At 39.3% G+C, this 521,892-nt stretch overlaps 1 protein-coding gene across 4 annotated transcripts; it reads right to left on the bottom strand.

Annotated features, from left to right (window-relative positions):
• Nucleotides 1-60,868: 60,868 nt before the first annotated feature.
• On the bottom strand, nt 60,869-305,125 carry foxp4 (forkhead box P4). Of its 4 annotated transcripts, none has more exons than XM_039749164.1 (17): nt 304,520-305,125; nt 245,251-245,428; nt 203,431-203,520; nt 165,565-165,687; nt 151,299-151,388; nt 134,943-135,093; nt 122,823-123,027; nt 122,065-122,169; nt 105,491-105,578; nt 98,572-98,655; nt 91,511-91,715; nt 79,706-79,782; nt 78,168-78,269; nt 72,823-72,944; nt 72,619-72,685; nt 69,063-69,235; nt 60,869-68,831 (listed from the first exon to the last, which is right to left on the bottom strand). In XM_039749164.1, exons 2-17 carry the CDS (start codon nt 245,416-245,418, stop codon nt 68,684-68,686), a joined length of 1,998 nt encoding a protein of 665 aa, XP_039605098.1. In that variant the 5' UTR covers nt 245,419-245,428; nt 304,520-305,125; the 3' UTR covers nt 60,869-68,683. The 4 variants fall into 4 exon arrangements, with proteins under 4 accessions (XP_039605098.1, XP_039605101.1, XP_039605100.1 ...); XM_039749167.1 differs by having other exon boundaries at nt 134,943-135,090; XM_039749166.1 differs by lacking the exon at nt 304,520-305,125 and adding an exon at nt 304,373-304,394.
• Between the last annotated feature and the right edge of the window lie 216,767 nt (nt 305,126-521,892).

Below are 521,892 nucleotides of genomic sequence, written 5' to 3'. Positions count from 1 at the left end.
ACATTGCACGTAAGGGCACTAGACCCAGGTACACTATGGTTAAGACCATGGGTTGTGGGATGGTCAGCTGACTCAAATAATGACAGCTGCCGAGTAAACCGTTACCTAAACATACAATTTTCATCCTCTTTGGTGTGTAGTGTGGAGCGCAGCAGGACCCAAACACACTATGTCTGTGAATTACAGGTGGAGCTAAACGTTTAACTCCGCCCAGTCTTTGATACGCCCCTTTCTGCACGCTGCAACTAGGACCTTCTCCGGAAAGATACTTGGAGCCGAGAGGGTGAGCTCCTGAGGCGAGTCTGATGGGGCAGCACTGCCCAGAGAACCTGGCACAAAAACAGACAGTGCACACTTCGGACGCGGAGCGTGGCCCTCTCAAGTCCGGCTCGGGGGCGCCACAAAATGTTTTTATTGAATTGTCTTGTACTTTGAGTCGGTATCTGTGTATTCTATTTTTGCTGCGGTCCATATTTGAATTTGCCATTGAGGATTAATAAAGCATATCATATCCAATCCAGTCTAATCTAAAAAGTGGTCCCTGAAAGACTAACCACCGATGCCCCGCTTTGTAAGAGTTAAGAAAGTTCGCTGCCTCATCTGATTGCTGAAGTGCGACTCTCAAGTTTAAAACTTCATTACTCCGTTAGAAAAAGAGCAGACATCTAAAGGCCCGCGCGCGGCAGCTGCCGCTAACCCTGATTAAAATCATTAAAAGCTGCACCTGCCAGCGTGCATGGCGGAGCGAAATATTTAGACACACATCACCTTATCTGGCGCACCAAATTTAATCAAATCCCGGTGGTGCGCATCGAGTCGGCTGCTTGTGCTTCCCTCTGTTTTGAAAGGGGCTGACGTGCTTTGTCTAAACAGGCTGATCGATCTCAGGTAGGATGAGGAGTGCAGGGCGCAGGGATTGGGATTATTACAGCGATCAGTGTGCCTCATGCCTCCGAGCGGAGCCGGAGCGGAAGGGGGGCAGCGGTGGGGGGGGTCGCCGGCCCATTACAGGATCTCGCACTTACTTATTTATGATGGATTACAAACAAGAAGTGAAGCGAGGGCCGCACTTTACAGCAAGTGCCAGCATCAATCACGCAAAATTAAGTGACGAGCGCGCAGTACTGGCGGGCAGGCGGCTTACGGGGTCTTTAACACTTCAGGAAAAAAGAAAAAGCAGAACGACCCTCTCTGTGTAGCCTGCGTTTGAGCACAGCAGCCCACCCACTGCGCACAAAACTAAAAATCAGTATAGAAGCATGACATTAGTCTCACATTATTATTAATAGCTATCTTTCAAGTATCTTTCTATATATAAGATACATTTTGTTTAGTAAAGCTCTTTGGGTTGCCTTCAATGTATGGCATACAGTCATATGGAAAAGTACGTACACCATGGCAATTGTGGTCTTTTTCAGCATATCTGAACAGTCCAACAGCAGATCTTCATTTAGGCAGTGTCTACAGACAAAGGTGCTCTACCTGAATGAAGGGCACTTAAAACTGACATGCTGTGTATATTCTCACAATCAAAATTAACCCGTCAAAAAAGTCCAACCTTAAAATTATTCCCACTTCTGATCCATACAATCAGAATCAGGTGTCCAGATAAGGTGCCAATGATTAGGACCACCTTAGGTGGTATGCAGGTGGACGTGTCTTATTTACACTGTAGATACTAAGGGGCTCTCAAAGATCTTCTCTTTGCTATTGACATGTGTTGTGTCATCATGCCAAGATAAGAGGGGGCTCTGTAAGGTCCTTGGGAAGAAGGTTGTAGATGATTTTGTGTCTGGGGTTTAAAAAGATTCAAATATTATTTAAAATCAATCAGTGCACTGTATGGAAAATCATCTGCAAGTGGCATTGATTTCAAACAACTGGTAATTTGTCCAAGACTCCAGCCCCAAAATGTCATTGCATGATCTGCAGGTAACTCTTGCAACGCTTAGACAGTGAGAACGTTGTTTGTCCCCAGGGGGACATTTGTCATTTTTTGATACACCATGGTCTGAACACAAACATGAATGCCTAAAAAGAAAGAAAACGTCTGCCTTGACCAGTGCCCAATGTGTCGATCTCGATCAACCCGTAGATCAGAAAGGGAGTGCAGGTAGATCGCGTTGCATCCCAAAAAATTTCTTTTAAAATGTTAGTCTATCATATATCCTCCCTGTGGCATTTGCCACTTGATTGACATACTGAGATCTCTTGGCCAGTCTGAGATCTCTTCTCTTCTAACACACTGGTCATCCCACACGCACGATCAAATGTGCAAGCTACTGCAAAACTCTGGCTGTGATCTAGTTAGCCTTCCAATTTATATCAACTAAAGAAGGGATTTTAAAAAAAATTGTAGTTTATGGGCTGGATTTGGAATTTGAACAGGATTTTTTTTCTCTCACAATGTCACAATCAAAGTGCGTTTGTCTGATCTGTCGATCTATCATTGCTATTCCAAAGAAGGAAAATGTGGAAAGGCACTTTCGAACTGTTCATAAGAACTATGAAACTGACTGTCTTCCGAAAAGCGATCTGAGAAAGAGAAAGGAGAGGGAACTAAAATCGCAGTTAATCAGACAGCCGTCATTTTTCACTCGGCTGAATTCAAAAGCAAAGGCAGACACACCAAAGCATCGTTCCGGGTGAGTCAATCGATCATTACGCATAAGAAGTCCTTCCATGATGGAGAGATGATAAAAGATGCCTTCATTGAGGCAGATGGCTTGGAAGAAATTCCTGCTGAGATTTCGAGACCCCTGGCCAAAGAAAAAGGAGTTTCTCCTTGTCATTAAACATGCAGAATACAAGCAACTTAATAACGATCAATGGCCGCTAGACTTGGCATTTTTTGTCCGATTTGACCAACATGTTGAATGAGCTTAATTTACAGCTGCAAGGAAAAGAGAAAACCATGGTCAATATGATCAGCTCTGTTAATGCTTTCAAACGAAAAATGCAACATCTGTCCTCAAAGCTGTAGCTCCTTGATTTGGGGAACATCCAAAACCTCACGTCAGAGCTGGAGACGCAATGGAAGGCGTGTGCGCAACTTGACAGCATACGCTACACAGAGCAGATTGAAAATTGTCTGTCAGACTTTATCTAATGGAAAAAAAGTAACGAATCACATGCTGCCCAATGTAGCGGAGTAAGAGTAGCATTTCCTCTTCACAAATGTACTCAAGTAAAAGTAATAAGTATGGTGCAGTAAAGCTACTCTTAGAAGTACAATTTTTTAAAAAAGTTACTCAAGTAAATGTAACTCGTTACTACCCACCTCTGATACTCAGTATATATATATATATATATATATATATATATATATATATATATATATATATATATATATATATATATATATATATATATATATATATATATATATATATATATATATATATATATATATATATATAGTGAAACAAGGCGGCCCGGACACACACAGGCGGACACCATTTTAATCATCACCCCACGTTTATTTACAATATACAGCGGTACCTCAGTATACGTCCTTAATTCGTTCCAGACCCTTTGACTTACACCAAACAAATTTTTCCCATAAGAAATAATGGGAAAATGATTAATCCGTTCCCATGAAAAAAAAAATCCTATTGCTATTGTCATATTATACATTGATGGGGTTGTATAAAATAATTTAAACACTGCTTAATACTAAAATACATAAATACAAAAGCAATTAGATGAACTAAATGAAAATTTTACCTCACTTTACTTTTTAATAACATCTTTGTTTTTCACAATCGTAGATACCGTCGTTCTCAGCAAACGGTATGCAACAGCCATGTCCCGGATACGCATGCCACCTTCATACTTTTCAACAAAAAAAAAAAAAAACATGAAAAAAACACAAAATCACGTTGTGACGATGCAGGTTTGCTGTATGCTCCCATCTGCTGCCGGGGAGCCCTTGAACCCTACACCGTCGGTAATGTGCCTCACTGCTAACCTCATCGGTAAAGCAAGGGGATGGTGAAAAAGTGCAAAGTGCGTTTATTCAAACAATTAACAAAACAAGGTGTTCAAATTAAAGTGCAGTCTCCAAAGTTCCAATAAATAATCCATTAAATCAGAAGTGAAACGTGGAGGTTAAAAACAATAGCAAAAAGTCTTCTTAAAAACAACGAAGTTAAAATACAGCAGGAACCATTCTTTAAAAATAAAAAAATAAAAAAAAACAAGAAGCAGCCCGGTGCCTTTTTACCTGGCAACGCTTCTTTCTTTTAACTCCCCTTGAAGCCAACTCGCGCTTCTGTTTATCAAGATAAGCAGCCCCAGGAACAATCACGAATACGGATGGTCTCTCACCTGTGCGCTTTGGTGTGAAACGTCCTCATCGCGAATCGCCCCGAGAACCTTCAGCCACATAACCACCACGCCCCCTCACCAAGCTGCGAGCGCGGTGATTATTTATTTTAAAGCTGGACTTTGACAGGAGCTGTGGACCCGCTATATCACACACGTGAAAGTTCAAAGAGAGTTATAGCGCGGGTTGTTCACGAATGCTAGCAACTGGCGCACTAACGCTCGTGTGTAGTCGTGGCTTTGTCTCGAGAGAGGTAAACAAGGTTAGCACGTGAGTCGTACTTTCCAAACAAAGGTCGTATACCAAGCAAAATTTTTCGTGTCCAAACAGGACGTATACCAAGTTGGACTTATTCCAAAGCAGACGTATACCAAGGTACCACTGTATATACAAGTCAAATGCACCGCCACCAAACCCCCAGTTCCCCAAAGTCAATAACCAGTCTCTTCGCACACAAAACACTCTGGCCTCTCTTCGCCTCCTCTGCCACGACCTTGTCCTCCTCCTCACCCGACTCCAGCCTTGATTGCAGGGCAGCGGCTCCTTAAATAGGCAGCTGATTGCCGACTGCACCCAGTCACCTGTGACAATATATATATATATATATATATATATATATATATATATATATATATATATATATATATATATATATATATATATATATATATATATTGTGGACTATGGCCGGCCAATACCCCCAGGTTGCCAGGTGGAGCCCTGTGGTGTTATGGGTCCACAGCTCGTGGAGAAAAGGCCATTGATTTTAAATAAAAATCACCGCACCCGAGGCGGCTTAGTGAGGGGGCGTTGTTAGCGAGCAGCGGGCAGTCGTCGATGTGGGCGTTTCTCACCGTGTGCACAGGTGAGGAACTGCCCACATTCGTGATTGCTCCCGTGGCTAATGCTGCAGCTGTGATGGCCCCTCACGTTTTTAAAAGAAGCGCAAGTCGGTAGGGGAGAGAATCGATCGGGGAGAAAGAAACGTTCAGAGAAAAGGAGGAAACGATCGGAGAGAAAAAGGAAAGGAGAGGACGGAGGTTATCGGGAGCAGTAGAGGAAGCAGGTCGGTGAGAGAGAGAGCCACGAAGAGCGGCGGACGGGCGGCGAATGAGCGCTCGTGGGCAGCTGCGTAGAAGCTGGGTGTTGGGCCGACACCCACGTGTTTGTGTTGAGGTTGCTCCCGCTGAGTGAGCAGGTAGCGGGAGTTCCTAGAGGAAAGCGACGAGCCACAGAAGGCCGTGGAAAAGGCAGCGGAAGTCGGGAGGCTTGGTGGTGGAGTCCCCAATATGAGCGACCTGGCTATTGGGGTAATCAAGTCTCGGGGACTGGGATGAGTGCCATACCGGAGCCAGGGATCGGGAGGTCTCCAGTCTCATGTGTGTGTTGTAGGAGGGCAGCTGCAGAGAGCGTCTTGCCTGCTGCTTGGCCCAAACGGGATTAGCAGGTGAGACGCTAACAGAAGAGCACCAGATTTGTTTGATGGTTTTTAAGACTGCTTCCTAAAAGAAGATTTTAACCTCTCGTTTTTAAGGATGTGTTTTTTTTCTATTTATTGATTTTTAACCTCCACGCGTTCTTTTTATGGATTATTTATTTAATGAATTTGGAAGAACTGCACTATTTATGAACACTTGTTTTGTTGGTTTTTAATAAAAGCACTGTTACACTTTCTGCCTTCCCCTTGCTCAGTAATTTGCCTCCATTGACTAGCTCACTCGGTTACATTATCGACGGTGTTGGGTTCGAGTGCTTCCAATAGCAAAGGGAGTGTGGAGCCAGAACCCACATCGTCACAAGCCCTCCCTGCAGCATGGAGGTGCCCCGAATGCCAGCAGGGAATTATGGACAATGGGGTTTTTATCCACAGCCCTGCTGGATACCACGGGGGCCGCGAGAAGGCACTGCAGGGAGGAGCAACGAGGGTTTTGCCTACAACCCGGAAGTGCCTCCTAGTCACATGGACAGAGGAAATGACGTGTTTCCAGGTTAAAGAAAAGAAGACTTTTGATCTGACTAAGAAGTCACATGGACAGGGGTTCAGAAGCACTTCCGGGTCACGGACTATAAAAGAACTATGGGAGATCCCAGATGTGGAGCGGAGCTGGGTGGAAGGGTGGCAACGCGTCTGGGAGTGGAAGATTGTTTATTGATTAAGAATTGTATTGTGCTTATGAGTATTGTGGAGAGGAGGGTGCTTTGTGCACTGTGTAGTTTAAATAAAGTCAATTATTGGACTTTTACCTGCTGTCTGGCGTCAAGTCTGAGGATTCAAGGGGACGACAGTGCCCCCTTTCTGTCGCAATATATATATAGCATTTTTAATGTAGGTAGATCATTTCGACCTGGTCATTTTAAAAGTGGCTCGCAAGCCGAAAAAGTGTGGGCACCTCTGGCCTTGACAGTCCCAGTGAGACATGTTCCGAGTGTTCCATAGCTGAGCCTGCCTTTCTTATTAGCTTCTTGATTAGGTGGGCCTCTCTTGAAGTGATGTTACTAGCCCAGAGCACCACAGCATAGAAGATCTCACTGGCCATCACTGAATTATAGAAGATATGAAGGCTGTTACCATCCACATTAAAAGGACACCATCACCTAAGGAAAAAGAGTCTGTTCTGTCCTCTTCTCTATACTTACTGTGTGTTATGACACCAGTCCAAACTGTCATTAATGTGGAGCCCCAAGTACTTGTAGCAGTGCATCACCTTCACATCTACTCCCTGAACAGTGACCGGACATAGAGACTCTTCATGCAGTGACAGTCCATAACCAGTTCCTTGGTTTTGCTGATGTTAAGTTACAGGTGATTCTCAATGACTCCTCTGCTCTGTCTCATCCCCTTATCAATACACCCCATATATGTGAACTCATCTGAGAATTTCTGCAAGTGGCATGACCTGGTGGTAGTTATAGTCTTTGACGCATACCAAGTGAACAGGCTTGGTCCTTGTGGTGCTCCTGTGTTGCTCACATCAGTGCAAGAGATGCAGTCCTCGAGTCTCACAAGCAGTGGTCTGCCATACAAATAGTCGATTATCTGGGACACCATCGACTCACCCGCCAGCATTTCTCAGAGTTTACCCCTTAACAGGGATGTCTGCGTTGTATTGAAGACACTTGGAGGAATCACAAAACACAATCCTCACAGTGCTGCCTGCTATGCCCAGATTAGAAAAAGCCTTGTGGAGCAGAGAGATCATTACATTTTCCACTTACATTTTTGTCCGATAGGCAAACTGCAGTGGGTCCAGGTGGTCTGCCACTAGAGAACTCATATCATCCAGGACCATCTCTCAAAGGTCTTCATGATGTGAGACGTAAGGACCACTGGTCTGTAGTTATATAAGTTGGTTAGCACAGGCCTTAAGAAGTCAACGACTGACTCCTTCTGGTCCTGCAGCCTTTCCCTTGTGCAGCTTCCTCAGTTGTCTCCCTGCTTGATCTTCATTTATGGATGGTCCACACTGATGATCAGAGATGGACTTGTCACTGGCCATTCCTGTAGGAGTTATTGACGTAGCTGGGATGGTGTGAGGTGACTGGTCATTGGAAGAAGGTGGCAGAGGGAAGGAAAATCAATTAAAAATAAGTTCAGGGCGTTAGCTTTGTCCACATCCCCTTCTAACACCAGAGCCCTGCCTGGATTGCTCGAGTCCAGTAATGATGCACAGTCCATTCCAGACATGTTTCATGTTATTCTGAGTGATTTCCCACACTCCAGTTTTTCTTTAGCACTTGCTGTGCGCCTTTCAGAGTCACCGGATTTGAAGCTCTCTTCTTCTCAGTCAGGAGCTGTTTAGCTCCTTAGTAATCGAGGGAAGGCTTGTTGTGTGGAATGCTATGCACTGTCATTTAGCTAACGTCATCGGTGATGCAGTGACTGAGGCCCTCAGTGTCATCCCCATGTGACTCGCACATCATTTGGAAACAGTCACTCAGAGCCATTTCAGCCTTAATGCTCCTCTTCCTCACTGTTCTGTTCATAACCGGTTGCTGTCAAATACCAGGCATGTAGCCGGGAATAAAATGAGTCAGGGTGTAATCAGATTTGCCCGAAGGTGCCAGTAGTTTACACTTAAAGACATCTTTAACATTTGAATACAGCAGGTCCAGCTTGATATTTCCTCGAGTGGAACGAGACACAAACTGATAGAAATTTGTCATCATTTCTTCCATAGTCACATGGTTGAAGTCACCACATCTTACAACTGCAAGGTCAAGAGTGAGTCAACATTAAAGTGTTGGTGACATAATGGATCATTTCCGTTGCTAAGTCCCCATTTGTTGAGGGAGAAATTTAAACATTAATAAAGATGGTGAAATGTATCTCAATGGGCAAATACTGTGGACAAAGTCAGACAGCCAGAATTTCAATGTTTGAATGTAGTTTTTACTGTAATATGCTTCCTTTTACACCATTCCTCATTCACATATATTACTAGCCCCATAATACGCTTCCTTTTACACCATTCCTCATTCACATATATGACTAGCCCCCATTCCTGTCTTTTTTCCACACCACACTGAGTCTCTGTATGCTTGAATAAGATGAAATCTCTCCAGCATTAAAACAGCGTCAAGTATATCAAGGTTAAGCCAGCACTCCATACGCCAGAAAGCACAAAATGCCACTGTACTTGTGTGCTCCATGACGCGCTACAAGCGCAGATAGTTCATCCATCTTATTTGAGAGAGAGTGAACGTTGAACATTACAATGGATGACAGATCTTCTTCGTGGAGTCACTGATCAGGGCTTTTGAGAGACTGAGAGAGGAGTCTGAGTGTCTGGGAGTGCAAGTATCCTGGATAAAAACCAAGATCCAGGCCTTCAATGACCTCTTAGGCACGGCCATCAGTAGTGTCTGCGGAGAGAGTGTCAACCTTGTCAAGAGGTTTACTTACCTCAGCAGTGACATTCATGTCTCTGGTGACTCTTCTTATGAAGTCAGTAGATGGATTGGGAGAGCATGGGGGGTCATGAGGATGCTGAAAAGGGGTGTGTGGTGCAAAAGGACAAAGGTCCAAGTCTTTAGAGTCCTGGTGCTTCCTGTCTTGCTATATGGTTGCAAGACATGAACACTATCCAGATGAAGACTGGACTCCTTTGGTACTGTGTCTCTCCAGAAAATCCTTGGGTACCATTGGCTTGACTTTGTGTCGTATGAGCGGTCACTTACAGAGTCCCGAATGAGGCACATTACCCGCATTGTGAGGGAGTGTTAGTTACGGCACGGTTACAGGCATATGGCGTGATCTGGCTGGCAGGATCCTTATTGTTGAGCACCTGAGTGGCTGGACCAGGCCACTTTCAGTAGCAGATAGCCGGTCATTTCCAGAGGGTGGGACTGCCTAGGGGTCTGCCAACCGGGATCCTGAGCTTTTTTGTCATGTGGTGTGTGCAGCAACATGTGGTGACTGCAGACCACTTCTAAAACATGTTCACTTTGTTTTCAGTCTTATGTTGGCACATCACCCTCTACGTCTGTGGACAAACAAATCCTGTTGTAAAGTGAAGCTGAGCTGCTTAGGTGCTTGCGATCGCAACACAAGTAGTTGATTATGGGAGTATTTAATACATCCGATTGTTTATTTTCACAATGTCTCTTGTGTTTCCAGGTGTTGTAGACATAAGGATGCCTTCAGGTCCTCTTCACCACTCCTTCCAAGGTTGCAGCCTGTTAAAAAGGGCGGTCGAGACAGGCCAGCGCCTAGGATTGTGTTAAGTACAAATGCATTTATCTGATTTCTTGTGGCTGCTATAAATGGCAAGCCAGAAGCCAGATCAGATCTAATCGTAAATGAGACTAGTAACTAGTACACGTTCAGAACCAAAACAGAAAAGAATGAGAAATATGAAGCTTCAGCACTGATGTTGATGTCAAGTTGGAGGCTGCACAAGTGTGGGAAGGTGCCAGAAAGAAGCCTTTCCTGTCCCAAACCAACATTAGATCAAGGCTATGGTGTGCCATTGAACATCTAGGCAGACCAGATGAATTAAAGGGAGAGTTGTTTGGCCACAGTAACAATAGACATAATTGACACAAATTGAAGACAGCATTTCATGAGAAGAATCTCATATTAAGCATGATGGTGGAAATGTTCTTGTTTGGGGTTGCTTTGGTGCCTCAGGGCCTGGACAGCTTGCAGTCATTGAATCAACTATGAATTCTGCATCCTATCAAAGTGTACTTGAGGAGAACGTAAGGACAACTGTCCTAAAGTTGCAGCTGAACCACAAATGGATCTTTCAGCACAATAACAAAGCATATAAGTAAATCCATCAAGAAATGGCTCAAAAAGAAGAAATGGAATCCTTTGGACTGGCCTGGTCAAAGACCTGACCTGAATGTTGTGGGGGATCTGAAACAGGCAGGACATGCAAGAAACCCTCAGACATCTAGAAACTGATGGAGCTTGTCAAAACTTTCACTGAGTCGATGTCAGAGACTGGTGGGCATTTATGTGAAATGCATATGAGATGCCATTTTTGCTAAAGGGGGCAACACAAGCTTTTAAGGGCAAGAAGACACTTAATTTTGTCCCAGTAGATCTTTACATCTATTGATAATTTTGTTAAATAAATGACTAAAAGGGCACATTTTCCTTGTGTCTTTGTTCAGGTTCTTCACCTTTACTGGTAGGCTCTGTTTGCCTGTGACATGTACTTACAGTTTCACTAGCAAATGTTGTCATTTACTATCAAGCTGCTCTTATTCCTCTACCATCACACACAGTCCAGTAAGGCACACATTAACTACACTGTGCAAACCGAAAAGACATCTTGATCAGTGAAATGAGTGCATTTCTTCTTCTTCTTCTTCTTCTTCTTATCGCCCTTTAGACTTTCACATAAATTGACTTTTCTGCACATCGCCATCATAACACCTTCAACAAATAAATGCAAGTTCACATTCTTGGGCTTCCTCACCTGCCTTCTGGAGTCGCCGCGAGTTGCTCTTTCTGTGCCTGCTGTGGCCTGCTCAGGGTTTTGACATTTCGAATGGCTCGCTCAGTCACAGCTACAAGGCAGTGCGGCCCGGCAGTTGGGGCGGTGGACTGGGAAAGAGCAGGTCACGGGTCCAGCTCACTGCACAGGTGAGCAGGCTTTAGAAACGGAGGGGCCACACACTGTGCTGGGATTGTGTTCACTATGGTAAAGGAACTCTGCACAATTACTTTATTGGACAAAACTGATCGCAGGCCATTACAGCTCTAAAGCTCTAATACAACTGGTTATGTTTCCTTTGTTTTTTCCATCTGAAGCACAGGCTGGTGGAGTGACTTGCTCAGGGGTCACACAGTGCCAGTAGCGGGGGGTTTGAACCCACAACCTGAGAGTCTGAAGCCTTGACCACTATGCCACACTTGTTAATTACTGTATATGAAACCAGTAATGGCACACTGCACGATAACATGCGGTGAATACGCTTGACTTGAGCGTTCCTAGTTTTCATCCTCTTTCTCTGTATGTTTAGCATTCGTTTGCTCAGAGGTTGATGTGCTTGCTCCTTCCTGAGCTGCTCTTCTTTTCTTCACCCTAGTGGCCCACTTCTTCTCTTCTTTTGTAGCCATCTTTTAACATTAAAACTGATTAAGTCAGTGTTTGTGTTGCAATTACTTAGTATGCTTTTCTTAATTTTTCACTTCAGTTGGCACTTAAGTCTTTAATCTGCCTCAAGAATGATTTAAGATATGAAGAGGTAGGGGAAGTGACGGCAAAGGTGGTAGGGATGAGAACGGCGCTCATACACATGTGCTGCATGGCCGCCATGCTGGCCGCTGACGAGAGTTGATTCTACAATAAAATAAAATAAAAATAAAAAGAGGAGTAAAAATCATCACCCCGAAAGCGGACAGTAGAGGTCTCGTAGTATACCGGTACCATATTTCAGGTCAATAGGTCTAACGGTTTGCAATTGTGCTGGGCAGGTTGACAGACGAGATTAGACAGCAGTCCCCAAGGACTATGATGTTTGCAGATGACATTGTGATCTGCAGCGATAGTAGGGAGCAGGTTGAGGAGACCCTGGAGAGGTGGAGATATACTCTAGAGAGGAGAGGAATGAAGGTCAGTAGGAACAAGAGAGAATACATGTGTGTGAATGAGATGGAGGTCAGTGGAATGGTGTGGATGCAGAGAGTAGAGTTGGCGAAGGTGGATGAGTTTAAATACTTGGAATCAACAGTACAGAATAATGGGGATTGTGGAAGAGGTGAAAAAGAGAGTGCAGGCAGGGTGGAATGGGTGGAGAAGAGTGTCAGGAGTAATTTGTGACAGACGGGTATCAGCAAGAGTTGGGTTGGAGACGGTAGCACTGACCAGAAAGCAGGAGACAGAGCTGGAGGTGGCAGAGTTAAAGATGCTAAGATTTGCATTGGGTGTGACGAGGATGGATAGGATTAGAAATGAGTACATTATTGGGTCACCTCAAGTCGGATGGTTGGGAGACAAAGTCAGAGAGATAAGATTGCGTTGCTTTTCTGTCTCCCCTGGCCATTGAACCTTACTCTTATTCGATGTTAATGTTGATTTATTTTTTATAATTATGTCTTTCATTTTTCTATTCTTTAATATGTAAAGCACTTTGAGCTACTGTTTGTATGAAAATGTGCTATATAAATAAATGTTGTTGTTGTTGTTGACATATGCAGAGGAGAGATGCCGAATATATTGGGAGAAGGATGTTAAAGATAGAGCTGCCAGGGAAGAGGAAAAGAGGAAGGCCTAAGAGAAGGTTTATGGATGTGCTGAGAGAGGACATGCAGGTGATGGGTGTAACAGAACAAGATGCAGAGGACAGAAAGATATGGAAGAAGATAATCCGCTGTGGCATCCCCTAATGGGTGTAGCCGAAAGAAGAAGAAGGTCAAACGATTTGTGAACTACAGGTGATTTAAAATCCTGGACAGACAAATGGACAGCCACGGTAGCGTATTATATAATAAGATGGCATACCTGTTGTGCTCCTCTTGTTTTTTTCTGTGTTGAAGACCCTTTCACCTGTTCCCAGGGTGGGATTCACTATTCTATCCATCCACTTTCTCAAGTTCGGGGCTGCAGGGAGTCTGAAACAACCTGTGTTGAAATTTGGCACACTTCATCCTTTTTAGTGATTTTTTTTAAACAAAATATATACACAAAATAAAAACCTAAAGGCAAGCCAGTTAAGCAGATAATAGTGTAACCCAACAGCCCCCTGTGACGATGTGGGTTCTGGCTCCACACTCCCTTTGATGTTTGGGAACCCTTGAACCCAACACCGTCGATAATGTTACCGAGTGAGCTAGTCAGTGGAGGCAAATAAACACTTGAGCAAGGGGTGGTGCAAAAAAAAGTGCAACAGTGCTTTTATTAAAATCAACAAAACAAAAACAGTGTTCCATAAATAGTGCAGATCTTCAAAATTCATTAAATAAATAATCCATAAAAAGAACACGTGAAGGTTAAAAATCAATAAAAAAAAACAATCCTTTAAAACGTGAGGTTAAATCTTCTTATGGAAGCAGTCTTTAAAACAATAACAAATCCGGTGCCTATTTTCTGTATGCGTCTCACCTGCTTATCCCGTATGGGCTTAGCAGCAGGCAAGACGCTCTCTGCAGCTGCCCTCCTACATCACACGCTCGAGACTGGAGACCTCCGATCCCTGGCTCGGTATGGCACTCATCCCAGTCCCGGAGAACTTGGTTTCCCACAACGGCCAGGTCGCTCACGTTGGGGATTCCCACCACCAAGTCTCCCGACTTCCGCTGCCTTTCAATGGCCTCTCTGCGGCCAGTCGCCTTCCCTGGTCACTCCCGCTACCTGATCGCTCAGCGGGAGCGACATCAACACAAACACGTGGGTGTCGGCCTAACACCCAGCTTCCACGCAGCTGTCCACGAGCGCTCATTCGCTCGCCCGTCCGTTCGCTCTTCGCGGCTCTCTCTCACCGACCTGCTTCCTCTACTGCTCCCGATAACCTCCGTCCTCTCCTTTCCTTTCACTCTCCGATCGTTTCTTACCTTTTCATCTCCGATCGTTTTTCCCCTTTAAAACCGACTCGCACTTCTTTTTAAAAAATGACGAGGGCCACAGCAGCTGCAGCATTAGCCACGGGACAATCATGAATGTGGGCAGTTCCTCACCTGTGCACTAGGTGAGAAACGCCCACACCCTACGGATCGTCCCGCGGCCCACTATGGCCCAACGTCCCCACACTAAGCCGCGAGCACATCGATTATTTATTAAAAATGGCCTTTTCTCAACGAGCTGTGGACCCATAACACCACACCCCCCCTCACAACCCACTCTCACCAGTAAGAGCTTAGAGACAAAAACAAAACCCAAACAGTACGACACCAACCAAGAACACTTATTCTTCAAAGAAATTTGTCCAGATGGAATTTTCGTTGGGATATTTCAAACAGATCACGCTGTGCAAAGTTTTAACGTCTCCCACTGAAAAGGTGGCGAATCTGTAAACCCGTCTATCTTAAAACAGAGAAACAAATACACGGGTTTACTGTGTCAGTTTTTTCTTGGCACCAACTTGTACATTTTGTAGATGTTCCTCTTTTACGCTTCCACCAGGCACCAGGACCCCAACATAACGCCAATGTAAGGGCGCACACACATAAACAACTCACGATTGATGGAGTCTGCTAGCAAATGTAATTGCATTCTAATATCGCTGTCCTTTATGAATAGGACTTGTTGTTACAAAACTGCTTGACAAACAATAATGTAATAAATGGCTCTCCTGCAATCCTCTGACTTTTGTATCGGTTAACTGAGACGCTGAGCACACCTGGACGTGACGTTGCTCTTTCTGCGCCTGCTGTGGCCTGCTCAGGGTTTTGACATTTCGAACGGCTCGCTCAGTCACAGCTACAAGGCAGTGCGGCCCAGTGGCTGGGGCGGTGGACTGGGGAAGAGCAGGTCACGGGTTCAGCTCACTGCACAGGTGAGCAGGCTTTAGAAACGGAGAGGCAACAAACCGTGCTGGGATGGTGTTCACTATGGTAAAGGAACTCTATTGGACAAAACTGATCGCAGGCCATTACAGCTCTAATAACAACTGGTTATGTTTCCTTTGTTTTTTCCATCTGAAGCACAGGCTGGTGGAGTGACTTGCTCAGGGGTCACACAGTGCCAGTAGGGGGGGTTTGAACCCACAACCTGAGAGTTTAAACTGTTTAACAAACAAACAATCAGTTAACTGAGTCGCTGAGTGCCCCTGGACATGACGCCATGCGTGCCTCGTCTGACTCATTTGGAGGTGCTTTTGCACCCATCATTGACATCCGCGCAGATGTATGTATTTTGTGCTTTGTATTTGTTTTGTTTGAGCACAGTGGTAAAGAATTTTATAGAGAATCAGGATTAGGATACAGTAAATCAGCCCAAGCTTAGGTGGGTGAAGAACATCTTTGCTATCAAGAATGAACTTATTTTTATTATTTATTTTTTCAAACTGCCCTATCTGACATCCTGAGACTTCGCGGGATCCCCTCAATGTCGCTGGATATCATGGCTGGCCTGTACACTGGTACCGTGAGTGCTGTGCAGAGTGTGTTTTTCCCAGTTGATTCTGGGGTTCGTCAGAAGTGTGTTCATGGTCCTACCCTGGTCAATGCTTGCATGGAGTGGTTGTTGGGCAATGTCATGGGGTCCAACGGTTGTGGGGCATCTGTTGGTGAAGAAAGATTCAAGGATCTTGAGTTTGCTGACGATGCTGTGATCTTCACAAAGTCAACGAAGGCCCTCGAGAGACTAAGCAAGGAATCTGAATGTCTGAACTTGCAAGTGTTCTGGATAAAAACCAAGATCCAGACCTTTAATGACCTCTTGGGCACAGCCATCAGCAGTGTGCCCATCTGTTTAGAGAGTGTCGACCTTGCTGAGAGGTTTACTTACCTCAGCAATGACTTTCATGTCTCTGGTGACTCTTCCTATGAAGTCAGTAGACGAATTGGGAGAGCACAGGGAGTCATGAGGTCACTGAAAAGGGGTGTATGGCGCTTCTGATATCTAGGCAACGGGACGAAGGTCCAAGTCTTTAGAGTCCTGGTGCTCCCTGTTTTGCTATATGGTTGTGAGACTTGGACGCTATCCAGTGACCTGAGATGAAGATTGGACTCCTTTGGTACTGTGTCTCTCCGGAAAATCCTTAGGTACCGTTGGTTTGAGTTTGTGTTGCTCATGGAGTCCCAAATGAGGCACATTACCTGCATTGTGATGGAGTGTCAGTTACAGCACTACGGCCATGTGGCATGACCTCCGAGGGTGATCCAGCTCGTAAGATCCTCATTGCTGAGGACCTGAGTGGCTGGACCAGGCCAAGGGGTCGTCCAGCTGCGGCAGATAGAGGGTCATGGGTGGGACTGGACTGCGTATCTGCCTTTTCTGCCAACCGGGATCCCAAGCTGTGTTGTCGTGTGGTGGGTGCAGTAGCGCTCTGTACCAGTACATACTCCCCAACCTGAACTAGCCTGACCTGTCCTTTTCATCTTGTTGTGATATGTTATAATTTTTTACTTCTTGAGGGTCTGATATTTTGAACATTCTCTCGATTGCATTACAACATGTCCCTTGTTTGTCGGTGTACAGCACATGATGTGGGTGTGATGAACTATAGAAGACGACATGCGTACAACAAAACACCTGAGCTTGGACTCAGACAAAGGAACCCAAATAACAAAGAAAATAAGAATCCGTTAGGGAAAGAATTAGCCATTTTGACTGAAGGATTTAATTCTAGTTTTGCTCTCATAACCAGTGACAATTTCTGTGCACTGGCTCTGCTAAAGGTCCACAGCTAATCTTCAGTCGACTCCTCAAGGAAAAGCTTCAGGAATCTCAGCGGCTTGCTACACCATTTGTTCCCTGGGCTGTCCTGTCACTTGTGGCCTCGTCTGAGGGCTGCTGTCTTCGTTTCCTCCTGCAGTTCAGTGCGGGGGCCGCTTGCTGAATCATTTGTGAGTCATTTGTCGTTTCCTGCATTTTCCATGAGACCAAACAGGTCAATTGCTCCACTTAAATATTTTTTTACTTTTTATTTTTACATGCCTATCATGACAACAATAAACACTTGGCTGAGTTCAGATCAGGTGGTAGAGAGGGCCATGGGACATAAATAATTTATTGTCATTGTCATCTGCTGTGCATGTTGGGAGATCTTCGACGTGGAAAGCACATCTCCTGCAGGGCTGGCAAACAATGCCATGATGAGAGTTGGGGGTGAGAAACACAAAGAAGAGAATCACATGACTTCTGAAGGAATGGCTGACCACAGCACTTTGTCCATCTACTGTGCTCTCTGCAACACTCTACTAAGCTGGACCTTGAACGGCTCTGATGAGGTCTCGAAGAACCATGACACTTACTCACATTTTAATGCAGCGGTGCTCACATATTTGGAAAGGCACCTCAGATCAATGCACGGACGTCATGATGCAGGAGTCTGCCGAGCTGTTTTGTGTCCATTCCTCTGATCTCCACACTAATGTCACCTTAGACTCTGTTCCCTGTGAATCATCAGTTAGTAGGTGGGTTAATGAGTGAGCTGCTGGGCACAAGAAAGGTCATGTCACATCTACGAGAGCCAGATCTACAGTTGTCTGTTGGAGATTTTCTTTAGTTAAGAACAAGACCTGGTGGCTCTGATTCCAGCGACCCATGTTCACGGCTCAACTCTACTGCCTCAGGGGGATAACATGAGAATGAGTGCGACTGAGTGACTTAGTGATCCCTTGCTGGTATCGTCGACTTGCCAAGCCATCTGTGTTATTATGCCAAACACAAGGCCAGGTATGAAACATGGGATGGAGGTGACCAGGATCAGAAACATTGAGAAATCTTGCTACAAATGGGTCATTAGCAGAAGGGTCATCCAATATTTCATTAAACCCATTGACTGTCCATTGACTGAAACAATCTCTTTTCATCTCATCTAATCTTCTCAACCACTTTTCTTGGTGAAAGTCAAGGCAGCAGGCCACACAGGTCAGCCCAGATTGCCTTGTCCCCTGCTACAGATTCTAGTTCTTCCTCATGAATTCCCAGGCACTTCCAAGCCACCCGAGATATATAAAGCCTCAAGAACGTCCTGGGTCTGCAGCAGGGTCTCCACCCAGTGAGATGTACCAAGAGCACCCCTAGTAAATGCCACTGGTGGTCCTCTTTACAACATGCCCAAACCACCTCATCTGGCTCCTCTTGATCTGGAGACGCAGCGACTCTACTCTGAGGCTCTCCTGAATCGCAGACCTTCTTGTCTTATGTAAAAATGTCAGCCCAGCCATGCCGTGAAGAAACCTCATTTCTGCTGCCTGTACTCTTGATCTCATTCCTTCAGTTATTACCCACATCTCGGGTCCAAAGGTGAGGACAGGGATGCACATCAACGAGTAATGTGAGAGTTTTGTCTTTAGACTCGGTTCTGGACACAAATGAGAAGTCTTTAAACCAATAGGATGACCCAAATGCTCTGTCTCAGTAGAAGACAGTGAAAATATTTTAATTAACAGGGTCAGGAAATGAAAATGAGGAGGTCAAAACTATATGTAAGGTCGGGAACCTGAGAGACAAACCAATCTTTTGGCAAGCCAGAAACGTTAATATAAGCCAGAATTTACGTAGAAAATCCCACACCAAACGTTAAAACATTGCAGACTTGGATTAAGCAAGATGAGCTTTTATCTGGCCACGCTGAGTAACATGACATGTGACACATTCCTGGGGAATCCTCAGTAAATGACCTAGAATGTCACAAAATGGTGGCATCCAGAAGAATCCAAAATGGCATCGCGGGAAGACAATAACAACTTATAGGAATTAAGTTAGAGAAAAAAAAATACCAAACTCAAATTCTTTGAGTTCAGAAATCCCCATTTAATCCAAAATACCCCCCAGAGAAGGCACAAAAAATGAATAAAATCCAATAATCATGGCATTAAACACTAACTGAGGTCACTCACAGGATATTTCTCAATGTTTCTGCACACTCGGTCGACCATGAAATGCACAGTGCTGTCCTTTCATCCATTACAACGATGATGTCAGCGCCACATGGCTCAGGGTGACACTGCATGGCAGCATTGTGGCAATCGCTTCTCCAAATGGCGGCATGTATGTAAAACAAGATGGCTTCTAGAAAACATCTGCAATCAATCTAAAACAGAACCCTAGCTGGAAAATGATGACCAAAATGGATTCTCACAGTGGTGGTGTTGAAGTGGGAGCCGAGTCTGAAGATAAAGCTCTCAGTTTACAGGTCGACCTTCATCCCTGTCCTCCTTGTCTAATGGCCACGAGCAGTGGGTAATGACCAAAAGGAGGGGGATTACAAGGACATGCGGCATAAATGTGGATGGGCTGACACTTCATGACAGGGGGTGAAGCTCAGTGATTCAGGAGAGCCCCAGGGTACAGTGGCTGCTTCTTCAGAGCGAGGGGAGCCAGTTGAGGTGGTTTGGGGATGGCATAGAGGTGACCCCAGGTGGTATCACCTACAGCTGCTCCAGGCAAATCCCACTGATTGAAGACCGCATGGAAGACCCACATTATACATCTCAGCTGGTCTTCGGAACACCTAAGAATTCCACAGTGAGAACTGGAAGCTGTGGCTGATGTGGTTGGCGTTTGTGCAATAGGATATAAAGATTTGCATTAAAAAAGGTTCAGGAAAAAGTGCAAAAAATGTTAATAATGAAGACAAATCTTAACATTCTATTCACTTTGAACGTCATTTAGATCTCAATTTCAATCCATGGCATCCAGAATAACTGGTATGCCGAGTATTCTCATATGGGTCCCTGAGCATGCTGGGATGTGACTTGTTGCATGATCCCAGAATTCCCAGCTATGCACAAGCAGCTGCTTTCACGGATTTTGAACCGCTGGCTATGAGGTTGGTGCTAGGGCACTAAGTTGGTAGCACTGGCTCACCAAGCCATCTGTGTTATGCCAAATACAAGGCCAGGAACGAAACATGGGATGGAGGTGACCAGGATCAGAAACATTGAGAAATCCTGCTAAAATGGAGTCGTTAAAAGCCCAGAGTGATTAAAATGAAAGTTAAAACCTTACACTGTTTCTGATAGTCTACTTTGGGGTCCACTAAAAGAGGACATGTCAGAGAGCGGGGTCCATAAGATTTGGAAACTACCCATTACCAAAGTCCCATTGTGAGGAGTGGCTACATTTTTTCCCAAATCTTTAATGATTCCATCTACTTGGTCTTTTCGGAGGCAATTATCCTTTCAGGCTTTTGCAGACATTTTGCCAGAAGCCAGGCAGATGTTTACCAGCAGGAGCTGGCCCACCTCCAACATTCCCAAGCCCCCACCATAGGGCTGAAATGGTTCACTTTTTACAGAGCAGGTGTTTGCATTCAAGATGCACTAGGTGGCCCCCTGAAGTGTTCAAAGGCTCTCATCTTAGAGGCCTCAAGGAGATGGTGGGGCTCCTGATGTTCGGCGTGACGTAGCCGATCGGGCACCAGACATCAAACCATAAGCTGTCTCAATTGGCTCCACCTCTGACCACTGCCTAGACACCAGCTGTAAAACTCTCCATGCCAGCAATGTAACCTTTATGTTCACACCAGGGTTGTTGGTCTGACTCAAGTTCAGTTTCTGTTTAATGAGTTTTTTCTGTTGTTGCTTATAAACAATTTTGTCTTTTATGTCATTAGTTCTATTTTGGATTTTGCTTTGCCTTTGTATTTTTGTAACTTAATGATTTTCTTAGTTATTTTATTTCGATGCAGTGCTGTTTGTGCTTTGCCCTTCCTCATGTATGTAGAGCCTAAGAAGGCAGGGCCTCCATTTTACCCAGGAGTGCTTAAGGCAGGTCAGTTTATACTTCACGCTCAGAACGCTGACGCGCTCGTACCACACGTTGATGCGTCCTCTGAGCACGTTGTCAGAAATTAATGTGACGGATGCACGAGTTGAAACGCCAGCAAAAATACGGGTGGCGTGATAGCAGCACTATTGTTTATTATCAGAATGTGGCAGAAAACCACAAAGCTGCTCCAACGGGATCAATCTTGCGCTTCGATGTTTGATGAATGGCTCGATGTGTTGAAGCAAATCATCAAACTTAACTGCTGACATGAGAATGTATCTGTGGAGCTTTTCTTCATCCATTTCTTGCATAGGCAATACAAGCGTCGTAATGACGCAATACATTTAAAAGTCGCACATACCAACTTCTGTGTCGTTATTGCCGTCCTTTTTTTTTGCACATTCGAAACAGCATCAGAATGCAAAGAAGTATTAACACAGTGAAACCAGATGTCATATTCTCACTGTGATAATTTCTCGTACCCACCTGGCAGAGTCCTCCAGATTTACTGAAAGCATGTGCCCAATTATAGTTGGTACACGGTCTGTGTAGCAGCAGCGTCCTGAAGATCACGCGTCACGTAGTGTTACGTATATCCCCAGCCTCAGCCGAACATTTAGGAGGTTCCAAGAGCGTCAGCGTACACCGGTAGTGACTGAGGCTTGTTTCTGTGTTGCCTTTTGTTCATTGGATTCTCTGGTCTTTAATCCCGTGCTTTCACTAGAAGGTTTAGCATCTGGTTGGTGTTTTGTTTTTTTGTTTGCCCCTTTTTGCTTGGGTTTATATTTTGAATTCTTTTTTTAAAGAAATCCTTAAACATAAGAACAAGACCCTTATGTTGATGCTCCTCTTCTCCATTCTGAACCTTTTATTATTTCAGAGTCTTAGCCCCATTTTGGGCCTGTGTAGGCCAGAGAGACTGCCTTTTTGAGTTTGGGGTCAGGCTGCCTGGGGTGAAGCCAATCCAGTGGGCTCAGACCTGAAATAGGAGCTTTTTATTTGAGTTGTTGGAGACCTGTTGCCCTTTTTGTGCTTCACACAGAGGGATTTCATAGCAGTAATGGGCTCTGCTCTTGGAGACAGGTGTCCATCTGCCAGGTTTACCCTTGTAATAAAGACAAGCTGAGGTTCATCTGGAGTAGTCCACTGGAGGCTTTTTTCCAGCTAAACAGTGAACCCATACTGGGCTGAAGGAGGACCACTCAGCGCACCAGATTAGCATGAAGATGGAGTTTGGTATTGGAAAGCCAGGGCTGAGAGATGTAAGGAATCTCAAAGGCACCAATAACAATGAGATGAGCTCTACACAAAGATAACTGACCAGTGTGATCTGACCTCTGTGTGTGGGACTGATGCTTTGTAAAACTTCTTTATAGTCAAGTGAAAAAGTAAGGACAACCTACAGAAATGTGTGACTTTTTATATAGGTTTGAACAGCCAAACAGTAGATCTTCGTGAAGATAAAGAGGATATACTGGAGTAAAAACACAAGGAAAATGTGCCTTCTCAATCATTTAGTAAATAACAATATCAATAGATCTAATGATCTGCTGTGGAAAAAGTAAATCCAGTCTTGGCTTCAGAAGCTAGTGTTGCACCCTTTAGCAGAAATAGCATCTTGTAGTTGTTTTGCAGAACTGCCCACCAGTCTCTGACATCGACTCTGTCAAATGTCTGTCCACTCCTCCATGCAAAATTCCTTTAGTTGCTAGATGTTTGTGGGGATTCAAATCAGGGCTGTTACTGGACTAGTCCATAAGCCTCCATTTCCAGTTTTTAAGCCATTCCATGGAAGAATTGCTACAGTGCTTCAGATCATAATTTTTGAAAAGTCCATTTCCAGTTCAACTTCAACTTTAGGACATGTGGCCTCACATTCTACTCAAGCACACCTTGATACGATGCAGAATTCAGAGTTGACTCGATGACTGCAACCTGTCCAGGCCCTGAGGCACCAAAGAAACCCCAAAACCAGAACATTTCCACCACCATGCTTCACCGTTGATATGGGGTGCTTCTTCTGAAATGCTGTCTTCAATTTGTGACAAACACGTCTACTGTTACTGTGGCCAAACAACTCTCCCTTTAGTTCATCTGTCCAGAGCACATTGTTTCAGAAGGCCTGGCCTTTGTCTAGATGTTCAATGACAAACTGTAGTCTTGTTCTAATTTCCTTTTAGGACAGCAAATGCAGGTCAAATGTGTGCAGTCTCTGACTGATTGTAAATGCATGCACTTTGACACCAACCTTGGTAAGAGTTACCTGAGTTATCTCGGGTTGAATTTGCTGGGCTGGCCAGTCCTGGACAAATTAGCAGTCATTTGTAATCTATGCCACTTGTAGATAACTTTCGTAACAGTGGACTGACTGATTTAAAATAATTTGCTATTTTTTTTAGGTCCCTTGCCAGACTCCTAGACTTCCACAAGCGTCTTTCTGAGAGCCTTACAGAGCTCTTCAAATTTTCATATGACAGCACCAGACACATGAAACACAAAGAGGATGCCAGAGCCTCAATACCTGCGGTTTAAGTAAGACACGTCAGGCTGCATACTCTCTGTGGTGGTCCTAATCACTGGCACCTCATCTGGACCACCTGATTCTGATTGTATGGATCTGAAGTGTGAATAAATGAAGGTGGACTTATTTTTTGGATGTGCCAAATCTTAATTTTTGTTCATTTTGATTATAAAAATGAATACTCCATATCAGTTAGGGTTAGGGTCAGTTATTCAGGTAGATCAGGTAGATACTGATTACATGAAGATTTACTGTTGGCCTCTTGAAATAAATAAAGTTCTGTCTGTCTATCTATCTATCAATCATATAGTGCCTTTCATCTATCTATCTATCTATTAATCATATTACTGCCTTTCAGCCATCTATGTATCTATGTATCTATCATATAGTGCCTTTTATCTATCTATTAATCATATTACTGCCTTTCATCTATCTATGTATCTATGTATCTATCTATCTATCATATAGTGCCTTTCATCTATCTATCATATAGTACCTTTCGTCTATCTATCTATCACATAGTGCCTTTCATCTATCTATCCATCTATCATATAGTGCCTTTCATCTATCTGTTGTCACACACGTGCAACTAGGAAGATGTTGTATGGACCAAGCAAAGGTAATTCCACGCCAGGCCAGGGGGTGGCGGGGTGCACTAAACCTTCTCATGTTATCTCTACAGACCAGCTGCGGGAAAACCTGTCTGATTTAAAACAGATGATGTCACTTCCAGTCCTGGCGCCTAGAAGAATATCAGTTATGGCTGACTAATCAAAAAACATCACTTTCGGTCCCATTACATCACTTCCTGTCCTATCCCTTAAAGCCGCCATCTTGTCAACCCTTCTTCAGTTCTGTTTTGGACGCGCTTTGGAGAACATCTCTATATTGTACAAAGACTCTATTGCAGCCAGGAATAATATACAGGTGTCTGTCCCAAACCTTTTTTAACTGTGTCAAGTGAATTATTTTACGGTGGCGTAGTCGGCAGGATGGTGACTTCCTGGACAGAAAGGAAGTCTGAACGAAATAAAGACTCGACACACTACACCAAATTCAAGAAAAGTCAGATAGGTAAGTACCGCTCCCGAATTGCCGAGTAGGGGTCGGTCGGGGCGTGTCAGGGAAAACTTGAGTATGCTTCGACCCATCATCCTGTTAAAGGTCCAGGGAAAAGCAGAAATGGGAACCACAGGATAGAGCCTGGTGCGTCTGAGGATACATTGAGAATTTATTATGGACTCCTGAGCATGGGAACTGCCCCTACATATCCCACAAAAGGCAAGCCTTTTGATAAAGGTGGGAGAAACCCGGGCTGGCAGGTGGAAAACTTAATGGCCTGGACCTATAAACCTGCTACAAAAGTGAAAAAACAGGCCATGGTTTTGTGGGCTAAGTTGGTCAGGTGGTTACAACCACACAAGAAATCAAGCCATCAAATAGCAGAGCAGGTGGCCTGCGCTTTGCTGCTTCATGCCCTACCTGAAAAAATCACCTAGCCAGCCTGGAGCTTTACTGATATTGTCGTGCTAGCCGAGACAATCGAACTCCTCAAGGCAGAAACCGGCTTGGGAGTATCAGAATGGGACTCATATGAACCCGGCTGTACTTGCGTCCCTAACATAGAGTCTCGGAGCTACAATGCGAGGCATGCTTGAGTGGAACCTGGGACGCGTCGGCCGGCTCCGTGAAGCAACGACAGGGTCTGCAGAGTGATATGGGGGGAGGCGCGGTGTTCGCTCGCTAACCCTCTGGCCTTTACACATACGGGAGAAGTGTTAGTCAATGGAGTTAAAGCTGCAACTTTGTTTGATTCCAGCAGTAACATTTCCATTGTTGCTCGCCATCTGGTACTACCGCGATAATGGTTAAAAATTAAAACCTGCATTACTTGCATTCAAGGGGATGTCCAGAATTATAAATCCGCCAAATGTTTTATATGCCAGGACGGCGTATTAAAAAAGTTGACATTGGCGGTAATAGATAATCCTCTTTTCCCCGTGATATTAGGCAGAGATTGGGTAGACATTAAAAGCAGTAACACAGACGCTTCTTCCCCAAAATCGCTAGGTCTAGTCACGGACGCGGAATCAGCGCCCTCAACTTCTTCCACGCCGTGTATACAGCCGGGAGGGGAACAGAGTTCGGCCTCTGATGATGACGAGGTGACACTCAGGTCTCAGTCAAATATGTCATCATCAAGCGCGGAATTGACTCAGGATGAAACCCCGCCCCTTGAGGTTGAATCCGATCCCCTCACACGCCTGTAGTTTCAGTTTAAGCAGACCCCGGCTTCATTTAAAAGAGAGCGGTGGAACGATGACTCCCTTAAGTTTGCAAAGAATGCAGTCGTTCTGATAAATGGCCAACGCACATTATATCCAATGCCACAAGGTCCTCACTTTGTGTTAAATAACGATCTGTTATATCGGGTAGCTAACCATGAATGGGAAATGAGGTCATTGTTGTTAGTACCACGGACTTACCGGCGACAAGTCTGTGAACAAGCACATACCCATAGCCTGGGAGCCCACTTGGGACCCAAAAAAACACTTGAGTGGATTAAGCTCAGATTCTTTTGGCCCGGAATTAATGAGGAGGTCCGCCGCTTTTGCACATCCTGTCCGGAGTGTCAATTGAGGTAGATTCCTAGGAGGGACCATGCCCCTCTAGTTCCACTACCCTTAATAGATGTTTCTTTTGAGCGTATTGGGGTCGACATAGTAGGACCCCTAGAATCCTCAGCCAGAGGTCATAAATATATTATGGTCCTGGTAGATTATACTACCCGGTTTCCAGAGGCTGTTCCACTGCGCTCAGCTACTTCAAAAGCTATCGCATGGGAGTATTTGCGCGTGTTGGCATCCCTAAAGAAATCCTGACGGATCAAGGGACGCCTTTTACCCTTTTACCTCACAGACGTTCAAGGAGACTGACAAGCTATTTCAAATAAAGCATTTAAAGACTTCTGTATATCATCCTCAAACTGACTGTCTTGTAGAGATGTTCCATCAAACTCTCAAACAAATGTTACGTAAGGTAGTCAATGAGGACGGAAGGAACTGGGATCAGCTCCTCCCCCTCGTCCTTTTTGCATATCGGGAAGTTCCCCAAGCCTCCACGGGGTTCTCGCCTTTTGAATTATTATATGGACGACAACCCCGGGGCATATTAGACATTTTAAAAGAAGGCTGGGAGGAAGAGGCCCTTCCGTCAACAAATATATTGCAATATGTCGCACAATTACACAACAGATTTGAAAAAATAGGACGTATGTTGAAAACACATGTGAAAAAGGCGCAAACAGCCCAGGTCTGATGCTATAACCGTGGTACTTCACTTCGGGAGTTCCGCCCGGGATATCGGGTCATGGTTTTAGTTTCCACCTCACATTCTAAATTACTGGCTCATTGGCAAGGGCTCTATGAAATTAAGGAGAGGAATGGATTGGTCGATTATTTGGTGAAACAACCAAATCGTCGTCCCAACAAGCGGATTTATCATGTCAATCTGCTGAAACCGTGGAAGGACAGGGATCTCGAGCCCTCCTCCAGACAGCCCCACTCTCTCTTTGCTCATAAATTTAACCTTAATTTTGGAGATAATCTGACTCGCCAACAACGACAGGAGCTCACAGTAGTTATCCTGTCTGTCCCTGAGGTGGTAAGTGAAAATCCAGGGCAGACCTCATTGATTGCGCATGACATTGTGACAAAACTCGGGGTTATAGTCCGAGAATACCCGTACCGAATTCCCGAGGCAAAAAAGGCTGAAGTGGAACTGGAGATCAGACGCATGCTGGACCTTGGTGTGATTGAGGAAAGTTATAGTCCCTGGTCCAGTCCTATTGTCATGGTCAGTAAGCCGGATGGAAGTTGGAGGTTCTGCAATGACTTCCGTCGGCTTAACCAAGTCTCCCAATTCGATGCCTATCCGATGCCTCACATGGATGACTTTCTCGAGCGGCTAGGTAACACTAAATTCTTGACTACTTTGGATATGATAAAGGAGTATTGACAGGTTCCCTTAACAGACTCTGCTAAGGAAAAGACCGTGTTTAGCACCCCTAGCGGGCACTGGCAGTATCGTGTTCTCCCATTTGGATTACATGGGGCACCTGCTACATTCCAAAGTCTGGTGGACAAAGTGCTTCATTCTCATAATTCATATAGTGCTGCTTACTTGGATGACATTGTCATCTATTCCAACACTAAGGAAGAACACTTACATCAGGTTCGAGCTCTATTGCAGTCACTAGCAAAAGCTGGTCTTTGTATTAATCTGAAGAAATGCTACTTTGGATTGGTTGAAGCCAAATATTTAGGCTATCTAGTGGGCTGGTGTATGGTGAGGCCACAGTGTTCTAAATTAAATACCATTATGAATTGTCCCCGTCCGATAAACAAGAGGCAGATTCAGGCCTTTCTCAGCATAGCGGGTTACTATCGTTGGTTTGTACCCCGTTTTTCTGAGAGAGCAACGCCCTTGACAAACCTCACAAAGAAGGGGAAACCTAATCACGTGGTATGGGATGAGACATCAGAGGCTGCATTCAGTGACCTGAAAATGGCCCTTATGTCAGCTCCTATATTGAAAGTGCATGACTTTTCTATGCCTTTCATCCTCCAGACAGACTCGGACACAGGTCTAGGAGCCGTGCTGAGCCAAAGCGTCGATGGACTGGAACACCCCATTATGTAACTGAGCCGGAAACTGCTGGATCGTGAAACCAGGTATGTGGCAGTGGAGCGTGAAGCTTTGGCGATTAAATGGGCGATTACTCAGCTGAGATATTACCTCATGGGGCGTGAATTCACTCTTGTGACAGACCATGTTACAGTGGATGGCCTTGCATAGGGAGTCCAATCCACGCGTCACAAGGTGGTTTTTAGATCTGCAGCCTTATAAGTTTTCGGTCGTTTATCACCGGGGTGTACTGCAAGCCAATGCCCTTTCTCGATGCCACGACTTCTCGGACAGGTACGCCCGACCCAATGGGTCTGGGCTGAGGGGGGGCCATGTCACACATGTGCGACTAGGAAGATTTTGTATGGACCAAGCAAAGGTAATTCTACTCCAGGCCAAGGGGTGGCGGGGTGCACTAAACCTTCTCATGTTATTTCTTCAGACCAGCCATGGGAAAACCTGTCTGATTTAAAACAGACGATGTCACTTTCGGTTCCGGCACCTAGAAGAATATCACTTCCTGTTCCGGCGCCTAGGAGAATATCACTTCCAGTTATGGATGACTAATTAAGAAACATCAGTTCCGGTCCCCTTAATTACTTCCTGTCCTATCCCTTAAAGCCGCCATCATGTCAGCCCTTCTTCAGTTCTGTTTTGGACTCGATATAGAGAACATCTCTATATTATACAAAGACTCTTTTGCAGCCAGGAATAATATACAGGTGGCTGCCCAAAACCTTTAGGTCTGTTGAGTGAATTCTTTTATGCTGTCTATCATATAGTGCCTTTCATCTATCTATCTATCTATCTATCTATCTATCTATCTATCTATCTATCTATCTATCTATCTATCATATAGTGCCTTTCATCTATCTATCTATTAATCATATAGTACCTTTCATCTATCTATCTATCTATCTATCTATCTATCTATCTATCTATCTATCTATCAATCAATCATATAGTGCCTTTCATCTATCTATCTATCTATCTATCTATCTATCTATCTATCTATCTATCTATCTATCTATCTATCTATTAATCATATAGTGCCTTTCACCTATCTATCTATCTATCTATCTATCTATCTATCTATCTATCTATCTATCTATCTATTAATCATATAGTGCCTTTCACCTATCTATCTATCTATCTATCTATCTATCTATCTATCTATCTATCTATCTATCTATCTATCTATCTATTAATCATATACTGCCTTTCACCTATCTATCTATCTATCTATCTATCTGTCTATCTATCTATCTATCTATTAATCATATACTGCCTTTCACCTATCTATCTATCTATTAATCATATAGTGCCTTTCACCTATCTATATATCTATTAATCATATAGTGCCTTTCATCTATCTCTCTATCTATTTTGGGTATTTAATTTCTATCTATAATTGTTGAAGTTGTCAACAATTTCCATGACTTGTCAAATAAATCTCCATTCACACCCTCATTGACATATTGATTTTTTGGGTGTAAAACAAGGTACATTGCTTATTCAATCCTTCCACGTTTAAATGTGTTCTTTTCTTCAGCTATGTGTTACATGTTGTCAAAGATGAGGCAAAAGAGTCACAAAAAGATTTGGGGCAGCCACCCATATAATTATTCCCAGCTGCAGAAGATTTAAATTGAGAGTATATTTGTGTACAGATTCGAGTCCAAAACAGAATTTGATGAGACAAAGGAGGCGGTTTTAAAGCAGAGGAGCAGGAAGTGATGTCATCAGGGCCGACACTGGAAGTGACGTCATTGGACCTGGAACTGGAAGTGGTGTTGTTGGACCTGTAAAAGGTAGTGATGTCATTTGGCCAGGAACAGGAAGTGACATCATTGAGCCTGGAACAGGAAGTGACATCATCGGGACTAGGCGGAATTTCCTGTAATCGGTCTACAGTGGAAAGAGAGAAAGGATCCATACACTCCGCCACCCCCTGGCCTGCCGTGGAATTACCTTCATTCAAGCCCTTTAGTCGCCTCCCATGCGCTCCTGTGTGACAAGGTTTAATCCATGCCACGTCTGTCAAATCAATTCTATTTAAGCTTCTACATCACATTTCTGTGGAGCAGGGCAGCATGATTTTTTAAAATGTGATGCCCACCATATTTTCCCACACTAAAAGCCCCACTGTGCACTGTACTGTGCTTTCTCCACAGGAAGTCCCCCAACACACAGAAAGTCACCTCTGACATCCACTCCTCGAGACGCCTTATCCTAGCTGAGGAGACGTGCAACGGAGACTTCCATTTACTGCCATGCAGTGCTTTTTATTTTTTTGGATTATTTTAATTAGAGTGTACGGAATTTTTAGTTGACATACATATACATAATCATTTACAAATTATTACAGTATATATTTAAACTAGCAAAATACCCGCGCTTCGCAGCGGCGAAGTACTGCATTAAAATTTTTATTAAGAAGAAAATTAAACCTTTTTAAACTGAGGGAAAATATACCAATAATTATTTGTTAAGGATCTCTTTGTATACCACATTGTGAGTTCGGCCCTCTGGTTGTAACATGACCAAACTGTGCGCTGAGCTTACTCTTGAGCATGCAACGTACAGTTGGCCATGTGAACAGTAATCTTGTCTCAAATCTCACAGCTTGGATTGCTGCTGTCATAATCGGTTTGAGTTTCATGGTTTGTTTCAATTACGACAGTATTTTTAGGACTTGTGTTGAAGAGACATTCGGCATCTGTCAAGCGTTGTAAGCATACAACCAGTTTCATCGATAACTTCACATCCAGCTTTTGAGAGTTTAAACATTCATAAACATCAAAGTGTCCACTACTGAAATCGTCACCAGTGAATCTAAGATGTTTAAGAGGCATTGGCGGTTGTCGAAAGGTGTAAAATATTTGGCCATTTCGGTACACTTGAAAGCGACAACCGAACAATTCAGCGGCAGCCATCAACTCACATGCAGAACCATAGGTGAAGGGCTTAAGCATTTCACTCTTCTAGTGCTCCTGTGTAGTATAATTATCTCCTGTACCGTCATCAGTCCACTCCTTGAACCTGTCCCAGTCATTCAATATATAAGACACAATGTTCCTCCGGATATCAAGAGTGAGCCTGATATGGCCGTGCAATATGTAACAAAGAGAATGGAAAGTTGGAGAATTAGTGACGTTGGAAAGTTCAATATGGTGGCTGACAGTGGCGTCATACCACCGAAATAAGTATGTACATTGGTTTTGGTTAGTGCAGGAAAGCCGCTTACCAAATTTCGTGAAGATGGGGTCAGCCTTCTACCTACACGGGAAGTTGGAAAATTGGCGACGTTGGAAAGTTCAATATGGCAGCCGACGGTGGCGTCATACCATCGAAATAAGTAAGTACATCAGTTTTGGTTAGCGCAAGGAAGCCGCCTACCAAATTTTGTGAAGATGGGGCCATAAATAAGAAAGTTCAACATGGTGGACGTTGTCGACCGTTATGACTGTTACGTGTAGAATTTTGAAATGAAACCTGCTTAACTTTTGTAAGTAAGCTGTAAGGAATAAGCCTGCCTTCTACCTACACGGGAAGTTGGAGAATTAGTGATGAGTCAGTGAGTCAGTTAGTCAGTCAGTGAGGGCTTTGCCTTTTATTAGTATAGATGAAGCTTTAACAATGAATTACTAAAACATAAGGAATAGGACTGAAGGTAACTCAAGGGTTAACTAAACATGGTTTAAAGCTCAGGCACATGAGATCTGCCTCACCTTAGAGAAACAGCAGCTTGAATTTCCAAGGTTAGATTGTGGTAAATGAGTAACAAACACCCCTGTAGAAAGTGAAGATAAATAGGAAAGCCCACAGAGCCCTCCTATGAAACGGTGCCAAAATTAACAGAAAAGTCCGTAGATCACCCCTGTTAGGATGAGGCAACATTCAGGTAAATGAGACAGTCAAAAGGACCTAGAAATTACTGGTGCCACTCATTGATTGGATGAGATAATAAAGCTTTATATATTAAGAGTCAGATGACATGAGGGTGGTAGAAAAGCATAAAAGCAAGTGAATTGTATTATTGATCACTCACTCCATGGACAGAGACATTTGTGTATCATCTGAGTAAATAAAGACACGTTCCGCATTCTCAGCTGGGCTCCGTCACTGATTTCTTCAAAGACACGGAAGTTTTTTGCACTAAAAAGCCCAGGGATATTTTGTTAAGTTGGGAACAGTGCCATTGTAGAACTGAGAGGACATTAAACCCGATACCCCTGCCATGTACAGTCCAGTAAGTGGGTGGACTTTTTTTCTTTTTTATAAATAAACCCTGTGTATCAAGTTGTTTCACATTTCTGACTGTGTTTATAGTTAATGGTTTCTTCACTTTTAAGGAGCTATACAGAGAGGCTCACATTAAACTAATCGCAAAAAGGCCCACAAATATGAGTGGCACTATGCAGGGCATGCTAACAAACAAGGCATTACTGTAGAAAAAAAACGAATGAATTGTGTGGACACCAGGGGGCACACAGCCTCCCAAACCCGGGAATCAACAGACAATAACTACAATGTCTCTCTTCTGCCACTTATCCACATCCAGTCCTCCTCCAACAAGCTTTGTCCTTTACTTCCCAACTCTGGCTCTCGGACGAGTGGCAGCTGACTCCTTTTATGAGACACACAGAAGTGTTCCAGGTACTTGGTGATGGGTGGCGAGTGTGGAGGAAGTAAGGCAACCAAGGGCTCAGCAATCGTCGAGGTGCACCCTGGTGGTGGCTACAGGACCCAGCAGGGCTGAGCTTCCATGCTCCAAACCCATGGTCCCGCTGCAAGCCAGGTGGGTTTCCCTGTGTCATCCTGAGGTAGATATTGCCCCATGCAAGCTCCTTCCCCAGGTCCTTCAGTTACGGAGGCATCCTGGCTGGGTAAGAATCCTGGCTGTCCATTACACTTGATGACACTCATTATCAATGGCGCTATATTTGATAGATACTACAGGAAGCTGCACTTGAAAGTGCTGTGAAAATTCTGTACAGAAGGGGCCCAATCAGGAGAGAAGACAACGGCTCTTGGTGCCATGAGGTGACCATGGGCCTTCTCCTGCTTAGTAAATCACCGTGTACACCCACACATAACTCCACTTTCTGAATCCTTACACTGGCTTCTGGTTAAGTTTACAGCAGACTGCAAAATCCTCTTTTTATCATATAAAACCTTGAATGGCTAAGGTCCAGCTTACTTGTTTGAATTTATCATGACATACAAACCTGAGTGCACATTAAGATCTGAAGATGCCGGTCTGCCAATGATTAATAAAATAAGAGTGGGAGGTCGAGCTTTTAGTCACAGGGCCCCGAAACTGTGGAATGGTCTGCCTGCTACTATAAGAGATGCCCCTTCGGTCTCAGCTTTCAAATCCCAGCTAAAGACTCACTACTTCAGTTTAGCATACCCTGACTAGAGCTGCTGATTAACTGTACAGACTGCGTCTCTGTTGTTAGTCATTAGCACTAAAACATAAGTAATATGATAGTTGCAATTTGTTACTGACCCTCACCTATTCTGTTTCTCTTCTCGGTACCCAAATGTGGCACTTGGTGCCACTGCCTAAGGTAATGCCATCTCTGATGGAGGATCGCAGGAATCATCGGGTAGTGGGCTCGTGTCATCGGATTGGCTGGCCCAGCGCTGACTCAGCTGTGGAATGGCCAATAGGATGAGGCAGTTAGATGGCTGAGGTCTCCAGGAGTCTGAACAAATCCAAATCCTATTATGTGATATCATCCACTGTTGAATTCTGCTCTGTACTTGTAATATTATACTGTATTGAGGATTACTTGTGTTCTGTTCTGTGTATTGTATTGAGCCCATTTTTTTGACACCCACTGCATGTCCAGCCTACCTGGAAAGGGGTCTCTTTGAGGCTTTGAGTGCCTTTCCAAGGGTTTCTTCCATTTTTTTCTGAGTTTTTCCTTGTCTTATTAGAGAGTCAAGGCTGGGGGTCTGTCAAGATGCAGGGCCTGTTAAAGCACATTGCGGAACTCCTTGTGTGATTTTGGGCTATACAAAAATAAATTGTAAATAAATTATAAATCGTGTCCGGCCTCTCACCGTCTTCTCATAAAAGGAAAGCCAGTGAGGGAAAGAGAAAGCTGCTGTCATGGCTAGAAACATTTAAACTGGTATATTAGAGAAGCAGCCCAGCACTGATGAGAGCTGATGCCAGGGCACATAATGCCACCCAAATGAGAAAAGCCCACCTTAAAAGGCACTGCAAATCCTGCATGTCTGTGTGTCTCGGGTTCAGCATGCATTCATGTTTTAGCTCTTCACTAAATGGCGAGGAGAGGGTCACAGACGGGCGGTGGGGGTCTTATCAGCTTTGACGACAAGTAAGCAGGGGTGTGCTTTCCAAATGTTTGTGTTACTTTACAGTGCCACCTGGAGGCCCAACAGCACACCACATCCAGACGTGCCGCCCTCCTTCTGACTACACACATCTAATTCTTACAAGTTTTGTTAAAATGAACACAATTTGGAAGCATTCAGGACATTCTGTCAAGTTTTCGCTGGCAGGACATGCATACTCTATTGTGTTTTGTGACAAGTTTCTAAATGCATTCAGAAAGTTTTTGTTTTTTCGTAAACTGTTTACTTTACTAAAATACCAATTGAGAAAAAAAAATCCAAAGCAGTTCAATGCATGACAAACAAGGAAGCTCAGCAAATCTACGAGACTGGTGACTGGGCCCTGAACCCGAGCTCACACAAGCACACCCTGAACAAATGGTGAGAGGAGCTGCTTGTCTTCCCAACTCTTTTTACTTTCGTTTTATGCTCCTGGGTGGCTCATTGGGTCCGTGGTCTTGGGTGAAAGTCAGGGGGTCCGGTCACCGTCTTTCCTGAGTTTGCATGGGTTTGTGGTACATTTAGCAAGTGCACATTGGCACTCCATGTGTTCTGCCAAATAAATGGCAAAAGGTTCAAGGACCAAGGAAAGAAATGCTAGCCTGAAATGTGTAATGGTCAAAGGCCATCTTATGGCTGCCAATGCTTTGTATAGCACTGGGGTGGTTTGGCAACGGCAGCATTAAGGGGCCCACCCCTTTAGGCTCAAAATATAAAACACAACGAACATACAAGAAAAGACTCATAAATATGTGAATAACACAGTATATCAAAATAATATTAGTTGAATCAGAATAAAATATACGGGAAAACAACATACTCAACAACAGAATACATCAAAGACCAAAAACAAGTGATAAAACCCCAGCCACCCCATTACACCCGCAGAGTGATGGATGGATGGACTTATACAACCTGGTCAGGTTTTTAAATAAAGCAGATCTTCAGTTTACAGATCAGTTACACCAAATGATCAGCCAGCGACGTTCAGGTTAAGTGAATTGGCATTGCTAAACTGGCCATAGTGTGCGTGTGTGTGTCTGTGTGTGTGTGTGCGCCACTCCAGAGTTTGTTCCTGCCAAGGGTCCTATGCTTGTTGGATAGGCTCCAGCTTTCCCACAATGCTGCTCAGGACAAATGGGCTAGGAAATGAATATATCAGCCAGTGAGAGCTGCGCCACTAATTACACTAAGGCTTGGTGAGGATGGCCATGTGACTGTCAAACTGGTCATACTGTATGTTCAGCAGAACGCGCATCAGGATCTGATCTTGAAATATTCGCGGAGTGAGTGCAATGCAGCCGGTGAGGGGTTACAATGCAGTTTCATGGACACCACAAGTCTTCACAGAAAGGCCTAAGGGGTATCCAGAAAGGCAGCATTGAGCCGACAGCAAATGAGAAGACATGATGAAGACAGAAATGGCCAGTGGTGGACATGGCCACTGTATCCAGTCTGTGATGTAACGTTAGTGTCAGTGTCTTAGTGTTTTGAGGTGCTGTCCACCCTGCTCTTCTCACAAAGAAGGCCCCAGCCAGTTTGTTACACCATGCCAGGCTATTTGAGGACATTTTGGGGAATTTGATTAGCAGTGTGATGCCAATGCAAGTGAAATATTCTCAGTGAAGCTCGAGATTGTTTGGCTGACTCACTGAAGGGGCCGTCATAGGTCAGCATGGTGGGTCGAGCAGCAACAGAGGCCTCAAAAAGAGCAACAGGAGCGTCTGAATGACACCGTCTGTGCTTCTACCTGCTCTGCTAATTACACAGTCATACAAATTCTTGTCATTGTCACCGCTGTAATTGTCAACTTAAAGCTTTTGTTTAATCGCAGCAGGATTTTTGCTTAATTTCATCAGCACCTTGTTGACAAGTACTTAAGGAACTGCACCAAAGCTGCAACTCTTGTTTGTGGTGACATAGCGGTACACAATTTTGTAGCTGGAGGGATCAGGGTTCAATATTTGGCCCGGTGGTGTGGTGTTTACATATTATCTGTGTGTCTTTGTGAGCTGATTGTTCACTCGAAATCAGGGGTCCCCAATTCCGGTCCTGGAGGGCCGCAGTGGCTGCAGGTTTTCATTTTAACCCTTCTCTTAATTGGTGATCCGTTTTTGTTGTTAATTTTCCATTCATTTTGACTGTTTTTTTTTTAAGATTTGTTCCCTGGAATTTCTTCATCGTTCCTCCGAATTGCTTCATTTCTTTCCTTAAATGACACCCAAACACAAATGAAATGTGAAGTGACTGAAGACCAACTAAGTGAGGGCCTCAAACTCCAACCAGTTTCACTCCAAGCCTTTTGCTTCATTAGGCGTCAAGTCTTGTTGTTAATTAAACCCGTTCTTTAATTCCATGGCTTGTTGCTGCTCTCGTTGTGCAATCGCAGACATTTCTGAAATTGTTGATTTTCTCTTTTCTAAGAGCCCTGGTAAAATGTTTATGGGACCTGAGCAGATCAGCATTCCTGAGACCTTCATCTTTCTTTATTTTCAGATTGTGTATGATGGTCACAGTTTGCTGGTCCTGTTTTAGCTTATTTTGTATCTCATTATTGTTTGGCTGCGAATTAAGGAAAAAGAAACAATCAAGGGGTCTGAGTCTTCAAGAGCAAGTCAATTACAATTAATTCAAAAGAGGTTAATTAGCAGCAAAAATAAGACACTAATTATGAAAAGGCTTAGAATGAAAACCTGCAGCCACTGCAGCCCTCCAGGACCAGAGCTGGGGACCCCTGCTCTAAACAGAGTTCATGTAAGGTTGTGAACGTGAGAGTGCCCTGCAGTCACAATGGGTTAATTGCAGAGCGGCAGAACCCTTTGAAGTTCATTCAAACTCTTCAATAGTTTTTAATGTGCATGGCCGGCAGCACCGTGTCATGGGTAGAGGTTGATTTGGCTGTCACATGGCTCACCGAGATGACCTGCAGTCCATGCTATGGTGAGGGCAGCCACGGTGGGGACTCCCAGTCCACTAGCGTGTCCCAAAGCTCTGGTGCCACCTGTCTGACCCAGTTCTATTATTGAAGGCTTGGAAATGTCCAACAGTTATCTGAACTCATGGTGTATTCCCTTAGTGAGTCCACACCAAGCACCACCACCATACAGGAGATCAGACCATAATAAGCCACAGCCATACGGCTTTGGGAGGTGAAGGTGACGAAATCCACACAGACACTGACCAGGACAAGATTTGAAAATCAGGTCCACTGGTCTGTGAGGCATCAACATTCGATACTTAAAACAAAGAGCTGTCCCCACCAATGGCGTCACTACGGCTGGTGTCATCCAGTGCGGTAACCAAGAATGGAATAAGGCCCCCCACAGACCACTGGGTGACTTGATGAGCAGAGCTCCCTAACAGTATGTTGATCGTTCTTTTAACAATGCCATGCGCAGACACCTGGGCATTTAATGCAGTGCTGTAATTCTTACCAATAATGGCATGCAGACCCTCGACTGTTTCATCAAACTTTCATCATCCCCCATGGAGATCTCAACCTGTAACACTGCACAAAGCTTTTATAGGCAGTTATTTTGGTGTCACCCCCTTCTGGTGGTGTCATGCGGTACGGTCTGCAAACCCATCACCCACTTAGTGATGCCACTGGTCCCTGCATTCCCACAACACCTTGACTGCCCCTTATATCACACCACAAGGTGGTTGTCCCCCCACACGTCACTTGAAATGTACAGGACAAAGTGGATAATGAGAGACACATAAAAACAGTGATAGAGAGAACATTGGCAGATAGCTAAAGGATATCCCCAGCAGCAGAAACAAACATTGGGCAGTTTAGGCATGCCAGTGCTACATTATGTGGGCACAAGTCCCTCGCAGTGGTCCACCGGAAGTCTCAATGATCCCTGTATGGAGTTATCGAGAAGAACATCCCGAGAGCAGAATGGGGCACTCCATCCTACTTGATCCATGCCAGGCAGTGTGGCAGCAGTCCATCCGCTTGACCTGTCAGATACTTGGTAGGAGATCTGGAGTGGAGAAGGAGACCAGCCAGCCTTAAGAAAGAGAGAGAACAGAAAGGCACAAGCTTAGAGGGGCCCCAGCAGGGCAAACAGGAAATTAGTTTGTGTTGTGAGGGGCCGTCTGCTCCGGCCCATCACATTTTTGTTTTTGTTTGAGGTCTGCTTGGCACCTGGAAGTTCCCAGATATGATGTGAATGCATCCTGCCCGACAGAGCGAAGCACAAACCAAAGGACTGAAAATGAAAGCGCACGGCTCTGCTTTGGGGCTTCTTGACTCCTCCTGCTGGACAAACTGAGTAAAAGCAACAAGTTTAAGTAGAGCAGATGAAAGAGAAGGACACCTCGGGTCGCTGTAATCCAGCAATGCTGAACAGGCACACACCACTTTGCTAGCCTTGTGTGAAATGACGAGGGTCAGAGCCCAGACTGGGCCAAGGTCTGCTTGCCCTCTTGTGAAATTATCTATGGGGTGAGTTAGAACATCACATTGGCACCCTGATCTCCTCTAAATGGTCACATATGTTTGAACTGAGGAGCCTGAGAGGCCACATCTACAAAGTAAGGCTACCCAAGGGGCTGTAGAATCACCCCCAGCTCAGGCCATTCTGTCTGCATCTGGGATCTTCTCCCTGGTTAAGGCATCTGGTAACTCATAACTGGGCTGGGGTGTCATCTAAAGGACTGGCATTCTCACCCTCTGCTCTGCCAGGATTGGCTACAACTCTTCATAAGCAGTTGATGAACAGAGCAGGAGGAAGGGGCAAATTGAAAAACGAGACCATGCTAGAGCAGATGTCTCAGTAGAAGTGGCTTCATCTGGCTTGTGCCTGTGGTGACCCGCACACCAGAGCTGCAGGCGCTAATGTAGGTTTAATTGGTAACATTGTCAGAGGCTCCACGGGTTTACAGTGAAGTTTAAATAAGTTGAAGCAAAAGTGTCTGCTCTCCTTGGCCATCCTAGAGGCACACATAAGCCAAATGGGTGAGAACACCTGAGCAGACTGACAGGAACACAAAGAGAACTTCAGGTGTTGAGGTGGCGGTTCTCACAGACCCAGTGGACAGGCTGATGCAGAATGTTCCTGAAACACAAGCACATTCGGAATTACCTGGGTCCTGACATGAGGACAGAGATGTTCAATCCTTGCTCTCTGCTGTCACACCTGATCTTATGACGCAAGTCCCCAACTGTCCTTCCTCTCATATTCAATGTTCAGGCAACAGTAATGAGGTACACATCTCTAAAATATTTGACGTCTGCCTATAAAATGAAGTTGAATGAATGGCACACTTCCCACGTGAGGATCATCACATCAACCACTCCGGCTGACTGCTTCCAGCAGTGTCATTACACGGGGCTAGTGGCCATGGAAAGTTCATCCACAGGGATATTAACAAAGAGTGGAGTACACCAGTGGCACTGATCCTCCTCTTCTGGGTAGCATTCACCCTGTGGTAGGGACACAGAGTCTCCATCACTTCTTAAATTTACAGCTCCATCAGTCCAATGCTTGAGCCTGCAGTATGGAGTCACAGGGCATTGGCAGGAGTCATTAAAATGTCAGCTCACTGCACTGATGCCCACACTGACTGACATAAGGCCAGAGTAGTGCCTGCAGTCCAGCCAGCAGCATGACGAATGATCGGCCTGTACAATATGCACCTACGGTGACAAGTGATGAGCCACACTGCTGAAGTTGAGTTCAACAAAACTGCACAGATGTTTGGGACTTTCACCACACTTGGCATCAATGGAGAAGAAAAAGCTGAAGTAATTCTGGGAGGATTATAATGGTGCAGTGGTCTTTTAAGTGTCCCTCAAGGCTAGGGAAGCATCTGCTAACTATGTGGCCAAAAATGTCTCCTGAGTTGTGAGGCAGCAGTGCTAACCTCTGTCCCCCCTGAGCTCAGACTAAATGACAACCACAAAGCCTGCGATTTAAGGGATCAGTGTTATATATTTTGGCTGCTCCTGTCACTACCTGATACTGTGCTACATAGCGACAAGCATAACATGCTTAATTCAACAGTGAGGACAAAAGTACAACGGATCTATGCAGAACAGCAAGATTTTCCATAACATTCTAATTATGGTCAGCTAACGTAGCGTCAAATGAAGAGGGTACTCTGGGTGCAAATGTGTCTGGAGTACCAATCGGGTAGTGATGTCACATATATGCCACAAATTACTTGTGAACACACAAAGGCAACGCTATAAAGTGTGAGCATTCTTCACATGCATGACACAAATCAGACAAATAGCGCAGATCAGGTAGCACCACCCCCATCCAGCATGGCTGCTACAGCTCTGTGATGTCATGCTGGCCTGGCAAAGCATCATGGAGCACTAGGGGAAAAAAAGCCGGCCACATGGCAAATTTTCAGGGAAAAAAATTTGGTGAACAGGGTCACTGGTCAACCCAGAAAATTCGTTGTGAAAAATCACTTGGCGGACATCACCAATCAGCACAAAAGGTGACTAACACTGGATCACAGCAAACGATATCAAAAAAAGATCTTGCATTACTTGTGCTGCATAATCCACATGTCAGGTCATCCAGTTGTATGCTTAAAACATCCCAAAAACATGTATTTGTTACTAAACCACCATTGGAAAATGCTCTTGTGAACCAAAACAGAGCGTGTAGTCAAACGCATCTGAGCAGCTGAATGGAAGACCCGCCTCCTGCCTCACTCATTGGTCAGGAGTCTAGCCCTAGTATCAGCTCATTTGTTGGTTAACATCACACTTCACGTGATATCAAGGAAAAGCATGTAATGAGAGACGAGCCCAACTAAAGGGTGACTAAAGTCTGCCACGGACTTGAACACATCTGAGCTATGCAGTGGGACTCGCGCCATCAGGAACAGCGATTCACCTGCGCCGCTTCACAGCATCTTGCTAAATAGTCCTGACCTGTTCCAGTTGTGGACATGAGTATAAATGTAACAACAGGAGGCAGCTCTACAATTCAAATGCTCATTCGCTGCTGACAGCGCTTCATTTTCATTCATGAGAAGTGATTTATCCATACCGGATATAAACGATATAAACAAATCGTTATCCATCTGTCACCCAAAAACTCATAATCCACTGGCCCTTGGACCTTGATTTTGGTCTAAATCAGGAGGCACAAAAACTGGAAGTGGGGGCTACGCCAGCAACAAAATCGTCCTTAGGTCCTTTCCACAATAAATGGTGGCACAGAAACCCACCATAGGTAACATGAAGAGGCCAGCTGTGCAGACACACGCCATAGCTAACACGAAAACAAACGAGTGAGGTGACATCTCCTGAGAGTGAAGCACATTGTACAGGCCAATCAGACGTGCTGTACATTAACTGTACACTATGCAGGAGTGACAAACAGAGATAGCCGCCTGCATGAACAGACGTCTGCTCAGACCTTAACAATTGGCTGCTAGTTTTCAATGTAACTGAATGTCAACCACGCCATCATGCCACGGAAACAACAAGATCTGTGGCCTCAGTTCAACATACAACTGAAAGCAGGAGCTGTCATTTCACCGATGACAAACAAGAAATGATGAGGCAGCAGGACACCACCGTGCATATCAAAGCAAGAGGTCAGACAGAATATGCAGCAATCAAGCGGCTTGCGAACACTGCGGCCCACCGCCTTCGCCATAGAAGGCATGGCATGAAGCTGAAGAGCTCCCGGATAGTAAGCAGGAAAAAGAAGCACATGAAGCGCCCTTGACTGAGGACCAGAGGGCTGAGTGTTTCCTGGTTTAACAATATTTTAATAAAAATACTGTACATACGTTTGGGGCGTGTTGAGCGTGCGACTGGATCACTTGACATGTGAATTATTTGACACAACTAATGAGAAAGTTTTGATATTGTTGCTGCTGCCCAGTGTTGGTCACCCTAGACTGATATTGGAGCAGAAATATTTTGTATGAAAACATTAAAAATTTTCTCAAGCATCAGTAAAAACCATATGGGATAAGTAAAATGATAAAAAAAAAATCAAACTTTTGGGTTTAGTATCCCTTTCTTTACAAAATATTGTTATTATCAGTGCCTACAAACCCACTGCCTCCCCGGTCACACAGAAGTGGGGTCACAGAATATCGATTCCATTTTCACTCTCGTGTTTCTCAGATGGTGGCGTCATTTCCTAACCTGCTTAATCCAGACCAGGGGTGTGGGGGTGCTGGAGCCTATCCCAGATAGCATAGGGCACAAGGCTGGGACAAAGCCCGGACAGGACGCCAATCCATCGCCACACACACCAAACACATGGCACCTAAACACCTCACCTGCGTGTCTTTGGACTGCGGAGCACTCAGAGGAAACCCACAGAGACACAAGGAGAACATGCAAACTCCACACAGGGAAGACCCGGGCAGACAGACCCTGGCCTCCTTACTGCGAGACAACAGCGCTACCACTGCGCCACCCTGCTGCCCCCTTATCATGCAGCATCTGTTAAAATAAAACACTCAAAGAGAAGAGCTGAGAAATATCAATCCATAAAATATGCAAAAAAAAGTATAGCAAGCCGAAGTAACGCTTAGAGATCTTCAAATGCAGTTATGCTTTTAAGGTATCTGACACTCATTTCCAAATGTCTCAAAATATCTTCTTTTAAATTTTAAGATGTCTGCTTTATGCGGAATACATTCAAATAATTTAAATATACAACACAGAAATACTAATAATAAATTAACATAATGATATTAACAAAAATGACAAATAATCTTTCAAAAACAACATAAATAACAATAAAACGGAAAAACAAGGAAAAAAATCTTGGCTGGAACAAAGCCGATGTGAGTTCGATCATGTGACGCACGCCAGCTTAGGGAAGGTCTCGCAGCTTTGAAAATACGGGGAAGGTTTTATGTGTGACACCACTGACCTCTCGTTTGATTCCTTTAGAATGGAGCAGATGCCCCCAGAGGACTAACGGCGTCACTTCCACTTCCAGCTCCACCCGCACTAACTCAGTGTCTGCCTCTGTAAACATTTCAACCAGACAGGAAGTCATCGTCTAGTCCGCAACCGACTCTCACCGAGGACACGACCCTTCTCAGAGAGACCACTGCAGCAGCGCTTTGTCAAATTCGATAACTGCAATTACCGCACCTCATCCTGGACATTAAATGGGGTTTTTCTCTGGATCCTCAAATTTTTTCTTTTGCCCCCCTCTTCTGGTGACAATGGACTAAAGATGAGAAGGAAATAGCAAACGAACTGAACAAATATTTCACCCAAGTAATTTGTAAAGGAAGAAACAAACGGACTGTGGTGGGCTGGCGCCCTGCCCGGGGTTCGTTTCCTTACCTAATGCCATGTGTTGGGTGGGATTGGCTCCAGCAGAACACTGTGACCCTGCAGTTAGGATATAGTGAGTTGGATAATGGATGGATGGATCGAGAAACAAACGGAATGGCCCTTGCAGACCCAGAGTTCCTAGATTTTAAAATAGACGAGTCAGAGGTGATTCAAGCCCTCTATACATATGGACCAGTTGGATAGAAAGAAATGAAAGTCGTCACATTCATAAACCCAGGAGAAGGACCGGAGGGCTGGAAGGTTGCAAATGAGACCCCAAACGTCAAGAAGGGAGAGAAAGTGGATCCTGGTAATTACAGGTCAATACGTCTAACTTCTGAACCATGCAAAATTATGGAAACTATAATATAAAAAAATTAGATAAGTACCTACATGGAAATAATATACTGGTGTCACACAGCTAAAAGGCCTGAATAATAGTAGTACCGCGCAAGACCAGGGAGCTTCGGGCTCCTATGATGACGTCACTTCTGGCACTGGCACTATCGATGATGTCATGTCTGGTCCCAATGGCATCACTTTTGACGCCTGTGATGACGTCACTTCAGGTTCTGACGACAGCACTTCCAGTTCTCTTTCCCAACAATGTCACTTCCTGTCTCAGCCTTTAAAGCCGCCATCTTCCCATCCTAAAATCAGTTCTGTTTTGGACTCTGTTCGGTGAACAACTCAACAATTTACCCATGTGCAGCCAGGGCACAATATACGGGTGGCTGCCCCAAACCTTTTATTGATGTCTCTGGCTTGCTTGTATGACACTGGGTAACACAATGGGTTTATGAGAGGAAGATCCTGCCAAACAAACCTTTTAGCCTTTATTGAACCGGCAACTGCAATAGTGGACTAAAGCAAAGCACATGAGATAATAAAGTTTGACTTTCAAAATGCCTTTGACTCAATTCTGGAACTAGAAGCCAAAATTGAGTCCCAGGCGGGTTACCTGGCAGGAGACAAAGAGTGCAGATAAGGGGAGAATGGGGTCATCAGTGGAGCCCCTCAGGGGTCCGTCCTGGCTCCATTACTTATTCTGATTTATATTAATGACTAAAATTCCAGTACAGTTAGTACAATTGTAAAATTGACCGATTACACCAGTGGTTCTCAAACTGTGGTGAATGCCCCCCTTTGGGGGCGCTGAAGCTGTACAATTGGGGTGTCGAATAAATGAATAAGACATCAAAATTCATTTTTTACATTTTTATTTCAAATTTTAATGTGCAAGCATATAATCACAATGAATGTATTATAACTAAAATTAAAATTAAACATTTCTAAGGCATAGATCTAATGACTAACATGTGCCTGCTTTAAAGTACACAGCCTGCCCCGGTTTGGTTTGATATTCGAGATATCGAGACACTCTGAGCTCAATTTCTATTTGAAGTTTGTTTCTATGACGAGCTGCGCCGCTGCTGCTGCTTTTATAGTCGCGTATTTTCAAACCAGAAAGTTCGAGACGTATCGGTATCTGTCGCGAACATTCGGGTGAGAGAAGATCAGGTGATAATGTGGCGCGACTGCACCACATTGGCAGCGTAGCCAATATTGCCAAACTGAGTTAAATAATTGACTGCGTATTGGGTTATTTTCATGATACAACTAACAGCGGTATAATATTCGTCAGACGAAAATCCAAGATTTTTAACAATTAAAACATATTTAATCGTTTCTTTACATAAAAAAATATTAAATTAGAATAAATAATTTATTCTTTGTTTTGGGATGAGAATTACTACCAAAAACCACACAAGGCATTTTAACAGTTATTAAAGGACTTTAAAAAATATATCAAATAGCAAATATTTCATCGAAGTTAGCCGAACACATGCAAATCTTATGGAAGTAAAAATGATAGGATACCGCAACACCGTATGAGTATCATGCCTTTGTTAGTTGTATCATGGGTTATTCTCATCTATCTTATATTATGCAGGGGGCGCAGAATTATTCCAGGTAGAAAAGTGGGGGGATCGAAATACGAAAGTTTGAGAACGGCTGGATTACACTAAAATTGTAGAAATGGCAGACACTGAGGAGGCAACAGATAAAGCTTAGAAAGACATGGCCAAGCTTCAGAACTGGGTGGAAAACACAGTTAAAGATAGAAAAGTGCAAAGGGCTACATGTGGGCAAAAAGAACATCAATTATAAATACAATATAGCAGACACCAGGAGCAACCTCTGAAAAGGTTTTTGAGGTTTGTGTTGACACATTTGCATCATTTAAGCAAAAGCAATTAAAAAAGGAAATAAATGTTAGGTTATGTCATAAAAACTGTTGATTTAAGTTAAGGGGCATTATGCTCAGACTATATAATGCACTAGAGAGCCCACATCTGGAGTCCTGTGTGCAGTTCTGGTCACCACGCTACAAGAACGACACAGCAGAACTTGAAGCTGTGCAGAGACTTGAGGACATGACCTACTGTGACAGACTCAGAGAATTAAACCTGTTTAGTCTCGAGCAGAGAAAACTGCATGGAGACCTAATGCAGGCATTGATAAAGTAGATCCAGCAACATTCTTTCAACTAAAGAGTGCATCACGTACTCAAGGACACCAATGGAAATTAAGGGGGAGGGCATTTAGGACTGAAGCCAGGAAGCACTTCCTTACTCAAAGAATTGTGGGAATCTGAAACGAGCTACTGAGTCATGGAGTTGAAGCAGAAACATTTATGAAATTATATGACATCGTCTATAGCTCTATGTTGGCCAGTGTGATTTTCTACGCTGGGGTGTGCTGGGTTGGTAACATCACTTCAGCAGAAGCCCACCAAATCAAGAGGCTAATGAAAAGGGCAAGCTCAGTTACAGGATGCAGTGTGTATTTAGTAGTGAAGGAGACCATTAAAACAAATGTGAGTGCCATTATGAACAAAGCTGCACATCCTCTCTCTCACACACTGACACTGAGGACTTTCAGCCAGAAAATCATTCAGCAGAAGTGTGTTAGGAAAGACAATGGGGTTAGGGTTAGGCTTAGGGTTAGAAACAATAGATCTGTTTATGGATTTGATGTGCTTCTGTGAGGTGGTCTGTCGTGTGGGGGGTGCTCCCAACCTCTCCCTCTCTGTGAAAAACTACGTTTCCCCCAGGATCAAATAAAGTTTTATAATAAAGTACTATAAAGTATCTGGATGAGATACCGGAAGAGCTTTGCTGCTATCCTGATGGCCTGAAAGCTGTCCTCTTGTTTATCTTATGTTCTTCTGAACAACTGGATGGTCTCCTCTCACTCGTCACATTTCGGATGTTCTTACGACTGAACGTTCCCGTCTTGTTTGTCTTCTGACCCCTGCTGACCCCAGTTACTAAGAGCTGCTCTTAAATCCAGAAGACATTCAAGTGAGAATGAGAGGCGACTGTACTGGCCTAACCCAAAGCTGCAGTTTCAGGAAGGCTTCGGAACTTTGCGGCCTGCTCTTGGAGTAAGCTAAATGAGTGAATCAGTTGCGTTTTATTATTTTGATGCTTTCAATTCCCGTCTCTCATGTGTTAAAATGGTTTTGGGAGTATAAGCCACCATGCTGAAAAACACCCCAGACTGATGGTACTTTCCGGCCCAAAGTTTGACTGAAACATCCGTACTCTGTTAATAAGTTGAAGCCTGAAGCCAAGTCGGCTGAATTGAACTTCATTCACTTGTACTGTTTATCTGTTGTTTCTTAGTCACAATTTAAATTAAACAAATTCAAGGTTTTATGTGAGATCCACTAAACGGTTAGGCCTCACATTTTCTTATGTGTCGGCCTGTTCTATTCACTTTCCCTCCTCCGTGCTCTCCACACACTGGATACTCCTGTGCTGAAATTGGCTTCATGAGGACAGATGCTGGCTTGCGTCCAAACTCCGTTCAGACTGGGGAGAGACAGCGACTCATGTATCTGTATCGATTAAAGAACCAGAGAGGAATATTACTGATGGCAGAGGCAGGCCCTTAATTAAGGGGTTTATTTATTGTTCAACTGTTTTAATGAAAGTTCCTTTGCTGACCTGTCGGAATGAGGAGCCCCGCAGCTGTGCGTCTACTGGACTGCAGCTGCCGTTTCTCCACATGTGCCGCTTTTCACAGGCACGTCTGGCTGTGTTTTCTTTTCATGCGCGTGGCAGCCTCACAAGACACGGCCTGGGTGTAATAACTAAAAACGCATTTCGCCACATGTTTAGGCCGACTTTGATTGTCTGGACGGCAGCTAGATGCTTGTGGTCTATCGTGAGATTTGATCGCCTCTACCTTCACTAAACGTGAATGCCACTTCTGACATTCCCCAGAAACTCTCATTTAAAAACTGATTACCGTTCCAGAACACATCTGACAAGGAACTTAAACATGCCACAGAGAATTGTCTTCCCAGAGTCTTGAAAGGCTGTCTTCTTAATTGATTCCAGATTGATACAAACAATACCTTCACTCGCTTCGGAAGACTGGCAAGGGAGGTGGGGGCTCTGCAGGCGCCGCGCACAGAAGTGCCGCCAGGAGTCCCAGCTGAATCCGTCCTCGTCAAATAAAACTGCCACTTCCTCCACCGAGCTGCGCCGCTGCTACCTGTTAGGGCTTTACTGGCTCTGAGATTTGAAACAAAGGCCTTGGGCTTAACTCCTTCACGCAGGCTTTACAGAAAATTCCGAGAGGAGACACTGGGAGTGGAGCTGTAAGCCTAGATAGAAGAAACAAAAAAGCTGCCAACTTCTCCAGCATCTCTGACAATAAGCACAGGTGAGGGAAATCGAGTTTGCACAAGGAAGTCAAGGCCATCCTCCCCAGCCATCATGCATGTGGTGACTCTCAAATGCCCTCTGATGACCTCAGGTAGTTCTCATCTCATACCTGAGCTTGCTGGTGGAGACCCCAGTCCTTCACAAGCCTTTACGCCAGTTATGAAAAAGCATGAATGGATTTGGGACAGTAGAGATTCAATGTTCGGTCTCTGTTAGTGTTCTCCTCATGTCTATGTGAGTTCTCCTAAAACCGTAAAGACAATGGGGACTCTACCCACCAGCTGGCTCACACTCACACCCCGATGCTGTTTTCTGCAATGGCCTTAGCGAGTTCGGAAAACGAAAGCATTTTTGATCCACAGCATGTCTGCATCATCTTCCCAATCTACCAAATGATGATTTTAGCACACCACCACCTTTAGGAGCCCCAGGAGGGTCTCCCCCGTGATTCGCATTGGCCTTGGCTGATTGTGGGGGTCCAATGCACATGCTATCATCACCTGAAGGCCAACAGATGTTTAACCCCAGTGCCACGTTTTATTAGATGGCTCTAGTTTCCTCCAGCTTAGCCTTGATTTTCTGGCACGTCCGACACAAATCATAATTTTTCCCTTATGTGTAAAAAGCAAAAAGACACATGCAATGCGATCCTTAAATCTGCCCGGAAATTTGTGTTAATGTGCAATTACGGTATGACACAGTTGCCCAGAACGTGGCTTGTTTTAGGGTGCTCGGTCATCTCAATGTGAGGTTACCTAATTAGTGTCATCAATTTGTGCTTAATGCTAACAGCCCTTGATGATACACATTATTGCAGTTACAGGGGCCAGGGGTTACACCACTCCCTAAGATAGACGACTGCGAAATGGGGATGAGCTGGAGAGGAAATATAAACCAAAGCCAAAGTCGAAACCGGAGATCTGTGCTATCATTTGCTGCTATGAAAATAATAATCAAAAAAATCACAGGAAAGAGGCAAAGCAAAGAATGCAGGGAATCTAAAGCACAAGAACGAATCACACAGTGACGTAAGAGAGTTCTTTGAGGATATCCGCTGTGACAAAGGCACTATATGAGTGCTCAGCCCGACACAGGCAGACATGGGAGGCACAATTATAAAACAAAGAAATGTTTTATTTTTTTCGTCTGTGGGCAACGCCTTCCACATTCCTACAGGCACAACAAAGTCCCAATAAGCACCAAACACAATCACCACAATACTTTTTCTTCTTTATCTCCTCCACTCCTCCCCGGCAAGCTTTGTCTCCCTCCTCCTGACTCTGGCTCCCGGCTCCTTTAACAGCCCATCCGGAAGTGCTCCAGGTGTCTGGCGACCCATCTCCGGCTGCACCTCCAGGTGTGGTGGAAGAACTGACCACTTGGGCCCAGGAACCACTGGTGCGCTCCCTGCAGGCTTGAGCTCCAAAAGGCTGCCATCTAGCGTTCCGGGGGAGGTACTGTCCTGACCAGGCTTGCTCCCCTGGTCCATACAATGAAGAGGTGTCCCAGCTGGACAAGAACCCCGGCCATCTGTGACACTGCAAACTTGTATAAAGATGTGTCTGATGCCAACTGATTGCATTAATTATGGTATTTTTTTTGGATGCACTTTGTAGAAACTGACACCGTGTCATAATGACAATACAAAACGGCACAGCCCATTAAAAAAATAATAATAATTGTAAAATCTGAAACATGCACATGGAATCACAACACCAGGCATGTCTAATATGAACACAGGCTGCTTCTGTGCTGACTTAGATCGGATTTTTTGACTCAATGTGGGCTGTGTTGACATAGGAATCTGATCTTTTCAAATCCGATTTGAGTCACTTCATGTGTAGTCCTAGATCGTATGCAAGTCATGGCCACGCGACATGAATGAGAACGATCAGACTGGAATTTGCCTATACGCATGGGCTGTAGCAATGGAGGAGAGCTACAGCTGTGATAACAGTCGTGGTCCCACCATTGCTGGCTCCTTTATCGTACCCACACATGTCTTGATTAGCTGCGAAAACAGAAAAAAGGCAGCCGTCTGGCTTTGTTCCGACTTCTCGACCAGATCACGTACAGCTGAGAAACTGTTTGCTGTCCTCCAACAACAACAACAACAACATTTATTTATATAGCACATTTTCATACAAACAGTAGCTCAAAGTGCTTTACATATTAAAGAATAGAAAAATGAAAGACACAATTATAAAACAAAATAAATCAACATTAATTAACATCGAATAAGAGTAAGGTTCCAGAGCAAAGTGTGGTGCCTGCTCTAGCCACTAGCATGCCCGTTTGGTCAGTTACAGTAATACGAGTCATCTCTCAACTCGGACTCTTTTTTGATGTCGGTGACATACAAACCCATCAATGTGGACCTGTGTGCCATTTTGGAGGGCAGACGTGTTCACATTACTGTTAGATACAAGTCACTGGCACTTATGAAGGTGAACCGTCAGGTGAAACTGAGCAATGAGGGTTGTAATGCGGTCAAAGTCAACTCAAGTTGGGGAACATGCACTGGTACAGTGTGTTGCTGCACCCACTACATGTTGAAACAACTTGGGATCCCGGTTTGCAACCCCTCAGGCAGATGCATGGTCCAATCCCACCCTCTGGAAATGACCCTCTATTGCCACAGCCAGGTGTTACGTGGGCGACCCCTTGGCCTGGTCCAGCCACTCGGGTCCCCGACAATGAGGATCTTATGAGCCGGATCACCCTCGAGGAAACGTGCCATATGGCTGTAGTGCCGTAACTAGCGCTCCATCACAATGCAGGTAATGTGCCTCATTTGGGACTCCATGAGCAACCGATCATTCGACACAAAGTCAAACTAGCGGTACTCAAGGATTCTCCGGAGAGACAGAGTACCAAAGGGTGTAGCGGTGAAGGCTAAAAAACGTCTGCAATCTGAGAAGCAAAATCAAAAGGACGAGAGCAACACACTATGTTTAAATAGTGCAGTGTGTTGTGCTGTCTTTGTAAATGGTGACCTGTCTACTGTACAAATACATTCATTTGAACCCCAGGTGTCTTCCAAGTCAAAGATATTTCTTCATAATCATGGTATGTATTAATTTGTCACAAGACATTGTACTCTAAAGTGAAGCATATTTTATAAATTAAAAAAAAAAAAACTCCCTAAATACATCCACTTTGAAGTAGCAACATTTTTGATGTAACATTTCTAAGGTATTCTTGTGAGAGCAAAAGTAAACTGGAAACAATACAATACAATAAATGTGGTGCTGTTTCCTTGAGGTAAGGCGACGTTTCTTGCTCACTTCTCTGCTCACAGTGGCACTGTGGGTGGATGGAGTTATGACACCCCAGCCATCACCATCAAAATTTTGCTTATTATCCTACTTTTGCGTCTTCAGTTCTGTTTCTTCAGTGGTTATGTTGTGCCATGGCTTGTAATAACAGACTGATGCACACAAACAACATATGATTATTTTTTTTCCTAAATGGTACTTAATTTTGGTCAATGACACCCTGTATTATTATTTTACAAAGCAGAGTCACGAAAAGATTACATGAAAGTTTCATTGTACTTCATACAAATAACAGAACATCTGCAGTATCACACGGCATTGTGTTTTCAATAAAACCTGCAGGTTTTTGAAAGGCACGTCACACCTCCCATGGAATGTTTGCGTACACACACAATAAAAAAGAGTGAGCAACAGAGCAGATTGAAACGCCACAAACCAATTATCAGAATTTTTTAATGTTGCTGTTGTTGAAGAGGTGGTGATCAAAGAACTGGGGATGGCATTTTTGAGCGAATAAACTCACCGACAACAATTAATCTGCAAAAACTGAAGTGCACAGCCGTACTACTTCTAAAATGGCTGACTCGAGAGCTGCCCCTCCCTACACAGATATCAGAGGATGGTGTGGGGCGGGCTGTTGTGGGTTTCCATGACCTCTGTGATTCACGAACTTCGCTGGACAACCAATTGGATTGCATGTCTTAGGCACCTGGTTTATTGCACTTCAGCCGGATAACTCCTCCCACAACACTAATCATAACCACAGGGCATAACGCGTAATATCACTGAAGTATAATGCAAAGTGGAGACCTCCTCAATGGAGTGGGGCTCTGAGGGTCTGCAGCTTGCCTCTGCTGGGGTTAGTGCTGCTTCAGGAATTGTCAAATTGTTGACAGTCACATGTTGTGATAATTTTCCATATCAATGAGCAGAGAGATGTCCTCATATCAACACCAGTCAGGAGTACAAAAAAGAAAAAAATAACAAAACAACAGCATAAAGAATTGTGTTTAGAAATCCAAATGTGTCCAACTTCTAGTACGCTAGCGAAGGTTACGTCAATTGTCACTACGCTAAAACTAGCAGTTTACTGGGGTAACGATGGAGTAGTGTAATGTGTAATAGCTTTGATGTTAGTTGTCTAACAGATATTATCCGATGTTACTGTACCTAGCTGACACATGGCTGCTTCTTATTTATTAGTGCCTTATAGACCTTGGGAACGCTACACATTGTTAAAGGCTGCTAACGTTAGTCGACATATGAAGTGCTCAGAGTTTAAATTTCATCAACACTCTCAGGTTCTCTGGCTTACTAGTAAGTTAGTTACTGGCTGAATTGTGGAAAAGCAACATACGTACATGTCAATTGTAATGTGCAAAAAGAGCAATCAGCTTAGAGGAGCTTCAAGTGGTTGTTAATTTTATTGGCAGCTGTCATCACTGACCTAGATATTGCCCTACTGAAATCTGCTGTCATGGGAAGGACAAAAGGAAGTTTAAATAAATTCTAAATTCTATGTGATTTAAATATCTTATACGTGTGTGAGTGTATATATATATATATATATATATATAAAGCTTCAGTTTGACCCTCTATTTACTTTTCTTTAAGTAAGTTTATTAAGCATGTTCTATAATAGTGGTAGTTTTTATTTTATTATTAGTAGTAGCATTTTATGTATTATTATTATTAGTACAGGGTGAGGCAGAAAGGACGGACGTCTTTGAAATGGCTAGAACTCACCACTAGGTGGAGTGACAGATGTGCAGTAGGTGGCGTTAGGTTTGCGAAGTCTTAGCATTTATTAATTTTCTTTTTAGTTGAAGCCATGGAGCCATTGACGATAGAACACCGCGGTTTTTGCGTATGACTGTTTTATCAAGAACAGCCAATCTATTACCGCAGTTCAGCGTGAGTTCCGTTGTCATTTCAATATCCACAGAAATAAAGCTGTTCCTGCTCGTAACACTATCCTACGTTGGGTTAAAGCACTTCGTACACGAAGAACACTAATGAACAAAACACCGCCGGGGGCTACACAAACGGCACGTACCCCAGAAAATGTGGAAAGCGTACGACTAGCCCTGCTGTGCAGTCCAAGTCGATCTGCTCGGAAGCATTCTTCTGAACTTGGCCTCGGTAATCGTTCGGTAAGGCGTATTTTGCATTTAGACCTGCATTTCCATCCCTACAAATTGTCAAATGCTATTTCAATAAGAACTCAAATCTTTCAATAAATTTCTTTGTAAGAAAAAAATAACAATTTTGTAAAAAACGTCCGTCCTTTCTGCCTTACCCTGTAGTAGTGGTAGTTGTTTATATTGTCATCATTTTTTATTATTAGTAGTAATGGTAGTGTTCGTAGTAGTTTTAAAACTGTTTTGTTGCCGTTTCACTTGTCACAAGTTGTTAATATGAAGTAACAAAGAGAAACAGCACATTGATACCCTGGACCATTATTATTATTATCATTAATAATAATAATATTTATACCTTCATTTGTCAATAGGTATATCATTGCCATTAAACACTACTGAAGTCAGAATCTATTGGTTGCCCCCTGGATTGCAGCAACCCTTTCAGTTACCAGCTTTTCCAAACTTCAGCTCATCATGACATACTCAGGGTGTTTCACGGCATAACAACACATGAGCAGCTTGACTGTTATCGACATCCACTCAGACTTTGCGCAGAAGCAGTCGTGTGAGGACGTCATAGATGACGTTGTGATATGCGACAAAGAGACTGAAGTAACCCTTAAACATTCGCTTTCACTTTTTGATTGTTTTAAATAAAAAGCATTAAATTTGATGTTAAAAGTTATAGTTAAGTTTGTGATGTGTGCTTCTTTATTTATTAGTTATATATTTATTGTTCAAATGAAAGCTATAAAAATGACTAATGTAGTGGATTCAGGGAGAGGTGAGATGTGGGGGTACAAGAAGGTTCTATTTAGAACCCCAGTTTGGCCAGGGGCAGCACTGGCTGAATCTCACAATAATGTTTTGCTTTCTTTGTAATATGTGTTTAATATCAAAAAGCGGATCAGTACTTGATAAAATACGTGGCTTGAAATGTGGACCTATTCAGTACATTTTAAGGCTTTTCTTTCACAGTGGGGTCCTGGTATTCATAAGCTCTACTATAAAATACAAAACCAGGTTAGTTATTGTTTTAAATTTATAAAATATGCTTCACTTTAGAACACAGTTTCATGTGGCAAAGTAATATATACCATGATTGTGAAGACATAACATTTGACTTAAAAAACACAGAACTTACAGGTGTTATTATGAGTACTCAATTAGACATCTCATGAAGAAGAACTTGGTATCAGGACAGTGCGCCTGAACACTTTCTAGTCAGGAATTTTCTGTACAAGGACTAAGAAATGCAAAATCCAGTAAAACTAACACACAAAAATGTCTTGTCACTGATTAAAGTTCAGCTTACAAAACTAAGTGCCATCCTGAGAAAAGCTGCCATGAGAGTTGAGCAGTTGTCCATACCCAGGGTTTGCTCCTGCCTTACGCCCAGTGCTACCAAGATTAGCACTTGTCCCCATGTAAGCTTGAGCTGGCTACAAACATTTATATTTATTACAATTTATAATAATATGTATGATTGCAAGGTCACTGCTTGTTATGCTGTCGTGTGTTTAAGTGAATGGTCAATTCGGTGCTGGGCAATAAAAAACAAAAAGCGCAGTCCGTCTTTTCTGCAATTTTAGGTTATTCAAATCTACAAATCTATCTATCTGCAAATTATATATACTGTATATATATATATACAGGAGGATTTCTTTTTCCCATTGAGATCTGATGTGTTTTCAAAGTGTTCCTTTAATTTTTTGAGCAGTATATATATATATATATATATATATATATATATATATATATATATATATATAAACTGCTCAAAAAATTAAAGGAACACTTTGAAAACACATCAGATCTCAATGGGAAAAAGAAATCCTCCTGATATCTATACTGATATAGACTGGGTAATGTGTTAGGAACGAAAGGATGCCACATCGTTAGATGGAAATGAAAATGATCAACCTACAGAGCCCTGAATTCAAAGACGCCCCAAAAATCAGAGTGAAAAAATTATGTGGCAGGCTAGTCCATTTTGCCAAAATTTAATTGCAGCAACTCAAAATTGTACGCAGCACTTTGTATGGCCCCTGTGTTCTTGTATACATGCCTGACAACATCGGTGCATGCTTCTAATGAGATGACAGATGGTGTTGTGGGGATCTCCTCCCAGATCTGGACCAGGGCATCACTGAGCTCCTGGACAGTCTGAGGTGCAACCTGGTGGCATTGGATGGACCAAAACATAATGTCCCAGAGGTGTTCTATTGGATTTAGGTCAGGAAAGTGTGGTGGCCAGTCAATGGTATCAATTCCTTCATCCTCCAGGAACTGCCTGCATACTCTCACCACATGATGCCAGGAATTGTCGTGCACCAGGAGCCACTGTACCAGCATAGGGTCTGACAATGGGTCCAAGGATTTCATCCTGATACCTAATGGCAGCCAAGGTGCCTTTGTCAAGCCTGTAGCGGTCTGTGTGACCCTCCGTGGATATGCCTCCCCAGACAATCATTAACCCACCACCAAACTGCTCATGCTGAATGATGTTACAGGCAGCATAATGTTCTCCATGGCTTCTCCAGACCCTTTCACTTCTGTCACGTGCTCAGGGTGAACCTGCTCTCATCTGTAAAAAGCACAGGGCACCAGTGGTGCATCTGCTAATTCTGGTATTCTATGGCGAATGCCAATCGAGCTGCATGCTGCTGGGCAGTGAGCTCAGGGCCCATTAGAGGACATGGGGCCCATGGGTCACCCTCATGAAGTCTTTCTGGTTGTTTGGTCAGAGACATTCACACCAGTGGCCTACTGGAGGTCATTTTGTAGGGCTCTGGCAGTGCTCATCCTGTTCCTCCTTGCCCAAAGGAGCAGATACTGGTCCTGCTGATGGGTTATGGACCTTCTATGGCTCTCTCCAGCTCTCCTAGAGTAAATGCTTGTCTCCTAGAATCTCCTCCATGCCCTTGAGACTGTGCAGGGAGACACGGCAAACCTTCTGGCAATGACATGTATTGATGTGCCATCCTGGAGAAGTTGGACTACCTGTGCAACCTCTGTAGGGTCCAGGTATCACCTCGTGCTACCAATAGTGACACTGACTGTAGCCAAATGCAAAACTAGAGAAGAAACAGTCAGAAAAGATGAGGAGGGAAAAATGTCAGTGGTCTCCACCTGTTAAACCATTCCTGTTTTGGGGGTCATCTCATTGTTGCCCCTCTAGTGCATCTGTTGTTAATTTCATTAACACCACAGCAGCTGAAACTGATTAACAACCCCCTCTGCTACTTAACTGACCAGATTAATATCCCATAAGTTTCATTGACTTGAAGCTATACTCTGATTAAAAAGTGTTCCTTTAATTCTTTTGAGCAGTATATATATATATATGTGAAAGAATGCAACAATCTGTCCAAAGATGAAATATTAAATATTAAATAGCATAGTTCAAAAACAAGAAAATATTATGGGGAGGAAAATTATATAAATATAAAAAAGGAAAAAAAAAACAAAGTAGCAAACAAGCAAATGAGGGTACATCCAAAACACATGAACACATTAGACATACAGAAAAAAATGTCAGCTAAATGTACATAATTTCAAAAGGCCGCCTTTCAGACTCCACTCCTTCCCTGGCTGTTGGACTTGTTGCACATTTTGTTGTTTTGAGTTTTCTTGACGGTTTTCTGATTTTTTTGTCTCTATAATTTTTTCTTGACATTAATCTTTCTTTGTTAACTCAGTTCATCACATTTGTTTTGCTATATTATTGATTGCCTAGCATTTACTGTCATTTCCTATTGATTTTTGCTTAAGATTTCATTATAATTTTTATAACATCATCAGTTCTTGAAAATCTCTGTTTGAAAACATTTTTGGATGAAAAAATGTATGAGATTTTTTCAGCTTTTCAACATTGCACAGATTTTGTTTCTATTTTCTCTCATTTGCTATTTTGATTTTTCATTTTTCCTTCAAAGTGCCTTCTCTTTGGAGACAATATTAAATAAATAACTAAATGCACAAATAAAAGTACTGAGAAATATGACAAATAACATGAAATGTGAGTACAACTAATTAAATGTGTCACAAAATATATTTTTTTTGTTGCTTACTTCTTTAATTATTTCTTCATTTATTTGTTTCAGTGACATAGCGCACAACATGAAATAAGCCATGAAATGAAAACTGTCACTTCCACTCATCACTGTGGAGAGGACGGGCTCTAGCAAATACTGTTTTCTAACTGGTGAATTGTCCACAGAATGGACGTACTCACTTTGCTTGATTTGAGAACTCTGTGGCTCAAGCGCATGCTTGAAGATGTGACAGCATGCAGCTGAAACGAGTGCAAGAAGAAGTTGCCCAGAATTATCATCCCAAATGGCTTTTTTAACTCCATGAGGAATCCGCACGTGAACCGTCTGCTGTAAAAGTGGAATTTGATGGCTTGCACCCTCTCTACTAATGATTTACCAATTAAACACCAGTACTCGCTAGAACCTGTCCTGTCAATTTTGATGAGTTGAAAGTGACAGTTTTCATTTGAGAGCTTATTTAATGTTGTGTGTGGTGTCACTGAAATAAATGAACGAACAAATAATTAAATAATTACTGTCAGTTGTGCGCACTTTGGTAGGCAGCTTAATGGCTCTGGTGATGAATAACCACGTTAATAATGCTTTGTAGGTGTTGTTAAGACCAAAAGAAGTCTTTGTATATGAGCAATAGATGCCTTTTTGCAGTATGTAAACTAAAGCGTTACCCAAATTGACATTTCAGTTTTTAAAAAAAAAAAATATATATATATATATATATACACACACACATATCTTTATATATAATACGCTACTGTGGCTGTCTGTCTGCCTGTCCAAGACTTTAAATTACCTGTGGCTCACAAACCGTTTGACCTATTGACCTGAAATTTGGTACTCTTATACTAAGTGACATCTACTGTCAGCTTTTGGGGTGATTGATGATTGACCTCCAAGGTTATTCATCATTTTATTTTTAATGGTAAAATCAACTCTCGGTAGCGGACGGCCGTGTGGCACATGCATAGGGGAGCTGTTCTCATTCCCTACCACCTTCGCTGTCACTTCCCCTACCTCTTCACATTTTAAATCATTCTTGAGGCAGATTGAAGACTTATGTGCCAGCTTAAGTGAAAAATTAAAGAAAACATAATAAGTAATTGCAACACAAACACTGACTTCATCAGTTTTAACACAAAAAGATGGCTACTAAGAAGAGAAGAAGCGGGGTGGTGAAAAGAAGAGCTGCTCAGGAAGAAGCAAGTACATCAACCTCTGAGCAAACGAATGCTAAACGTACAGAGAAAGAGGATGAAAACTAGGAATGCTCAAGTCAAGTGTATTCACTGCACGTTATTGTACAGTGCGCCAAAACTGGTGTGTATATATATATATATTATATACGTTGTGACAATCATTTATGAGAAAAAAGGGTTGAGGGCTCAATACCAAGCACTGTATACTCATTGTGGAGGATGGCCGGCTGTTTATCCCGGCCAATACCCCCAAGCCGCCAGGTGGAGCCCTCCTTGCAGCATGGAGGTCCCCAGAAGACCAGCAGGGCATCATGGACAATGGAGTTTTTATGCACCGCCCTGCTGGATGCCATGGGGGCCACGAGAGGGAGCTGCAGGGAGGACCGAAGAGTTCTTCATGCCTTATGACCCGGAAGTTCGTCATAGGAAGAGCGACTGGTTTCCGGGGTGAGAAAAGGACTATTTACCCTGACCTGGAAGGAATAAGGACTTGTGGACTGTTGGGCAGGAACACCTCTGGGTCAAAGAGTATAAAAGGATCATGGGAACTCCCAGACAATGAGCTGAGTTGGGAGGCAGGGTGGCTAAGCGTCTGGGAGATTGGAGAATTTGGTTATTGGTGTATTGTTTGTTTATTGGGAATTGTGGAGAGGAGCGTGCTTTGTGCACTTTATTATTATAATAAATCATATTATTGGACTTTTATCTGGTGTCTGATGTGGTGTCTGAGGGTGCAAGGGTGCGAGCAAAACCCTAATCGGTCACATCATGTAGTAGAAAGTATTCTTTCCCCATAACATTTTGCCATTTTTGAATTGTGTTGTTTTATATACATCATTGGAATTGCTCTATTTATTTCTGAATACTGTATGTGCTGTGCTCTATGTATGGATTTTTTGACATGTGTTATTTCTAAACAACTGGTGGTCTTTATCATAGTATTAATCTGGTGAAGCCTGGTCCTCAAATCTGCTTAATGCCAGAAGACCAACCAGCACTGGCAGACATTATGAAGCACCTTCCATTTACTATTACACACATATTTTGGAAAGTTGAGATTCCCTCATCATTGTTGGGCAGCAGTGCAGATATCAAAGCCAGTCTGGAGTTTGGCAAGCTGGCACCACAGACTTTATGGTGGGGGTCTATTTGCATGTAGTACGATTTCACAATTACATAACTCTCTAGACAAAGCTGGCCAAATAATGACAACAGGATAACCGAGCCAGGCCTTTCTTGGACTATGGTTCAGAATGGAATGCCAACCCTGCAAGATTAGTGCCTGCCTCTGAAAGCCCCTGCATCACCTTTGCCATTCAGAGCACTGGCCCTGGGCGCCTTTTGCTTCCCGTCTTGAAAAGTCTAACTATCTGTGACCTCTGAATGTAATCTGTCCTATGAAATGAGGGGACAACATGCTTGTAGAGACAGTGTAATAAGTATTTTATTGCATTTTATAATGCCATTGTCAATAATTAGTACAGAATACATGCAACTAGAACTACTGTACAGTTTTTTGTTTATTGTCTGCATGAACAGACACAAGGAGATTCAGGTTACAAATACACAGATATATGTGTTTTCTTTCTTTCATTCCTTTTTTTAATACAGCATGAAGAAAAATGGCAGTGACTTGGATCAGAGAGGCGTCTCTCCAATGAGGCGAGCCAGCAGCAACATTCTGAGTTCAGTCGCACTCTGCCACTGCTTTGCTTACCTCTCATGACACACAAGCGGTTCTCAAATGTGTACAGAAAAGTCACAAAACAAAAAAAAAAGTCTTTTTTTTTTTCCTTTTTAAACACATTCGAAGAATACAATGAGACAGGAAGTGGTAGTTCTTTGCAACACCTTAAAAAGGATCACCACTGGCAAGAAAATCCATATACATGTGGCAGAGCAAGAGAGGAGCAGTGGGCCCATCCTCTATGGTGCTGGTTGGATTATTAAGTGGAAGCGTCTCTCCAGTATGGAGTCCGTCTGATAGACAAACAAAAAGACAAAAAGAAAAAGTGCTGCTGTAATGTGGGGGCATCTGTGGTCCTCTGATGGCTGTGCCTCCCTTTAAAGCCGTCCCAATATATCCCTGGCTACATGATGCGCAGGATGAGGCGTACATCATATTTCCATATGGAGCCCAGAACAAAACATTCACTTTCCAGTGGACCCTTAGGCAACAACAGTAAAGCTAACACTTCTGGGAAGTCTTTTTTTTTTTTTTGGAATACCAGTGTGCCGCAGTGGTGTCATCCAAATGCAACGTGGAATAAAGTGGTTCTCCAAGCCAGAGGCAGGTGTCCAAAACTACCACTGCCTGCAGAAAGAGTCTTCAAGAGAATGGCAGGGAAAAAAACAAAACAAATGGGATTGGCACCATAACGGACCCACAAAACACCTTAAAACTGCTCCTTCGGAAAAGTGAGAGGGCTACATAGTTTTTTTTCTTTGTTTTCTTCAAATTGTCAAGGTTTGGTCCTGTCTGAGTAAAGTCCTTTTGAGGTATCAAGAAAACTCGTTCATTTTTTTCTTTTACCTTAAAAATGCATAAATGCAGTACAGAGACAAAAAAGTATCAAAATAGACCTAGCTAAGATAAATATACAAACAGGTGTGTTACCTAAACCACTTATCTAACGCTTTTTTCTTTCTTTTCAAGATAATACATTTAATAATAATAAAAAAAAATCGTCCCAGACGCTTTATGAAAAACTATTTAACCATTTTACCTGTTGAACTTAATTTGATAAATACATACACTTTTTCTTTCAGCAAAGCAATGAAGTTTGGGGTGGGGCGGGAGGGGGGCTCAAAGCTTTACAAATGCCAGCCAAAGGCAAAAGTATATATATATATATTTATATATATAAAAAGACAACAAAATAAAAACATAAATGCTCTTGAGAGCTGAGTTAAAGCAATAATGTACATCAGAACAGGAGGGCTGCAAAGTCATTTGTCTACTGTAATCAAGTCACATCACTGTTCCCCCAAACAGGATCATCAGCTCACCTCCAATTTAGAAAACAACTCGGTTAACAGATGTACCTTTTAGAGCACGGGTGAAAGGTCGGTGTCAGAGATGGATCCCTGTTGACACATGCTACTGTCATTTCTTTGTCTTTAGCGGACCTTGGTCTGCACTGGTTTGACTCTTTGGATGAATGCATTTTCCTTTGATTTCAGCCTCCACTGTCCCCTTTTATCATACTGGATTTAGCAATGAACATTACACATGCGCACGCACACACACTCACACACACACAGAAAAGTTTCACACTTTCAACACTGGATCCTTACCATTTAAAACCTGGACTTTTTACCAAATGTCAAATAAAACAGAATTAAACCAGTCAGAAGCATGTCTTAAATCGTTGCCTTGTAATAAATTCAAAAGGTGCATGGTGCTAGTTACTGTCTTAGCATAAAGGAGCTTGGATTACTGGTAGCAGGGAAATGTTGAATGAAAAGTTGCTCAGGATGACAAAGAAATTCAGCAATACCTGAAGGCAACCACTGCCTGGCTTCTTCATATGAACAGTTTAGTGAAGAAGTCAACACACTTGTGTGTAGGAACAAACCTCTGGAGTTTGATATGCATCACTGCCTTACTCTAACAATAACATCCCATAATTTCAGCACTTGTTGCTTTAGAAAGAAATAAAATATGTGTAGTCAAGGGCAAGCATATTTACAGGAAACTGCTCACAACTTTAAGCATATGAACTGGGCACTTTCATTCAGGTTTTTTTTTCTTTCACTTTCAAAAGAAACCTCAGTCATCTAGGGGGTGCAGAACAGGCCCTGTCACCACACTCTGATCTTGAAGAAATAAAGCTTATTTTTCGTTCAGTTGACTCAGATTGTGTTTCAGCAATTTAGATGATACTGTGACAATGTGATGAATGGGCATGGGCAAGAGAAAAAAAATAGAAAGTGACAGACATGATGCTTCTTAGACAGAAGTCTAGAAATAAAAGTAAAAGTAGACTGTTCCACCCAAAAGGCAAAACATTAGTAATAGTGTCATTAGATCAGATACTGTCAAAAGGTGCACACACCAATCTTTTTCACTGTCTGTTTTGCACTACATATACACAGTTGTAAACACACACACACACACACACATACATACTGATCAGTGAAATGTTCACAGGAAATATGCTGTGCTCAACTGGTGAACATGTTCACCAAATGTTTTTAATGGAAACTGGCCAGCTTTGATTAATGTGATGCTTTGCAAGGCCAACATAACATCACAGACCTGTATCAGGCAATGTTGGATGGGGTGGCCCCCCAGGTATGTAATGCTGATTCTAGTAGTGGGCTAAAACTGTGTGTAAAACATAAAAAAAAAATTTGATCACAAAATGGGCATGAAGAAGGAAACTGGAAAAGCGTCAATGTATTTGTGTCTCTGTCTGTGTGAAATATGAAAGCCTGCCCCTTTAGTAGTATTACCAAGAGTGATGTGCAACCAACACAAACCGCAAGCAATAATTAATCCACATGCTTTAGTGTTGTGTTTAGTAGCGAAAAAACCAAAAAACAAAACTAGTATTCAGTTTGAGAAATGTAATATTATATAGGTGCCCAATGCCACAATTGCCAGCAGTTCTGTCTTACAACTCTAATAGGCTAAGTTCCAAATCACTTTCTTTAGATTTTCAACATAGTTAACATATTTCTGAATGGCTTCTCTATCAATGCACAGGTTTCTCCCACATCCCAAATACCGTAAAAGAAAGACTGACTCTAAGGAAAGGCTTCTGCCTCCTATGACACTAAAAATAGAATAAGCAGGTTTAGAGTTTATGTATGTGTGTGTATATATATATATATATATATATATATATATATATATATATACACACACATATGACACAATGAATGTAACTGCCCACACATACAGCATGAATAATATGTACATACTTCAGTACATATGTATTATAAGCACACATGGGAAATAGTGTGATGTCAATACAAGTTCTTGAACTATGCCAGCAAACAACAGCCATGTTCTTTCTTCTAAACAAATCTTAAAGTATTCACGGCATTTTACGGGCTGAAGGCATTACGTGGCAAATCAATCCTCGATCAGCGATGGTGCTGGAAGCAGTACGTATGTGGCTTCCCACCAGGCCATGAAGATATAGATGAGTTTGGATATATGCTGGATCAGTGATGTTAAGTAACTATGCACTTCTAAGTTTTGCATTGCTGTTGCAATCAGTTTACTAACACACACTGAAAGCTATATACATAAATTATCAAATGCACACATAAACACTCTTTAACTTTACTTTAACTAACTGTACAGGGAATAAAATTGAATATTTAATTGTGTATAAAAAAAGACTTGTGAAAAATTAATGATGATGTTTACAACAATATTCTGAAATTATGGGATACAAAGTAGGGAAATAAAAGAATCCCCAAGATATCTGTTTAATAATAGTTCTCATTCCATTATGGCAGGCACTGGGTGATGCAGTCAAAAAGTTTATCCATTTCCACCACATGACATTTTATGCTACTAAGGTACATTAAGAACCTCTTTTTTGACTTGGGTTTGTGAGGAAGGAATTTTACACATCAAAATGAGATATACAGGTATATATATATGTATTTTCCGTATTTAGTGTTTCATTTCAGGCAATTTTTAAAAAAAAAAAATACAAAGTTTAAACATAATACCACAAAAAAGACAGTAAAAACAAACAAAAAAGAGCCATCCTCAAAAAGGCATCCGAACGTGTTGACAGACAAAGCATACTACATAGGTTCAAAGTAAAAACGTTACATTCATGAGACGACATGTTATAATAAGGGACTCAAACATTTCCCTTTCATGAAATACTGCTTCTTTTGGAAGCAGGAGGCTTGCCTTGTGAAGATGGCTCTGCCAGGACTGGTCCCACTACTGAAAGGGTTTCTCCAGTGAGCACAACATTTGACCTCAGCAGTTTCTTGAGAGCCAGCCTTCATTAAAATACAGTAATTAGCAAACAAAATGATGCTTGGATGTAAAAGCTGTTTCCACGTGTTTTGTATGGTAATGGACCACTTAAGGATGATGCAGTCTGTACAGCAATAGCTCAAAATGTCTAATAACAATTATGGAATAATAGTTTTTGGGAAGAGGTAGTACTTTTTCTGTCATTGTTATCAGTTATTTAATACTTCTAGATTTTTGTGTATCAGATGTAGTGTGAGGCTTATGCTTTAATCTAACACTTTAATACATGCTGCATAAACTTGGGAAATAAAATTAATTTGGTATTCAAAACTTAAGGGGAAAAATATATATAAAAAAGTGAAATCAGCGTCACAACAATTGTTTACTCTCTGACATTCTCTTCTGAAGAGGTAGTGTCATTATATTATTACTAACATTGGTTTTTGGATTACTGCAATGGCTTCTATGAACATGCACTCCGTGCGTTTCAGCCACGTGCGTGTAAACTGTAGACACTTTTCCACAAACAAGTCTAATTAAGAAGGTTTTTTGTCTGAAGCAATGCGGCTACTGTCACAGCCTTCCAATTATTATGACACTGTATGTGCATTGTTCTTTCTATCCCCCTTTAGTTTAATTGAAGTTCCAATTAAAACCTACCCGCTACCTTAAGACAGTACACACAGTTCTCTAGGCACAAAGAGATGGCACTCGGTGGACTGGTGTATTTATCAGGTTAAGCACTCCTAAACACTCCAGGCTGATCATTCAAAGAAGTCTCCAGAGTCCCACTTCTGGACACCTTGAAAACAGAGGCCTCTGCCAGTATCAAGGTGTGCCAATGCTAGATTTAGGAGAATCATTCTCCTTCGTTTCTGCTCCACAGCAACTGTTTAAATGGGTAGTCAGACACGACACCCCCAATTTTGCTAGTGTCACCAGTTAATGCGTTGCCTAGCTTCTACAAAGAAAGAAAGAAAGAAAGAAAGAAAGAAAGAAAGAATCTCTTAAGTGCTTTACTGGTCCAAATGGAAAAGAGGGTTGGAAGAGCCTTCTTATCTCTTACATGAACCCTAAAGTCTGTGTTTACAACATTGTTGTAGCCTGAGCAACAAGGATACAGCATTAAGTGCTTTTCTTTTTCTTTTCGAGGAACTGTGAGAGGTCTCTTAATACTGTTTGGATTTTCTTCTTCTGCCTGCTTTTTGGCCTAACCACATCTTTATGCTTCTTAGACAACCGGTAGTGTTTAAGAAACCAAATCATGTCACTTTGGTTTGCAATGCTCTGTACAGTAAGCAAACAAGATACATAAAAAATTATAATAAATACAATTTAAAACCCCCACAAACAGCTGAGGTGTAAAATATTTTTGGAAAACTGAGGGGAAGAATAAAAAAAAGTCAATGAACTAAAAATGGGTTTTTGGTTTCATACATATTTCTTTGGTAACCTGTAAATCAAAGAAAACAAGGAAAAAAAAACTAATAATAAAACAAGACAAATACAGAGTCGGAAAACAGTATTACATTTTGGTACGGTTTCTATAGAAGTGGTATGCTTTTGTGCTCATGGACAAAAGTTTCAAATTTCACTAGCTGTTCCAAAAAGACAATCTCAGTTCACACGGTGAACTCCATGCATGCACGCATACGTACACATACACACACACACATATATATATATTTAAATACGCATAGCGTGTGGTGGAGTCCCCCTAAAGTTTAAACCGGGTACATAGTCAGGGTCTGGACCTTCAGTGGAATGAGGTATCGTGTCATTGTAAGAGGTTTTTTTTTTCTTTTCATTTTTATCCTAAACACCACCCCCACCCCACCCCCCAGTTTTTCTATTTTTTCTTCCATTTAACACAATGCTTTTGCATAAGCACTGACATCAATAAGACAGACAACACACAGAAGGAGCACTGCGAGCAAATGGGACTCAGGGCTCTGGTACAAAACCTGCCGCCTTATTGAAGGAATGGGCCGGTGAGATGGAGAACACCTCTGCGTTCCTCTGCACACCTCTTTGCTGGCTAGCTTATATCTCATGGTGGTTTAAGTGCTGCTTGAAGAAATTTACATTTGGAAATGTGGAGAGAAAAAATTAAAACAAGAAAACAAGATGGATAAGCAGTCGCCATGGGTCTCATAGGTTTAGGTCTCTGAAAGCGGGTGTTGTACATCTTGATGGGAACACAGCAGCAGTGGGGGTTGTACTGAAGAGGTAACTCCGTGCATGTTCTGGTTTTGCTTCTTTACCGGCATGTTAACTTTAGCTTGTGCTTGTAGGTGAAAAAGCAGGCAGCTGACTGGCTACCAAAGAACATCATCCATTAGCTCAGACACAACCACCCTTAAAATATATAGAGATTTGTATGAGGAGACTGGGAATCGACCTTATAATTCAAGATGTACCCACAGCTCTCACCCAGATCCACATGTCTGGCAAAAGAGAGGGAATAAATGTTGTCCTCAGCTCTGGAGCATTATGCATTCATCCCTCCACCTACTGGGATTCCATGGGTGCTTCCAAACAGAACAAATGATGCTGTGAGACCACAGGTATTTCAATAGCACAATGAAGCTGGCTTAAAAATCTGCTCCTCAGACTGGGACTTCAATAGTTCTCCATGCAGTAGAGTTCTCCCTCCCTCTGTCACTCTCTTTCATTTGATGGCCATCTTGGTCCACTCCCCACCTCTCCATTCTTTAATCATTTTGTATCCCCTTCCCCCTTTGGTCCATTATTATTGAAACAGTTTATCTCCCTTGCAGGATGGAGGAGAGATGGGGGTCCTTCTGAAGGAATATTTTTCCTCTCAGCCCTACTACATGGGCTGCACATGAGGTTTGGTGAAATAAAAACATTCAAAAACATTGTAAAAAAAAAAAAAAAAATCAACAAAGAAACAGAAAAAAACTGAAGAGGCAGCATACTGCACACACATGGAGGTGTCACCTCCAAGGGAAAACCTTAATATTTCCAGGGCATGCAGGTGCCAGATAAAATCTGAAAGAGGAATCTAGCACCCTAGGCGCTTCAGGAAGCATTGCAATCAAGTTTTGGTCACTGAACTTCCGACGATATGTAACTGAAGGAAAATACAAGCCCAATGAGGGCCGCTCTGAAGAGTGCCAATGCTTTGTGCAAGTCTGAAGCTCATGAACAGATTGATGGAAGGACTGACTGACCCTGTTGCTGTTTCATTTTTCTTTACAAGACGACAAGGATGCACCAGGCTGGGTGGGAAGGGGAGTGGAGTTGGAAAGGCTGGACACCTTACTCCAGCTCTTCCCCCGGGAGTTCCTCTTCCATGACCCGATCATCACCAGGCATCACCAGAGTTTGGCTCACTGCAGGCATCAGCGACACTGATCTTTTGTCCTCCTCCATCTCTGCTGGCTCCTCTTTAACATGAACTTGGTGCCTAAAAAAAGAATGCCAAGTTGAGTTTGAAACTGTCTAGTAGTGCCAGTGGGTACTAGCAAGGATTCGTAATGAGCTCCCTATGTACGTAGACGTGAATTTAAGATCCAGCTGGGTTGTTCTGGGTGTTGCAAATGACACATTTCTCTGTGGTGTATTCCAACTATGCTGATTAAGAACTTTTAATATAAACCATTATTCAAACTGCTGATTAACCTCCAAAGGGACATACCCATACTGTTGAGGCGAAAGGCCAGGACTGCTGCTTCCATTACTGTGAATCTGCTCCACTGTGCTGCTCACATCATCATGTCCAATGTGTAGCATATTCATGCTGCCTCCTGTCGATGCATTTACCAGTGTGGGGCTGTTCAAAAGTGGCAAGCTGCTCTCTGCCAAGGCCGCCTAGGGGATACAGAGGAAAAATTATATTAAATGGAATGATGTGACATTTAAGTGCCACACAGTCAAGTGTAAGAACAGCAAAACCTAAATATAAATGTGGCCTCTTTAATCAAATAGGCTGCAACAGCTGTTTTTTCTTGTATGGCCACAAGGGGTCTCCATTGTGACAAAGAAAACAACTTCTATGCCACAGCTTGATGCTCCACAATTACTTTCAAAGCATAAAACACCCTGCAGCAGCACGTGGATGGGAAGGACTCCTTTCAATAATGCATGCCTTTAAACCTCTGTGAAGTAGCCATCTATTTTTTCATTCTCTAGTTACAGAAAAAACATTGCGTTAACCTTTAAATTGTATTTGAATGTCTTTATTAGAGACTAACTTAGGGCTTAAATTAAACTACATAGATGTCTTGGACTCCATCTCTAGATACTTTGGCATGCCAGTATCTGATTCTTTTTTTAAAGCTGCTGAATATTAACAAAGATTATAAACTGATAAGATGCCAGGTCACAGGACTGTAACCAAGATTTTCTGTTTATGGTGGACCTCTTGTTTGGTCAAGTTGGTAAAGGGATAGAGATACAGATGGATGAGCAAAACATTCACTCCTCAAGTGTGGACTGTCATCAGAAAGTTCCTGAGCATTTCAATATAAGAAAGTTACAGATAAGTGAGCAGAATGAAAATAAAATGAAGGACAGATAGAGAGAGAGAGGTATGAATGGTACTCAGTAAAATGTTACGATGGTATTTTACATAGATACCCCTCTGAGAATACTCAATGGCTTATTTTTTCTAGGTCTCTGTGTTAATAGATTTTTCCTGATACTAGAAGGAAGCAGAAGAAGACACTTCTCTTGATATTTGTAAGTGATATGCTGAGATAGAAGAGGACCTCTCTAAATTCGTTTGTCAATGAAAGTATTCCTATGTACTTTATAGGATCCTGACTTTTGGTGATATTATGATTTTAACTTCTAATTGTATTTTCTTCTTAAGTCTAAGGTCAGCTTAAAGAGGTGGATGCTTGTGGAGGGAGTGGTGTTCAGGATTCCAGCTGCCTTCTCACGGATCATCAGAGACCTTGTCAATGTGGGAACTATAGTTCAATCCAGCATTCCTGTACTTAGCACACTTTCTTAAGGGGCAGCACATCATTTCCCACAATGCCTGAGCTGGGATTATGCCTTATTAATGAGCTGCTGTCGGTTTTATTTTTAATTTATGACCACATTTAATAGACAGCGCAGGAAAAAAGGAGAAAACAGTTTACAATTGATGACTTTTCCAGATGCCCTTTATAAAAATGAAAACATTTTTCAGGTGAATGCTGGCTAACAGGTTGTCTGGAGACCATTTATGAACACATATACCAGCACCTTGAAAGTTCATAGAAAACTAAAGTCGCCTGTCAATGGAAAGCGTACCTAGAAGCTGACCCAGTTTATCAGAATCATTCCCATGACTGGAATGAACAGCTTCATGTATTAAGGATGGAAATTATTTTAAAAAGCCCAAAGGGGACACTGAGCTGGGCTTACTCCTGGGGATGAAAGTCCATTTTATAATTTTTTGTCTTAGTATCTATAAGGCCCCTAACGTACCACACCAGATCCTCCTAAGTGCAATGGCCTCTGAAAGGGAGCTCAAAAGTTGTGAAAGGTGTCTGGTTACTAGGTAAACGATTTTCTGAGGAATTGTGGAATAGAGGTTAGGATACCAAAGTGTAGAGCAAAAGACTGGTAGTTCAACCCCTACTACTGACTCAATCAGCGTAACCAAAGTACAACCATTCACTTGCCATTTCTCTAGCCTATACTATGGACAAATAGTTGGTAAACTGAAAAATATAGAAAAGCTTTGAGACCCACTGCTAAACTGTACACAAACTGTGGTGGAAACATGATGATTTGCACCTTCACTGAATGCACCACAAAGGAGTTTGGTTTTGTAGATGGCCCATACAACTGACCAATAATTCTGGCACAGGAGTTCTGTTTGCTGACACTTAAGCTACACCCACATTAATATGTTTTTGTTCAAAAATTTAGACATTTGTCTCCTTTTTCACGGTTTGTCCATGCTACCCCTGCATTTTTAACCCTAGAAAAATTGAGACTTTTGAAAAGGCCTCCCCAACCATATACTTCTGAAAATGGAGGTTTGAAGTTGCAATGTGGACAGTCGCAAACTAACACTTTGGCAAATGCAGGTTCTAAACACACTCTTATTTATTTGTGCTTATTTTGTAACCTTTCCCTGATTTAATCTAGTTCATTACATCATTTCAGGATTGGTCACCCTTCACAGAAAAAAAATATATTCCAACATAGCGGAAATATAAGTTACTTTCCATGGCATTTGTTGTACGTCTTACTTGTATGCATCTAAATTGAATTTTTGTACAGTTTGTAAATTGGATACATGCACTAAAGGCAAATAATTTACCTGTAGCTACAGTTTTGTGATAAATCCCGTGGCCAGCAGCGTTACCATCCCTTCAAGGATTTTTTTTGACCGCTTTGTGTATGCCCAGTGTAGTATGCATTTTTGTCATTTTAGTGTGGATGGAGATACTTTTGTAAATGATGTGAAAACGCTAGTGTGGACAGATTTTTTTTGTTTGAAATTAACTTTTTTAAAAGAAAATACAGTATTGTGGATGTAGTTCACATATTAGTCCGCACACAGAAGCTTTCTGAACTGCTTTAGCCATCGAGTAAAATGTTCCATACAAAATTCTAAAGATTGATAAAGATGATCCTTTTGATTTTATAAAAACAAGATGTGAATGATGTATTTTTAAAACTGAAATCCGAAGGCACACCATCACACAAAGGATCACAAAAGCATGAACAAGGTGTATAGCTGTATTATTCAAATGTGCAAACTTTGTACCATTGAGAAAAATAGGGGAGAGACTTCATGGGCCAAATGGTCACTTTTGATTACTACCTTTTTTTATGAACCACTCTGCTATGTATAAATAAGCTTGAAAATTTACACATAGTATAACATTCAGATGTGTTTTGGGAAAGTTGGGCCATTTTAAATTATTTTAGTTATTTCATCACAGAGTCGCTTGCTGCTTTTTGTTTATAAATGCCTTAGTAGACGTCATTAAATACATGCTCTATAACAGTATTTTACAATTTCATATAGTTGAAAAAAAAATCATTTTTGATCTGCACAGTTTGGTATTGGCCAAAAAGCGCTTTTTCACATTTATTTCCTATAAATTATGGTGCAGGGTTCTGCTGTGTTGTACCTAACATAAACCAATAATGTGAAGCCATGTGAAACTGAAAGATGTCTGGAGACCAAACAAGCAACCAAACAACTGGCAGGGGGTACTGACTTGCATCTGCTCCACACTCACCTGGTAGCTGGCATTGAGGGATCCGTAGCCAAGACCTGAAATCATGTTCTTCACGAGAGTTGGGCTCCTGCAATCCAGGGAAACAAAGACTTGCTTGTCAGCATTGTTTATCCTTCTTAATCTATGCATGTGTGTTGAAAATGAATTAACCTAAAACAACCCAATCTGTTTTCCATTTTAAAGGGAGGGTAAAGCTTTGCCTACCCGGTCATCTTTGGTGGTCTCCGCTTCTGATATTCAACTTCGTCCACTGTCCATACCGCCCCCTTAACATTCTCCACTCGGACAAAGCACTTGTGCAGGCTCAAGTTGTGGCGAACAGCATTCTAAGGGGAAACAAGAGGTACTGCATTAAATGGAAGGTAGGTATATGAACTTGTCATCCACTGGGGAAGTCTACCTGCCAAACTCCCCACAATTCAAAGAATGTAAATTTGAAATAATCTTAAATCTATATATGGTGAGGCCACTCATGGATGGTCCACCTCTTACTTTTCTGTATTTTGTGAACTTAGGGTTGGCATCTCATTCAAAGCCTAACACCTTGTGCTATTCTGGGGGACAGTGAAAATGATTAGCTTGCACTGGTTAAAAAAAAAACCCAAGGAACCTGTCATCATGAACTCCCAGTGACCTATTGCATCTTTTCCTCTGATCCTTGCTAAATGGTCCCTGTCCTTTAAGTCATTATTCAAATGCAGTGTTTCTCAAACATGCAGACTTGACATGCAAACTTTAATCAATGAAATTAAAGGTCTGTAGCCACCTGGTCTGGAGTTTTTGATATTATACAAAAAGGACAAATTAGCAGGTCCATCAACAACTGTCACAAAAGTTTTATTTACCATGACATTTCATCAATGCTTATCTTTAGGAAAGTGTGTTTCAAGAAATTGACTGTTAATAAAAGGATTAAGGGTTGTAATCTTGGTACCCATTTTAACTCTACTAATTCAATTGGGGTAGCATGGTAATCAGTAAATCCCAGTCACAGTCTGTGTGCACCTGGTTTTCCCTTTTGGATATAATCTGGTGTTACTTCCACATCTCAAAAGATCTGAAAGATTTGCACATTATGGTAAATGATGATATTTAATTGTTGATGCCAGCCACTACTGGGTACTACTTTGCTGTCAGTTTTCCAGGCATTGGCTTTGGTTGCCCGTGACCCTGAACTGGAATAAAACAGTATGAAAATGAAAGGACTAGGTAATGGCCTGTATCACATGTGCATTAGGATCTTGCTATGTGTAACTAGATGTTTACTTGACTAAGGATTGTTTCCCTTTCTCATGTATACATGTCATATCATGTGCATATGTATATATTATGTACACCATGATTCATCTTAACCATACACATAAACATTAAGAATCGCTAATAACTCTGATAAACTTCATTACATTGTCTTTGGATAATATGGTGTACCTTCCACATCTCAAAGATCTTGAAGACGTGATTGTTATGTTAAACGGTGATATGTAATTTGTAGATGTAAGCCAAGTATGAAAGGTTGAGTGTACTTCACATTTTTTAAATAAACTAGTCAGCACAGGCAAACATGCAAGTTGTAGTGTCTTCTTCTAAAAAGGTACTGATTCAGGTTACTTTACCTAATCACAAACATTTAGTTACAAAAATTATCACTTTGACTTTTACTAGCTGCCCCACCCTCCTTCATATTGCTTTAAATTCTGAATGATGTGCACAATCATTTGAAAAAAAAATTGTTTGCTTCCAGCCTTTTTTCCTGTCGCATTCTGTAATGGAAGCGCTAAGATCTGTAACACTGCGTTAACGCCCCGTGTGCCGAGACACAAATGCTGCGGCTTAGAGTACCTGGTGTTTAACAGCTGGATTTCTGATATTAAAAATGTGGAGGAAAAAAAAGAGAGAGATAAAGATGGTCCTACTTGAAATTTCACTAATCAGCCACTATCTAGAACAACACCCCCGAGGGAGGCCCATTTCTTTTCATCTGCTATTTGTAGTTTGTTCATGCCCAATTTCATTACCAATTTTAATTCGTGTATAATTAAATCCTGTATATTTTTTCTGACAAGCTTTTTTAATCCATAAGGGAGGGATGCCGAGGCTGGAATCACTCCTAACCATAATTACAAGTGCCATAATCACACTAGGCCTTCCGTCTTTGAATAAATTTCCTCGCGCTGAAGCGATGATGCTTAGTTTTGCAAATTAGTATGACCCCAATTTCAGACGGCCACCTCGCGAATTTTATTTGCATTCCCGTTCGTGATGAAGGACTAATTCTCCCAGTTAAAACATTAGCAGCAATTTAAAGGGGTCAGACACTGCAGACACAAACAAAACGCCTCGACCGTCAAAGGGAGAGAAAGAAAAAAGAAATACTTTTTTGGGTGGGGGTTTGTTTTATTTTAGCTCTTTTTAACACACTCATACACATTAAATGTGAAATGCCCACAAAGAGAAGACCTAAGGGGGCAAACCATGCCAGCAGTTTGTGGACAGTTTAAGATTTCTAAAGCCAAATACCTTCCAGTAGGTGGCTATAGATTCAAACATGGATACAATATCTGGGTAAATCAATGGGACTAATGTATTCCTTGAATAGTGCCCATTACTATGAGCTTTATCACAAAGAATTGTATGACCATAGACAGGTGAAACATTTATGCACAAAAGCTATAACTAACTATAATAAAGCCTCTGGATATCATCAAAGCTAAAGAAAAGTAAAAAGGTATACACTAGATGGATGCAGAGCCGCATGGTGGCAAAATTCAACCAAATTGAGTGCATCTAGTAACAGAACAGTGGAATAAAACTTACACAGACAAAAAAGGGGCTGACTCGAAATGTTCAACCCGTTAAACATGTTGTATATTATTCTTTCTTCATATGTATGGCAAAAGGCATATCAACAGCCTATTCCTTCAGATGTTTTGAATGGCTAAAACAGTAGAATGGTAGCTCCACAAGCTCTAGTTCTTCTAGATGTACAACAAAATCACTAATTGTTATAATTCATAAATGGACATCAAGAATGCAATGCTCCTTCAGCCAAGTCCTGGTTACCAGCCTGCCGCTCTTGCTACTGACTGTTAAACTTCGGTGGTATCACTGTGCGCCTCCCTTTCATTTCCTGATTTGCCATCCTCAGGAGGATCAAGATTCACAAATTAGCTGTTTTTTTCCTCCTTTTTTGCCAGAAATGGGTCAGAGCAGGCAAGGCATGCTCCAGCGGTGAGAATTTTTAATAAGCGCCAATGACAGACTGTTTAACTATTCCACGGATAACAGGAGTCATCCTCAGCACCTCTGTCGCTACTAGTGTCACAGCCAGGCATGTCTGTGTCAGAAAAATAGTCTGCTTAAATGAGGTTTATTAAAAAGAAAAAGGAAAAAACTAATAATATACTATTCTGTGAGAAATTCAACAAAAGCATCAGAGGCTTCTACAGTCTTTATGCAGGCACTATACCCACCATACAGGCGACCGACTTCACTCCTCCTTGACTGACATAAACAATTGTCCTGCCCAGCTTTCTTTTAAAATCCATTTAAAGACAGGCTAATACAGTAGTCTTAAGACCCCTTGTCTGTCTCCCTCAACCTTTTTACTTTACTTAGACCCCATCACTTGAGCTGCTGTCCAAAGGGAACTATGCATGCACACATCAAGTATGAATAGGTATGAAAGTACAAATTTCAGTTATCGCTGAGTGTAATGCTCAGATACCACAGACATACCATTTAAAGTTGACAACAAAACATCAAAAAAACAACAAAAATCTGCCTTGCAACTAAAAACATCCTCCAATGGTTTGCTTTTAAAATTGATTATTACAAGATGTTTAGGGCTGCTGCCTCCGAACCCCAGAATTCTAAATTCAAATGTTTAAAGTCTCCCGATCCCTGCTCTTTTCCCATTCACAGACTTATGCCTCAAACTAGTTTAATAAAAAACTGAAGTGCCTAGGCAGGTAGTTGAAGTAAGTCAATTCAGCATGACATCCAGGAATTGTTTATGCAGCCAGAAAACAAAAAGACACTCCATTTCCCTGGATGACTGTGTTAATGTTACAGTACAAAAATGTAATAAGACGAAACCATGAAACTACATAAATTAGGAAGCTGACTTCTAGTAAAAATAGCATCTTTATCACAGTGTTTGAACATCATTAACATGCCAGCTTCCTAAAAGCAACTTGCTAGTGACTACTTGTTGTCATACAGTTTCCTACAAGAGGGTCAGTTATTATGATCGAGGGAGGCTTTGAGGAGCAGTTATTGAGTTGATAATGTACTGTACTTTTGTCACTTCTTGCCATTTGAGAAAATAAGTGGACTTCATGTAAAATAAAACATAGGGTCAGTGGCTCAGATAGGAGCCTCCAATCATTTTCAGTCTGCTTTGAAAAAATCAAAGAACTTCATACAGGGCCTCTTTGAGGGCTCACTGGCTGAGCTTAAAACATCTGGTGCCCTACATGTTCTTCTGAGAAAATTAGGGGACATGATTTTGGGTGACATTAAAAGTCAACGAGTGAGCAGACAAATCTTGTGTTACTTAGTCTCCTTTGGGAATGTAAAGGAATCTTTTATGTGTTATAGATATTAAGAACTGCATTACAATGATTAAATTACAATATAAATGCAATGAAAATTCAGGAAGACATAGAGTAGTACATTTTATGCTAACCAGATCACTTAACTCCTTCCCTACCTATGCAGGCAGCTGGGAAAAGAATTTAAAACAAAAACAAATAACTCAAAAGAAAATGAAGTACTGAGACTGTTAGTGTTCAGCATGTCTAATTAACTTAAATGCATTGATAAATACAAGCTAGATTCTAAATAACTTATGAACCATTCCTCTGACTGGATTTAAAATTAGAAAAACACAGAAAAATATGGTGGACAAGGATTTTCAGACTGACCAAAATAAGCACGTACACAAACACTATAGTAAGTTATTAAAATAGATTATTCATGAAGCAGTGATAGTCCCTCTTAAGATTCTCTGACCAGAATCGCAAAAAGAAATTATTGCGAGGTTAGTAATTTCTCTTATATAAGTGAAGATTTAGTTCCAATGGAGTCTGGGCATGTGGCATTTTGAAAACATGTGATTTAGGATTTTATTCACTCTTCTGAAGCAAAATTGTAAATTGAAGCTAAGCTGAGTGTTACTGGGTGAGGTAGAAATCCATATTCTTTAAGCAGGTAAGGTATCTTAACTCTACAAGCTACTGTAGAACAGCGTCTTCTGGTGTAACAAAATTTCCTCTGAGACATGAGGTGGTGACTAAGCATATTTAAAAGCAAACTTATGTTCTGTACAAATCTTCTCACTTAATTAAACTTTGGAAAAAATGGATTTACATAGAAGATAACATAACCTTAGTTGCTTAAGTATGTGAAAATGTTTATTTGAACAGATTTTCAGGCCCCTTTAGTTAATAAAGCAGTCTAGTCTTGCCCACAGAGTAGCTTTAAGAAATTTTCTGGTAAAAGAGTGATATTAGTATAAAGATAAAACTCAGTAAAATGAAGTACCATACCTTCCATGTTGCTGTGTTTCTCCTGAAATAAGCAAACATCCTTGTAAACCAATTATAAATCTCATTCAGTGTTAACTGCCGATCAGGCGCTTCCAGTATAGCCTAAAAAAGAAGAAAAATAAAATATGTGAGAATCTATTATCTTACCTCATTATTTTTTCAGTGGATCCTACTCTTGTTTAGTGCATCTTTCAGTTTTATTAAGTAAAGGAAAGCAAACCGAGCAAATCAAAATTTAAGACCTATTATGATCTCAAGAATCTACTTACTCAATTTCTGTTGTGGACAAAGCCATAAGGTTACACATGGAAACATGTGTAAACATGAAAAACCTTAGCGACAACATTATGTTAAGTGATACAGATATTAAAGTGAGCGAAAGAATCAAAAGAGACTATGATGAGTCGCTTATAAGTTATCAAATAAGTGCTGATGTTTGTTTTTTGCTTAGCTATATCAGCTATTTGAAAAATGTCAGAAAATTGGATGAACTCTGAAATAAAAGAGCTATCATCCCTCAAAAATAAATAAATTGTTATGCTCAGATTCTGTCAATCACAGCTGTAGATTATTCATTTCCAAGTGAGGAAACAGAAAAACTTTTCACTAGCCAAATGAGTTGAACTTTCATTTGCTTCTGCTGCTAGTGACAAATGCCCATATTCACCAGCATAAGTCAACAGTGAAACATGAGATGCCATGTGTTGCTCATCCAATACAACAAAATAAAAAGATTGTATCCAAATTTACAATGATCCTGAGTATGTGTTGCACAGTGAGGAAAAGGCTGCAAATTACAGAAAATTCCATGGGCATCAGTGACAGCAAATACTTTTTTCAACTTCCAGGATTGCTAATTCTACCCTTTCTCACTTGACTTGGTCCCAATCTAGTATGGTTACATTGTAAATATAATTAGTCAGGGAATTAACTAGACATTTTTTAAAAGTAAGAGCAGTTAATTTAGCAATGTCCTAGGTTCTGTGTCCTAATGTGAGCAATTTATGACCCTGCAGGAAGATGAGGTAAGACCAAAACCCATTCATTCTTCTATCAACCTGTGAATCTATGCAAGAGTGAAAGTAAACCAATTTAGCATAATAAATATGAAACTTGTAGAAAATAATGTTAGTTTTTTATTTCTTCTTCTCTTTTGTCTTATATTTACTGGGCCTCAAGCAAAAGAAAAATTCCTGTGAAGGTTCTTTCCACACTGCCTAGAAATATTCATAAAATCCTAAATCTTTCATTAGGAAATTTAAAATGTGGATGAGGTTAAATATTCATGATGTCCTCTACATTATGCATTATTTGTCATTATGGACTGGTTTAAAGAAATGGGACCTTTGGGATCACCCTGGACAGCCACACTTTTCATAATCAGCTCAAAATATACCACTCAGAACCCTCACTGCTTTAAAATTGAAGTCTTCCTTAAACTTTATGTGATTATAATATAGACAGCCATGCTGAGAAAAAGGTTTTTGCTGTAAATTATGACACAGATTATGAAAACAATCAATTTTTTTTTTACTTACATGTCTTATGAGTGAAGCGTAAGTGAAAGGAGGTCTGACGTCAGCATTTTTGTAGAATTCATGATTCTGTGCAAGTTCTGTAACACACAAACAGCAAAAAGTATATCAGTTATTTAAGGAGACTACTACTGTATTCAAAGATTATATTTATAAGGTGGAAGCATAATGATAAACACGGCAAAAGTAAGACTTCTTTACAACTAAAATGTCATCCATCCATCTTCCAACCAGCTGAATCCGAACACAGGGTCAGGGGTCTGCTGGAGCCAATCCCAGCCAACACAGGGCACAAGGCAGGAACCAATCCTGGGCAGGGTGCCAACCCACCGCAGCTAAAATGTCATATATACAGTTAATTAATTTTATACAGTATATACTGTACATATACATATAAATATATATACATATATATAATGCAACAAAGACAAATAAAGATGCATCTGTATAATAATTGAATGTACAATATATGGCCTTTAATGAAAGAACTAATGTTTTTCTTTACATTTTTCCCATTATACAGAGGGTACAAAAGCCAAAACCAAACTTTTCTTGAAGTAACATCACAGAAGGACATGAAGTGTAAGTTTCTGCTTATTATAATATTACTATACTGTTCAGATGGTGTATTTATTCAACATAGAAACTCCCACGTAGTAAACAAGACCAAACATTTGCAAATACATTCAAACACAAAAAAAATATGAAAGCAGTCAAACCCAAACGTAGGTAATTACTGTATGATAATTAGATAATTAGAACAATCTAGACGAGAACAGGCCATTCAGCCCAACAAAGCTCGCCAGTCCTATTCACTTGCTTCCTCCAAGAAAACATCAAGTCGAGTTTTGAAAGTCCCTAACGTCTTACTGTCTACCACACTACTTGGTAACTTATTCCAAGTGTCTATCGTTCTTTGTGTAAAGAAAAACTTCCTAATGTTTGTGCGAAATTTACCCTTAACAAGTTTCCAACTGTGTCCCCGTGTTCTTGATGAGCTCATTTTAAAATACAAGTCTCGATCCACTGTACTAATTCCCTTCATAATTTTAAACACTTCAATCATGTCACCTCTTAATCTTCTTTTGCTTAAACTGTAAAGGCCCAGCTCTTTTAATCTTTCCTCATAATTCAACCCCTGTAGACCTGGAATCAGCCTAGTCGCTCTTCTCTGGACCTTTTCTAGTGCTGCTATGTCCTTTTTGTAGCCTGGAGACCAAAACTGCACACAGTACTCAAGATGAGGCCTCACCAGTGCATTATAAAGGTTGAGCATAACCTCCTTGGACTTGTACTCCACAGATCGTGCTATATAACCTAACATTCTGTTAGCCTTCTTAATGGCTTCTGAACACTGTTTGGAAGTTGATAGCTTGGAGTCCACTATGACTCCTAAATCCTTCTCATAAGGTGTACTCTCGATTTTTCGACCGCCCATTGTGTATTCAAACCTAATATTTTTACTTCCTATGTGTAATACTTTACATTTACTGACATTAAATTTCATCTGCCACAAATCTGCCCAAGCCTGTATGCTATCCAAGTCCTTCTGTAATGATATAACGGATTCCAAATTATCTGCTAATCCACCTATCTTGGTATCATCTGCAAACTTAACCAGCTTGTTACTTATATTCCTATCTAAATCATTTATATATATTAAAAATAGCAGCGGCCCTAGCACTGACCCCTGTGGAACACCACTCTTAACATCAGCCAGTTCTGATGAGGTTCCTCGCACCATCACCCTCTGCTTCCTGTGTCTGAGCCAATTCTGCACCCATCTAAAAACATCACCCTGAATTCCCACTTCTTTTAACTTGATGCCCAACCTCTCATGTGGCACCTTATCAAATGCTTTCTGAAAGTCCAGATAAATAATATCATAAGCTCCACTTTGATCGTATCCTTTTGTTGCCTCCTCATAGAATTCCAACATGTTAGTAAAACACGACCTCCCCTTCTGAACCCATGCTGACTGTTCAGAATAACTCCTGTCCTTGTCATGTGTTGCTCAATCTTATCCTTAATAATTCCTTCCATTAATTTTCCTGTGATGCTTGTTAAGCTTACTGGCCTATAGTTGCTTGGATCTGCCCTGTCACCCTTTTTATATAATGGGATGATATTTGCCATTTTCCAGTCCTTTGGAATCTCTCCAGTGCACAGTGACTTCCTAAAAATATGTGTCAAGGGTTTATATATGTACTCACTAGCCTCCTTAAGAACACGAGGATAAATATTATCTGGGCCTGGTGATTTGTTTGATTTCATCTTATTTAATCTGAGCAGCACTTCTCCCTCTACAATTTCCAAATCCCTCAGTACCTCCTTAGTAGTTGTGTTTACCTCTGGCAGGTTATCCACTTGCTCACTTGTAAACACCTCAGAAAAATGTAAGTTTAGGGCATCTGCTATTTCATTGTCTGTATCTTTTAATTCCCTTTACTATTCCTGATGAACTTGACCTCCTCCTTAACTGTTCTTTTACTACTAAAATACTGAAAGAATCTCTTGGGGTCTTCTTTCGCCTTATCTGCTATATTCCTCTCCAACTGTCTTTTAGCCTCTCTGATATCCTTCTTAATGGTTGCCCTCATGTTCTCATACGCGCAACGGTTCTCTTTGCAGTCATTAGTCTTATATGCCTTATACAGCAGTTTTTTCCTTTGCAACTTCTTTTTTAAATCTTTATTAATCCATCGTGGAGATTTTTTAGTTTCCTATTACTTCCAAATTTAGGTATGTATCTGTCCTGCATTACATGTAAAACATTTTTAAACCTGTTCCACTGCTCCTCGACTGTCTCCACATTTAAAAGCTTATCCCAGTCTATCCTACTTAGACTTTGTCGCATCTGCTCAAAATTAGCCCTACTAAAGTTCAACTTAACAATTTTAGTCTTTGCATCTGTACTCTTACAAAATACTGAGAATTGTATTACATTATGGTCACTTGACCCTAGTGGTTCAATCACCTCTACACCCTCAATTCTATCCTGATTATTACAGAATACTAAATCCAGACAGGCTTCACCCCTTGTTGGTGCTTTAACATGCTGTGTTAAAAACAGTCGCGATTACTTCTAAAACTCCTGCTCTTGTGCTCCTCCATCTGTAAGGTTATCCCAGTTAATATTTGGATAATTAAAGTCCCCATGACTATAATATCCCCCTGTAAACTTGCCTTTTTGATATTACTAAAAAGATGTGTGTTGAAATTACTGTCTGAATTGGGTGGTCTATAACACACTCCTAAAATGAGACCTTTTTCCCTAATATTTTCCAGGCGAAGCCACATGTCCTCACTAAGATGGGGCTCATCATCCAACTGAAGATGACTTACATTTAATTCCTGTTTGGCATAAACAGCAACCCCACCTCCTTTTCTGTTCTGTCTATCCTTCCTAAAAAATGTGTATCCCTCTATGTTACACTCATCCCCATCTTTGTTATTTAGCCAGGTTTCCGTTATTGCTATAATATCATAATTGTGCTCAGCTACATACAACTCCAACTCACTTACCTTATTTTTGATACTTCTAGCATTAAGGCAAGCTATTTTTAATGTGTTAATCCTTCTATCTTTACGTGTTTGCTTAAAATTTACATTACTATGCATTTTTATTTCTACACCATTGTTTGTTCTTCCATGTATAGATCTAAATCTGGCCTGTCCTAAACTCCCTGCCCCCCCATTCCCTAGTTTAAACAATCCTCGACTAGCCTACACATACGCCTCCCCAATACATTGGTGCTATTCAAATAGTGTTTGAATTTTTATTTTCCTTTAGTGTTCATATGATGGCTTGTATGTTGTTTTTGCTAATAAATGCTTTTGCTTTGTAAATATGCATATAGTGTTGCAAAGTTGATGTTATGTTTTCTTTCTAAAGCAGTGTGTTGGCGTATTGATGTATGATAATGCACTCTCATGCTAAACTGTGCATATTTTTGCTTTATTTAATTTTTTTTATAGAAGTAAAGCTGTTGATTTTTATTGTGTAGCTCCAGAAAACAGGAAGTGGAGAGGAAGTTAGAAGAATGGAAAAGGGCTTTCGAAGAATGTTGAAGATAATTAGAAAGAAGACAGAAAATACAAGGTTTCATGATGATCAGGATTTAGAACATAGCCTGCAAGGAGAGCTGTTAAAAGGAGTGGGTAAATTTAAATATCTAGAATCAGTAGTAGGCCTAAAGGGAAAAATTAGTTGCAAAGTGCAGTGGGGATGTAACAACTGGAAGACGGTATCAAGAGTATTGTGTGATCGAAGAATTAAGACGAAGATTAAAAGTCAGGTTTTTAAGACAGTGGGAAGACCATAAAGGATGTATGGAGCTGAGACATGGGCAGTTACGGGATTGCAGGAGGAGAAGTTAGATTTGTCAATGAGAAAGTTGAGATGATATGTGGTAGGGGTGTGCGATATTGGGAAAAATGATATCTGATATTTTCTAGGACTTAGATGATATTTTGCATCCTTTAAAATGTCTTTGTAAAAGTCTTATTGCTCTAGTTTGGTCTTATTAATAGGATATTAATTGTAGCTTACTAATCTTAAGGAAAACAGGTCTTATTTATTTCCTTAAAACTGAACTAAAACAACACAAACACATTAAAATCACCAGTCAAAGTATTAAAGAGATCAAACAGTACAAGTAGGAATAAACCATTTCAAAGTGGCCTACAGAACATACACAAAAATAACACTAAGACCAACAAAACTATTACAATGAGAGCATTTTGAGCAGCAAAGAACAAAAATGTAACACACTGTACTATACTGTAAAAATTCAATGTTCTTTCAAATACTGCACAGGAAAAAAAATATAGCATTTGTTAACAACAACAACATTTATTTATATAGCACATTTTCATACAAAAAGTACCTCAAAGTGCTTTACATAATGAAGAAAAGAAAAATAAAAGACAAAATAAGAAATTAAAATAAGACAACATTAGTTAACATAGAAAAGGAGTAAGGTCCGATGGCCAGGGTGGACAGAAAAAACAGAAAAAAAACTCCAGACGGCTGGAGAAAAAAAATAAAATCTGCAGGGATTCCAGGCCACGGGACCACCCAGTCCCCTCTGGGCATTCTACCTAACATAAATGAAATAGTCCTCTTTGCAGTTAGGGTTCTCACGGAGTCACTTGATGTTGATGGTCATATAGACTTCTGGCTTTTAATCCATCCATCATTGTTGGAACATCACGGTGCTTTGAGTAGATGGTGGTGGCGCAAGTTCTGCCATATATTGCTCAAAGATATATATATATATATAAATATATATATATATAAATATATATATATATATATAAATATATATATATATATATATATATATATATATATATATATATATATATATATATATATACACTCACCTAAAGGATTATTAGGAACACCATACTAATACGGTGTTTGACCCCCTTTCGCCTTCAGAACTGCCTTAATTCTACGTGGCATTAATTCAACAAGGTGCTGAAAGCATTCTTTAGAAATGTTGGCCCATATTGATAGGACAGCATCTTGCAGTTGATGGAGATTTGTGGGATGCACATCCAGGGCACGAAGCTCCTGTTCCACCACATCCCGAAGATGCTCTATTGGGTTGAGATCTGGTGACAGTGGGGGCCATTTTAGTACAGTGAACTCATTGTCATGTTCAAGAAACCAATTTGAAATGATTCGAGCTTTGTGACATGGTGCATTATCCTGCTGGAAGTAGCCATCAGAGGATGGGTACATGGTGGTCATGAAGGGATGGACATGGTCAGAAACAATGCTCAGGTAGCCCGTGGCATTTAAACGATGCCCAATTGGCACTAAGGGGCCTAAAGTGTGCCAAGAAAACATCCCCCACACCATTACACCACCACCACCAGCCTGCACAGTGGTAACAAGGCACGATGGATCCATGTTCTCATTCTGTTTACGCCAAATTCTGACTCTACCATTTGAATGTCTCAACAGAAATCGAGATTCATCAGACCAGGCAACATTTTTCCAGTCTTCAACTGTCCAGTTTTGGTGAGCTTGTGCAAATTGTAGCCTCTTTTTCCTATTTGTAGTGGAGATGAGTGCTACCCGGTGGGGTCTTCTGCTGTTGTAGCCCATCCGCCTCAAGGTTGTGCGTGTTGTGGCTTCACAAATGCTTTTCTGCATACCTCGGTTGTAATGAGTGATTATTTCAGTCAAAGTTGCTCTTCTATCAGCTTGAATCAGTTGGCCCCTTCTCCTCTGACCTCTAGCATCAACAAGGCATTTTTGCCCACAGGACTGCCACATACTGGATGTTATTCCCTTTTCACACCATTCTTTGTAAACCCTAGAAATGGTTGTGCGTGAAAATCCCAGTAACTGAGCAGATTGTGAAATACTTAGACCGGCCCGTCTGGCACCAACATCCATGCCACGCTCAAAATTACTTAAATCACCTTTCTTTCCCATTCTGACATTCAGTTTGGAGTTCAGGAGATTGTCTTGACCAGAACCACACCCCTAATGCATTGAAGCAACTGCCATGTGATTGGTTGATTAGATAATTGCATTAATGAGAAATTGAACAGTTGTTCCTAATAATCCTTTAGGTGAGTGTATATATATATAAATAAATAACATTTTTAAATAAATTACTAACTTCAAGTCCCATCCAATACTGCACAAAGATATCAGAAAAACAGCTGTGAAATTCTACTGAGGAAACTTCAAGTTGTGTGACAGAAACACCAGTCTCTCCACAGTATCTGGCAGCACGGTTGTATGTTGCAACAATTCCTCCGTTGCTAAAAGCCCTCTCAGAAGGGGTGCGTGAGGCAGGGTTGCACAGGTACTTTTTTTGGAGTTTCCCCAATTTGGTGAAATGTACTTTTTTGTTTTTTCCAACACTCAAATGGATTTACATCACTGTCCACCTCTGGTATTATCAAGCAGCTGTTGACATTTTTTCAATGGCAGTGTGCACAGACTCGCCCTCTCTGAATTCCTGTGCTGTTTTTAAAAATAGCTGTTAAGACTTTTTTTTTGCTCCCTCCCTTGCGTCATTACCTGCTCCAACTTCTGCAGCCATAGGGGCGGATGGTGTGTGGCAAGGAGGTGGGTATCTATAAGAGTGTTTAAAATAATGAAAGAACAAAATGTTTTGGAATCGAGGATATCCAACCAAGACAGCTTGGGAAATAAAACACATTCAATAGGCAGATTCTTCATACGGAAATAAAAATAATCTGTTCAAATGAATTGCGTAATCTGTTTGAATGGATTAATAATTCATCAAAATGAATTTTTTTTTGGCCTGACACCTATGGAGCACTGTACTAGATCAATTTCACTTAAATTGCATCTTTTAGCGGAACCCAAACTTTTTTGCAGAATGATTCAGCTAAAGTTTTCTGAGTGTGTTTTTGTTCTTGTACCTTAGGTGATTTAGATCTGTTGCGGACACCTGACTTCTAAAGCTTTTCATAGTCTTTATATTCTGTGCAGTTGTGAGTTTGCAGATGGTGAATCAAGTTAGTTGATGGGCTGTCTTTAAGAGCAAGTGATTTCCAACAGTTTGCAGATTACTTTCTTTTAAGCAACATCAGTCTTTCAAAGGCATACCACCTGCATGGGGATGATCCACGTCTTGCAATTAAATCTAACAACGCAGATGGCGAGGCTGTTTAATCTGCAACCACTCTTTGCACACTCATTTTTAGGCAGCTTCACTAGCTTAACTTGCTGACTGTGCAAAACAATGTGCTTGCTTTATGCACGTATAATAGTCTATCTGGTTAGGTTACATGACAGACAATGTGGGCAACAGAGTGATGGGAATGAAAGTACAGGGGAAGAGAAAGTGAAGGAGGCCAATGTGGAGATGGATGGATAAAGTAAAAGAAGATCTGAAGGAAAAGAGCTTGACTGGCGAGGAGGTACAGGACTGAGCAATATGGAGAAGCACATAAAACCCACATAGAGGCGGGAAACGAAGTGGATGAAGAAAGAAGAATATGTTACTGATTTAAGCATAAAAAGGTAAAACGTCCCAAAAGTTATCCCCCTTCAGGAATGTTATGGATAAGGCAGTGACGGGAAAAAAGACTATGTATAAATACAATTATGTACTGAAACACTTTTAATTAAAATAGTAACATTTATGAAAATGTATACCCAAACTAATAAACATACATATATACAAATAAAAAAATATTAGCTCAACTTCAAAACACATTCAGTTTTCTTATAAAGAGATGACATACTGTATAATCCTCATACTTTCAAACAGCAATATACACAAGTTGAGATTTTTGCACGTTTCTATTTGTGGAAAAATATGTGTAACTTTATCCAAGCGTAAACCTATAACTTTATGCACCGTGCATATCATTTGTGAAGCAGGGCCATTCAGATTCTGTAATCTTCCTCTTTAATCTACTTGATTGAGCAAGCTTTTACTGATAAAAATGATTTACTGTCTTTCTCAAGACACATCATATAGGCTGGTAAACAAACTCACCTTTTACAGATGCAGGCCATGTTTTGTAATTAAAGCGATCATTCTAATACTGTTGTTTTGTCTGAGGCTTCCACGTACAGGACCTCTAGTGCACTAGCGTTGGTTGAACTATGAAGAGTACCAATAATATACTAAAATTAAGGTTCATTCATTCTTAGAGTTTCAATCTAAACAAAGAACAAAGAATATGTTTCTTCCATCTAAGTGTCCATGTCGGATTCTATGCAAGTACTCTGCTTTTCTTCCAACAATGTGAAAATTATTTGTTAGTTTATTTCACAAGTCTAAAATAACTCAGAATGAGAAAGTTATTACACATGTACAAGAACTTTCATCAAAAGAGTGTTGTACTCTCCAGGTTTAGCTCTAGCCTTGCACCTGATGCATAAACTAAAACTAAACTTACTTGCATGTACTAATCAACATGCAAGACATATAAGATGTCATATCTTTTGGTTCCTTCCTTGCTCTTAAAGCTGCAGTAATAGGCTCTTTTTTCCTGCAACCCTGTAATGGAAATAGTAGATTTATAAAATATATGAAGGAAGTGATATTTATAAGTGAATTAGCCTGCTCCTTCAGTTTGGCTCAGTTCCTGCTGACCCCTAGCCTGCAAGAATCTTCTTAATAAGATAGATTCTGTTCTGAAAAACCTCAAAACAATTTTAAAACTTGCTTTTCTGTTTAAAACTCCTGAAAACATTTTCTTTGCTTGCTTATTTGGTAACCATCTTTTCTAATCTCTCTTTAGTGTGAACGTCAACCTCACTGCAGCACCACATCACAAAGCAGTAATTGTCTAAGCAGTGAAGTTTTTTTGTACTGCTCTCGCTAATTCTCCTTGCATATCGTTGAACACAGCACTCTACCTGAATGTCTAAAAACTATGCTGAATATATCAGAATGTGAAACTTATAGCTGAGCTCTTCTTCTGTTGCATATACTCAGTTACCATTGAAGTAAATCCAACCTCTCTCCTGTGCTGCCCCTTACGTTTCAGTGCTTAGTTTATTTAAATTAAATACTGTTGTTATTTTCGTTCACTTCATATTTATACCTGTAGCCTCAACCATCTGCTCATTTTCTACTATTTTTAATTTATTTAAATTATCACGTATCTGAGTGCTCATGAAATGTGAAAAACAGCTGGCAGAAATCTCCATTTCCTTGAGGCAGGCAGTCATCTCCAAGTGCTTCAAAACCACCATCAACATGCTGAAGAAGTATTCTGTCTCTTGCCTCAATGAATATCACCCTGTATGATTCACACCTGCCATCATGAAATTCTTCTAGGCTAGTTTTGGGCCATGTGAAAGCTGGACATCCCACATCACATGACCCTCTCCAGTCCGCCTATTGCCCAAACCATTCAACTCAAGATGCCATATCATCTACTCCTCATCTGGCCCTTTCCCTTCTGGACAAAAGAGATACATTAGGATGTCTGTTACTATCTTCACTTCAGCACCATCATCCCTCCGAAGTTCACAGGGAAGTTGTGTCTACTAGGCTACAACACTTCCCTATGCAACTTTATTCTGGACTTCCTGACTTTGAGACCCCAGACAGTCAATGTCAGAAATACCATCTCCATTATCATCACAATGAGCAATGGTGTTCCCCAGGGATATATACTCAGCCCACTCTATTGACTCAGATTGTATAGCTACATACAGCTCAAACACCATGTTTAAGTTTGCTGATGACACAATGGTGGTGGATCTCATCAGCAATGGCAATGAGTCAGCTTACAGAATGAAGATTAGTGAACTGGTGCAAGTGCAACAATCTGGCCCTTAATGTGGTAAACATGAAAAACATAATTGTTGACTTCAGGAAGGCCCATGCTGTACACACCCTCCTGCACATCGAGGGCTCTGTTGTGGAAATTGTCAAGCACACTAAATTCCTCTGTGTGACAGCTAACATTACTTGGTCAATAAACCCCACCTCCACAGCCTAGAAGACACAGCAGCGTTTTTACTTTCTTTACCTCTAAAGAAGGCAAGCCTACATTCTGCCACTTTTACCACATTCTACAGGGGAACAATTGAGAGCGTTCTGACCAGTTGCATTACTTTCTGGTTTGGGAACTACAATATGTCTTTATGTAAAGTCCTACAATAGATAGAGTTCCTATCCCTCCCATGGTCTCTTTGTTCCACTTCCACCTGGAAGAAGGTACTGTAGCACCCAAACCCGTTCTGCCAGGTTGTATAAAATATTTCTATCCCTTGGTTGTCTGGTCTCAGTGCTGCCCCCTGCTCACAGATCTGTTAATCTGTTAATTAATAGGTGCTTTTATTATTATTTCCAATTATTACTATCTATTTACTTACTTATTATTTACAATTTATTTATCCATTTATAGTATAGTTCTTTATCTGTCTTGTACTTGTCCTAAGTTTGTGCACATTTTGCACTCAATCCTGGGAAACATTATTTTGTGCTACTGTATGCTACAATACGCTCCATGGTATGACAATAAAGCCACCTGACTTGTTCCTTTGAATTTACACTTTAATGCCTGGAAAAGCACTTTGCGATATTGCATTTTATCAAGAGTGGTTTAGCTAGGCTTACCGATTATTACAGTATTACATACATACACATATACTGCACATTTGCTGTACTTGATCCTGTGTGTATATTTACTCACAACATAAAAACATTAATTTTCATATTTGTTAATTGAAATATAACAAAATGTACATTAAAACATTGACATATAAAAGGTAGTTTAAAAATTACATCCATAAATACATAATAAGCCCACATTTAACCCTAATAAATTTACATATGCAAATATGTTCAAACTTATACCACAAGCACATATAAACATAAACTACATTTCAAAAATGTAAAAAAAAAAATGTCACTGTACCCTAAGATGGGCTGGTACACAGTCCAGAGTTGCTTCAGGCCTTGCACCTGAAGTTTCTGGAATAAGCTACAGATCCAGGTGACCATTAACTTTATTAAGTGAATTCAATTTTGGATGGATGGTAATATTTACTCAGAAATACATACAGTGTATATATTTTTGAGATAACACATAAAAATATTAAATTCCTACTTGTACAAATAAGTAACTCATGGCATACACACTCATCTTAATTTCATTGCACAAACTGGAAGAGTTCAACATGGACTCATCTGAGCACGTGTAGCTTTTTATTCCATTGGTCACTAAGCCTCAGATTTACTGATTTGCAAATGAGCTCTTACAGTGAGCCTGAAAATATGGAATCTTAGATATATTCACCCAACAGAAGCTTCTCTAGTAATAAAGCTATGCTCTTACCTGATGCGATTGGGGTGCAAAACTTGTCAGAGTTCCTCCTACGAATGGGGCCCCCAACGCTATGAAGACTGGAGGAACTGATAACAGAGGGTCCCTGGCGTAGTGGGGTAATTGGGGCTGTGGCAGAGGTGGGAGGGTGAGGTAAACCTTCTGGAAACGTGTCCCCCTCTCTTTTCAAAAGAGAGGCACTAGATGCCAAATTCAGCTGAAAGAAGACAAGGAACACATTTTTAGCATTTTTCATTTATTATGGAAAATAATGTGATATTATGATTTCACAAAAAAAAAATCACAGTTGAATGGTAGTTAGTTTTGATGTCTTATGGCTTCCAGGATTTGCCTACATCAGGTAGTTTTATATACCAATTACACATAATACATAAATCATAATACAGATTATTACACCAACGGGGGCAAAGCTTATCCTAGCAACACACAGGGACAAGGCAGGGACCCACTGTGGATGGAATACTGTTCACTGCAGGTAACACTCACATATACAGTACATCCATACAAATAAAGTCAGTTTGGAATGGTTACTTAACATATAGTGTACGTCATTGAGATAAGACAAGAGAAATGGATAAAGTCTGAGAAAAACTTTATACAGATACAGGACGAAATATGAAGCTCCACAAAACTATGCCATGGCAAAGGATTCAAACTCAAGAGGCCATCAACTGTACAAAGAAAATCCAGTTATGAAAAAGTCCTGACATCAGGGAACAGTGTCTTAGCAGGTTATGTCAGGACAACCTAAACTTTATTGTTAGAATGGAAGCAAAAATTAATTAACTTTTAACACATAACATTTAAACATATATATAAAATCATGTAAATATTAAACGGAAAGAGAGTACTGTTATGCAATTCCCACTGAGCACGGCTATCAATCAGAGAAGATAACTGGAAACCAGTTGATGATGATGTGAGGCTTCAATGGGTGCCTACACTTCAAGTTGCTTGTTTGTTATAATTAAATCTATCACGCATCAGCATGAAGGGAAAGGAGTGCAAATTAGAACGGGGATTGCTAACACGATAAATTAACTTGACTACTACTCCACTGTCTGCAATCTGTTCTTAGAAAAGAGGGAAGATGGAAAAAAAACACACACACCAGCACCCGGCCCATCTTGAGTAATTAGAGGGTGAAATTGTTTAACAGGTACTTAATTAATGTTGGAACTGTGCCAGTTTCGGCGCAACACAGACCATCCTAATTGAGGGCAATCTTTATTTTGTCGAAGCCTCCAGGGGTCTCTGTCAGTACTCCAAGTCCTCTTCACAGAAGCCAGAGGCAGTTTCTGATTTCCCATTAGGAACTAATGGCATCTTGGCCACGGGAGTCATCTCCAAAACAGGAGCAGGCCCATATTAACGGTGCAACAAAATGCAATTTATATCCCTCCCAAATTAAGATACTCCACTTACTAATTGACAATTAATTTTGGTGTCTTCATATTTTAGTAAAAGATTACTCATCAATCTCATCATGAAATATTCATTAGATCTCTTTTTTTGGCATTTTATAATTAGAATGAGAGACAGCAGTGAATGTCAGGCAGAGAAGCACTAAGGCCTACATCCTCAGCATTCTTTCACCTCCCTGAATTTTTGATACTGCAATAGTTTTCTTTAGTGTTGTAGTCATTAAAGACTGGTTTATGAATTTCTGATAAATACATCACACTGTGAAAATAAATAATAATAATAATAATAATAATGGGACGGCATGCTAGCTCACTGAGAAAAGACAGCTCCAGGAGCCTGGGTTAAGATCTTAGCCCCATAACTGTCTTTCTAAAAATATGCCTGTTAATTTCACAGGTAACTTTAAACTGGGGTGTTATCTGACTGTGTGTGGGTTTGAATGAACTAGTGTCTTCTCTGCCTTGCCTTGTTCCAAGGGCTGCATCAACAGGCAAGACAAATACTAATAATAATAGTGGCTGCAAAGTATAATTTTGACCAAAGATAAAAGATTTTACCCAACTAATACTTAAAAAAAACATAAAATTTGCAAAAAGTGACAAACCATTTGGTTTTAGCAATTACTATAATGGGCTGTTTTACTTGTTCAGGATTGCCTTGAATTTAGGGTAAATTTCACTTGATAAACCTCTGGCGTTATCAGAATTACTAGATACTATACAGTCACTTCAAGGCGGGAAGCAGCAGGCCCTGATGGCTACCCTGCAGAATTTTATAAGAAATTCTCAGCTCAGCTAGCTCCCCTCCTATTAGCAACATTTACAGAGGCCAGAGACAACCAAACTCTTCCTCAAACTTTTTGCCAAGCACTAATCACCGTTTTCCAAAACAAAATAAGGACTTATTACAATGTGCATCATACAGACCAATTTCACTTCTGAATAATGACGTTAAAATACTCTCTAAAATCATAGCTAGAAAGATGGAGAAAGTGCTCCCCTTGGTAATATCACAAGATCAAACTGGATTTATCGGGGCCGACACTTATCTTCAAATCTTCGACGCCTGTTTAATGTAATATACTCACCAACTAAATCAAACACCCCAGAAATATTATTATCATTGGATGCAGAAAAAGCATTTGACATGATTGAATGGAAATACCTTTTTACTACATTGGATAAATTTGGGTTTGGCCCGAACATTTGTGCATGGATCAAATTACTGTATACCAAAACAGAAGCTTCAGTTTGTATCAACAACATTTGTTCAGACTACTTTAATCTAGAACGTGGTACTAGACAAGGATGCCCCTTGTCACTGCTACTGTTTGCAATCGCCATTGAACCACTGGCAATACATTGTCGAAATACTGATCAGATAAAGGGGATTATCAGAGAAGAACTGGAACAGAAAATGTCATTATATGCAGATGATATGGTACTGTATATATCAGACCCACAAAATTCTGTGCCTGCAGTCTTAACAGCACTCACAGAATTTCAAAAGATCTCTGGTCTCAGAATTAATCTGAATAAAAGTGTACTTTTTCCAGTGAATTCTCAAGCATATAATATTAGATTAGACACTTTACCTTTTATCATTGCAGAACAGTTTGAAAAACTAGGGGTAAACATCACAAGTAAACATAAAGCTCTTTATCCACAAAATTTTGCCGTCTGCAAGGAAAAAATTAAGCAAGACTTGCATAGATGGTCAACCCTTCATCTCACTCTAGCTGGAAGAATCAACACTGTCAAGATGAATATTCTTCCTAAGCTCCTTTTTTATTTCAAAACATTCCAATATACATCAATAAATCATTTTTTAAGTAATTAGATTCAACAATAACCTAATTTATTTGGAACTCAAAACATCCATGCATCCAAAGAGCGACCCTACAAAGACAAAAGGCAGAAGGTGGCATGGCTCTACCTAACTTCCAGTTTTATTACTTGGCAGCAAACATACAAGCTATAAAAACCTGGACACAAATAGAACATACACAGGCTTGGTCCGCAATAGAATTAAAATCCTGCAGTACTTCTTTATATTCCCTGCTCTGTGCCCCAATAAACGCAAGGTATCGGCAATATACTGATAACCCAATTGTGCTTCACTAACTAAGAATATGGAACCAATGTAGAAAGCATTTAAAGACGGAGAGGCTTCATCTGGACCAAGATTTTTAATTACCTTTCAGACAGCCTTGGTCTCACAATCCCTCCTAACCCACTAACAGCTGTGTTTTTCGGGTTCTCCCACATGGGTTTAAAGTGGAGAAAGACAAACAAACTGTGATTGCATTCACTACACTTTTGGCACGCAGACTTATTCTGATAAACTGGAAGAACCCAAACTCTCCTCTTTTAAGTCAGTGGGAAACCGATGTGTTATACTATTTGAAATTGGAAAAAAATCAAATACTCAGTTAGAGGATCTATACAGACTTTTGGCAAAATATGGCAGGATCTAATCAGTAATATTTTAAAATAGGCGCTTAAAGCACAGAGGAAGCAACTATTTCCATATTTCTTTGTCTTCTGCATTCATCTCTATTGGCTTATCAAACTTATTATTTTAGGTATGTTTACAAGCCTTACATTTTACACCGTTTGCCTTGCTCTCTCTCTCACGAGTGGGGGTCGATTTGTTCTGAACTCAATTTTACTTTTTGTAAAAATTGATTGATTTGTATAGAATGAGTGCAATAAAATTAATTAAAAAAAATATTTCAATCTGGGAAAGGTATGGTAAACCTGTTATGAATACTAGCCTGGTCACTACCTCAGCAGAACCTCCATATTCTTCTAGTATTTGCTAATGTTTTTGACCTGGTACATCCCAAAGATGTAAATGGTGGGTTGACTGGTGACTCTAAACTGTCCATATGAGAGTAAGTATAGGTCTATTTCAGCCCTTACACGACATTGGATGGATGTGCATTAGATTCTCACAGCGCTGATTCTGATTAATCAAGTTCACAAAACTCATGCACTGATAAGATGTTTTGACTAAATTTGACCCACTGCCACATAAACCAGGAACCAAGATGATTCTTATATGGGACCTTAATGAAAAATGTTAATGGTACTATAGTAACAATAACAGATTACACACCAGTGCCACCTTAAAGACAAGATGCTTGATTCTATTTAAACACTGTAACTATCCATGGAATACCATATATTTTATGAAACCATTTTTTCTCTGAAGTATTGTGAAGAGCTACAACATACAGGAGCCTGGGAAAATATCAATTACTGGGTCAATCAATTTAGAATTAGGATTCTCAGGTGGTCATTAGCCACAGAAAATAAAGGTTTAGAAAATGGGTGAACTAAATTCTAAATTAATAAATATAGTGTGAAGTGAATTTTGTAACAGACTAAATTCAAATAACTGGGGCAAACAACCCAATAAATTATGATTAAAGTCAAAATAATTATTTATTTTATTTAAAATAATTTGCATATAAACAGTAGACTTTAAAAATCATGCTATCAGAAATAAACAGACAACTTCTAATTTCTATAAACTTATCTGGGTTTATTTGACAAGAAAAGAATACAGAAGCCAAGTATTTGACTCTAGCTCTGGTAACAGAGACCCCAGTGGGATGTCAACTTTTATAGCATCTCACATAAATGTCATCTGCTTACTTTCCCAAACCATGATATTGATTGCAAACAGTAGCTTTTATGGTTCTTTATTATCTATACTTAAACCCCAGACAATACATACCACCTCAACTTACAATAACTCTGAAAATGTTATATAGGTGTGGTGGGCTTGTGCCCTGCCTGGGGTTAGTTTCCTGCCATGCGCCCTGTGTTGGCTGGGATTGGCTTCAGCAGACCCCCGTGACCCTGTGTTAGGATATAATGGGTTGGATAATGGATGGATGGATGTTATATAGAGATATGATGGAAGACTGCAAGTGTAGTGTAACATGCTACTTTCAATATGTGTGACTTTCTGTAGTTTTCATATGTGACCAACAACTGTTTGTTAAAGAGACTTTTAATGAGGTATGAGAAGGGTTGAAATCTCCTTCTGGAAGTATGAATTATTTTACAGTAATATTATAACCACTTCTATGACAGAACCAGAATTGTATGACTGTCCTAATGGTCAACTTCAAAACCATGTCAGATAACCAGAAAGGAAGAATGAACTTGGCCAAAACTGAAAAACATAACTTATCAAACAACAACAAATACATGGTTTATTGAAATTACTTACAACTGTAGTTTCTCAAATGCACAACCTTGGCTAAGTTGATCATAACCTGGTTTTATGGGTCCCATTGATGTTGTTCTTTCATTCTTACTGCCTGCCTGGTTTGTGTGGTTAGTTTCCTATTTACCTACTTTTTTATCCCTTTAACCATATATCAGGCTGGTTTTCATTTTTTGGTCCTAGGTTGTGTTTGGGATATTCATGAGATTGGGTGGTATAGGGGGAGGTCTGGGGGTAGGATGCTGTTGAGTTACACTGTTCCCTTCTTAATTGGCTGTCATCATGATTCTTATGTACACATTTGGTTTTAATAAAAAAAAATAATCACAACAAAAAATACACAACCTTTAACCCTTTTGTGTATGCACAATGGGGGAGGAAGCTAACTTGAGAAGACATTACATAACGAATGTAAAACAGTTTTTGTTGGCATCCTTTAAGGTGTACAATGTCACCAAATTAACCGTTGTACTACAGTTGGCTACATTATTGGATTGCTCATGTTAGTAAGGCATAGACTGTAGACTGTAGAAAAGATAACCCAAAAGGAATTAAAAACAATAACAGAACAGTCTCCTTGACCAGTGGCCATCAGTATAAACTGCTCCATATGAAAGGTATTTATGTGGAATTATGTATGTTTTCTAAATAGAGGAGTTGTTCAAATCTTCATCATGGCAGAAATTCACCTTAAGTAATTTAAATGGTACATTTTATGGAAATAAATCTTGTACATTGGCAACTGTATTCAGCCTTTCATTTGCAATATCTTCATCATGGACTCTCTGGATCATTAAAACCAATTAACACAGAGATGTAATGTGAAATAAGTAGGTCTTGATAGTGCATGGGTTAAATTAAACTTGAAGTAAAAAACTAAACTAAAGCTTAAGTGTTTAGAAACGTCTATGATGTTTTTTTTACTGAAAGTTATGATGAAATCGAATATCTAATTTCTTCATTTATATTTTGAATTTTTTACACAGTTGGAACTTTAAAGTGGATTAATTCAGTGAATATTTAATTTTCTTAATTTGAGTCTCTATTTCTTGTATTGAGTAGCAAATAAAGAAAAAATCTTAAAAGTAAACTCCCAATTCCCAATCATTTTTATATAGCGTCATTTAAGTTGTGTCAGATTTGATAAAGGCAGACTTGCGCAGTAAAGCAATAAACATATAATAAAACACACACATAATAATTAGCAATACTAATATAGATGTCGTGTAAATTTATACTGTGCATGGCTTCTAACCCTCTGTAGATACTTTGCCTCTCCACTAAGCTCCATCTTCACTAGTTCTTTGTAAGTGTATGAATGAGAAGAGTCTCCCTTGCCCATCTCCTGTGCACTACCTTCCATCCTATCCACATTCACTACTTACAGGCTGGTTGAAAGGCTTTGGCTCTGATGGTCTCATGTGCAGATGTGTCATCATCGCCTGGAGACGCTCGCTTTCTTTGGCCAACTGTGGAGAGAGAAAATTCAGGGTTTTTCAGATGTCAGTTCAGTTCACACTAAATAACTAACTTTGTGATTTAAATGTATTTCTCTGTGTAACTATTATATTGTTCTGCAAAAAAAAGTTACATATTAGTATGGATAACTGGAGTAGAAAAAAATATACAAAAAATAACAGGTGCTAATATAAATGTGGTTTTCATAAGGTATGTTATACAAAAAGAAAAGAAATACAAAATCAGGCAGGTCAATAAATGAGAAAAAAGTAACATTTCAAGCCAGATACTAAACTGATATGAAAACAATTAATGACTTTTGATGTATATGTTTGTTTCATAAACAAGATATGGCTTTCTGACTGTATGAAAAACATCTTTGGTCTATGCGTCTTTAAAAAAAAAGAAAAAAACTTTCACAAGCATTACTGCCACCTAGAGGAATAAGGTAAATACTGCAGCAGATATCTCCAAGATTAATTTACAAGAGCACTTTTTCTAATGATAAAAGTGTCTTATTAAAAACATCATATACAACTGTATTATATGAACAGCAAGTTCAAGAACAATTTTTATTTACATTAGTATTATTCTTGTACATGACTGTGGATGTAAAAGAGGCCAAACCCCTTCTTGTTTCACCTAGAATCATGGTTTCTGCTTCCATATGTTTTTTATGGGACTAGTAAACTTCCTCAAGACTGTGTAACCCTGAGACACATCTTTACTTAGCATTTTTCAGGGAAGTTAGTAGGACACATGAGGAGAACACAAAAAGATGATAACACAAGTCTTGTGTGTTTTAAAAAAACATCAGCACAAGGCCAGAATGTTCCAGTGCAAGTCAAGTCAAGTCAAGTTGGGGAGCATGCACTGGTACAGTGCATTGCCGCACCCACTATACGACGAAACAACTCGGGATCCTGGTTTGCAACCCCACAGGCTGACACGCGGTCCAGTTCCACCCTCCGGAAATGACCCTCTATTTGCCGTAGCCAGGTGTTACGTGGGCGACCCCTTGGCCTGGTCCTGCCACTCGGGTCCCCAACAATGAGGATCTTACAAGCTGGATCACCCTCAGGGAAACGCACCACGTGGCTGTAGTGCCATAACTGACGCTCCCACACAATGCAGGTCATGTGCCTCATTCGGGACTCTGTAAGCAACCGCTCATTTGACACAAAGTCAAACCAACGGTACCAAGGATTTTCCAGAGAGACAGTATTCATCTCAGGTCACTGGATAGCATCCATGTCTTGCAACCATATAGCAAGACAGGAGGCACCAGGACTCTAAAGACTTGGACCTTTGTCCTTTTGCATAGATATCGGGAGCGCCACACACCCCTTTCCAGAGACCTGAAGACCCCCCATGCTCTCCCAATCCATCTACTAACTTCATAGGAAGAGTCACAAAAGACATGATTGTCACTGCCAAGGTAAACAAACCTCTTGACAAGGTTGACACTCTCTCCGCAAACAGACACACTGCTGATGGCTGTGCCTAAGAGGTCATTAAAGGCCGCTGTCGGAGGAGCTGCGTAAAAACTTCCAGTGCAAGCGTGGTCATTTATTGTCAGTGACATCACATATTTCTCTTCATGGCACTCGCTGAAGCAGAAATGACACCAAGAGACATCATTTTCAGGTTTCCAGCCACATTTCTCTCTTGTATAATTTGAAAGGAGTCAGCGTAACACGATTTTCTAGTTCAAGCTTGGCCACTTACATTCACTGCCATTGCAAAGCATATTGTTTCCTGTTGTTCCTCAGAGTTGGCTTGAGGCATGGAGTTCCCAGTCCAAACTCCATCTCTAACATCTAGATAATCTCTGCTCCTTATGCTGTGCTTAACCAGAGGAGCCTATAGAGACTACCAAAAAATCACCTTGCTTCCTTTTCTGTGAGTCTCATTTTAGCAGCTTGTAGATTTTCCTCCGTAAAACATGTCATTTCTGATAAGGCCCTCTGGTAACATGTTTATTATAATGTAAAATCAGAAGGTCGGTCAGAGAATAAATAAGTAAATATAAACACTTTATTATCCAGACATGGACGCCCTAAGGCAGTAGTCAAAGCAAACACAATAAAGGCCAAAGCATTTAGCCTGTGTGCTTCGAGAAAAGGGTCACAATTCAGGTGAATCGAAGCATGCCTACAGCCGCTCTAATGGAGTGACATGGGAGAGTTTGAAATGCTCAGTGCCATGATGCCTCTTGACACACGCTGTCTCCTCTGTCATGTTGCGTTTCTGTTGTTGTTTTGAATATTTTATTATGCATTGTTTACTAAAAATAGCTAACTAATGGGATATCGGCTGGGACAAGTTGAAGAATTTGGTAATCTAGTGGTCATCTGAGAAATAGTCAAATGGACTTGTAATGTTTTGGAGCTCATGACAAAGCTCAGTCGGCTCCAGAAAAGCTTTGGGGTACCAACTGTGGTCATCTGCATTACAAGGTAACTTAGAACATTTTCAAAACCATGTATCCCAAGCAGCACCACCTAAAATCAGACAAGATGGCATCATTAAAAAAACCATTGGCAGCTCCAGAGAAGGCATCTGGGAAATGAGAAAATGAGACAGGTGAGCAAGGGACATGCAATCAGGCCAGAGTGGGAGAAAGAGGGGTTAATATGGCTCTGGTTTGAGAGGGATCCTGCGCACACACAGAGCTTGTCACAGGTCTCATTAGAGCTGACAGGGCTTGCACTGCCATACCCGCACTTTCTATGCCGGCACAGCGGGGGCTCAGCACTGAAAACTTTATAATTGGTGGCTGCGATGGCAGATTTTATTTCATTTTTTTTATTACAAGCTCCAGTAATTTCTATAAGCTTCCAACTTTACTGTGAAAAATTGTTCGGGAACAATCAAGCAGCCGCTCACTCTGATGATAGCTCTCCATGCCACCCGACCTCAGCTGCCTATGTCTTTGCAGGTCTGTTACACAGAAACAATGAACATCGCCCTATCTCAATACACTATTGACACATCCCTCCATCCATTTTTATAACCCACTGCAGGGAGCCACATCACCACATTGCCATGTAACACTAACCCCATTTAATTTTCAAAATACTACTTTTGGACCCTTAGCTGTCAAGCACAGTTTCTCCTGAAAACTACATACATTCTTCTTGAAAACCAGCCTTTAGAGTTATTCCTGATGGCAGCATGAATCTTCCATCTTGACAAAAGTCAAACCTTCTTCCATCAATGCAGAACTCTGCCACTCTGTCTTATCATGTTATTGGGTTCATCTCATGTACATCTTCATTGCCCTTTAACAGCCAATTTACCTTTCAGTGGTCTTGCATAAAGTATCGACCAATGGAAACAAGGTCAAATATGGCTGAAAAAGTGCAAAACTAAATTACCCTTCATCTAGCTCACCTGATGAAACTTGCAGGTTATTTAGTATTGAAGGCACATCTTATAAACCACAGGAAAAGTTTAGGTCAGGTTCAAAAATTCCTACATAACCTATATCCAAAGCTTGGCAAATTGGGCCTGAAAGTTTCTAGAGTGCTATATTCAACTACTCTGAAAAACTGACACCATATTTCATTCATGTGACATTCTATGTGTGATGTAATCATTTCTAGAATTCTTTGATAAATAGCATTCCACTTAACTAGCTTCTATCTTGGTCCAGTGCTCTTTTGAAGACATCTAATATAAGGCAACTGCTGTCATCCACCTCACCCAAGTGCTTTCATAATTTTAAACTTATCCATTACGTCTCCTCCTAGCCTCCATGTGCTTTGGCTTTAGTTCCTTAACTTGTTCTTTATAGCGTGTCCCCTTACAGACCTGGAATCAGCTTTATACGTCTCCTTAAAAAGTAGAGACCACAGACCTATCATCTGACAATCAGGCGACTTTCACTATATCTCAAAGCCCTGGGATGCAGCTCTTGAGAAATGCTTATTCATCTTTTTGGTACTGTCTACCTGTGTCTCCCCTCAGTGCTCTTTCAAAATTAACATTAATCCTACACCTAAACATGTTGACACTTTTACTTTTTAAATTTGCTTTAAGAATGTTAGATTACACTGTGCTAAGTGCTTCAACTGCACAACACCAGGGACCAAAGGCCCAGTTATGGCACAGTCTCTGTGTGGAGTTTCCAAATAGTGGGGATGTCAGATTAACTGACAAGTAAAAATTGTCCCAGTGTCTCCAAAATGGACTGACCTTCCACCTTGCACCTCATCCCACAAAATCCAAGCCTTATTGTAACTCCTCATAAAGTAATAACAGAATAAGAAGGTTCAGAACCTGGAAATATATCAATACATTTTTTACCACTACAGTATAATCCCTCTTAACCGGGACTGGACCCATGGCCGGTTGCTGTTTTGGCCGGTTAATGACGCATACCTATTTTCATGTAGAAAGATATTTCTAAGGTATGTACTGTACCTCTTCGACGTTCCTGAAGAAACCATATCCACAAGGCTTCATCCACGATTTCGCACACAGGTTTTTTTTCTTGTATAACGATTGGACAGTGTGTTGTAGTGGGTCCACAGCTCAAGTTAAAAAGGCCATGTTTTAAATAAATAATCTCTGCACTCGCGGCTTAGCAAGGGGGCGTGGTATGTGTGGCCGATCGTTTCCTGGGGAATTCATGATGCTGAAGAAAGCAGTCGCTCTAGCTGAGCGATCACGGAGCTGGAGTGACCAGTATTGAAGGTTGACTGGCTGTCGAAGAGGCTTTGGGCTGGTTTAGCCCCAGTGTGAGCGCCCTGGCCGCTGGGGAAAGAACTCAAGTCTCGGTGAGGATGGAGTCCGACGTAGCCAGAGATTGAAGGGCTACCGGAACAGTGTGGAAGGCAGCTTCACCTGCAGGTAGGGCGACTTCCCCTGTTGCGAAGTCCGATGGGAGAAGCAGGGGAGACACCAGGTAGAAAGAAAAAGGCACCGTGCTTTGGATTTTAAGAGGCCGCTTCCAGCCATTGGTTTAACCTCGTTTGCGTTGTTTTTAATGGACTTGTTTTTTTACTAATGGATTTTAACCTACACTAATTCACTCGTTTTAATGGATTATTTATTTAAAGAAGTCTTTTGATACACCGCACTTTATTTAATTTGAACACTGTTTTGTTGTTTGCTGGTTTTAAAATACCTCTCACCTTCCAGGAAAGAAGGAAGTGCATAAATATAATACTGTATAAAGAAGAACTCAGGATTAAAAAAAATAATAATAATTTTATTTTAACAGGACAGTTAATCCTCCAGCCGGTTAATGCAAGGCCAGTTAAGAGGGATTGTACTGTATTTGCTTTTCCCACTAACAATGTTGTGCTTGTGTCATTTTAAAGACGTATTGAAATCCACTCCTATTACATAAACTATAATGATAGTTTATGGATCCTGCTATGAAAGAGTCTAAGATTACTGAATACTGAGGGCAGTGGTAGCTGGGGAGACAAGTTAAAGTCATAGGGATGGCATGGAGAGACATTGAGTATCCAGGTTCTGTTTGAGGTTAAATCACAAAACAAGTGCCTTTCATGTACTGGCAATTCAAGACACAAGACTACAACTACAAACCAGACGTACACGTTTCTTCATGACATTGGTTAAATTGCACCCAAAATGGTCACTTATATTATTCAAATCCTACACTAAGGCATGACATGTTGTTCTTAGCTCTTCTATAAATCCCTTGCTTTCAGGGTTCAGGTGCAAATTATGCTACAGCATATGCATGTGGGGCTTTGATGGAATGACCTAAATAAAATAAATAAATAAATAAATAATGGTGTTATGGTAGAGAAGCCAATAAGAATCCTTCCGAGGAACATTTGAGGACCACCTTCATAGCTCTGCTTAACTGCAAACTATTGCCAACCTTAACAAAAAAGTGTGGCATTTGCAAGAGAGAAGTGAGAGAATACAAACAAACTGATAGGCACCCTTGGCAAGCAGTTGGCAGCATGGCGCACACTCAGCTAAGGACATGGCAGAGGCTTCCAGGATTGAGGTCATTAAAAACAAAAGTGCTGGGATGAGACCAGGAGAGCCTTAGGCTGCAGCACATGATGTTGGCTGTAAGTCAATTCATTAGTTTCTCATAAAGAGTTACGTCAAAGCACATCACAGTACAAGACAAGCATACAGCTTGAAAAACTGACAACTCAGTGTTTCCCCAACATGTTCTGTCCAGAAATAAAATGCTAACTCAACCTTCTTAGGGGATTAATGCCAACAACAACTCAGAATGAAATGCTGCTGGGCAAAAAGGACACAGTAGAACTTTAAGCCCGTGGGAGGAGTCATCACTTTTTTTCTTACAATGTAAGTTAATTCTGGAAGGTAACATGGTATTCCTTTGACTAGCACTGATTCCAGAATCCCATTAATTCGTTTACCTCTCACATCCCAAAATCAGGTGATTCTCAACTCTAAATTGGCCCAGTGTGAGTGAGTAAACTGTGATTAACTGGTGCCCTATCCAGACATCATTTCCACCTTGCGGCTAATACTACCAAGCATTAGATGCAAGACAGGAGAGGCAACTACTTCCCTTAAACTAGAAAAGTGGGCTAGTAAATTGATGGATGGAAGATATTTCTGAAGCCCCTAACGAGTCCCTTGCTCGCAACTGTTAAAAAATAAGACATCCTCGTAATGTGCCCTGTAATGAACTGGTCCTTTATCCAGGTTTGATTTCTGACTGCATCAAATTCTGCTGTGACAGGCTCTGGAATCCAATGATCTGGCTAAGTGGGAAGCAAGTTCATAAAGTAGAGGAATGGATGACAATAGGAGAGTTAGGGTAGGGCATACATGCAAATGTCACTGCTCCAAAGAGGCCTCCTGTATGATACCAACCTGAATCTCTAGCTGCTGAACAACTTGCATCTGCACTCTACATTGAGCTGTGCTCCTGTCATCAAGCGCATGTTCACTGTTGAGATGCCTACAAGAGAAAGGAACAGGGAACAAATTTAAAATGGTAGCATCTATAGTCCTTAAAGATGACATTAGATAGAAGCATGGCTACTCTTAATTGCCATTATTAATGGTATTTTGTTGTGAGCAACTTTTACGAAACATTATTCAACCCACTGTACTGCACATCTGCTACACACCACCTAATTGGACCCTCAAAAAATGCCTTCTTCAATGAAAAGATTAAAATATATTTCCCAAAACGTAGTACAACATTTTTGACAATGATACAACTTTAACCATGTATGTGTGTGTGTGTATATATATATATATATATATATATATATATACTGTATATATGCTATATATATTTATATACTAAGTATATATATATATTACTACATATTTAAATTTTGAAAACTCCCAAAGTGAAAAATAAAAAAGGCCGCCTAACGTGTGAAAAATGACGACAGCTCTGTTTTGTTCTGTCTGAAAGAATAATTTTTATAAGGCTTGTAAAGTTTATTTTCTCCACAAGTAACATTTGGCCATGAAAGAATTGTTTAAAAGTGGCTTATAAACAGCCTTGTAAAACAAGTTATATACCAAAGTCACCAAATAATTATGTCAGTTTTTGCCATGTGAACACACAGGCAAATTTCTAAATTTTTCTTCTTTTTCCTTTTTCTCTTTTCCAAAGAGCGACTGGGGAAGTAATACACCAATGAGTTACAGAGCCAAGGAAATTAGGAAGCCGGATCATTCCTCTGAATCGATTGGCTGTGTAACCTTTATCAACTCACTAATTCTAATAATGACCAAACTACTGTGAACCAATCTACAAACATAATATATAAAATATATACCAGGGATAAGACCCATGAAAATTTTCCAGCCCCAAACAGACTTCCCTACAGCTGCCCAGTGAATAGCACCACTATAGGCCAATACAAAAATGCCATATAATATCAACATTTCTAAGTTTATCCAAACTATAATTTTGTTGATCTATAAATGTTTCCATCCCATAAATGTATGATATTCATGTTAAATTATCACATAAAGTTTAAGCATGCATACAACTCAAGAATTAATACCACATAAAACTAAACCTGAAACATCTGAGGTAAAGAATTAGCACAATAATCAGAAATCGATATCCTCAGTCTATGTGTGAACAAAGCTGTGAAATTACTGGGTCAAACATGCAGCCTTAGGTACAAAGTGCCATTACAAATGACTGCAACACATTTGTGAAAGACTTAGTTCAGTAAAAAGCTTGAAAGTTTTCATAAATAAATGAGCTTAAAAAAATTGCCAAAAAAAATGAAAGAAACTGACATATTTAAAAACTATATCTTCATCCAAAGGGAGCAAGAAATTATTTTCTTGATTACAATCAAATTTAAAAGTCCTGAAACCATATCAAATGGTGACATAAAAGGCTCAAGTTCTCCACTATATGGACATCAAGTTTGATGGAAGTTTTATACAATTCCTAGTATCTCCTTTTCCTCCTAAATTCTGGTTAAAATCACTGCTACATTGTGTGACTGTCATTGCAAAATTATACCTATAGCAGTATAAAACTTGTAGTTGTGTTCACAACAGAAAAGTGTATTTTTTTTTTTACCTTTTTGCTCTGGGGCTTATAATATTGTTATCTATACCTGCAACTTTTTCTTCAGTTTGGCTTTTCTCTAACAAAACTAGTATAACTCCACATGTTTACTGGAGTAGATTAATCAAATTTGCTTCCTTGTAATTTATAGCTGAAGATACTTTGTGTTTTACATTGCTACTTTAATTTGATTCATACCTTCAGTATGTTTGCTCTGTAAAGTGCCTGGTAATGGTAGGCTTCAAAAAGAGTGTGATATAAAAATAAAGACTGACTAAAGCAAACTGAAAAATAAAGTAAGAATTTTAAGCAATTTGACGAAGTTTAAATAACTAAACTCCCTGCTCAGTTTGCTTTGCCTAAAGAGACTGAAACTAAAAGCACATTATTTGAATAAATGAATGTAATGCCAGTGGAAAGAAAAATGGGATACTCTGAAGGCCTGTTACCCATATACAACTTTGGTCATCTCCTCCTACTATGATCTTTGGAGTATGCCACTTGAGTATCTGTCTACAGACAGAACTGGCTGAGACTAGAGGGGCCAAACAGTCTCCACTTTTCTATATCATTAAGTTTAGAAAAAGCTACTAGGCAAATGATGGGATCTACGGTGGCACTGACATCCAATGTCATTTCCGACTGTTAAAAGCTATCGTTTTCATCTATCAGCGTCACTGCTCTTGCCCGCCAATTGCTCGAATGTTTGGCTGTCACTATGTGGTTTTCCTGGGAAAAAGCAAAACTCTCTCCCAGCCAAAACCCATCTGTGGTCTGACTGACTTCACAAGCATGATCTCATACCCTAAAGGTCTCATATGCTGGAAACTAGAATGGTGCGTTGGCAGGAGGCACTTTGAACTTGAGCTTACACTTTATCACTTCTTTAATAAAAAGTACTAACTCACTTTTTATAATTGTCTTTACAAAAAGGTGTAAGAAATTAGAAACAAAAGCATTCAACCTTGACAGAAAAACATAGAAACAATGAAGTTTTGCTTTATTTTTGTTAAGTAAACAGCCTCTCTGGGAAATTATTAAAGACCCACTTATCTTATTTTAACAACTGACATTCCAGCAAGTTTACTGAACACGTCTCGTTGCAACAAGCTTATTATCATATTTTCTGAAAAATAAAGTTGTGTGTTTACCACGCAATTCCATCTTAAAGTCCTTGCACACAATACCTAAGGAAATGTATTTGATTGAGTAAAAATTACATTTGTATAGATAAAAATATAATTTTTTATTTCTAAAATTATTAATTCCATAGAGTAAAATATACAGTATATCTCAGCTACTGTGTTAGGAATGGTTTAGGCCTATTGTAGAACTTAGTCATAAATTCCTGTTTTCATATTCATCTACTACACCAATGGTGAGGTGCTTGCTGACCGTGTGATATACAGTCTGACTTGAGACTGACTTTATCATGCAGATATGAAAGACTGAAAATGCAGTCACATGTACCAATATTTTGCAAAAGTCTCTTGTTATGCTGCACCTTTACAATGACTGCCACCCCCACCACAGCACTTCAGTTCTGTCCATGAATTAACTGGCAGTCACTGGAAAACATTCTGACTATTTGCTAGTGTATAAAACAGGCTCATAACTTTCACTCTGCTGTAGTGCTATTTACATTCTTTGTTCAATTGTGTTTATTTAATATTTATATTCTTGTATCTCTTGATGTTCGCTAAATTCTTTAACTATTCAATGACTAATACTTTTCCTTGTGTTTAACTGATTGGGAGTTTGGTCTTGATACTTCTACTTTTTATTATGGTTTGTGATGTCCCCGCATTTTTGAATCCCTGCATGGATTAAACCTTGGGCATTTGTAGCTCCTGACCAAGCAGAAATTGGTAGTGAATGGGAGACACAGACAAAATCTGAGGTGTAAAAAGAACAACTGTCCTTCAATGTATTTTAAGTGGCAGTAAAACAATTATCAAAAATCAGTGCCATGCACAGGCAGCAATGACACATAAAAAGGAAAAGCAAAAGTGAAAGAATAACTACTGTATATACAATATTTAGAACTGCATCTTGCAGGAGCTATGCAGTGAAAAGAAAGGAAAAAAGAAAACATTTCTTTCACCTTTGTACAAAATATTGTAGAATATCTAGGAAGTTATTCCACAAACAGAAAACAAAAAAGAATAGTTTGGAGGTACAGTATATTCCAAAGCACAGCTTCATCTTTGGTACTCAAATGCTCTTCGGGTGAATGGCCAAAAAATGACCCCTGACGTCTGCTTGGGTGTTTTATGCAGCCTCAGGTTTTTCTCGACCAATCCCCATGGACACTCTTTCATCCATTTCAATCACACATTGCTATGTTGAATATACGCCACGTCTCATTCCTGCAGTAAATTGTAGTAACTGTTCCTTCACACTCGCACATGCATGCATACCAGAGTTTATAAAAGGTTCCTTTCTCCACTGCCTAGTGGTTCTCTATGCATGCATACCGGAGTTCATAAAAGGTTTGTCTCTCCACTGCCTAGTGGTTCTCTAAACTGTAATGTAGGCCCTTTCTGAAGATGTCAGCAACCGTTTACACTTCCCTGTTCCATAGAGGTGGACTACCTCCAAGATAATGCCTAAAGGCATGCATATATTCCAGGCATACCTCTGCTTAAGCACGTCCTTATGTCTTTGACTTCTGGCCCTCTCCCTCATTGATATGAATCCATCCCCTTATAACATCGTCACCTATCAGCACCTCATATTCATGAACAGCCATGTTCTCAAAGTAGAGGGTAACCATTTCTGTCTAACCGATATTAGCCATTAGGTTTTATACGTAATCTAGAAAATTGACAGTAGATTGTATTTTTGTTCTGAGCTCTTCACTTGTGATGATAAATTCTGTAAACCTATTCTATTATGCCTGTGCTCAAACAGTACCCCAGACTGATGTTACCCAATTATGTTCACCTCTTTTGTAAATCACTTTGGCTTAAAGCATCTGGTAAAAAAATACATGTAAATATAACTACAATTGTGGAAAAGGATGTACAAATCTGCTTTAGAGAAAGGACTGCAAGTAAATCAGCATTTTGTTTACCTAGAACCACACACATACTACTTGATACATTTAATGAACTAAGATTGGGGAAAGAAAACTTAAAATGCACTTCTTGATCATTAGAACAGCAATATGCTTTAACACAAATACATCTAGCATTTGCTGCTAGCATCTGATAAGATGTCTGTGTTTGCCTGCTCTACTCAAAAATGAATGTCACCAATAAAGTATATAATCTGTTATTTATAAAAAAATCTTAATTCTGATAAATAAGACCAAACTGAACATACTGTGGGGAGTTAGCATTTTCTCTTCACGTCTTTTTGGATGTTTTAGGTATCCATATTCATATCTCCAGCTAAAACGTATGTGTAATTTTGGCTGACTAATGACTCTAAAGTGTGGGAGTGTGTGTGTGTGTGTGAATGCAACCTGCTATGGCCTTTTGTTAGGTTTCTCTAGTTTCTGGAATAGGGACAGGGTATGGTTCAACAAAACAGGTTCAAGCATGATGGCAGGCATCACATTACCAAGGAACTAAAAGAAATGTCAAATGTTACCCAGCTTTATTCAATAATGATTTCTAATGTTTGTAATGTTGCCAAATACATAAAACAAGATAAACAGAAAAGTATTGTTCATGGGCCAAGAGTCTTGATGAACCCACTGAAATTACTCTGACACCTGGAATTTATGTGCTTTGTTTAACAAAGAACTAATTTTATTGATCACTATTTTATACTTTAACTGATAAATTCAGTTAAAACATTAAATTTACAGATGTATGCATTATAACTTCTTAACTCATTCCTCATAAATATTTATGGAATAAAAAACTATCCATCCATTATCCAACCCGCTATATCCTAACTACAGGGTCACGGGGGTCTGCTGGAGCCAATCCCAGCCAACACAGGGCGCAACGCAGTAAACAAATGCCGGGCAGGGTGCCAGCCCACCGCAGGGCACACACATTCACACATGAAGCACACACCAAACAGACAATTTAGGATCACCAATGAACCTAACTTGCATGTCTTTGGACTGTGGGAAAAAACCGGAGTACCCAGAGGAAACCCAAGCAGACACAGGGAGAACATGCAAACTCCACGCAGGGATTACCCGGGAAGCAAACCCAGGTCTCCTAACTGCGAGGTAGCAGCACTACCACAGAACCATCGTGCCACCCATAACTAACTAATATATAAAAAATTTGTAATAAAGATGTTCATTACATCCAGAATGTTAACATTTATAATCCTTAATTACTCTATAAAGTTGTGGCCTTAACTGGAACATTTTCTTCATATGTCCAGTCTTTTATTTACTTAACCTCATCAATGTAAGTTAGGTTCACAAGGTCTGCCAGCTTCCAGAATTTGGTGTAAGGCAGGAATAAAACTTGGACAAAACACCAATCAATTACTGAGTACACTCACCATCAGCTACTACTGGCCAATTTAAAGTTTCTACTCAACCTGACCTGATTGTCTTTGAGACATGAAAGGAAAACAATTGAAGCCAAAGAAAAACTCAACCAGACACAGAAAATGTGAATATTCTTCACATACTTTAAGTAGGCTGAGTGTCACAGATGTGTTTCACAAACAACCTGTTAAAATACAGTATAAATCAAATTTCTGGTTCACTAAATCCATGTTTTCTGATGCATTTTAATCTTTAAACATGATTTAAGACTTGTGAAAGTTTTTGCCTCTTTTACATTGGCTTTGTAAAAGTAAATATTTGAAGGAAAAATGTTTTTTTTAATTTTCTCTGTGCTATGTTTTTTTAGGCTGTCTCAGGCTTGTTCCCTTGTTGTCCTTCTCAGCACAATCTTATAGGATGAATGGAAACTGTTCAGGATTCTAGATTAGATTAGATTAGATTAGATAACTTGATTAATCCTATGAGGAAACTCAGATGCATACAGCAGCAGAAACATAAAAAAACAAGAATACAGATTCACAGGATAAATAATATAGCTAATTGATCACTCAATCAATAATTAAATAAATAAATAAATAAATAAAAATAAACTTATTGAGTACATCGGGTTGAAGCATTGAATTGACTGATAGCACTGGGCAGAAAAGACCCCCTTCTTAGCATACTGTGGTGAAATGAGCCTATGGCTAAAAGTGCTCCAAGAAAGCACCTCCTGGAGGGGAGGGAAGGGGATTTTTCATGATGTCATCCAATTTTGCCATCACCCTCTTTTCCACAACAGCTTCCAGTGTATTCTGGCTCTAATCTGTGATGGAGCAGGCCTTCCTGGTAAGTTCATTCAGGCATTGTGTGCTGGTTGATAGCACATTAAAAGTAAAAATGTATCACTGGAAAAGCTTTTTTTTTTATTATTCTTCTTTGGGAGACCACAAAAGTGAGCAGCACAAAAAAATAATATACCTCCTTTGTAGTCTTGCTGAAATCTGTATTATCATGGAAAGAAATAAGCAAATAAATAGTAATCTCTATGAATATGAGGGAATTTTTGCAGTGCTTCTTGATTCTAAGCCACGTTTTGCTAAGTTGATTATTTTGTTTTCTAAATTATTTGTTAATATTAGCTGGCGGAGAATGTAGAACTATGGTGTTCAGGTGCCACCTGTGTATAGATATTATTTACATTTTTATGACTTGATCAGAGTTTGTGAGTGGGCCCCTCAAAGTATGAGTAATTACTGAGCTTATTTTGTTTTCTGAAAACGTCATCTCTCAAACCATTTCCCCTCCATTTCTTCCCTTCCATTCTGGATGTCTAACCTCCCTGATCCAGTGGCTGAATCTGTAACATGCAGAATATAGCAAAGAATCTACCACAGATGTGAATATTTGTGAGCTTTTTGGATAACTTGCATCCTGACTTGTTATAAAATAAATAGAAAGTCAGCTGCGTAAGCAAAGCTGCAACCCAATCCCTCCCAATAAATAAACAAGGAGAAACTGGAGATCCTGCATCTTTAAAAATTGGAGCTTATTCACTATCAAAAACTTTAAACAATAACAATGATCTCATCCAACTCTGACAGAACAGATAGCTTTTCTGCACAAGCACAATGATAAAAAGTGATCTCATCCAATCTTTTTTGTCAACAGAGCTGCAAACCACAAGCTTTATAGCTTATAATAAACAGTAGCAACATTTTTTCCACACTATCCAACAATGAGGCACTGTTTATTTCACCCTGTTGGGGATTAACTGCATTTAAAATAGTCAAAACCACAGTGGATGAACAAAGCGTCTGAGTATTCGAACATATGTACTCTAGCATGCCAGTGAAAATTGAGCATTAGAAAGGAAAAAAAGGAGCGACAGGGAAGAGAGAAGCCAAACTCTGCAAAGGAGAACAGCAATCATTTAAAAGAAGGCCCTTCAAGTGGGCCAGTACATTGCATTACAAAGGGCATACCATAAGCAATGTAATTTGGTCAGTTATTATATACTGTAGTGCCCTCTCAACTGATTGGCTCAGAGGGCAACCAGACTATAAAATAAAAAAAATAAATTTAACATTAAAACAGAAAAGAAAAAACTACACAGCAGGTAAAGGTGAAGTGTCCTTGAGAAGGTACTATTTGATAGGACTTAACATATCTGAATAATATTAAATGGGCTACCAATGTAGGTAAATTGCCATTGCAGAGATTTTCACTATTGATTATACACAGACACACACACACGCACACACACACACACACATATATATATATATATATATATATATATATATATAGTGGTGCTGTAAGAATTATGTTTTTGGACTTCTCTAGCGCCTTCAACACCATCCAACCTCTGCTCCTTAGGGATAAGCTGACTGAGATGGGAGTAGATTCACACCTTGTGGCATGGATTGTGGACTATCTTACAGACAGACCTCAATATGTGCGTCTTGGGAACTGCAGGTCTGACATTGTGTGCAGCAATACAGGGCGCCGAGGGACTGTACTTTCTCCGGTCCTGTTCAATCTATATACATCAGACTTCCAATATGACTCGGAGTCCTGCCATGTGCAAAAGTTTGCCGATGACACTGCTATTGTGGGCTGCATCAGGAGTGGGCAGGAGGAGGAGTACAGAAAGTTAATCAAAGACTTTGTTAAATGGTGCGACTCAAACCACTTACACCTTAACACCAGCAAGACCAAGGAGCTGGTGGTGGATTTTAGGAGGCCCAGGCCCCTCATGGACCCTGTGATCATCAGAGGTGACTGTGTGCAGAGGGTGCAGACCTATAAATATCTGGGAGTGCAGCTGGATGACAAATTGGACTGAACTGCCAATACTGATGCTCTATGTAAGAAAGGTCAGAGCCGACTATACTTTCTGAGAAGGTTGGCATCCTTCAACATCTGCAGTAAGATGCTGCAGATGTTCTACCAGACGGTTGTGGCGAGTGCCCTCTTCTACGCGGTGGTGTGCTGGGGTGGCAGCATAAAGATGAAAGACGCCTCACGCCTGGACAAACTTGTTAAGAAGGCAGGCTCCATTGTAGGATTAAAGTTGGACAGTTTAACATCTGTGGCAGAGCGACGGGCACTAAGCAAACTCCTGTCAATCATGAAGAATCCACTGCATCCACTTAACAGTGTCATCTCCAGGCAGAGGAGTAGCTTCAGTGACAGACTTTTGTCACTGTCCTGCTCCACTGACAGACTGAGGAGATCGTTCCTCCCCCACACTATGCGACTCTTCAATTCCACCCGGGGGAGTAAATGCGAACATTAATTTTATTTTAATTTTTTTCATTTTTATTACTATTTAATTTAATATTGTTTCTTTTATCAGTATACTGCTGCTGGATTATGTGAATTTCCCCTTGGGATTAATAAAGTATCTATCTATCTATCTATCTATTTTTGTAGCTAGAGATCCACAAAGGGAGAAAATGAGTTGCGTATCTTAAAATAATTTTTTTATTTCTAAGCTTGACAACCTACTAGGTGTCCTCAGTAGAGGAAAATTACTACACATACAGGAATCAAACGCAATATATAGCAATTGAAGAGTTGGGGGTTATGGGGGTGGTTGTAAGGCGAGTTAAGATTATTAAGGTGGGGTTTGGAAGGTGTTGGTTATAAACAATGCCTATATAGGAGATGCCCCAGATCTCAGAAAACAGTCAACACAAACTTGCTCCCTCACCACACTTACCACACCCTCTCTTATCATTGTGGTATGTCAGAAAGTACAGCATGTGTCCTGTCCAGATCTGGGACTATCCTTTTCAATGTCAAAGTATACACAGTATATGTGGGAAAAACATCTAAAACACTTGAAACACGAAGGAAAGACCCACAGTCTCTGATTTACACACATGTAAGTCTACTGGACACAGGTTTAACTGGGGCACTTTAAAAGTAAAATTCAGGGCCAATACCAAGAGTCTCAGAGAGCTGGCTGAATCTTGGCTCTCTAATTAAAGCGACATTAACAGACACTTAGACCTGACCCCAGCATATGCAGTCTTAAAAAGAAGAACATCCAAACAATAAAAAGACTTCATGATCAATACCTTCCGAAGCCCACCTTATTGATCCCAACCCCCACTCCACCTCTCATTTGCCAATGTTGGATGGGACAGCCCAAACACTGCCCCCAGAAGGACAATGATCCTAGCAGAAAAATTGAGAATACATTTAAACACAAAACAAGCACATAGAAGGAAACCTGAAATGTGTCAGTGATTCATCTCTTAAAGGTAATGTCTATTTGTAAGGAATTGTATGTGACCTGTGTGTAATACCTGAATCTACACCTTTAACAGTATTATATTACTCAGTGTGCTGTGCAGTTGATGCAAACAGAAAGGAGTGAAAAATCCACATGCTTTAGTGTTATGTTTATTTGTTAGCAGCAACAGTGAACAAGGAAAAGTGTCAGAAAAAAAAAATTGTACTTTCAGTTCGAGAGAGATGAGTACCTGCTATTGAATTTGTAGAGGGCAAGCCTTAGTGAATTCATATTTCCTTTCTGCCAGCGTATACAAGAGTTTTTACTGTTTTGATATTTCATTCTATTAATTTAATCTCAGGGAGGCGCGGTGGTTAGCACTGCTGTCTTACAACTCAGGTCACATTTTTGGCCTCAGTAATGGCCCAGCACAGTTATCAGGCATTTCTCTAGCCAATAGGGACACAAAAGGGATAACTGCACTATTATGATCCACTCAAATCTAGTTCTGGTTCTTCTTCCCCGTCATCCTTCAATGCATTTTGCCGAGTTTGGAAAGCTCCTGAACATTTCTGTGATTTTGCAAAACTCGAGGCAAAGCAGATTTGGCAGGGTTTGGTTGTCACTAATCTTGATTAGGCAGATTAAATGAATAGTGCAGTCCTTTGTATTTTAGTGTGTTCCATATTAGAAAAATGCAAATATTCAGAGGACAAAAAAAAATTAGGAGTAAGTCAATTCAGAGATAATAAACATTGAGGGTCTGAGGATCCCTGAGAAAATAAATCTAAAACTATTTTAATTAATAATATTTAAAAAAAAAATCCTTCTATTCCTAATCCTATTAGAAGGTCAATGGCAGCAATATGATCTACTGGTCTAAAACATTTCTACTTATTATTCTGATTAACTTTAAATGCCTTTAAAGGCTCGGTAAACATTTAATATATCCAGAAGACTGAACAAGATTTCTTCATCAGAAGTTCTTTACATGGTTTACAGGAAGACTTTACTGAATTCAAGAGTTTGCTGAGACCAAAACAATTATGAATGAATCTAAAGTGAAAATGTGCAAAATTACAATGTGGCTCCTCCCCATGCACATCTTTTAAGATGTGAGTAGTGATATTAATAGTTTTTAAAAGACATTTTAGGACATAACATTCCAGAATGTCAATAAAAGTTTTTCTTCCTGATGCTGCTTTATTCATTACTTGATACATAACACTACTCTGGACATAAGCAGCCCACAAGCAATTGTTAATGTAACTTACAATAGACTACAATCAATATTACATCTACAAATAGATAGCAATATAATATAACAATAATTACACTGTAATAATCATCCATGCATCAGGTTTCATTACAAATCATATTGGCAGCAGTGTCATTGTTCAAAAGGCCAGGACAATTTTTTGCCGTTTTGAAGAGTAATCTTTTCAGACAGAATTTGGTAAAGTTAAACATACCCCTTCAAATCTTACACTGAATAAGGTCAAGATTGAAAATAAGTTGTGTCACAGAAATGTTTGATTCAACTTTGACAAAGTAACATTATGATTACCTTCTAGGTTATGTATTGTTATGGTACTATTACTTTCCAGCTAACCATTTGTTTTCTGAATGGTACTGCTTTCAATCCTGGCAGCATCAGGCACATGGATGGAACCAGCTCAGATCCTGACACCAGTACACAACCACTCTATAGCTTGGTTGACTTTCACAGAAAGTTAAAAAATTTTATATCTTGACTTGTAATTTTGTTGCACACTTAACATTGTTCTCTGGTCTCAATTCATGTGGTTGCTGACAAGCAATGTTACTATCAGTCTCTTTCCCACATTAAACCTGGCACTTTACTATCCAGATATGCCAGGTATTAAGTGGAATTTGTTTGCTGAAATTTATCAGAAGGATCATTTAATTAACTAGATTCACAATTTTTTCACACAGGGCATTCACACAGTATATGCTAGGCTTGAATTAAGGAGAAGGAATTTGAATAAAAGGTCAAGATCTAACAGACTTCTTTTGAAAACAACACTGGCCAGTAAGCATCGGAAGTCAATGTGATTTGTTTGCCCTATGATTTATACTTTCCAGCCAGAAATATTTCTGAACTATGCACTCCAAGCACAAGGTGCTATTGCATTCCTAGTATTTATCAAACAGATGACCTTGCAGAACAAACAAACACATTTTCACAGTAGTTTATGAAAGATCTTATACAAGCTGCCAGAGACTGACCATTAGCGACCTTGTATTTACATCAGAATGACTTACTAAAGGCTTTTATGGAATACTGCATCTCTGACACAGCCATTTTAGCTCTTTTCTTTTTAAACACAGGCCAAGGAGTGGTCTCATATTTGGTTGAAATTGCCAGTTTTTTTTAGATAATAACTTTTGTTTACAGATAAACTTCATCTACCAATTTAACTGGCTACTACAAATGGTAAATGTAACAAAGCACAATTATAATATATATTGTGTTACAATTTAATAACTAGATGGTTAGAAATGGCCTGTGGTGGCACTGCTCACTGAGTAAGCCTGGAGGAAGTTGTATTCATCAGATCCTTTTAAAATGACTTCAGGTTGGAATAAGGTAACTTCCTTTATCATAGTAGAATAACAAGCAGCAATATTTTTTTGAGTTTTATGATCACACCTCCATTTTGATACTGTTACTAGTCAAGCCTAGAAAGTATAAGCTAACAATGAGCTATAAAATGTTCTGAACTAAGTACACTGTTAGAGGTTGACACAATAATCTGAAAAAAGAAGGCAGATCTTATGCCATGAATAACAAGATTTAACCCCAATTAGGTTGTGGCTGCCCTTCAGTCTCTGGCTGAAGATGTTAAATCTGAAAAAGACATCAAAGTAACTGTGCGTTTATATAATTTTGTGGAAAAGAAGCCAGCAAAGAAGACCATCCATATCTGTACAAGTGGTTTGGTTATCATGATGCCCCTATTGTAAAGAAAAGAAAAGATCAGGTGCGAAAAGCAAAGGTATTGTATGTGCAAAAATAGGGCAACACAGTGTTTTATAAAGCAACAACACTGCTACTGAGTCCAGCGTTTGAATAATGTAGTGTGTTCTCTCCTTTAAATTGTTCGTTATCTTTTCACATTAGACAGCTGTTTAAATGATATGCAAAAAATTCATATTGATGTGTTCACAAGTCCCATCTCTTTCTTGTTTGATGAGCCACATTTCTGATGGCATCTAACACTATGGATATAAATTTTTACACATAACACAGGTAACCTGCCATTTTTCATAGCACCTACATAAAATGTTTGCTTCGATTTTCTTCAGACTCATGTTCCAAAACAACAAATCCATACTGTTTACTTGGTGAAGCAGAATGTCACCTACATTTCTGCTGTGGATGTTTTGGTATGCCTCCAAAGTATCACAAAAAAAAAATCAGTTCCTCATTGTCACTCCAACCATACCAACAGTGAGAACAAAGTAATTAAAATTACCCCTGAACATCAACTATGGCCTTTTGCATAAGTCATCCTCATAGTTTGTCTTGTAAGTAAGTACAACTGTGCTCCCATACTGGCTCTACCTTTACCATTCTGCGTTAAAGCTTTAAACTTAAATACTGAAACAAAATCACAGAATTAATTTCTGGAAAGTTCAGAGGTCACTCATAAGGTGGACGGACATATGTGTGTAAAAAAATACATATGAAGAGATCGGTTAAGAGGTCCCAAACTGACTTGTCTGATTAAACACAGCCTGTATATTATTGTTGGTTTTCCACATGTCAGAACACAAATAAGTGCAATTTGGAAGGTCTCTGCATGCACTGCCACCAGACAGCTAGTATTTTAAGTAAAGAGCTGGCTATGCCTTTACTGCCTGTTAGAAAAGGTCCATGTAGGTCCACTCACTACTCCTCTTTTCATAGCAGGACACTGAGCCTAATTGGTGATGCCCAAAGTTTACTGGAACAACTGATTTTCAACTTAATGATTTACTGCCTGCAGAGTGTTAAAGAATTTATTACAGCAAACCTGTGTCAAACTCACCCCTAGACATACTTTAGCTAACATACAGTATCATTGTTAGTTCAATGTCACATTTTAACACAAGATTTAACAATATGGATGCTAGGACTCAGTTTGGAAAAAGGTGCTAAAAAGCACACACATATTTATGCCTTCGTTCTCTCACTGAAACAAAACCCACAATAATTAACAGAAGCCAGGGGCACTGCAGTGTAGATATTAACATCCTTGAGCTCTTATATAAACCCAGCTTGAAATACATGAAGTAAATAAAAATGAGTCCCATAGAACAGACAAACTTGTGCAAAAAAAAAAAGGAAAAAAAGAAAAAACAAAACGGAAACCAGGAGGACTAGCCTTCCCCTCCCCAGGTGAACAGTGAGTGACTGCAAGCTTTTGAAAAAGAGAACAAAAAACCCATTGAGTAACGGGGCAGGGAATGGGGGAAGGGAAGGGAGCAGCCAAGTCACTGGGGTGAGGGGCTTTGAAATTATTGGCCTTTCCTCAGATGTCTCAGGAGCCCAAGCTATGAGTCAACAGCATGTGACAACCCACTCCGTCAAACAGCTATTCTGAAGTCTAATTATTTTAACACAAAAAGACAATACCATGTTTACATCTTTTGTGTTCTCAGATCTTTTTCTACCCCTTTAACACTGCAAAAGCTAGCTCAAACCCCCACCCCCATGGTCCTTCATCTCCCTAAAGACGCTAACTGGCAAACACACAAAAAAAGGAAAGAAAAAGAATCTGCTTCTTTTTGATGTCTTTGCTAGCATCCCAGAAACAAAGAAGATCTAATTGTAAATGAGCTAATTAAGTAAACCACTGATGAAGCATGAAAACAATTTGCTTGACCCTTTGCTGCAGTGCAACGAGATGGAAAAGAGAGAGAGAGAGCACATAGGAGAAAGAGAAAGAAAAAGAAAAATAAAGACAGAGAGGGGGACAGACAGAGAGAGAGACTAGTGATGGTATGGAGGGCTAATCAGTCATTGACAGGCCCAGAGAATTAATAAGCAGTGTCTGGAAACAATAGCATCAGGTTGTTTCCATTAAACCACTAGGGATATGTTCAAGTTTATCCCTTTTGGTGGGACTGAAGCTGCATTGATGAATTCCAGAAAAGTAAGACAGACTACTACAAGGAAATATACTGAATTAGATGCCTGGGCAAAAAGTTCAAACTCAAATTTAAACAATTGAATGACAATCAATTGGATGGTCTAAATGTTAATAAATAATAAAGAATAAAAGCTGAATAACAAAAGTAACATTAGAGTAGGCACATTTCAAGCCACAGCTCCCTGTAACAGAATTTTCTCTAGCAGTCTGGAAGATTTTCTTGTCTAAGACGCAAGTAATCTTACTGCCTTCCATCCAGCTTACTTACTAATCTGCTAGTATAACTCCATAAACCATATACGAGGGGAGACCCAAAAATTATTCTGCATTCATGAAAGTGTCTCCTAGAATTTTTTTCCTCAAGCCACCATGGCACATTTTCAAGAAACAACGATGATTGTGTTTTTTGACATTGATAGACTTCTTCATAGTTTTTTCTCTGTGAACAGACTGTTAATCAGTGACATTAAATGGAACTCCTGAGGTGTCTACGGTAAAGTATAAGAAAAAAACATCTGGAGAGGTGGCACACACAAAACTGCATTCTGCACCATAAAAATGGACCTGTACACACAACATTGTTAGTCAAAGTGTTCCTGACCAAAAACAACACCGTTGTAGCTTTATTCTCCCAAATTCACTAGAACTTGCTTCCTGTGACTCCTTTTTTCCTGAAATTTAAATTGATACTGAAGCAAACAAAATTTGCTAATGTGGACTCTAAGACATAAAAAGAGTACTAGAAATGTTTCCAGGAATGGAAGAAATACTGAACAAGTGTATTGCATTTCAAGAAGAGCATTTTGAAGGTGACTAAGGTGACTAAAAGAGAATTACTGTAGCTCTGCTTTATAATAAAGTTTTTTTTTAACAATTCTAGAAATTTTTGGGTCCCCCTTGCATGTAATTTTTTATCACAGTAGTTGTGATCTTTCAATATTCTTTATTTTTCAGTATAAAAGAGGGAACCAATATAGATCTTATAAGAAACTATTGAACGCATAGCAATGCATGGCTACATACTTGATAAACTGTCCCATGTCTTCACACAGCGCTTCGCAGCCGGGCCATTTGCACTCGCCGTGTCCGTACAGAGGATGAGAAGCAGTGTGCTCCTCGTGAGAAGAGCTGCAGAGATGAAAATAAATTGTAAGCAAAACAATTTAAGGAAAAACTGCTGGAGATGGAGCAGCATGGGCACTTCAAAAGAAGTCACTGTTTGAGTCAGACACAAGTTCATCAAACTAGCACAAGGTGATGGAGCCAAAGTTTGCAGATTATGCCAGTAACTAAGACAGTCCCAGATATTTAAAGATAGAAGCTATAAAGTTAAATTAGAGATAAAAAGAGGTAAACAGGAATGGGAACACTCAGATGCAATGTATATGGAATGCTCAAGTTAGAAAAAAATGGTAATACTGTGTAGAACAGAACAGAATGATCAGGACAGATATCATACATAGGACTGTTAGATTGTTATGGATGGATGGACAAATTATACAACAGAACAGATACTAGAAAACTTAGGACAGACAAATGGAGAAAAGGAAAGATTACCAAAACACACAGATAAACAGACAGAATAAAGTTTGGGAAGGTTAAGACAAAGTAACAGAGACTAACAGAGGAAAAAAGAAACAGTTACTCCATTCAGTGTGAGCTTTGAAATGGGCAGAGAGGGAAAGATAAAGACATCAAGTATAGAACATCAGTTATTTTACTTAGGTCTTAAATATATTATATACCTCCAGAGTGAATTTTGAAAACAGTTCTGAACTTACCTCTCTCTCTTTGGAGTGTGTACTGAGCTCTGTCCATTTGGCAAAGAATGGTGAGTTATCTGAGGTGAGACCTTGCTGGCCAAATAAGAGGTAGAGTTGGAGCTATTGGTTGTCAGATCGAGGCCTTCATGTTTCATGTTTTCATCAACATTCTGTGCATTGGCTACATCTTTCCAGAGCTGCTGTAGGTCTGAGGGGCACATGGCTACAAATGAAAGACAGAAACATGAGGCTAAGTAGGGTGTAACACGAAAAATCAGACTAGTGTATGTTGTCAATACAAAAAGGCTAACACGGGCCCCCCATGGGATATAATATTGCCCTAAAAAAATCCCTATTTCACACTGTTTTAAACAGGTGACCTTGTTTAGCGCAGGATTGTTACCAGTCATTAACACTGGCTCCAAGGTCCTTGCAGAAACTGAAATATATTTCGCTATATACCAGATTATTCGTATATTTGTTTAAACTACAACATGAAAACTGAGTCCGAAAAAAGTATGCACATTATATTAATTTATACACACATAAATACAGTATAATGATGTATACACACATACACACAAATTCTGTATGTATATATATCTGTGGAAAGACTTAGGTTGGATTGATGGGAGACAGCCATTATGAATTGAAGACAGACAAAGGAGCAGGGGATCAAAAACTGTAAGTAAACAGGAATGGAACTGAAAGGAGTGGAATAGGATCAAAAGATGGCAAAGTCTCTAAGAAAGATGGACAGAGTGCACCATGATTATTGCTTTTCGTGGGGGGCATCCTGTGGATGAAATTAAAGATAAGTTTATTTTAGTGTGTACTCTATCAGCAGACTGGTTGGTATAAACAAACAAATTAAATAAGCCAAAGTAAAAGACAGCTAAATTGAAAGTTTTGTATAGTGTTAAAATTTTGCTAAAATATTATATACTGTCAGAAACATGTTAAGAATTGCTTGCTAATGTTTGTTTATTGTTACATATTATAAAATTTTTAAATGACAGTTTATATTTTTTTTATTAACATCTTGTTGTTATTTTGTGCATTTTTCAAGGATGCTGTTATTTTGGGGATACCATGAACTACTCTGTACATGACGTGTGTTATGTGACACTTGACATCATAATATTCGTAGTATTAAGTATGGCCACAAGCATTAAAAAGTGTGTCAACAACATTTAAATAAAGGAAAGAGTTTGTGAGAGACCTGTGATCAAACAAACAATTTAAGTTTAGTTTCTGGCTTTGACTTAGTTTGGTTGTTCAAACAGAAGTTTATGGACTGGTGCCCTGTCTAGGAATTGCTATCGCTTTGCGTCCAGGGCTTGCTGGGGTGGTTTCCAGCTTCCCCATGACCCTGCTCAGGAAAAGCATATCTGAAAATGGACTATGAGTTTAGTGCAGGCCCTTGCAATTTGGTGACTGATGTAACATTTGATTCAGCAACAGACGTTTGAAAATGACTTAGACTATACTTCTAATAAGCCTTAAAAAATTGATATGATTTCTGCCACACTAGGTTAACAAACTGTCAGAGAGAGCTTCCTTTTTAGCCTTTTTTGTTATCAGTCTTCAGAGATTTATAGGAAAGAACAATACAAAACATGGAAAATGTATTGATAATTTTAAAGATTAAATAAGTAAAAAGACAGACAACTGACATCCACCTACACACAAACATGCCCTGTGAGAAAGTTGCAAGATTATAAAGGGTTAACTGGAGCCTGGATACCAATGACAAACTGTAGCAGTACAACACCAAGCCATGAGGAATGAAAAGAGGTGACAAATATGAAACGCTAAAGGTAAGAGCAAGCTCGTTCCTACTGGTCCCCTAGATATCCAGTTACCCACTAGTTTAGTAATTGAGATACAATTCTCAATATTTGGGCTGGATGACATGGAACTCTTCAGTACTGAGAGCTCATGAGGATTTCCAAGAATCAAAGGAAACATTGTTTGGGACTTTCCAGTGACATGCCAGTGTGAGACTGCCAGTAACTGATGCTTAAATAAAGAATCCTGTGCTTTGAAAGAGCAAGAGAGAGCGCAAGTCCACAAAAAAAAGTAAGGTATGAGGAGACAAGGACATATTAATGAAAAGTATTACTAAGTGTGAATTACTAATAAATGGACAAAGGAAATGGACAGACAGACAAAACACATGAAAGAAAGTTTCAGGAGCAATCACACAGCATTACGAGTATAACTAATCATTTGACATGCCCATAGAAAAATTAAATACAGACAAGCACAAATTTAAATTGTGTGTGTTGATGACTCAGATTTCTGGATAAGAGGATGTTTAAAAAAATCCAGGAAAAGAATATTCAGAAGGAATGTCCCATTGCCATATTGGGTAGAGAGAAATGGCTTTGCTTTATACAATGTGTCAGTAGAGAGTGGCAGCAGACTTTCTTTCAGGAGAAAAGAGCTGATGAAAAAGAAGGGAGTCAGTGCCAGGAGGGAAGAAAAAGAACAATAAAACTCCAAATTCTGTATGGACTGAACTCAAATACAGTTAAAGGATTTTCAAGTAATCAACAGAAGTTGGGACATCTGTGCAAATTGTTTGCTTCAGCTTACAAGGCTTAATTTGCATTAATTGCTGCAGAACATCTGTAGGTTGTAACCTATTAGTTGTTCCCTGAGAAAGACCCATTTGTAATATTCTGATATTTCCTTTTTCCAGTTGTTTGCTAACCTAAACTTTAAAATTAAACCTCTGGCAGTTTGCTGCTTACCATTTTACAATTTTAGGTCATTCATTGCAAAAAAAAAATACTCATTTAATGACAAACACCCGGGATCTACAAGAAAGCAGAATACAAACCTAGAGAAGATTCTTTAACGTTCTTAAAGAAGAAACAATAGTTAGAGGTGACAATGTCCTTAATTAGCTTCATACGAACTGAACAGATTAAGAATATTAGGGAGATCTAAAGAGGTGTTACCAAGAAAGAACAGAATGTCATCAGAAGGTAAAGAAATTTTAATGGAAATGCCATAAGCATTATAGTGGTTATTTTTTCCGTTTGCATGGAGAGATGGTAAGAGGCTCAAAAGACAGATTGAATAGGAACAGAAAAAGAAAACAGACTTATTTTGTATCTCTGGAAATTAAAAAGGGACAGGAGATTACCTAAACTTTGAACAATAATAGCCAGGGGAAAATAGCTGAGTCTTAGACATGTTGATAAACTTTATTCTAAATCCCAATAGCCTCAAAGCCAGTATAGAAAGGTTCAATCTGTCTGAACCTCATTGCATATTTACACATACAGGCATGTGGCAATACTAGTTCTATTGCATACTAGACAATTTCAGAGGTCAGCATCATTCAAACATGAAGCTCTAATCCCAGGTAAAGGCTAGAAATTGTTAGGTGTGCAAATACATATGGTTCTTTTTGTGTCTAAAGGCTTTTACTGATAAGAAGCAATGGGCCTGTTACTTTTACTTAGGTATTTATTTTAGTTTATTTTCATTTTGTACTATTTCCTCAAATTATAATGAATAACACAATATATAAATAGTAAAAGAATGAAAACACACATACTGTACCCTAGAAATATACAGGTAAATAATTTTTATATTTGATAAAAAGCACCAAAGTTGTGTAGTGGTCAGCACTACTGCCTCTCAGAATCAGGGGCCAACTGTTGAGTGTTTTTTTTTTAATATAAATTTCCAGCTGTTTGACACACACAGAGAAATTAGCTTCCCCATCTTTACATAACTTTACTATAACTAATGTTGCTAGTCCAAAACACCTGGGGAAAAGAAAAAAACTAAATGGAAAGCAACAGTTTGCATTTCCTTGCTTATGATTAACATTAAGAGCACAAGAACATATTGATATTTTTTATAAAAGATTAAGATCAATGCCTTCATAATATATCAAAGCAACAGGTTTATATATACAGTACATCAAATACGGTTTCTGTATCTGTGCACCATGATCCACCCAATGGATTCCCTCTACAACAGCCCCCTTTTGTGTTGCTATACCTATAAGATCTTGGTTCCTTTAAGCCCTGAGTCCACCCTCAGGCTGATGAGTCTCTTTGCAAGAGTAACACCCCTCAAGAAATTAAAATATTTTATCTTTATGTTGCATTTTTATTCAGACCTCTAAGTATAAAATATGTAAACAAGCAAAACTACATGCCCAGAAACTGTGTGATTTCAAAATTAGCACTCCACAAAAGTTTTTCTTAACAAGCAGGCCATTTTTAAGTACAGTTTATAATGTAAGGTGTGCAGCTAGTTGAACCCATTGTCAATTGATAAGGTCAGTGACTGAACTACAAGGGCAACTGGGCATGCAGTCTCTTGAGCATTGCATAAAAAGGGAAATGAGAGTGAAAAGATGGGAGAATGATCTGCATGGAGAAAGATAAGAGTGGTAGGAGAGTAGAAAGACAGCCAGAGAACAGAACAAAGAAATCCTGCAGGTTTGTTTTTTTTTTGGATTGTGTCTTCTGAATCTCTAACAGCAGGGAGAGGGAAAATAATATTGACCAGGGGTTTACTGGCAAAAATCCAGTATGTTGGATCCTTTTACTCCTAGTGCTTGCCACCTTATGTATAACACTACATAAGCAATTCTGTTTGGGGTCCTTTCTGCACAGAGTTTGTAGTAATAATAAATGGGCTACAGATGAGTGTGTGCTGTATGTGCTATGAGATAGAACCAAGTCATAACCAAGTCCAGTGATCCTGCAGCTTGGGTAAATTCTGGCTCCCTTACATAACTGGTACGCTGTTCAAATGTAGTTGAGGGGGTGGCTTGCAATATCATCAACTTAAATGTCCACTTAATTTAAAATAGAAGTTGTACTTTACATAATTGGCAACTGCCAGAATTAAGACAGATCATCTCAACCTAAATTGTGAAAGCAGTTACTCCTGTAAAATGATCTATCTGGCTTTCACAAAACCCTTAATAGATAAAGACGATTTAGATTTTGAAGGTTGTCAAATTTATAACTATGTAATGATGGCAACAAGTGAATAAATATGAGGGGATATTAACAATTGATGTCAGGTAACAAAATGAAGCAGAAATTCCTTGTATGGAAGACAGACCAAGTGACACCAGGTGGCCAGATATTGATATAGATGCAAACCTGCATGTTCATTTGCCAAGAGTGACTCATTGTCCAAATATTAGTACATTGCTTCATCTGTCTGCATTTCAGCTGCAACACATTCTCTATTAAAACTGTGATGCACTGTTCATGCCAAGTGTAGGTGAGCATTGTTCTGTATGAAAAGTACAGTTTAAACCTTGATTAACTAATTAAGCAATATAATGGCTGCCCCAGAATTTTAAATTTTGACTTTTGAAAACCAACACAAAGAATTTAAATGTTAGTGGTTCCTTTTGTTCACAATGTTCCCATAAATGGCATCTGATGTGTCTGTATCAATACATAAAAGATTTTATTATCAGAAGAAGGGCAAATACAGAGGTTTACCCTTCTCTTTTGCCAGCTGTCTAATTTCAGGTATTGCATAACAACAGGCCCAAGGGCCCATTTTTCATGTGGCATGCCTCCAAGTCTTGATGCTGTGCCCAGTTTCTAATTTTATGATACAGCCTCTGGCAACAGCTGGAAGACATACAGGTTTCCAAGAATGCTTAACAAATCAGATATCAAAACCTCCCAACCAATCAGTGAGTAATATTCGTATTATTAAATTATATATACAGTAATACTTTTCCTTCCTTTTCTTGTTTTAAAGACTGGGGATCAGATTTGCTGGCTCCTCCTCTTGCTGGCCAATAGAATGAATCTAAAGCTTGAAGGATAATGAATGAATCAGAATTGGTCCCATGCCTTTTGCTCTGTAAGCATGACTAGTCAGAAAAACGTATATGGTTGGCTGGTTTGCCATAATGGGACTTTTCATTCATTGGAAAAAGGGGGAAATTCCACTGGTGCCGGTCCTGGGATTTACTCTGTATTTCAAGGGACCAATGTTTATTGTTCCTTGTGGCCTCTGGAAAAATGACATAATCAGAGCTAGGGAGCTAAAGCCAAAGTGTACAGCTGTCTAAAAAGTTAAATTCCTTTCTTTGAAACTTTGGTTTCTTGGTGCATTGATCTCTGTTTGATATCTAAAAGAACCCCCATCTTATCTATTGTTTGAATTCTCTCATGTAAAATAACCGATAGACTTCAAATCATATGCCTCTTTCTTCAGCTTTACTGTACCATACCTACAGTGCAAAAAAAAAAAAAAAGAATTAAAAAATGACATGTAATAGTGCTGCCCTGCAATGAAGTGGCATTCTCTACGCAGATGGTAAAAATTCCTTATTTATTATTATATACACATTTAGACAAACTCAATTTCATTCTTAGTATTTTATCAACAGAGTTTAGGCACAAGAAATGCTTCACTGAAAACTAAAACCTATGTAGTTTCTCTAATATCTCTGGCACTGGCAGGTAAAGGTAATACAGCTAGCTGACAGATGCCACGCTTAACAATCCGAACAAGTATGCTATAAATTTCAAAATAAACCTACTCATACTACCCCCATCAACCAACAAGAATTTAGCAGACAACACTTTCCTAATGTGAGTCAAGTTTAACATATTACTCAAATGATTTCATTCTGCAAAAAATAACCAATTGAGTATCTTTTATCTTTTTACAATCTGAATATAATGAGAACGGTTTGTGTGGCATCGATGTAACCTGGAAGCCAAGGAGAGTGGACTGGAATGTGCATGCGTGAACAACGACAACTTCACAGGACTATTAACTGTGGGCACTACAGGCCCTTGAGAAAGCATGTGTACTGTGTGGCTGTCGCATTCAAAATGACTGAGTACAGTGACGAATCTGCATCGGTTTTTGCGTTAAGCTTGAACATTCATCCGCGGAAAATATTTGGATAATTCAGAAGGCTTTCAGGGACGATGCAATGAGTGCATCACAAATAAAAGTGTGGCACAAACGCTTCAAAGATGGTCTCCCCAACAGCCTAGATTTGGCACCCTGCAACTTCTAGCTATTCCTGAAACTAAAATCACCTTTGAAAGGGAAGAGATTTTAGACTGATGATAAGATTCAGGAAAACATGACGAGACAGCTGATAGCGGTTCAAACAAAGGACTTTGCAGAGTGTTTTGAACAGTGCAAGATACATTAGGAGAACTGTGTGAGGTCCCAAGGTGTCTGCTTTGAAGGGGACTGAAGTGTCATTATCTTATGTACAATGTTTCTTGTATCTTGTAACTTCTTCAATAAATGTATCTATTTTTCATATTACATGGCTGGATACTTTTCAGACAGACCTTGTGTGTGTATATACTGTATATAATGCTCCACAATTAAAGGAACAATTTTGAATCAGAGTATAGCATCAAGTCAATGAAACTTCTGGGCTATTGATCTGGTTAGTTAAGTAGCAGAGGGGGTTGTTAATCAGTTTTAGCTCCTTTGGTGCTAATGAAATTAACAACAGGTGCACTAGAGGGGCAACAATGAGATGGCCCCCAAAACAAGAATGGTTTAACAGGTGGAGGCCACTGACATTTTTCCATCCTCATCTTTTCTGACTGTTCTTTCACTAGTTTTTGCATTTGGCTATGGTCAGTGTCACTACTGGTAGTATGAGGTGATACCTGGACCCTACAGAGGTTTCACAGGTAGTCCAACTTCTCCAGGATGGCACATCAATATGTGCCATTGCCAGAAGGTTTGCTGTGTCCCCCAGCACAGTCTCAAGGGCATTGAGGAGATTACAGGAGACAGGCAATGACTCTAGGAGAGCTGGACAGGGCCAAGAAGTTCTTTAACCAATTAGATTTTAACCAATTTTAACCAATTTGGGCAAAGAGGAACAGGATGAGCACTGCCAGAGCCCTACAAAATGACCTCCAGCAGGTAACTGGTGTGAATGTCTCTGACCAAACAATCAGAAACAGACTTCATGGGGGTGGCCTCAGGGCCCGACATCCTCTTGTGGACACTATGCTCAGTTCCCGGCACTGTGAAGCCCGACTGGTATTTGCCATAGAATACCAGAATTGGCAGGTCCACCACTGGCGCCCTGTGCTTTTCACAGATGAGAGCAGGTTCACCCTGAGCACATGTGACAGACATGAAAGGATCTGGAGAAGCCGTGGAGAATGCTATGCTGCCTGTAACATCGTTCAGCATGACCGGTTTAGTGATGGGTCAGTGATGGTCTGGGGAGGCACATCCATGGGGGGACACACAGATCTCTACAGGCTAGACAATGGCGATCTTGACTGCCATTAGGTATTGGGATGAAATCCTTGAACCCATTGTCAGACCCCATGCTGGTGCAGTTGGTCCTGGGTTCCTCCAGGTGCACGACAATGCCCAGCCTCATGTGGCGAGAGTATGCAGGCAGTTCCTGAAGGATGAAGGAATTGATACCATTGACTGGCCCCCTCACTTGCCTGACCTATTTGAACACTATGTTTCGGTCCATCTGACGCCACCAGGTTGCACCTCAGACTGTCCAGGAGGTCAGTGATGTCCTGGTCCAGATCTGGGAGGAGATCTCCCAGGACACCATCCATTGTCTCATTAGGAGCCTGCCCCAATGTTGTCAGGCATGCATACAAGGATGTGTGGCCCATGCAAACTACTGAGTACAATTTTGAGTTGCTGCAATGAAATTTCAGCAAAATGGACTAGCCTGCCGGATCATTTTTTCTCTCTGATTTTAGGGGTGTCTTTGAATTCAGCCCTCTGTAGGTTAATAATTTTCATATATATATATATATATAAGTCTGGAGCCCAGCACTTCCGCCACACCAGGAAGTGCTGGGGAAGAAGACAGGGGACACCCGGAGGGCTTCCGGGTGCACAGCCGGCATTTCCGCCACACTGGGGCGTGTCTTCAGAGGAGTGCCGGGAAGCAGCTGGAGCCCATCCGGGTTCCTATTTAAGGGGCTGCCTCCCTCCAGTCATTGGCGGAAGTCGGGTGGAAGAGAGACGGTGCTGGAGAGAGGATTTGAGGCGGCCAGAGAGGCAATTTGACTGTGTGCCCTGGACATTGGGGGAACGGTGCTGGAGGCACTGGGAAGTGCACTAATTGTAAATAAACGTGTGTTGGGTGAACTTACGATGTCCGCCTGTGTGTGTCCGGGCCAGCGTTCACTATATATATATATATATATATATATATATATATATATATATATATATATATATATATATATATATACACACACATACATACAAGAGTATGTATATTTAAAAAAATGTTATAGTTTATTATTGTAATAATGATCACTTAGCAAGAGCAAACAACAGCAGCTAAAAACAAAAAAAAAATCAAGTGATAGTCAGGCAACTGTTATTCAGATACACATCACATAATATTTGCAGTGCTGGGACACCAGCTGAGTGCTACAAGACCCAAGCAACATTGTCATAAGCACTTTGTGATTTGCAGAGTCACCTTGAAGAACCCCTTACATGTGTCTTCTAAGGGGTGAAGCTCCTTTTTTGGCTGTCTTTATGACTCATTTCCTTGACAAAGATCACAATGAATCTGAGTCAGTTAGTAAGATCAAGATAGAGAGAGAATAGCAAGCAAAGTGAAAGAGCATGCAAGAATCAGGCAGGTTGAAGGCAGGCTTATTTTATTATTTTGGGGGTGTACAATGGGCACAATAAAAAGCCTGTCAGTATCAATGAACTCACCTGGATAAGTGGCTACTGTGTGGCTATCAAGTCAGGGTCCAAAAAAATCTGTCTACTTTTTTTTCTCCTTTAAAAATACAGCAATATTTTAATACAGGTGGCCTTAATATTTTTAATTACACCACATTGTTTTAGGCATGATGTGTTACACATGCCACATATGACAGAAGCTAATCATAGGACACAGCATGTTGGATCTTTAAAGTGTGAATATTAAAGCATTGTAATGAAAGTAAAGTCAGAATTATGAAGGTTACTTTCTATTTGCTTTAATGATAGATAGATAGATAGATAGATAGATAGATAGATAGATAGATAGATAGATAGATAGATAGATAGATAGATAGATAGATAGATAGATAGATAGATAGATAGATAGATAGATAGATAGATTGATCTTTATTTGGTGAAGGTCTTAGATCTTTATTTGAAGAAGGTCTTAGCATTTAACAATAGTTAAGAGATCTCAGGTATATGAATGAATGGGACAGAGACATTTTATTTTCAGGGCACTGGAAAAGCATTTAGAAAAACTGGTCCAAGTAAACTTGAGGGATTGAAAGGTTCTAGCAGTAAGTTTTACTAATAAGGACAACAAAGTAACCATTCAAAATAACAAAAAGGCTGATCATTTAAGTGAAGTGCAAAATCAAATCTGACAAATACTGCAGCTTTTGAACAGTGAGTATGGAGTAACTAAAAGCCATGTCAGTGCAGGTAAAGAAACCATACTTTTGCAACTGAATGTCATCTTTTACGTTGAATAAGACTTTTTTTCCAATAAATCTGAATTACATTCAAATAGCAAAATACAAACTGACAGCCCTAGTCTAGTTCTGCTGATTCAGTCTAGCTATGGTTGCTCTGTGGTGAATATGATGATATGATAGTTTAGGTGTAAAAAGTTTAAATCCTGATTAGGACGTTTTGTATTTTCATAAAAACTGAGTCAAAATGGAGCACTACAAAGAAAAGAAACAATACCTTACCAAGCAATGTTTGGGTAGCTAAATATTAACAAGGCACAACCCAAATCTCATTCAAAGATGGAATGTATCCGCAAGAATATAAATGATGTTTTTACAATAAGTAATAGTGTGTAGGGTGGGGAGATCTACTATGGGTGGTAGTTAAGAAGAAGACAGGAAGCAAGCAGGATGCCTCAAAATGATGGTGTCTAAGAAATACTGTAGCCTTATTTGAACACGATAGAGATAGGAGAGACACACAAAGATACTAAGGAGTGGAACAGAAGGAATGCTGTTTTTAAATTTTTTTTATTATCTGTATTTGAGAGGTAAGTTTAGTTAGCTACTAACAAACTAGTTATGACACAAGCTGCAAATTCAAAATATAATATAAACTAAACTGTGTTTTCAAAAATATTGCCTTTTTGCTTGGTAAGCAATTTTTAAAAGTTGTGTTCTTCATAACCCTAGTGGAAAATGAAGGGCAACCACCTATCCAATTAACCACTAGGTTACATAAGCAAGTCGGCATTACTTGCAAATGTGTTAATATAATATATATTCGGCAGAGTTTATTCTTATATTTTTATTTTTTTAATTTAACGTGTTAACTTGACCAGGCAGTTAGTGTGTTCTGAAAGGGGCTGGCTGTGATTGGTCTTACACAAGAACAGACAGATAGCTGTGTATAGTGTCAAGAAACCAGGTTTTTAAAAAACTTTCTGTACACATTTTAGCTTTTTAATATGACCCACGTCAATGTGAATTTTAATGCACAAGTAACAGGTATAACTCAGTACTCAGTAGTGTGGACTGTACTGATAACCTTGCAATTTGTAGTTCTGTGCCTTAGCTGTTATACTGTACTACCCTCACAAAAAGTACCTGAACTCAAATCAAGTTTGGAGATGTTTCTGCAATGACTGATGGTTTCGTGCACATACCTTCCTTCTCTGCTATGGTCAGTTGTTTGATTACACTGATGTATAAAGCTTTATTGTTTGGACTTGTGTTTTCAAGAAGACAATGTGCAGAATTTCAGGGTTGTTACAAAACAAATGTTTATGGTGTTTTGTCTTCAGCTGTCCTTTGGAATAATTCAGGGAGACCTCACATTCACTCTGACACAGTGTCAAGATGACAAACGACATGTAGGATGCTTCAGGCAAGAGATGAAGCTGTGGAGTCATCATTGAGTATTGAAGTGGATGCTGTAGTCAGACCAAGATACACCAGAGCCTGTTTCAACACTTTTGTTTTATTATCTGTACACTTCCTACCATGAAACTCCCTCGTCTGTATTTACAATATATTCTTCACACACTGTAGTATTCTAATAACTATTTTGAAAACCAGGCATTATAAATAAGCACACATGATGGGCAGGAAGAAATGCTGGCAGAGCTGGGTGCATATAGGCCCAGGCCCAAAAACCCGCCTGCTGGCCTACCTTGCTGGAGCGTCTGCATGGGCATGGCGCCCTGACTGGGTTGTAGGCTCACCAGGCCTTGCCTCTGCAGGTTGAGCAGGTGTTGCTGTTGGAGCTGCTGCATCTGAATAAGCTGCTGTTGGAAAGCCAGCTGTTTGTTTCCCAGCTGCTGCTACACAGAAGCAGAGAGACAGAAAAAGAGAGAGAGAGAGAGAGAGAGAGAGAAAGAATGGGGGAGGGGAGATGACAAGGAGAGGCGGAGAGAAAGAGAGAGAGTAAGAAAAAGAAAGAGAGAATATAAACGGTGTTAAAATGACTGTTCAACAGGCATTTAACTACATGGCATTAGTAAGATCATAATAACCTGGGACCTCCCAGGCTCAGAATAAACGTAACAATCAGAACACAAGAAGGGTGGACCATACATTAAAGCAAAGTGTGCTGCTGTGCCCATATGGAGAGCACAAAAGGATGCTGCATGTAAACCTTTTAGGCCTCATCTGCTTTTAGCTCAGAAAACGTAAGAGGTCAAAGAGGAAGGGGTGCCTCCATTCTTCAATCCCAGCACTGTATCACAAGCTTGACATAATTAAAAAGGGCAGCATATTGTACATTAAAGCTAGCATCACGGCATTACACTCATGACAAAATAAAATTAAATGGCATATAGAGCATGCTGTGGGTGCATTCCTCACCCAAAACACAATAAAACATACTTTCAATCCAATCAAAGGTGGAAGAGGGTGACAGATTTAAAAGTATTAAAACCTTTAGTGTAGCACTTAAATCATGGATTTACATGGATTAACTAAAAAGGTCTGTTGTCACGTTTTAGCGGAGCCTCTTTGAAAACATTGTGCCCAAACTAAAGGTTCATAAGATAATTCTTGCACAATTTGGCATTTCCCTGTTCCAAGTTTTGAACCTCCCCATTATTCCCTGGACTTACTTAGACATTAATGTTAGTGTAAAGGTGAAAAATGCATGAGGACTCTACCTCTTACAATATAAGTAAAAGCCTCCAGCATAATCATGTCCTGTGAAGTAAGTGGTGGATTACTCCTTCCTACTTAGATTGTATTAAGATGAGATCCTATGGATTTCTTGATTTACCTGGACTCTGGCTCCTTTGATCTTTTTAAAGTGCGGCCAATACCACTGGTGCTTATTTCCAATCAGCAAGGCCAGTAACCCTACATATCACACATACACAAATGTGTGTATATAAATATTATCACACATGTGTGATTAGGGGGCAGCTAAAGGACCTGACGAGCCACGCAAAACCACAAGACAGGGGACTAAGACAACGTGATAACGCCTCTCTCTTAATTTTAACAGGAAAGACGAACAACAAAAAAACACAACACCTTGAATTCGTTTCAGAAACCTCGTCCAGACGTCCGAGCCGCTTCCATGTTGTGAATTCACCTCTGGTTCCTTACAGATGACTTCACCACTGTCCCAAGATCCTCCACATCATCCTCCCAGCATTCCTACTTCTGTTCCCACCTCATAAATACTTCCGTGTTACCACCATTCTCTATCGATTGTACTTTACAAACCTGACCATTATTCAGAATACTGTCTACTGTTGCTGTTATTTACAGTATACAGGGACGGAATCCCCAACCCTTAATCTGTTTGTCTGTTTTCTTACTCACACACATACACACACTGATCAGCCTCAACATTAAAACCACCTGCCTAATATTGTGAAGGTCCCTCTTGTGCCACCAAATCAGCTCTGACCCGTTAAAGCACGGCCTCCACAAGACCTCTAAAGGTGTCCTGAGGTATCTGGCACCAAGACATTAGCAGCAGATCCTTTAAATTGTGATGTTTAGATTGAGATCTAGGGAACTGGGACGGACGTTAACACCTTTAAATCTTTGTCATGTTCCTCAAACCGTCAATTTGTGCATTGTGGCAGGACACAATATCCTGCTAAAAAAGGCAGCTGCCATCAGGGAATACTGTTGCCAAGAAAGGCTGTTGTGGTCTGCAACAATATTTAGGTAGTTGGTATGTGTCAAAGTAACATCCACATGAATGCCAGGACCCAAGGTGTCTGAGCAGACAATTACCCAAAGCATCACGCTGCCACTGCCAGCTTTCCTTCTTCCCATAGTACATCCTGCTGCCATCTCTTCTCCAGATAAATAATGCACACACACTCAGCTGTCCACATGATCTAAAAGAAAACATGATTCATCAGACAAGACCATCTTCCTCCTTTGCTGCATGGTCTAGTTCAGAAGCTGGCATACCCAATGTAGGCAGTTTTGGCAGTAGACAAGGGGTTATTATGGGCATTCTGACCTGTCTGTGGCTGTGTATCCCAACACAAAGCAAGCTGTGATGAACTCTGTGTTCTGAAACCTTTCTCTTATGGCCAGCATTAAGTATTTCAGAAATTTATGCCATAGTAGTTCTTTTGTGGGATCGAACCACAGGGGCTAGCCTTCACTATATTTCATGTCCCAGTGTGCTTTGGGTGCCCATGACCCTTTCATCTGTCCTCTGGTTGTCCTTCCTTGGACCACTTTTGGTAGGTTCCAACCACTGCATGCCAGGAACACCCACAAGACCTGCTGTTTTGGAGATGTTCTGACACAATTGTCTAGACATTACAGTTTGGCCCTTGCTGCTTAAATCCTTACGCTTGCCCATTTTTCCATCTTCCAAAATGCTACTTTTAAGAACTGACTGTTCACTTGCTGTCTAATATATCCTACCCTTTCACACTCTCCACTGTAACAAGATAATCAATGTTATTCAGGTCACTTATCAGTGGTTTTAAATGTTGTGGCTGATCAGTGTATATACACTGTATTTGTTTGATGCTATGCTTTATAACTTAATGAGACTTGGCCTCTGTGACTTTAGACTATACATGCTCCTCGTTTATATGTGCATTTTTAAATGAGGAAGTCTGTTTTTCCTTCACATCCCAAAATTGGAGGTGGATTCATGACTCTGAATTGTATTGGTATAGGTATCAAAGAGTCCCCAGTAATAGACTGATACTCCTTAAATAGTTGGTTTTTAGCTTACATTAAAGCAGTCAGTAGGGTCCACCTCATGAAAGTAACTTGAAATAAGCAGGTTCAGAAAATAAATGAATGGATAAATTCATGTGTAAAATTTTCTTAATGGTACATTTAAATATTCAAAGAAATGCAACCAATATTATTTTTGCACATTACAATAAGTTCATAAAATACGTTTTGATCTTCAAAACATAAGCTGAAGCCTATAGCATGACCCCTTTCAGCATAATGCAGAATGGGGACAAGTGTCAATTTTCAATAGTACTGTGTTCTCTTTTGTACAATCTCTAATCCAAGCAGTATTCTCTGAGACTTATGTTAGATATGACAGCTGAAAAGACAATATATTTTATTTATTTTTTACCTAGGAAAAGGCCACAGATTACTTTTCTATACAAAATATCCAATGTTCCCAGATAAAGAAGTGAGATTTCTAAAATACAAAGCTGGACACATGAATAGCTTACAATGAAAAAGTATTTCTAACACAAAGTTCTCCAGAATTCGGAGAGAGAAATGGGTGTGGCTGTATACTTTACAAGTCTCACTACATTTTTCAGGACATTGAGTTCCAAACTATGACTGTGCCATTTGAACAGATTTTTCAGTTACAGTAGACTAAATATGACTCCATTTAAAAAATCTCACTTTTCTTTTCTCAATATTTGATTTGATTCCAGGCCAGCAGAAAATATTTGTTGTAAAGGATTTCCAGTACAAACTATTGCCTTGTGATGTTGCTAATGATGGTATAAAAATACAGATTAATTGATTAAAGTGTTTTCCACTTCCTAATATGCTATTCCCTGAAATAGCTTTTTGAGTCCTCACACCACAGATTCATATCTTTCTCATGTCCTTGGAATTCAAAGATCTGCACTCCTTGGTGATATCTGTTAATAAAGGTCAAGCACAGTTACTTAATTTTTTTCTAAAAAATAATAAAGATAAATCAAAACACAGCTTATGCCAACATATATGTATATATAGGTACTAGGTAAATGAGAAAACTATTACATCAATCCCTGCATAGAAGTAGATTTGGCTTTTAGTTAAAAGTTTGATGTCCCAATACAGACATGGAGGCTAGAGACACCTTTATTTTTACTTTTTTAACACCACACTAAATCTGGTCAATTATATAATTTAATTCAAAGGGATTTACTGGCACAATATGATTTACAGAACTGTGCTTATATTTTAAGACCTGTATGTGCATTATTTAAAAAAATGAAAAATGTTGACTAAAACTATAGAATTAATAAAGAACAGGTATGCATTCAAATAAACACGCCTATGCACCACAGTTTTCTATGTAACTGCTGTCTATTGCAGTTGTCCCAGTGTGACAGGAAATTTCCCTTAACTGTGCCCAGAATGTTAGGTAACACTCCTCTGTTGTTGTCTTGTATTTTGGCAAGATGATAAGATGTGTTCCTACCTTTCTATTAAAAAAAATGCAAACTGAATTCACATTGAGCCAGCTGTTTCATTGCAGTGATTTGAAATTATTTAATACTGAAAATTAATGGCCTGAAAATCAGACAAGGACCTAAAAAAACATGCTGCTTAAATTAAATGAAGGACTTATTTTACTGTAAGTGTCACTTAGTTATTTTTTGCTGTCAATTACAGCACAATACTGGAGAGGTTACATGTAAGCAAGTCAGTATGACCATCCCATGAAACAGACTATACCACCAACACATTTGTGACAATTCAGGCTTCCCAGTAACTGATATGACTGCACTGCTAATGGAAAAAGCAAGTGAGTTTGTTAGTTTGGGTGTATGGCAAAGGGCACCCTACACTGAAAATGTGCACTGTAGAGAGTTAATTTCTGCTTTGTAGTTAATACTGCTTTGATAAGCACAGACTTCATACAAAATTATAAGGAAAAACAATTAAAAAAAATAATGGAAAAAAATCTCAATTGTGACAGCAAATGTACCAAATTAAACTGTAGTCTAGTTTCATATGTTTTCATTTATCCTTTATTGATGGGGCAGTGCTGTGTCCTTCAGGAGATTTTCTGGGAGAACACCTAGTTAACAATGAGTTGGTGAACTTAGCAAGCTCTGTGGAAGGCACACCATATTGTTACAAAACAAGTACACAAATTACACCATAGCTTGCAGTAAGTTAAGAAAAGTGGCAAAACATAGTCCAATACATCCAATTATTTGGACAGTTTGCTTTAAGGCACTGAACTGAAATCTACTAGGCTGATTATTTTATTACTACCACCAAGTGAACAAGTGAACCACTTACTGTAACTTGGCACCAATTGAATAGCAGAAATAAGGAAATAATCATTCCATCCTGATTAACAAGTTATTTTGAATAAAACTGTCAGCTAAATACTTGCAGAAAAAAGGTAAAGCCATAGACTCTTAAGAATGATTTGTGAACTTTAGAGATGAATGATACTGTAAAGCTTTGATCTTTTGCAATACCACATTAACTCCATGTAAGCTTTAATAAATATGTGCTTTATTTGCCAATTTTCTAACACTAATAATTGCATAAATAGACAAAATACACAAAGTTACAAAAAGCATGAAATAAATGTTAATGTACATAAATTCAAAAGTGATACTGAACTGACATTTCTGTCCTTTAACATCACTTAGCCTGTAGCGGGCTTACACATACTGACCTACTAGCCTTTTAAATGGGAAGGATGCAACAACAAAGGGTGGACAGAACTTCACTCACTGCAGGACTTACAAAGTAAAACTGATGGCAAAACATTTGATGGACTTTAACTTTAACATGTGCTTTTAACTTTCCCAGATCCTCATTCTGCAAGACTGGGCTCCTTGTGAGGAACAATAAAGGATGATGACAATAACATACAGCTAACTAGCTTAAGTTTCTCCTGGTAGAGTCTTGCTCGTCTTCTGCTCTAATAAGCATACAGCATAAAATAGTGTAAAAGGCACAGTACAAACTACATTCACAATCACTCTTTAAATTCTTTACTATGACTCTATAGAGACCTATTAGTGCCAATTGCAGTAGGTGGCACAGTCAAGAGACACTGAATAAGATACATAAATTACTTATAGTAAGAACTCAAAAATGTGTAATGTGCATATTACTATTTTGGGAAGGTTGTTGTGAATGGTATTAACTATTCAAAGTGCTACTCAGCACAAACTTTACATTAGTTTTTTTTTCCCTCACTGGTGTACAGGAGCTTATCCAAGCCTAACAGCAGGGCTATGAGACACTTAAGGCATCTGAAGATTTCCATGAGTAAACAAACAGAATAGGAGATTGTTTTCTCAGACAAACTTGTCATAAGGAACAAAAATGGGTCAAAAGTAGGAGATCAGATACTGTATAACCAAGCAACCAGGAAAGAAGTCATTGGCAAAATGAGAGTCAGGAGCCAAATACAAAAATAACACTTGAGACTACTTACAAAGTAAGCTAACTGTCATATAAGAAAAGAGATGCTGCTTATCCACTGAGGAACAGTGCATCCTAAAACCATTCCATATTTACATATTCCATATTCACAATTATAACATTAACAAATGCAACGCCAAGGTCAAGTGACAAAAGATGATGGCATCAGGTAAACAAAGAAAACCGAAACAGCATGAAATTAACCTTTCTAAAACAGATCAAGATAAAAATTAAAACTCAAAAATGAGACCTGGAAGTCAAAAAAATAAAATAAACAAAAGCACATGTACAAATTATATTTATTATTACACACAGATTTGTTCAAGTGCATGTCTACTTGAAACTTTAAGGTTGTGGCATCAAATCAAAAGAATAGCAAGCATTGTGCTTTGAAAACAAGTTATTCAAATACTGTACTATGAAACCATCAAATTGTTACTTATTTATCTGATCAAAAAAAGTTAAACACCAGAAATTCATTGTGCAATTTTTCTTTACTCCTACCAGTTGAGTATCGGACAGGTTAAAAAATTCACTCTAGGGCCATTCCATGAGTCAGTCATGACAGCTTAACTGCCAAACTTGTGGTTTACACTCTTTACACTTTATATTGGATAGTGTTTTACTACAGGAAACTCCATCCAAGGTGCTTCACAGGTATATAAATATAGCATAATTCTTAAGTATTTACATTTTTTTTTTTTTTTACAAATGGAGTGAAAGCAGGCATATTTAATAATTATTATGTTGTGACCTTTATTTGCTACATAAATATTAACTTTTCCCAGCATTCTTCATTCCTAATTAGTCCCGAAAACAAATGTTTTTTTTTTGTTAAAATTAGTTTACATATTTTTATGTGTTTTTTTGTCCCCCACACCTTATCTGTTAATGAGTTTTATTTATGGTTGCTGTGAGGTTGCTAAGGACATGACCAGGAAGTGCATGACCAGAAACATCATTGCTGCGACAGGATAGAAGGTCAATACTGGGCATTTCTCAGCCATCTGAGATTGGTGAATATTAACAAATATTTTGCTTGTGACTCTGTTTATTGTTTCTGTGGTTACAGAACTTTTAAATTTAAAAATAGACTAAGATTAAAGGGTTTGCTAATAGTTAAGATTGACTTTTCAATTACAAATTTGGCACAAATTGTCATATTCTGATAAATTTTCCTTAAAATACTGCCTTCTGAGGCAACACATTGATTGTCAGGACTACATCCATTCCACGTCCTTATTTTCATTGTTTTGTACTTCTTATTTTCCTCTGGTTTTTGCCTTCACTTTTGTATCATTTTGGCCCATTACCCTCAGAATCTGTGAAGGTGGGGCATCCTTCTAAAATTAGGTCACTTAGGTACAGTGGTCATTAGGGTCACAGTTACCTGATGGGTCTGTAAAAGACACCTGCCTGCCAACAGCTTTTCACTATGGTTTTAGCTAGCTTCTTCCAGGCTGTATGTTCCTTGCTCTCTGAGTAGGTCTCTCATTGCATTCTCAGTTTTAAATTCTATTTCATTTTGACTGTCTCTTGGGTAAGCAATAAAGTTCATTCATTGAATAACTAGTGCTTTTGCATTGCTAGGGTTTGGAATAATTTAAGTAAAGGTCCTTCAGATTTTTGACTTATCTTTGGAGTTTTAAAAACTAAATCTGGCATCTTGAGCTGACTTTGGTAATTCAACCTTTCTTGGAGACTTTAAAAGAGGTCTCTCATTATTAAAATATCCTTAATTATCTTATGTTTTGCTTTAATTTTTCCATGTTAAGTTAGCCACAGTGCAAAGGAGATGGAGACTGAACTAGAAGCCTTTATATGTTATATCGTCTGTTTCTATCATCAACACCACACCAATGTAGTATAATCATTTCCATACTTTCTCATCTGGAGAACTGGCAGAATCAAAGTCACTAAGTAGATCAGTGGTCGTTATTGAACCAGCAGCTTATGCTTCACATTTTAACCTCTACGCCACACTGGCAGACGACCAAAATCAGAATTGCATATGTTCACCCTTAAGCTTTCAAAGGGTTAATTATTATAGGGGAACTTGAATTTGGTTCTTGGGCCTGTTACATTTCAAAGGTCTGGCACCAAATACAGACAGCTTCAATGCCAATGCAATCCCAGTTTCTCTTCACCTTTTGCCATTTCCTCTCATGGCTGACCAATGGTACTTTGCTAAAAATACATTTTCAGTGTCATTTCAGCTGCTTTTTCTGAGGATCTTATCGAAAACACAGGCACATAATGAATTTTACTTGGCTCATGTTGGTTGCTCATAAACAGCCCACCAGAACTGAGGATTACCAAACTAAAATAATTTTATCACCATGCTCTAACAGACAAATAAACCTTTTAACTATTTCAAGATCATGACATGCAAGGGTTTATGAAGCAATTCCTTCTGTGCTGCTCAAGGATTATCTCACATGCTACTCTGCTACAAACGTTTAAAACACTGTCTTTTGGCCAGAAAATGCATTTTTGATAAATATTCCTTGGCCTGATACTCCAAGTGGCCTTTTGGCTTTTTGATTTTTGTCTAGGATGAAAGAAAAGAGGAAAAGATTGAAAAAGAAAATTTTAGTTTCTTAATCTTGTCAAAAACAGCAACCCTTTTTTCTGAGACAAGCTGTCTGGAGAGAAATGGTCAGAGGTCACTTCCTGCGAGATGCAGACAGGAGTTGGTCTGTCAGTACATCCTGCGTGCTTAAACAGCAGCATTTTTTACATTAATCTTGTTACAGTAACGGTGCGGCAGCTCTCTTAGGCTGCAAGAGTGTGGGGGTTACAGTGTTAGAAGATCATTTTATTTATTTATTTAAAACAGAAGCACAATGGAGGAAAAGCCAAGTGACACAAGTCGGGTTCTGGTGTTTTAAGTTTCGACAGGAAAAGCTCTGAATGTCACATTTAGCAAGCATATCCTTAACACAAGACACAGAAAACTGATGGAGAGCAGGTCTGCCAAAGCATCAGGTTGCAAATCAGCATCTGGTAGAGGAAGGGGAGCATGGAAAGGGGAGAAGGGGTCATGCTTGCTGCCTGCCGCAAGTGCTCTGCTTGTAGAGAGACTGGGTGGAGGGCTGTTTATTCTCTGATGCTGGGTGTAGTCTCTCCTGCCCTACTGCCCTCTGACACTTCCTGCTTTATCTGTGGACGTGGCAGTCGGGAAACAACCCTTTGGTGAAACTGTTTTCACTCTGTCTGAGAAGAATGAACATATGTTTGTCTATAAGAAGAAAGGTGGAAATATGCTACATATAAACAATCCAAAAAGACCAAACACTTCGCCAGTTCTAAATGTTCAAATTACTGTTTAATGGTTCTTGTAAAATTAACATATTTATTGTTCTGTGTTTGCACTTTGTAAATAATAAATGACGCCCAGTGGCTTTTCCGCTGTGTGACCTTATGTGACCTTGAAAGAGTCATGTCTCCTACGTATGTCATAATTGAAGCAGCACAGAAATAATTGTAGCATACACAAATTATATTTGTGAACAACTGTATTATAGTGATATACTTGTAAAGTACCTTGTGATTACAAAAAATGCATTTCATAAATCATTACGTTTTCAATTTAAAATATCCATTAAATTACTGTGCAACCTCAAGTGAACCTTAATCCAACACTGCACACAATGAAGAAATAATTGAAAATTTCACTATATTTGTTGCATGATGTTCAGATAAAAAGGGTTTGGTAGGTCTAATGCGTTGGAATATACAGCACAAGGTTACCTGGGTCTGATACAATAGTTTGTGGTGCACAAAACTGTAAATTCTGGTTCCAATGCTATTACTACAGCATCACTTGCAAACCAGAGACTATCCCAGTGTAGCAATCCATCTTTAAACACATGGACACAGCCTAACTCATTTACACAGTAAATGTTTAGTTACCAATTTAACCTGATCAACACATTGGTGGGATGTTGAAGGAAAACAATATCTACACAAAAACGTACATGGATATATGGAGAATGTGCAAAATACACAGACACCATTTGGCATGGAATCCAATTCAGTCTCCTGGAGATGTGAGGCAGCAACACCAACTACTACCCCTTCCAAAAAGATTTTTTTATATAACTTTTGTCATGCTATTCAAACTGAAAATTAAAATGCTGTGGCAAAATTTAAACATTCTAAATTCTACAAAATAAAAACTATTGCTCGACTTGCTTGGTGACTACAAAATGGGAAATGAAGCTTTGATTACCATCAACTTCTGCAGTCTCCATCACCGACTCTATGTGTAATTCTGAAGGAGAAAATTCACTTTTCAGGGCCCACATGTAGAAAATATAGAAATACAGAATCAACTGTACTTAAAACTCACTTAGCAAATTTATAGCAAAACTATAATAAAGCTGGGTAGAGGCAGCTTTTGTTTTCAGAACAGCCTCAATTCTTCATGACATGGGTTCCTAAAGATATTAGAAATATTCCTTTGAGACTCTGGTCCATATTTACATGATTGCATCATGTAATATTTTCTGATTTGTCAGCTGTACATTCATGCTGTGAATCTTCTGTTCTAAGATATTCCAAAGGTGCTCTACTGAATTTGGATCTGGTGACTTGGAAGGCCACTGAAGAATGACAAACTCATTGTCATATTTACAAAACCAGTTTGAGATGACTATTGCTTTTTGACATTTTATTTTAGCATTATCATGCTAAAATAGCCATTAGAAAATGGTTAAATTGCAGCCATGAAGGGATGTACATGATCAGTAACAACACTTAGTGATGCTGTGGCCTTCAAGCAATGATTGATTTATATTTACGGGCCCAAAGTGTGCCAAGAAAACATCCCCCACACCATTACATCACCACCCATAGACTGGACTGTTAACAGAAAACAGGTCGGGTGCATGGATTCGTGCTGTTGGCGCCCAATTCTGACCCCAGCATCTGTGTGCCTCAGCAGAAACCAAGATTCTTTAGACAAGGCAATGTTTTTCTAGTCTTCAGCTGTCTAGTTTTGGTGAACCTGTGCCCACTTCACCCTCAGCTTTCTGTTTTTGGCTGACAGAAGTGGTCTTTTGTTGTCCAACCTATGGTTTGACATGCTTTGCATCCTGAGATGATTTTCTGTCCACCACAGTTGTATAGAGTGGTTATATAAGTTATCATAGCCTTTCTGTCAGCTTGATCCTGTCTAGCAGTTCCCTTCTGACCTCTCTCTCTCGTCAACAAGGTATTTTTGTCTGCAGATCAGCCACTCACTGAATGCTTTTTGTTTTCCGCACCATCCTGAGTAAGTTCTTGAGACTGTTGTGCATGCAAATCTCAGGAGATCAGCAGGTACAGAAATACTCAAACTAGCCCATCTGGTGCCAAAAATCATGCCACATTAACATTAACTGAAGCTCCTGACCTGTACCTGTATAATTTTACAGATTATACTTCTGCCATATTGGATTATTAGATAATTCAAGTGTACATGATGTATAAGATGTTGTATAGGTGCTCCTAATAATCTGTTCAGTGAGCGTACAAAACTAAATAATAACACATTCTATTTATATAGTACATTTGCCGAGCTCATAGTTCCTAAATAAGTATTTCTGTGTGGTAACAATAAAGCCAGGAGCTTCCACTTTGGTTTGGATAGAAAGGGATGGGTGGCAAGAAACATGTTACTTGTCATATAGTATATGATCTACAAGCAGCAAAAGTCAGTAAATGGAAATGAACAATTATTCTGAACCCCAGCAGCCACCTTTAATGAGACAGTGTTACTTCTCAGTTATCTTTTTACAACAAACGTTTATTAACCTACACTTAACTCCAAAGTTAATAACAATGCAATAACTTTTGCATATTTCTACAACTGCAACACTGGAAGGTTGTGTGACTTGTTCTGGGTCACCTAATGGGAGTATATCAGCAATCTTGAACTTTAGACACTAGGGGGCACACTGTCTGCTAACCTGTTGCATATGGCAGCAATTAGATAAGCAAACCTCAACTTTTATGCCAAAGATTAAAATTAAGGCATACGTGAAATAATGGGAAAAAAGTGACACTTGTCCTGTTGAGGCGTCTGTCTAAAGCATAAAGCCAGTGTGCTGACTAATGGAGCATTTTCTCAGGAGGAGGGAGTGTCAGAAGGTGTGGCTTGAGGCTGTTGTTCTTTATCCCCTCCTCCTACAGTATATGGATGAGAAGCTTTATCCTCAGCTTCCTCCTAGTTCTCCCTTAACCCTCCATCTCTTTCCTCCAAACCCGTGACACGGTTCAAGTTCTTTAACACATTGTGTCTGCGTTCTGTTTACATTAGATTCAGTCGAGTGCGTTAAGCTAGCGAAGTAACAGGCTTGTCAGCTTGATTTATGAGCACATCAAACAGAGTTTCAGCATGCCACTGCGGACTGACAGAGGCACTTCATTAATCTGACTCCTGGGTGACTCAAGAGCTCAACCGTCAAGCCAGCATTTTAAACATCACTCCTTAAAAAGTGCACAGCCACGTACTGCCAGGAACGGCAGACTAAGGTGGTGGGGGGGAGGGAGTTTGGTTGGTGAATAAGGTGGATAGCAACTTATTTGCAAGTTTTTTCTTGGTAGATCAACTGGCAGCTCTGTCGTCTGTGCAATAACACCCCTCCCCTCTGCACCCCACTACTCCAACAACACAATTTCTGATTTCCACTGCTGCTGAAATATATCTTGAGCAGGAAATGTACAGCAGCTCATAAGAGGAGAGTTTAAAGCTTCTTCATTTTGTTTGCATATACATATTCTTTTATACACTCTCCAAATATGTGCAGGTTAAACTTGATAGTATTTTCAGGTTCTGCATCTTCCATCTTCTTTGCCTCTTGTTATGAATTTAATAAACTGTTTTTTGCTTCTAAAATTCTCATATGAGACTGATGTAAGCTTTACAAGTATGAAGGAATATAACTTTATTTTTGTACACCTACTAAAATAAATGAGTAATTGGTTTTCTAATTCAACCCCTGAAATGACAACTCATTTGCTCATTCTCACTTGACAACTGACATCCATTTCTTTCTCTGGGCACTCCTGGAGCTCTTTTATCACCCAACCAACAACACTGTGGAACTACTTGTCATCTCTGTTTGGATGCTGCCTATGACCCTATGAAGACTTGTATGGGACAATTATACCTTGCTGTCAATGCTTCTCTTCCTACTTCTCATCCAAAGAATTTATGCCTCTTGACGTCAGGCACATTGCAGGTCCTTGTCTTCTAATTACAGAAATCCCTATAGCTCTTCACTAATCATCTATAGGTACCTCAATGGATTTCATGATGCATGACTGCAGACATCCTATCAATGTGCAACCCTATGGCTCATAGCAAGCTAAACACAGTGACACTGTGGACCCCTACATGCAGTCATATCAATATATCATTAGCATTTTAGTATCATCTGTTCATTTAGCAAATGTCACTCTTGTATTTGTTTGGCACCTACATACAACCATTAAGTTGCTTCCTTGCCATCAGCCTATGACCCCATGAACACTTAAATGGTGTTTTTCACATTCCTTTGGGGAGTTTTATAACTGATTTTCACTCTCTTATTTACAGGTCTCTAGGGGAGCTCTTGGAGTCGCTTAACCTCCACTTATGGAATACTGAAGTACCTTTTTTAACTTTCAATGATTTATTATCTGTCTCCATGTCACATAGCTACACATTCTCTCTTGGTCCATTCTTGCTTCCTTTAATGATAGTTCTGTGGCTTAATTTCCAAACCTTTTGGTAAAATCTATGGCTATGGTGCACATTCTTATAAACAGTTCCACAGCTCCTTTCACATCACCCAAATGCTCTTGTAGGCCCTTCATTGTCTCCTTATCACCTGTTGTCGCCTGGGTAAATCCACACACTGACATCTTGTCACCTGGCTAAAGGTACTGTTGCGATTTCTTTTCAAAATGCTATAGACATATCTATGGCATTATTTCACCTCCTTATATACACTCCCATTACTTTTTTCAGTATAATGACATTGATTCCTATGATAACTTTAAAGACCTTATTGGTCATACCTAGGGCTTAGTTTCAACCCTTGTTTTTCCATTTTGCTTAACTTTTATATCTTTTTGTCAACTAAAAAAACTGCATTCTGCTACTCTCCATCAGGCTTCAACGGGCAATCCTACAGTTAGTTCTCAAGACACCATGGCAACACATGGGAATTTCACCTTCCTATTGTCTCTTTTGACACCTGACTGTGGCCAGTCTACAGCTACATTTTACCATCCAGTAGGTGTCTCCTGGTCTGGTTTTAGCACCACAGATTCCTCTTGTAACTATGTGACCATACTGAAATTGGCAAACAAATTTTAACCTAACAAAAAATATAGTATAAATGCTAAACAGTTCACAATGACTTGCTCCACTTTTTTTGTTCCACCCAACTATCGTGATTCTGTATTCTTTTAAATTTGTTGGTGAGTTTAATACATTTTTCTGGATTCTCTTTTGGGGTTCTTCTTAGTTTTAGAACTTTAGAGATTCAAAAGCTACTATTATTTTTCTGAGGAAAAAAGTTGTTATTGTGTACTGTTTTGATTTTGGTATTTTCCAATAACACCATTTTGTTTAATGGTAGTGGCCATTTGAATACCTGTATCTAAAATGTGGGATTGGGTTGGTAGCAGCATGTTCCTGTATATATAACTATGTCATGCAGTTATCATTATCTGAGTTTTTGGTTACCTTGAAAATACATTATTTCTGGTTTTTCCTTGGTGCTTTGACAAAGGATATTTTTGTTCTCATAGTGTTGACCCTTGCTTTGTTTATTAGTTAACAATTAATTTTCTGATGCCACCTATGTACATATTCTGCACCTCCCTTCACTGCTGGCAGAATACCTATATTATAATGCAAGTGACACATCCTCCAATCCACTCCTGAAGCATGTAATGCCTCTGTAACATAACAATTAAAAACATACACTGTATACAAATATCCCTCTCTTACTGTACTCCCAAAAGTAGCTCCTCTCCAATCATTCAGTACCAAATAGGCCACTACAAATCTGATCAGTATCCCCAATCACATTTTTATAATTAGTCATTTTTTTTAATTTAAGAAGCTGGAGCCTGTCTTGGCAGCACTGGGCCTAAGAAAAGATCCAAACCTCCAAGAGGAGTCAGTCTAAGGTAGAGAATACTTAAGCCTGATTGTCCTGGGCCAATTTAGTGTCATCCATTAACCAGACAAACATATATTTGGGATATGGAAGGAAATCTGGAGTAAATACACAAAATCCATGTGGAAAACAGAACTATGTAAAAACTCCTTGTATATTGTGAAACGGCTGGGATCAAAGCCTGCCCCCTGGGGATGTAAGAAAGAAACATATCACTGCATTTCCCATGTTTAAAAAAAATTCTTCACATTCTGGCCAGTCAACTAGAAGACAGAACGATCAGCACCTCCCAAAACTGGCAAAAATTAAAGTTGTTGTTACTTTTCAGCATAGTTTTTAGTAAATAGATGTGCTTAGTTTAACAGAAGTCAACTCCAAGCTGCTTGAAGTGAAACGAGGCAATAAGCATTATGTGGACATTTAATGAAGGCAACATGTCACAAAAGCTGATGTTTCTTTTAACGATGGTCACCCAATGTATATATTGATAACAAAGCAGAGCTTTTATTCTGCATAGAACCCAAAATGCCCAGAATCAAGCTCTACAATGTTTTCTTATAAGGTGTCCAAATCATTAATTGGCTATCAGCAAAGCTTATGGAGGTATCTGTATTTGTTTGACTAGGATGAGGGTATCCAAATATTACCAGTGTGTGTCTCATTTCAAGTCAAAAGCAAGGGACAATTTTTGGGACTGACAGATAAAATAGGCATACTAACACAATCATTCTAGATTAGCACCTTACCTCTTTGGCCTGTTTCCCTGCTTGCTGCTGTTGTTGTGTCAGCAGTTGAAGATGAAGCTGCTCCTGCTGCTTCTTATAATATTCCTGCAGCTGTAAACCAAAGACAAATAATATAAAGTTAAACATTGCTGACACTGTCAAGATGGCTTGGTCCAGCATTTAACACTTTTCACAACTAAAACTAGTAATTGCTGCTTTTTCCAGAAAACTGGGGATTCCTTTTAGAATTATGAACATTTTACTATCAATGTTTTTATTTCATTGAGGAGGGGAACTGATTAATTAATGTATTAATCAAAAAATAAACCACTCAGTAAATTAATCACTGACTCAATTAATTCAGTACTTAGTTAATAATCAAACATACACAATGCACTACTAAATGAAGAACAGAAGGCCAAAAATAGCTCACAAAACTACCAACTGTCCAAACCACCCTCCTCCCGAACTCTAGGAAAGGTGTATCTAAAACTGGGATGACATGCAACAAGACTGAACAGGAGCATTCCTCACAGTTTAGCAAACATCTGGCTTTTTTCCACCTTGAGTAGTGAGTGTGTAATTGCAACAGTATGAGTCTATGTGCACACACACACACACACACATATACAGTATATACACATCCCTCATCCAGGTGGGCTATGTAAAGGAAGACTACTGATTTTTTGTAAGGGCTGCTTTTTATTCCTAACATAAACTGGCTGAAACTTCCAAATCATTTGGACGATTAGTTATAGATGAGTACTTAATTCATTCCTTTGTGCTTTGATTTTGTCTTATAGATTATCATCTTTCATTAACAACAGCCACCCAAAGCTTCTATTTTTCTATATAGCACTTGGTAGTGCAAGGCTGTGTCCCCAACATTATGTGTTACAAAATCATAAAAATATATAACTGTGAAGTCACTCCTCTTTTGAGGTTCAATTTCTTCTTCTACTGGTTCAGTTGCTTTTTTCTAATTCTAATGGCCTCCTGAGTTCCTCTGTTGTTAATAAGGATGGAAAGAATAAAAGAAACTGGAAAAAGCAGTTCTGAACAGGGAACATGTGCCACCCCACTACAACCACTTTCAAGTGCACATCAAGCAGAAAAGCGGGTTCCCGTCTAACCAGAAATCTAGTTAATAAGAAACTACTGACTTTATTTATTAAATGGCTACTTACTCCAAATACAACAATGGAATGTAGGCACTAGCAGTGCAATTACACAGCCTAAAATGCTTTTGTTCAACTAATAAAAATAAAAAAACATTTCATCCTAAATGAAAATGATGTCAAGTTGGGGGGCAAAAGGGCATTATACAAAGGATAACAAATGCATACGTTTCTGAAGTCCAGCACTTTTAAGCTAACAGTGAGTTAGTTAAGGCAAAAATTTCTTCTCCTTTTTAGTCTTTCAGCTGCTCCCGTTAGGGGTCACCACAGCGGATCATCTGTTTGCATATTTTCCTCTCCTCTACATCTTGCTCTGTCACACCCTTTACCTGCTCCTCCTCTCTCATCACATCCATAAACCTCCTCTTAGGCCTTCCTCTTTTACTCTTGCCTGGCAGCTCTATCCTTGGCATCTTTCTCCCAATATACCTAGCATCTTTCCTTTGCACATGTCCACACCAATGCAATCTTGTCTCTCTGGCTTTGTCTCCAAACCTTCCAACCTGACCTGACCCTCTAACATACTCATTTCTAATCCTGTTCATCCTTGTCACTCCCAAAGGAAATCTTAACATTTTAACTCTGCCACCTCCAGCTCCATCTCCTGTCATTTCATTAGCTGCCATCATCTCCAAACCATATAATATAGCTATTGCAGTCTCACTACTGTCTTGCAGACCTTCCCTTTCACGCTTTCTGGTACCTTTCTGTCACATATCTCTACTGACACTCTTCTTCACCTTCTCCACCCTGCCTCCATTCTCTTCTTCACCTCTCTTCCACACTCCCCGTTACTCTGTACTGTTGAGCCCAAGTATTTAAACTCACTCACACTCCCCAAATTTACTCCCTACCTCTTCACCATTCCTCTGACTCCCTCTCCCTCTTTTTCACACACATGTATTCTTTCTTGCTGCTACTGACCTTTATTCCACTCCTCTCTAGAGCATACCTCTCCAGGGTCTCCTCGACCTGCCCCCTAACTTTAATTACAGATCACAATGTCATCTGCAAACATCACAGTCCACCAGGACTCCTGTCTAATCTCGTCTGTCAACCTTTCCAGCACCACTGCAAATAAGAAAGGGCTCAGAGCCGATCCCACCTCCACCTTGAACACATCTGTCACTCCTACTGCAGACCTCACAACTGTCACACTTCCCTCATACATATCCTTTACCACTGTTACATACTTGTCTGCCTCTCTCAATGTCCTCATACAATACCACAACTCTTCTCTAGGCAAGAGAAGACACAATGCAAATCCTTCTGGCCTTCTCTATCAACACCTTCAGAACAAAAATTGCATCTGTAGCGCTCTTTCTGGCATGAAACCATTCTGCTGCTTGCTAATCATCACCTCCCTTCTTAACCTAGTTTCTCCACTACCTTTTCCCATAACTTCATTCTGTGGCTCATCAATTTTATCCCTCTGTAGTTAACTGCAGCTCTGCATATCACCCTTACTCTTAAAAATCAATACCAGTATACTTCTCCACTTCTCAGGCATCCACTCACTTTCCAAGATTGCATTAAACAATCTGGTTAAAAACTCCACTTGCATCTCTCCTAAACACCTCCATAATTGCACAGGTACAGTATGTCATCTGAACTAACAGCCTTCCATTCTTCATTCTCTTCATAGCTGCCCTTACTCCCTCCTTGGTAATCTGTTTCACTTCTTGGTTCACTATCTCATCATCATTTAACCTTGTCTCTCTCTCATTCTCTTCATTCATTAACCTCTCAAAGTACTCTTTCCATCTATTCAACACACTCTCCTTGCTTGTGAGTATGTTTCCATCTTTATCCTTTATCTCCCTAACCTGCACATCTTTCCCAGATCGGCCCCACTGTTTAGCTAATCGGTACAGGTCTTTTCCCCCCACATTAATATTTTAGTTTTAGGCAAAAACTTGGTCTCTTAAAAATCTCATTACCCTGCATGATGACCCCACTTCTGGAGTTCTCCCATAGCACAATGCTCCAAAATCATTAACTGAATAAAAAAGAGTTAAGCATCATCATCAGCCACCGTGAATCCAAACAGAAGCATGGAGCCCATGTCTTATGAGATTAGCTCTTCAACATAAATTTAACAATTTCTGAAATAGCAAGACACATTTATTTCATCCATCATACCTCTGGAAATTTGTATTTGCGGTTGCGTTCACCATTTTCTACCCATTTCTGCTGGATATCTATGTGAAGCAAAGACTGGTGGGAAGAGTTGTTTTTGAAAGTGTTTACAGACATAGAATGGACATATGCAGGCTAAGAGAAAGCAACAAACATGTATAGACTGCAAAATCCTTAGTTGTAACCTGGGCAAAGGTTTACATGGACACATAATTGGACTACTCGCAGAGAAATAAACATGTGTTGACCCAGATAATTAGAGACCAATATCCCAGTTTCTCTAACCAGAATGATGGTATTCATGGCATTTTTGAAAAAGGGATTCCAGGAATAACCAGGGGCCACATGTATAAATGGTACACACGCACAAAAATGATGCACACTCCTGTTTCCACGCTCACTTTGAGATGGATAAAAACAAAACTTGTTGTAAAGCCTCACACATTTTAACGGCAGGGTCCCCCCTTGTGTATGCACTATTTTGCTATTTGTTTCCTTGTTCTGCTTTTCTTTTTTAGGATCACATCTATGATATGGGTTTTATCAAATGTACCAAAATTAATTGCATATTGTTTACAAATTTAATTCATTTGATTGTAATCAATCTTTAACAATAAAATGGTACACGGAATTACCAAATTATTCCATCTACCATGGCTGCTTTAGTGTTATTAGAAGACATCACAAATGGAAGAATTAGAAGAAAGAGTGTATTTACAGATGATGATGATTCGCTTCTAAGTCAATTTTGATTTCTAAGAGGTATATTCTTAAAGTTGTGCACTGAATTGGTGCCGACTTTACAAAGGCAGACTTTGAGGAATTGTGCTCTACCTGCTCCTTTGCAAATTCTGTCCACTCTCAGGTTGTTAACCACAGGAGCTTTTCAAGGTGAAGTTACTGATGATTTGGTATTTCAAAAACATTACTGAGTTGCTCTATGCCAGCTGTATAGGATTGTATTATCCGCTTATCATCCAGATAGATAAGATTTCCTTACACTGAGGTTGAACTGGAAAACATAAAAATGCAATTTGCAACAAAGTCCATTTTTCCAAATGCAATCTGACCGAGCGGTCAGCTGCACGCACATTGCTAATGCAATGGTGCTGGACAAGTTACATCAGCCAGGGATGAATCACTAAAAAAAATGAGTTGCAATTACATTATATATAGCTGGAGAACTTATAAAAGTGGCAGCCCTGTACAAAAAATGTACAAAAGCAGGTGCTTTTTCAAACTAGAGTGGCAAAAGACAAGCAGTCCTTTTAAGGATAGCGAGTCACCTCAAAGTAAAGAGTGGAGAATCAATCCGTTGTGGCGCTGGGTGCCATCGCTACACTATAAAGACACCTTCAGAGAATGAATTTGCTGATGTAAATAGAAAGCTTTTCCACTCTATTAATGTGCTGCTCTATAATGCACAGAAAGTGTGTCACAGTGTGCAAGCATGTAGCTGAAGAGATGTTCTATGATGAACCTAACCCTGACTGACCAAATGAACAGCCAAGTCGGACAGCATTACAGAGTAATTAGCAGAATGTAAAAACGGGTAATCAAGGCAGCATTTATATTTTAACCAATTTATTAAATTTGTGGTCAATATCACATATCACAGCCCCTAAATTCCTTACTTCATTAGCCACATCTCTTCTAGCATTCACTATTGCATTTTATAACTCCTGAAGTGTTCCTGTCAGCAAACAGCCAGGTGGCCTCCCAGCGGTTTCCGTGGCAGAGGTGTGTGTGCAGCCAGCACGGCACAGAAACACCATCATCAATAAAATCAGCCTTTATAATGTTGTCTGAAACAGAACAAACAGCCGGTGGGGTGTGACTCGCCTTACATGCGGACTGTGATATCTGAGCACTTCTTTTTTCCTTTGGGCACTCTGAACTTGAACTTTCGAGTGTCTTCAGCACACTTTTGTTACTTATACAATTGCTTCAGCCAATAAATATACGTCCTCTAGTGGGCCCTGTGCTCATTGCCCAGAACTGTGGATCTCGATTGGCATTTGCCCTACAATACCAGAATTGGCAGGTCCACTACTGCTGTACTGTGCTTTTCACAGATGAGAACAGGTTCACCCTGAGCACATGTAACATACGTGAGAGGGTCTGGAGAAGCCGAGGAGAACATTATGCTGCCTGTAACATCATTCAGCATGACCGGTTTGGTGGTGGGTCACTGATGGTCTGGGAGGAGATCCCCCAGGACATCATCCATCATCTCATTAGGAGCATGCCCCGACGTTGTCAGGCATGCATACAAGCACGCAAGGGCCATACAAACTATTGAGTATGATTTGGAGTTGCTGCAATGAAATTTTGGCAAAATGGACTAGCCTGCCGCATCATTTTTTCACTTTGATTTTCAAGGTGTCTTTGAATTCAGCCCTCTGTAGGCTGATAATTTTCATTGCCATCAAACGATGTGACATCCTTTCGTTCTTAACACATTACGCAGTCCATATCAGTATACATATCCAGCATAATTTTTTCCCATGTAGATATGATATGTTTTCAATGTGTTCCTTTAATTTTAGTTTAGTTTATTATGTTTTACTTCCCTCCACTTCACATTCGCTGAAATTCTTTTTTTCACATGCCTTTTACATTTTTTTTTAAACAAACTCTAAATGGAAGGTGATAATTATATTGATTTGCATATTAAAATATGCAAAATTTGGGAGAAGTTGGGTGGGGCTGTAGGCACGTGCGTTACATTTCACATTCATTGGGGTTTGTAAAGGGGAAGTGTGTGGAACTTGGTGTACACAAAGATTTATGATCAGGATTTTTTTGTGTGTATGCACATTTCCACTTTTGTCTGTATGCCATATTTTAGTGTGAATTCTATGCATAGCGTTATACACAAGGCCTCTGGTCATTAAAGCACATGTAAACACACTCAGTGTTAATAGGGTTAGAAAGCATTGTCCCCTGAGATGGAGAGATCAGGCAAGAGTTCTAGAAATTTCTATGGTCTGAGAGGTGTCAGTAATGAGGGTGATGGTACAGCATCATTAGAGTCAGTTAGTCTGAAGCCATGTTAGGAAAATTACTTAATAATTAAATGCTGTTGTATGTATTTATCTTTTTTCAACTTTTTGGTTTACAAATCTGAATAGGTCACCATACTACAAACAAAATCATAGTTGCTCTAGAAACAAGCAACCAAGAAAGTCCATGAAGTAAAGAGCATATCCTTTTCTGATTTAAACCTCATGAGCAGTGGAAGATGTGTATAAGCCTTGTTTAAGACATCAAAATTCTTCATGGGATTGAAAAAGTTGATATATTCAAGGATCTGTGTTGGAAATAATGGGAACAAGCATAAAGACAAGTCAAAGTATTGAGCCTTGTAGTTGAAGTAAAATACTTAAGTTCAAGTAGTGAAAAACAGGGATTTTCTGTAAACTCTGATTTAATATGAATGACTGACATGAGTTGCTATATAATAAGCACCTGGCACCAAAGAATGGTATAGTCTTACTGACAACACCAATAAAGTGTCAAAGTGGTATTGTTTAATGCAGGGGTGGGCAAAGTCATTCCTGGAGGGCCGTAGTGGCTGCAGGTTTTTGCAACAAACCAGTTGCTTAATTAGAAAGCAATCCTTTCCAATAATTCAATTTCATGGCTTGTTGAATGAATGAACATTTATTTATATAGCACATATTCATACAAAAAAATGTAGCCCAAAGTGCTTTACAAAATGAATAGAAAAATAGAAGACACAATAAAAAATAAACATAAGTCAACATTAATTAACATAATTAAAATTAATTAACATTGTTAGTGTTTTAACTCTGCCATGTCAGGCCATTCTCATATCCTAGATTTTTATTTCTTTCTAATGATATCATCTAAACTATATGAAGTCTAAAATGTATGAATAATATTCTATCTTTCACTTTTTTCTCTTCATTTTCCTCCCAAGTATTTAATTAAACCAAAGATTGCACAATACAGACAGGTGTAAATTGAAACAAGCAAAATAGAGAAATGCTGCTTTCTTTTGTCATTTGAATCTTAGCTAATAAAAAGCCATTAGAAACCAAGAGAACAGCTATTTAAGACTAAAATAAGCAATAAGGTTTCAAAATCCTAATGAGCGAGGCAACTAAAATGAAGCAGAAGAGTTACTTGAGCAATAAATGCTTCTTAATAAGCAACTGGGTTGGAACAAAAACCTGCAGCCACTGCGGCCCTCCAGGAATGACTTTGCCCACCCCTGGTTTAGTGAATAGATTAATTTTAGTGAAACAGATGGTTTGAGGCATCTAACATATAATCAGACTAATAAAGTCAATACTTTGTTAAAATTAATATCATAAAATGTTCAGATTAGTACGCCATAAAAATATTTCCCAAGCTGAAGCAGAAATATTTGTCAAAGACAGGGGATTCACAAATAGAAAATATTTGTTCCAACACACCACCTGGGTATCTTGATGAGCCCAACAGAAAGAAAGCATTTATGCGCTCATATTTTCTCTCAGACTTTATGGAGAATATCTAGAAGGATCAGGGCAGCAAGGTGGCAATGTAATAGTCATCATGGCAGGTCCGTAATCTGGGTACCCCTTAGAAATTTTCTACCTGGTGTAACTTTTACAAACACTTGAAAAATGTGGACAAATTTACAGATAATGCAATCTTATCATCACCATCAATCAAGGAGGAGTTTAACATTAATTTTTAGTATTTGATTTGCTGACACTATCCACAAAGTAGTAAATCGAAAGTAAAAAGCCTGTAGCTTTTACAAAGAGACCATGCATTTCAAAGAGCACAATGCCCTGCCAATTTATCATCTTAGGAAACACAATCTTATGAATTTAAAAGTAAAAAAAGAAACAAATTAAAACTACCTAATATCTATCAATCAAACACAAGTACAACACTGATTTGTAGTAATTAATTTGTTGACACAATAAATAGTAAACTAATAACCTGAAATTTTGTCGATTATATGAGCAAATACAGTATTGGCTTTTTTGGTTAGAGATCTGTAATCTATACTAATAAAAGGCAAAGTCCTCACTGACTGACTAACTGACTCACTCCTCACTAATTCTCCAACTTCCTGTGTAGGTAGAAGGCTGAAATTTGGCAGGCTCATTCCTTACAGCTTACTTACAAAAGTTAAGCAGGTTTCATTTCGAAATTCTACACGTAACGGACATAACTGGAACCTACTTACGTACATATATACGGCCATAGCCTGCAGCTCGGTCACCGTGTGAGGTGGAGTTACGTCCCTCATCATCACGCCTCCCACATAATTGAGTGCCTGCCCATATAAGGCCATCCGTCAGCAGCAATCCAATAGACACGCTGCTGCTACATATTCGCGGGTGAAGGACTGTGCTTATGCAAACGAAGATGAGATGGTCAGGGATAGAATAGGCCATCCATCCATCCATCCATCCATCCATCCTCTTCCGCTTATCCTGGGTCGGGTCGTGGGGGCAGCAGCGTAGGCAGAGAGACCCAAACTTCCCTCTCCCCGGCCACTTCTTCCAGCTCTTCCGGGAGAATCTCAAGGCGTTTCCAGGCCAGCTGGGAGACGTAGTCCCTCCAGCGTGTCCTGGGTCTTCCCCTGGGCCTCCTCCTGGTTGGACGTGCCCGGAACACCTCACCAGGGAAGCGTCCAGGAGGCATCCTGATCAGATGCCCGAGCCACCTCATCTGATTCCTCTTGATGAGGAGGTGCAGCGGCTCTACTCTGAGCCCCTCCCGGATGACTGAGCTTCTCACCCTATCTTTAAGGGAAAGCCCAGACACCCTGCGGAGGAAACTCATTTCAGCCGCTTGTATTCACGATCTCGTTCTTTCAGTCACTACCCATAGCTCATGACCATAGGTGAGGGTAGGAACGTAGATCGACTGGTAAATTGAGAGCTTCGCCTTACGGTTCAGCTCTTTTTTCATCACGACAGACCGATGCAGAGCCCTCATCACTGTGGATGCCGCACCGATCCGCCTGTTGATCTCACGCTCCATTCTTCCCTCACTCGTGAACAAGACCCTGAGATACTTGAACTCCTCCACTTGGGGCAGGTTCTCTCCCCCAACCCTGAGAGGGCACTACACCCTTTTCCGGATGAGGACCATGGTCTCGGATTTGGAGGTGCTGATTCTCATCCCAGCCGCTTCACACTTAGCTGCGAACCGATCCAGAGAGAGCTGATGAAGCAAACAGGACAACATCATCTGCAAAAAGCAGTGACCCAATCCTGAGTCCACCAAACCGGACCCCTTCAACACCCTGGCTGCGCCTAGAAATTCTGTCCATAAAAGTTATGAACAGAATCGGTGACACAGGGCAGCCCTGGCGGAGTCCAACTCTCACTGGAAACGGGCTCGACTTACTGCTGGCAATGTGGACCAAGCTCTGACACCGTTTGTACAGGAACCAAACAGCTCTTATCAGGGGGTCCGGTACCCCATACTCCCGGAGCACCCCCCCACAGGGTTCCCTGAGGGACACGGTCGAATGCCTTTTCCAAGTCCACAAAACACATGTAGACTGGTTGGGCAAATTCCCAAGCACCCTCTAGGATTCTGCTAAGGGTGTACATCTGGTCCACTGTTCCGCGACCAGGTCGAAAACCACATTGTTCCTCCTGAATCTGTGGTTCGACTATCCAATGGACCCTCCTCTCCAGAACCCCCGAATAGACTTTTCCAGGGAGGCTGAGGAGCATGATTCCTCTGTAGTTGGAACACACCCTCCGGTCCCCCTTTTTAAAGATGGTGGGATAGAATAGTGTTTGGCACAAACTCAGCAAAAGTGCGAGAGAAACATTTAAGTGCCGGGTCTTAGCTAACATTAAATAATGCTGTGGACATCGCAAGATCACACAACATAGTACAAGCACAGCTGAGAACCTTTGATGCATGTAGTCCGAGCGGCTCACGTGAACTGACTGTGAATGCAGTACGCAGAAAACAAGCAAGAGCTCCAAAGAGAGCTGAACAAAAAACGCATTACACAATTGAGAAGGCAGCAAAAGAATATGAAGCGAGTGACGCATACAAGCATATTCATAAGTGCAGCTACTGCGGAAACAAAGCATGGTGTAAACCTTAAGTTTAAATTAAGTTCCTAGACACGCTGCCGCTGGCGTTTGTCATGCCTATGACGAATACGATATTCGCAAGATACAAGTTTAATGAGAAGATGCATTGTCGGGTCTGAGTTAACATTAAATAAAACCGTGGACATCGCAAGATTGCACGAGATAGCACAAGCACAGCTGAGAACCTTCGATGCATGTACTCCGAGCGGCTCACGTGAACTGACTTTGCAGGACCGGGAAAGGTAAACCCATGCATGCAGTGTGTGATGTCTCAGATAAAGAGGAAGACGAGCTGCTTATTGATGCAGTAGGAAACGAACAACCCTGTGACGCTGAACAAGCCTTTGTACACATATCAATAGGAAAGCAAGGTATAAAGCTTAAGTTTAAATTACGTTCATAGACACGTTGCCACTAAATATTCGCAGGCAAATCCACAATTTAATACCGGGAATGCCTGTTAAACATCTTAGATTCACGAGTACCGATTTGGGTAGTAATTGCTATAACGGAGTTAAAATTGCTGGTGAAGGACTGTGCAAACGAATAGGAAAGCAAGGTGTAAAGCTTAACTTTAAATTAGGTTCATAGACACGCTGCCGCTGGCATTTGTCATGCATAAGACAAATACGATATTCGTGAGATACAAGTTTAATGAGAGGACGCAGGATATAAACAAGACTTTTCATCACTTTGTAACGGAGTTAAAATTGTTGGTGAAGGACTGTGCTTATGCAAACGAAGATGACATGGTCAGGGATAGAATAGTGTTTGGCACAAACTCAGCAGAAGTGCGAGAGAAACTTTTAAGTGCCAGGTCTGAGCTAACATTAAATAAAGCCGTGGACATAGCAAGATCACACGAGATAGCACAAGCACAGCTGAGAACCTTCGATGCATGTACTCCGAGCGGCTCACGTGAACTGACTTTGCAGGATTGGGAAAGGTAAACCCGTGCATGCAATGTCTCAGATAAAGAGGAAGACAAGCTGTTTATTGATGCAGTAAGAAAGGAACAACCCTCTGAATCTGAACAAGCCTTTGTAGACATATCAATAGGAAAGCAAAGTGTAAAGCTTAAGTTCATAGACACGCTGTCGCTAAATATTCGCAGGCAAATCCACACCTTAATACCGGGAATGCCTGTTAAACATCTTAGGTTCACGAGTACTGATTTGGGTAGTGAACACTTCGATGAATGAAACCTGTTATCTTTACAACGGTTGACAAAAACGGAATATAACTTGAACACAACACATCCTCCAAATAAGAACCTGATTATAAGAAATAATGATAATCAAATCCTTGATGACAGCAACACTCATAACAGTGACAAAACAATTACATTGACAATCATGTTACGTTATTTTTAAAATGTTTCCTTTTCTTTTTCATAACTTCTTTAACATACTACTTCTCCGCTGCGAAGCGCGGGTATTTTGCTAGTTCCAAATAAAATGCTTTATTGATCACTGAAACTTATCCCTTCAATCAGTCTTTCCACAAAGTGAATATTTTACACCAAAAGTTACTACAATGCGTGGCACGTGGCTGGGGGTGGTACCCAGCCGGGACCCCCAGGAGGACCGGAGGAGGGCTTGTGCCTCCTCCAGATCACGAGGGGGCAACCGCCCTGGTTGTGTTTGGGGCCACGGGTAGAGGGCTTGGAAGCCCAACCCTGGAGGGGCCTGTGGTCACCACCAGGGGGCGCCCCCATGCCTTTGGAGCCCTGGACCTCAGCACTTCCGCCACATCAGGAAGTGCTGGGGAAGAGAGAGGGACACCCGAGTGCTTCCGGGATACAGCCGCACTTCCGCTACACTGGGGTGTGTCCGTGGAAGATTGTATGAACCCACCTGGAGCACATCCGGGTGATTATAAAATGGACCGCCTCCCTTCATTCAGAGCTGGAGTCGGGTGAGGAGAGGACTAAGCAGGAGAAGAGAGTGGAGGCGGTCTGAAGGAGAAAAGGCAGTGTGAGAAGGGCCTGGGCTTTGGGGAAAGTGGGTTGTGTACACTTTAATAACTGTAAATATTAGTATTGTAAATAAAGTGCGGTGGTGAATTTGCCATGTCTTCCTGTCTGTGTCCCGGGCTTCGTCCACAAATGTCACAATTCTTCTTTACCCATCCATCTACCCAACTACTATCAAACCAGCTATGACCACTACCTAAAGTATTCTTTACTCTCAAAAGGTGTGGCTTCTGAGCTCAGGTCTATTCCAGTTTTCTCATCCAAATCCCAAGCATTAGAGCATTCCAAACAAAGCTACACTTATACTAGTATTTTTGGCTCTTAAACTGCTGTTATCAGCCAATTCTGGCTAAACAACCTGTGAGATACAGATTTCCTCAATTTCCATTGAGTCAAAAGGAGCATTGATCTACACACCAAACTCCTTGGAGCAACATAGCTGCAAGAATGACACCTTTCAAGTTCTCACTTTTGTGCAAGAGCATAATATTATGATTAACTTCACCAACTTTCTTCCATACAATTTAAAAGTGCCTCCAGCGCTTTGTATCATTAAAGCAAAACAACTTTCTGAAGTCCTGCCAGCTGCTGCTTCTTTATTTTCTTCTTCTCCTTCCACTTTAAACAAAGTAACATCTTGAGAAATCCACGCCTAGCTTGCATGAGAGATAACATGACTTCATTTCTTTTGGTACGTTAGGTCAAAAGGTGGGAGGGCGTTGTTTGCATGCGTGGCGCTATGTAAAATATTTGAGAGGCTTGTTCAAGAGAGGTGTTTGTTCATTCAAGTCCGGCTTGCCACTCCTCTTGCCCTGAAGTAATAAAAACATTTGAGATAACTGATGTCTTTTCCTGATGCGACTCAAAACACCAGTTTTTGTTTACATGGTGGAAAAGCCAACAGCTTTGTGCAAGATGTCCTTGCGGTCGCGTAAAAAAAAAAAAACTATATTGACAAACAGGGTGTGTTGCACCCTGAATGGGACCCTCCGGGTCTAGATAACAACACATCTGTTGGATAAAATAGAGAGAGCAATAAAAGACATAAGCCTCACCCAGCCTGCCTGAATCCTCCTCATCTCTAATTCCTGCTGTCAGCTTCTAATCCTTAACTTTGTCACCAAGGCAACTTGGAAGAAGCTGCTCTCCTTTAGGATCAATGCTAACTTCATTCCAGGATCTGTTCCCAATCTTTTAATCTGTTTACCTGTCTTTCTGTCTCAAAAGGTAATTTGCGGGCTCCCGAGAACCCAAGTTACTAAGCGATAAGGAGTCTAACAGGGAAGTCGTAATCACTTCAAACAAGGTGACGGTGACTCTGACAAGAGAGGTGATGGTGTACAACTATGGGTCAAAGATGGTCTTTCTAGGGGCAGAATAGGGGAACCTAAACTATGTTAAGGTTATTGTGGGCTCTGCAGATTTGTAACATAACAGCTTTGGGCGAAAGGAAATAAAGTAAAACAAGCAGGCTCATATGCTTTGTGCTAGTCTATAATTAGATTGCACTAATACAACGGTATTCTTTTATTTATTTACCCTACCAAGTTAAATGGATACAACAGGCTAACATTGACAATTACTTAAACAAGCAGGGTAAAAATCTGTAACTGTTGCTCTTAAAGAAATGTACATGTCATTGGTACAAGTTTGAAGGTCTGCAGTAGATGATGTCTGATACTTTCCTTTTTCTAATTGGCACTGACCATTAAGAACTGACATAGGCTGGACCGTCCTGCAGTTTACGCAACTAGCAGTTAAGTGTAGCTTTCATATGTGTTATTGAGGTGCGCTTATGCTGCATTTAATGACAAGAATGTGGCCTAGGGATCAACTCAACAGCCTCTACATTCATACTATTACTGAACCCATAACAAGCTGTATTCTGTCATGTTTCCTACCTGTTGCAACATTAGAGCTTGCTGCTGCTGGAGAAGAGCCTGCAGCTGTGGAGGAGACAAGATCTGCTGCATCTGCTGAGGTGTGATCATTTGAGGGGTCATCATGGCCACAGACACAGGAACCTACAAAACAAAGGCAGAAAGACATAGGCAAATTGAGAAACACAATACTTCAGGACAACCTTCACTTTGGAAGTCAGAATTACAACAGACCAGAGAGAGTGTGAACAAAGACCAAATATAATGAGTAGTGATCATTAAAAAGCAGTAGATAACATCCAGAATCATGTTAAAAAACAAAGGTTTTAAGTAACTTATATAGGCAACAGTATGCCTGTGTGAAACTGAGCTACCAGAAAAATCTGCATCAGTAAAATTCCAGTTTGAGAACAGATGTGAAGACTTTTAAAATAATTTGCCTTAATAAATTCAAAAGGTCTGTGAATGGACATAAATGTACAAAATAAGCTGACCCAGATAATTCTTGAAGTTAAAAATCTGACCTTCCAACACAATCTGTGCAGACATGAGAATCTATCATGAATGTGGCCTCCTAAAACAATGTGACTGTGGAGGGTCATGAGCCGGAAAATCTGTAGAGGATGTGAACTTTCACCAGAGTTTGCTTTATAAAGACACAAAACCTCCACTTTCGAGTGCAGATTTGACCTTATACAATAATATTCCTCAGTAAAGTCATGACCTGACTTTGTCCATCCACAATAATATGTCTTTCTAAAGACAAAAAAAGACCAGTTTGAGTAAGCAAATTACTACTAAAACAATCTGCTCATGCAGTGTCACCAGCTGATCAGTTTTTAGTCAAAGGATTTAGCTTCTCGTGCATTCTACTGATGTTAAGTCTTGTTTTGCACTCTTAGTATAAACTAGTTTATAAGCCCGTGCTGTAAAAAGCCTGGAGTCCTAAAAACTATTGAAATCATCAGAAAAAAAAATTAAATTTAGAGATGTCAAGTAATTGAAAGGAACTACCCTGGGCATCTTTCTCCTAGGAGGATTCGTTTTTCTGACGTGCTCGCATTGCTTGTGCAAAAGTAAAAGAGATATCGCTTTTCCAATCTTAGCGGCTAAGCGACTTTGTCTTTCTTCTGAGGTTTCATTTTGCTGACGTGCTGGCCTTGCTTGTGTCATTAGTGGCTAAGCGAGTTTTCTGTTTCCTCAGAAGCGGAGCCCTTACCCCAACTCAACCTCTCACTTCCGGGCCAGACAGACACGCACACTTCCATGCGTAGACGTTTATATAAAAGATATGTCCATACTAATTTGCATCAGTAAACACATGAGCTGACCACTATGCTTGTGAACATAATTTCTACTATAATCTAGTCCAGCAAAACCATGAGTAGTCTACATTTCTAGAACAATACAACCCAGTAAAGACACAAAAGAGCAACACTGATCAATGATATTTCCTCTTATAACAATGTGTCACAAGAAAGTAATGATATGTCCAGTCTAAGTACTTGTATAACCTTTCAACGAAATGTGCCCCAGAATAGACTTAAGATCACCTCCTAAATTAAGTGTTAAAGAGGCGATCTGCCCCAAGGAAATCATTAGCTGGTCAGTCAGATCTTGAATAGGAGCTTTTAGCATGTTCTAGACTTGAAAAGCCAAGATTCAGTCTTTGGAGGGGATATATATATTTATATGATAATCACCCATTAAATACAAAGCTTTAGTTTCATGCTCTCCAGCCTCTCATTTTATTTGTGGAAGAACTGCCATTCCTTTCATGTTGCTAACAAATCACTGCACAGGCAAACTAGGTTTCTCACTGCTTTTGCTTAAGTTTTTTCCTGCAGAACACAAAGCAAACTGCTTGCCCGTTGTTTAAAGAGTTGAGTTGGTGTGTGAAGGACTTGTTTACCTAGCACTAAAGCATGCAGGGCAGGCAGGGGCTAGAGAGGGGGTGTAGAGGGTAGGCTGTTATCTCACATTTTACCTGTGTTAACAGACAGTACTGTTCGTTATTTCTGAATTACACAGAAAACTCCAAGTGTCACAGATCCGGCTGGAAAACAAGAATAAAAAGCTTGACTTTTCACCCATACTGCGCTACACTGTCTCCCTACCCACATATTTGCATTCATTTGCTTTTCTCTGAACGCATGACTGCTCATATTTTGAGAAGCCTATCTGTGCAAAGCCTGGGGGAAGAAAGAGCTGTCAGTTACAAATTAAATCTGTAAAGAACTGATTTAACTTTGTAAACAAGATTTCTCGTAAATAAGAACACTTCTCGCTTAAAAGGCAATGAGGCCTGCTTTGGGGGGGTGGCTCTGATGTGATTTGAACTCCAGCATAGCACCTGCTGAGTTATTCCGCCTAAAGACAGGGCCCCCTGCAACGTCAACCGGAAATTTACACCCAGCCCTGGTAAAAGTCAGCATTAAAAGCAGGGGACCTCCAACCAAAAAAAAAAAGCAGAAAAAACTCAGTTGCAGTAGTTTAAAGTAATATGGCTTATTGTAAAGGCACTGTTACTCTGTGTACTCTCTCATGAACTCAGTTGTTTATTATCCCTGTCACTGGAATACCAATATATCTGTGTAAAGACTCCGAACATGTGCAGGCATAAAACTTAGAAAATATTTAATTCACACCTAATCATTTTAGTGGCATGAGGTATAGTGGTGGGCACTTCTGCCTTACCGCTTCAGAATTCCGGGTTCAAGTCAAGTCAAGTTTATTGTCATGTGCACTTAGTATAATTAAATTCTAACTTGCATGTCTGCTTATGGCATGGCATGGCTCCTGTCTTTGTTGGGTTGGTAGGTTCTCCACATGTCTAACCAGGATTTCTCCAGATATTCGGGATCTCTTTATCTGAAAGATATGCAAGTTAGGCCAGTGCCAGCAGTGGTTAAGGAACTGAACTTCAAATTTTTAATCCAGTTGTTCTCAAAGTGTTTTGGACAAACACCCACTTTGTCAAAGTCAAACATATAGAGGACCACCTATGGCCAACAACCACTCATTATCAAAAAAATCAAATTGCAGTTATTACATTCTATTGTACAGCTACTCATATGAAAAACACTGTAATGATCCAAGGTACAAAGAAGAAGAGTTGGTACACAAACTCAAATAGTGAGTTATTAGGCATGAAGAGGGCTTATTTTAAGAAAGTGTCTCCTGAAGAAAGAAAACAAAAATCCAAACAAAACTCTTACACTCTTTTACTGCTCTTCAGTCTCTTTCTGTGAAGCAAGCTAATTCTTATACTCCACCAAACTCTACAAGCTACCATGTTGGCTCCTTTTTGTTGGTTTTACCTGCAGGTCTCTACCTCGCACCTGGGGTCTTCTCTCAGGTCTGGGTGGCATACACTGTCCCTATTTGAACTTCCTGACTACAAGGTGCCTAGACCTGTCCACTTGGAGTGAAAGTCTGTATTAATGTTCAGACCTTGTTAGATTAATGTTTCAAAGTCCCAGATAATGCATAATAAAGAACTGAAGATTGTGTTATGGGACAGAGTTTGAAACTTAATCCATCAGAAGTAGCATCCACGTGGAATTAAGGGACTGCTATTGCCAAGGGTTGGCTCTTTAACAAAAGAGTCCTGCATAGTGAAGGAGTTTGGTTGGAAAAGAGAGAGACTCTGAGTTGGAAGAAATGACGAAAGAGAGAAAGAATGGGATCAATTGCTACAACCATACAGGATCAGAGTGGAAAGGTTTGGTCCAGAAGTAAAAAGATGTTATCATCTACAAGAAAGTCAGATAAGGCACCCTGTGGTTGGTGTCTTAAAGCCATTTCATGTGGCCTTATTAGCAAGAAAGTCCATTTAAGAAAGATGACTAAGTTAGACCACGTACCATCTGGTACATGTTTATGGACCACACTTTGAGAACCACTAATTTAATCCACACTTTGAACTATATGGATTTGAGCAAGTTACTTAGTCCGCCTATGCACCACCTATTAAAAATGTTTCAGTAATTTATTGAGTATTAAAACAATGGCTTAATATGGTGTTACTTATATGAAGTAATTATAAAAATAAAAATTGTTTGTTAGCTTGGTACTATAGTGTATGGGGCAGTGTGCACTACAATGGGGTGACATCCAGGCTGGGATTTATTTTTGACTTACATTTGATGCAGACAATGAGTGGGTAGATGGATTATCTGGTATTGAGGAAAACTATTGCTCGGTATCTTCCCCTTGACTTTCTTCCTCATTCATTTATATTCTGCTCAGGATCAGAGGTATAAACAAACAAGACACACAAAAGACCCTCACTACTATTGCTGTCTTCTTTATTTTTAACCTGTTAAGCAGCTCACAGGCTTTTGACAAAGTATAAGCAAAAATAATCAGTGTCACACTCCATAATTCACACATCCGTCCAACATGTTCACGGTGATTTCTTTCCTAATAGCTACAAAAGTCACCTGTTACATCATTTTGTGTGTACCAAAATGCAGTCTTCCCATTAGATCACAAGGCCACAAGCTGAGATATCGGTGGGATAAGAAGACCTTGTGGTTTAAAGTTCAACTGCTTAGCTACAAAGTAACACTGCTTTCAGACAGCCTGTCACCTAACTTTATTAATTACAATCCTAAAAAGATTTTCTGATGATGTTTACTGAGAAAAAAAATCATCATAATTAAGGCTGACTGTTATGAATTTGGAAAGAGAAGAATTACAAACTCATTTCTAAGGTGCCAAAAAGAAAAGAAGGAAGTGAGAGATCTGACTTTTTCAGCTCTTGGAAAGACAAATACAGAGCGAAGACACTTCATCATTAAATACAAAACTGCTTGTGTTTTTGTCAATTGCTTAGAATATTAAGTTACTGAGTTGATGCTCATGAGGAAAATAATCAATAGAGGTGTTAAAAGCAGGAAGCAAACTTTTATAAAGAAGGCTTCATAATCAATTTCACCAATTTCAAATTTAAATCTTAACCATGAACAATGTTAAAAAAAGAAGCAAAACGGATCTGAAATCAAATAAATTTTTTTCAGAGGTAATGAAGAAAAATATATAAGCAACTGCATATACAACAGACAGAAATTATTTTGAAGAGTGACAAATACACACAGGTGTAGTTCTTTAGTAGATTAAAAAAAGTTAACATCCCAAAATCTCAGGATTACACATACAAATTATGGACAGTCCATTTTTACTTATAACTCATGGCTATAAGATGACATGTTAGTATTATAGAAAATAAGCAATCATTGCAATATACAGTACTTGGTTAAACAGTTTAACATTTAAAGTACAAGGTCCAATTTAGATCCAATAACCCACTGCTTACATGTGGTTTCTGAACCTTTGCATTCTTTGCAGCTATTTCTTATTAATTTACTGTTGTAACAATAAATGTCACTACTGCTTGAAATCATCCTAAATTAAATATAAAACATCTTAAAGGTGATCACTGGAAGAAAGTCTTTCAGTTTTCTCATTGTTCACCCAACTATCCAGTCTTCAAAGTTGAAATCAATCCAAAATGATGAGAAAAAACAAAATAAAATAAAACATAAACATTTAATTTTTTATTTGAAGAAGCCATCTTCAGTGAGTGGCTACTTATACCCATGTTAGAGCAACTTCTTCAGGTGTCTGACTAGTCAGTCTCTCCCAGTAAACACGTTGCCTTTAGTTTTCATTAAAGTAATTTTGAAAAAGGTTTACAAAATTAGTTCTATGACAATGGTTTTACTAATCTGCCAGTTTGACTACTGATAACGTATTCTTTTGATATGTGTATTATTGCTTGGTTTAATTTATTATTTCTTGCTCTTTGTATAAAAATCCTCTCTCTTTTGCACTACAATAACACCTTTGTAACACCTTCCATCTTTATTAAGAAATACAGGGAGCTGGCTGACATGACTATGCTCACATAATATACCAATGATATATGTTGGTCATTATTTTAAAGAACAAAATCTCAGTAATGTCTAATGTTTCGATCCAAAATTTTCCATTGAATTAATTAAGTAGAAAAGAAGTATTTAACTATTTCATAAATATTCAACTTCAAATTTAAGTGGCTTTTTTGTCATACCATCCATACACAGTACTGGAGCATACAGTGTATACAATAATAGTAGATAATAATAGTAGATATATAGATAGATAAAATGTATTATTATTATTACCACCATTACTACTACTACTACTACTACTACTACTAATAATAATAATAATAATAATAAAAATGATAGTAATAATTTAAATAGAGATAGATAGATAGATAGATAGATAGATAGATAGATAGATAGATAGATAGATAGATAGATAGATAGATAGATAGATAGATAGATAGAGGGCAGCACTGGTGGCGCAGTGGGTAGCGCTGCCGCCTCACAGTTAGGAGACCCGAGTTTGCTTCCCGGATCCTCCCTGCGTGGAGTTTGCATGTTCTCCCCGTGTCTGCATGGATTTCCTCCGGGTACTCCGGTTTCCTCCCTCAGTGCAAAGACATGCAGGTTAGGTGGATTGGCGATTCTAAATTGGCCCTAGTGTGTGCTTGGTGCGTGGGTGTGTTTGTGTGTGTCCTGCGGTGGGTTGGCACCCTGCCCAGGATTGGTTCCTGCCTTGTGCCCTGTGTTGGCTGGGATTGGCTCCAGCAGACCCCCGTGACCCTGGGGTTAGAATATAGCAGGTTGGATAACAGATAGATAGATAGATAGATAGATAGATAGATAGATAGATAGATAGATAGATAGATAGATAGATAGATAGATAGATAATATCAACAACTAACAATAAAAACAACACTAGTAACAAATGTACTGCATACAAATAAACTACTTGGAGCAGATCTGACAGAAGGAAGGGCAGCACAATTCCAAGCTACAGTACACCTTCTGCTAGATGAAAGTAGAACAATAAAATCATTAAACAGGTGGGAGAGTTCCTTCGCAATGCTAGAGGGTTTGCAGATGCAATGCTTAAAAAAGCATCCTTAATGGAAGACAGAGAGTCCACAGTGATCTTTTCTACTGTGCATACTATCCATTGTAGGATCTTGTTCCAGACAATGATGCAGCTGAAGAATAAGAATAAGAATGCTCTCATTGGAGCCCCTATAGAATATGGTGAGAATAGGGGGTGGTAGGGTAGCCTTACTAAGTTGTCGAAGGAAGTGGAGATGATGTTGTGCCTTCTGGGCTATGTAGGTGACATAAATTGACCAAATAAAGTCAGATGCCAGGTGCACACCATGGAATTTGGTGCTCTTGACTAATTCCACCTCAGTGCCATCGATGTGCAGTGGGAAATGGGCAGCATGGTCCTTTTTGAAGTCAAAAGACGTACTGTTGCACTCACATCAGTCCACCAATCTTATCTCCATTCAGATAATATGTTTCAATAATCCAATAATAAATAATAATATACAGCATTTTTGGGTGAGACATGCATATGACAAATTCTTTCAAATCATTAAAATCAGTGACTGACTTTGCAATTACGTATTTTGTACAGCATGTGTGCAGTATTGTTTTTCCACAGACTGCTTTCGCAACAAAGTGGTAACAATAAAAAGTATGATGACATATAATATCACCTTCTCAGTTATCCAATTAAGAAGCATGGATAGAGCTTGGCTACTGGAACCTTTTCTGTAAGTATTGATCACAAGGCAGGAACCAACATTGGACAAGGTGCCAGTTTAATTAATTTAATCTTAGTAAGTACACATTTAAGCCCTGGGTGCTATACACCATTACAAACTGAGAATAATTAAAATGTAAACTGCATACACAACATACTGCTTGTTTGCAACAATTACGTTCCTAAAGTTTCCACATGAAAGACAACAGAAAAAAAATCTAGTTCCATAGTTCAAATGTGCCAGGTCATACTGTATCTATATAATTGAAGCAAACAGAAGATAAAGTTAAACACAGAAGGTAGAAGCAATATTTTTTCTAAGATAGAAGATTTTTAAAACTTACAAAGTCTGATGGCCACAAGAAATGAGACAAACATTATACTTCTGAAAAATGTTTTACACATGATACATTTTTACACAAACTCAAACAGTTAAATTTAAATTAAATTCTCACAATGGCCACACATATGACCACAAACTACAATAGTAGAAAAGGAACATGCTTTGCATTCTTCTTTGCCCAGAACCGACTTTGCTGACTGACTTTCAGCCAAAATTTCACCCCACAGTGATCCAACAGAGGTGACAGATTAAATACCCGTCATGCAGGTACATGCATATAACACACTGGCCTCTGTCTAGAGAGTTGAATTTAATTATGCATCAATCCAATTTCAGTGACAGGGCTGGGAAAAGCCATATGCTGCCTTGACAAACATTAAGCTTTAGATGGGATGCCACTCCATCACAAGGTGCAATCATACTAATCTCCCCATTCTGCCATACTGTGCCACTTTACAGCCTGCTATTAGCCTCAATGGTGTTATAAGGATTTGAGATTATATATTGGGTATGTGCGAAAACTTGAGACACAGGAAGAACATGATAATTCCACACAGTAGTAAAAGCAGTAAGGTAACACAGGCTTCTGAGTTGTGATCCAGCACTGCTTACCACTGTTCTGCCACGCAACATCATTTATACAGTAATGTAGTTTACTGTAATAAAGCCTACAAGTACATGTGAGCAATTTAGTAGCCGAACAATCTAGCTATGCTAATTGAGATATTTTTGCTTATTCATCCATCCATTATACAAGCTAACTACATATATCCTAACTACAGGGTCACGGGGGCCTGCTGGAGTCAATCCCAGCCAACACAGGGTGCAAGGCAGGAAACAAACCCCAGGCAGGGCATCAGCTAACTGCAGGACACACACACACACCAAGCACACACTAGGGACAATTTAGAATCGCCTATGTACCTAACCTGCATGTCTTTGGACTGTGGGAGGAAACTTGCAAACTCCATGCAGGGAGGACCCAGGAAGTGAACCTGGGTCTTCTAACTGCAAAGCAGCAGCGCTACCCACTGTGCCACTGTGCTGCCCTATTTTTGCTTATTTCACTCCAAATAAAAATATATTTATAAACTCTTTTGAGCTAATCATGTGATCAAACAGAACGTTTTCATGGAAAAGGAGAATGTTCAGGGAGGTTTTATGTGTTTTTTTCCCCAGGTGGCAGAGGTAAAAACACTGAAATTGGTTACATAAGACAGGCAAGAGTCTATTAGGCAACATTTCTTATCTAAGTAGCTAAACCAGAAATTGTTGTCAAGGAAACAATTAATTAGTATCAGAAGTCCAAACCAAGAATATTTGTTTTTACTCCATTACATTGTAATGGTCTTTCCTTTATTTTGTACATGAGGTACAGACAGTTCCTGTAATCTTTCGTTGTTAAATAACATGCTGTCGGATGCATCAATTGGCATAGGCATTGAAACAAAAAGTGAGTGAAAACACAGTGAAGTTATCAACAAGTATAAAAAATAGAAACATACTGTAAAAAATTATTTTCAAAGAAATCAAAACTAGAAACCCTCCAAAAGTAACAACAGGTAAATTCAAACTGCAAATGATCCTGACATATTAATTGATGCAAATTATAGTAATGTGTACCTATTGTTTCATTTGTTGAAAGCCTAAATACTTTGTTGTAGGTTACTTTTGTTAATTGTGTATGGCCAGTACAGACTAGCTCATTTTGTCATGGCACAACTTCAATATAAAAAATTAATAGTTAATATTATACATAATAACGGCTTCAGAGTTTTATAGCAAGGGGGGCCAACTCCGATCCTGGACAGCCACAGTGGCTACAGGTTTTCATACTATTTTCTTAATTGGTGACTAGTTTTTGCTACTAATTAACTTTATTTAATTTATTTGCTATTTAAGACTCTGACCCTTTAAATCAGGGCTGAGCAACGTCACTCATGGAGGGCTGCAGTGGCTTCAAGTTTTAGTGCTAACCCGACTGATCATAAGAAATCGTGTAATTCTGATGAAGCATGTATTGTTCAAGTGACATTTTGTCCTGCTTGTTCAGATTTTGAACCCTTAATATCTTATTTCAGTCTTAAACAGCTGTGATCATTGTTTTAACTGCTCCTTATTGGTAATATGATGCAAATGACAAAGGAACCAACAGTTCTGCGTCTAGCTTGTCTCCATTTTCACCTGTGTGTATTCATCATTCACTATTTGGTGTATATTCATCAGTCACTATTTGGTTTAATTAAGTACTCTGAAGGAAACTGAAGAGAAAGTGAAGAACTGAAAATTACTCATCAACTTTAGGCTTCAAATCACTTGGATGATACCTGTTTCACTAGAAAGGAAAAAAATACATAATTTAAGAATGAACTGATATAATAGAGTTAAAACAATAGCAAGCCATGAAATTAAATAAGATATTTTATTGGTCAGGATTGGATCTAATAAAGAAAATGGTTGGAACAAAAACCTGCAGCCACTGTGGCTCTCCAGGATCAGAGTTAGTCACTCATTCTCCAACCTGCTACATCCTAACACAGGGTCATGGGGGACTTCTGAAGCCAATCCCAGCGCCCAACACAGGGCGCAAGGCAGAAACAAATTCCGGGCTGGGCGCCAGCCCACTGCAGGACACACACACACACACCCAGCATACACTAGGGATAATTTAGGATTGCCAATGCACCTAACCTGCATGCCTTTGGACCGTGGGAGGAAACCGGGGCACCTGGAGGAAACCCATGTAGACACGGGGAGAACATGCAAACTCCACGCAGGAAGGACCCAGGAAGAGACCCCATGTCTCTTTACTACATGCCAGCAGCGCTACCACTGCGCCACCGTGCCGCCTTCAGAGTTAGTCACCCAGGTTTATAGTCATTATAAGATGTAGAATAGGACCAGTTTATCTGGTTGTTGCCACTTTTTCACAATATCTAACACTTCTACCTATCCCTTCCAGCTTTTTCTTGTGTTATCTTTTCTGACACCCAATGCTGTCCAAGAACTGCTTAACCCAAGCAAACAGAATAAATATATTTATACATGCTGTATTATTTAGAGAAGGATTTCATGAACTAAAAAAAGTGAGGATGGTTTTGATAATTTCCTAAATTCTATTATAGGCTGCATTTCATTTCTACCGTACATTTCCACCTAGCAAAATACACTTGAGTACTTGTGCCCGTGAGGCAGAAGGAAGATACTAGAGAAGGAGTGAAGCTAATTTTGCATCTTAAAGGAAACTGACATGTAGCATTTTTTCAGCTATTACTAATATATTCAGTATCTCAATTTAGGATACACAGAGCCCATAGCTGATGTTAGTAAACATGATTATTAATAAAGGGATATAAAGTACAGAAAAACAGGATTATAATAATGTGTGTATGTGTGTTTGATAGAGATATCCCTATTCATATTGTCCAACACTGTCATGCTTTTGATTCACAGCTGGCGTGGTGGAGTTTGATTATCTTTGCCTCTTAGTAAGACTATTTATGACCCTGTATGGGGAACAAGCTTTATGGTGGTCTGACAGAAATGGATTCATGTTTTGGCTATGAACATTTCATATTTTATTCTCCTACCTTTAATGCAGAGTACTGCAAGCTATGTTAGGATAAATGCAGAGACTTTAAATCCTATACAAAGAAATATTAATATAGTTATCTGCCAATGTGATGTTTTCAAAATCTACTGGTTTACTCAAATTAAATAATTTGGTCTGAAATGATCATAAGTTTATGTAACTTTGATGATGTCATGTTGTGTGTGTTAATCTCAATGGGATTTCATTGTGCAGCCCCGCCAATCGCACCAGCTTATTTTCCAAAACAGAATCGCTTATTATGTTATATGGAGGGTACTGTTTTTTACATGGGATGTAAAACTCTGTGGATGGATCAGTCCTGAGGAACCTGTGTGGCTGAAGGTTTATGTTCCAACCAGTTTCACAATTAGTGAGTCACTTTATCTCCTTTAATTAGCTTTTTTAGTTTTTTCTTGTCTCTTATTTCGAGTTTTTACAATTATAACACATTTAGAATATGTGTATTTTTGCTATGGCTTTAAATGCTGAACTCTTTTCAGTTGTTTTCTTATTATTTGTTTCTGTGTAATTTGTCCCTTAATTGTATCCTAATAACGACAATTAACAATGAGTAGAAGCAGGTACCCAGGCAAACAACACTGAATACTGAAAGTCTGCACAACTACCATGTTAGACCCACTAACATTTTCATTAATAAATAACAGATTAAATAACAAGAACATCTGGAAAAGCAGAATGAAAATTGAAATGATAATGATGATGAACATCTTTAAAAAATAAGACACAAATAATAAGAAAAACACTAAATTATCCCCATTTAGCACGTATTACTGCTTAATAAGTTCTAGTAAACATTTACCAAACTCAGTTTTGTAATTTTAGCATTGACCCCAAAACACAGAAACTGTAAAATAACATCTTGTGTAATTAGGATAGCAGTCCTAATAAAAACATATCTTAGTAGGAACAAAAACCTGGAGCCATGTGGGGTTTCCAAAACTGTGTTTTGGAACCACTGCTTTATATTTATGGCAGGTAGTCTGGTCTACTAGCTGAGGTAAACCACAAGGCTGGTTCAGTACCCACTACTGACTCACTGTGTGACCTGAAATGAGTTACTTACTATGTTTATACTCCAGTTGCAAAAGTTGCAACCGAACACTTATTAACTACTTTGTAATTGTGTTCAATATAGAAACACACTTTAAGTAAGCAGTGGGTTCTGATGGGGTTGTATTGTATTTATTTGCGTGATTCAAAATAAGTCTCTTAACCTTTCTGCACTCCAACATAAGACATGTAAACAGATGCTTTTAGAATGTTGTTCCATATTTGAACATGGCATATAAAACAAAGTTTATGTTCATAAGAATACTGAAGCCTGGTGGCTAGGGCATTTGACCATTTTCACACTTTCATATTTTTTCTTCCAGGAGGCATTGTTGATGGGTAGACGATCTTCTGATTATTCTAAACAGTGGCAAAATCACAAAAGAAAAGCTTCTATTATGTCCCTCTATGTTCAAATTCTAAACAAAAACATCCTTGCCAGAGTTTCAACAGTCTTCCAACTGATGAAACATAGTGAAGAAAATGGATCCACATAATCACAAATGATAAAGGACCACATTTTCTCACACGCCATGGCAACACTTACTATTTGTAGCTGGCATTTTAAATCTGATAAGTACATAAGGTTTACATACAGCCTTAGTGTTGATGCTGTGCCTTATGAGCAGCTGCAACAACTTTGGCGTTGCACTGATATGGGAATCAGATTTTGAAAGGGCAAACGTTTTCTCTGAGTTAACGTGTGAGAGTCTGTGCTGATATAAAACAGCACAGCAGCTCCCTTCTCAATGGAAAAAGACCATGCATTATATACAAATTAATGTGATGTAATGTTATTAAATGATTTTTTTCTAAGTTACAATATGAACCTTAACTTGAAATTCTGTATGTACACATGCATCATGTCAAGAAGTTAATAACTCACACACCACAAACATGAACAAAATTTTGAAAAAAATACAAAAATAGATGTTCACAATGTAAATATAGATCAAATACGGTTATTGTATAACATTATAGTTAATTTACCTTGCTTATTCTATGTTACAATATATTAAAATCATTTGAAATGGCACGTGCTAATATTAAATATAAAAAAAATGGCTAGCTGAAACTGTTAACACAGTAGTATAAGAAAGTAAACAAACTTACCTTAGTAATTAAAAAGAAATTATTTCATGAATATTTTAGTCTTTGTCTAGTTTTGATGCTTTTGGTGTGTAGTGCATTTCAACAATACTTTCACTGCAAAAATTGATTACTGGAATTGGACGTAGAGAAATGGAATACATATGACCCACTGCTGACTAACTAACAGGAAGTAGATTTACCTGTTGATGTGCCATTTATAAATTTTGTGAAAAGGTCTAATTGAATACTACAGATAATAATAATAATAATACATTGTATTTATATGGTGCCTTTCACATGCTCAAGCCAAAATAAGCCATGTGAAACTCACTGTGATTAGGTGTTTGTCAGTAGTCCATTTGGACTGATATTTTAATCAAATCTCTAAGAGGCAGTATTTGTCAAAAAACTTGGAACGGCATTATAAAACATCACTGTATAAAACAAAGCGTTATTCTTGTTGGAAAATTGACCTGTTGGCTAAAGCGATTGATAGTACATCACTGAGTAAAGTGCCTTCTCATTAGTGTATCACTTAATTATCACTGCACCAGTTGTAGACATCAAAAACAAATGAAGGAAATCTGTAAGACAATATATTTAAGATTCCTGGAAAAAAGAAAACCAGTTGAAACATACTGCACTTGCCAAGAACCAATGGGTGATACCTGATATAAAAAACACTGTATAACAAGGTTTGTGTTCATGTAGGTAGTGTTGGCTACTGTTTAAGGAGTTGGCCCACAAATTAGAAATGTGGAAACATTTTTTATACAGTATACATGCAAAAACGTTTGTAATAGTATTCATTATAGAAAGATATTGAATAAAACAAAGTTTATATTCATGCAGATTATGTGGCCTACTGGCTAGGTTATCCATCAGTAAAGTATGAATTTTTTGTGACACAGTCTTACTAGTTACTTCTACAGTTGGATAAAGATGAAAACAATTATAAAATTCAGATTTATATGCCTTTTCATAAAATGTCAGATAATTAAATGTAAAGTTGATGTAATATTCAGATAAATGAATGATAAACTTTGAAAGAAATAAAGCGGCTAGCCTAACAAAATAACAGAAAAAAAAATCACTATATGAACAAACCCACACCATAACAAGCATGGGTTCAAATTATGAAGGGAGAAACAAACTCTGGTAAGTCGGAGAAAAAACAAATCTCAAAGCCAAATTCATCAAACCCAGTTCTTGTATGTGTACTGGACAGTTACACATCAGTAGAGAGCCAGTTAATAGCCATTCAACTGGGTGAAGCACAGTGATTTAGAGTGCATGTAACATTATATATTGCAGTTTAATAAGATCAACCAGACTGTACCACACCACGAGGCTATGCCAAAAAAGAAAAAAAAAAGTTGTACTGCAGAACAACAATCTGTCCTTCTCTTTCTCCCTCTCTCTCCCCATTTCTCTTTTTCTGCTAATAATAATTCTAGGGCCTCTAAGAGCTACATCTTTCAAATTAACAGTGGTGACAAAAAATTTAAATGCAATTAATGAATGCCTGACTTCAAATTGTTAGCTTTTTCAGCCTCTTCTATTACCCATTCAATTCACATCTTAATGAAAAAAATCATTTCTGCCTAGAGACAAAGCCGAATGAAAATATAATTCTGCATTGTGAGCTGCTTTAGTTAGCGCCCGTCAAACCGCTAATGGCACCACTTTTGTTTTCCTGTGCCATTCTGAAACCCCGGTGTCGAATTGCATGCTCCGCACAGGGTATGTAATCGCCCGCCTTTGTGATATTAGATTATAGGGGCAATTAATGCCGTCAAACCTTAACAACTCAGTATTCAGCGCGCTCGTCAGCCGAGCGGCCCCGGAATGGAAGGTGTTATAACTCTGGTAATTATTATGCTTCCAACTTGAAAATGTCAATGAACGTGTGTATAAAATAAAATTTATGGGTTGTCACCAGGAGAATGGGATGCACAAGAGCAATTAATTATAGGTTTTCATTTCCAAGCTTCGACTGACAAGCGACGGCATAGGAAAATTAGCGTGACGCCAGGCCTTTTCTCAAGTACTGCCATTTGTTCCTATTGCTGCCTGCATTACGCTGCTGTGAATTTTTTTGTTTGTCGCTGCCCCCACCCGCCACCCCCATCTCTCTATGTTGAAAGTATGGAGTTTAGGTATGTAATCGTTGATCTGCTGTGCCTCTGTCTTAAGTGCCAAGCAGGGTGTTAGCATGGAGGAGCGAAACCAGCTCTCTTTGTATCATTCTGATGGTTTTTTTATTTTAATTAACTGGCACAAAAAGGACATAAAAAAATCAAAAGCCAGCTATGGTGATATGTTAATGCTTTTTCTTTTTTAAAGTCTTCAGGCCATTTTCTTTTTGTAAATTCTAGCATATAAAAATATATATATTTACAATTTAATGAGGTTCCATTCTACAAAAGAGGGTCACAGGAGCCAGAGTATATTCTGTACACAAGGCAGGAAACAACCAGGGTCATAAAGCTGTTAACTATACTCACATGTCATCCATCCATTCATTTTCCGAGCATATCATCCCAGTCCAGGGTTACTGATATTCAGAACCTGCTGTGGCAGTACTGGGCATACGTTAAGAATTAGAGATGGTTTTGAATAATTGATGAATAAATAATTAGCAGAGCTCTAAATGGCAAATTGAAAAATTGGCTGCATGTATTTTTTGTGAAGGAGGCCATGTATGCATTCATGAAAACCCTTTTTATCAGATAATCCTGACAGTAGACCCCACGCTGCTGATCAGCATCACATATATTTCACAGGGAGATTTCAACTCATTCTAAAGTCATCCCCACCTTGAAGCAACCACAGAAATCCAAACGTAAGTACATTATAGCTCATTCATACATCAATTCATGCAACTTTGTAACCCATTTGTTTCAATATATGGTCATAACCAGTGTCTATCCTGGCAGAACTGCATGTAAAGCAGGTACCAACACTGATCAGGACGCTCCACTTGGCCAGTTTAGTCACTTATTTAACCTTACATGCAAGTCTCGAAGTTGCAAAAGGAAAAGCACAATTATTTTTCCTCAGAGACCATGCATAATCTAAAGGCAAGACACCTGGTCAAGAAGAAAAAAACATATTACAATGTTTATATGGTGGCAGGGCAACCTCCTTCACCAAAGGATGCTTCATATTTTTTTTCCTAAGTAAGCACAAGCAACTTCAAGACATGAATGTGACATCACACTCACACAAATGTCATGACAGGCTAAAGAAGCCATTTCAGCTGGTAATATTTAAGCACAGGAAGGAACCAGGGTATTCAAAGAGAAAATCTACATGGATCCAAGGAGAACATTCATAACACATTTCTCTGAATCAATCTACTCAAACTTCTGGGACTGTTAAGATTTTTCCTGCTAGTATGTGTCCACTTAACAATAAAGAAGAAGCTCTGTTTTTCCCTACTGAGTGACAGGAGGCAATTTAAACCTGCAGAATACAAGGGTTTAATATACAGGACATGTCCAGTAAAAACTAAGACTGAGAAGAAAAAAATTGGGTAAACAGGTCGGACTGGGCTCATCCAAAATGTAGTGATTGGCTTTGATTATACTGAAGAAACTTATCATTTTTTTCCAGTGTTGGAATGTGGGCTTCTACAATGATAATTGAAGAAAAAAAATATTATATTAAACTGCTTGCTCCAGGCAATGAAATGTTCTAAATATACAAAAATGTATGCTCCTCAGTGTTCAATACAATTCCTTCTTTATAATTAACTGTGAATCTTAGTGTTGGGAGTAATCTTCTTCGTACTTCCCAGTCCATGAGGACATCACAAAATGCTTTCAAGGAACTAGGTCATTCACCACAACACTGCTGGTCATGGTGGCCATGGTGGTGGTGGTGGTTGGGAGCATACACTGATACAGCGCATTGTCGCACCCACCACAAGACGACCCACCTCAGGATCCCAAATATAAGTTGAGTTCAGCCGTGCAACAGGTGACACCTCAGCACCACACTAGTTTCAGATGGAATGGTGTGAGCTTTTTTACAGAGGCTGGAGTGCCAATCCTGCCACCAAACTCCAAATTTTCCCTTGCAAGTTGGAGGATCCGATTGCAGGGCTGGATGCAGATTAACGTCATACCCAGGATGGAACAATTGCAGGTTAAGGGCCTTTCTTCTATGAGAAATCCGCAGAACCTTATTTATTTGATGTCACACTACTAGGCAACTGCAGCTACACACCTGAAATTTATCATTAAACTTTTTAGTTTTAGGATACTGGTTCAGAAACCAGAGTATAATTCCTGCCTTGGTCATTGTGTGGAGTTCACATGTATCCATGTAGAATTTCCTCTGGGATCTCTAGTTTCCTCTCATACCCTAAAGACATACAGGCTGTATAAATTGGCAGCTCCAAATTACCTTGGTGAGAGTTGGTGGGTGTATGTCAGTGTGCCTTTCAAGGGAAGGATATAGGCTTCTGCATTGCACTCAGTGAGTCTAGGAATAAGCTCCAGCTTCACATGGCTCTATGATGGAAAAGACGATTGATGGTATTTATGGAAAAAGTGACAGACAGACAGACAGACAGACAGACAGACAGACAGACAGACAGACAGACAGACAGACAGACAGATAGATAGATAGATAGATAGATAGATAGATAGATAGATAGATAGATATTAAACCATTGATACAGGCAGAAAAGAAAGTAATGTGTAAAATGTTACAAACAAATCCACATTTTTAACACACAAAAGTGGGCAATATAACACAAACAAGACTGATATATACAGCAGGATATTCAAGGTGCCACATAAAAAGCTAGAAACTCAGGAAGAAGTAAAGGGTACTTTATAAAAAGGCAGAATTAAGTAATTTTATAAAACAACTACTGATTTAACAATGTATAACTGCTTGAAATTAAATCAAATGAAAAATAACTAGCTATCCACATTGCTTCCCACATACTGTTACTATCACTGAGGCTCATTTACTCAGTGTTGTGTGAATATCCATCCTATGGCATGTTTTCTGAAGGGGCCAAAGGATCTTAAAGTTGACAAAAAGGATTAGAATGACATATGTCTACAAGGAAGATATGGAATGGGCAGCTTTAGTTGAATGAAGAAAACCACAAAGCTCTCTCCCTACAATCGTACAGTGGCATGCTGTAGATGCCAATCAGCTCATTACAAGTATCAAGATTTATTTACTACAGTGGTATCTAAACTCTCATACCAGGATGACTACTTTCAAACACTGTAACAGTTTAAAAAGAAATTAACTAGACAGCAATGGCTAGGGCTGCCCACTACTCTGTCACCTGTTTGGTTAATCAGTAGGTTAAACTCCACTTGACTTTTTTTCACAGATGAGTTGGGTTTGGATGGGAGGGGAAAAAAGATTCATGACTGAAAGTTTTAACACAACACACGCTGGTGTGACTTTCTGAGAAGTGTTGGGGCATCTAAAATAGCAAAGCAGCCACTCCATAAGCATCTCAAATTGCTCTCTAATGAGGAACCGTCGACTGCACCTCTGGAAATTCCCAACATCATTAAGATGCGGGGGTAGCAGCCAGGACTGTGAACAAGGGTCTCTTTAATTGACAGAGGTCAACTGCAATATGGAGGAAAAAGGAAGAGTGGGAAGGAAAATAGGATTGCTGGGGAACAGCCAGCATTTGAGCTAAGAGGAGGAGTAATTAGAATTGCTGTTTGAAGAGTAACTGATTAAGAAATGAAAAAAGGGGGATGTGCTACAGGATGAAAGAGACAGAGAGAGAGAGAGAGAGAAAGAGAGAGAGAGAGAAGCAATCAACAATGCAAGTACCATCTCAACATAAAATAAAAGTACTGATGTGAAGCAAGCAAATAAGTATCAAGGAATTCAGGGTCAAATCATTCCTTTCTCTGAATAAAGATAAATCCAATGGAGACAGCTTAAAAAACCCACATATACTACAAAGCAAGAGGTCTTTGTGCACACATACACTAGCATCACAGAATGTACGCTTCTGAACAACAATTTTACAATCTCACCTGCTCCTACAGCATTATGGCCCAGCATATACACAAAACACCTTGTCATTGAATATGGAAAAGAAGGTGACAAAGCTTAACAAGGATTCATTAAAAAGTGTGGGATGAAAGCAAGTGGCAACTCATTTTAAAGGGCAATCTGTGTATATTAAAAATGATGCAAGCAACAACACAAATGCCCAGGCCCTGCATGGCAGAAAAACTGCAGAATTATTACACTTGCTCCATCTACATACACATACATTATTTATATACACTGTGGAATAAATATATAATACTTACATATATACTACATTATACATATAGTCAGATACTTGCAGTTAGGAGACACCTTCAAGGCTCCAATTAAGTAAGCAGTACCACTTCATGGCAAGTGGGCACAGTTGCTAAAACCTTGTTTCCTTTTCTCCGCAGTTCTAACGAACACACAGAAGTAGACTTAGCCTATTTCTCCAGCCTCTTCCGGGTTCTACAATATACAGTATACTTGCTAGCCACCAGAAGAGGTTGTTCATTGATGGACCAGGGAGAGAAAGAGATGGAGCTCCTAACTTATGATATTTGCAAGCCTCACAACTTGTGTAAACTGGCTGTGGAGATTAAACCTTTTGAGTTTCCTTATTTTTCCTTTGGCCTTTTTTCCCTCAATTAAATCAGGTTCACCGTGGATATTCTTCCCTTGTCTCGTTAAATAATGTTACAACAAACATACAGAGACACATAAAGCATACTTGAGCAAACAGTAGACATAAATATATGCAATTGCTGGGAAGGCAGAAGGATGGTGGTAGATGTTCTATATATGCACAATGTCTTCAAAACCCTAAAGAATAAAACAGAACTATTATTTGAAGAAATATTACTATTTATGTAAGTACTTACCTATTAATATTTATGTAAGTACTTACCTATTAATCAACCTTTTTATATATGTATTTATTTAACTGATTTATACAATTCACTATTATGTTGTTATATTCACTGTTTACTGTAGTGCTACACAACGCACCACTCTATCACCCTTGTATTATTAATGATTTAGCAAGATGTAATGTAATATAAATGAAGATCCTTTTGAATTTGCATATAGTGTACAATGCACACAAGCACTACATGTACTGTTATGCAAACATAAAACTAAATTAAAAGTCAGTTTAGATGGATGGATATGTATAATATATATGTATGCATGTATACAAATGTAAATAATAAAAATACGCAATTTAATGCTATTCTTTTACTCACATACAGATACACAGTACATACATACATATAGACTGTATAAAATACATACAAAAATGCGCACATACACACACACACACATACAGTAATTAATTTGCTTTTCCACTCACAAGTGTACATAATACAAATATTCTTCTGATTTAAAAAGTAAGCAGTTTAAAAAAATAAAAAAGCAGTCTAAAAACAGAATTTTATCTGCCCCCCCCCCATAAATGCAGCACAATGAAATCAGCTTTGATACCGGCAGTAATCATGTAGGGAATACTAAAAGACGGCAGGGTCCTTTCACTTTCGAAGGTCAGTGTCTCAGTAATGAGCTATGCACTAAATTATGGTATTTAAATAAATGGATGATTAATACATCATCATTCTCCAGAGATTTCTATCCTTTTCCATATTACGGGGTAATTATCACATTCTGGGCTGCAAAGCACACACACACTGTAAAAAATATATAAAGAAAAAACCTTGAGCAGAGTAAAGAATACACGTTTACTATTAGTAGTATTAGTAGGTTTGTGGAAAACAACTGGGCTTCCTGAGCTTCAAAAATGTGCCTTGTATCCTAATGTTGCACCTACAAAAGAAGGAAAAAAAAGTTTCTATAAAAGAAATATACAGTAAAATAGGTTCAGTGACATGGCACAAGTCCGAGGCTTTGTTTTCCTCAATTGACGAAAAGCAAGCGATCTTAACTGAGAAACAAAGCTCAGCTTGAAGCCAAGATGATCGCTATGCAGCTCAAGTCCCTAAAGGCCAATCTCTGCTGATGGTTTCAACTACAAAGTCTACATGAACTTATTACCTGAAAACTTAACTGCTGTTAATTAAATAAAGCATATAATTTATGGCAATCCCCCTTCACCCCACACCACTCTTTTTTAACAATATACTAAGTCATGAATGACCAATTCCTGTGTTAGAAGTGCTGTAGTGCCCTCTACTCCTCCTACCATTCAGGCTCTTACCAACGTATGTAGTTAGGATACCAAGTGACAATTAACACTTTTACATAAATACTAAGTGAATTAGGTACTTCTTTTTTAAGGCAGAATTAAAGAAATATTTATGTTGTCCACCATAATGCACAAAAGGTGCATATAAAATGTGTGGATATAAAATGGGAAACAGCAAGCATTGAGTGCCTTAATGGGAGCAGGTGCCTGACTTTGATAGCAAAAACAAGATCTCAACTGATGGTGGAGATTTCAGTATAGTTATGCTTTCAAGGTATTTGAAGACTGCTGCTGAATAAGAAAGAATGATAGCTGGAGATAGAGAATACTTTCTCCAATATAGACATAAACACAGCATTTGTCTAAGTGATTTGTCTACTTTTGGCTCTATTGCTTATGCTCAGTGCACTAGAGAGCTGTGTAGACAATTGAAAGATGACAGGTAAAGGCGTTTCCTGCCATAGGTCTCTGAGGACAGCATATCAGGCTGTTTATCCTTGTCTGAAGTGATCACCACAACAAGCTCATAGCATCCATTAGTCATCCAAGTAAACAATGAATACGCTATACAAATTGTAGCAAAACAGCAGGTTGGAACTACATATCAGGACAGAAACTAATGTTGCTAAGTTTCTGGAGAGGTGCAGTGTTTCCTGATTTTAATTCCAACCAAGAATTAAGTCAGAAGCCAATTCACCCACCTAATAGAATTCCTTCCTGAATTATTTCAAAAACCTCAGTTCTCATTGCGTGGCTTTTCCAATATCCTGCAAAAGACTTTTATAAGTTTACCTTTTACACCAAGATTTGTTTTCTGCCTCTTCAAAGTTATTTGCAAAGAGTTTTACTACATTTTCTGTTGATTTGTTAAACAAAGAAAATTTCAGAATTACAGGCACTACTGCAGATGAAGTAGCACACTGACTACCGGCCATCATGGACACCTATTCACAAATTATCAGCTCTTACAATTAGTTCATTGTAATTTAGTCATCCAGGAACCAACCCTGGATAGGGTCCAACACTTGCATACATATTCACAGCAGGTCAATCAAAGTTGCTAATCAACCACAAATCTAAATATGGATGGATGTGTGGGCTTAGCTTATTCATGAGGACATTCAGCTGGATGAGTAAAGGTTTCCCTGACTGTTACTATCGAAATGAAATTTTTTTATTTAATTAAAATGTGTTAAAATATATTGTAGGAGTGAAAGATGATGGTTCAATAAACTCTGACCAAGTGCTTCAGTTTTCATGGCCAGTTCTAAGAAGTCAAAGAAAACCTAAAAATATAATTTTTTAGCCTCATTTTATTACTGTATCTCGAAAATGTACAAGAACTCCAAACTGGCCCTGCATAATAGAGGCTCTGCTGTGAAAGACTGGTATTTCATCCAGAGCTAGTTCCAGTTCCCACCTTGTGTGCTAATGGAATAACTTCTGACCTCCCATAAATCAGCATTGCAATAAGTATGCTTAGACAAATAAATATATGAATGAATAAAGTAATTTTCCATTGATATTCACCGTGATAGGTGTTATAATATATAGTAACTTACACTTTGTGCATGTCTCTTCCTTCGGATATTATAAGACAATTCTAGGAAATATATAAAATGCATGTATGAATTATGACGTAAACAACAAAGAAAATAGATCTGGAGGTGCTAAAGAAACACAACTGTTACGAGCAATTCCAAACTGATGGTTGCTTCTGTGGAAGCCCTGTGATATACAGTACTTGCAAGAGACCATGGTTATATTTTCATTCATTTATTTAGCAGATGATTTCAAATTACGTGCAGTGGTAGGAACTGGATTAGAAACTTTGCACTTTACAGTCTGATATCTTAACCACTAGGTCTCGCTGTTTATGTTTGACTGCTTTGCACTGCAAGAAGGCTTTTTAATGGAAAAACCAATTACAGGCCTCCTGCAATCACTATAACAGTTGCAATGTATTCTTTTGCAATCTGGCCTACTGGTAAAATAAAATTAATAATAATAACAACAATAATAAAATAACAAAAAGCAGGACTTGCTGTTTTATTACACTCTACTCCTTTCCGTTGTAGCAAGGTAAATACCAAACTGAATTAATGGACAGTCCAATTATTGAAGCAGGGCAGCAGAGAATACTAGAGAGCACCTCCTGTTGGTTGGCATGGGTCAGTATTTATTAGCTCAGGAGAGGTAAACATAAGCAGGAGGCAGTAATAAAACAGAGCCAGATGGGTTTCACACCACTACACTATGTGCCATCACTGGATTATTTACAGAGAGTACTGAGCCTTGTCCAGCCAGCTGCCAAGGGACTACTTCTTGACAGCATCCAGACAAATGAAAAACTTGCATTTTGAGAATGCCCCTAGTTGAAGAAGTTCAAGTGGAAAATACTCCTCCCCCTCCCCATTCCATCGAATGCCCCACTGCACCAGAATAAAAATGACAACAAATTTCCAGCGGAACACAACAGAGACTGCTCTACCCAGGAAATAAAAGAGCCCATTATCGACCTGCCTTCATTACACATTTCACTCATGTTTCAAATCAAAAAATGGACTTTCACACTTCATTGCTTTGAGCTAGATTTCGCCAATTCTCTGGACCAACACTCTTGCCTGCTTATTCATTTCTTTTATTTTATAAATAAGTGCAAACACAGCGATTTTACTCCCAAGAAAACCCAAATAAATAACCGGACCAGGTTCAAAACAAGTCTCTTGTGTGTAGCACCACTTCCACCATTGTTTGGCAGCCTGTAGACACAGCAAGCGTGGGATCTACGCCGCCAGTCCCTTTGCTGTCAACCACTTCTATACAAGCAAACAGACTTGCAGCATATTGCCTTAGAAGAGAGTCATGACAAAGTATAATTTTCAAAACAGACATCTTTGTTGGTATTGTATTATTGTCATGATTTTGAGGAGACATGCAAGTAAGAATTTCATTGTACCATGTATAGATAGATAGATAGATAGATAGATAGATAGATAGATAGATAGATAGATAGATAGATAGATAGATAGATAGATACTTTATTAATCCCAAGGGGAAATTCACATATTCATGGTAATAAACTTTAAGCTAAAGACAATCCAATCTTTAACAAAATAATTTACTGTAACATCCAGAAAATGCACTTTAGTCTTAGTATCCCTCTGCAACCCTAGCTGAAGCGCCACAATGGTTCAAGGAACCACTTTTACTAATAGAACAAATTATGCACAAACAATAATGGTTTCCTATTATAAAGATTAACAAAGTTGCATAACTAGCATGGTGCTCAAAAGACGTCAAAGTACTCCAAAAATTAAAACTTGAAACCAGGGCATGAATGCTGAAACGTGCACTAATGATCTTTGTCACAGAGGATACGGATTAGATGGCATACTGGCCGGGATGTGTGGTTCCTCACACAGCCAGGAAGCACTTACAATTGATGGATGGTGGGAAGCAGTGTCATGGGGCAATGTACACCACCAACACGATAGATGTGGCATCTGTCTGCACGGGAATTGTAGTCCTAACAGTCATTCCTGTTGGGTTTCTTGGAAGCCAGTAGGCAGCACTGTGGAAAGGAATGTTCCTTGTTTGTGTCAGGAGTCTGGGGTTCTGTTATGCCCCCTAAAGGACAAAGCATCTTGTACATTCATCACTTTTTGTTTTTGGAGCTAGTGTCTGACCAACATATCTCATAGAACCAATGAGAATAATTTTTCACATCTTGAGTTAAACTTGAGTCAGTCAGTCATACAATATTCTTGTTTTAAAGTGCATTTGCATATTGGACACCTTAAAGCTAGAGGAGGATTCTTTTCATAATGTTTGAGGGATGTGAAACTGACTTTCACAGACTTCATCTTGGGGACTGAAGAGAAGGCCCTGTGGTTTACAGCCAGGAGACTACATATATCACTGGACCAATGGAAAGTTAAGTGAATCTCTGAAAGACTCATTCTGAATCACTCTTATGATTTATAAATCAACATATCAGCTAGGAGGCTGCAAAGCCCATGAATCTAAATTTACTTAAAATTTTGCATGGTGACCAACACCAATGCTGTTTTCTCACTGCTGAAACTGAATCCATAATCTTGTGATTTACAATTTTTAACATGTGTCATTAAGCCAACCAATATGAAATCTTTTATTTTATAAAATTAGTTTCTATAGTGTCTATAACTCACACTATTTTCTGATTTACTTTATAAACAGACATTACACATATCCACTTGCAAGCTTTATTTTCTACAGCACCTCCCCTCAAGGTGTAGTACATTGGTTAACACTAATTGCTCCAGACCTCTAGGTTCTACATTTTCCTCAGACACATACTGTGAGAAGTATGCCACTCTCTCCATGTCTGTTCAGCTGGTCCTCACCATATCCCCAAACTGTGTATGTTTGATTGAATGGCAACTATAAACTGGTCCGGTGTGGGTTGTGGCCTAATTGTGCCTGGCAAGGCACTTTTACTATGTCCTTGGCTAGCTCCTGCATTGTGCCCAAAACTGCAGGGAAAGACTCTATGACAGGTATTTTGAAAATGAACAGGTTGACCTTAACTGTGATCGTAATTATTGTGTTTTGCTCAAAATGTAGCATAGGTAGTCTTTTGGCACAGCATGCCTAGGACACATTGGTGAACTCCAGTGAAACCAGTCCAAAGTTCAGTATTTTAATTTGAGCCACATGCCTGCCAATAACATGGAAGCTAAACTCTCTAATGGTCAAAGAATATCATATTAGCTAATTTAACTGCAATACAGATGAGAAGGAAAAAAAGACCTGAGCGAGTTTGAAAATTTTCTGTCTCTGTATCTAGTCCTCACCACCTATACTCCATACACACTCACCCTAGCCTGGAGTCAAAAAAAGGGTGGCGACCATATGTCCTCTCCTCTTAAATTGAGCACAGCTTTAAAAGAAATCCTAACTGTGTGAGCATATAGGCCAAAACAAAACCCTTGAAGTCTTTTATCCAGATTGAAAAAGATTAAAAACAGGAAGGATTTGTAACAGTTAAAAGTGGAAGAATCACTCATATGTCGCAAGTGCTCACAAGTCCAGCGGATGCTGGCGTGTGTCTGTGGTGAATTTTTATCCACCAGCACACATTTACAGGCTGTATACACATACATTAAAAAAACAGGATATGTGCCAAACATGCTGCTTTGGGGAAAAAAGAAAGAGAATAAAAGACAACACAGCTTCATTGAACAAGGTCTCCTAACAAAAAAAAAGAAAGAAAGAAAAAGGCCTGAACTGCTGAGCTCTGTGGTCACAACGGCTAATTTAATGCGGTTATTCAGAGGGTGGGATAATTTCACATGTGTCCTGTGCCTGCGGCGGCACAGATACCAATTTCTGACATCTTAAACCCCTCATCAGTGTAACCGCAGAGAGCATGAGAGTAACAAAGAACGTGTGTGGCAGACTGGCTTTGCTGGGTGCAAGGCAACCTAGTGTCTTGTCAGAAGTATTGTGACCACAGAATGCATGCCTGCCACCAAGTGTGACAAAGCAGAAGGATTCAAAGGAATGTGGAATTATTGTTATGTAATTGAAGCAAGCATACACACGGTCTAGGTGGCTACCACTAGCACCATTCTCTTCTTTTTAGGAGGTCAGATATCTTGCAAGATCTCTGGAAAGTTGCCACCATCAAGTCAGGTCAATATGCCAGCAGAAGCTTGATATGGTATCAGCAATTGGCAAGTGTCCAGGCACACTTTGCCTGGACTGACCTGCATGAGCCTCATCTCAGCAAAGGTAGCAAGGAAAGCGGGATTAATCAGCAGCCAGGCACCTCTCATATCCATATAGGGGAACACTAAATAATTCTAGCTTTGCTTGTTATTGATATATAATAGAAAGAGAAGGCAATGGCTGAAATATAGCACGTTAACAGGAAATAGATGGTCTGAGACAAGGAATTATCTTGTTGTTGATGAATAGCACCCTTGGAAAAGTCTGTCTAACAATATTCTATAATGTGGAACATTTCAGTAAATAGGGGCAAAAAACAACAACTACATCTGACACAGAGTTGCCAAATAGAGCTTTGAAACCCCAGGATTAAGAAAATGAGGTGTAAAAGCTTAGCAGGAGCTGAGAGTGCTGCCAGTGGGCCATGACTGGCAGTACAAAGAGACAAAATGTTTTCTGTTAACTTATGTCTCTTTATGTAAGGTGGGATGCAAAGCCCAGGCCTGTTTACAGCCTCTAACTATGTGCAATCTGTGTTTAAAAAGAAAAGAAAAATACTATGAGTGCACCTAACTGCAGATTTTTGTATGCTACCATCATTAGCTTTTGTTGGATGAGAAAGAAGATCTGCTTGCCCGCCTTTCCCAGAGAAAACCATACAACACCTATCTTGAGCCAGACAGACAGACAGATGCTCCAATTCAGTTTCCACGGTTTTGTCTTATTGACAATTTTTTGTACCTTGATATTGTGCTTGCTACAGACAGATGCTATATATAGTAAAGACTGTAGCCAGAGTAGCCTTCTTCTGGATAGTTTGTTACACTGTGATGCATAGTACTGCAGTTATCACCAATCAGCTATTACTAACTATAAGACTCAGTGCAAGTCATGTAACCCATCTGTAATCACAATGAAAGCTGTGCAGGCAGCACATTTTTACAAACGCTGATATCTCTCTTATTTTTCTTTTTGAAATCATGTAATGAGTTACCAGTTTTGTATTAATATTATAATTAGATGTGATCTGGCACCTGTCTTGTCACTGATGGTAGATACTAAAAACTGTTCAATTGGCCTAATAATTGATTAGTAATATTTGATATCCTACACTGTTTCAAAAACATTTCACCAGGAAATCATGAGTTTAATGTTCTGAATGGTCTCCACTTGTCTGTTAAATCTGGGATGGTATATTCCTGTTGCCTCTTTTCTGTTTGCCATTCCAGGAGGCCACTCTTGACCAGTATGAGATCCTAATTCTAAGTAGATAACTGAAATGAAGGACTCAATTTGAGACTTTAGAGTAGGGAAACAGACCACTTTTTAACTATTTTAATGGTGTGTCCTGCTATATGAGTTAATGGGAAGGATAGCTACTGTACAGTTTATGATAGGAGATATACCGTAGGTGTAAATAGACTAATCAGACACTTGAATAAAACATGACATCTGTCCAACCCTTTTAAATTAAACACCATCCTGTTTTTTCACCTTTCTCCATAATACCACTAAACAATAGATACTTACTCACATTGTGTCACATTTTAAATGATCAGGTGCATATAAAGAATAAATACTGGCCTATTCTGGTCAATCCATAAAATAATTTTATAATGCGGTTTAACTATATTATACATATTAACTAGATACTTTTGGATTTGTCACAGATCACCCAAGAGTTCCTTCTGATTAGTAAGTCTGTGTTTCTCTCTCTTTCAGTATTTTTCTTAAAATTTCTCTTCTCCCTACATCTTTTTTGTTTCATAAACCTCTGCCTTTCATTTACTTATTTTCTCATATTCTATTTAATTTTTCTATCTCTCTGTACCTGTCACTCAAACTGAAAGACTTCAAGGATCAGCTTTTATGGTGCATGTAACACTTGCAAATTGAGTATCAGTAAAAACTGCCAGGCACAAAGAGATCAGTTAAACTAGGCAACAAAAAAAAAATTAATTTGGGTAAAAAATCCAGATATGTGCAACTCCACTATTTAGTCTTGCATGCATATAACATTACTCTGACTTTCAACAATATTTTATTCAGATAGTTTCATATGTTATAAAAAGTGTTTCTTGAGGAAAGGTGGGTCATCCTATGCGTCTACGTTGTATGTCTTTACCAGTGAACGGTTCTTATTGATACTGATTTTTATTTTAGGACACTTGATATGTATTGCACTCCAACATTCTTAACAGAGGCCAATATTAAAATACACTGAAAGACTGGACTAGTCTTGGAACACAGGGAAACTATATAGGAAAGGACAGAGAAGGCTCTTTTTCCTTAGGAGACTTTGTTATTTTAATGTTACTTACATTCTTCACATCTTCTGAAACTCTACTATGGCCAGCGTAATTTTCTATACTGTGGTGTTCTGGGCTGGTAACATCAGTTCAAGACAGGCCCACCAAATCAACAAGCTAATTAAAAGGTCAGGTTCAGTTATGAGATGCACTCCAGACTCCCTGGAGGTCGTAGCAAAGGACAGAATTAAAACAAAACTGGGTGTGATTATGAACAATGTTGTACATCCTCTATCTGACACATTAACACTGAGGACTTTTAGCCAATGAATTACTTAGCGGAAGTGTGTCAAGAAACTTTATTTGAAGCTCCTTTATATGCCTCAGCAAATGCCTGCATAATTTGCCATTATGACTGTAGCTGCCAAGTCTGAAGTTTTCTTCCTTTTTAAATTTTTTATCAATGTATGCATTTATTTATTTAGAGAGCCTTTGTAAAAAGCCAAATTTCCACCTGGGGACAAATAAAGTAATACATATCTATCGTTATAATGAATCTGAAAAAAATGCATATGCAAAGCACATAGATGGCTGTGTAATCTACACCGGGTGTTACCACTACAATTAATGTCTTTCCCAAATAGCTGAGAGAATAGGCTACAAAATACTAGTTTGAAATGGAGACTAAAGGACATAAATATTAAGTTTCCAAGTCAAATACTGCTTTAAGAAAGGTGGAATCAGAGAAAGTTTCCACTTAGCCCAGTTAGTGTCCAATTAGTGTCTCTTGCTACTTCTACTCAGTTCTGCATAATTTTAATTGCTCCTTGATTTTGGTAACATGGGTAGACTCCATAATGGACAAGCTAACCTCACATTCTCAACATTAACAAGAAGGTATTCAGCAAACCCAGTTCTAGCACTAAATCTTAAGGGGCTTGTCAAAACTATTAAAATAAATGTTTCATTGTATTTATAGAAAAACAGGTTTTTATAACAACAGATTTGCACAAGAGGTATTTGGGAGTGCAAAGAATGAGTTCTATGAGAATGTCCAAGAATGATCAGAAATATAGCAGAGGATTCTGACTTACTTACATGGATATACTTCAAATTGTGTGTAGTATGCCTCAGAGTTGTAGTTTTACTCCACCCAAGGTTTCCCCAGGGTATTGTTTGAGCAAGGGTGAAAGCTTCTGGTCCCTGTGTAGTCTGTAACTTTGATGAAGTCCAGTGCTGACTACTGCTGCACTAAAGTGTGGCTAAATAATAAAACCATATCGCAATGCAGAAAAATACAAATGTGCAAATGAATTTTTCCAGTTCCACATTTTTGCAACACATCAAATCTTTGAAAATGTGGCATAATAAACTTCTGTGTGGAGCATATTCTGTTCATCCATCCATTCATTATCCAACCCGCTACATCCTAACTACAGGGTCACGGGGGTCTGCTGGAGCCAATCCCAGTCAACACAGGGCACAAGGCAGGAAACAAACCCTGGGCAAGGCACCAGCCCACCGCAGGGCACGCACACACGCACACACACACACACCAAGCACACACTAGGGACAATTTTAGAATCGCCAATGCACCTAACCTGCATGTCTTTGGACTGTGGGTGGGAACCGGAGTTATTCTATTCATCCATTTACTTATTCCAATGCAGAGTCACAGAGATGATAGCCTTAACAAAATGGGAGACCAGTCCATTTCACGGCACACCCTCAAACACACACAGGAATAAAGTAAAAGTAACTGCAGTACTTTGAGAAGCACCCATGCAGAAAGAATGAGAACTCCAAACTCCACAATGACAGTGACAAGGTCAATATTTGAATCCATTCTCTTAGAAATTTGCTAATGTGCTATTCTAAAATGATAGCTGAACATGAAAAATGTAAATTGCACTATTTTCCTATTGCACTTTCGTGGGACGCCACCTGTGTGCACCACAACAATTAAACAAACTGAATGAGGAAAAAGTTGAGGATGACATTATACAAAGTAGATACAGCATACGGGGTACAGAGGACCAAAAAGCAGTGTGGCATGTGCTCAAGTACTTCACAAAGACATATCTGTGGTTTGCTCTAGCAGAGTACTAACAAGTGGCATAGGCAGTTGTGAAAGTGATATAAGTGTTTTACTCAGCTATATAAAGATACCTGGTAGGCATTTATGATCTGGGATACACGGAAATGTGATGGTTTTTTAAATCTGAATGGAAGTGGAATATTCAATAAATATGATATGAGCTTCTTCCCTGATAAACAAATGACTATTCATGTAACATGAAAAATTTAAGAACTAGAAGCACAGGTACAAATACCTATCATCTGCAGAAGAGGAGGAACAGCTGTCCTTAGCTGAATTAGATAAATCCTTGGATTATTTTATTCACATGCAACTCGAGATATTATTATTGTAATGCAATGCATGTGTCTGATGTAAAATCTGCACCAGTGCCAGCATAGTTTTCCTCAATAGAAAGCTTACATTCAAAATTATCATTCAGGATTCACAGTAAATAGCACTTAAATTGCAATTTTTGTGCACTGTGGTAAAGATTAAGTGTTAACACTTCAAATTATTATCCAGACAATTTCTACAGCAACTTCTTTTCTTTATGTGGAAACATTAAACCTCCAAAATGTAGCCTGTGTGCATTTTCTTGTGTATACTGCATACATAAGTCATGGCATATTTTTTGTCTCAAAATAATATCAAAAATAAAAAAAACTGCACTCATAAAAGTCCTCAACCTTTATGAGGTCTGAAACTTTTCAATCTGCTTATGTAACAGGATTCATTATCATCATCTTAAGAATATTTCTGTTGTTTTAATCTCTAAGGGTCACGTGCTTTACTTATGTGCATGCATTTTGTTAAGTTCCCCTCTTAGATGAATGTAGAAAGCCAACTCACTAAAGTAAACCAACACAAAGCTGAGTAAAAAAATAATTCTGCTTATGATTATGCAGGTGCAAAGGTACAAGTAAAGAATTGTGACTGATCAAATGTGAGCTGATGCTGTAAATATCACTAAGTGAATGCCTGTGCCTACACTGTAACAGACTGGTATCAGGCTTGAGAACAGTTCTTTACTTGAGCAATTTGGTGCTAGGATTGTCTGTATCTCTAGTTATGATTCAAATGGCAAAGGTGATATTAAAAAATGGATGTTCATAAAGAATAACGTAGTCCCTCAATACACTTGGACCATGGTCTAGTTTCCAGCATCAAAACTTTCTCAGTTCAAATTTAATTGTTCTTTTTTATCCATACTATCTGATTTTACCTCACATATCCAATTCAAACTACTGGGTGAAGTGCTTTTCCTAAATGGCAGACATTTCTAAACTGTTCAGGTGAGGATGTGTATGACAGTGTGCTTTGCTATGGACTGGCAACCTATTAAGGGTTGATTACTGCCTTGTGCAAAATGTAACAGAATCGTCTTTGCTTTCCTGTGATTCTGTAATTAAATGAGGATTCAGAAAACAAGAAAATGGATGAATGAAGGATTGGTTAAATACTGTTTTTATCCTTATGATCAAGTACTAAAAATAGGAGGGCAGCATGGTGACATAGTAGGTAGCACTGCTGCCTTAGATCTCTACAAATTTCAAATTCTAGTGCAGTCACTGTCTGTGTGGGATACATATGTTCTTCCAGTGCCCCTAAAGGCTTTTTCCAGGTATTTAATTTTTTCATCATCCCAAATAATTGCAGACCACTGTAAGTGAGAGTGCATGTACATAAGAGCACACCGCAACAGATTTCCTTTTGTCAGATATTTCCGGGACAAGCATAGACTCCTCACAGCTGTAAAAACTAGATTGTGTGGCTTCAGTAAATAGAGTCATCATAAAAGCAAGCTTCTACAGCACTGCATTACTCCTATAATGACTTTAAAGTACTTATTTCAATACATAACACTTCCCATCCTGGATCTGGTGACATTTAAGTGAGGACAGAAACTTAACCAGAAACAGAATGCCAAAATAGATATGGTCCTAAAGAATTTTTACAGTGTCGGCAAAAATGAAAGGAGCCGAATGAGAAAGTAGCAAAATCCAAACAGATAAGCATATCTCTGGTATACAAAGTCAATCATAACACAAAAGACTTTAAACCATACAAGTAAACAAATATGCAATGAGAAGAGATTGAGTTTTCAAAGTGTAGGAAACATCATGTGTGATTAGTGTGGCAGGTGTGTGATAATAATCAATGGAGGTGAGTCCATCCCTGTTCTACCAGTTAATAAAGATCTCACCACAAAGACAGAGTGGGTGGTGCACAATGACACTACACATCTGAATTTCTGCACTCTTGCACTCACCAAGTCCGCGTCAGCAGATTCTGCACGTAAAGTACACCTCTATTAACATCTTTCTCACACACCACTGGCATTGAAGAAGAGAGCAGCCTTGAGAGCAAGCCTTTTTGGCCTTATACAACTGTCTGTGAAAAGAAAAAAAAAAAAACTCCAGCCCCCAAGTTCAATCTAATTAGTATGGTTTGTTAATTAAATGAACGTGGCACTAACGAGTAACCTGCTGTTCCTTGATAATGTTAATTAGCCCAAAGGGAAAACCTCTCAACAAGGCCATTTAAACTGTCAGACTGCATCCTGGCTTTATTATTGATGATTAGAAACGTCAGGACCCCCTCCTATCCAAATAACTTGCTGGATCTCAGGAACCTGGCTCAAGATGCTGGCATTTGCTATTGCTTTTAAGACCTATGCCACTACCATACCATGAGATGGGCAGAGCAGAGGTGCTGAAAGCTTGTGGCACAATGCCAGTTTTTGCATGGCCTTACTTACTTCATTGTACTACACAAATCATATAACCCATGTTCCTCACAGTCACAGGGAGCTCATTCATTTATTCATTCACTCCTTTATATGTAACTTTCTGTCCTTCCATATAATAAATCTGTGATGCTCTCCCTCACAAAAGGTCTACGCACAAAGCACAAGGATTGCAAACAAACATATTTCAGTGGCCAGACGCCTGCTAGCACAAAATGCTTCCTCATTCCCAGTGGAGAGGGGGGTCTTAAAATAAAACATATGTTTGCCGGTAACTTTGTTCTTTTATACTCTGCATGAATCACTGCATGGAGGCCAAATTCTTGGCCATTTAAATCACAGAAGCGGCTCAGGGTGAGATGTCTGATGAAAAATCTATAGTCTCACTTAGAACTTGTGAAAACTACTGCACTCCAATCCACTTGCAAAATTCCTTTCAAAGCATGCCAGCATTGAAAGTCACAGTAGAACTTTTGCACACTTTCCACAGATGAAACCCTAAAGAATGACAAGTATTGACCTGCAGCATTAAGCAAACTGGGGTGGTGTTCATATGTGTGACTCAAATTATTAATACAGAGGTTTCATTCTGACTTTAAACATATGGCCACAAGTAATGGCTTCGCGTTCAGGGTTGGTTCCTTCCCTGTGTCCACTGTTGCTTAGATAATCTTCCTATTACAAGAAGAGTGCTGGAAAAATGGAGGGATAGGCTGAAGCATTCATGCGGCAGACTATTAAGATAAAAATCTGTATTCTATATATAGTGCCTTACATACTGAACATCCTGCCAAGTCCTTTGTTTTTACACTACATAATCTGATTGGCTCTAGTTGTGTTGTCTGGAATGTCATTGGTTTAAATGACTCTCTAATTCTAAGAACATCTTCACAACTACCCAGCCACAATGATATATTAAAAAAAAACTAAAACCATCTATGCATTTTCTACAAACACAGTTTACTGTTTAGAAGCAAGGAGAAGGGAATGTTTAATCTGGCTGCAATGTGGGAAACTGTGTAAAGTAGGGTGGTAGACTATAAAAAGCAAAAAAAATAATTTTAAAAATGGGTTACAATTTGATTTTACAAGATTTATATAAAAACCACACAATAAGCAGATAAATAAATCCATAAGTTATAAATAAGACCATAGTAGAGAAAATGTTATCTTCGTATTAGTAACTCCTTGCCACCAGATTTATACCCTTGTTTAATAGCCCAGCACACACTGCACCCTAGTGGCAAATATATGGGACTATGAAGCACAAGCCATTCAGACTCCGCTACTAAAATAATTTTGTATAACTTGTCAGAGCTCATATTGTAATACTATGGAAGCAAGTACTACTTTACTACTACCTGGTGTGGAGTATAGAAAGCAACCATCTTAGCTTGTTGAACCAAAGGAGAACTCAGTTAGCTCAAATGACTAATATGTCACAAGACTACAAGAGAGTATCTCTTCTTAGCAGTAGGCTCATTCCACTGGAGCCCTGGTGCACCTGTTAAAAGGTTGTGCATTGTAGTTTACTATTAAAAGATGCTAAGAATAAATGTAATCTGCAAATTTTGCCTCCATTCATGCACCCATTTTTTTCAACCTGCTTTATCCTTTATAGAGTTGGAAACCATAGCAGGTACAGGGAAGGAAACAAGTTTAAAAGGGATGGTAATTAATTCACTGTAGGAAATTAATCTAGCAGAGGAATGTGATGAAATGCTTTGCTATGTCTGTTATGATGATGCTCATTAAAAAAGATGTTCCGTAAAAAGCAAGTTTAAGTTATTTTCTACAACTGTAGCACTGACTGATAAAGTGACTCACTCAGACTCCCTTAAGTTTGTAAGCAGTGAGGGCTGAACTGTCAGTCTTGTCCTTTACGGTCCATGTTGCTGAGAATTATATACTACATTAAACAGAAGTTTGAAATGTTTTCAGGAAGCACTTTTTCATATACTGTAGAACCTTTCTATAGTGACTATTATGTAAAGGTATTTTACAAGTACAGATCTACAGTCCAAATGCTTTCTTGTGACACAGAGAGCACTAGCAGGTTCATTTACCCTAGTTTAATATCTTAGCCAGTGGGATAAACTTCCTGCAAGAGTACAAGCTTCTCTTTATATATTACCTTTCTTCAGCAAATATCACCTCTAGGTCCTTTCCTCAATTCCATATTTCTCCATATAACAGCAAAGTTCTTGCTTTACTTTGTTCAGAAAGTGAATTAACAGTTTTTTTAGGTTTATAATCCAGAATCTTCACTAACAGGGAAAACTTTGTGTGAATAAAAACATCGTTTTTCCACCTTTTTTAACAATTGGGCAGGTTAACTGCCACATTTAGGATCACTCATTGAATCAGAGACGGGAAATAACCAGGTGGCCTTTCAGTTTTCAGTATAATGTCTTTTCCACAAGTCTACGTGTATTTTGAAATAATAGGGACAATTTGGGTCTGCCTTACATTATTTTCTCCTTGACTAACAAACAGATGCTCAACAGATTTTACTAGTAAAAATGTCAAAATTATCTCACAATTTGCACTTGCAGGATTAATGCACTAAGGATTTGCACTAAACTGTAACATTCAAAAGGTAAGCCACAGAATACACCCAGTGTTGATTAGGAAACATGACGTATTTCGGACATCAGACTGCCTCTTTATCAACTTTACCACCTGGTTTAGGTATATTTCCATCTTCATTAGAACATTAGAACAATCTAGACGAGAACAGGCCATTCAGCCCAACAAAGCTTGCCAGTCCAGTCATCTCAATGTTAGAGTCTCAGAAGTCTTACGGTGTGACTGACAAGACACTAAAAATTCCTTTTGAGAAATACTTTAAATCTAAACAGAATTCCCAAATTAAATGAAATTTTACTGAGATCCAAAGAGTTAAAAGTAGGAGCATTAATCCTCCACCGACCCCACCTCCTGTCAGAAAGCAATGTGATATTACAGTAGGCTGTTCCTGATGTGAGCATGGGCCTGACCTTCAGCCGGGCGTGTGAGGCGAGTGGCCTCTTCTGGTGCAAACGTGTCAAGCCCCCCAACCTGCCCCTCCCAGCATAATCAGGCGCCGTGAACACAAACGCTCGCCCCGGGACATAAGGAGGTGAACCTGCTCTGACCTGCACAGCTGCTTGCTTGTTCTCATTGCTGCTGGGAGAATTCAAGCCTGTTGCTTGCTGGAGAAGGAACTGACGTGCCGCCTGCAGAGCCTGAAAAAGACAGAAACAAATGGATGGGTTAGCTGTCCTGTTTTTGCAATATTGCCATGTCTCTTTTACAAAATACAGGATGCTAAAAATGCAAGGTCTGACACCACAATAAGTTAAATAGTTGTCAATATGTTTGCTGTAAGTATTTATTGTGCCAACCATAAGAAGAGAGAGAGAGAGAACCTTAACTGACAAAATAACAGTAAAATGTACCACATTTCTTTGCTAAAGAATGAGAAAGAAGTGACTTTTGTATTTCAAAACCATCACAGAGTAAGATATGAGGTGTCAATAGGCAATTCAGTTTTCACTGCATTTAATGGCAACACCACATGCATTCCAGTTTACAAGCGCCAATTCTTAAATAAACCATTTCCATCAAAGCTAGAATGCTCAATCCAGTTTGTTTCAGCTAAGCCTGTGTCTTTTCATTTAGCTATTACACACACACACACCCCTTTCCCTAAAAAGGCCATGAGGATGTTCAACAGAGAAATATGAGAAGTAAAAATTCTGAATGGGTCCATTTTCTTTGTTGTAAAGTGTGCTGTATTTTACATATGTGACTTCAAACAATCATGGCAATGGAGCAAAACAATCAGTTTTCTCAGGGTAAACAAGAAATATACTGTAGGAATTCAGCCATTAGCAGCACAAAATCCCAATACACATGTACTGCACAACTGGCACATAGTCCTTGCTTTGACTCCAAGCTTTGTGGACTTTTTTGTTTTATATGAAAGGTTTGAGGCACCACGGTGGCGCAGTGGGTAGCACTGCTGCCTCGCAGTTAGGAGACCCAGGTTCGCTTCCCGTGTCCGCTTCCCGAGTCCTCCCTGCATGGAGTTTGCATGTTCTCCCCATGTCTGTGTGGGTTTCCTCTGGGTACTCCGGTTTCCTCCCACAGTCCAAAGATAGGTGCATTGGCGATCCTAAATTGTCCTGTGTGTGTGCGCTGGAGCCCTGCCCGGGATTTGTTTCCTGCCTTGCTCCCTGTGTTGGCTGGGATTGGCTCCAGCAGACCAGCAGACTTAGGATATAGCGGGTTGGATAATGGATGGATGGATAATGGATGGGTGGATGGCCTGCCCCTTAATGAGATGAAAATCTGAGTGGGGCTACATGCAGTAGATCTGATACTAGTAAGTATAGGTGGGTTAATAACACTGGGCTCCTTTAGAGGGGGTCACAGTCCATCCTGGATGCATCAGGTGTAATGTTACAATGCCTGATGTGTTACTAATCCATCCATCTCCCTTGCATACAAGCTCAGTGTAGCTAATCTGCATTTATCTGTGGGAGTAAACTGAAGCACAAAAACACACAGACAGAGGTAGAATATTCCAACTTCAAACAGATAGTGACCAAGCCAGGAATCAATGTAGGGCCTGGAGCCATAAGAAGTAAATAATTAGCAGGAAGGTTTATGAGAACATTGTGGAAGGAGTAAATACAAGAAAACAAAGGACTCACTGTGGCCCAGAAATGGATAGATATATATGAAAAAAAGCTGCCAAGTCGAACCAAGTTTAATTAAGCTGCACAAATTATGACATACACTTGGGAGACTCACTTGGTAGACTCACATGTGTGGTGTTCTGGTCACTATACTGCAAAAAATACTATACAGCACTAAAAAGTGTGCAGTGGCATGCATCCCCAGACTAAAGAGCATGTCCTACTCTGACAGGCTCAAGGTATTAAACCTTGAGCAAAACAGGCTTCAAAATGATCACAGGCAACAATTTCATTAAATAGTGAATCATATACTTGGAGATACTGGTGGCAATTAAGGCAAAGTGCATTTAAGACTAAAGCCAGTAGGTACTTCTTCATACAAACAATACAGCGAGTACTTGGAGCAGTTACCAACTCATATAGTTGAAGCAGAAATCTTGACAACTTTTAAAAGTATCTGCATGAAACATGGGGACAACTCGGCTGTCAGTTAAACAAACAAACTCGTTGGACTTAATGGTCTCTTCTCATTTGCCAGTCCTTATATTATGTTTTAGGTTTTCTTTAATACTTTAAAGTTTTTTAAACGAAAGAAGTAAACACCCAACTTTCAGTACTTCATACTAAATACTGATTAGTATGAGACTGATTATATACCGATACTAAAAAAAGTGACAAATGCAAAAACAGTTCCATAAAAACAAAATTTCTTAATAATAAGAAACTTAAATAAAAATAAAAAACAGAAAGGGCCAGGGGCCTCAAAGTTGTTTACTGGGTTGGATGAAAACTTGTGCAATACGTCCACACAATGCAAGGGTTTTATCATAAACTGAAAAACAACAGTAAATGAATTCACTTAAAGTTACATGTATATTAATTAACTATTTTAAAAACATTACGTGGAAATATCTAAAACAACCCTACAAGTTAGAGAAAGACAGATGCAAATATTTTAAAAGAAAATACTTTTAAATATCATAGTAAAGTTTACAACAAAAATAAAAGGATACATCTTTTTACTTTCACACTTGCTGAACAGATAGAACAGAAAGTAAAATAAGTATTAATTAGGGAAAAAAAAAATTCTACTTTGGAAAATAACAAGAACTTAAGTGTTGAAGTGCACTTAGTTCAATCACTTCATGGTTTTTCATTTTATTGACCTTTCAAAAAAATAAAATACAGTCTAAGGCTACATCCATACTGCTACATTGTAATTTAAAATTTTCATTTTTAAACAAAAACTATCTCCATCCATACCAGCATTTTCATATTGTTTACAAAAGTATCTCCATCCACAGGTTAACAGAACTGGACAGAGAAAATCCCCTACACTGGGGCATGTATGCGTAGGAAGAAAAATCTTTGAAGGGATAGAAACACCACCGACCACAAGATTTACTGAACAGTAATCTGAAAACGGTAGCAGTACGTCAATTTAAATGATTTGCCTTTTTCTGCAAGTATTCAGTATTAAAACTGTACAAAATGCAAATTTAGATGCATTACAGATAAGTAAAACAACAAGCACCAAAGAACACAATTCCTTAATGCCCGTTATGTTAGAAAATGGTTTACATCCATGAAGTGTGAAAATTCTGGGAATGAGATGTTGTAATGAGCAAAATCCAATCAGGGAAGGGTGACATAATAAGCATGAATAAATCAGTGCAATTACTGTCTGCATTTTCACCCATCAACATTATAATGTCGAGCCGCCATTTTTAGAAGTATGTGGCTCTGGAAAACGTCTTTTAAAGAAATGGTGTGAACAAAAGGTGAAAGCGGAGACTAGTGTCTGTCTTTTTAAATGAATACGTAATACTATGTGTTTTGTTAGTTTTCTAAATATGCACGTGGTCTTTGTCCAGCATACTGTGGTTTCGACTACATTACAAAGACATCCAGGTTAAATAGGTTGGTGACAATTTAAAAAATTACATTATACACTAAGGAAAACAAAAAAAGAAAAGTAAAATAAGCAATGGGAAAAAATCTCCAGTCCAGAAGAAGGTCCGATATAAAGTTAGCTTCCTGAGATTATGTATATGCACTGTATAGTCCTGGAGAAAGTGATGACTAAAAGAAACTCACTGCATACTTATTCTGTTTCCTGAGAAGAAGTTCCCAGTTATAACAGCATACATGGCCAAAGCAAGACAACACATTTAAGGTAGCAAAACTACATAAACATCCAAGTAGGAGCTACAATATAATATTTTTCGTTTTTCTAGGCCGGAGGCTGGTCATCATCAGAATGGCAGACTGCCAATTCTCTGTCAGCGGTCCACAAGTGTGCCAGAGTTTAATAAACACAATCCCTGCATGAGAAATGAAGAGTTAAAGTCAAACTGGCACCCATTTAAGAACAAAAGGTGACAAACTGCTGATTGTTTACACAGGCAGAATCAGGATGAGCATTGGAGAGAAAGGAAAACACGTGAAAGAAATGCAGCCTCTGAAATCTAAATGAGAGCACAGTAAATCTGTCAGCAGTTGCGGCCTCTGTAAAGTGTCCGCTTTAAAAAAAAAATCACCTCTATCAAGAGGAATGCAATTTGTTTTTAATCAGGGCATGTGAATGTCAAAATCATTTTAACACAGTGATATGGGAGGGGGAAAGAGCACCCTTTTCATTTGTTTAAAATCCTAACTGCTTTACCTTACAAATGGCATTAAAGAAACTAAAACTAGGTACCCAAAAGGGGTATCCACTAAAGGAAGTTCAAAGCCAACTACTTATGCCACTTAGTCCAGTACAGGATCATAAGGAACTAGAACTTATCCTAGCAGCATCAGGCACAAAGCTGGGGCTGACCCATGACTTGGCACCAGTCCATCCAGGGCACACTCACTCACGACATGCCAAACTGTAGGAGTAAAATAATGATATAGCTATAAGGCAAAAAAAAGCAAAACTTTCCTGAACTGTCAAATTTTTTGGGAAGGAATTCTTCAGACAAGCCTAATTGTTTTATAAATGTCCTATCGCTTTGCTTCACCCACACACGGCTTGTATTGACATGGTAGGGGGTAAATACCAGAAAACATTAGCTTTATTTTTTCATTCTATGGATAGTGCGCACCTACGCATATAGGAATGATTAATACAACAGGCTTTACATTTCATAGCATCTGTCTACTGCAAATACGAGCTTGTCTTTTATATAACCATATTATAATGATTTACATATCTGTACAAATAAAGCACACTAGCAGGTGTGATAATATCAGCAATACCTAGATTGATGAATCCTTTAGCTAGGTACAGCTATGTAAAAAAGACTTTAGTAAACTGCTTGTTTTTAATTAAAACTTAACAAAATACCAGTAATGACATTTTAAAGTAAGGTTTACCTACAGTGCATCTATAAGTCACTGCTATGTACCAAAACCTTGTAAAAGATTTAATAAGCAGCTAATAGATCTAAGTCTAATGCAATACTCATGTTAGATGGAAATGTATTCATCCCTGGGGGAAATTTTTACCGAAGCTCGTTAAAAAAACAAATAAAACACACACACAAACACTATGGTCTCAACATTCACCAGAATGATTAAAAAGATAGAAAATAACACAGAGAGAAAACTTCATAGCCATTGACTCAACACTGCAGGCGTGACCCCTTCACTTCTATGATTATACTCTACTGCCATGCAAAACTGGTCAACTAAAAATCTGATTCGTTTTAATATTTTACCAATCTGGACCATTGGGTGGCATTTTCATATTTATATCATTGACACCCAGTCCCAGCTGCATCTGCCTTTACAAAAGGAACAAAACTGTATAGTGCAAAGCACTAGTCAGGTCATCTTACTCACTGAGTTAATTCACAGCTATCTGAGCCAAGTTTTTCCTTCTGTTGCCTCTTGAAAGATGGCATAATATCCACTTCAACAACATAATTGGACCACTTGTCTGGGACTCTCACTATTGTGTGTTCAGTCATTTACTTGTTTCTCTTTAGTGACAACATTCACTTGTACATATTTTTCATTTTTTTAAATTCAAACATGCCTCTTAATTACTTTTCAAAGTTATTTGCCAATAAAGTAACTAAATAGAGCAAAAACTGGTCTACTTTCTGGAGAGTCTTCATGCTGCTGCCACCTGGTGGTGAACAAAAGGTAGGTGCCTTACCCATAAACTTTTTTGCTGGGTTCCAGGGAGACACCTTCTCCAACTCTGATCTTTAAAAGTTTGAAATAGCTACTGGGTTTCTCACCTTTCATATCTCCAGTCACTAATGTCACAGACCTGAAGTGAAGTACTAACAGACTGCATATATATATATATATATATATATATATATATATATATATATATATATATATATATATATATATATACACTGTATATATATATCAGATATACAGTATATAAAAGGTATCCATGGACAGTGTTGTCACAAACTTGAAAGTGCAAGGAAAAAATGTGTTAAGATAGACAAGCCTTTTACACCAGTAGTTATTACTTCTTATTTAATTTCTTTGCTCAGTACTCTCTAAAAGCTGACCTGACAGAAAAGTTTGAAATTAGGAAGGGAGTTAAGTAGGGTGGGTGTCAACTTCATAAAGAACAAAGACATACATATAATTATGGGTGAATTTTGAACTAATGTTAGCAGGTATTTCTACACTCTACATACCTGGACAAAAGCTGCCATATAGAGTAATTGAGAACAACATACTGGAGTAGCTTTATTTTAAAAACTTCAGGTAAATTTTCATGCGGTGGGCAGCCACCTCTTATCGATTTTTCTATATAATTAATGTTATGTATGTAGCAACATCTTCATTTTCAGCTTAAATGAACCATAGGCTTTGCATTTGTTATATAAACTGAAAATACACTATTATAAGAGACAACAAAAAAAAGTGCTGCTTCATGTGCAATGTGATTCATGCCTGCCATCTTTATCTATTATATAGCCACACACTTTGTATGGAACTACTCTAGCTATAGTATATAACTAAATATTTCTGTATGTTAGAATATATTACCCTATGAAAATGTTTACGCAAACTAGAATTTACATTGGTCGAATGTTATGCAAACGGGGAACTGTTTTGTGTATGTGTTACTGTGTAAACATATACACACCCAAATACACAAGCAGGGTTATAATTACACATGCACTTTTTAAAAACACAACAGCTGTATCTCACAATCATTACAAGAAAATAAAATATTTTCATTTTTGGCTGTAACATGCATTTTCTCTTTTTTATTACTATTCTGTGTCTGCACATCTTTGGAACTACAGAGTCAATGTCGAGGTCACAAAACCGCAGTCAAATTCCAGTCAAACACAAAATATACTTTATTGGCTTTACACAGTTACAAATGTTGCCAATGCTTTTACATTTTGCATATTGTGTGAGCATCTGTATGAAAGATGCGCTTGTGGAAGGCCCACTTTAAATAATATAAATATGCGTAAGTGAGATTTTTCAAAATTGAGAAATGAAGAAAAAGTTGAACAAAGTGTGTCTGAAAACCAAAAAGGTGCATGCATAAATGAAAAAATACAAAAGGCAGTGAAGAACAGAAGAAACGATAAATTATAAGCACACATTAACATATCACATTAATTACCAGCATTACCAACATTTACAGGCTTTCAATGGCACAGTTTCAGGTCTCTGCAGCACTCACTTTATGATGCAGCAGAAAATAAAATAAAATAAGGCAAGTCTCTCTGTCGAGGGAGGAGCAAGTTTCAACGGAGACACTCATAAATACAGCCTCAGGCTTGTCAGTAGACTGGTATGCATGTATAAAAGAGGAGGGGGAGAAAAAGGGAAGGCCACAACCTCTTTAACAAATCATAGACTGACACCTTAAATGAATCGCTCTCCCTTTAAGAGGAAATAACTGGCCCACTTGCAATCAAATCCATTTCAGAAAACGAGAGATGAAAACCAGCTATATTAGAAACACTTGCTATTTTTGCTGAGAGCTTTAAAAGAGGACGGGAGGGTCAGGGGAAAAAAAAGAGAAAAAAAAAAAGTTTTCCACCAACCTGCACGGTCACCATTATTCTCTCTAGCAAAATCTGCAGCTGCAATCCAGTGGCAGAAGCAGCAGAACTTCCAAGTGACCACAAAAGCCGACAGTCAAGTTCAGCCCAAAAGCCATATGGTGCAAATTAATCCCCTGTGCTGCTGCAGGGCTCGTCTGTTAGCAATAAGAGACTATTTTGTATAAATTACACACCAATTACCAGTTTATTAAATGCTATTTATGAGTTTAATAAATGCCACTATTGGTAAGAAACTTTTCTTTTATTAATAATATTTCACATACAAGTATTTGCTTTTTGTTTGTACCTCAAAGGGAAGAAATTAACAGATGTAAGAGACAGAAACTAAAAAGCTGAGTGACTTGGAAAAGCACACAAACAAATGACTGCATTAGGCTTTGTGAAAGCTTCCAGCCCACCTAATCCTCACTACAACAAGCATATGCAGAGAAATGCATTTGTTGCACAGTTAAAATTTGGCTTCCCTCAATTCGGGCTTTGGTTTACACAACGTAAAAAACAGGTGGATTGATGGGTGTGTGGATATTTATGATATCTTAACTTTTAATCACATTGTAAGTATTTATCTATCTATAGATTTTGAAAATAGACAGCCCAATGGCACCGTGGTTAGAGCCATTATTTCATTGTTCCAGGGATTTGGGTCTAAATTGCCAGCTAAATCGCCAGTTCTTATGGGTTTTGCTCATTTCAATAGTTTCTACCTACATTTCAAATATATACAGGTTATAATTATTGGCAATTCTAAATGGGCCCAGAAGATGAGCATGTGTGAGAGTATCTATTATTGGACTGATGTCACAGCCACAGCTGATTCTTCCCTTGCTCCAACTGCTAGAGAAGATAGGTTCTGGCTCATGGAAAATTTTTTAAAGGACAAAGCAAAATGACAACATATACTGATTAAACACATATATTAAAGTCCAATGTAAGCATCCTGTTGTCCAGTTTAGGGACTGGTTCCTGTACATCTGGTTTAATTATAAATTTCAGTTGATCACAACCTGTACTGGAGAAAATAAAATTAGAAAATGAATGGACTGATGGATATTTTAATTGAATTATGTTTTAACATATTGGCACCTCAAACAGGTTTTGCCATTGCCCTGCAACTGATGAATCTTGTACAGGGTCTGGCTGTCGTGTGACTCAATACCAGTACAACTGGGATGAGGAAATGTCAAAAAATATGTCAACTTCATAAATGCAAACATATGGATGTCCCATTTGAAGGTGAGTCTTGACTTGCAAAACTCTGTAGTACCAGAACACACTCCAGCTCCACATGACCTAAAACTGGAGAAAGTGCATTCAGTTGCTGGATGGATGTGGATTTTAATGACAAATATTTAAACATAATGTTGCACGAGCTGTGGTTAGTTTCTGCCCTGCGTCTGATGCTGTTGAAATAGGATATAGATATAAACAAACCAGGACAAGTAAAACTGGCCTGTAAAAAGGGATGGGTATTGATGTCAAATTTCTGTGAATAAAATGGAATCACATCTAGGGTTAGTTCTTGACTTGTGTGTTAGTGCAGGTACAGAAAAGAGAACATAATATAATAATAATAATTCATTACATTTATATAGCGCTTTTCTCAGTACTCAACATAAAAAAAGAGTATATTAACTACACGTGATGATAATTGCATCCCATCCACAGTTGATTTTTTCCTTTGGATAAGTTCCAGCTCCTACAACACTTTGGTTCAAAAAATGGGCAGATGGGTTCAGAGAGATGTAAACATTATGGCCAAAGATCTGATGTTCAGGCACAGGATTAATTTATAAATATTATAAAAAAAAAAAATTGTATAACCACATATTTAATTTTGTGGTTCATAGATAAAGTAACTGTAAAGTTATGGCTTGTTTTGTAAAGTTTGGCCAGATTAAACACACAACTAACAAAAGTCAGACTTTTTCTCCCCATGCCCCCAGTTATGGCCCTATCCCTTCTCATGTTTTCGCAGGTTGTGGTCACACCCGCTGCCGAACTGAGGTCCGTGGAGTATTATCAAGTTGACTTTCTAAATAGAAATGCTTTTGTGTTCTTTTTCACTTCGTCTCTTTCCGCCTTGCGCTCTTCCTTCCCTACAATTTTACCTTTTTGCTGATTAAAAGGCCCCAGCGGTACAGTATCTCACTGGTGGCATTTATTTGAGAGAGCTGCACCTTTAAAGAAAACACCATTAAAGTTGGAGGCTAGTGCCGAACAACAGGACTATTGTGCTGGCTGTGTGTTAGACGGGTTTTATTACATCAGCGAGAGCAAGCGCACAGAAAAAGGAAAAGAAGTCAAGGAGGTCAGGGCCCAGCTTGGCGGCCCGCGCCCAGCGTGCAAGCTCTCCTGACTTGTCATCAGATCAACTGTAAAGCAACGTCGCATTTAATAACAGTGCATTTTTTAATTCATTGGGGTTTGAGACTTACACTTTATTTATTTATTTACTGAATAAACTCAAATTTCACTGATAGAGGCATCTGTGAATATTCTAAATCCATCTATTTTTCTGTACGTCCTTTTTTTCCCTACTCTGAAGGAAATGGGCATCAGGTGTCTAAAAGCAGCAACCTTTAAATCAGGCCACATACACAGAATGGCCTGAAGATATGAAAACATTTGAAAAACTGGAAATTCTGTTGTTGGAAAGGAAATCTTCTAGAAGAAACCATCCAGGCCTAATGTTCAAAGAATTTCTTCTCTCTGTCTACTTTTTCAGCTTGCTTTGACTGATACAGAGTTGTCTAACACAAGGTAAAAGACAACCCTGGATTGGCTATTATGGTATCCTCATGCACACCATCACCAGACAGACAACGGCCAGGACAGGTTTCAAACTCAATATGGACTTTTCAATCACCCAGACAAGGAAAAAAGAAAAAGACCATACAAAGAATGACCGGGCCACTGTGAGGTAACAGTGTTAATTACTGTAAAACTCTGCTAACCGTTAGTAAATTTATCTATCCAATTAATTTATTTAACCTATTTAATTTAGCTTGGATGTGAGAAGCTACAGGATTTCCTGGCAACACTGGGCATTAGGTAGCACCAAACCCGAAATGGGGAGACAGTCTATCACAAAGCTACACTCATTCATTAGTGAATTCAGATCAATTTAAATGAATCTTTAAACAGCACCATTCTCTGGGCAATGGCTCGGCACACTAAAAAGGAAAGGTGAGTTTTATATATAAACAAATACATTGAACAAATCAGTGACAGGAAGACATACTGCTACATTTCTTTCAATATCTGCTGTAGGAACCTGGTGCTGCTACATTTCTTTTAATGTCTGCTGTAAGAACCTGGTACAAGCTTTTCCTCTCAATTTTCCCAAGATCTGACCTCTTTCTGACTGATGAGTAGTACAACCACATTAACCAGGAAAAGGAAAGTCCATCATACATTTGTGTGTTATTTGTGAGTTTGAGCTAGTAGATGAGGGTAATAAGGCCAACTATAAAGAAATCCAACAACATACACGAGTGCCATACATCATGCACAAATTGCTAAAAGTAGTGGAATAACAGTCAAAATGTAACACAGGGACACACTTAAAGATTTTAAGATTCAGTAGGGCAGTTGTGTAGCACAGCAGACAAGATATTGGACTGCAAAGATCAAAGATGCCACTTATTTTTCCACCACTTGCTCAATGTGTGACCCTAACCAAATTACTTAACCTGCAATTTGCACAAGTATGGAAACAAATGTTCATGGCAAATATATTTTGTGGCGGGCTCCTTTCAGACAGCCAAAATAAAGATACTATGTGTCAAAGGTGCCTTTCAAAATATTTTAGCTGCCTGGCAGTGAGTGTAAAAGACACACATTTAACATAGCAGTAATTAATCTGGGGACTCTAAAATGAGAAGAATTTGAGGTCTTCCATCAATATTCTGCGGCACAAACTGTTGGCACCTTTGAAATTCACTAACAGCCTTGCAGCAAACAGACATGTAGTACATTTCAAAGTACTCCATATTAAGGAACCTTTCAAAAGCAACACTTTTATTAAGATTCCATATACATACAATTTTTTTTCAACAAAAAACCCTTACTAGAATAATTTACAGGTAATTCAAACCTGGCCAAATTACCAATACATTTATTCTGAAATGTTTAGAGTTCTTGATGCCAAATGGTGGAGACAGGAGAGAGAGAAGGAAGAAAACAAAAAAACGATGAGAAATTTGGAGATAAATACACGTCTAGAAGACTGTGGTCCTTGGAAAAAAGTCCAAGTGTGCTGGGCTGAGACCAGCTGGTCATCTATCCCCTGCATGAAAACAAAGGAGTCCTAACAGACAGCCTGACACCCACAATGCAGGCAAGGAAGGTTACTAACCCTTCACTTCTTCATAGTCTTTTAAGGCAAAATCATTTGGCATGTGCTGAAATTCTACATTTGTTAGCTAAATTCAAAATCTGCATTATCAGCCATACTTCTGAAGAAGTGGAACTTATGTAACCCTGGTAGCTTGAATGAGTAAAACATTCAACTTCTAAAAGCATTTAAAACTTTCCAATTTTTTGTGCAGTCTTTTAATTTACCTTTATTAGTTTCACACTTAATGAAGATGTGCTGCTTTCAAATTGTTATAAAGGGTGAATGCTAAAGACAGCCAAGAGTCAATTCTTAGACCCAGAGCAGTGATATATAGGTAGAGGCTCTTTTGCACTAATGGATGCAATGGGAATATTTGTTAATAACAGCAGCAGTTGAATTATCAACCAGTAATTCAGCTACATCCACACCAGTTGCATGGCTTCGATACCACTTTGAAATTAACAAGTATGAAGAAAACAAGCCGTGCCATTCCAATTATGTGTCTGCTAAGCCCACAAGCCGACCTCTCAAAGCCAGGGGGTAACCTTGTCTTCAGATAAAGTTCTACCACCAGCTAGAGTCCAGCTGACAATCATGCGCTTGGGGCTTCATTATCTACCCGCCGCTTCTCACCAAACATCCACTTTGTTGTGCTCTGAAGCAAAAAATTACAAGCGAGATCTAAGAAGCCAAAAAAAAAAAGAAAAAAAGAAAAAGAAAGCAAGTGAGAGACAGAGAGAGAGAGAGAGAGAGAGCACATACAAAACAGGACCGAGAAATGCAGCTGGCAACCTTTCCATGACAGTGCCAGAAAAATCTACTGCATATTTTCCAGTTAACCTTAAGATAAATGAAGATACAAGTAGGTTAGCATAACCATAGATAACAGACCAACACAAAAAATGATCAAACTGTACACTTCAAACTTTTCACCTCATTACCTACTACAATATGAGAAATCAGTCTGGAAGGGAGACTACGCAGTCTTCTAGACATTCAACTTGTCCTACCATCTTCTAAAGGCATTTTATGGAGGAATATGCAGTTTACTGACAGTCCATAGTCTTCAAAGCAACCCCAAGACATGATTCCATGACAGGATAAAATGGTTTCCCAAGGTCTGTGCAGACTATTTAGGTTCTGAACATATTAAAATCCTAAAGCCTACCAGTTAGTCTCCAGTATGACAGTACCTTGATTTCTCACTCTGTCAGGCTACTAAATACTCAGTACAACTGAGATGACTTTTTCACTAGATTGCATTCTTAAACCACATGTAGTTGCTTTACATTGGGGAGGGGGGCAATGCTAAATTAAGTCTAGTCTGCATATTAAAACTTCAGTGCAGTTATAAAAATGCACTGGATCATTTCCAAAAACCATTCCAAATCCCCATCTGCACCCCCCCCAGTCCCATAACAATTTTCCAGTGTTTAAAAAATAAACCACACAATAAATCTGCTCTAAATGGCACTTAATAGACAATATTCTTCACAATGTTCCTCTCAAATCAACACTTGCAACGTAAATTTAAAAAACTGATGAGTGCACACTTTTCTTTCTAATGTGTTAAGATAGGTAATTAATGTAAAAGAGCAGAAACTGATTAAAGGAGCATTTAGATAATATAACTACATTGTGCGTCCTTCTCACAATAGATTGATAATAAAAGAGAAAGTTGACACTGAAAAGTTTGTTCAGTTATTACTGATATCAAGATCTTCCACCATTTTGCACAACTTTACAACTAACATTGGAAGTCCAGGACGACCACCCTACAATAGTACCTACCAGTGTCAAACTCAAACCACTCAAATACTCTTCTTTATCACATTAGTTAATTTAATTATAATTCACTGATTTAGAAGTTATTTTGAATAACAGTGTCACAGTCTCAAATACATACCATTCAACCTTATAATGTTATAGTGTGGTCTTATGACCCAGAGTATCAAAAAACTATGCAATGCAATTAATAGTATTTAATGCAAAATAGGTAATGTGCACTTCTAGTGTAACTTTGCCTTTTTGCCAATGCTATTCTTTTTAACTTTGTAATTGCATTTTAAGTAACCTTGTTTGGTAAACTAGTACTTGCTTTAAAAAGGTATTATATAAATTAGTTTATATAGATACTACATAAAGGTACTATATAAAGTAAGAATTAATAGGCTGATATTGGAACCCCAATTATTTTGAAGCGCACAAAGTAACTCAACTCTCACTTTAGCCAAAACATATTCTGAATGTTACTCCCATTACAAGAAACTATCAGGTGTCACTTCAGATATTCAATATCAGCCAGGAAGGAAAAATCATAATCAAATCAATAAGCTAGGCTTAATATACTGTAGTGTCTTTCATACTGATAATTATTACAAGTATGTTATTATATAAAGGACAAAAGTTCCTCATACTTCGGAAACAGAAATAGCTGGCACCCAAGATGGACAGATGAATGCTTCAAAGGACTGAGTTCACAGTCATGAACTTTGTTATGGTATGCTCTTCTAAAAGCAATATATAAAATAAACATTGCCTGACTTATTAAAAAATGTATTTTTACTCATCTAAGGTAAGACCAAGAAATCAGAATGCTAAGCTACTGAAATAATTTTAGATTACCAGAATTGCATCTTTATGTGCTTTGGATCCTCAGGATGATGTGCTTTGTTAAGAAATCTGTACTGAATATCTACTGACTAAGAAACATGTACTGTTGTAAAATAACACATTTTATATATACAGATTCCATTTAAAGAAACTCATCACTAAACTTACACAAACAACATCATTAACAATAGGGTTAATATCCAAGGGTGTGACCAGTGAAAAATGGTTAGTAAAAGTGCACTTCCAGTCTCATTTAAAATGTTTTATCCCTGTTTGCATTTTTGACACAATTCCCTAATCAAAGTGCCATATTACTGTCTCTGTTGTCCGACTACTAAGGCTCCTTAAGATATTACTGCCACTTCTAAACCAACAGAGGCATTTCTACTTTAGGCTTGGTAAGACGGTGGCAAATGCGTTGCTGGGAGGTTCTCTTTAGCAAGTCAGTGTACATTCAATGGTGCAGCCTCCTCCACTTCACTCAAGTTCACTATAAACTGTATGACCTCAAGCTGTTTTCCCTCCAAAAGCAGCACCCATCTGATCCCTCCACACCTTCAGGACTCCAAATGACTAAGAATCTCAGTTTTACAACATCTCTGCTGTGACGTGCCTCAGAAATAATAAATACAAAAGGCACACACCCCATTCAAATCACACACTCAAATGTGTTTTTAAAATCAGTAGAGGGAGGAAAAAAAATTCATTTATATGAGCTACTTGAAAAGACATTTCCCTTACTGGAGATCAACGTGGTTTTTTTTCCGCTCCAGCGTCTCACTGCTTGCTGTTCAAAGAGTTTCCACCTGGCCCACAGCTAAAGGAAAGCCAAAATGAAGAGTTCTTTGTGAAAAGAAAAACAAAACCGCGGCTGGGTGCGCTTGTGCTGCTGTGGTGGCAGAATACGACAGGCCAAAAGGGATTGCTTTTACTTGTCATTAGTTGTTGAAATGAGTACCTGAGACCTTCAAAAAAAGAAAAACCTTGGACACACCCCAAAAATAGGCAGAATCCCAAAACGCTGCTGTCCCTATTACAGACAACAATAACAACAATGATATTTTATTATATAGCACACTTATATTCCAACAATGTAGCTTAAAGTGCTTTACAAGATGTCAAAAGAGAAAGCAACAAGAAAAGAAAAAGAAATAAGCCTAGGCAAGAATATTAATGAATAAGTAAGAATGAAAAAAAACAAGTAAACCTATACAATCTTATAAAACTGATATATAACCAGTAGAACAGCAGCATCCTTATATATAATATCATAATCATAGATCAAATTGCATTATGTAATATTATCTACTATTGAATTCTGCTCTGTACTTGTAATATTTCTATTGCACTATTATATTGTATTGAGGATTACTTGTGTTCTGTTATGTGCATTGTATTGTATATACCCCCTTTATTTGAGACCCATTGGAAACCCAGACTATTTGGAAAGGGGTCTCTCTTTGAACTGCCTTTCCCAAGGTTTCTTCCCTTTTTTTCCCTAAAAGGGTATTTTGGGATTTTTTGCTTGTCTTCTTAAGAGAGTCAAGGCTGGGGGGCTGTCAAAGCCCATTGCAGCACTCTTTGTGTGATTTGGGCTATACAAAAATAAACTGTATTGTATTGTATTATATAATGACAGTCTCTAAAGAAGAGTCCAGTGATAAGGTCAGATGGCCAGAGAACCCAGTAAACTGACTGGAGCAATGGAGAAAAAAACATTCCCTTTTACAATTTAAACGTAAATTGTTCAAGATTTGTCTGATTTCAAGGATGATGTCTGACACCTGTCTGTAATTAATACCAGCACACTGAATATATACTGTGGCATAGGCACATAGTCACATAGTCACCAGGCATCATAGTGATGCTTTTCACTGAACTGGTAACATTCTACTCTTTATAGTATTTAAAAAACTTTCTGTACTAAGTTCAATCTCAAAGAAGTTCATGGGTCCAAGTTTTTCCATATTACTACTATTGAAGCTTTACTGAAGTGAAATGCTTACATAGGAGTCACACAGTGAGTCAGCGGAGGGGAAAGTCATGGCAACTTTGTGCTTTATATACACTCTAACAGCTGGGCCACAAAACCTACAAACTTTACATAGTACATTTCTATGCTAAAAACGTGTCATGTTGTTTCACAAGGTAAAGTATAAAAAATTATTCTACGAGGGCATAACTATCAGAAAAATCAGGAGAAGGATTAAGGCGTAACAAAATATAGAAATAAATGAAAGGAAATGGAGAATATACAATGAAGACCATGACAGGAATGAAAGATGTGTGAGTTTGTGAGTGAGTAAGCACAAGCAGGCAAACGAAAGAAAGAAAGAAAGAAAGAAAGAAAGAAAGAAAGAAAGAAAGAAAGAAAGAAAGAAAGAAAGAAAGAAAGAAAGTGCTCCATGTGAGGTCAGCATGAGAAACACAAATCCCGCCTGAGCAGCTCTGCCACACAGACTTTACTTTTGTAGTGCGGGCCCGCCTGCCTGTCTCTGCACGGACCTTTTCTTCCTGTCCATTCTTCATAAGAGCTGAGACAGCTAAAACAGATGCCAATTAGTGTCAATTATGGCACCGATTTCCTGATGTGGCTGTCATCCAATAGGAAATGAGCTCAGGCCACCGTGATCAGAAGTGTGTTCCCCCACTCCCTCTGTATTTTCAGCAGAAAGCTAATGCCATTTTGAAAACTTTTTTTATCACCTCTCTTTTTGGGTACTGTATGTGCTTTTTACTCTGAAAGGAGGCAAAAATCAGATCGGCTAGTTATAAAGAAACATTTGCGTGTAGGCTACATCCAATAAAAGTGTACACTTTAAACATTTTATTTTTATCCTACATAGCACAAATATGCAAACAGATGTACATGAGCCAAGCAGAAGAAAAACAGCATATGAGATTATTGAAGGAAGGATGCATTGAGTTGGATCTTATGCTGCCTAGAGACTGTCTTGGGGGGATGACTACTAAAGCTTTCATTTAAAATGGAAAAAAATGTGTAAATATTTGTTAAGAGCTCCAGATAAGAAGTAAACGAAGTTTCATTCCTGTCTAGTAAAACCCAACAGGTTCCAGCTTGGAGGAGGGGGAAGGAGCCATCAAAACAAAGCCTGACTGTGAAATAAGCAAACAGACCAATTTGATCTCTGACCCCCAAGTCCCCCACTACACCCCCTGGGAGTTTAAAGACACAGGCAGTTTTGTTTTGCCTTATTGTTCTAAAGGAACCAAATGATTCTGCCCCCCACCCTACTCCACTCCAATTTAGCAGTATAGGGGCTCATCTGATACACATGTGGGTATGTTTGTTCTTTGTAAATATGTGTGGCTAAAATTATATTAAAAAATTATCTCCATTACAGGGTCATGGAGAAATTGCATTGGGCATCAGGTAAAAAACAACAATGCCCACCCATACAGGGCCACATTCACACAAATATGGCCACTTAACAAAATAAGTAGGAATAAAACCAGACTAGTCAGATGAAATGCACAAAAACAAACAGAGAACATGCAAACTATAACAGGGACTGGGTGAAGACTTAAAACTTTTATATTTGGAGTTATTAGGTAGCTGTACTAACTATTACTCCACTGTCTCAGTTTCAAAACACTAACAAATGTTAAACTAAATTGGTAGGTAATTAACAAAAAATAAAGATAAGCATTATGCATATGGTTCAGTTAATCTATACTGTAATATCTGACTTTTATTATTCTCATTGTGCTCAATGCTACGACATGAAGTTCTGTATGAGAGTAAGCAGATTTGGGAAAGTAATAAATTAGTAATAATCAAATTTGTTTTACCTCTGTAATATTACTCCACTCCTTCTCAATAGATAGATGAATTAAAGAAAAATAAAGTTTACTGGCATTTCAGCAGACTCCATCTCAACCTTTGCAGTTGACGAAACACCCCTTATAGTAAACACTGCAGCATTGTTGTATTATTTACACATCTTGGTTGCTATGTCTATGGTATATACACATTGTGTTTATATAGATCTATCATTTACATTGTTGTAAATGTTGATAAAATGCAGCTGTTCTAATTTTTTACCTAAAGTCTTGTCTGTACAATGTATTATATGGATTATACAGTATATGAAGCACACTTGACTTCTGATTTTACCACCAAAAGCATACCAGCAAACACATTACCTATGTACTACACTTAAAATAAATCTGACTACCCACATACCACTAACTAAGTGACCTTTTGACCAAGCAGAGGTCCAAATACAAATGTGCAAAAGCACAATGAACCACACTGAATATCTTGTCATAATGGTTAGCGGTGGAATACATTAGGCGCTAGGTGAAAAGCAGTTCTTGAAAGTCATGTGTTGAAAGCAGAAAAATTGGTCAAGCATAAGGATCTGAGTGACTTTGACGAGGGAAAACTTTTGACAGCTAGATGACTGGATCAGAGCAACTACAAAACAGCAGGTCTTGTGGGGTGTTCCCAGTAAACACTGGGACAACCAGCTAACTTGGTGAAAGGGTCATGGGCACCCAAGGCTCGTTGATATGTGTGGGGAACGAAGGCTAGCCCTTCTGGTCCAACCTACATTAAAAGAGCTATTGTTGAGCAAATTCCTGAAAAACCTAATGTTGGCCAGGAGAGAAAATTGTCAAAACACCCATTGCACCGCCAGAGTGCCACCACAGTCTGCCAGAGTGCCCATGCTGACACCTGCCCACTGTCAAAAGCTCCTACAATGGAAATATCAGCATCAGAACTGGACCATGGAGCAATGGAAGACAATGGCCTGGTCTGATGAATAATGTTTTCTTTTGGAACACCAAGTGCATGTGTGTCGTTTACCTGAGGAAGCAATGGTACCAGGATGCACTATGGGAAGAACGCAAGCCAGCGGAGACAATGTGAAGCTCTGGGCAATGTTCTGCTGAGAAACCTTAGATCACAGCATTCATATGGATGTTACTTTGATATGTACCACCTACTTAAAGATTGTTGCAGAACATGTAAACCACTTCATGGCAATGACAGCCCCTGAAGGCACTGGCCACTTTCAGCAGAATAATGCAACTTGCCACACTGCAAAAATTGTTCTAGAATGGATCAAGGAACATGCCATATTCAAGGTGTTGACATGGCCTCCAAATTCCCAAAAATCTCAATCCAATCAAACATCTGTGAGACGTGCTGGAAAAGCAAGTCCGATCCATAGAGTACCCACCATGCAACTTACAAGACCTAAAGGGTCTGCTTCTATCATGCTGGTGCCACACTTCCCTAAAACTAGTGGTAGTGAATTTGGCCTAGTAGCTCGGGTACAGATCCATCAACCTTCAGGCTGCCAGTTCAATCCCCACTACTAATTTACTTTGTATTCTTGTGTTCTTGAGTGAGTCCCTCTTTAACAACTAAGTGACAAACACTGTGCCTGTGCATATTTATTTAATTCAAGTTTATTGCCTTATTTCTTTTTTACAAAATTTGACTTTAACTTTAATTTAATGGGAAAGTGCTAAAGGAACAACACAGTTCATAACCAACAGGGTTAGGGTTAGCTTAAAAGATAACTCCATGCAGTAAAATATACTATCAAAGACTTGATGTTTTGACAAAAATGGTTTATCATCAGGTTATTTGGATTGGCAGCACTAAATTGGCCCTAGTTTTTATGTGGGTGTATATGGGTATGTGTGTTGCATAGTCCAGTCCATATATATATATATATATATATATATATATATATATATATATATATATATATATATATATATATATATATATATTCCCGGGTCCTCCTTGCGTGGAGTTTGCATGTTCTCCCCGTTTACGTGGGTTTCCTCCCACAGTCCAAAGACATGCAGGTTAGGTGCATTGGCGATTCTAAATTGTCCCAAGAGTGTGCTTGGTGTGTGTGTGCATGCCCTGTGGTGGGCTGGCACCCTGCCCAGGGTTTATTTCCTGCCTTGAGCCCTGTGTTGGCTGGGATTGGCTCCAGCAGACCCCTGTGACCCTGTAGTTAGGATATAGCGGATTGGATAATGGATGGATATATATATATATATATATATATATATATATATATATATATATATACAGGGAGTGCAGAATTATTAGGCAAGTTGTATTTTTGAGGATTAATTTTAATATGGAACAAACACAGTGCTATCAGTCAATCCAAAATGTTAATAAACCTGAAACCTGAATGTTTCACAACGGAAATGTGAGTGTGAACATCATCAGGGGAATACATATGTGCGCACAATTATTAGGCAACTATTAGTGTGCAGATTTATTATGCAACTAAAGGAAAATGAAAATTTTCCCATCTCACTTGTTTATTTTCATCTGTTATAGTGAGAATAATAAACAAACACCTCAAAATTTACAAATAAACATCTCTGACATTTCAAAAAAAATAAATCAATCAATCAATGACCAATATAGCCACCCTTCTTTCCAATAACAGTCATAAGCCTTTCCATTCATGGAGTCTGTCAGTTTCTTGATCTGTTGACGATCAGCTTTTTGTGGAGCAGTGACTACAGCCTCCCAGACACTCTTCAGAGAGGTGTATTGTTTTTCTCCCCCGTAAATCTAGCGTTTAAGAAGTGCCCACAAGTTCTCGATAGGGTTTAGGTCAGATGAGGAAGGGGGGCCATGTCATTATTCCTTCATCTTTAAGGCCTTTACTGGCTGGCCACGCAGTGGAGAACTTCGATGCAAGTGATGGAGCATTGGCCTGCATAAAAATCATGGTCTTTTCCTGTATCACTGTTTGAAGAAAGTGTCTTGAAAAACTGGCAGTAGGTTTGGGAGTTGATTTTGAGTTCATCTTCAATGCAAAAAGGTCCAACTAGCTCATGTTTAAAAATACCAGCTCATACCAGTACCCCACCTCCACGTTGGAGTGGAGCTCTGTGCCCATTACTGATCCACAGGTCCATCCATCTGGTCCATCAAGAGTCACTCTCATCTCATCGGTCCATAAAACCTTTGAAAAAAATCTGTCTTCAGATATTTCTTGGCCCAGTTTTGATGTTTCAACTTATGTTTCTTGTTCAGTGGTGGTTGGCCATGTCTTTGAGCACTGAACACCTTGTACTTCTGGGCACTCCAGGTAGGTTGCAGCTCTGGAATATGAAAGTACTGGAGGATAATGGGTTCCTGGTAGCTTCACGTTTGATTCTTCTCAAATCTTTGGCAGCTAATTTGCGTCTTTTGTTCTCAACACGTTTCTTGTGACCCTGTTGACTATTTGCAACAAAATGTTTGATGGTTCTGTGATCACACACCAATATCTTAGCAATTCCAAAAGTGCTGCATCCCTCTGAAAGACTTTTTACAATTTTTGACTTTTCAGAGTCAGTTAAATCTCTTTTTGGCCCATTTTGCCTGAGGAAAACTAGCTGCCTAATAATTCTGCACACCTTGATATAGGGTGTTGATCTCCTTAGGCCACACCCTCCCTCATTACACAAATACACATCACCTGACGTGCTTAAATCCAATAAGCATTCAAGTTAATACAGCTTGGAGTTGGAATATACGCATTAAAAATAATGATATGGTCAAAATACTCACTTGCCTAATAATTGTGCACACAGTGTATATATATAGAGTACATTTAAGCTATTCTGAGAAGGGCATATTCTTAACAGTCGACAAAAATACATAGAATTTTGCAGAAAAAATGCCTCTTCACTTTCACACCTTTATTCTGCTCTTAACTCAACACAAGAAGAGAGTACACATTATCTAGACTGGCTAGGATAGGATTGAAGGGTGGGGGAGTGGGCTCCGAAAGCTTCCATTTTGTCAGAAATTTAGCTCTGAAGAGCCTAGAGGCAGGCCCTTTTAAAAGCATTGCAGGAAGTTAGTACACTGGAGGTCTCTTTGTATCGCCACGGTAACAGCTGTGGGAGTTCCTAGATGCTAGGCAACCCCTGGGACCCTGCTTGACCTTTCCCCTACCGTGACCTCAGCTACAATGTAACTGTGCACAATTAAATCCTGGAATGCTTTTAAGCAGTGACACCTTTCAATAGGCCGACTGTGTCAGATTTACTGGATGTCTTCGCAACCATTCCCTACCCCGCCAACACAACAGCACATAGACCATCGTGTTCTCCATCTTAAAGGGAGATCACACCCCAATTCAAACTTGAGCCCCAGCTATTGTTAGTCAGCATTAGATTTTCACAGAAAAGATGCGTTAATCTCTTTTCAGGCCAAGTAAGTCAACATTAAAGGGAAGCTGGGGAGGGTGGAGACTGCTGTTATAAGCCAATGAGAGATAAGCCTTACTAACAATGGGTCAGAAGAGCTCAGTCTATAGTGAGTACCTAATCGTATACCTATTACTGCTCAATGAGTAAGGAGGGCTGTGCAAATGGAAGAAATGAATCAAAGAAAGTTACGTGAAATCGACTACCACTTCATGTCTTCTAACTGACTAATCATACTGTCTTCAGTGGCTGAAGCAAGTTTTTTTTTTGCCTTCATGGTGCCTGACAACTACATATACCTGAAATCAATTGCTGTTTAGCTAATTTTGCAAGAAGAATCTGACAGCTCTTCATGTGTCAGTGATTATTTATTTTTTTCTGTTACTTCCTGAAGGCAACATTAGGACATTAGGCTAACACTTGACTCTAAACTGACCTGCTAAAAGTAACAGAGAATATACCCTTGCAGAGCCTGGTGCCCGCTTCAAGGCTGATTTCTATCTTGCACTCTTCTCTCTCTATTAACAATTACAAAAAGAAAAGTTTAAAAAATATATGTTGATTTAATCAATCATTGATAAACAAACTTTTGACCACCTTTTCACTCTGCATCCTCTCATCTTGTTCTTGGCAGAGTTTAAAATTCCCACCCTAATATCGTCAAAACCTCCACCTTAAATAAATGTTTGTTTGCTCATTTATCTTGCTTACTGGACATCCTGCAAGAAATGAGATTAAGCAAGTTCAAAAGAAAAGTAAAAGGTGCCAGACAGAGAGGTGAGATAAGCATTTGTTTAGAAAAGCTATGCACTTCATAATATTCCTTCTCATAGACAAGAAACGAGCGGAGGGAATGTGATACCATGGATCTGTTCTTTGGGAAGAGGAGCAAAAAAATCATACATGGTTGTCAGGCTACAGAAATTTGGTATTATGAGAAAAATAACAAATGTTCTTTTATATGGTAAAACTACACAAAAAAGAAGCGTGAAGACTATGTATTGATACATTTATGACTAATATTCTAGCGCACATCACAATATTCAAAGCCATTTAAATGTTATGCAATTCTTCCACTGAACAGCATACAAAGACACTCTCTTTAAACGAGAATTACTGTTTGGCATAGCATTGTCTGCTCCTACAGTATGTTGCAGTCCCTAAATGAGAATCATTTGGGAATGGTAAATGAACCTAATAAAGTGTGTTCTTTCATCTTAATGATGAATCACATTCTCGAGGACACCAGTGGAAGGTAAGCGAAGGTGCATTTAGGAATGACACCATAAAGCACTTCTTGATGCAAGGAGCTGTGGTAATTTTGAACAAGCTGCCGAGACATGGAGTTGAAGCAGAAACCTTGAAAAACTTTAAGTAGTTACTTGATGAAATGTTGGGACAGCTTTGCTATTAGCTAAACAATGAGCTTGATGGACTAAATGGTCTCCTCTTGGTGGTCCAATAGTCAATGTTTGGGTTTGGACATATGTGTGAGTTCTCTTCTTATATACAGAACTAGCAAAACTCTTGGACTACCCTAGATAGTTAAATGTTTACTTGCTGTGAAAAATTAATATAAAATTAGAGTAATTCACTTTGGTAAACAGCTGTATTAATCAACCTGCAGTAAAATCTTTCAAATTTCTTGCACAATTTGCCATAACTCTTCTTTTGATTTTAGCAGTCTTTTTTCCCCCTATCCGTGTGATCCCATACAACTTCAGTTATGTAAAGGTCTTAGTCTAAGGTGGTCAACCTAATGCTGTATTTCATCTGCAGACTGCCTCTTCAAGTAGATCTTAATTATGATTTTAGTGTGGTTAGAGACAATACTGTGATGAAGATGAAGTTTTTGCTGAAGGTATAGTATGATGAGTATAATTCATCATTGTATTGAGTTTGACTAGATCCCCTACACTGTGGCTAAAATGCATTTGCAGACCATGACCAAGTCAATTCGGACTTACTGATCTAAAATACTTTTTGCTACTAATTGTCGCTTTGTGCTCTGTGGTCACTGGCATACTGCCATCTCCTTTGCTTGTCTTTCTGTAAGAGCTGTTTCTTTACTGCAATATTCATTAAAATGTAATTTCTTTTAATACTGTATATTAGTATCATCAAAGTGTGTATGTTGATGCCAGATGATCCTGCAAGATTCTGAACAAGCACTTTACTGGTGCTTCTTCTGCCCCTTTCAGTCATGTTTATCAGATGCAAACACCTTTTTGAATCTTCCATTATATTTTCTGTTTTCAACATGCCCAGTTTCAATTTCTTTTTGCCAGCTTAAGAACAAAATTTTGAAAATACAATTTTGGTATGTTATTACTTGCTGACTACAGCTTTGGTAGTACAAAACTTTGATTTGATGGCTGTTGAAGTTTTTTAGCTTAACAGTTCCAAGCATCTCCTTGTGTTATCACAGGATTTGTAATTACCATCCAATACATCCATTTATTTAGTAAACTGTACCAGGACACACCTGGTTTGGCTATTCACTACCACATTCATTTGAATGAGGAGCGCGGCTGATGGAGCAGGAATGCCTCAAGGTTTGGTATAGACCAAACCTGTGTTCATTTAGCCATCTCCAAAGATATTGATATTTTGGACAATAGAAGGCATTTGTTAGTTTTTATTGTTTCAGTGTACAGAGCAAATAGCACCTTTAAACTCATTTTCTTTGGTGGTCTGTGATATACAATTAGTTTATATCCCTTTAATAAAATAATTTTATCGTTTTTTTATATTTCTTCATACACAGTATAAGGTACCAATGCACCTAATCATTTATTAATTTTACAATGTGATATGGTATGCTCAATAGAAACCACAAATATGACAAATCTTTCGAAAATGTGCAAAAGTGTAGGAGGATTTTAGAGTATAACTGCATGATTAAATAATATATTTTTGTACTGCATGGTGGTGCAATTAAACATGCAAAAAATCAAGTCAAATGTCACTTAAATGGTTATTGCAAAAAACCATAGGACCAATGGGAACACACATTTTATAGGTAATTGTGCATGATCATGTTGTTGCGCAGGATAAAAATAAAACATGTATCTGTTATCTTCAGAATTATGTAGATTCCAATAACTCATAGGCACTGGTCACATCCAAAGGAGAAAGGGATAACTTTCTGGTGGTCTATTAGACATTTTTATATATAAACATTCAATGCTTGTACTTCTGATAATATTTGGTACAATTTTGCATTGCAGAACAAATAAAAAAAGGGACAATTACATGTCTCACCTCTATCTTGGTTAACCCACCCATTCTTTCCCTGGGTCAGCAGTAAACCCAACAAAGGACAACTTGTGGAACAAACAGGTTGAGTTGTGAATAAGCAATATATGGGCAATGTACTGTATTATAACTACACCACAACTCTGAATTGTGGTGATATTAAATAAGATTTCCTGAGATTCATTTACCTGTACCTTTGTGCATTCTGGTTTTCCAAGATACACTGTGTAAATAACTGTACATCACCATGATTAGTAACTGGAAAGCTTTCCAAGTACCTGTAGCAATAGCTTATGTTTACAGTCTTTATATCTCTCTATAATTTCATGGAATGTTACAAGCAGTTCAGACTCACTGCAGCAGACAACTGTCCAAACAATTCACCCATTACTCAATCCATTTTTGGACCAGCTCAAGGAAATAATTATCACCAGGTTTAAGGCAGAACCAACTAGATTAGATACCAGACCCACACAGGGCATACCCAAACTCATTCATAACAAACTAATAAAGAGTGACCACTCAAACTAGTAAGCAAGAGCTGGAGCCAGCAATGATCACCATGGCTTCCTCCTGCCACCTTCAAGCAATTCAATTGAATAATTTTTCCCATATATAATGAATTGTCATTAACTAAACTTACTAATAAATAAAATCTGTTACAAATAACACACACAATAACAGCCAATGAAATGATATGTATATATATAGAAACATAATACGTATATGAAGATCTTCGATATATCTCACACATTTTTCAATATTATCTTAATTCTTCTAATAGTAGTAAGTAAATGGCAAAAAACATTAGGCTAAGCATTATGTATGAAGGGACTGTTTTTATATATAAAGCAAACAAACACACCAAGACAAACACATGCAAAGAAAATTCAAAATGTAAGAATACACAGCTATACTGTATATGAGATAAAAAAATATAAAGCATACTCATGTTTTTCAAAATTGAGTCAGTATTTTTATATAATCTCCAAATTAACATTTAGATTACCATTTTGACCAATATTATGAATAAATTAATTAAAGTAATCATTCACCAAGAGTTTCACTCTCCAAGAACAACTTTGGCTACATTTACACTATTATGCTTTTGTTTAAATCCCACAGACTTAAGTATCAGTTTTCGGTTTTTGTCCACACTTCCCTGGTGTTTTACCCACTGAAAGCCGAAAATTTAGAAAAAGCTCTCCAGAGCCACATACTTCTAAAAATGCGCCTAAACTTAGCAAGATAGATGGGTAAAAAAGGAAACTTTTGAAAAACGTAAACTCTAGTCATGCACTGATTTGTAAATGCTTATTACGTCAAAAATGATTTGATTAGGAGAGAAATAGTTTTTCTGTTAAGGATAATGAACATTTAATAAACTTCCTAACTTTAAAATTATGAACAGTTCTCATACATTTTATATACACTAAACAATATATAAATCTGTATACTGTATATTCCAAAATAGATAGATTTATTAATTAAATGTAATTAATATCCTAAATAGATAGCACAGAAAAAAATAGATTTATTAAAAAAGAACAGGCATTTCCTTTCTGGTAGAAGAGAGTAGCCAGTGTTCAGCAAAGACTTACTTACAGAATCTGGCCTCTGACCTCATATGCAGACACAGCTCTGATGAGGACAGCTGACAGATTTGATAAGAGAAAGCAAATCTCCTTTGACTGGGTTGTTATTTATAAAATAGCTTTAAAGAATGTATTCTTCTTTTACAAATTTACCTATACAATGTAAAATAATATATCTGATCTTCTAAATATTCAGTCTATAATAAAGCGACCATATACACAAAGCATTTATGATTACTATATACACACAGACACACACCCAGCATGTATATTTGACCTGTTTATGAAAACAAGGTGTGTTTTGAGGTGCATAAACATACATAAACATTTAGAGAAAAATAAAGAACAGTTAGTTAATTGTAAAGGACCATCTGCACTCTACCACAAGGTGATTTTTTTTCCTTCCTAGAAAAAAAATTGGGAACATAAGGATTAATTTCTTTCTTTTTTTTCTTTTAATGTAGACCAAACCATTCACACTAGACTGTGGCATTTCTCAGATGTGACTTTTCCTGAAGCTGATGGAGTAATTCCCATTTCACGTGTATAGAAAGGATTTAGCTTTAAGTTAGAAGAGAATTCTTGCTAGATGCACCTCTGAAGTTCTCCCCTCACTCTCTCAGTGGTTTTTGTTGCTACTGGGGGGTGGGTTATGAAGCAGACAAGAAGCATTCCTCAGGGGGGCCCACACGCCCCTTCCTGACATGTCTCAGCGCTACTCTCTGTGTTTCTCTCTCTCTCTCTCTCTTTCTCTCTCTCTCTCTCTCTCTCTCTCCCTCTCCCTGTCTCTCTCTCTTTACCTCTATCCCATCTTTCTTACCCTCGGCAGCACATTTCTGTGCTGCTTCTGTTTGTTTGGTAAAGACTCTGGCTTTGACGTCTTGAGATGTCTGTGATTTCTCCGAGGCTCCCGAGGGGCTCAGGGAGAAACTGCTTTGTGTTCTGACAACTTGAGTTTGTGAAGAGGAGCTGAATGCTTTTTATGCCTCACCGCTTCTTGGCAGGGTGTTTAACCACGATCGCTACACAACTGCTTACAGGTGAAAGATCCCAGAAACACAAGACTAATATAAGCAAAGGATAAAAAAAAACCTTGACAGAGTAGACCTCTTGGTGACAAAACGAATGCCAGAAAAGTTTTATTTCCTTGTTTATATTACATACCATCATAAGGAAGAGAAAAAAGTTATGATGAATAATTAGAACATACACTTGTCCGATATTATTTACTAAACATTTAAAAAAGTATGATGTAGACAGTGAGACTAAGTGCACAATGCAGAATAGTTTGTTAAACATTATAAAGTGAAAGAGCATTATAGAAATCCAGTATTCATTAATTTTCCAAACTTACATTCCACTGTTAATTACAGTTAAAAAAGAGTCAAGTAAAAGTGAAGTGCTCACCAGAACTATTACACATTTTACCACAGACTCACAAAACATACAATATAATTTATTGTGCCTTAATTTAATAACTATTCACTATATACCTTTCTTTTAACCATATTGGAAATAATGGCTTTGAAGGTAGTGGGAGTTAAAAAAAAGTGCTTCTAGTATTGATCATACATTTTAATGTAAAGAAATGCTAATTAACTATAAATTAAAATTAAACTAAATTCTAACAGATCATGTAATGGAATAACAAGAACAGTTAAAAAAAAAAGTATCCACCTGTCTTGGTGATTTCTTTTTTCAGTGTCATTTTCCTTATTTTGCTGTAAAGTGTCATCCATAACAAGTTTTCCAATAATGAACTGTCATTCATCCATCCATTTTTATGAACCAGTGATTTGTGCAAAATGTAGGAATGAACACTAAACAGTGCCAGTCTGCAGCCTGGCACAATCACTCATATACCCACACTCACTCATAGTGCAACAGTCATGGGTTTCAAATAACCTAGCAGCATGTCCTTGGGAGGTGGCCAGAACATAGATTGCAAAAGGGAAAAAAATCCAGTAAATGAACCAGGTCATTTAATATTTAAGCTAAACTACCCACTTCACCCCAAATCATGTACCAAGCCATCAACATGAGGACTTCACAACATAAAGTAAGGCAAAGCCATAGGGGGAAAGGAATAAAAATAACAAGTAAGGAAGATCCATAAGGTTCAATTGTACAATGTCTGGAACTGGGACAACTGCTCCTTGAAACAATAGTGAATACATATTTTTGAAATGCCATATTTATACACAAAAAATCTAATTTTTGATAACAAGTTTTCAAGCATGTTCTGTCACATGTTTAGCAGTGTTATTCAACATACTATTAACAAAATGTATGAAATAAAGTATTATAGTCAAGTACTTGGTTAATGATGGGAACCACAGACTAAAAGTTATGTCTGACTCTCTATCAAAAAGGGAGATGAATGTCAGAACAATGCTACATGTGCTCAAAGCAACCCCACACCTTTAATGACATCATTCATGCTCGAGACAAACACTCACATCCTTAGAGAACCAAACTGCCAAATTCCTTTAAATCATCACTGACTCGGCTTGAGAATTACTAGATCATCCATGGTCAGGAGCAGTAATATCTTTATTTATGACATTACTGTTGGCACTGAATAAACATCTTGTAAAGGCTGAACAATAAATAATAAACAAGTCTGAAATCATGTGCTTGATCATTGAACAATAAATAATAAACAAGTTTGAAATCATGTGCTTGATCACTTGAGAAATTAGGATGTTTAGGTTAAGTGGTGTCTCCATTTGAGTAGGATGACCTTTGCGATTCAATGGTACAAATACATCCAGTTTTGTGCTCAATTCTGCCAGCTTTGGCCGCCTCAACACCCTAAAATTGGATCAAGTGTACATAGTAAATGTATGGATACTTATTGTAATTTAATTCTGGTTAGTAACTTCAATTCCTATCAAACTATAGCATTCAAACATGTTAGTTGTATTTATGTGAAATCGTAAGTGCTATTAGTGATTGAAACTAGCACAAAAATGAGTTTTGCTGGCAATTTCGCAATTGTGAAAGATAAAACACATTAAAAAGAATTTTTGTGATATTTTGAAGTTTTTTTGGTGGGTATAAAACAAGAAACATTGCTCCCTAAAGCCTCATCCTCAATGTGTGTTTACCTGTTTTATTTCTACAGCACATAATGTAAGAATCCACCTGCATACCAGTATAATCAATTCTATTTTTATGTCTCTTTCACATCACGGCAGAAGTGCAGTGCATTTTTTAAAAAATGCAGCACATATTATACACAAAAGACACACCAATGTACACCATCATGCACATTACTGTGTTTTCTCCACAGGAAAACTGACTATACAAGGAAAGCTGATAGCCCCCAATCTCCCCCCATTACACTGCAACAGCATTTTCCAGTTTCTTGATTCCTGGAGGAGAGGGTTTGTACACTCCATGCACAGAGGAGCTTCAACTTTTATTCTATCCCTGATGGACCTTTAGGATTATGATCGGAAAATTTGTCACCATTATTTGCGAAGTGGGAAACCTCTTAACAGAACAACTACAGCAAACGTCTGATAGCATAACAAAATGCTTACATGTGACAAGAAATGAGTTCAGTGGTTTTCTCCCCAACTAAACATCATTATTTCAGGGAGATGCATGCCGAATTAATACATAAATACCTTGCGTCAATGGTACAAATTTTTGGCAAAGCTAAGTTTCACTGCAAATTCAGCTTCACACGATATGTTTCATTCGTAAATATGTGTTATGTATAGACTGTGTTAGTCATTCATTTGGCACAAGTGAAGAGGAAACCTCGCAGAGCTCACTTTGCTTGTGACTTTGGTAAAATTGCAGAATTGTTTGTGCACTTCATCAAAATCCACAAAATGCACTTAAGTCAATAAGGAAGGAGGAATTAACTAGTTTTGACTGGATTATAATGGCGCACTGGTCTTTTAAGCGCTTCTCAGGTCTAGAAAAGCATCTGTCAAGTATGCCGGACTGATTTTTGTGGACAAAAATGTATGTGGCCTGAGCTCTGAGAGGCAGCAGTGCTAACCACTGTGCCATCCTACATCAAACAACAAAAGATGAAAATGGCCACAAAATATCTCTCTCTCTATATATATATATATTGTGATGGATGGCTGACTTCTTACCCCCAGGCCACCGGGCCCCGAATTCCAGCAGAGCCTCATGGACTATGTAGTTTTTATGCACAGCCCTGCTGAATACCTTGGGGACCACTGGGAGTCGCTGTTGGGAGGCCAGTGGACTCATTTATGCCCTATAACCCGGAAGTGCATCATAATCCCAGGACAGGAAGAAACAACGTGCTTCCGGGGTGAAGTTAAGGACTATTTACCCTTATCCGGAAGGAATAAGGACTTGTGGACTGTTGGGCAAGAACACCTCAGGGTCAGGGAGTATAAAGGACTGTGGGAGATCACAGACGGCGAGCTGAGCTGGGTGGTAGGAGGGCAACGCGTCTGGGAGCTGGAGGATTGGATTATTGATTGTGTTTATTGTGGATTTATAAATATAGTGGAGGAGAGGGTGCTTGGTGCACTTTATTATAATAATAAAAATAATTATTATTGCACTTTTACCTGGTGTTTAGCGTGGTACCTGAGGGTTCAAGGGAGCGCTAGCGCCCCCTACTGCTACTATATATATATATATATATATATATATATATAGCCAGACGGTTGGAGACCCTACGCAGCCATGACGCCTGGACGGTCCACGAGAGGGACGATACCTCCCCTGGACCACGAGAGGGCAGCCACCCAGATCTGCTTGGGGGCCACTGGAACACAGCTGGGAAGCTCATCCCTATGGGAGGACGTGGCCAGCGCCAGGGGTTGCCCAGACGGTTATGGAACCCTGGATGGCAGCACTTCTGCCACACCAGGTAGTGCTGCCAGAAGAAATCCCAGGGGCACCCGGAGTTCTTCCGGGTGCTCTCCTGACACTTCCACCACACCAGGAAGTGTCATCAGACGGAGCATCTGGGGCCCATCCGGGTCATTATAAAAGGGGCCGCCTCCTTCCAGTAGTTGAGCCAGAGTTGGGAGGAAGGAGACAGAGCTTGTGAAGAGGGGAGTGGAGGTCAGAGGAAGAGAAAGAGAAAGAAAAGAGACAAGACTGTTGGTAATAAGGCATTATGGTGCTGTGTATTAATAAACGTGTGTGTTTTGGACATTCTGGTGTCTGTCTGACTGTGTCCGGGACTGGCTTATTCATCCCGTTCATCCCGGCCAATGCCCCCAGTCCGCCAGATGGAGCCCTCCCTGCAGCATGGAGGTGCCCCGAATTCCAGCAGGGAATGATGGACAATGGAGTCTTTATTCACAGCCCTGCTGGATACAATGGACACCGCCAGAGGATGCCGCAGGGAGGCTCAAGGATTATTTTCCATACAGCCCAGAAGTACGTCCCAGTCACGGGGACAGGAGAAATGACATACTTCTGGGTTGAAAAAAAAGGAGTTTTCATCTGACCCGGAAGTGTTGCCAGTCACATGGACAGAGAAAGAGAAGCACTTCCGGACTATAAAGGACTATAAATGACTCTGGGAAACCCCAGCGTGTGAGCCGAGTTGGGAGGAAGGGTGACAATGCGTCTGGGAGTGGAGGCTTTGATTATTGATTATATGATTAGTGTATTGTTTATGAGTATAGTGGAGTGGAGGGTGCTTTGTATTATTATAATAAATCCATTATTTGGACTTTTATCTGGTGTCTGGTCTGAGGGTTCAAGGGGACAACAGTGCCCCTATCTGTCACTATATATATATATATATATATATATATATATATATATATATATATATATATATATATATACTGTATATCACTGTGTTTACAGAATTCTATAAATGTTTGAGTCCTGGTCGCTGGACCTGGCTGCCACTTTCCTGTGTGAGCTTCAGAGTATCTGCAGATAACATGTGTACCAATGTGTACCGGCACACCCAGACAGCCTGTGCTGCAAAGGATCAGAGTGATATATTCAGAGAGCTGTACCTGATCTGCTCTGCACAGCGAGCAGCAGTCCAGCAGTGAAGATACAAAGTACAATAAATCTATGGAGAACAATTCGATATCTATCTATATATAAAAAAAAAAAATGTGAATTTCCCCTTGGGATTAATAAAGTATCTATCCATTTATGTATCTATCTAAATATTTTCATAATTTACCATTATGGTTAGGTAATGTACCACACAAATTAATATACTGCAAGGGTGCAAATCCAGTTGGAGTAGTGACAAGCATGAGCAAAGCAGATTGGACAGTAACGAAAAAGTGAGATTGAGTACTCTTACAGTACACATGTGTGAAATTCTGCTAATGGCTAGTACAGATCTGTGATGTCACACTGGTCTTGCAAGGCATCATGGGGCATTGGGAAAAAAATGTTTGTCTAAGCCTGCTGCAAAGTGAATTTCCAGGAAATGATTCAACAAAGTCTCCAGCAAATATAGCATATTCACCGTGAAAAAAACTTTTGGTGAATTTCGCTGAACTTCTTGGCACAACCCATATATCACATGTTCCTACATTTGCAATATAAACACCACATTTCCTAAACCTGTTTAATCCAGTTCAGGGTAATAGGACCCCAAAAGAATCCTAACTACACTAGATACTTCATATTATTTTGTGTATTCTAATTTCTTTGTAGGCCATTATATTGCCACAAATTACTTCCTTAACCAATGTCTGGAATTTCCATGAAAAAATATTTCATATAGAGTTGATACACCCTTACCTGTTAATTGGCACTATTTATATGTGTGAGAATGTACCCTGAATCTACAGTCTTGCGCCTGATTCTGCCAAAATGGGCTCCACATCCAATGACTAGGAATTGGATTATGCAGATTCAGGCAGCTGATGGATAGACGAAAGATTACAGTGTATTTTTCGAATATTTATTTATATGTATTTATTTTGAGTAAAACTCTCACTAAGTTGACATATAAAGATTCATCTGCATCCAAAGCTTTTAATATGTATGGGGGTCTTTACTTGGGAATTTAATATAAAAATCTTAAAGTAAAATAAAGTTGTATTTTATACTTAACAAATTCTTCATGATTTATTCATGACATCTCCAGCCAAAAGCCCCCCACTACAATTTTAGTTATAAGATTTGCTTTCACTACATATATTGGCAGATGTCCAGACTTGATGCTACTACATCTAGAATGCTATTTAAATGTTTGACATTTGTCTATGTTGTCAAAAATGTCAGAAAATATTTGGCCCTAAAAAGTTTAAATATTGAAACAATCCAAAAACTGGTTGCCAAATATCATAACTACAGTGACTGGTCCATGCTTTGACTGATTTTTAAGCCAAACAAGTGTATCCCAAGCTTGGTGTTACCCTAATACAATAGCTATACTTCAGTAAAACTGGTCATTTTTCCACTGGTATAAGCGTACATGCTTGTATGTTAACCAATACTTATTCCATACCAATGGCATGGTTAAAGATGCACATGAATACTAAAAATTAAGGCTCACATTAAAATTCTGCAAATACATATTTTAATACAACTGTCTTCAAGTTAGGCATAGCTCCCTCGATTCAACTTTCAGTATAGTCTTTTTAAAGTTGCCATGTAAATAGTAACTTTACAGTCAGCTCTGTATGACACCTATTTACAAGCAAAAATGGAAAGAACAGAATTTAAAAAAAAAAAGATCAAGCAAAATTATGATCTTAATTAATGGCGATTAAAGGCTCAATATGTAAACCAGACGGGATGCAATGAATAAGGCAGACAACTCTTGGGCTATACAAAGTTTCATCTTTAAGATAATAAATAGCACTTTGTCTGGTTGCCATACAGGGAACAATGATATCATCAATTGAGAATAATAACAGTGCCAGGCCTTTGCCTGATTCATTAAAACGTAAATCTAGTTAATAGTGGAAATTTGGTAGTATTTATTAATTTTAAGCTTTAATATTAGTGATTCCCTAGCTTACTTGTAGGTTGAGTATTCCACTCATACACTGCTTACACTGAGAAGCCAACTACTACTTGGAAGCAGTACCTGAGAAACCACCATGGGAAACACTGCTGTTAAACAAATACTTGATGCCTAGGGATACGTGTGTTTTTTTTTATTTGAATTAGTTTTTAAATGGTTACAAGCTCTGCTAGATGCTTAAAGGTAACTTTACAATCTCAGTAAGAACTGACCATAATGAAAATTTCCTCTTTCTTTCTGATCAGTTTGTGGCAAATCTGTGGTATTTTCCTTTCAATTCAATGGTCAGACAGACGTGAATAGCAAGCAGACATGATCAAGTTTTACAATTGGATTTCCTTCCTCCCCCACAAAATCCCCTCTGTCTGAACTCTGAAGCAAGTCAACAGTCTAAGGTTAGAGGTGATACAGTGTCAGAGGTCAACCCGGCAACCAGAATGTTAAAAAAAAACTCACACAGGGCAAATATGTCGCTGGCAGACCTGGTCCAAAGAAAACCAACCTACAATAACCACAGTCCATTGCAGACCTCACTTACTCAAACAAGAATCCCAAGAGAAAAGCAAGACATATAAAAGAAGGTCACTAACAATGGTGCCAAAATACTACGTACCCCAAAACAGACTAAATGCATATCATAAACCTGCAAAAAGTACTCCTCACAACCAGATAAAAGTTAACAGTAGAACAATTTATTGTAACTAATTTGTGTTTAAAACAAATCAACACTTCTGCTACTTGAGATAAAGATGAACTGTAAAACAGGAAAAGGCTTGCTCCAGAAGTCTCCTGATTATACAGTAAAAGATACATAGCTTAGCTGCCACTCAGAAGTAAAAATGTGTGGGGGAAGCAGGGGACAAGAGGTGAGAAGTCCAATTAGGAGCATTACGTCCTCAAAAGAAGAAAAAACACCTTGCCATTTGGGAAGTAAAAGCCAACTCTCTAAGTCACTTTTGCTGTCTATCTACTTATAGCAAAATTATTACATACTTAACCTCCTTGAGACCCTAAATACTGTAAAGCTGTTTTTAAAATGAATGGATGGATTATTTCAAATAATACCATTGCTTCCATTCCCTCCACTGATATGATAATCCATTCTTTCTTTATGCTGCAATGGTTTACTGATTGTCTTCAAATTGTTCCATTAAATTCTCCCTTACAAAGTCTTACCTGTTAGCCACAGGTTACCTCTTCTGAAAACAGCACTGATGCTGTAAGAATGTGAAACAAACATTTACAACACTCCTTACACCTGCAAAGAAACATCCCTCTTTTCGATATTACCCAACATTCCCTACTTGTGGGTCTAACCCCAAAACCTCCTTAAATAACTTCAACCACTTGTTTTATTTGAACGTAACACAGGAATATCCTGGGTCACTCCACTACAGAAAACCTAAAGAAGGACAGAAGCTTCTGCAGCCTGTCATGGCAAATCTCAGCAGCAAGGCTGCGAGACCCTGCTTGTACTCACAGAGGCACGTGTGCAGAGCAGGCAGGGTTATATGCTTTCTGAGCACGGCAAAGTACATTCAATTCTGCTAGTGTCGCCGGCAAACGAACAAGTGTTCTATTTACCTTTCGCCGTTTGTTCTAATACACATACGCCCCGCTTTTCTCTGTAACAATTTATTTATTTATTTATTTGCTTACACGCACTGTTTGATCCCTCGGGGCGATGCAATGTGTCACAGTGCGATACATTCTGCTATAGCAAAATCTACTCAAGAGGAGAAACATTTAGGAGTATTACACGGATGATTACACTTTGGATCAGGTGGCAGTAGACTAATGGTATAAATACAGAAAAAAAATGAAAAGAAGGGAAAAACAGCCTGTGGTTGCAGGTAATAGATTTTCAATCCTCACAGTGTAAAGCCTTATATCTTTCAGGTTTACATATGTTAGGTGGTAAGTAGACGCTGTCATGCATTTCCCCACATTTCGTTATGATTTAATTAAAGATACATTTGCCACAATCCACTGCTAACAACACAGCACTGTATCTGGATTAACAGTCTTCAAAGCTTGAGAAGCGGCTAGAAAAAAAGTTCTGACTGCATTTGAAAAGATACACCATCCTAAAAATGACTTTGCACTAAGGGTAGCAGGAAGAAAAGAGTATGATAGCTTATTCATAGGTGTTTGTGAATTACAAGAAGAAATGCTTAAGGGGCATCACTTCTACTTTAAAAAAATGCATGCAGTAGATATTTTTGTGTTTATGCAGAGAGAAGATACAGAGGATAATAGTGAGATGCCAGTTGCTCTTTTTGCTGCTTTTTGTACTTGTTTGAATCATTTTTTTGTTTGTCTTCAGCATTTTATGCTGTGCACAGAATCTGTTTTCTTCTAGCTTTTTTGATATATGCCCTTATTTTTTGCATTTGCTGATCCAAGTTTCTGCATTGTGATAAACGCACAATAAAGTGTTCACACATCCTCTTCCATCCATTACACTTCTGGGTATATTTTGCATAATACGTGTGTCTCACACAAAACAAACCAATCCTAAGAACTTGACAAAAGCATGCAAAAATACTGCTTTGAAAGCTTGCATATCATCTGCACAACAGCTCTGGCTAAAACTATCTTAATGACTGTGATATCACTACAGCCACACAGTGGTGTGCCCAAGAAGCCAGTGGGAACCAAAGAACCTGCAATTTTCAAGTTTGGCTTCAGGAACCTGTAGAAATATTGTAATTTAAACCAATCAATAAATAGATTAAGTTGTACCTCAGTAAGCAAGTAACAAAGGAGAACCGATTAAAATAATGTTTTAGCAAACCATAAGACTGGGTCACCTAGATTACCAATGTATAAGAGCTTCCAAAAAAGAAGCAGGACTCTGGAATATCTAAGGAAGGAATATACTGTGATTATTAGGAAAAGTAGACCTAAGCAGGATGGATTGGTAAGCATTACAGACAGAAGTCTCTTTAGTAAACATTGACTGCTGAGGAAGGAAAGTTAAAAAAAAACAGGGCAGTGAGCCCTTGGGAAGAAAAGATGTCTGTGGAGCCAGTCTTGATTGACTTTACGGAAACAGAGTGCTGGAAAGCACTGATAAGTTGAAAAAATTAAATATGATGGAAGAATGGTCAACAGGTCACACATTTTAAGCTTCTCATAAAATCAACACTCTTACATTATTAAAATGATGCTGTGGGCTTCCCAAAAATAAGAGGTCCAACTAACCATGCACAGTTTGGCAGCTGAGAAGAAAGAACTGATGGTGGATGGGGCATACCTGCACCTGAATACTTAAACAGATTACCAAAACAATCTTCATGACTGCCTCGTGTACAATGTCGCTGAGAACCAAGAAAAAGCTCAGATAGTACAAGATAAATATCTCAAAAGATTCCATACAACTTCCCTAAAGGTATGTTGGATCCCAGGATGTCAGCAGCTTAGAAATGATGCCTGGAACTCCTGAATAAGGAAAAAGATCTTCAGTGCAGGTTTATCTATCATGCTGCCAAATAGTCTAAAAAGATTAAAATAGGAGGTGACCAATTGTGAAAATATTCTCCAAAGGTAATAAGCACCATCATCTGACTCTGCCGGAGCACTGACCTAATTCCCGTGGAATTATAATTGAATTACTGCAAGACAATTATATGATTTCTCATGACATTTACCTCATAGCTTTCCTAAGTTAAAAAAGGTTTTGAAGCCAGATTACTGTGAATGACACTGCTTATGCTGAATCTGGAGAAGGTTGGGAGGGGGAAGTTCTTCTAATTAGGGTCGAAGGAAGTTAATAAAAAAAAAAACAATCCAAGAAAAATGGAGTATTGTTGGAAAACAATCAAGATTTAACTGCTAAATCTTCCATTGGACAGTCATTTTCTGAATCTCCTTTCTCATGGCAAGCTAATGCCAAAACCAGCAGCATTATGTACAAGATAGAAACTAAATGGAGACAGATTGTATGTAAATCCATCACACTGTACAGTCACATCAGAGAAGTTTCAATCCTTGGGAGAAAGGAATGAACAAAATTATCCCGAAAGAAGCTGTAAACTCCACATGTACAGTGACCTGAGTGGAAAAAAGTAGCAATGACAACAGTTCAAACCATTACATATTTCCTTATACATATTGTAGATTACTGGAGGAAATGTGAGATTATAAATAGAAATGATGCATGTGCTATTTAGTAAGAAAGGAAATAAACAAATTAAAATTATATTTTCATAGACGGGGAGTATGTTAGTAGAGCAATTAGCTGCCTCTCTAGTCCAGAGACCTGTACTGAATAATCTCCTACATCAACATCCACATGGAGTCAACATATATCACTATCACTTTTCTCCAATATTCTGAGTGAGTGATGATGTACAAGTATTTCCTTTGACAGAATTGTGTCCTTTCTAGTCTTGATTCCTACCTTCAGTCGAATTTTAGTAGAATAGGTTACAACTTCACACTACACAGTGAAGGAAAAAGCAGATTAAAAATGTATAGATGGATATTCACTGATGTGTTTAATCAGTCTATAGATTAAGCATTTCATCTCCACCTCGAAGTTTACAAAAAATAATAAAAAAGGCACTACTGTGTGCTACAAACACCTTGTAGTAACTTCAGCCCTGCCAATTCATTGACTTGGTCACCTAGGATTCTTATCAACCTTAATCTGTCACATTGTGGTCAATGATATTCACGTAATTGTTCACAAATGTATTATTTAATTTTCTATTATTTATATGTTTCTTAATGTAAACTAAGTAATGAGAAGACAATATAAAGTAAGTGATGAAAAGATGATTCCCCCATTAAATTTTTTTTTTAATTTTATTAATTTTATTGCTATCATTCCATACAAATCAATCAATTTTTACAAAATGTAGAATTGAGAACAAGTCGACCCCCACTCCTGAGAGAGAAAGAGCAAGGCCAACGGAATAAAATTTAAGGCTTGTAAACATACCTAAATTGATAAGTTTGATAAGCCAATAGAGGTGAATGGAGAAGAAAAAGAAATACAGAAATAATTGCTTCCTCTGTGCTTTAAGAGATTATATTAAAATATTACTGATTAGATCCTGCCATGTTTTGAAAAAAATCTGTACAGATCCTCTAACTGAGTATTTGATTTTTTCCCAATTTCAAATAGTATAACACATCGGTTTCCCACTGACTTAAAAGAGGAGAGTCTGGATTTTTCCAGTTTAGCAGAATAAGTCTGCGTGCCAAAAGTGTAGTGAATGCAATCACAGTTTGTTTGTCCTTCTCCACTTTAAACCCATATGGAAGAACCCCAAACCCAGCTGTTAATGGGTTAGGAGGGATTGTAAGACCAAGGCTGTCTGAAAGGTAATTAAACATTTTGGTCCAGAATGATGTTAATTTGGTGCAGCCCCAGAACATGTGACCCAGTGAGGCTGGGACTTGATTGCAGCGTTCGCAGGTTGGATCATGCCCTGGAAACATTTTGGAGAGTTTTAGATGAGACAGATGTGCTCGATATATAATTTTGAGTTGAATAATTGTATGCTTTGCGCATATGGAGCTCGAGTGAATTCTCTGCATTGCTACTTTCCACTTCTTTTCTGATATATTAATTGAGAGATCTTTATCCCAGTGTCCTCTTGGATCTTTGAAAGGGAGGGACTGTAAAATGAGTTTATATATTGCAGAGATGGTGTCTGAGTCCTTGAAAATTTAAAATGAAAAAAATACAAATGTCCTGGGGTCACTGACTCAAAGGGAGAGCTAACTAGGAATGAATTGGCTAGTGCTCATTGTTTTGTTTTCTTAGTTTTTGTTTCTACTGACCCTCCTAGCTTTAACCAAACTGCCTGCTGGGGTGAAGGCAGAGGTTTGCACTATCTACAGTAACTATGCCCTATCAGCCTCACCCATTAACATGCAGATGCAAGTTACAATTTGCACTGCCATAAACGTACCTGTAAGCCCTCTATGAGCCGATTAATGCAAAGCACAAGCTGAAACAAATCAAACTAATAGCACACAAAAGAAAAACTTATTTTTAAGGACAGAAAGAAAATCTAAAGAGTAATATATGTACAATTAGATTCCAAGGTCCTAGGTTATAAATGTGAGTATATGCAAGTCAGAATGCTTCCCCTTGGGCTTTTTTTAAGCTTTACAAGTCAAACATCTGAAGGTATTTCAAGACAGAAATACAGCTACTGACTGCTGGTATAAGGTGCGCATTATTATTAAGAAATAAAAGAGAGCAAGACATACTTGCTGTTGTTGAAGATGCAGCAAGTCAACAGGGCTCACTTCCCCATTGGCTTCCCCGCTGGACCCGCCTTCTCTCCCACCACTGTCTGGCTGGCTGCTCAGACTGCTCACTCCATTCTGACTGGAGGGGGTAGTTCGAATGGTCTCAGTTGCCGATTCTACCATCATCACGGGTCACCTGGAAAATGAAGAGTGAAGAGAAATAAGAAATCAGACTTGGAGAGCCCTTAAGGTAAGTAAAAAAACACCAGGTGATGCAGTCATCACACTTTCACAAGGAAGTTGCTATTAAGAACTTTTTATGTAGCTCATGCTTCTGTTTTCAGTATTGAAAAGAAATTATTGTTACATTTTTTAAAGTAAAGTCTGTAGCCAGCCCCATCTTTTTTTTGGTAAACTGGTACAAAGCAGTTTTTTGCTCCAGCTTACCCCTGGCCATAATATACAAAACCACTCAAAAGAATCTCAGAATGAGTTCCTCTGTCTTGTTTTTCTTCTTTTTCCAGTTGAAAGAGGAAAAGAAAAAAAGTATCATATTTCACACCAATAGACTCAAAAGATTGACAGAAGCAGGCTGTATGCTACTGCCGGGACACAAAGCCCTCTGGGCAGGAACACAAATAAAATGCTAAACAAACACCAAACAATGCCAACAACAACTCTGATGTTTGCCTGCAAATTCCTCCGCAGGCTGCTGTGAACAGGTTTCTGTTGCTGGAAGGGTGTGGCTGGGTGTGGAGGCATGTGCTCGAGGCAGTGCCAAGGGATGGTGGGCAAGAAAAGGTGAAATCAGAGGAAGGGAGGGAGAACTGCTGGATCAACAGGAAGCCACGCCCCACTGGAGTTATAGACTAGTCAAACTTTATAAAATACACTCAAAATGAATCTATAAGAAATGTGGAGTAATGGCTAACAAAGTACATTTTAAACTGCAAAGCCAATGGTTCAGTACTTGACTTTTATTTTGGTTGTGTTTTTGCCATTTAACCAACCTGTGTTCCATGCATCATTATTCCATTTGTATCACACATCTGCACTTGTAATATATAGTACCTTGAGAAGACACCCACATCAAAAGGGCATTATGCAAACTGAACTAATTATAGAACAGCTGTTCATTTGTAAACTGCCTTCACTAAACAAAAACAATCTACCTTATCTAGTGCAATTCTGTACTGAACACCACAGATAAATAGAACCATTGTTTACACAAACTGTTTACACCTGGGGCACAGGCAGTTTAACTGACTTGTTCAGGGTCGCACTAAGGGGTTTGGACACGGGAAATGAATCAGCAGTTTCTTGGTTAAGGGTCTAGTTCATTAGCTACACAAACATGTCTACAAACAAGTGTCTTTGAACCACTTGTAGAAACTTTTCTGCATTGATCAGGAATCTTACATGGGTCAACTGCCATGCTGACTACTACACCACAAGGAGGAATATAGTTATTGTATGTTCACTCTAAGAAAGGCACAATATAAAATCACAATTATTGGCATCAAACTAGCAATATGCACGTTGAAATATTTTGTTTACATCTGGGACAAAACAAACAATCAAGCAACAGTAAAGGACTTAGTTTTCAGTAATTTTCTGTAGCATTTTTAAGAAGAATGTAACACAAATACATGCTGGGCAAACTGTAACACATTTTTTAGATACCTATTCATATACTTAGAGCCAAGGCTGTTTAAAAGACAGGCAATATTTTATAAGGGTATTTGTCATTCATTTGATTTGAGCTTGCAAAACTTTAATTTCTAGTCTTAGCTTCTTATCCACAAGACAATGTGGCTGTCAGGGCAGGCAGTACAGCCGACTGGACTGTAAGGCATAAGGCTATCACTTCAATCCCCTTGACTCATTTTCTATGTAACAAAGAGTAAGCCTGAAATCTTCCAGTTATTAAGATGTACATATTTGTTAATAAATTGTACTAGTGTGACTTGTAAGACGCTTTGGATAAAAGTGCCAGCAGAATAATAATGTTATATAATATACTTGTATCATCTTTCACTTAAATCTTTCTATGAAAGTAAATTGGAAATTCATATGAACTGTTTAAGATGGTGTGGAAGCTTCATAAACAGCTCCACACCAATTAGAGCTTTTCAGAAATGGTAACTATAAACAGGAACTTGAGATATTCTATCCATTCCTAACCTTTTAAATAGAAATACTATTCAAGTGGCATTTTTTCCATATGTTCCCCTCTGACACTACCTCTCATAAGTACTTTAGTTTAAGCATAACAATAAAGGACCTCAGATGACAACAGTACTACTTATAATACAAAGGTTCAGTCTTAACAGCAAAATATAATATTAAAAAATAAATATATATAAATTTGAGAAAAGTCTTGAAAAATGACTTCCTTTTAATATCTTCAAAACACAAAAAAAAATTTTAGGCAGAAGCACAGATCTTCAGGTGACACAAATTGAGGAGTTGTGCTTTGTGCGACTCTGGAACTGAAATGCCTCCCATCAAACTAGTAAACTTGTGTAGTCTTTTACAAATTTCAGCATAGTATGATTTCCAAGGGAATTTGACTATAGCTCCTTTGTTGGCTGGGGTTTCAAATTTATCATTCATAATTACAGAAGACAGGGTATAGAAAGAATGCAATAGAGTAAGACAGCAAAGAGGATGCTAAAACACATGAGTGTGCACCCTCAGGCAATTCTAGCTCCTACTCTAGCTATTCATCTTATGTGTTTCTAGCTTTCTATTTGTACCACCCTCTGAATGTCAGCAAATACAAAACAAGAGTGTGAAGTGATTTATATTAATGTGTTGTTATTTTTTGAAGGGCTTTACATTGAATAGACATTTACCTAATAATACAGTCTTCCATTACCTTGCTATTGATTAAAAGACATATAAAAATGGGAAGAGGACATTTTTAAGCTGATACAAAAATTAATTTATATGAAATTAAATACGTAAAGTGGCCAGTTAATTCATTGGGCTCATTAAGCTTGGCCACAGGCATACAAGTGTTTTTTTGAAAGGATGCATTAGCCTACATGTGCAGGTTTGCTCAGGAAATATCAAAGATTTAGTCTTGTAGGAGGAAGCTTTTGGCCGATGATCTCAGTCATTATGTCACAGTTTAAAATGTCCACATAGCATAAGATAAATTGCTGGAAAGCAGGATGCCACACTGGCATTGGGACATAGTTCCTAATACTGATACCTCACATACCCAGTGTCCTGGGATCTAAGTCCACGCCTGGTCACGGTCTGTATAGAGTCTGCAATGGCTGTAACAAATGTCCCTTATTTGTCTGAGTGTAAGGCTTTGCAAAGAGCTGCCACTTTATGAAGAGTTGGTTGCTGCCTTGTGCCTAATACTACTAAGGTAGACATCAAGTCCCTAACTCTGGACTGGATTAGGAAAGTTTCAGGATATCATGTAAGTGATGTTACACTGACACAGAGGATAATTGGAGTGGGACCTGAAGTTTTCTCACTACAGTCATGTGCTCTGCAGTAGAAAAAAAAATGGTAAGTAGAAACCACTCTGTCTTCAATTGTTGTAAAAACTATTAAAATATGTATGTAAACCATTTACATGTTGTAGTTTCAAAGATCTTTTTGCTGCTTCACTTTTTAAATTGTCCCCATGCTTACTTTTACAATATGGCCATCCATCAGCATATTGGCTGTTTAATACAGAATCATAGTTTATTTAATCTGACGTGCAGCTTTTTCACAAAATAGCCCCTATCAAATTCATTCATACACATGAAAAGGAAAACAGAGAAAATTTCCAATGAATAGGGAGCTTTCCAAACTATCATCAAGTGCAAGGGTAAATGAAATTTGTGATAAACAGCTTAATAAGAAAATTCATTAATTAATGCCATAACCCTAAACAAGACATTAACAGAAAAATAGGCTCATGAGATAGTAGATTAACAAAGCTGGAACAGAAAATAATTATGATGAGAGCTTCCATTCTGGTAACCTTCCATCATGCCCTGCTTTGTCTTTATATAATACAGGAATAAATGGCTTTAGAAAATGGATGGAAGGATATAAGTAAACCTTTATAGCAAGGGGACTTGCTCATTTGACATCAAGTGGTAACAAGTGAAAATCTTAACTGGATATCACCCACATTCTACAGTACAAAAACAACAACAAGAACACCTTTTCCAAAAAAAAAAACAGAATTTCCCTAATAATATTTGTAATGATGGCCCTTTTATTAGAGGCTATTAACAAGTTTTTAAAAAAAGCAGGTTTACTTTTATATATTTCGGGTTAGTTTTCTACTAAAAACATCCTAAGGATGAGTGCAAGTTCTTTCCTAGTCACTAAGAACAAGACATGAGAGGAACCACCAGTGAAGTCTGATTATGAGACAACTGGAGTTCTTTAACTGGTTCCCATGTGGCTTGATTTGTCAGGTAGCTCATTCATTGGAAATGTTCTAAAGGCTAGTAAGGGTTCTCGTATTAGAAGCTTTCTTTAAAGATCCTAACTTTAAACCACCCACCTTTATTTACTCCTAATGAGAGCTACAATGGGAATTGTTTAATTGGTTCCCACATCAGTTCTCTCATGATAACATTTGTCAATGCTGTTCTTTTACTGGAAACAACCTAAACATTATTACATCTTCGGCTGGAAGTCTTCCTTAGGGATCTGGAATAAAACATAAATGAACAGATCCTTTACTGGAAACCACTAAAGATGTCTGGTAATGAGACCTGTAATATAAGTTCTTTAACTGGTTACCACAGTTTGTCTTTAGTAAGGACAGAAACGGAGAGCCTTTTAAAGCAAAGTAAAAGCTACTTTTAGGAACACTTGCTAAGAGAATTGTAATAAAACTGAAGTGAAAAGATCACTCAGTGAAAGCCACCAGAGATGTCCAATAAGGAGTCTCTTAACTGGATACCAAATTGCATGCCTAATGCTAAGATATATCGCAAGTGCTCCTACTTTAGAAACTAATAACAAAACAATAGTAACACATCTTTTATATATATAGCACCCTAAGCCTTAGAAAAAAAGTAGAAGCTTTCACAAGTCAATTTCCCTATAGAGCAGGAATAAGCTATTAACTAGTGGAAATGACTAAAGATGTCTGTTCATGAGACCTGGACCTGAAGTTCTTTAGCTGGCAACACCAACATGTGCCCTGATGTAAAATAATTTAGGATAATCAGAAACTACTCTGAGTTCAATTGATGTCACAGTAATTAAAAATGTGCATATATGTATGTGTGATTTTGTGAGAGAGAATATTTCTATGTTGGGGAACTGAAGATAATTATGCTAAACCACTTTTCAAGTTGTGATGCTTCAACTATCCTAAAGCTTATTTTCCGTTCAGTAATATGGACATCCATTACCATACAGGCTGTTTTACAGAGAATGATACTTGAAACAATCTAATGTGTTCTTTTTTCTCTTTATTCTTGGACATAAAATGCAACCAACTCTGCAAAATATTTTTTGATGAATTTATTTAGCTGAATAACATAGCTTGTCTCATACCAAAATGTGTAAGCTCCTTTATTAGAACTTATTAAAATGAAGTACAAGCACTTTTACATGAAGCTTTCCCAAGACTCTTCACTTGTAACTGTTCAAGATGTCTGGTGAAGAAAGCTGCCATCAAATTTCCTTAAAAAGTTCTGTCTCTAAAATTAGATTTGTCAGGACTGCTCCTTCACTGAAAGCTTTTACTAAAATTCAGTAGAAACAATACTTTACCCCTGTGTTCCCTAATGAGATTTCTATGAATACCCCTTTTGCTGCAAACATTTTCTAGCAATTCACGAGTGAGGATGGTTCACTACTGACCTTTATTGGATGTTTTTTCACAACCTAGCCCCATGTCTACCCCGCAACTTATACCCTCACGTGTTCATCCTGCATGTTCTTCCCATGTGGGTTTCCTCCCACAGTCCAAAGACATGCTGGTTAGGTGGACAGGGAGTTGCTAAATTCGCCCCAGTATGTGTTTTTGTGTGCTCACACTGCAATGGACTCGCACTGCTTGCTGGGATAAGCTCCAGCTTCCTCTGACCCTGCTGAGGATAAATTGGTTTGAAAATGGATAGGTGGATTGATGGAAAGACTATGCTATGAGCATTCCAGCTTATGAATTATGAATGCATTACACAAATTATTGCACAATTAAATATCAACAAAATACAGCAAATATATAAAAGATTTATAAAAAAGCAGAGAAACCTAAAAATGAGGGAATCCTGAATAAAGTAAAACGTTTAACCCTGATGGTGAAAACCAGAGCCATCTATCAAAAGTGCAAAAGTGTGTGTGTGTGCTGTGGAACTCTCCCTGTGCTTCATGTGCTCATTGTCTAGTCAGATAATCATGGCCTGATATGATCAAAAAGCCTTTTCCACAAAGAAATATGATTATCTGGATCTCCTTCCAGAAGTTTTTTTTTTGTAAGAGGCATTGCTGGCATCTTCTCCTCTCACTGATATCTAACTGTTGTGAAGATTTTAGTCTTCATCTTACATAAACACTCTTTTCCTCTTCACTCTTGTAGATAAAATACAGACTACTCTGCTAGCACTTTTGGTAGTTTATTAATAGCTCTGACAGAAAGGAACAGATGTGAACATTACACTTCAAAAACAAGGATGCTGCATAAGAAATTATACAAAAGATACATCAAAAATCACCAAAGATGTCCAGCCAAAAAAAAATCTAAACATAAAAACTGATGGCTTATGATACCAAAGAAAGGTATCTGTGCTACCTTTGGAACACAAAAACAAAAAAGGGTACTTCACACAATATGCATTAAACAGCTGTTTTCCATAGCAAAAGTATTTGAACCCTAGTAGACTTTTCTCTTTTGGGCTTATCTTGGCCAAGTTTTTAAATTATTTAAAAGGAGGAAATCAAAACATCTGCATTACTTTCATTCTTACACCTGTTTTCTTCACATGAATATGGCAGCATCACATGTTAGGCAGGATCCAGTCTTGGACAATATGCCAGTTCATTATATTGGACGTTAATGCACACAAACATTTATTCATAGAGAGCTAACTCACTGGTAAAAATCAGTCGAACATGTACATCTTAAGAAGAAAGAAGAAACCAAGGTACTAAAATTAAAACAACACAGACAGTAATCAGGCTAGGATTTGAGCCCAGGGCTCATTAGCAATGTTGCAATTTAATGGGCCACTGTGCCATATTCCCATTACTATTTAGTTTTAACTAAATACATTATTTAGGTTTAAATTTTGATATCTTCTTAGTGTTAATAAATAAAGATATGTTTAAATTACATTATAAACCATGGGGATAATCACTGGTAAATTTAATGTTTTCTTTAAATGCAACAGAAAATGCCTAGCATCTCCATATTCTATCGGGAAAAACTGCATAGTGGAAAAATAAAAGTATTTATTTAAAGCAATACGTGAAGTTGCAGAACACAGTGTACTACAGCCTCTTAACAAATGGCTAAAAAGTAACAAGTTGCACAGTTAAGTTTTAAATCCAAGCCACGCCTCCTGCTTAGATCCTCTGGGAGAAAGGCCATAGATTGTATTGTTTGCTGTTCGAGGAGGAAACCAAATCTGGTTTCAAATTTCGGCCCCCACCATTTATAAATTCATGGCCGGGTAGATCCAATAGGTCATGACAGTTGCTGGGTGCTAAGCACTACCAGCTGAAATGGCCTTGCTCATGGTGACTAGTGAGGCGTACACAACAGAAGACCAAAGGAAAGAACATTAAAGGCCATGAGGTGCCACAGAGAGACAAGTGCTAATACCCAGGATAACAGACAGCACCATAAAAATTAAGATGCATCACAAAAACCATTCAAACTTGAGGTATGGGAAAACAGAAGGTAACACTGTCTCATTTTTAAAGTTGCACTCTCTGGTTCAGTTGTATAGATCTTATCAAATTATTTTAAAACTTAAAGGCATTTTAAGGCATAAAAGATACTGGCAAGCAGATCTAGCGATGGATGCCAATACATGCAGAAAGAGCAAGAGAACAAAAATTTGTTCAAAGGATGTAAGAAACATTTGGAAATGGGAAGGTGAAATCTTCAAAGCACTGCAACTTCTACTGGCAATAACACCAAGACTGCCCCACCAAGAGGCAATTTAAGAAAAAAACTGGTTTAAATCTAAGACTGTACTTTTGTTATTCAATATTCTTAAGAATGTCACCCATGTAGGACATTCAGAAAGGGAGGTGGGAAAAGATTTTCTATGATAAGAATGCCTTTAAAAAAAGGGGAAGGCACAAAAAATATAAACTAAAAAAAAAACTTTCACTTTCACATGTAAAACTTTTTACATTCATGTGGTAGGGCACATAGGACTTTTTTTAGTACCATTCCCCAGCTACTGCTATTGAATTCTGAGGTGCTCTAGGACCTATCTGAGAGATATAAATCCTCCAGCATATTCCATGCTTCCCTGTCAGCTCTACAAGGACCTTAAGATTGCTATGCACCTCACATTATCATGAAGCGTGTTCACCTTAGGCCGGGTGTATACTTCACACGACGCGACACATACTACAGTGAACGCTTCTGCTACGCAAGCGTTGTACTCTTTATACTTGAGTGTGTACTTTACGTAAATCTGGAGGAATCCACCAGGTGGTAGTGCGAGATATTATCACGGTGAGAACAGGTTTGGCTTCGCTGTGATGTGAATTACCTGGAACACCCATTAAATTCCCATGACACCTTACTGCAATATCTCTGAAAAGGATGTTTAATGATTAAATCCATCAATCCAAGGATATGTCCATTCCAGCTATCATTGGGCACGAGTGAGAAACAATCCCTGGATGAGGCATCAGCTTATCGCAAGGTGAATACAAGCACTCATACACTAGCGTCATTTTAGTGTCACCAAATCTGCATATCTTTGGATGGAAAGCGGAGCACATTGTGGAAACCCAGCAGGAAAACATGCAAACTCCAGGCAGGGAATACCAGCGATGTGACTCCCTGCGAGACAGCAGTGCTACCGCTCTGCCACTGTGTCACCCCCATGTGTGTAATTAACAGTGTTCATTATTTAAACGAAATTAACGATTTATCTGTAAAATGTAACATACATACTTTAATGCATTTCATCATGAAAGTGATATCAAGTACAAATCTTAGGATTCTAAATGTGCAGAGAGTTGGAATATCATACATTTAATGTGTTCTGTGTGGCGATCTATTGCTGTTTGCCACTGTTGTCAGGTCTGGAGGAAGCCACAGAAAAAAAGACAGCACATAAGATGGTATGTGAGTCTTTTAAAATATTTCGGGTTATGATCGGGAATATGTGACGCTTGAATATAAAAGCACCACAAATACATTTGTATATCGGCATTTTGCTTCACTACATCAAACCATTCATCAAACATCGAAGAGCGTACATCGACCTCGTAGGATCTGCAAAGAGGCTTTTTGTTACATGTAGATAGTAAACAGAGACTCTGATGTCACATTCCAACTTTTATCAGATTACACCCCCCGACTTTTTGCTGGTACTGCAACTCACGCACACGTCGTACTAATTTCTGAGGACCTGTTCAGAGGACGCGTCAAATGAAAGCTAGGAACACGTGGCAGCCATGATGCATGTGCATACGTGTTCTGAGCATGAAGTATAAACGAGCCCTTAGGGTGTCGCAGTATACAAGTATTGTACAGTACCAGTATTTCACAATTTTAGGTACCGGAAGTAATCATCAGCTTTCCTCTCAATCCCCCACCTACCCCTTTCCCAAAATTTAATAATAATAATAAATTTATATAGCACCTTGCCATACATTTACATGCAACTCAAGGTGCTTTCCACAGATTAATCAAGAAAAACAAAGATACACCACATTAGTTTTACCACAAAGTTTTATCCTTTTCAAAGTCAAAGAGACTTGGAGACTACCGTGACTACATCACAGAAAAACAATAAATATCTTCATTCCATTACACAGCACATTGTTTACTTCAGTCATCAGTTCATGTTCAATAACATTCTGGAAAAGATGACAGAATTCAAAGTCTATGCTTCATTTTGTTTCCCACATTCCAAAAATATATATGTTACGTTAGTTAATTAGAGGCCCTGAGTTGGCCCTCAAAAAGTTAGTTATCTAAAGCTAGTTCTTGCCTTGCACCTGATGCTACTAGATAGCCCATGCATCCTTATGATTGTGGACTGGAACGGACGGACGGACGGACGGACAGGATATTGTACTATTATATTGTATTAAGGATTACTTGTGCTCTGTTCTGTGCGTTGTATTGTATTTGCCCCTTTTTTGACACTAACTGCACGCCCAACCAACCTGGAAAGGGGGTCTCTCCTTGAACAGCCTTTCCCAAGGTTTCTTCCATTTTTTCTCTACAAGGGTTTTTTGTCTGGGGGGCTGTCAAAAGGCATGGCCTTTTGAAGCCCATTGCGGCACTCCTTGTGTGATTTCGGTCTAAACAAAAATAAATTGTATTGTATTCTCCTATATAGATAGTGACAAAGGGGTGAACGGACAGATGAACATGCTAAATTTTATTTTCCTCTTTTTAAAGCATTTGTAATGATTGAATGCTTAATTGTTGTCAGTGAGTGAGTGAGTCCTTAGATGGAGTGAAATCCTGTCTAGGTCTATTACCTGCTCTGCACTTGATACTGCTGTGATAGGGCTCGTGACTCATTTTTCTTGTCCTTCTTCTTATCCCACTGCTAGACCTTTTCTATCTTCCACATCCCCTCCCTCATCTGAACCTCTTTAACACTGTCTCTGTGACAAATCTTTTCCAGATTCTCTCAATCATCTCTCCCTCATTCTCCCTTACTACATGTTCATAGCAGCTTAATCTTGCTTGTCTACTTTCTTCATTGTTCCTTACTACACCTGCCCTTCTCCTAATTTCATTCTTTATTCCCCTGTTACTGTCTGTTCCTCCATGAAACACCCAGAGCCAATCTTAGCATTCTCCGTTGAGTAATTTTAGGTTTGCCTTTCTTTCTTTTCTATGTTGTCTGTGTCTCTGCATTGTACATCGGCACTGGAATCATTACTGTTAAATAGTTCTTTACCTTTAATTTGCTTGGCATCTTTACTCATATACCACCATAGACACACTGATGCTGCAAACAAGAAGGCCCTAATGTCACCTTAAGATGAAGAAAATGAATAGATGGAATTGGTATGCTTGCATCAAGTCTATAGCACTAAGGTATGATGCAGGAAACACTAACTTGATATACCAATAAGTGCAAATAAATTGCTAAATTGCATCCAGCTTCACAATGATTGTAGATCATAGCAACAAATGTGCAAAATGACCCTCAAATGTGACACAAGTGGGCAGCCTGATGTCAGTACAGTGGGGGGAAAAAAATTACAAGAGCTGCAGCAGCATTTCCAAACAGTCAAAACAACCAAATGCAAGCAGCATGGCAGGACAGTGGCATAAAAATCTTTTTTAATCACTTACAGTCCACCTTACAACAGAAAAAAATGCTGATGTAAAAGCAAAATTTTAAAAATTCAAAGTGGACATGATATAATTTTATAGCACATCTGCTTTCAACTCTGGTACACTTTGCATTACTGAGTTAATTAATTGATTGGATCAGTGTGGGTTTAATCAAATAAAATTTAATAACTCTATAATAAAAACAAAGCCGACTTAAAAGGAGACATGCTAGAAAATGATAGCATGTCCAGTTTTCAGATTAATTGAATTTTAGTACTTTTGAACTTCGGCCAATATATTCCTACAGTAATTATTTTACACTGTACCCAAATGCTGCATTCTCACAGTCCTACCCCCTCCCGACAAATCGAAATAAAGCATGATTTATTAAAAAATTACTGAAAGGATATCTTAGCAGGACATGAGAACAATTTTGCAGTTCCTTGCAGACACGATCACTAAGATTCCTGTGCCTAAACCCCCACCCCCAAATGATGAAGAGTCCAGTGCAATGTCAGTCATTTGCTCAAGCACTTTGACAATCTTTCAAAATTCAAAAACTTGTCTTAGTCCTGTAGCATTGCCTTCAGTGAGAATCATATGTCTTGAGTTGTTAATGTCATGTAAAGTCAAATAAATGTCAAAAACAAACAGCCCCAGTTAAATGAAGCTACTTAAAAACATTAATATGAATGCACGCTTGTGCAAATATCCTGCTGCTGCTTTTAGGGAGATAACACTCCCAAATTAAGGAGCATCTCACAAGACTTGTCATAATTAAACAGGTTTGTGCAGAACTGTGGTTGTGTACAACCAGACAAGGTTCAAAAAGACTGACACCAGAATTTAAGTCATATAAAAATAATAATACATAATAATAATACTAATAATTACTATACTATGTAAATGGGAGTACTCATATGCATGCTGTTCATAACAAAGTCACCACATTGCATGTTTCCATTATGCACCCCTTTAGTTTACAGACAACTTTAATTACTGTTTACCTAAACAAAAGAAATTAAGGTCAGCAAAATTAAAGGGAGCAAGTGTGTGTGCCTGTGTATGAGAGAGTGTGCAGTGCAAGTGTGTGTGAGATTGACAAAAAAGAACAATATAATTGGAGAAATATACGCAGTAATAATAGGTATTCAGAAAATGATAATTCATATTAAACAGGGTGCATAAAGTCAGTCTCATTTGCATGTTTCAGATTATATGCATTTCAAAAGTAATTTCCGCAGGGCATATGAATGACATTAATTCCCGAGCGATTTTCACTATAGACCTCAAACTATCAAACACTCAAACATTTAAAAGAAGGAAAAAAAAAACACACACACACACAGCACAGCGTTTGCAAGGGGAGATTTCAAGGTTAAAGTATTTTAATGCATTTTTTAAACTTCTCCTTGTTTGCTTAAACTTGCTGCCGCTCCCAGATAAAACTTTCACTACTGTCAACAGAAACAAGACAAATAAAAATTACTCAAGGGACACGAGCATGGGTGCAGATGACAGTCCACATTCATATTTAATAATCAGATAGATAGATAGATAGATAGATAGATAGATAGATAGATAGATAGATAGATAGATAGATAGATAGATAGATAGAAGTCACACACACACACAGATATACAGGCAGATATTCTGTGCTGCCATACACTTAGAAAAATATAGATGCAATTGTCACCCTGAATTCAAGAGAGATCACAAACAGACAAATGGATTCCATATCTATCAAAAACATGCTTCCACAGAGACAGATTCCTATTGTTACCTTAAAAAAGGTCAACGTAGAACAATCAATAAAAATCACAAACAAACAGACCAACCAATAGATAAGATTGCAGAATGAGATTCATGTAGTTGTATCTAACAAGTCAAGACAGATAGAAGATAAACAGACTCATATCTGTTTCCAATTGGTATAGATATACAGGCAGACAGACAGAATGATATATGCATTTATGAGCGCTTAAAGGTACTTATTTTATTAAAAATTGAGTATTTCCCCCAAAGTCTCCAATAGCACTATTGCAAACATCAAAAAAAATAATATTATACATTCTGGCTACAGACAATTATGTAAAGTGCAGAAATTCAGAAGTAATTATCACAGGCGTGAGCTTAAAAGGAATTTTAAATGAGAAACCCCCTCCGTGAGCCACCAGGCACGTCAAGAGGCCATTTCAGCTTTGCTGCATTTTTTTATTAGTTGCATGCAAACAGGTGTATGGCAAAGGGTCATCCAATGGACCCCTATTCATACACCTAGGATGTCACCTTTCATCTTCATGGTGAACGTGCCTAGAGTCAAGTGTAAGGCGACTTGATATGAGAACCAAGTCTTTTGAGTTCATTGGTGAGAAATTATTTTTTAAGATATAGCAACAAGAAGAACATAAAAGATAAGTAGGTAGAAGTCAGTTTCTGTGGAAAAGTTGGATTTTTCATGTTTTTTATTTGTAGTCATACCTGGGACATATGGTTAGGAGCACAGGGGCCAAAAAACAATCTCTGTCAATGTAGTCATCTGTCAGCTGAATAAATAAAATACTGCTACAGTAGTGTGCAAAAGTATTTAATCCCCTTGAAAGTCATCAGAGGTTTCTGCATGACAAAATATTTGTACATATATTTATCCCTTCCATATTTTTAATGTGAACTCTAATGCTGTAACAATACATTTCCAATGTTAAAACAAAACATTTTCTGTAGATATTTAACTGAAGAGAAAAACACAAAAGTTAGTGTTTGAATAAATATTTAAATGCTACATGTTAATACTTTATTGAGAACCCTTTTGCTGCAATAAAAGCCTTAAATCTTTTGGCATAAGCATGTACCAGTTTTTCACATTGTTCAGGAGTGATTCTTCCCCGTCCTTCTTGGCAGAAATTACAGAGATCCTCTATGTTGGCGTGATGACACCTCTGGATAGCAGTTTTCAAGTAGTGCCACAGATTCTCAATAGGGTTAAGATCAGGGCTTTGACTTGGCCATTCCAAAACGTTCACCTTTTCTGAGTCATTCCAGTGACACTATGGCCCTATGCTTAGGGTCCTTGTCATATTTAAAGATATATCGTATCCCAGGTCATAGGTTCATTGCAGACTGGAACAAGGTATTTGTATCCATCCTTTGTCCCTTCATTTCTGATGATGCTGCAACCACCATATTTCACCATAGGTACAGTGTTTCTTGAGGCATGGGGAGCTTTCGTTTTACGAAACGCATACTTCTTTGAAGTCTGCCCAAAAATTTCTATTTTGGTCTCATTTGACCATAAAAACTTCTCCCCCATCTCCCATCTTATCTTTGTCTTTCTCATGCTTTGTTGCAAAGGCCATAAATGCTTTTATGTGGCCCTTCTTAAGGAATGGCTTCTTTCTTGCTACCTTCCCATACAGGCCTGTTTTATGAAAAGCTCTTGAAATTGTGGACCCATGCACCTTTACTCCAGTCACAGCTAAAAAGCATTGCAGACTTTGGAGAGTAACGGTTCAGATTTTTAGTAGCCTTTCTCACCAGTTGATGTCCTTCTCTGATGTGTAGTTTTGCCTGTTCTAATAAAAGTCTAGGTGCTGCGATGAACCTTTCAGTTTCTGATGATGGATCCAATAGTGCTTAATGGGACATTCAAACTCTTTGATATGTTTTTGTAGCCATTTCCTACCTTGTGCATTTCAACGACTTTGTTTCTCACATCAACAGAATGCTTGTGTCTTCATTTTTGCAGTAACTGTCCATCAAAGACTATGTGCCTTGCAAAGGGTGCTTTTTATATCTAGAGAGATATACAGGATTCACAAGTAGTACCTAATTATGTTTGATTATGGTGAAATGACTGTCACTTTTGTGTTGTTTGTGATTAATTTGTCATTTGTGTAAACCTGGAGCTTCCAATGCACAGAGATTTAAGAACTTATGCAAACACTAAGATTTAAATTTTAGTTCTTCAGTGAAAGAAAGTGGTTTATTTTGACCTTGGAAATATTACATCATAAAGAGTTTATATTAAAATAATGAATAGAAAAGTATGGGTATAAATCTTTTGTCAAGCAGAAAATTATGATGACTTGAATACTTTTGCATGCACTGTAACTATGCTTAGTTCATGTGCAGGCCAGCCATAGGACTACAGAGTCAGTATGTTGACTTATCTTTCACACATAATCCATTAGTAGTTCCTTATTACAAAACCAAAATATATCAAACTGAACATGTTTAATATTTAATAATTTGACCTTAAGCATTGAATACTTGTATAATAGTTACATGAAAATGCAAAGTTATTTGTAAAAAAAATAAAATATTCAAATGGATATGAAAAGAAACAACTCAAAAACATAAGCTGTCATGCTGCTGGAGTCAGTCAAACAAGTTTAACAAGAATAGAAGTTAGAAATACTGCTAGCTCTGAAAAAAAAACTGAATTTAAACAAAATGTTATAAAGCACTTTCTGGAGTGACTACCATCATTAAGTGTTTTACAAGTTCAGTTCATTAACCTGCTCATTTTTATATGGCAAGTCAGAGTGAAGACTGAACCAGCAAACTTGTGGTTTACAGATTGAAGCCTCAGGATGAGCATCTGACAGTCTACATAATTTCTGATTTACTTGTTATCTTTGAGTAACTTCCATTCTTTATTCTGCTCCAAATTTCTACAGCAGCTGCTAACGGTTGTCAACCAAAATATTTTAAGGCTCACACTAAAAGCATTTTAGGTGCTATTTTTTCTTGATGGATTTCTCAATTAAATTATTTAAAGACACAAAAAAGCCACTTTAAATGAGATCCTATGTCCGTAAAATTATAATCAAAAAAGGTCAATAATTGTAGCATACACATAACAGAAAGATGTTGGTATGAAGAACTTTCAATGAATAATATATTAATTTAAACCTACTATAGGCTAATTTACTAAGCAGTTGAGAGGGCAGTGCTTAAAATAAATGAAATCAGATGTCAACTCCAAATTTTAAGAATTCTTTCCTTGCTGATTTTTTTCGGCACCATCCAACCAGTCAGCAGTTTCCCTGTGACTATTCAGCCAGAGCTGCTCTTGTGTTTTTTGAGCGGTAATGCTCAGCAAATAACAAACAGCAAGTTGTTTTATTTGAAGAGGCTCAGAGGTCTGCTAATTCAGTGTGGATGAGCTGCCTTTCGATCAACTGTGTTATTGTATATAAATTCAGAGTTTTCACGGATTAAACCTTAGGTAAATGGATTTAAACATTTTTCAACATATCCTTGAAAATGTGCTGGGTGTATGATTACTGGTGCAAAGCACAATTTAAAATGAATACAACAGCATATTCCAATTTTGTATTTTAAAATGTGAATTAGCACTTAAGTAACCAAGTTCATTTACCTTCAGATTCAGAGCCTTCAAAGGTGAAATTAAACTCTTTACCACAACTGTACATAAGTCGAAACAAGATTCAGGCAGTGCCTAGCAGTTGAGGAAATGGACTGTAAACCACAAGTCTGAACGTTCAAAGCCCACTCTTGGCTCATAGTGTTACTTTACATGAGTCACTTAATCTGATTGTGCTGTAGTTTGAGAAATATAAAGACAAATACACTTTGGGCACTACAAAAGTAAAAGTTTGTAAGTAGTCTGATCTATGTGTTAAGTGTAAACAAGAATGAGGTTGGTTCAATCCATAATAATAATAGCACTGAATCAAGATTCAGAAATAACTGTACTATATACAACGGTTTGTAAGTTACTTTGGATAAGAGATTCAGCTGAATAAATGTTATGAGACTAATTACCATGTTCCTAAAACTGACAGACTCAGAAAGATGGCAGTTTATATAACATGCTGATGAAGGCTACCAGCACTTAGCAAAACAAGAGCTCCTAACATAAACACTGAAGTTAGATACCCTGAACAAACAGATGTTGCTACAGCAAGCAGAATTTACTAAAATTTTAAAGAGCATTCTTCCCTTCATTTTTCTTTTAGAACTCCTCCTTTTGGGTTCTCCCTTTTGTAGTTAACTCAGCCTATGGCTGCGATCACTCAATTACAAGGGCCTTCTTGCTCTGTAAAAGCCTCTAAGGCTGTTTTATAAGAAGTGAATGTGAGGGCACCACTGGTGGGTTAATCAGGGCCTGGGAATCCCCTCTCTCTGGGCAGTCTACACAGTAGGGCTTTTTTACCCTTTAAGAAAAAATGTTTGCTGGTGAATAAAAAAAAAGATTAAAAATTGTATCTCTACCCATAGTTCACCTTTGATCAGCTGTCTGCTTTCTTCTATTATTTTTCAGAAATGTGCACTAACTATTAAATAAATTTCCTTCAAATAAACTTGAAATAAAATTTATACCTAGGTCAAATTAAACTCTTACTATTTGCAAAAAAAAAAAAAAAAAACCACTTTTTCCATAAATATTTTGGTGGGTACTATAGTATTTCATTTCTGTGCATGACTATAGTATTTCATTTGGCAGAGAAAAAAATAAACTGAAAACAGAAAAACCTTCCTAATTCACAACCTGGGATTCCACATTGTAAAATAAAACTAAAAAGAAAATTCTTACGATACTTAACTTTATGACTTTATTAAATTATACACAACAATGGATTATTAACATACACACATACACACTGTATATAATTTAACAATGTGTATATACATACAAGAATACAAACACTGCATTAATTTTATACACGCCTAAAAGGATATTTTTCATAAATCGGTAGCTTGTAGAATGTCAGAAAATGGCAACTGCTGGTGCCTTTATGTTGTATATTTGCATTGCTGTTTTGTTTTTATAAACTTTATCTAATAAAATTCCTTCTAGTTGTAAAATTTAAACAGTTTAAACTTATTTATGGAAATTTTATCTTCTTAACTTGGTTGTTCCATGGGAAGGTTACATGTTGTCTGATATAATCCAAGCAACAAAACAGACTAGACACCAATACACAATAAAGAATATTAACACAGGCTTGAGAGATGATTTGCATTGTCCAATTTCCATAATGCACATGATTTTGAGATGCAAGAAAAAAATCAGGGTACCTGCAAAAAGTCAACAAAACACAGGATGAACTTCAAAACTCTCACTGAAAATAAACTGTTGCCACCTGAAGTGCATTATTAATGTGTTGTGTTCACAATTCAAGTACATAATGTGATATATTGGACTAGTGTGCTGTTCTGTCTTGGTGCCTAGTACTTAGCCCTTCATGATCTAGATTTGAATTATGTGGGTTTGTGAATGTTATAATATAATATAATATAATATAATATAATATAATATAATATAATATAATATAATATAATATAATATAAAACAAAAATTATTAAATGTAAATTTCTAAGTAGCTTGAATTTTTTTTTATTTATTTAATAATGTATTTATTAATTAATTTATTTATTTAATAATTTATTGAAATTATTTGAAACAATGAACCTCTTGTTCAGTAAGCACATACTGTACTTGCCTCAGAATTTTTACCAGTTAGTAAAACAGAGGATGTATGACCTGAAAGGCACCCTATATGAACAGTAATAATTATTTTTAAACAGTCTTTCATGCTGAATCGCAAAATTTACCAAATTATAAACAAACTAGAAGATGGGTTGTTTCATTGGTTCTTGCATTATGACACAACTTAACACAACCATCAATTATTGCATTTCATGTGATCTCTTTATGTCATAAAAGTTATTTAAACAGCAGAAAACATTCCCCATTATTAAGATGCATACAGCACTATAGAATATCAACTACTTATAATCTGAGTATTTTTTCCTGTCACTATCATTACAGTATCAACAGTTAAAAAAGGCACATCCAAACTGTCTGGCCCATTTCCTGAACCTACTTTTTCACCATGTAGAGTCACAGAGAGCTGGACACGACCACAGTAGGCTGCTCTGCAGAGCACATTCATAATCATTTAAAGTTAAACAGTTTGGGGTCCCCAATCTACTACATGTCTTTACACTGTACAAGGAAACTGCAGACCATAGGAGAACTCAAGTTACTTTAGAATGTTTAACAAATATAAAGGTACTCAATTCCAATTTGAACACACCATAACCATAAGCATGGCAGGCACACTTAGAAGCTGTCCCAAACAATACCAGGCCTATCCTACTGGTGTGACTGATACTTAAAAAAAACAAAAAGTAACGTGAACGTCTTAGAACAAAACAGCAGTCATTGACACACCTTAGTCTCTTGGCCATGGGGATAATGGCAAGAAAAATGGATATATCATTTTAAAGGACACATAATCAAATGTGGTAAAATACCCACTCCTCTCCAAGTGCCCACTGAAAATTTTGAAATTTCAGGCAAAGAATATTTTTATCCTTAATTTGGAAGAAGAAAAAGAAACATAGGACTGTCTAGACATACCTGGTAAAAATGTAATGAAACTGATAGTGAACACATGGAATTCTATTAGACGACGTGCTGTTACGGACAGGACCTTTGTTTTGCATGCCAAGCTGACTCACCCTCACATATGAGGAAGCCACCTCAGGAAAACATTCAAAAATATTCTCAATCTGCAAGAAGCTTACAACATCACCTCAGATTCAATTGTCAAAACCTGTAATAATAAATAGAATGCAAGACTTTAATGAAGTGCCTGCTTTAAAAAGCATCCTTCACATTCCTCCACTCTCAAAGCCAGAGCAACATCTTCTCAAATAAAGAAGTAAAGTACAATAAAAGTAAGGAAAGAAACATCAGTGGGTCTGGTGGTGAGGAAGCTGACTAAGTAAATAAAAGTGAGAATTTCAAAATCACCCTGATGGCTAAAATTATAACCCTGTGCAATTAAGTTATTGCAAGAAGAAGTATGCACTGTGCTGTGATACATGTACATGACATTTTGTGTGCCCTATAAAAGACCCTTTATTAAGCAAGGTTTGGTAATTATTCAATAATAATTACATATACCCGGAAATGCTATTAAGCATTGCACAAGAACGCAGACGCAAATGTAATACGGTCTTTTCTGTACAAACAGCAATGTCAAATTGGCACTCTACCACCACCCTCAGGACTACCAGCACCTGCCCGATCAGCACACAAGCAGGGAGCAAACCCTTCACAGTAAAGGTGAACACATGGCTATCAGCCAAGTTTGTGTCAGCCTGACAGCTCTAATGTAATAACAGCCTCCATCACAAAGCACTTTACAGAATACAATTAATGACAAGACGCAAAACTGGCAATGAAATGAAATACAAGGGGCCCAGACGCAAGAAATGCTGCAGGAAGCAAATTCAAAAAGATGCTTATCACTGTTAAATAATTAAAGTCTGCAAGTGCAAGAAATAACTACAATAATAATAATAATAATAATAAAAAGTGTGACACAATATATGCATGAAAAAAAGCCACAGGAGCAAAACTGACAAGGAAAAGAGCAACAAAAAGAAAATGAACTTAACGATATAATGAAAATAGAGATGTTTTAAGCACTAGAATGCTGCTATTAGAAAAAAAGACCAATTATATTTTACCTGCCAGAAGTGATCTTTTTTATTATATGCATGAAGTCTCTATATTAAACTAGCTCACAAAACTCTCTCAATGGCAGACCGAAAAGAAGAAATGTCAAATCCCTTCTTGGCCATGACAACCATGAGGATTGACAGCTTGTCATTATAAACACATCTTTAAGAGTGTTGTGCCCTGCCAACCAGGTATCATGATAGCTACTTATACTTGTGGGTGGGACATTATATGGGGTAGAAATACAGTTGTCATAAGTGACCTAATCAAGGTACTTTTGTAGTAAATGTGGCTTTTTCCATAGTTGATTAGCTATTGGAGCATGCTTTTCTTACAAATAGTTTTTGTTATATAAAACTAACGAACTAATAATGTATATAATAAAATCAAACTTTAAAAAAAAAAAAACTCCAATGCTTTATCAAGGTGAACACAATTTGCTCTTGTTCTACCTGCAATTGAAATCCTGCTAATGTACTACTTGGTATTTAATATTGACAGAACATCTATAATAAAAAAATATTTTTAGAATGCATGCATCATAAAATGTAACATTTATTATGGGAAAAGTGCAGAGTAGAAGAGTGCTATTTCCTTTAAAAAAGGAAAGAAATGTGAATACAAGTATTCTTCATTATTATCTTGATGTTATTACAATGAAGATACACCTGGCTCAGCACCAAATTTATTAACTCACTCTTCCAATTTTTAAATGTTAATAGATCTGAGTAACCATTCAACAAATAAGACAAAAGCTACCTAGGTAAAAAGATTTAAAGTAGTAGTTAAACCAGTAATGTTAAGAGTTTAGGTGTGTGTTGATAACTGAGTGCATGACAATTAAAGTGAGAGCATGCACAGTAAACACCTTTGTCTGCTTTGAACATGATTTAAAAAATGACACTACTAAGAACATTTACATTTTAGACATATGTAGTACATTAACAAAAATTTTTTTTTAAATCTAGCTCATCAAAAATACATTTTGCCTTAGTGGTCTCCATTTTCTGTGTAAAACCTAGCAGTATACTTCGACAACAATCCATTTTTAAACTGGCTGATTTCAGGTTAATAAATTATAAGTAGAGGTTCACACAACTTAAGTCATATTTCTTTGACAAAATTACACTATTTAAAACAGAAAAGACAAAGTACAGAGATACAGAGAGAATATAGAAATGAATTACTGGACTGTGATTGCTCACAAAAAATAAACCTGATAATTAATTTATACAAAGTTCTATTATTAAAATAAAATGTACATCACTAATACACCGCTCTTGCTAAAGTATGTGGGATGTGAAAAGAAGAATCTAGAATAAAATATAATGTCTCTTTTGACTAAATTCAAATATTTTAATATCCACTTTCTAAACTATTTACCTGCATATCATATCTCACTATAATGCCCAGTAATAGCCAGTTATAAATACTTAGAGCAGATATTTGATGCTATCCTGAAAACAATATTTTTTTGTTATTAATTTTCCTCTAATTGCCTAAAAATCATACTGTTCATTTAGAGGATAGAGTACACCCACAGAAGACATTAATGTGGACTAGTTGTGCACCCTTCCACCATAAGCATAAAAAGTACAACAGTAAAACAAAAAAAAACAAAGCTTTTGTATTTCTATAGCTGGAGCACAGAAAGATTAAGTGACTCACTCTGGATCACACAGTGAATCGGGGCTGGGGACTAAACCCACAACCTTGTTGTAAACAGGCCAAAGATCCAGCCACTAGGCCACACTGCTTAACAATGAAAGAATTCCACTGTAATGTTTCACTCTAAACTGTTTCTGGTCTTTCCCCATTTCATTCTTTGCCCACCCTTTTCCTTCACCATAAATAACTTCAAAAATGGAGTGGAAAAAGCTGCATATTTGCAATTTCTAAATGTTTACCTTTTTCATGGCAAATTGATTTTCACATCTTGCTTTTCCTGGAAGAGCAAGCAGTAGCTTTGCCAATTCTGTCTGCCTGCATTATGGACCTGGCTCTCTGGAGAAGTTTTAAACCTTTGAAATCAAATGTACTCTGAATGATACAATAACCCTTTTGTAGATTTTTTTTAGACAGAAGTAATGCTTTTTTGCTGATCTCTGACTGGTTGCAGGAATGTATTCTTCCACAAAAGGGCACTGAAATATCATTCGCTGCTACTGTTGAGTTTTGGAAAAGAAGTGCCAAAGATTCAAGGCAGTGGGTCATGAGTGCTTTCTGGGGGTAAGCTACTCTGGCATAAAGGAAAACAAGTAATTTCATGTGAACCCACTGTGAAGCATACCTCAGATTTTCATACAGAGGGATAAAGGAATCAACGCAGACATACTGTAGTACAGACTCACATGTTTAGTGCTTCATGTCCATGTAAATTTTTCACATTCAACTGAACAAAAATAAAATACAAATACAATAAAATAGGAATTATATAGTTATGTGAACTTTGGGCTCTTTATTTAATAATTTTTCCTCCTTTTTTACTTATTTACAAAGCAAAAAAGAAAACAAAACAAAGACCACTCATTTTTGTGGAGAGTTCAAATGAACAAACTGAAATCAGTCAGTGAATATATTATGTAGAATGTACTGTAAGAAAAATGTGTCACTTTAATTCTGTCAGAAGCACTAAGAAGGAATAAGGGCTCCTTAATGACTGTTATTTTAAATGCAGAAATGAATCATTAAATTGAAAAAAACTAAACAAAATCTAAAGCAGATAAAAGTGGTCAATGGAAACTGACTGTACTTCACAGTTGCATTTGCAAAAACTATTAGCACATATGATGGACTAATTTTTCTTCTGTTGTCTATAAATCAACAAAAAGATGAAGTGTGGTTCATCCCCAGACAGGTTATGGTAAGGTTATGTGTGACATTATGGTAATGCACTGGGTCATAACAACTTGCAGGAAACACCACAATTTGTTTCTATATTATAGATAATGAATGTTTGCCATTAAACATCTGTAACTTAAAAGATTCTATTGTTTTTTATCAAGTCCACTATGTCCTGAAATTAGGAGCAAATTCTGAATGGCTAGACATTGTCCACTGCATTCTGAATTTACAAAAGGTAGATGTGAAAAAATTTTCTGACACAAAGGGCCAAATGAAAGACTTCACAAATGTGAACATATATTATAAATCTAAAAATATAATTTAAAACTCAGGAAAGTTAGTATTTTGCTCCACTACTCTCCATCACTTAACCTACATTTTGAGTATGAAGGATCCATTATAGGAATTTCAAAAAGTAATTAAAGTAAATAGTGTTTATAACCTTTGCAAAACATCCTCCCGCTGCGGTAATGTGTCAATTGTTTCTGCAGTTTTTACTCTATCTACAAATAGTTGCATATAAATTCAAATATTTTGAATTGCATTAGTTGCATTAAAACATATTTTGTATGAAAGTAAAAATGAGTAACTGCAAAATACAGTATATATTGTATATATGCTTTTTTAAAGAAAATTTAAACTTTAATTTTATTGCATATATAGAGCTTTAGGAACAAATTCATTGCAAAGCACCTCAGAAGGCACTTTAATCAATAAGTTCTTGGAGAAGATTTATTATGAAATAAATTATTCATACAGGGCATATCAGTGTCATTATTTGAAAAGCAAAACTCAGAATAAATCCAAAATAATATAATAACTTACAAAAGACAGTTACAAGTAAACATAATTTATGAAAAACAAATCAGTAGAGCAGAAAACAACAGATAATACTTCTATAAATAGTATTTTAATGTTTAGCTATTGTGGAAAGCGCAGTGTATTAGCTGTGGTGGCGGACTATACACCACATGGCTACCAAATCAACTCCACCACAACTCATAATATAACCCTGGGCAATTCAATTAACCTGTGAGTACTCCTAGTTTAACATCTATAAACAATTAATATTGTAATTGTGTACTTGAAAAGTGCCATGTGACAACAGGAAAGGAGCTATATGAAATGAAGACTGCTTGCTGTTTTAATACCAGTGTGTATAGACTTTCACTTTCTTGAAATATATATTGTACAAAATAACTACATTTTTATTACACCAAGCTTTTAATAGAAATGCAGTGCATCTCCCTCTATAAGTACAAATGACAAAAAAAGCTAACCTGCTGACCCTTTTAATACAATGCCATTTTGTCAAAAGACAAAACATGAAAGAAATTTCTCTAACTGATTGGCCCTCTGCTACATAAACGTATTAGAAATTAGTAAAAACTTGAGTATTTAGCAGAAAAAACATTTTTAGGGCTATTATGACCAATGGGCACCAAGCTTCTTAAGCAGTCAATATAATTTAACACCAACAATAAGCTGAATTTTTTTGAAAGTGAGAAAGCAGGTGAAATGTAAAAAAAAAAGTTTTTCATTAATTAAAACAGTGAGATTTTCAGATCTCAACCTATTTAAAAAATGGAAATACGGCACAACTCCAAGGAAAGGGCTCTATCCTTTTTTCTCTGTGGCTTTCATTGTTCTAATTACTTGCTCTGGATCGTTCATAATGCTGCTGGCTTCATCTGCATTAATTTTAATAGCTTATTATTGCAGAACCTCTGTTTAAATTCTACAAAATAGCACTATTTAAAACCAAACATGACATTTAAATGAGACCTTGCACCCTAATGCCGTTTTCTGAAAGCTAACTGCATATTAAGCCCAGAAATGATCCACTGAGAGTCATACTATATCTACACTATTTACTGATGCTTGATCTTCTCTAGTTATCTATAAAGATAGGTTTCTTTTGCAAACAAATGCCAAAAATGAGTAACTTCATATGACTGACACTGTATTTCATATATTTCTGAATGTATTTCTTATATAATGAGCTAAGAAGATGGGCACTATATAATAAGCCAAAGTAAAATAAATTTTGATACACGCTGTCATAATTACATTAAAGTTTACATTATGATTTTCACTTTGATACTCTATTCAGAGAGAGAAAGAAGGTGAAAGTACAGTATCTCCGAAAGTCAAACACATATCACCAATGATAGGGGTTTCTAATACAAAGATTCTCCAACATTTCATCTCTTAGACTCACCATGAGGTACCATGTGGGGCAGTGCACTAATCTAGCTGACAAAACCACAGTGACAGTTCCACCATGCAGTAGAAATACACCATGTTCAGACTGAGGGCGATTATTCTTGGAGGAAAGGCTTTCAGTTTTCTGGCACACTTGTCCATAGCTACTCTGCATTACAACTTCAAGTCTCACAGGGTGAGAAATATAAATCCACAACTAACCTTCTGTTAAGGTGTTCTAAATCATATATTGCTACCAAAAACCATCAACAAGCTTATCCACAAATTAAAAAAACATAAAATCACATGCAAAAAATATTTATTTCGGCCAAGAAAAAGTACTATTAAGTTGTGCAGACTGTTGCCAGGAAAAGTTAAAGCATGTCATTGTCTCCAGCCAAGTCCACTTTCTAGAGAACACATTCAAATGCGAGCAAGATAATGTTCTCCTTCCTGAATTCTTTTTGCCACCTTTCCCTTATTTCCCTTATTGACAGGATTGGGGCACACCCAATCTATGATGATATGAATATCCGTTAACACTCGGTTTATGATCCTCCGCTGATCCCTGAACAGACAGCACTAACAAAACCACCTGTAAATTGAAAGAGTTACAATGTGTAGGTTTTTTACAAATGCGTAGTTCTTTAGCAGAGAAATACGTGTGTTTTCTTTTCAGTAGCAGCTGTTAGTACCCTCCGCCTAGGCTCTCCACCCACTTCAGCATTTCCTGTTCCTGCCAAAGAGTGCAGAACCTGCAGGCACAGACAATGTCTTAACAGGTGGGGTGTGGGTCAGATTGCTTGTGTCTTTCACAACTGTTATCCCTTATCCTGAATATCTAGAAGTGATGTTTTACTCATAACTCTTATCTGTCAAGAATCGTCTCAATAAAGTTGTGCCTGGGAGTATTCCAAACCTGTATAATTCAACAGATTCCCCAGCATTTCAGGAATCTATAAAAAAAAGACTTAGAAAAAGTCTAAAAGTTTTAACTGAAATGAAAAAAGGTGTTTTTTTTTTGCTCTTGAATCTTGAACTGACTAGAATATAGAGTACTGATATTCATCTGTTGAAGAATTTCAAATCAAAGTTGTCCATATAAAAGTAATATAGAGGGCAAACTGAGATGTCAAATGCTGTTAAGTGTTCAGACAATAATAAATTCTACCACAAGAAGTTCCCCTGAAAACAGACACACATTTCTGCATAGCAAGATTCAAGGAGTGCTTGCTCCATAACAGATAGATCTGGTTCCATACAGACATCACTTTTTAACAATCCCGACAGCAAAGTATCTGATTTGAACAAATTGACAAACTATAAGATAGGGTTGGAAGGTAAACAAATCGGTAAAATCATAGTTTGATGAAGTAGCCTTAACATCCATGAGGCATACAAGTCCAAGGAGATGCAGATACAGCACTTCATAATTATGACAGCAAAGGCCACCTACTCTAGGTAATGATTTTACTAAATTCCCGTAAATGATATACACTGGGACAATCGGAGGAAAATAGCTGTGTGATGTGATTATTGCAGTTTTAAAAGAGAGACAGTATAGTGTATGTGATGAGTTAGCCATACTTTATCAGTCATAATAGGAAAACAAGGGTGGGACAGGTAGTCCATTAAATTATATTAGAGCATTCTAAAAAGCAACAGCAAACCACAGTCCCTTAATTATAACAGAATTAAATAAGAGTCTTCTAGTTAAAAAATCAGGAGTCAAGAGGGATAGTGCACTGTATTAGCTGATATCACAACTAGCCATGAATCCTTTTCCAAGCATTCTGAGACTTATTACAGCTGCATCTGCTGAAAGATATGAACTAACTGTAGATGTGGTCCTCAAATTATAATAGCAACAGGGAGCAAGAACAGTAGTGTACCTCATATGTAAATTTACAACATCTCTATGTTACTCTTCTGTCTTCAAATTTTTTTTAAATACTTTCAAAGTCCCAAACTTTATATTTCTTGGCCCTTATGAAGTCTACTTGAACAAAGTGTACTTCAGTTCAAAGTGGTATGATCATATGGAGGAAAACCTGACAATGGTGTTCACAGCTAAAACAAACAGACATAGGTCAAATTTACAAAACCAATTATTATCTATGTCATGGACAAAAAGAGCTACTAGGCCACTTTTGGTACCAAACTGAACTTTCAAACTACAGCTAAGTGATGGAAACTGGATATCTTAATGAATTTTCAAAGTATTGTGCTCAAGAATCAATGAATGTGTTCTATCCAATTTCTAAATGATCCAAATATCTACTGAACAATGTTACTCCAACAGCAGCAGTCTAGTCAGACAATACTGAATGAAGACAAGAACTAATCCTGGTTGGAACAGCATTAGCTTCTAACGTAGCCCAGTTTCACAGTCACAGAGAGCAGAAGTCTATCCTGGTAACAGCTTGTGCAAGGTAATAAACAACCAATGATTAGACACCATAGGTTTCCAAGTTATGAGCCAGAAAATTAACCAATTTGCCATGCAGTCTGCATTTTTTCTACCAAGATTCTGGCCCTCATTGACACCCATCAATTCACACTTCAGGTCAAATCATTCATGGTATGCCTAAAAACTGCAACATGTTAAAAGGAATATTTACAGTTTAGATCACCTTGCAAAACACTGCAGTGTGAATGTATCATTTATCACTGGGAAGTGTGAAAAGGTTTTCACTTCTAAAAAAAACATTAATTGATTGTTTTATCTACTTTCAGAATGGTTATTATTAATAATCAAGAGAAAAACTCAGCAGCCTACCTTTAGTCTTGTTCACAAAAGTAACAAAAAAGGAAAGTATAAGAGTACAGGATCTGAAACCTTGGTATGTCAGATTAATCTCTAAATACACCTTGGCCCAGTATATTCACCAGGGTAAAATTAGAAATAGAAAAATTATATGCTCACTCTAAATTGCCCTGGGATGAATGAGTGTTCTTAAAGTCGGATTGGTATCCCATCCAGATTTGGTTTCAGCTTTGGACCTGATCCTCCTAGGTTAGTCCTATCTTGGAATAACCATGCTCAAAAAATGCATCAATGAGTGATACATCTGAAAACAAGGCAACAATGTATATGAGGGGTTCCACATGTGCAGCTAGTCCATTCAAAAGATACTAAGTATATATTAACTTTTTATCAAGTCATTTACTATTTACTAGACTGGATAAAACACACTTTGTTCTGCACTACATCATGGGAAGCCACAGAAACAACCTGCAAGACACACAGTGGGAGGGCGCTGCTTATGCAGGGCAACCTAATGACACAACAGCAGTCAACAGTGGAATGTATCAGAAGTTTGTCTACAGACTCCCAAACCCCAATACTGCCTTAGATTTTCAATGCAATCATGGACTGAATACAAAAGTACATTTTTTTCAGACACTATAGCATGAACCACAGTTATTCAAACTCTGGAGGAAAGCAATATTAATCATTGTTCGGTAATCAATGTTCTACATTTTTAGTAAATTCCCCATTAAATGTTAAACTTCTTTTTACATGTGAAACTCACATATAAGAGTACTTTTAACACTTAACCTAAAACAGCATTTTTGCTGTCACTGCATTCATGGCTTCAAAGAGTGTAGAGTGTTGTGCAAGATCTACTTGAGAAAGTGACCATATATTGTGCACAGTTAAATTTAGGTTTAGGTTTCTGACTGACTTAAAGGGGACAATGTTGCCCTTCACCACTCTGTGATATATTGTTGACACTGTTAATGAGATACAACAGAGGCACTGCTCATCAGTCTTATCCAGAATTTCAAGACACCGTCTGACAATTTCAAAATTCATAAGTTAAGTGCTACTGTTTGTCTAAAACCCTTTCAGAGTCACTGCCAACGCCATGTGCCCAGATGGAGCAAAGACCGTGTTGCGAGTATCGATGAGGACTGTTATAAAGCAAAAACGGTAATCAAAGCCAAGTTTAAATAGGAGGAACTATGCACATTTTGAACACAGTCTTCACACCAGTAAAAGAAATGAAACAGACTTGCCACTTACATTTTGATCATGTTTGAATCTACTTATGTCTTGTGAGTCAACAGTAATGCTCTTTAAAAATCTAAGACAGGCATCTTAACAGGTGTATGTAACCTGCTTTGACCTCCCACAAGCCTGCATTTGGCAAGTTCACTATGGACTTCCAATGTCACCCAACCCACTAACAAGGTACACTTGTAAAATACATTATACTTACAGCCATAATTGTGATTAATTGCTTATTCCTCTTTCACTATATATATTAAACAAAACAACTATGAAAAGTAAACGTGATGGACAATAAAATACACAAAGAGAAAACTAATGTATTGCTGTTATAAAATAATTACAAGAACCTTCTGAGCCAAGCAATCCCTGGCTCACCATTATTTTTCAAAAGTGACCAACCCCCTGGCTCAGATCTATGGCATCCCCGTTCAGGTTTGATTTCTGCATTAAGCTTAAACCAGGTTGGTTAGACTTAAATAGTAACGGATGTGTTATTATTATTTTATATTTAACCTCAGTCAGGTTTGTACAAAGTAGAAGAGACTTTTCAATTTTAGATCTCAAACAAACAGCTGCCTTTTCTAAACACGCAGCCAACTACTGCACATTTTATTTTTCTGTTGCTTGCCACAACATCTTTATGCTTGTAAATGAATTCTACTTTTCCCCCAAAGGCTGCCACTGAAGCAAGAAATACAAAGAGCTCTAACTATAAGTTTGCATTCTTTGCTGATCTACTCACAGGTAGCTTCATTCTCTTGTCATATCTATTAAGAAACTGTATTCACTATTTGCATTTTCTGTTTTTTTCTCATCTTTTTACATAGTTAACAATCTTTAATTTAATTCCCAGTAGTGTGCTAGACAGGCTTGGCCTTTTCCACAAAATTTTCGTAATGTGGCAGATTACTATTTTTTTTTAGGCAAATGCAAAACACTGAACAGTCAAATACTTTACATTTCACATGACTGAAAATAAAGCACTTTTTTTAACGAGAAAACACTTGAGAAAATAGCTTCTGCATTTGCATATCACGCGATACAAAATCTAATCTTTATGTATTTAAATGAAAACCACTTTAAAACCTGAAATAAACCACAATGACAGATCCTTCTGGTAAAACTAACCTTTGGTCACACAGCCTTCGGTAAAACTAACCTTGGGTCAGTAATATGTGTTATCCCTATGAAGTATATAAATTAGAATCGTCTCAGTCATTGTACTTCATTTTTAAAAACACAAAAGTACAGGAAGGTCAAAAAAAAAAGTTGATTTTTCTACACTTCCTGAAAAGCATTCAGAGAAGATGCAGACTCCATACACCTAGGAATTGAACGGAAAGGTGCCACCATTCAAAGTGAGTCTGGTGGGCTGACAGATAAATCTAAATCTGCTCTTTAGGCAGGTGTGTGTGTGTGTGTGGACTGATGTTCAATCTTTGGCTGAAAATAAATAAATAAACAAAGAATAGTTCTTGTCCAAAAACCTATAATGCGAAAGGCAGACATACAGAGAAGTACTAGTTACAGAAAGACTGATATTTGGGAGTGCACTTGAATACAGCAGTGTCTAAACTAAAATACGTATTGTTTCAGACTCGGCTCCCTTTATTAGCATAGTCGATTAAAACAAAGCTTTCTCAGATTTTAGAGACTAATAGTAAACATCACTCTGGGAAAACATGCATGCGGGTAGCAGCACAGACAAGCTGCCCTGTCACCTGAGGTTAAGACAAGGTCGCTGCACTTGTTGGTAAAGGGAGGTAACTGAGGCTGGAGGGCTGATTACTACTAAACCAATGAGTAAGGAAGATTTACATTGGGAAAACCATACAAGCCAGATAAACAAGAAAAACTGCTTTTCATCTAATTTGAATGAGCATGTATGTGTGCATGTGTGAGTCCCACTTGGTAAAATGAACATTTAAATAAAGCTTATAAAAATAGCTACAAGGGATTCAAGGGTTTAATGATTTGATTAGTGGGGACAAGCATTCACTCCCCTATTAAACGGAGGAGCTACCCAAAGTGAATTGATATAGACTACCCTATTAAAACCTGACTGAGGGCACACAATATAAGCAGCATGTCTACTGTAAATTGTAGTCACGGGTCGATAAGCCCAGATGTGGTTACTTTTTGGATGCCTTCCCTGAAAGACATTACTCAGGATTCAAGATTCAGGATTCATTCAAAGGATTAAGAATTTATCCATTACCACCATTACATTTACCACATTGTCCACTGAGTTAACTAATGCTCAGTTCATGGGATAAAGCTGTTCAAACATACCAATGACAAGCAGAAAGCACATAAATCATTTTATGAATTGGATTCATCGATTTATATAAGAAGTAGGTACAAAGCTAAAAACTATTATGAATCACATGCCAGTCAAATTATGAGTTTAATATCTATCCACATATTTCATGAAATCAAATACTTGATGTCAAAGTTACAGGAGCCACTTCCAACTGTACCACATGCAGAACAGCAACCAAACCCTGGAGAGAGTGCCTCCATGCGCATGCATACACAACGGTAAAGGGGGAAGACATGAAAACCAAACAATGAAAGTCACTAGTTTAACCATCAAAACCAGTCAGTCTCCTAAGACTATGAGGCCATGCTACTAACCAGTGCACTACTGTGCTGCCCAAACTGTCCACCCATCAGTCCATTTCCAGTGTCTGCATTTTCACCATTAAAGTCAAAAGATCCTATCACGGCTGCAACAATTACCATGCATGATCCAACATACAATGAAATACCTGTTCATTGCTGGGCACACTCTTTCTTCACACTATGTCAACCAGCCCAAAAAGCACATAGAGCATACAAGAGAGATCTTTAGAGAACACAAAACGTCAAAAGGTCACTGTGAGCCAAAGTGGCACACATCTCCAGGCCAGGTAGTCTGTGCACTGTCTGGCACAATGTTTATCTCAGGCTGAAGGCACAACTGTTAACGGTTAATAGTGTCAAGCAGTGACACGTATCTTTGAATATTCTTTGCAGCATACTGTTAGTCAAGGGTCACAGAGGTTCATCAGAATCCCTATTCCCTCAGTGAGCAATATGTTCATTTTAATGAAATTCTTATTTGCATGCGTATTACATTATTTCCACTATTGCCAGAGTCATCACACTTACATAAAGCAACGGAGGGAGGTTTTTTTTTCCTTTTTTAATTTGCGTTTATGGCACTATATTCCTATTATCACCATTTTACCCCAAGTTCCTATGACAGTGCTTTATATTTTCAGGAATATATGCTATTCAACACTACCAACTTCTCTGAAAAGAATGATTCATCCCTTCTTTAGTCACCTATTGATTAATTTATTCATTGTCTCCATCTATTAAACTTAAAAATGTCATTTCAAGCAAGCCAGAGAATCCAGAATGTACCAAGGTGGGTACATTTAGAACAGTACTTGGTTTTAAACTTTAAGTCAGGAAATTTTTAGCAATGTAGAAGCATCATTAATCTAGTCTAAACAAAATCACTCTATTTTAGGAGTTTAAGGAGGCAGAACATGTCTTGGGAGCTCCAAGATCAAAACAGGAGCCAAACCTAAACAGATTATGAGCTATTCATTGGCTAAATAATGCAACACCAGATTTTTAATTTTGCAAGGAAAAAACATACAGGTATAAAAGACATCCAGTAAATGTCATATAGACATTGACCAGATCAGTATTCAAAACAAGCCTCTCAAACTGTAAAGCATATATAGCATATAAAGCATAGTTATATTTACTTATTTATTTCTTATCCAAATAAACATATGGCACAAGGAGACAAATCCGGCAGACAAATCCTGGCATCACTGAGATGCCAGCCTACATTAGGAAACACTCATTTACAATGGGAGCTCTTTTAGTCACTAATGAACCTATCCCATTGATAACAGTAAAGCAGAGTCACTCTGAAGTCATCCCGTATGTGTTAAGGCAGGATCAATAAGTAGCATCCTAGTACTGCACCTTTAATATCTCAAAACCTATGCGTCCAGAAAACCATTAGCTCCCTAGGAATCACACAGACTAATATGCTGGTAAACAGGGAGGTAGGCCTGCACCTCTACAAACTCATACTGATCTACAGAAGACCACTACACACACAGAAACCACTGATGAAGTTTCAAACCAACATTTCCACCCTCCCAAAATTCAGACAATATATTTTTTTGAAGTCACCAGGTCAATTTGTGTATTGTTTCCCCATCACCAAAGACTTCTTTTATGGCTTGTCATTCATAATGAAGAATTAAAACTCATTTTCTTTTTCACATACCCGAAGCAAAAAGACTAAAAATGTTTTGTCACCACATCACAAAGCAAAAGAAATATATGATGCACCATTCTTTATATTTTTTACAAGTCTCAAATTATATTAATTTTCTGATTTCTTAAAAGGCAAAAAAACACACATACACTTGCATTATCACAAAGAATTCCAATTAACACTCTCCCACACAGTAATTAGCTATTAAAATAGCTAATGAACAAATTGAAAATCCCTAGGAGATAGGATGTTAGTTTTCTAATTAATTCCAAATCTGGTGTATCTCTTACAATGAAACACGATAATTTGTCTAACTTACCTCAATGTCTCCAGCACAAAACGTGTAAATAAACTTCAGTCTGCCTTTATGGTTTCAGGGTCTCATCTGGCTTTGTCCTTTTATATTTTTGTTTTTTTCAAATTAGATTTTTCTAAAGCCATTTAATTAGCAATGCACACACACACACACACACACACACAAAAGTGTCTTTTCTTAAAGAAACTGTAAAGTGGCTGTCGGACATACAGTATTGTGTGCTCGGAGTTGAAGGGACTATTCATAGATAGCTAATTAATAGGCTGTATACTTAGCAGGCATCACAAAAAGGCTGACCGCCTCACTTCTTCAATGCTCTGGTCCTAGACCCTTTAGAAGACGTTTCCAAGCGGCTGCAGAACATGTAGTAAACTGTTCAGTAGAAGGTGCTTTGCTTTCTTGCCATCTCTAAAGACTGGGAGAGAATCTGATCCTTTAACTTTTCGTGGATCAGCTATTCATATATCATGTAAAGTTATTTTTTTCACTAACAGGGCCATGTGTCCAACATTACACAAATTTCACTTGCCACAGTGTGACAAAGAACAATTAATCAATGCTTGTGTCGTACAACCAACATTTTTTTAACTCTTTTTGGACATTATGGAGTAGTACGAGGCCAAAGATTTTCCCCAAGATAACCAGCAGCTAGGCAAAAGACCGCCTTTGGTGAGATGTCAATTTATTAGAGTGCATACGCAGTGAAACATCCCAGCATTTATGTACTGTGGCGAACAGCTGGGGCCCTTGCCCAAGCAAAGCGCCCCTGCAATGGAAGGACCAGGGGAGAGGAGAGCTTCATGGCAATACATCCCTCGGAACACAAGAGGGCAACCCCCCTGGACTGCATCAGGGCCACCAGGACAGTCCCAGAGCCCTGGACTGCAGCACTTCCGCCACACCCGGAAGTCCTGCCAGAAAAGGATCCAGGCACAGTATAAAGAAGGCCACCTCACTCCGTTTAAAAAGCCAGAGTCAGGAAATGGTTGACTAAGCTTGTGTGGAAAGGTCGGGAAGCAGCAGAGAAGAGGGAGAGAGAGAGAGAGAAAGAAAGAGAGAGAGAAGAAGAAAGAGAAGGGACTGAGTAATATTGTGTGCTCTTTTTTGTGTACTGTGCTTGGAAGTGGGGAGCTGGTGAACAGAACTGCCCCACAAGGCAATAAAGCGTATGCTTTTGGACACATAGATGCAAACACTGACATTCACTGGTATGGTGACAATTTAGACTTGATAATCTATGCATAATTCCAAATAAATGATGTTCTGTTCTCTTAAAATTATTTTTAAACAACAACTGTAATGACTCAAAAGATATAGCTAACCAGAGAAGTAAGTCAAGTGCCTAATACTATCCGGATCCCAAGATCCAGAGACTATCCAGAGAAATCGGAGGCCAGTATTGACCACACACTAGAACCAATTAGAGAAACATCAGTTGGGCTGTTTATATTCTGATCAATTATTTCTAGCGCTGGGGAAGAGTTTGTCCTTGTAGGAATAGATACAAGACAACAGTATAACCCCCAGAGGGGATGCAAATCCAGTGCAGGACACACATACCCAGTGACACTTATTTGCATCAGAGTTTCAAATCTAGATATTTTGCTCTTTGTTTAAAATTATTCTGAGTAACAGTCAGAACAACATTAAAAGCTACAACTAATCACATATGCAACAAGGGTTTAAGCATACACAAAGAGGAATCAGAGGCCAGTGTTGATTGGTCATACAGTCCAATGACATAAAAAAAACAATCTAGCTATCTACACTTGTATGGTGAATACCAGGCTGGGCCTAGACCACCAGCAAGATAAGCAAGGCAGGAATCAACATCAGACAGGCTGCAGGGGACACTCACTGACAATGGCCCAGGGTCAAAAAATATTCACCCAACTATATACTCAGTGGCTTCTATTGATCTATGGGTTGCACATTAATTACAGGATAATAGAGCTTAATGATAAATGTAATAGCATATCTTTAGAATGTCTTTGAAGGAAGAGTCCATGAACAGTGGATGAATGTAAGAGAGAGAGACTTGAGAAATAAAAAAGGAAACACTAAGAGCTAACCATACATTTAAAGTGAAAATCACTTTCATCAATAGAAGAACAAGCTTAAATCATGTTTCTGTTTAAGGCAGTCCATATAATTAGCTAAAGACAAAGATTACGGTGCTTAGAGCACCAGGGAGGGGCCCTTGACTTCACATAACTAAGTACTGTAACGGGTACTTAAATAATGCATAATAATCAATAGAACCTGAAGCACCTCCAACATCTACTCAGTAGGTAATGAATATTCATTCTCTTTGTCATTCAGAAATGTGGTGCTAGTTTTTAAGTTGGACAGGAAAGCTGTTTTCAGGAAAGGTTACATAGAAAGGTTTAGCACATTTGTAAATTTAGGCCCGTAATCCATAGTGTGGAGAGTCCATGTCGCACAAGATTAAAGAAACCACAGATGCTTGAAAATCACTTGGATAAAGTGTGTGTAAGAGAGAGGCAGGGGGAATTGTTCAAATATATTAACAGTGTTATACTGTAAAGTTTTGGGCTTTGTTTGCCTTTTTAAAAACGCACTCAACTTTAAATAAAATACAAAATAAACGCATGGAGGCCTGTGACACTCGAGTCAAGGACATCAGAATGGCCTTGAAATCTTCAGATGGAAGCCAATATTTGTACAATAGCTTGGTTTTTTAAAGAAAGGCTTGGCAGGGGCATGTCGGGCAGGTTTACTGGTTTAATACAACTTTCTCTAACATGGGCCTGACTAACAGAAAGACTATGGAAAATGTGATTAGCAGAACCCTGTTCCTAAGAGGAGTCTACTGCACACAGCATAGTCCTACATGATTGACCTGGATAATGATTAGTTTTTACAGATGAGATGCAAGGTCACATCAGAAGATCACAACCAAAACATCCAATGACTGCATTTGGTAAGATGTAACTGCTCACACACTATGAACAAAGTGGGTATGAGTCTAAATTGTGGCCTCACAGTTCAGTAAAACTCACTCCATTCCTACAATATGACCCAAAATGGAGAGAGCTGGCCAGGATACAGGCCATCTTTCATAAATCACATGGAATCAATGAAACCAGGGAAAGACTGAGAATGATTTTAGATACTGATGCTTGAACTCCAGCAGAGCTGCAGTTTCACCCAGCCTGCTACACTGACGATTACCAATAATGATAAGTTCAATTAAATAACCGCACAAGACAATAAATCTTTTTTAGGCCTAGTTCAGCAGAGCAGGTTCACTCTGGTATCGCATGCAATGCTGCAAGCACATCACGTAATTTTCATCCCATGTAAGACTAAGCCTGCAATAGTGATAGTTCAAAGTGAATGAGGCCTACAGTGTATCCAGGAGCTTGGCAAGCACATCTGAAATGGGTTCCTATTCTGGCTGATAGGCAATGTGCACTCAAGTCCTGGACAATAGGACTGAATTGATCACTGGTTCTATGTCCATAACCAGGCACAGTCACAGCAAAGACAAAAATCAGTGGAAATTATTAACCTTTAAGCAGCCTGCAGGAGTGTAGCTTGACACTAGATTTATTAACACAGAAAAATCTTTCAAGAATATTGTAATGGATTCAGAAAAAAAGAAATTAAGTCTGTAGAAGTTTCTGCCAAAAAAATGCAATTTGGATATGCGTTAGAATACTGGTTCCCAGGGACAGGATTTTGTTTCAGCCAAGAGTGTTTTTTTTTTTTTTGTGTGTGTATGCGTCTGCTAGCCGAGCAACTGAAAAGTTTCCACTGGATGCATTAATTATTACAGGGAATCTGAAGTCTCAGCTGCCGCAAAGCCCACTATTCTGTGTACCCAAGAGCTCTGCATATTTAAAAAACAAAATAACTCCTTTTGTCCAACTGCTATGCTGCTTACAATCCAGTGAGGAACAGCCAGCCTAAACTTTGTCTGGGCTAACAGGCAACATGGAGGCTCGGATGTGAAGGAAATTGGCACAAGTCCATGGAAACTTAGCACCTTCATGGTAGAACACAAAGCAGCACTCACCTGCCTTTTACTTCAACCTGTCACCCAGCAGTTTGTAGTAATCTATGCTAATTTCTTTAGTTTTTCCACTTAAAATATGAATAGGCATTTCAATAAAATCCAGTTATCAGCAAACGATTGCGCTGTCTTTTATTTATTCACTTCCCCATTTGCACAAGAGAAGATAACATTTAACAATGACGGCAGTATATGCAGCCATTACCATATCTGGTTGCTCTGTTCTTTTAACTGCAAGGCTTACTTGCGCCTTTTTTATTCTTCCACAGCTTGCAAACTCACCCATCTCCAGAGGCGCATCCGTTCCTTTCTGCCATCTCAGGTTTCATGAATGGACTAGGGAAGGCGTCTACATCCCGACTCGGAAAGCACACTAAGACACGTGCCAAACCACAGATGAAGAGATTTAAGGAGCCACAGAAAGAAAGAGGGAGAGAGAGAGAGAGAGAGACAGAGAGAGAAAAAAACCACAGAATTGTGTGAAGAGCACAAATTAAGGGTGACCTCTACAAAACTAGTCACAGGTGTCAACATCTAGTTCATCAGCTGTTAGGAAAATTTTAATTTTCGATTCAAAGCTTAAGTTTCTTTATTGTCAGGATTGTTATATTGGACCAAGTAACACATTAACAAGTTAACTCATCAATGATGGTCGCAGGAACGATTACCACTGAGTTAAGATGACAGTTTGGTCTAGTCATTAAGTCTTTTGACAAAACCCACAAGGACACCAATAAATTCCCCAACCAAATCTATTTATGACCAAGAGAACCAACTGTATAAATCTGAACCAACACCTGGAAGTCTCAAAGTCAATTTAGTGAAAATCATCAGTTCATTAGACAAACTTTTCTCAAATCTAATCGACAATAAGGGGGACCAATTGCAGGACAAAACGAACATACTTGATTCACAATGAAGGATTCTTTAACAGACACAGGGAAGTGAGGAGAAATCTAAAACTAGTGGCTACCATTCACAACACCGAATCCACAATGTGAATAAAGACATGCTTTACCATAGAACAGGCAGTGCAACCCAGTGGCTAAATCTCTGGACTTTAAAACACAAGCAGTGCTTAGTCACAATGTGACCTTGAGCATGTTACTTAGCTTACATGCAGTCCATCTGAAGAAATATGAAGACAAACGTACTACAACAAATAAGGGTGACAAGGTCGTGTTGTGGTTAGTACAACCAACTCAAACCTAAACGACCAACAGAACTCAATCGAGGCATAAGAAGTCAAAACAATGATGGTCCTTTAATTCATTGTGCCCTAAATGTACAGCTCCAATTCAGATGACCGCTATGATCTAACCCATGTCTGAAGAGATGAGTGAAATTCTATACTTGGATGGGACAAGACGGCTATAACAATAAGAAACTGACCTGACCAAATTCTGCCACTGGAGCGTAGTTCAACCCCTGATTACCACTGTGACTCAGACTCATCATAGAAACAGCTGAAATGCCATACAGTAATAGGATGGAACTATAGGCGAGTTCTACACACACATTTAGGATATTGATTTACTGATTATCCATAAGGGTATTACATTTGATAAATGTAAACTTTTTTATTTCTGTAACATCATGCAACCAAAATGACCAAAGAGGAAATATGCAGCTTGTACCTTTCAAACACACTAGCAAGCTTGCAGAAAGCAATAAGGAAGCCCCTTTCTTATGTATACAATGTTCAGGTGCCTTTCAAAACATAGCAAGCGGAAAGGCCACATTTTTACAAGTATAAAAATTGCAGGTGGTGTTTAACTACACAAATCAGCACTGGAAACTCATGTTTAAGATCTTACTTAGTGGAGAGGGACGCTCTGAGGTTGGTTTGGAGGACAAGGGACAGGTGGAGGGAATACTACGAGCTGGGTAGGGAATTGAGAAACCTTTAGGGTGGGAGGAGGTTTTGGATCTCCTGTGTTACTGTTTAAATGTCACCTTTATTACTGCTTTTGTAAATATTTATTTTCCTCTAACAAAAAAATACTTATCACAAAAACACTGCACTTCCATGAGCTGTTGCTACTGGTTACATTGAAAACACATACTGAACAGTTTTTACCTAAAATGCATGTGAACTTTTAAATCACATAGTAGTAAACCAATCAAGCTGAGTGTTGCAGAACTAAGATTTTCAGGTTCTACCCTCTCCATTTAGCCTATTGACAGATACATGGGGAAGATGCCATGTCCTGGCCCCCAGGCTGGCCTTTTAAAACTATTTAGCTCTAAACACACCAGTTTCACAAAGTCTGGCAAAGACCACAGAATGTTTGCCAGCAGCAGGGCTACTTTAGAAAAGCAAGATTTCTTATTTACGTAGTGACTGAGAAAATAACACCATCTTGTTTATTCAGCCACTAGCTAAATAACCAGAAAGCTTTCAACAGCAAGGCAGATAAGATGAACAAAAAAGTACTGCATTCAAAAGGCAGATAAAGAGATGGCCATACCCCAGGGAACAAGACTTGTTAGCTGAAGGTGAAAAAGGTTTTTCTTTTTTTTTTAAACAGCAACTTTATTTATTTTTGGATCCCACAGCCCAGCTTTACAAATTCCCATCAGTTCTTGGTTTTCAGCATGACAATAGCATTTTCATGGATGACCATTATACTGTATATACCATGTTGTGATTTGGGAACAGGAAGAATAGCGGTTGTGTACAGAGATGATTACAGATCAAAAGGAAGTAGCGCGTCCTAGTACCTAAGGAACTGGACTTTAAGGATGCCAATATATATATATATATATATATATATATATATACAATATTGGGATGCAAGTCACTATAGGAAGGCAATATAAAAATTAAGGGATATTTATGAGGAAGACTTAATAGAAAGGTCACATAATACATTAAACAGTAGTACATTACTTTAGAATGGAGGGCAGGTTATCAGATACAAAAGAAGCAAGCTGCAATGAATGAGTTAAGAAAAGCAAAAATAAATCCTATGACAAGGACAAGTGCTTCAAGAGGCAGCAGAAGTGAACACCACATGGTAGAACTCAAACAACTCTCCAAATGTGTTATGCCAATAGGCTGAATCAAAGGAGTTCATTGATTTATGCATATCCTGACTAGAGGTGAGGACATAGTGGCACAGGTGCGAATCCCAGCATGGGTACCAGTTGCACTCCTGCAATCTATCATCTAATACGCACATGGCACACTGTGAGTCTTGCTTTCCTGGTTCTTTGCGTGGATGCCAAACACGATTCTCTCCCTTGTTTAAAGAAAAAAAAAGACTGCACTTCATTAAGAAAGTAAACACAAGTGCTGTCTGAAGTGTCTAATTAGTCCCCTAATTACTCCCTGCTCGTTACTAATGCAAATTAGATTACGCTGCTTAACTTCATCGTGTCCACAACAGCGCTGTTAATTGCGGCCTTTTGAAATTAAATTACTTGCTAATTAGCATATCAAAGCCATTGATTCGGAGCCAGAAAAGGGAAAAAAAAAAACAACAAACGGCAAGTTTTGCCAGTGAGTTTTGCTAATTGAATATCAACGTTCAATATTGAGATTTTGCCAGTTGTGCTATTTAGAAGCTGAACGTCTATTTATAGGCGGAGTCCACTAAAAGAATGGAAAATATATGGATATCTGATTAAACAGGATTAATTAGCTGCCAGTCACCTTTTCATAAGGCTGCTGAACACTTGAAGAAATAACTCGTTTAGAAATACGCCACTCCTGTACCTTTCATTTAAAAAGCAAGACATTTTAAAAGCTTGTAATTCTGTATATTTAATACAGATAAAGTAAAACAAAAGAGACAAACTGACAGTTAGAGAAAGTATGGCTTGGAAGTAATGCTTAGATAATATTTTTTCCTATTCCATTAAAAACATATTTCTGATGTTTCCTCTCACTTTTTTCACGTGAGAAGAAAGGAGTTTTTTCTTATGAATTTTGCATTTATACACAAAAATACCGCATAACTACCTTTACTATCTTTGTAGTGTGTGGAAGGGCAGGTAATAGACACTTTTTCATGCAGTAACCCAAATAAAATAACATAATTCTTTCTAAACTCAAGTGAAGTCCAGGTTTAGCAATACATGACTAATTAGGAATTAGCTGTCTGCCAACACAAGCTTTCTTATACAAATAACATTTTAAAAGTATTTTCAAATACAACCAAAATAAATCAGCTTACATTATGAAGGGGTGAAAACAAGAGTATTGTCCAACCAGCTCATACTTTAATGACATCAGTGCATCTCTGAACCCCTGTCAATACCCCTCTGAACCACTCCAAATTGAGAGTATTACTGGAGATTATTCTACTAAGCCTGCCTTTCAAAAATACTAAAAAGGTATTAAAAGAGAGATTTCCTTCAATGTATGGAAGTAGATGCTTTATATTTCATAAAGAGAGTCATACTTATTTTTTAAATCAGTTATTATAATTTAAAATAAAACTACAGCCTACCAACTTATACAATGCTTAGCAGCAAAAGAGGAAACTGTAAAGAAAAAGATTTCACACTTATGTTGTGCTCGCACTATGCATTTAATGTGCAAATATATTGCAGCAACAGTACCAAACCAGATAATATTTACATCATGCTCTACATATATATATATATATATATATATATATATATACAGTATATGTAATAAACTAATAAAACAGATCTATATAATTTTAATATAATTTTCATTTTATGTAATTAGTGTAATTAATGATGTTTAGCTGCCTTGAAAATCAAATTTTAAAAAGTTGTATATATGAGTAGGTAGAACTGTAAATGTGCATAATGCATTGGACTGGTAAAAGAAAATGTGGTTTATATGCCTAGCTTGTACTGAATATATTACACATTACACTTAGAGACACACTGACAAGCATATGAATGCCACACACACACACATACATAATCCATTCCCTTCCTCGCTAAATTAAAGACTCTCAAAAATCTTAACAGAACCTTGCAAACAAAGAAAGCCTTTCAAAAACTCTTCTTAATATATTAAATTGAAACAGGAATTGAGCATAGTTAAATTCAGAGTTCAAAAAGTTAATTTTTTTATTAAGATTGCAAACTTCTAATTTTAAATAACAAAACTACAATAGAAAAATATGAATAGCAAAATTGAGAGGTAGTCATATAAAAATTAAAATAACCATGATAATTAGATGTAAAGATATTATAATTTCTTTAAGGGGATGCATTGAAACTTCAACTTAACAATATTTGGCCTAATTGCCAGAATTACCATATTAACCAGTTACCATTTGACTAAGTTGATTAAAAAATTGATTATTCGTCTATTTCTTTTAGGACTTTCTTAATCAAAATCTAACATCCTTGAAAAATTAATTTGAAGCCTCTCTTATCAGTTAATTAAATCTCGTTGGAAGTCATTTTTCTGTGAAGAGTGATTAGACGTTCCTCTCTGTTCTCTACTGTTCAGACAGCATGACGTTATAAAACTTTTTAACGTCTCATCAAACATTAAAAATAAGAAGAATAGAGTTTCTTTGAAGGGCTCCCTTTTCAAAGCCTCTGCCTTTTTTTGATTAATTGTGCTGTCCCCAAAAGATCTCTCACTCTTGTTAAATTATTTTTTTGTTAATGATTTCAGCGCTGGAGAAAGAGCGGCAGGCAAGCACACTTCTTAGAATTCAGAAAGCGGAAAGTGAAAATCTAACAAAGCAAGCTGCCTGGCCGGAGGCTTGTCCGGGAGGGAGGACTACTATTCCACTATCCTCCGCTGCTCCCTACAACCACTCCCCACCCCCCCAATCCAAACACCTACTCATGGCTTTTCATCAGTACTCATGTGCATTCCCACATTACGGTGTGAACCACAATTAGGACCAAGGCAAAAAATTAAGCAGTGACCCTCCTGAAATCCTGATGATTGAGATTCTAATGCATTTGGTAGGACATGCCAAAACTTGCCCTAAAAGAGGAAGAAACTTTGTTAGTCTAACGTAAGAAGAGGATAATTTTTTATACACCACAGAAAGATTTAAAGTTAGATAGTAAGATACACTGTACTGATGCTTGTGTACTGCAGGAAGAGCTTTTATGCAAAGTTTTGATCCAATATCACTCCACTGCACTATTCATGTAGTCACATACAAATTATATGAATAATATTTGCTGAACAATCATCACCTTTAATATAGCTCCAGGATGAAAGTCCAACATATATTTACTATAAATTAATGTTGGCAATATTTACTTTCTAGTTATATCATTTAACCCTGGCACACATTCCTAGTTTAATAATATATAGTTACCTGGGCTCAGCATATACTCTTACACAAATACAAATTTACAAATATGCGTACATTTCCATGCATACTTACTGATGTGTAACATGGACCCATGTACTACAAAAACAGATATGCAAGCATGAACGATACATTGCAAAAAATTCACAAGCTAACCTTACAAAAGAGTATTTAAACAAGTACACATGTACACATATAGAGAACAGTTTAATCTACACTTACATGCAATGTCACTGAAACACAGAATGGGTATCTGTTTCGAGTATCTGCTTGTAATATACCTAAAAACTTGTAGACAAATTATACTGTGCATATATACATAACACACTATTCAATCCTTTACATATATGGTGTATATTAAGACACTTGCTGTCTGTATAGGCACTACTTTCAGAATTGTTGTTTTATCCCATAACCTAATGACATCTAAGGTTGAATAACTAACCAATCCTATATGTTACTGGTATTGACCTCTTTTGTTTTCCTTAACAATTGTTTCTGCACTATGCTATACAACAACCCAGATAAGTTTCACCCAGTACTGCTCTCCCCAAGCTTATAATAGAGACAACAGGCTCACACCAGTCCATCATTAGACTCTTACCAGTCCATCATTCTTCAGAAACTGCATATTTCATTAAAGTGTTGCAAAATAAACACTCAAAGAAAATCCACAAAAACAAAGGCAGAACATGTAAACTCCTTACACACAAGTTCTGGCCTGGAATGAAACCTCGTCTCCAGGAATTAGGACTACTGTGCTATCCAGCTACATTCATACTCATATTATTAAGGTGATAATATAGGTGTATTCATTTTAACCTTAAACTCAGAAACAAAAGTCTATTCTAATTTATACTGTACATAAATATTTTGGGTAAATGCGTTTTTATACCTGTCATGCACAAAATGCATGAACAGACATTCCCAATTACTTGTTTATTGATTTGTGGATTAAACATACTTACATTACCACACATACATCACACATATTTTATGTGTTGCTTTCACTCTTTTTTAGTCAAACATGTGTAACATGTAGGAAACACAAATAGTTAAATTCATATTGAAATCTTTGTAAGCCAAAAACTCACCCACGTACATGTAACATTTTTGTGCAGAAATGTATTATAGTCTACATGGTCTTCAGGTTTTGATCAGATAGATTAATGGAACATTCAGTTTGTATGTCCTTTTTCTTCAACAGTAATATCTGGATTTAGCATACTTATACACTATCATAATCATATGAGTTAAAACTACTGAATTTAGACATTCAGATACAGCTGAAGAATTTACCTAAAACTTTAGTTGGCAAGTAAAGTTCCACCACAGCCAGCATGCTGGGGTCAGCAGGTTGCCCATTATTTTCTTCTGAATGATTTGAACGCCCCTGTCAAGCTGGATTCGTCTAAGATTAGAAGCATGGGAATGCACTAGGAAGAAACAAACAAACTGATTCTCATTCTGGTTTATGTAGAACATAGTGTGTGTGTATGTCTGTATATCTTTAGTAGATATACTGTACACAGATTTATGACATGAATGGACAGTGCCTTATAACAATGAATGCAGGCACAATCCAATAGACACATAGTTAGGTCTACATTAATACATGTGGATCAATCAAAGGTAGATTCATATTTAAAGCTTATTTGACAAATTCAGTCTGCAGTCAGTTCATGCCTAACTGAGGCCTCATTTTGAACCAGGACAGACTAAGGCACAAGTTCCTTTGGATTTTATTTCTTTATCACACAGACACTTGTTTACCTAGAGGCATCTCTCCAGTTTATTCCACCCTACCAGGCACCCTAAATTAAATCTATTTTTTAAATATGCAACAATGAGCATTTGTAATGCAAACTTTAAATTAAATAAAATACAAAAAGTTGACTACAACCAGCGCAATGCTAGTCATGTTGCATTTCGAGAATCAGCTCCAGTAGTTGCCCAGCTAAGGTTCAACTAAGTAGCTCCTTATGGTTAATTGATACATGAAAAGCTTTTGGGATATAATTACTGCATAGAAATTTTGTTTATCGGATAACCAAAAAATGTATAGGTACATTTCCCACGAGCTAACTGCTAAAAGAAGTGAGGATAAAGGCAGGGAAACACAGATTCCAATTCTTGAGAAATTCTATCCAGACAGATTACTGTATATGCAGCCATGTGTTCTCCAGATAACATTAGTTGTCATACTTTGAGACATTTCAATACCAGACAATAAAGTCTCAAATCTAACCTCCCCCATTTTTTACCTTCCTCATGAGCTATAATTAAACAAAAAGGGAGAATAAGTAAATAACTGCTTAATGGCAGTGGCTGCTTTAATGTTTTTAAAAGAATAAAAAAATAAAGCAAATGCAAAGCACACAGCAACACTTTTAGAAGCCAAGCGTCTTAACATTTACAAGTTGATGAGAGGCAGGAGATCTTTTCAATGTTTTGATGATTACAGTACAAGTATTGAAACCAAGACACAGCTTTACTTTAACATGAAAATAATGAATATAACTCATTTAATAAAGACTAACTGGTAAAATTAAAATAGTAAAAATCTGGATGATGGATAATTTATAGATACGCTTTATTCCACACAGTGAGCAAAATTTGGAAAACATCTCTTCATGATTATTGCACATTATAGAAATTGGAGTTTACCAATGTACCAAGATGAAACAATTTATACTCATTTACCATTTAATTTGCATGATTTCAGATATATTTTGTATAATTATACAGTATAATCATAAATAAAGATGTTTACCAAATCAAAGCTTAAATCTGCAAACCTGCTTGAATAGCTCTGCTTTCCAAATTCAAAATCAAATGATCTATTCCTTCTCTGTGAACTTCTTTTCTCCTTCTTCCTCACATTCATTCATCCATTTTTCTTTCTCTTTCTTCCTCTCACATTTCCCTTACTCTCCCCATCTACTGTTCTTGGTAACAGATATTTTCCTTTTTCACTTTCCATTTTGGCCCTGTTCTTTTCACCCAGTCACTTTTCTTTATTTACGAAATCCCTCCATTCCAACTTTATCTAGTTTCAATCAGTTCTTCTCTGCTATCACTTTTAACTCTCTTGGTCAACCCAATACACAGTAACAGAATCTTTTAAACTTCAGATTGGCTTCACAGCAGGAAATGCACAACTAAAGACTGGACGGTGATCGAAAGCCGACATTCAAACCTGCAATTTAGTCAATATAATAAAGCTTTTCTTTTGTGTCCCAACAAGCACAAAGCCCTTTAGTAAACAGACACCAGTTCACATTCTCAAATGAACGATGAGTCAGGTCACAACTACAGAGAGCCTGCAAATTAAAAGGAATCCACTCATTTTCTCTTCATTATTTTTAGACCAGCTGTGTGACACTGAAAACCATTATTGTTAGTTTATATTTCTTATTTTATTCCAAAGCATACCAAAGTTGGTGGTTGGTGGTAACTATTACCAGTCAAACAAAATTCCTGGCAATTTTCCATTACCAAATTCCAATGTAGCATTTTGGAAGATAACAATTCTAAGATCTATTCACTCACATGGCTAAGAAAATCAACCGGCAAACTCTTCTCTAACTCAAACACACTCATATATAGAATATGTTTGTTTATTTTTCATCTCATTCATTAATGAGGAACAAAATGCACCATATTATTGACTCTGGCTTTTTTTGTTTATTTTAAAAAGCCATTATAAACGCATTCTGTCTTGACTCAACTGAGTCTCCATCTGTCCAGTAAACACTTGTTTGAACACAATTACTGTTAACCATGGACACTGAAGAAAGGTGAAGGCCCATTAAAATATTTGTGTATATCAAGACAAGGTGTATACTTGAAAGAAAAGGTAATGCTCGTACACAGAACTAAAAATGGCACAAAGTTGTGTACTGGGAGATTTCTCAACATCAATATTAATTTATTCCATTTTCCAGTGTTAACTCAGTCATTGACATGAAACGTATTCTTAGGATGTACCAAAGCCAAGGAAAACAAACAAAGGTGGAAAAAAATGTATACATTTTGAATATGCAAACATACACACATGACATATACTTCCTGCAGCCCACATTTTAAATCAATTAAACAAAATGCACAAAAGTAAATAATAACTTAATTAAATAATAAATGTGTATGTTATGGAATAAACTAAATGTAAACGATATATATATATATATATATATACACACACACTCCAACCCCTTCTCAACCATCCATTAACTTTCTGAATCCACTTTGCGTGAAACAGATTTTTAGAGAGCTGGAGTCTATCCTGATAGCACTAGCTATTGTGCCCAGTATAAAAAATAAAGCCATATGGTTTAAACCTGGTTTATAAAATTACTGCATTTATACAATTAAATATTTCTATATTTAAAAATGAATGTAGAGCAAATTTTTTATTTTTTTAATTTTTCAAGAGATCTCTCTTGACGAATAACCAATCAAAATGGTACTTTTTTTTCAAAGGTAGTTAGATAATTTCCACCACTATTTCTATGAAACAATTAATTTTCTAAGGCCACTAATTCCCAGTTTCCCTGCCTTGCTTATTCCTGTGGCAGTGGGACAAGATAAGATTGACCTTGCCCATAAAAAATGTGAAGTAATCCCTAGAGATCTGAATGACCAGAATGTTAGCAAACAATCATAAGAAAAAAACATAGCTTTAAATACTACAAAAATTGAGCTCAAAATGAAAAAATATCAAGATTTAGTTAGGGGTGAAGAATTGGAAAAAATGAAGAAAAGTCACAACATACTGATATTATGTCACCATGATCCATTGTTTCTGAAGGGTCTAAAGTAGGTAAATCATGTAATGGACATCACCTGCAACCCCTTGCAAAGCACTGTATACCCGGTGTACATAACAATCCTGGTAACCAAAACATGCATATAAAACTATACATACTAATATGCAGTATGTTCAAAGTAATGTTTAAATAATTTGAATTCTCCCAGAGTGACTTTGTTTAAATGGACAGTTTCCAACACTTTATCCATCCTTTACAGCAAAACACCTACTGGTGTATTAAACATCTAAAATCACACTGCCTAAACCACCTAGAAAAAAAATGGATTGGGGTTAGAGAAAAATTTAAAAACTTCTTGTGAAAAAAACACAAACTTCAAAAATAAAACAACACTAAAAAAATAAGCCGACATAAAAAAAAACATCAACTCACATATGCAGATCTACCAAAAGTAAGACAAATAAGTATCTGCATTGAAAATCATTGACAAAATAACATAACCAGCTATATACTGACACATGCAGACACACACACACAGAATTCCATCATGTACATAAAAATGTAGAATATATATTTTAAATATATAAAGCAGGGATACAATTAAGTGCAGAATGGCACCTGCACTCATTTATATTGGTTGAAGTGTGTAAACATGGTTCAGATAAAGCAGCTTTATAACTGAACACTGCGGTAAGAGTACAACACCAGGTAACACAGCGTGAATATTACAGCCCTGAGCAGATGTTCTATGAGCACTGAAAGCATTTTAAATTACCGTAAAAGGTTCACGAAGGCACTTGGCTGCATGTTTATTTCTTTCTTCTTTTTTATAATTTAACACAAAACACTTCAAGTCAGGGTTTAAAAAATGCAATTTTTAACGGTCTTATTTGTGCTAGTTCACTCTCCAAGCTGATACAAATTCATCATTGCCTACTGAGAAAATGCGATATTTACTCTATTAACTAAGCGAACACTTCACTGTAACAAGATATTTTTTTTCCATAACTAAGTAGAGTGGTATACTGTGTCTCTGATTTGCTAATGCCTTGAGAAATTCAGTGGATCAAAAATAAAACTTTATCCCCAAACATTACTTTTTTTTGGAATGATAAAAGTCTCTCTAAACCTGTTCTTAAATCTATATCTTCATCACGATGTACAGGATCTAATTTTAGAAGAAATGAAAAGGAACATTATTTTAAGTGTATATTGTGATAATCAGATTAACAAGAAAAGTGTGCCTTCCCCTTTGGGCAGTTAGTCAGTGGCTATCGGGTTTAGGGTATCTTAGCTGATAAAGTGCTGCCCAGAAAGACCTCCAGCTCTGGAAGTCGAAAGATATTACACGCCAAGTCACACAGACCAGCAACAGACACTTAAAATCAGCCAACAATAGCTTGATGTTAAAAGGGAGCAAAGTACACGGCCTTTGCTCAACCCAAGCGACTATAGTGCACAAGCATCTACAAGAGGTAGCCCAGTGCCAGTGCTCTTTCAGGACACGATAGGTATGATTAGGGATCACAGAGGAGTTTTCTTACTTTATGAGAACACCACCATTATCGCTAAAGAAAAGTTAATGAATTTACTTTGCTAAAGCTACAAGAAAGACCAAACCTAGAATCAGCAGTCATGGCAGGATGTCAAAATTAAAATCATCCCAAAACTTTCATTGCCTATGATGCCCAAATATAAATGCAGAGTATGCTCTCTTAATGTTATTGTTATTATTGTTATTATTATGATTATTATGATTATTACCTCACAAGAGAAAAATAACTCAAAAGGTCAAAATCTGGCTGTGATTTTTATGTTTGCCGGGGTCACTTTTGGGACTCTTTGAACAAAGAAAAATCATCCAATGGGACACATGCTGCCATAGCTCTCTTTAGTCACATCTGATCAATTATTTTAACACAAGCGATGCTTTCCTGGTATGCTCATTATGACACAGTACAACTAAGATTTGACATTATCAACCCAATATTGTGCATTCCAACCCCACATGCAGTGCACCAAGTTCAATTTCTCCTTTACAGCCATCTATTAAAACAATTTTAAAGTTAAACCCTGGATTCAGACAAATGATTTCTGATTGGGGTATACATTTCCTAACTCATCCAAACTGCCATTCACAGATAATATTAACCTTGAAGTAAAATATTTCAGTTTTAAAATTCAAGCTGAATTCCTAAATGTAAAAAGGATAAATACTGGAATTTCTTGTACGTTTTTCATGGCACATACGTTTAACATTTTGCTTTCAAATTGAGAAAAGGATTAACCAAAAAAAGAGCCTCCACACGTGCAGTAGTCATCCCATTAAAAATAAATTAAAGCCAGACAGGCACTTTTTAAAATCATTACAGGGGCTTTTCCAAAAAAAGCTTTGCATGGGATGTAGTATTTTCCTAAATTGGGAAAAAGGGGAGATCAAAATTTAGTTAATAAGCATTAAACAATAATTTTAAACCATTCTTTAGATGACATGTGGCTTCTCCAATATTTTCCCACAGGCAATATCCACATGTGGATATCTAAATAAATAGAGACAGAAAAGCAGTTGTCAATGGCAATTTAAAAAAGACAACCTTTTCAGTCATGTCTCACTTCTGATCTAATCAGAAAAACCTTCGCTTGCCGATTAGTGAGCAGTGTATAACAGACACCCAAAGATACAGCGGAGAATGCAATTCCAGGGTTTAAAAAACATGTCCTTTCCAAAATTCTGATAATCTACTCCAAACTGTGATTTCACTAATGGATGGCCAGACTAAATGACCAGCACTCTTAATGTGCATCTCCCATCACATAGCAACTACTGATGGACTTTCCTCTTCTCATAGTTCATCTTTTGAGCATCAATCACCTGAGCAGAGCCGAGCACTGGGAAACACACAAGTTACGCTTTTATAGCAGCCTGCTTTCTAGGCTGTTACTCATTATAACAACGGAGATTCCCAACTTTGAATGGGACATAAAATGCTGCGAAGAGTTGACATTTCGGCAGCTTGATCGAATGGCAGCAATCGACTAACGACACCTCTTCTCAGTGAGTGGATGCACTAATGAGTATTCCTATAAAATTTAACTCTGTCACATACTATGACCCCTCAAAATGTGTTACCCTCGAGATTTATTCAAGTAGGCTTTGCACTTGACCAGCACACCTGCTAGCCTTGAACTTTAAAACAATAAAGAACAACACATAACTCTAAAAACTAATCAGGGAAAAAATGGAACTTAAAGCTCAGAAGCAATAAAATAGGTAAAAATAATAAACAGAAACTAACACATTGATAAAATCCAACACAGAAATCTGCAGCAGACATATACACTAAATTATAACAAATATCCTAGAGGAAGCCTGTACAATGGCATGTCCTTACCTTCCCAAGTCATACCAAAGATGAGATGCTGGAAAATACAGCTGAAGGAAAAAAAGTCCATTCTAAACAATGCTACTGGTTCACATATCAAAAATACATATAAAAACCCTGTTTTTTCACCTCAAGTGTAAATCTAAACCAAAAGAATGAGAAAAAAGTAAGGGTATCGTAAGTTGGTCCCTGGCTAACTAAACAGGCATGCAATTTATTATTCCTACAAAATTCAGCCTTTAGGATAGCAGATACAGGTTTCAATTACAATCATATGTTTAACTGAAATAATGTGAAATAAAAGCAGCATGAAACCAACATAAGATTTAATCGATCAATTAAAAAGTATTCCATCAGCTATAATATCAGACTCGCTGGTAAAACTGGACAATTTACTTCTACAAAGGTCATCCAGGTTAAGATTCTTTATAAAAACTATAAAACTGAACGCTTTTAAAGACAGAAAACTTTTATTCATTTACATATTGAACTCTAATTTAAATCTTAAATTGCTACTTATTTTAGAAAATTAATTATTTAATGTACAGAAAAATATATTTTAATGAAGAAAAACAGTTTTTCTGCCCAGTAATCAAAATCACTGCAATGCACTCTTGCACTCTGTTTTTTATATTTTCAGATTCTAAAAACAACAACACCCTCCTATTAAACGTGTAGAAGTAAACCAAGCAAAGCTAACATACTGTACCAGAATTCTTTGCTACAAATGGATAGTTTTTTTTTTTATATTTTTTATATTTTAAAAAGATATGCCAAATGCACAGCAAACAAAAGAAAAAAAAACTGTTGGAACTGTGATAAAAAAAAAGTATACAAGTACACAAGACACATTTCCAGCAGATTCGAAACACCACCACCCCCCTCAAATTTCTCCTGCACTTTTTGCATCAGGTGCACTTTCATGAAGAAACAAAAAAAGGTTCCTTCTTACATACTTCCTCCCTTTCAAGTGTCAATAGCTACCTATCCTTTTATATGCACTTTTTTTTGACAATTGTTTTCATCGCCAACATCAAACATAACGAGAAGATATCTTTTTAGGAAAACCCGGGGCTAGACGTGCGCTTCACTGAATCAGTCGTAACAATACAGACAATGCAAGGCTTTCCACAGCCCAGCAGAGCTGGCGCATTCCTCAACATGGGAGAGTGGCCAAGGGGCCACAGGGTCTGGGGCACAAAGGTATCTGAGGCACTAAGCACTTGACAAACACACAAAAAAGAACACATTTTTTAATCACAATGCAAATGAAAACTTATTACCTATTGTTAACATGAAGCAAGATTTAAACACAACATATTTTAGATTAACTTTAGGGAATGATTATTCATATCCACCTCTGCTCTCCACTCAAGAAGAACAAGTCAAAATAAATTAATATTATAAAAAAAAAACAAAAAAGTAAATGTGTTATATTTAATAATACAGTCACAACTCTACTCAGTTGCAACAAACACCTACATAACACTAATATATTTAAAAAACTCATTCATCAAATGTTTAATCATTTACATTAACCTCAATATGAAAATTTGTTACAGTTTCAAGTAAATTTTGAGGAGCAAACAGAATAATAGCATTAAAGGTAACCAGTCTTATTTTGTACCTGCAAAGTGCCTGCAGTGATGCTATTTATTTTCACAACATAGGCTCTATAGAATTCTTAACTCTGGGTACCTTTATAAATTTCTGCAACTGAAGTTAAGTTTTTTTTTTTTCATTTCTTTCTGATATGACATAAAAAAACATACAATGGGTACAAACAGAGAAAGAAACTTAAAAGGAAAGCAAGTGACTGGCACTAACAATTCCCTTTTGCGTATCAAGTGCCCACAGTACAATTTATATGGGTATTCACAATATAAAATAAAGTTGAGGTTAACTACTTTAAACTTACTTTTATTCTGAGAATATTTATTTCATTTTAACTAGTTTATGACTTGGAAGAAGAAAATGATGAAAGTACAAAATATACCATTTTCCATTACTGCGGAATAACTGTTTAACTGTATTAAATGGGATCTTCATATACAAGGCATAAAACTTTACTCTTTAGGTTATAGGTCCTCTCATTAAATAAAGTACTGAATACAAATCAAAAATTAAAAAAAACTTGCAAATCTCTTTAAAGTAGTATTACATAATATGCTGTCTCTCATTTTTACATATTTATATAAAAATACATAAAATATCCTATATGATCTATATGCATATTAAAATACTTACACACACATACTTTAAATTTATATAGACACCACATAAACATTCAAATATATATATATATATTCATATACATTATAAATATATATACACCTACTTTATATGCATAAATAGATATACACGCACACATGCATACACACATACATAATTCTACATAAAGATAAAAGTGTGTGCACAACTGACCATTGCAAGGTAAAAGCAACGAAAAGAATGTCAAACAGAATATCTCTCAACACTTGAGCAGTCTGGAAAATGTTTGCCACAAACAAAATGTGTTCAAGTTAGCCACTCGGCTGCAGTTTGCTCTGTTGAAAGCCATTGTTTCCAACTAGTTTGCCAGAGGTGGAGGAATGTCTCCACTCTAAAACTGAGAAGTAGATCACAAAATTATCATTTTAAAAAGCTGAAGATGTTTTCCTAAAATTTTCTTCTAAGTTGTAATTCACTTGATTTAGATGGCCATGTGACACTGCTATAGTTTAGAATGCTATCTTTAATCAAAACTGGATTGTGATCATGCTACTAAATAACAAAGAGTAAAAAATAAATGCCGCGCAAAAGGGAAGGTGTAAACATGCCCTTTAAGAAAAAAGGCTCGGACAGATATAATTATAGAGAATATGTTCTATAAACAGCTTAAAATTATTAAAATATCAATCATAAACAAAAAGGTGTCCATCTATAAATTTTATCATACCCACACCATGGATCAAACAGGTATTCTGAAACAAATGTCAAGATTTGTGAAAATTATTCTGACAAGGGCAAACACCATATTTAACATCATAGGAATAAAAGCTAAAAACACAGTTGAACCAAATGGAACAAATTTGCAATTATGTTTGTAAAAATACAGAAGTAATTTAATTTACTGTATGGAAATGACCTGAATAGTCAGTGTTGTGCAAGTTTTAAAATGTATTTGAATTTTAACAGGAAAATAACCTTTATACAGTGAAAAGCAGGATGCTTTTAATAATATAACAATAGGTGTGATGTTTATTTCATATAACTTCACAATTCTGAAATGCCTCTTTATATTCTTTATATTATGTTCAACTACTTTTTGGTTAAAAATTTCCCCTTAAATATTTCAAATGAAAGTGGGCACATACCACACAAAATATAAATATTTACACCTACAATGTATCTACAATTATATATTCTATCCACATATTTTAAATTATTCTATATTGAAATTTTTTCAAATTATGAATACGATCAAATATCAGAATCTCCAATTAAATGTAAAGGGATGTTTTCAGTAAAAAATCTACTACTGTAATTTTAACACTTAGCACCTTCATCAATTTATCAGTTTTTTTAAAGGCACATACCAGTAATAGATCAACAAATTAGGTTTTTTTTTTTTCATTTTAGCCCAGTTTTCGCTTATGACAATGAATCTATGTCACTTAAAGTTTCTCTCTTGCCATTTGCACTTTTACTATTTAAGGCGGATAGCTGTCTTCAAGAGGCTACATTCCAAACAGCAAACGGTTCGACTATCTGTGGTGTGTTTATGGAGTTTCATCATTACTGATATTTAAAAGGCCTCTAAAGGCACGAACCCCAAGTCAGGCAGCGCACTGCGGACAATGTGAATACAGTAAACTTAAAAGGCCAATTAAACAAAGCGCTGAAGTATGCAAGGATTCCAGATCAAAAGAAATACGACTTTCTCATTCGTACATGATATATATATATATATATATATATATATATATATATATATATATATATATATATATATATATATATATACTTATGTGTATTGATCGCGAGCACGTTGCACACCATTGCTCCTAATTATATGATCCCAAGGGACAACGCGGTCACCCAAAAAGCTTTTTCTGTATTCTCATTATTATAAGCCAGCCTTTCTTCGTTGGAACTCGAAGTTGTACTTTGGACACTTTGTTGAAATTCAGACTTTTCATACACATTTACTATGCTGTAGTTTACGAGCCAGTCTCTTTTTTGGGTAACTTCCAGTGTTCAACTTCAAGTCCGACACAAAAGGAGCTTCGATTTGAAATCTGTTCCCTTAAAAAAATCAAACGAATGGAGAAAACAAAACCTGAAAATTCACATTCGGTCGTCACAAAAATTGATAATGAGCAGTATGGAGTTTATTTTTCTTCACTTGGGTAAATCGATTTATTTTAATCATCGCTCTACCTCTTTTAACGCGGACTTCGCGATCCTTCTGGCAGTTTTAATTGTCCTTCATCGTCCATGACTGGAAAATGACACTTCCCTCACTACTCTCGCCCGGTGCTGCTTGCTCTGTGTGCATTCATGTATCCTTTTACATGGTGCATTTGAGTTTTTTTCTTATTTTAAACCCTGAAACTCTTTTTGAACCCGTTTTTAATTTTTTACTTATGATAAAAATCACAGCGCCTCCAACTATTTCGAAAATGTTATTTTAGCAACATACAGCGGTTTTATTAAAATAAATTTATATCAATGAAATCCCCAGAAGTAAAACGGAAAACTATAAACTCGACTGTGCTTTTCCTGTAACTTTGTTTTTTGTACAAGTCTTCCTAATTTAAAAAAACATATTTATCGTTTATTTTGCATAGTTTTGTTACTCTTTTTGTACTTCTGAGAAAAATAAATCGCCCTTGGAAAAAAGTGTCTGGAGTGCTAAAGTGATACTGTAAGGCTCCGTACGGCGCTCAAAAGAACACAGAGTGATCTCATGGGTCACTTACTTTGGCTTTGTATTGTTATATAAAAGTCAGTGCTTCTGGATTCAATAAACATACGTATTCAAAATTAATATTCTAAGAGTAATCCGTAAATATATTTTAATATTGTTCCTGCCAGTTATACACTGGAAACATTATTTTATGATACAATTGTTGAACTTAAGACGATCACTTCTCAAAGACTGAACAAGGCTAATTATTAATTATGTATTACTACTAATATTTCACCTAAGAGAACATTTATGACAATATAGTGCTGAAGACTGTGGCGAGGGTTAAAAAAAAAACTTATGTAGAATGATTATCACGAAGGTGGTTCTGAATGAATATCAATTATTTAGTACCGAACTCCACTTAATATGTTCCAAAGGTAATCTTAATGGAAATTTTCAAAAAATGGAAAATATGCCAACATTAATACTTTTATAATTAAATTTAAATATATTCCCAGAAACATACCGTGAATTAACTGGAGTAAATTTATTTTAATTTTACTAAAATGCAACCTCGTTATTTGCTTATGATTTTTTAACACACTAATGTGTGTCAACCTAAAGTAAAGAAAGTTCTGAAACTTATTAAAAATGTATGAGGTCAAACATAGACAGTATGTGGTCTGTATATTCCTGTAATCCTTTATAGATCATATATTGTTTCGTTTGATATTCCAAAATGAAGGGCGTGAATTCTTAATTACAACCAAGATAATCTGTATATCGAATACACTAAATGGTATATGCCGTTTCCACATATATGCTATATATACGTTGTCACGTAGTATGTATCGGTTAGTCAAATAAAATGATAATCAAAAAATACAACGTTATGTATTAATTAAAAAGTAAAACTAGCAGAGCACTCATTTCTATTTATGAACATGCTCCACTTTGTCCAGACATGACAACTGCAGAGAGAAAAAAGACACTTTTACAAAGTGATCCTATTGTGTAGCTGGACAAAGGTCGTGAACTGCGACTAGGCATATGTTTAGGGACCCAATGGACATGCGAGCTACACTTCGCGTCCCAGCTTCAAACACAAAACTGCACCGCGCTCACCTGTCATTATGCCCAAAGAAGTTGGAAAGAAGTTAGTCCTCCGGACACCTGCAGTGCACTAACACACACACAAACTTTTGCAAAGACGCTTTTCAATAATGACAGAATGAAAGAGAGAACTATATAAAAAAGAGAGAGATCTTGAACCTGTGTGTAAAGTGTGCAGAGCTCAAGACGCACGTTACTTCTGTTCGACCATGTGGATTTTCACTTCCAGGTTCTGAAGATCAGTCCGGGTGATCCCAAAGAAGAAGCACGTTAAAGAAAAGAAGACAGCAGAATCTTAACGACAGCAGCGTCGGCGGCTGTAGCGACGTGTTCAGTGAGCACAGAGGGCGACCATCACTCGGCGCGGCGGTGTTCGCTCTTTTTAGGACTCCGTCCTTTCTTCTCCTTCTTTCTTGCTCCGAAGCGCTTCCCCTTTCTCAGAAGTGGCGCACGCAGCACTTAGCGGAGCCGTCGCTGCATGCTAGCTGGCTGGCCGCGCACCACTTAAGTTTTGCTCCGCAATGTTTTTGGTTTTTTTAGCGTCTCAAGCGCAGAATGATGCACAAGTCCCTTTACTTGTCCAAGCTACTACAATTTTTGGCATCTCGTCTGCCCCCTGTCTTGTCCTTTCCTTTGCTCTCGTCTCCTCTCCGCTCCGATCACCCCCAGTGAAAAGCGTGTTGAATTACTGGTGCCGGAGATGTTCGGGGACAGTTAGGCTCCTTCTCTACCGTAATTACCCTAAAACAGGTGCGCGCCAACATTGCGAGGAAAGAAACAAATCTCATCCCCTACCCCTGTTGGTCTCGCCCTCTCTCTCTCTCTCTCTCTCTCTCTCTCTCTCTCTCTCTCTCTCTCATTCTCGCACAGACACACGCGCTCACCCTGTCTAATACGGCAATAGTCAGTAGGGACCGTCCTCAACTCTCGACTTCTCTTTTTTTCCACTGGAATAACAAGTGTTTTACCCTGACAACCTAATAATTTATCCATATATTTAATATAGTGATAGTCTTCTCAATTTTATTAATTGCAACAACTGCCTAAAATCGGAGTATATAAAAAAGTGTCATTTTGTTTGGAAAATAACAAAGGTTTAAAAAAAATCACTGCACTCCTTTCCAAAATTCAACTAATTTTGTGTTATTTTCTCCTGACTGTCCTTAACATGTGTGCGTTGTAGTTTTCCCTTGTGGCCAATATGGTATCTATCCGCTGATCTATGAGGAGCACCTTATTGTCATTTCCTGGGTACCTCTCACTTATATCAAAATTGCAAGTGATTTTAATATTACCTTTTACATACATAAAGTGACATAACAATTGTGAGTTTTCCCCCAAGTTTTCTGTGTCAAAATGAACACAAAACATCTTCCTCCTGTGCTAAAAATAAGATCATCAAACATAAATATCTTAATAACTAAAAATAAATTACCAGAGAAAGTCTCTTGCATTTTCCTGGTACAAATGTACAGTACGTATTGTTATTAAACATTTTGCAGCCCAAGAAATTATATCAAATCTATTGGTATATGGAGATGTAAAGAAAGCTGACTACAGATCTTGTCAATAGGAACTATGGCAAGAAATAACAGGCATGACTTCAAAACATCTAAAAGCTCACTGGAGAGATCTGGAACAGTGATTTCAGTCCACCCCATCTAAAGAAGGGCTTATACGGTCAGAGGAGAATCTCAGTGCTCAAAGACAGACCAAAAACAAGTGAATAAATGTAAACAAGTAAGGGAAAATGTTCTGTTGACAAAGTAAACAAAGCAACAACTGTTTGTAACTTTAAATCAGCCCTTTATGCTCAAATGATAAAATGATATTTTTAAAGAAAAATATGCTCTTTACAGTCAAACATACTGGAAGATCTACAATGCGTTAGGATTGCTTTGCTGCTTTTGTTGCTGGAGGCCTTAACTGTGAATATGACATCAGGATACCTAAAGATAAACCAGGGATTTTAGAGCACAATATCCAACCCCATTTTCTTAAGCAAAGTCTCCCTAAAATGTTTGGGGTTCTCCAACAGGATATAGATCCTAAATATAAATTCAAAGATACTGCAGAGAAGCTCAGAAAGGAAATGCTTGACTGTCTTGTAGTGGCACATAGTGAGTCCTGAACTCAATCAGACTCAAAACCTATGGCAAGAGTAGAAAGCAGTAATAAAACAGTTTGATCCCATTAATATTAAATAATTATTATCTATTGTTTGGCTGATGCCTTTATCCAAGTCAATATCTTAAGATAAGATTAGTTATACTCTGTTTCTTTTGGGTTTCCAATTGGAGCACAGGCATGGCAGAGTGACTGGGTTATAGTCACACAGTGTCAGGAAGGGGATTTGAACCCACAACCTCAGGTTTGAATTCCAAATCTTAAACCACTAAACCACACTGCCCGGAGGAACATTTCATCAGAAAGAATTAGGAAGTTAAATTATGCCAACAAGAAGTATTTTAGCTGCAGTTATTCCTATGGGCTTTTCAGCCTAGTCCGTGCTTTTGGTTGATAGTAATATTTTCCATATAAATGCAAATAATAATAATAATTATTATTATTATTATTACTTGATTTTCTACACAAAAATTCACAACTTCACCATTTTCTTTACACTGCTTTGCTTTAAGTTGTAAAAGAGCCTATTCAATTAAGAAGGTCATCATTTTCTTCAGTTTCTGTTTATTTTGAATGAAAAGTTAAAATTGCTACAATGGCAATACATCTCACAATTACTGTAACAACAGTACTATAAGACTTGAATACAATAACTCTAGCAGGTAAAAAAATAAAACAACAGAAAAAAATGATTAGCACACAAAGACATTTAGAAGGGCATCAAACTGATTCATATGGCCAGTCAATTTTTAAGAGATAAACCTTGCTTTTTTCAGTTTTTGCTTTACTGATACTCATCGATATGTGAACAGTAAGCCATGCCAATGTTCAAATGCCAGTATACCAATATATAATATTTTTGCCTCTGAAACTGAAGAAATACCTGCAGACTTTCTCTTTTACAAAGTTTGTCCTTACTATTATAATTGAAAATAATATATTTCCAGTTACAATTCATGAATTTACTTTGAACATTAATACATTTTGAGCATCTAAAATATTCAGTAGCTTTACTCTTTTCCTTGTGATTATACCGGAACCGTATCTACCATATTCCTAACGATTGCCAAGGTTTTAAAATAACATTGTAAGATCCTCTAACATATTATGAAAAAAGTCATAGCATTCCCTGGCCTTGTTCATCCAATTCATGGTTGTGGTTGAGCATGTCAATTGAAGAATCCATTCATGTATACTTACAATTGCTAGTTAACCTAATAATGTCTTAGGGATGCAGGAAGTAAACTGAAATACATTAAAAAACAAAATAAAAAAGAAAGAGGCAAAGGAGGAAGAAAGCCCAAATTCCACACTAATAACATCCTGACACATAATGCAAACCTAAGATGAAGAATTTGTGAAACAGTGGCACTAACTACTGTGCCACCTTGCTGCCGATAGAAAAAAATTTGTAAAATAATAATGATTATTATTATTATTATTATTATTATTATTATTTAATAAAACATAGTACAATAAAGAGAGAAGCATAACAAATGCAAAAAAATATGTTTAGAAGGCAATTCATGAAACTTAGCATTCACCTGTGACCCAATTCAGAAAACTACTTATATGACAAATGAGCCCCATCTAAAGTGGTTCTTTACATAGGATAACATGGGAAACAAAAAACAAAAAAGTCCGGCACTGACCCAGCTTTCTTACTTTAGAATTATAGTAATGAATTTCTAAAGAACATTAGATTTTTTTTTGCCAATATTTGATAATACAGAACATCACTTTCCCATCCACACAGTTGTAGAAGATGGGTAAGGGTTCTTCTAGGTGAGCAAAGCTAGTCTTCATGTAAGTAGTGTGGTACGGGTTATCACAGCAGATTTTTCACAGCACAGCATTATACTCTTTGGTATTAATGCAAATAGCGCTATTAGGAGTGATTTAAGATCTAAGGCTACTGGATACGTTTATAGCATTTCTTGTTTTTAATAAAAATCTTAACATTCCTAAACATCTGAAACCTGTTATTCTTCCCAACACAAGTCCCCAAAATTCAACCCTCAGAGTTTTGGACTGAACAATGCATTCAACAGACCCTCATACCAAGAACATTCAAAGCTGCCAATTTACCTGACATCTGCTCTAAGTGTAAGGGATCAGTCCTTCATGGACATCAAGAACACTCCACATAGACCATGACCAGTTCAGAACTCAAAGCCACATCACCAAAGCTGTGATGCACAATACCACAAGTGTCCTGGAGTGTTGAGGATGATGGCAAACTCTTGAATTCTGTGGGAGAAAAGAAGAAATGCTGGTCCATGGGAACAACAGGCATATTTGTGCAGCAAAATACACATTGTAAGCTTCCATTTTAGTTACCTCCAGACAAATTATAATTTTACCAGGTGCGTACCTAGCTTTACACCCAATATAATATAATGTAAATATCCATCCATCCAATATCGAACATGCCTAATTCAGTTGAGTGTCGCAGATCCAAAGTTTTACCTGGTAGCACTGGCACAAGACAGGAAACACCCATGGATGGGGCCATTAAATAGTAAAATATAGTGTTTGAAGTATTTAAAATTATAAAATGAATTAGTGCAGTGGATCCCAGTTAGGCGGCACGGTGGCGCAGTGGGTAGCGCTGCCACCTTGCAGTAAGGAGACCTGGGTTTGCTGCCTGGGTCCTCCCTGCATGAAGTTAGAATGTAGTGGGTTGGATAATGGATGGATGGATCCCAGTTATTGCTTTAAAATATATTCTTCCAGAAAACAGAGACAGAAGACATGTGGTGGAGAAAAGCACTTTAGGGACCTTCAGATCTCGACTTGATGTTATTTTGGACAATATAGGTGATTAGGATGGAGGAGCTTGTTGGGCTGAATGGCTTGTTCTTATCCCAATTTTCTAAAGTTCTAATGTAATCTTAAAATACTGGGGTTGTTTCCTAGCTTGTGGAATCTTTAAACATTCTTCTCATGTCTTTCTCAGTTTTTATCTAAGTACTCTGGACTCTTCTCGAATCCCAAAAATATGCTCATCAGGTTTGCTCTCAACTTTAAGTTGGCCCGGTGTGAGCGAGTGTGCAGGTGCGCTTTGCACTGTAATGGTGTCCCATCTAGGTTTGATCCTTCCTTGTGCCTGAGACAGGTACCCAAAATGGTCTCTGTCTCCATGTGACTCCGTAATCATATTAAGTGGGTTATGAGAATGGAAAATCTTATGATCTTATGTAATTTTGTGGACTGTCCAGTACTGCTACCTCTCAAGCCCAGAAGGTTGTAGCCTTCTTTCTGGTGATATTGGACCCTGCCACCTGGACATGAATTATAAGTGAGTCTGTAAATGTACTATCTTAAGAATTTTAATGCATGTAGAGTGCAAATATAAATGAAAAAATTGATTTAATTATGACACAAATTCAGGACACCCCTTTTTTGTCAGTTACTTGAAACAAAGGTAAGTCTTTTTCCTCTTCTCTTATCTACATCTACTTCTCTATTTCTTTGTCTAAATATGCAGTCCAATATATAGATTTGGGTGTAACCTTTTGAGTGTTTTCATTTTGTTCTATCAGGATCATTCTTCAGATCACATAATCTCCTGCTGGCAATGCTAAATAGACTTCCTACCAACTGTGGAATCCCTATCAAAACTTTGATAAACACCTAAAGGTTCTGAAACCAAAAAATCCAGAATGCTTGCATTTACTTCTCGCTCTGCCAACAATCAGTGTGTCTGGCAAGCTCACCTCTGTCATTTCCACAAATTTAATGACATACTCCTGTCCCACTTAAATGGACCCATATCCTTTGAAATTCTCTCCATACATAAGATAAGATTACCAGCCGTTTACTTATTGCACTATGAGAATGGAGTTGTTTCATTTATAGACAATTTATTTTTTATTACACTTGCCAACCACATAGTTTTGCCTAGATGTACTAATATGTGACATGTAATGTTTTTATTTATCCCACGATGCTGAATTTCTCAGACAGAGATTCAAGATCAAATTTTACCAAAATGACACTGAGAACATTCTTTAGACACTATTTGGTGTTCTTATAAATGCCTTCTACCCAAAATGAAGCTAATATGGCTAAAGTAATGCAAATAATACATACGAGAGAAAATAAAAAAATGGAACATTACAAAGTACAAGATAAACAATACTAAACTAATTTTGCTGAATCTTTGGCTTGTAGTTGTGCACTTCTGGGGTGGCTTGCCCGCTGCAAAGTGCGCCGATAAAGCACTCCCATTTTACTTCCCAACCTCTCAAAAAAAAAAACTTTCTTCTGTTACTTCCATAAGTTGGGCCATTTGTCCCTGCGGAAACCTGGGGAGGTCTGCTCCCCACAGATACATTAGGTATCCCAATTATATTTAAATACAGAGAATGAATCAATAATAATTTCAAAATAATTGCTTACAAACATAACTTAATGTATGTTTGCAATAAGAGAGGTGTGTAGTAATGTGAGGGACTTTGTAATTAATACAGTAACCCAAATATGAATATGATGGTTGAATATGACTGCAGCACTGTGTAAGACAAAGCTGCCTTCTAACATCTCAAAACCTGAAATACAGTAATACCACATTTAGTTTTAAATAGCATAATCTTATTTCTTTTCAACAAACAGAGAAGAAAATGAATGATACAGTGAAAACAAAGCACGAAAAACAAACACAATCTCTCCAGAGCTTTGTGATGCAGGTTGAAGTGTTTACTACTGGTTGTGTTTGGGAGATCCCCTACTTTCTTGCCTCCCAAGCACAACCAAAGTACAACCTTTAAACACCACCCTGGGTTTCATTGCAGGCCAGACTTTTGTGGTGCTCCATACAACTGCAGAGGTTCTAAATCACTAGTGACATCTACTACCTCCAGAGGGAACAAAACCCCAAGCAATTAGTATATTTGGAGTGGGTTTGAAAGTAGCTTCATGGTTGCCTGTTTTTAGTGCTAGACTGGAAGCTCCCATCTAGTGCAAGTGGGAAAGGCATTGTTGTCCCATGCCGGGCAGGAGGAATTGCACTGCCCCCCCCATGGGGCGCAGTCTTTTGGTAAAAGGTTCAGAATAAAGCAGGTTTATTGTGAGCTTGTTTGCTCGTCCTCTAGTGTACTGGAGGAATATGCGTGGCTTCTTCCCAGTGTGCCATGACTTCATTCTTTCCCTCTTGTTTTTTCTTTGGAGGCATAAATTCCCATCAATAACAGGGCCTATTACCCCCAGTTGTCCCTGTCTGTCCTTTACCTGCATTGTTTTCACTTCACCTATCTCTTTCTCGCTAATATCCATACCACATTGAGCCCAGTGTTGTACCACAAGTACAACATCTATTTTGATAAAGTAGATGGTAGAATATGAAAAGAACTATATGAAATACAGATTATTTGCTTCTTGATTTAATCACTGCAACTGCATATTTTTAACTGATTTTCCAAATGGACTAAGTAGAGTATCATTCACATGCAGACTCTTCTCTTTTCTGAGTGCACAGCTTCTCATGCCAGTATGGGACTGCTTGCATAATTGAGCTGCCATATAGGGAAGTGCTGAGCATAGCCAATTTTGTTTGTTTGTTTGTTTATTTGTTTGTTGGTCTGATTATCTCAGCAGAAAGGAATGCATTGTGGGTGAGACAAACACAGGCTGCATGTTTTTTTTTTCTTTTCTACTGCATTTCTCCTCTCTTGAGGAGACAAAAGAGCCAGTGCTGTTTTAATCACATTTTAAACTAAGCAAAGGTCTTGGCTGTGGAGCTACTAGTTTAATAGTATGTTGTGTGTGAGTGTCTGTCTGTTGTTTTTCTAATGGAAGGTCTCTCCTTTTGTTTAATGCACTCACAAATTAATATGGGTTAGAATTAAAAAGTAGCTAACAACTTTCAAACTCATTTTATTATTACTGTTTGGCAATGGTGTTTCTCAACCAATAAATAGGTTATATTGCCACAGTTGGACCCTTAGAAATTAAAACCATCTCTTTACTGTCGTCTATCCTATTGGCCTCACAGATATTTATGTTGTAAGAAATGTGCAAGCTCTTAAATTAATTTGGAAGCAGCTCCTCCATGCTAAATGGGACAGAATATCAAATAAACAAAGAAAGTAGTTCTAAAGAGAGCCTGTGATGGTATGCAGCACCCTAATAGGATTCAATTTACTAGCTCTTCCACTTGTGTGTGTGTGTGTGTGACCTGCTCATCCTTATCTTGTTGCCAGGGCTGCACACTCCATTATGTGAGCAATGCTCTATGTAGGTTACAAACAAACAAGGCAGCCATGAGAGAAGCATCTTATATTACTGAATGCTGTTCATCTCTTGATGACTTAGAAATCCCCAACCTTAAAAAAATATTTTAAAGGGCGCAGGAGTGGGTTGGCACGGTGTGCTGGCATTGTCCACAGTTTGTGTGTGACAAATGTCTGTGGATTTCTATGAGGCTCCTCTGTCTGAAAGTGTACAGAAAATGAAAATGAAAATTAAAGGAAATCCCACAACATTCTTTACTCTGGTAAGAAAACAAATATATCAGGATGACTTAGTAATCAACTAGATTGACACAAGAAACAAACACATCAGGATACTTAACATCAGGGCAGAAAACAACCAGAATTGGTAATACTAAGTGTATAAGGAATTGAGTTATTAAAAGCTACAAGACAGGTGACCGCACCTACCAAGAAATAATAAATATGACAGCAAAATACACTACTGGGATTGGCATTCACACTCATATATTTAACATTGTTTTAATTTTCACTGAATTGGTAGTAGACTGCATAGTTTTGCATTTTTGCACATTGCAACAATTTACATTTATACATTAATTATTACTTGGAGTAAGATTGTCTATGAATATACTCCAATTAAGTACAGGGTGTAGTTATAAATTGATTGTTAGCAATGAGAATGGCATGTCAACTGTCTCTTAGAACTCCAACTCGTGGAAGAGCCCATAGATATGGATAAAATATTTCGAAACTCGTGGGATCATTTTATTATCTTTTCAAAGCATCCATCCAACTATCTGTTTTCTAAGCCTGCATCTTCCACATATTCTCCAAATAGTCATGCTGATAACATAAGGGCCTAATAGAATAACACACATTTTGGCAGTTAACATATGGTGTATTGGATTAAAATTACAAATAACACTTGGTGGAACTAATCAGGGCTAGGTAAGGTGTAACAAACACAGGAGGCTGGACACCATGACACAATTCAGAAAGTAACTATCTCAGGGGTTTCCATTGACTGTTGGCTATTTAATGAATTTTAATGATTACTGTTAAAAACAAATGAAGCTTTACTTTGTAAATGCTACCTAAAGTTTCAGAAGCATACAATGTGTTCTAGAGGCTAACATACTGGAGGGTGATCTCTATGGTCAGTCATTCACTCACAGTCACTGAATCACTGCGTGATCTAAGCAGACCAATCAAACACCAGAGATCTCATTGAGAAATATGGAAACAATCAGTCTGTGCTAGTATTCCTGTTTCTTTTTTGATTAATGTGCCACCAAATGCAGTCTGTTTAAGCAAAAGTAGCTCCTTAAATATTTATGGGGGTGGCAGGAAATATCTAAAATGTTTAAACATGAATTGTTTGTGTTCTTGTTTGAAACATCTAACATTAATGAATTAATTGCCTTTTTCTTTCACTGTAATAATTAAATGTTAAAGAGAGCCAGAGAATAACAGCAGCTATACTACAAGGTAGTGGAAAAGAAGGTACAAAAAATGGATGGAGAAAATTAACCATCCCACCCATCCATTTTCCAAGCCCTCTATATTCAGAGGAGGATCGAGGGGTGGAGAAAAATCATTTAAAATTATAAATTAGTGATTGTCCTATTTATTAAAGTCATTGTAAATAGTATTGTATGTGCATATCTACTTAATATTCTTACTTATTTCTAGAGGCTTATTACAAATACCCAGGAAGACATATATCAATTTTGTTGAAACACATGTTCTCCACTGTATCCTTTATTTATTTTGGAATTGTTTTCATTAAAACTTACAAAAACTACATAAAATATTTTTTGCTTTAAGGACTTACATGTAAGGCCGAGCACTTTAGCACAACCTCATAAAACCTCCCATATACCATAGTGTATACCTGAGCTATCCCAGATACAGGGGTGGGCAAAAATAGGTTTACAGTTGTGAGTACACAAGGACAGCAATTTGAGCACTTCCGAGATGCCATTGTGACATTCTTTTGAGATAATAAACTTAATAAAGCTATTGAGTTAATAAAGCTGTTATAATAATCATAACCTGCATATATTTTCCCATATGAACAACTGTAAACCTACTTTTGCCATGCCCTGTATATTCATGTTTCTATAAATTATATCGCATTGAGTTTAAAACTAGGTTACAGCTTAAAACTCAGTTACAGCTTCTCCCAAATAAGAACATTAGCCGATATATTATTGAACCCACTTAATCCAGTTCAGGGTCTCAGGATACTCAATCATAAGGGTTCAACTTACGAGAATAAGAACTTGCACCTCCTAATTAATTTTAAAGTGATAGTGATGCAACCTGGTAGAAACTGCAGAATACACAAACATAAGAAATCCAGAGGCCAAAGTAGCCGTAATCTTTCAGCTCATAATATTACCTTTCTACCTTTATAACCAAACTCCTAGCCAGAAAATAACTCCATGTCAAAGCCACCGAGAGTTAGTAAGGAAACATGCATTGACATTTCTAAAATTTGTCTGAAAAATATTTTAATAACAATGGCACATATCAGAGTCTCCATATTCAAATCAAGGCCTAGAACTGTCTGTGAAGTCTGAATGCTTTTCCTGTATCTGTGGGTTTACTTCTCCAGATATTGAAGTTCTCATCCCACTTCCAAAAAACACATATATTAATGCATGCAAAACAAGCTAAAATTGGCCCCATTTGAGTGTGTGCATGTGTCTTACAAAGGACTAATGCCCTGCTTAGCTGCTAGATCCTATCTTAGGCCCAATTCTGGAAGGACTGCCTCTGGATTAAAGATTAGGTGATGAAGAGACAGTTGACCAGTATTCTTTTGCAAGGAATGAGTGCTGTTAAATTATTTTTAATTGCTCTTTGTAATTTAATGCGCAACACTGCTTTATTATCTGCTGCTTTGCATATGAGAATGACTGTCTCAGACTCTGGCCTAAAGGAATATTCTCTTAGCCTGGATGAATGATATCACTCTGCACTCTACAGATGGAGGTTTCAGTACACACTTTTACTATGTTTACACTAAGCTCTGTTATATACATCACAGGTCTGGCACGATGGCACAGTCATCTAGCACTCCTAGCTTATGGTTGTACAGCTTTGGATTCAGACAAGTCTTTGTCTGCATGGAGTGAGCACAAAATTCTAATTAATGTGTGAATTTTCTCTGGGTATTCTGACATCTTCCTTATCCCAAAGCCATGCAAGTCACATTCACTTGCAACTCAAAATTGACCCAATGTGGATGAGCATACTCTGAAAAGCAATGGCACACTGTCTTGGACTGGTCTCTGATATGCTGCCACCACAACCCAAACTCTGAATGAAATGTTTTTCAAAATATATGAATTATCGAAAAAAGCTATTTGTAGGGCAGCCATAATTTCAGTTTGGTACAAAATTAATATGAATCTTTAAGCAGCGTATTACTCTGAGCTTCAACTGATACATTAAATCATACAGTATATTCCAAAACATGAACTGGTGACACTTCCAGAAATGGTTCCTTTCTTGAACCTCTAGTTGTTGTGATAGGATAATCTGTAATTTAATATTCAATATAACCATACATTTTCATAATTGCTTAATCCAGTTTAGATTAGCAGGGAGCCAGAATTTCTTGATGCAGTATCAGAAGCAAGGCAGAAAACTCTGGGTGTGACATAGATTTGTTGTGTGGTTCACTCACTCACACACCCACTTTCCATACTTTGTTCCAATTTACAATATATCTTTGGGTTATGGCAGAAGAACTAGCAGCACTAACCACTGTGTCATAAGGCCTCCACATACTCCATCCAGAAAAAGATACATGTATAGTGATTATTGGAATTTAAGAATTGGGTGTCTTATATGTGACATCTACAAGAACATCTGAGCACCTGATGCCAAACTGTTCAGTTTATTTGTTGGAAATGTTGGGGAAAGTAACAACTCCCCTATGTGACTGTAAAAAGAATACCTGAAAAGATCAGGGGCGCAATTTAAGAAGAAAATGAGAGAAAGTGAGATAGGAAGACTGATACATGATAATGCTCAATAAGAAAAGGTGACCATAATGGCACCCTGCATCCAAGTGTAATAAAAAGATTGAAATTGTTTGTCAGATGGCCTTCCTTAAATCCATCCCCTGATTTTTCTATATGCTTAAAAATAGAAGCTGTTAACCTATTCCTTTGAAGTTCTAAAATAAAAAGCAATAAATCAAAGCCATAAGCTTTATAACAGGAACCCTGGCTGCAAAAGAGCATTTTGTAAACTCTTTCTTTTCCAGAATGTGAGCCAAAGTCGAATATTGGGGCCTCCTTTGCTACCAAAGCTTTTCTCCAGCAGGTTGCAGATGCCAGAACCCACTTCTCGGAGCTGGGGTGTCTCTGTTCAGACACTTTAAACAATGAAGGGTGTGATCGGCACAATTCTCCCCCCTCGCTGTTTACGTTGCAAGACAGTGGCTGAGTGTGCAACACAAATTATGCAATTTGATTGCTGAGGCGGATCACAGGGAGGAACAGCATGTTTTCATTAAAGCGTCATAAAACTGTTTACTGACACAGCTGGAGTTGATTAAATGGTGATAAATAATGTAACAGAAACTTGTTTTTTCCTTCTTTGCTCACTGTCTTCTGTTTGTGTACGCTGGTATTTTTTCCATTTAACTCACACCAACTGTGACAATTTTCAGATGCACTAGCTCACCCCCCCACCCTCAGCTCCACACCCCTCCCAAACCACCAGTCTTGTTCTGTCATAACGGACTGGATTGTATTAAATCTGTCTGCTTTCTTCTAATGCGTGTCATGAAACATGCTGGTTGGTTTGGAGTATTAATGAGCTGTTTTAAGGCAACGGGTCTTAAATATTGAGGCCTGGGTTAAAAACCTTGCCTGAAGCTAGCCTACAAACAAGCTGAAATTTAAATCCAATTCAAGCAGCTGTTTCAAAAACTCATGGAGTTGTGTAAAGTTTTCATTAAAAGCAGGTTCACTAAAACAAGAACTGTTTCTTGGCTTACAGTGATGAATCCTCCTGTGGATGAGTAACCTGTTACTTTCACATCACCTCAAGATACCTCATCCTGATATTTCCCTGAATTCCATATTGAAGATCCATGGATTACACTTTTTGTTTTTTTTTTAAATGTATTGAAAGTGAAATTTTCTGAATAGAGATTGTATAATTTGCTCTGTCTTGATAAGGGATTTATACCAAAGTCAACTCCACAATAGCACATTGATGGGTGACTATAAATATACATGGTGTTGAATGTTCACATTAGCATCTTGTCAATGCTGCAAGAACAGGAATCAAAACCCAGTGGTATTACAATGGAAAAGATGGGTTTAGAAAATAGATGTATGGTTGTCCCTTCTGCATGCAGATTTCATGTTCTACCACATTAATGTAAGCTAGGTAATAATGGTAGGCTCATGAGTTACTTTAGACTAAAAGGGTATGAGCAAGTATGGTCATGTACATCCAGTGGACAAATTATTAGCAACATTATACTCATACTGGGTAGGGCCTTCTTCTGCTCTCAAAAAAGCCTCAGTTCTTCATAGCATGGATTCCGCAAGAGATTGGAAACCTTCCTTTGAGGTTCTGCTTTAGGTTGACATGACTGCATCACACAATTTCTGCACATCTGTAAGCTGCACATTTCTTGATATGAATGTCCCGTGCTACCACATCCCAAAGGTATTCTGTTGGATTCAGATCTGGTAATTGGGAGGACCACTGAAGAACCCTCAACTCATTGTCATGTTCATGAAACCAGTTTGTGATGACTTTTACTTTTTGACATATTGCATTATCATGTTGCAACTAGCTACTGGTCATGAAGTCATGCACATGGTCAGCAACAATACTCAAACAGACCATGGCATTCAAGTGGTAATGGACCCAGAGTATGCCAAGAAAACATTCTCCACACAATTTCACCACCACCACCAGCATGGGCAGTTGACACAAGTTGGTTTGAGTGAATGGATTCATGTGGTTGGTACCAAATTTTGACAATACCCGTTGTGTGTCATTACTAGTTTTCTCCCACTGCAGCTTCAGTTTTCTGCTCTGGGTTGACAGGAGTTGAACCTGATGTGGTCTTTTGCTGTTGAATCCCATTCGCTTCAAGGTTCAACATGTTATAAATTCTGTGATGCTTTTCTGCTTACTAATGTAACGTTTCTGTAGCTCTGACCATTCTATTGTGACGTCACGCATGAATAAGGTATTTCTGCCCACAGAACTGCCACTCACTGAATATTTTTTGCTTTCGTATCATTCTGAGAAAACTGCAGAGACTGTTGTTCATGAAAATTCCAAGAGATCACCAGTTACAGAAATATTCAAACCCATTTAGTACCAACAATCATGCCATGGTCAAAATCACTGAGCTCACATTTTGTCCCTAATTGTGTGTTTAATGTGCACGTTTACTGAAGCTCCTAACCTGTGTCTGCATGATTTTATGCATTGCGTTGCTGCTATATGATTGGCCGATTAGACAATTGCATGGATCAACAGCTGTTTCTAATAATTTGTTCATTGAGTGTACATGAGTATACTCTGTTATTTAAGACTGTGTCCTGTCTTGTAATAAACAAAGAGGGATTAGGAAATGAATTGTCAGATAAATGGATGTCTGTCAGGTCCTCTATGCATGTAGTCTACTGTCATGATCCAGTACTAGTTTGTGTCTTGCACTTGAAGCTGTCAGGACAGCCTCTGGATCCACCCTATAGTGGAGAATGCAGCTTAAAAAACTAAACTGATGGTATGCACAACTAGGTTTGTGCCAATGAACAGCGTCATTGGAAAATGATGACTGATTACTTACATTGCCAATAATTTGAACCACAATGACTGAACACGGATTGCTTATGGAAAGGCTGTAAACACATTGAACACATAATGCATTTACTGAAGACCCATGGGAGAAGCTATCTACAGCATATTATTAAGAGAAGACAAGAAAGTTAGATGTTTTTCTATAACATTGCAATTGTTGAAACTCTTGTCAAAGCTGCAAGCGTGCAGTAGTCAGTCTGGACACATAAACAGAGTCAAGATGGGTGAGATAAAATCCTACTTGGGTTATTTATTGACTGTGACTTCTTGTTTAGTCTTAATATGCATCGACTCACATAATGAGAATAAAATATATACCTGCTGAAAAGCACATTATACAGTGGGGTTATGGTATCTTGCCACTGCTGCTGGCTTTAACACCTTATCCAATCATTTCAAAAAACAGGCAAACCATGAATAAGCCAATGTGTATGGAAAGTGTGTTGTGCTCCCTGTCAGCTCTACAGGAGATGTATATTAATCTCCAACAAGGGAAATTGTGAAATTGAGAGTGGATTCCTCAATGCAGCACTGCAATTGATGGATCCCACATCCCCATCACTGCCCCATGGATTGTACAATTGAAAAGGATACCACTTACTTCTACTCCAAACTATAACTGATTATCTTCTGTACCTGTAAGTTTGCTGTTTGGGAGGAGCTGAAGGCTGACTTTATGTGGCTTATCAAGAAAAATACTTATAATACTTTATTAACATTTATGCAGAAAAAAACATGAAATGGCTATGGTATATTTTGTTCATCTTGCACTACTCTGCTCATAATTTGTACTTTTTCCAAATCCAGAAATGCATATAATTAATAATTGATGAGGTAATCCTTTAGAGCTTATACTACCAACATTGTCTGAACTTGCGTAATCAGCTGGCTGCTGTATGTACAAATGACTATGCAAGTTCATTGTTTGTGAAATTTTTATAACAACAACCTTATTGCTTAGTACAAAAAAATACTTCAATTAACTCTGGTAGCTCACCATTTGCTTTAAAGCTGCAGTACTGCCTAATTGGCAAAGCTGATTACTCTACCAATTCATTCATCTGCGCTTTTCTAAATTAAACAAGGTACTTTTGTACCTTACTATAGTTCATGGCTATTAACAACACTTTAGAGCCAAATTGAAAATTAAAGGAAATAAAGAATAGCAATTTTGGCTTACTCAGTTAAAACAGTGGTGTCTCACTCCAGCAATAACATTGTCAACTGGTAATGTTTAAGAAGATGATTAATCAACCTGAAAATTCACTGCATCGCCCAACCATATACATAACAAAAACTGTTGGGTAAGCCTCTGATCATCTCAATACTAAATGTTCATTAGTATCAATCAATTTAAGTATGAAGAGAGGTAATTAAAAACATAATATGTGCAGCTTGTTTTACATCAGAATGAACCCAGATTTGATCTGTGAATACTATCTGTAGAAACACAATAATGGAATCATGGACAAGATAAAACAGACTGTATTAAACTGTTACAAAAAGTGTTAACCTGTATCAGGCTCACACTACACACCTGGATTTTCAGATGCAGTTGCCCGCTTAGCATGACCTCCTGACAGCAAATTGGGCTGACTAAATATTCCTTTTGAAAACGTACAAGTAACACAATGCTGGAGCAGTGAAGGAAACCCCAGATCTTTTATTTGGCTTAACACGCCATCAAATGACTGGAGTTACATTAATGTTTCTCAAGCAAGAGATTCAGATAGGTGGAGCCAAGTGAATGGCAGAAACCTAACTCCAACATGACAACTGTCACTTAGTACAGAAAATTTTGTGCACGATTTGAATATTGACAAATATGTATGTTTGCTGTGAAGGCAATGGATAGTTCAGTCTTAAGCTAGCACTCATTTAGGTATTTATTATTTCTGGGTAATGCATTCTCATAAACAACAACTCATACAGGATGGTTTAATTCTGTTTGGCAATGGGGTTGGCAGCGATAGTTTCAGAGAGTTTGCATACACCTATATTCTTGCATTTCAAACAACTGAAGAACCGGGAAATAACTGTATAACATTCTTGCAGGGCAGTGTACTTTGATTACATTTTTACATATAGTGACCTGCCAAAGCAGAAGCAAATTCTAACCAGTCTCATTGCTGGCATCATTGTTCATATTCAGACTTACCATGAGGCTAAAACCAGCGCACAATATTTGAGCTCTCAGTAATATTACAACTCTGGAGAAAATAGTAAAGCATCACGCTACATGAATTGGTTTGATGCAACAGGAAATACTGTTATGGATTTTATTATTTTTAGAGATATTACAAAGTGATGGCTATAGTTGGAAACAGCAAGATCCACCGGGAAAAACAAAGAAAAAATAGAATCTTAAAGTTGAAATCTCAAAACCAACACGGTAAAAATAATGGGACTGCAAAGTACTCTTCAGGACAGAGCACAGCACAGAACAAGAAAAAAATTCTGAGGGTACTAATAGACAAGTTTAAGGATGGCCTAATATTTATAACAAGTTGTAGTTTCCCTGCCTAGTATTTCAGCTTATTCACGGGTGTTCTGGAAACAATTTTTCTCTGACTGTACCTGAACTTCATGGAACTCCAGACAAGACCTGATCATGGAGCCACCATTCCAGTAAATCCAAAATGTTCTTCCTGTAGTCCGCTACTAGTGATGTGATTATGCTGTGAATGTGCAGTGACAAGCAGGTGCATAAACACTGTAAAGCACTCAGAAGCAATTTAAAGGATGATTATTCCTTTCTTCCTGTTATTTTTCATACCATGATTTACCCTTATACATTGTTATTTTCTTTATTATTTTTTACTGTTACTAGTTTTAACTAATATTTTAGTTATGCCAGTACAATGCCATTTTGTTAATTTTTTATGGTTATCACCATTTTATGGTTTTTGTCATGGACGTACCACACTGTTGTAGGCAACAATGCCCATTACCATTGATGTCATTGAAAGTCACCATAATATTTCTGGTCATCACACTCAGCCTGTTTAAGATGGTGGTGGTAGAAAAAGCCACCCAGGCTGTGAATATATTACAAACTGAAAGAATCTTCAATGTGGTTAGCATTTGAATGGGAAAAAAGATTTCTAGTAACATGAAGAACTTTCAGTCTTACTCTTCTGGATTAAGAATTTTTGCTTCAGCACATGGTATTTTATTTGGTTCAGAATTGTTGTGCCAGAAAGAGTGAAAGGACTGGGAGATAAATGGGAGGTAAATACCAAAGCTGAAGTCAGAAAACTGGGAGATCAAAAAAGGAACCTAGTGACAAAATCAAAACATGAAGCAAAACTCATAGTCAAAAAAATCAGAAAAGGGTCAGAATATTGTTACGCTGAAACAAACAAGAATCGCAAAAAAACTTAGTATTTCTTTGAGGATTCAGCAATATCAGACAAAGAAGTGACCCCAGAGAGTGACCCATATACCCCATGTCTCTTAAAATCACTTTACTTGTGATCTCTGACATTGCTGTTAGTATCAGCACAGCAACCATGAAATAAAAAATCTTGTGAAGAAAACAAAGTGGTGTTATAGGAGAACTCAAATTAATAAATAAATAATGTCTCAATTATAACTACAAAACATAAAATGACCCTCAAAATAATGTAATAATCATCCAAGATTATACTTTTCAAAGTTTTTGTAGCAAAAGAACCTAACATCATGAGAAGCATAGTTAGACTTTGTTTGTCTCTCTCAAATGTTCACACTTACAACGTGACATGACCTTAATTTTCATCATATCATTAAAAGACAGTTAATCTTCTGGGATTTGCTTTTTTGTCCTTTGGACAAGCAACAGTTTGAGCTGGGATGCAATTAAAGTTTGGATTAAACCAAAAAAGAGTGTTCCTGAGATGAAGAAGGAGATTAAGAAACTATTAAAAAAACAATGGCACTACATAAACAGCTGTATATTTTGGGGTTTTCCATTCAGAAATTACTACAAGAATGTTGCTATTTCTAACTGCATATTGAGATAAATGCAGCTGTGCCACTTCGGGAAGGTCTATCTTTTATAGAACTTTGGATATTTCAACCTGTATATTTTAATGGGGACCACACCAGCCACACAAATTTTCTTAATCAGGGCAGGATCATATTAGCCCAACAGCCAAATACTGTATTTATTATAAGTGAAATGGTTTTGAAAGATCTTTGATCAGCCAGAGCATAACGGGATAGCCGGGTCGCATCTTTTAAATTTCCATCAAGGACACAGATCTATTGGGGAATATATAATTTCATTTTAAACACTTACTGCAGACAGAGGGTAGGCCAAGTCTGTTCTCAGCTCAGTATTATAAACAGAGGAACTAAAGGACAAAATAGAGAGCCATAATTTATAACAAACCATAGACGAAGTTACTGGTTTACCAATAGAACCGGGTACTCAACTGGCAGAAAGCAAACCTAAGAAACAGACTGTCAAAAATACAAAGGGCTCCAATGCACTGGGATTAGGCAAGACAGGACTCAGCATGCAAGAAAGCAGGAGATGTGAAATGGAGAGAGCGTTGTTTCCTTGTCATAAGGTTGCCAAATATTCAAAGCTTCAGGGAACAATGAAATGCTCACTGTTTTTAGGGATTGGTAATGTGGGTAACATTTGTCAGCACCTTTTTAAAACAGTCTTGCTGTATAAGTTATGATAAACCATAAGGTCAATGTGCTAGCTTTGACAGATTCTAGAGCTGTGGAGAACGTATTAGTTTGGACTTATTAGAACTCAAAATACAGAGTATTCCAAGTAAATGGATTATCAAAATGCTTTCTACTGATAGAGGTCTAATTAGCAATGGTTTATGGGAATAATCTAACCTCCACTCATTTTATAAATTGGTACAATGACCAAAGAAGAAATCACATTCTTCATAAGTCAGTGTGCCACTGCATGAAAAACAGTTGACTGTTGTTGCTGTTAGTTAATATGATTGCTTTATTGAATTACTTACCACGGCCATATTCTCCAAAAGCAAAATTTACACCTTACATGGCCTGAGACAAAGACAGTGGAAGAATACATTAAAGAATATTTAGAAAATTGATTCATCAGAACTTTCTAGCAGAGCCATCTGTTTTTCTTTGAAGAAAAAAGGATGGCACTTTAAGACCATGTACTGTATATACTATCCATTCAACCATCCATTATCCAACCCTCTATATCCTAACTACAGGGTCACGGGGGTCTGCCGGAGTCAATCCCATCCAACACAGGGCGCTAGGCAGGAAACAAACCATGGGCAGGGCGCCAGCCCACCGCAGGTATATACTATCAAGAATGAAATAAAATTACATTGAAAAACAGTTATCCAGTACCATTGACATCTTAATTTTTAAATCAGGTTAAGGGATCAAATGCCTGCCAAACCGGATTTTAGAAACACCTTTCATATTTGAGAAGATGAGCAGCATCTCATTATTCCATATAGGTTACCTAATGTACCTGCCATTTTCAGACATTAAAAAATGACATATTCTGAGATTTCTTTGGGATATTTGTCTTAGTCTATACTGATATTTAAATTTTATTAGTATTTTGTTCAACTCAAACAATATGATTTTTATAAAATTCTATCTTATTGTTAGATTACTGAATCGAGAATTTAAGAATTAATGAATCTAAAATTACAGCCATTCTTGAGTGGAAATAACTCTCCACAGCAAGCGTAACATTTTTTGGGAATTGCTAATTACTACTGAAGTGTTACTAAAAATTTGTGCCTGGTTAACACCCTTAATCCATCCTCTTTCTGCTTGCCATTAAATGGATCAGGTGGAGGACAACAGCTCATAAATCTAGAGGCATCCAGTAGACTCCATTATACCAGCTTGATAATGGATTTAAAAAGGACAAGAGGACTTTTAAAAACTCAAAAAAACATTTTCCACAGTCCATTTGTATAAACTACCATGACTGCTCCATGGAATTTCTAATCCAGGATAGCACCATTTTATCCCAATGATTTCTTTATATTGGGATTTTCCCCCATGTTGTATCACTCTAAAAAGGCTAACCCCACCTAAACAGAATTATGATGTGTGGAATCATTAACTTTTGGTTCTTAAATTATCATTAGATCATTGGAGGTAATGGTGTGAAGGCCAGTATAGAGATAACAAAAAAATCTCATGCATTTAAAAACAGGAAATCGGCTTCCAAACAGGCCAGGTGTTTTCTTGTCTTCAGTCATTTTAACTTTGTTATCTTTTAAAAAATGTGGAATATAAACCAAAAAACTGATGCCTTATTACATTAATCTGAAGAAAACAAACTTGTCATTGAATCAGAATTTATGATACCTCAGGAAAGATTTATAGTGGCAACCACTTTGAATGAACTGGAAGATATACTACAAGTAATTAGAGAAGCTAAAAAAATCCCTCTGATCTCTTAAAAACCAAGTTGGAATACAATTTGTATTATACGTCGTTAGAAGAAAGTTCCTTTTTTCATGACTCATTAATATTGGGGTATTCAGGTAATACTAAAACCACAGCTTACTAAGCAACATTTTTGGTGGGCTAACAATAAATCAGGACATTAGAGATTATGTTTTAGGCTACACTACCTGTAGCTTATCGAAGTTCATCTCAGATTGATCTTTTGAGCTACCAATGGAGCCATAACCCTTTCAATAAACTATTCAGTACACAGAGGAACCCCAACATCTGGAATTCAGTATAGGTTGAACTTCAGTCTAACTGGAGGTGGGTGGGACAAATTTTAAAATATAGCAGCTTGGTTAAGCTAGCCCATAAGAAACAGGATCATCTTTTCTAAAGACAGTATAAGGTCCAATGTAAAGTGGACTGTTTACAAGATTGAACCATCAGATGGATATCCTGCACAACTAGCCACAACTCCAGCCCAGGACTTAAGTCAACAGGTTTCTCTGAACTACTGTCTATTTATATCCTAAGTGCCTTAGACAACCGTAAGACAGGCAACTGATGAGTTAGGAGACTCCATCAAGTTTGCAATGCAATTTACTGCTGACTGTACACGTCACTCACATTATTTCAGTAGTATTTTACTAACGTGATTTTTTCTTTGTTGTCTGACTGAAATCTTTGTTATTTACACAGGTGCTACTATGAATATTAGAAATTTCATCTATCAGCTCAAAAGTGCATGAGCTGTTCTAGTATTTTGAAATAATTTCTGCTAAATCATACTGCTTATTTGCTCTTGTTGTCAGCATTTCTTTTTTCTATCAGTTCTCCTCTAATGTTTTTGAAGTACAGAAAACAACAATCATCATAGAGGGCCATAAGTTAAGAGCATGAAAACATGCAAGACTGTTACTACCATACCTGCAGGTAAATGTGGAGAGAATACACATTAACCTTTCACAGTTTTATAGATATAAACATTTCATCTGTCTGGTTTGCACTTATTCACGTGTTAGCTTGAAATTTGCTTTACATTTGTATTGTAGTAAATATGAAATATGTACAAGTACACATTTATATTATGATTTATTTATAATAGTACAAATCCTACAGATAGATGATTTTGAGGAGAGGGATAGGAAATGAAGTTCTTCTGTCTACCCTGTTTGTGCCTAAATAAATACAAGTGTAGATTTATTATCATTAATCAAGTCCATTATCACAACAATTTACCACTTAAAAGCTTTAGGAATATGTATGTTGAATTATTGGAATTTCATCTTGTGTTTCATTTCCTAGTTTTCTTTGTTTTTGTGAGCAGAGGAAATACAGTAAGTAAACACAAAATTCTATTTTAAACTTCTTTTTGTTGCAGTAGTAGTTATGGTATTGTGATGTGTAAAAAATTTTTCACACAACTAATTTTATATGTTTCATTTAAACATCATGGTACAGATACAGCTGGTGCCTTACATATTTGGGGTCCCAGCATTTATGGGTATTAGTTTTCCTCACACATCCCAAAGAATCTATTCTAGTTTAGATGAAACAGGTTCAATAAAGTATAGATGCCACACAATCCCTTGTTCAGACACTGGTTCTCTCTCAGCTGGACTACTGCAACTCTCTCCTGGTGGGAATTACTTTAACTGCCATCAGACCTCTCATGCTCCTCCAGAATGCATCTACTCGATTTGTGTTCTCTGTTACTAATTTTACTTTTATTATTCTGCTTTAGTCTTTCCACTGGCTTCCTGTTGCTGCAAGAATCCAGTTTCAAAACTCTTCTCTTGATCTACAGTTCTCTGAATGGCTCTGCTCTTCAGCATCCTCAGTCTCTGGTCCCTCCATAGGACCCTCCAAGAAGTCTCTGTTTTGCTCCTGCCTGTCTGCAGACCATCCCTCCTCCTGCCAGATGTACCAAGACTGCACAACACACAGAACAATGACTGGGTGTGATCCAGACTCACTGTTACTTGCCACTGTTCCAGTTTCTAAAAACATAAACAACTGTAACATATGTCAGCACTAGTATAGGGAATAAAGAAAGGCACTATACACCAGTTAAAGAATGCAGTTATTACATTTTTATGCAAATTTTACAATTAATATGACAGTGGTCATAAATCTTTTCTAGTCTCCATTCTGATAATGAAACCCTTTTAAGTCTAGATTTTATACACTTGGTTGAAAAGTTTTGAAATATTAAATGTAATGTAGAATCAGCTTTTATTATTTTACTTTGATAACAATATATTTGATTATTGTTGACAGGCAATTAGCAATTGTCATACAAAAAAAGCAGGAGAATTACACAAGCGTGTTAATTATCAAACAGCAGCCAGACTCTCACAATCCACCGTCTTGATTCAACACTACATCAACAGTGGGGACAGCAAGATGAAATATAGAACTGCACCATAAAACCCCTCCTACAGCCAGTGGGAGAGTTTGAAAGAAATTAGAAGGACAAAACTAAAATCAATACATAAAAACCTGGACCTCATAAGGATGCTATGTCAGCAGGTAGTCTGCGAATAAGGAGTGACCAGGAAAACAACGGAAGAAAAAACTCTACATGTCCGTTAATAGTCATAGTGTGAAAACTTGTACAGGTAAAAAGTAAAGATATTAAGTATCCAGTATCCATGCATCCTGTGGTATTTGTCTGCTTATTCATGTATTTCATTTATCCATTTTTTCTGAAGCTAATCATTCATTGATATGGCACTGCCCAAAGACATCCACTGCTATACATGTGATCCTAAGCAATAAGAAAAGGAAAAGCCACATCTAATATCATATGTCAGGACAGGTTGGGGAGCATGTACTGGTAAAGCGCATTGCCACAACCACCACACGATGAAACAGCTCGGGATTCTGGTTGGTAATCCCTCAATCAGACACACAGTCCAGTCCCACCCTCTGGAAATGACCATCTATCTGCCACAGCCAGGTGTTACATGAGCGCCCCCCTGGCCTAGTCCAGCCACTCAGGTCCTCAACAATGAGGATCCTATGAGCTGGATCACCCTCGGGGTTTGCGCCACATGGCAGTAGTGCCATAACTGACACTCCCTAACAGTGCAGGTAATGTGCCTCATTTGCAACTCCGTGAGCAACCGCTCATTCAACAAAAGTCAAACTAGTGGTACCCAAGAATTCTCCGAAGAGACAAAGTACCGAAGAAGTCCAGTCTTCGTATCAGGTCACTGGATAGCATCCATGTCTCGCAACCATATAGCAAAACAGGAAGCGCCAGGACTCTAAAGACTTGGACATTCATTCTTTTGCACAGATATTAGGAGTGCCACACACCCCTTTCCAGTGACCTCATGACCCCCCCATGCTCTCCCAATGCATCTACTGACTTCATAGGAAGACTCACCAGAGACATTACTGTCACTGCAGAAGTAAGTAAACCTCTCAACAAGGTTGACACTCTCTCTGCAAACAGACACACCGCTGATGGCTATGATTAAGAGGTCATTAAAGGCCTGGATCTTGGTTTTTATTTAGGACACTCGCAAGCCCAGACATTCAGATTCCATGCTCAGTCTCTCAAGGGCCCCAATCAGAACCTCCATTGACTCTGTGAAGATCACAACATTGTCAGCAAAGTCATGATCAGTGAATCTTCACCAACAAATGCCCCACAGCCGCTGGACCACATGAACTTGCCCAACACCCAGTCCGTACAAGCATTTAGGAGAGTAGGAACAAGAACACACCCCTGACAAACCCCAGAATCAACTGGGAAAAACAAAGAGGGTCTGCCTCCACTCTGCACAGCACTCACAGTACCAGTGTATATGCCAGCCATGATATCCAGCAACCTTGAGGGGATCCCGCGGGTCAGCTTGATCAACTGAGTCAAACACTTTATGAAAATAGACAAAGGCTGCAAAGAAACTGCCGATATTTGGCTCCATGAGATCCCACAGTGCCATAATGCGGTCGATGTTAGATTTCTTGGGCATAAAACCAGACTGGTCCAGTCACTGGTAGGTGAGCAAGTGATCATAGATCCTATTGAGGATGACCCTAGCAAGGACCTTAACTGGCACCAAGAGCAGTGTTATTCCTCTGCAGCTGCTGCAGTTAAGGGCGATCACCCTTTACTTTACAGATAGGGACAACAAGTCCTGTTTTCCAGTCATTGTGAAGGAAAGATTGCTTGCAATGCCAGGAGGACAGCCTTACCACCAGCCTGGAGAAGTTCACCTCGGATACCACAGAGAGAGATATGTAGGGATCTGATAATATCACCACCTAAGATAAAAATATGCTTAGACTGAGCTTCAAGTGGAGTCCTGAAAGGATATTTTGTATACACTGTGAAAAGATATGGATTTCAGAAGACAAATTTGCACCTGTGATTTTGATCGTTCTATTGCTCCTCCCTTTATATTTCACAGCACCCTTCACAGCCATCTGTCTAATATATAGGGAATAGAATATAGGGGCATACATCAGCCTGTCTATCTAACATTCTTCCCGTCTGATTTCTCTGCCTCTCTATAAACAGCTCTAGTCTCTTATAGCGGGTGAAAACTACCATTTAAACATACTACAGAATTCAACAGTCCTCATACAAGATCCTCCACAAAGCACCAGTAACTGTGCTAAATTAGCATACAAAACAAACCTTAAGGCCAAATAAAAAATTAAAATTTAATCTTTGTGTTTTCTATCAGGTATTCTGGTTTTTCTCTCACAATCCTGTCAGGTTGACTGCCTATTCTAAACTGGGCCCCTACAAATGTGGGTCCTGTGATGCACTAACCTCCCATCTAAGGTTTCTTCCTGGCCAAAGCTGCTGAAATAGACAATTGCTTCCAAATGACTCTAAATTGGATTAAGCAGTTTGTAGAATGTTATGCTATGTTATAATCAACTAGACTGTTAGCAGACAGCAAAACTGAATATGAACTAGTAGAAAGACCCTGAAAAGCCAAAATAGCAATGTTGATCAGATCCAGTTTAGCCATCTATACTGCTTGCCACAGAAAGCCACTGAGAACAGGGAGAGGTGGAGACAGAAACACACTTCCTCCCGTCCTGTGCCAAATACCAACAAGTCAGGAAAAAGTACCTCCCCAGATTTCAAAATCTATTCAAGAATTGCCTGCGCTAAATGATATGAATAGTCTAAAAATAAAGATAAAAGAAAATTAAGCAGGCTACTGAATCGGTTGCCTGGTATATGAGGAAATGCTATACAGTACTGGTATAGGGTTAGTAGTGGAACACTACAAATGTGTTCAAATCCCTAGGGATATTATCATTCTTGGAAGGCCCCTATTCTCTGAATGGTAATTGATTATTTTACTTATAATTAACATTATTTATTATAGTCTTAATGCTTTTAGTGCACAGTTTATTGTCACACCAATAAAGTTATTTGTGAATAAGCATATGCCCATATAATCTTCTTTTGCTGTTAATTATTCCTCCCCTGCCAATTCTGAAAGACGTCCAAAGGTACCACGGTTTCCTCTGGACATTGTGGGCTAAAATACTCATCTAGCCTTTTTTTAACTGTTGCTACCGTTGGAATAGCTCTGAAAGTCCCCCAGACTGCGATCAAGTATCAAAGCGCTGAAAATGACATGCTGGTTTTGATCTAACATACACTAAATGACACTCATATCTCCACTGAGTGACATTATCAATCCACACGATGCTCGAATCTTCCGGCCAAAGCCGCCTTTCCCATAGGAATTCATACAGCACAGTCCTTTGTTTGCTAAAAGATCTCACAGGAATAATATTTGGTTTTCAGTGAGTTGTGAGATGTCATGTGTTCTATTGAAAAACTGAGGGGTTTAACAGCCTGGCTTGATGAATTTGATTTTGCTTTTATCTCACTCTACACTCTCACTTCCTCATTCATTTTAAATTAAAGATTTATTTAATTCTATCAAACAGGATGCTAACATTTCTAATTACAGAAGATGACTTGCAGTGTGATAGAATGAAACACAATCTGGAAGATTTCATATCCAAAAATTAACCTCTCATATTTACTGGAAAGCCTTTTAACACATTCATTCATTGCTATTGACTTTGTATACTGAGCTGATCAAATAGAGAAAAGAAGAACACAGAATTAGATATCCTGAAGTTATTTAGACACTGAAAAACAAATAAATAAACATTAATTCATTCATTTTCCAAACATGCTACTTAAATACAGGGTTTATTGCAAAATAGTGAGTACAGAGCAGGAACCAACCATTGTCTACAACTACATAGGGCAAGTATATAAATGTCCATTGTGTTAAGTTCAGCCGGACACAAACAGGCAGATACAGAATGCCCCGAAAACACACACGTTTTATTATAAAAGTCCAGCACACAACACAGTGCCCATGCACCAAATATCTTTTCCTTGTCATTTTCTCTCCTTTCCAGACTTCTCCTGCCGCCTTTCCACATCTTCTCCCAAGCATTGCTTTCTTCCTCCCAACTCCAGCTCATCTACTCGTGAGAGGCGTCCTCTTTTATAATCACCCAGATGTGCTCCAGGTGCTCTCTGACGACCATCCAGCGACACTTCCTGCTGTGGTGTAAGTGTCGCATGAGTACTCGGAAGTACTCCGGGGGATCCCTTGAATTCATTCTGCCAGCACTTCCGGATGTCGTGGAAGTGCTGACATATAGGGCTCCACAATCCTCCAGGCGCCCCACTATGGTAGCCATGGGTCCCGGAAAGGTTGAGCCTCCATGCTTGGTAAAAGGAAAATCAGAATTCCCAGGAAAAAACCTAAATTTAAATTTAAAGTCAGGAACCCATTGGCATTTCACAAACCTGTTATCATCTATTCATGGTTATTTATGGAAACTTTTAGAGATCTAAAACAAAAAAAAAATTCTGGACACTTCATGATGATGGTTCTTTTGAGAACCAAAAATATTTCCCCATGGCATTGCTTTGAAAAGTCACTCTAGCACCTGAGGCTGGGTGCAGGAAGACAGGATGGACAACAGGAATAATTTGGGACACTAACAGGGTTGTCCCGTTTAGTTATTTTTGGTCAAACAGAAACAAAGTCTTGAAAATCAACAAAACAAATCACAGTCACTCTAGAGCTCTGTTGGTCATTTCAATCTTGGGTAAATACCAACTCCATTCAGGCAGCCAGGTTTCTTATGGTGGTTTTTGCAAAAACTCACACAAGCAAATAGTAACAGTATTCTTACCACAAGACAAATAGTACCAGGAACTTTTGTTGTCTCAAACATGCGTCAGAACCACGCAAGGCTTGTTTTCTTATATTGAAATGTTTGTCATTTCATCAAAAAGTTTTCAGGCTTTTATTTTCCAGTGGTGCTCCATGCCACATAGCCTCCACTGTTAGTCAGTGCACTCCACTGTTAGTCAGTGCAGGAAAGATAATTTATTTTTTAATTTTAAAATGAAAATGCTTAACTTTAGAACACAATATCACACAGCAAATGCCTACAGTGCATCTGGAAAGTATTCACAGCGCATCACTTTTTCCATATTTTGTTATGTTACAGCCTTATTCCAAAATTGATTAAAGTCATTTTTTTCTCAGAATTCTACACACAACACCCCGTAATGTCAATGTGAAAAAAGTTTACTTGAGGTTTATGCAAATTTATTAAAAATAAAAAAGCTGAGAAATCACATGTACATAAGTATTCACAGCCTTTGCTCAATACTTTGTCAATGCACCTTTGGCAGCAATTACAGCCTCAAGTCTTTTTGAATATGAAGCCACAAGCTTGGCACACCTATCCTTATCCAGTTTCGCCCATTCCTCTTTGCAGCACCTCTCAAGCTCCATTAGGTTGGATAGGAAGTGTCGGTGCACAGCCATTTTAAGATCTCTCCAGAGATGTTCAATCATATTAAAGTCTGGGCTCTGGCTGGGCCACTCAAGGACATTCACAGAGTTGTCCTGAAGCCACTCCTTTGATATCTTGGCTGTGTGCTTAGAGTCCTGGTGGTTTCGAACTTCTTCCACTTACGGATGATGGAGGCCACTGTGCTCATTGGGACCTTCAAAGCAGCAGAAATGTTTCTGTAACCTTCCCCAGATTTGTGCCTCGACAATCCTGTCTCAGAGGTCTACAGACAATTCCTTTGACTTCATGCTTGGTTTGTGCTCTGACATGAACTGTCAACTGTGGGACCTTCTATTGACAGGTGTGTGCCTTTCTAAATCATGTCAAATCAACTGAATTTACCACAGGTGGACTCCAATTAAGCTGAAGAAACATCTCAAGAATGATCAGGGGAAACAGGATGCACCTGAGCTCAATTTTGAGCTTCATGGCAAAGTCTGTGAATACTTATGTACATGTGATTTCTCATTTTTTTTATTTTTAATAAATTTGCAAAAACCTCAAGTAAACTTTTTTCACATTGTCATTATGGGGTGTTGTGTGTAGAATTCTGAGAAAAAAATGACTTTAATCAATTTTGGAATAAGGCTGTAACATAACAAAATGTGGAAAAAGTGATGAAGCGCTGTGAATACTTTCCAGATGCACTGTATATACCATGTCTGTGAAGAAATAACTTTGACTTAAAAAATACCAAACTTATCCTTTGGGATGCATACGAAAACTAAAGCGTACTATTGAAAGCATCACAGAAGAAAGTGTTAACCTCATGACAACAGGGACCCACTCAGGTCTTTGAAAGCAAAAGATAGAGACAGGAAGCACTATCTTACCATGCCAATCGCAACATCTACAAAAATAAGTCAATGTGTTAAGTGAATGCATAACAAATACAGATTATGAACTCTGAATTATCTTTTATTTTATATGTACTAGTTCCTATTACTGTATACAGTTGGAGCAAATTATAATCTACCATTTTTTATTTGTTCATAGCGCCTTTCTTTAAGCACACCAGCACAAGGGAAACAGTGGCTATGCAAAGAAATTCAATATAACATTGCAAAGCTCAAATGAAAATGATTCTCAGCCTTGCCTGAAAGACACCTTGGAGTGTGGAGTCAAAAGAGTGGCACTAACACCGTAATGGCAATAGGAAGAAAATCCAGGGTATGCAGAATGAAGACAGATAGAAATAGATGGAAACCTGAGAAGGAGAGAGTTCTGATGTTGCATTATGGTGGGGAAGTGGGTGAACAAACCCACCAGATAGACAGAGGTAAAGAATCTGAAAGGCTCACAGAGGCAGTATGTTTTGCTATTCTATTGCTATTCTATTATTGTTTAATTGTACTTGGAGTTCTCCCATTGATCACCCCCTTAATCCCTCTTATCATAGTGTATATTTTATTAAGTAGGATCAACAACACAGCCTTGAAAGAAGATTAAGAAAATGAATGAATGGATATTCTCAAGTTCATAGCTATATAGAAGTCAACAAATAAAACACATCCACTGATCCATCCATCCACATTTTAACTACCTCTTATATTTCAGGGTCATGTGGAATGAGGAAGCAGTGGGTATAAAATGGGAACTATCGCAGGTCTTTACAAAACTATAGGAAAACCAAACTAATGACAGAAATGTCCATCCAGACTTCACACTGATGGTGGATAGTCAAATTATGAATGTTAAAGTGCTAATGACTGTGTCACCTAAAAATAAATAAAATCTAATATAAGTTTTAATTAAAAGATATATGAATGTGTATCAAATAAATTGAATTATGCATGTGTATTTGTAGTCCTATATTATTAAATAAAATTCTTAAAGATCATAATAGCAGTAAAGCTCCTGGTCTATACAAACAACCTCATATTTTTATAGATGACTGCCCTTGCACCAAATGATCTTAGTCAAGGCTGCTCACTGTGACATTACAACCTACTAAATGAAGACCACTCTAAGACTGTTGAATTTGTAGAGCCTTGATATGTTTTATTCAGTGCCTAACAGACAAAGGTTCTCACCATCAACCATATCCATGATGGTGAGAAACCTCATCCTATTCTAATCTCTTAAGGTCACACATTAGTTGAGGAGACTAGTCTTAACACTTGTCGTTGTTTGCCTTAGGCAGGTCACATCAAATCCATAGCTACTAGACAGGGTAGTGCCATGTCTGCCTCTTTAAAGCCCACATAACCACACACACGGTTCAATCAATTCTCATTTGTGTGAATTCTTTTGTCAGACACATTTCTTATAGAGAGAAAGAAACAATATTCATTCAAGAACAGTTATAAGTTGCATTGTTACAATGTAATTCCAAACACAGAATCAAAATTCAATGTGATATTGATGAAATGGTAAAAGCGAAAAGAGATCCGAATATATAGACATAGGTGATATGGCAGAAGTATGTAGATATTTTTTGGCTTTAAACTTTAAGTCAGAGACTTGTAGATCGTCTAATTCATGTTGCCATCAGGGAAAAGAAGTGTTTATTCCTAATGAAGAGGCCTAGCATTTATAGTAAAAAATTCAATAAAAACTGTTTTGCATTTAAAAGTCTAAGAGTAATATTAGTGCTAGTATTTGGTTTTTACAGATGGTAACATGTCAAGTTTATAGCATTGTGGTTATGGTTGGGTGAAATGGGCTTATATTGATATTGCAAAAATGTAATATTCACTACGTCCCAAAATGCTTTCAAAACATCTTAAAGACTGAAATCAGCATCATATAGACATAAATATATACTTTTTCTATACAGTGTCCAAAACCTGGTATATTTTGTCACAATAACAATATATACAGTAATCCCTCCTCGATCGAGGGGGATGCGTTACAGAACCCCCCGCGATAGATGAAAATCCGCGAAGTAGAAACCATATGTTTGTATGGTTATTTTTATATATTTTAAGCCCTTATAAACTCTCCCACACTGTTAACATTATTAGAGCCCTCTAGACATGAAATAACACCCTTTAGTCAAAAGTTTAAACTGTGCTCCATGACAAGACAGAGATGACAGTTCTTTCTCACAATTAAAAGAATGCAAATATATCTTCTCTTCAAAGGAGTGTGTGCGTCAGGAGCAGAGAATTTCAGAGAGAGAGAGAGAGCGCTCGCTAAGAAAAGCAAACAATCAAAAAATCAATACGTGCTTTTGTGCTTTTAAGTATGCCAAAGCACTGCGATAAAGCGGCATTTTTTAGAGGAGCGTTCGTATCCTCTAGGCAAACAGCCTCTGTGCAAACAGCCCCTCTACTCACACCCCCTCCGTCAGGCAGAGAGAGTGAGAGAGACATAGAAAAGCAAACAATCAAGCACCGTGCAGGAAGCATATCGTATATCATTGAGGAGCTTTATTTAATATGTAATACATGCTCTGATTGGGTAGCTTCTAAGCCATCCGCCAATAGCGTCCCTTGTATGAAATCAACTGGGCAAACAAACTGAGGAAGCATGTACCGTAAATTAAAAGACCCATTGTCCACAGAAATTCGCGAACCAGCGAAAAATCCTTGATATATATTTAGATATGTTTACATTTAAAATCCGCGATGGAGTGAAGCCACGAAAGTCGAAGCGCGATATAGAGAGGGATCACTGAATTTTTATTTGTTCTTTATTTTACCTTATACAATTTCTTGTATTAGGAATTTGTTAGTTTTCGCATACCCCTTGGGGTCAGAGTGCAGGGTCAACCATTGTACAGTGCCCCTGGAGTAATTGAAGGTTAAGGACCTTGCTCAAGGGCCCAGCAGAGTAGAATCTCTTTTGGCAGTGATGGGGATTTGAATCGGCAACCTTTGGGATACCAGCGCAGATCCTTAGCCTCAGAGCCACCACTCCACCCAAGTATTAGCAGAGGAAAGTTGTTTTGCAAAGCTTAACAATTTTATGAAATGTTGTGCCTCAAAGAACACTTTAAGTAACATGTTTTTTACAACCTTTTTTATTTTATATCTCCTCTAGTTATATTTGGGTTTCCATGGTGCTTAACACTTTGCCTGCCTTGGTGATATCTGTGTCTGCCAGTCACTATTATCTTAGCAAGTGCTGTGTGCTAACACTTTCTCTCATTGTTTCACTGTTTTATATAAGGCAAGACAAAGCTATGATTCATTACCGTGCTCATAATAGATCATAATACTCTACATATGTACATTATACATGTTGTTTTATGATTTGCATACAGTATTTGTAATCAGGTTTCAGGTTATGTACAGTATTTGCATATTTGTGCTTTCTCTTGTCTGCAACAGACCGTGATGCATGCAGGTATTTATTTTATAACATTCACCAGCATAGTAAGCAGACCCACAACACATATAGAAAGCAATTCAACCACCTGCCCCTGATGCTAAAGTCCAATTTACTCCAGTTTTTTCCTCACACTTATCAGCACCAAACAATACAGGCAGAGTAGACGTAGTCACACTTCAAAAGTGCACTAGAGTCTTTTGGGTCTCTATTTAACATTCAGAAGAAGTTGTGGAAAATCAAATGAAAGTGCTGAACATTGCAATATTGGCTTTTGCAAATTGATTTTTCTTAAATATTAAATAAAACTGAAAATTCAATATATTGTCTGTTTTGTATGATTCATATATATATATATATATATATATGTATATAATCATCTAAACTATTACTTTTTTAAGTTATTAATTTAGTAAAAACTATCTCTATTACAGAAAAAATACTGCTCCATGTTGTTCTAAAACTTTTAAGATATTTATGCCATTCAGACTTTTATTAATTTCTCATGTATTAAGCCATGCATTTATTTTATATGTTTTATTACATGGAAGCATAATACATATTTAGATTTTCTTTAAATTTTCCATTGCTGTCTTCAGCATTGTGCAATTTAAAGTGATTACATTACCGATGTAGCCTTATATTCTAAAGGCTTCTAAATGTACCAGTATAAGTAATTGCTGATGAGACCTACAGTAAGCTAAGGCCAACTGGAAAAGGAGAAGATAAAGTAGTGGAGCAGGATAATGGTGTTTAAATGTTTAAACCAAAAAAATCACCCATAACCATATTGAATTATGAACATTAAAACAATAGGCAGTATATCAAATTCAGTCAGTCATTTTCCAACCCGCTATATCCTAACACAGGGTCACGGGGGTCTGCTAGAGCCAATCCCAGCCATCACAGGGCGCAAGGCAGGAACAAACCCCGGGCAGGGCACCAGCCCGCCACAGGTATATAAAAGTACACACACACAATGTGAATTTTATATTGTAACAGGGCTTAAAAGTTGCATCACCCTGGGGATGAGTCACCACAATAATAATAATAATACATTTTATTTATATAGCATCTTTCCCATGTTCAAGGTTCTTCACAGAGTATCCAAAAGAAACAGTAGGTACATGTAACATTGGATACAAATGTTTCCTTACTAGAAAACTAAACAGATAGATAGAGGATATACAAAACATTGAATGGAGTAAAAGAGAATAAACCAGAGTAAAATACTAAATTCAATACTAAGAGATGAGTTTAACAGATACCAATGTGTGATACAACACACACCCACAAATTATCCTAAGAATCTAGACAGAAAGAAAGACTGAAAGAAGGGGCAGAATATCAGGATTATATAAAAGCCTTCTTGAACAGATATGTTTTAAGTAGTTTTTTAAAAGAATGAATGAAGTCAGCTGATCTAATACAGCTGAAGGCCCTTTCACCTATAGAGTGCAGGTTAGTGTGAGGCACAACAAGATTGCCAGAATCAGACGACCTTAGTGGGCGAACAGGAGCATAGCGATGGAAAAGGCCACTGATGTAGTCCGGTGCAAGGCCATTTAAAGTATTGTAGGTTAATAACATCATTTTATATTCAATCCTGTAAGGCACAGGGAGCCAGTGGAGGAGAAGCAGGAAGGGTGTTATGTTTTCACTGTAACTGGTTCATGTTAGGATTCTTGCAGAGTTTTGAATCAACTGGAGCTGTGATATAAGATTAGAAGCGGCACCTGCCAATAGGGAGTTACAATAATCGATGAGGGATGTATTAAAAGTGGGGACGATTTTCTCAGCATTAGAAAAGGATAGGAATGAGCAAACACTGGATATTTTATGGAAGTGAAACTAAGAAAGTTTCTTACTATGGTTTATGTGGGCAGAATAAGAAAGGGAGGTAACACAAATGACACTAAGATTCCTTGCATCAGAAGAAGGTCTGATGAGAGTCAAGAGTGACCGAGAAGGAGCTCATTTTCTTAATTTGCTGCAATTTAATTTTAAAGAGTTCTTCTCTATCCAATTAATAATTTCACAAAAGCAAGTTGTGAGCTGAAAATGCTTTTAACATTGAAATAGAGTTGAGCATCATCTGCATAAAATGATAACCCAGTCCATAGTCACAAATGATATGGCCAAGGGGAAGCATATACTGTAGATGCAGAAAAGCAGAGGGTCGAGGACGAGCTCTGAGGAACCCCTTATGTGACTGGCACTGAGCTGGATCTGCTGTTGCCAAGACAAACAAACTCTTGTCTGTCAGTCAGATAGGACTTAAACCATTGAAGGGCAGTGCCAAAGATACCCAGCATGTTCTCCATTTTGGACAGAAGAATGTCATGTCTGACGGTGTCAAATGCTGCACTTAGGTCTAACAGAATTAATATGCTGGTTTGCCCAGAGTCTGCTACCATAAGCAATTCATTGGTTACCTGAAGCAGAACAGTTTCACAGATGTGCTGTTCCCTGAAAGCAGAATGAAAGGGCTCCATTAAATTATTAGAAGTTAAGTAACTGGTGAGGTGAAAGGCACACCACACCCAAGAAGACAGGGAAAGATATAAATGGATGATGGATTTATGTTAGTTGAATTATTTAGATCTTTATTTTATTGCAGAAAAAGTGGAGGAATTTTTGACAGACTTCAGTAGAGGAGATAATTAGGCTAGATGCTGGTCAATGTAATTAACTACAGAAAAAAAAACTTTTGGGTTATCATGGCCACTTTTTATTACTCTGTCATAATGTGTTAGTGCAGTTAGTGCATCTCTGAGAGCCCTTTGATGGTCAGAGAAAACCTGGATGTGCCCAGTGAGGCCAGTGTTATGTGACATTCTCTCACAACATTGGCCAGCTGCTTTCATAGACCATAACTCTGAATTGTACCATGGAGCTGGCATTCCATCATGAATATGAGCTGCTTCAGAGCCAGCTGCAGGGGCATCTTTAAAAAGGGCAATCCTGCCAAAGTCACATGTATTTCTAACTTAATGTTGCTAAAGTGAATGGTAGTTTAAGGATAGGAAGATATTGAAAAGGCATAAAACGAGCATTAATTCCTGGATCAAGGATCACGCAGCACTACATGAGACTCAGAAATGGGACAAGGAGAAGATCTATGTTTTGACTCAGCAAAGTAATGCAACATTTTCAACTTGTTTTTTCAATTGGAACATAGCAAATTTAATTGCCTTCTTCCAGCTGTCACATACTGAGAGTGAAGACTGAACCTTAATATTTTACACTCCAATGCCAGTATGACCTTTACCAAGTCAAAATCAGACTTTGCTCTAACTGTAAAAAAGAACTGTAAAAAAAAGAGAAAAGACAGCAAACATAGTTCAGTATGGATCCATACTGGAAAAGCATTTTCAGGAGGGGAAAGGCATTCTGAAAATAAAAATGCATTATCATTATTATTAATGACTTAATCACCAATAGACACTGCCTGCTTAAACATAAACAAACCTAATGTTTGCATTATTTATTTGATGCATACAGTGTTAGTGAATACTTAAATAATGAAAAAGTTGAACATAAATCATTAAAAAGTAAAATAGGTTGAATTAATAAATTAAGATGTACAGCACATGTATGTAGAACGATGTAAATTAAAAATTAATAAAAACACAAATTTGTAAATATTCATATATAAATGTACATACATACATACAGTACATTATACCATTCCTCCACTCATATATTTTCCAAACCCAATTTTCTTTCATTTCATGGTAGCAATTGCTCTGTCCTGGGTATGACGTTAATCTGCAACTAGCCCTGCATGTAGGCCCCTCCAACCTGCAGGGAAAGACCTGGGGGTTGGTGGCAGGATTGGCACTCTAGCCACCATAAAAAACTTCACACTGGTTCCATTCCATCTGAACTAGTGTGGTGCTGTGGTGTCACCTGTTGCATGGCTGCACTCGGGTCCTAATCTGGGGTCCTGAGTTGGTTTGTCATGTGGTGCGTGTGGCAATGCACTGTATCAGCGTGTGCTCCTAACCTCCTAATCAAGGTAACAAGGAACTTGGGCATGTCCTGACAGTATAACGGCAAAGCAAGAACAAACTCCGGATGGAATGATACTCCATTATAGAACACACTGTGTCATACCAGGCCAATTTACAGACCCTAGTCAACTTAACCTGTTCATTTTTGTGATGTGATGGAAAAATGTCAAGCTGAAAGCAACTGTGCTGACCAAGCAATCTAAATAAAATAAAATCTAAATATCTTTGTGTTTATCCCTTTATTAATTTGCAGATTTCATTACTAATATCTGCATAACACCAGAAAATTACAAGGAAGCTTTGCTTTTAAAGTACTAATGAATAGTTATAAATTCAGTGGGTTGAACAAAAGAATTGCATAAAAATATGAGGCAACTAAAGCATTTTTTTAACACAATTGCTTCATTTCAGGGGCTCAAAAGTAATTGGACAATTGAGTTAAAGGCTATTTCATGGACAGGTGTGTTCAAGTTCATCATTATGTCCTTATCAATTAAGCAGATAAAAGGCCTGATGTTGATTTGAGGTGTGGTGCTTGCATGTGGAAGATTTTGCTGTGAACAGACAACATGCGGTCAAAGGAGCTCTCCATGCAGGTGAAAGAAGCCATCCTTAAGCTGCGAAAACAGAAAAAAAAACATCCAAGAAATTACTACAATATTACGAGTGGCAAAATCTACAATTTGGTAAATCCTGAGAAAGAAAGGAAGCACTGGTGAACTCAGCAACGCAAAAAGATCTAGACGTTGATGGAAGATAACAGTGGTGGATGATCACAGAATCATTTCCATGGTGAAGAGAAACCCCTTCATAACAGCCAACCACGTGAACAACACTCTCCAGGGGGTTAGCGTATCGATATCCAAGTCTACCATAAAGAGAAGACTGCATGAAAGTAAATATAGAGGGTGCACTGCAAGGTGCAAGCCACTCATAAGCCTCAAGAATAGAAAGACTAGATTGGACTTTGCTAAAGAACATCTAAAAAAGCCAGCACAGTTCTGGAAAAACATTCTTTGGGCAGATGAAACCAAGATCAACTTCTACCAGAATGATGGCAAGAAAAAAGTATGGAGAAGGCGTGGAACAGCTCATTATCCAAAGCATAGCACATCATCTGTAAAACACGGTGGAGGCAGTGTGATGGCTTGGGTGTGCATGGCTGCCAGTGGCACTGGGACACTAGTGTTTATTGATGATGTGACACTGGACAGAAGCAGCTGAATGAATTCTGAGGTGTTCAGAGACATACTGTCTGCTCAAATCCAGTTAAACGCAGTCAAATTGATTGGGCGGCGTTTCATGATACAGATGGACAATGACCCAAAACATACAGCCAAAGCAACCCAGGAGTTTATTAAAGCAAAGAAGTGGAATATTCTTGAATGGCCAAGTCAGTCACCTGATCTTAACCCAACTGAGCAGGCATTTCACTTGTTGAAAACTAAACTTCGGACAGAAAGGCCCACAAACAAACAGCAAATGAAAGTCGCTGCAGTAAAGGCCTGGCAGAGCATTAAAAAGGAGGAAACCCAGCATCTGGTGATGTCCATGAGTTCAGGACTTCAGGCTGTCATTGCCAGCAAAGGGTTTTCAACCAAGTATTAGAATTGAACATTTTATTTCCAGTTATTTAATTTGGCCAATTACTTTTGAGCCCCTGAAATAAAGGGATTGTGTTAAAAAAAATACTTTAGTTCCCTCACATTTTTATGCAATCTTTTTGTTCAACCCACTGAATTAAAGCTGAAAGTCTGCACTTCAACTGCATCTGAGTTGTTTCATTTAAAATTCATTGTGGTAATGTACAGAACCAAAATTAGAAAAAAGTTGTCTCTGACCAAATATTTATGGACCTAACTGTATCTATCAGTCCATTTTCAGGATTTCTCATGTCAGACTCATGGCTGCTACAGGTGATTAACCCAACAGCGTCAATGTAGGAAGCATATCTGGATGTGCACCCAGTTCATTAGGCGGCACATTCACACACATAACCACACTTGCTCATACAGAGGCAATAAGCTGCTTTTCAACTCACCTGCACACCATTTTGGATGTGAAAAGAAAACCACACAACTCACAGGAAAAAACAGACAACTATGATGGGAGACTATGACAGGTGCTGGCTTTCTGATCAAATGAAACAATTTTCACTTAATCCTGCGGTCCCAAAGATCAACATATTTTAGGTTACTAGCAACACGAAACCATCTCCTGTTACCTTTTACTGCTGTAACATGAAATTAAATCAGAATTGCCATCAGTGTATTTTGCACGACTCATGTTCAAAGGTCAATATGACTGTTGTCATCAAACTGAAAGTTCTGCTGTTTGGACTTCTGATGGATGCATATTGTTGTTATCATATTGAGCATTTCACCATTCCAACCTGTTTCTCTTATGTTGCCCCCATAAATTCTAAAGCCAGAATCAGCAAAGCAAGGGCAGATAGGAAGAAGACAGAGATACCTAGAGAGCTCTTGTTGGTGTCCTGTGCTCCAAGAGAGCAACAGGCATAAATAAGCATGTAAACTATAAGTGTTAGGTGTTATCTGGCTACGTGTCTCACATATGAGTTGATTTCTTTTAATGCCAGTAACATAATAATAAGGTAAACTATCCATTTGAGCCATCTAAACTTAAGTCTTCTATTGTAGGACCATGGAGAAACATATCTTATTCCTACATAACTTGGCAGAAGACAGGCACCAACACTGAGCAGGATATCAAGGCATCATAGAACACACTACTCATATAAATCTAATAAGAAATAATGTGGAAGAAAGTGATCCATCCAATTTGGTTGCCTTTTGCTTTTAGCATTTCCAGCCTTTATGGAGAATATCAAACAAACCCTCTCTGAAAGATGACATGAAAGTTTTACAATGATTAGTTTTGCTTACCCTCACTAATTGTAACGTTTCATTGCTGTATGTGGCTGATTTATGGGTCTAAAGTGGCCCTGTATGAGTGAGTAAGGGTGCATATGAGAGTGTACACTCTATTGGGATTGTGTCTCTCTATGTTTTCTTCTTAAATTTTCCTCAAAGCTGCTTGAATAAGCTGTACCCATACACCTTTCTACTGGAATAAAGGGGCCCACAATATGAACGAATGAATGACATGGACTCTACTCATGCAAAACAGGCAACCCATCCATTTTCTGAAGGTGCTTTTTCCACTGTATGGTCATGAGGAGCCAAAAAATATTGCAGCAATATTACCCACCACTGAAAGAGATGTAAATCCATTATGAGGCACACTCACTTGTGATGGACGCCAATAAGAACATCAGTAAGATGTAATTAGAAACCAAAGCACCATGAGAAAAACAATAGGATGCAGGGAGAGCATGCAGCCTTCCTATAGACAATGACCAAGCTACAAACTAAATCCAGGTCCCTGGAGTTACCACTGTGCTACTGAACTAGGGCTTAAAACTAAAGAAATCAACCATTACACAAAAAAGTGAAGGCCAAGAAAGAAAGAATATTAAATGATAAAATTAACTGCAAACAAAAAAGATAAATGGCCATTTCCAACAGAAACTCTGGCCTTATTTGACCTCATTGTGTTTTTTCTGTCCTTGAATAAAAAATGAAAAATTACACAGATTAAAGAAACAGCATGAAAGCTTACATTAGCCATATATTAAAAATCCTATATTCAGATAATCTTGCATTTGGCAGAATCAAACACAAGAGAATATAAAGAGAGAAATTACATAATAAAAAAGACAGCAGGACTTATTGTGAGAAGGAGTTACATGAAGTGAGATGCATTTAGCTGAACGTGGAAGGGTAAAAAAAAAAAAAAAGTCCTTGAAGATTAATATTGAAATTGTGACTGAAATATCATGTGATGGGGCTGAATATAAAAAGCATGTCAAATTATTTGCCCTTTTGATGCCCTTTGCAATTTATGAAAAACAAAAGACTGAAGCACCAGGGATGTCTAAAGACAACAGTTTGAATTGCTTTCTAAAACACCTTGGACTAAGGGCAATATTAACAATAAGCTTTCCACTCTTTTAATTTAAATTATGTTTTAAAGAATGGTAGGGGAATAATTTTAATGTGAAGCTCATTAAGTTACAGGATAAAAGTACTTTACGGCAGAAAGATTAAGGTATGGTTAGAGGCGTTTTCTAAGTTAACTACATAGTCTTTTTAATTTTGGTGAGTTACTCATTACCACATACTCACTTTAAGGGTTTTTTTCCTACTGAAGAGTGGAAATAAGATGAACATCTTTCTTTTCATGGTGTTGTTCCAGTCGATACGGCCGGCCACATTTTGTGCATTACCTGTGATCACTCCATTAATAGAAAACTGTCACCCTTACTTATTCAAGATTGAGTTGTGAGTTGTCAGATGTTATCAAAACTGAAAACAATACTATATATTTACAAAAACCATGCGAGAAAATATTTAGATGGACCAGCCTGGTTAGATAGACAATAAAAGAAACAAATCATCTTTTGAAAGAAACCTACATAGTTTTAAGGAAAGGTTACTACTATCAGAGACAGCCATAAAAAACTGGTTTCGGGTTATGGTATGAGAGAGAACAGATGAAGATTAATTCAAAGTTGAGGTTAAAATCCCAGTCCTTGTTCAGTCCTTTAGAATAACTCTGCAGTTGGCTTAGACCTCAGGCAATGCCGGCAGTTCATCACACATTGCCCTCTAGGATGTAAAATTGAGTTCTAACAGTTGCTTCCACTACAACATGGTGGACAGAAGAACAAGGATCATAGCAAATCGACTGATACCAATACTCAGGAGTATTTAACGTTTTGCACTGGAGTGATAAGTCAACCCCAAACCTACCAATACCCACTACCAATGACATCTTAAGTTGCACACATGCTGAATTTCCACTACTATTTACTGTTTCTACAATTATTTTGGCAACATCATATTTGTTTATATTAAAATAATGGCAACTATATTCATATTATTTACATTTTTACTTTGACATCTATTTTTCATTACTCTGTGTCACAAGAACAATACAATCACACTTGTAAAAAGTTAACCTTGCATTTCAACGATAAATATAATGGTTGTGAACATATAAAATATCCGCTATTCAGTAGACCTTCAGTTTTAATTGAGATGTTACTGTCAGTTATGTTCCTGGACAGAAGTACAGTGACATGTGTCAGAAAGCTTTCAGAGTTGTCCAAGCTTGTCTAACTTTCGAGTCCAAAAGCAGCCAGCCATCTGTTCCAATGATGAACTTTGTGTGATTCATAAGGATTTGGGAGGGAGTCAGCAGCAGCTTTTCAGCAAACTGACTGAGAAACGCAACTGAATGTGCGAAGGACAAAGTCAGAAACAATTCACAGAAAGACTTCCCGAGTCCCTGCAGGAGTAACAACCAAAAACTCTGCATGAATCTTATTTGATTTCATCATTGTGTAATGTGCAGTTCGATCACAAAGACCCAGAGGGACAATTTCCAAAAAACAGTAATAGGGAACTGAGATAATCAGAGAAAACCCATGGAAAGAACAGGAGAATGTAAAAACTACATTAAAGAGATTGTCCAGGCTGAGGTTTGAACCCAGGATTTCAACACTCTAAGAAAACAGTGGTATCTGTTCTTTTATCATACTGTTTTATTTTTTAGCTTCCCGCAATACTAAATATCTATCCATTCATTTTTTGAATCAGTCTGTTCCAGTTCTAGGTTGCAGGGAGTCACAGTCAATATAAACAGCACAGTGAAAAAGTTAGTTGCCAAATTTGGCCTGACACAAATCCACTGCAGGGCACACACAAGTACCCACTTGGAGGGTCATTGGGAAGTGTCAGTCATTATAACATGTACTGCTGTGGGATGGGAAAGGTAATTAACAAACCTGAAAAACCCCAGGTATACATGGTGAGAGCTGCAAGGAAGCAAAGCCAAATTGCATGTGCCTACGCTGCTCCATAATATTACAGTTAAGAGAGATTACATTACAATATTCTATCAAGTTACAAAGAATGTAACTAACAAAGCAATTATCACTTAGAAATTAGTCATTGATAGTTGTAGTATCTGCGGTGGGCTGGCGCCCTGCCCAGGGTTTGTTTCCTGCCTTGTGCCCTGTGTTGGCTGGGATTGGCTACAGCAGACCCCCGTGACCCTGTAGTTGGGATATAGCGGGTTGGATAATGGATGAATGGATGGATAGTTGTAGTACTGCTACCTCTAAGTGAAATTCTTAGTTGCATGTCTCACCAACATACAACATTAAACTATGCAGATGAAATATTTAGAAAACAGTTTTATTGGTGTTCAGTTGCTCATTTTAAAAGTCCCGCTAAACATAACTTGAAAGTGTGTAAGAAATACTAGTTAAAGTTGTATCATGTACTCAGGTATCATATTTTGTCTGCCAGATGCTTTGTAAAACAAAGGTGGCCAGACATACTGTAAAACTGAAAATGTATTGTAAGCATATTAAGTAACTGAAACAAAATAAATTTAAAGATCATTTACATATATTCAAAGAACACAGTGGCTATGCCAAACTTCAAAAGAAGGCTCAGATACATCATTCTAAACTGGGCAAAAGTACATCACAGGGCTCAATCATTTACTTACTCACAGAAACATAATTTCTGTTGCATGTATTGCTAAAAGAAAGTACAGCAGCTTGTTTTTGGTGCTCAAAAACAACAATTATTGCATTATTTTGCAAACATATTTTATTATTTCACAATAATTATTGTGTTATTTCACAAAAATGATTGCTCTTCTTTACAGTAATTAATCATTATTGTGTTATCTCAGGACTAGCTGGAGAGGCTTGCATAAATGCAGTTCTGTGATCGCAGTGTTATAGCACTTTGCACGTCTCTCATGACTGCTAGATTCCTTCCACTGGCGTAGGGAAGGATGGGCCCATCTAATCAGTTCATTGTACATGACATTTTCCGTTACATTTTGTAATTGATTTGATGTTTGTTATTTTATCTTTCCTTCGGTTTCAAAATGGTATGTCAAATCCCATTGGTCTACTAAATGTTCAATAAATAAATAAATGGGGCGGTTGTGGTGTTATGGGTCCACAGCTCGCTCAGCATAGGCTATTTAAATAAATAATCACCGCGATCGTGGCTTCATGAGGAGGTATAGTAGTCGTAGCAAGTCACAGGGCGATCTGCGGTGTGGGCGTTTCTCACCTAGTGCACAGGTGAGGGACTGCCCACATCTGTAATTGTTCCCGTGGCTAATGTGCTGCAGCTGCTATGGCCCCTCACAATATAAAAAGAAGCACGTGTCGGTTGAGGGAAGGAAAAGAAAAGAACGAGAAAAAGAAAAGAGAAAAAGAGAGAACGAGAAAAAGTAAAGAGATAAAGAGAGAACAAAGGTTACAGGGAGCGAGAGAGGAAGCAAGTCGGTGCGAGAGAGAGAGAGAGAAACACGGAGTGTGTGTGGGGGAGCGAGCGAACGAGCGCTCATGGGCAGCTGCGAGGAAGTTGGGTGTTAGGCCGACACCCAGGCATTGGAGTTGATGTCGCTCCTGCTGAACGATCAGGTAGCGGGAGTGACCAGGGAAAGGCGACTGGCCGTAGAAGACTGGAAAGGCAGCGGAAGTCGCGAGGCTTGGAGCTGCAGTCCTTGGTGTGGGCGTCCTGGAGACCAAGGAGTCCAAGTCTCAGGTCTGGGATGAGTGCCAGACCGAAGCCAGGATCGGGAGGTCTCCAGACCTGTGTTAGTGTATGGAAAAGGGCAGCTGCAGAGAGAGCGTCTCGCTTGCTGCAAAGCCTAGTTGGGAGAAGCAGGTGAGACGCTAATGTTAACAAGAAAGAAGCACTGAGCTTGTTGTTTATTTAAAGACTGCTTCCTGTATGAACATTTTAACCTCGTTTTTTAAAGGATTGTTTTTTTTCTATTGTTTTTTTTATCCTCCACGTTTGACTTTTAAAGATTATTTATTTATTGAACTTTGAATGAACTGCACAGCACTATTTATTTGAACACTTTGTTTTTGCTGGATATTTTAATAAAGGCACTTTTGCACTTTTTATACCATCCCCTTGCTCAATTGCTATGTTATTGCCTCAACTGTCTAGCTCATCTCGGTGACATTATCGACAGTGTTGGGTTCAAGGGCTCCTGAACAGCAATGGGAGCATGGAGTCGAACCCGCATCGTCACAGCGGTGTTATGGTTTATGTGTAACCTGACTGGTAGTAGTCATTAGGCAGTTAACGGATGAGACACACAGTATGCAACATGAAAATGACTGGAGCAAACATTTCAATCACATCTTCATCAGAGGAGACTCTGTTTTTAGAGGACCCAAATGACAAGTATGCCGTCTCAAGATCATCAGTCTCGTCAGTTTGTCCCAGAAACTTGACTATTTTATCATTTGTACACAATCTTGTTGAAAATCTAGATTGTGAGGAAATCGTTGACCAGTTCAGTCTAAAGCTCTGATGCCTGCGTCTGGCATAAAACTTTAAGGGATTGGTTGGGACGGATTTTCTGTGTGTGTCTCCACCGTGGCACAATAACTTTTGATTGCCTTGATGATTTTTGCTCAACTTTTGCGTGATCCTAATAAGTATGAATTTTTGGAATTGTGCCCTTATGTATGCTACTAAAAACTAGAACACCCATTTTTACAATGTCCCACCCTAAAATCTGTGACTCCATCTGCCTGGGTGTGTGTGGTGTGGGGTACAGCTCAGACACATACAGGTAGACATGATGGTTTCACCACACACACGTTTATTTACACTATTTATGTTCAAAAAAGTGAGCACAACCCAGTGCTGCAGCACCAATCACCCCTCAAGTCCAGGCCTTCTCACTATGCCTTTCACTGTCTCTAGTCCGCCTCCACTCCTCTCCTCCGAGCTCTGTCCTCTTCCACCCGACTCCAGCCATTGTATGGAGGGAGGCAGCCCTTTTTATACATGCCCGGATGGGCTCCAGGTGTTTCCCGACACTCCTCCGCGGACACTCCCCTGTGTGGCAGAAGTGCCGGCTGCACACCTGGAAGCACTCTGGGTGTCCCCAGTCTTCTTCCCACCAGCACTTCCGGGTGTGGCGGAAGTGCTGAGGTCCAGGGCTCCAAAGGCACCAGGGCGCCCCTACAGGGGTGAGCTTCAAATCTCTGTACCCGTGGTCCCCAAAGCAACCAGGGCGGTTGCCCCCACATGGTCTGGGGAAGAGTAAGTCCTCCTGGGCGTTCCAGCCGGGTTGCCACCCCAGCCATCTCTGACAGTGGTCTCCAGCAACCGTCACAGATCTGGTTGTTAAGAGGGTAGATGAGTTGCCCCTGACGCAGAGAGGGGCGGGCAAAAGAATGAAATGCCACCAAAGTGCTCACTAAGTGCTGATCTTTTTATGAGCTTCTCTGGTCCCTGTACTAGACAACTACAGCATGCATGCACAATAACACCCGATGCCAGCTGGCAATATATTTGCGAAATATGGTAAATTAAGCAACAATAACGGCGAATAATGCGATATTTTGGAGTGTCAGAAGCTTCCGGAAAAAGCGTTTTTTCTGCAAAAGAAAACAGTTTATCTTAAATACACTTTGTGAAAAACAAATTAAGAAACTCTACACTTCTAAAAGCGAATCCTATATACCTTTCATTGAAATATTTAAACTGGTCAGTTAATACACAAAATCTAAGTAGTATATCTTACATCACATCTGAGGCAAACCAATTCTGGATGAACACTAGCAGACAGGCTTGAATTAAGGGTGGCTCCTTGTCTTCTGACAAACGAACTCCACGGTATCTCGTGCGTGCCTGAGTCACCATACTGAATCAGCTGGTCATTTACACTGTTGAACAGTTTTTCATTTCACAACAATTTATTTTTTGAAAACCTCATTTAAGCTGAACTCTTGTAAAAACTTTTCTAGACTGTACTGTTTTTGTAAACGATGGCTAACGCGCGCCTTTTTTCCCCTCGCGCTGAAAGCCAGGGATTCTCGCGATATCTCGAGATTTTGTCACGTTTGTCACCCTACAGCGGAGTGCGTTATTTTTGATTGTATACAATATAAACAGTTTTAACGTGAAACTCTAATTAGCAGAGGTTGACCCGGATGTTTGGTATCTTTAATTTAGCCAGCCATTTTATAATCTTTTTTATTACTCTTTACACCGAATTTCCAGACAATAGTGAAGTTGTCTATTTGCAATCACAAGTGCTATGATGCGTAACATGCTGCAGCAACTGGGGTCATAAAGCTAGTGTATCACTAAAATAATCCTATAACCATACATATTTTTTCAAGAAGGATGTAAAATATTTGATTGTGCATTTTTTGCGTTCTTTTGAGAACCCTTGAAGCTTTTTCTACTAAAAACACAGGAAATGCCGGCAAAGCAAGACACCCGTGAGATCCCTGCCCCGGGTTCCTACGGAGCTCCTGAATTGACATGGGTGAGAAAAAATGAGATCACTTCAGGTCAGAAATGAAAAAATCGTATTGTTCTTGTATACTATGATATGGTGATGGATATTTAAGGAGTAAACCGCAATACAATGATTATCATTTTATATTATGTCAATTAAATAACCGTCAACATCAAAGCAAACTAATAATACAGTATATTGAAAAATTATTATTAAAGTAAAGTTGAATAAATCAGACTCTGCAGCTGCATGAATAAAAGGTAAAGTACCACTTCCGGTTAGTGGAAATAGCCCAAAAGTTGACAGAAATCTACGTTTTGTACCTAATACTTGTATACAAAGTTTGGTTGACTTAAGTGAAAGCGTAGGCTACTCAGGTTATCATATTTACACACACAGACATAATTCCAAAAATGGTATTTTTGGACTCAGGGAGGTCTAAAACGTTGAGATTCATCAAAATCCCGATCCCGATACGATTACAAAGTGAATGCGTACTCAGGTTATTGTGTTTACATACACACACAGACAGATATATAGGCATAATTCAAAAAATTGTATTTTTGGAATCTAAAACGTCGAGACTCATTTAAATCTCAAAATTGAATTTTTTGGAGGATTCCAATACTTTCCCTATAGTTCGTATATGAGAAGGTCAGGGAGGTCTAAAACGTCGAGATTCATCAAAATCTCGATGTCGAATCTTTGGACGATTACAATACTTTCCAATACTTTTACATGAAAGTAAAAAAAAAAAACATGAAAGTAAAACATGGATGGGATGATTTTCTTTTTAAGGGAGAAAAAAAACGATGGATTAGGAGACTCAAAATGACAAACTGTATTCGTTCCCTTACAAAAGTACTTTTGGTCTAATATTGGGAACATGAAGTCTGAAGATATTATAAGATGATACGCGAGCAAACCATATTGCCAGGTAACTGAAACATGGCACATGAACACCCTCTCTGCATCTGTTGAGACTAAGCCACTAACGTCTTCTCGGTTATTCCCAGTATACCTTCCGGCAGTCTGAGACTCAGAGCGGATCTGGATGTAACGGACTCACAATCACAGTCCCTGTCATTCTCAAAGCTCATGCAATGTTTGCAGTTAACACGATGCTGTGTTTCAGTCTAGTCCTTTGATCGATAGAGTAGGGATGGTGTTCTGTATGTTCTGGGCATTATCTCATCGATTGCCCATGCACGTTCCCGCTTCTCATTCCATCTAATCGGTGTCGATCTCACGATCTTTCTGTTCTCCTTTGAACACTCCTGTCAAGACCAGAGAAGATCTGCGATCAGTGTGTAAAGGTGCTTACACATCTCCATGTGTTGTTACGATAGATGCTACAGCCGAACCAAAGAAAGAGGGTGGAGAGGTGATCCAAACAACATGCGAGTATAAATATGTCGTTACTTTGTCACTTGCATAATTGCGTCACCAGGTAAACAAGAATTCAGTTTCTCCATAGGAAAATTCTTGTTTTTAATGTCACAGACACAAACAGTATACGAAAGAACGGCGCATAAACAGACTGCGGGAACCAATAGACAATTCACTTTACTGATTCGATTCCTTGGAACTACCCGTTTATGTGAATCGATTTTTTTGATTTACCATCCAGGGCCAGTGCTGGGGAAAAATGTTTTGGCGGTCCCCTTTAGAAAAACCATAGCAACATAGAGCCGGCAAACTTAACGTTTATTAATATACAGTATTACACATATGAGCGATAACCTTACAAAATTTCAAAAACGAGGAGGCGACGCACTTCATGCCGTGGACACTTCTTCTTTTCTTGATTAAAGTGCGCGAAAAAAGTGCTACTCGTTCACATAAGGATTTGGTTGGAACTCGAAGGAATCAGTGAACGTTATTTATCAGATACTGTCAGTGAGTCGTAAAACGTCTGGGCAAGGATGCGTATGAACAATGTAAGTCTGAAATCAGAATTATATTTGTCAAGTTAGTTTTGTGTGATTGCAGTTTCATCCATCCAACCCGCTATAGCCTAACTACAGGGTCACAGGGCTCTGCTGGAGCCAATCCCAGCCAACACAGGGCGCAAGGCAGGAAACAAACCCCGGGCAGGGTGCCAGCCCACCGCAGGTGATTGCAGTTTCATTTGTTAAATGCAAGGGAGGGTATGAAATGCATAATATTTGTCCCCCTTTATTCGACTTGCATGTGATGTACAGAATTATATGAGGCAGCATCTGTTTTGAGATGCTGTATGAGTTAGTCATAATGTATTACATTGAGCTGCAGTAGATGGTTGTGTATCTGCTATTTAATTAACTAGTTCTGTTCTGTGAATGGATGGACCTCTTTGCATCCTCTATGTCAGTTGTATTGTTGAATGTAGATACTTTAAAAGTATCCTTCTCTATTCCTTATACTTATACTTTATACTCACACTTATACTTTAATTCAACAGGAGTCTTTTACACTGCTGTGAAGGAATTGTTCAATGTTTCATTGAAGAACTCCCGAAATTCTGAACTCAATAATATTAGTATGTTTTAAGTATTAATCTTTCATTCTAGATCCTGCCACAGCATATATGTTGGGATAATGCTTAGACTTTGATCAGGGCAGTCCAAAAACTTAAATTTACCACTTTTCAGCCATTCTGATTTAGACTTTCATTTGTGTTTTCAGTCATTATCCTGCTGCATGATTCATCTCTTTAGCTTCTTAAAGATGGATGACTGGACATTCTTTTTAAGAGTTTTCTTATATAGATTGTTTTTTTAATTATGGCTAATCATGCAATACTTGAGGGAAAAAAAAAAATCATCCCTACACCATCACACCACAACCTACATGTTTCCCTGTTGCTATGATGTTCCTGCTGTGAAACTGTGATTTGGATAGGAATATAAATAACAAGCCAGTTTATTTTGCAGATAATGCCAAACTATGAGGATTAGCAGGTAATCTAGAACCTGTTGAATCGTTACAGAGGGATTTAGACAGAATATAGGCTTGGGCAGATTTGTGGCAGGTGAAATGTGAGATTTGAATACACAATGGGAGGTGTGAAAATCGAAATTACAGTTTATGAGAAGGATTTAGGAGTTGTAGTGGACTCAGTACTATCAACAGTGTTCAGAAGCCATTAAGAAGGCTGACAGAGTTTCAGGTTATATACAGGTAGTGCCCTGATGAGTGGAGTACAAGTCCAAGGAAGTTACATTCAAGCTTTATAACGCATTAGTGAGGCCTCATATAGAGTGCAGTTTAGGTCTCCAGGGTACAAATTAGATATAGAAGCACTAGAAACTGTCCAGAGAAGAGAAATTAGGCTGATTCCAGGATTACAGTGGATGAGGAAAAATTCATACAGCTGAGCCTTTTCATTTTCAGCAAAATTAATTAACAGGAGACATGATTAAAGTGTTCAAATGATGAAATGAATTAGCACAGTGGATCAAGACTATTACTTTAAAATGAGTTAATCAAGAACATGATGACACAGTTGGAAACTTTTCAAGTGTTAATTTCGCACAAACATTTGGAAGTTTTTCTTCACACAGAGAACAATAGACACATGGAATAAGTGACCAAGTGGTGTGGTAGAGAGAAGGACTTTAGAGACTTTCAAAACTCAACAATGTTATTTTGGAGGAATTAAGTAGATAGGACTTGCAAGCTTTGTTTGGATAAATGGCCTGTTTTTGTGTAAAGTTCTAAAAAAATCCTGTTTGTTTTACAGTACGCAAAACACAATGGGAACCATGTATTCCACAGCATTCCACAGCTGTCTCATCTTTTCAAAGAATATTCTCCTAAAATGCTTAGGAATCATTTAAGTACTTCTTGTGAAATGAGCATAAGTGTAGTATGGCCTCAAATGTTGGAGGTGTACATGCAGAAATAAAAACAAAACTGAACATTATGCTATGTGTCGTTATGAAATCTTTTGAGCCATCAGGTGTATCTGGGCCTCACCAGTAACTAAACTGATTACAACCAACTGCCTATTCTAAAACTCCATTAACCTATTTAGGACACACAGTAGTCTGAGCACTGTACATGAAAAAAAATGTGTTTACCTGTTTTTTCAATAAAGAACTAGAACAAGCAAGAAAAATTATTCCATAAACAGAAAAGGTCATTTATAGGAGCTGAGATGCTTGTGTATCTGTTTATATATTTGTTTACAGTGGCTTTGCAGAATTGCTATGGTTCAACACATTACGCAGTAATCCTGGTTCAGAAAGTCAGATTAATTTTGATAACCGAGTGATTTTTAGAGGACTAGGAAAGTTAAAGTAGTTCATCATTATTCTAATTTAGGATTACTGAAAACCTATCCAGATTGCACTGAGTAGAAGGCAGGAACCATCTAAGAATGGAGATGAGAAGCCAGTCAATTGCAGTAGACACTCATGCACAGAAATGCTGATTTATATGGAGGCAGTTTAAAATCACCAATGAAATTACAACTTGCCTCTTTGGGATGTGGGAGAAAACTGGAGTCTGGGAGATAAACCCAAGAAAAGCATTGGTTAGACTCAATTCAAATAGAAGCCAGGCCAGGATTTGCACCATGGTGCTGTCATGCTGCAGTGAAAAACGAGACATTAAATTAATCCTAAAGTATGATACCAAATAATCCAAATACTATTTAAACAACTTAAAAAGTTGGCAGCCTCACTGTAACATTTCAAACTGGCCTAAGTAAGAAAATGCCTAAAAGTTCTGCAATCCTTTAGATCGTTTTGATGTACAGGAAGCCACTACAGCTGATCCATGCTAAGTACAATGGCATACATCTGTGTCTTTTAGGAGAGAACTAAATGAATCTGTTCTAGATTTACCATGAGGCTACAAGTAATTGGTCAATGCACTCCTGGGAAAAAAATGTGGCATAATGTGTTTGTTTGAGTAGTGGGGATATGGCACACAATACTTTCTTAAAGGCATAATAAATATGCATTCATTGTTATGACTAGGGGGCTTCACTTTGCTCGCCGACTCCTGGGGGCAGGCACTGGGTGCCCGCTATCTTGCGGCTGAGCTGCTCAAAGGATGTCGGGGCACCCCTCCATTAGAGAAAGTAAATGCATTTAGAGAGGGGGTATATGGAGGAGTATGTGGGGTGCGGGAGGAAGACAGTTTGGTCCTTAGTTATTATAGATAGACCAGTTACTTGAGTATTTCACTACAACTGTCTGTTTTAAATACCAATGAATAATAAAACACACTGAAAAGTAAAAGTAAAAAAGCAGAAGTTAAAAAAGTAAAATATAATAAAAAGTAAATAAAAAAGAATTACATTAACGCCTCGTCAAAAACAATATTATAACTTACATTCTATAAACGTTGTTTTTTTGCATTTCTGTTTGCATAATTATCAGGATGTTTTTCTCTTTCTTGTTTATTGGACGATTCTTTTTTTTCATTTTTATCATACAGTATGCCTTTTCTGTTCATTTTCTTTTTTTGGTGTTCATTATCAGCACTTGCCACTGTTCTTCTATTTCTATTTCTATTTAAAATTCAATGTTCTTGAATAGATAATTTGCTTTTCTGCCTTGCCATTATAAGCAACTGTGTTGAAGGGTGTGTTACCACTGAGAGTGTCATGGGGTGGTATGGAAAGAGGACGTGTGCAGTGGGAGTAATGGTGTGGAGGGGAGTGGTCAAGGCTGAATAACATGGACACGCCGGAAATTTTTTTTAATATAATAAAGAGATCTGTTTGGTCAATGGCTTTATTCTGGGCAACAATCAAAAGCAGTAGACCACACAGCTATTTACAAACATTTTTTACAACAGGAATCCAAGTCAGGTAGGTGACTTGCTCCAGGTCACACAGTGAGTTGACAATCGATTTGTCAACCTATGTGTATGACGTTTCGTATCTTATGTAGTTCATCACACAGAGCAAACATCTTTCCAGACTCACAGACTCACAGTCCAGTTGATTGACATTTAAGTTTATGATGTATAAGTTGAGTTTATGTTAATTACGTAAAAAAATATTTAAAAAATGGAAGTAGCATGTTTTGCAAGTTCAGAATGACTAGTTTGTTGGAGGACTGGGGCTCACACCCAGTCGGGGACGCCTGGAGGATGGAAGGACCAGGAGAGGAGCAGTACCTCCCCTGGAACACGAGAAGGCAGCTGCCCTGGTGGGTGTTGGGGCCACGGGAACAGAACTTGGAAGCTCAACCCTGTGGGGGCACATGGACATTCTCAAAGCCCTGGACTGGAGCACTTTCGTCACACCAGGAAATGCTGCAGGAAGGTCATCAGGGAGCACCTGGAGCCCATCCGGATGCATTATAAAAAGGGCTGCCTCACTCCATTCAGGGAGTCAGAGTCGGGAGGCAGAGGACAGAGCTTACAAGTGAAGGAGTGAGAGTGGCAGAGAAGAAGGAAAGAAAAGAGTGTGAGCAATAGTGCTGGTGGGTTGTGTATTGTGTGTGAGGTGAAAAGGACTGTGTTGTGAAGAAACAAAATAAAAGCGTGTGTTTGGACTTCTGTGTGTCCTGGTGTCTGTCTGTAGTCGGGCTGATCTTTCACACAAATTAAAAGTTAATTCTATTTGCTCCTGCAGTTAATACAGTGCAGAAATGGGGATTCAGATAATGAATAAATGATTGGAAAGAAAGTGCTGCTGTAAAGGGGCCCTCAACAATATCCAATACTCGACCATCAGATGCAGCAGCAGTGGTTAATTTTATGAAGTCACAGAAGTGATGAGGAGAAGCCCAAATGGCTCATGCAGCTCTGTTCCTGCACTCTACTGCCACTTCTCTACATATTTGTACATTAAAGAGGCGTAGCAGGAGAGTGCTTGCCAACTGGAGTTCAGTCTATTTCCGCCTGCTGTGTGTACTCAAGGATTTGTCTCCTTCCCAGCTCACATGGCTTCCCTGACCACAAACAGTACCTTTCCAAGCTACACATTATCATCTTGTTAGATTTGTCTCCGTGAGCTTACTCTTGTGGGTACATCACAAAACCGCTCAAATCCTTGCAAGTACATGGCACTTAAACAGCTTCTAGGGCTCATCCAGACCTCTTGAACTGTTTTCTCTTTTGTTCACTGCCTCAGTGGCGTGGCAGAGCAAATTGAATTTCTCTCTGCTGAACTCTCCCCCCTCACATCTGCAACTTTAAAGGAAAGTTTAAATCATTGCTTCTTAATCCTGCGACTGGCAACCCACCATTGCTGCTGATTGTCATTATGACCAATTTCTTAATGAGTTGTACTTTTCTAGTCAGTAATGGAAATTGTCATTTAACTAGGTGGCTTATCGTCTCCAGCCTTACCATTTACTAGCCATGCAGGTTTACATCTCCAAGAACGATTCAACCCCTTGAAAGTTTTCATATTTTACTTTGATCTATCACTGAATCATGGTGGATTTAATTTGTCTTTTTTGACACTTATCTACAGAAAATAACTCTTTAATGTCAAAGTGAAAACACATCTCTGCAATGTGGTGTTAAATTAATTGCAAATATGAAACATTAAATAGTTGATTGCATAAGTATTCCACTTCTTTAATATAACACCCCTAAATCATTTATGGTGCACCTAATTGGTCTGAGAAGTCCTAGAATTAGTTCAATGGAGGCCACCTGTCAAGGGTTTCAGTAGATTGTAGTCTAAAGGCACCTGTAACTGGAAGGGACAACTTATGGTGACTCCGTCTGACCTATAAGAGCTGTCTTCACGTTTGGTCACAATGGGCCCTGGTAGGGGACTCCAGGAGCATAGGGTCCCATGATGTTTCTGATGCCTATGTATGTTTCTGTTTTGCTATCAAAACAGGGGCCCCAGCGCACTACTTTGCCCGGGGGCCTATGATGCTGGTAAGACAGCTCTTAACACAATGAAGACAAAAATACATCTCATACAACTCTGTGAAAAGGGGACTGAAAGACACAAATTTGGGGATGGAGACAAGTAAATATCAAAGTTACTGACTACCCCATGACGTCCAGTTAAATCAGTCATTAGGAAATGGAAAGATATGGCAGAGCTGTAAATCTGCATAAAGCAGATTTTCCACAAACATTGAATGATTGCAAAATCAGGACGAGTGTGGGATACCATCAAGAGACCTTTGTGTATTATGAGGGAGTAACAAGCTATAGTGGCTGAGATTGGAGAGACAGACAATAACTTTCTCCTGGGTCTTCCCCAGTCACAGTGTTATGGGAGACTCCCAAAGAGAAAGCAACTTGTAAAAAAATTCACATGACATCCCAGCTTGAGAAGATTTGATAGTCGGCTAATATTAAAATTGAACTTTTTGCCTACAGAATAAATGCAATTTTTGGCATAAGCCAAACACTGCACATTATCAAAAATACACTGTCCCCACCATAAAGCATATTGGTGACAGCATCATACTGTGGGGATGCTTCTCTGCAGAAGGCCCTAGAAGGCTTGTGAGAGTAAAATAAATGAGACAAAATAACAAGGAATCTTGAAGTAAAATCTGAAGTAGACAGGAAAGGTCAAAGCCAAAGACACACAGAAATGGCTTAAAAACCACCACAATGTTAATGTCCTGGAGTGGCAAAGTTAGAGTCCAGATCTCAATCCAATTCAGAATTTGTGGCAGGACATGAAAACAGCTGTTCAGTCACAATTCCAATGTAACCTGACAAAGCTTGAGAAGTTTTGCAATGAAGAATGAAAAATATTACAGCATCTAGATGTGCAAAGTTGATGTGCAAAGTTAGCTATCAAAAGTGCATCTACTAAACACTGACCTGAAGGGTGTGAATACTTATGTGATCAATTATTTTGTGTCTTCTTATATTTGCAATTAATTTAGATCAACTAGATCTGTCTTCACTGTGGCATTAAATAGTCTTCTTTTTTGCTGATCAGTGTCAAAAAAGCTAAATTAAAGTTGTATATAAATGAAATCTTGAAACTTCCAAGGAGGTGAATACTTTTTTTATAGACACTGTATTTTTAATTGCACCCATGTTGCATTCTGTGTCCAATCACATTGTTATTTACACCTTCCAAATGCCATTTAATAGCAATTATTTGTCCAAGCCCATTCACACATTCCCCAAAATTTGAACTAAGATTGAATTCCATTACTGCTGGTGTGGTTATTCTTACAGTGCTTTTAAATTACAATGGGAATCATTGTGATGCTATCTCTATGAATATTCAAACGTGGACACATTTGTTTAACCTTTACAGCTCATTGAAAAAGTGCTGCATGCCTCCTGAAAAGTGATTGCATAAAAAGCAGTTGTCCCCTGTATACCTGCATACCTTTCATATGTCATTGAGTGAAGCAAAGCAAAGAAAAGCAAGTGTTAAAGACAGAAAAGTATTGCTTATTCTACAAAGATATTCCCAAATGACCTGGATTCATCTGTTGGTACCCCTAGAAAAGATCATAAATAATTAGATCAGATTGATTTTTCAAACTAACTGTTTTTTTTAATTAGTGTCACACATGTCTCGAATCACGAAATCAGTCAGTCAGACTGTTTAAATGGAGAAAAGTAGTCACTCTGCTGTTTGGTACCATTGCGTATCCCACACTGAACATGGACCAAAGAAAGCAAAAGAGAGAGTTTTCTGAGGAGGTCACAGAAAAAGTTATAGACAAGCTTGCTAAAGACAAAGGTTATAAGACCACCTCCAAGCAGCATGATGTTCCTATGTCAACATTTGCAAATATTAAGACATTTACAGTCCATGGGACTGTAGCCAACCTCCCTGGACGCATCCACAAGAGGATAATCATCCCCACAATGGGCTGAAGGATAGTGAGAATGGTAGACAATAGGCCAAGAACAACTTCAAAAGAAATACAAGCTGAATTCCAAGGTCAAGGTCCATTTGTGTCTGATCGCACCATCCATTGCTTTCTGACTGACAGTGGGTACAATGGAAGAAGAAGAAGAAGAAGAAGTTGGACTGGAATATACTAAAATGCATGTTGACATAATAGGATGATGTCCTTTGGACAGATGAGATAAAACTGGAGCTTTTTGGCAAGTCACATCAGCTCTGTGTCCACAGACAAAAAAATGAAGCCTTCAAAGTAAAAATATTATACCTACTGTGAAACATGGAGGAGGCACAGTTATATTTAGAGGCTGCTTTGCTGTGGCTGGCATGGGGGGCTTGTGAAGGAAACAATGAAATTTCGAGACTACCAAGACATTCTGGAGCTTAATGTACTGCCCAGTGTCATAAAGCTCTGTGTCAGTCACTGGTCATGGATCCTCCAACACGATAAAGACCTAAAAAAAAACAGCTGACAGCACCCAAAAATAGCTAAAATTAAAACATTGGACTATTCTAAAGTGCCATTCATGAGCCCTTATTTGAATTTTATCAAACATCCATGGTAAGAATTGAAACATGCAGTCTGGAGGAGGCCCCCTTCAGACCTGACACAACTGGAGCAGTTTACTCAGGAAGAGTGGGCCAAACTACTTCATGACAGGTGCAAAAGTCTCACAGAGAGCTCTGGGAATCGCTTATTTGCAGTGATTTACTCTAAAGGTTGTACGTCCAGATATTAGGTTAAGGGTCCCATCGTTTTTCTCCATGCCATTTTCATGTGGGTTATTATTTGAAATATTCATTTGAATCAAAACTCTAAAGCAAAGTCTGATTTATGTTGAATACAGGATAAACAATGATGGATGCCAATTACATTTGTCACTTTCAGGCTGTTTCAGAGACACTTCCGTGTGTGTTCATCTTTTATCATGGTGGGGTACTGCCAAATTTGTCCATGTCTGTATGCATATTTTTGTTTTAATATGAACATGCATTGTGTGGTGTTTTCATGTTTTTTGCATATTGCTTTATTTTTTTATTAAATGTAATTTGTGGTTCATTTTTAATTAGACTGTACTGTAAAAGGGTAAAATCTTGACAGATCAATTGTCTCAATTTGGTAGTGCGGAGGGCCAGCATGACCACTGATCACTGCAACTTCTTAAACCACCAAGACTACTGAAACACATATTTCTGTCTACGTAAGCCTCCTAACCTGTAGTGAATCTGAGTTTTTCACTTATTAGGTTTCGATATTCATATGAAACTCATTTGGCCTTCTTCTTTGTGCTGTGTATACATATTTATCATTATGATGGTTATATCTTCTTGACGCTTCAATTTTGTACCAGTTCTGCCTGGTCATGGCTGTATTATTTATGCCAACAACATCCACTGCTACCACCAGATAGCCAGCATTTCTATTTTTGAATTTTGACGTCACAAACAACTGACTATTGGGTCACTTTATTGTTTTGTTTTTTAACTTTTTCTAGTGCAAAGAAAGCTAAAAGATACTTCTAAGAGGGTATTAGTATTTGGATCTTTTCTTTTGGTCTTTGTCTATGACTTTGGTATTATTAGTGGGTGGCATTGGTTGCTGACTAAAAATGGGGCTTTGTAGTCAAATGTAAATAATAAATTAAAAAATCAGTAATTACAAGCGGAAATTTTTCACACTAGTAATACCTTAGCTATATTTTTACATAATTGAATGGTAAAAAAAGGTATGAATTTCTATCAAAATATGAACATTTCTCTGTGACCGACTTTTGACCAGTACTGTATATTGACTTAAATTGCAAATAGAGGAGTTGCAGTCAGTGATGTCATAGGTTAAGGAGTCAGACTTGGATTCAGAGTCAAAGGTTTTGTATACCATCTCCACAGCCTGTCGCTGTCTACAACCTAATCTTGCTGGGACAGGCTCTGGCTCTAAACAGCTCCAAAACAGAATTAAGTGTATTCAGCAAACAGATAAATACAACCACTAACATTACAATCAGACACTCTAAACCCAAGTCTTTAGGGTCTGCCTAGTACAGTATTATTAACAACATGGGCATCCTGTCCAGGACTGGTTCTCACCTTGTAGCAGATGCTGCCAAGATAGGCTCCCATGAGCCTGAACAGAATTAATCAGCTTTGAGAATGTAATTTTAGATTTTGTACATAAATAAATGTAGCATTGTGCCTGTTATGTCAAGTTTTATATTTGTTTACTGTTAAAATGCTCCATGGTGGGCATCTAAAAGTGTCTTAAACGGTTAATGCCAATTCACAAGGCATATTACTTTGATAGCAACATCAATTCTGCATGGAAGACTCACATATATTATACAGACAATCTGACTTTGATTGTCCCTGCCTGTTAGTGAATTATCCGCTTCATATGGGAATGATGGGAAGTGTGATGGAGATGCTTTGATGGCCTAGAGAACGGGAACGCACTAGAGAGTACACTAAAGCAGCAGGGCAAAAGCAGACATGTAACAGTATCTGCTTTCATTTGACAAAGTGAATTATGATTTGTCTTCTGTTAAGAGGATCTGCTTGAAATGCAGCAAAATCTTTTAAATCCACCACAGGATGTAAATTATTAACAGAAAGGTCGCCCAAAGTTTGAAGAAATCGGTTTTGCTATTGCACGCTGATTTTTGTGAAGAGGAGATAATCTGAACTGAAGACACATATGTGTGCGTTTGAAGACATGAAGAAAGGTGTCAGCTGTCCATTGCAAGGTAAAGAACTGACAGCTTGAAAATGATCAAATTGCCTTAACCTGAGGGTCTCTTTCATCCAGATGGAAAAATTATGCCAACCTCTGTCTCTAGTCAAAATCTAAGAGCTAAAAATTAAACATAAGCCAGGAGAAAAAAAAGTTAGAATTTTCATATTTTTAATAAATACTAAAGAATACCCCTTCCCACACTTCATAAATTCAAGATTGTCTTCCTATTTTAAAAGGGCATATATTGAATGCTGAAAAAGAATTTACAAAGCCTTGCATCTGAGGAGAGCCATAATAATTTCCAGAACTGTCATTTTCTTTGCCAAGTTGAACCCCAGATATTTGACTAATAACAGATGCATTAAACAGTTTTTAAGTGGATTTTTATTTGAGGACTCGAACAGTAGCTCGAAATCTGATGTCTAACTGAAGGTACAGAGCCACAGTTAACTTATGTCATGAGCTCAAGGCTGCCATGATGAGAGGCAAAGAAATTTGGGTGAATGGGTCCATTAGATATGTGGATGAATGGGATGGATGGAAGATGTAGATCAGGTGCAGCCTCTTGATTCAGAATTCAGCTACAGCAACTCATTAATGATATTACTAGTTTCTGTTCATCCCTCAGATTTATAGTTGACATTTCCACCACAACACTACCAATGTTAGATAGCAGTCTTTCTATTAGCTTTCCAAGTCTATTAAAGCCAACCGACTCACTCAGCTACCTTCTCTACAGCTCCTGCCACCCCTGTAAACTGAAAACCCTTTACCTCTTTCACAGTTCCTTAGATTCTACCACCCCTGCAGTGATAAGGTTGAATTCTGTAATGAAGCCCTCCTCATACTGTGGAGAGGGCCTTCAACCAAGCTAAGAGCAGACTTGATAACTTACATTTTATGAGGAACCCTAGTAATGAAACCTGCATTCCACAAGTCCTCCCATTGCACCCTAACACTCACTCTCTTCCACAAACTTTCATCATTTTGCAGACTGATCCTTCCACAAGAGCCTTTGTTCATCCCTTCATCTCTTTCCATCAACCACCTAACCTACTTAAACTTCTCATCTGCAATTCATTTCACAGTGAAGAGCCACATTCCCCACCAGGCACTCTGAGCTTTAACAGGAGCCGCTGTGTCATTTGTAAATATGTCACCAACAAAACCCTTGTATCTGGTGCCGGGTGGTAAATTCAATATTAAACAAGGAGCCTCTTGCCAACCTAAAAATATTATTTACACATTTCTTATAGGAAGTGTCCAGTCATTTACACAAGTGAAACAGGGAGATTGTTTCAGGGGGATATTTGTGCTGATAAAATCAAAGACTTCACAAAGCTTACTGTAGAACACTTCACAACCCATGATCATTTCTCCATTTGTGTTCTTTCACAGGGCTTCAAAAATGCTTTTTAAAGAAAAAAACAGAAGATGCTAAGCTCATTCTCTGATTAGGATCTCATATTTCTCCTGACCTTAAAGATTGACTAACTTTTTCATCTCTCCCTTCATCTTCTCTAATAGCGGCTACCACTCTCACCTGTCCTCCTTTCATCTGGCATGACTTTGTTCCCTCCTTCACTTCCTATTTTTGTTACCTGCTTTTTCCTTTGCAGATCAAGATACGCAGTCTATTAGCTGAAGAGTGGTGTCTCACTTTGTCTAACTGTATCCTGTGTAAGACCAAATGCCAGATGGGACCCCCTGTTGTGTGAGCTGTACAACACCTGTGTAGGTGTACCACAAACTGTATGTCCACTGAACACTAGAGAGGGTTTTATTTTAACAAAACAAGTTGTTTCATCTGAGTCTGTGCAGACAGGGCTGCATCTACCATTGGGGTGTTCTGGGGGCCTTCTGAATAATACCCAAAACTATATGGTATATCCGCATGCAAAAATGATTACAGTGATTGAACTATTGGCTTGATGAAATGACTGAGTATCTGCAAGTTGAAATAACCCAGGGGCAATGAAGTGATCGAGACTAGTGTCGAAATCAAGACTGAGAAATACCAGGCTGCATTAAATGACCCAGCGCCCATGCACTGCACTGAAAAGTGTGATCCATTCTCTGTTAAGGAGCTAAGTGACCTCCAGGCCTTGAGGTTCATAATCTGGACTTGCTTCCAGAACATTGAAGTCATTGCTAAAGGAATGTTATACAAAAGATTTAATGTTTATGTTGTATTTTTACTCTTTAAATAAAGTGGCTGAGGCTAATATACTGTATGTATTATGTGTTTGCTTGCTTGACTGAGGAAAAAATGCAAATAACAACTCAATTGTCCTTGTGACTACAGGTTAGGTTGGGGAGCATTCACTAGTACAGCGTGTTGCTACACCCAACACATGACAAAACAGCTTGGGATCCTGGTTGGTAACCCCCCCCCCAAGCAGACACGTGGTCCAGCCTCACTCTCCAGAGGTGACCATCTATCTGCCACAGCCAGGTGTTACATGGGCGTCCCCCTTGGCCTGATCCAGCCACTCGGGTCCTCAGGAATGAAGATCCTGTAAACCAGATCATCCTCGAGGAATCGCATCACATGGCAATGTGCCTCATTCGGGACTCCGTGAGCAACCACTTGCTTCTGTACTACCTCACACTGTGCTGTATTATCTATTATTTATTTATTGTATTACATACTATTGACTATATTTATGTATCTAGATTGCACAATACCATACATTGTATCAATGTTCATATTGCTTAATTTACATCAATACTGCTGCCACTTCTTTGTCTTGTCTTTGCACAATGTTTTGTCTTGTTTGTGTTTTAATTTTAATTTTTAATTCTAATGTTAGTTTCATTTTTATTTATTATTTTTATTTGCACTTCATGTTGTTACACTTTGGACCCTGAGCTTCGCAATTTTGCCTATCTGTATACGTGTATATGGTTGAGATGACTATAAAGTTCACATTGACTTTGATTTTAAAACGATTCCAATATTAATTTTCACCACTACTTCATTTTTCATTTATTTCACTTCATTTTTTTAACTTATCTAACTCACAAGTACTAATGACTCCCACTAGTATACAGTGCACTATCATTTTCACTGTGTGATTTTCTAAAACTGCTTTTTAACATTAGTGGGTCCAACAAGGAATCACTGAGTACAAAACAGGACACTCCTGCACAATACTTACTTATACAGAGCCATCTTTTAGTGGACACTTAATCTAACATATACATCTTTGAAAATTCAAGAAGGACATAATGCAAAAGCTGAAGCTCATCAGTAACAAGAGCACTAATCAAACCTGGATGGCATGCTTCTTAACCTTATATTTAAAATAATTAGCCAATTATTCAACTTACCCTGCTGCTGCTCTCTGATGCTGACTGCCCCATGATAATCTGAGAATCCGAGGCCATGCCCACCGATTGCCAAATTGTTCTTCAGTTGAAGATTTCTGTTTTTCTGTCACAAATGCATGTTTGGGAGAGAACTTCAGGGCTTGTCGACATGCAGTTCCACCACAAAATTCAAGATGCTTCTCTCCTTCCCTGTGCAGATCCTGAGAATTATGGGCCAATGACTCATGATGTCCCTTCTGGGTTTGGGGCACCTAAACCTGACCCTTCTGCCACATTGACCACACAACTGGCATCACCACTGTTTCTCCCTAGCCTGGTTGAAGACTTACATCTGTAAAGACATATTTTACGATCAGCTTGCTTTTTTTTTTTGTGTGTACAAGAAAGTACGGGGATCATTATTTGGCACTCCAACCCTTCATCTTTGTTTCTAATTACAATCCCCAAAAACAAAGGCACTGTTACCTAAATAAAAAAAGATAAATTAAAGAGAATAAAAACCAAATGAAACACCAAGAGAGTTTTCAGCATTAGGCACAATTTAGTCTGAGGAAAGGAAACAAAAGATCATTAGACAACAGCAAGACAAAATGTTACTAATGAAAATGAATAATGGCTACTTAATCAAAACTCTATATTGAACATACTGTTTACAAATATTATAATGAGAATATAAATCTTCATTATTATATTATATTATGAAGTGTATATGAGTGTGTCTTATAATGGACTGGCGTATCATGCAGACTTAGTTACTGTCTTGAACCCTATGCTACTTTGGGTTACCACGACCTAATTAGATTTAAAGAATTACAAAACAGATGGATGGATAGTAGCATGTATCATATCATATTCCAAGCAGTACAGTGATTACAAATGCTGCCCCACTGAACTAGCATTTTGAGTTTGAATCATATTTCCATTTATTATATACAGTATAAGGAATTTTCTTGTTGTCCCCATGTGTTTTCTTCCCATATTCCCAAAAACGCACAAAGCAAATGAATTATCAATTCCTAATTGACTCAGTATGCACAGGTAAGCCATGCAATGAACTGGTGTCCTGTTCAGGACTGTTTCCTGTCTTGTAAAGAAGCTGTAGCCCCCTAACCCTGGACTGGAATGAGCAGGCTCGAGAATATTATGCTAGATAATATTATATTATCCACCTATCCATATTCCAGTGGTGCCTGTCCTATTGTGAGACTCTACTGGGGTCTATCCCAAAAGAACTGGCTCCAAAGTAGAAAACAGCCATTGGTAGGATGACAGTTATATATTTATATTTATAAATTATTATATATCTTTAGCTGGACAGATCAAGCCATCCTATCCTCAGAAACGTCTTTCAAATCCTCCTGGGGAATCCATAGATACTTCTGGTCCAGAAATATTATCCATCTGTATGTCTTGGGTCTACCCTGGATCTTCTCCCAGTGCGCCATGTCTTGTACACCAACCAACAGAGACACCTCGGGGGTATCCTAACTAGCCCAGAACACCTCAACTGAGTCTTCTCTGTTCAAATAAGCAGCAGTTCTACCCAAAGACTTTCCAAATTACTAATTTCTTAAATCCATCATGGAGAGAGAATCTAGAAGTTCTGCCCTGGAACCTCATTGAAGGACCCAGTACTTGAGATTTCACTTCACTACCACAGCCCAGTACAATGTTTACAAAACTGCTGCTACTGCCCAGATTCATTGGCCAATTTAATGATCATCTCTAACTTCACTTTTGAAAGAGACCCTGAGGTACTTGAACTCCTCCACCAGAGGCAGGTACTCACCTCTTATTTAATAACTACTCTTTTCTGGGTGATGTCCATGATCTCAGATCTGTATATGCTAATTCTCATCAGCTGCAAACAATTCCAGCACATTCTGGAGATCACTGTCTCAAGAGGTCAAGGGCACAATATCATCATCAAACAAGAAAGAGCTAACATTTAGGGTCGCAAACAGAATGCACTTTATCATTTGGCTGTACTTTGGTATACTGTTCTTGGAAATTCTGAACAATAGAAGATAAAAAAATGTGTCCATGGCAGAGTCAAATACCTGAATCAATATTAGCAAACACAGCTCTTCACAAATAAATATGGAGACCATACAACAAGCAGCAACCCCAGAACCCCCTATTTTTGAAGCACCTGGGCACAATATACCAAGTTCAGAAAACACATGTGTACAGGATTGCCAAATTTCCATTTAAGAATCTGTGCAACAACAAAAACGTTAGTCCCCTGCACCATGGCCAGGATGGAGTCCTGGTTTTGGTATGTTACATGCTAAAGACTTATTTACTTATTTTACAGTAGCTTAATTACCACTTATGTGTTAAATCATGATCATCAACATTATGTGAAACTTTGGATCTTTTCCGGAAACTTTGTGTCTCTGTTTGAAACTTGATCACTGAGTATCCGCATTTATACAGTGATCCCCTGTATCAGAACATATGTTTCAATGAACAAGGTCTGGCTGAGTCCCCTGAATGACATCACAGGGTCCTGTGGCTGCGTCTGCTGCTGGAGGTCTACAGCCAGACTCTAATGGTCTCAATGGGTACCAGACCACTGAACCCCTCTGCATTGTCATCTGGCAAAACAGAGCAACAGAAATGTAAACATTAAAACTGTGAGATTTGCTTCCATGCTCTGCCCAAGAAAATATACTCACTGTTAATAAGTGAAACGATTCACAAAATTGAATTTGCAACGAGTCTCAATGTTTTGCTTGAAAATAAAATTTCAAAAATGAATTACATTTCAATTCCAGTGAAATTTCTGCCAATTCATACAAGAAAAAAAAAAGTTAAGTTCCTGTCTGGATGTGTTTTTATACATTAATTCCCTATGTGTTTGTCTGCCATTTTTAAATTACAAAAAGGCTCTGTATTGAAAAAGCAATTATGGGAAGTGTTAATATCTTCATATCTGTTGCTTGGTGAGGTGGTGTAGAGGGGTCAACGATAGTGTTGATCAGCGAATTTCGCCAAAGCATTATTCACAGAGAATTTGCTGCATCCTCATTAGCCCTTGTTCGTCAAATTATATGGGGCACTTTTGTCGGTTTAACAGAACGTTTTTCCCCAAGTGCCCCATAATGCTTTGCAAGGTCAGCACGACATCCTCTGGAGCTGCAACAGCCAATATTGGATGGGACAGTCCCCCCGGGTATGTAACGCTGATCATTTGCATTATAGACTCTTTGGGACTTAGTGGTAAAACAGATGATGCAGGTTCTCAAAATTAAATTTTTATGAAAAATATACCACATAAATAACCAGTTATCTCTGTTTGTTGCCAAATGTGCAGGTTGATCTTCAATTTCCATGTCAGTATAACAGAAGGAGGTGCATACCGTATGCATGCATAATTAAACTCGTGGAGATAAAAAAACAAACCTTGAAGGAGTCTGATGCCACCTCAACAAAATACAGGAGACTCTATACAATAATAATAAAAGGTTTGTTACTATTTACATTTTCATAGAAGAAAAAGTGCAAAGGATCAGAATAGACAGTTTGGAGAGCCTTCAGCGTGACTTCAAACATTGAATGAGCCAGCAGCTTCAATCATGACACACCACTTTGAATTTTCTGCCTTTAAAAGACCTACATATTTTTCTGACTTTTGACAATGATTACACCATTTCCTCTTTGTTTTGACAAAATATATGATTGCGAGACTCTGACTGCTTTCCCTCTTCTTTGTTCTCACAGAGGTACGTGATGAAGTGGTTGGCACTGCTGCTGTATGGCTCAGGTTACCTTTTTGGCCACAATAATCTGTCCAATTGGTAGATGTTTCCCTAGCCCTCTGGGACATTTTAAAGATGATTGCACCATTACAATCCAGTCAAATCTAGTTCAGTGAATCCTTCCACATTGACTTTTTTATTTTATTTTTATTTTTATTAATTTTATTGCAATCCATACAAATCAATCAAGTTTTTACAAAAAGAAAAATTGAGTTAAGGACAAATCGATCCCCACCCCTGAGAGAGAGAGCAAGGCAAATGGTGTGAAATTTAAGGCTTGTAAACATACCTAAATTAATAAATTCTCTGGCTTTATGAGCTTATTTTAAAATATTACTGATTAGATCCTTCCACATTGACTTTAATGCAGTTCGCCAAGTTTGGTGATATTGGCAAACATATCTGTGATTTCTCCATACCTGAGGCGAAGCGAATGTTGTGAAGTTCGCTCATCACTACTCAGCAGTGACTTTCTGTGTATGTAGATTTCCTATGGAGAAAACACACTGGGGTGTTTTAATGTGGAATACATGTAGCATGTCAGATTTAAAAAACTCTCCACACTCAAAGCATCAAAGCCAAAACGAGAGTTAAAAATCGTGGTTACAAAAAAAAAAAAACAAGAGCAAAGAAGTAGTTAACCCAAATTCTGTTAACAAAAAGAGTTTGAAACAGTGATTAGAAAAAGGTTACGAATCCACAACTCGGATGAGGAAAGGAATTCCAGGAAGACCTTTGAACCCATTGCTTCATGTCATGACCTTGGATGCCTTAGCCCAAACAGGTAGAGCTCCAAAATACTGGCAAGCATGAAAACCAAAATGGAGGGCCGAATGGTCCAAAAAAAATGACTAACCATCAAAACGAAAGAGAATCAGCACTAATGTCTGAATCAAACGGAGTGGCTTAAAAAGTAAATAAATAAAGTGTCTGATTATTGATACAAAAACATAAAAACTCAAAAAAGAACTCTATCCTAATAACTTTGAACTGCCTGCACTGAAAAAGCAATAGTACATCAAGTTCAGAATCGTAAGGTTTTCAGGTGACAATGGAAGGCCGACAATAAGATGCAAGAGTGATCTTGTTCATATATGAAGTTGATTGATATACAACTTGAAAACTAAAAAGAAGTCTGTGCTTTCAGACCTTCATAACAAAGTGTTGGAGGGACCCATAGATTAGGCCAGCAGCATTTTTAGTGAGTAAAATGAAATTAATAATATATGAGAAACACTAAAATAATTAAATTATGGAGAAGACTAAAACTAAATAAATACTAAAGTTAAAAATCACATAAAACTACAATAACACTGGAGGTAATGCAATGAAGATGAAGGAACTCCTTTGCAGCCCCTTTGACTGTAGATACTATAACTGTACAGTACTTACTATTCTCTTTGCTAATACTTTGCTAATGTACCCTGCACATAACACATCTCGTCTGCTTTCTGGTGAGTCACTAGAAAACTTGCGGTTTCACTGTGTTCTTTAAATTACAAAACGGTTTCAAATTGTGACACATTTGGTGAGTTATTTGTCCCTAGTGTCTGAGAGCTTAGGGCAGCACTGGGGGAATCGCCTTTCTGTCTGTAATTGTTACCATAAATGGAGACTGCGTAGCCCCTGCTGCCTGTCTTTCCAGGTCTTCTTGAAGCAGTCCATTTCAATGGGCAAGTTATTGTTTACTTCCGTACCTGCAGGAGGTTCTCGAAATCTTCAGCATGGAGTTTTCACAGGAAAACCAAACAAAAAACATCCCTCAATAAATCCAACCTGCAGTCTTTCAATAAATCTTTGTAATAAAGATGGCTGCAGTCTTTCACCAAAAACAAAACAGAAAGGCGCAGACCATTTAAAGTTTTAAAAAGGTCATGGCATCAGAAAGCCTCAGACTATTAACACAACATTATGTACCTGATACGTAGATTGATATTTTGAAGATAATCTTTCTTCCAAACATAAAAACTTAAAAAAATTAAAAATGCAAAAATCAACCACATGTTCAGTTTTTTTTATTTTAGAATGTTTCAAATACTATACTTTATGGGCTGCATCCTGGAAAGCTCAGAGTGTGGGACTTTAGGAGGAATGAACTAGTTTGGTTAATGCTGCTGCCTCACAGATCCAGTACCCTCGGTTCAAATGCTGTTCCCGCTTGTTGTCTAATGGAAATCTGGATGTTCTCCACATGTCTGTTCGAGGTTTCCACCCATACCTTAATTAATTAATTGGCCACTGCAGTACACTCTCACCGTGTCCAAGGTTGATTCCTGCCTGGCACCCTTTGCTGCTGGACCTGGGACCCTGAACTGGATTAAACAATTTTGACAATGCCTTCAATTTTACCTTTTCTCCTATAATATAACATTAACTTTTTTGCATTAATGTTTAAACAGAATAAGGGTTTGATTCTTTTGAAATGAATACAGCAAATTAATCAATAGATAGATACACAGATAGATTATTCCCATAATGCCTCAATTTGTTTAAACTGTGAATACTGGATATGAATAAACACTCATCTCATCTCAGTTCCCTTCAAACTTCTACTGCACAGCCTTATTTAATGGCAATCACTAGAATTCCTTCATCGTATAGTTCAAATTGAGGTTCACAAAGTGGAAATGTCAACAGAAAATTATGCTAGAAATGTTAACATAACCCATGGGCATTTATCCGAGATGACATCCCCAGAATTTACATAAAGGTTAACACAAGAACAGAGACCTGTGACACAGATATGCAAAACTGAGGAGTATATGCAGAATGGCCCATATCTTAAAAGTCGGGTCCATTTACAAAGGATCAAATATCACATTTGAATAGGACACTTTTATCATTGCTATTTTAATTTTTAACCAAAGTTATCCTTGCACCATACAAGCAAAGACAGCTTCTTCTTCCTTGTAAGCACTGCCAAACATGTGGCTTCATTCTCCTCACAATACGGCGTGAGATTTGGAAAGGCATTGTCCCGATTAAGTCAGTGAAGCTCTGAAGCAGGAGTATATTTCATTCTGCTACACAGCAAGAAACGGACCACTGAAATGTTGGTCAGGTTTGATCATTGTGTTTTTTTTTTTACTTAGGAGAAGAAAAATGAAACAATGAATAAGAGTGGCATCTTTACAACAATGAAAACGTGTCCCCTGTTCTCCAACTGAATCATTCCCCCTATCAAATACATTACACTGCTAACAACACTTACTCCCTATTACTGTCTGCTTCTCCACCGAGGCCCAGCGCTATGCTTGAGGGCACACACTCAGATGTACGGTAATGCTGAAATCTCTAAGTCCACTTTAAGGTTCCCGAGAGAGGAGAGATCTAAAGGAACTCATCGGAGAGTCCGCCTCGAGCAATGTCAGCTTCTGCACAGCCGACTGACGGAATTCAGAGAAGAGGGATTAACAGCGGGGATAAGGAACGCACAAGAATTCACTTTCAGATTTCTCACATGCCCCTCATGTTTTTCCATCTGAAGTTTGCAGAAACTGATTTGATTTAACCCCTTTCTTTGCCTGAACATTTTTTTCTTTTCTTTTCTTTTGACCTTATTTGAAACAACAGAGAAGCAGAAACAGATTGAGCAGAATTTCACACACAGCAAGATTGCATGATACAACTGACATGCTGCCTTGCTATGTTCTGTTCTCCTTCCTGCTGGCCATTGATGTTAAATGTATGATATCTGGTAAAACTTTTAGGAGGATCATATATTCCTGTTTCAAATAAGTGTGTATTTTATGTTGAATAACTTTAGGACAAGTTAGTTAATTAATTAAAGGTATTGCACAGGGCACATATAAGTGTCTTAGATGTTTAGCTTTAGATTAGAGTTGGACAAGAAACACCTGTAAAATATGAGACTGACAAAGATAAAGAGTTGAGGCACCACCCTGGTGACCCTGTATAATTTGAGGTTAGGAAAATAGCAAAAAGTCACCCGACATCTTCTTCTTCAGGCGCAAGTTCCAAAGTGAACTGAACAAAGATGGCGCATCTTCCATTTATCAGTGTTTCTGGCTGGAAGGGGTGGGTCCAGATGGGCAGAAACTGGAAGTGACATCAGTGATGGTATAGCTGTCAATCGTCTGCTTTGCAGAGGGATGAAGAGAAAAGGCATTAGCACACAGCGCCAACCCCTGGAGCAGTGGGAAATTACCATCAGCAGAGCCCTTAGGCTGTCTCCTATGTGCGCTCGTATGACACACTATTATCCATCTATACAGTTTCTTAACTCACTTTAACCATTACTGTGTTGTGGAGCCTGACAGCCTATCCCAAATGCACAAGGCATATAAAAACAAAAAATATCGAAGTTCTCAAAGGAAAAACACAAAAACATTGGAGAACATGCAAACTTCAGTCAGCAGTCTTGACTAGTGAACCAAGCAGAATCCCGAATATTAGTACAGTATATTCTTATGTTTACTTTACTTATGTGTAAAGTATATGAAATAGGCACACAGAAGGAGATGGAATTAACATTAAAAAACACTAAATACCTACTGGCACAACTTGAGGACAAAATGCGCAGAGGGCTGCCCCTAACTTCCCTCACACACCTCACGACTCAAAAATTACCCTGGCAAGAGGTGGCCATTTAAACCCCCTTTTCAGAGGACATAACTTTATGGGTCAAGACAGTTACATAGAGTGTTGTTTTTGATTTGACATTTTACAGTTTTTGGGATAATGAATGTCAAAAGTTTTCAATAGTTTTTTTTCCCGCCACAGTCAGACTGATGGCAAAACAAAATTACTGAACATGTGAAATAACCCCACATTACCTCACTTCACTTGTCATGTAAATGACGAGTGATAAATGTGAAATAGTTTAACTTTGCAATATCTGCAATATAATTGTTTTTTTTTTTTTTTGTGTAGATATTACCACCATTTTGTACAGTATAATGTTAAAATAATTCATATTATGCATTATATTGTTTTATTGTTAACTTTTTTTAAATGTTTACTATGATGACTCTGAAAGAGCTTTCCACAAGAATTCCAATGTGTTTTGACTGTTGGTTTTATGCACAAATGGCAAATAAAGAAACCTTAACAAAATCCCATAAAATACATGAATATTCCACATTGTAACACGGTAAAGTATGTTGTTTTTGTACCACCTCAGTACTTTTGAGCCTGCTCGTTCCATAGTGGATCTATTAAGGTACCCATAATGTAGTGTTTATCGTGTTATCAGATCACCTGTGATGTGCGCCTAACACAAAAGGTACCACTATAACCTTTTAGGTTCTTTTCTAAATGGGAGAATGAAAAAAAAAAGTCAGAAGTAGCCATCTAACCTGACCTTACCTGACTCACTGCCCTTGTTGTAGCCTGTGTATTCATCCCTGGGGACCTCTAATGGCAGGCTGCTCCTAGACTGGGACTGTCTTTATTTACATTCATTTACTTCAACCCAGTTTACCACAAATAGAAGGAAGCACCCAAAGACAAGGAATTGTCTATATGAATTTTGCTAGGCTAGTAATCAATAATCGAGAGAGGCATTGCGTTTAAACTTTTACTTAAAATGTATAATTATTTGCATAATAACCAATAGAAGCAAATATAAGCAATACAAGGAATTATGCAACCTGGGTAAGTTCATGCAGTCTTCATTCAGTCCCAGAGAGTGTTTCCAGATGACGCAGTTCCTTTGTTATTGATTATATTTCCTTAATCAAAGAGTAAAAAGAAAGCTTAAGACACAGAGTTCCTTAGAAAGTGTCCAGCGTCTAAGTAAATAGCAAGCTCCATTTAAATTTCTATGGATCCTCTCAAAGTGTCTCTGCCCACTTCCCATCCAAAATGAGCACACACACCTGGCTTACTCTCCGCTTGTAAAACAGCTAACACTTTTACAGTTTCTCAAACCACACAAAAGTGATCACACAATCTTAAGGAAAGTCACCATGGAAATCAAAAGCTGCACTAAGCTGCAAACACACAGGCTGTACAAAACATTCTAAGTTCCTGATTTTTCTTTCAGTTTCCCCAGAATACACTTTACTCCTCTTCAATTTGACCATTATTTCAGGCCTCAGTCATTTATCAGAAATCTTCCAATGGAAAAAGTTAAAGCATTCTACATACATTTAGAAAGGTGACACCACACTTAGGACTTTTAGTAAATTTCAAGTCAAGTCAATTTAAGTTACAAAGCACATTTAGAACACGGAAAAAGAAGATATAGACATAAATACATTAAAGCAAGGAATAATAAAGGAATAGACAAGACAAAACTAACCACTTACAAAAGCTAAAGAAGCAATTGAGTTTTTAAATGGGGTTTAAACATAGCATCTGTGTTTACAAGTGTAATACTAAGTGAAAAACTGTTCCACAGCATTGGCACATAACTTCTGCAAAGGGCAGGATCACCCCTGTGCTTTATTCGCAACTGTGGCACATATAATAAGAGACGATCAGACAACCAATGAAGAGCTTTAAAAACAAACAATATCATTTTAAAATCCACCCTAAAACTAACTGGGAGCCAGTGCAGAGAGGCCAACACAGGAGAAACATGATCTGTCTTTCTAGTGCCAGTCAGGAGCCTAGCAGCAGCGTTTTGCACCAGTTGTTACAACTGAGACAAAGAATTCTGAAGAATACCTGTATAGACAAAGTGTCAATAATCTACATAAAATTAAATGAAAACATGAACAAGCTTCCCCATAGCATTAAATCAGAGAAGAGGCTTTACATAAGTAATGAACCAAAACTAGGGGGAAAAAAACCAAACCCTGAGAATACATCTTGATCTGACTTTCAATACCAGCCTTTTGTAGAGGTTCGCCTCTTCATGGTCGGATAGGTCCCTTCTGACGCTCTGTTTCAGTAGTCCCTAGTCCTGCCTTCCTCTTATACTCTGCCAATGACAAAGCCCCTGGCCCTGCCTTGTGTCACATTGATGCCATTTTCCCCAGTGACACCATGTATTTTGGACAGCTCTTTATGCTGTAAAACTCTAATGTGACCAAGCTGTTTCTCACAGCCAGCTCACGTCTATGAATGTATACGTAATGGTTAACTTTGAGCTGGAATGTCAAGAATTTTAGTTGACGTGTATTACAAACCACTGTCAAATGTTTAGAGGGTACAGAAAATAAAAAAGGCCCAGGCCCAGTAGGATAGGAACATATTGGTGCAGGTCCCAAAGGATGGCATACTGTACATGTGAATTCAGATTTCCAATCCGGTCCTATCACATTGTTCACATAGACTTATTAGTTCTCATCTATCATTGCTATTATCTTTTGCAGGAATAGCCTGTAAATTAATGTACTGAATGTGAAATCGGTTGAAATAAAAACCTAATGCCAGAGGAGTACCCCAGGACTGAATTTGGGAAACCGTGCAATAGACATAAATAGGAGGGCTAAAGCTAGGCAAACAGAAACATTGGAGACAAGGCCATGGTCCATTCCTGAGAGAAATATGACTCAGCAGCCAAATCTGTGAGGATATTTAATGAAATCCAAATGGGTATCTGTTTCATTGTGGACTCATACACACTACATGCCATGTATGTTTGCTGATTTGTACTGCAGTAACTACTGGTGGCCAGAAATAAACCTGCAATACCTGGACTACAACAGTCTGAAGAAGGACCCCTAGCCTTGGCCGAGAAGATGCTGCTTCTGAACACTGTGAGCAGAGTGCTGTCCTGGTGACATCTGCTGAGGTCTCCCATTCCCCCTCTCACTAAGCCCCCACTGTTCTGAGCAGTGTCCCTACACCACAGTAACCCTAATGGTGGCACTAACAATATGGTATGAGTTGGTTTTTACATAAAAGATCTCATTTATTATGGTTTTTGTGGTTGCTAAATTCATTTCTAACATTACTTTTCTGATTTAATCTCATTTTCAAGTACCTTAAATGCATTTATGTCTTTGTTCAAAGGCATTTTGGTTTTCATGGGCACTGCCATTTTATGGTGGGGTTGCCACCATAATACTATGGAATGGACATGTTAATGTGCAAAATGTGATGTTGTCATCATGACGCACCCCAAGACATTCCATATCATCTGAGATTAGCATAGCAACAGTGAACTATACTACTGCTTTTGTTTTTCTTGATTCTTCTGGTTAAAAGTTATGTTTGGCAGGAATCTCGACCACAATTTATGGTTGTGATATGGCAAAAAAAAAAAACGGCTTAAAAAACTCGCCTAGTTTTTGACACCGTTTTACTCTTCGGGTCCCCATATCTTCCATTTCCTCCACAGAAAAAAAGAAATACGGAACCAGAAACGAAAATAAAAAACTAAATTTCAGCTAACAAAAGTTCTAGAAACACCTAAGGATTCTGTGTTTTGTTTTTTTTTCCTCACAGAATCGACTCTCCTTTCAGTTCAAAAAATAAAAGAAGATCTTTCAATCTCTTAATATTTCCATCCTAGAAAACCTAAAACTGACTCTCAGGAAAAGACAGCGTATTGACTCATGGCAAATACTAAGCTGTCCTTCACTTCTTTTGCAGCTCAGGCTTGGATTGTTGCACCCTTCTTATCTGTATGGTAATAGTTTACAGCAACACCTCCTGGGACAGGGCATGAACACACTTCAAGGATGAGTGCTTTCTTATGCTTCCTTAAGGTTGCCATCTTGAGAGAGATTCAGTGAGTTTAGTGACTTGAGGATAATAATGGACGGAATTAACAACATCAGAAAAGTTCTGCCCCATGTGGTTTAATAGAAAGCAGCACAAACCATGATCCTGGCAGGACACAAACTCCTGCCTACAGTAATACTCCATCCAACTGGTTAATCTGAGATATCATGGAAGTTCATTTTAGACAACTGTTTATCTAACAACTTGCAACAAACTGCTGCTGCTAAGCTAGCAAGACTCCAAAGCCACAAATGTAAAAAAAATCTCTTTGTTTTATATAGCTCCTTCCTCTGTCAGGTATGTCACATAAGACGCCTAGCCAAGTTAGAATCTGCATAAAGCCAAATGATATTACAAGGTTGGTTCCAAAATAAATCCAAGGAAATATACCACTTCCATTTTTTCCAGGTTAAGATATCTGGTTAAATTAAAAATTCAGATGTCTAGTCCACTTTGATGAAACATGATTTGTCTTATTTTGCTGTTGTCAGTTTTAGCAGAACAGCAAAAAAGACATGTTTCTTATTCAACTGTTGCAAAGAAGCAGAGCAACACGACAGGGCTGGCTCTCAATTTGTTTCTGCTAATCCCAAATTAAATCGTCACTGAGACAGCACAGCTCATCTGCACAAATCTGAAATCACCAGTGCTGAGACATCAGTGACACTGGCAGAGAATCAACATAAATGATCAAAGCCGCTTTCATGCCGGAGATTGAGATACTACTGTTATACAGATATCCTTCTAAACAGGTTTACTCTGGGAAAGGCTTGAGTTTCGCTACATCTTCAAAAAAGGAAAAAAAGAGAGTGTGCTTCAAGGTCGACATCTACTACCTCATTTGCAAGTAACAGTTTAATTGAGGATGTCTTGAGTCATTCCTCTGAAAAACAAATCAGCAAAGAGCGCGCAGCTCGGTGTTGCCTAATGACTAAAAAAGGATAACAATCAAGAAGTGACTTGTGCATCATTAAGACTTAAGTGGCAGACGAAGCACATGCGAAAGCAGGGGAGCGTTCCTCTGGAGATTCTCACCTAAAAATGGGCTCCACACTAAACATGCCGACAGTCCAACAAGGTTAGCATAATGTATTATATGCAAAACAACACATCATTACAGGGAAAGGTGAGGCTCCATTCGAAGAGCTGCCATGAATTCTTTTTGAAGCCTTGAGCAAGTGTTCAAACCTCTTTGTTCTTCAAGGGAGGCAGCATGCTGTTATAAGGCTACTGTCCCAAATCAGCCACCAAACATCTGTCTGCTGCATGCAAATAATTTCCTTTACAAATATATACACTGACTGAGCAAATTATTAGGAACGCTTGCACACCTGCTCAGCCATGCAATTACCCAATCAGCCAATCATGTGGCAGCAGTGAGTGCAATGCATAAAATCCTGCAGGTACCTGACAGGAGCTTCAGTTAATGTTCACATAAAACACCAAAATGGGAAAAGAATGTGATCTCACTGATTTATATCGTGGCATGATTGTTAGTGTCTGACGCGCTGGTTTGCGAATTTCTGTAACTGCTCATCTCACTCAAAAGAGTCTCCAGAAGTTACTCAGAATGGTGCAAAAAAGCAAAAACATCCAGGGAGGTGGCATTTAGGTAGACAGAAATGCCTTGTTGATGACAGAGGTCAGAGGAGAATGACCAGGATGGTTCAAGCTGACAGAAAGGCTACGGTAACTCAGAAAACCACTCTGTACAACTGTGGGGAGCAGAAAAGCATCTCAGAATGCACAACACTCCAAACCTTGAGGTGGACGTGCTACAACAGCAGAAGACAACGTCGGAATCTCACTCCTGTCAGCCAAGAACAGAAAGATGAGGCTGGAGTGGGAACAGGGTCACCAAGCAGGACCTTTGAAGACGGGAAAAACATAACCGGTCTGATGAATCTCGATTTCTGTTGAAGCACACAGATGGTAGGGTCAGAATTTGGTGGCAATGACATGAATCCAGGCACCCAACCTAGTTTGTGTCAACAGTCCAGTCTGGTGGTGGTGCAGAGGTGTGGGGAATGTTTTCTTGGCACACCTTAGGCACGCTAATATCAACCAATCATTGCTTGAAATACCATAGCCATTTTGAATATTGTTGTTGACCATGTGTAAACCCTTCATGGCCAATTTACTCACCTTCTGATGGGTTCTTCCAACATAATAATGCATCATGTCACAAGTAAAAGTCCTTTCAATATTGCTTCATGAAAATGACAATAGGTTCAGTGTTCTTTCCAGTCACCTGATCTGAATCCAACAGGACAACTTATTGGATGTGGGGAAACAGGATAGTCGCATCCTGAATGTCCAGATGACAAATCGGTAGACATGTCAAGATGCAATCAAGTTAACATGGACCAGAATCTTAAAGAAATGTTTCCAACATTTTGAGGAATCCATGCCACTTGGGTGGCCCTACCCAAAATGCACCCTGCCAGAACTAGTGTACACCATGCCTGCCTTTTTTGTTTGTGCAATGAGGAGGACAAGACTTTTTTATGTCTTTTTGAAATTTCTCTTAGATTTGCATATTATTTGTGATTTGTGTACTCTAAGTATAAATGTTTTGCCTCTCCTTGTGCATTGTGGGTAGAACCCCAGAAGACGGGGCCACAGTGATGTCACTGTTTCTGGGTCCTCCTTCAGCTTTACCTTGAGGTCAGGGAGAGGATCCCAGCAGTGAACCACTTAGGGTTCAGAGTTAGTTGTGAGTATTGTGTTGCTTTTGATTATATTTTATTATTTAGTTTTATTTCTTGGATTACTGATTTTCAGATTTCCTAAGAGAACATATTCTCTTTAGATTTCCTTTATAAGAAAATCCCATTTGCCCTAATTTTCCCATTGACTACCATTTGTGTTTTTCACCTTTGTTTAAATGCATTCTTTGCACGTCTTCAGTCAGAGATTTCACATAAGGATTTTTTAGGCTCCCTTTTTTGGGTCTGTGGAGGCCACAGCCTACCTATTGTAGTTGAGGTCCATTTTTAGATAAGCCAAAGACGGTCTTGGTCTGCTTCGTGGGACTTTAAAAACACCCCTTTTCTTGGATAGCTGGCCTTAGTTAAAGTTGTTTCAACTCTACCTAGGCATTTTAGTATTCATTTGCATTTGTTCTGGAAGGTTTCTACACCAGGGATATTGATGATGACATTAGTTTTTCACTTTAGTGTTTAGTTTTGTTGTTGTGAAATATTTGGAATGCTTCCACCTCCATTGCTGAGCTCCTGTTATTGAGGGCGCGTCCTCTGAGGTTGTGAACTATTAATCATGATGCGACTGGATTAAAGTTCACCACAAGGTCATGTCTGTATTTGAATTCATGGATTCAAAAAACTAGTTCTTGCTGTTTCCTTTGTTTAATGAGCTGCTGCCCGAATACCTTAGTTTTTGATATTTTTGATTCTATTCTCTTGTTGTGTTTTGATTTTGGTTGTTGTATTCTTGATCTTCTAGTATTCAACTTGTTTTGTATTCTGACCATGATTTCTCTCCTGGTTACCTTATAAAATCCTTCACTTGTTTCTATAAGCCACAAAACCTTTTGAACATGTTTAGGACTCCATTACACAACAGATAATCACTGCATCTTTTTTCTGAGCCTGATAATATTTTCACTTGTTCATTCTCATTTTTGTAACTGTCTTTGGTTGTTTTATTGTCATTATTTTTTGATCACTCAGTCACAATATCACATCTCCTTTTTGTGAATTGTATTGTTTGCCATTGCTGGGTGCAGTTATCAGCTACAACATGTGATCTGCGTTGGCCGTATCCGATATCTGATGACATTTTGAAGCAGGAGAGTGTCCAATGAATAGGAAAATGAATTATTTGACCAGGACATGAAGACAAAAATGGAGCAGACTCTATTCTAGGTCAGAGAGTAGGCAAAATGTCAGTGAAACACAAGTCACTAAACCAAAATTGTTAACCAAAATACATTTAAAACCATAGAATCTTTATGATACCTTGTTTTTAACCCCTCACTAAACTACCAAAAATGTCCAACTAAATTGATAGGAGGTGTGTGATGCCATGTTTTGTACATGGAGTGTAATGATATGGCGTATCACATCACCTCTGTGCCACATAACCGGCAACATGCTTAGCAACAGTTAAAACATGCAAGAATCAACACAAAATGGTGGAAACCATAGCAAAGTGCAAAGTCTCCGGAATAGTGATTAAAATCTTCTTATATAATACGCTACTGTGGCTGTCCGTTTGTCTGTCCAGGATATAAATCACCTGTAGCTCGCAAACTGTTTGAACTATTGACCAGAATTTTGGTACACATATACTACGTGACGTCTACTATCCGCTTTCGTGGTAATGATTGACCTCCAAGGTTATTCCTCTTTTTATTTTATTTTATTTTATTGTAGAATCAACTCTCAGTAGCGACCAGCAGGGCGGCCGTGCAGAGCATGTGTACGGGTGCCGTTCTCATCCCTACCACCTTCGCCTTCACTTCTCCTAACCTCTTCACATTTTAAATCATTCTTGAGGCAGTTTGAAGACTTAAGTCCCAACTTAAGTGAAAAATTAAAGAAAACATACTAAGTAATTGCAACACAAACACTGACTTAATCAGTTTTAACGCGAAAAATGCTGATGGAAAAAGAGAAGAAGCGGGCCTCTAGGGTGGAGAAAAGAAGAGCAGCTCAGGAAGCAGCAAGCGCATCAACCTCTGAGCAAACGAATGCTAAACATACAGAGAAAGAGGATGAAAGCTAGAAATACTCTAGTCAAGTGGATTCACTTATGCACATTATCGTGCAGTGCGCCATTACTGTTAATACATAATAACAAAAACAAGTCGAATAATTTTTGAAATGAGGCGCATATATAATGAGATGTTAAAATCCATATTCATCCCAATGTCACAGAGACACTGCACACTAGATTTTGAGTCCTAGTTTTGACCAAAGAAAGAAAACTAAAAGTCACCATTTGCTTAACAATACTCAGGGTACAAATCAGTAGCCAGTGTAAGCACTTTAATGCTACATTGTTTTTGGAGTTAAATTTCAGCTTTCTATTTTGTGTTTGGCTCATTGAGTTTCTGACTGCCATCCCAGCTTATTGACTTTTTCCTGTTTCTGGCTTCATTTTTGCCTTCAATTTGTAACATATTTATAGACCAGTATTTATTGTTGGCAAAATATTTTTTATCTTTTGTCGCTAAAGAAATCACAGAAAAAGTCAGGAAAACCAGAAATCCACTGTGGTTCCCTCGACTTTTCTCATGTATTGTCGCGGGTGTCTAATGACACAATACTTATCTGCATTATCCCATTACAGATGGAGTATTGTAAACCCCAGAGTGACTACAGCAAACACAAATATGTGAGTTTTTTGCAAAACCAGTAAGCCTTTGTCTAATATTTTAATTCCACCTTCACTGGAGTAGAGTGAGTTGGATGCGGCTTGCAAATTTGCAAAAAAATACATGTGAATGAATTACTGCAACAAAGTAAAAGCTACACAATACTAAAAACAGCTCAAAATTGGGAGCAGTCTGCCCTGCCAGTAACATTTCATCACAACATTTTAATGGGGTACAGAGAAAGCAGTGCTATGCCCGGATTTGCTCCATTATTAACGTGAATCTACACCCATACATGATAAAAAAAACACATAATGGTAAAATGAACCCAAAAATATCAGATCTCACCACACCAATAGAACTTTATCTCTCAACAATATACTCTCATTTGGGCTGTAGTATATCGCAGGTAGAATGCTACACAGTACTGCATGCCAATATACACTATTACAATCTTTGGGAATTACACATTTTTCATACAGCTTCTAATGGAACTTCTAGTTAACTCTTTATGGAATATGGAGTTTTGACCCATGGAGATCCCAAATTTAACATCTGTTTTGGTGTATCATACTTTGTTAAAAAGTACATGATTAGTTTATAATTTCCTGTGACCAATCAACAGTAACATTTTTAACACGATTGTTATGACCGTCTCTAAGAAACTCCTTCCCAGAATTCCATGGAGTGCACTCGTTTGTGATGTCATTTACTTCCTTGACTATCCAGCTGATGAATCTTTTGCTCTTATTTTATAAACCTCCCTCCCCAAATTTACAATTGTGTTGTTGCCTTTGACCTGCAGTATTTGACTCCGGGTTTGACGTCGGGCCGCTCCTCGATCAGACATCTTCTGATCATTTTTTTCTTTTACTGCCTCTAGCAAGCCTGTATTTTTGTACACTTAAACCCCACTGAATTGTAACAAAAACACCACGACTGCAGCAAATATGAAAATGTGCACTTTCAGCTGTACAGAGAGCCCTTCACCTCTTTAACAGGGAGACGAGGATTCTTTCTTACTTGCATGTTTGTAACTTTCTGCTTGGCATGTGCTTGACTCTGTATGATGTTTAGAGTTTTTGTCCTTATTGACCTAACCAGCACTTGAAGCCTCCAATACTGTGACAAAATCTCTATAGAAAAACATCGGTGTCACTATTGCTGTCCTCTAACAGTTTGCTTAGTCAAGAAATCACCTTAAATTTCCTGATGTGTCACTTTTTGGCTGCCTTAAAGAGAACTGCAGATTCAAATAAAAATAAAGTCAAATGAACAAACGGCACTTCAGTTCTGTCCAATGCCAGTCATTTCTGTTATGCTGTAAAAAAACACTCCTCACTTATATACAGAATTTCCCTCTGACCACTTTTTCAGGGCTGTTGTGTGTAGGGTGGGTGGTTGAAGGTTGCTGGCAGGGGATGGTGAGTTACTTATGCTTTATTCTTTCTGGTTTTTTGAATGCAATTAAGTGTGTTCACTAAAATAACTTTCAAATATAAACGATAACACTGTCAAAATGTTCAATTCTTAGAAAGCAGCAAGGTCACTTACTGTACGTTTCATGTTATTCTTTAGCATGCTGTGGTAGCAAATTGTTGTAATCTTCATTCTGTAGTCAATCCATCCATCCATCCATCCATCCTCTTCCGCTTATCCGAGGTCGGGTCGCGGGGAGCAGCAGCTTAAGCAGAGAGGCCCAGACTTCCCTCTCCCCGGCCACTTCTTCCAGCTCTTCGGGAGAATCCCAAAGGCGTTCCCAGGCCAGCCGGGAGACATAGTCCCTCCAGCGTGTCCTGGGTCTTCCCCGGGGCCTCCTCCCGGTTGGGCGTGCCGGAACACCTCACCAGGGAGGCGTCCAGGAGGCATCCTGATCAGATGCCGAGCCACCTCATCTGACTCCTCTCGATGCGGAGGAGCAGCGGCTCTACTCTGAGCCCCTCCCGGATGACTGAGCTTCTCACCCTATCTTTAAGGGAAAGCCCAAACACCCTGCGGAGGAAACTCATTTCAGCCGCTTGTATTCGCGATCTCGTTCTTTCGGTCACTACCCATAGCTCATGACCATAGGTGAGGGTAGGAGCGTAGATCGACTGGTAAATTGAGACCTTTGCCTTACGGCTCAGCTCCTTTTCACCACGACAGACCGATGCAGAGCCGCATCACTGCGGATGCGCGCACCGATCCGCCTGTCGATCTCACGCTCCATTCTTCCCTCACTCGTGAACAAGACCCCGAGATACTTGAACTCCTCCACTTGGGGCAGGATCTCTCCCCCAACCCTGAGAGGGCACTCCACCCTTTTCCGGCTGAGGACCATGCTCTCGGATTTGGAGGTGCTGATTCTCATCCCAGCCGCTTCACACTCAGCTGCGAACCGATCCAGAGAGCTGAAGATCACGGCCTGATGAAGCAAACAGGACAACATCATCTGCAAAAGCAGTGACCCAATCCTGAGTCCACCAAACCGGACCCCTTCAACACCCTCGCTGCGCCTAGAAATTCTGTCCATAAAAGTTATGAACAGAATCGGTGAAAAAGGGCAGCCCTGGCGGAGTCCAACTCTCACTGGAAGCGGGCTCGACTTACTGCGGCAATGCGGACCAAGCTCTGACACGGTTGTACAGAGACCGAACAGCTCTTATCAGGGGTCCGGTACCCCATACTCCCGAGCACCCCCACAGGATTCCCGAGGGACACGGTCGAATGCCTTTTCCAAGTCCACAAAACACATGTAGACCGGTCGGGCAAACTCCCATGCACCCTCCAGGACTCTGCTAAGGGTGAAGAGCTGGTCCACTGTTCGCGACCAGGACGAAACCACACTGTTCCTCCTGAATCCGAGGTTCGACTATCCGGCGGACCCTCCTCTCCAGAACCCCGAATAGACTTTTCCAGGGAGGCTGAGGAGTGTGATCCCTCTATAGTTGGAACACACCCTCCGGTCCCCTTTTAAAGAGGGGACCACCACCCCGTCTGCCAATCCAGAGGCACTGTCCCGATGTCCATGCGATGTTGCAGAGGCGTGTCAACCAAGACAGTCCTACAACATCCAGAGCCTTAAGGAACTCGGCGTATCTCATCCACCCCGGGCCCTGCCACCAAGGAGTTTTTGACCACCTCGGTGACTTCAGTCCCAGAGATGGGAGAGCCCACCTCAGAGTCCCCAGGCTCTGCTTCCTCGTGGAAGGCATGTTAGTGGGATTGAGGAGGTCTTGAAGTACTCCTCCCACCGACCCTAGCGTCAGTGAGGTCAGCAGCGCACCATCCCCACCATATACGGTGTTGACACTGCACTGCTTCCCCTCCTGAGACGCGGACGGTGGACCAGAATCTCCTCGAAGCCGTCCAAAGTCGTTCTCCATGGCCTCTCCAAACTCCTCCCATGCCCGAGTTTTGCCTCAGCAACAACGAAGCCGCGTTCGCTTGGCCTGCGGTACCTATCAGCTGCCTCCAGAGACCCACAGGACAAAAAGTCCTATAGGACTCCTTCTTCAGCTTGACGGCATCCCTCACCGCCGGTGTCCACCAACGGGATTGGGGATTGCCGCCACAACAGGCACCGACCACCTTGCGGCCACAGCTCGGTCAGCCGCCTCAACAATAGAGGCACGGAACATGGCCCATTGGACTCAATGTCCCCACCTCCCTCGGGGCGTGGTTGAAGTTCTGCGGAGGTGGGAGTTGAAGCTACTTCTGACAGGGGACTCTGCCAGCCGTTCCCAGCAGACCCTCACAACACGTTTGGGCCTACCAGGTCTGACCGGCATCTTCCCCACCATCGAAGCCAACTCACCACCAGGTGGTGATCAGTTGACAGCTCGCCCCTCTCTTCACCCGAGTGTCCAAGACATATGGCGCAAGTCCGGCGACACACCACAAAGTCGATCATCGACCTGAGGCCTAGGGTGTCCTGGTGCCAAGTGCACATATGAACACCCTTATGCTTGAACATGGTGTTCGTTATGGACAATCCATGACGAGCACAGAAGTCCAATAACAAAACACCGCTCGGGTTCAGATCGGGGGGCCATTCCTCCCAATCACGCCCTTCCAGGTCTCACTGTCATTGCCCACGTGAGCATTGAAGTCTCCCAGCAAAACGAGGGAATCCCAGAAGGTATGCCCTCTAGCAACCCCTCCAGAGACTCCAAAAAGGGTGGATACTCCAAACTGCTGTTCGGGCGCATATGCACAAACAACAGTCAGGACCCTTCCCCACCCGGCGGAGGGAGGCCACCCTCTCGTCCACCGGGGTAAACCCCAATGCACAGGCTCCAAGTGGGGGCAATAAGTATGCCCACACCTGCTCGGCGCCTCTCACGGGGGCAACTCCAGAGTGGTAGAGAGTCCAGCCCCTCTCAAGGAGATTGGTTCCAGAGTCCAAGCTGTGCGTCGAGGTGAGTCCGACTATATCTAGCCGGAACCTCTCGACCTCGCGCACTAGCTCAGGCTCCTTCCCCTTCAGAGAGGTGACATTCCACGTCCCAAGAGCCAGTTTCTGTAGCCGAGGATCAGACCGCCAAGGTCCCGCCTTCGCCACCACCCAACTCACACTGCACCCAACCTCCTTGGCCCCTTCCATAGGTGGTGAGCCCATGGGGAGGAGGACCCACGTTACCTCTTGGGCTGTGCCCGCCGAGCCCATGGGTGCAGGCCCGGCCACCAGGCGCCGCCATCGAGCCCCACCTCCAGGCCTGGCTCCAGAGGGGGGCCCCGGTGACCCGCGTCCAGGCAAGGGAAAACGTTGTCCAAAGTTTTTGCTCTTCATTGGAGGTTTGTTGAACCGCTCTTTGTCTCATCCCTCACCTAGGACCAGTTTGCCTTGGGTGGCCCTACCAGGGGCATAAAGCCCCGGACAACATAGCTCCTAGGATCATTGGGACACGCAAACCCCTCCACCACGATAAGGTGACGGTTCAAGGAGGAGGTAGTCAATCCAGCTTTGACTAAATGTATTTATAAATTACAGCTTATGCTGTACTCTATATATTGTTAAAGGCTGCCCCACAAACCACACCAGTGAGACGTGTGTCTTAACCAGATTAAACCACTACATCTCACCTGATCTTCCCTCACACATGAACAATCATCTTTTTCTGCAGCAGTGTAAGCATCGGCAGTTTGGTGGGGTGGGCACTCAGGGCTGTGAAGATTTTTATTTTTATTTTTAATTACTTAACTAAAACAGTGATTTCACAGTCTCGATGCAGTGGCTTCATCGTTCAATGTCTTGTTACCATCAACTCTGACCTTGATGGCTGACGACAAATTGTATGCTGCTGCCAATCTTCTCGTTGAACACAATACTGTAGCAATATCAAATAAGAGCATGGCCAGGAAAACACACAGATCCTGTGCTCTCAGCACATATAAAGTGTATAAGGACAATACGTTCTCGATGAAACATCAAAGACTAAGCAAAGAAGAAAGAGTAGCGCGGAGAAAAGAGACCCAAAATGTGTTGGAGAGAAAAAAAGGCAGATAAGAGATTATGAAAGCAGTGGAATTCGAAAGGCTCAAACAAACGATGGCGCGATACACATGCAGAGAAAGGTAAAGAATATGAAAGCAGTACAATTCGAAAGTACTGTAGTGCCCCAGCCAGGTTGAAGCCTTTTTTGTTTTAAGTCACTGTTAGGTCCGATTGAGGGAGGGCGGAGTACAGCATGGAAGACTGATAGCAGGGTTTTGATTGATGCGGTAATAAGACCCAGAGGATGAGGGGTTGGAGAGGGTGCTAGAAAGTTGTGTTTGGGGTTCCAAAGTTGGCGATTGTTCAAGTAAAACTTTTGTGACACTTTATTATGGCAGTTGCTACAGTATCAAAAAGAGATAGTAAAGATTGCATTAGTGCAAACAAAGGGAAATCATCAGGACCAGGTGTAACTGATTAAAATAACAGGACAAAGCGAGGTCAGAAATAAAAGGCAATGGCTTCTTCACATCATTCAATGCACAAAACGTAAATTTACACAATAATGGACCATTCGCTATGAGAATCTGTGGTCCCGCAACAGTTAAAGCAACGACAAGTCAAATTTCAAAGAAAACACAATTCAGTCAGGTGTATATTTATGATTACGGAAAAGCGACCACAACGCGAGCAGCACAGACACAAAGTGGCAAAAAGGAAAGCGGCTGTACAGGCTTTAAAATGATTGACGGGCAGCACGACAGCAGCACAACGCGAGCAGTGTTATATGTCCTGCTAGGATGAAATTTAACCATGCCCGGTGCTGGAAATACAGAACAAGTATTGTTTTTACAATTGTAGGCGAGACAAGGCAGTGAGACATCATTTAAAACAAGTCCACGGACAACTAACCTAGCAGTCACTAGTTGGATTGCTGTTGGCAGACACACATCATGTGCTCGACAACGACATGCAACAAGCAGAACAGGCAGCTCGCTAGCAGCAGAAAGACAGCAGATGATCTGACATCATCTCCTTAGCATGTGTTCAGCCGCCCCCCACATCACAACACAAGCAGCGTTATACGTCCTGCGAGAAAGAGATGTAACCACGCCTGGGACCGGAAATAAAGGGCAAGTATTGTTTTTACAAAAGTTTTAAAGTAAAAGTGAAAATAATACATATGCACCAATTCCCATGAAAATAACAATCTCTTTAAATTGTATATCCGGTAAACCAAACACGGGGGTGGGTGAGCGAAGTGAGCAGGGGGCGGAGCCCCCTAGTTTTAAAAAATAAATAGCCTGTTCTTGTATTTTTCAATGGAGCCTGTGGGTACTGGGGTCCCATTGTGAAGAAAAGTCTTAAAACTGACCCAAAATATACATTTTATGAGCCTCGATTGTTAGTATTGATCCACATCTTGAGATTACACACAAATTGCAAAACAGTGTATCCATGTTGTTTTAAGAAGGAAAAAAAGGAAAAACAAGCCATTGTTGTGAGATTCGGCCATTTTAAAAGAGGATTGGCTGTGCAGTTCTAAAGCACATGGATTCACCTCGGAAAGTCGTCACTAAGCGCCATTATTGACATTGAATGTTAATTCCCAGATGTGAATTTCTATGTCTGTTCTGTAGACATCTGTAGATAATAATAGTCAAAAAAGTCATACTTATACAGTTCCTCGTTTATATTGATTTTTTTTCAAGATAACCCAATATTTTATTCAGCCTTACAACTGCTCATGCACATTGTCTGAATGATTTAAAAACTGTTTCAATGTAAAGCTTTACTTTATTTTCAGGCAGTAATATAATGACCAGATCACTTTTCTCTATTACCGTGCACTATGGAGAGTAACAGGACAGCTTTACTGTTTAATCTGACCACACTATCCTACTCTATAAATCGTCTGCTCTTCTTACACCCTACATTGCATGAGCTCAGTCACTTAACGCACAGTTTTTATTAAGCATGGTATCTTAAGTTTGCTTTAAACCTGCATACTGTATGTGAACATAATGGGCAATTATATATTTTATACAGAATAAGGGAATCTAAAGGCAAAAATGGAAGGCAAAGTAAATGACAACATAACAGACAAGGAGCCAAATGCAAAACTTTTCTATTTTGCAAGTTGTAACCTGAAAACTTCAGCTCATTTTCATGAGTTTCCGCGTATAAACATTATCAATGAAGTCGAGCCACCAGGAGCAGCGGTGGACACCTCTTCCTCTCAATCGTAGATGCTCTTTTGCTCCATTTTCTTCAGCCCACTTCACCGTTCAACTTCTCATTTGCTTCCTCCAACTCTCCTGGCCACCTCTGTCATCTCAGCTACCTACAATGTCCACCCCCCTGCCGCCAGCCTCCAGTTCCCCTCCCATCTCCAGCCAATCTCTCCTCTCCCTCTGTCTGTGTCAAAACACAATACCTCAAACCCATTCATCGGGCTGCAGCCCAGCCAGCACTGGCCCCTGTCCGTATCATTACGGTGCCATAATGTGCCCTGTAGCAACATCATCACGGCAGAATCACAAAGGCAATAGTCGGAATCTAATGAAAAAGACAGGCCTTTATGCTTTCCTACTCAAACATAATTCGCTGCATTTGCCATCTTGACACCATCATTTCATTTTTTCGAGACGCAACTACAATAACTTTATTTTTTGCCTCGCTCCAGTACACAATATTCAACCCCTATTTCTCCTTTAGATTTTTTTCCCTCTCCTTTTTCTCTTTTTTTTTTAAACTTTCAAGGTCAGGCAGGACAAACAATGCCACTGGTGTCTGTTTGAATTGTGTGAGTTACCGTCGACTATTGCCTTGGTTTCCTAGGTAACACCCTAACCATTAATTTTCAATTAAAGCAGACAAAGCCTTGACAGCTGCGGGTCTATGGAAGATGTCAAGAATCTGTATTAATATACGACAAGTGAGCATAATTGTGTGTCCATCTTTGAAAACTCATCTGTGCTATCAGAGGAATGTGAATGCTGAAGATAATTTGGGGGTGTAAATCTACTCTGTATTTTTCACATACAGTCTCAGTGGCTCCTTTTGCATTAGGACAAAATGATTTTCTTTTATTATTATTATTGTTATTATTATTATTATTATTATCATCATCATTCGCGTGTCTTTTCCGCTCCCTCTCGCCCACAAGCCACACAAACGTCATGTGGATGCCACAGCTGCTCAGAGCTCTTTCTCTGCACTCGGTTGCACTAGTTTACATTGATGAAGTGAAATACCAACAAACCGTTTGGGTAGGGAAACATGAAAATGAGGTGACCCTCACACTGCCAACTGCTGGAAGCTTCACCCTGCATGGATTACAATTACAACTCGAGTGACAGCTCAGTGTAAGCAACAGAGGTGCCTTGGGAGTGATAAGTTCACGAGTTCAGCTCAGCGCCCAGAAAGCCCAGCTCTGGCCTAATTAAAAAGGCTTCCTTCAAACAGCTGCGTTATGCTGCACAAACACTTCATAGTGTGTCCATTTTTTTATGGACCTGTGCCTTCAAGTGATTCTTAAAGCTGGCCATCCTCTAAGACACAAGGACTTGGAGAAACTGCACCCCATTACTTGGGATGATGGCTATGGCTTGGATGTCTAAAAAAAATCAGCAGCCAGACTTGCTCAGGTCAGAATTCCAGTAGCTGTGTCCCTTACTAATTTACAGGTAGGATAAAATTTAATACTCTAGCATTTTCCGAAGCTGACTGGATTGATTCCATCATTCTGGTTAGGGCTAAAGTTGTACTGCTGGATCCCCAACCCTCTCTATTTATCTGGAAGTGAGACCTGTGCCATGTAGGACTGGTTTGCCCCCCTTGATGCATGAAAGAGAAATATGTGAGCATTGACCAGGATATGTCAGAGGGAGTGAGGACTTCATAGAAGCAGTGTTGGGGTAACAGACAAGATCTCAGCTAAAATAGGTCTGTACCAGGGGTCTCCTTGAAGTCTTTACCTCTTTGGTCTGGTTATAGATGTGTTGAGTCAAGGGATAAAAGACCAATCCCCCTGGTGAATGGTTTTTTGATGATGACATTGTGTTGTGTAGCACCAGGAAACAGGAAATGGAGAGGAAGTTGGACAAATGGAGAAGGGCTTTGAAAGACAGAGGAGGAATATAAACAGGAAGAAGGCAAAATATATGAGGTTTAATGACAATCAGAATTCAAATGTTAGCCTGCAGGAACAGCTATTGAAAAAGTGGATACATATAAATATAAATTAGTGGTAGCCTGAAATGGATTAGATGCAGAGCAACCCATGGAGTGTAGTGGGGATGGAACAATTGGAAGAAGTTATCAAAGAATTAAGGCAAAGGTTAAAGGTCAGGGTTTTAAGAGTGTGCAAAGACCAACAATTTTGTTTGGAGCTCAGACATGGGCAGTAAACGGAGGGCAGGAGAAGACATTAAATGTGGCAGAAATGAGAATGTTGAGATGGATGTGTGGAGTTACAAAAAGGCCAGAATAAGAGATGAGACATTAAAAGGTATAACAAGTGTGGGAGAGATATCTAAGAAAGTACAGGAACATAGGCTGAAGTGGTGTGGATGTGTGATGAGGAGAGACAATGAATATGTGGACAAAAGAGTGATGGGAGTGGAAGTACAGGGGAAGAGAAAGTGAGGCAGGCCAAAATGGAGGTGGATGGATAAAGTAAATGAAGATCTGATGGAAGAGGGCTTGACTGGCAAGGAGATGCAGCCCACAATAAAGTGGGAAAAGAGGAAGAACAGGTCAAAAAAAATAATACTCACTGCAGGGTTAATGTCTAAATAATGGTTGGTGTAATCTGTGCAGGGACTGTCAACTTAACTTCTTCTGTCATACTTAATGGAAAGCCATAAATTTTATAACGCACAATATTTACTTAGGTGGCTCACTGGTGTGGTGGCCAGTGCTGCTGCTTTGTAGATTTAGCTTCCTGGGTCTGAAATGCATGCCTTCTTGTTGTCTTTGTGGAGTCCCCCGCATATCTAAGTGAGTTTTACTTTGGTTTTCTGTTTTTTTTTTTCCCAAATCCCCAAAGGTGTACAGGCTAGGAATTTCAGATTGATCCTGTGTGCACAAGTGTGCCTGTGATGGTCTGGCTCCCTGTTCTAAGTGCTGCCAGAATAAGCTCTGGTCCAACACAACATTGAAAATGTTAGGCTATATCATCATTAACTTACAATTGACCTACGCTTCATTTATACAAAATGACATGCAAATCCCAAGTGTATTGTCCAGTATTTTTACATCTTTGAACAATTTGGCAGGCTAAGAAGGACATGTTCGGTGACAGAATAGTGTGGCATTAGTAGGGATCTAACCAGAGGTCTTATACAGCTAGTAAGTCAACTGTATGATTATTGATCTTATTGTAATTTTGTCTTTGTGAAATCTTTAACATTTTTAAATAACTGACCTTCTGCAGGTGAGTATGCCCCGTGTTGGACTGGTGCTCCGTGTTACTCTCTCCAAAGACACAAGACCCTTAAATTGGATCCACTGGGTGCAGTAGATGGGTAAATTGCTGGATTTACAATCAGCAGCCACAAACTGACACAGTGGTGAAAGGGGCTGCTTCACAAGTTCAGGAGTCAGAATACAAATCCCAGTCTACCGTCTATCGCTATCTAAGCCTATTTGGGCCTGGCCAGTATTTGGATGGGAGACCATCTAGGAAAAAGTGTGGGGGGCTGCTGAAAGAGGTGTTGGTGAGACCATCAAAGGGCACTTACCCTGTGGACTGTCTGTGGATCCCATTGCCCCAGTGCAGTGATGGGGACCCTGTGCTGAAACAAAAATTGGCATAAAAACCAACATAAAATTGAGGTCCTGACTCTCTGTGGTTATAAAAGTTCTCTGGGCACCTTTCAAAAAGAGTTGGGCATTTACCAATGTCCTAGCAGTATTAGGGTGTTGTACCGTGTTAGCCAGTATGGATGTACAGAGAAGTTAAGCAAAATGACACATTTTATTGGCTAACTGGAAAGATTACAATATGCAGGCTTTCAGGGCAACTCAGGCCCCTAAGAGCCAATGTGTCGTGAGCATACCAGTGCAAAAATGGTTGCCATCGCATCATCCTGGTGTATGCAACGCATTGGCGGTGGTTGAAGTGGCTCCCTGCTGTCTATGCAGAGCACTTTGAGTAAGTTACAAAAGCACTGTAGAAATGCAATTCATTATTCATCATTATTATTATTACCTGTATAAAATCTGTACTTGTGTATGTTTTTCCAAGTACTCCAGGTTTCCTTCTACACCACCAACACATGCATTTCAAGTTAACTGACATTGTGTTAAATGATCCAGAAAATGGATAACTAGAAGGATTTGCTATTTTGGGCAGCAAAGTGGCACAGTGGTTAATGCCGCCGTCTCAAAGCTCCAGGAGACTGAAGTTCTGCCACCACCTGCGTTAGTTTTACTCTTGCTGGTCTGATTTTTCTCTCAAGATATTTCATCTGAACAGCTGACTAGCACTGTGCCTTTAAGAAGCGTTTGGGGACTTTCTTGTTTTGTGAATACCTTCTTAATTGCTGGTTTTGATGTGCGGTTCTTTTTGTAGTTAACATAAGGCTGACTAGTCTTGTGCTTTAATCGATTTAATGGTTGCTTACTTATAAGGCCTAGAACACTTCTTATTCTTGTTGATCATTTTCTGCAAACTAGCCTTGTAATCAACCTGTTAAAACAAACTCTAACGAAAGTATTCAATTAATAAAGTCGATTTGGATAAAAGCACCTGCTAAATGAATAAATGTCAAAATAAAAATGTGCAGGTACCGTTCTAGACTATTTGAAGGTCAGTGATTATGAATGGGATGTTCTTTTTGATTTTTTTCCTTTATTAGTGATCTAGCACTCTACAGAACTCTACCAGAGAGTGACAAATGACACATTTCTATTAAACTTGAGAATATTTAGACTTAAAACTTAAATTAAAGCACAGATATTGATATGTCCAATATTTCACACATCTATTCTCATTAAATATGTACTTCTACCTCATGAAGTAAATCATTACATTTCTTATGAACACCTTGAATTAGGGAGACTTTCACTAATTCAGACTTCAGACACAATGTTTCTTTGTCTATAAATAGTTAAATGAGGTAAATAAGCGACGCGGCCCGTCACAGCGAGGCAACGGTTTTGTGCTGCTGCCCTATAGCTTTTAGTAACCTGTGTTTCATTTTTATCTGCATATTCTTTCAGCCCTGTCTACATTTTCTCTGGGTTCTCCTCAAAAAAAAGATATGGATCCATCCATTATCCAACCTGCTATATCCTAACTACAGGGTCACGGGGGTCTGCTGCAGCCAATCCAAGCCAGCACAGGGGGCAAGGCAGGAAACAAACCCCGGGCAGGGCGCCAGGCCACCGCAGGTCACACCCACACACCAAGCACAATTTAGAACCGCCTATGCACCTAACCTGCATGTCTTTGGACTGTGGGAAGAACCCAGAGTACCCGGAGGAGAACATGCAAACTCCACGCAGGGAGGACCCGGGAAGTGAACCCGGGTCTCCTAACTGTGAGGCAGCAGCGCTACCCACTGCTCCACCGTGCCACCCTAAAGATATGGATATTTATTTAATTAAAATCTTGAGATTGTGTGGTTGTGTGTGACTTTAATAAACAGGCATACTGACTGGAGGTGTTCTTGCCTAGCACATGATGCTGCATGGAAAGGACTCTTATCTCTCCACTAATGTTGAGGTGGGAAAGAGCAGACTCACAAAATGGAAGTTGGAATTCTTCTCATCAGGGTCTCTTAACTAGGACACAAGATGGAATTTCCGTTCATTGCAGATGGAGTTCACTTTACCATATAGGCAAACTAGGCAGTCGCCTAGGGTAGCAAAGTTTTTGTGGGAGGCATTAGCATATCCAAACAGTTGCATTCAAAAGGGGAACCTCCATTGGCTATTCAATCAAAGTATCTGGGTGACATCACAATCAAAACTGGGTATGGGTGCCCCCATACTCATCCCCACTCCTCTTTCGATTGTCTATGTCAAAGCATTAATGCTCGAAACTTGAGGGGGACCATCCTCTACCCACTCTTCCATGTGAAGAAGTTCAGCCCCGAACACAGACCGACAGAAACTAAATGTCCAAAACACACACATTTAATTGTATTCTTCAATGTACAACACCACACAATGTTTTAAATAGCAAATCTCAGCCCTTTCGATCTCTTTCTACTGCCCTCACTCCTTCACATGCAAGCTCCATGCTCTTTCAACCAACTCCGGCTCATCTAATGGAGTGAGGCGGCCCCTTTTATAATGCCCCGGATGTGCTCCAGGTGCTTTGTGATGATCTTTCGGCAGCACTTCCGAGTGTGGCAGAAGTGCTGCAATCCAGGACTCCACAATCCTCCGGGACGCCCCCTAGTGGTCTGGACTGAGCTTTTAAGCTCTTATCCCATGGCTCCAATGCAGACCAGGGCGGCTTCCCTCTTGTGATCTAGGGGAGGTATGGTCCCTCTCCTGGTCCTTCCTGGCATCCTCGCTGGAAAGGGTCAACCAGCCATCCCCCACAAATGCAATATATGTTGACACACATGCGCATCAGCGGATCACACTCCAGGCTCATATGAGGTATGTAATATCACTCCGGCATGACAGGGGGCGCTGGCGCCAATCATGTCCTCTTCCATTTGCTCCAGGGTGCCAAGAAGACAGTGAGGGCAAATGATTATGCCACTTCTGGTCCCAAAGTATAAATCACTGGGTCACAGGAAAGAGGTGTCACTCTATGAACACAACACACTGCAGGACAGAGCTCCTATATTATAACTACAGAAAGGGACCTTATCAGAAAGCCTGACAACACTCTGTTTTGCTCTATTTTGCTTTTTATTTTTTGCGCCACAGAGTCCCAGTTTTACTTTAAGTTTGACTTTGATTAAACGGAGACGACTGAGTTGGGACCCCAACGTTTATCACTTGAACTCACAATCTATAGCAATTGCCTTCAACAGTTTGTGGTTTGTGCGCGACATGCTCACTTTTGCCTTGGGCAGCAAAAAAAAGCTAAAGCCGGCACTAACTGTACAAATGACAAAATCAACACAAATATGGCACCAACACCTTCTTCTTCTTCTTCTTCTGCTTTTTACTTTTTTCTCTCTTCTGTGTGGTGTCTATGTGCTTGATCAGCTTGCTCTACACACCTCAGTCCAGCACCTCCTCCTCAGTCAAACCCTTTTCCTTTATCCATCCACCTCTGCTTGGGCCTCCCTGACTTTCTCTTCCCCTGTACTTCCATTCCCACATATTCATTGTCACCCTTGATCACATGTCCATACCACTTCAGTCTATTTTCCTGTACTTTGTCTGCTTCTCTCATTTCTTATTCTGCCCCCTATCAGGAATCAAACTACAGGTAGAATCCAAAAACAGTGAGTTAGTGACGTTTTCCGCTGTGCCAGTGTGCTGCTTGCATTCGCCATTTTTCTTGCATGATAATTTCAAATAAAAACATTCTAAATAGCACAAATGAGCTTTGTGTTGCTAAATTATTTTACTGAAATAATTAATCTAACAAAACAGACATAGGAGATCACTTTATAATAATGGTTATGATAAAGTGGATCATGTAAAATGTAGGTTCTTCTTCATAAAGCCATGGTGACCATATTATAAACATACCGAGCCATTACACATTTACAAGGATCTTATTACTGCAGGGGTTCAAAGAAGTGGACTGAAACTAACTGAATGCACAGTGACAGAAGACAAGTGGCACAAAAACAGGGGCAAAACACAGGGCATACTTGGCCCAGTATGGTAAGAGGATAGAGAAGGAGCAGACTTTATGTTCAGGGTGAAAGTCGCTCTTGAGAACACTCAGGAAAATGCCTGTGAGGAAGGCCCATAGTATAACCAGCAGACATTAAGGCCTCAGCTCAGAAATCTGCAACTCACAATGGCTGCTTCCTCAGCCCATGCAGCCCAAAACGTCAGATTAAAAAATAATGCGTTTATCTTGAACACAGTTTGGAAAATGTCAGGGTGATTCATATCTATACGCGAAAATTCAGAGTCCATTGTATCTAATCTGATAATCACCTTGAGGGAGGAAAAAGGAAAAAGACGAACAGGCAAAATCGTACGTGTAAATGTAGTAATAGCTGCTGACCTGAATAGGAGAGATTAGGGAGCAAATGAGATAAAGCAGAATATCTAAATATCATTGTGGTGACATGCCCACTGTCACACAAATAAAATCTTTACAATGTTTCCACAGGGACACACGACTGCCACAATGAACTGTCTCAACATTTCGATCAGTTAACAGAGACCCTTAGTTCAGGCCATAATGACACATGACTCCTTTTCTAGTCGCTTGCTTTTTAAAGCCTGGCAATCCTCCCCAAGGACTGAAGGCCACATGGAGTAAAATCAACACATCTGTTGGCAGACCTGTGATGATATATAAAAAGATCCTCATGTTTCTAGAAATGGGTAAAGCCACACTTCTGTAAACCTCTGGTATTTTTTACAGGGGTCTGCTCAGGAATTTGCTCAGGGTGCTGCCCCCTCTTAGTTGCTCCTCTTCCCTGGAGTGGTATCTGCAAGATTTGAACTTGGGCCTTGGCATTGTAGACCAGCCTTCTCAACCAATTTAGTTAAAGGGGAGCTGCTGTGGTACTGTGGCCGAGAAGGGTGCTCTACAACTCAAAGTCCACCAGTTCAGGTGTAACGGTACTGGGGCGTCATTCCTCTAAGTGAATATCAGAACTGATTATTGGGTTAGATGTTCTTCCAAATTTCTAACTTCTTAGTTAATCCATTATGGACCTTGTTTAATCCAGTACAGGATCATGGGGTCAGGGCCTGTTTTGGTAGCACCGGGTGCAGAGCAGGAACAAGCCCTGGGGTGGAGTACTAGTCACTCACAAGGCACAGTGTCATCAATAAACCTAACCTGCAGTACCCTAAAAAAGACAAGGAGTGAACATACAGATTCTGCACTGAGAGTGCTTAGTTTGGGAATTAAACTCAGGACTCTGGAGCTGTGAGTCTGTAGTGTTAAGCTTGGTGCCACCATTTCATCCTCATATTTTATTTGCTGTCCCAGATTCCTAATTGGTTCATAATTTATTTTTATCCAGTCATCTTCAATTCTAGTTTGTTCAATTCAGGGTCCACGGGGTTCATATGTTATACATATGGCACCAAAATCCTAATATGTCCATATTTTATGTATTGCTCTAGATTCCCAATTCAGAGACTCATTCCTACCACAAAGGCTTTGAAGAGCAATGAAAATGAGAGCGCTGCCTTCAGCAGATATTATGATGAGACCTTTTCCGTGCACAGTGGGACAAAGGAGCATTTGCGCGAATACGACATTACGCTTCCTGCACTCCTGCCTGTTACTGCAGGCACCGATTCCCACTGGTGACTCAAGCTTCAAAAACAAGCCTTTGTCCTTGTGAAGGACACTCAGGCGCTTCCAATCATTTGCTTGCGATCATTTCCTCCGTCACCCTCTTTCGCATTTTAATTCCATTTAATTGTTTTGCACTATTTATTACGGCTGTTCAATGGTGTGTTCCTTATTAGAACTACAGCCGGGTTAGGGTTGAGTAGCTAAAGGTTGCAGAGGTAATATCATTCAGGATGGATACTGGATGCCTGCTCTGTAATGGATTTTCTACAGTCCTGCCATGGCATATCCAACAGATACTTTTGGACTGAACTGGGCTTTGTCTCACCTCATTTTCTGTACTGTTTGTCCCAGTGAGGGTCATGTTGCTAATAAGCCCTTCAGGGCTCACCAGAGTCCTCCATCCAGGAAAACAGTCTTCATTGAGTTCTGGAGTCCTCCATGTTGGTCTGTTACCAAAGTGCCTTGTGATATGTCCAGTTATCACTCTGGAGGAGCAGTGGCTCTAAGATAATGTCCTCCAAGGTCAGTCAGTCAGTCAGACAGACAGTCAGTAAGTCAGACAGATAGATAGATAGATAGATAGATAGATAGATAGATAGATAGATAGATAGATAGATAGATAGATAGATAGATAGATAGATAGATAATTTTGCCCCAAGGGGAAAGTTCAAAAAATATTATAACAAACAGCAGCAAAATCCTTAAGGTTTACAAAAAACACATAGAAAAGGTTGGTGAGCATCTTACCATGTTGAGGGGAGTGAGCCGCATAATCCTGTTGTATTGCAATTACTTGTACTTGTGACCTATTTTGGCTCATTTATATATGAGGGCATAGGGTGCCTCCTAAACTGAGAAGTTTGGCTACTGAACTTATCTGTTCTACTCTTCCCTCATGCATGCATAAAAGACCCTCACACTGATAATTTTCCACCTGAAGTTGCTCCTTAACTCTCATCTGTAAACAGAAAGTGACTTTTTTTTGGACATTTTTCAGAATTTTACAGGGATTTCACACTCGTCTGAAGACTACTCCAGTTAGAAAAGGCTAAAAGGACTTTGTTTGCAAATGGACAACATGTCTCCTAATCAGACAAACACTAAGCCTCAGTGGTGACTTCCATAAATATTATAAACTGGAGAGGAGAAACGTCAAACCCTTGAAGGTGCCCTTTATCTGTTCATGAATTCACCTGAACACTAAAGCTGAACCAATTCACACTCTGAAAATCTAGGGGTCAAATGCCATGCTATTACAACCAACCAACCAACCATTTTCCAACCCGCTGAATCCGAACACAGGGTCACGGGGGTCTGCTGGAGCCAATCCCAGGCAACACAGGGCACAAGGCAGGAACCAATCCTGGGCAGGGTACCAACCCACCGTAGGCTATTACAACCATAGTGCTCTTAAAGTGTCCGAGTTCTCTAGTTAACATGGTGCAAATTTTCTGAAGGACAAAGACACTCACACATCTTTTCAAACATTAAGAGCTGGTCCACTATCCCAGACCAAAGATACTGTAAATCCCTATTTCTCACCTTACAACCTTGCAGTAAATTAAAACATTTTTGAGAATGAGGACCACCAGTTCAGTGAGAAAATCCAAATTGCCTTCCATGGAACTCTAAAGAGGCACATTAATCATGGCATCTCAACAGTTTTTAATCTCCACCATCTTCACAGCTTTGCCACAGCGGACATTTTTGACCACATCGTTGCTATCACCTTCTTCTACCATCCGTTTCTAACAAAAAGTCCTAAAGTTAATAACACAACAACTGCTTTTAGACTCACGTTCCATGCAGGATCTTAAATGAGTTCCATTTTTACTCGTTTATTGAAGTGTGTCGAACTCATCCCAGATATTGCTAGGAAATCCTGACCTCTCAAACCACTAACTGAACTATATTTCTAAACACATGTCAAGAACATTTTGTCTCTGATTAGATTTTAAAACTGCTAGTTGTAGTCCACATCTTTGGCCCTTAGTGGCTTTAGACACACTTGTGGCCATCTTAGTGTTTGCTAAACAACAGTTTATGATGAGCACAGAAATTTGATAACATACCAATGCTTGGATTCAGATCAGGTATACCTCCCAAGTCATGATCCTCCAGGTGTCCCTAAGGAGTCTAACCAGTTTGTAGGTGTATAATGGCAAACAATGGCCAAAGCTTTCCTGTTGTGACCCTCTATTTAACCTACACAAATTCCATCTACACAGCATGTTTGCATCATCGGGTAAACTTCAGAGGCCAATCATTAATTGAGGAGTCTGGTCCCTGTATGTTTTGGTGAACCCTTCTATGCCACATCAATACTTTTTGGCTTTCCATATGAGCTCTGGTTGGTGTCGCACTGTAATAAATTTCATACGTGAAGACAATTCATTGTGACACACTTCCCACCTAACCTCTTCTCTTCATCTTGGTGGTAATTCAACTCACATGGTGGCTCCACCAAACCTCTTCAAAATGAGACAAACATGGCTGCTACCTGGAATACTCGATCACTTTTTTGTCACCCACCAACTCCGGCTCCTGGGGCTGGAGTTCCACTATCCAAAGACCAAAGAAAAGTCCTCTTTGCTATTAGCTGAACCAAAATACGACTCAGTTTTAGGATCATCCTTTGTCTGGACTCTTTATTTAGACGATTTTAACCAGGATGAGTCTATTCAGAGCAAAATATTAGAAAGGGTTGGGAAAATATAAGGAAGTTTAATTTAAAGCAAACTTGTTTTAACATAGAGGAAGTAAACACATCAAACATAATTACTAATGCAGAGTGTGAAACCTTAAAGTGCAACTTGGGAAAAGAACTTATGAAGAGATTAAGATGGCTAATGTGACAGGTTTTTAAAATATCCAGGTGCTGTATGAAGCTACTTGATTTAATTCTTTATTTTCCCTTACAGTATTTCTTTCACTTATTTTGGGTTTTGATATATAGAGATTCTAAAAAGAAGATTCATTTCTATTTGTTGTTTGTATTTAAGATTTTTTAAAATAATTCGTGCTATTTCTGATACCACTTTAGTTTGCTGAACTGTTGTCTTAAGAATGAATTGGAAATCTATGGGATGTGATGTCCCTTTAGTTATGGGACAAAAGGTCACCTCTAATGTCCAGTTTCCATCTGAGATTGCAGATAATTAACAACAAACTAAAGTTTGTGAACTTCATGTTTCTTTCTCCTCTGGTTTCAGTCTTTTTATTCACGCCTTTTTCACTGTTTTTCTGTTTAATGTATTGGGCTCTGGTGTCTTTCTTGCTACTTTATGGTTGTGACCATTGCTTTGTCTGTCGGCAATGTCTTTTCTCACAATCTCTGTAACATACCCATGACAGCAATACATCAGGGCCGAAGAGCACATTATGAATTCTGTTATAGCATTTCAGCTTGATTTTGATAGGTAATACCTTGATTAAAATTGATTTAGCAACAGTCATTGAGCTGCCATCTTGTACAGTTTTCATATGTGCCACCATTTTATGGTTCTTGCCAGCATGATACCGCATGGTTACTAGGCACATAATGTCAGATGAACCAAGACATGTCAGCCCTGATAGAATACATGCTGTAGCAAGTGTCAAAACATAAATTTTTTTAAGTAAAGTCTACGCTTTGAATTCTCATATTTAGAGAAGAGGTTTTGATATGCTTTGTTTCTGGCTTCTTATTTTGACCCTTGTACTTGGCAAAGGATTTAACGTCTTGCACTGTATATCGACTGTCAATTTTCTTTGTGATAACTCTACTGCCTTAACTCTAAAAGGGATTCTCCTTTCAACCTCTGAAACTCAAAAACAAATACACTTATTATATGGAATTCTTCCATCCGGTCCACACTGCCACGATTCCTATGATGCATCAAGTTCATGTTAACAGAGGTTAAACTTAATGTTACAACACACGTGTGATGGCGCTTCTGGCATACTGTGTGCAGCCCCGTTGTTCTTGTTATAAAAAATGATGCTCAAGAAAGTCTAGAGAAAAGCTGCTAGACTGAAACTGACTGTGGGTCTGAGCTACAAGGAGGAACTGAAGGAGTCTAATCTATTCCATTTAAGAAAACAGTGGCTTAAAAATTAATTATTTAATTACAAATCAATTTTATTTTTAAGGCAATTATTATTATTATTATTATTATGATTAATGTTATTATTGCTGTTGTTATTATTTTTGTTATTAGTTAGTTATTGAGTTTTTCCAATATACTGAATTAAACAGAATTGTACAGAGCATTTTAGCAGACAACCCGACAACACACACCACCCTAACCCCATTTGGAATTGAGAAGCACATAATAATAATAATAATAATAATAATAATAATAATAATAATTTGTTTTTCACTGCAATTTGTCATGGCTGCTGTGGTGTCCATGTCCTGACCAGAGACCTAAGGTTCAACCCAGCACCTTACGAAGAATGTGAGTGGCAACTTCTGTACTCCTTGGGCTGTATGGTGTATTGGCAGCTCCTAGAGATTCTTTTCTGACCCTTTCTTGATGAGCAGACAACAAGAAGATGTTGTTGTCATTTGGGACTGCTTCGTTCATCAGCACGCATTGCTTCTCCTTCCTGTGATGGACCATTATACCAGGATGGTTAGCTGAAATGGTACAATCACACTGCACCTACGTAATGGCAGTGTCTCTAATTTGCTGGTACCAATTTTCAGGGATTTTACCTCCTAGTGCACCACAGATGGACCAATGCAGGTAGCTGGCAACATTGTCGTGCCATTTTATGTATCCAGTAGAAGCCAGCATTGTAAATCCAGTGATGATATGGCTGATCATCTCCACAGTTTTAAGGCATATTGTGCACTTGTTCTTATCCTGCTTCTTCAAAATGTTCTGTTAGTGGTACCTGGTGTTGAGTGCCTGGTCCTGAGCTGCAATGAACAGGCTTTCAGTTTCTCTCTTGAGCCCAGGGCTATTCAGTTATACCATGTTGTACTATTGTCCACAGTTTGTCTGTCAAGGCTAAAACAGTGTTGGTTGTGCTCTGGTTATTTTCCAGCAGCTTGATCTTCTTCGCTTCAATGATGATGATGATGATTATTTCCTGTTCTTCAGATTTGATATCATTTCAGCCAGTATTAAAACTATGGCCGCTCAAGAAAACTCTTGAGAGACAGCACAGCTGAAGGTCTTGGGACATTACAGGAGTTGGGTAAATTCAAGGTTTGGGGTGGTTGGCCAGCTCAAAGGAAAATGTTTAGTATTAATTACTGCTAGCCATGCCAAGGAGATGCCATGCATACTGTCACTTATTTTTGTAGAATAGAGATGCTGATACATTTTTTATTTTCACTTGGGATGCTTTGTAGAGTAGCACAGTGGCACCGCAGGTTACACTGCCAGCTCATACAGTAGGCATGGATCTGATCAGTTCCTACTATCTGCATGACATGTGCATGTTGGCTGCGTCCGGTGACATTTTCAAATATTGCTGTCTGCCCCTAGAGTCCACAAAATTTCCATCTCACATGGATAAAACTGGCAGCACTGTGAGGATTGTGCTTTTTGATTTCTCCAGTGCCTTCAATACCATCCAGCCATCCCTGTTAAATGGAAAGCTCAGAAATATGCTGGAGGATGAGCCACCAGTGTCCTGGATAATAGACAGTCTGTCAGGCAGACCATAGTTTGTGAACATCAAGGACTGTATGAGCTGGAGCACCACAAGAAACAGTCGTGTCTCCTTATCTCTTCACTCTGAATACTTCAGACTGTAAATATAACACCAGGTCAAGTCAGTTGCTGAAATCCTCAGAGGATTCTGTACTAATGGGGTTTATTGATAATGAGGGTGAGACTGAATACAGGTGTCAGGTGGAGAAGTTTGTTTCTTGGGGCAAAGAGAATTGTCTACATCTTAACATCAACAAAACCAAGGAACTGGTTATGGACTTTCGTTACACAAAAGAGTCGCTACATCTGGTCACAACCTTGGGGGTCCCCTTTAATCGCAGGTTGGACTGGTCTCGGAGCACAGATGAACTATAGAAGAAAGGGCAGAACAGGCTCTTCCTCCTTAGGAGACTGTAGTCCTTTAAGGTGGCAAGTAATATCCTTCACATCTTCTACAACTCTGTAATAGTCAATGCAATTTTCTACGTTGTAATGTGCTGGGCTGGTAACATCACTTCAAGAGAGGCCCACCAAATCAACAAGCTAATTAAAAGGCTAGGCTCAGTTATGGCACACACTGTGGACTCCCTGGAGGTCTTAGCAAAGGACAGAAGTAAAACAAAACTGAGTGCCATTATGAACAATGCTGCACATCCTCTCCCTGACACACAAACACTGAGGACTTTCAGCCAAGGAACTATTCAGTACAAGTGTGTCAAGAAACACTACTGGAGCTCCTTTATACTAACAGCAATATGTCTGTATATTGTCTCACTCTTTCTCTTTCTCTATTCGTTCTTTTAAATTGTCTTCCTGTTCAGTCACTTTGGTGTGAGTTCAAACCATAGTGTATATATAATATATACATTTATTTATTAATTTTCCCCTGGGGACAAATACAGGGTGGTCCAGATCTAATTATGCAATTATGAAAAGGCGAACACATCGCACCCGCTGTTCGACTGACAACCGTCTCCCCGCCATTTTGGAATGCAGGGCAGGTGCTGCCATCTATTGGCAACAAAAAGTATTTTTTGTGAATTCTCTATGTAATAAAGTTATAGCGTAATGAAAATTGCATAATTAGATCTGGACCACACTATACAGTTCTATCTATCCGGTTGAATGTCAGCCCTAAACTGGTCAGGCTTTGAGGCGTGTCCTGTAATGCCAGCCACTTTATGTTCTTTGCTCCAACGTTAGGCACTACATTTTTTATGATTCTGAACAATAAAAATCAGATGCAAGTAATGTATGGATAAGTCAAATATGAGAAAACCATCAATTTTCACTTGAATTCTTTTGATTTAACTTATAGTTTAATTTTTAAGTCACATATTCACAGGCATTCATTTATTTTAGCACTAAGCACATGACCCTTCAAACTGCCCGTGTCCTCCAAAGTTAAGTTTCAAAAATGCCTCGTTTCTCTTCATGATCCCTTTTTATGATATTTTTTAATGACAGAAAGGAAACAATAACATGCTGCTGGCTGCCCGTTGAAAAGTAAATGTGGCTCTGGATCGAGAAACAGACTAATTACATGTCATTAAAGGGTGAGCGGAGAATGGAAGTTTTGCAGGCTAATGGACACCTGGCCTCAGTCAGAGAGGGACAATGGAGTGTAATTACCCCTCTGCAAGATACGCTCACAGACAGCTAGTCAAAATACTGACCTAATGTGTGAATACTGACAGTAAAAATAAAGGTGTCCCCCAACCCATGAACCGGAGGTGGGAAATGTAAGCCATGCATCATGTCTGGTGAAAAAGACTCCATCTGCTGTGTCCTTCATAATTAAAAAGACCAAATAAACTGCCGTTGGGTACATGGGATTCATCAATTAAAGTAAGATTGCTTTCCTTTTTTTTTTTGTGAAGGAGATTAGTTCATTTTATTTGTTCACTAATTTTAATTTCCCAGTGAGCACAGTAAACTTGTTCAGGGGAGAAGATTGTGATTACTATCTAAGGTGCTATACTGTGTATGATATGGCTGAATGTTGATTAGTACATGCAAGTAAGTCTTTTCACTGTACACTGCACTGTGTTGAATAACATAATTGATTCAACAAGTAAACTTTGGTAGTTGCCTCACAACTTCTGGAGATGGCCTTCAAATCTCAGTCCAGTCTTGTTCAGTATGGACTTTTTATGTTCTCCCTATGCTTGCGTGTGGTTTTTCTCCAGGTTGTCTATCTATCCCTCTCATACACCCAAAGGCAAACATGTCAGGTTAGCTGGATAGGTGGGACTGAAACCTATGTGGGCTGTGGCTGCCTTACACCTTAAGCTGCCCCGTAATAGGGTCATTATTAATAGGCTCCGCCCAGCCTCTCCTTTTATGTGCTGAATTCCTCTGGCTCCTCCCTTACGTATCTCTATTGAGTTTTATCAAGACTCAAATAAATAAAACAGGGAGTTGTGTGGGGCTGACGGCTTGGGAAGGCAACAATAGGATTCATGATAATAGAGCAGTCAGCCCCAAACAGGCTCCTTCAATTATTTTGTTTTGTACTCCCATTTCTAGCTGCTATACAACTGGCATAGTACATCAGCCATGGGCACACTGACCTCCAAAAGAACAGCCTGGGGAGGAGGGTCCAAGAAGGGCCAGACTTTATTCTGAAATAATCAAGCTGGTGTAAAAAATAGATGGATGGGTGGAGGGATTTGCATACATCCGGTTAAATGCAGACACCAAATATGTATTTTACAATTTGTTTTTAAGCACCTCTTGGTAAAATATGAGAATGTAGTTTTTGGATAGGTCAACTGTAGAAAGAGGATGGCACATGAGGTGTGCATCTCCAGCCAAGTGGGCTCCTTGTACTTGTTCTTTTAGATGGCAACTACTTGCCCCCCCCAAAGTGCTTCCTTAAATCAAGGCCCTGACCAAATCTGACGGGGTCGCACCCACACGTATCCATTAGTTTACATGGCGCTCCCTGCTTTGACTGGTCAATTCAGCCATGGATTAACCATTAAACAAAATAAACACATGCTTTGGGTGTCAAGGGAAGGGGGGCACCACTGAACACCAGCTATCATGTCCTTAACTCTTCCATTTCCACACTTGACTTTAGTCAATAATTGTCTTTTTCTTCTGTGTTCAACTTTTGTCTGCATTATTAGAAAACTGTTTTCTTTGGCATGGTGACTTACTAAAGTTTAAAAGTCTGGCTTGAAAGTGCCATCAGATATCGCATTTTTGTTATGTTTGCAGTAACCAGGAGAATGGCACGAAAGCAGAAACCTTTCAAAACTGCAAAATCAAAAACGGAGAGCAAGACACCAAGTCAAGGACGAAAGCAAAAGGCCGATACACGTAAGAGTGAAGCACAAAGAAAGATTACTCTAGAAGATCTTTTATTCAGTTGTTTTACAAAATCCAGGTCATGACCTCTGAGGACACACCCATAACAACCACTGCTTGTCCTAACAACAGATATATGGACATTAAAATAAAGCCATCAGTGAGCTACATGAAGAACCAAGTGCAGACTGGGTGACACATAAAAAACAAATATATCTAAAACTGGATCAAAGGAAGGAGGAACTGATCCTTAACATTAGTTTGTATTTGTTAAAACTCAATTAATTAATGGAATACATGGAGTCAGCTAGAGAAGAGTCTGCCAACTATGCAGGACCAATTGTTGTGATCTTAGATGTGACCTGAGCCGAGAAGCAGCAGTGAAATCCACTGCACCACCATGCCTCCCTGAAAAAAAAAAATGAATAGAATTAAATATCAGAACAGTAAAATTTCTTGTAGACTTTCAGACTGGGAAGCACAAATTCACAAAGGTTTGCCCCTGACAGATTAAATAGCAGGTTCTTATCTCTCTCAAAACTAAAACGTACAGTTTTTTTTTTTTTTATACCTGATGCTTTTGCGCATCCACTGCCACTGCTACCAAACAGGTGCAACACTAAAGCAAGTGGATTCTTCATACCTTCTGGTTTGCATCAGCTGCACAGCACTCTGGGTAATATTATTAACTAGGTAGGCTCACGTAGTACACACAGAACACTTACTGGTCCATACAAAAAGACATCACCCTTCAGATATGAAAACACCAACACATTTCCATTTTCCTTACATGTGTGCATTTTGTGTTTAAAGATATTCACAACTTTTTCACTACTATTTTGTCCACTGCTTGGATTAGCGTTATTTACTTGCAGGGCTGTCCCATCCAGTATTGGCTGCTACAGCTCAGGTGAGGTCAGGTTGGGGAGCATGCACTGGTACAGTGTGCTGCCACACCCACAACATGACGAAACAGCTCGGATCCTGGTTGGCAAAGACAGACACACGGTCCAGTCCCACTCCCTGGAAGTAACCATCTTTCTGCTGCAGCCAGGTGTTATGTGGACATCCCCTTGGCCTGGTCCAGCCACTCGAGTCCTCAACAATGATGATCCTGTGAGCCAGACCAGCATCAGGGAATTAAGCCACATGGCCGTAGTCCCATAACTGACACTCCCTCACAATGCAGGTAACTCCGTGAGTAACACAAAGTCAAACCAGCGGTACCCAAGGACTGCCAAAGGAGTCCAGTCTTTGCCTCGGGTCATTGGATAGTGACCACGTCTCTCAACAATATGGCAACACAGGCAGCAGCAGGACTCTAAAGACTTGGACCTTCGTCCTTTTGCAAAGATATCTACAGCGCCACACATCCCTCCAACTCCTTGCAAAAAAAAAATCACACGTCACTGGGGGGAAAAAAAATGTTTGTTTAAGCTGGCTGCCCGACAAATTTCCATGCAGCAAACATAGCCACCAGCAAACACAACATATTCAACATAAAAAACACTTTGCTGATCAACACTAATGACTGCTCATCACTAATCATACTGCCCTGCGCTGAGACATTCCTAAAGTGTCCTGAAGCCGCCATAATCTGAGCCTCCCTGCTTCTCTCCTTTTTGTAGCCAAGGGGACACACAGCCTATCTGTGGTGCCTGCGGGTTTACCGGACTTGTAAACTTAATCTTGTGCAGATTTGTCATTGCTGGTTTCCATTCAAACTGGACCCATGCATCTGGGTACTACTGCTGTAAATGTGCTCTGCTGAGCTTCATTAGGGGAAATTATATTAAAGAGGCAAATAAGGAATGCGGCCATTGTCTAGAAGTGCTAATGCAATGTCTGCTCATTTGCCTGCAATGAAGCTGCGCCTTGTAGCTTTCAAAAAGAGCCCCCTAGACATTTTGTGGGCGGTTCGATTGACCCGTGTGAAGGGGTGCACAGCTGTCACGAGGATGCAAAGGGCAAAATGGCAGCACAGGGATGCACAGATGAAGGCTAAGTCTTGTGCTGAATGTGGCCTGGGTGAAAGTACAACTTTAAGAGCCATTCACCTGCTCATAGCACAAACAAGGGGAAGATAAGCATGGAGCTAAAATACAACAGCAACCGGAATCATCCATAAATATAAAAAATAATAGTGTAAACTTTGATTTAATAAAAAAATACACGACTGAAACAAAATATAACCCCTGAAATACCCAATAGGCAGCCAGTTTGGTGTATTGGCTAAGGTGTTGAACTTCAAACCCTGAGGTTGTGACCCTGAGTAAATCATTTCACCTGCCTGTGCTCCGACATTAAAAAACAAAAGAAACTGTAAGTTGCAAGTTGCCTTGAATAAGGCATCAGCAGGGCTGTCTTAACGTCTTGCCCGGGGGCCCCATGTTAATCTGTGTATGTTGTGACGTGCTGAGTGGTTGCAACAATTGTGAAAAGGGGACACAACAAAGTAAAAGAGTTGGGGCACCACCTTGGTGACCCCATATAATTTAAAAGAATGCACAAATAGGCAACACATAATAATCTGCAGAGAAGTCTTTCCAGATGCAAGTTCAGAACAGAACTGAGAACAAGATGGCGGATTCCTGGGTCACATAGTCACTTGGCAGGAAGCGGCAAGTCCAGGAGGGCGGACAACAGCTGTGACGTCAGCTCTGGAGTGGCTCTCGGTCTTCCATTGTGCAGACTGAGGAAGACAGAAGGCATAATGCCCCCGTGCCAAGCCCTGGTGTGGCGGGTAATCACCATCACCAGAGCTCTTAAGCTGTCTCCCAGGCACACATGCGTGACACAATATATATAAAAAAAGAAAAAGAAAAGCCTGAAGACTTTAGAGAGGGACGGAGACTGGCGATAAAACTCAAGTGGTGAATTGACCATGAGGATGGAGAGAGTGACAGATAAAGAGACAAACAGGGGTGCTTTAATGAGGCAAGTGGGTGAGCCACCCCGCAGAACGGGTGGAGATTTGCACCTGTAAAGGGTGGTCCGCCAGCACATCATCAGGTGTGTCTTAAAGGTCTGAACTATTTTCTGCCTTTGTTTAATTGCAGTTTTAGTATCCCCTTTTGTTAATAAAGGTACCACATATTTGTACCATTTGCCTTCTTGACGTCTTTTTGTGATGCAGAGGGCTACCACGAGGGTCTCTTCCTATCAAAGCAGGAGTCTAGTAGAGAACATTCCTAACCAAAAGAGAGAGCCAGGGTAACATGAAGAGTGTATTGCCAAATATAAAGGAGAGCAAGTGGAACCATCTATTTGTCGGGATCGGCAGAATTTTAAAAGGAGCTCTCTGGGAGAATAGAATGATTACTAAAATGTACCAGTGTGCATCAGTGCCTCAAACAGGGAATAAATAGGATGGACAAATGTTTTCCAGAGTCTTTGAGTGTTTCTATAACCATATGCTTTGATGAATACTGCATACGCTGCCATCAATTTACCAGAAATAAAAGAACTTCTAACAAAGACAGAATGTGTGGCACTGGGACTCCACAGCTAAGATGATGACAGCTCATCGTATGTTTGGTATGGCTAAATTGCTTTTTTAATTTATAGGCAATTATCTAATTAATCAGGGACTAGAGAGTATTCTCTCATATTGATAATGGAGAAAGACCATAAAGCGTCCTCATTTCGTGATGAAGACAGGGATCAAATTGGTAGGGAGATGCTAGCACTTCCCTGCTTCATACTTCCGTCTGGACGTCTGTAATTACTGGCGAAATGGAGACATATATCAGTTTTGCTTTCCTCAAGCTTTTTATTTTATTTTCCTAAGGGGTAATCGCATTTTCCTCAAAGTCAAACCAAAAATCTCAGTGCCTTGAGTTACTTCAAATGTTTAGAAGGCGTTCCAGACTGGGCTTTGTTTTTGCAGCTCTTGCAATGTGAATGAGCCTGTGACAAAGTGAGGGTGACCCTTGAAAGGTCAATGAACTTCTCGACTGGGTGAGAAAGGGGGTCTGTCAGGGCGGGGAGGGCAGGACCCGCACATCCTGGTGGAGGAGCGACACCTTGTTGGTAGACACGTTGTTTTACTTTTCTGGGTTTTGCCTTTGTTTCAGGCATTTGGGTGGGGTGCCTTATTTGAGTTGCCTGATAATGCTTTTGAAATGCTGTTCGCATTTCCACTGTGTTGTCCTTCTACATCAGAGGGTCACAGTCCACCCGCTCACTATCCACCATGAGAGTCAAATCAAACACCCAGGCGCCGGAGGCTGCTGGATTTCTGTCCATGTTGTCTGTTGGCTTCAGCTGTTAGGGCTGCTGCTGTTGTAGAGCCTTTAAAACATCAAAAAAAAAAAAAACCTCAGCCCCCATCCATGCCGAGTCGACGGCACTGATCTGGTAATTGCTCTCTTCTTAAATATATGCAAAGGATTTTAATAAATTAGCTTTTAAATCTGACACATATGCCAACCCCAAATCATTCCACATTTTGCAAGAAAGAAACAATTATTGTCCATTATACACCACAGCGCTGTAATATCTTTTTAATCCCAGCAGAAATATTGCTTTGTGCTGTAGTAATAAATTATGTGGAGCTTTTTTTTTTCTACTGTTTTGATATTGCAAAATTTATGTAAATTTTTGAAATAGTAACGCATCCATAGATACCTTCAAACAATGCCAGAATGACTTTAGGATTGTGTGCTTCCAATATTAAGCACTTTTTGAGCAACCACCCAGCCTAAATTAGAGAGAAACAAGCAGTCACAATATGCCATACAACGAGGCTTTTCACTTGTTTCGTCTCCCATCTCCATACTCTTTACGGTCACAATGTGCGAGCCTCTCCTACTAGTAACATTCACAGGCCCGGGGATCAACTGAGTGGCATATCAATGTGTCAGACATGTGAGAATACCACAACAAATTGAGAAACAAACTGGCAAGGCAACAAAGTCTAATTCCACTATTGAACAATATGAAATGATGAAGGTTGACGTCAGGATCTGCCGCTTGCAGAATGCAGAACTATGCATGACCCTACTGCTAGGAAACTGTAGTAAAGTGGAGACACAAACATGGTAAAAAGGGGTTTGAGGGATCCAAAATAAGCTACAAGACCGAAGCAGAATCCTCACTAGCCAGTCCAAATGGGACTCACCCAATCCAGCACGCTCCAAACTACAGCAGCAGGCTTCTAGCCCAGCAGGCCGCAAACAAGCAGAGCTGTCAAAAGAATTAGAAATGTCCCAAAATAAAGCGGAGGATTACCATAGACCCCTGACTCATGTGTGAAAGGACAAAGAAAGGACCTTAATAAATATAATAATAAATATATAACAATAAATAAAACATTTACTCACCAGAAAAAAGAAAATAGAGAAAATTACTCAAAAGAACAAAAAGAGGCAAAAAGAAATTGCCTAAAAGCAGGCACTGCACCAGTATAGGACCACAGTAGGCCCATTTTTCTCATTGGCCCACCCTGCTTTTTAGTTTAGCTTTTTACATTTCTTTTCCTTAAATGAAAATTAGCCTATATAGCATACATGCATTTTAATGAAAGCTTCCTTTAATCTTTCTTCATTAAAGTATCAGTTTTTTTATAAACATGCACTGCAAAATGACCACAATTTAACTCTTATAAAGTATTTGGAAAATAGTTATATGGATTGCAATTACCGTATATACTTGCGGATAAGTTGGGACTTGATTTTACTGTATAATTTTTATACAGTAAATATATAACATATATTTTATAATGTTGGTCATATAAGTCAAATGCGGAAAACTCACACTATTGGTCCAAGAGATTAAGATATGCTAACGCCCACCTGAGAAAGTAACCACACAACCTTTTTTTTTCTATGTATCGTGTCTACGTGACCACGCGGTAATACCAAACTATTCCAAAGCGACGATTGCACTCATTTGTGTTTTTTGTGTCTCACACCCTCATACACCTTTACCGTAAGAGCATCCTTTATCTACGATGGAGCGTTCGATCAGAAGAAAATATGAAGCTGGTTTTAAATTAAAAGTTGTTTAAGTAGCAAAAGAAATTGGTAAACTTCGCTTCTGCAACAAAATTCAACGTGTCTGAGAAACTGATGTGACATTAGAGGAGGCAAGAAGATGTAAAAAAAAAAATGTGTCGCATTTTTGAATGGGCATATAAGTTGGGGTCTGATTTTTCAGGTTTCAAGACTTATATGTGAGTATATATGGTATATGGCGTACAAACCTATAATAAGGTTAAGAAAATAAGATTGACTTTAAATGTTACCAATCACAGGTACTGAAAACAAGTGATTTTAAGGTTGGGATATACTTAATGCTATGCGATGCATGCGCTTGAGGACGCTGTTATAACGCAAGCAGTGAACTGATGATACTCATGCGTGTACTTTAAGTAAATCTGGACGATTCCATCAGCAGGCATTGTGAGACATCATCACGGTGAGAAAATAACATCTGGTTTTGCCGTGTTGTAAGTTGAGGGGAAAAAGATGTCAGAGATAAAAGTTCTTTACATTCTGATGTTGTTGCAAAAGTGCAAAAATAATAAAAAAAAAAGGATGGCAACAGTAACACAGAAGATGGTATATGAGACGTTTAAAAGTATTGCATCATTAAGATGGGGAATATGCAACGCTTGTATTGCTTATGCGAGAGATGGATGATGAAAGGCACTACAAATACATTGACATGTCAGCAGTTAAGTTTAATTTGCTTCACCGCATCAATCATTTACCAAACATCAAAGCACGCAGATCGATCCTTTTGGAGCTGCATTGTGGCTTGCTGTTACATGTTGATAGTAAACAACGATGTTGACGTCACATACCAAAACCTGAACACAAATGCCAACCGTATTTTTGCTGGTATAGCAACTCGCACACATTTCACATTAATTTCTGACGACATGCTTAGAAGACACATCAAAAGAAGGCTGGGAATGCGTGGCAGCCATGATGCATGAGTGTAAGTGTTCTGAATGAGAGGCTCAAAACGGCCCAAAGAAGGATGCAATCAGCGAATAACTTACTGAATTGACTAGTTGGGGTTGGTCTTGTTCCAGGGAAATGTAAAGTAAGCATTAACAACTAAAAACCCTTCTACGTTTTATTAGTGAAATGGAAATGAACAAAACTGAAAAGCTGACCAGAGTGTGATGTTGGCAAAGACAATTTTGAAAATCCCCAATGGCAAATGAAAACCCTGCCACAGGTTTTCTATCAATGCTGCAATTAAGTATGCTGGTAAATATGGAAGGAACAGTGAAGGTGATGGATTTCTCTGATATTCATGAGCCACCAACTCAATCGCTGTTCCAATGTCTGTTACAGCCATAAAGGCACACAGCTTTGCAGCTCAATTTTTATAATAATTTATTTCAGGACAGATTCACTTGTGTATTTGATGACTGGAAATGTACACATCAGACATGCATGCAAAACTTACAAAGAATGGCAAAACATGAATATGCTTGTTTGCTGTTATGTAATGCTACTGGTCAGTGGTCATATTTATAGTGGACATTATTTGGGAGTGTGTGCCTTATGATGGACAGTTTATTTTCCCCATTTGTAAGTTGATTAACATTTGTGTAAACAAAAAATCATCCAAGCTAGACTTTAGTTTAGAACTGAACTTCTAAAATATTTTTAAAACAAATGCATATTTTAAAAGTAATATAAATAACATTAAGTCCACTTCTGAAAAATTCAGGCCCACACTTTTTATGAAATCCTGGCTCTGCTACTGCCTAAAAGGCAATACTACAGCAAAACAAGTTCTTAAACATCAACCAATAATCGTAATGCTTAAACAGAAGCAAAAAGGTCAGAAAAAACAGGAAGATTCCAAAGAAAATAGCAATACTCACAATCCTCCAGAGAGACACAATGCTCTTCTGATATGAGCCTTTTCTGCTTTGGCTTAAATAGCGAGAGGGAGGACTCTGAAGTAGTGATGTCAGGATGGCCCCGCCTCCTGGGGCTCCACCCACAAAGCAAAAGGAGCAGCAGAACACTGAAAGACTTAGAACAGATTTACAAACGTAACGGATAACATGTAAAAACATGAAGAATAATCATTCAAAATCAACAATAAAACATAAAGTACATATACTGTAGATACAGACTTGTACATAACAGCAAACAGACTGCTTAACCCATGCAAACATAATCAAAATGGTAAAGTGCCCAATGTTAAGAGTAACTGCAGTATACCCAGAAGTGTTGTGAAAAGATACTGACCAGGAGATGATCAACAAGTGGCATGAGTAGTCAGGGATGAGAAGGCAAAAGAACGAGATAACAAAAACCAAAGGGGCAAGGCAAAATGAGAACCAGGAGCGGAAGGCTGAAACAGGGAATTCTACCACCTGGCCTGCTTGAAAAAAGACTAACCACTGATAAATAGTGTTGACAAAAATCCACCAAGGAGTAACAACCCCATTGCATGCTGCCATATTTATATTGGGAAAACACAGCCATGTCACAAATGCAGTTCCCACCACAATTTGACTTTTAAAAGTTTTGCAAAAGATTATAGGCCTCAAAAAATTCAAGTTATTGTCATGGGGGTCCCTCAGGACAAGGAATTCAGTGGTTTCGTGTATTTGTTTTTTTTCTTTTGATGCACTTTTATGAACATTTCTTTTAGAAAATTTTCTCCAATAATGCCATATTGTTTTTGAATAAATGACACTGTTATTGTTGTGCAGTTGCAAGGCTATTGCTAGGCTTAATGACTGGAGGTGCTCGTCCCATGACATCATTTAGATGATGGGATGAAGGTCGCACTTCCAAATCGCCTGAATATTCAGAATACTTCTAAGAGCCTGGTGTGTGGATTATTATATTATTTTGATCTCTTGGCTTTGGTTTCCTGACTTCGATTCTTGTCTCTCATATTGGTTAATAAATAGTATTTGACTTCCTGGCTCCCGACCTTCTTGTTATATCCTGTCTGACTCTCATTTCTGCTTCACATTTTGGGCTCTTTTTAAAATACTAAATGTCTTACTTACTGTTACATTGACCTTAGCTTGCTTTCCTGACTACATCTTCTGAACTTTAATCTAAAACCATCAATGACTTCTTCTTCTTGTGCAGTCATTACAATAACTAAACTGCCTTGAGGTGGAAATGGCAAATTTAACAACACAAACCAGGAAATAAGACGTAGACATTAGAAGAGTGCAACACTCAATAACCAGAATGACAGACTAATCGTTCACCAAACAAAACTCCAAAACAAAACCCAAAACTCAAAGTCCAGCAGTTACCAGTCAAAAAGTTTATTGAGAAAGACACCCATAAACAAGAAAACACATGAAACATTTTTTAAGAACTTATTCTCAGTCTCCGATCGAGACGGGAAGTCAATGCTGGCCTTTTATCCCATCACACAAATGATATCACTTACTGCATATCTTAAGGTTTGTTACAACAAAAGTTTCAAAATGGCAACAGCTAGGACAAACAAATATGGTGTCAAAAACTGTGCAACATGATTTTAATAAAACTAAGTACATTTCACAAACAAAAAAATGTTGCAAAATTCAAATTATGTATAATTCAGAAACTATTTAAGCAAAGTAAAAATGAAAAACAAAGTGAGATCATAACAAAGGCATGATGATATGTGACAAGTAAATAAAGGCGGAAGGGAAAAATTAACGTCTTAAAAAAATGAAAGTAAAAATGACTGTAATATTCATGTGAAAAAAAACTGTTTTGAAAGAAAATTATATTTAAACCTAACAAAGTACCTGGACAAAAACTACAACAAAATGGCTCCACATTTACATCGCAAAAACAACAGAACAATATGTGAAAAACTGAAATGATAATTAATTTAACATAAAATATATTCCAAAGTGATCCCCTCAACCTTTTACAAGAAGTAGGCAGGAGTTGAAAGAGAAGAAGAAAACAAACAGAAAATCGGATGCGAGGCAAAAGAGTAAAATGTCCTGAAATCAACCAGGCTGGGCTGCGGTCAGTAAGTGGGAGCACAATGCTCGAGCACACACTGGAAGGTGCTCAACTCCTTTACTTGCCCACCAGCCCTGTCACTCAGTTTAACTATCTGGGTAGTCAGTGTGGACAGAGACAGAACAAGCACATTGGAAAATGTTTCACTGACTCTTCTGGGAACAGAAACTACTACAGGTATATGTATCCACATGTAAATCGGGTCTTGAAACCCGAAAAATCAATCATAAAATCAGACTCTGACTTATACGCCTGTTAAAAAATATGACACATTTTTTTTTACATCTTCCTGCTTTTTCCAATCTCTCACCAGTTTCTCAGATACATTGAATTTCGTTGCAGCAGCGCAGTTGCCAATTTCTTTCACCACTTCAACTACTTTTAATTTAAGACCAGCTTCATATTTTCTTCTGATCGAACCCTCCATCGTAGATAAGGGATGCTCTTACGATAAAGGTGTAGAGGGTGTGAGATACAAAAAACACAAAACAGTGCAAACGTCGCTTCGGAATAGTTCAGGTATTACCGTGTGGTCATGTAGGCACAATACATACAAAAAAAAAGGCAGTGTGCTCCGTGGTTACTCTCTCAGGTGGGTATCAGCATATCATAATCTCTTGGACCAATAGCATCAGTTTTACACATTCAACTTATACGACCGAAATTCTAAAAATACCAGAAATTATATGGTAAAATCAAGCTCCGACTTATCCGTAGGAGAACTTAAACACGAGTATATACGGTATTTGAACATCTGAAATGTTATTTTATTCTTTGCTGTTTGCCATTTTTCCTTAGTGTGTGTTCCATTAACTATAAGGGAAGAAATACAGGAGACTTAGGGTGTACTCACACTGGCAATCCATTCCATATCTGAGCATGTTTGTCCGCATATCAAAGTCTACTTCATTTGACTTGTGTAATTGCTCAGTGCTGGGCCAACTGTACTGTACCCTGGCCAGCTGGGAAGAGGTGTGCCCACACATGTTTCAGTAGCATTCGGGAACAGCGTGATCGCCCGAGCACGGAAAACAGACAAGTCAGATAGTGCAAATCCCATTTCATTCAATTCCATTTAAGTTAAAAACAGGTTTTTATTCTCACCTTACATATGAATGTGAATTATAGTTGGCGAGAAAAGCTGCAAATTCCTTCCTTAACATCGTTTGTCACTGTAAAAATCTTCTCGGACGTGCAGCATGATTAACAGCAAAACGCTGCGCTGCACACTCAATAAATCTATAAGAGGGTAGAGCATTACCCTGCCCTATGCCACTCCAAAACAACCACAAAATAAGTAAAATCGTTTTCACATGCATGTTGTCACTCCGTGTTCAGATCTTGTCTTGGCTTTACATGAAGTCGCATGGTCATGACGAAAGCGTGCCCGGGCCCAAAATGTTAAGTGCAGTGTGAGTGCAGGCCAGCGGGGCAGTTTTTTGCAATCTCACTTGGGTATGATATGGAACAATTGTGCCTAATGTGAGTACACAATAAGTGAATAAGAGGGGCACCTGGTGACATTAAAATAACCGCTAATAATAAGAACAGTTAGAAAGTCTGTGGCTTCATTGAGGTGGGTTGTCTTCAGCAGGTCAACTGTCACAAAGATGTCATTTCAGCCACAACTGGATTGGGTTGACTATGTTATAAACTGTTGTGCTAGGAAGTAGAATTTATTCTCGATTAATACCTTGTGCCTTGCCTGTTTCCGTACATTCTTTCCTCTTTGGTGTGACTTTGCTTCTCTCAGGTGAGTTTTTACCAGGTTTGTGAATGAGCCTGCCCAGGATTGTGTACTGCATTACTGTGCATTCAGCACCTCAGTCCTCTTGAGACCCAAAGTTTCTTTGACGAAACTGAGCTTCTTATTGCCAGCCAGTGTTGCTAATTAAGACATCAAAAACTTGTTTCGTCAGAAAGAAGAAAGTGATGTGCTCCTGCCTCATTGGTGTAAACAAAGAAGAGAGACACATGCTGGCTGCATCGTGCCATTAATGCAAGTGCTATCAATCTAACTAAGAGCAGCAAGGCTCTGTAACATCATTATCCCAAGCAGCTGGAGAGCTACTTTATGAGCAATTCATTATAATTTGTAGGTTTTTTTCTATGTTCCTTTTAGTCCATAGTTGAAGCTCAAGCTTAGATTGACAATTCAGGCAAAAAGAAATTAATTCAAGAGAATAGTGTTTATGAGTTCAGATCCTCTCTAAATAAAATCATATGCAAATTCTTCTTGTATCCATTTTGTTCTCCTTAATGTTAGTAAACTGACAAACAAAACTAGAAGACCTCAAAGCTTCTGGTTTAATAATAACAGGTCACTATTATTGGACCCTTTACAGAGTATCAGGTAGGAGCCATTGTGTGAGTTATTGTGGCAGGCATCAAGACTCATGCTGCTATGATTATTCAGAGTGATACAACTTACAGCTATGAATAGTCTCGGGAATTGTCCTCTTAATGCCTTTTAAAATAAGGGAAGATTCAACATTGGCATAGACTGAAGACTGTCTGCCTCTAAAATCCAGGGACTTTAAATAAAAAATGGAGAGCTGGTGACAATGCCTGCTATACTGACTGAAAAGGTAGTCAATAAAAAATTACTGGAGCAATAGCAGGGAGAAAGGATGTGGTCAAAAAAATCACACAATGGCCAATACTGGAAGTCAGGAAGAAACTCAGTTTGTGAGATAGGATTAGAGTGTGAGACATTAAGATATGGAAAAAGATGATCCGCTGCGGAAGCCCCTAACAGGAGCAGCCGAAAGAAGAAGAAGAACATCCCTTCACCAAATCAGTCGATCAGTTAAGAAGACAGGCTTAGTTATAGGACACACTCTGGATACTCTGGATTTAGTAACAAAGGAGATAATGAAGACTAAACTGAGTGATATTATGAACAAAGCTGCACATCCTCTCTCTGACACACTGACACTGAGGACTTTCATCTAACAAACCATTAGCAGAAGTGTGTCAAGAAACACCAGGGGATGCTCCTTTATACCAACAGCAATATGTCTGCATACTGCTCTCTGGGACTGAGACTGCCAAGTCAGAAGTTTTCTTTCTTTTTACTCATTCTGGTGAGAGAGGTTTGTTGTTTGTCATAATATAATCCTTCCATCCATTATCCAACCCACTATATCCTAACTACAGGGACACGGGGGTCTGCTGGAGCCAATCCCAGCCAACACAGGGTGCAAGGCAGGAAACAAACCCCGGGCAGGGCGCCAGCTCACCGCAGGGCACACACACCCACATTAGGGACAATTTAGAATCGCCAATGCACCTAACATGCATGTCTTTGGACTGTGGGAGGAAACCAGAGCACCTGGAGGAAACCCACGCAGACACGGGGAGAACATGCAAACTCCACGCAGGGAGGACCCGGGAAGTGAACCCAGGTCTCCTAACTATGAGGCAGCAGCCCTACCCAGTGCACCACCGTGCCGCCCTCATAATATAATAATACTATTTATATATTTATTGAATTTCTGTAAAAAGCCATATTTCTCCATGGTAACAAATAAAATGTAGTCTATCTATCTATCTATCTATCTGTATGTATATACAGTCGATTCCGGTTAATTGGACCACCAGTTAATCGGACCAGCCGCTTATTCGGACCAAATCCTAAAGAACCGAAACAGATCAAATTACATAAGCCTAATATTGTTAGCTTATTTGGACTAAAATTCCATTTAATCCGACCAAAGAACGTGACAGAGAATAAGAAAAAGAAGCCACAAGTCGCCCACAGAAAGCGGATGTAAGCGTAAAGTAGAAGACCAGGAAAGTGATGATGATGACCCTAATGAGTTAGTGCAAGTGACAACACAGGATGCCAGGAAATGCATTGAAACTTTGTGCAGCTATTTCATGCAGGAGGGAAATGAAGGCAGTCCCATTTATGCGTTAGATGTTTGTGGTGATTTTGTTCAAGTGCAGTGCGTCAACAGAATACGTCAGATCACACTCGACAAGTTCTTCAAACGTTGACTGGAATTTGGTAATGTAACCTTTTTTATTGTGCTTCGCATGCTGAGTGTCATGTAGATCGTTTCGAAGAATTCGTAGATTTCTTTTTTCAATAAACAAAGTTGTAAGCAACCGTGCATGTACATGTACGTAGTTCTTGTTTGTACGTTCGCCATATGCGTGTGCAGCACAATAAAAGTCATAATGACATTTTAATATGTTACTTATAGCACGTCCCATCTTGGTTGCACATGTATAGGGCATGTTCGTGTAATCGGACCAGCCGGTTATTAGGACCAAAATGATCCCGTCCCGATGTGGTCCGCTTAACAGGAATCGACTGTATGTATATCAGTCAATCTGTCTGTCTACAACGTCAGATCAATAATCAAAAATCAAAGTCAAAAGTTCAGAGCTTTTTCATTGTCAGGAGTCACACAAAAAAAAAACAATCACAAAAATAATATCAATCTCAGATAATGCAGAAATGCATATGGCAATCTTTATAAAGTTGTGCCAATGATGTCACCAATCACGGAAATGACAGCACAGCTATTCCAAAATGGGGTCAAAAACAGTATAATAAACTTTGCAGAGGAGTCTCTGCTTGTAAAATAAGTTGCACCACTGCATTGTTTGTGTTTGAAAACCACCACAGATTAATTAAAATGAATTTTATCTCAAGCAAGAGACACACAAATAATGAATAAAAGAAGCCATCATAAAAATTATCTACTGTACTTTAAATTCACAAAAAGTCACAGCATGGAAATGAGAAAAATAAAGTAGCATTAATATTGTTTGTAGAAAAACTGATGTTTGTCCAACAAAATGTCATATGGAAGTAGAACAGGAAAGCTGCTTGTTGTCATGAATCTACACTTTGCACTCCCCTGAGTCCATGTGTGATGTTTTTATAATTTTATATTGTTTAATCATTACATTGTTATGCTTGTGACTCAATTTCATGTTCTGTTTTTTGGATGGTTGCCATCACCTTGGCGCATCTCTGCATGGCCTCTGTATTGATGTAGTAACACAAAATGGTACAAAAGGTGAATAGGCCTCCAAATACCAGCAGCCAGACCAAGACTTTAATGAGTCTGACCTCAAGATAGGCCTTACCCCAGGTAGCCAGACCCCAAACCCCAAGTGGCAGGCTTTCAAACTGTACAAGCCCTTAATGAGGCACTGGCTTGAAAAGTTCAAAAGTAGACTAAATATTCAAAACTACACCTGAATGGCTTACAAGGGATTACCATAAACTTGTAGCTTTATAAGACATTGATGAACAAAGAATGTCTATAAATGAAGAGTTTGTATAGATAAACAAAAAGAGAACAAAACGGAAAAGAGACAACCCAAGGCAAACAAGACCAAATCTACAATCAGGCAACTGGAATCGAAGAATAAGCACCAAAATCCGAAAGCCATAACAATTAAAAGCAATACCAAAGAAATGTTCTCCACCGCAATGAATGAACCTTTGAGGGTCAATTGCCAAGTCTGAAATATCAAGATTGGGGGAGGTCCCCAGAAAACTAGGAAGAAAAGCGTAAATACATTATTCATAAATACTAAACCATAAACAAACATAAAAATATTAATAAATATTACACAATAACAAAAACTACATGACAAATAATAATTCAAAAACAATGAAGTTATACTTAAGTGAGGGAATAAACCCTGTCTGAAACATAACAGTCTCGGCCATATAACGGGTATGATTCGGTGTCAAGATCTACAAGGAAGTTCTGGTACATCCTGGAACTCAATACTTTACACCAGTAGAGCAATCAAGTGAGATGGCAAGTACAGTCAATACGGATTCGCTACATCATCTGTGCGGTCACTGGGGGTCCCTCTAATTGACCAAGGTTCTATAACTCAACTGAACGGCTTGAGTTTCTACTTCAAAGGAAAACTGACGTATATGGCACTATACGACTGAACTGCCACGATATGCCTGATGACTCTGGATGAATGATCGCAGCGATCGACTGCAATCAAGTTGAGGACAAGATGATGCCTGCCTCCTAAGCACTCTTCACAATGCAGCAACTGTCAATATTCGTGTCGGAGGAAATGTGGAAGTCAGTAAGCCTTGAGCTGTGGTAGACTACAATAACACAACGGGTGGTGCTGATCAGGCAGGTCAGGCACTGACATTCTACCCTCTCATGCACAAGCACCAGAAATAATATTACAAAAATGTTTCAACATCTGCTTGAACTGTGCCTTTGTGTGTTGGTGACTGTTTCAAAACATATCACACGATGCATTAGTACACCAGTGGACACTAGACAGACCTTTCCTACTGTGATTATATTGACGTTTTGATATTTACACTTTCTGTTACACATAATAACATTTTTTGTTGTTGGAAAAAATCCAACACTTTTGGCTCGTATTTCTGGGGGTAAACAACAATAACAATTTATTTTCTGTACAGCCCAAAATCACACAAATGATGCAGCAATGGGCTTTGACTGGCTCTTTTTTGACAGAGCCTTGACTCCCTAAAAAGACAAGAAACAAACTCCCCTTGCAGGAAAACAAAATGGAAGAAATCTTGGGAAAGGCAATTCAGAGAGAGAGACAGACCCCTTTCCAGGTAGGTTGGGCATGCAATGGATGTCAAACAATGGGGTGAATACAATACACAAAACAGAATAGAAGTAATCCTCTTCACAATATAACACTAAGAAGGCTACATGAAAAAAAGAAAACCAGTCACCGTACCTGCATCTCTCTGTATTTGGTCTGCAGTCTCGCATGCTGGACACGACTGGCCATGATTGGGCATAGGGGTCCGCGCTTGTGTCTACAAGGACCGTAGCAGTGACGTCACGGCAGCAGGAGCCAGGTGGTGGGTCTGATTTCTTCTGATTTCTGCTTTTCCTCTGAACACATCAAAGCGGTTAGTTTAGAGATGTCATTTATCTTCAGCCAATCAGCTTCAAAGTTCATTTTTAAGATTATGAATGAGGGATCAAGCAAAAAGATTCACTTGTAAGGAACATAAAACAGCTCTTTCTCTGTCATTAATGAAAATACAAGCAAAATCATGAAATAAAAAAATCTGTAATTTAAATTTATAATGTCAGCTCATTTTTTTAGGATGTTATTGCAGGTTAAGAAATCGGGTGCCTTTTTGCATACGGTTCCTGCTTTATGATGTCATAGGCTACTGTTCAATGTGATTGGTTGAATACAAATGAGTGTTCTGGAATGACGACTTTGATGTCATTCCAGGAATAAAAGAAACCCAAGTAGGCAAAGCAGATCAGTAAGTACGCATGACTTGAATGAGTGAATTACAGCTTGCAGGGGCTGTAGGTTGTGGCACATACATGGGTATAGATGGGCACAAATGGAAGCAGGTTATGAGCCAGTCACACAGCAATTTTATTTCTCAAAGTAAACAGCTGATAAAAAGTGCCAAATACCTAGATGTGTGATTGAGAGCACCACCTTAGGAGACTCTGAGATCTTCGCTTAATTATTTGGGATGAATGACAGCAGACAAGCTTAAAGCTGAGTGGCCTGTTCTCAAAACTTTGTCCAAGCATAAGCGTCAAACGTTAATGAAAATCAAAATACAATATTTTAATTAGATTTGAAAGAATAAACCTTGGCGAATCACATTGCCTTTTTTGTTCATTCTTTGACTTTCTATTTTATTCATAAACTCATTCAGCAGTAGGTTCCGGCAAGACAACAGCCAGAGACAGCGAAAATCCACACAAATGCACTTGAAGGGCTTGAACAATGCCTCAGATTAATAAAATGGGCTTGATCACAGTCCCTATTCAAGGGGAATGAAGTAAACATCCATTCGTGACGCATTCTTCAGTCGCTCCTATTGTACCTCTTAATCAACATTAGTTCACCATGCATGGATGTTTGTTTTAAAAGAGCGACCCTGAAGTTTTGCTATTGTTCTCTTTGCTTGTTCACCAACGTTTGCACTTATGGTCATTTGGATGCATATATTAATTGCAGTTTTCTTGTTGCTTTCTTACAATTCAGTAGATTTTTGCTAAAAGGTACAAATAAATGAGGCATAATAATCAAATATAATGTCAACTTCACCTGTCGATTACCAGACTTTCAAAACTACAGGCAGGATAGGCTTTGCCTCAGTTAACCGGAGTGTGTGTGCTTTGTCCTCTTGTCTCCATGGCTTTGGCCTGAGCCTCTTATCGCATGGCAGGAAGCTGGGAGACGGCCAGTACGCTCTGAGAATACATCATGTGTTTAGAGTCACCTTGGGCTTTATTGATCGGCAGAACTGCTGATTGTTTATTGTGTATGTTTGTTTAATTACTGATGAGGCCTGGAAATTAGGATTTCATTAGCTAGTGGAAAAGGTGGGCCAGTTTAGAGGTGCCAGTTGGCCAAAGTTGTACATCTTTGGCATGTGGATGGAATGCCTGCAAAATATCTACAAGAACACGGAGAGAATGTGCAGACACCACACAAACTGCAGCACAAACTCTGGAGCTGTGAAGCAGCTCCACAAGCCCCTTCCAACGCCCTGTGGACAATGGCCAGCAGTTTATCTCGGCCAATACCACCAAGCCGCCAGATGGAGCCCTCCCTGCAACGTGGAGATGCCCCGAATTCCAGCAGGGCATCATGGACCTTGGAGTTTTCTTTCACAGCCCTGCTGGATACCGTGGGGACCGCTAGAGGATGCTGCAGGGAGGCTCAAGGACTCGTATTTTCCGTATAGCCCGGAAGTACTTCAAAGTCACGAGGACGGAAGAAATAAAGTACTTCCAGGCTGAAGAAAAAGAGGAGTTTTCACCTGACCCGGAAATGCTAGGAAATCACATGGACTGGGGGATTAGAAGGACTATAAAGGACTATGGGAAACCCCAGCGAGTTGAGCTGAGTTAGGAGGAAGGGTGACAATGCGTCTGGGAGCTGGAGGATTGTGATTATTGTATTGCGTATGAGTATTGTGGAGTGGAGGGTGCTTTGTGCACTTTATTATAATAAAAAGTCATTATATTGGACTTTTATCTGGTGTCTGGCGTCTGGTCCGAGGGTTCAAGGGGACCAATCTGTAACAGCCCTTTTCCTGAATTCAAAATATGGCCAGGCACGCTATGCCCAAACTAGAACTTTTATGAACAACTTTACTATTTACTAAAGTTTACTAAGGGATTTTGTATAGAGCTCTGTGTGTTGTAACAGCACTAAAAACAAACAGAATTATTTAAGAATGCTGAAGAGCGGAAAGCAGGCAGTTACAAAGACACGATGATGCTCTTCATGCAGCCACTAAGGCATGATCAGTACCCTAAATGGAGTACGTGCTTGCTTCTTGGGTTCCTTCTTTCCCTATTTCTGTCTGTCTCTGTCTTTTTGTCTCAAGCCATTTGTCTTAATTATCTCTCAAGTCTCCAAGGTTGCCATCTTCTGAGTCAGGTGGCTTTTAATTGACAGTCTGAATGGCTGAGTTAGGATGTGTATCTTAGTTCCTCTTGTTGGTAACATCCTGGGTTTCTTTACTCTTTTGTTTTTTTATTTTGTTCCCTATAAAGTTAGTGGCATTATCCCAGTCTTAACTGAAATAGCAATGCAACTGGACTTGGAGGCTGTTGCTCATCGACAGCTACAGTACTCAAGTCCCTTACAACCCACATACTGTATACCCCATAAGGAACATCACAAAACGTAAAATGGCTTGTATTAACCGACAGAAAATAACACTCCTGGCGTCCTGCCCGGGGTTTGTTTCCTGCCTTGTGCCCTGTGTTGGCTGGGATTGGCTCCTGCAGACCCCCGTTACCCTGTAGTTAGGATTTAGCGGGTTGGATAATGGATGGATGGATGGATGGAAAATAACACTCTGTAATTCTTATACTTTTAAAGCAAGGATAGATAGATAGATAGATAGATAGATAGATAGATAGATAGATAGATAGATAGATAGATAGATAGATAGATAGATAGATAGATAGATAGATAGATAGATAGATAGATAGATAGATAGAGTTGTTCTGTGCAGGTTTACCAGTTAGTTTGAAGGTGAAATTCAAGTCCGGTGTTTTCAATTAATGGGATGCCAATCAGGTGTGAGTGGGCACCCTGTGTTATTTAAAGAACAGGATCTATCAAAGTCAGCTCTTCACAACACAGTTTGTGGAAGTGTATCATGGCACAAACAAAGGAGATTTCTGAGAACCTCAGGAAAAAAGTTGTTGATGCTCATCAGGCTGGAAAAGGTTACAAAACCATCTCTAAAGAGTTTGGATTCCACCAATCCACAGTCAGACAGATTGTGTACAAATGGAGGAAATGCAAGACCGTTGTTACCCTCCCCAAGAGTGGTCAACCAACAAAGATCACTCCAAGAGCAAGACATGTAATAGTCGGCGAGGTCACAAAGGACTCCAGGGTAACTTCTAAGCAACTGAAGGCCTCTCTCACATTGGCTAATGTTCATGTTCATGAGTCCACCATCAGGAGAACACTGAACAACAATGGTGTGCATGGCTGGGTTGCAAGGAGAAAGCCACTGCTCTCCAAAAAAAACATTGCTGCTCGTCTGCAGTTTGCTAAAGATCACGTGGACAAACCAGAAGGCTGTTGGAAGAATGTTTTGTGGACGGATGAGACCAAAATAGAACTTTTTGGTTTAAATGAAAAGCGTTATGTTTGGAGAAAGGAAAACACTGCATTCCAGCATAAGAACCTTATCCCATCTGTGAAACATGGTGGTGGTAGTATCATGGTTTGGGCCTGTTTTGCTGCATCTGGGCCAGGATGGCTTGCCTTCATTGATGGAACAATGAATTCTGAATTATATCAGAGAATTCTAAAGGAAAACGTCAGGGCATCTGTCCATGAACTGAATCTCAAGAGAAGGAGGGTCATGCTGCAAGACAACGACCTTAAGCACACAAGTCGTTCTACCAAAGAATGGTTAAAGAAGAATAAAGTTAATGTTTTGGAATGGCCAAGTCAAAGTCCTGACCTTAATCCAATTGAAATGTTGTGGAAGGACCTGAAGCGAGTAGTTAATGTGAGGAAACCCACCAACATCCCAGGGCTGAAGCTGTTCTGTACGGAGGAATGGGCTCAAATTCGTTCAAGCCGGTGTGCAGGAATGATCAAAAGTTACCGGAAACGTTTAGTTGCAGTTATTGCTGCAAAGGGGGGTCACACCAGATACTGAAAGCAAAGGTTCACATACTTTTGCTACTCACAAATGTGTAATATTCGATCATTTTCCTTAATAAATAAATTACCAAGTATAACATTTTTGTCTCATTTGTTTAACTGGTTTCTCTTTAACTACTTTTAGGACTTGAGTGAAAATCTGATGATGTTTTAGGTCATATTTATGCAGAAATATAGAAAATTCTAAAGGGTTCACAAACTTTCAAGCATAACTGTAGATAGATAGATAGATAGATAGATAGATAGATAGATAGATAGATAGATAGATAGATAGATAGATAGATAGATAGATAGATAGATAGTGTAAGAAGTGATAAAGAGAATTTAAAGAGTTGGGGCACCACAGGATGAGCCTCGTTCAATGGCAGATGGTGTGCCACGTAGAAATACAAATAAATAGTACTTCAATTGCCCAAGAGTGAAATTTAGTGTTTTACAAACCCCCTCACACATATGCAATAATGACAGAATAAAAGACAAATTCTGATTTGTTCATTTATAAGACACCCGTCTCAGAGAGGCACTGTAGAGATGCATTGCCATTGATGGGTACATAGCAGCTCCACTAGTGTTTCTTGACAGCCTTCTGCCAAACAGATTGTTGACTAAAATTCCTCAATGCGAGGGTAACACAGACAGGATGTGCAGTGCTGTCCATGATGACCATCAGATTTGTCTTCTTTCTCTCCTCTACTACCTCCAACAGGTTGGCTGTGCATCTCATAACCAAGCCTGCCTTCTTAATCAGCTTGCTAACTTGGTGGGCCTCCCTTAAAGTGACTTTAGTCGGCTGCATACCACACAGTAGAAAATCACACAATGACTATCCCAGAGATATAGAAGACACAAAGGATGTCACTGCTCATAATAAATTAAAGCGTGTACTCTTCTCTTCCTTCTATAGCTTCTCTGTTTTTCTCGATCTCGTCGCCTTATCAATACAATATATAAGTGCAGAATCATCTCAGAATTTCAATAAGTGACGTGGCCTCTTGTTATATTTATAGTGAGGCGTACAAAGTCAACATAAAAGGAGACAGGACTGTCCCTTGTGGTGCTGCAGTGTTGTTCAAATCCAGATCACAGACACAGTTCTTGAGCCCCACAAATGCGGTCTGTCAATAGATTGTCCACAGATCTATCCACCTTCGTATCTCTCAGCTTACCCATGAACAGCCCGGGCAGGAAGGTACTGAAGGCACTGGACATAATCCTAAGGAGTGCTGCTAACTTTGTCCAAATGGGGATGCACCAGGGAAACACCAAAAAAAACAAAGAAGCAAAGGTTTAAACAATAGATGTGACTACTAGAGCTACAGCCATTATATGCTCCACTAGGAAATAAATATATGTAAAGACAAAACTGGTGGACTTACCATTTTTAGAAAAACTTTGATGTTGCTCATTTTAACAGTGAATGGTTGCAGATGTTATAGAAAATGTTCTGTGGTTTTCATCTGGGCAGAGTGCTGATGGACCAAAGCACAGAAACATTTTCTCTTAGGCCTTTGCTGAGGAACTCATGGCAGCCTCTCACCCACTGTTTCAACCTACCAGCACCACTCTTAGTGCGGGCTTTGCATGTTCTCTCCACGTGTGGTTTACTCCTGACATTCCAGTTTCCTTTAACATCAAAAATATAGCACATGTTTTCATAGTATGGTAGCCAGAACAGAAACAAAAACAAAGAAAAAAACAATAAAAAAATAATAAGGCCTGTAAATGAAATACAGAACAAAGATAAAGGGTTGGGGCACCCTCAGGCAAATGCCACAAATGAAGTGGCAAAATAATAAACATGATTTTAACATCTACTGAGAGACACGTGAGTCTATCATTAGATTGGAAGAAGATGGCGGTGTTGCCATTTATGAAGTTGGTGAGGCAGAAAGAGCGGCTCCAGGGGCCCCAGAACCAGAAGTAATGTCATATGCAGGTGAGATGTTGGTTTCTGGATCAGCAGAGGGAAGGGGAAGAGAAATGTTACAAGACAGTGCCAACCTTTGGCTCGGGGTGGAATTACAAGTTAACAAGTGCTGAAGTTGTCCCCCAGACATGTGTGTGTGACAGTCCCAACACAATTGTGTTAATGTAAAAACGTACTGAACTCCAACTAGAGCACATAACACCCCCAAATTGTTACACGCAGGTCTGTTGTATAACTCGTCACTCTGTCATTTGGGTTTTATGGAGCGTCACGTGGCACAGTACTTGCATCGGCTGGTTCTAAGTGCTAGAGAGCTGGTGTTGGGGGCTGCGCTAAGCACACGACCGCATTAATGGGTATGGTGTGTGGATGCTGACCTGGCAGCAGCACTGGATACGGGTCAGAACCAACCCATTGCAGACAGAAGCCCTGAAAATGTGGCAATTCGGAGTCACGTGGGATCATAACACACTGGGAAGAACTGGGAGACCTGAAGAAAATGCCAAGTAGATAGATAGATGAATATACTGTACATACTGCACATGACACTCTCAAAATGTATTACGCCTTTTGCAAATAGTTCAGTGGTTTACGCCGAGATGCTGATGGGTACTAGTGATGAGCAAAATAACAAAGTTTAGTTTTGCATCCAGTATAACAAAGTTGCCCCTAAAATTAGTTTTCCGATCAATTTTGAAACTGTGTAATGCAACCCTCACTAAAATGAGTTCTTTGGCAAGGAAAGCAAGGAACACTGCTCCCAAAGGGATATTCTACAGCCAAAACTGGCATCTCTTTCCTCGGCCATCCTCCAATACCTACGCCCCAGCTGCTGCACAGCGCCTCCCACGTGGCCCCTGCCTGTTGTGCCTCACACGGCTCATTTAGGTCAGAGGTAACTCTATCTGTGCTCTCTTTCCCTGACTCTATGATCGGATTAAACCTGCCGGCAGCAACACACCCAGGCCAGTGGATTTTATCAACGTAGAAAAGCTTACAGATATTTACACTTTAGCCACATTCACCACTTTCAACACTCCAGACCATAAGAAATTGTACCACACTTTGACACACGAAGAACAATTTAGCGTTAATGTCATAAATTTTGCTTCTCAGTTGTTTTGCAAATCGAAACTGCAAAGTAAATTTCACATTGAATTGTTTGCCTCATCACTAGTGGGGACTAATGGACTTTAGGTTTTAGCGGCCGACTGTAACAACCTGTAGGTAAAGAGAGAAAATGACAGAAAAGCATAAGAGTCCCCAAGAAAAGCAGGAGTGCTTTCCGAAGAAGCTTTTCCCTCTTGGCAATGGTGCCATTGTGAATCTCTGATGACCGATGGAATAAACGATTTTCTTTTTGGGGAAACTGTTCTCCAATGCCCTGCAAGTTACCAACTAATTCCAGTTATTTGCACTTCGAGACTATAATGCAACCTGTTTGCTGTTGGTTAGTTGTTACTAATTATATTTTAACACCTGTAATGGCGCTTATCGTGCAGTGAATCCACTTGACTTGAGCATTCCTAGTTTTAATCCTCTTTCTCTGTACATTTAGCATTCGTTTGCTCAGAGGTTGATGTGCTTGCTGCTTCCTGAGCAGCTCTTCTTTTATCCACCCTAGCAGTCCGCTTCTTCTCTTCTTTCATCGGCATCTTTTCACGTTAAAACTAATTCAGTTAGTGTTTGTGTTGCAATTACTTAGTACGTTTTCTTTCATTTTTCACTTGAGCTGGCACTTACTGTAAGTCTTTAATATGCCTCAAGAATGATTTAAGATATGAAGAGGTAGGAGAAGTGACGGCGAAGGTGGTAGGGATGAGAACGGCACCCGTACAAATGTGCCACACAGCTGCCAAGATTTGATTCTACAATAAAATAAAATAAAAATAAAAAGAGGAAAACCCATGGAGGTCAATCATCACCCCGAAAGTGGACAGTAGAGGTCACGTAGTATTTGTGTACCAAATTTCAGGTCGATAGGTCAAACGGTTTGTGAGCTACAGATGATTAAAAATCCAGGACAGACAAACGGACAGCCACGGTGGCGTATTATAAAAGAAGTTGATGATGTGCTGGCGTTTTATGCGTTGGGTGTTTTTCTGCTCTGGCATGTATCTATAAACTGCTGTCGGAGTGCATTGTATTGGGGGTAATTAACAATGGTGAGTCCTTGATATCATTAATAGTGTAATGACCGTCTGTTGTAAATCCAAATTTGAGGTCTGCTTCAACAGTTATTATAATTTTAGGCCATGAAGTGATGGATATAGCAGGACTATATTTTTAACTCCAGCTAGAGTGTATTTTTATATTGACTATTGAGACAATGCCCTTATGGTATGTAAGTAAGCCAATTTTGTCATACACTGTAGGAACCACCCTGACAAAGGTATTGTTTGTGCTGAAATGTTGCTTTAAATAATAATTATTTTGGTGCAACAGGAGTGTCAGGTTTTTGAAAAGGTTAAGGATGGGAAATAATAAAAAAGGAACGACTGTTTCGAAACCAGGGTGGATTACAACGACTTGAAACACGCCATAATATCATTAATCAAAAAAAAAAACAGAAATGTGTTTGTTTCTTTAATTTGTTCCATTTTGCTGAATTTAGTAGCTGAGATGTGATGAAAGAAAGTGTAAATGAGGATTAAAAAATTGGGATCGTCACCATCTTCGCCGCCATTACGCAGTTCAGTCAAGGCAGAAAAGATCTGGTTGTCCTTTAGTGAGCAAGGTGTGCATGCAGTAAGAGCAGAGTATTCTATTATTGGAGAATTCAAAAATGATAAATTAATACTCATTTATAGAAATGCAACAATACTCATTCTTGTGTGAAGAAGTTGATCAGTTGTTAAAAGAGAAATGCAAAGAGTGGAAAGGGAAAGTGAGATGGCGGCAATGGATGGCTGCTGGGTGGTGGTACTCTGCTCAGGTGATCGAGGGTCTTCCAGCTCACGTGTTTCCTTCATAGAATGCCAGTGGAGTGATGTGTTCAGAGATCTGACACTAGTGCAAGAACAGTCAGGTGACAACTATAGTGTCTTCATCTAGTTTGATTTGTTTGTTTAGACCAGGGGTCTTCAATCAGGGTCCTGGAGGGCTGCAGTGGCTGCAGGTTTTTGCTCCTACCCAGTTGCTTAATAAGATGCACTTACTGCTCAAGTAACACTTCTGCTTCACTTTAGTTAACTTGCTCGTTAAGATTTTGAACCCTTATTGCTTATTTATGTCTTAAACAGCTGTATTCTTGGTTTTCAATTGCTCCTAATTATCAATAACATGCAAATGACAAAACAGACCAGCATTTCTCCATTTAGCTTGTTACCATTTACACCTCTGTGTGTATTTATCATGCACTGTTGGGTCTAATTAAATACTTGGAAGGAAAGTGAAGAGAATAAAGTGAAGGACTGAGAATTACTCCTCCATTTTAGCCTTCAAATCATTTGGGTGATATCCTTAGAAAGGGAAAGACAATCTAGGATGTGAGAATTACCTGACATAGCAGAGTTAAAGCATTAACAAGCCAAGAAATTAAATTATTGGCAAGAATTGCTTTCTAAATAAGCAACCGGGTTAGAACAAAAACCTGTAGCCACTGCAGCCCTCCAGCACTGTGATTGAGAATCCCTGGTTTAAATCCACTAATGGCTCTCAGAAGATGCAGGATGTCCTCCGAGCTCCTGCTTTCTCCCAATGGTGTATTGACCATTTCAGTAGAATACTCCTCTCATCCTTCTCACTCATCTGCTTTCAGTTAAATTGACAAAAGGTTATCAATATCCAGTGTATGTGCAGAACAACATCAAAATGACCCCTGACATCCTAAGGCAGGGTGACGTGTTAAAAGGCATAGCCTCCCTCTTTAAATAAGATGGGGAAAATGCACAGCCATTAACTAAAAGTGTCATTCAATAAACAGGCAACAGAAGGCAGAAAACTACTCTCTGCGCCACTACTACATCACAACATTAACATAAAGTACGCTGCATGAATCTTCTCCGGGACTAAAAGGGATTCTTGAAATGATAAAACTTGACACTTCACAAGAGCAACAATTTAGTCTCAGTTTTTATTCAATTTACTAGTAAGCATCAGCAGGAAGAAAAGGCAGCACAAACACCGAGTATTTGATACGGAAAGTACAGTGAAACTGCATAAAAGACAGACAGTGTGCACTTATCACTCCTAATAGGAGTGGGCTCCTCTTTGCGCTGACTCAGAAAATGGCAACAGCATTTTAGTGAGAAAAATCAGGACAAAGAAACGTGGTCAGAAACCATGCAAAGTTCACAGTCAAAAAGTCAAACTGCACTTTCACCAAACCTGATAATCTTATTCAAAACCTTCGAAACAGGACAGAAATCATACAGAAGTCTTATAGAGGTTTATCTTGTACGAACAGAATAGGCATCCCAGCCAGAAAAAATGATGGTTTCATAAATAGACAGGAGGCCAGAGCAGAAGGACAAATGGATCGGCCGGTGGGATGAGAAAATAACTTTTGTGTCTGACCAGTATCAAATAATGAATGAACCAGCGATAGCCAAGAGTTGGGAGCAGCTCCGTCCTCCATACACCATGTGGCAGTGGTCCTCGCATGGAAGCTAAGTCACGACGCCCACAGGGGTGCTTGGGATATGGAGTCCAGAAATGCAGCCCTGTCAGGGACCCTGGGGATTTAGAGAGGGTGCTGTCGGGACAAGACCTTTCTACTTTTTTTATGACCCTGAAGTGCTTTCAGGAAGACATGGCATGGCACCGGAATCATTCCAAGGTCCAGCTTTAAAGGGAGCCCGCTGCCACACATGGACGAGTAAGAGTCGGGAGGTAGCAGGCAACACTAAGTGAAGGAGAGAAGGAGGAAGAATTTGTTTAATTATTGTGAATTGTGACAGATTCCTGGAGAAGGATTGTGGAAATGTGCTGGTAGTGAGTACAAAACACCATTATTTCATTCATGTAACATGTGCTGCTTTATTGTGTCTATAGTTTAGAGCTCTCTGGTGCCCTCGACAATCTGCAAACTTGGATGAGATATGGGCACCAGTGATGACACTTTAAGCCATCGCATCACTTACGTCAGATGCCGAGACCCCCACGACCATGCCCCCCAGAAACCAGGAACTGTATCATGATAATGCAGTGATGATCAATATACAAAAAAATGGTGATGGAAAACCATGCAAAATATCTCCAAAATTAAATAAAGTGTTCCCACAATAATAATTCAGATATTGTAATCCTCTTATTCAAAAACTTCAAAAAGAATAGAAAATTGTTACATCAGAGGGCTAGGAAAACTTCAAAACAAAAACAGATCATATAACTACCTTCAGGATGTGAAGTGAAAACTGCTGCAGGTCTTTAACCCAAGGAAGGTTAAAGCAGCCAATTGTTTCTATCGATAGTGAAGGACTTTCAGAAATCTAAGGCAGTCAGGTGCTGCCATCAGTCCTGACTGGTCCATGAATCTTTGGATTTCAAAACAGACCAACAACTCTGTCAAAGACAATCAGGATGTGACTTCATAGAAATATGACCCACCCAATTGGATCTGCTGAAGATGTCCATGATATAGTAATCAGAATGAGCACACAGATTCCACCAACGACAATCATGATGCAGCTGTGGCCAGTTCAAAGTAGCCCACCAGTTCTACCAAAGCCAATCAGGACACAAACCTAAGGAAGCAAGAGTGGCTTAATGAAGTCGGAATATTGACTCTTGGTAACTGGAAGCAACACACAGATTTCACCAAACACATTCAGGATGTGACTCTTCAGAACTAAGATGTTCTCTACTGAACTAAGCCGATGAAGCCAAGCAACTCTTCCAAGGGAATTCACTTAGTGACTCTCGTCAATTTGAAGCATGATGCTGAGCCTACTGAAGACAACAGAAAAACAAAGCAGTCAGATGATTCTACCAATGTTGGTGGACCCTGATTCTCAGATGTTACCATACACTTCAGAATGGTTCTACAGAGTGATGCCACAGAGGAATTATTTTTGTTTCCCAAAAGATCCATCCACATGAAGGTCCCAGAAAGAACCTTTTATTTATTGAGATCCATAACAGGCTCCATACAGTAAATAACCAAGAATAGATGGTAACAGAAAGAACCTTTTATTTATTGAGATCCATAACAGGCTCCATACAGTAAATAACCAAGAATAGATGGTAACAGATTTGTGAAACCCCAATGGGCTACTGATTTTATAAAGGACTCTTGCTGCACTTGGGAGCACAGGCTAAGTTCAGGTCATGTTAATCAGTTAGTGTCCTCCTAGGTAACCTACCAAAAATGAAAGATTTCTTTTTTTTCAAGGACAAATAACTAATTTCATATGCAAAGAACCATTCCCAGAATGAAATGGTGCTTTGTCAAGTAATGGCTCTATGAGAAGCCACACAATCCTGTAAAGAACCATTAAAGTGCCATTTTTAAGAGTGTAGGTATACAGCATCTACCAATAATAAACATGTCGTAACACTCAAAAATTGAAAGCAGCCCATATGTTCTGCTGAAGATCTTTATACCATTGTCCCTTAAATCTAAAGCAGCTGATCCAGCCCACCATAGACAATTGTGATGCTTCATTCCAAAGCAGCCCAATGATTCCTTCAAAGGTGATCAGGTTGCGAGTCTCAGCAATCCGAACATTTTTACTATCTGTTCTGGCGAAGAAGGGATCATGACTCCCAGGAAGCTGAAGAAGACTAGTCTCTCTGTTAATTACTTTGTCAAAGGGGACCTACTGGAATTACTGATGACAAACAGGACATGGCTCTGGGGACTCCAAAGCTTCTCTCCATCTCTACAGTTGCAGTTTGGCTTTCATTTCTCTTTGGGGCAGACTATTAAATTTAGCAATAGCAAACCAACTAGGAGCCAAAATGGATTTCCACTTTGGACCACCAAGCCCTCCTCTTTTTGTCTTTGTTGCTCTTGCACTCTCGTCGTGCACTTGCCAATAGGAGTAATGCTGGACGAGATCCTACTGGGAAACACAAAATCTTGCAGGCTGGCTTTGTCCATATCCCAGATCTAAGGCTAGTGGTCACATCTGAGTATACCTGAGTGCAAGCATTCATATTTGATATTAAAAGCTGAATAGTCGACCAAGAGAATCCCACTGAGGAGTTGGGGCCCAGTTCCACTGTCAAAGCCGCTTTCAGGCAGAGCAGTATAATGCTTACACCCCGCTCCTTACACTTAGAAATCATAATGAGCTTTACCGTATTTGCTTGCTTCAGTCATACTGGACTACTTTGTGCTTTTTTTTTTTTTTGAAACCTCTGAAAAGAAATACAACACCATAAATATAACTATACTGCTACCCTTACTTTTGTGTGCAACTTTGCCTCCTTTTCAGCCAGTGAAATGTATCAATGAGCCGCCATTATCCCCAAGAATAGCCTTTGGCATTTTCTCCTTTGTGTGCAGAGTTAAACACGCACTGTGACTCAGAGATATAAAAGAGTTTTTGAAACACCTTTCAGGTCCACCAAAGACCAAAGCTTTTGTAGAATAATCTTGCACAGCGCGAAAGCAGACGGAACTTAACATGCCATTACTTCAATCTCTATGAGCTGCCCTTGAAGCTTTGCTATTGGCCTTGTGAACTGAAATTCAAGACAAGCACATGCATAGTAACGCATCGCAATGCGCTGGATGCCTAAGGAAAACTTCAGATTATGGGAAACTGATTACTGCTAGGGTATCATCTATTAGTAAATGTGAACGTGAGTACTATAAAGGCCTCTGAAAGGATGACTTCCTGCCATAGCTTCAGCGTTTCAAAACAGAATCACAGACTACAGTGCCCTCAGAAGGTAATCAGACCCATCACTTTTAACACATTTTGTTACATTGCAGCCTTCTGCTAAAATCATTAATATTCATTTTTTAACCCACATCAAGCAAAACTTAGTACTCCAGAATGACAAAGCAAATATAAGATTATAGGAATTTTTGAAAGTGTATTAAAAATAAAAAAAAAAACAAAATACCACATTGACACCAGTCTTCAGACCCTTTACTTGGTACTTTGTTGAAGCCCCTTTGGCAGCGATTACATCCTAGAATCTTCTTAGGTCTGACACGACAAGCTTTGTACACCTGGATTTGGGGATTTTCCACCGTTCTTCTCTGCAGATCCTCATAAGTTCTGAAAGGCTGGAAGGAGACTGTCAGTGGACACCTACTTACAGGTCTCTCCAGAGATGTTTCATTGGGCTGGGCTTGATGGGTGGGCTTGTCCAGAATTAGCATTGGTTTCAGTCTTATTTAACTGGTAGTAATTTGTTTGTTAGTTGCGGTGGTTGTGCTTTAGAGATCCATGATATTTTATATGGTGTACCACAAGGATTTATACTGGGCCCACTGCTTTTTATAGTCCACATGCTTCCATTAGGTCAGATTATCTCAAAGCACAAGCTGGACTCCTGCAGCTATGCAGATGACACACAGCTTTATTTTTCAATAGCGCCTAATGACCCCGATGCTCTTGGCTCTCTGGTCCAATGTCTTAGCAGTATTTCCAATTGGATGAGTAGTAACTTTCTCAAAATAAATAAGAAAAAAACAGAAATTGTAGCGATTGGCAAACATGGAAATAGCAAGAATATTAGAAAACAATTTAAGCTTAAAAGTCAAGATGGAGGTAAAGAATTTAGATGTAATCATGGACTCTGACCTAGACTTTAAATCAGACATTAACCAGACTACTAGGACTGCAATTTTTCACTTAAGGAATATAGCTAAAGTTAGGCCTCTTATAACTTTACAAGATGCTGATAAAGTAGTTCACACCTTTGTTTTTAGTCAACTTAAATACTGTCATGCCCTCCTAACAGACATCAATTGGTTGTAATTAGCGCAGAATGCAGCAGCCATAATCTTAGTTACAATAAGAGAAATTGAGCACATCTCAACAGTTTTAGTGTCATTACATTGGTTAGCCGTATCATTCAGAACTGACTTTAAAATACTACTAATGGTGTAGTACTAGGGTGCTGTACCGTGTCAGCCATTATGGATGTAGTGAGAAGTCAAGCAAAATGACACCTTTTATTGGCTGACTAAAAAGATTACAATATGCAAGCTTTCAAGGCAACTCAGGCCCCTTCTTCAGGCAAGATCTGCTTGACTTCTTACTAATGGTGTATAAAGCCTTAAATAATCTTCCTATATTTTAAAATGCCCTACACTACCAGTTGTAACCTTAGATCTTCTCATGGTGGTCTGCTTATAATTCCAAGAGCTAAGAATAAAAGAACTTTTGTTGATTTGCACCTAAAATCTGGAATACTTTACCAAAAAGAAATTGGCCAGGCTAATACTGTAGAACATTTTAAAAAGCTGCTAAAAACCCATTATTTTAATTTAGATTTATCGTAACTACATTTTAATTGTACTTGTAATAGACTATATAGGCATAGAATTATCATATTCTTCAGGGATTTGCAATCTTTAATAATCTCTACTCTGCTGTCTTGTTTGGTTCTTCTGTGGTGGCGATCTGCATCACTATCACCTGATCAAGGCACCATCAGCCCCCTGAGATGTTGAAATGAAGGCGGGAGCCCCAGCTGTCCACAAGAACAACACCATCATATGCTATCGTGTGAAACCTGAAAACCAAGACGACTGATTTACGAACATTTATGTTATGTAGAATGAACAGTGGGGTCTTGGAACCCCAGCAGATTTTATTTTTTTCTCCAGTCTTTGTTTTTTCTGTCCTCCCAGCCATCTGCCCTTGTCACTGGACTCATCTTTAGAGACTTACATCATGACATTGTATATAATGAAGCTACTCTTCGACTTGATATTGATGGTTTTTATTTTTTAAGATCATTTAGATTTGTTTTTTTCTTTGTCACTTATTCTTTAATATGATTGCCTAATCTTATCTCTCTTTTCTTGTAACTTTCTCTTTCACATTTGGTAAAGCACTTTGAGCGACATTGTTTGTATGAAAATGTGCTTTATCATTGTTGTTGATTGGGCTGAAGTCCGGGCCCTGGCTAGGACACTCAAGGACATTCCTAGAGTTGTCCCTAAGCCACTCCTCTGTTATCTTTGCTTGGTGTTTTAAGGTCATTGTCCTGTTGGAAGATGAACCTTCAGTCCTGGCTAAGGTCCAGAGTGCTGTGTGTGTAGCAGGTTTTCATTAAGGATTTCTCTGCACTTTGCTCCATTCAGCTTTCCCTTGCCCCTCGCCAGTCTCCCAGTTTCTGCCACTAAAAAATCAACCCCATAGCATGACGCTGCATCCACTATGCTTGACTGATAGAATGGCATTGTACAGGTGATAAGCACGGCCTGGTTTCCTCCAGACCTGATGCTTAGAACTGAGGACTTGGCCTTCTTCGGTGACTTATTTTTGAGTCCTCACACACTTTTTGAAATGTCTGAGACTCCAATTTACAACAGCAATATTGCAGCAAAAGTAGAGCGCAATGGCGTAGAAAAAGGAAATTACATCCAAAAATATGCAAAAAATATTTTCACTACCTTGACTATTTTTTAAATAGAAAATAAATAAAAGAATTGTTCTCCCATAAATCAGTTAAGTTGAATTGGTGTTTCTATTAAATAAAATGAAGCCATGTATTGTAATATGTTCTTATTTATTGTGACACCGGAGAGTGGTGTACCATTATATGTTGGTTGGACATGCGAGTGAGAATTTCACTGCTCTCTGTACATGTGAGAGCACTACTCCTACTACTAGTCATCAGTCTCACAGAACCAGGCATATAAAACATTCGTCTGCAGACAACTATGAGTAAATTGTGCCTAAAAGTGGGTGGGAACAATTAGACGGCTCACTGAGTGTCACATTCCTAAACCAATCCAATGACTCGTGAAGGCGGAGCTCAGAGTAGAGGGCGGAGATTTGAACAGCAAAGAGTGACAGTGCACTTGTCAGCCTGGTCTTGCAGACAGCAAGATGGATGGATTTGTATGGCTGAGAAATCTCCTAGAAGACCTCTGTTCGTGTGTGTGAAGCATACTTTACATGTGGAAAAAAATAAAACCTTTGACAAAGGAAAACGCTTTCTGTAAAGGCAGATTATACTTTGGCATTCAAAGACATCACTGGGTTAGTGTTAAATGTGAATGATGCCCTGCCGCTGGCTGAACATGGTGCCCATTACTCTCAGTTACGATGTTACTGCCACAGTCAATGTGAGGTTGAAAGAAATGGCAGCGACATCTACGAAAAGATGGATTGTAAAACATCCATTCAAACTAAATAGTGCGACTGGTGTCCGGTTCAGGGATTCTTCCGGCCAATAATTGCTGAGATAGGCTCCAGCTGCCCTGTCTTAGATAAACGGGTTAAGATAACAGAAGAGTGAATGGACTAAATGGTATTCCCTCACAGTGATTTAAAAGGAGGTGCAAGCCTTCTTTATCCAGGTGAAGGTCACAGGGGCTGCTACAATATATACAGAGAAATAGCAAAGGCCTCCCTAAGTATACAGCAACAGACCAAAGTAAAGAAGGATACACTTTGTGCTCTCAAATTTAGGCAACAGCAATGCAGTAAATGAAGCCAAATGTATGATATTATAAAGGAAATTAATCTTACAGCGATAAAGCAAGTGGGCAACACAGGTGAAATTAACAAAACGCTGCTACATTCCTGGAGGAGTCACAGCTTTAGAGTTTTGCAGGACTTTCAAATAAGTAACATTAATGTCTGCCTGACCTGGGCCAAGTGGCCACCCCAGCCCCCCTAAAATATCCTCATATTAAGTCAACGGACACCCAAGAGAAAAAATTAACCCTTTTCAGAGCAACATGTCTACAGTATAAAAGTGAAAAAATCTGCAGCAGCGCACTGCACTTCAATTATGAGAGTCTGAAAGTGTTCAATGGGAGGCTCTGACCAGATGTGTCACCATATCCACATAAAAGATTTTAATGGGACATCTTCAATTCGAAGCCTCATTACACCTCCCGGATAATGTAAATGTTATATTTTCAGTTGACACAAACTCTATGCATTCTGATGACAATGCAAAACGGTCAATTACAAAGTTTAGCCACCAGCCAGGAAGAACCTCATTTAATCATTCTTTATGGCATCTCTTCTTTTAAGGGACATTTAGTGCATTCCATTCCTCCTAGATATTTTATCGGTTTTTAATTAAACCCATCCAATATTACCAGTAGCCCACCATACACAAATAAGTAATTGGGGAATTGAAGGCCAGAGTTACATCACTCAGAGGGAGATGGATCATTTGTCTAGACACTGGTTAATATCTAAGAAATTAAAAGAAAAAAAGGTCATCCACCGCAATTAGCGCTATTTTCTTAAATTCCTTCAATCACTCACCAATGTGGACACAAAAAATATTTCTGAAGGATGTGCAATATTTGACTGCTTTCAGTTATCAAGTCATTAAGGCCATTAGACGGATTCTGTTCTGCAGTAAGTCAAATCCAGGAAAGGGGGGAAAAAAATAAAAGCATAATAAAAATATCGACTTACGATTAAAAAAATGACAAGTGATTTTTAACAATATGACTGTGCTCAGAGAGAATTAATGAATCAGTTTGCGCAGAATCAATCAGGCAGACTTAATCTTATATAGCAACCTTCATCATTATCACAAAGTGCCCAACAAAGCAATTAACACAAGACGAATGAGATAATGCACCGGCTCTTCATAACCACAGATACTCCAAGTCCAGGAAAGTCTCCCGATCTGAGTGACCGATTGGCCATTTCGGACTGCAGTCAACAAGAGGCTGCGGTTCAGCCTGGATCTGCTTGACCATTAGCCTCAGAGAGTCACTGCCAACTCCTCAGAAGAGGACACTGGAATTATGTACAGGCTTGCGTCTGCCGATGACACATTTTTTCTGTGTTCAAAACCACACGCCTGCCAGACACATCACTTGGATTGTGGGAGACTTTCCAGTAGCTCTTTATGACATCTTTTAATTACTAGTGTACGTGTAATTGTGGTGCCAGTATGGAAACAACATGCTTTTGTGTCAACCACAATATTAGTACACATCTGCAGTGCTCGCTGTTCGGCGACCACGTAAATGAAGGCCACTTTAATGAGAAGCATGTGGATATACATGACACGCTCGAATATGCCATACTTAGTACTGGCTTCAAAAAAACAACACCGTGATCTCAGCCGAGCTGTCCTCCATACATGGAGCAGGCCGTCATGACGGTCACTTCCGACGTGTCGCACTGCCATCCAGCAAGGAGATTCACTCAATCATTTGGAAGGAAGGAAAGAAAGAAAGAAAGAAAGAAAGAAAGAAAGAAAGAAAGAAAGAAAGAAAGAAAGAAAGAAAGAAAGAAAGAAAGAGAAAGGTCACAAAGCCTGCCAAGATCCCCACAGTACCTTAACATGCCAGGCGGCGGGGAGGATGAGGAGTGAGCCTTTTATCCTTTGCTCAAGCAAGGAGGAGGCTGACAGAGCTTAGCGAGATAACTTTGTGTTCTTTTATTTACATTGTTATTCACCAACTAAGACTGATGCCTCCCGCAAAGAATTTTCTCTCTGTGATAACTGCCAGCTTTCAAGTGTTTAATAAAATGCAAAATAAATGCATCTACGGTCCCCACCCCCCACTCCCTTTTCCATTGTGTCTTTTAAGCGCCACAAAGCTGCTCGTAATTGAAGATGCAAGCAGTATCATTTTTTTTTTTTTATCAAACACTATTTGAGAAAAATGTGTTCTTCTCATTTTCATTGTTCCATAAACTGCTTATTTACTAATGCCGGAGCTAATCTATTTACTAACAGGGATTGTGACAGGAGATCTGGGTTAAGCTCGTTCTGGTGAATCCACCCCTCTATCCTCTGATAAAGAGCCTGGAACACATTTCTGTGTGTACGAGGTGCCGACAAATTGAATACAAATCACAAGCCCCGCTGATGTTTGTTTGCACGTGCCCATTGCCATGTCTGCTGAGGCATGTGGTCGCACTGCACAGTTCAGAAATTTGGACGTTCCCATTGAACTTGTCGGGAGGGGGTGCAACTGATGCTCTTAGCTTGGGCCCATCATCAGCGATGACACCACACAGCAAACGTCTGTTCAGGATGCACTGTAGATATCGCCTGCTGACCTTGAATAGCAAACGATACTCTTAACGGTCTCAGCCAGCCTCCTGGGTCACTCTCCTACATCTGGACTACCAGCACTGGCACCCCTGACGATACTTTTAAGAATTCTATATGGGAGAATAAAGCATAAATGGGAAGCGATGCACACTTTGCATTTGGGGCAGGTTTGGTAACCTGAGATGCATCTGTAAGCTTTACAGTTTAGCCAGAAAAAGGCCATGATGTGAGGCAAGATCTTTACATAATACGCTATATTCATTTCAAAAAACAACTTGACAGGTCAGAAAAAGATCATCTTTTGCATATCTTATTTCAAACAGGTCTGGACAACAAAGACATTCGAATTGTTAGGAACTTACATCGGCAGCAAATGCAACGGTGAGAGTGGAAGACACCTGAAGAGGAGTACAGTAAGGATGTCACCACTTCTCTTTAACATTTATTCAGAATATACACGGGGAGTCAAAATTATGTTAACACTGATGGTACTGATATGTATATACTTTGTCACACTTGGGTCACAGAATTGCACAGAAACAGAGGAGTTTGCTGAGTGAGGAACTTTTATTCAAACACTTCAAACGAATGTATGTCCCTTTGAAAAGTAAAACAGGCTCTGTGTGAAGAGAGAGGGGACAGGTCTGTCTCTCAATTAAAAGTAAACACAAACATCTTCCTCTTCATGGGGGTGCGTGTTGGGAGCGGGACCCCCAACAGGAGCAGAGGACGTCTGGGGGACGAGAGAGAGACAAAGCAATCAGCCAAAAAGGACAGGTGCTGTTCATACTTTTAAATATATGAAGCGCCGCGTGAGAAGCACATCACATGACACAGCAACAACCCAACAACTTGTGGAGCAAAGAGTAGGCAAACTGTATTTGTTCCCATTGTATTAGCGTTGAAGGAAGGGGGTTTCGGAGGAGTGACACCCTTTCTTCTTCACAACTTATATACAATTTTTGTGGACAATTTATGTGCCACATATTGTACATGTGTCGAACATGATGGTTGAGACATTCCTGTAAATCATCTAGCACAAATTATGTTTTGTGAATAAATTGTTTCCACCATTCAAATGTTAACATAATTTTGACCTGTATTACACATAAATTAGTGTCGGAAAGAACAGAAGGAATAAAAGTAAAAGAATCACTTCTAAACAATATAAGAAGAGCGTGATCAATGCCGCTCCTGAAGGGCCGCATTGGCTGTGGATTTTTGTTTGAACCCAGTTACTTAATTAGAAAACAATCTTTTCCAATTACAAATCTTATTTAATATCATGGCTTGTTAGTGTTTTAACGCCACAACGTCAGGTCATTCTTAAATTTCAGATTTTTTTTCCTTTCTAAAGATACCATCCAAATGATTTGAAGCCTAAAACAGATGAGCCATTCTCAGTTCTTCACTTTCTCTTCAGGTTCTTTTCAAGTATTTTATTAAACCAAATTGTGCACAATGAATACACACGGGTGGAAATGCAGACATGCTAGATGGAGAACTGCTGGTCCTCTTGTCATTTGAAGAAGCTCATTGTTAATAAGAAGCCATTAAAAACAGTGAAAGCAGCTGTTTAAGACTAAAATAAGAAATTAAGTATTCAAAATCCTAACAAGCAGGACAATAAAATCTTTGTCATGAATAAATGACGCCTCATGAAGCAATTGGTTTGAAACAAAAACTGAAAGCCGCTGCCGTCCTCCTGGACCAACATTGCTCACCCCTGATTTAAATGGTCTGAGTCTTAAATAGCAAATCAATTAAGGTAATTAGCAGAAAAATGTGGTCACTAATTAAGAAAATGATTGGACTGAAAACCTGTAGCCAATGCAGCCATCCAGGATTGGAGTTATAAGGTAAGATATAAGATAAGAAGAGTTGCAAAATAAGTTGGACACAGCGGCAGATCCAAGTATTCAAGCAGGCCTTAATTTGGATGTGCAGAAAACAGTCGAAACAAGATTAACATCGATATTATGAGGGGCTACCCTCAAATTGAGCAGATATTCACAAGTGTGAACATCTGAGAAGGATGGCTGATGACCACCTTGACACTAAGGTGGACGTAAGAGCTAGAATAGAAGAAGCATGTTCTGCATTTATAAAATTGAAACACATCCTTTGTAAAAGGCAAACCGTACCAAAGTGTATGGTGCAGAACTGGCAGATGTCATAAAAGTTTTCATCCCACAGGCCATGAGACTCTTAAATAATGATCTGTCTGTTAATACAGCATGTTATATGACTTATCTGTGTCAAAGGACCTTCCACTATTGTCTGTTAAGTAAACTGATGTGATGGATTATGTTGTATTGTTCTACTCTACAATTCTGCTCTTTATGAAGGATGCCCAGGGATCACTTATGATGACAGAGAGTCAGGACCTCAGTTTTACATCTCATCCAAAAAACTGCACCATTTTTTAGACCACATTGTACCCATCGCTGCACTGGGATCCACATTCAGACCACAGAGTATGCGCCCCCTGCTGGCTTGGCCAACACCTCTTCCAGCAGCATCCCAAACTTCTAGTAGATGGTCTCCCATTCAGGTACAGGCCAGGCCCGAACATTTTTAGCTTCATGTAGACGGCCTGTTCTGAAGTGCAGGTAGTATGGCTGCTGGCTGTTTGTTCTTGTCTGTTCTCGCTGTTATTCTTGTTCATTTTGTGTTGGCTATTCTGGCATATAACTGACCCGGGTGACACAAATTTTTATTCAGTTGTATATTTTGATGTATGGTTTCAAATATCTAATAAAGTTAATCTTGAACCTTAGATCTAAAATTGAACCTTTGGTTTCTAAAATGGTTAATTTCCTCAACATTTCTTTACAGCTGTTGCTTCCATTGTGGACGGTTAAATCAGACACCCTGTGCGTGAAAAACACTTTTGAGATGTGGACTTACTGGCACATTCTACGTTACCCTAGACAAGAAGAATCACTAACAAAGAGGTTCGACATGAATTACTGTATTTACTTGTACACCATGCGCCCTCGTGTAAGACGCGCACCCTAATTTTTACAAAGAAAATCGCGAAAATTGTTTTGCCCCGTGTATGACGCATGTTGTGATTGTATAGGAAGCATTTAGAGAGAGAGAACGAGCAAGAAAGAGTGCGAGTGCGCAAGTGAGAGAGAGAGCATGAGTGCACGAGCAAGCGAGCAAGAGAGAGAGAGAGCGCGAGTGTGCGAGCGAGAGAGAGAGCGCGAGTGTGCGAGCGAGAGAGAAAGCGCAAGTGTGCGAGCGAGCGAGCAGAGAGAGAGAGAGAGAGAGTGCGAGCGAGCGAGCGAGAGAGAGAGAGAGAGAGCGAGTGTGCGTGTGAGTGAGCGAGAGAGAGCGTGAGCCCAAGCAGAAGAAGTAAACATTACAGAATTACATTTCCCGTGTATGACGCGCACCTGATCTTCTAATGTTAATTTTCGGAAAAAATGTGTGCGTGGTACACGTGTAAATACGGTAAATAAAACACTGGAGGTGGAAAATATACTTTGGACACCTAGAAAGACACAAAAAGTAGCAAGATATTACAAAACATTATTGAAGGAAAGATTGAAGGAAAATGTGCAAAAGGATGGAGAAGAACATCCTGGGTGAGTAATATACAGGAAGAGACTGGAGAGGACTTAACAGAGAACGGCTGATGTATGCAGTGAGAGCCAGATGGAGACACGCCGTACTATTCAGTGTTGCCAGGTTTGCAGTTTTCTCACCCAATTTGTGGGAAAAAGTGGGCTTTCCAAGGTTGTGTTTTTTGTGATACTTTTGTAAAAACAATGCAGTATTTTGGGCTATTTTTCAATGCCCTTCTGCTGCAGTTTTCCCACAAATTTCTATCAATCTGGCACCCCTTCCCATGCTATTCACACTTGTATATGTTATTTATCGTTGTAAAGTAAGGGGGCAGGACCCCCCAGTCTACATTGTGTGGTATACTCATTCTATCATTCTGAAATATCTCTGAAGAGACCCCCGTGGGGGTACCCAACCCTCTCGCTCCGACTCCGTCCCCCATTTGCTGGTGTGTTATTTCGTTTACCTCAGACATTGTTTTTGGAGGCATATTTGCTATGTTTAATTTTTTTGGTATGCAGCAATCCTGATGTTATTAGCCAGCCTCAATTTCTGATAGCAATAAAACAGAGGCTGACACCATGAGATTTAGGGACAGTTTTGATCCTAGGGCCATTACTCCCCAGGCCCTCATATTGACCTGTATGAGTGTTTATTGTGTGTTACATTTAATGTATGGCATTGTGCTCACTGTCTGTGTCCTTGTATTCACTTCTGTCTCTAGTCTGTGGCTGAATTTCATTCAGCCAAGCGCACATGACAATGAACTTGAACTTGATCACAACCAGCTGAAACCAAAAGGGATAAACTAATCAAAATGGCAGCGTGGATCAGTGTAGACCCCACCCAAAAGGGCAAGCGCCTTGAATCACGTCTTCTCATTTTACAGCCTTGAGGTACTCGCTTTAATAATTAAAAGCACACAAAACACTCCCTTGGCATACTGGAAGACATGGCACTGCTTTGAAATCGAAAAGAACTGCATAAGCAACAAATCTACAAGGGCCAATCTAAAGGAGGTTTCATGTCTCGTTGAGGATTTATGGGCATTTTAAGTCTGCTCTTCCACTTAGTGCTATTCATATTAGCCCTTATAAATGAGCCACAGTTTACACTGCATGTATTTAATGGCTCTGTAAATGCATGTCATTGGGGCTTAAAACGAACTTCTTTCAAGCTTCTCATATGTTTAAAAGTGAGATCACAACTGTTAGAAGAGGGCCTCCGGCTTGAAATCTCCAAAAAAGGATCAGTTTAGTTCTTAACCCTAAACAAATCTCGACGTGTTGCATGTTTTCTAAAAACAGATTGTTAGTGACGCCTCAACCTGGGCTTTTTTTTTCTTCTGAAGTTAAGCTGGCCAGTTTATGTGAGAAGAATTTTATGGAAAGTAACAGTCAGAACCGAATATGGAGAAGCAGATTAGCTCAAAATTAAAATGGGGATCGGCCGAGGCCTGCGTTCTGTCACCATACACTGAATACTGTATGTGTGAGGGAGGAAACAGAACTGCACCTTGTAGAAAGCTATCAAGAATCTTAGACATGCCAATGGCAGGACTTTCATGAGATTTGAATACATGTATCTATCCATCCATTCATTTCTGGACCCACCTAGTCCAATGCAGGGTCATGAGGGGTGGGAGACCCGATCCAGGCAGCACTGAGCTCAAGAGGAGAGCCGACTTTGGGTTTGTTCATTTAACCATCTAGCCATCCATTTTCTAACCTGCTTATCCAGGGCACAGTCACAGGGTGCTGGTGCCCATTCTGGTGGTCAGGCCCTACGGGGTACACACACTCACACTCAGACTCTGGCATACTCTGCCAGTTTACACACACTATTTAAGCTAACATCCCTATCTGGAGGAATCCCAGAGTACCCTGAGAAAAAACATCACAAATAAATGCAGAATATTTAAACTCCACACACTGAAAACGATTTAGGAGTTTGTGTTCACACAAAGTTCTCATTGTATAGCAAATATGCAGCAACGATAAAAGGGAAATAAGACATTAGGTTGGATTATGAAAACTGCTGAATATGAATCAAGTGAGGTCACAAAAAAGACATAGCAGCAGTTGAAGCTGTGCAGAGGATAGCAAACAGGTGCATCGTGGGACTACAGGGCATGTCCTACTCTCACAGACTCAGGGAGTTAAATGTGTTTAGTCTGAGCAAAGAAGGGATCTAATCGAGGTCTTCAAAATTCTCAAAGGCATGGATAACGTTGGTGAACAGAGCTCTGGAGCTACTCTCCCACCCGGGACCAAATCTTACAACAACAGTTGATTTCTTTTTATAGCACAAAACTCATACTAAGGAATGCCTCAATTGACTTTAACAAGCCCTGTTTTTTGACAGCCCCCCAGCCTTGACTCCCCAAGAAGACAAAGAAAAAACCCTTGTAGGGAAAAAATGGAAGAACTCTTGGGAAGGCAATTCAGAGGGAGACCCCCATCCTGGTAAGTTGGATGTGCAATGGGTGTCAACAAGTGCAGTAAACACAACACACAAAACAGAACACAAGTAATCCTCTTCACAGAGCCTAGATGGCCAATCTATCATGGCCACCTCAGATACACAATACAATAGTACAAACTGCATGAACAGATTAGACCACTGACTAAACACGGAACTAGCACATGTGAGGATATCGATTTGTTCAAATAAATCAAAAACAAACTAGAAACAAATTAACACAAATGAAAAACAGCAATATCTGTCCATTAGCTAATTGTAGAATCACAGCCAGACTGTAGAAAAGTCCAACACAGTCAGAGTCCTAGAGACCGCAGCCCACTCGCTGACTCCCCATACTGGCCATTCCACAGCTGAGTTAGTGCTGGGCCTGCCAGTCTGATGAAAGGACCCTTCTACACCATGATTCCAGTGCTCACCATCTTACCTTTTGTCAGATTGCAGGTCCCGTGAAGATTCTCCAAGACATCGATGGTCTCATTTGATAAGGAGAGCCCAACATTCTCGGCAAGGTCGCCTGAACTCCAGTATCCCAGGATAAAGTTGCTAGTTTTCTCCAATACCTCACCTCATTTCCCACTTTCTGAGTGGCCCCATCTATAGCCCTTCCGTGGCATTCTAGATACATATCATCCCTTCATTGACAGAGAAAAGATGGTAAAATCAACCCTGCTAGAACTTCACCTTGTGGTACCATTTCCTGTCTACATTCCTCTTGTTGTTTAGGGTAGGGGTTCCCAAACTTTTCAGCTCACGACCCCCAAAATAACCGTGTCAGTGACTCGTGACCCCCACTATCCTCGGAAGTGGTTAAAATATACAAATGTTGCGCGCAACGGTGCACATGCGCCAATAGGCCTATCTAAACATGAGCATGACAACACGAAAGAACACAATGGTCTAACAACTATATAATTTTTTTTAATAGTAATTTACTCATTTGTTTAATTTCAACAAAATATCCTATCTAAACAAGAGCATGACAACAAAAAAGAACATAACGCTCTAACAACCATATATTTGTTATTTACTCATTCGTTTAATTTCAACAAAACACCTCACCTAATGAGATGGGTGGGCACAATGCTTGGAGCACAGCAATTCCATTTTTGGGTTAATTTTGGAGACTGTGACTCGGAGATCATCCTCCAAGTTCAGTTGTGACCTGTATTTATTTTCAATGTACGTGAGTGCCGAAAAAGTCCTTTCGCACAAATAGGTAGTGCTCCGGTGTCTTTCCGTACCTGAGGACGATGGGCTTTCTGACGGTGGTGCTTCTCCGCTTTCCTCCGCTGGCCTATCTGCGTTGTCATTGGTCGATATTAACCAACGTTACATTTCAACAAAAATAATATGCTAAGCATAAAGCGATGAAAATTACCTACACGTTACGTGCACATGTCGGAATGTTTAACATGGTGCTGTAAATTGATCTGCTGCAACTGACACCATTGATGTGTCATTAAACTGTCGTAATCACCTCAGGGGTCGCAATCGAACGGAAAGAAATTTGAAAGGCTGATGGCTTTTTAATTTGCATGTTTTTTTTAAATGTAACTATTAACTACTAGTTTTTATCTTTTGTTAGTTATGGATAAAATGTTACTTCTAAAAAATTTTATTAATTAATTTCTAAAAAGTTTAAAAAAAGTATTTGATTTCTTGGAAATCATCTCGCTACCCCAATGTCTCACGACCCCCCAGAGGGAACCACTGGTTTAGGGAACCAATCAGGGTGGAAGGATTTAATTAGACCTTTAACTGAAGGCATTATACACAATTGGTTAAAAACTCAAGTAGTGTGTCTTAGAGCAGGGGTCGCCAACTCCAGTCCTAGAGGACCACTGTGGCTGCAGGTTTTCATTCTAACCCTTTTTATAACTGAGCGCCCTGTTTGTGCTGCTAATTAACTTCTTGTGAATTTATTTTAATTAAATTGCTTTTTTAAGATTTGTTCCCCTGAATTTCTTCATCGTTCCTCTGAACTGCTTCATTTCTTTCCTTAAACGGCACCCAAACAAAAGAAAGACCATCCGAGTGGCAGCCTTTCCAGCAGCTCCGTATATGAATTTATCTTTTTACCTTTTTATCTCTATTTTTCTCTATTTGTGAATTTCCCCTTGGGATTAATAAAGTATCTATCTATCTATCTATCTATCTATCTATCTATCTATCTATCTATCTATCTATCTATCTATCTATCTATCAAACAGAAATGAAATATGAAGTGAGGAAACCGGCAGAAGACCAACTAAGTCAGGGCCTCAAACTCCAACCAATTTCACTGCCAACCAACTCCTGTCGTTAATTCTACCCGTTCTTTAAAATCATGGCTTGTTGCTGCTCTTGTGGTGGATTAGCAGACATTTCTGAAATTGTTGATTTTTCTCTTTCTAAGAGCCCTGGTAAAATGTTTTGGGGACCTGAGCAGACTGACATTCCTTAGACCGCCATCTTTCTTTATTTTCAGATATTGTACGATGGACACCAGTTGTTTTGGTTCTCATTATTGTTTGGCTGCTAATTAATGAAAAAGAAACAATTAAGGGGTCTAAGTCTTCAAGAGCAAGTCAATTAAAATTAGTTCAAAAGAAGCTAATTAGCAGTAAAAACAGGACACTCTTTAAGAAAAGGGTTAGAATGAAAACCTGCAGCCACAGTGGTCCACCAGGACTGGAGTGGGCCACCCCTGTCTTAGAAGATGAATGAAACAGCACAGTCCAATTTTTGTCCTTATAATTTACATTGCATTTAAAATTTACAAGTTTTTTGGGAGGTGGGAAGTAAGAGACGTTTCTCCCTAAGGTAAAATTCCCTCAATTCCCTAAAAGATTCCCTCACTGAAGTTCCACAGTTCCTTCCATGTAGGTCTTCACAGTTTCATCGTACTGCCGGCCTGCATATACGTGCTGCCAGTTCCACCACTTGGCACAGGTAACACGACCATGGGTCGATCGCCAGTGGCCACATTCCTATGCCAGGGGATCAGAAAAGCAGCAAAGTGCTTGCAGGTATCTGCTCTTTAGCTGCGTCCCTAACCTTTCCACGCTCTGCAGTTTAATGAACTGAGCCGTGCTTTAGCACATGGAGAAAAAGGCTGCAGATGAGATGAAAATACATCACATGTTTTTGTAGCTTTCTTCTGTAGCAAAAGACAACTTGTTTCAGAGTTTTCTGTGAAGTAAGCTGCTATTTCGTTTTCACGTGAAACGTTCCTCTCATCATTAGCCCTGAGGAAGTCACTTCACCGAATAAATGATCAACGCATAACTGAATTCACATTCACTGAAATGATATAAAACAAAAAACGATTTTCTTTGCATGAAAAACATGGGGATGATACCTTCTGAAGTGAAGTTTCGCTGGCTGCCCGTCACTGGCTGTGCGGAGTTTTCATATTCTCTCTGTGTTTCCACCTGAGCATCCCGTTTCCACCGTGAAGTTCACTGGTGACTCTGCGTCGACTGTGGGGGTGTGTATGCACTTTGGCTGATCTGTGCCCCCCATTGAGGGCTCGCTCGTGGTAGGATTGACCTCCAGTTCCCTGTCATTCTGGATGGGAAACAAGGCTAAAACTGGGAGATGGAAGATTTTTAAAACATTAATGTACACAATAGCCCACATTTCATTAAAATACACATGAATTCCAAATTATTATAGTATATCGATTCAGTTCTAATAATTTATTACTTTAGTTCCATCAAGGATTCTTGATGAAAGGTACAATTGTCCTAATGATATTGAACGAATTGCAATGAATGCCATAAATGTCATTATAATTCCAGTAAAAGTTAGGTCAGCAAATTTTCAATGAATAACACATAAGAACATAAGAAACGTTATAATGACAGGACCACCATTCACTTCATCATGCTAGTAACTTGAAAGCCCAAGCAAGTAATAGTAACACCACATTAAAGACTATTAGGGGCCATAAAAATTGGAGGACTTCCAGTGGAACCTGAGAGACCCTCCACGAGAACGTGCATCACCTAAATGGGAAGACATCTGCAATAAGGCACGTCAACTCGCTGAAGCATTGCAGTGGAGAATGAATGTTGATTAAATGTAGACAAACGGCAAAAACAAGAGAGCAGGAAAATATCACATGGAGTGGCAACTTTACATCAAAGGAATGTAAGCGCATTTCTAAGGAATTTCAACTGGAATTTGTGAAAAAGGACGGGACCGTCCATGATAGACTGGCTGTGCTTGTGCATGATGCTGCTGGTTTCCACTGACCCTGAAATCAGTTAGGTGGACTGAGAAAATGGATGGATTCTCATATTGACAGTAATGAATAACTACAAATATATTTTATTTTATAAAGAGCTTAAAAAGTTTGAGTCTGTAAGACAAAAATTTATGAAACATCCTCAGGACCGGGGTGGGTAGCATAGTGCGTCAATGATGAGGTTTAATCCTGTAACTCTGTTACTCAGCCAATGCGCAAAAACACACTGCATACGTTCCCTTACAGTACATGTCATCACTACTGCCTCTTAGCTCCAGGGACATGGGCTCCACTGCCATTTTCTACTTCCTTCCTATGTTAGTCTCTCCAAATGCTGTGATTTCCTAGAATAAACTGCCATTGCTGAACTGACCCAGTGTGTGCGTGGAGATGTGCTGTGTGGAAATGGCGTCCAATTCAGAGCTCAGTTCACAAGTTCATTGAATAAAGTCCTTTTTTTTTCAAAGAGGTACTAGTCTCACTCTTCACATAATTAAAATACAGACAGATAGATAGATAGATAGATAGATAGATAGATAGATAGATAGATAGATAGATAGATAGATAGATAGATAGATAGGAAGGGCACTATATAATAGATAGATAGATAGGAAGGGCACTATATAATAGATAGATAGATAGATAGATAGATAGATAGATAGATAGATAGATAGATAGATAGATAGATAGATAGATAGATAGATAGATAGATAGATAGATAGATAGATTGGCTGCATAAGCCGCTTACTGCTAACCACAGTCCCATTGTGCCACCCATACTGTATATATGTTGCATGTATGAATACAGGTGTGTGACTGGGTGCAGAACAGACGTCTAGTCCTCATGCTTTTCATTTACAGATCTACTTACTGACCTTATCATTGTTGTGGATGGGCAACCAGTCCTTTGCAGGGCATACTCACAAAGCTTCTGATCTCTTGAACTATGAGGCAGCATACCTAGTAAGTGCACCATCTTGCCCACCTAATGAACTAATAACATGGACAAAAGCAATGAACAATGTGCATATCTTAGTTGATCATCACAAAGCATTCAAAACACATCTTACAGCGTATATGAAATGAAAATAGAATGACACCATTTAGAAATTAGTGATGTGTGAAGTTTCCAGGGTACGCTGGGCCCTTATAGGTATGTTTATATGACACATGGTTGAGATCAGGGCAGATCCACGTGTGCCCATCTATCCGTCTGTCTTGAGACCCACTCAGTAATGTAGATCTCAGCACCCACCTTCAACACTGAATGCAAGGTAGAAGACGACAAGAGGATAGGACGCCAGGCTGTGCCAGTCACTCACAATAAGCTAATTTAAAGCTGCCAGTTAACCTGATCTGCATGTCACTGGGATGTGAACACTCAAATAAACAACACAAGAACTCAAGGACTGTGGCAAGGCCAGGGTTTCACCTGAGAAGCCACAGACTTTATATTTCTGTAGCTCCATTTTATAGTGAAGGCACTTCAAGGGCTCAGTACAAGGCAGTTATTTCCAAAGGTAGAAGACAAGTGGATTACTTAGAGTTGCACCATGGTGGTGGCTGAACCTGTAACCCTGAACCCAACACTCTAGTGTCATTGTCACCAGGCCAGGCTCATCCCAGGAGTTTGGTTGCGGATATCAGAGGTGCTGCATGTCTCGTCCCACGATTGTCAGTTGGGCTAAACAAGCTGACATCAGATGAACGCCATCCAGCTAAAAAATTACAACTTGTTCGGTTACTTTAGATTGACAAAAATATCGTAACGCTCTCTCAGTTCAATCAAGAGTCATGGTTTATTTTCAATCTCTGAAGACCACTCAGACCAAAAATTAGATGTAACTGAATCCTGATAGGAAATTTTGTTATGATAAATTAGTGATTAAAAATCAAAAAGGACAGCTGAAGTTCCAATATCTAAGAAAGGCAGTGCTGCCAAGCTGTCCATTAAAATGGAGTCCAAGCCAAATACAGACACGCAGATTTCCCTTCTTCTTTAAACAAGACTTTCTGAGAAAGACACACTATACAGCGTCGGTCAGATTATTAAAATAATAATCTCAGAAAATGAAGGAAAAACATTCTTTTCCATGAATATAAGCATCACGGATCATAAAGGCTCAGTTTGTGTGGCTTTCCTTTTCCTTTTAGTTAAGAATTTCAGGGATGCAGCAATGGTGATTTAGCTGGAGGCTTTCTTATGATATCATCTTGCCTGGAGAGGAAATGGCTCTCTGTGGGCCCACCTTCATGACGACACTCACAGAGGGCCTTGCGCTGCCCTCCTCCAAGGCGGCCTCTTCTGTGCACTTTGTGTGGGGACTTGGCCAAGTTTGGATGAATCCGGCATAACCAGCACTCCAGAAAATGACCTGCGAACTCGGTCTGTCCACACTCACACACACGTACACACAAAGCACATGTCAGTGAGTGAATGCAAACACACATGAGCATGGACAGGCACAAAGGCACCCACACATACATGTACACACAAATGCACACATACTGAACACTCATTCACTCCCATGGGCACACACATCAGATGACATCAGATGTAGCAATGCAAAGAAATACAGCAGCCAGCAACTAGCGTCATCCTAACGTTGGAGCCCACGAAATGGTGGCCACCGTGAACAAATAATGAGCAGTAATGAAAACAAAAAGAGAAAAAGAGAGAAAAATGGCTAGAAGTGTTCTGTAGGGTGTAAAACAACTATTTGTATCCCCAACTCTGGTCCTGGAGGGCCGTGGTGGCTGCAGTTTTCGTTCTAATCCTTTTCCTAATTAGTGTCCTATTTTTGCTGCAAATTAACTTCTTTTGAACTAATTTTAATTGACTTGCTCTTGAAGACTCAGACCCCTTAATTGTTTCTTTTTCATTAATTAGCAGGCAAACAAAATGAGATACAAGATGAGACTAACTAACCTGTGTCCATGTGACCCGACATTTACGCAATAGATATATGCGCGCCGACAAAGTAGCGCCGATTAAAAAGCGCCATCAAAATCGCGCAGACAAAATCGCCCCAACAAAATTGCGAAAGTTTCATTAAATATGAATTACTAGTTTAAAGCATATATAATAATGTTTATTTTAGAAGTCAATATTATGAGACGCGGCATGCCATCAGCACGGCACGCTGATAGTCCTTAAGATCACGGCCTGCATATGTAGGAAGAATTGCAGCAATGGCGTCCCACTCTCTTGGCCTCTCTTGCGATTTTGTCGTGGTGATTTTGTCAGCGCGCATTTGTCGAAAACCAGTTAGCGGGTTTGTCGGTGCTCATTTGTCTGTCGTGGTTTTGTTGGGGCGCATATGTCTATCGTGCTTTTGTTGGTGAACCTGTGTCCATCATGCAATATCTGAAAATTAAGAAAGATGAAGGTCTCAGGAATGTTGATCTGCTCAGGTCCCCAAAATATTGTACCAGTGCTCTTAGAAAGAGAAATTCAACAATTTCAGAAATGTCTGCTATTGCACAATGAGAGCAGAAACAACCCATGGAATTAAAGAATGGGTTTAAGACCCTGCGTCTAATGAAGCAATTGGTTGGAATGAAATTGGTTAGAGTTTGAGGCCCTCACTTAGTTGGTCTTCTGTAACTTCACATTTCATTTGTGTTTGGGTGCCATTTAAGAAAGAAATGAAGCAATTCGGAGGAATTCCAGGGAACAAATCTTAAAAAACAAGTCAATTAAAATGAATAGAAAAGGAGTTAACTAGCAACAAAAAACAGATCACCAATTAAGAAAAGGGTTAAAATGAAAACCTGCAACCACTGTGGCCATATCCAGGACCGGAGCTGGGAACCCCTGATTTATATAGCTAAACTTCACAAAATACTTAAGATGGCTCAGGAAACACATTTAGAATTGTACTGTAGATACGACAGAAGATGGATGGCCGTACTGGTTGAGTTGGACTCTAACACTTTGCCTGACCAGGTGGCCTTAATGGAAGGATCACCCAGATGGAGATGCATGGGAATGATGGATCGGCTGAGGGAGGTTGAAAACCGGGGTCAATTCTACCCCCAGCACAAGAGGTGGCCGTGTTCCTCAGGCGTACTGCTAGTTTGGACACCCACAAGGTTGCCTAGGATTTGCAGATCAGAAAGAAAGCCCTGTCAGGGTCCCTGGGTGCCGCTGTCAGGAGAAACGCTCATTGTTTTACCGTGCTGACACAGTGTACTGCCGCGGCACAGGTCCAGAATAAAAGGAGGCGCCTCACCTCTCTCGGAGAGTCGGAGTCGGCAGAATGTGGGACACCACTCGGTGGAGGGAGGTGAGAAGGAGAAAGAGAGAAGAGGAAGAGCTGCTGTTGTGTGAACTGTAGAAGGAACAGAAGGGTAAAGGTACTGTTCAAATAAATCTCACTGAACCCTGGACTGTTGTGGCGTTGTTGTGCTTTGGGGTTTAATCCCTACTGGTAATAAAAGGTAAGCATTCATCCACACACATACACATATGCAGATGCATTCAAAGTGATAAGCAGTCACACACATACATAACCAAACACCCACATATTTTCATAAACACATATCTAGACACACATATACATACCCACATGTGCCAACAAGGATATACTCTCTCTCTCTCACACACACACGTACAAACACACATATTTACGTGCACACAGACACACACACACACACAGACGGCCTTGCTCTCTATAGAGGATGACTTTAAAACTCTCAGAGTAGATCTCCCTCTTATTCTCTAAAACAATGCCATTTATTCCGCCCTCTGTGGCTGAAGGAATTTACTGCGATCAGATGAACTTTGCACTTTCCTGCATGGCTACAAACAAATCCATCATGCTGTATGAGCATGAATAGTTTTCAAACACAACCCCCCAATCACGCCTTGAACAAACACAGCGCTAGCTGGAATGCAAATCTGTTGCATCATACATCTGTCCTCAGCTTATGAGAAACTAAATAAAGTGGAAACAAACAACTCGCACATATTTACTCAGCCTAACAGCAACAAGATATAAACCTGACACAGATGGGTCATTGTAACGTGGAGAAGAGGGTTCAGGGAAATCTTTCAGTTTTAACTGGAATTTTGCCTCGCGTTATTGTATATAGTGCCTTTTTATATTAAATACAAGTGAGCACTGCACCTTCACAGCTCCAGAGTCCCAGATTGTTTCCTGTCTGCGTGGCGTTTACATGTTCTTTCCATGTCCTCTTAGATTTTCCTCCCTCGTTCCTTAGTGGCCGTGGGTGTAAACGTGCCCCGCTATGAATTGCTTCTCCCTCCAGGGCCACTTCTTGCCTCAAGCCTACACACATTAGAAAATGGATGGACAGCTTGGATTACTGAGCCTTCAAAGCCATCAAAAAGCAACTCCAGCATCATTGAAGGTCACTGTTGAGATGCCAGCTTTATTGCTGCCACTTTGGAGTCCATTTCAAAAGCTTCTATGAGCTCTCTAAGCATTCACACATTAAGTCACTGCTAGCGTACATTTTATGAAGGCTTCCTCTTGCTTCTCTTTTTGTGATTTTACTCACGCTCCCCATCTGTCTGTCTGTGACTTTCAGCAGTTTGGCTGTTTGCTTTTTACAGTTCCAAGCAACTTCTGGCTTTGATTTCGGGGTTCTGAATTGAGTTAATTGACCACGTTTTCAGGTACCCCATCTCCGGTTTTGTACTCGGCCTTTAAATGACTCCACTAGCAGTTCCATCTCCAGTTGCTGGCAGAAGCCCCCCGCTCTCACATAAACATAGAGGCCCAGCTGGTGAAAAGCAGAGAGAGCACAAGTGGATTTGTGGTGTGGCCTTGGCTACACTTATTCATTCACCCTTCCTCCATTTTCAGAGACTTCTTGATCAGTACAGCTTCACCCAGAAGCGCACCCTCTACTGGAAGCGATGGATTAGGGCTGGAATCATCTCAGGATGGGGCACTAGATTAGCCCACTTCAAAGAGTGCCAATCAGCCTACCTGTGGGCAATGGAAGGCTACTGGAATGTCTTCAAGAAACCAATAGGCATGGGAAGAGCTCACATATTAACATACAGATGGGCTCCGGAGGTTTTCTTCTATTGACTGGAGTTTTTGTTTTCCTCTCCTCAGATTCAGATTCCTTTTATTTATCATTGCACTTAGTAAGACAAAATCGCCACAATCCTAAACGTGCATTTGCATATAATGGACATAATTAAATTATAATACAATACAACAGAATAACTAAATATTGCACTTAGGTATAATCCATCCATCCATCCATTATCCAACCCGGTATATCCTAACTACAGGGTCGCGGGAGTCTGCTGGGGCCAATCCCAGCCAACACAGGGTGCAAGGCAGGAAACAAACCCCAGGTAGGGTGCCAGCCGACCGTGGGATGTACACACACACACACACACACCAAGTATACACTAGGGACAATTTAGGATCGCCAATGCACCTAACCTGCATGTCTTTGGACTGTTGGAGAAAACCGGAGCACCTGGAGGAAACCCACGCAGACACTAAGAGAACATGCAAACTCCACACTGGGAGGACCCGGGAAGTGAACCCAGGTCTCCTAACTGCGAGGCAGCAGTGCTACCACTGCGACTTAAGTATAATGCACATATGGATTGAGTGCAATAATAGAAACAGACAAAACAGTACAGGGAGATTCTAATGGCAGGGCCCTGACTTATGAATGTTATTCACGTAATAATGAAGCGATAAAAACTAAATAAATACAGAGCATACCTTGATAGATGTGTAAGCGACCCAATCACATTCAATGTTGGAAAAGGTCCCCTTCTTCTTGCAAACACAGATCGGCATGGCTCTCCATATTGGCAAAGGTATCTGCAACCATTGTAGGGGTGATGGCAGCAATTTCCGGTTCGATGTTTCACTGTAATTGTTCCAGTGCATGAGGCCTGTTCTTGTACGCTTTTCCTTTCAACGCTCCCCAAAGGAAGAAATCCAGAGGTGACAGGTCCAGGGAATTAGGTGGCCATAGTGCCTTTGAACTGACCCAATTGTCAAAAAAATGATTCAATTTGTGCCATGCTGCAAGCTGACGTGCGGCAGGTTGCCCCATCTTGCTGGAAATAACCTAAACTGATGTCACGGTCATCTAGTTCATTCACAAATAAGTACATGAGTACATTTATCTCGGAATACTGTGATCTTTATTTAATTTGGATTACTTCATTATTAAGACAGTAAAACATCATAACTCGGATCTGTGCCCATTAGAATTGTATAACTTGCAAAGAATGTAAACATGTACTTGTAATACAAGAGTGACTGTTGTTATATTGGTTATTGGCAATCATTTTAAGTGTTTAGTAGTATTCAGTTATTGTATGGCTCTGGAGTAGAAACTGTTCTTAAATCATTCTGTCCATGATTGGATGGACTTGAACTGCCTACCAGTAGGCAGCAACTCAAACATATCATGTCCAGGGTGGGAAGGGTCTTTCATGATGTTGGCTGTTCTGTTGAGGCACTGAGAGCTGAAGAGTTCCTCCAAAGAGGGCAGAGTTTATGATCCTCTGAAGGACTCTCCTGTTTGCCAATGAGCTTCTTGGATATCACGGAGAAATGTAGTATGACAGCATGCTCTAAATGGAGGAGCAGGAAAAAGACACCAGCAGCTTCTCCTTCTGGCTGTTTTCTTTCTGAGGATACTCAAGGAAGTAAAGTCTCTGCTGTGCCTTCTTGACTGCCACTGTCAGGTGTTTATGGACCAGGAGAGAAACGTGAAGGCAGGAATTCTTTCCATACAATCTCCATTGAAGTATATTGTGCTTTGTGGTGTGCCTCCGGAAGTCTATTATAAGTTCAGCGCGAGGTTGTTTTCATTGCACTATGCAGTTATCTTTGGACTTGGACCTCATCTCTACAGGCTGTCTTGTCTCCTCCTGAAATGAGTCCAATCACAGTCGTGATTAACTTAAAAATAGTGCTGGTGGAATGAGAGGGTACATAGTCATAGGTATTAAAGACATATAGAAGAGGGATCAGCACACAGCCTTATGGGACACTGGTGTTGAGTGTGTGGGTGGAGGAGAAGTCAGGGCCTTAGCTAACCATCTGAGGGCAGTTAGTCAGAAAATCTTTGATCCAGTGGCAGAGAGACTGTGAAAGTCCTAAGCCAGTGAGTTTTGTGACTGAACTCTACGAAGAGAATTCTTACATATCTCCCTTGCTGCTCAAGATGGGAAGGCTGTGGAGATGGCATATTCTGTGGACCTGGTGGCTCTATAAGCATACTGGGGTGGATCCATGGTGACTTGGACGCTGTCTTTAATGTGTCGTTGAAACATCATAATAACTGGAGTAAGTGCCACTAGACGGTAGTCGTTGAGACTGCTGGTGACAGGTTTTTTTGGCAGCGGTGATAGACTTGAATGGAATGATGGACTTAGATAGGGAGAGATTGAAGATCTTTGTGAAGAGAGGTGATCAGCACATTCTTTCAGAACTCGTCCTGTCACTCCATCAGGACCAGCAGCCTTTCTTGAATTGACCGCTTTGAGCACCCGCCTCATATCTTGCTCTTGCACTGTAAAAGGTCTGGTTGTAAAGGGTTGACATAGGTCACGTAAGACTGTTGAGGCCTATCTGCTGCAACAGCTAACTAATGAAAAGATATTGTTGGGCTCCATTTATGCTAATCACTCCCATTGACATTGTTTTCCGTCTGTTTAAGCAAATCTGTGTCTTTATGAGTAAATAATTAGTAATTTGTAAAGTTTGTTATTGCATTTTATTTAGAACTTGTCATATTCCTCTGTGCCTGAGCTCACTGGAGCAGCTTACAGACCTGTCTCTGCCCTCACCTTTCTATCCAAAACACATGAACATGCTGTCTCTAAGCAGCTCTCATCACTTCTACAGAACAAACTGCTCAGTACTAATCGGGGGCTTCAAGAGAGGCCATTCCACTGAGATGGGTCTACTTCCTGTTGTCGACACATTATAGGTGGAGTAGACCTACCAACATGTCATCTATCCTCATCCTGCTAGATCTCTGCTCTGCCTATGACATGGTCAACCATAAGATCCTCCTAGCCACCCTCTCATTACGTTGGCATTACTGGGCCTCCCATTTGGTGATTTGTGTCCAATCTCTTGGGCAGACCCTACCATATGTCCTGGCAAGGAGAGATGCCAAAGGTGTACCAGGTGAGCACAGGGTACCCATAAAGATCAGTGCTGGGCCCTCTAGTCTTTTCTGTATTGACCTCCTCACTAGGTCCAATCATCTTGTTCCATGGCTTCTTGTATCATGACTACGCCAATGATACTCAACTCTACCTGTCATTCTCTCCAGAGGACTACATGGTATCAGAATAATCTCTGTACCTTTCACTGATATTGCATCCTGGATGAAGGAGTAGCATCTCCAGCTCAACCTGGCAAAGAAAGGCTTTCTTGATATCCAACCTTGTCTATTAAGCATGCCTTCTATGTTCAGATCCACTCATTATCACTAACACCCAACAAGCTCATACACAGCCTTGAGGTGGTGATCAATGACCAGCTGTCCTTCACTGGCCATGTTGCAATGGTCTCTCTGTCTTGCAGATTCACTCTAAACAACATCCACAAGACTGGACCATATCTGAAAGAGTGTGCAGCACAACTCCTGGTAATGTTGCATCTGGGCTACAGTAACTCTCTGCTAACAGGAGAACTGGCATGTTGTCACCAAGTCAATGCAGATAACTCAAAATACAGCAGCATGTCTGGTGTCAAACCTGTCAAGTTCTCTTTTCACATCATCACACTGACTTCCTGTGGAAGCACACATTAAGTTCAAATCATTGATGCTCTCCTACAGAGTAGCCAAACGGGAGGCACCTACTGTATATATATGAAGACATCTGTGCGGCCCTATGCTTCTCCTTGACCACTCAGGTGTGCTGATGAATGGTGTCTGGTGATGCCACCTCTGCGTGCTTTCAGATCTCAACCCAGACTCTTTTCATGCGTAGCTCCTAGCTGGTGGAACGAGCTGCCCACCTCTATTTGAAATTCTGATTCACACAATGTGTTTACGAAGCGTTTGAAGACTCTCTTCCTGTTAACCTAGGAATTGTAACTCACTTGTATTTTGTTGTGGGCTCTTCACTTGTTGTGGGCAGCCTCAGTGCATGCTCCCAACCTCTTCACTTGAGGTCATCATGTTACTAGCCTTGTCCTGTCACAGGCCCCTGACTGAGGTTATACTCAATTATGTTGACCTCTTCTGTAAGTCACTTTGGAGAAAAGTGTCTACAAAGCAAATAAAAGTAAATGTAAATGTGAAGTGCACTTTTTAAAAATAAACTAAATTCAAACTGAATTGAGCTGAACGGAATTGAAATGAATACAGAGAGGAATGAACTGCCGCACGGCATGTTGCTCTCAGTCAATCTGCTTATATGCAAGGGTATTGTATGTGCCCCTCTGTTTATCAGGTGACCACAATGCATATAAATAGACCTGCCATGAATCATGCCATCTTTATTAAATCATTGATTAGTCAATAAACTGACACTTTGTATTAATAGTCTTACATACACATGCAGTAACCTGACGTGCATGTCAAATTTCAACAGTCCCTTAACTCCCTGAATTTCCATTTGTGCATTTAAAAAATGCTCCGACAAATAAAATGAGCCAAATTTTAAAATAAACTGCTTGGATCTGCCTGCTCTACGCTTTTAATTTTCATAATAATACCTTTGTGCAAAGCAACTATGCATTTCCATAAATACTCTTGTTAGTGTTCAAGAGTGTGAAACGCATGCCACTTAGTAAAGGAGGAAGGCCTACGTTTAAGCCGCTCAGCGCTGTGCCAGGAGGGCTTCTGAACATTGTTTGAGCTCAAAAGGCGTGTAACGCCATGTTCAAAGCACACGCGTCCCCAAGGAGATGCAGCCACGGAGCAGATGCAATATAAAGTGACACAAATGATCTTGCATTGCTTTAAACTGTATTGTTGGACTCTTTAGGTGTAATTGCAGACATATTGGCACTCGGCAGGCAGCACATTGCTGAGGCACTTGACAAGCTCAGTAAGTATGTACTTACATAATATATATACATATATACACTCACACACACACATATATATATATATACATACTGTATATATATATATATATATGCACAGAGATGAAAATGAACATTAGTTTATACTTCTGCTGAACTGTACTGGTTACTTCAACTGTACTTGAAATGGCTGTTTTTGCTCAGGTAAACCTCTTTATTTTTTTTATTCTCTTCTGCAAGGTTATCTACTAAATGCAAGAATATAACAACACAAGTATTAAAATTATTAATAATAAAAATAATTATGATTATATTATACACAGAAACAGCTCTATATAATAGATAGATAGATAGATAGATAGATAGATAGATAGATAGATAGTATCCAACGTCTGTATGTCTGTCTGACTCTCTGTCTGCTTTTCATGAGAGAACTAATTAACGGATTTAGATCGTTTTTTCTGTAATTTGCTTGAACATTCCAGTTGATTTTGCGACCTCTCTCATTGCGCTATGTATCACAGTTTTCTTGCGGTACCAAGTTATTTGCACGAATTTCAGAGAGAAGCAGAGGGCTGAGGGGAGGGGGTCAGGACCCTCCTCTCTCAATCACCAGCCTCTGCGCACATATCTTACATCCGCTTAGGTAGCGAATGACAGAACTACTTAATGGATTTAGTTTTGGTTTTTGTCTATAATTTGCTTGAATATTCCAGTTGATTTTGTGATTTCTCTCATTGCACTAAGAATCATAGTTCACTTGCAGGAGTAATATATTCACGCTAATCTGAGACAGTGGCTGCAGGCCAAGGGGAAGGGGAAACGTGACGTCAGGAGTAGGGAGTTGGTCTACCTCTGCGTTTTGGAGTGTACTTTGCCTCTGCTTAGCTAGTGATACCTTTTCATTTATTGATTTTTAAAGTTTGTCCTGTTACACTACTACGTGGTCGGAGCCGCGGGGGACAACTAGTAGACAGATAAAGAGAAAAGGACAAAAACAGGGCCATTATGGTACCAACTTGCAGCCTAGTTAGAGAGAAGGTTAAATAAGTTGGAAGGAAAAATACAGTCACAAGTTCTTAGAGAACTACAATTTAAATTGGTTTCCATCACATCACCACAGAAAGAGCTTCAAGATAGATCAAGAACAGCGACCCATAGACCACAACTACTGGGAAACAAGTCAGTGTCTGATCATCCATGTCTGGGTTGCCTGGGTCTGATGTTACGAGACCAGACACATCCAATGTCCCCAGGATACATTATTGATGATGCATCCCAGTGCATCCGTAACATCTGGGTCTTTACAGTGGTGAGCTAAAAAGCGCAGAGTTTTCTGCATAAAAGCTGGTCGTCTTCTGTCACCTTCAAACTGAGGGTGAAAAGGGAGATGATGTTAAAGACAGCACCCATCTCCGCTTATTATGCTACTGCCTACCTTATGACGGCCTTGAAGATGTGACTGAAGCACTCTTGCTTGACAATAGACAGACAGACAGACAGACAGACAGACAGACAGACAGACAGACAGACAGACAGACAGACAGACAGACAGATAGATAGATAGATAGATAGATAGATAGATAGATAGATAGATAGATAATTTAATTCAATGTTTCACTCTGCACACAGGTGGTATTTTCTGCCTAGTTCTCCTCATGATGACGCATTCTATGAATGGTTCTACAGTATATGAAATAAACTTTGGCAGCTCACTGATTGTGCTGCTTGCTTATATTTACACTATTGTAAATGTTACATTGTCTGTACCCCATAATCTGAGTTATAATGGCTTTTATTTCCACAGTTGTAAATGAACTCCTGACTACTCTTAATACTTCCCCTTCAGGTCTTCTTCTCAGCATTGACCATTTCGATCTCCTACACCTTCAGTATTCCTCTGCGCTGCTGTCTGGTGACAGAGCCTAAGTGGCTGTAACAGCTGTCGTGGTCTCCCTTGTTCACTTAGCTGCTTTGTGTAGGCAATCGCGGATTTCTATGTCAGTCTTCCATTATCTTGCAGGTAAACTGCATTATATATGGTAAGGTGATTATATATATATATATACAGTATATACAGTATATATATATATATATAGTGGAACTTGACCCGGACACAGACAGGCAGACACGTTCAAATCACCCCACACATGTTTATTCATTTTTACAAAAGTGCAGCAATCCCCAAAAGTCTCCCAATGTCCTGCCCAACAGCACACAATGCCTTTCTCTTCAGGCCGCCTCCTTCTCTCCTCCAGAGCTCTGTCCTACTCCACTCCTGACTCTTGCCATTGTCTGAAGGGAGGCGGCCCCTTTTATAAGCACCCGGATGTGCTCTAGGTGTGTTCAGGCAACCTCCCACCGACTCGCCCCAGTGTGGCAGAAGTGCCGGCTGTATCCCCGGAAGCATTCTGGGTGTCCCTGCTTTTCTTCCCCCCAGCACTTCCTGGTGTGGCGAAACTGCTGAGGTCCAGGGCTCTCCAGGCACCAGGGTGCCCCCTGGCTGTGACCACAGACCCCTACAGCTTCAAAGCTCTGTACCCGTGGACCCCATAGCAAGGAGGGTGGTCGCCCCCACGTGGTCTGAGGTGGGCGTACGCCCTCTTCTGGTCCTGCAAGGTGTCCCGGCCGGGTCATCGCCCCAGGCATCCGCCACTATTTATATATGAACTTGGAAAAAGTTTAGCAAAAACCAACAAAAATGGCACTTCTTCAGCAGGCTGAACTGTGCATGAGCTGAACCATTATCTCATGAAAATATTAAGAGCTTAGAAAGAGATCGATAATATTCACAAGCTATAAAAGCAGCAATTGAAGATTAATGAAGGCCCCGGAATTAGCTGATTCTTCAACATTTGTTCCAAGAAAACTGATCATTTTTCAGTAGAAACCTCTCTGCATCCCGCAGCTTGTTATGAAATTGAACGCGCCGTACATTATCTGAAAAGTGTCACCCTTCATAGCACGAGAGAGAAAGACTCGTCACTATTTCATAATTTATAAACTCTGGTCTTTCCTAAAACTATAATGTGCTTTTTTCATTTTTATTAAAGTGGAAGACAAATCAAATCTCTTTGGCTTCATTTTTGCCAATAAAATAGCAAAATGAAAATATCTTTTTGACAGAAAATGCAAGCCGAATTGTTCCTGGGGCTGTTAAGTACATTAAGTACATTAAGATGATGCGTAGAACTGCTGTTTCAGATGAAATCTGGAGACCCCACTGTCACATAAATCATGTCCATCCATTTCTGAACCTGCACAGTGTGGTGGGGAGTGCCTTTCGAAGGGCTTATCGATCACACAGAATAATGTTAGGTCAGTTTAGAAGTGCCAATCGGCCAAACCTGGATTGATGTGGGTCCACAGAGAAAGCCCACCCAGGTACAGGTGGAACATGCAAACTCCATATGACATACAGACCTGGGATTTGAAACCTAGTGTCCTGGAGCTAATCCCTGAGCCACCATGCCACCCAATAAACAACGTCTCTTATTAAAATAAATGCAGGTGAAGGTTTACCAAGACACTTGTTACAGTTTATTTTTGAGGAACAACACAAAAGGTTCTTTGTTTCCACATGCAAAAATTCTCATTTTGTGCATAGAGGGGTCCTTACAAAATCATTCACCCCTTGGATGTTTTCACATTTCTGTGTTGCACAATATTGAATCACAGTGGCATACATTTGGCTTTTTGATACTGATCGACAGAAAAAAAAATGGTAACAGATCTCTGCAAAATGGTCGAAATTAATGACAAATATAAAACACAAGATAATTAGGGTTAGGGTTAGGGTTAGGCATAGGTATGACACTCAAAACTAGTTTTAGTAATCACAGAATCAGTTCAATGGAATCCACTTGTCTGGTATTACAGTTGAGGGCCCTCTAAATGCACCTCTATGTGAAAAGGCTAACGTGTGAGGAGTCAGTATGGTGGCCGGACCTACACAATGAAGACAAAAAAACACGAAAAGCAACTCCATGAAAGGGGGAACGTCGCAATGGAGATGAGCAGATATCCAAGTCACTGAATGTCCTTGGAGTCCAGATAAATCGGTAATTAAGAAACGGACAGAGTATGGCACAGCTGTAAATCTGCCTAGAGCAGGCCATCCACAACAACGGAGTGACTGTGCAGAGAGACAACGAGTGAGGGAGGCCACCAAAGCACTAATGACAGCTGAAAAGGAAATACAAGCTGCAGTCGCTCAGATTGGAGACGCTGGAGATGACAACTGCTTCACCGGTGCTTTATTGCCAGTCACCACCTACTGTCAGAGCCTGAAAGACATTATTAATGTATTCACTTACTCCTGCTGCCCGTCTCTCTGTCTGCTGTCAAAGAAAAACACAAAGTAACACCCCAACCTGAGTTTGACACACAAGTCACATGGGAGACCCTGAAGTCACCTAGAACAGGGGTGGGCAGCATCGGTCCTGGAGGGCCACAGTGACTGCAGGTTTTTGTTCCAAACCAGTTTCTTAATGAAAAGTCAATTATTGCTGGCGAAGGAGTTATTGACATTTTGCTGCTTCATTTTAGTGGTCTCGCTTGTTAAAGTTCCCCACCTTTAATTATTTATTTATTTCAGTCTTAAACAGCTGCATTCACTGTGTTAATGGCTCCTTAAATGTAAATGTAAATGATGTAAATAACAAAGCAGCCAGCAGTTCACTATCTAACTTGTTTTCATTTACATCTGTGTGTGTTCATCATGCACTGTTTGATTTAATAAAACACTTAATAGAAAAATGTGACAAACATTTTAGGCTTCAAATCATTTGGATGATATCCTTGGAAAGAAAAAAAATCTACGCTATAAGAACCTTAAATTGCAGACTAACAAGCCATAAAATGAAATAAGGTCAGAGACTGGCAAGGATTGATTTCTCATTAAGCAATTGAGTTGGAACGAAAACCTGCAGCCACTGCGGCCCTCCAGGAATGACATTGCCCACCCCTGCTGTAGAAGAAGGCTGATGGGACCAAAAATGAGCTGAACACCATGTTTGGTGCACATTATCAAAAATGCAGCCTCCCCAACGTGAAGCATGGCAGTGGCAGCATCATGTATTGGAGGTGCTTCTCTGCAGCAGGGCGGGGGCTTGAGAGGAGAAAAAGAATGAAGGAAAATACAGAGAGAACCTGATGTTGTCTGAAAGAAGGCTGCACCTTGGGAGAAGTGTTCTCTTCTAACCAGAGCTAGACAGGAATGTTTTAAATGCGACAATGTTATTGTCCCAGATTGGCTGATCTCAATCCAATTGAGAATTTGTGGCCTGACATGACAAAGACTGTTCACCAATGTTCACCATACAGCCTCACAGAGCCGAAGCAGCTTAGCAAAGAAGAATGGAGGAAACATGTCAGTGTCCAGATGTGCAAAGCCAATAGAGAGAGAATATGTGCACAAAGACTCAAGGCTGTCATGGCTGCCAAAGGGACAGCTACTAAATAGGGGGCCAGTACACATGTGATCAGTTATTTAGTGTTTTATACCTGTAATAAATACACATCACTTTGCAGAGATCTGTTTTCACATTGACATTAAAATGTCCTTTTCAAATGATCAGTGTCAAAAAGGTCAAATTAATTCCACTGTTATGTACCGATAAAATGTGAAAACTTCCACTGGGGTGGAACTTCTGATAGGTACTCAGCAACATAATGAACATCAGGAACATTTCTCTGACAGCTTTATAAGTTTGTGTGGTCCAGGGTTAAATGCAAAGATTGAGTTTGAGGGGCAGGAGGACAACAAGCAGCACAGGACTGTCTCGCCGTCTTTGGCCAACACACGTTATGTGTGTGATTTCACTGCACAAGGACAGCGGTGCAAAGCAGAGTCAGCAAGCTCAAGCCCAGCGCACACCCATCTTCCCCCTGCCATAAGCACACCCTGCTAAATGTTTGAAGCAACAACAGGAGCTCAATGCTGTGAGTCACGTAAACTATAATGAGAAAGAGCAGTGCAAAGCAAGAGAACAACAATCAGTAAGCCACCCTCACCTCATGAAATCCCATCAGCAGCGAGAAATCCACTCACCCAGAGCCCCTCATTTAAAGCAGATGGATGGTTTCATAGTGCACCGGTCTGAGCCAGTCGAGCTACAGAACTCACTTCTCTCTACAGGCCGGTTGACTCCTGACTGTGGTGGGGTCTTCTTTCTTCAGCAGACTCCCACCATTTCACTCTCACCACACTCACCTTCTCATAGCACATACTGAACATGTCTCTGCATTGCCATAGATGCACCTCTGCTAAATTTTTAATGTTGCTACAGAAGTCCACCTTTATGCATCACTTACCCTGTGCTTGGAAATATGATTTTTACATTAGGTTAAAAATGTACTCTAATTTTCTTTCTTTATTCATTCTAAGTTTGATTGTTAAAAGCATTTTTGGACAACATGTACAACATAGAGCAGTGCCTCTTACTGTTTTTATTTTCCTTGAACTTTTGGTCTCTGTAAAAGCTGCTTGTCTAACCACAGAAAGAGGAGGTGTTAGTAGCAAAGGCTAAACTATCAAAAATTCAGCTTATTATTTTACAAAGGGCAGTCCGGCACGGTGAAAGGGTCAGAATGTTAAATGATAAACTGCTCATTTCTCTGGATTTCATCTGAAGTCACCACCTTAACGTGAAAGTATGAAGAGAGAGAGCGAGAGATGAGCTAGGAAGGAAGAGAAGAATCTAAATATCAATTCAAAAGTTCACTTTATTTAGAATGGCTGAGAAACTGTGTTGAGAACAGGCCATTCCGTCCAACAAGCTTGTTCATCCTGCTCACATATATTATCCAAAATAACATCAAGTCGAGGTCCGCAGCTCCCTAAAGTCCTATCATCTACCACACAGCTTCTGTCACGTGTCTGAGGTTTAAAGGGCCATCAGCTGGAAGAACAGCAGGCAGCACGTCAACGCCATCTCCCCATCACCCTGGTTTAGGGATGGCGTTTTTCATTTTTCACAATCTCGCCCATTCCCTTGTTTTTCTTTGTTCACATTATACTATTTCTACATTTGCCATTGTTCTTACCTGAAAGTCACTCATATTGAACTGGATTGTTTCTCCTGTTTGCTGAGGTTTCAGTTGCCCACGCTGTCATTTTGCTGGTTGTCTTCCATTTGTCTTTCTCCCTTTCTTCTCTGTTGCTTGATTTTTGATTTTCAGACTTGCTTGGGACTTTATTTGGATTTTCTTCTTCCATTTGCCCTTTTCTTGGATATTTTGGTTTTCTTTTTGATTGGTAAATATTTACTCGAGTTACTTTTCATTTGGTTGAACGTTGCACAACGCTGCACATGTCTACTGCTTTTCTAGACTTTTAAGACGTGTCATTTTATAAATTAAAGACCACTGAGATTGCTCACACACTATTATCATTTCATTCATTGTTTTCATTGTACTGTTTTTTTCACTTTTTCCATTCTTCTTTTTTTATTGTGTGTGTATATAATTTCTCTATATATTGTTTTGTAAATGCATCTGAATCTATTGTAAAATAAAAATTCTTCTCATTTTTTCATTTCTTTATTGTTAAAGTTTATAATTTAATTATAGTCATTGTCAATTTTCATTGCTCCATTCTGCTTATTTTTATATTATTATGTTTTCATATTAGTGAACGTTACTTTTTTGTTCATGGTATTTCTATGTATCCACATTGTATTGTATTATTATAATTATTACTTTAATTTTCAATTTGTAAAAATGCTCTTTTTTTCCTTTTTCTTTGTGATGTAATGCCTACTACTGTCGGTGGCGACTGTCATATTTCTCCTTATTTTGTTTTTATTTTGTTACTCCTGGTCCATGATGAGTTCTGTTGGCCATTTATGGGCCTTTAAATATTCCTTTAATTATTTGGATTGTCTTTGATGCCTACTTCTTTCCGTTTAAAACTATACTTTTTCTTTAATATCATTTTGCAGTTTGTCTGTGTTTATTTCTGCCTTTGACTGTTGGATTGTTTCTCTCATCACACTTTATTTTTCTTTGCAATTATATTTTTACGTTTATTTATCCATTTTTTTTACCTTTCTGGCTTATTCAATATTCTTCTTATTTTTATCTATACTAATCTTTGTACTTTTTGGGTTACTGTTTTTTATCCGAACCTCATATTGTCATCGATAACAGACTGAAGAGTCTAAAGGACCCTTGTATAAAACTTTGCTTACAGTCCATAATACATTTTGCTTATATCTAAAGGACAAACACACCGCCCACAAAATACAGGGTTTATAAAAATCGTACATATGCCACCTTTAAGTTCCTTAATAAATCTCCAATTGTGTGTGCAAGCGATGTTAGCCACTGCCTGTCAGTAACCATATAGGGTGTAGGAACTCACCTGCTCACCTTATAAATGTCCCATCTTCCTGAGCAACCTCCTTACTACAAACCAATCAAGAACAAAGGAAAATGAGGCAGAAAATGAACGTGAAGCGAATGTGAACTTGAAGTATTACTGACTGAAGTGGAGAATCACAAACTTATTCTTTTTGTTGGCCACAAATCAATAATAAAAAAGCTGAGTGGTAAGAGAACAGCAATGCAGTGCTCAGATCACTGCCAACGTTAATTGACGCAGAACTGTGAGATGTTATTACCAACATTCTTATTGAACATGTAAAAAAATAAAATCATATCGCCGAGTAAAAGTCAGTGTTACTACACTAGTCTCTTTACATCCAGCCCACCAGACCCAAACATCTTTGAATTGCGTTTAGTTGCTGCCCTGAGCCATCCATGTCACCGTGCTGTGTTGTTCAGTACTACATAAGCCATCACACTCCGATGAGCCCAAACTCTGACATTTATGTTTTACTGGAGCAACAGTCTGTTCTGTCACCACCCATGTGCGGGAGCGCCTTTCGTTCTAAGTCCTCTCTTGTGGTGTACTCAGCATCACCTGAAACATAGAGTATGCGACCTGTCTGTGATGTCCTAAACTTCATTGAGATCCTGTCATTTAGGCTTACTTACCAAGAAGCCAATTATCACACAATTGCATGATCCTGAAGTCTGCTTCCCACATTACTGTTTGATAAAACAGAGGAATTGTGGGTTGAATTACGCAACAATGTTAGTCAGATCCACTCGAGCATCACATATTAATTGTATATTACTGTTTACAAAAGCCAGTCTGCTCAGGGATGGTGCCAGTAAATTGCACCAATTACATTCCATTAAGAATGAAGGAAGGATATTATATGTTTCTGGGTAGCATCTTAATTCAAACATCACATGCAGATGACATAATGTGGCTCAGACATACTGCGAGAATCTTGACCAGTCAGCCAATTCATGCAGAAAAGCAGCCACCACCAAATACTCTACAGCAGGGGTGCCCAATGCGTCGATCGCGATCGACCGGTAGATCGCAAAGGTAGTGCAGGTAGATTGCGTTGCATTCAAAAAAACTTTTTTTAAACGTTAATCTATCATATATCCTCCCTTGATTGACATACAGGGCGGCCAGTCTGAGATCTTTTTTCTTCTAACACACTGGGCATCCCGCACACACGATCAAATGTGCGAGCTGCTGCAAAACTCTGGCTGTGATCTAGTTAGCCTTCCAATTTATATCGAATAAAGAAGGAATTTAAAAAAAAATTGTTTGGGGAGGGTATGGGCTGGATATGGAATTGGAAGAGGATTTTTTTTCTCACAATGTCACAATCGAAGTGCGTTTGTCTGACGTCCAAGGTTCGATCCCCGATGAGGGGTGCAGTGGAGTGTGTACGCCTGATGAGCCCAAAATACGGCGAAACACGTGTCGCGTACTCTTTGAATTATTTGACAGTTAACCATGTAACATTCTATGATCTGCTTCTCGCAACTGAGAGGGCACCCATGGCGGATGTTTGACGACTTGCAGACCAACCACACGCGTTACCTGATAGGTAACCACCCATACAATCAGATTGCGATTCAGACTTCGAATGCTATATTATATCATTTTTAATGTAGGTAGATTATTTTCACCTGGTCATTTTTAAAGTACCTCACAAGCCGAAAAAGTGTGGGCACCCCTGCTCTATGGTTATTAAAACCTATAATAGAAGTGGGCTTGTGTGAATTCTGCGTGACAGTCTCTGGATGGCTCCAGGAAGTCTAAATCGGCTTATGAGCTAAAAAAAAGTGCCATTGTCACTTATGACGTTCTACACACAACACATCCTTTGTAATTGACACTAAAAGCAGTTCACATTAAGAGTAAGCATTAGGCAAATGCTGCACAGGTCAGTAAATTGTGATATAATAAGTTCAGGAACATCGAAATGTGACTGACGAGTCACTGAAATATTCAATGAAATGAGATTTCTGGTTCACTTCATTGTCCTGCTGCCTGGAGTCACCAAAAAGCCAAGAAACTTGCCATTATTTTCAGTCAATTTCAATGCTAAGTTTGTATTTAATAAATCTAGACTTTTGTGTAAGAAATGGTTTACACATATTTCCGAGCCCACGCAAGTTTTATGCATGAGGCCCCAGGAGATGAATTTTTGTGTTTAGATGAAGAGAAAGCAAATAACCAGGAGATTGTTGCCAAAACCAAAATATCAATCCAAACTCATAATCTTAAAGGGAGCAGCAGTAAATTTTAACAAAACACACACCCAAAGCGCACACAAACTCTGTTTTAGTTATGACACGACAAAGTGTACAGAGAAAAGGAGAGGAGAACCACAAATACCCACAATGAACTGCAGGGAAACCGATAGCAGCCAAAACAAAAGAGAGACGATGAATCAAAGGACAAGCACACCACGCTTTTCAATGGGACACTTGCAAATGTTCTTTTTGCTGTGATGTGAGATTTCACATACAAGTTGATAAATATTTTGTATGTCTTTATTTGTAATTTATGCAAAACAATGTGATATTGGTGTTACATTAGTGAGAAGCATTCATGTTTGCCCCTGCAATTTGGGACTGAGTCTCTTTGAATTTTACGACAGAATTTGGGGAAAGTGCCTGAAACCAGTTTGGCAAGTGTTTCTCTGCTAAAGTCTCTCAACCCCCGTAAAAAAGCAAGGCTGCCGAACTGCCAAGCTTCACCTTAACATATGGTTTTGGGGGATGGCAGGTGCTAAGATGTTTTCTGTTCCCCCTTTGGTCTGAAGTATGGCTGTTTGGAATTGGCTTGTATCAGAAGCCTTTAAGTACCACAATGTCCTATTGGCTCTAGGGGTTGGACATAAGATCTATAAATCTGTTTGCTTAACCTCACTCTCTCTCTTACTAACATCTGATGAAGGAGCATCTCCCTCTCTTACCAAACTGATGAACTGAAAGGACAACTCAATGGAGAGCACAGCTCGGCAGCCATATTGTTCTGAAGAAAGCTGACCACCTATGATGCCTTAACTAGAGACATTTTTAAATAACTACAAGACTGTGTGCCACCTGAAACTACACATCACCATTTATCAGGTTGTATGGTTGTCAATATTCAAATGTATGTGGCATATTGTTATTATTTATGAATATTATCAATAATACAGTGTTTAAATTGTAACTTAACTCTTGCTTGTCTTTTACTAAACCTAATTGCCTGAGGTTATTGATGTAGGAGGGAAGGTGGGGAGAAGTTATATACTATAATACCTTATAAACAGTGGAAAGTCTGTGATATCTGAGGCATTCTGACAGAGGCTACATATTAATAATACAATAGGGGAAAGTAGAGTAATATAATACTCTACCAAGACAAAACACTTTTCAATATCCACAAAGTTGGACAGTACTTCATTTGAAATGGTGATCTGTTATACAGTAGTACCACGGGAATGATGACGGTACTTGCAAATTCCCAGTCAAGCCCTTACCAACACTGCATTATACGTAGTGTAATAAAGAGACAAATGGAGATGATAAATGTTTGGGGCACCAAGAAGGCTAACCCTGTATATTCAAATAAAACACGTTGTGACAATGCGAATCTCCAAGATAGACTGATTAAGATGGTGTTGCTTCTGGCAATAAAGGTTCTTGGCAGGAAAAGGCGGGTCGAGGTGGGTGGAAACTGGAACAGACATCAGAGGTGTCATGGTTGACAATCTTCCAGTCTGTAGAGAGAGAAACAGAAAAAGTTTTCTTCGACAGCGCCCTCTGGCTTTCCGGGGGAAGATTGAAATTATCCAAGCCCTTAAACTGTCCCTTATGTGTACACTTGGGACAGTAGCAATGCAGTCTCAAAATGATAATGCCTATAACCCAGAAAAATGGTGCTGTGGTAAAATAAAAATATTAAGTAATAAACATTTAATGCAACCTCCTTGACAAGTGTAATACAACCCATTAATCTTTCCATTTTGGACAATTGATTTTTCCCTCCAAAAAACATATCCTTTGCAGGAAAAATGTAAGTCCAGCTGAACTCATGATGGTTTTGTTTGAATCCATCCACAACCATGGATGCAAAAGAAGTCATGTTGACAGTCCATAAACCGACACACTAATGACATCATGATGTGCAACTTCTGAAGACATTTGTTTAATAAGAGATAAGTAGCGACAAAAAAATTATCTAGTGCATACGCTTCACAAATGATTAAGTTCATTTTGGGAAAAAACTTTTTTAAAGAAAAATATATTTTTTAAGGTGGTCACAGTAACAAAATTATTCTTTGGTTTTGGAAATTCTGATTATCTGTTAACTAAAATTAAATTTAATGTTAATAGATTTGTTGTTTGGGTCAGGGGTTTTGTTACTTTTGAGTGTTTTAGGCCCTTTTTGAGAGTGCAGGCCTTAGGCCTTTTTTGAGGGTTTCTCCTAAATCATTAATTAACTTAAATGACGATGAAGTGGGGCAAAGCAAAGCAGGAGAACAACAGACAACACGCTACTGTCGCCCTCCACCATTCCATACTTATCTCCTCATCTTATCAAACAAACCACCTTCGTCACATTTTCATTTTCTGATGGGTATTGATGTGTTCTTCTGGCAAATCGCTAAGATCACTGGAGAAATTCTCAATTATGAGTCATTTAAAGTACAATGAAGAATAGTAGAGTCGAGTAAGAGAACAAGTAACACGAATCTTGTAGCCCTGCGTTCTGCACCTGCTGTGTGACTGCAGAGTATAAGTTTATCTGAAAGAGTACATAAACGTAGTCAAAAGCTCCAAATCAGATGGACAGATACTGAGGTGACAAACAAATATCAAGAATCGCAGCTGTAGAAAATGTTAAGCTGGAGTTCTTAATACTGAGAGATTGATCAAGCAAAAAAACGCACACACAAAAGTTCTGATTTTGTTGTTGACGTTTCCCCCACAGATTTGGACAACAGAGAATCTGCAGTGTCAGTTTAAATATCACGAGGTCGATAATGGCATCTAGTGTCACGTTTGAGACTGCACCCTAATGAGTCATCAAGTCACTGAAACAATGGTGGCACCCAGAAAAGAACTCCTTGAGTGTTTACTCGTGTCCCCGTCACCATGGGAGCTCCACTGCTGTGCCATTAATATCACTAGGAAAGGTTACACTTCACAAAGGACAGAACTGTCACTCTCTATCACGACACAATTGTTAATCTATCTTTGCAGATGAACTTCTGGACATCATCTTGAAGGAGAGCGAAGAAAATCAAAAAAATGGTAGAAAGAACAGCAAGCAACACACCACTCCATAATCTCCACATTCTCCTCATCACCACAGACGTTTCTGTGCTTAGTCATTAATGTCACCAGAGAGGTTCATTCAGTGGGCAAATCTCACTTTGTTGAAGGGGGTGATGCAAAACTGGAAAACATCAAGCAGCATGCTACCTACACCTTCCAGCCTGGAGTATATAAATGTCTTCTCACCAATGCAGTCATCCATCGCTCCAAAGCCGCTCACTTTAAGGCCTACTTAAACTGTCTTGAAAGAGAGCGATGCCAAGTGGGAGAGCAGTAAGTGGCACTCTAACCCCCCATTACTCCGTAATCTTCCCACTGCCATGGATGCGTTCTTGCAAATTGACATTTTCACTGGTGAAGTTCACTTTTATGGGTCAATTAAACTAACATGAAGGACAGCAACACAGGATGAAAGAAGGCACTTATTAACCGCCATGTCAAGCACCAAAGAAACCCCTCTTTGTAAAGTGCGAATATCAATGCTAAAATCACTTGAACTATGAACAAGAATTTATCTCATATTGATAAAGTGGTTAGCAGCTACGGCTTCGGGGACATGGCTTGGACTGCCATCCCAATAAACAACAGTTTCCATCTTTATGCCAAGTCATTTTCAAGCATTTCGTTTTTAAAATGTCATAAAAACAAACGCTAGCTTTCCCTTTCAAAAATGTATTTCCATTCAGAGGGCTTTAAAAGTTAAAAACTGTGTCATCACTTTCTGTACAAATGTTCTTCCGGAATAATTTTATTATAGAGAAATAAATTCTGGCCATCCTTTACTGAGTGGCTTTTGCAGAATAAAAACTCCATTGATGGGCCTTTGATGCCCACATTAGGACATCTGAGTAAACTCTGGTCGGACTTTGGGCATCACCCCTCACTGATAAGCACAGCCAATGTGAGGTCTTAGTCCAAAGCTGGCATGTAGAGTACTGGGTTCAGACGTCTTTTAGCTTATGTCACGTGACTTGTTTTTTTTTTCTAAGATTCTGTGTTATATAATTAAAGTGTATTATTATTATTATTAGTTGTTGGGTGTGTCAGACTGGCAGAGTGATCTCATCACCAGGCCATGCCAATCTTCTAGCACACTTGTACTCGACTTTTTTTCTGACAGCCAATAGTGTGCGCATGATGAAGCTGGGGCTGTGGAAAAATTAACAGGAACGCTGAGTTCAGCTGCAATCTCCATCCTTTTTCTGTTTTCTGTCCTGTCATGGTATGTAAAATATGAAACATCTGACAGACAAGCTTCTCATCTGTTTGTTATGTCCCTTTCTAATCTGCTTAGTCCAGACCAGTGTTGTGAGGGAGGCTGGAGTCTATCCCAGCCAGCACAGTACACAAGGCAGGAACAAACCCTGGACAGGACGCCACTCCATCACAGGGTGAGCACACACACACCAGACACACCATCCATCCATCCATTTTCAAACCTGCTGAATCCAAACACAGGGTCACGGGGGTCTGCTGGAGCCAATCCCAACCAACACAGGGCACAAGGCAGGAACCAATCCTGAGCAGGGTGCCAACCCACTGCAGCACCAGACACACACTAGGGTCAATTCAGTGTCGCCAGCTGACCAAATCTGCATGACTTTGGTATGTGGGAAGAAACTGGAATGCCTGGAGGAAACCCACGTAGACACGGGGAGAACTCACAAACTCCACACTGGGAGGACCAGGAACACAAGCCCTGGTTTTCTTACTGCTAGGAAGCAGCACTACCACTGTGCCACCATGCTGCCCCTCAGTCCCAATTCTTTATTCCTCATTCTATACATTGTATTTCTGGCTGAGTGCTCATTGGTTGTCAGTTCTCCTGCACAGACAGCCCGCCTGTACGACTAAAGACAAGGTTGGGTGAGCTGCTGGGCATGTCACACTACCGGGCTACCAGTGAAAATCATTGGAAAAGTCCTCAAATGTGGCATTGCCTTAAGGTGAGGCCTCTTCTGGGCAGGGCAGCAGGGCCCTAGCCTAACCCTAACCCTCGGGGCGTCTTTGCTATGCTGGGACTCTGCATCATAACATTATGTTTCAGCCAGCGTTGATTCCATGGCTTTGGCATATTTACTGAAGTGTAAGGCAGGAAACAGACCTGAGCAAGATATCGCTATAATAATTGACACATTTCAGGCGAATATTTTGTTGTAGTTAACATTTATTTACCAAGTAGACTTAATTTTTAGGGTGTTCTGCTTATTTCAAATTATTTAATTTTGAATGGATTCCATTTTTATTTATTTACATGACATGAGTTGCTTGTCACGTTACCATAACTTTCACATCAATTACATCATGGGATGTGATGATATAAATAGGGAAGCGATTTCTTTATTCTTTATCTCTCTTTATCAGTATTTGTCACCTTTACTTAAAATAGACCTTAGCATCAGGTTTTGCTTTTTACTTTTAAACTAATTTTTACCCTCAGCCTCCGACTTTCATTTTGCTCTCTGGTTTTGGCAGCCTTACGCTTTGATATGACAACCTTTGCCTGTCCCTCACTAAGAATTTTGGTGTACATTTTCAATTTCTGGTCCTTACTGCACTCACAATAATCCTTGGGGACAATCTACAGTATCTGAGAATAATCACAGGATCTACTGGGCCAATTTGGAATCCAAATTCAGCTAACCTATACCTTAGGCTTTGTCCATACAACTATGTTTTCATTAAAAAATGGTGTTTTAAAATGAAAAAGACCTCTGTCCACACAAGAGATTACATATCATTTATGAAAGTATCACCTACACTAGGTCTTATAGCATTTTAAATAAAATCCTTGAAGGGGAGGTAATGCCGCCAGTGACAGGATTTATCACCAAACTGTAGCGACCGGTAAATTCTTTGCCTTTTCTGCATGTAACTATACAAAACACAATTCAGATGTGTACGTATGAGAAACACAACAGGCACAACAGAAAGCAATTCTTCTATATCTGCTGTTTTGGAATATGGGATTTTATTCCATGAAGGCTGACCAATCAGAGAATGAGATGTTGTAATAAGCAGAATCCAATCAGGGAAGAGCTACATGATAAGCACCAACAAATCAGTGAGAAAGAAACACAAAAATGGAGACCAATGTCAACGTTTTTAAGTGAAAACCTAGTAGCCTTAACGTGTTGCCTCTTAAGTGGAAATGTGCTAAATAAGAATAAACAGAATACATGAATGAAGGAAATAATAGTCATATAATTAGGTTTGTATAAAAGTTTTTTGGAAAAAAATATCAGTTTATTAAAGTATTATGCATGATCCGCTCCCTTGCTTATTCCGACGTGATCAAATGTTAAAATTTCAAGATTTATTTTATACTAGCTCACATAGCTGAAATACCCAGCGTCTATCTTGGAGTTTGCTAAAAGACACCTGAAGGACTCTGAGATTGTGAGAAATAAGATTCTCTGGTCTGATGAGACCAAGATAGAACTTTTTGGCCTTAATTCTAAGCGGTATGTGTGGAGACAACCAGGCACTGCTCATCACTTGTCCAATACAGTCCCCACAGTGAAGCATGGCGGTGGCAGCATCATGCTGTGGGGGTGTTTTTCAGCTGCAGGGACAGGACGACTGGTTGCAATCGAGGGAAAGATGAATGTGGCCAAGTACAGGGATATCCTGGACAAACACCTTCTCCAGAGTGCTAAGGACCTCCGACTGGGCCGAAGGTTTACCTTCCAACAAGACAATGACCCTAAGCACACAGCTAAAATAACGAAGGAGTGGCTTCACAACAACTCTGTGACTGTTCTTGAATGGCCCAGCCAGAGCCCTAACTTAAACCCAATTGAGCATCTCTGGAGAGACCTAAAAATGGCTGTCCACCAACGTTTACCATCCAACCTGACAGAACTGGAGAGGATCTGCAAGGAGGAATGGCAGAGGATCCCCAAATCCAGGTGTGAAAAACTTGTTGCATCTTTCCCAAGAAGACTCATGGCTGTATTAGCTCAAAAGGCTGCTTCTACTAAATACTGAGCAAAGGGTCTGAATACTTAGGACCATGTGATATTTCAGTTTTTCTTTTTGAATAAATCTGCAACAATTTGGGGTGCTGTGTGTACATTAATGAGGAAAAAAATAATTTAAATGATTTTAGCAAATGGCTGCAATATAACAAAGAGTGAAAAATTGAAGGGGGTCTGAATACTTTCTGTACCCACTGTATGTTCAGGGGGAGCAGCCATGAACTGTGCAATACCTGCCCCTGGACGCTAGGTGGCAGCCCCCCTGGGTTGGAGCGGTGTCTCGGTTTCCCGCAGGGCTCATTGAGAATTGGAGTTGGGTGCAGCCCTGTTGGGTCCCGCAGGCGCCACCAGGGGGTGCTGCAGCTGAAGTGCTGCTGGAACTCGGCAGTCAACCACCTGGAGCACTTCTGTTGTGGACTATAAAAGGGGCCAGCAGCCGCCACTCAAGGGCCAGAGTGAGGAGGAGGAGGAGGAGGAGGAGGACAAGGTTGCCTAGGAGGAGAGGTGGAGGAAGAAGAGTGTGGTGTGCTTTATTTGGTGTACTTGGGACTGTGTTGTGCCTGTGGGGGTCACGGGGAAGACGTGTCTCACAGGTGAAGAAAAATAAAAAGTTTCTTTTTTTTTATACGTGACTTCTGTGTCGGGCCAGGCGCCTGTATACTGTAGCGCCTTTATGTTACAATACACACACACATACATTGACTTATATATATATAGATTCCATTTTTTGTTGTTATGGACGGCATGCTGATGCCCCCCGAGTGAACCTGCAGTTTTCAACTTGAGCCCAGAATGTGTGAACTGTCTCCTTATTCCTGTAACTGTAAAGTAAAATTAAAACTGTAATCATCAGCTGACAGGCTTAGCGTGTAATTTATATCAATATTGGATTAAATCAAATTAAAAGGTCTGAGGCAAATCCTGTTGAAGATCTAACTCTGACAGTAATGGTATCCTCTGTGGCGTCCCCTTGTTGTCCCTGTTTCCAAGTTAGCATGGCACCACACTCTCCTGTCGTGTGTTGTTGGCACACTTGCACCAGAGAGCCCTCTGTAACCAGATAGCCGGGGTTTCTTTTACTCCAGTGGCTCCGAGGTGCGACTATGTGTTGTGAGACACTCTTACAGTTGTCAGATGATGCCAAAACAACTCAAGTTATTTGCAGCTCTCTTTTCGAATTTGTGTCCCTTTCAGAGCCTGACTGCCAAGTACTGGTGAAACGTGGTGCCTGGGCTTTGGATTGCAAGTGGTTTTTTGATTTGGGCAAAGAGGGACTCCTGCTGTGCTGCTAGAAATGCGGGGATCTGCACCTTTGTGCTTTAAAACCTGCTGCCTGAATTTTAGAAGACGAGAGATGAACCGCATTGTCTTTAATCTGCTCACAAAACCGGCTTTTCACATATCCCGTTTTCAACAGGAGATAGAAGGGAGAGGGCTTAATAGAGTCAAGCAGGGGTCTTCAAGCGGAAAACAAAAGCTGCGAGCGAGAAATATTTTGGTCACCATTAGTGGGAAAAGAAGGAAAGCAAGAAAACAAGTCAATCTGAGCAGAAGTCTGTCAGACACGCTACATCTGGGCTTCATTAACCCTTTACACATGGATGCCACGCTTAAGTACCTGAAATCTCTCGATATTCAGGTTGGCTTGTCACTTCTGATGGTGATCATCAGTATTAATCATAAACAACAGCCCACAGAGGAGAGCGGCTCCGTGGAGAGCTGCAGGGGCCGCTGGCTTTCATCGTAACTAATCTCTTAATCAGAGCTTCATTCAAGCCTCTTATGGCACAGGATGGCACATCGGCTAGTGCCGCTGCCTCACTGCTCTGAGGGAATGCCTTCAAATTTTGATATGTATGCTGTTTGTATGTACTCTCCATATCCTTGTTGGGACTTCAGTTCTAATGCCACAGGCTTTCAGGTCAGATTAAAATGGACAGCGTGAGTGAATGTGTACTGTCCAGCACTGGCACCTACAGTGCACCCAATGCCCTGTGGGTTCGGCTTAAGCCCCGATTAACAGGGTTTGATGATGGATTAATGTAACCGTACTCAACTGGAACTCTCACTTTTCAGGATTTATCTCAGTCTGATGCGTTGCTTTCTGAAGACGTTTAGTAAACTTGGGCCCTTTTCAAGCCTTTTAATTGACAGAGCAGGCTGCCATTGGCTTTGCATTTTAAAAAACAGGGAGTGAGATCATTAATAATAAACAGACGCAAATGTAAATAAGAAGCTGCTCATTCACTGGCAGTCGCACCTTCGTGTTAACCGCCCGCAGTTAGAAAAAAAAAAACAGTCAAAGAAGTAAAAACTGAAAACAGACTTGAGGAGCGGGATGAACCCCCCTTTGAAATGCAAACCATGGCACTGTGCTCTTCAGCAAATTCTAGGGGTGGGGGGCTCTGCTGTGGCTTTTCTGCTAACTTCAGGGCACTACCAGGAACCAGAAGGAGGCTGACAGCCCACTTTTAGATGCTGCTCCATTCCAATCGCGTGGGTTTCCTCCGGGCGCTCCGGTTTGCTCCCACAGTCCAAAGACATGCAGGTTAGGTGGATTGACGATTCTACATTGGCCCGAGTGTGTGCTTGGTGTGTGGGTGTGTTTGTGTGTGTCCAGCGGTGGGTTGGCACCCTGCCCGGAATTGGTTCCTGCCTTGTGCCCTGTGTTGGCTGGGATTGGCTCCAGCGGACCCCTGTGACCCTGTGTTCGGATTCAGCAGGTTGGAAAATGGATGAATGGGTGGATGGATGGCTTCATTCCAAGGTGGGGGCACAAAAGGTGACATGAAATGACCAATGACTTAACCAGACAGAACTGACCCATGTGACAGCTATGGAGGTGCCCATTGTCTCTATTGCTACTTTTTTATATTCTTCTGTTACTTTTTACATTCTGTGGTGGGCAGCCACTGATTCAGGGTTGGTTCTTGCCTCGTGTTATATTACAGCCAGGGCTTATTCTATTTTTTTTTTTTGTCATTTTTGAATTAATTATCAGATTTTTATGCCATTTCTGTTTTTTCTGTCTATGACATAGTAAGTATGAACAGTCACTGAGGAAGAAGGCCAACTCGAATCTATCAGACAGCAGCCATCCAAGTTTCATTTGTTGCCATCAGGCTGCACGTTTAGATTCTCAGGGGCAAAGAGAATCAGATTTGTAAGAACTCTTTATATTCCTAGAGCTATAAGCATTTTGAATTCTGTTGCTGAAATCCTTCAGTTTCACATTCTCCTCAAGCACACTTTGACAGGATAGAGAAGTAACGGTGGACATGATGATGGCTGCAAGCTGCTCTGGCCCTGAGGTAGCAAACAATCCCAAACCAGAACATTTCTCCTGCCATGCTTCACAGAGTCTATGAGGTTCTTCTTGTGAAATCGGGTCTTCAGTTTGTGTCAAACATATCAGCTGGTACTGTGGCAAAACATCTCACTATTTGATTCACCTGTCCAGAGCACATTGTTCTGGAAGATCTGGATGTTCAATGGCAAACTGTAGTCTTGCTTGTGTGTTCTTTTGACACACCTCACGTGCAGGTCAAATTTGTGCGATCTGCTTGTACTGTAGATGTGCACACTTTGACACCAACCTGTGCAAGAGTTACACGCAGATCTGGCAATAAAACTTACATAGTAAGGTAGTATAAAATGGTCAGCTGATGGGCTGAGTTTGCTGGGATGGCCAGCCCTGAACAACCTATCAGCTGATTGAAATCAATGCCACTTTTAGATGATTTTCCATGCATTGGAATGATGGACTTTAAATAATGTGGTGACCTTCTGAAATCCTTTACCAGACTCATAAGCATCCACAGCCTTCTTTCTGAGGGCTGTATAGAGTTCTTTTGATCTTGGCATGATGACACCACACACGCCAATAGCTAAGAGAAGACCAGGCCATCAAACATCTGCAGGTTAAATAAGGCACATCCACCTGCATACTTCCTAAGGAGGTCCTAATCACTGGCCACTCATCTGGACCACCTCATTCAAACTGTATGGATCTGAAGTGGGGGGGCTAAATGAAGGGGTGGACTTACTCTTCCATGTGACAAATCTGCATTTTTGTTCTCTTAGAGTGAGAATGAATACACCGTTTCATCTTATGTGTACTTCGCTCAAGTAGATCCCCTTTATCTGTAGGCACTGCTTGCATGAAGACCTAATGTTTGCCTGTTCAAATATGTTGAAAAAGTCAGCAAATTCCATGGGGTGTTCTTACTTTTTCACATAACTGTACGATTCCTTCCACAGCTGCTATGTCTAACTTCTACTAGGTGAACATTACACTGCCCATAAGAATCAGCTCAACCTTCATTTGAACCCTGGCCCTAATACAGGGTGACACAGAAAAACGGGAACTTTTGAAATGCGTAGTGGCAGCCATGTACAGTTAGCAGCACTGCGGAACAGGGACCTTGAGCTGTAAACAATCTCGCCATTTAGTAATTTAGTAATCAATTGCAAGGCAATCAATGGCAACTGTGCGAGAATTGTTCGGTAACCATGTCATCTCAAGATTCGGTGACATTCCCTGGCCCTCAAAATCACCGGATTTGTCAGTTTGTGATTTTTTTCTTGTGGGGCTACCTTAAGAGTCGGGTCTACACGACTCGGCCAAGGACACTGAATGAATTGAAACAAAGAATTCAAGATGAAATTCGTGGTATCCCAGCTGAGATGCTGCAGCGATCAATGGGGAACCTCAACAGCAGATTGGAAGAATGCATACGTACGCCATCTACAGGACGTAATTTTCAGACATTGATAATCTGAATTACTGTCTCTTAAAAGGCAAGTTGTATGGGTTCAATTGCTGTCAATAAAATTTTTTGTTGGAGTACTTCTATTTTTATTGGGTTTTTCAAAAGTTCCCGTTTTTCTGTGTCACCCTGTATTACCATCTCCACTTAGTTTCACATAATACTGGACAACTAACCTCTACAGCACTAAGGGTCAGAGGTGGTGTCTAAATGTCTAAATAATAGCCCATGTGTCTCGGTTTAGTGCACAATCTGGTAAATCAGGATTCAAAAGACTTGGACAGAGAAGGAATTAAATACACACACAGAATGGAGGAAGAAGACTCAAGTCAAAGAACTGTCGCTTATCAGTGTACAAGTACTTCCTTTATGCCTAAATCTGTCAGAAACTCTAAATCACAGCCATAGTGGTCATGCCGTCCTGATGCGACACTTTCAAGTTAGGCTCACGTAGTGTCGGATGTTTCCATCTCAAACAGCACTCATTTTGTGCCAGATGACACATCAGAATCAAAGGAGGGAAACTCAGGGAGAGGTCGGTATGCACGTGGGTGAGTCGAGCACAAAGGGAGAACCAAGAATTTAAGTTGAGAGAAACAAAAGAGATGAAGAGCCACAAAATGAAACTGAAAGCATCGCCCTCTGCTCACACGCTTTCTTACATACAAAGGCCCTGTGATTGGCATCCAGCAATTCTGGGATTCTAAGACACAATGACAGCCTGACAGAGCTTGAGCAGTTTTAGCAAAGAAGAATCAGGAAAAAAGTCGGCCTCCAGATGTGCAAAGGTGATAAAGAAACAGAGGCCTGTGTGAGCAGACCTAAAGCCGTCATGGCTGCTAAAGGGACATCTACTAAATACTGACTTTTAAAAGCAGTTGGCTGCACCAGTGATGCTTTAGATCTGTCATATTAAAGGGGGTGAATAGTTATAAAACCTCATATCTGTGATGAATTAATTTGGACCAGTTTACAGAGATCTGTCTACACTCTAACATTAAAGAGTCTTTTCTTTTGATGAATGTCAAAAATGCCAAATCAAATGCACTAGGATTCAATGATGTATAATAATAAAATATGAATACTTTCACGGGGGTGAATACGTCTTGAAAGGCACTATACATAATCATACAAAGCAAGGAGTTCAGACAGGAACAAGACTGTCTTCCTATTGGAAACAACTGGCTGTGATGGGGTGCCCCAAAAAGCGCACACTATGAACTGCCCACATCCGGGGTTCAGATGGCGACCTAACGGGCACAGCAGGACAGTTTTAAGAACTAACTGAGCACAATTCTTTTTCAATTACTCCGACACTTAGCCTATAAGGAGTTAAAGTCATTTACGCAGGGGCTAGCAGAAGGCTGTTGACAAAATTTTGTGTGAGTATTTGACAAATTCAGTGTCTGGCAGTGGCCACACAAAAATTGTTGTCAACGCCGAGCCCATGCTGAATGCTCCAAATTAGGCAGAAAAAGAGTACAAAATATTTTCTCCAGCTGTTAAGATTTTCTTGTCATTTTGAGCACCCAGTCTGAGAGTTCAGCGAATTACATTAAGCACAGCGATTTCAAGGGTGGATGGAGAGTTTTCAGCTGGATATTTAATGCTCAGGTCTAAAAGGAGATATGGAGCTCAGTCCCTTTACCCTCCCTGGTCAGTAAATCTATCATCACAATAAAATTAGAGACAAATACAGTGGCAAGGTTCAATAGACAAATAGAGTTGAACCTGATTTCAGATTCCACAGCGCGGCTCACTTTGTCGAGGTTCATAGGTTGTATAGAATCGGCACCTGCCCTTTTAAAGACTGCTCGAGTTTTTAGCCGCTGTCTCCTAAATAGGCAAACTCCCAGGTGCATTTTCTGCCCTATTGCCGCCGTTCAGTTATTCTACTTTCTTTGTCCTTGTGGCATGCTTTGACTCAATTGCTTTTTATCAAATTTCATCACAAACCTATTTCTCTCAGGTTTCCATTTCCAAATGTTTCTTTTACCAACCCCCCCTCCCCACTCCCTGCCCCCCAGCCAACTCTGTCTTCATCCTGTTCTTTCGGATGCTTTTGCAGGCTGCTAAAATGAGACCAATTTAACTCTTACAATTACAAAAGACATAGCGATATAAAGCAACATGTGGGGTGTCGTCGCCTTCATAGATAGATCCAACATGGACCTCAAACTTTGGAATCAAGCAGAAATGTCTGATTATCTTGCACCCACCGACCTTCTCCTATATGGAATGTTTCTCAGGGAAGCATGACATTTACATTTACTTACTTGGCTGACAACTTTGTCAAAGGCGACTTACAACAATTTCTTTTGGGGTTTCCAAATGAAGCATAGGCAGGCCAAGTCACTTGCTCATGGTCATTCAGGGTCAGTAGTGGGATTTGAACCCACAATCTTAGGATTTGAGGTCCAAAGCCTTAACCGCTACACCACACTGCCAGCCCTGGGAATGACTGGAGTCTGGTGGGGAAGCCTAGCAGGTCTTTCTTCCTTATAAGACAGAATAGTGCAATGGACCCAGTGGCCCCAGACCTTGTGGTCTCTCCTCACCCTGGTCCAGCATTCTGAGTGTAAAAATCCTCCATTGCAGTGTGGTTACCTGTTTGGTAATTAGGACTGGCTTTCAGAAGAGGAACAGAACAATGCATTTAGGTATTCCACTCAAATCACCTTCTAGTTTCTTCTGTGCTCTAACTTCATTTACATTTATTAAACATGGAGTCCAAATTTGTTTTTTTTTGGGTACAAGGAGATATGTGGCATACTAAGGCTGGGTAGGAACCCCCTCTGCTCTCAAAATGGCCTCCTATCTCAATAGCACTCAATTCCACCAGATGTTGCTACCATTCCTTTGAGATTCTGGTCCATGTTGACCTGACAGCATCACGCAATTTCTGCAGATTTCGCCGCTTCACATTCCTTTTGCTAATCTCCTATTCTACCACATTCCGAAGGCGTTGGATTCAGATCCGGTGACTTGGAAGACCACTGAGGAGCACTGAACTCCTTGTCATGTTCATGATAACCAGTTTGAGATGACTTGTGCTTTGTGACATTGGTGCATTATCATGTCATATTGGTAAATTGTGGCTGTGGCATTCAAGTGATGACTGATTGATATTAATGGCATCAAAGTGTGCCAAGAAAACATTCCACACACCATCACACCACCACCACAGTCCAGGACTGTTGACACAAGGCAGGTTGGATGTATGGATTCATGATGTGAGTACCCAATTCTGAGCCTACCTTCAAGATGAATCGAGATTCATCAGACCAGGTTAGACTTTTCCATTCTTCAGCTCTACACTTTTGGTGGGCCTGTGCCCAACTGAAGCCTCAGCCTTCTGCTCTTGGCTGACGTAAATGGAACCCATCTTGGGCTTCTGCTGTTCTAGCCCCTCCGCCTCATGACATGGTGTGCATTCTGAGATGTTTTTCTGCTCCCCCCAGTTGTACAGAGTAGATATCTGAGTTACGGTGGCCTTTCTGTCTGCTTGAACAGGTCCGGCCATTCTCCTCTCATCAACTAGATGGTTCTGTCTACAGAACTGACACTCATTGGGTGTTTTTTATTTCTGAGTAAACTCTAAATTCCATTGAGTATGAAAACCCCTGGAGACGAGCAGTCACAGAAATACTCAAACCAGCCTATCTGACACCATAAATCATGTCACGGTTAAAATCGCTGAGATCACATTCCCCTCATGCTGGCGTTTGATGTGAACATTACCTGAAGCTCCTGGATTTTTGCATTGGCCTGCTGCCACCTGATTGGCTGATTAGATAACCCCTCAGGGATTAGTTCAGTGTACCAAGTACCCGGATGAGCAGATGTTCCTAATAATGTGCTCAGTGAGTGGATGCTTGAAGTTTACGGTGGTCCATCCAGGGCTGGTTTCTGCCTAATGTTCGATGCTGCCAGGAACTTCACTTGTATCATTGACTAAACAAAGTCAGCCTATCACTGAATTAATGAACAGATGGATGTGTGCAGCAAATAAATGAAGGCGTGCAGCTTAAGTGAGTTTCCTGCACATGCAGACGCTGGAATTTTGCTCTACAGTCCAGCACGTTACCCACTAGGCCACTCCACCTTCACCAGTAAGTCCAAACGTGCAGGCTCTCCTTCCTTATTTATCACGTTACCCATGAGACTCAGTGGTACTTCAGACAGGCCGCCTGTTGTTTGCACCATTTGCCTCAAACAGTAAGAAACAAACCAAATGAGAAACAAAGCCATTGACTGGGCAAACAGGCTGAATGTTTGACAAACAGACGCCATGTCGACCAGCAAACAACACCAGAAAGTGAGTGATACCTCTGCTTGTGCGCCCCCCCACAGCCCTGACTGCTCCTAGGAGGTACATGCAGCAGACTTTATTATCTCAAATGCTCCTTCATTCGCAACACACTCACCAAAATAAAAAAAATGCAATCCAGTGAATAGGCAGCAGGATTTCTGCTTCAAACCCATAGAACGCAAATCAGTAACTTCAGCCAAGCTGTGATGTGCTTATACCATCACTCACAAGGCAGCCGGTACATTATAAGGGTGGGATAGCCTTTACAATAAAAGTAAAACTGTAAAAGGTAAGAGTGTGGTGAACAAAAGAAGACAAGGGTTAACAAAAGCCCTTAGAAGGCGGCCTTGTCTCCTGCGCAGGCAGTGGAGGGCGGGCCGCCGCATGCACATGACACGCCACTGGAGGTTCAGATTACGCCATGCATGTGCACCATTACTTTTCAAACCCATAGTGAGTGTGGTTAACACACCATTACAACGCATCAGTATCGTGTTCTGACATTAGGGCCGTGTTGACATTATATCCCTGGTGACATCTCCATACAATGATCTTTGTGATATTATAGTCCTGGGAGAGGGCTTTGAAGTGGAATGGCTGGGCAGCGGGAACGTCAAACAGCGATCTTTGTTCACAACAGAACAACACAGGCCTTGTTATGCATGAAGGGTACAACTAAGAAGGGCACAAAAAGGCAGGTATTCTCTTCATCACAATATGAATATTTTGCAAATAACTGGAAGAAACACTGGCGCCCCCATCTGAAGATATTTGCGGTAGCCGTGGCGTGTACAGAGCAGCTCTTACTTGCACCTCCAACCAACACGTAACACGTCGCCAATCTCCTTAACCAAGCTAAACAAGAATGCTTTTGTAAATAAGAGCAGTGCAGAAAAAATAATTTTTAGACTGTATAACTAATAAGTACGTGTGGTGAAGTGGAACCTCGTCAATTGCTTGCTGAGTGGACCCTTTTTGAAGCCCATTTTAGGGAGGCACAGTGACCCCCTTCTGTTTCATCATTTTTCAAGTTATTCCAGTTTCCTGTACACCTCAAAGAATTGTGTGTTAAGCTGGCAGTGAATGAGAAGGCCCTGGGATGGAGTGCCATCCCATCCAGCACTGGTCCCTGGCTTGATGCTGATGCCACCTTTAGAGTTGCTGGTTAACAACAGATGGAAAGATCTACTGATGGATAGTAGGATTGCTTATTTAAACACATCTGAAGCCAAACGCTGAACAACCAACAGGGGCATCTTGAAACCTTCTTCAGAATAAATGATGAGCTTCTGAACATTTAGACAATTTATTCACGGCAAAGGGAATCAAAGAAAATCCTCTTACACAGTAAAATATTTTTGTTGCACCTGTTTTAACTGAATTCAGGCCTACCCTTAGCATGCCCCCCAGCTAGGTTTAAACCCTGCCCATCACCTTACCCTCCACTACAGACCTAACTAAGATAAAGAACAACTACTGTAAGCCCCTGCAACATCACCATCATCCAGGAGTGTGGTCATTGCACCAAAACTGCCCTTTATGCAGCCCTCAAAACAGGACATCCCACTTCTGGCACCAAATCGCATTCACTTTTAGTGTCCACCATGGCTCATCTGCCTCCTGGGGTTGACCCCTTGGCTCTTAATCACAAATCCTTACTTACAGGCCCAATTAAAAAAACATATTCTGATCAAAGTATAAGATGATTATCAGTAAGCTCGCACTTTCTCCATGGGGGCTATGTGGTCACCACATCTTAAAAAGTTTATACTTGTGCAGTTGTATGTCAAATTTTCTTAACCAAATGCTGAATTGTAAATTTCATTTACCCAAATATAATTCTTTTTACAAAATAAGTGACAGTTTTTGTGCATTGGGCTACAGAAGGCTTTGCTAGCTTCTCTTCTTTTGGATAGCGGGTGCATATCTTTAAAAAAAGAAACCAGGTCCAGTTCTTGAACAGAAAAAAAATTAAATTAAATGAAAAGGAAGCTCCTTTTCTCTCTCAATGCTTGCACATAAACAAAAAGCACTGCAGCTTGTAATTACTTCTTATTTATAGCGGTAGGCCTGGGGGTAAAATACCACTGTGTGCTTTGATGAGACCGTACCATTTTTGAAACTTTACACTACAACTCCCCACAATCCAGGAAAAGTCAAGTGCTTTGGCAGCAGCACCTCCAGAAGGGGAAAAATGGGATGCACTTTCATTGGATCGTTAGTCACTAAGGTAATGCAGACAGGTTCAAATGTGGTGGATAGGAGGATTGTAGGCGAAAATGGGTGGGACAGACCAGAGGAAAGACCACAAAGACTCAGGGAGAAACCGCAAGGACATCTGTCATCATGCCAGTGCAGAAGAGAGGGCACCGCTAGCAGGCAATAGGGCTGAAAATATCCTGGGAGCCCTTGCAGGGTGGCGAAAGATAGATAGATAGATAGATAGATAGATAGATAGATAGATAGATAGATAGATAGATAGATAGATAGATATGAATGAACCTATATAATAGATAGATAGATAGATAGATAGATAGATAGATAGATAGATAGATAGATAGATAGATAGATAGATAGATAGATAGATAGATATGAATGAACCTATATAATAGATAGATAGATAGATAGATAGATAGATAGATAGATAGATAGATAGATAGATAGATAGATATGAATGAACCTATATACTAGATAGATAGATAGATAGATAGATAGATAGATAGATAGATAGATAGATAGATAGATAGATATAAATGAACCTATATAATAGATAGATAGATAGATAGATAGATAGATAGATAGATAGATATGAATGAACCTATATAATAGATAGATAGATAGATAGATAGATAGATAGATAGATAGATAGATAGATAGATAGATATGAATGAACCTATATAATAGATAGATAGATAGATAGATAGATAGATAGATAGATATGAATGGACCTATATAATAGATAGATAGATAGATAGATAGATAGATAGATAGATATGAATGAACCTATATAATAGATAGATAGATAGATAGATAGATGTGGCCTGGAAGGGGAGTGGCTTAGGAAGTTTGTGGGGTGGGGTCAGGCATTGTCTGGCTGCAGTCTTTCTAAACTGTGGATGGAAAAACAAAGTTGTGAGTGCCAGTGCCCCCTCTTGACCCCAGGTGGTAGTGCTTACCTTCTTAGAGCATTGAATGTGCCCCCTATACTTATCTCCATCCATTATCAAACCCTCTATATCCTAACTACAGGGTCACGGAGGTCTACTGGACCCAATCCCAGCCAACACAGGGCGCAAGGCAGGAAACAAACCCCGGGCAGGGAGCCAGTCCACTGCATGGCGCACACGCACACACACACACACAACTAGCACAAAGTAGGGACAATTTAGGATCACCAATGCACCTAACCTGCAAGTCTTTGGACTGTGGGAGGAAACCCACGCAGACACGGGGAGAACATGCAAACTCAGCACAGGGACGACCTGGTAGGCGAACCCGGGTCTCCTTACTGCAAGGAAGCAGCGCTACCCACTGCGCCACCGTGCCGGCCCCCTATACTTACTTGTGTGACAATTTTATATATATACAAATTCTTCTTCTGGAATTGATAAATAAGTAATAACTGTTTTACTGGTATGCTAATAATTTTGTAAAACTTGCAAACAAATTTAAACACAAAACATGCACACATATGGAAATATGTCGATGTATTTGTGTCTTAAAGGTAATGCCTGTTGTATGAACTTCAATGTGGCCTGTGGGTAACACATAAGCCTGCCTCTTTACATTCACATTTATTTCCTTGGCAGATACTTTTATCCAAAGCGACTTAAAAAAAGGTAAACATAATCAAGTAACACTAGGCTAGGGCCTGATTGTTCAGCAAGTGTAATAGGACACGTAACTAAAGTTGATTGCCACAAGTGAAAGGATGCAGTAACTAATAAATTTACAATCATAGATTGTACTTTAATAATAGTACCTGTGGAGTACTGTGCTCATTTGTTAGCAGCAGCAGTGAGTAAGCCAGCATGTCAGGGAAAAAAACACAAGTTGTACTTTTCATTTCAAAAGAGGTGAGCACGTGCTGTGGAATCTGTAGGAGCCAAGCCTGAGTGAATCCATGCCTCCCGCTCCTGTTGTCACTGTTAGCAAGAAAAGTTACTGTTCTAATGTTTAATTCAGTGAATTTTATCACAAGAAGGCACAGTTGTCTCACACCTCAGGTCATTATTTGGCCATAATAATCGGTCCAGCCTAGTCAGCAGACACATCCCTAGGTCAGGAGAGCCCATTGCACCATTATAATCCACTCAAAACTAATTGAGATTGTCCTTCCCAATTGGCTTTAATAGATTTCGCTGAGTTTGACAAAGTTCCCGAACGTTTCATTGATCTCGTCGAACTCGAGGTGAAGCAAATACTAAAATAGCCTTTGTAATTTCACTCCTAATAAACACTCCCTTGAATAGGCTTCTGCTCTGTATACAAACAAACAATGGGAATTGATTCCTAGAACTCCCAAACACTAAATAAATGAGAAACACATGTACAAAACAAGCATATTACAACAGCCATCATTCCAGAGGCAGTTCACAGGCTAATCGGTGATTTCTTTAAAGTGCTTAACCCTCCTTCTGACTCTGATAGCTCTCATTCAGGCATCTCAGTACACACATTGAAGTCATGAATGAATGTCAGCCACAGAGATTTCCTCCTCCACTCCAAATTCAGTTGCCACATGTTTGCTGAAACAATACGCTCAATTGTAGCGGTTTTCTCACAAACTATGAACATATGAGGCACGTGACATTTTGCATTCAGGTGGAACTCTTGGTTAATATCACAGAATTGAATATTTTTTGACAATTCCTCTACATAAATTGGGATGACTGTCGTATACAGTGCATTTCTCCCTTATAGAACCCCTTCTATACAGTTTAGAGCCAAACGGCCGTAGCTTATCCAAGTAGCATCAGGTGCCCATGCAGATTCTGAAAGAACATACAATCTAAACACAGACAATAAGAAAAATATTAATATTGGGTCCAGGAAAAATATTAATATTGGGTCTTTAGTCAAACACAATAGCAATGCACATCACTCAAGTCATTTTCCTATACATAGCCATAGACTAACCTGTGGGGTTTTGTTAGCATAACAGTGCCCCCCATCCGCACTCCTGCTCCTGGCACACTTGAAACGTCTCACTTTGAGATTTTACAACGTGCACCTCACATTCCTAACCTTGCTCCACTTTTTACAAATCCCTCAAAGACGTTTTTAAAGACCTTTGTTTTCTCAGCAACCTTGAGATGACGGATACGCGTGGCTTGCCACCGGCTGAAAACATTTTTTTTCCCAGCGTATACAAAAGCTTTTGTGGTGCTTGATCTGAGGGCTGCATTTGTTAGTTTTTCTTTTTTGGTTGTTTTGATACTAATTAATATACGTTTATTGTAAAAAAAATGTTGACCTTCCCTAGTACATATGCAGTGACTGGAACAATCACTGAGACACGACAAAGGGTGCTTAAGAAGGGTCAGACAGAGGATGAGCCCAACAGGTGCTGTGAAGAAAAGGAGTCATATTTGAGACCGGGAAGTGCCACTTGAAGACAGTGTGGGCACACAGGTGCCCTCCTCTGTAGTGCCAGGCTGGTCCTCTTCAGGGCTCTGCCTCTCACCCTTCTGTCTTCTGCTCCTGTGGCGACTCTTATTCACTAGTCAATGCTAACTATGCCTATAATAATAATGGAGGGAAGAGCTGCACACCCAAAGTGCTCAAAAACTGCACCTTACTGCATCTGCAAAGATCTCAAATGAGAAGACGGAGTGTTTTACATTTTTTACTTCAGTTCTGATGTTTTGGGATTTGTGGATTTTGATCTTTTTGTATATGTACTGGTGTATTGTTGTAGATTTCTATTGCATATTTATGCCATCTTACTTGTCAGTTCTTGATAACCAGGCTTATCTATAACATAACAATTATTTAATACTTTTTTGTTATGTTTGTTAAATTGCCACATGTTATGCTCTACCAGGCTCTTAAGACTCAAAAAGGGCCTCAATGAGGCCTACCCACAAAATCAGCCTGGCCCCCAAAATTAAGAAGCACGCCCAACCAAAAATGGTCAAAAATGTAATATTCAGTTACAAACACCTGGCCCATAATGATGAAAACAAAGATGCTTTCATACTTAAAGATATATTACCAGAATTAAAAAAAAAGACCTTAAAGAGAAAAAAAATGAGGCAAGCCTTAAAACAAACAAAACTAAGTATGTGATCCAAGTAGCAAATCCCTCAGAAACTGCAATCTTTTGAAGAGTCCAAAAAAACCAAATAAAAAATACTTAAAGAACTTCCTGGGGGTGGTCACACAGCTGCATTCTCAAGAGGACCTGCCCCCTTCGACTCAACAAAGTGAATAACATAAAGAATGAATTCACTCATAGTGAAGCTAAAGCAGTAATGTAAAATGAAAAAAATAGTACAATATCCAGAAAAATACATAAACTAGGAGACTAATACATAATCAAAAACAAAACAAAAAATCTATATTTAAAAGACAAGATTTAAATAAAAAAGGCAGGGAAAGAATTCTGGCTACAGTAAAACACACGTTTGTCATGAGCAGAATTTTGTTTTTGATATTTTGTACTTCCTCCTTAAATCTTAAAAACTATTGAAATTTAGTTTTAGGAGGTATTGGAATTGAAGGACTTTCATGGTCATATTTGTTTTTGTACTTAAAATATTTTTAACAACATTAACAGGAAGTAATGTGCTACTTTGATGCCATGCTGTGCTGCTCATGAGTGGCTCTCTTTTAAAGGTTATTTCTTGACGGCTGCTAATAAAGATCCACCGTAAGTGTGCAGCGCGTGACATCACCAGTCGAGCGTATAAAGGTCAGTGTCCGGGGACTTCCTACTTGTTCAAGATTGGATTCACCCCAAACCGTAACGTTGCTATTCCTTTGTTGTTTTAAAAAATGGCTCCGTTTCCTGACTACAATGTGAAATTAACGTTTGCTCTCTGGTTATTTGTGTTCTCACCTTCACATTGATTTTTTTCTTCATTGGTATAATGTTTTATGCTAGAAAGCTTCTAAGGACATGTAAGTGACTTGATTTTATTGGTATGGTCTGCCCGGACACCAGACGCCTGTAAACTGAGGTTGATTGAAGTTATAAGGTAAAGATCCACCACCATCTAATTTGCAACAACACATTGGAGTTAACGTGGGTCCCAAATTAATGCACCATAAGCAGCCCACTCAGTGTCTTAGCGCTAACAACTTAGCCAGTGGGCACCACATTCTGCTTCTTTTGGGTCCAGTATATGCAGCATTTTTTGCCATTCTATCATTTTTTCCTAATTTTAGAGATGGAGAGTTGTAGCCTTGCCTTGCTGGGACAGAAACCAGTCATGAATAAAGTGCCAGTCCAGCTTATGCACACACACACCTACTCAGGACTGGGTCAGCTTCCAGTAGTCACATGAGCTAAAAGAGAGGACATGCAGGTGACGGGTGTAACAGAACAAGATGCAGAGGACAGAAAGATATGGAAGAAGATGATCCTCTGTGGCAACCCCTAACGGGAGCAGCCGAAAGAAGAAGAAGAAGATTAAAAATAAAAAAAGTAAAAACTGAAAGGCTGCACAATGGCAAAATGTGAAAACACTGAAGGGGTCTGAATACGTCCTGAATGCTTTTTGTGCTTACTCATTTAGTTCTGGGTCACAGGATTTTTAAATACACAAAAGACATGATGTTGAAGCCGTAATGAAAAATGTTTAAGAAGCTGTCAGTCATTAGTAAGCAGAACTTGTTTTTAATTAGGCGGCACTGTCCTCTAAATTTTATGTTAGCTCGATTTCCAAAAGGACATTACTCTTTGTCTGATAGAAAACAACACTAAGGTTATTTTCTTTTTTTTTTGCAAATCCATTAGTTTGATTCAGTCCAGCATACATTGGTTTATTCATTTGTTTCACTTTTTCCCTGGAAATGAAGTGCTGCTGATTCGATAAAATGCCTGACTTTGAAAGATCACCTTAATGAATGAACTTAAAGGTATTGATGGACCAAACAGACGATGAATCATTCCCTGTCACACTGCTGTGCCGTATGTGTTTCTGGATCCTCCAGCAGGTTGCTTCAATCTGGTCGTGGCACAGCAGATGTCCACCTGAAGCACTTGTGTTAGATACTTATGGAGAGAAATGACTCTGTGTGAAACTTTGTTTTCACATTGCGTGGCAGTCACTCAAAATGAGATGGAGGAGAGAACTGTAATATGGAAGGAGATACACCAGATTCAGAAAACAGCCCTTCACTTACTGCACATTTTATTGAGTTGTAACATTTCTCATCTCATCTCATTTACATACAGTAAGCATGCAGACCCTTTGATGTGTCCCTCCAAAATGTGATCAGATGCATCTTGCTTCTTCTAATTCTCCTTGAGATGTGTCAAGAACTTGACTAGAGTCCACCTGTGCCAAACTGAATGGATTGGGCATCATTTAGAAAGGCACAAACCTGTGTATAGAAGGTCCCACAATCCACACTGCATGTCAGGACAAAAACCAAACCATGAAGCCCAAGGAACTCTCTGTAGAACTCCTCAGTTAAATGGTGGTGAGGCACAGATCAGGGCAAGGGAATAAAATCATTTCTAATGCTCTGAATGTTCTCAGGAGCACAGCGACCTCAATAAATGTGAAATGGAAGAAGTCTGAAACCACCAGGACTCTTCTGAGAGTTGGCCACCTTACCAAATTTAGTAACCAAACAAGAAGGGTCTTGGTCAGGAAGGGGCCCAAAAACATAATGGTTACTCTAACACAGCTTCAGGGGTCCTCTGCTGAAACTGTTGGATGGATTACCATCTCCGCAGCATTCCATCAATCAGGTTTTTACTCTGGTGTGTTTACATGGAAGCCACTCTTGAGTAAAAGGTGGATGACAGTCCACTTGGACTCTGGGGACTTGAGGGAAAAGATTTATTTGGTCTGATGAGACAGAAAATTAATACTCTGGGCAAAACTCCAAGCACTATGTCTGAAGGAGACCAGGCATTGCTCATCACCTGCCTATGGTGTAGCACAGTGGTGGCAACATCATGCTATAGTAGATCTTCTTAGTGGTAGAAGCAGGGTGACTGGATGAATGCAGCCAAATACCAAGAGGTTCTTGAAGAAAACCTGATCCAGAATGTACATGGCCTTAGACTGGGATGACAATGTCCTGAAACACACAGCCAAAACAACGCTGCAGTGTCTTTGGGACAAGTCTTTGAGTGTCCTTGCAGAGACACCTGAAGTTGGTGCTTTACGGATGCTTCAGATTTAGTGTAACAGAGCTTGAGAGGATCAGCCAGAAAGAACGGAATAAACTGGCCAAATTGAGGTGTGCAACGCTTCCCAGGAAGGCTCAAAGCTGTAATTGCTGACACAGGGTCTTCTACAAAGTACTGAATTAGAGGTCTGAATACTTAAATGACTGCGGTGGGCTGGCGCCCTGTCCAGGGTTTGCTTCCTGTCTTGCGCCCTGTGTTGGGTGGGATTGGCTCCAGCAGACCCCCATGACCCTGTAGTTAGGATATAGTGGGTTGGATAATGGATGGATGGAATACTTAAATGAATGGGAGATTTTAGTTCCAAATTTTTATATATTTACAAACCTTTCTGAATGATCTCAAGAGCACAAGTCTGAAACCACCAGGACTCTTCCGAGAGTTGGCCAACTGGCAAAACTGAGTAACTAAACAAGAAGGGCCTTGGTTAGGGAGGTGACCAAAAATGTAATGGTTAGTCTAACAAACCTTCAGGAGTCCTCTGGGAGAACTTGTTGGATGGATGGCCTTCTACAAAGTACTAAATTAGAGGTCTGAATACTTAAAGGAATGGGAGATTTTAGCTTACTTGGGTCACTATGACTGACTGAGTGCAAACTGAAGGGCAAAAATGCGTCTGTATCCATTTAAAATTAAATCTGCAACACAATAAAGTGTGCCGAAGCTGAAGGGGTCTGAATATTCACTAAATCCACCGTACATTCACATATCTATCGATTATACCCTTGTTTTTTTGCGGTTTCCTCCTTTTTATTTAGTTAAGTATATTTTTTTTCAGAACAGTTCTTCACCTTCATGTGTTTGTCTCTCAACTTTTGATTTTATTGAATCATTGTGACTGTCATCCTCTCAGAGCAAAGTAGAATGTCCATTTGTTAAAATCCATTATCGACCCATTTAAAGCAGTTCAGGGCTGTGAAAACGTTCGACAGCAGATGGATAGATTGGTCTTAATTGTACCAGAGCATAACAAGCACCCTAATTGAATGAACCGATTCATATGGTGAGCTGTATCTTCCTTTTCAAGTTATGCCAGCCATAACAGCACATCCTCACATCGCTGTAATATTGGATGGGTGCACAGCGCTAACAGCTGTAAACGCAAACAGAGGAGGAGAAAATGGATAAATAACGAACGCTTACACGCTTCTATGTATGCACGTAACTTGTATGTGTAAGCACTTACTGCGTGTAACTCATTGAATTAAATAACAGATTTAGGCATGTGACACACGCACTTGGGAGACAGTTTACAGGCTTGAATATGGGGGTTTGGCACTGCCCGCTTACTCTTTCTCTTCTCTCCCTGCAGGCCAGCTGATGAAACCTCCATTTGAAGCCACTTCTGAGTCTCAGACGCCAACCTACGTCACTTCTTCTTCCAGCCCTCAGAAGCCAGCTGACATCGCTTCCTCTTCCGGCCCTCAAGATCCCGCCTCGACCTGATGTCATTTCCGGTTCCCAGAATTCCATCTCCCCATTACGTCACTTCTGGTCTACCAGCTATATATGTCAGTTATTTTCCCATACAATTCAGTTCTGTTTTGAGCTCACATCTGTAACGACCTTTCTTTCCACCAAACCTTCTTCACGTACATGGGGTGAAACTCCAAACCTTTTCTTCTGTTTTTTTTGTGTTTTTACAGGCAGAAAGCACCTTCTTATACACAATGCTTTGAGTACACACTCTGTGTTCATTTTTCCTTGCTTTTCTATGTCAAGAATTTCTAATTTTAACTTTTGCCCTCAGGGCTGCTGTGAATCTGCAGGATGATGGTGGGATTACCACCAGTCCTTCAGAGACGCAGATTGCCATTTGTGTGGCATTTCTGTCCTTTTTGTGTCCGTGTGGGGTTTTCTCCTAAATGTGTGCAGATTAGTTTAAGTGGTTGTTCTAAACTGGCCTACTGAACACGAGTGGCCCATGGAGTGGACTAGAGTCAGATGCCATCCAGAGAGCCCGCCGTGACCCTGAACTCGATTCAGCCGAAGTCTTCAGTATGTAGAGTAAATGACAGCGGGGTGCTCATTGACTGTATGGTTATTTAATCCTTCTGTAAATTCAATGCAGAAAAGATGGAGGCCCACATAGAGAAAGAGAGATAGAACTATTATACTGCTGGTCGTACCAGTGTTTTGGGGTTTTCAAAGCTTATAATTTAAGTCACTTATGTTCATATTAGCAATGTAAGGTAATGTTCAAAACCAAATATTTTTGACAGTTTTATAAAAGCAAAACCATCTTCCAATTTAATGCGAGAAATGTATTACTTTTACCATGCTCGACCCTTGTCATATGGTTTAATTTAAGGCTTCAGTTTGTAAAAGAGAAACCGAGGTAATTGTAAGTTTAGTGAACGGAGTGACAAGTGTAATTTAATACACTGCTCTAAGAACAAGCGAGCGTTTAAAATGTGCTATTTGTTCATTTCTGATTTACTCTGGTGAGCTGAAATGTTGATGTGAAGTGAACCATAGTGGGCTGAGTACTCTCGGCAAGCACAGGTACACAGTGCAAAGGTTAACAGTAATTTATTGCTGTTTGCTTAAAGTGGGGGAGCCATTTTAATTGTGTTGTACCAATAAGAGGTAATGTTGGTGACAGTGCTGTGGTGTTGGCAGTGCCACAATCCACATGAAGTAAATGAAGGTTAGAGGCTTGTTGTCACTTGAGAGTCACACATGTGCAGTTTGTATGTAATGAAGCTGGCACCATTTTCATTTTTGTTTTACATTTGCACCATTCGAGTGACAGACAAACACGGGGGTCAGCACTAATAGCTCCCAGCTCCTGGAACCTGACTTTGACTTGATTGTCTGAGTGGAGTCGACAGATTTTCCCCAAGGTGCTCCATATGTCAGTGCACTAGTGCCTTATACAGAATAACCGTAAAGTTCCTTGATTTATATGCAACAGTTCCCGTCATATAATGTAATATTTCTTTAGGGTCGCAATGCAGGAATCAGCCCTTGGCAAGGCGCGAGCGCACTGCATGGCCTGTTCACACACACAAACTCAAATGAATTCAACTAACAAGCATGTCTTTAGCGGGGAAAAGCGGAGGATCCATTCAGACAGTGGGAGAACATGCAGGTGTATGATGAGGAGAACATTTGTCAGTTTTGGATCAAAGAAACTGGGGGGATTTGACTGGAGGTGCTTTATATCAGGAATCCAAATTTATAATTGTTTTTATTTAATTGTACTATCATTAGGTTTGTGTTTTTTGCACGTCGCCATTTTGCTGCCATTTTGTGGTCCTTTTGAATTGATGTGACAGTGCAATGTCCCAGAAGCCACATTATAACACGCTGCATCACTTTATGAGATTAATTAATCCTCGTTATTAGTTTCCTGGGTTTAGACTTGTGTTGTCTCATATTTTGCTTATGATGATCAATTTTTGGACTGCACGGTTTGGTTTATTTCCTTCACGTTTCTCTTCCAGTCCATCCTCTTTGCCTGTGTGGCCCGCCATTCCTTCTAGCATGTGGCCGAACAGTGTGGACAATGGATCAGCAAAGCAGCACTGCTAACCAATATTTTACAGTTTTCAGCCTTATTAATGGAAACATTGACATTAATAAATTCACTTAATTAATCCAGTTAAAGATTGTGGTGGGCCGGCGAGCATTCCAGCAGTATTAATGGGGTACAAAGAGTGAAAGCCATAAAACTGCTGAAACACAGAGGTCCCTTCAATACACATCCTTCATTTTAATAAATGCTTATTCTCTTAGAGGGTGGTAGGGTTGGCCATAGCCCACCCTGGCAGCTTCAGGCACAAGGCAGGAATAGGTCAACCGCAGAACACACGCGAGCACACGCACCTTCACTCACAGACACCTGCGAAAAAAGTTGCGAAACAAATGGCGCTTCGGTTCCAGCAAAATCTGTGCCACTGACACGAAAAGAAACGAGTTTATATCCTGCGCCATCATGCATTCACTCTGCAAGTGTCTGCCATCATTTAGTATTTAAATCAATATCTCTAAAGGGGATGTCACATTACGTGACTTTTAGTCATGGTGTATGTCAGATTTGCCGACAGCGATTTCGCGATTTGCGAAAAAAGGTGCGAAACAAATGGCGCTTCGGTTCCAGCAAAATCTGTACCACTGACACGAGAAGAAACGAGTTTATATCCTGCGCCATCATGCATTCACTCTGCAAGTGTCTGCCATCATTTAGTATTTAAATCAATATCTCTAAAGGTGATGTCACATTATGTGACTTTTAGTCATGGTGTATGTCAGATTTGCTGACAGCGATTTGTTGATTTTATTTGCCGGTCACATCAGTTTACCTGACTGAAAATCACTGGCAATGTCAAACTTAGCGACTGGTGTGGCCCTCCCAGCACAGTGATGCTCCCCCTTTTTGTGACAGCCAATAATATATGAAGGGTTAACACTTTAGCCGTAATCGCGGCCCTTTTTTATTTTCTTTTCTACTTTTTTTCCATTCTGTCGTGGAACTTCAAACACGAGACATCAGACAGCAGAGCTTCTCTTCTGTTTTTGCGGTCCAAAGCCCCCATGTTTCCTATCCCTCGTCGCTGCATTAGACAGTATGCATTGCCCATTCATGGGTTGTCAGCTTTCATGCACACAGAGTTCTCCCGATGATTGAATTGATTTTGTCTAGTTGGAGGGAGTGGCTGGGTATGACTGGGTTCACGAGAGAGTGACGTCAACTGAACCTGAGATTACGTAAATGAAGGCTATGACAGAAAAATTACTGGGAAAGTTGTGTTAGAATAATAAATAATTGGTTGTTCCATTTATATAGGGATTTTCTCACTATTCAAAACAATTTACATAGAGAGTGGAGAGCCACTACAACCACCACCAATGTGCAGCACCCACCTGGAGCAGCCATTGTTGTGCCAGTACGCTCACCACACATTAGCTATTAGATGGAGAAGGGCTGAAAGGGAGAGAGCCAATTAGAGACAGGAGATGACTAGCGGGCCAGAATGACAGGGCATGGAGGGCAGTTTAGTCTGGATGTAGGGATACACCCTGCTCTTTAAGAAAGATGCCCAGGGATCCTTAATGACCACAGAGAGTCAGCTCCTCATTTTTACGTGTCATCTAAATGTCACGGTGCTGGGGCATTGGGGTCCACACACAAACCACTGGCTAAATGGCCCATGTTGGCCTCATCCACACCTGATCCAGTAGTGGCCCATGCTTAACCTAGATCAGGGGAGGGCAATGTTGGGCCTGGAGGGCCGCAGTGGCTGCAGGTATTGATTCCCACCCAAGTGCTTAATTAGAAACCGATCTCAGAATTTATTTAATTTTTTGGCTTGCTATTTAAGGTTCTTATATTGTAGATTTTTCCCTTTCCAAGAATATCATCCAAATGATTTGAAGCCTAAAATGGATAATTTTCAGTCTGTCACAGTTTTCTATTAAGTGTTTTATTTAATCAAACAGTGCATGATGAACACACACAGATGCAAATAGAAACAAGTTATATGGAGAACTGCCTGCTTCTTTATCATTTACATTGTTAATAAGGAGCCATTAAAACACTGAATGCAGCTGTTTAAGACTGAAATAAGGGTGGGGAACCTTAACAAGCGAGACCACTAAAATGAGGCATCATAAAGTGTCACCTGAGCAATAAGAGCTTAATCAGCAGTAATTGACTTCTTGTTAAGAAACTGGGCTGGAACAAAAACCTGCAGCCACTGTGGCCCTCCAGGATTGACGCTGCCCACCCCAGACCTAGGTGGTCTCCCATCCAAGTCCTGGCTTAGTTTCAGGTGGATGACCTGTTCTGAAGTGCAGGTGGTATGTCTGCTGAGCCGTGACACGGCCTTAATGTTAAGAAATCCCTTGACTCATTTCCGGTCACATGTGCTTGTCCTAGTAAGGTGACGCCCAGTTTATTAATTATGACGACATTGAAGATAGCAAGGAAACGTGAAAGTGTAAGGTGCATGACGCGTAAGAGCCCTCATCTGTGGGACACAGGAAACGGCGGCTGGTAGGTAATGGCAAGAGAGGGGCATGCGGCTTTCCATGTAGTGAATTTTCCTGTGGAGCAATGGTGCTCAGTGGTGCGTGTTGGTGTGTCTTCCTGTGTAAAATATATTTTAGAAGTGCACTGCAGCTGTGCAGTGATGTGAATGACAGGCATAAGTAGAATTGATATAAATGGCGTGCAGGCAATTACCTTCAAAAAACAAAAAGTGTGTGAATGAGGCTTTAAGAAGCAGCACTCCTTGTTCTCCACCCCCAAAAAACACTTTAAGTCCCTCCAGAAACTCCTTGTAGTTTGTTTCATGTTTCACAATTGCCATACTGCCAGTGAAATGAATTGTAGTGTCCATTTCATGAAACTGCATGTGAATTGAGACTTTGCGGTTTTGTTCATCGCTACTCACTCACAAAGGCACAGGTAGGACAGGCAAGCACTGAAGAGGCAGGCTGGGATCTGTGAGGCGGCTAGTCCAACGACTCATTTGCCCAGGGATATCTGATCTGGAAATGTAAAAAAAGCAGAAAGTCACAGAAGCCCCCCAAACCCATGTTGGGCAATTTCTTGATTTGAATGTGGCGTGATTTGGCGGTGCTCCCCTTTGTTTCTGATTTAAACCGTTTTGCTTCGCTTGTGCCATGAGTTGCCAATAAGCTCCTCATCTTGCACTAGTCTGGAGCAGGACTGTTTGTCCAGCTGAAAGGGAATCAAGCTCATCTTACAGTTGTGAGGAGCATTAGTGCAGATTATCACTTGTTAAACTGTAAATTAAAAGAACATTAGGAATTGGGTTTAATGTCATCAGCTTGCTGTTATGGGACAAACCCTCTTTGCTGTTTTTGAAAGAGAAGCTGCTTATAGGGTAAGTAATCTCCTTAAATGGAAAATGTTTTTTTTTTGCTTTACAAATAAAATGTTTTCATTCACAAGGAATTTAATAAGAAAAAGTGGAGGAAGTGTTTAGATTTATTTTTCTGCTAGTGGCTACTTTACTAAGCTTTATTTTGATTAAGTGAAGCCATTTCTTTAAAAACATATGGCGGCTTTGCCCTTCCATCCAATCCAGTTTAAAGTCAGTCATCAGACATCACAGCACCTGACCCTGGGTAGAGTGCCAGTACATCACAGGGCAAGTCCAGTTTAGTGTTACCAGTTAATGTTGCCTGCATTCTTTGAGGTGTGGGAAGAAAACCAGAGCTCATGAAGGAATACCAAGCAGGCAGAGATAGATACGCACATAAAACCCAGTACTGTACACTGGAGAAGTGAGGCAACAACACTAGCCACTGTACCACCATGCTGTCCACCCGATGTTGAATCTATTTATGAACATAAGAAATTTGACAAACGAGAGGAGACTATTCAGTGGCCATCAGGCTTACTTGTTTAGCTAATAGCTAAGCTGTCCCAATATCTCATCCTGACAGGTTTTTGCTTGAGTGTCTCGCTAGTTTGTTCCAGACTACCATAACTTTTCTCACTAACAGACTTCACATGCGCGTATGTATAAGGACTTCTCTTCATCCGTAACGCTGAACACTGGGGTACCACAGGGCCGTGTACTGAGTCCTCTCCTCAACTCCCTCTTCACAAATTACTGCAAACCTACCCATGATACTAACATCATAATAAAGTGTGCAGACGACACCTCAGTGATAGGCCTGATTTCTAATAATGATGATGCAGCCAACAGAGAAGAGGTTCAGAATCTGGAGATGTTGTCCCAGAACAACAACCTTGCGCTCAATTCTAAGAAAATAAAGGAGCCGATTCTGGACTTCAGGAGACTGAACTACACTGGGCACCATCCCATAAGCACTAACGGCGAAAGGCTGGAGACAATCCAGAGTTTCAGATTCATCCAGGACCTGTCATGGAGTTCAAACACGACATCAATGGACAAGAAAGGACTTCAGAGGCTTCACTTTCTGAGTAGCATGAAGAAAGCACAACTCCCACAACAGCTGCTGGTTAACTTCTACAGGTGCACCACAGAGTCTGCCCTCACGTACTACATTACAGCGTCGTACTCTGGCTGCACCTCTATGAACAGGAAGGCCCTTGAGCGTATCTTCAATACGGCTGAGAGAATTACTGGCGCTCAGCTACCATCCCTAGAGGATATCTTCACTACCCACTGCAGCAGAAAAGCAAAGAATATTTGTAAAGCTACAACCCACCACGGCCATAGCAGGCAGGCACTTCAGAGCCCTGCAGACCCGCACTACCAGGCGGAAGAAAAACTTTTACCCCAAAGAGATCAGCATATTTAATGCACAGTGATAACTGCCACTTCTTATAACAGAAACCACTACTGGCTGAACTGAACATCTGCATCAACCACACAGTCACACGCTTATACGCAAAACATGTAATCTTCACCGTGACTTCATTTATTTGTGATTTCATTTATTATTTATAACCTGTAATGGCGTCCTGCACGACAACGTGCAGTGAATACACTTGACTTGAGCGTTCCTAGTTTTCATCCTCTTTCCCTGTACGTTTATCCTTCTTTTGCTCAGAGGTTGATGTGCTTGCTGCTTCCTGAGCAGCTCTTCTTTTCTCCACCTTAGCGGCCAGCTTCTTTTCTTCTTTCGTTGGCATCTTTTCGCGTTAAAACTGATTCAGTCAGTGTTTGTGTTGCAATCACTTAGTAAGTTTTCTTTCGTTTTTCACTTAAGCTGGCACTTAAGTCTTCAATCTGCCAGAAGAATGATTTAAGATATGAAGAGGTAGGCAAAGTGACGGCAAAGGTGGTAGGGATGAGAACGGCGCTTGTACAAATGTGCCGCTGCCAAGATTTGATTCTACAATAAAATAAAATAAAATAAAAATAAAAGTGGAATAACCCTGGAGGTCAATCATCACCCCGAAAGCGGTTAGTAGATGTCACGTAGTGTATGTGTACCAAATTTCAGGTCAATAATTCAAACAGCTACAGGTGATTTAAAATCCTGAACAGACAAACAGACAGCCACGGTAGAGTATTATATATCAAGATTTATTCTTACGTTTACTCTGTCTATATTTGGAACTGTTAATAGTAACTGTGCTTCTCCTAGTTTCATGTTTACTTAGTTTATTGTCTACTCTTATATACTTTTATCTAAGGCCTCTATAGGTTTGCTCCAAATGATATTTCATTGTATTGTACAGTGACAATAAAGGCATCTTACATCTCTTTGTGTAAAGAAATGCTTCAGTTTTAAATGTAACTCCCCTCAATTTCCACTCAAGTACAAGATTCGGTCTTAAGCTGAGAGAGTCCTGATGGATCTACTTTATCAAGGCCTTTGAGGGTTTTAAATACGTGGATGAGGTCCCCACCCAGTCTCACCTTAATCAGGTTTAAGTCTCCAAGCCTGTCACAGTAGGACATGTCCTTTAGTCCTGGATGCTCCTGGTTGCCCTCCTCTGCACAGCTTCAAGTGCTGCTATGTCTTTTTTGTACCATGGTGGCCAGAACTGCACACAGGACTCCAGATGTGGTCTCCCCAGTGCATTATTTAGTCTAACGCCCCCTCGATTTACGTAAAACAGGTTTACTATGTAATCTAACATTTTATTTGCCTTTTTAATGGTTTCTGTGCACTGCTTAGATGATGAAAATGTTGCATCAACATCAATCCCTAAATCCTTTCCAGAGGTTGTTTTCTTTAGAGCGGAGTCTCCCATCTTGTATTCACAATTGATGTTCCTTTTGCCCACATGTAGCACTTTGCACTCGTCTGTTAAACTGCATTTTCCAAGTGTTTGTCCAGTTTTGAAGCTGATCAAGCTCTTCTTGAATTGTTTCTTCTGCCTCCTCAGGGTTTGCCAGTCTTCTAATTTCGACTTTCACAAGTTTACTAACAGCACCAATGTCTATGTCATTAACAGAAATCAGAAAAAGTAACAGTCTAAGGACAGACCCCTGAGGGGCTCCACTGATGACCTCACCCTACATGGAGAATTCTCTTCTCATCTGTACTCTTTGGCTCCTGACCTAAATTTAAAACTGGGGGGGCTGGATCTGAATGAAAATAAGAAAGAAAAACTGTCCACCAAAAGAAGCCCAAGCATGAATGGAGGTTTCTATAGCTGGATTTTTAGGAGGTGCCCACTCTCTCAAATGATCCCTATGAGAATACGTTTAGCTGAAGTATATTTCCACCCCAGCCAGACTTGGCCTTCAACTTTTTTTTTTCCCTTTTCCTTGAGTGCAATTTGAACCTATGACCTCCTGGCACAGAGCGAGGCACACTACCTGCTCGCGCCAACATCCACCCGGTTTGTTTAGCTTTGCGCTAACGCAGGACTGGATGGAAGCCTACTTGGATTCTGGGTTGTTAGTTCAGAATTTACCACCCTGAACGCTGAACAATATAGGCAACACACATAACAAAAATGAGCATTTTGTCATTGATTCAGGAAACTTAGTGGTAACTCAATCTCTTTCTAGATCAGAGGTACCAGACCCCCTTGGGAAAAGAAGCTAAATTAGTAAAAAAACAGAGGTAAACTGTAGAATACTTTATTCAGCTGTGATTAAATGGAAGTTTTGTTCTGCCTCTGCCCAGATGTTGAGTCTATGTATTTTATTTTTACATTCTTGGCCCGCTGCCCGTATATGTTTTGGATACTGCAGGGAGTATATAATATCACTGGAAAATGATGCGGTCTGGTACCTTTTAAATAACATTTCCGCCTTTTTGGGTAGCTTTTTTGTTTTTCTTTCCATGTTTTCCTTTATTTTGGAGTCAGGTTTTAGAGGTCCTGTTTAGAAATTTGCTGAAAAAGTCTGGCATTTCTCTAGCACCCCCCCACCCTGTTTTAAATTTAACTCTCATCTGTAAGTGCGGGAGAATGGAGGGCAGGAGGTTCAAATTGCCTGAGTTCCGGGAGCTGCCAGTTCTTACCCCAGCTATTGTAGTCTGGTCTGCAGGTCAGGGAAGCAGGCATCCTCTGGCTTAGAACGCCGCTGTGATAAGAGTCCGCTAGCTGGGAGAAGGCGGGGAAGGAAACGCAGCACAAGCCTCGCTGTCTATGCCGATGAAGATCTGCACACACATACGTAGGTAGGGCAGAGTTCCGCTTTCTTGTCACTTGCACTTCAGTCCTGTTGGGGGCGGTGCCTATAAGTGGCACCACTGGGCATAAAGCAGGTTACACCCTGAGCAGGGTGCCAGTCTTTGACTTCACCTAATAGGCCACTTTGGAGTTAGCCTAAACACATTTCTGCGTTTTACAACTTTCAACTTACTAACATTCATAAAGTCACTTAATCCACTTAAGGCAGGGGTGTCGAACTCCGGGCCTGGAGGGCCGCAGTGGCTGCAGGTTTTCATTCTAACCCTTTTCCTAATCAGTGAGCAGTTTTCACTGCTAGTTAACTCTTTTCCCTTCATTTTAATAGCCCTGATTTTAAGGATTCAGTCCTCTGAATTGATTTCTTTCTTCATTAAATGGCAGAACAGAAATGAGATGTGAAACGAGCCAGCAGATGACCAGCCAAACTGGGATTTCAAACTTCAGCCAATTTCACTCCAACCAATCTCTTAATGAGAAGCCGATTCTTGCTGCTGTTCTGGCTTGTTGCTGCTCTCATTCTGACGCAGTAGACATCCCTAAAACTGTTGAATTTCTGCTTTTTCTAAGAACATCGTCAAAATGTTTTGGTGACCTGAGAGATCAACTGAAATGTTCTGTTCTGTTCTGCATATTGTATTGTATTGTATTGACCTCCTTCTTTTTGATACCCACTGCATGCCCAACCTACCTGGAAAGAGGTCTCTCTTTGAATTGCCTTTCCCAAGTTTTCTTCCATTTTTTGCTTACTGGGGATTTTTTGGGAGATAAAGGCTGGGGGGCTGTCAAGAGGCAGGGCCTGTTAAAGCCCATTGAGGCACTCCTTGTGTGATTTTGGGCTCTGCAAAAATAAATTGTATTGTATCAACCTTACAGAGACCATCGTCTTTGCTGTTATGCACCTAAAATCTGGAATAGCCTGCCAATAGGAATTCACCAGGCTGATACAGTAGAGCACTTTAAAACACTGCTGAAAACACATTACTTTAACATGGCCTTTTTATAACTTCACTTTAACTTAATACTGATACTCTGTATGTTCAATTCTTCATAATAATTATTCACAGTGGCTCCAAAATCCATACTGACCCCAACTCTCTCTTCTGTTTCTTTTTCCGGTTTCTTTGTGGTGGCGGCCTGCGCCACCACCACCTACTCAAAGCATCATGATGCACCAACATTGATGGACTGAAAGCCAGAAGTCTACGTGACCATCATCATCAGGTCCTTCCATGAAAACCCTAAATACAAAGAGGACTGTTTGATTTATGTTAGGTAGATTGCCCAGAGGGGACTAGGCGGTCTCTTGGTCTGGAACCCCTACAGATTTTATTTTTTTTCTGTCCACCCTGGCCATCGGACCTTACTTATTCTATGTTAATTAATGTTGACTTATGTTTATTTTTTATTGTGTCTTCTATTTTTCTATTCATTTTGTAGGGCACTTTGAGCTTTGTATGAAAATGTACTATATAAATAAATGTTGATTGATTGATTGATTAATTGATTTTCAGATATTGAGTGAGGGGCACAGGTGGGCTGGTCAAGTGGTGGCTTGTTTTGTGTCTCATTATTGTTTGGCTGCTAATTAAGGAAGAAGAAACAACTAAGAGGCCCGAGACAAGTTAATTAAACCCAAGGCAAAAGAAGCTAATTAGCAGCAGAAACCGGTCACTAATGAAGAAAATGGTTAGAATGAAAACCTACAGCCACTGCGGCCCTCCAGGACTGGAGTTCGACACCCATGACTTAAGGATCACGGTGGGCCAGGCGGACATCTTTAGGATGTGGTAGGAAACCCACACAGGCACAGGGAGAACATGACAACTCCTAACGTGCATGGGATTTGAACCCAGGATGCTGTAATAAAAGTAGAGTTGGTCTGTGCCTTACTGTAATGTTCTACTTATTAAAACGCGTGCTTCTTATCAGAAAGCTAACTTTATCACACAAACACAAGGGGCCAGTGCTGGGGCTGCCGCCATTTTTAAAATACGAGGGTAAATTAAAATGTAAAGGCAATTTGAAAATCATGCGTTAACCACAATGGATTGAAGCTGATGTAATACAACACATTCGCAATGGCTTATGGGTAGTCTGAAAACACACAATACAGAGCTCTGCCATTAGTTTAGTTGAAGCCAAGGTCCGCTGAGGGATTGCACCATAGCTGAGCAACTAGCCATGGTGAGATCACTTTGGCCAGAGAGAATGAACCCAGCTGAAATTCGTCAAAGGATATTGGCTTGTAAGCTGTTTGGGTATCCGCCCTGCACAAACTTTGTGGTACCTCAAGTCATTGTGCAACATGTGCAGATCCATGGCTGATATCCAAATGAGCAGTGACAATGGACAACATAATCCATCAGCCTCTGAGGAAGGCATTCACCCTGTCGACGTGGGCTCATGTGCTGATGGTCGACCAGACAGAGCTTTGTCAGTTACACTTGTTCTTCCAGCTTTAAACCTTTCTACCCTTTCAGAACCTTTTGATTGAGTCCTGCTGTTTCATGTTCATACTGATCCAACATCCTTCAGTGAATTTCAGCAGGTTTCACTTCCACTACCTAAACAAATCTCAATACGGCCCATTATTAAAAAATGGCGCAATCCTGCAGCAGAATGTCCATGGCTTCAACTAGACTAACAGCACAGTGCTGCACTATGCGTGTTTGCACTACCCATAAGCCATTGCAAACGTGTTGTATTATATCAGCTCCTGTCCATTGCAGTTATAACATCATTTTCAAATTACTTTTACTTTTTGCTTTTCCCTCGTTTATAACTGATTTGGACAGAAGTATAAATAACAAGCTGGTTAAGTTTGCAAACGATGCCAAGTTAGGAGGATTGGTAGATAATCTTGAATCATTAGAGAGGGACTTGAGCAGCATACAGGCTTGGGCAGATTTGTAACAGATGAACTTTAATGTCAGTAAACATAAAGTATTACATGTAGGAAGTAAACAACAATGGGCGGTCTGAAAATCAAATGTACACCTTATGAGAAGGATTTAGGAGTTAAGTGCCAGACAGTGTTCAGAAGCCATCAAGAAGGCTAACAGAATGTCAGGTTATATAGCGCCTTGATGTGCGGAGTACAAGGCCAAGGAGGTTCTTCTCAACCTTTATAACACACTGGTGAGGCCTCATCTGGAGTTCTGTGTGCAGTGGTGGTCTCCAGGCTACAAAAAGGACATAGCAGCACTAGACAAAGTCCAGACAAGAGCAACTGGGATGAATTACGAGGAAAGATTAAAAGAGCTGAGCCTTTCAGTATAAGCCAAAGAAGATTAAGCGGTGACATGATTGAAGTGTTTAAAATAATGATGGAAATTAGTACTGTGGATCAAGACTGTTAGTTTAAAAAATGTTCAACAAGAACAAAGGGATGCAGTTGGAAACTTGTTAATGTAAATTTTTCACAAACATTACGGAGTTTTTCTTGACACAGTGAACCAAAGACACTTTGAATAAGTAACCAAGTAGTGCAGTAGACTGTAGGACGTTCAGGACTTTCAAAACTCAACTTGATGTTATTTTAGGAGAATTAGGTGGATACAACTGGCAAGATTTTTTGGACTGAATGGCCTCTGCTCGTCTAAATTTTCCTGTTTTAATAACACTAGAGATTTTATCCATCCCAATATATCCTAACACAGGGTCACGGGGGTCTGCTGGAGCCAATCCCAGCCAACACAGGGACATTGAACACACATGAAATGTTTGTGTTCCAAATAATGATATATTATTTAACCTATACAGCTCCTGGTATGTCACTCCCAGATAAACAAGACTTGAGTTGAGAGAACTTTAGCTGCAGTTGGGCGGATTAGATAGCAGACTGCTTGCTGCTTGTGCTGATCGACGCATTTACAAAACAAAAGACACTGATGGAGCAGTGAGAAGGAATTTAAGGTGGCCCGGGATTACATGTTTTTTTGTAGGCTTCAGGATTTCTTGTGTTAACAGGCATGAACAAATCTCTGGGCAGGGCACCAGCCCACCGCAGGGCACACACACCCACACACCAAGCACACACTAGGAACAATTTAGGATCGCCAATGCACCTAACCTGCATGTCTTTGGACTGTAGGAGGTGTGGAGGCTGGCCCGGACACAGACAGGCAGACACGTTCATGTCACCCACAAACACGTTTATTTACAATATTTACAGTCACAAAGTGCACCACAAAACCCCCAAAGTCCCCAAAGTCCTGGCCACACAATGCCTTCCTTCCTTCAGGCCGCCTCCTAGCCTCCTTACATCCGGCTCAGTCCTCTCCTTCGAATGAA

Source organism: Polypterus senegalus, chromosome 3 (genome assembly GCF_016835505.1).
Source record: "Polypterus senegalus isolate Bchr_013 chromosome 3, ASM1683550v1, whole genome shotgun sequence".
Taxonomy (NCBI): domain Eukaryota; kingdom Metazoa; phylum Chordata; class Cladistia; order Polypteriformes; family Polypteridae; genus Polypterus; species Polypterus senegalus.
This window is presented reverse-complemented; position numbering and strand designations above follow the sequence as displayed.

Excerpts from the sequence above, each read along its gene's own strand:
- foxp4 (XM_039749164.1), bottom strand. The coding sequence starts at position 245,418 with ATGATGGTAGAATCGGCAACTGAGACCATTCGAACTACCCCCTCCAGT. Across the intron at positions 165,688-203,430 it reads ACAAGCAAGCAGCTGTGCAG|GTTCCTGTGTCTGTGGCCAT; the intron begins GTCAGAGCAGGT and ends TTTGTTTTGTAG. Across the intron at positions 79,783-91,510 it reads TTGCACCCCAATCGCATCAG|AACTTGCACAGAATCATGAA; the intron begins GTAAGAGCATAG and ends TGTGTGTTACAG.